At 47.6% G+C, this 576,716-nt stretch overlaps 3 protein-coding genes and 2 pseudogenes across 5 annotated transcripts; 3 read left to right on the top strand and 2 right to left on the bottom strand.

Annotated features, from left to right (window-relative positions):
* Nucleotides 1-208: 208 nt before the first annotated feature.
* On the bottom strand, nucleotides 209-80,890 carry LOC308480741 (1-phosphatidylinositol 4,5-bisphosphate phosphodiesterase gamma-1-like). Its single transcript, XM_081012495.1, has 29 exons — nucleotides 79,750-80,890; nucleotides 53,063-53,212; nucleotides 48,790-48,931; nucleotides 41,989-42,073; nucleotides 40,363-40,443; nucleotides 38,681-38,715; nucleotides 37,884-37,956; nucleotides 35,170-35,271; nucleotides 33,675-33,793; nucleotides 32,224-32,309; nucleotides 30,541-30,661; nucleotides 29,893-30,061; nucleotides 28,530-28,649; nucleotides 28,324-28,431; nucleotides 27,263-27,450; nucleotides 25,862-26,062; nucleotides 24,652-24,771; nucleotides 21,745-21,928; nucleotides 20,055-20,132; nucleotides 17,738-17,841; nucleotides 17,221-17,317; nucleotides 14,712-14,778; nucleotides 12,478-12,641; nucleotides 7,075-7,171; nucleotides 5,526-5,750; nucleotides 3,709-3,857; nucleotides 2,436-2,550; nucleotides 1,549-1,710; nucleotides 209-561 (listed from the first exon to the last, which is right to left on the bottom strand). Exons 1-29 carry the CDS (start codon nucleotides 79,982-79,984, stop codon nucleotides 242-244), a joined length of 3,897 nt encoding a protein of 1,298 aa, XP_080868621.1. The 5' UTR covers nucleotides 79,985-80,890; the 3' UTR covers nucleotides 209-241.
* Nucleotides 80,891-93,662: 12,772 nt separating this feature from the next.
* Nucleotides 93,663-376,557, top strand: ZC3H3 (zinc finger CCCH-type containing 3). Its single transcript, XM_081012543.1, has 12 exons — nucleotides 93,663-93,807; nucleotides 96,202-97,597; nucleotides 99,402-99,598; nucleotides 188,603-188,759; nucleotides 262,164-262,357; nucleotides 300,661-300,751; nucleotides 302,284-302,442; nucleotides 303,056-303,125; nucleotides 311,081-311,212; nucleotides 339,533-339,702; nucleotides 351,093-351,283; nucleotides 375,658-376,557. The coding sequence occupies exons 1-12, from the start codon at nucleotides 93,762-93,764 to the stop codon at nucleotides 375,687-375,689; spliced, it is 2,835 nt and encodes a 944-aa protein (XP_080868669.1). The 5' UTR covers nucleotides 93,663-93,761; the 3' UTR covers nucleotides 375,690-376,557.
* Nucleotides 376,558-409,227: 32,670 nt separating this feature from the next.
* Nucleotides 409,228-413,289, top strand: MAFA (MAF bZIP transcription factor A). Its single transcript, XM_081013162.1, has one exon. It carries the CDS (start codon nucleotides 409,963-409,965, stop codon nucleotides 410,929-410,931), a length of 969 nt encoding a protein of 322 aa, XP_080869288.1. The 5' UTR covers nucleotides 409,228-409,962; the 3' UTR covers nucleotides 410,932-413,289.
* Nucleotides 413,290-490,469: 77,180 nt separating this feature from the next.
* Nucleotides 490,470-491,064, top strand: LOC308481431 (cytochrome c oxidase subunit 5B, mitochondrial pseudogene; annotated as a pseudogene). The gene has a single exon. The product of its transcript is annotated as a cytochrome c oxidase subunit 5B, mitochondrial pseudogene (transcript).
* A 41,885-nt stretch (nucleotides 491,065-532,949) lies between these two features.
* On the bottom strand, nucleotides 532,950-533,447 carry LOC308481130 (protein transport protein Sec61 subunit beta pseudogene; annotated as a pseudogene). Its single transcript has one exon. The product of its transcript is annotated as a protein transport protein Sec61 subunit beta pseudogene (transcript).
* Between the last annotated feature and the right edge of the window lie 43,269 nt (nucleotides 533,448-576,716).

The raw sequence follows: 576,716 nt of genomic DNA, 5'->3' as shown, positions 1-576,716 counted from the left end.
AACAGTATAAAAAAGTTTTGATGGATGTAATAATGGATTGCTGAATGGTTTAGTCTATGTAAAATATGCAGGGATTTGTGATATGCAAAATGAACCATGGAAAGAGAAGAAAGGAAGTCATGGACATTTTAAGGTTGTTTAAATGAACATTCTAAATTGTAAAACAGAAAATTTAATAAAAATCTTACACACAACCCACCCCCCAAAAGATAAAACAGTAAAGGAAAAATTATGACACTTCTTAAATGCATTTTAACTTGAAACCCTGAGAGAACCACAACCACATTTTCTCAGTAAACGCAGCTCCTTTCTCTAAATATTTTGATGCTAAGGTCAAAGCCAAGAGGGTCCACGCAGAATTACAGACTCTTGCTTTTAACCATGGGCAACTCATTGCACCCCGGGGCCTTAGATGCCAATCTGCCAGTGGAGGGCGAAGCAGCCTATCACATACCGCAAGCATCTTTCTTACCTTGGCATTGACAATTTCAATGTGGATCAGCAAGGAAGCGAGTTCCAGGTCCTCGCTGTAGCTGTTCTTGAGGGGCACCGACCTGTAACCTGCAGGCAGAGACCACAGTTGAACGCAAGCGAAAGCGGAGCAATAAATTGGGCACCAGCTGGTCTGCAGGCGCTGCCGGAAGGAGGCGTACAAGACACCTTCCAACCGTCTTGGGGACTTCTCTCCGGATTTGTGTAGAGTTTACTCCTTAGCCCAGAGTTTCCCAAACTTGGGTTGTCCAGCTGTTTTTGGACTACAACTCCCATCACCAGGATGGGCAGTCAGGGATGATGGGAATTGTAGTTCCAAAACGGCTGGAGGCCTGAGTTTGGGGAACCCTGCCTTAGCCTTTTCTTCTCTCATAACAACAACAATAATAATAATAATACTGTTAATATAAAAATATCGACTGCCAAGGAAGACCCACTGGGCCACTCCATCATTTCCACGGCACCCGCGGCCAGTGGGACGGGGGCAGAGAATAGAAACAGAAATCACAGGATATTCCAACATTGGAAGAATGGCGGAGTAAGATGGTGGAATAAGCTGAGTTAGCAAAGCTGACGGGGAAGATCCGGAATCAGCGTGACGGAACTGTTTCAAAAGGACTGGAGCAAATTTATATTACATATGAAAGAATATTGTAAACATCTGAAAACGTTTGTAGCTTTGAGTTGAAATGTTTTGTAATGACAGCATAAGGAACTGATTTACATTTAACAAGGAGAAATATAAAAACAAAGAGAGAAGGTAAAAAAGTGGTTATAGAAATGCTAAGATTAAAGTAAATATATACGGAAGTCAGGAAGAGGGGAGGGAGGAGGTCGATGCTCTGGTGAGAGCGATGTTTGAGTTTATTGATGTATGTGTGGATATTGTGATTACAAAAACTGAAAACGTAATAAAAATTATTATTTTATTTTAAAAAAAGGAGAATGTGCCCTGTTGGATCATGGGGGGGGGAGAGCCGTGAATCAGTGTGGGAAAGGAAGCGGTGTGTGTGTGTGTTTGTGTGTGTGTGTGTGTGGCAGAGATCCAGCCCATACCTGTTTTGAGGCCCTTGACAGGAAAGGTGGCTTGAGCCAAGAAGTTTGGGTCGCTGAACATGTCCTCCTCGTAGACCACAAAGCGCAGAAAGGCAAACTCGGGGTTGTTGATGTCAAAGACAAATTGCTTGAGGAGCCAAACCGCATTGAGGCCGTTGTCAGCTGGGAGCAGAGGAGGAGAAAATTAAAATGAAACAAGGAGATTGGGAGGAAGCCCAGACCCCTGAACCCCACCTGGAGTCCTGTGTCCAATTCTGGGCAACACAATGTAAAGAGGATATCGACAAGCTGGAAGGTGTGCCGAGGAGGGTGGCCAAGATGATAGAGGGTCTAGAAACAGTTGAAGGAGCTGTGTATGTTTAGCCTGCAAAAGAGGAGACTGAGACGAGACATGGATAGCCATCTTCCAATATAGGATGGGATGTCATATGAAAAATGGAGCAAGCATGTTTTCTCCTGCTCCAGAGGGCAGGACTCAAACTCATGGCTTCAAGTTACAAGAAAGAAGATTCCGACTCAACATTAGGGAGAACTTTCTGATGGCAAGAGCCATTTGAGAGGGGAACAAACTCCCCTGGAAGGTAGCAGGCTTGGAGGTTTTTAACCTGAATTTGCTATAACCTTAAATGAATGGGTCGTTCAAACTGTCACAAACACAAATTGCTTACCCCACCTCTGGGAAACTAGGAACTATGCAAAGCCATGAGACTGTAGGAAATGACTCAGAAGATACACATGCTATGATCAGGTGGGAGGGGGCAAGCCCCCCCCTGTCATGAGAGCAAACCAGCCAGGAGCTCTAGTTTTGCTTTGCGGGAAGAGAAAGGCCAGTAATCTATTTGTCTCGTCTGTCTCTCAACCGCAGCTGAGGAGACAGGCCTTCTCACCTACGACATCCGTCTTGTTTTTGCTGTTGTCAAACTCGGAGCCACAGACCTCCACCTCCACAAAGGGGCAAACGATGCTGCGTCCGTTCTTGGGGAGGTGCCGAGCCCCCAGGATCTGTGGGGAGGAGAAGGGGGGCATTGAGCTAGGTGGAAAGGGTAAGATGTCAGAACATTAAGAGTGGCCTACTGGAACAGGCCAAAGGCCCAGCATCCTGTTCTCATGTTGGCCAACCTGAAACCCGAGAGCTGGATCCGAGTGTGAGAGCCGCAGTCTCCCCTCCTGTGGTTTCCAGCTAGTGGCATTCGGAAGCAAATGCAAATGCTAATGCTATTGCTAATAATAATTTATTATTTATACCCTATCCATCTGGCTGGGTTTCCCCAGCCACTCTGTGCGGCTTCCAACACAATATTTTGCATCAAACAGTAATGCATCGAACATTAAAAGCTTCCCTAAACAGGGCTGCCTTCAGATGTCTTCTAAAAGTCTGGTAGTTGTTATTCTCTTTGACATCTGGTGGGAGGGCGTTCCACAGAGCGGGCACCACCACCGAGAAGGCCCTCTGCCTGGTTCCCTGTAACTTGGCTTCTCACAGTGAGGGGACCACCAGAAGGCCCTCGGCGCCAGATCTCAGTGTCTGGGTAGAACGATGTGGGTGGAGACGCTCCTTCAGGTCTACTGGACCGAAGCCTTTAGGGCTTTAAAGGTCAGCACCAACACTTTGAATTGTGCTCGGAAACGTACTGGGAGTCAGTGTAGATCTTTCAAGACCGGTGTTATGTGGTCTTGGCGGCCGCCCCCAGTCACCAGTCTAGCTGCCGCATTCTGGATTAATTGTAGTTTCTGGGTCACCTTCAAAGGTAGCCCCACATAGAGCGCACTGCAGTAGTCCAAGCGGGAGATAACTAGTGCATGCACCACTCTGGCGAGACAGTCTGCGGGCAGGAAGGGTCTCATCTTGCACACCAGATGGAGCTGGTAGACAGCTGCCCTGGACACAGAATTGACTTGCACCTCCATGGACAGCTGTGAGTCCAAAATGACTCCCAGGCTGCGCACCTGGTCCTTCAGGGGCACAGTTATCCCATTCAGGACCAGGGAGTCCTCCACACCCGCCCGCCTCCTGTCCCCCAAAAACAGTGCAAAGGAAAAGGAACAGCTCAGTTTCCCCCACTGAAAAGCACCGGACGGGAGCTGGAGCTGGGCCGCCCCAGTCTCCCCCTCCCCCTCCTCTTCCTCCTCCTCTTCCTCCTCCTCTTCCTCCTCACTTGCCTGCAGTTGAACGGTGATTGGCTCCACGTGCTTCAGGCTGCTCTTGTCGAAGGGGTCAAAGAGCTCGTCTCGCATGATGTCCGGCTGCAGCACGTATCCGCTGCGGCCCCCCAGCATGAAGAGCGACTGGTTCAGCTGCATAGGCTTGTCTGGAAGCAGAGGGAACAATTTAACCCCTGTGTTGCAAACAACAGTCAGTAGGCAGTGACTACAGTGGTACCTCTGGATACGAACGGGATCCGTTCCGGAGCCCCGTTCGCATCCTGAAGCAAAGGTAACACGCGACTGTGCGTCTGCACGTGTGGCGTTTCACCGCTTCTGCGCATGCGTGTGACGTCATTCTGAGCGTCAGCGCATGCAGCAAAACCCAGGAGTAACGCGCTCCACTACCTCTGGGTTGCTGCAGAGCGCAACCCAAAAATACTTAACTTGAAGCTGCTTCAACCCAAGGTATAACTGTACATAACTTTATGACCACTGATCCATAGCAATGTTGTTATACTTTCTCATTCCCCATATAGATGGGTTTATGAAGCACTTCTGTATCCTTCTGCTCTGCTGAAGAAGAATTCCATGGAACAGTGGGTATATCCGGGATCACTGTTCACAACGTCGGTTTGCAAACTACTTCAGCAGCGTTAGACGCCATAAACAAAGCTTTACAGACTGTTTTCACCAGATAAGAATATGACCCATTGCTTCTTTCAGAGACTTGTATAGTCTTCAAAGACTTTCAAAGACTTACGTTTATTTGGCTTTATGTTTTCAATAGAATCCATTAAGAATGCATATTTTGTGACTTTCAGAGATTCATAAGTTTTCTGTTTATGTGATTTCATATATTTCATATTATATAATTTCCATTCTCCGTATACTTTCGATTTGATTTGATGTTGCATAAATATTTGGTTTTTATTTTTTAATTGAAATTTTCTTGCTACTGTTAAACTCTTTTTTGTCCTTTTTCTTTCTTTCTTCTTTTTTTCTTTATTGTGCTTAACTCTGTTGTACTTACCTTTATTGTATGATTGTATTTTAAATCAATAAAGATGTTATTAAAAATAAAATAAAAATAAAATTTGGGGGTCATCTTAAAAACAAAACAAAACTATAATTACTTCTTTTGTCCTTACACGCTTAACAATTGCCTATAACGTTAAGCGTTAAGAGCTTCCAAGTTTTGATGCCGTGTGGATGACAGCACACTTAACATCCGTACGGGCATTTGTCCTGGAAGACAACGCTTTGTCCTTGATAATCCCCCCCCCCAATTTTTTTTATTGAGTTTTTCACAATTATAACAAATAAAAGATAACAAAAAAGAAAAAAAAACCAATAAAAAACAATACAATACTAAAAAAAAAAAACCTGAACCAAGACCACAACAATAAGAAAAAGTATTCTTAATCCCATATCCCTTAAAGATCCAATTTTGTTTACATTGTTGATTGACCTTCTGAATTTCATTGTATCTGCATGTAACAGCTTTCCAATATCATTCTTAGACAAAGTATTTCCAATTATTATCTATCATATTCACTTTTCTTAGTGTTCTAGGTTCCATTTATTTCATTAAATCCCAGTTTATTCCTAGGCCTATTTGGTACTTTCAAGGGACTTCTAATTATTTACATTACAATATTTATTCAAATAGTCCTTAAATTTCTTCCAGTCTTCTTGATATTCCTCTTCTTTCTGGTGCTTGGCAATTGTTGTTTTTCTAAATGTCAATAAATCTTGCAATGAAAGGGAAAAGGGAAAAAAGAGAGAGATCAGCCACTGATCGCAGCTGCTGTAAGGAAAGGGGGCTGACCTACCGGGGGTCTGGAAGTTGAGGGCCACCAGCTGGCTTCCACAGATCCACATGGGCAGTGGGTCATAGTTGGAGGAGTCCAGCCGCTGCCCCTTGGGGTAGATGCGACTTAGCTGCCGGCGGTTGTACTGAAGGAACTTCTTGCCCTTCCCACGGTTGGCATACTTCTCCGCCTTGGTCTCCGGGAAGGAAGACATGTCTCTGTAACAGGCTTTCTCCGTGCCAATCTCTGGAAAGAAAGAACAGATTCCCCCCGTCCAAGCGGGGTTTGGGAAACACTCTCTTTTGAAAGAAAACTACCGTATTTTTCGCCCTATAAGACGCACCAGACCATAAGATGCACCTAGTTTTTGGAAGAGGAAAACAAGAAAAAAATAATTCTGAATCCCAGGAGCCAGGACAGCAAGCAGGATCGCTGCACTGCGATCCCGCTGGCTGTCCTGGCTTATGGGATAGCCGCGCGCAGTCTCTCCTGGGCAGCGGGAGCCTTCATCCCCTGCCCAGGAGAGGCTGCACGTGGCTAATAATAATAATACAGTGGTGCCCCGCAAGACGAATGCCTCGCAAGACAGAAAACCCGCTAGACGAAAGGGTTTTCCGTTTTTGAGTTGCTTCGCAGGACGAATTTCCCTATGGGCTTGCTTCGCAAGACGAAAATGTATTGCGAGTCTTGAGATTTTTTTTCGCTCTCCCCCCCCCTTTTTCTAAGCTGCTAAGCCGCTAATAGCCTTTTAGCAGCTAAGCCGCTAAGCCTTTAATAGCCGCTAAACCGCTAATAGCGCTAATCCGCTAAGCTGCTAATAGGGTTGCTTCGCAAGACGAAAAAACCGCTAGACGAAGACACTCGTGGAACGGATTAATTTCATCTTGCGAGGCACCACTGTAATAATTTATTGTTTATATCCTGCCCATCTGGCTGGGTTTCCCCAGCCACTCTGGGCGGCTTCCAACAAAACACTAAAATACAATAACCTATTCAACATTAAAAGCTTCCCTAAACAGGGCTGCCTTCAGATGTCTTCTAAAAGTCTGGTAGTTATTTTTCTCTTTGACATCTGGTAGGAGGGAGTTCCACAGGGCAGGCACCACTACCGAGAAGGCCCTGGTTCCCTGTAACTTTGCTTCTCGCAGGGAGGGAACCGCCAGAAGGCCCTCGGCGCTGGACCTCAGAGTCCGGGCTGAATGATGGAAGTGGAGACGCTCCTTCAAGTATACTGGGCTGAGGCCGTTTAGGGCTTTAATGGTCAGCACCAACACTTTGAATTGTGCTTGGAAAAGTAGATGGGCAGATAGCCTGAATATTACCTTAGATTCCTCCCATGAATGAATGAATGAATGAATGACCAGATATTGGGGAGTTTCAAGCCAATTTTGGGCACCTGTTGGACTCCTCTTGGCTCAAAGGCCAAGATGGTCTTGAGGGGCATCTCAGCACCAGGCAGGGAAGGAAGCAGGTACCCAGAGACAGGAGTTTGATGGGTCAAGAGATTCCCCCGGGGCCTGTCTGCCCCCTATTTGCACGTGGGACTGGATGGGAAATGGAGAGGACTCACTCTCTTCGTCAAAAGGCACCGGGCGGCAGTAAACGACCAGCTCGGAGAGCTCGAGGGCAATCTTCTTCCTCCGCTCCATGATCTTCCCCTCCTGCATCTGCACAGGATACACAAACGGCAGAAAAGGTCAGAAAAAACTCCACGGAGCATCTGTTCGTTTTGATCCATCCATATGAATAATTACTTTCGTGAAATAGAGCGAGCCGGCTGACAACAGTACTGTACAACTGATCTATAATGTTTGGCGGAAAACAGTTGTTGGATTTAAGAACTACATATAAAGATCTGGCAAGCTTGCTGAGAAACAACTCAATCCGATACAGGTGGGAATTCCCTCAAGGACTATCTTTCAGTGTGAAAGGGAAGAAGGTAAAAATTAGAACACCAGAAGAGCAAGAAAAGTTCCTAAACGATTACGGGGAGGACCTTCGGAAAGGAACAATAGGTACTTGGCCACCCCCCACGCCTGGTGCAAAACCAGATCCACCTCTGGATATAGACGACAAGGGAGACAACCCCATTGGTTGACAAATTGAGCCAGGATGTCTTTGCAGCTTTTTAGTTGGAATATTAATGGCGCAAATTCCCCGGAGAAAAGGAAGAGAATTTTTCATATATTGAGGAAAGAACAATTAGACGTCATTTGCCTTCAAGAAACTCATGTAACTAGGCTCCATAGAAGAGTATTAACCAACAAGAGATTAGGCCAAGAATTTACATCATTAGATAAAGTCAAAAAAAGAGGAGTTGTGATATATGCAAAGGAGAGCCTAGCACCAAAATTTGTGTTTAAAGATGAACAAGGAAGAATTTTGGCGATTGAAATACAATCACAAGGAGAAAAATTTCTGATAGTAGGAATTTATGCACCAAACGAGGGGAAATCGGAATTTTACAAGAAGCTGCATGAGATTATGCTGGAATATATTGACTATACTAACATCATTTTGATGGGAGATATGAATGGGGTTGCCTCCATGCATATGGATAAGTCACAAAATCAAAATTTGACTAAAGTTGGCAGACTACCTAAGACTTTTTTTGAACTTACAGACAATATGGACTTGATTGATATTTGGAGGACAAAAAACCCTCTAGGTAAAGAGGGAACATTCTTTTCTGAAGCCCACCTATCTTGGACAAGAATCGACCAAATCTGGATATCTAGAGGACTGGCTCCTAAGACTAAAAAAATAGAGATCTGCCCTAAAACTTGCTCCGACCATAATGCTTTGAAAATAGATTTAAGACTTACACCAGCTGGATCCTTCAGATGGAGAATGAATGACTCCCTATTTAGAGATCAGGAGATTGTGAAGAAGGCCCAAAAAACGATGAAAGATTATTTTGAAATAAATTTGAACACTTCGGTGGAAAAGAAAACAATCTGGGACGCGAGTAAAGCCGTTATGAGAGGGTTCCTGATACAACAGAATACCATAAAGAAAAAACTCTGGAATGGTAAAAAGGACAAGATTTTGGAGAAGATAAGAGACGGAGAGAAAAAGTTGAGACTTAATCCAAAATCAAAAGAGGTTTTAAGAGAAATAAAATTCCATCAAGCACAATATGTGAAACTGACAAATCAAGAAATTGAATGGAAAATTAAACAGATGAAACAAAGATCATTCGAGTCGGCTAATAAATGTGGGAAGCTGCTGGCATGGCAGCTGAAAAAGAGACAAAAATTGAACTTTGTTACCAATCTAGAGGTTGAAGGAGAATGTATTCAGAAACCAGAAGAAATTAGAAAGTGTTTCCAGAGATACTTTAAAAAATTGTTCACCCAAGGACCCCAAGTGGAGATGGAGATAAATAAATTTTTTAAAAGTCATGGCCTGCAAAAACTTACACAAGATAAACAAACAGCCCTGAATTACAAAATATCACAACAGGAAATTGAAAGTGCCATTCAGAACATGCAGTTGGGCAAATCCCCAGGCCCAGATGGACTTACCTCCAAATATTATAAGACATTGAAGGAATATTTGGCTCAACCATTAATGGAGGTATGTAACCAAATTATGGAAGGGAAGGGGGCACCAGAATCGTGGAAAGAGGCATTCATCACCTTGATACCAAAATTGGAATCTGAAAAGACTCAACTTAAGAATTACCGTCCCATCTCACTCCTAAACGTGGATTACAAAATTTTTGCTGATATCTTGGCAAATAGACTGAAAAAAGTTTTAAAAGAAGTAATTCATAAAGACCAAGCAGGCTTTCTCCCTGGCAGGCATTTGTCTGACAACACCAGGAATATTGTTGATGTTTTGGAGTTACTGCAGACAAATTTGAATACGAAAGCAGCTTTGATTTTTATAGATGCGGAGAAGGCTTTTGATAATATATCTTGGAAGTTTATGAAGAAAAATTTGGAAGGGATGGGAGTGGGAAGGGCGTTCCAAAATGGTATTGAAGCAATCTATTCAGAGCAAAAAGCTAAATTGATAGTAAATAATGTGGTGACAGAGGAGTTTAAAATTGAAAAAGGAACACGACAGGGGTGCCCCTTATCACCCTTGTTATTTATTTCTGTCCTGGAGGTGCTGCTTAACTTGATCAGGAAGGATCAGCAGGTGGAAGGAATACAGGTCGGAGGAAAACAATATAAACTGAAGGCTTTTGCAGACGATTTGGTTTTGACATTACAGGAGCCAGAATCTAGCACAAAAAGAGCTTTAGAACTAATTTCTGAGTTTGGTCGGGTGGCGGGATTTAGGTTAAACAAACAAAAAACTAAGGTCTTGGTAAAAAATTTGACACCTTCAGAAATAGATGGGTTTCAAAAGGAAACAGAATTAAATGTGGTTAAAAAAGTGAAATACCTGGGGGTTAACTTGACCGGGAAAAATTTGAACCTATTTAAAGACAATTATGTAAAATGTTGGACCGAAATCAAAAAGGACCTAGAAATTTGGTCAAGATTGAAACTTTCCTTGTTGGGAAGAATTGCTGCCGTTAAGATGAATGTATTGCCAAGAATGCTGTTTCTGTTTCAGGCCCTGCAGATCGTGGACAGAGTGGAGTGTTTTGGAAAGTGGCAGAGGGACATCATGAAGTTTGTCTGGCAGGGCAAAAAGCCCAGAATAAAATTTAAAATATTAACAGATGCAAAGGAAAGAGGGGGATTTGCCCTGCCGGACTTAAGGTTGTATTATGAAGCTGCATCCTTCTGCTGGATGAAAGATTGGTTTTTGCTAGAAAACACTGATGTCCTAGATCTGGAAGGGTTTAACAATGCTTTTGGATGGCATGCATATTTGTGGTACGACAAGGTGAAGTCTCACAAGATGTTTAAAAACCATATTGTCAGAAAATCTTTGTTCATTGTCTGGACTAAATACAAGGACTTAATTGAAAATAAAACTCCGAGGTGGTTATCACCGATGGAGGCTAAGGCCACAAAAATACTTAATATGGGGGGTGGATGGGCAAAATATTGTGAAATAATAGAAAGAGAAGGTGACACTTGGAGGTTGCAGAGTTTTGAAAAATTGAAAGGAAAGGTGCGAGACTGGTTGCATTATGCCCAAATTTTAGAGATATTTAAAAAAGACAAAAAAATCGGCTTCCAGGTGGAAAAATCAGAATTAGAGTTGGAATTACTTGAACCTAAGACGAAAGCGCTTTCAAGAATGTATAATTTATTGCTTAAATGGAATACTCAAGATGAGATGGTTAAATCAGCCATGATTAAATGGGCACAAGACATTGGATACAACATTATGTTTGAAGACTGGGAAAGGTTATGGACCACCGGTATGAAATTTACGGCATGTAGTGCCTTAAAAGAAAACATTATGAAAATGATATACAGGTGGTACATGACCCCAGTCAAACTCGCAAAGATATACCATTTGTCAGACAATAAATGTTGGAAATGTAAAGAGGCTGAAGGAACATTCTTTCACCTCTGGTGAACATGTCCGAGAGTGAAGGCCTTTTGGGAAATGATTTATAACGAGTTGAAAAAGGTATTTAGGTATACCTTTAATAAGAAACCAGAAGCCTTCCTCCTGGGCATTGTGGGCCAGAGAGTGTTAAAGAAAGATAGAACTTTCTTTTTATATGCAACTACAGCAGCAAGAATCCTTATAGCTAAATATTGGAAGGCACAGGAGCTACCCACACTGGAAGAGTGGCACACGCAACTGATGGACTACATGGAACTAGCCGAAATGACGGGCAGAATCCGAGACCTGGGAGAAGAGGCAGTAGAAGAGGACTGGAAAAAATTTAAGGACTATCTACAAAAACATTATAAGCTATATGAAAGTTGAGAATTTGCTAAGTTTTGAGGAAAACATGCTTCAGTATTGAGAATTGAAAATGATTGAAATTAAGTCATAACGGTGAAAAGTTTTAATTTAGAATATATAAACAGATGAAAGTACAAAAACATACGAAATAAAGTATTAATTTGCTGTATAATTTTTTTTATTGTAAAGAATGCAGGGATGGAAGATTTGGGGAAGTCCAGTTGAATATGAAAAAAGATGTGGAAAAGTGAATTTTCTTTTTTCTAACTTTTTCTTTCTTTGTAAAACTGCTTTTGTTGTGTAAATTGATGATGGATCTTGACTTTGGAAAATAAGCAATAAAAAATATTATTATAAAAAAAAATATATATAATGTTTGGCGGAACTGGCACTGTTATAAATGTCGCAAAACACCCATTCCACACTTGTGGGGCAGCGCCCACACTTTGAAACCTGTTGATATCAGGCATGCACCTGCTAAAATTTTTTGTTGTTGTTGTTCACTGCAAAAAGTGGTATTACAGGTAACCAGGAAGAGGGCCTTCTTGGTGGTGGCACCTGCCCTGTGGAACGCCCTCCCATCAGATGTCAAGGAAATAAACAAGTATCTGACTTTTAGAAGACATCTGAAGGCAGCCCTGAATAGCGAAGTTCTTAACGTTTGTGGGTTTTGTGTTTTAATATTTTGTTGGAAGCCACCCAGTGTGGCTGGGGCAACCCAGTCAAATGGGCAGCATATTATTATTATTATTATTATTATTATTATTATTATTATCATCATGGCCCCAACACAAGACTCTGGGAACTGTTCACTCATTGCAATCATTTAGCCCTGATTAGGGAAGTTTTTAACGACTGATGTTTTACTGTATTTTTAACCTTCTGTTGGAAGCCACCAAGAGTGGCTGGGGAAACCCAGCCAGATGGGCGGGGTAGAAATAATAAATTATTATTATTATTATTATTATTATTATTATTATTATTATTATTATTGACTCTGGAAAGGTTTCTAGAGTGGCTTGTGGATCAGCAAAAACCAACCCCCCATCAGGCTTACAATGTCTTCAGGCTTTCAAAGCCATGGCACAAAAGGAAAAAGTGTTGGAGAGGGCAGAGGAAAACCAGTTCTTGGAAGACTCACCCTGGCATCTGCATTCTGCGTGGCCTCCCGGATCTTGGCCACCCAGTCGTTGAGCTCCTCCTGCGTGTCTGTCGCCACGTCCAGCGACTGGGATGGGTGGGTCATCTGCTGGGAATGGATGGTGAAGACAAATGGTTTGGAGCTCCTCCCGTCTTTGGAGATAACTACAAGGACATCAGAGGGGTTGGCTTTACTGGAAGAGGCTCTCAACGCAGGAATGCTCCGCGGAGGAGCACGCAGGGCAAGCGACAGTTCCTGCTCTCCCGTTGCAGGGGGGCTGGACTAGGTGGTCCCTTTCCAACTCTACAATTCCACGATTCTATGGAAGCCAGCCACTGAAGAAGATGCTGCCTGCATGGACAGGCTCCCTCTTCATTGCCCCGATAAACCCCACAAACCCCACCACAATTTCCTGTAACATTCCTACCGAGGCTCCCCAGTCCCAGTTCAGTTTGACTGGTGCGCCTTCCAGTTTCCGAGCGAACGCAGCCAAATTGGCTTGCCGTTGAGATGGGCAAAGCTGGGCTCGTCCTGGGGAGATGGCGGAAGCTGAACAACCCAACCTGTAGGAATGATCGCTGGGTTGTGGAGCACATTCCCCCCCCCCCTTAGACAAAGCCACAGCTTTCTGAACATCATGCCCTCTGTCTAACCTTTGCTCTTTTAGTGGTCTGTCTGTGACCTTTGTCTCTTTTGTCATACATTGTCCAAGGGGAAAATGGCACGGTGGAAACAGGTGCCAACATAACCTTGTACCACCCCACGGTCTCGGGATTGGAAGATGTGTAAAGCTCACAGTATCCAAAATGTATCTGACTGGTTTTGCATATTGTGCTAATAAAAAGAGCCTCAGCAGAGCTGGCCGGCAGCTTGCTTGTGCACAGCTCACCTGCATTACCAACTCCTGCCTCATGTCCATAGCAGTCAACTTTTCCCTTTTCTTGCGAGGAATCCTATTCGGAATAAGGGAATTTCCCTTATAAAAAGGGAAACATTGGCAGCTATGCTCATGTCCTTCACTTCACCAACCTCCACGTTTGCTCCAGGGTCTCCAAATGGCAGCTTCCAAGCGCAACTGGGAGGAGGGAACAGGTGTTTTGCCCTCATCTGCTCCTAGCAGATTAATTTCTCAAGCAATCCTTTTGCATGTTTAAATTCCCTTCACTAATAACCTCAGGGCCTTATTCCTTTGGCAAACTGCTTTGAGGTTTTCTAAAATCAAGTGGGAGGCAAATTTTATAAAATGCAGGTAAAAGGTTAAGGTAAAGGACCCCTGGGCAGTTAAAAGGTAAAGGTGTTTCCTGCTTGGCAGGGGGTTGGACTCGATGGCCCTTGTGGTCTCTTCCAACTCTATGATTCTATGATTCTATGATTCTATGGTAAAGGGACCCCTGACCATTAGGTCCAGTTGTGGCCGACTTTGAGGTTGTGGCGCTCATCTTGCTTTATTGGCCGAGGGAGCCGGCGTACAGCTTCCGGGTCATGTGGCCAGCAGGACTAAGCCGCTTCTGGCGAACCAGAGCAGTGCACGGAAATGCTGTTTACCTTCCCACTGGAGTGGTACCTATTTATCTACTTGCACTTTGATGTGCTTTTGAACTTCTAGATTGGCAGGAGCAGGGACCGAGCAACGGGAGCTCACCCAGTTGCGGGGATTCAAACCACTGACCTTCTGATCGGCAAGTCCTAGGCTCTGTGGTTTAACCCACAGCGCCACCCGCATCCCCCTCCTGGATGGTTACGTCCAGTCAAAGGCGACTCTGGGGTTGCGGTGCTCATCTGGCTTTCAGGCCGAGGGAGGAGGCGTTTGTCCACAGACAGCTTTCCGGGACATGTGGCTGGCAGGACTAAACCGCTTCTGGCACAACGGAACACCATGACAGAAACCAGAGCGCACAAAAACGCCGTTTACCTTCCTGCTGCAGCAGTACCTATTTATCTACTTGCGCTGGTGTGCTTTCGAACTGCTAGGTTGGCAGGAGTTGGGACAGAGCAACGGGAGCTCACCCCGTCGCAGGGATTCGAACCACCGACCTTCTGATCGGCAAGCCCAAGAGGATCAGTGGTTTAGACCACAGCGCCACCACAAACAAGCAGTGCTAGGATTCGCGCCCAGGGAAGGTTGTATTCCAGGATACTGTCCTGTTTGGATTCAAACTCAGTCCTTCTCCCCCAAGGAGGGGGTGCATTGATAACCCCTCCTTTTTCCAGTCCCTGCTTCTTCAGACACTTACCTACATGGCAGGAAGGGACATCAACAAAACCTTTCAGGAAGTTGCCCAGAGGGCTGTTCTCCACAGACTGAACAAGAGAAAAAGAGAGAGGGGAGAAATCAGGATTTCATTTATTGTTCTTGTTTTTAAAGCTGTGCCGGTTAACCAACAAAAGACAGGGGGTCTGCGATACCTCGAGGTCTCAATCCCTACCTTTCTCTTGCTACATTCCCCAGACACAAAAGTAACACATAAATGAACCACATTCATTTCACGTTTTTTTTTTTTTTTTTTTGCTTATACATTTTTATTAATTTTCATTGATTATGCATATATACAGATTACATAAGTTGCATATAACATAGCTGTTACAAGAGTCATATATATAGTACACAGTTATTTTAGCCTCCGCTGAGCCTCGGACTTCCCTTCACTTTATTGGTAAGTATCAGATAATTTCTAAAGTTACGTGTTTTATCTCCTTTACATATTTGCCAAACACTGTTAGAGTTATTCTAACCCTGCCAGAGTCCTCAAAGTTCTATACTTATCTCTTATATACGTCAGATATTTATTCCAATTTTCATGAAACTTCTGGTCATCCTGGTCTCTTAGTCTTCCTGTTATTCTAGCTAGTTCAGCATAATTTATCATCTTGTTCTGCCAGTCATCTATAGTAGGTATTAATTCTGTTTTCCAGCTTTGGGCTAACATATTTCTAGCGGCCGTTGTGGCATATAGAAACAGATTTTTATCCTCTTTTTTAATTTCCTTGCCAACTATTCCTAGCAGGAAAGCTCCAGGCTTTTTGGGAAAAGTATAAATAAAAAAGAATAAATATACTTTTCCCACATTCATTTCACTTTTAACCACCCGTCCCCCCAATCAATGGGCATTATACAAACACAGGCTGCAGACCTCAATTGATCCATCAGTTCAATTGATCAGAGCTCTAGCTGCAGATTCTAGCAGCATAATGGTGGATCAAGAAACTCATTAGCCTCGCATCTTAAACAGGGGGCTAGGAGCCGTTGATAAGTCTCATACTCCACGAAACCAGCCGCAATTTTAAGGTGTGTCAGATTATCCCCGCTTTCAATTTCCCCAAATAAGGGGTGCTCAAAAGTTGCAACATGGCCTGGGATATTTTGGTTAAGTTTATGTAATTTAGTTTTGCTTGGTAAATAAAACATGTGTAAAATTGCCAAAACATATTTTTAAGACCCCCAGCTGAAGAAATTTGCAAAAATTAGGTTTCATCCCCTAAAATGGCACAATTTACCGTCACGTGGGATTCTCCCCATTCAAGTGGCCCCCCTCCCAGCAATGAGTTGCAGGCACGGCTGGGGTGCCCCCATATAGAACTCAAGTGGCTTCATTACACCGATCCTGGTCCAACTGCACTGGCTACCAATTAGTTTCCGGGCTCAATTCAAAGTGCTGGTTTTGACCTATAAAGCCTTGAACGGCTCAGGACTGCAATACCTCAAGGACCGCCTCTTCCCATATGAACCTCCCCGGACCCTGAGACCATCTTCTGAGGCCCTCCTTCGTGTGCCTCCTCCTTGAGAGGTCCGGAGGGTGGCAACATGAAAACGGGGCCTTCTCTGCAGTGGCTCCCCATCTGTGGAATGCTCTCCCCAGGGAAGTTCGCCTGGCGTCTTCATTATACACTTTTAGGCGCCATGCAAAAAGTTCCTTTTTAACCAGGCCTTTGGTTGATCTGTTGGACATCCTATACACTTTTAGAATGTGGCTCTTTTGGGGTTTTTTTTATTGGGTTATTGTTTTTGGTTTGATTTTATATGTTGTGGTCTTGTTTGTGAACAGCCCTGAGACCTCTCCGGGTATAGGGCGGTGTATAAACTGAATAAATAATAATAATAATAATAATCTTGGAGCGGGTCTGTAAAGGGGGCCGACACTGGGGAGCTGGGTGTGCAGATGGGAACTGGGGGAGCTCAGGAGGAAGGAAGGAAGGAAGGAAGGAAGGAAGGAAGGAAGGAAGGAAGGGAGGGAGGAAGAAAGGAAGGAAGGAAGGAAGGAAGGAAGGAAGGAAGGGAGAGAAGAAGGAAGGAAGGAAGGAAGGAAGGAAGGAAGGAAGGAAGGAAGGAAGAAAAAAGAAAGAAAGAAAGAAAGGGAGGGAGGGAAGAAAGAAGGAAGGAAGGAAGGGAGGGAGGGAGGGAGGGAGGGAGGGAGGGAGGAAGGAAGGGAGGGAGGGAGGGAGGGAGGGAGGGAGGAAGGAAGGAACGAAGTAAGGAAGGAAGGAAGGAAGGGAGAGAAGGAGGAAGGAAGGAAGGAAGGAAGGAAGGAAGGAAGGAAGGAAGGAAGGAAAGAAAGAAAGGGAGGGAGGGAGGGAAGGAAGTGAGGGAGAGAAGTAGGAAGGAAGCAAGGAAGGAAGGAAAGAAGGGAGGGAGGGAGCAAGGGAGGGAGGGAGGGAGGAAACAGAGGCGTCCCCCTGTCAGTACCAGTGGGAGGGCGTCAAAAATGGCAGCAGAGAAAGGGTTCACTCAGAGGGGTCCGAACTCACGGCTTGATCCTGCTCCGGCACAGAGGTGTTCATGATCTCCTCCACGTAGTTGGCGGGGAACCAGAGCTGCTTCTTGCCGCCGTAGTCTCCTCGCCACCTAGAGAGGGTAACAGGAACAAGGCAAGCAGACTGACTTGGGGGGCACTGGGGGGCCGGCACCGCATGCTATGGCGAGGGGAGAGCCGGGGAGATGATGGGGAAACAGAAAGAGAGCGGTTAAGAAAGACACCATCACACTCACACACACAGAGAGAGAGAGACACCCGTCTTGTCAACACCATGCAGAAAAAGTGTGCCAGAGAAAGCAGGGGAGACAGGAAAGGGGAGATTTCTCTTTCCTTTCCTTGCCTCCTCTTACATGAGGTTGGAGGAGATTCCATGATGGGATCCGCCAGCCGGGAATGAGGGAGCAGCATAAAATCATAGAATTGTAGAGTTGGAAGGGACTTTGAGGGTCATCAGCAAAAGTTCCAGCACTTCTTTTTCTAGAAAAAAAGCCCTGAACTCCAGGACTCACCATCCTCCATCTTGCTTGTCAACGTTGTGAATAATGGCTTGTTTGCAGAACGACAGTTCGTCTTCCCGCTGGGCTTTGTAGTCATACAAGGCCTTCACTGTGCACTAAGATGAAGACAAGAGAGGGATAAGGTGAAATAGTAAAATCAGTAGAATGGAAATTAAAAGAAACTTGATTGGATGTTAAATGACAATAGGAATTAAAATGTAGAATACAATCAAGGTAACTAATTGTATCTGTAAATGAACATAGACAAACAACGTATATATACAGAAAGATTTATTTGTATATAGACACTGTACGGATAAAGTTGAAAGAAGAACAACAATATACAAAATCGATAAAGACGATGCAAAAAACTTAGAGACGACATAAAAAAGCCAGAAGAAGGAAGGAGGGAAATCAACTCTTAGGAGTAAATGTAAAGTAATGTGTGTATGTATAGTAAAGGTAAAGGTAAAGGGACCCCTGACCATTAGGTCCAGTCGTGGCCGACTCTGGGGTTGCGGCGCTCATCTCGCTTTACTGGCCAAGGGAGCCGGCGTACAGCTTCCGGGTCATGTGGCCAGCAGGACTAAGCCGCTTCAGGCGAACCAGAGCAGCGCATGGAAACGCCGTTTACCTTCCCGCTGGAGCGGTACCTATTTATCTACTTGCACTTTTGACGTGCTTTTGAACTGCTAGGTTGGCAGGAGCAGGGACCAAGCAACTGGAGCTCACCCCATCGTCGCGAGGATTCGAAACGCCGACCTTCTGATCGGCAAGTCCTAGGCTCTGTGGTTTAACCCACAGCGCCACCCGCATCCCTGTATGTATAGTATGTAATCATAAAATCAATAGAGATTATATTAAAAAAGAGAGAGAGATGCAGACAAGAGAGGTTATCGCCACATTTGTGCTAAAAGCAGCAGTCTCAAAATTAAGAGCAAACTGCAAACGAGCAAACAAACCTGTGCGGATTACATCCGCCCAATCCTTGTGTGTTCTGCCTTATTTATTTTACTTCCAGTGTTGGGGTTTTAAAATATATTGGAGTGCATTTTTTGCTAGGCTAATGGGAGATCTGGGCCAAGGGAAAGGATTCATAAAGGACGGACGAGGAATTGGGCAGTATCCAGAAGTCTCATTTCTCCCTTAACTGCTTGCAGTCCTATCCAGCGCTTATCTGGGATCAGGAGATTCAGCCCCCTGAAACTTTCTGTGGTCCAGACACAGTTTGCTAACATTGGAGATTTGATGTGGCAGGGAATGAATGGCAGAATTTGAGCCCTGGAGCAGAATCTCAAGCTTTCTTTGCGGAAAGCCTTGGCAATGCTTAGATTCCAGCTGATACCAGTGCTCGCCTTTCACTTGATCCTGGTGATCTAGAAATCACAAGGAAAACGGCAGCTGCAGGACACACCTTTTGTCCAAGGTTCGCACACAGGTTCCAGAATCACATGTTCTGGATTGTGTCTTAAATCACTGACAGTGCTGGAAATATGCATGTCTTAATTTCATAAGTAGATGGATCTTTACTGCGGTGGTTTTTGTTATGCCCTGTGACGGAAACACGGAAACTTAACTAATAACATAAATAGCAAGTAAAATGTTATATGTGTGCTTTAGACGAGGTTTTAGTTTTATGACTGCAGAGGAAAGCTTGCAAACATGTTGTTTGGAATTGGTGAGTTTCCCTCTGCCCACCCTCTAATTTATCAGCCACAAATAATTTCGTGTTGCCCAAAGTATACTTTGTGATTGCCCCAATGCTTGTCCAATCCAGGATTATTATTCCACCGAGACCATGAGGACTAGAGAGTTGTGAGAATAAATACTCTGTGCCAACAGAAAAATCCGCTGCAAAAGCTGCTGAGAAATGTGTCTTCTCAGTTCAGGAAATACAGGGAATGGCTTTTTCATTTTAACTGATTTTACGTGCAGCCTCCGCCTGTGTTTCCAATAATAATAATAATAATAATAATAATAATTTTATTTATACCCCGCCCTCCCCAGCCAAGACCGAGCTCAGGGTGGCTAACACCAGGTATAAAAACAATTGATTAAAATACAACTTAAAAACAAGATTAAAGCACAACATTAAAATGCAGCCTCATTTCAGTAGAAGCTCAAATCAAAAACTTTTGGGGGGATGAAAACGTCAATTCTTCACCAAGGCCAACTATCCAGACTGGTTCTACGTGGGCCAGAAAAAAGCTAGGGAATTCCCCAAATTTGTTTATGGTTGTGAGAATGCAAAGGAGAGATATGGAGATATTCAGAATTAGAAACAAGCCAAGAGCAGAAAGCATCCCAAGGGCCTTTCATGCTCACTCACCCGGGCTGTGGGCATCTTGTTGGCTTCCACGTAGAAGTGAGGGGTCCGCACCTCGTACAGCGCTCCATAGTCCAACTCCTGCAGGGAAGAGGAGGGCCACTGTCACAGCCAGCACTGAATCACAGAATTGTGGAGTTGGAATAGGACCCAAACAGTTGTCTGGTCCAACTCCTCTCTGCTCCCGGCCGGCAGCTACCTTGGCTCCCCCCCTCCCATTGAGAAGTCACCAAAAGCCCCAGAAATTTCCATCAGGGCAGTCAGGCAGAAGGGAGCCTCTTTGCCTCTGAAGGCACCCGACGGCTGGGCATGGAGAACTTCTCCCGGGGGTGTCCTACCTGAGAAAACCCCAGTTGCTGCATGGAAGGAAAACTCAGGAAATTTGGCACACTCCCCCTCCTGCCCACCCTGAATATTCCCCGTGTTTTGGGGTGACAGCAGAAGAAAACAAGAGGGGCATGAAATAAAAAATTTAAGATTATATATATATTCATAAATGTACCAACCAAGCATGTACAGTGGTACCTCGGGTTAAATACGCTTCAGGTTACATACGCTTCAGGTTACAGACTCTGCTAACCCAGAAATAGTGCTTCAGGTTAAGAACTTTGCTTCAGCATAAGAACAGAAATTGTGCTCCGGCGGCGTGACGGCAGCAGGAGACCCCATTAGCTAAAGTGGTGCTTCAGGTTAAGAAGTTTCAGGTTAAGAACAGACCTCCGGAATGAATTAAGTACTTAACCCAAGGTACCACTGTACATGGATATATAAATCATGTGTCTGAAACCCCACAGAAAAAGTCCTGAAACCATTTTGTCCCTCCCAAATTGACCTCAAATATTTCTCTGCAAGGTTGAAGGAAAACGGAAAGGCCTCCCCATTGTCTTTTCGTTCACAAATCCTGTCTTAAGGGTATGTCTGTGTATAAATAGGGTGAGCCTGTGAACTGGCTCAGGAACTAAGTATTTATCATTACAAAAGACTGGCCAGGCTCCCCAGGCAATCCAATCAAGTGACCATTAACTGGTAACCTGCCAGACAGGAGATAAACAACGCACTCAGATTTCTGGTGTAGACCGCCTTTTCTGTGATGTAGGTATGATATATCTGGGGAGGGGGTGGTCTTGGACTACACCCCTTCTGTGATGTATGTATGATGATTCTGGGGGTGGTCTTGGACTCCAGGGCGGGCAATTTAAAATGTCTATATAAGGGCGGGCACACCTTTGTTCTGGGTCCTCCTCCTTTCCTGCGTGTGAGGGGAGCACCCTGTTGCAACAGTTTAATAAAGATCAGGCTTACGAGCTGCTTTGCTTCTCAATACTCTCTGGTTGGCCTCTGTTATTTTCTCCGACTGATGGAGAACCTACAAAGGACTCTATATGGCTCTTGTGTTCCCCATAAGGGACTAAGGGCAGATTTTTGTTTATCACAAGCAAATCTTCTCCGTGTGGAAATGCGAGACACCCTTGGACCAGGCGACCATTGAGATCTGCTTATCCCCCAAAGGGCTCCATTAAGGGGATTTCCAGATCTTCTAAAGCACCTTTTGCCCCCAACTGGGCGCCTTTCAGGTGTTTGAGACTACAACTCCCAAGGGCTGATGGGAGTTGTAGTCCAAAACACCTGAAGGGTGCCCAGTTGGGGGTGACAGCAGCCTTAGAGGTTGCCAGCCAGGGCAGCGCCCCCTCACCGCCGTGCCCATCTTCTCCAGCGTCTCCTCGTTGATTGGGTAGCGCAGCTTCATCTTGCGGTACAGCGGGTGCTTCTCGTAGTAGCTGACCAGGTCGAGGAGGCTCTCGAATTCCGCCGAGCTGCCCAGCATGAAAAGACGACCCTCCTGCTGGATCCGGCAGTGCTTGATCTTGCCTTCCGCCCTGCAGCCAGAGGAGCCCAGAAAAATAGAGATGTTGGGGTGGTTCCACAACCCACAAAAACTCAGGATGGGGAGCAGCAGGTTTCAAATGCAGAGGAATGCATGTGAGCATCAAAATACAGGTAAAAGGTAAAGGGACCCCTGACCATTAGGTCCAGTCGTGGCCGAATCTGGGGTTGCGGCGCTCATCTCGCTTTATTGGCCGAGGGAGCCGGCGTACAGCTTCCGGGTCATGTGGCCAGCATGACTAAGCCGCTTCTGGCGAACCAGAGCAGCGCATGGAAACGCTGTTTACCTTCCCGCCAGAGTGGTACCTATTTATCTACTTGCACTTTGACGTGCTTTCGAAATGCTAGATGGGCAGGAGCAGGGACCGAACAAGGGGAGCTCACCCCATTGCGGGGATTCGAACCGCCGACCTTCTGATCGGCAAGTCCTAGGCTCTGTCCACAGCGCCACCCGCGTCCCTATCAAAATACAGAAAGGGGTTCTAAACAGTAGGAGGAGCTCAGCAGTCGGGCTCCGAAACTCTGCACGGGGTGCGTTTGGAGCAATTTCTGGCAACCGTCTGTCTGAAAAGGGGCAGTGCGGTATCACAGAATCAGATCCCAAGGATCATCTAGTCAATCTCGACAAGATCAGTGACTCGACAAGATCAGTGACTGGAGTGGGGATAAAAAAGGACTTCCTTTGGGGGGAGGGGATTTCCCCCCACAAACATTAGACACCCCACTTGGTTCTGCAGCATTCTTCGGACACTGCCCCTACATTTCCAGGCTGATCTTCATTCGCTGCTGACGTTTGTCTGTCTCAAGAGACAATGGAGTGCGCCTCCGGGGTGTGTGTGTGAAGTCGAACTGCTGGAGAATCACAGCGCCTGCTGTGGCTGCAGAGGCCGGCAACTCGTAACTGTTGCTTCCTGCATTGTTTTTGCAGCGTTAGGAGCACGGAAGTGGCCTCCATGGGATGCAAGCCTGGGCAGTGGGGATGGAGGTCCTAGGCTGCCCAGATGACAAGACCCCCCTCTTGGTCCAAAGGAAAGCAGAGCAAGATGTTTGGCACAATAATAATAATAATAATAATAATAATAATAATAATAATAATTTATTATTTATACAGGAGTTGCCGGAAGGAGGCATACAAGACGCCATCCCAAAAATAGATACTGTATTTTTCGCTCTATAAGACGCACCTAGTTTTTGGAAGAGGAAAACAAGAAAAAAAATATTCTGAATCCCAGAAGCCAGAACAGCAAGAGGGATCGCTGCGCAGAGAAAGCAGCAATCCCTCTTGCTCTTCTGGCTTCTGTGATAGCCGCGCAGCCTGCATTCACTCCATAAGATGCACACACATTTCCCCTTCCTTTTTAGGAGGAAAAAAGTGAGTCTTATAGAGCAAAAAATACAGTATATGTCAATGAGTGAGTTTCCTCACTGGAAATAAACAGGTCGCTCTTTGCACCTTGTTAACAAAACCTGAGTTTACACGAGGGACAGAAGGGGCTCGTCCACCTGGGAAGCAGGCCCACCTAAGAGAGGGAAACCTCTGACCCTAAACCTCTGCTGCCTTGCGGCTATGCTCATTCGGGAGTAAACCCCGAAGAAAAATTCGTACCCGCTGCCTTGCGGGACACCTTTGGGAGAAGAAAAAGCTGAAGAGTAAACGCAATCTGAATTAAAATATTTCATACCAAACTACAAAGGACTAACCCACTTGTTAAACAAACTCAGAGGCTGTTAAAAATAAATGAAGGGTCGACATCAAAAATGTTTACTGGGACTATTTGACTAATTAAGGAATGCAGTACAATACTGGCTCCCAGTACGTTTCCGAGCACAATACAAAGTGTTGGTGCTGACCTTGAAAGCCCTAAACAGCCTCAAAGGCCCAGTAGACCTGAAAGAGCGTCTCCACCCCCATCTGTGTATCTGAAGAAGTGTGCTTGCACACGAAAGCTCATACCAAGAACTAACTTAGTTGGTCTTAAAGTTGCTACTGGAAGGATTTTTTTTATTTCCACCCCCATCGTTCAGCCCAGACACTGAGGTCCAGCTCCGAGGGCCTTCTGGCGGTTCCCTCACTGCGAAAAGCGAAGTTACAGGGAACCAAGCAGAGGGCCTTCTCGGTAGTGGCACCTGCCCTGTGGAACGCCCTCCCAGCAGATGTCAAAGAGAAAAACTACTACCTGACTTTTAGAAGACATCTGAAGGCAGCCCTCTTTAGGGAAGCTTTTAATGTTTGATGCGTTACTGTATTTTAATATTGTGTTCGAAGCTGCCCAGAGTGGCTGGGGAAACCCAGCCAGATGGGCAGGGTATAAATAAATTATTATTATTATTATTAATCATCATCACTCCCTGAACTTCAGAGCATGGGAAGTCACTCAAAAGATATGTAATTTGGCATTGAGTATTCGGCTTTTTCGATTGTATGATCATTTGGAATGTTTTATAATGTGGTTTTATTGGATTGTTAAAATGGAAAATTTAATAAATATCACTTTTTTTTAAAAAGAGTAAACGCAATCTTCAAAGCCAGGAGGTAATCAAGCTTATTTCACAGTATAGTATCCCTTTCCCCGACACTTTTTAGCCTCAGTAGCTCCCAGACCCAAAACATAACACCATGTACACATTAAGACACACATGCGCACACTTTCTCCTGCGGGTTTCTGGGCATGTGTACCCCCCCTCGCTGCATCCGGGGGACGGAGGAGAGGCTCACCGGAAGGAGATGGCGTAGGAGTTGGGCTCGCCGCGCTTGCGCACCAGGAAGGCTCCATCCCGCGGGACCCTCATCAGCATGTGTTCCGCCTGCAGGCGGGTGAGGTTGGCATGGTACCACCTGGCAGGGACAGAAGAATCCATCAGTACAGCCTACGCCAGGTGTGATCCTGATCGGTTGCTCTAGGAGCCAGGTAAAGCAAGGGGGCTTCGAGGCAGTCCTGACCTGGGTCCCCCCTTTGCTCCCCTTTCGGAACACCCCCAAATTTAAAAGGAGAGGTAACCCATGTAAAGATTTTCACTCATTTTTAATTTTCTCACCGCTTTATCTTTTTCAGAAAATATTGGGTTTTTTGGGGGGGCGGGGTCTGTAAGCCGAGATGCATGGAACGTGGCTATCACTACACCAGGGGTCAGCAAACTTTTTCAGCAGGGGGCCGGTACACTGTCCCTCAGACCTAGTGAGGGGCCGGACTATATTTTTTGGGAGGGAAATGAACAAAATCCTATGCCCCACAAATAACCCAGAAATGCCTTTTAAATAAAAGGACACATTCTACTCATGTAAAAACATGCTGATTCCCAGACTGTCCATGGGCTGGATTTAGAAGGTGATTGGGCCAGATCCGGCCCCCCGGCCTTTGGTTGCCTACCCATGCCTTAGTTCAGGGGTCAGCAAATTTTTTCAGGAAGGGTCCGGTCCACCGTCCCTCAGACCATGTGGTGGGCCAGACTAGTATTGGCGGGGGGGGGGGGGATGAACGAATTCCTATGCCCCACAAAAAACCCAGAGATGCATTTTAAATAAAAGGACACATTCTACTCATGTAAAAACACGCTGATTCCCGGAACGTCCGTGGGCCAGATGTAGAAGGCGATTGGGCCGGATCCAGCCCTGGGCCTTAGCTTGCCTACCCATGCACTACACAGTGGTGCAAGAAATGCTCTCTGCACATGCTCAGAGGCACACAGGACTTATACCGACCGTTGGCCCATCTAGCTCAGTTCTGCCAACACTGGTTGGCAGCAGCCCTCTAAAATCAGGCAGATGCCAGCAGGGACTGAACTTGCAGCCTTCTGCTCCCTGGCCCTGAGTCCACCTAAAAAACCTTCACCCAACGCCCAGAGCAAATTCTGCCCAAGCCGGGCTGTTGACCCGTGTCTCCAGGGTTAGAGGAGAGGAAGAGGGAAGACAGGATGAGGTTTCTCACTCCTTGCTCTCGTGGGCGTTGGGCTGGGGCACGGGGTCCGTCAGGCGCATCTCGAACTCGTTGCAGCGCAGGGGCACCTCGCGGTAGTGGCAGATGAGGCTGTAGAGGCTGTCGAAGACCAGGTTGTCCGTCAGGTAGAACTTTGTGGCGCCGGCTTCCTGCCGGGAGTGAATGCGGCAGTGCTGAACGCGGCCGGAACGCCTGCGGAAGGAAGGGTGAGAAGTTAAACTATGGAACTCTCTTCCACTGGATTCTTCATATGTGGCGGGATTGTCCGTTAGTTAACGAATTCTGGAAGAAGATTGGTATAGAAATATCGGGAATTGTGGGTAGGAAGGTGGAAATACCTAAATTAATGGTTCTTATTAGCCTGAGGAGCACAGTTAGAAACAAAAGAGGGATTTAAATGGGTAAAATTTATGGTAATTTCAGCCAGACAGGTTATAGCGAGTAATTGGGAAAATGCAGAAGAGCTAGGGGTGAATCAATGGAAGGAAAAACTGAAAAATATTATAATCTTAGAATATCTAACTGATACATAAAATGAAAGGGTTTAAGGTCAGTGAGAAAGAGGAGGATTGGTTTGAGAAAATATTGAATTATTTGGGCAGGTTTGAACAATTTGGGGCAATTAAAATGTTAAAAGTTAAATAAATGTTGTGGAGGGAGGAGTGTTAAGGTATATAGAATTGTACATATGGTTGATTTGAATATGTTATTATTGATTATGTATACCCAATGTATCAGCCGCCTGGGGGGGGGGGGTGGTTCACTGTTTGTGCTTTGGTTGTTGGTAAAAAAATAAACAAAATAGGATTCTTCATTCATTTTCTTTTTTAAATTTGTTAATCACTTTAGCTTGTCCTGGGCATTGCAAAACAACTTACAAACAAACAACCAATTTGCCTTTGGCTAATTAAAAAACCTATGGCTTCTTAAACTGTGGGAGGGGGTGTCATTGTTTTCTTATTATGGTATGTATTTTTGTGTTTTTATATTGTAAACCTCCCTGTGATTGTCAAATGGAGGGCAGTATAGAAATGTAATTAACAACCACCAGCAGCATCAAAGAAAGTCCTCCACGTACATAAAAAGGTAAAGGGACCCCTGACCATTAGGTCCAGTTGTGGCCGACTCTGGGGTTGCGGCGCTCATCTCGCCTTATTGGCTGAGGGAGCCGGCGTACAGCTTCCGGGTCATGTGGCCAGCATGACTAAGCCGCTTCTGGCGAACCAGAGCAGCGCACGGAAACGCCGTTTACCTTCCCGCCGGAGTGGTACCTATTTATCTACTTGCACTTTGACGTCAGCAGCGAAGGACTCTCAAGGTGGAGAGCTCCCAGCTCATGCTTCGCACCCTGACAAGGGTTGGGGTCGAGCTCTTCCTCCCGACACGACCTACCAGAAGGAGAGGGTGTAGTCGCCCACAAAGGTCTCGCTCTCCCGAACCAGGAAAGTGCCGTCTTTGCCGCCCGTCTCGGTGCAATACTCGTGGAGCAGCTTCTCTGCGATCTGCCGCCCATCGCGACCCCCGCCCAGCTTGCCGTGGAACCATTTCTCACTGAAGTGCAGCTCATTGTTGTTAAACTCCTAAAAAGCCCAAAGGTGGCAGGAGAGGGGAGGTGGGAGGGGGGAAGGAAAGAGGGGGTTCAGTGGCAAGGGGGTGGGAGAATGGGAAGCAAAAAGAAGCCGCAGCATGTTTAATATCCTCATGTCCTTTTCAGACTTTGCTCATGTCCTTTTCAGACTTTTCTGAAGCATCTTCGGGGGTGGGGGGGAAGGCACGCATATCAACAAACATTGGGGGGCGGGCAGGACATTTTGTGTCACCCCTATGAAACAGGAGCTGACTGTGACAGTCAGGATAAAAAACTAAGAAGAGCCCTTTGGTATAATAAGAATAATAATACTAATAATATAATAATGATTTATTATTTATACCCCGCCCATCTGGCTGAGTTTCCCCAGCTACTCTGGGCAGCTTCCAACACAATATTAATGTACATTAATGCATCAAACATTAAAAGCTTCCCTAAACAGAGCTGCCTTCGTCTAAAAGTAAAATAGTTGTTTATTGCCTTCACGTCTGCTGGGAGGGCGTTCCACATGGTGGGTGCCACTACCGAGAAGGCCCTCTGTCTGGTTCCCTGTAGTTTCACTTCTTGCAGTGAGGGAACCGCCAGAAGGCCCTCGGAGCTGGACCTCAGTGTCCGGGCTGAACGATGGGGGTGGAGACGCTCCTTCTTCTTCTTCTTCTTCTTCTTCTTCTTATTACTCCGCCCATCTGGCTGCGTTGCCCCAAGCTCAGGCTCACTAGAACTCACGGGCAACGAAGCTGAACGTTGGAAGGTTCAGGACACAAAGAAATGCATAAACTGTGGAACTCCCTTCCACAGTTAAAATGGGAGCGCCCCCACTGCCTTCTTCCCAGCCAAGCGCCTCTGCAGCACTCCAGAAACGCACCTCTTTCTGCTCCGTCTCCTCCTCGTCCTCGTTGGACTGGTAGCGGGAGGTCTCCTCGGAGTAATAGATCTTGTTGCTGGTCAGAACAAAGTAGTGCGGGCTCCACGTCTGCCGAAAGGGAGGGGGAAAGAGTGTCAGAGCAACGGAAGGGGGTGAGACACAAGGCGAGGGACCCCCTGAGCCGCGGGAGAAAGCAAGAGCCTCACGTGGTCAATGGGGTCCTCGAGATAAAGGATGCCGTTCTTGATGGAGTTGCTGATGTCGTTCTCGGAGTAGCTGGCCAAGGAGACTTCCTCGTAGAGGTTCCCTTCGACCAGCTTCTTGTGCTGGAAGAAAATGACAGAATTACAGAATTGTAGAGTTGAAAGGGCACCCCCGAGGATCATCTAGTCCAACCCCTTGCAATGCAGGAATTTTATGCCCAAAGCGCTTGAACCCACAACCCTGAGATTAAGAATCTCATGTTCTACCAGCTGAATTATTACTAGACCGGCCTTCAGCAACCTGGTGCCTTCCAGACGATTTAGGGCTCCAGATGTTGGCTGGGGCTGAGCGCCGCTCTAGTCCGAAACATATGGAGGGCACCAGGTTGGCAAACGCTGGCCTGGATATTCAAAAGGATGCCAGAGGCTCTACCTCTCTTTTAAATCAGAACCAGTGAAGGCGGTGAAGGTCCTGTGTGAGTGTCTGGAGGCAGTTGGAGGATGGATGGCGGCTAACAGATTGAGGTTGAATCCTGACAAGACAGAAGTACTGTTTAGGGGAACAGGGGGCAGGCGGGTATGGGGGATTACCTGGTCCTGAATGGGGCAACTGTGCCCCTGAAGGACCAGGTGCGCAGCCTGGCAGTCATTTTGGACTCACAGCTGTCCATGGAGGCGCAGGTTAATTCTGTGTCCAGGGCAGCTGTTTACCAGTTCCATCTGCAACGCAGGCTGAGACCCTATCTGCCTGCAGACTGTCTCGCCAGAGTGGCGCATGCTCTGGTTATCTCCCGCTTGGACTACTGCAATGCGCTCTACGTGGAGCTACCTTTGAAGGTGACCCGGAAACTGCAATTAATCCAGAATGCGGCCGCTAGACTGGTGATTGGGAGCAGCCGCTGGGACCACATAACACTGGTCCTGAGAGATCTGCATTGGCTCCCAGTACATTTCCAAACACAATTCAAAGTGTTGGTGCTGACCTTTAAAGCCCTATACAGCCCTATACGGCCTTGGTCCTGTATACCTGAAGGAGCGTCTCCACCCCCATCCTTCTGCCCAGACACTGAGGTCCAGCGCTGAAGGCCTTCTGGCGGTTCCCTCATTGCGAGAAGTGAGGTTACAGGGAACCAGACAGAGGGCCTTCTCGGTAGTGGGTGTTTTTACATGAGTAGAATGTGTCCTTTTATTCAAAATGCATCTCTGGGTTATTTGTGGGGCATAGGAATTTGTTTCATTTTTTTTCTTCAAAATATAGTCTGGCTCGCCACTGAGGGATAGTGGACCGGCCCAACGCTGAAAAAGTTTGCTGACCCCTGAACTAAGAGTTCAGCTGGGAATAAAGGGCAGGTAAGAGTCCCGCTACCTTGATGAGGATCTTCTTCTTGAGCTGGGCAGGTGAGGGCAGCTGGTCTGCGTTGACGTCCACCGGTTTGGTAAGCAGCATGTCCCCAAAGACCTTCTTGAAGTGCGCGGCCATGTTCCTCTGCTGCACGATGCTGCAATGGTCCTCGATGGAGAGGATGACGGGGAACCTAGGCAAAAGGCAGGCAGCCTCACGCAGGTGAACCTCGAGACACCTGCAGCGGGCCATCATCGGCACGGCCCTGTCCCCGTACCTCGTGCTACACAGAGGGCGAGAGGACAAGCCCCTGCTCCAATCCGATAGCCTGAGGCAACATCAGGAGGTTTCACATGTTCACACACCATGCAATTGCTCCGATGGCACAGAGCAAGAGGAAAACCTGCGTTTCTGAGACACCTGTACTGCTGAGTTTCCACACTCCAGCAGAAGCAACACAACGCAGGAAGCTTCTCTCGGGATACGCCTTTAGATCAGTGAAAAATACCCTCCCGGGTTTCATCACTGATTCCAGTTTTCCCAGAGATCCTGGGAAACAGCTTTGCACAAGCAAATTTTCCCGGAGTCGTGGGTAGCAGGCACCAAACACCCCCCTCTTTTAGGAAAGAGAAGGCAGAGGAAAGGGCTGAGAGGAGGGGGAGAATCACTTACTCAGAGGTGACGAAAGCGTGTTCCTTGATGGTGTGCAGAACGTCCAAGAATTTGATTTTGGAGGTGAGTGTATGGCCGTGGTAGATGATTGGCAGGTCGTCCGGACCATCCCAACAGTCCACTGCAGGTGGAGAAGATTTGGTACTGAATTAGTGATTAGATTAATTGCCCTTTTCATTAAGATGGAATTTCTTTTTCATCAAGCAGGAAGGTTTTATATATATTTGTCTTTAACACCGGTGCTTATTAAAAACTGCAAGTGCCCAGAGTCATCTGAAAAGAAGCTTCCCCCTTTCCATGCTTCTTGCTGCAGAATTTTTATGGATACCAGCCTTCTTCAACCTGGTGCCTGCCAGAGGTTTTGGACTACAATTCTCATCACTGTAGTCCAAAATTTCTGGCGGGCACCGGGTTGGAGAAGGCTGCTTTATACTCAGATGCGGAACTTTATCAGTTAATTATTTGATTGACTTCCCAATTCACGCAATTCATTGGCCAGGATTTTTTCAATAAGGTAACAACCATAATACTGATGTATAGATTGCCTGGCCCTTTGCTACAGGCACACACTCACACACACAAATGCACACACACACACACACACACACACACACACACACACACGAAGGCATCTGTTTGTCTCTCTCCTTTTTTGAGGGGGGTGGCAAAGAGCAGAAAGGCACATCTGAATCCTGCTGGCATCTCTGCCCTTTAGTATCAGATATGAGAGAGTGAGCTGAGGTTAGCCAGTGCTTACAGAAAAGAACTCTGTGCATGCTCAGGAGAACTCTCACTTAACAGCCTAACTTCCTAGGCTGTAGCAGGTTTCAGTTTAATCCCAGTCTGCTTGCTTCTGAGCTACGAGATGGAAAGATGACTCGGCACAGAAAGCCACAGACCAGGACTGGTTTGCAAAATCCCTCTTTGCCCACTGCCTGGAAAAGGAAGTGCTATGAGCCACTGGCCGAGATGTGCAAATTGTCTTGTTTCAATTGACTCTATGCAAGGCGCTCTGGGAGCCCATTTGGCCAAAACTGTTAGGATATAGTTCCGTTCCACCTTAAAAGGATCAGGCATGACTGTTGTGTGTCACATGCCTGTTTACTGTTTACTTCCAGCACAGTCTGCTGGGAACTTCTGTTTTGTATATTGCTTTTGCTTTATTGCTGTTTTGCTGGACACGAAGAGAAGCAGACATGTTTTCCTTTGTTCCTGCTGCTGAATAAAATGCTGTAAATAAAGCTTACACATGGCTCTGTCCGCCACTTCCGTTGTGGAGATTTATTCACTCTGCTAATTAGCGGGCTCGGTAGCTTCAGAAGGCAACTGAAGCTCGAGTCGCTGATTGATTGATGCTGTTCCATGACCTGGAGATCGCCCGGCTGCCGGCCGGTGGCTGGAGCCAGCTGGGGGCCTGCCTGATGCCCCCGTCTCCCTGGCAGCATCCCAACAGAAACAAATGCTCCAAATAAATAACAAATTAAGAAGCTAAGAAGAGCCTGCAGGATCAGGCCATCGGCTTGTCGAGTCCAGCATCCTGTTCTTGCAGTGGCCAACCAGGTGCCCGCAATTGGAAACCCCCAATCAGGATTCGAGCCCAAGAGCAACTGTCCCAGCTTGTGGTTTGCAGCAACTGGCACCCGGAAGCCAAGCTGGGGCAAGATCCCTAAAAGTCAGACTCACATTCTATGCAGCGGCACCCCATCCGGAGGCAGCGGGAGTAGGCTTCCAGAGAGGATTCGCTGGAGAACTGGTCCCCCGTGAGATACCTGTGAGAGGCAGAGACACCTAAGTAATAGATGCAATCCTGTAGGCTAAGCGGTAAAACCTTTTTAGGCGTTCATGGTGCCGAAGTAGTAGGTGAATAACAACGGACAGTGTTCCCGGATAATCTGACTGTTTCACCCATAGACTTATTATACTTCTGCGGACTTTCAAAGATTGACAGACGTGTGTTCAATTGATTTCAAATATATTAGAGAATTTACAAGTGCACACATTTTGTTTTTGTTACTAAATCATGCATATTATGCAATAAGAATTACAGTGCTATCTAGTATACTGGTCTCTGTGTTGCTTGTATTGTGTTAAGTTTGCAACACAGGGGTTTGTTGTTCTGTATTGGTTCCCTGTAACCTCACTTCTCGCAGTGAGGGAACTGCCAGAAGGCCCTCAGAGCTGCACCTCAGTGTCCAGGCAGAACGATGGGGGTGGAGATGCTACTTCAGGTATATTGGAAGATTGTGAAGCTCCTTGACATCTGACAGCTGGTGGGTGCCACCACCAAGAAGGCCCCTGCCTGGTTCACTTCTTGCAGTGAGGGAACCACCAGAAGGCCCTCAGAACTGGACCTCAGCGTTCGGGCTGGACGATGGGGGTGGAGACGCTCCTTCAGGTATACTGGGCCAAGGCCATTTAGGGCTTTAAAGGTCAGCACCAACACTTTGAATTGTGCTTGGAAACGTACTGGGAGCCAGTGTCGGTCTTTCAAGACTGGTGTTATATGGTCCTGGCAGCTGCTCCCAGTCACCAGTCTAGCTGCCGCATTCTGGATTAGTTGCAGTTTCCGGGTCACCTTCAAAGGTAGCCCCACGTAGAGTGCATTGCGGTAGTCCAAGCGGGAGATAACTAAAGCATGCACCACTCTGGTGAGACTTTCTGCGGGCAGGGAGGGTCTCAGCCTGCGCAACAGATGGAGCTGGTAAACAGCTGCCCTGGACACACAATTGACCTGTGCCTCCATGGACAGCTGTGAGTCCAAAGATAAGAGAGGACATTCCGGCTAGACATCAGGATAAGAGATGTACAACTGTGAAGTGGACACCCTCAGAATGTGGACTCTCTTTTACCGGAGGTTTTTAAACAGAGGTTGGGTGGCCATCCATCAGGGATTTTTTTAAAGCTGTGATTCCTGCATTGCAGGGGGCTGGACTAGATTCCCGTTGGGGATCCCTTGCAGCTCTACAATTCTGTGATTCCATGGTTCCCTCGTAAGACACAGGGGCCCTGCCAGCTGTGCCATTGTAGCTGGGCCGGGGTTCAGAAGTTCTGGTGCTTCGACCCAGCAGCCTCGCTTCAGTACAACTGAGGCTGCCCCCTGAGCAAAGGACCCCGTTGCCCAGAGATGCTCTTACGTGTTATGGGAAGACGAGATCCAGTACTGAGTCAAAGGGTAGTTCATTTCTTCCGGCACCACTCGGTCGAATCTGGAGTCCATGACCATGTTTTCTTTGGAGAACAGGAACGTCAGGAACTGCGGGGGAGAGAGAAACCAGTTAGAGGTCAGCTGGGGAATGGGTAAAGACTCTCAGAATTAGGTGAGCACCGCAGATGTGGTCTGGCTGGAGTCAGGTGCAGGGTCCCCATTTACATGAGTCCTTCTTTCCACTATTAATTAATTAATTGCTGCTCCGAATTAATGATAATGCTACTAATAATAAAGCGATAAAACACCAGACATTAAAAACTTCCCTAAAGAGGTTGTGAAATAAAAAATATAAGGTCTTATATATATATAAAATAAATGTTCATAAATGTACCAAGCAAACACGTACATGATGTGTCTGGGGGGTGGTCTTGAGCTACACCCCTTCTGTGATGTATGTATGATGTTTCTGGGGATGGTCTTGGACTCCAGGGCGGGCAATTTAAAATGTCTATATAAGGGCGGACACACCTTGGTTCGGAGTCCTCCTCCTCCTGCATGTGAAGGGGGCAGCCTGTTGTAGCAGTTCAATAGAGATCAGGCTTACTAGCTGCTTTGCTTCTCAATATTCTCTGGTTGGCCTCTGTTATTTTCTCTGACCGATGTAGAACCTGCAAAGGGCTCTTGTGTCCTCCATAAGGGCAGATTTTTGTTTACTACAGCTGCCTTCAGATGTCTTCTAAATGTCAGATAGTTGTTTATCTCTTTGACATCTGATAGGAGGGCGTTCCACAGGGCGGGCGCCACCACCGAGAAGGCCCTCTGCCTGGTTCCCTGTAACTTGGCTTCTCGCAATGAGGGAACCGCCAGAAGGCCCTCGGTGCTGGACCTCAGTGTCCAGGCTGGACGATGGGGGTGGAGACGCTCCTTCAGGTATACTGGACCGAGGCCGTTTAGGGCTTTAAAGGTCAGCACCAACACTTTGAATTGTGCTTGGAAACATACTGGGAGCCAATGCAGGTCTTTCAGGACCGGGGTTATGTGGCTGGTGAACACATGAGTGAAATTTCAATTAGGCTGTTAAATTCCAAGAGTTGGCTCCTTCTGCTCAAAAGGGGAACTGCCTCCCACTAGAGGTTAAGGGGAGGGGAATGTTTGCCAAGTCTCCCTGCAGCCCCCTATGCCATCTTCCTCGTAGTCCCACAACCCTTTACAGGAGCACAGAGGGTTGCAAGGAGAAGAGCAGATCGGTTAAAGTTGTTGCTCCTTCCATGGGGTTCTCCTGTGAGCAGAGCTCAGCTCATGGAAGCTCGAGATCCAAGCTGCAATGCCTTGGAGTTAATTGGAAGACACTGAAGTGCGCTTTCTGTGGTTGCGTCCACAGAATGGAAGCTGGCAGGGCGTCCTCTATGGTGACCTGACTTCTGGTGCCCCACAGGGTGAGGAGGGGAGGGGAGGGTGCCTGAGGGCCCCGTGCCACCCACCTCGTCCAGCTGGAAGAAGGGCTCCGCCATGTCGCTGAAGGGATCCCGGAGGTAGTTGCACATGAACTCCCGGACTTTGGCAATGTCACTTGCCCATGGCTCCTAAAGGGAAAGGTAAGGAGGGGAGCGTTGTAAGTAAGAAGCTCCTCTTTCACGCCAAAAGGTCCGTAAGGAATTAACAAATGTTCAATAATGATTTTTGTGTGAAAGAGAAAATGAACTTGTAAAACCTGGATCTGAAGACTGAAAAATATACTAGTTTATAGAAGACAGAATGGTTGGCTGTTATTTGGCTGCAGGACAGAGAGATGGAAAAGACAGCCTTTTATCTTTAGTTATCTTTATTTAATCCTTTTTTCTCTTCTCTCTCTTTCTCCTCTTTGCGCCCCCCCCTCTTTAGTTATTTTTTCTCCTCCTTTCTGTTTTTGCTCTTTCTTAAATTAAGTAAGTAAGTAAGTAAGTAAGTAAGTAAATAATTTTTTATTTATACTCCACGCTTCCTGGTTCAGAAAACCGGGCTCAGGGCGGCTAACAACAAATTTAAAACACTTAATTGACACAACAAAAAACAGCATAAAATACAGTATAAAACGTGAATAACAATAAATTCAGAATTCAAAATCAATTTAGGGGGGAAATCCATCCAATAAACATTAGATGATCACCAGGACTAGCTGGCTGAATTAGTCCTGCTTTATTTTTTCTTTATTAGTAGCTGCTTTATTTCAGTATATTATAAAAAAGATACTTTGTAATGGGTATGTACTGTATTTCTGTACGTCTTTGAATAAATGTCAATAAAAAAACTATAAAATATAATAAATAATAATTAAAAAGGTAAGTAAGAACTACATCAGAGCTCATCAGAGGGACAGGCAGACTCTGGGTTAAATCTCTCCAGGCTGAAAACGAATCCTGTGATTGCTTTAACTGGAGAAATCCAACCTTCATTGCAAGGCAACAGAGAGGACCCAACTGGTAGAGCACAGCCTTCTCCACTGCAGCTCTTTTGGACTATATTTCCCTTCACGGCCTGGGACCCTCGTACCTACGGGACCGCCTCTCCCGGAATGCCCCGCGGAGGACCTCAAGGTCCATAAACAGCAACACCCTTGAGGTCCCGGGCCCTAAGGAAGTCAGATTAGCCTCAACCAGAGCCAGGGCCTTTTCAACACTGGCCCCGGCCTGGTGGAACGCTCTGCCTCATGAGACCAGGGCCCTGCAGGATCTGATTTCTTTCCGCAGGGCCTGTAAGACAGAGTTGTTCCGCCTGGCCTTTGGCTTGGAATCAACTTGATTGCCTCCCTTTCTTTCCTTTTTCCTTTCTCCTTCCATGTTGGAACTCCTATTTGGGGACTTCCCTGGCTTTTTTCTGGCCCACGTAGGACCCGTAGGATAGTTGGCCTTGGTGAAGACTTGACGTTTTCTTCCCCAAAAAGTTTTTGATTTGAGTTTCTACTGAAATGAGGCTGCATTTTAATGTTGTATTTTAATCTTGTTTTTAAGTTGTATTTTAATCAGTTGTTCTTATACCTGGGCCCAGCCGCCCTGAGCCCCAGTCTTGGCTGGGGAGGGCGGGGTATAAATTATTATTATTATTATTATTATTATTATTATTATTATTCTAGCCAGCAATCGCCATGATGTTAGCTGCTTTCACAGTGCAAGAGCACCAAGCGGTTGGTTGATTTACGGCCAGCTCCGAAAAGGTCTCTGATGTCCTACCTGCCGGCTGTCAGTTACCAAGGAAAGCTGGTTAATGCGTTACTTTCATGGGACAAGCGGATCTTTCTCTATCGTGCTACTCCAAGCAGGAGAGGCTCTCCCAAACCCAACCTTCCTCCGCAGAATTAACTACCGTATTTTTCACTCCATAAGAAGCACCTTTTTCTTCCTAAAAAGTAAGGGGAAATGTCTGTGCGTCTTATGGAGCGAATGCGTGGTCCCTGGAGCCGAATTGCGCACGGGCAAAAAGCAGATCATGCTTTTTTTTTTTTTTGAAAGAGGGAAGTGGGTGTTGAAACAAAGCCGCTGATCAGTAAGCAATTGGGGAGGGAGATATTATTTATTATTTATTGGGGAGGGAGATATTATTGCTAGCAATAAAGGAGGATGCCTGGGAGGGGGGAGGTAAAGACAGCGAACTTGCAAGGAGAGGAGACAGGAAGACTAAAGCAATGAGGAGCGAAATTAGAAGAAAAGGAGGAGCAAAAAACTGCTCCAGCTAAGGAAAACAAGAGGGAAGGGGGTGTTGAAAGGAAGCAGCTGATTGATAAGCGATTGGAAGGGAGATAAGGGACGTTAGAGATAAAGGAGGCTGCCTGGGAGGGGGGAGGTAAAAGCCCATGGATCCTCAGGATTTTTGCATTGGGTCACCCCAAATTCACCATCAGATCACATAGCAGGTCCATGGCTACAGCCTGCACCAAAAACACACACGCACCCACTGTTGTGTGGAGACACAGTGGCACAAAAATGTGGTTACAAAGCACGGATCCACATGGATTCGCAGGATTTTTGCATTGGGCTACCCCAAACTCACCGTCAAATCACATGTCTGTGGCCACAGCATGAACCACAAAAATCATACACCCACTGTTTCATTCAGAATATTTTTTTTCTTGTTTCCCTCCTCTAAAAACTGGGTGCGTCTTATGGTCAGGTGCGTCTTATGGAACGAAAAATACGGTAGGCGCTCCTCTCTTTGCAAATACCTTCTGGTCATATTGCAGGAACTTCTGGAAGTCGTACAGTGTGATCTGGCAGAGTTCTGGCCGGTCCACATTACTAGGGAAAGAGTCGAAGAGAGAAAGAGAGTGGCCACAAAAATCCACCTGGCGATGCCCCATAAACCCAACCACACAAAAACCCATGCACAGGACATTTTGTGAAGTCTGAGCCTGTTCATAAGACGAGAAAATTAGAGCAGAGGGACCCAGGAATTAGCTGTCCAGGACATTATACCCAGTTCCTTTGGCCTACCTTTGAAACCCATGCATTTATCTTAGATGGCTTTCCAGAAAACTAGGCAAATCCCTTGAGGTCAGTTTACTCTTGGTCATATATATAACCTCCTTTTGCAGAAGCATTACACCACCAAATACCGCTTACTGGGACTCACAAGGAGATTGCTGCTGTTGCATTCATGTTTCTGGCTTAACCACTTTGGGAAAGTGGATCATGGGCTGGAAGGTTTTATCCCAATCTTGTGTTTCAAAGAATCTGTTATCACCTTTCCAGCTTCTTTCTAACAGCCTTCTCCAACCCGGTGCCTCCCAAAAGATTGGGGTGTTTTACAACTCCCACCAGCCCCAGGCAGCATGGATCTACGATGCTGTGTTTGATGGGAGTTGTAGTCCAGAAAATCCAGCGGGCACCAGGTTGGCAGCTCATCAAACCTGCCAACACCCTTCTTGACCTGTGCCACTTTTTTCGTTTCAACGAACACATGGAGACTCAGGCCAAGAGACAGGAAGTGAGCGATCCCAGCCTCAGGGAGGTTCCTACTTACCGTAAGGGAAAGGACAACTCCAGCTGCTCAATTATCTGAAACGTAAAGAAGCGACACGGCGATCAGCAATGCAATCAGGACATGGGCAAGGCTGCAAATGTGTTGTTGTTTTTCTTCAAGTAATCTTCATTAGTTTTCCGGTTACGTACTCCACATACACATAATGTGTTGCATTTTACATTTACACTTGCTCCTAAGCGCTGACTTCCCTCCTTCCTTCTTCTGGTTTTTTATATGACATATAATTTTATCGCATTATTTCCATCCATTTTGTATATTGTTATTCATTTTCCATATTTGTCCATAGTATATCCATAAACAAATAAATCCTCCTGTTTATACAATTCTTGATGTCTGTCTGCATTCACTTACAACTACTGTTAGTTATATTAATCTCCTTATACATTTTGCTTCTTATTATTTTCATTACCCATCACTTTTCTTAATCTTTCCCGTTATGAGGTTTATTTCCAATTCTACTGGTTTCCCTATTTCATCTTATCTTTCCTATATATGACACAAATTTTTCCCATTCTTTTTGAAATGTTTCCTCCCCCTATTGTCTAATTTTCCCTGTTAATTTGGCTATTTCTGCATTTTCCATTACCTTCTGTCGCCATTCTTCTACGGTTGGTATTAAGGCTGCAAATGTTTATACGTTTTATTTTTTTGCCATTTCAAATTCAGACAATGCATAAAAGGAGGACAGGGCAGGACCAAGGACCAACGGTCGGTTAACGCTTTAAGTTCAGATTTTTAAGCAGCATCCCAGTTAACGGCAAACCATTGCCGGAGGTGTGAAAGGGAGATGTTTTGGCCAAGTTTGGCGGAGAAAACGATACGCATACCAGCCGCATCTCTGAGGCTGAGGGTGCTATGAGGACTTTAGGGGGAAAGGATCCTTTCTTGTCATTTGGTCACTTAAGTGTCACCCCCTCAAGAGAGCAATGCCTGACAAATGCTGGACAAAGAGGACTGTGCTCTTTCGGCACTGGGAGGGCATTCCACAGGGCGGGTGCCACCACCGAGAAGGCCCTCTGCCTCTCCCGTCAGATGTCAAGGAAATAAACAACTAACTGACTTTTAGAAGACATCTGAAGGCAGTCCTGTTTAGGGAAGTTTTTAATGTTTAATGCTGTATTATGTTTTTAATATTTGGTTGGGAGCTGCCCAGAGTGGCTGGGGAAACCAGATGGGCAGGGGTATGTATGTATGTATGTATGTATGTATGTATGAATAAATAAATAAATAAATATCATTACTACATATCAATATTATTAAATATCAATATAAAGTACCTCCACTTACGTATCCCTCCGGTTACATAAACTTCGGGATAGGTAAGCAGCAAACCTGGAAGTATATTTTCGGGTTATTACCGCGCATGCATGCGCAGAAGCGGTCCCTCCGGTTGCGGAAACCTTGGGATCCAACTGGAGCTCCGGAACGGATCCTGTCCGCAACCGGAGGTACTACTGTATTATTATTATTATTGTTGTTGTTGTTGTTGTTGTTATTCTCAGGCTGGCTTTCTAAAAAGTGTGAGAAAACCCTGCAGCTATCACAAGAAAGGAACCACCCAAAAAAAGAACTTTTACTCTCTCTCTTTTTTTAAAGCTGGTCAATAAAAACTCTACAGCAGCTCAGCAGAACTCAAAACAGAGTGTTCCAAATGTCCTTACCGATTTCTGAGCATCAAACATCAGGTTTTTATAGAAGTGTGCAAAGTGGCTGAAGGTGATTTCATTCCGGACTTCGACCTCCTGCGTGGGCAGAAGACACAAAGGGCAGGGTTAATGAGGTTTGCTTTGACTGAGCACGGATCAGCCCCCCCCCCCCCAGTCTCAGGTAATGTAATGCTGGAGCCTTTAATAATAATAATAATAATAATAATAATAATAATAATAATTTATTTATACCCCACCCATCTGGCTGGGCTTCCCCAGCCACTCTGGGCAGCTTCCAACAAAATAGTAAAATAATAATAATAATAATAATAATAATAATAATAATAATAATAAATTTTATTTATATCCCGCCCTCCCCAGCCGAAGCCAGGCTCAGGGTGGCTAACAACAATAAAATAGTACAACATTCTAAAATCATTCATTATAAAATTAATTCAAATTAAACTGATGGCAACCATTGGGCTAGAGATTCTGTGAAGATTGCCAAAGGAGGGAGTCAGGCTGTGCCCTGGCCAAAGGCCTGGTGGAACAGCTCCGTCTTGTAGGCCCTGCAGAAAGATGTCAAGTCCCAAAGGGTCCTAGTCTCTTGGGACCACCAAATCGGGGCCACAGCCGAGAAAGCCCTGGCTCTAGTTGAGGCCAGCCTAGGGACCTTCAGGCCTGGGACCTTCAGGATGTTTTTATTTGCAGACCGTAAGGTCTTCTGTGGGTCATACCAGGAGAGGCGGTCCCGTAGGTACAAGGGTCCTAGGCCGTGTAGGGCTTTAAAGGTTAAAACCAGCACCTTAAACCTGATCCTGTACTCCACCGGGAGCCAGTGCAGCTGGTATAGCACCGGGTGAATGTGACCTCACAGCGAGGACCCCGTTAGGAGTCTCACCGCGGCATTCTGCACCTGCTGGAGTTTCTGGGTCAGTCTCAAGGGCAGCCCCACGTAGAGCGAGTTACAATAATCCAGTCTGGAGGTGACTGTCGCGTGGATCACAGTGGCTAGGTCAGGGCGAGAGAGGTAAGGGGCCAACTGCTTAGCTTGGCAGAGATGGAAAATGCCGCCTTTGTTATAGCTGCAATCTGTGCCTCCATGGAAAGGGAGGTGTTGAAGATTACACCCAAACTCTTAACGTAATACCGTAATACACCAAACATTAAAAGCTTCACTAAACAGGGCTGTCTTCAGATGTCTTCTAAAAGTCTGGTAGTTTTAGGTTGGCTAAATGCACAGAGTCAGCCCGGGAGGAGTGGGACCCTATGTTACTGGCCCCGATCCCAACACTGTGAGTGCTGCCCACCCTGCCTTCTCGGAAGACACATGCCCACTGCAATTACTTTTTACCAAAGTTTGTGTTCCCTTTTTGCTCTCCTTATTTAAACCAGACTTCCGCTTTCAGAAGGAAGTCGTCTTCTGCCTAAAAGCTTCCTCGACTTGGCTCATTAGGCATGCTGGCATCCTCCTGGCCTTTCCCGATTCCAGCTGAGCTCCTGTCATTGTGGTTTGGAATATCCCCAAGCAGCCCTGAATTTCTCCGTCAGCTTCCTTTTTAACAGATCCCCTCACTGATGAGAGCTTTCCTCTTCTGAGGTCAGAGCGAGAAGGAAAAACGAGGAGAGGGGTTTCCTTACCAGAAGCTTGTCCCGGAGGAATCTCATGTTAGGCACGCGGTAGTTGACCTGGGGCAACATGGCCTTCAGATCCTTGGGGGTGATGCTGCAACGCAGAGAGAGGAACATGGAGTCAGGGGTCTCCATTGCGTGTGACAGAGACACAGAGAACAAAGCCCCCCCCCTCTTTTCTGGACCGGCCAGGATCTACTCACCCTTGCACTACAGGCCAAAAATGGTACCCCCATTTTTTTAAAAATTATATATGATCAAGATTTAATATATATTTATAATTGCCGCTATATCTGAATTGTCTTTGTTATATCCAATTGCAATTCAATGTATTCCTGTTGTGTTTTATGATTTTGCTGATACTGTAAGTGAGCCGGAACTGGTCTGTGACCGTAATAATAAAATTCAATTCATATATATACACCGTACCTTTCAGTGTATATGACTGTTCTTTTACTCTAAAATAATTTTCAAAATCTGGGCTCGTCTTATAACGGATAGTATCTCCCCTCATTTTCTCAAATTGGAGTCCCCCAAAATATGAGGCGTCTTTTAGATGGAAAAATACAGTGTGTGTGTGTGTATAATATAGACCTTAAGTTACTTTATCAATTGACTTCCCTTCTTCCCCTTCCATGGTTTCCATATTTACTCTTAAATGCTGCATTATTTCGCCTATACATTCAAATTAATCCATTTGTCTTAATAATTCACACTGTAGCTCTTATTTCCTGCTTGCATTTTCATCTCGCTACAATAGTTCTTTAAAGACTCAATAAAAGGTCTCTAGTCCTTAGGGAATTTTTCGTCATTTGGGTTTCCACGTACTCCATCATTTTCCAAAGCCAATCTTCTCTTACTGGGATGTCTCCTTCTTCCTATCTTTGGGCATACAACATTTCTGCTGCTGTCGTTGTATACATAAATAAGTTAACCATCTCTTTTGTAACATCATTATCTATAATTCCTAAAAGAAAAGCTTCGGGTTTTCTTGGGAATCATCAACTTAAACATCGTTTTAATCTCATTAATATATCATTTCCCAATAGCCCTTAGATTCTTCTTTTTTCTTTTGCAAGGCCACCACATAGGAAAGAATGTTCCTTCTATCATTTTGCACTTCTCATACATAGAATCATAGAATCATAGACTTGGAAGAGACCACCAGGGCCATCGAGTCCAACCCCCTGCCAAGCAGGAAACACCATCAGAGCACTCCTGACATATGGTTGTCAAGCCTCTGCTTAAAGACCTCCAAAGAAGGAGACTCCACCACACTCCTTGGCAGCAAATTCCACTGTCGAACAGCTCTTACTGTCAGGAAGTTCTTCCTAATGTTTAGGTGGAATCTTCTTTCTTGTAGTTTGGCTTAGCTTTATACATTTTGGCTTAGTTGGAGTTAAATACCGCTACTGGGTGGCCAGAGATTGCCGGGGTAATACAGGTTGATCGCGGGAGTTATAAAAATGATAGCCGTGTTTCTCCTGAGCAATCACGACGCGCCTTGCCCCCGGCGCTATTTACCTCCGCTGCCTCCTTCCCTGCTTTGAAAGCTAGTTCTCTCTTTGTCGGCGTCCGATTGGGGAAAGGAGGGAGGGCTGTGGACTGGTTGGTGATCGATGTTATGCAATCATTACCCCCAAAAGCCCAATAACTTTGGTCATTCCCCACTAAAAAAGCTCAACATCTTTGGTCGACCCTTCCCAAAAAAAGATCAACAACTATGGGCAATGACAATGGGTAGATCACTGCCAGCTTCATTATACTGGGAGTAGATTGCAGTCTCTGTAGAGTTGGACATGCTTGCACTAGGGCGACAGCCTGCCAGCAGCTGCTTTGTGGATAGAGGGGAGGCCAAGGGGAGGCGCTGTGGCTGCCAGAGCACAGCTGCAAGGCTGGCAAGGGCCCACAGCTCAGAGACCACCTTGCTGAGCAGAGCTCCCTAACTTGCTGGTCTTTTCCAACCTGGCCTGAGATGTCTTAGACTGACTCCAGCTACAAAAAGCTACCGTATTTTTCGCTCTATAAGACACACTTCCCCCTCCTAAAAAGTAAAGTGAAATGTGTGTGCGTCTTATGGAGCGAATGCAGGTGGGAGGCTCTGCTCAGCGCTCCCTTTAAAGAGCCGCGCGGAGTGTGTATGCGGCTCTTGGGGGAGGGTTTTCCCCGAGGAGGGAGAAGGGCTCCCCCAAGAGCTGCACACACGCTCCGCAAGCTCTTTAAAGGGAGCGCGGCTCTTGGGGGAGCTTTCATCCCGCTGCCCGGGAGAGGCTGTGCGCGGCTATCCCATAAGCCAGGAAAGCAAGTGGGATCGCTGCGCAGCTGTCCTGGCTTCTGGCTTAGCCACACGAAGCCTCTTGAGGGCAGGGGGAGCCTTCATCCCAGAAGCCGGAACAGCAAGAAGCTATGTTAGAAGCCAGATCCCTCTTGCGGTTCTGGCTTCTGGGATTCAGAATATTTTTTTTCTTGTTTTCCTCCTCCAAAAACTAGGTGCGTCTTGTGGTCTGGTGCGTCTTATAGAGCGAAAAAATACGGTGAATCTGCTGAACACTGTTCTCATGCAAGTGTCAAGGGGGGCAGCATGAAGGGGATACTAAGTCTTGCAAAGCAAACCAGGGGCCTCCAGCACCAGGGAGCTGCTATTTAAGAAGCAGGAACGTGAGCCAGCTGTCACCGTATGGTTGCCGCAGATTATTATTCCTTCTGGGGTGAGCACACCATCATTTTGGGGCTGCCCTCTCCCCAAAGAATCAGGTTCACAGTTTTGCACATAGTCTTGGATCCAGCTGCTCCTCCCTGTCCAACTGGTGACCCCAAGAGCTCCTTCTCCCCTCCCAGCCTCAAGTGGATGTGCCGGCTGGGATCTCTCCTCGAGGCAAGTGATCTGGCCCCAAGTAATTCACATGCCAGCCACTTAGTCACATCCAGGCTAGATTGCTTTTAAACGGCCTGAGACGAGGCTGGCTTGGGAGAGTGGCTTTATAGGAAATGATTCATAAATGGAAATGAATAAATTAGAACATAAATAAATGAGCAAGAGTTCTCAGATGTTGTAGCCACCGTGGAATGTGGCTGCCAAGGCTGTTAACAGTGGTCGGCCAGCGGACATGATGTCAATTTTGAAGCATGAGAAACGCAGGAAGCTCTCTGGGGCGAGTCAAACCGCTGGGGCTCTATCTAGCCCTGCATTGTTCATGCTGACTGAGAGGGACTCTCCAGGGTCTTAAAGGTAAAGGGACACCTGACCATTAGGTCCAGTTGTGGCCAATTCTGGGGTTGCGGCGCTCATCTCGCTTTACTGGCTGAGGGAGCCGGCGTACAGCTTCCGGGTCATGTGGCCAGCATGACTAAGCCGCTTCTGGCGAACCAGAGCAGCGCCCAGAAACGCTGTTTACCTTCCCGCCGGAGTGGTACCTATTTATCTACTTGCACTTTGACGTGCTTTTGAACTGCTAGGTTGGCAGGAGCAGGGACTGAGCAACGGGAGCTCACCCCCTCGTGGGGATTCGAACCGCCGATCTTCTGATCCGCGAGCCCTTGGCTCTGTGGTTTAGACCTCAGCACCACCCGCGTCCCCTCTTCAGGGAAGGGGAAATTCCCAGCCCTTCCTGGAGATTGAATCTGGGGCGTTTTGCAAGCAAATCAGGTGTCTCTGAGGCCCAATTCAAAGCGCTGGGCTTGACTTCTGAATCCCTAAATGGCTTGGGTCCAGAGTACCAGACTGAATTCTCCCCCGTGAACCTACCCACCTGTACCTTATGATCTTCCTTCCCAGCACACAGAATTGTAAGCGCTATGGGTTAAACCACAGAGCCTTGGGCTTGCCGATCAGAAGGTTGGGGGTTCGAATCCCAGCAACGGGGTGAGCTCCGGGTCCTCTCCTCCTCCAGCACCAGAATTCAAAAGCATCAATTCTTCGACGATCAGCCTTCTTTATGGTCCAGCTCTCACTTCCATACATCACTACTGGGAAAACCATAGCTTTAACTATACGGACCTTTGCTGGCAAGGTGATGTCTCTGCTTTTTAAGATGCTGTCTAGGTTTGTCATCGCCTTTCTCCCAAGAAGCAGGCGTCTTTTAATTTTGTGACTGCTGTCACCATCTGCAGTGATCATGGAGCCCAAGAAAGAAAAATCCCTCACTGCCTCCATTTCTTCCCCTTCTATTTGCCAGGAGGTGATGGGACCAGTGGCCATGATCTTCGTTTTTTTGATGTTGAGCTTCAGACCATATTTTGCACTCTCCTCTTTCACCCTCATTAAAAGGTTTTTAATTTATTAACATTCATATATATATGAATGTTAATAAATAACTAAAATGAGGGGGGGAAAGGAAACCCACAAAGCAGTCCATTGCAAGGGGGATCACAGCCTTGCCCACCTTGGCTGCAATCCTATTAGGCATGGCATTCCCAGGGTCACATCGGGGCTGGAGCTCACCTGCTGCTCTCCATCTCGGGCGGCAGGTGGCAGCAGGGTGAAGCCTTGGCTCAGCTGCTCCCTCCCCATGACTCCACCTCTGCTAACTTAAACCAGCTGCTCTGTGCATTGCAGGCCAGGTTTGCTGGGTGCTGGTTTCTCAGGAAGAGGGCGGTTAAAGCCCTTCCTGGGTCCCTTCCTCTCCTCCAGCCTGCACAGGTAGCTTTGCAGGTGACAGGCCTGCGAGGGGAGAACGAAACAGAACTGCGAAAACGGCCAAAATGCTAAGACGGAGATGGTAGTACCCAGTCATGTTCCTTCCCCTCCAGGTGTGACGGATCCCTTGCGCAACTCTTGCGAGGCAGCGTGGCGTAATGGTTCGAGCGTCGGACTCGGACCTGGGAGAGCAGAGTTCGAATCCTCCACTCAGCCAGCCACGAAGCTTGGAGTCAGTCGCTGCCTCTGGGCCTAGTCTACCTCTCAGGGTCGTTGTAAGGGCTGTTGAGTTTTATCAGAGGGATTCCAGCCCGATCAGCCTGTTTACCTGATGCGCATTTAAGTCCAACATGGAATTTCAGCATAAGTTGCGGATTAAAAATGGTTGCTGCAATCTCAATAGTTTGCTGGAAAGGCTTGTTCTGTGAAGGAACACTACCAATCTTAAAAAGTATGAAATAACACGAGATTAGGCGTATTTTGAAATCCAAATTGGATTAAACCGAGGTTGTTGCTTTTTAGTTTTCTTTTTAAAAAATAAATTCCACTGGGATTAAATTAAGCATTTGATTAATACAAGACCGAGGGGACTAAATGGATGCTTTGATAGAATAATCCAAGTGTAATTGCGACAGTTGCGCCTTGGACCAATCCCTCTGGGGTTAAAATGAGCTGATCGAAAGAATGCGAGCGGGATTAAAGCGAATTCAAAATTAATCCAGTGGGAAATAATAAGAAGGCTGAAAACACCATTCCTCACAAAATAATGCTTTAGAAGACATCTGAAGGCAGCCCTCTTAAGGAAGCTTTTAATGTTTAACGGACCACTGTATTTTAATACTTTGTTGGGAGCCGCCCAGAGTGGCTGGGGAAACTCAGCCAGATGGGCGGGGTATAAATAATAAATTATTATTAAAGGTAAAGGTAAAGGGACCCCTGACCATTAGGTCCAGTCGTGGCCGACTCTGGGGTTGAGGCGCTCATCTCGCTTTACTGGCCGAGGGAGCCAGCGTACAGCTTCCGGGTCATGTGGCCAGCATGACTAAGCCACTTCTGGCGAACCAGAGCAGCACACAGAAACGCCGTTTACCTTCCCGCCGGAGCAGTACCTATTTATCTACTTGCACTTGATGTGCTTTCGAACTGCTAGGTTGGCAGGAGCAGGGACCAAGCAACAGGAGCTCACCCCGTTGCGGGGATTCGAACCGCTGACCTTCCGATCGGCAAGCCCTGGGCTCTGTGGTTTAACCCACAGCGCCACCTGCTTCCCTCCAAATTATTATTATTATTATTATTATTATTATTATTATTATTATTATTATGGATTGCAGCTGGTTCCTGAAGACGGCTAATGATAGCTCTGTGTGGCATATACAGCTGAGGGGAAAACAATTCCTTTGGCGCTCTGCTTTCTCCTTGCTGCGCTTCCACGCCCGTCTCTTCCTGCATGAACTCCCATCCTTTCCTCTTCGGCATCCTGTTTACAGATCGCTGGCATACAGGGAGGGCTGTCAGGCCAGAGCTCCCACCCCCTACCACGAAAAAAGCCTCGGGTGCTCGGCCTCTCTTGCTTTTCCTTAAAGAAGGCTGATCGCCGAAGAATGGATGCTTTTGAATTCTGGTGCTGGAGGAGACTCTTGAGAGTCCCATGGACTGCAAGAAGATCAAACCTCTCCATTCTGAAGGAAATCAGCCCTGAGTGCTCCCTGGAAGGACAGATCCTGAAGCTGAGGCTCCAAGACTTTGGCCACCTCATGAGAAGAGAAGACTCCCTGGAAAAGACCCTGATGTTGGGAAAGATGGAGGGCACAAGGAGAAGGGGACGACAGAGGACGAGATGGTGGGACAGTGTTATCCAAGCTACCAGCATGAGTTTAACCAAACTGCCTAAACAACAACAATCGTGCTTTATCAACTATGCAAAAAAAAGGTGCTTCTCACACTATAATCTTTATCAAATAATACCTTCTATTATGTTTACATCCCATAACTAAGTACAGCCGTTCGCTGCTGTGGACGCCAGTTTGCAAACTGGTTCCAGGACAAAAGGAGCGACGCAACCGCAGGTGCAAACTGGGCTGCGAAGGAAGCATTTGCGATCCTGCGATGGTGCAGGAAGGGAGAGGAGGCCCCGATTTGCGGCTCTTCTGGAGAGAACGGCGCTCCTCACTCACCTGCCTTCTCTCGACCTGTCCATCGAGTCAAACTGCTTCCTTAGCCACCTTTCGATGTGGAGCGGCGTCTGCGATCGCTGCGTGTCCGTCAGCAGCCAATTCAAGCCGGCCACCCAGAGGTTGACATCTTCTTCGCAAAAGGCTGGAAAAGAGAACGGCAGAGAACGAAGACGGAGGGGAGACCTTGCTGCCTGTACTTCGGCTCAAAGAAAAGGTCCAAACCGCAGCCTATTTCCCCATCGGGATCTGGCCAGGAACCGGGGCAGAGGCTCTGCTCGCTGCACAAAACATTTAACCCCTCCAGCTTTCAATGTAGTCGATGGACCCCTAGGGATGTGGGTGGTCTTCACGAAGTAGAAGACTCTGACAAGGAAGGTGGCAAGAGGGACTGGCACATGGGTAGGCAAACTAAGGCCCGGGGGCCGGATCTGGCCCAATCGCCTTCTAAATCTGGCCTGTGGACGGTCCGGGAATCAGAGTGTTTTACATGAGTAGAATGTGTCCTTTTATTTAAAATGCATCTCTGGGTTATTTGTGGGGCCTGCCTGGTGTTTTTACATGAGTAGAACGTGTGCTTTTATTTACGGTATGCTACGATAATCGTTATTGTCATTCTCCCACACAGAACAACGAAATTGAAAAATCTATGGTACATAAGACATTCAAAACCCAACAAGCCTGCTGTCCCAGCTATCCCAGCCTGGTTAGCCCCCTAAAAACTCTGACACCGCATAATTGAATACAATATACTCACATAAAGACTACCTTACACTGCGTTTAAAACCAAAATCGCATTTGGATAGAAACTGTTTCTCAGGCAGCTAGTCCTAGTCTTTATAACCCTGGATCTTCTTCCAGAAGGCAGAAGCTGAAAGAGATAATTTCCGGGGTGCGCACTATTCTGCGCTATCTCTGCAGCTTTCTTGTGACACCTGGAAGCGTAGATTTGATCCAAGGTGGGAAGAGTGCACCCAGTTATTCTCTCTGCAGTCTTTACAACCCTGGACAGCTTCTCTGGGTTATTTGTGGGGCATAGGAATTCATTCATATATTTTTTTCAAAATATAGTCCGGCCCTCCCACAAGGTCTGAGGGACAGTGGACCGGCCCCCTGCTGAAAAAGTTTGCTGGCCCCTGGCAAATTCCCTGCAGCCCAGATTAACCCGTCTCTTTTTGCCTGGAGAAAAGTGTCTTGTTGGAACATTGCAGACAAGAGGAGATTGGGAGCCTGAAAACAGCTCTGGATGAGAGAGTGCCAAGACAAACATCTTCTCTTCCTTATGCTTTACTTGCATTTGTTTGTTTATTGGATTTATATTCTACCTTTTTCTACAAGGAGCTGGAGCACAAGATTCCCTCTTCCTCATTTAATCCCCACAAAAGCCCTGCAAGGTAAGATAGGCTGAGAGGCAGTGACTGGTCCCTAAAGTCACCCATGGCTGAGTGGGAATTCGAACCCTGGTCTCCCACATCCTAGTCCGACACTCTCTAACCACTGCACCGCACTTCCTGATATGTGCATTTATTTATTTAGTGCAAGTGTGCGTGTGTGAAATCTCTCTAGCTGAGATTCCTGCATGGCAGGGGGTTGGAAAAGATGAGCCTCACAGTCCCATCCGACTCGACAATTCTATGATTGCATGGTGCCGTTTCAGTGTTGGCTAAAAAAATCAGATATTTTCTCAAGCTTTTGCTGGCTGTTAACATCATTTGGGTGCATTTATTTATTTTAAATTATTGGGTTTTTCAAATTAAAATTTTACAGAGATATATCAATCATAAATCATAAAAACAAGATTGCGAGGAATCTCCTGGACCTCCATCTTCCCATTTGTGGGTATAATAATAATAATAATAATAATAATAATAATAATTTATTATTTATACCCCACCCATCTGGCTGGGCTTCCCCAGCCACTCTGGGTGGCTTCCAACAAAATATTAAAATACCGTAATACATCAAACATTAAAAGTTCCCTAAACAGGGCTGCCTTCAGATTATTAATCATTCCCTCCTGCATTTTTTATGATAATCCAAACCCTTTACTTCTTCCATTGTGTCTAGAATTCACCCTTAAACTACAAGTGATATTCCAATCCTACTAATGATTTTAACTGTTTACAATAGTCTTCAAGATAAGTTATGTACAGTATTTTCCCCATTCCTTATTAAATTTTTTCGTCTTCCTGATTTCTTCCCGTCATTTTAGCCTTTTCGGCATAGTCCATCAACTTCATTTATTAATTTTATTATTGCCCCAGCCTATAGGCTGCTGTTTTGATATTTTGTGCGCATGATGTATTTGGGTAATTAGAAATCCCCCAGAATCTCTAGTCAGGCCTGGGGGCAAAGACTCCTGTCTGAAACCCTGGGGAGCAGCTGCCAGTCCGAGTAGACAATATTGACCTGGATGGACCCAATGGTCTGGGCTCAGGGTAAGGCAGCTTCCTCTGTTCCCACGTCCATTGCTATGCAACGCCTTGTACCGTTTCGGTGACACCCGATACAGAAGTTCCCCTTTAGGGAAACTGGAGCGTGGATTTGCACAAAGGGAAATAGGGATGTTTTCTGCTGGGAAAATTACAGGGAGAGTTGAATGCTGCCGTAAAAGCAGAGCGGAAGGCAGGTGCGCCACACCCCATAGGCGTCGCGTTAGTCATACGATGCTTATTTGTCCTGGCCGGAGGCCAGAGGCAGACAAAACAGGCTGAGAACATCACCCTTTAGATTCCAGAAACAGCATCAAGCCAAGCAGAGAACAACTGGAGGGCCGGGTTTGGGGGTGCTATATGGTAACTTATGGACCTAATAGGTATCTAAAGCCTTGCACATGTTGCCATGCAACCAATCCCTGCATAATGTAGGCCCCTTATATATAGAAATGAGCAAACCAGTTATATTTCAGTGATATTTTAGGGAGCAGGCTAGCAGGCGGGGCCCATGATTTACATCCTAGGAGCCTACACAACGCAAAACACTGTTGCTGTATGTACGTTTTATTTTATATATTTTTTATCTTATATTCTGGAAATGTACATTCAGGTTTTTTCCCCTTTAAATTTTTTTTGGACCCCCAAGAGAGCGGGGCCCTAAGCCAGGGGTCAGCAAACTTTTTCAGCAGGGGGCCGGTTCACTGTCCCTCAGACCTTGTGGGGGGCAGGACTATATTTTTGGGGGGGAGGGGAGAACAAATTCCTATGCCCCACAAATAACCCAGAGGTGCATTTTAAATAAAAGGACACAATCTACTAATGTAAAAACACGCTGATTCCTGGACCGTCCACGGGCCGGATCCTGCTCCTGCGCCTTAGTTTGCATACCCATGCCCTAAACTGTAGCTTGCTTAGCTTATACAGTCGTATCTCGGGTTACAACCACTTCAAGGTTGTGTCTTTTTGGGTTACGGACCGCCAAAACCCGGAAGTACCGGAATGGGTTACTTCCGGGTTTCGGTGGCCGCACATGTGCAGAAGCGCTAAATTGTGCTTTGCGCATGCACAGAAGCACCGAATTGCAACCCGCACATGCGCAGACGCAGGTTGCGAACGCTGCAGGTTGCGAACGTGCAGCCCGCACGGATCACGTTCGCAACCCGAGCGTCCACTGTACGTAAATCCGGCACTGGGTCAGTCCTGTTGCTGCTGTTCATTGGGATGTGCAGGCAGCAGCGAGGTAAGTACGGTGCCACAAAAACCACCAGGCGCATAGGATTGGCTCTGGCAAAGAGCAACAGGCTGGAGATCAGGCGAGGAGAACCCCTCCTCTCACCACAACTCCCGCTGCCATGCGTCCGTCGCTCCTGCGAGAAACTCGGGCGATTATCTCAGAGCGCAACCTAATTAGGAGAAAGTAATCTTCCATCTATGCTAATCCGAGCAAGGTGTAACCACAGACAGTCTCGGTTTGCTTAATAGAAAGTAGACGCTGCAAATGGAAACAGCTCGGTTTCCAAATCTCATTCTTTTGCTCATCTATTAATGGCGACCCAGGGAGGGAGGGAACAGGTTGCAAGCGAATTTCCAGGTAAAAAGAGGCGGTCTCTGTTTGCGTATGCAGGCCAACGGAACAGGCAAGGGGTCAGAAAAGCACCTTCCTCCTCTCCTCCTCTCCCAGGCCTCGTCTTTCTAGTCAATAAAATGGGCTTGGTGTCTTTATAGAATCGTAGGCTTGGAAGGGACTGAATAGGTGGCAAGAATCCCCTCCCTCCCTGGCAAGGGGTGTAAAGATTTGCCTCCCCTCTCCACAAACCTCCTCCCCATTGCGTCCCACTGACCAGCCAAGCTCAAGGTCTTCAGCCTGAAGTCAATTCCGTATAAGACAACGAAGCACAAAGCCGAATCCAGTTTCCGGGCATCTTCTGGGTATCGTTCAAAATCCCGGGAATTCTTCCCTGGACGGATCTCCTTAATTTCCCTAATGTCCACTGCAAGTTAAAGAGAGAGGGAGAGAAAGAGATGAACACGTCTCAATGTTTTTCCCAAAGACCTGGTAGGTTTAGGCTTGCTCAAAAACACCCACATCACCTGGCTGTTTCCAGATTCTCCCTTCTTTTCTTTTGAAATAGATTTTTGAAAATTAAATTCGGTATATAAAATAAGGTAAATAACAGTAACCCAGAGCGAAATCATTTCATAAGGTATTGCGATCACTATATGCATGATAGCAATCAGGTTCAGCAATGTGTGTAATAGATTTGATCCCCTCTTCTTCTGACACTGGGATTGCAACGACCACAGCCTGTGATTCATGCATTTCATCCTTGTTGACATCTGCATTAGATTAGAACTGATTTTATATGTGTGTGTTGTTGCCATTGTTCAAAATTATTATCATTTATATATAATTTTCAAACTTGCCTTTATATATGCAAATGCTTTAACTGTTTTTATATATGCAATTTTTTTCTCAGTAGGTTTTCATTGCATTGAGACACCTCATGGGAAGTGATTTGAAATTGTTTTAAATAGTTTTTAATGCTGTATTTTATATTGCTGTCACTTGCCCTGGGCTGTTCTGGTGAAGGTCAGGTTAATAAACAACAACAACAACAACAATCATCACAATAATATTCTGCACTAATTAACTTGAAGTTCCCACCTCCATCTCATTCCTTTCATATTAAGAGGCAATTTATAAGATTCCCAGGGTGGTATTTATGTGGAATGAATTAATCTAGATTATACGGACTCAATTAATCAACTTAACACTAACCCTCATGTTGTTTACAGCCAAGAGAGAACGTTGCATTTCTCACTGGAAGAGTTTCTTGGCCGAGGCTTCGGACCTTTCAATGCATCACAGGCAGAATTCAACAGGTGCAGCTCTCCCCCAGCGTAGAGATGAAGCAACGAAGGCGAGAAGGGAGGGAGGGATGTCCCTGTTGAATATCTGCACAGAGTCGGCCCCCTGGCTGCTTCGCATGCGTGCCCAGTACTTAGCAGTCGCCCCTCAGCCAAATGTGCGGACCGTCTCCCTCGAAACACGTAACCCGCCACGCAGGCCTCCGGTCTGGGAGTGAAACAGCCTTTGTTCCTGGGGCACCTCTCCTTTTCTCAAACCGCTTCCACATGGCCAGCCTCATGCAGGGACCGGTTGCCCTGGAAACGTCGGGATGCAGTCAAGAAACTCCAGGCCATCACCCGTTTGCATTTCCCCGGGCCTGGGAATTTCTTTTACTCAAGAGAAATCTGGAGACGGAGGGGAAGTCAGGACAGTGGGCTGGGAATGAGAAGGGATGCCTAGACCAAGGAGCTCAGTAGGGTGTCCTCCTAATGACAGGGCCGGCTCTGTCGTTGGGCAGAGGGAGACAGCTGCCTTGGGTGTCAAAGGCTTACTTCTTCAAAGCATCCATTATTATTGCGATATTTTTACTCCCAGGGAGAGGATTTTTGGCCTCGAGTGACAAAATGGCTCGTCATGCCTTGGATACTGTCAGGTGCTGTTGGTGGTTGCTCGTGAGTAACCAGGCAGGACTCCAACCTGTCTTTTACAGGTTTTATTGGCGCAAACACATAGCTGTCAACCTTCCCTTTTTTTTGCAGGAAATTCCCTTATTCCAGCGCCGTTTCCCGCTGCTTCCCGCTGCTATCCCGGATTGTTAGATATTCTGTACAGTAGACTGTCCCCGGGATAGCTGAGGCTGCTGATCCCTTATTTTCAAATCTGAAAGTTGATAGCTATGTGCAAACTATTTACAGTGCAGAACCACAAAGTTTATGTCCGTATCAGTCACTTGCAGAATCCAGGAGTGGCCCCTTCTGGTTTCTCCCCCAACTTAAGAACTTCGGCACCCCAAGCCGCCTCCTCCCCTCCTTGCGTTTCACCCCTCTGTTCAAGCTGGGCGACGGAAGGGGCGCGCGTCCCTCCTGGCCAGCCCCGCGAGGTGAGGCGCTGGGACTCTCAGCAGCATCCTCGACCCCTTTCCTCACTTGGCTGGCCCCTTCCCCCTCTTCTCCACTGGAGCTGTGGCTTTTCTCACCGCTGGAAGAGGAGCTGCTCCTCAGGAGTTTCGGAGGCTCTCTGTATCCCAACGGCCCCCCTGCCTCCCTCCCCGGTTCCGATGGCAGTCCCCTGACAGATACTGTGCAGTGTTCAAAATTAGCCAGGCGCCAGGAGCATTTTGAACCCGCAACCAAGTGAAGATGCCTGGGTGCCAGGATGGTTCCTGAAGTCTCTGCTATCTGGAGGTGCATCTCTGGGCATCCTTGGACCTAGGCTGTTTTCACACACCAATACCCGGTCCTGTAGAATTCTATCAGGCATATTTTATCTGCACAATTGGAATGAATTTCTGGAACCAAAATGCCTTTTCTGTGCAGCCTGAGCAGGAGCAGGAAACGAGGTTATAGCAAACTGCTGCCACTTGTCTTTGCTCACCCCACCCCACTGCCCTGCTCACAGATGTGAAGAATATTCCTACGTTATGAATGGTCCGCATCACCCTTAATCAAAAAGGACACAACAGGCCAATAGATATGCGGTTTCAGTTCTCAAAGCTCTTTACCCAGCTCAAGGTTGTCATCTGAACCATGCAACAGAACAACACCACCACAAACTGGCTTATAAGTATACAGTGGTGCCCCGCAAGACGAATGCCTCGCAAGACGGAAAAACCGCTAGACGAAAGGGTTTTCCGTTTTTGAGTTGCTTCGCAGGACGAATTTCCCTATGGGCTTGCTTCGCAAGACGAAAATGTCTTGCGAGTCTTGAGATTTTTTTTTCGCTCCCCCCCCCCCTTTATCTAAGCCGCTAAGCCTTTAATAGCCTTTTAGCAGCTAATCCGCTAAGCCGATAAGCCTTTAATAGCCGCTAAACCGCTAATAGCGCTAATCCGTTAAGACGCTAATAGGGTTGCTTCGCAAGACGAAAAAACCGCTAGACGAAGACACTCGCGGAACGGATTAATTTCGTCTTGCGAGGCACCACTGTAAAACCAAATTCACTAGAATAATAGCTAGAATAGAGATAGACTTGTAACCATTCAAGCAACAAACATACTAAGGTGCCATGTGCAAAACAAAGCCTGGAGATACTGTAAACATGGAGTGGATAAATGTACAACTGTATCTTAACAAGTTACATGTGCAATAAACGTTGTACAGACTGGATAAACGAACCGTTCAACAAGCAGCATAAGTCCAGTCAGAGAGCGGCAACCCCGTACCACCACAATGGCAAGGATTCGCCACACTGGAGAATATGAAAAAGGTTTTCAAAGCTGTTTTTCAAAGATTGAACTGGATGAGATGGTCTTCAATGGGTCTTGAGTTGGAAACACAAAGCAATTGGGCAAAAGGAGACTTGTTCTGCGGATATATTACAGGTTTCGCTACACGCTTCATCAGTCCGAAAAGCTGCATGATACAAAATAGCACTCCAATTACAATGTGTGGTAAACCATAAAAATCAGAAAGTATCAAAATGGGCACTAGACATTCTATTTGGGCCACCGTAACCTTGGTTTAGGGACGCGGGTGGCGCTGTGGGTTAAACCACAGAGTCTAGGACTTGCCAATCAGAAGGTCGGCGGTTCGAATCCCCGCAACGGGGTGAGCTCCCGTTGCTCGGTCCCTGCTCCTGCCAACCTAGCAGTTCGAAAGCACACCAGTGCAAGTAGATAAATAGGTACCGCTCCGGCGGGAAGGTAAATGGCGTTTCCGTGCACTGCTCTGGTTCGCCAGAAGCGGCTTAGTCATGCTGGCCACATGACCCAGAAGCTGTACGCGGGCTCCCTTGGCCAATAAAGCGAGATGAGCACCACAACCCCAGAGTCGGTCACGACTGGACCTAATGGTCAGGGGTCCCTTTACCTTTACTAACCTTGGTTTAAGGAGCCAATTGGTGCCAAGCTTATATATCTGACACTGATACAGTGCACCGTGACTTGGGAACAGCCCATCTTTTGACGTTCTGCCTTGGGTAGCAAAGTTGGCTTGATCTGGCCCTGCCTTGCGGAAGCGATGCCCGATGGCCCACAATCCCTCTGGCTGTCCCAGGCCCCTTGATACCCATCCATTAGCACCGGCCATTTTTAATAACAACTTTTAAAGAACCTGAAAAAAACAACCGTGCAGGCTAAAACCTATAGCATGTTAACACCTGTGGCTCAGAGATCTGCACTGGCTGCCCATTTGCTACGAGGCCAACTTCAAGGTGTTACTATTACCAGATAAAACAACTTAGCAACTTGGGACCTGCGAGATCGCCTTGCCCTAAATATGCCCGCCAGACGGCTTTGATCGGGAGAAGTGGTGCTGTTATGGGTGCCACACAATGCCCGTTCCACATCTGTAAGGACTCAATATTTCACTTTGGAACTCCCTGCCTATTGACACCAGACAGGTGACGTCACTGACCACTCCTTCTTTTAGGGTCTCTGTGTCTGGACACAAGGACTTCAGTTTACAGAAAGTTGCTGTGCTTTTAATACGTTATTAGTCTACTGCTGCTTTAACTTTTCGAAAGCCTTACATTACGGTTGTTATTTTTGCTTACTGATAATTTTATCGTTTTATCCTCTTTGTAAACCGTGTTGAGGGGGCTGTTGTTGTTGCTTCACAACAGGGGTGGGCAAGGTTCACCTTGCCTGGGCCAGTTCACTCCAGCGGAGATCCGTCTGTGGGCTGGATCGCGCGCCAGCCTGTAATTTCTGGCATCTGCGTCTGTGCAAACGTGATTTCCGGCGCCGCAGAAGTGAGTCCCCACACTGTGCTGTACCGGTTTAGCACAGTGCACAGGAACTCAGTTTGGGGGTGACTCGTGGGCCGGTTAAATGACCACCGTGGGCAGCTTGTGGCGCATGACCCCTGCTTCACAACACACATTTCATGGAACAAGTAAACAAATTTGAACGCTGCCCTAGACTCTCCAGTCTAAAAGCCTGGCAAACTGTTCCGCATGCCGCAAACTCCATCCCAACTCGGCCCATCGCAGTTTCCACCTACTGTAGACACCATTGTTCTGAGTATTTCTCAGAAAGTCAAGTCCTGAAACCAATGCCAGCAAACTACACCAAGGCTGGAGAGGATTTATTTTTGCAATTATGAAAATAGACCTTGGCTATTTTCATCGTAACTCTCCGGCCACCGCAAAGTAGCATTTCCTTCCTGCTTACAGCTTACCCCATCCTTGGCTTTCTCCTTCCTCGATGTTCCTCCTGAGAAAACCTCTCCTGCTAACGTGACGTCTCCTGCCAATCCCAGTTGTGAGGTGGTTCAGTTTTCCCCTCAGCGCCTGGCAGTTTTCAACAGACCTGCTCATCTGAAATGTCCCACCCCAAATTCATCACTGCTGCTGTCCTTTTGATTTCCCAGACCCCCCCCCAATTTTTTTTTTTTAAAAACCTGTATTCCTGTACATACACCACTATTCATGACAGTATACATCTGCGAAACCCTTTCTTATTAAGCATAAACCTTTGTGACCAGTGTTTGGGTGTTCTTGAGAAGTTGTAAACAAAATAAATCTCTGCCATTCGATTAATATTTTTAATGCAAAACCTATTAACTGTTCATGGATGCAACTCAGAGACATCACTGTTCAGACATCTCCAATAATCTGAATGCAACTTCTTGCCTCTTCACATCTTTAAATGACTTGCCTGTCGGCAAAAAGGACAGAAAATACCCCTGGCAATCTTTTGTAATTTTGGCACAAATTTGGCACACATAACTAGCAAGGATCCCCAGAGATGGCTTACAGAGAGAGAGATCTTACATCTCACGGTCGTACTAACAAGATGGAGCCTCTGATTTCTGGTCATTCTCTCAACATTTTCCTACTTTATGCACCAGTAATGATTAGCAAAGCATGCAAAAGTTGTTGCAGATCACCTTTTGAAATGGGCCTCTGTCTCTATTTCCATCTGTTTCCCCTTTTCTGCCTTATCTGTTCCCTGTCGGCGTCCCTTTTCCTATCTCCTCTGCGCATCCATGCCTGCTTCCGCCTGTTTCTCCCCACAAATAACCCCACAGGGGATATATTTTATGGGGCCAAATGACTCTGGCAAAAGTGTGCCGCCCTTGCCAAAAACCCCTATCTCCTGTTCTCTGGGAACAACGCAATCGGTACGGGCACTCTCTCGCTCACAAACAGAATATAAGAATGTAAGAAAAAAAGGAAGGAAAAGTTGGGATTTGTGCACAGGCAAAAACCTTCCCAAAAAACAAAAACAAAACAAACACCTTCCCAAAAACCAACAGGACCACATCAAGATGGACGGCAGTTTAAGAAGTTGGGGGGTAAAAAATGGTAAAGGGACCCCTGACTGTTAGGTCCAGTCGCGGACGACTCTGGGGTTGCGGCGCTCGTCTCACTTTACTGGCCGAGGGAGCCGGCGTACAGCTTCTGGGTCATGTGGCCAGCATGACTAAGCCGCTTCTGGCGAACCAGAGCAGCGCACGGAAACGCCGTTTACCTTCCCGCCAGAGCAGTACCTATTTATCTACTTGCACTTTGATGTGCTTTCCAACTGCTAGGTTGGCAGGAGCAGGGACCGAGGAATGGGAGCTCACCCCATCGCGGGGATTCGAACCACTGACCTTTCGATCAGCAAGCCCTAGGCTCTGTGGTTTAGACCAGAGCGCAACCCGCGTCCCCCTAAAAATAAGCCATGGGGTCAACAACTCCTGTCTTATTCCCTCCATCACATTTGGGAACATCACTGGAAGGCCACTTACGCCCCCAGGAACAAGGCTATTTCGTTTCCTCCCGTGTTATAAATAGGACCGAGTGTACTTTTGGGGATTTCCGGAGTCTGACACAAGTTTCCAGAAACCATCACACCCAGAGACCTGGGTCACATTATGCAGCGATTGTTTCCAGCGCTGTACCACGAGGGAGACTTTTGGCACACGGCTGTTTCAAACTCTGTATCCGTGTGGATCTTTGTACGTTTGCTCCCACAGCAGCTGGCTTAGGGGGTCTGCAGCAAATAATTCTCAACCATTTCAAAAACAAACCAATTCCATGGGGTTTATACAGTATACACATTTTGGGCAGGGGTAGCAGCCATGACACTTAAACCAACCTCAAACCTGTTTAGAAGAGAGGTGCCCTCATCCGCAAAGGAGACAGAGGGCAGCCTTTGGCCGAATTGACAAAGCCCCAAAACTCTCGCCTTAACTTCCAGCCTGTTTGGTTTTCCTTCTCCTGCCTGACTGTCCTCCGCCTCAAGAGTAGTTTGATCTCATCCGTTCAAATTACAGCTGTCTGCCGACAAGGGGCCATTTAAACGCAAAGCCTGCCCACCTTTCCAGCACGACTCTCATTACGCTCTTTGAAGCAGCCGCAGCCAGGGGGGTTATTATGGGGTGGTTTCCGGCTCTGCGGTCTTGGACTAGGAGACGGCTTGGAGGGGTGAGCTTTCTGCAGAGCCAGAGGTCTGGGGGCACCACCTTCTGGGGGCAACTTTGGACTCTCCCAGGTGCCCAGAAATTGACCACCACCCCCCCCCCCAGCCCCACTAAAAAGGCACACACAAAAAAGGAGATTTCGACTAAACATCGGGAAGAACTTTCTGACGGAAAGAGTCCCTCGACAGCGGAACAGACTCCCTTGAGAGATGGTAGACCAGGCTTCCTCAACCTCTGGCCCTCCAGATGTTTTTTGCCTACAACTCCCATGATCCTTAGCTAGCAGGACCAGTGGTCAGGGATGATGGGAGTTGTAGTCCCAAAACATCTGGAGGGCCGAGGTTGAGGAAGCCTGTGGTAGACTCTCCTTCCTCGGAGGTTTTTAAGCAGCTCAGCAGAAGAGCATCTCTTTTGCATGCTCCCTGACTGAAACCCTGGAGAGCTGCCAGTCTGTGTAGACAATATTGATCTAGGTGGAACAATAGTCTGGCTCAAAATGAGGCAGTTTCCTATTTTCCACCATGTGTGCAAATGTATAGTCATTTCCTGTTATCAATAACAACTCCACCAAATCATAAATGTGACACTTTTCTTGTGCCTATGCTTAAGCTTTACACAGGATTGTACCTCTCGGGTTTTGTGGCTATAGAAATGCAATGCCAACCAAAGATGGTATTTCATGCATCCATTCACAAAAGACCCATAACAATAACTTGGTTAGTCTCTGAAGTATCACAAGACTCCTTGTTGTCTATGAGTACAGAAAGGGACGCCGTGCGCTGTATCCAACAGGCATCACGCTCAGAGTAAACTCACTGAAACTGATGGGTATGACTAGCTTAGGCTCATTAAGTTCAATGGGTCTACTCTGAACGTGGCTACAGCCCTGAAAAACCAGTGAGGAAAATAACTGAAATTAAATTATATTGTCTCTTGCACTCCTTCCCTGATCTTGCTAACTGGGACGTCGTCAAAGATTGCATAAATTCAGACGCAGATGTATGCCAAGCCTGTTTCCAAGTTTATGTTTTATGTCGCTGATGGGATTGTGTGTGCTCTTAAAAAAAAATTATAAGCTTCACTGAGCAATGCAAAAGCACTGGGTGGGCGGAGGATAAGTTTTCTAATTATGTAAATTGATGATCTCATTGCAGACATGTTTATTTCATCATGTATCAATGCATACAAGTCAGACAGTCTTCTCTGTTAAGCTAAATGCAGGCTTCTTGTAATTCCATTCTCTGGACTCTCGCCCTGTGAAAGAATTCTGACTTGTGCGACTTTAAAAACAACACACACACACACACACACAACCCTGCAGGATCTATTATATAATACAGAAAGTCTAATGTTGCCCTGAAAATATTGACTCCAAAACCTTGCAGCTAAGGACTAGGGTCCCTATACATTTGAAGCAGTATCATACCACTTTAAAACAGTCATGGCTTCCCCCAAGGAATTCTGGGAACTGTAGTTTGTTAAGGGTGCTGAGGCCCCTATTCCCCTCACAGAGCTATAATTCCCAGCGTTACCTGGGAAGAGGATTGACCGTTAAACCACTCTGGAAATTGTAGTTCTGTGACAGGGAATAGGGGGTCTCCTAATAGCTCTCCACACCCGTAACAAACTACAGCTCCCAGAATTCTTTGGGGGGAGCTATGACTATTTAAAGCGGAATGATACCACATTAAATGTATAGCGCATATGTTCACCAAGGTCGTTTTCAGCCAGCTGATGACCTTAAAAGTATTAATTTCACTAAGGTAGCCATCGCATTCCATCAAGGGCCGAGACTGCCTTCTTCAAATGGATGAAAATCATAATTTCGGCTGCAGTTAGAAGATCCATCACTAACTCCAAAATAACTTTCTTCAAAGCACCCTTCAAATATACTGGGGGGGGGACGACGACATGCAAGCGATTCTGATGTCTTTTCAAAATACTTTTCAACACTAATCCCCAAAATAATTTAACTTTATTCTAAATGTAAGAATTCAGGTTTGTATTCAGAATGAGCTTCAATGCCTACGAATATTTTAACCAACATATTCTGCAAAGTGCATAAACATCTCTCCTCGCCAAACTGTTCAAAGCGAAATTTCAAATTGCGGAATGTGGAATTTTACACTTTGACATATTTGTTGTTGTTTAGTCGTTTAGTCGTGTCCGACTCTTCGTGACCCCCTGGACCAGAGCACGCCAGGCACTCCTGTCTTCCACTGCCTCCCGCAGTTTGGTCAAACTCATGCTGGTAGCTTCGAGAACACTGTCCCACCATCTCGTCCTCTGTCGTCCCCTTCTCCTTGTGCCCTCCATCTTTCCCAACATCAGGGTCTTTTCCAAGGAGTCTTCTCTTCTCATGAGGTGGCCAAAGTCTTGGAGCCTCAGCTTCAGGATCTGTCCTTCCAGTGAGCACGCAGGGCTGATTTCCTTCAGAATGGAGAGGTTTGATCTTCTTGCAGTCCATGGGACTCTCAAGAGTCTCCTCCAGCACCAGAATTCAAAAGCATCAATTCTTCGGCGATCAGCCTTCTTTATGGTCCAGCTCTCACTTCCATACATCACTACTGGGAAAACCATAGCTTTAACTATACAGACCTTTGTTGGCAAGGTGATGTCTCTGCTTTTTAAGATGCTGTCTTTGACATATTAGCAGTATAAAAAAGAGGGGGGAGTTCTATTCCTGGCAAAGGTGAAACCTTGCCTTCATTTGCAGCAGAAAGCTATATTCCTCAACACAGTGGAAACGCTCTTTATCTCTCAGTGAGCTTTCATGGGTGGGTAAAACAAGCATCAAAAGTTACAACCCCGTGGAAGGTTCTCCTGCGTGCAAATCTATCCTGCACAGCTGAGAACTCGTAGATTGATGGATAGTCATTCCTGCATTGCAGGGGGGTTGAATTGGGTGACCCTTAGGTCAGAATCTCCTTTAACGCAAATGTCATCTCACTACAAATTAAGTTCTCCCAACCAAGTCACTGAGACGCCGCCACGCAGAGGCATTGGGGTGGGGAAGACAACCAGAGAGATGTCAGCAGACTTGAAGTTATTGTCCAGCACAAACAGGCAGGAAACTGGCCAGTTCCTGGGATTTCCAGCAACAAATTCCTTCTGCAGCTGGGCTCCGACAGATCGCAGCAGGTAGAGGGCAGGAAAGAGAATTAAGAGGCTGGCGGACCAGCTGGGAAAGGAGGGTGGGGAGAAACCACATACAGGGGTCACAGCTACTTGCCACCATCCGTGTGGGTCCACACAGGGCCTTGCAGTGCCAGGCAGAGGCCTGGGCCAGGTAGATAATGTACCCCATCTTTTTTGACCCTGGGGATAAAGGTAAAGGTAAAGGGACCCCTGACCATTAGGTCCAGTCGTGGCCGACTCTGGGGTTGCGACGCTCATCTCAGTGGATTTGTAACTGGCTGACTGACCGAACCCAAAGGGTGCTCATCAATGGTTCCTCTTCATCCTGGAGAAGAGTGACTAGTGGGGTGCCACAGGGTTCTGTCTTGGGCCCGGTCTTATTCAACATCTTTATCAACGACTTGGATGATGGACTCAAGGGCATCCTGACCAAATTTGCAGATGACACCAAACTGGGAGGGGTGGCTAACACCCCAGAGGACAGGATCACACTTCAAAACGACCTTGACAGATTAGAGAACTGGGCCAAAACAAACAAGATGAATTTTAACAGGGAGAAATGTAAAGTATTGCACCTGGGCAAAAAAAAATGAGAGGCACAAATACAAGATGGGGGACACCTGGCTTGAGAGCAGTACATGTGAAAAGGATCTAGGAGTCTTGGTTGACCACAAACTTGACATGAGCCAACAGTGTGACGCGGCAGCTAAAAAAGCCAATGCAATTCTGGGCTGCATCAACAGGAGTATAGCATCTAGATCAAGGGAAGTAATAGTGCCACTGTATTCTGCTCTGGTCAGACCTCACCTGGAGTACTGTGTCCAGTTCTGGGCACCACAGTTCAAGAAGGATACTGACAAACTGGAACGTGTCCAGAGGAGGGCAACCAAAATGGTCAAAGGCCTGGAAACGATGCCTTATGAGGAACGGCTAAGAGAGCTGGGCATGTTTAGCCTGGAGAAGAGGAGGTTAAGGGGTGATATGATAGCCATGTTCAAATATATAAAAGGATGTCACATAGAGGAGGGAGAAAGGTTGTTTTCTGCTGCTCCAGAGAAGCGGACACGGAGCAATGGATCCAAACTATAAGAAAGAAGATTCCACCTAAACATTAGGAAGAACTTCCTGACAGTAAGAGCTGTTCGACAGTGGAATTTGCTGCCAAGGAGTGTGGTGGAGTCTCCTTCTTTGGAGGTCTTTAAGCAGAGGCTTGACAACCATATGTCAGGAGTGCTCTGATGGTGTTTCCTGCTTGGCAGGGGGTTGGACTCGATGGTCCTTGTGGTCTCTTCCAACTCTATGATTCTATGATCTCGCTTTACTGGCCGAGGGAGCCGGTTTACAGCTTCTGGGTCATGTGGCCGGCATGACTAAGCCACTTATGGCAAACCAGAGCAGCGCACGGAAACGCCGTTTACCTTCCTGCCAGAGAGGTACCTATTTATCTACTTGCACTATGATGTGCTTTCAAACTGCTAGGTTGGCAGGAGCAGGGACCGAGCAACGGGAGCTCACCCTGTCGCAGGGATTCGAACCGCCGACCTTCTGATCGGCAAGTCCTAGGCTCTGTGGTTTAACCCACAGCGCTGCCCGGGTCCCTGGGGATAAGTGAAGTCTTATAAATAAATAAGTATATAACGTAATGTTTTTAATAATGTACAGCAGGGGTGTCAAACTCAAATTCATCGGGGGCCGCATCAGCAGTTTGGTCACCCTCAAAGGGCCGGTTGTATCTGTAGGACTTTTTCAAAGTTATTTTTCCATAGGCACTGGTGTGCGTTGTCTTGAACCTATGCACTATTTAATATACCTATTCCAGTACGATTTTAAATAAGAATAGAAGAAGAAATAATAATGATTTTTTAAAAAGATGACGAGATGGGCTTCCAGGCAGACTGGAGCTCCAATGGGGAGGAGACAGGAGCCTGTCCCAACAGAGCAGAGCAGAAGCAAATGTTGCCTCCCCCTGCCCTGCCGCCGCACTCAGGAGTCGGAGGATACGGAGCTGCAGTTTGGACAGCAGCAGTTTCTTCCTTGCAAGGGAGGCACTGCGGCACTGCGGGCACGGGTGGCCAGGATGTCCTGCTGGGGCCCCGAGCTGCTGCAGTTGCTCCTGGGAAGGGGGCTATCCGCCAAGTCCTCCGGCCCGGAGAAAGCCGATGTGTTGGCGTGGGGAGGGAGGCGGTGTTTCGTAGCCAGGCTCCCGCAGCCAAGTTGCTGGCAGGCTCCCACTTTGCTCCAGCTGCCCAAATGCCGGCGCGGTCCTCTTTGGGGTGGGAGGCGCCCCTGCTTTGCGGTGTGGCACACCGCCTGCCCGCCCGCCTCCCTCCACCCCACTCTGCGCAGCTGAACCGGCAGCAGCTTCGCCTCTCCCAGCCCAGCCGGGGCGCACGGCCTGCAGCAGGACCTGCGCCGGGTCCCCGCTCTCCACTCGCCTCCGCCGTTCCCTTCCCCGCTTGCTGGCCCCGCTACTTACCCACCAGAGCGACCCCCAGCCAGCCCCTGGCCCCGCTGCCCGCGCCCATCTCCTTGCCAGCTGCAGTGCCGCAGTGGCCTCTTCTTGCGGCCCGTGTGAGTGAGCGAGCGGCGTCCCAAGAGTGGCTCTCGCTCCCTGCCCTCGCTGCCAGCCTCCACGGCTCTCTCGGGCTCCAAAAGTTGCCACGCGCGACCCGCCCCCTCGAGCAGCCGCGCCTGGAAGGCTCCGAGGGGCGGAGGCAGCCGGCTCCGAGCTCGGCTTGGCGGGACCGCCTCCTCCGCAGCGAGTCCCGGACTGGACCGAGCGAGCAGAAAGCCTCTTTGCCCGGCCCGCGAGGCAGGCGAAAGTTGCGGGACCGGCCGGTAGGCAGCGCCGACAGGGCGCGTCGGTTGGAGCCCTGTCTGCAAGCAGGCAGGGAAGGCTGTTCGTGTGGGTCACTTTTTAGAAAGGCAGAGAGCCTCTGTCGGAGTGCGGACCCTAAAATCTGGGTCGGGACCAGTAAAAAGGACGAGAAGCTCGCTTCCTCGCTCTTGATGCCACGGGCCACATGACGAGGTCTGGCGGGCCGGATTCGGCCCGCGGACCTTGTGTTTGACACCCGTGATGTACAGTATTATAATTTTTAATACATTTTACAATAAATACGTTATTCATTTTAAAATGTATTCTACAATTTTTAATAGTTCAATAATGTATTTAAAAATCTATTTTTAAGTAGACAGCTTTGACTATTATTTATAATTAAATTATCATTATAATTAAAACTTCTCCATCTTCTTATTCTACTCTTAAAAAAGATGTATGCTTGCGAGAAAGCCGCTATTGCTCATAAGCCACTATTTCTTTAAAAAACATGGTTTCCACCAAATTTGATCCTCATTGAGCTATATGTACTCCTCGGGTGCAAGTAATATTCCTGGTCTAGTCAACGAAATTGTAAACAAATGGCCACATCTTCATCAATTTTTCATCATTTAAAAAAAAAAATTACCATCCACAGCGACATCCACAGCAACATTTCTGGTGCTGTGGCTGTGCAGACCCTGCGCACTGACAGCGACACAGAAAGACCCCGGCACACTTCCTGGCGTCTCTGGTACAGCCAGGAAAGACTCTTGTCTGAAACTCTCAGAGCCGCTGCTTGTCGGAGCGGACGCTATCGTCTGCAAGGCGGATGAGGGGCCTGACTCAGCGCAAGGCAGCCTTTCCTGCCCTTGGATCGGGTGCGCTTTCATCTCGTCCCTTTTCTTTTTCCTTTTACAGTGGCACCTTGGTTCTCAAACTTAATCCGTTCCAGATGTCCATTCCAAAACCAAAGTGTTCCGAAACCAAGGCACGTTTTCCCATAGAAGGTAATGCAAAACAGATTAATCTGTACCAGACTTTTGAAAACAACCCCTAAAACAGCAATTGAACATGAATTTTACTATCTAACAAAACCGTTGATCCATAAAATGAAAACAATAAGCGATGTACCACAGTCACACAATCAATCCGTCAGTAGCTGAACTGGGTTCCACACAGTCACAAAAATTAAAAAAAGAGCCGGAAAAACAAAAACGCAAAATAAATAGCAAAAACAGACAGACCTCAGCATAACACTCAAAATGGAAGTGTGGCACTCAAATCAAAAGCATTACACTTAAAGCGGAGCACGTTTGGCTTCTGAAAAAAAGTTCGCAAACTGGAACACATACTTTCAGGTTTCTGGTGTTTGGGTTCCAAGTTGTTTGAGTACCAAGGCGTTTGAGAACTAAGGTACCACTGTGTAATTCTTTAACGACTGGGTTTTAGTAATACAAAACAGCCCCCTCCTCCTCCTCCCACAGAGGAGTCATGGAATCATAGGGTCCCCCAAAGGTCATCCAGTCCACCCCCCCCCGCAATGCTAAAGCACAGCTGACAGGCGGCCATCCAAGCTCTGCTGAGAAACCTCCAAGGAAGGAGAGGCCACCAATGTCAGGGAGTCCGTTCCACCACCAAACAGCGCTTAAGAAAACTAGAGACTGCCTTCCCAAGAAACCCACGAATCTGTCAGTTCAATCCATTAGGAAGTACAGTGGTGCCTCGCAAGACGAAATTAATTCGTTCCGCGAGTTTTGTCGTCTTGCGATTTTTTTCGTCTTGCGAAGCACGGTGTCGGGAAAGTTTTGGAAAAGCTTCAAAAATCACCAAAGTCTTTAAAAACCTCAAAAAAGGCTACCACACCGCGTTCTATGAGTTGCTCCTCGAAGTCAAGTCGCAACTGTATTAACGGTGTTAAGAAAAAGGAAACAAACTTGCAAGACGTTTCCGTCTTGCGAAGCAAGCCCATAGGGAAAATCGTCTTGCGAAGCAGCTCAAAAAACAAAAAACCCTTTCGTCTAGCGAGTTTTTTGTCTTGCGAGGCATTCGTCTTACGAGGTACCACTGTATTAAAATTCAAATCTATGGATTTCATAGCAGCCAGAAAGGTGTGCATTCTGCCGGGAGATGTCCCTGTACATCACCTTTGCTTGCTTAAAGAATGAAACGGTGCTAGTCTCCCGCTAAAGAGTATCCACGCTTTCTTCCTTTAGATGGAAGTCGACGGTTGTTAATTTTTCCACCAAAGTGACTCGTGAAGCTGTCTTATGCCAGTTAGCTAACATGGCTCCCTTTGGGTCCTCCCAGTGTTGAGCAACCAGCTACAAGAAGATGCCCAACAGGAACGACAATCTCCATTGCTCCATTTTAGCAATTTCTGCAAAGGCCAAAATCCAAAACTTTTTCACAAGTCCTACGCATATGCCGGAACGACCCTGGTTCCTTAACGTTCTCTCCAATGTAGCCTCAGAGGAGATCTCTTCACCTGAAACAGTCCAACAGGGGCTACCTACCATTTTTGTCCCATTTTCCATGTTTGCCCTTCTCACGGCTGGACGTGCGTAGCCAAACACACCGGCAGCGCAACCCGCTGGGAACTTCTCCCGCTCAACCACGAGGGAAAAAATAACTTGGGGCACAGCTGTTTTGGAAGACCTCTTTCTTAGGAAGGAAGACTCAAGAAAATTGCATTGCTGTTGTTGTTTTTTTGCTGGGTGGCGGCGAAGACCTCACAGCCCACAGGGAACATCCACCATGCTCAAACAACGGGGTTTTGCTGCTGCAAGAGATTGTTTATTTTTACATTTAAACCCCACTTTTTCTCCAAGAGCTCAAGGTGGCATGCTTTGATCTGGACTGCTTTCACAGACCTACACTCAGTAGTGATGTATGGAAGTGAGAGCTGGACCATAAAGAAGGCTGATCGCCGAAGAACGGATGCTTTTGAATTATGGTGCTGGAGGAGACTCTTGAGAGTCCCATGAACTGCAAGAAGATCAAACCTCTCCATTCTGAAGGAAATCAGCCCTGCGTGCTCACTGGAAGGACAGATCCTGATGCTGAGGCTCCAAGACTTTGGCCACCTCATGAGAAGAGAAGACTCCCTGGAAAAGACCCTGATGTTGGGAAAGATGGAGGGCGCAAGGAGAAGGGGACGACAGAGGACGAGATGGTTGGATAGTGTTCTCAAAGCTACCAGCATGAGTTTGACCAAACTGCGGGAGGCAGTGGAAGACAGGAGGGCCTGGCCTGCTCTGGTTCAGGGGGTCACGAAGAGTCGGACACGACTAAACGACTAAACAACAACAACTACACACTCCCTACAGGCATCCATAACGAAAACCCAGCTGTCTGGAAAAGCTATCATCCACCCACAACTCCAGTTTCAGCAAAGGAGGTTAAGGATATCAGGGGGCCACGACCCACGAGGCCCTGGGCCTCCTGCTTGCCTTGGGGCAAAGGATCTCCCTTCCACATTGGGGTCCATTTGACTGCCCTTTTAAAGAGGAAATCCCTGCTGGAGCCCAGAAGGGATTTGCCAGTCACGCAGCTAATCTTTGAATAGCCCTGTGCCCTCCCAGCACCCGAGGGGCTCGCAGCTGCCAAAAACCAACGGTTTATTTATCTAGGCACAAATAAAGTTCTCCTTTGTCCAACACGCAGGGCACCGGCGGCCTCTGGGCAGGGCTGAGCCAATAGGCAAGGAAGGAGGCCGGGGAGAAAACATGAATGCAATTCAGACTCATTGGCCTTGCGGAGCAGATTAGCCAAGGAGAAGAGGAAGAAGAAGAAAAAGAATCAGCAATAGATGGGTGTTTTTGTTGCGCACTTGTTCAGATCTGCACATGACGTTCTGGGAGAGTTAAAGGGTTATTATCACTGAAAAACACGGGTTGCTGTGTTTGATGCATAGCTGTCAACTTTCAGATTTGAAAATAAGGGATCAGCAGCCTCAAAAATAAGGGATCAGCAGCCTCACCTGTCCCGGGGACAGTCTACGGGATATCTAACAATCCGGGATAGCAGCGGGAAACGGCGCTGGAATAAGGGAATTTCCCACAAAAAAAAGGGAAGGCTGACAGCTATGGTTTGATGCTTGGGAATCAGAAGACTGACTGGAAAAGGGAAACGTAAAAAAAGAAGAAACATGCAGGAATCACAGCTGGGTTAACACAATTCAAGGTGCTGTTGGCAATGGAGGTGTGCAGGAATAATAGAGATAGATACGGAAGCCTTCCTTGAGCACAAACACAAGTCTGCTAATCTCCAGCTGATACCTACTAAGAGCAAATTTGTCCCCAGGCTGGCCTTTAACCAAAGGAGCTCTCTGTTCTCCAGTTCCCCTGACATATTTGCAGAGAGCCTGCGCTAAGAGAGGAATCTCACCCGGCCGCGAATGGCTGCAGAGCCGGACGAGACCACAAACCCCCTCCAAAGCACGCTTGCCCTGGGTTATCTATTATATTTCTGGCAGGATCACGCTCTCTCTATCCACCCCTTACTCACTCACAAGGAGCTGGGGCAGGAGAAAGTGGGACGTGGGGCCACTCTCAGCTCGGAGAGGATTTGGCAAAGGGACTCCCGGTGCAAAGAGCCTTAACGGGGAGTGAGTCACCCCCCCCCACACACCCCCCCCCGGCTGCAACAAGGGTGCTTCAGAGGCAGAGAGCACACACAGCCGCTTCCCTCGCGGATGTGGCGTCCGACCAGGCGCTGCAGAAGGGCACGACCCCAAAGCTTTTAGCAGTGTTGGAAGCAGCAAGCGGGAGCTTCCGTTCTGCATTAGGAGGGACCGCAGCGCAAGCTGCAAGGGGCCGGCAGAGATTGCTTTTCCTGGAACTCCGACCCTGGGCGTTTGGATGCCTGTGGCGGCAGCATCCCACCGCAACCACATTGTTTCATCCCACACGGAAGCCACGCCATCGTCATGTCTCGGGAGGGGCAGGGGGAAGAGGGAAGAACCATAGAATCCTGGAATCGCAGAGTTGGAAGGGAACCCAAAGGTCATCTAGTCCAACCCCCAGGAAACTCAACTGAAGCACCCATGACAGGTGGCCATTAAAAAACCTCTCAGGCTTGCTTACCCTGAAGGCAGGCGCCTGAGAGTGATGGGGTCTGCAGGCACTGCTGAGGACTAACTGAATGAGGTTTCTCATTCGGAAAACACCAGCGTGAAAAAGGAAGCCAGCAGGTAGTTCCCTGCTCCCTGCAGGGCATCCTCGCCAGTTTAAAGCACAGGAGCACCAGGCCAGAAAGGACTTGGCAACCTAGAGATAATAATAATAATAATAATAATAATAATAATAATTTATTTTTACCCCACCCATCTGGCTGAGTTTCCCCAGCCACTCCCAATCGAGTGTTAAAACAATACAGCATTAAATATTAAAAACTTCCCTAAACAGTGCTGCCTTCAGATGTCTTTTAAAGAGAAGATAGCTGCTTATTTCCTTCACATCTGGTGGGAGGGCGTTCCACAGGGCGGGCGCCACTACCGAGAAGGCCCTCTGTCTCATGAAACCTGAAACCTCACTTCTCGCAGCGAGGGAACCGCCAGAAGGCCATCGGTGCTGGACCTCAGATATCTGACTGGCTACAGAGCTCTTGAAATGGCACCATTAGGTCAAGGCAAGCTTTGCTTGCGGAAAGTTTTGAGTGACGTTTTGCTTGCCATCCCAGAATTTACAGTAGTGACCCCACTTACACACTGCAAGGAAGCATTTTCTGTTTTCCCTCTCCTTTTCAAACTCCTTTCAAATCCTGACTACCACATCTGTAAAGTTTTAAAAAAACTATCTACAAACTGAGCAGGTCACCAGGTCACCTAGTCACAGTCTTCTTCCTACCAGTGTGAGCTGAATTGTGTCCTTATTTTAAGTTGCAGTCTTTATTTCTAAATTTGCACCTCTTTGTTGAAATTTAGCATATGTAAATGTTATGCAAACCTGTGCCCTCCCCCTTTCCTCCCACTTAAAGGCACAGGGTGGCTTTCCAGATTGCAATCTTTCCTAGCCACCCAGAACAACAGGTCAGCTGCACACTTTGGCAAAGGCCTTTGCGAGGAGAGCAGGATTTCCAAAAGGCATTTGTGGCTCTGCTCCGTTTTGCCTTCCCACCCACTCCTCGGCTGCAAGCCCCCCTTTTCAAACCAGGCCTTTCTGATCTGTAGATCAAGTAGATCACGTTCCCAAGAAGGGAAAGGGAGCCCACTTGCAAGGAAACAAATCTTTCGCCGAAACGACCCCTCTCTTCCTCTATAGCACAGGGCCTCCACCCTGCACCCCACTTTGCCTTGCAGGAGTTTGACTCCTGGTGAGCCAAATGGGGTCCCCCCCATATGGACTCCCCCAAATGGAGCCTCTGTTGCAAAGGGACAAGATTTGGCCTTGAAGAGTTTGCCTGCACCCTCCCCGCTTCCCTTCCCTCGCTCCCTCTCCGCCGGGGATTATATCAGTTCTCTGGGAAGTCCGATTTGCCGGTTGTCAGATTGATCTGACCTCCCTGTTGTAGGGCTGGTCCCCTCCCTGTTCCCCACTTGTATGGGGCAGCTTTTAATCCTCTCAACCGCACCAAAGCAAAGGTCAGCCCTCCCTCTCTTGATGCGCCTCTTAGGCAGAGAAGCATGCTGTAAGGGGGAAAGGCAGAAGGATGCTTTAGTTATCTCCCGCTTGGACTACTGCAATGCGCTCTACGTGGGGCTACCTTTGAAGGTGACCCGGAAACTGCAATTAATTCAGAATGTGGCAGCTAGACTGGTGACTGGGGGCGGCCGCCGAGACCACATAACACCAGTCTTGAAAGACCTACATTGGCTCCCAGTACGTTTCCAGGCACAATTCAAAGTGTTGGTGATGACCTTGAAAGCCCTAAATGGCCTCGGCCCAGTAGACCTAAAGGAGCGTCTCCACCCCCATCATCCAGCCCAGACACTGAGGTCCAGCTCCGAGGGCCTTCTGACTGTTCCTTCACTGCAAGAAGTCAGGTTACAAGGAACCAGGCAGGGGGCCTTCTTGGTGGTGGCACCCGCCCTGTGGAACGCCCTCCCAGCAGATGTCAAAGAAATAAACAACTATCTGACTTTTAGAAGACATCTGAAGGCAGCCCTGTTTAGGGAAGCTTTTAATATTTGATGAATGAATGTATTTTGATATTTTGCTGGGAGCGGCCCAGAGTAGCTGGGGAAACCCAGCCAGATGGGTGGGGTATAAATAATAAATTATTATTATTATTATAATAAACTGCCTCTGACAGAGTCTGACCATTGGTCTGTCTAGCTCAGCTTTGCCCATGCCAGAGTAGCCAATAGGACTACAACTCCCATCATCCCTGACCATCGGTCATTTTGGCTGGGGTCCAATGGGGACTGTGGTCTGAAACATCTGGAGGGCAGCGCATTGGCTACCCTCTCTGTGCACTGACCGGCAGCTGTTCTCCAGGGTTTCCACCTAGGGACATTCCTGGCCCTCCCTGGAGATGCTGTGGACTGCAGCTGGGACTTCTGTATGCAAAGCAGCTGCTCTAACACTGAGCTGCGGTCCTTGCACTTGCTTCTATCCCTTCACTTGCCAGTGAGCCTGCAGTCCCGTGTCCTGTTCTAGGGCAAGGATGCTGACAAGCTGGAAGGCGTGCAGAGGAGGGCAACCAAGATGACCAAGGCATAGCTGTCAACTTACAGATTTGAAAATAAGGGACCAGCAGCCTCGAAAATAAGAGATCAGAAGCCAAAATAAGGGATTTTCAGAGCACAGGTATGTTCAACTTCTGAGCCCCTCCGACCCAAGGGCAGAAAGTCCAGCCAGCAGCCAAACGATGCCTCAAGCGGTGGTTCCCACAGCGCAGCAACCCGGCAAAGGGGATGCAGCAAGGAAAACCACCGTCACCTCTCCGCTGGGAAGCGCTGAGCAAAGGTGAGTCCCCAGGCAACACGGCCAATTTGATCGGCACAAGGCATGCAAGCTCCACCCCCCAGTCGTTCTTAGACTCCTTATTGGGTGAGCAACGCAGCCAAGCAACACAGATGGAGCCTCCCTCCTCCCTGGCTGGCAGGGAGGAAGGGAGAGGAGCTGCTTCCTTTGAAACCCGGGAAATTTAAGGGACAGCAGCGGGACACGGCGCTGGGATAAGGGACTTTCCCGCCAAATAAGGGAAGTTGACAGCTATGGACCAAGGGTCTGGAAGGTTGGAGGAGCTGAGTATATTTAGTCTGGAAAAGAGGAGACTGAGAGAAGACAAGATAGCCATCTTCAAATATCTCAAGGGCTGTCACATGGAAGATGGAGCAAGCTTGTTTTCTCCTGCTCCGGAGGGCAGGACTCGAACCCATGGCTTCAAGCTCCAAGAAAGGCGATTCCGACTCAGCATCAGGAATAACTCAAATAATTCAATATCTTCTCAAAGCAATCCTCCTCTTTCTCACTGACCTCACTAACCTTGAGTAGGTTTGAACAATTTGGGGCAATTAAAATGTTAAAAGTTAAATAAGCCTTGTGGAAGGAGGTGTGTTAAGGTATATACAATCATACCTCGGGATAAAAACGCTTCAGGTTGAATGCTTTTGGGTTGCGCTCCGCGGTGACCAGGAAGTGACAGAGCGCATTACTTTCGGGTTTTGCCGCTCGCGCATGCACAGACGTTCAAAATGACGTCACGCGCATGCACGGAAGTGGCAAAATGAAACCCGCGCACGCGCAGGCACGCTATTGCGTCTTATGTTCTGTTCAGGATGCGAATGGGGCTCCGGAACGGATCCCGTTCGCATCCCGAGTTACCACTGTAAAAGTGTACATATGGTTAATTTGAATATGTTATTATTGAATATTATTGAATATGTATGTTATTGAATATGTATATTATTGAATATGGTATACTCAATGTATCAGCCGCCTGGGGGGTTTCACTGTTTGTGTTTTGGTGTTTGGTAAAAAATAAAATATATATTAAAAAAATAAATCAGGAATAACTTTCTGAGAGCAAGAGCTCTTTGATGGTGAAACAGACTCCCATGAGAGGCTGTGGCTTCTCCTGCCTTGGAGGTCTTTAACCAGAGGTTGGATGGTCATCTGTCATGGATGCTTTAGCTGAGATTCCAGGGTCCCTTCCGACTCTATTATTCTATGATTCAACCCCCTCCTCCATTAGCCCCGTGTCCCCAGTTTCTCTCCCCTCGCAGAGGCCACGCTGCCCTTCTGTGGCCCAACCTTGAGCCGTTAGGACGTTCTTGATCTCAACCAATGTCCTGGAAGTCAAGAGATGGGCAGGGTTTTCCCTTAAAGCTCATTCTAAGGAACTGGAGAGTCTGTTCTTTGATTTGTGGGAGATAAGGAAGCTGAGGAATTTTTGAGGCAGGAAAGCGAGAGCACATCTGCAAGTACAAAAGGAGGCATTAGGGCCAGACGTTGTGAGCAAAGCACAACATCCTGTGCTGGAACAGCACATCTGTGAGACATCCCAGTGTGTCCCCCAATTGGGGAGGGGGTCCACTCCTACCTACTTGGCTTGGGTTTGCAAAGATACGGCTAATATTGGATCAGGCCAATGGCCCACCTAGTCCAGCCTCCTGTTCCCACAGCTGGCCAACCAGGTGCCAGGGGGAAGACTTTCAGTGAGACCTGGGTGGAAATTAACAGGAGACTCAGGTGATGAGCTGCAATGTCTGGGAGACCAAAACTGGGTAACTTGCAAATAAAGAGGAAGGTGTACAGAGATCAGATGATTTCATGGGTGGCGCTGTGGTCTAAACTACTGAGCCTCTTGGGCTTGCCGATCAGAAGGTCGGCGGTTCGAACCCCCGTGACGGGGTGAGCTCCCGTTGCTCTGTCCCAGATCCTGCCAACCTAGCAGTTCCAAAGCACACCAGTGCATGTAGATAAATAGGTACCGCTGCAGCGGGAAGGTAAACGGCGTTTCTGTGCACTCTGGTTTCTGTCACGTGTTCCATGCGCCAGAAGTGGTTTAGTCCTGCTGGCCACAGGACCTGGAAAGGCTGTCTGAATACAAACACCAGCTCCCTTGGCCTGAAAAGCGAGATGAGTGCTGGAACCCCATAGTTGCCTTTGACTGGACTTAACCGTCCAGGTATCCTTTGCCTTTATCCTCATGGGTCAGGTAAGGGAATCTTTCCAGAAAGATAATGGTGGATCCAGAAACTGTATGAAATAAAGGGGACTCATGAAATAAAGAGGAGCTGCTTGGCTACAGGTCTTCCCTGGTCCTAAACCGTTGAATAGAACCAGGCTGGCAAAAGGTGGTTTGTGCTGCCATGTTTTTAACTGCAGCACTGACTTTTTTATTTTCACACATTTTTTTTGCTTTACATTTTTGTGGGGTATCACCATCATCATCATTTTTATTTCACTTGAATAATCACTTGCTACATATGGACCCTCGAAGTGTCTTACAAAATGTGAAGAGCACATTTAAGGAATATTTGAAAAAATATGTTAATATTTAAATCTTAGAATAGCTTTGGAAGTGGATATAGGCTGTAGGGTTAGAAGATAGTGTGTTTTAAAATAGTATTATTTGTAAGTGATAAAATGTGAAGTTTTTTATGGTTAAAGTAAATGTGATTTTAAAAAAGATGGTTAGAAATTATGATATATGTAAACTGCTAAAGATGAAGTAAAAAGAAAATCAGAAAGATGGGACTTGGGGAAGCCCACTTAACAATGTTTAGAAAAATAAGGATAAGACAAGAATCTGTTTGTATTGTTTGTTTTTCTGTTTGTGTTCTTTATTTGTGTTATAAAATGAGTATTTTTTTTTGGGAAAAAACAAAAACAAGATGTGAAGAGCACTGTCCTGACTCCCACCCAAATATGTAAAGAAAGGCTTTTACTTGTAAGAGAGAGGTCTTTACTGTGATGAGGCTGCATTTTAATATTTTAATGTTTCAATATTTTAATGTTGTATTTTAATCTTGTTTCTAAGTTGTATTCATTCAACTTGTTTTTATTATTGCTTGTTAGCCGCCCTGAGCCCGGCCTTGGCTGGGGAGGGCGGGGTATAAATAAAAATTATTATTATTATTATTATTATTATTATTATTATTATTATTTACTCAGGCTAGTAACGGTACAGTCTGGGCATGCTTAGGAATCGCGATTCAGGAGTTCTGGAGCGGGCAAGAAGTTCAGAACCGGACGGAAGCAATGAAGATGTCCCAGTGAGTTTCCCTGTCTCTCACACCGGCTTTTACAGATGAGGTGGGACAAGAGTCTCTACCCTTGTGGGGATGCCAAGAGTGTGAGCAATGCTGTCTCCAGGTCGGGCGGGAGAGCTAGCATCCTTATTTCCCTTACAAAAGTGACTGAAGTCAGGATACAAAGGGGAGACAGCAGCTCCCAGGTTTCTCCATTCCCTAACCTTCCTTCTCCAGCGTCACAGCCTGCCCGATCTTGACAACACTGTGGGGCTCATGATAAGAATAAACACAAATGAACCGTATATCACAACAACCTACAAAACGGACCAGATAAAACAGCAGCAGAGACAGCAAAATCATCACAATCCATCAAATATCTGGGAGAACAGGTATTTTTACACCTGGTTCCCAAAAGCATGTTAGTGATGGCACCTAGAAGGCCTCACTGAGGTGAGAGCATCAAAGGGAACGCCTGCGAAAGGGACTCAACTGTAGGGCCCAAGTAGATGCCAGCCAAAAAATGGTGCTTCAAAAATATTGGGGTCCTGAACCGCACAGGGATTTATTAGTAGAAACCAACACCTTGAACTGGGCTCAGATATGTACCAGCAGCCAGTGCAACTGTGCTAGGACTGGTCTTTATATAATCAGCTCCCCTGGAGCCCACCAGCAGTTGGTTGGCCACGTTCTGCGCTAGCTGAAGTTCCCAAACAGTCTTCAAAGGCAGCCCCACATAAAGCCCACTGCAGTAGTCCAATCTTGGAGCTACCACAGTGTAGACTACTGCAGCCAGGTCATCCCTGTCCAGATAGGGTCGTAACTGAGCCACCAGCCGATGCTGGCGGAAGGCGCTCTGGTCTCAAGCGACCGGATGTGGCATCAGAAACAACAAGGCATACCTGGAGCTGACTAGGTGCCCGAGTTTTTATGTATAAAATTGCGTTACACAAACACACACTTGCACTCTGCTCCTTCTGGAGAAAGTCTACAAAACGAACAGCAGTGTCAGGATTTGGACTGAATGGGGGAAACAATCATGGTTCCATCTCCCAATAAACTAAGGCAACGGTTCTCAACCTATGGGTCCCCAGATGTTGTTGGACTACAACTCCCATCATCCCTGAGCTCTGGCCTTGCTAGTTAGGGGTGATGGGAGTTGTTGTTCAACAACATCTGGGGACCCACAGGTTGAGAAAGGCTGAACTAAGGCATCCACAGAAGCCAGAAGAAGCCAGAACATCTCCACTCAACCTACCATGGTCTTCATAATAACAGCTTCCAGAACAGCCTCACCTGTGTCATCAGATCCCACAACTGACTCAACAACACTTCCCTGCCCATTGCCAGCGCCCTCACAACTCTCTGGTGTGCCAGCCCTGGTGGCCAGGTTTCCCCAAGGACACATGTGCAACATCGTAAGGATACATGGCTGCTAAGACTGGGGTTGCCAAGATCCTCCCAGGGTTAGAAATTCGCCAGGTGCATTTTGCACCTGGCTACGGGCCAATTGCGACCAAGTGACGATGCCCAGGCACCAGGATGGCTCCTGATGTCTCCCCCATCTGGAGGTACATGCCTGGGGGTCCGTGGACTGTTTTCACACACAAATACCACACCCTGCAGAATTCTACCCATTAAATATTTTATCTGCACAATCAGGAACCAAAGAGTCGTATTGAAAAAGCTGCCTGGCCCCAAATTAGCAACGAGGCATTCTGTTTTAACGACTGTAACCCTGGTTTAAGGAGGCATTTGGCACCTAGCCAATCCATCTGAGTTTCTAACACTGCGTCCTCTACTCGCTAACCTGGGCCAGTGGGTCAGAGTGCGGCCCAACGCAGAGCACATTTGAGCAAACTCCACAGTAGTTCCCTCTCGGCAAAGACCCATGGAGTCTTCTCCAGCATCTTGTACCAGATCCCATGTTCTCGGTCCACCCCGCCTCCCCTTCCCCCCCACCCCAAACCATAGCGCCCCAAACCACGGCAGGCCCCCGGCCAACTCACCATCCCCTTCCACCTTCTCTGGGGTTCGGCTCCAGACAACCTGCCTGCTTTTCAAGCGGACTTGGAAGTTCCTCCGCTCGGGCCTCTGGGATTTCTTCTGGTAGAAGAGGGTGAGGACCGTGCCGGTCTCTAAGCGCTTGAGGACCCCGGACATGTCTCCTGCCCCTGCCGCCTCCGTCTCAGAGGGGTCCTCCAGGAAGCCATTGAGGAAACTGTTCAGCCTGGACAGAGACATCCTTCTCACTGCATGGCCTTTGGTGGCATGCAAAGCCCTCAAAGCCACAGCAAAGTCCTCTCCCCCTTTTTCAGTGGAGGGGAGCTCAAGACGCTGCAAAAATCCCACTGAGATATATAATATTCCTTGCTGGCAACTGCAAATATATTAGAAACCTCTTTCTATTTCTCTGTCTCTAAGCTGCGACGGGATCTCCTTCGATCCTGTGTCTCCTTCTGGAAGCTTCAAGGGATGGAAAACCAGATTTGGGGGGCTGAAAAGGGAGATGTCCCCCCGAAAGCTGATGGAAGAGGCTTCTCCAGCTGCGAGGTTCAAGCCCGGCTCAGAGCGATCCAGCCCAGCTGGGATTCTGGCCCAGAAAGGAATGGAGGTGGGGGAAATCTCGCCATAGCTTTGGGGCTGGAGAGGGGATGAGACTTTGGTGCCCTCTCTGGGCAGAAGCCCCGGGCAAGCCCCACCCGAGGTGGGCTTTGCAGGGATGGAGGAAGAGGGTGGCGCACCCAAGCAGGCAGCGCCCCTCCTGCCCCAGGGACCCGGGTGGCAGCCCCCGGCCACCCCATCCACTCACATCTGCCAAGGGTCTTCTGTGGGGTGCAGAGATTTTCTCAAAAAGAAGCAGAATCCCCAGATCCCAAAGGCCAAGAGGCTCCTCTGCAAACGCTCCTCTGCCCCACACCCAGGAAGGGAAACGCGCTCGGGGAGCCTTGGCAGGGTGGTCTATGGGGTGGACCCCTTCTTGTCCCCTTTCTGGTCCTCTTCTCCTGCTTCCTTTCCTCGCTTCTCCTTCTCCTCCTCGCCTTATTTCTCCGCTGATTAATTGCAGCCTGCTGCTGAAATGGACGCCCAGAGGAAACTGCAATCGCACATGGCCGGAAAGAGACCAGAAAGGAATTTAGGAGGGGGGAAAAAAATAAATAAATCCTGGATCTTACAGAAAGCAAAATAGGAAAGTGCGGGGGGGGGGGGAGGCTGGAAAGGTGGAGGAGGGCGACACCTAGAGGCGGAAAGAGGGCGTGGCAGGGGAGCGGAAGGGAGGGGTTGCGGTAACAGACCAAGGTGGGTCCAGATGCGCAGCCCAGATGTTTCGCACTACAAATCCCATCGGCCCCTGCGCCAGCTGATGGAACTTGTAGTCCAAACAACTGGAGGACACTCGGTTGTCAAAAGGCCTCCCCAGAGAGAGAGGTGCCTGACTCTTCCTTTAAATTGTTGTTGTTGTTATTTATTTTAGTTGCCTTTTTTCCGCTCCAAGTAAACGTCTTCCTTTGTTCTCCCAGGCTTTTACATTCTTAGAATTGTTTGGAAATGGTCCTGCTGCAATTGTTTTATAAAATTTCTAAAATTCTGCCTTATCGTTTTATCTTTGCGGGTCACCCAGAAGACTGTTACTGGGCAGCTAATCTTAAAAACCAGAATAATATCAATTTTTTTAAAAAATTAAATGGCAGAGGAGCAGAGAAGGTGCTCCTTCTGCACCTTTATTGATTACATAAAATTTGTACACTGTTTCATTGTAAAACAAAACAACAACAATGAACAAACCTGAAAATGGTTTACAAAAAAGATAAAGCAACTAAATTATCAATCAGAAAAATAAACAACAATAATTTAAGACTTTAGAAAATTTAAAATAACAGACTAAAATCAGATTAAATATTGAATCAACTTTCTAAACATCTGGGTTTTTGTTGTTTAGTCATTTAGTCATGTCCGACTCTTCGTGACCCCCTGGACCAGAGCACGCCAGGCACTCCTGTCTTCCACTGCCTCCCGCAGTTTGGTCAGACTCATGTTTGTGGCTTCAAGAACACTGTCCAACCATCTCGTCCTCTGTCGTCCCCTTCTCCTTGTGCCCTCCATCTTTCCCAACATCAGGGTCTTTTCCAGGAAGTCTTCTCTTCTCATGAGGTGGCCAAAGTCTTGGAGCCTCAGCTTCAGGATCTGTCCTTCCAGTGAGCACTCAGGGCTGATTTCCTTCAGAATGGAGAGGTTTGATCTTCTTGCAGTCCATGGGACTCTCAGGAGTCTCTTCCAGCACCAGAATTCAAAAGCATCAATTCTTCCGCGATCAGCCTTCTTTATGGTCCAGCTCTCACTTCCATACATCACTACTGGGAAAACCAGAGCTTTAACTATACGGACTTTTGTTGGCAAGGTGATGTCTCTGCTTTTCAAGATGCTGTCTAGGTTTGTCATTGCTTTTCTCCCAAGAAGCAGGCGTTTTTAAATTTCGTCACTGCTGTCACCATCTGCAGTGATCATGGAGCCCAATAAAGTAAAATCTCTCACTGCCTCCATTTCTTCCCCTTCTATTTGCCAGGAGGTGATGGGCGCAGTGGCCATGATCTTCGTTTTTTTGATGTTGAGCTTCAGACCATATTTTGCGCTCTCCTCTTTCACCCTCATTGAAAGGTTCTTTAATTCCTCCTCACTTTCTGCCATCAAGGTTGTGTCATCTGCATATCTGAGGTTGTTGATATTTCTTCCGGCAATCTTAATTCCAGCTCGTCTAAACAAAAATGTTTTTAGGAGGCATCGAAAAGAGCACAGTGAAGGGCCCTGCTTGATACCAATGGGCAGGGAGTTCCAAAGTTTAGGTGCTGCCACACTAAAAGATCAAGATGTGGAACGGGTATTGTGTGCCACCTGCAAGTGCCAGTTCCACCAATTGAAGCCAAATTATAGGTACATGCCAGCATACATGGTGGGAGCGTCTACAAACAGAACAATTTTGGAAGGAAGTTTTTAATTTTAGCCATTATGGCAAACTCCTGCATCCTGCACACACACACCCCAAATCCACTCTCCTATACATTATATCATTTGTCGTTTCTGTTTATTGGTAAACAATATCCTTGCCACAGTGACTATACATGAAACTTTAACTGGGCCATTCATATAAATTAACAGCAGGACTGGGTCATACCAGATCCTATATCCAAAACTCTTTTCCAAGCTGGAGTGGCGAGGCAGAATCCAATGTGGGCTGCCTTTTCGAATTGGAGGCTGCAATAATGGGAGAATCTGGACCCTTTTGGACTTTAATGCTGTGAACTTCTCCATTGCAGGTTCAGGTTGAACAGTCATACCTCAGATTACAGATGCTTCAGGTTGCTTTTTTTCGGGTTGCAGACCGCCAAAACCCGGAAGTACCGGAATGGGTTACTTCCGGGTTTTGGCGGTCACGCATGTGCAGAAGTGCTAAATTGTGCTTTGCGCATGCGCAGAAGTGCCGAATCGCAGCCCGCGCATGCGCAGACGTGCTGCTGCGGGTTGCGAACGTGCATCCTGCAGTGAACCATACTGTTATGGATTTGTAGCTGCCAAGACACCCATAATTCCTGGGTTTAGTAAGTGTTAGAGTTAAATCAAAACTTGGAGAGATAAACTGGAAGTCGGACTCTTAAAAGCTGGACGGATGGGCCATTTGCAGGGAACAAAGACAAGGAGATAGGCTGTCAACAAAGCCAAACCAGAAAATGGGGTGGAGTCCCTTCCTGAGCCCTGAGATAATCAATCAAAAGGCAATGTCAGTGTTTCATTAGGACGACTTTTTAGGATTTCAGTTTTTGCCTGGTGTTTAAAGATCTACCATGATGGCGCCCAGTAAGCCTCCTTGGGGAGAGCATTCCACAAACGGGGAGCCACTGCAGAAAAGGCCCCGTTCTCATGTTGCCGCCCTCCGGAACTCTCACAGAGGAAGCACATGAAGGGCCTCAGATGCTGATCGCAGGGGGCAGGGCACTTCCTCTGAGGAGAGGTGGCCCTTGAGGTATTGGGGTTCTGAGCATCTGCTTTGCAAGCGGTGTGTGTGTGTGTGTGTGTGTGTGTGTGTGTGTCTTGCAAGCAGGAGGTCTTACATCTGCCTTGCAATCCTCCCAGGCATCTCCATGTAGGGATGGGAGGGACTCCAGCCTGAAATCTTGGAGAGACGCTGCCAGTCAGTGTGGACAATATTGAACTATGTAATTAAAAAACCCCAAAACCAATATTTATATACTGCTCTCAGGCTGGATGGGTCCATGGTCTGAGTCTGTAGAAGGAAGCTTCCTATGTTCCTATAAGGCTTTGTGGGTCAAAAGAAGGATTTTGAATTGGTATGGAAGAGAGGTACTCCTGGCAGCTGCGACTTTCCAGGCTGCGAAGGGGGGGGGGGGGAGGAGAGAGCAGTGTGCTCTCTTTTCTTTTTTTATTAGTTTTTCAACATATCATTTTCAACAATAATTAAACGTACTTTTACATCTTATACAGGTTTTTTTTTTACTTCCATCAATCACATCTGAAAATTTTCCAATTTATTCACTGAATTTACATTTCTTATTTTCACTATTACATTTAAATCTCATAACTAATATCTCTCTTCTTTCTCTTCTTTGCAATATTTCATATATTTCTCCTTACAAAACTTATTGTAGTCCTACTAGCGTAATTTGTTGATTACAGTTTCTCTTCAAATAATTTGTATATTTCTTTCAATCTTCTGTAAATCTCTGGTCCTGCAGGTTTTGAATCCTTCCTGTCATTTTATCCAATTCCGCGTAATCCATTAATTTTGTCTGCCATTCTTCTTTTGTCAGTATTTCTTCTTGCTTCCATTTCCGAGCCAACAATACTCTTGCTGCTATTGTTGCATATAAAAACAATTTTACATCATGTCTATTAATAGCCTCACCTATAATGCCCAGTAAAAATGCTTCTGGTTTTTTTAGAAATGTATATTTCAACATCTTTTTCATCTCATTATATATCATTTCCCAGAATTTTTTTACTTTCTTACATTCCCACCACATATGATAAAATGTCCCTTCTTTTTCTTTACATTTCCAACATTTATTATTTGTCTTATATATTTTGGTTAATTTCACAAGTGTAATATACCATCTATACATCATTTTCATCATATTCTCTTTCAAGGCATTACAAGAAAGAATAGAATTTACAGTGTGCTCTCTTTTCAGCCCAGCAGTCGTGAAGACGTGGAGGTCTCCAGCGCATTTGCCACAGTGCGCCAGAGATTCTAGCCTGGGGGCAACTGTTACGATATGGATGCAATGCAGCCACGAGCTGCTAGCTTGAAAACATCACATGATGTTGGGACTGTCCGTGGGAAACAGAGGGACAGTCAATTCACAGTGCGAAGCACTGGAATTAGCTCAGAGTGTAATATGAGCTCTTCCTCTTGTTCCTGTACAGGAAGTACAGGAAGTGTTGGTCTCTCGACTGCTGGAGCTTGAAGAGAGCAGTCATGTTTTTTGTAACGCTGCAAAGACAGAAATAAAGGCATGTAAATACGTTTCTGTCTATCTCTTTCCCCTGCCGGGGGGGCAACAAAGAGGGTGTGTGTTCTTCTCACGCTGAGAAGGATCGCCTATCGCGACCTCTGCCTGAATCTTGCTGGGGAATGCAGACAGGGAGGTCAACAGGAGATCAAGCCGGGTGCCTGGAGAGTGGCCAGTTTCTCCTGATAAAGGCTTGAATTCCGACAGCAACCACTAACTCTCCTTGCACAGGAACCTGCCGCCCCTGCCCTCCTTCCCCAAATATTATTCCCACCAGGAAAATGTGATACACATTTGACAAATGAAAGGAGCCTTTCCTTTGGGACTGCAGGCGGCAGCTTCTCCTGGAAAAGGAGCCCCCACCTTGTAAGCCAAGTGATGCGCCTTCCCTTGGGCACAGGCTCCTCAGCGAATGCTGGCGTCAGCAAAAAATTCAATTTCAAACTTCATTTGCCCTTGGGAACCATCTCTCTCTCTCTCTCTCTCTCTCTCTCTCTCTCTCTCTCTCCCTTTTCTAAAAACAGAATTTTTCCACCCGCCCCCAAGCTGTTAACTTTTCTGGAAAAGTTTTACTGGTAGAGAGCATTATCTGGAAGCCTTGTAGAGGGAAGTTTTAAATGCGCGATGTTTTGCTGTGTTTGAGGTTTCAGTTTATTGAAAGCCACCCAGAGTGGCTAGGGCAACCCAGTCAGATGGGTGGCATATTATTATTATTATTATTATTATTATTCCACCAGGATGGCCCTGTAAAAAAATCATCAGACCTACCAGGCAATGACTAGCTGCCTGAGAAGCAGTTTCTATTCAAATGCGATTTTGGTTATAAACGCAGTGTATGGAAGTCTCAAGGGATGCGGGTGGCGCTGTGGGTTAAACCACAGAGCCTAGGACTTGCCGATCAGAAGGTCAGCGGTTCGAATCCCCACGACGGGGTGAGCTCCCGTTGCTCGGTTCCTGCTCCTGCCAACCTAGCAGTTCGAAAGCACGTCAAAGTGCAAGTAGATAAATAGGTACCGCTCTGGCGGGAAGGTAAACAGTGTTTCTGTGCCCTGCTCTGGTTTTGCCAGAAGTGGCCTAGTCATGCTGGCCACATGACCCAGAAGCTGTACGCCAGCTCCCTCGGCCAATAAAGTCCAGAGTCGTCCACGACTGGACCTAACCGTCAGGGGTCCCTTTACCTTTAAGGTAGTCTCTATGGGAGTATATTGTATTTAATTATGGGGTATCAGAGTTTTTAGAGGGCTAACCAGGCTGGGATAGCAGGCTTGTTGGTTTTTGAATGTCTGATGTAGTTTTTTTCAATTTCGTTGTTCTGTATGGGAAAATGACAATAAAGATTATCGTATCGTATCGAATGTATTTATTACATATTTATTACCTTTATCTCCCTACCAGCCCTCCAAGGAGCTGAGGGCATGTGGTCCCCATATTGCCCATTTCATCCTCACAACAGCCCTTTGATGTAGACTAGCGTGAGGGTTGGTGGCTGGGCAAGTGAAGACCGATGGATGACGAGGGCAGAATGGAACTTCCTTTGTGCCCCAGGCTGCCAGTTGTGCCCAGGCGAGGTACTGCAATTTGTACCCCCCTAAGACATGCATGTTTCCAATAGGGTTACCTTGAACTGAGGGGAAGGGATGTGGATCTGCAAAAGGGTGTCTGTGCTCCTAAGGAGGGCACAACGAGAAGGGGACGACAGAGGACGAGATGGTGGGACACTATTGTCGAAGCTACCAGTGAGAGCCAGTGTGGTGTAGTGGTTAAGAGCGGTAGTCTCGTAATCTGGGGAACCGGGTTCGCGTCTCCGCTCCTCCACCTGCAGCTGCTGGGTGACCTTGGGCCAGTCACACTTCTCTGAAGTCTCTCAGCCCCATTCACCTCACAGAGTGTTTGTTGTGGGGGAGGAAGGGAAAGGAGAATGTTAGCCGCTTTGAGACTCCTTCGGGTAGTGATAAAGCGGGATATCAAATCCAAACTACTACTACTACTCCTTCCTTCCTTCCTTTCTCCCTTCCTTCCTTCCTTCCTTCCTTCCTTCCTTCCTTCCCCCTTCCTTCCTTCCTTCCTTCCTTCTCTCTCTCTCTCTCTCTCTCTCTCCCTTCCTTCCTTCCTTCCTTCCTTCCCCAGTGTGGTGTAGTGGTTAAGAGCAGTAGACTTGTAATCTGGTGAACCGGGTTCGCGTCTCCGCTCCTCCACCTGCAGCTGCTGGGTGACCTTGGGCCAGTCCCACTTCTCTGAAGTCTCTCAGCCCCACTCACCTCACAGAGTGTTTGTTGTGGGGGAGGAAGGGAAAGGAGAATGTTAGCCGCTTTGAGACTCCTTAAAGGGAGTGAAAGGCGGGATACCAAATCCAAACTCTACCAGCATGACTTTGACCAAGCTGCGGGAGGCAGTGGAAGACAGGAGTGCCTGGCGTGCTCTGGTCCAGGGGGTCACGAAGAGTTGGACACGACTAAACAACACAAATGTAAAATGAGAGTCGTCATAGCAATCCATAGTTAAAAGTAGAATTTGGCAAATGCATCCTCTTTTCCGCTCTTCAAAATAAGGCAACCTTAATTGTTGGAGTTCCTGTACATGATTCCTTCCCCTGCACATTTTTTCTTCACAACAATCCTGCGAGACAGGTCAGGCTGAGGGGTTGTCAATGGCTCAGGGCGACAGATGTAGATGTGTACATGACTTCTAGGAGTGTGGGAGATCAAAGCTTCCTGATGGAGAACAGGATGCCCCCATTTTCACTGGAGAAATGTTGGAGGGTATGAAAATGCCCAAATGTCTTGGGCCGCCCTGACCTAGATGGACTCTCACAAGGACAATTAAAGATTCAGTCCAAAGGCTCCCACAGAGAGACACTAGCAGAATAGAATAGCATGGGATTTTTATTTATACCCCGCCCATCTGGCTGGGTTTCCCCAGCCACTCTGGGCGGCTTCCAACAAAGTATTAAAATACAGTAGTCTGTTAAACATTAAAAGCTTCCCTAGACAGGACTGCCTTCAGATGTCTTCTAAAAATCTGGTAGTTTTTGTTCTCTTTGACATCTGGTGTAAGGGCGTTCCACAGAGTGGGTGCCACCACCGAGAAGGCCCTCTGCCTGGTTCCCTGTAACTTGGCTTCTCGTAGGGAGGGAACCGCCAGAAGGCCCTCGGAGCTGGACCTCAGTGTCCGGGCGGAACGATGGGGGTGGAGACGCTCCTTCAGGTATAGTGGACCAAGGCCGTTTAGGGCTTCAAAGGTCAGCACCAACACTTTGAATTGTGCTCTGAAATGTACTGGGAGCCAATGTAGGTCTTTCAAGACCGGTGTTATGTGGTCTCGGCGGCCGCTCCCAGTCCCCAGTGTAGCTGCCACATTCTGGATTAGTTGTAGTTTCCGGGTCACCTTCAAAGGTAGCCCCACACAGAGCGCATTGCAGTAGTCCAAGGGGGAGATAACTAAACTATGCACCACTCTGGCGAGACAGTCCGCGGGCAGGAAGGGTCTCATCCTGCGTACTAGATGGAGCTGGTAAACTGCTGCCCTGGACACAGAACTGACCTGCGCCTCCATGGACAGCTGTGAGTCCGAAATGACTCCCAGGCTGCGCACCTGGTCCTTCAGGGGCACAGTTACCCCATTCAGGACCAGGGAGTCCTCCACACCCGCCCGCCCCCTGTCCCCCAAAATCAGTACTTCTGTCTTTTCAGGATTCAACCTCAATCTGTTAGCCATCATCCATCCTCCAACTGCCTCCAGACACTCACATGAGCAGAACCCAGAACACCTGTCTGGGTCTCTCTGGGATTCGAGGTATTTCCCCCCACAAAACCCCTACCAAATATCCTTCAAAACAAACAAACAGACCGGGATTCTGTTTGCAGCTGCCTGCCTGGTGCCAACCATCTTCTCTAACCGCCGCCACTCCCTCCCCACTCAGGTCTCCACAAGCTGCTGGCTCAGCTCTTCGCCAACTTGAGCAATTTTTTTTTATTTCTTTATTTCTTTTGCTTTTCTCAGCAAATTTCTCATAAGCCACCGAGAGACTCCCACAGCCTGAACCTCGACTGATGAGGCTCTGATTTCAGATGTGTGAGCCAGCTAATTGGGTCCTAGCGCATCCTTATTGCAAGATTCATCGTTCCGGGCGAGGCTGGACTCATTAGGAGGATTAGCGCCCTGCTTATTTGCAAGCTGAATTAGGCAATTTAATTTTCCTTAAGCATGCCACCTTCCCTAGGGTATGTTCTCGCACGCAGGCCCTCCTGCCAACGCAGTGTCAGAAGACGCCGCTAGCTTTTTTGAAAAGTGCTTCCCCCCCCCCCCCGAGGTAGACTCACAAAACAAGGGGCGTCATGAGTGGCAGCAGGTGTCAGTGAAATCTTTGGAAGGTAATGGAGTTTTAACACAAACCCAAAGTTGGAGATGAATGTTTCTCAGGGGGTGCTAGTTAAGGATGAAATGATGGAAGGAGAATGTTCTTTTTTAAAAAAACGGTTACACGTCACCCCAATATCAGAGCAGTAAAAGAATCCAGGGCTTCCAAGCACTTAATCGAAGGTCAGCGGAGAGGATTGTGGCGTCTTTGGGTATATGGTTTTGTTTGCACACATATACAACCCAAGCATAAGGTGGCTGGGTGGGGGTTTCACGGCATTCGCACCCCAGCAGATCTCACTTCTCCATTAGGAACAGCTTTGGTTCCAGCACAGAGTAAGCAAGTCTGTGTCTCCACAGTGTTTCCAACTCGGATCAAACCAAGCCTGATGAGGAACGGTTGAAGGTTCTGCATATGTTTAGCGTGGAAAAGAGGAGACTGAGAGGAGATGTTGTTGTTTAGTCGTTTAGTCGTGTTCGGCTCTTTGTGACCCCGTGGACCAGAGCAGGCCAGGCACTCCTGTCTTCCACTGTCTCCCGCAGTTTGGTCAAACTCATGCTGGTAGCTTTGAGAACACTGTCCCACCATCTCGTCCTCCGTCGTCCCCTTCTCCTTGTGCCCTCCATCTTTCCCAACTTCAGGGTCTTTTCCAGGGAGTCTTCTCTTCTCATGAGGTGGCCAAAGTCTTGGAGCCTCAGCTTCAGGATCTGTCCTTCTAGTGAGCACTCGAGAACACTGTCCAACCTGGAGCAGGAACCAGCAAGCCACTCCAGTATCCCTGCCAAGAAAACTCAATGGACAAAGACAACAGGAGATAGGATAAAGGTAAAGGGACCCCTGACCATTAGGTCCAATCGTGACCGACTCTGGGGTTGTAGCGCTCATCTCGCTTTAGTGGCCGAGGGAGCCGGCGTACAGCTTCCAGGTCATGTGGCCAGCATGACTAAGCCGCTTCTGGCGAACCAGAGCAGCGCACGGAAACACCGTTTACCTTCCCGCCGGAGCGGTACCTATTTATCTACTTGCACTTTAACGTGCTTTCAAACTGCTAGGTTGGCAGGAGCAGGGACCGAGCAACGGGAGCTCACCCCGTCATGGGGATTCAAACCACCGACCTTCTGATCGGCAAGTTCTAGGCTCTGTGGTTTAATAGCCATCTTTGAATATCTCAAGGGCTGGCACATGGAAGAGGTTGTAAGCTTGTTTTCTCCAGCTCTGGAGGGTAGGACTCGGACTGATGACTTCAAGTTACGAGAACAGAGATTCTGACTGACATACGGAAAACCTTTCTGAGAGTAAGAGCTGTTTGACCGTGGCTAGAAGGTGGTGGACTCTCCTTCCTTGGAGGTTCTTAAGCAGAGGTTGGCTGGCCATCTGCCATGCATGCTTTAGACGAGATTCCTGCATTGCCGGGGGTTGGACTAGATGACCCTCCAGGTCCCTTCCAACTCTATGATTCTGTGATCGCATATTGGCTATCGCTCTTGTTATGTACTGAGTTGAATAGGATCCAAACTGCAGCAGTCTGTTTGGTCCTAGAACAATAGGATCCAAAAGGCAGCAGTCTGATTGGTCCTAGAACAATAGGATTCAGAATGCAGCAGTCTGATTGGTCCTAGAACAATGCAGCAGTATGATTGGTTGGCAGGAACCACCCAATCCTGCTCCAGATAGAAGTGAATCCACAACCTGATTGGCTTACAGTAGAATTCCAGAATTAGCCAATCATGTGCAGCCCATTGTGTAAATAATGTATATAAAGCAGATACTGTGAGGGGACATTCATTCATTCCTCCTCACCACTATGAGCTGAATAAAGAGCATGAAATCACTTTGCGACTCTGAGTATATTTCAGCTCTCCTACCTAGCAGCTAGGAAAGGGGTGCAGGAAAGGCCCACCTCTTAGCCTGGAGAACACCATCACTCAGTTGCAGCTCTTGCAGCCCAACTCATTCTTTTGTGATGCTGCTGAGGACACAAGCGGCCAAGTCTTACAAAGAGCTCATCAAACTAGTTCAGCAACCTCCTCTATTAAGAGTCTCACCCTCACTGGCTACAGGAGCTCAAGAACTGGAAGGTACTCAGGGCAGCATCCAGATCAGGCACCCCCAAACTCGGCCCTCCAGATGTTTTGGGACGACAACTCCCATCATCCCTAGCTAACAGGACCAGTGGTCAGGGATGATGGGAATTGTAGTCCCAAAAACATCTGGAGTTTGGGGATGCCTGATCCAGGTTGACTTCCCTCGAAACCCACGACAATAATATTCATCGAGCATACAGATAAAAACAAGCAGATCAGGAATAGCATAGCCGTTGTGGCTAGTAGCCACAGATAGCCCTCCATGGATTTGCCCAGCACTCTATTAAAGCCAACCAAATTTGGTGTCCATCGCTGCCTTCTGTGGCAATGAGTTCCACAGGTTAACTCTGTGTGCTGGGTGAAGAAGGACTTTATTTTATCTGCCCAGAATCTGGCAGCATCTCAGCTCTGTTGAATGTCTGGGACTCCTGGCAGTGAGGGCTGCTAGCCACAGGGGCTGCTAGCCACGACAGCTATGTCTGCCGTTCCCAGCCAGAGGCAGCACAAGTAATAATAATAATAATTTATTATTTATACCCCACCCATCTGGCTGGGCTTCCCCAGCCACTCTGGGCAGCTTTCAATAAAATATTAAAATACAGTAATGCATCAAACATTAAAAGCTTCCCTAAACAGGGCTGCCTTCAGATGTCTTCTAAAAGTCTGGTAGTTGTTCTTCTCTTTAACATCTAGTGGGAGGGCGTTCCACAGGGTGGGTGCCACCACCGAGAAGGCCCTCTGCCCAGTTCCCTATAACCTGGCTTTTCACAGTGAGGGAACCACCAGAAGGCCCATGGTGCTGGACCTCAGTGTCCGGGATGGATGATGGGGATGGAGACACTACTTCAGATATACCGGACCGAGGCTGTTTAGGGCTTTAAAGGTCAGCACCAATGCTATGAATTGTGCTCGGAAACATACTGGGAGCCAATGTAGGTCTTTCAAGACTGGTGTTATGTGGTTTCAGCGGCCGCTCCCAGTCCCCAGTCTAGCTGCCGCATTCTGGATTAGTTGTAGTTTCCGGGTCACCTTCAAAGGTAGCCCCACGTAGAGCACATTGCAGTAGTCAAAGCGGGAGATAAGCAGAGCATGCACCACTCTCGCAAGACAGTCCATGGGCAGGTAGGATCTCATCCTGCGTACCAGATGGAGCTGATAAACAGCTGCCCTGGACACAGAATTGACCTGTGCCTCCATGGACAGCTGTGAGTCCAAAATAACTCCCAGGCTGCACACCTGGTCCTTCAGGGGCACAGTTACCCCATTCAGGACCAGGGAGTCCTCCACACCTGCCCGCCTCCTGTCCCCCCTAAACAGTACTTCTGTCTTGTCAGGATTCAACCTCAATCTGTTAGCTGCCATCCATCCTCCAACCGCCTCCAGGCACTCACACAAGTAAGCGCTAGTCTCTGCCTTACTGCATTGCAGCGGGTTGGACTAGATGACCCTGGGAGGTCCCTTCCAACTCTACAATTCTATTTTCTGGGAATCCCAAAAACTGCGCTCGGGTCCTCCTTGTGGGTTCCCCTGGAGGCACCTGGCTGACCCCCGTTGACAGCAGGACCCTGCCAGGAAAGAGGAGTTGCCTGCGAGCCTTAGGCAAAGCGTGGAATGCGCAGCCGCAGGGGCCACGCAAATCACACAGAGGTCAGTCAAATCCAAAGCCCGAGCGCCGCAGGGTTTAATGAATCGCGTAAGAACACTTCCGGTTCTCAATCGGCACGGCCTGAGGCGGGGATGATGGGTGAATGAGTGGCGGCAGCGACCAATCCCGAGTGCCCTGCGTAGGTATAGAAGCATCGGCGGTCTAGTTCGGCGCCGCGCTTTTTGCGCGTCTCCGCATTTCGTAGCGGCGCTCGAGTGGAAACCGGAAGTGTCTCGTCGCACCCATAGCTCCTGGAAGAAAAAAGGCAACCCGTCAGGCGCGCGGGGAGATGACGTACACGGAAGCGGACGGACCCGTGGGCCTGGAGGCGGCGCGCAGCAGTGACGTCCGGGGCAGGTAGGCGAGGAATTGCCGGCTGAGGCAGCAGCGGGAAGAGCCGGAAGAGCCGGGGATGGAGGAGAAGGAGCAGCTGAGGCGCCAGATTCGCCTGCTTCAAGGTGAGGGACCCAGGCGTCCGGGGGGCCCCTTGGGCCTGAGGGGAGGGGGGCCGAGGGTCCTGAGGGGGGGGCCTGCCTGCCTGCCTGCCTGCGGGAGCGCTTCTGCCCTGGCTGCCTTTCCTGGCAGGCACTCGCTCGCCCAGGCGGTGCTTGAGCTCAGGTCCCTGCCCCAAGGGGCTTACAATATTATTATTATTATTATTGAATATCTATACCGCCCTATACCCAGAGGTTTCAGGGCGGTTCAACTCAGGTCCTTGCCTCAAGGGGCTTACAATATTATTATTATTTATTATTATTATTATTATTGAATATATATACCACCCTATACCCAGAGGTCTCAGGGCGGTTCAACTCAGGTACCTGCCCCAAGGGGCTTACAATATTATTATTATTATTATTATTATTATTATTATTATTGAATATCTATACCGCCCTATACCCAGAGGTTTCAGGGCGGTTCAACTCAGGTCCTTGCCTCAAGGGGCTTACAATATTATTATTATTTATTATTATTATTATTATTGAATATATATACCACCCTATACCCAGAGGTCTCAGGGCGGTTCAACTCAGGTACCTGCCCCAAGGGGCTTACAATATTATTATTATTTTTATCATTATTATTATTGAATATATATACCGCCCTATACCCAGAGGTCTCAGGGCGGTTCAACTCAGGTACCTGCCCCAAGGGGCTTACTATTATATTATTTTTATTATTATTATTGATTGAATATATATACTGTACCACCCTATGGGATGTGGGTGGCGCTGCGGGTTAAACCACAGAGCCTAGGGCTTGCCGATCAGAAGGTCGGCGGTTCGAATCCCCGCGACGGGGTGAGCTCCCGTTGCTCGGTCCCTGCTCCTGCCAACCTAGCAGTTCGAAAGCACGTCAAAGTGCAAGTAGATAAATAGGTACCGCTCTGGCGGGAAGGTAAACGGCGTTTCCGTGCACTGCTCTGGTTTGCCAGAAGCGGCTTAGTCATGCTGGCCACATGACCCGGAAGCTGTACGCCGGCTCCCTCGGCCAAGAAAGCGAGACGAGCGCCACAACCCCAGAGTCAGTCACGACTGGACCTAATGGTCAGGGGTCCCTTTACCTTTACCACCCTATACCCAGACATCTCAGGGCGGTTCAACACTCAGGTCCCGGCCCAAAGGGGCTTACTATATTGTTGTTGTTGTTATTATTGAATATATATACCGCCCTATACCCAGAGGTCTCAGGGCGGTTCAACTCAGGTACCTGCCCCAAGGGGCTTACTGTATTATTATTATTGTTGTTGATTGACTATATATACAGTGGTACCTCGGGTTAAGTACTTAATTCGTTCCGGAGGTCCATTCTTAACCTGAAACTATTTTTAACCTGAAGCACCACTTTAGCTAATGGGGCCTCCTGCTGCTGCCGCACAATTTCTGTTCTCATCCTGAAGCAAAGTTCTTAACCCGAGGTACTATTTCTGGGTTAGCGGAGTCTGTAACCAGAAGCGTATGTAACCCGAGGTGCCACTGTACCGCCCTATACCCAGAGGGCTCAGGGCGGTTCAACTCAGGTTCCTGCCTCAAGGGGCTTACTATATTATTATTATTGTTGTTGTTGTTGTTATTTTCTTCTTCCTTAGTACGACACTTTGATATTATTATCATTACTACAACATTAGCATTATATCATGCTTCGATATGATAGCAACACTAAAGGCAGTTTTAATCACAATATTGTTATAATTATTTATGCCCTGTCTTCCTCCCTGGCTCAAGGTGGCTTACAAATAAAAAGAACCGCTGAAAACATTAAGGGGGGGGGGGAGGCAGGGAACCAGTAACTGAAAAACAGATAGACGATAGACGTTGATGAAATTAAAACTATATATATAGGTTGGCATCCGTCTTTCTCAGGAGACGGTGGAGGAGAGAGCCCTTGGGGGTGAAGTCAGACAGTTGGAGAGCTATAGCGCCAGCTGTAGCTGTAGAGACTGATAGGGGAGAGACATGTTTTGTCGCAGCTGAGGCAGATGAAGGCATCCGGTTGTGCTGTTGCAGAGGCACAAGGGCTTTTCTTCCCTCTCTCTTTTTGGGCTAGATTTTGGAGGTTATGGTTATGGTTAACCAGCACAAGGTTGGGGCAGGTAGTTTTAAATCTATTTGGGTTTGGTTGAAGATGATTTTTTTGTATTGTAATGGGGCTTCATATGTTCTGTTCGTTCGGGTGGGACGGATTATGACTTCTTACAGGCAGGGCTACATCCTGCAGAAACATGCATGATGCCGATCTATGCGGGATATGTCTTGGTTTGGAAATAAAATCGTGTTGCAAATCCTTCAAGGTACTGCTGGAGGGATGCTTGAAGGCATAACTAATGGAATCTTTTCCTTCTCTCCTTCTAGGTCTCATCAACAACCATAAAAACATCCATGGGAATACACCCATTGCTCCACCTGCCCCAGCACCTCAGTGGCAGAATCCCAGGCCGCCTGCCTTTAGCAGTACTGCTTTCTCTGCTAGATATTCCCAGCAAACCCAGAGAGATTTTCAGCCTCGCCAGAGTGGTCCTAATGCCTGGAGAAAGAAATATTCTCTAGTCAACGTCCCGCCTCGCCCGGCACTTTGTTCTGGAACCAGCGTTTCTGCTAGTTCTTCTCGGACCAGCCTGAGCCACGCAAGCCCTGAGGCAACTGAGCCACAGGCCGTGCTCTCCGGAAGAAGTGTAAGCCTCAGTGCAGACGGCAATATCGTTGTGGGGGTGCAGGCTGGCTCAGCAGCGGCCAGCACTACTGCCCCAGGAACCCATATGAGCTCTGCGGAAGCAACAGAAGGCCCAGCTGTGTCTAGAGGATGTGTGAGCAGGACTGCTTGGCCTTCGGGTGCTGGCTCGAAAAAGACTAAAGCACTGAGCGCCTCCGCCTTGCCTCACTCGCTGCATTGCAAGGCCTTTGCTAAGGAGAAAGTTGACATGCCTGCCGAGTGTTGGAAGGGGCCTTCTGTTCAGGGTGCATCGGAATCGGCCCCGGACTTGCGCAGGACTATCAGTGAGAGCGCCGTTACGTTGAAATCTGAGCCTCAGCAGCAGCCCCTGACATTGCCTGATCATAAAGCGAGTGGTCTGTTGGTGAGGAAGAAACCAGCACCAGAGGTTCCAGCCCTGCGTAGTTCGCAGCAAACGCCTGCAGTGACGGAGAAGCCCAGCGCGCTGACGCTTGCTGAGAAGTCTGCTGCTGCTTCAACTTGGGAAGCTCCTTCAGCTGTTGGGACGAGCCTCTCCAAAGACAAACATTCAGCACCTGCTCTCCATGGAGCTCCTACCTCGCCGGCCTCCATCAAGTCTCCAAAGTTCAGGAGGAACAACTACACGTGGGTGGCGAATCCGAGCAAATCGCCCCGTACTGTGAAAAAATGGGCTGCTCCCAGAGCCTCTGAAAATGCACGCAAGTTTGCTGTGGGTGCAGAGAGAAGTCCCAAGTTACTCCCGAAGGGGGAATTGGGAGCAAAGCAAAAGAAATCCAACCCGCAGTCCAAGCTGGGGATTTCTTCCAGCCTGTACAAGTGGAAGGCCTCCAGTCTCCCGCTGTCTCCGTCTCCATCCACCTCTGCGTTCACGTGGCGGCGTAAGGAATGTGTTGGGCTTGGAGTTTCTCCTTCTGTGGGAGCTGGCGCTTCCCTTCAGACTGTGAGACGTGGGCCTCTTGGTCACGGCAGCCCCAGATCACCCTCTGGGAATAGTGGGTTTTTTAGTTACAAACTGAAGAGCCGGACCAAAATCATCAAGAGGAAGGGAAACACCTGGTAAGTTATTGGTTGCGTTGGGAGAAATTCCCAAGACTTTCTCCTGGAGCAGGCATGTCCAACAACAGGTGGATCGTGATCTACTGGTGGATCGCGGGATATCTATGGTAGATCGCGGTCGATCGTGTGATGCTTAGTGATCTCCCCCCCTACCAAAAAAGCTCAACAGCTTTGACTGTCAGTAACAATGGGTAGATCACAGCCAGGATTTTTATAATGTGAGTAGAGCAGTCTCTTGGAAGTTGAACGTGCCTGCCCTATAGTAATGCTTACCACTCCAATGCAGCTGCTGGGGCACATGAAAACACTTGTTTTTGCATTGCAAAGTGTGGAAGGAGCTCTGTCAGGGCCTGGGGATGAGAATTCAGGTGGATTGTATGATTGGGGCACTAGATGTTCTGGGTGGGTAAAGCAGCGAGCAAATTCATGACAACTGTGGGATCCACTCTAGCTGGGAAAATGCTTCCCAGTTTTTTTCAGCTGATTCTAATTTCTAGCAGTTCATATAGTACCTGGTTATTTTTTCCCCTGGCCTGAAGTCCAGAGTCTTAGGTGCAACTTTCTACAGAAAGAACACTTAAGGGCATGTACCATTTCAGAATGCAGGTATTGGGAGTTCATGAGTGCATTGTTCTTCACATCAGAAACATCCTTCCTATAGAAAGCTAGCATGCCAGGGTGAAGGATTGTAGCCTAAGCTATTCCCTGGTGTGCTAACTGTCCGTGTGTATGGAACATTCAGACAAGTGATTCATCGCCTGTGTGAGGTTTTATGGTGGTTGCCTTCAAATACCTACCCTTAAGTGTATTTCGTCGTTCTTTCTTGTGATCCCTAGTCCCTAACCCTCTGCTTCCATGTATTCCACCCCACTCCCCGATGTTCTTAGATTCTAGCTTGCAGGGCTAAACATGTAGATCAGATTTTGCACAATTTCTTCCACAAAACCCAAGTAACATTCAGTCTGCTGGTGCAACTATTGCAACTACAGAACATGAGTTTTTGGATTATTGGTCCCCCTGCACCACTTTTTAGTGCAGCGTTGGAAAGATGGGCTGGTAGCTGTGATTATTTTACCAGCACCTCTTGGTAATGAACACTATACTGTTGTTGTTTAGTTGTGTCCGACACTTCGTGACCCCATGGACCGGAGCACGCCAGGCACTCCTGTCTTCCACTGCCTCCCGCAGTTTGGTCAAACTCATGCTGGTAGCTTCGAGAACACTGTCCAACCATCTCGTCCTCTGCTGTCCCCTTCTCCTTGTGCCCTCCATCGTTCCCAACATCAGGGTCTTTTCCAGGGAGTCTTCTCTTCTCATGAGGTGTCTAAAGTATTGGAGCCTCAGTTTCAGGATCTGTCCTTCCAGGGAGCACTCAGGGCTGATTTCCTTCAGAATGGATCGGTTTGATCTTCTTGCAGTCCATGGGACTCTCAAGAGTCTCCTCCAGCACCGTAATTCAAAAGCATCAATTCTATACTACTATACTATACACTATACTGCTGAGCAGTATAAATATGCAGAACATATAACTTTCATTGGATTTGCTTTTTGTAAGATGGACCTGGAAGGTGGAGCTATCGGTGGATGAAGCTCCATTCATCTGTGAATGTATTTGAGTCACCTTTCTCTATGAGGGGGCTGGGTTGAATCATTCCTGCAGCTGCCTGGAGCCCGGATCACATAAAAGGGGTTTGGGCTGAGAGCTCCACCCCCCCATGTGAGAATGCCCTATGAATCTGCTCATGGTTGGAGTGTGATGTGCTTGAGGACTACACCATAGTGACTGCTTCTGTTGTCCTTCCAGCTCCCCGACTGATAAGAGGAGCCCGTCCTTCCCTACTGTGCTTCTGAGAAGCCGCTATTGTCTCAGGAAAAGGAACTCCCCTCGGGGAAGGGGATCGCCCACTGCCAGGAAAGCCGGATCCAAAGGCCTGGTGCAGATTGGCAAGCACAGGCTGCGCCGGCTGCCGGCATCCCGGACCCACCTTTTGGCCAAAGAAGGTAAGAACAAGCTTCTGTTTCTTGGTTTACTGTTGTGCTTTTTAATACACCAGCGCCTTGTCCTGGGAACTCCTGTTGGTCTGGTTCGGAGAAGCATGGTGTTGGTTGAGATTCTCTGTCTTGATTTGGCCAACTCTGCTGGAAGATTTGGAGACCTGGCTGCAAGACTCCTTTCCCTAACAAAGATTTAAAAACTGGATTGTGGTTGCACATATTGGTCATGTGTGCTTACGTATATTACGTGTGGTATAGTGGTTAAGAGCGGTAGACTCGTAATCTGGTGAACCGGGTTCGCGTCTCCGCTCCTCCACATGCAGCTGCTGGGTGACCTTGGGCCAGTCACACTTCTCTGAAGTCTCTCAGCCCCACTCACCTCACAGAGTGTTTGTTGTGGGGGAGGAAGGGAAAGGAGAATGTTAGCCACTTTGAGACTCCTTCGGGTAGTGATAAAGCGGGATATCAAATCCAAACTCCTCCTCCTCTTCTTCTTCTTCTTCTTCTTCGTCTTCGTCTTCGTCTTCGTCTTCTTCACGTGGCTTGGCCCTTGGCCATGGCCTCTGTGTGAGTTTTTCCCTGGAAAGCCAGCAGTGTAAGCCACCGATTTGCTTTTCCAGCCCAACTGAACCGTAACTCGCTCCATTTTTTTTGAGCATTCTGTGCCTTTGGCACGACTTTTGAGCCGATTGGCCCCAAAATGGCAACTAAACATTTCATTTTAGTGGCTGTGGTCCTGGTTTAAAGAGCCATTTGGCTCCTAGCTTAACATATCTCAGTTTCTAATACCAGCTGGGGGTTGGGGTGATGTGGGAGGGAATGGAGCTAGATTGCATTTTACTGATTTGTGAACTTCCTAGATGGTATGGGCAGGATAATTCAATGAAAAAACAGCCGCCTGCTACCTGGTAGTGCTTTGGGTTAGGAGTCTCTCTGGGCCCAGTCAGCATCTTGAGTGCCAAACTGGTGTGAAGTAATCATGTACGCTTATTTATAAAAAGTCTGAATGCGGGGCATTATTATTTTTTAGATTAAAAAACGCTGAAGCGTTGCACACAAATGCCAGAGCGCCTTGTTTGCTTGTTAAAGGGTTCTAGAAATTAAGTTAGTTCTTGGTATAAGCTTTCGTGTGCATGCACACTTCTTCAGATACACTGAAGCAGTGTATCTGAAGAAGTGTGCATGCACACGAAAGCTTATACCAAGAACTAACTTAGTTGGTCTTTAAGGTGCTACAGGAAGGAATTTTTTTATTTCGACTATGGCAGACCAACACGGCTACCCATCTGTAACTGGTTCTAGAAATTGTTCTGGTGTCTCCAGGATGCTCAGTTCCTCGTATGGAATTAATCCAAGTAAATGTTGTAAAGCCAAGCCTAACATCCTTGAGCAATTTGAGGTAGTTATGCACTCTTTAATGTGTTTGGCAAAGTTAAGAAAACTTTAAAAACCTAGTGTAGTTTTGCTTTTAGGAAGAAGCGACTGCGTTTTGTAGCGCATCACACTTTGTCGTTCATTTTCTCGCCGCTGTCACTCCACCTGTATACATGTTGATTTATCAGCAACTAAGTACACTAAAGAGGCAGACTCTTACCAGGGAGTATTTTGGGAAGTGTCATCCTGGAATTTCTTGGCAACTGGGTGGTTTTTGTAGCTGTTTCCTGAGGGTTGGCCAAGTACGGAACACTTGTAATCTTCTGGCAGTTTCACAGTTCTGAAAAGAGGCTGCTGCACCGGTAACTATTGTGTGTGACTTCTTTTCAAGAATAAACTTCCCACATTTTTTCCTCCATACTTTTGAGTCTTTGACATGTGGACATGTGTGACTTCTGACTTTTTAGGCAGCAGTTCTAAACACCTGCGAGTCAGTCGAATTGAACTCAGCGGGACTTACTTCTGAGCAGGCTCACATAGGATCCGGCTGTTACAAAGAATGTTGGAATCGGTCCTGAATGCTCCCTAACTCGTTGAGCTGCTGGCTTCATTCAGACCAGTGGCTCCCAACTTTCTAGGTATGGCAATCCACAAGTCCAAATCTACATGAATTTCACATGAATTTCAGACCTTAGTTCAGGGGTCGGCAAACTTTTTCAGCAGAAGCCCAGTCCACTGTCCTTCAGACCTTGTGGTGGGCCGGACTATATTTTTTTGGGGGGAAATGAACGAATTCCTATGCCCCACAAATAACCCAGAGATGCATTTTAAATAAAAGCACATATTCTACTCATGTAAAAACATGCTGATTCCTGGACTGTCCACAGGCCAGATTTAGAAGGCGATTGGGCTGGATCCGGCCCCCGGGCCTTAGTTTGTCTACCCATGCCTTAGTTTAGGGGTCAGTAACCTTTTTCAGCTGTGGGCCAGTCCACCGTCCCTCAGACCATGTGGGTCTGGACTATATTTTTTTTTGGGGGGGGGAATGAATGAATTCCTATGCCCCACAAATAACCCAGAGATTCATTTTAAATAAAAGGACACATCCTACTCAAACTTCCTGATTCCCGGACCGTCTGTGGGCCGGATTGAGAAGGCGATTGGGCTGGATCTGGCCCCCGGGCCATAGGTTGCCTACTCCTGCCTTAGTTCTTCTCTGCTGCCAACAAGCAGTTCCCAAGGGTTGAAATGTAAGGTTAAAATATTAAAATATGCCAACGAAACAAAAATCTGCAAGAGGTATTAATCACAACCATTAGGGATTGCAAGAAATAATTATTTTGGGGTTTGCTTATAATCCATGACCCACCTGCACAGGCTTCACGACCCACAGGGTGGGAAGCACTCATTCCGATGTTTTTGTATATTGGGTTATTAAACCAATATATGATTGGGACTTTTGCCTGTGCATGCAACCCTGTCACTACTCTGTTTGCAAAAAGAGTAACTCAAATCAGAAAGTGAAAGATATACACTTGGGACGCTTCTTGGGACACAAGCTTAACGTGAGCCAGCAGTGTGATGCAGCAGCAAAAAAAGTGAATGCTGTTCTAGGCTGCATCAACAGAAGTCTAGTGTCCAGATCAAGGGAAGTCATAGTACCACTCTAGTCTGCCTTGGTCAGACCATACCTGGAATACTGTGTCCAGTTCTGGGCACCACAATCTAAGAAAGATGTTGACAAGCTGGAACATGTGCAGAGGAGGACAACCAAGGTGATCAAGGGTCTAGAAGCCAAGCCTGATGAGGAACGGTTGAAGGAACTGGGTATGTTTAGCTCAGAAGAGAGGAGATATGATAGATACCTTCAAATATTTAAAGGGCTGTTCCATGGAAGATGGAGCAAGCTTGTTTTCTCCTCCTCCGGATGGTAGGACTCGAACCAATGTCTTCAAGCTCCAAGAAAGGAGGTTGTGGATTCTCTTTCCTTGGAGGTTTTAAGCAGAGGTTGGATGGCCATCTGTCATGGAAGCTTTAGCTGAGATTCCTGTATTGCAGGGGGTTGGACTAGATGACCCTTGGGGTCCCTTCCAACTCTACAATTCTATGATTCTCCAGGATCCTCCTTTGAGGAAGGCTCAGAGGATAAGTCTTTTCAGTTGTGTCACCCCGTTTGCACAAAACTCTACCCACTGAACTCCTTCTGGGTCCTTCATTGACATATTTTCAGCATCGGGTAAAAACTTACCTTTCCCTTCATTACTATGTTGTTTTATGTTAGTTGGGCCTGTGAAGATTTTTGATGCTTGTATGGCTAGTGGTGTTGGTTTGTGGATTTTTAATGAATTGCATGTGTTTTCTGTAAAAGTATTTACTGTATTTTTCCATGTATAAGACTAGGTCCCCCCCCCCCCAAAAAAATAATGTCCAAAATTAGGGGGCGTTTTATACACGGATAGTGTCTTCCCCCATTTTCTTAAATCTGAGTCCCCCAAAATAGGGGGCGTCTTGTACGTGGGGGCATCTTATAGACGGAAAAATACGGTATATTAGAATGTATTTTTGCTTATGCTTATAAATATTTTGCAAGTTGCTTGGGGACGTTTTTGTCTAGCAAGTCACTTAATGTCAGATTATTATCACGCCATAGTTTTCTTTTTTATGGTCCCAAACAAGAAGCCTTGGTTGCCAGCAGTGGAACAAATCAGGATATCAAACCAACTTTAAGCTGTAGTTTAATCACGACTTCTTCCCTAACTGGTCGCCACAGTTTTTTTTTGCTTTGGACGAAACAGGAACAAACAAAAATGTTGTGTGACCTCTGTGTATGTGCAAGTTGTTTGCCAGACCTTTGTGTTGATAAGTTCAGTGTGTTGAAGGGGAGCATTTGGATTTATGGTGGCTTCAAGAGTGTGCAAAGCTGAAACCTGTGTGTGTTGCTTCCCGTTGGGCAAAATGGGGGGTCAGTGGGGCTCCATTTCACATGTCGCACTGTCTTCATGGACGCGGATGCAAGCCAACTTCTGGTCCAGGCCATCCCAAACCTCTGGTGTAACATGGTGTGAACCAATTCACTGAGCCTTCATCTGGGCTTGTCTAGATACTTGGGTGTGACTTTTGGGGCAGTTGGGAGGCTGGCATAATCTGGCTTCTGTGAATCGCCTTCTGTCTTTTCGGGCGGTTGGCCAAGTGGCGGGTGTCCAAAAGCAGGATAGACAACAGCAATATATTTTGCTATTTTAGAGGGGGCAGAAGCCCACCTCCCCACCCCTGCTTGGAGTTGCAGAACGGTTTGTCAAGGTGGATTCTTAACAGATTATTATCCTTCAGTTCTGTGGTCAGGCTGATGATAACTGTTCAGGTCTCCGAGGAATCGGAGATCTTGCTCTTCATGCTTGCAAATTGCAAATGGGGCATGTGCTCTAAGGAGGTCTGAAATTGCCTGGAAACCTATGCTCAAGATCCAGCATCCTTATAAGACACTTTTATGCCTCTCCCGGAATGCCCCGCGGAGGAACTTAAGGTCCATGAATAGCAACACCCTAGAGGTCCTGGGCCCTAAGGAAGTCAGATTAGCCTCAACCAGAGCCAGGGCCTTTTCAGTGATGGCTCCGGCCTGGTGGAACGCTCTGTCTCATGAGACCAGGGCCCTGCAGGATCTGATTTCTTTCCACAGGGCCTGTAAGACAGAGTTGTTCCACCTGGCCTTTGGCTTGGAGTCAATTTGATTCCCTCCCCCTCTTTCTTTTTTCCTTTCTCCTTTTGTGATGGAACTCCTATCTGGGGACTTCCCTGGCTTTTTTCTGGCCCACGTAGGACCAGTCTGGATAGTTGGCCTTGGTGAAGACTTGACATTTTCATCCCCCCCCCCCCCACAGTTTTCGATTGAGTTTCCACTGAAATGAGGCTGGATTTTAATGTTTTAATGTTGTATTTTAATCTTGTTTTTTAAGCTGTATTTCAATCAATTGTTTTTATATTTGGTGTTAGCCGCCCTGAGCCTGGTCTTGGCTGGGGAGGGCGGGGTATAAATAAAATTCATTATTATAATTATACGCTACTCTTGTTTGTACGGACGAGAGTCACATCTGGAGTGGCACACGAACCTTGGGGCAGACCATTTATTGGGGCAGCTTGCCTGGCTGATGTAGGGCCTCATCCTGCCTGGTGCTTGGTGCTGGAGGGGAGGGGGCGCTGCCGCTGGCAGCCGAGGGTCTGGGCCCCTGGGGGAGTCTTGTTCCTTAATGAAACAAGTGGGCAGCGGCGTGGAGGGGGGTCATGTTCGAGCGGCCGGGCGTTGTGAACCTTTCCTCACCCCAGTAAAATCAATGCTGTGACATTCCCTCTGCTTCTCCGATCGCTCGCGTCGACTCTGCTGACATCTGCTGGAGCTTTGGGTGTTCGGTACAAGACCCGGGAGTGATTCTTTTGAGGGTTTATAAAGCAAACACCTTGGCGCGGTGCCGCCGCCGCCTCTGTCTCCCAGCTTTCCCTCTCTCTCTAGCGTCGCCTGCTAGCAAAGCCCCCCTTGCTTGTGCATGCAGGCAGCTGCTTGCGGTGTTTTCCAGAGGGTGCCCGTGGGGGTGTGACCCCCCTGTGTGATTGGTGCCCGTCCAGACTCTTTGACTGACAGCCACAGAGTCAGGACGGGACCGTCCTCATTCCGGCAAGGGCTCACTTGACGCCTCCTCCCCTCTGACCTGTAGAGGGCAGTCTTGCCCCTTGCATTCTCCCTCGTCCACCTTTTTCTGGTAATTGATTGCCTAATTTCCTCTTTATGTGAAAGAAAGCAGATATCAAGTAATTTGCAGCAATAACCTGCTAATGCTGGGCCAGTATCAAAACTCCCATGTTCATTTCAAGTGGCAGATAAAACACTAATATATAATTATCCTTGCAAATTGGATTGTTTTAAATAACCAAAAGACTATGGCCAGGAGAAAACTATCCCATTTCCCTTGAGTTAGTATTGCGGCATAATTGCTGCGTTCAATCAATTTCCTTGGCATTAGAAATTCCATCACAATCAACATTAAGCTATATTCATTGTGATGGCTAAGAGTCGGGCCATTTCTCCTCTTTTCCTTAACTGGCAAAATTAATCAGGGAAAAGATTTTAAACATTTACCCGTGCGAAAGAGGTCAGCTCTGCCACTATATTGCTCAGCAGATAAGGGGGCTAATAAAAAGAAAATTGAATTACTAATGATCGCCAGGAACCGAGTATATAAAACCTGGCAATCGCCCGCTTCAGGAGAAAAGGAGAATCAATTTTCTTCGGACAAGGTGTGCTCATTTTTTATTTTGGCGCATATTATCAGCGATTTAATTTGAAAGCGCATAAACAGGAGGAAACAGTTAGGAAATAATGAGCCCGAAGGTGTAAAGTGCTACAGGATATATGCTGTACACAATTTATTTGGCACAACAGATAATCACTTTAATTGAATTCAAAACTGCATTGTTCAGCAGTGTGGCTTGCCTCTCTTTGCCCGTGGGGAATTGCAGAATATTACAAAGGTGCCAGAAGAGCTGTGTGTTTTTCTGTGTGTCCCTCCTTTGTAATGTCCCCCGCAAGGCACAACTGACGTGCCTTCGTTCATGCGAGGAAGGATGCAGGCTGTTGATAGTGTAATATTTAAAAGGCAATAGAAGTCGCCTTGGCTTCTAGAGCACTTGGTGCCAGGGAACTGCAAAATACCCAGCTTGTGCCTTGATGGATAACTTTTGCACATGGAAGGATCCGTGTGGAGCAGGGAGTTGGCTTTCCCTCCCAGCTCTCCATGCTCCTACCGTCCTGTGCATCTCGAGTAGCTCTGTGTGAGGACTGCAGGTCATCTTTCCCGCTTCCTAACTCAGTCGCATTGCTAAACCCAATATCCAGATATTGTGTCAGAGCTTTGAGGAGCCCAGGCTATTTTCCAGCTTGCCACTGGGCCATCTGATTAGGAACTCGTATGACAGGGCGGTCACGGTTTTGGTAACCGGTGGAAAGAGCTGGTTCTGTGAACTTGTCAAACTCAGATGCCTACGACCTGGTGCACTAGAATCCCAAACAAACAATGCTCCCGATTTCAGCTGAACCAGCGGTAATTTAAATGTTTTTCTGTTCCTCCCCTTAGACTGCACAGACAGACTGGGTGGTTGTGTGTCTCCCCTTCTGCTAAGTGTACACATGCACTTAAAAATACAGTGATACAGCATGTATGCAGTTTTTTTCTGCCTTGCACTAAAGCCTCATGATGTCCCAGGGAGACTGTGTGAAGGCAACAGAACTGAAAGTGCCAAATGGCATTTGGGTGGGTGGGCATGTGAAGTCCATAATTTGGGATTCGTGTAAGCCTTTATTGGAGCGGATTATTAGATGCTTAAGAGTTCCAAAAAAACGGATAAGCACAGAATGCTCGTGTTTGGGGAATCAGACAGATCCACGATTCCTTTGCTGCAGGGACATGTCCTTTGGAAAGGGGAAATATGAAGGTGCAACCCAGCAGGAACATACAAGATACAGAGCATGGAAGTTTGCCGGAGCACAGCTGCAAGTTGCATGTCGTGCCTTCGATTCCGTGGGGCTGGCGGAGGAGACGACGGATTGTGCTCCGCCTGTGTCACGCTATTGTTAATTTCACAAGTATCTCTCCCCCCTCCCACCCCTTTCAAGATCTGCAGTAAATGAGGATTGCTTAGGTTAATTACAGTTTCATGCTCAAGTTTCTAATGACGGAAGATGAGGGAGTGAAAACGCTGAGATTGCCGAGATAATATCTTGAAACAACGAGAATCCCGAGCTTGCTGTTGGGAGTGCGTCTGTGCAAAACGAAGATGTTATTTTCCTGTGCGTGGCCGGCTAATCGGTCTCAAACAGAAATGGGAAAGCAAGTCTCCATTCCATACTGAGTATATTAAAAGATGTTCACGGTGGGAGTTTATTTGGCCTCATTTTCAGAATTTCACTTCTGACCTCCGGTTGTCTTGACCTGATTCTGCAAAGGTTTTTCACCTGCAAACTTTCATGGCTAGCCTTCGTGGAGCAAGGAAGTGTTTCTCATTTTTTCTGGTAGGATTCCCATTGCCTTGAAGCAGACAGAGAGAATCCGCCTGAGAAAAATTTTGCTGGATCAAAAGTCTCAGGGTGTCAGTTCAGTGCACATAATAACAATTATTATAAATAATGGTAATAATAATTTATTTATTACCTGCCCTTCACCCTAAGGTCCCAGGGGAGGCTACAGCATTGAAAACAATTTAAAATAACCAAATGTGGATGTTGCTTGAGTTAGCAGGGCATTATTTTCGGTGGGATGCTCCTCTCACATCCTGGTTCAATTAGTCATAGGTAAATATGATTTTTTTGTGCATGGCTAAAGCTAGATCAGCCCCCCCCCCTTTTGGCAGCTGCCAAAAATTGCAGTTGCTGTACATAAAGCATTCTAGTGCTGTGCAAACATAACTGGAATCTATTTTTTAATATAAAAAACAGCAACAAGACACAAATACTCATTTAAAGAATATATATTAGGCATTTGTATGGCAGCCTAGAATCGAGTTCCCAAGGAGCTTGGCAGCGAGAAGAAAAGCAAATTAAAATACATACAGTAACATCCTGGTGTGTGAGAGAGGCTGAGGCATTTAAATATGGCTGTGTGGTTAGACTTACTTATTTTGGTTTGTTTTTAAAACCTTTATTTTTCTTTGTGCTTGTTGACCTTGTTCTCCAGGTAGAATCGTAGAACTGTTGAGTTGGAAGGAAACGTCCATTCCAACTCCCTGGAATTCAGGAATCTTTGGCCCAATGTGGGGTTCGAACCCACAACCTGGAGATTAAGTGAGCTCTCCCAGGCCTGAAACTCAGGGGAGCTGCTGCCAGCCAGTCTAGACAGTACTGGGCCAGTGGTCCTACTCAGTGTAAGGCAGCGTCTATGCTTATTATCCACCTTTCCGTCCGTTACGGGAAAGTCTGTTGTATCGGGTGCAACACTTGGCTTAGTCTCGCACATGTCTCTATTCTTAGCGGCCTGTTTTTAGTCCTGCCTGCCTGGATACCTTCTGGCTGCCCCGCGGAGTTTGCAAACCCACCGCCATGCTGCCCTCGGAAAAGTGGAACTCTCGCAATGGCTACTAGCCGTGGCTCTCAGAAACAGGTTGCCTTTGCTTAGAGATCATTACGCTCTTCCCGGCGGAGCGATGCTGTAAGGGAGCTGCTTGGACCCCCTCGCTTTTCAAAGCTGCGAAAGTTCACATACTTGGCCACGATCTTACGTCAGCCTGCTGGGGTGACAGTGTTGGGTTTCCTTGGCCCTTTACGGGGGACTGTTCCAGCGTGCTTGAGAGCCTCTCTCGGAAGGATGTTTTCGGAAAACTCTGCTAAGGGATCCTTTCGCCTCCTCCCTTCCCCGGGTTCTGGGCAATTCCCAAATACCGGGTGTGTTTTGCCTTTTATTTTAAGCATCTAAATTAATTTGGTTTTAAATCATGTTTTCCTCTTCTTTGTTTCTGTTGCTCTTCCATAAATCTCTTGGATGGCGTCTGTCCTCCTAGCGGTGCAGCAACAAAACTGCTAGCACGCTTGCAAAGCTAAGCGGATGGTCTCAAATTCGTGGGCCACGATTCCTGCATTGAAGTGGGTTGGGCTAGATGGCTCTTGGGCCCCCTTCCAGTTCTGTGATTCTGTTTTCTACACCCTGGGCGGCTTTCTGCCCCGGGCGCCCCTTGTCACTGCAGTCTGCATATTTGTGTTTTCACGGCAGTGCCATCGTCCTGCCTATTCTCTCCCTCGGGACTACCTTCCAAAACTCCTTTTCCACATCTCTGAACAGTCAAGTGTCTTTTGAGCGGCTTCGGTTTGGGATGGGTGGGTGCAGATGCCCGTCCCCACCTTCTCACTGTGGAGTAGCCCATCTCCTCTTCCCATTTCATTATTTCATAGCTTCCATCTTGTCAACAGCTTTCCATGGCATTGTGACTAAATTGAGCAGAGAGCTCCTCCTTTTGAACCCCAACTTTGCTTACATGCAAGGTTCCCCTATGATTTGCAGCATTGTACATTTCTGCTGCCTTTCAACTTTGAGAAAGACCCCTAAGGTGGTTTGCAATAAAATAAAATTGAATGCTGTCCAACTCTGCAATTCTGTGCTTCTATGGCTGTAGAATTAAAGCAAATAACCAAAATGGCTAAAATTACAACAGTTCATCCGAGATGGGGCCTGTCTGACCTCCCGTGGGAAGGAGTTTCATAACCAGTGACTGGGCTGCTCCACATTCCCACCCACTTAAAGTAAAGGTGGTCTCTGGAGTGAGAGCCAGCATTCTGGGTCCTGGTGTTTTTAAAGAGAGGCTCAAAAGATAAGTTGAAAGTTCCCATCCAAAAGCATAGAAGCTGTGACTGTTGCTTCCTGCAACAGTAATAATTATTACTTTTGATAATAGTAAAAAAAAAAAAGGTAAGTTAATTGTTGCGATGCAAAAGTCCAAAGCGGTATATGAATATTTCGTGCTGGGTTCTCACTCTGTTGTCTCCTGTTTCTCTCAGCAACTCTGCACAATTTTCTGCCACCCCCTCTACATTAACCCTTTCCCTCCTGTCCCTCTTTATGCCAACTGGATTCTGGGGGGAAATATTCTGCAGGATCCTCAGAAGTTGTGTGGGATCAAAACACATACGTCCGGAGTTTTTTCCAGTTGCAGAACTTAAGATAATTGCATGTTTTGGGCCTGCTTTTTTGGTGTGGAGGATTCAAAACCCCTTCCGCAGGGATGTGACCTGGATTAGGGAGCAGAATTTAGCAAGAGAAAAGTTTTGTGCAAGTTCGTCTCCGGACGTCCGAATTGCAGTTTGGCGATAGTTATTTGCGTGTTCAGACCCAGAGACCTCCCCCCTAAATAAACACACATTTGACTCAAATTTTAGTTTTGGCAGAATTTAGGCCACAACTTTATTGATTACAGAAAAGTGAGTGGTTGCATAGGCTCTGGTTCGGCTAGCTCCCTGCACCCTTGCAGGTAGCGCTGACCCAGGGCACCAGCATAGGTCAGCCAAGGGTGAACACCTGAGGTAGGTGAAAAGCCCGGGAACAGACTCTGTTCCCTCCTCAGATGCTCCCCTGGACTCAGGCACGGGCACAACCCCCTCTCAGGGGTTGACCAAACCAAGCTGAGTCCCTGGATTCCTTTAACGGAATACCCTACACATAGGGATGGCAAGACCGTTCTCCCATCCCTATCACCTGAACCAGTGCCTATCCGCAACCTTACAAAACCTGAGTTTTCCTGATCAAAGCAGCTAACCTAGCATGGGTCTCTTTCCCGGTCTGGCTGCGAACATAATTTTCCCTTGGCTGGATTTCACCATTGATTGGTGATCTTAATTTAGTGACAGTCTCTAAAATGGCTCCCATGTAATGCAGCTGTTTAGGAAGATATTAGGGTGGAAGCAATACCCCCATGTTTTATGTGAAACGAGCTGTGCTATCAGCAAGAGAAATCAAGCGTGTGAGACATGGTTGGGCTGGTGAGCTATTGGGGGCATCACTGAGAGCGGAGGTTTTACACTTCCCTCCAAACATTAACGGGGGTGTTTTACCATTTATCCCCCCCGCTTCCTCCTGGTGTGTAAGGGCGGCGGCGGCTGTGATCCATCATTCCCTCCCTGGTGTTGTACTGTCTCTTGCATTTTACTACCCCAAACACCGTAAAAGGGCATTAGAGCAGTTAAATCCCAGAGTCCTGCTTTCCTAAGGAAAAAAGAAAACGCTGAATTAGGCAGTGGGGGGGAAAAAAAAGGCAACGACAGCGATACTTTAATCTTGCATAAATTATCAGAAGAGTCAGAGGCTAGCCATTTTATGTATTGTTAGAGCTGCGCTAATTAATTATTCCCGAATAATCAATGGTTTTTGACTTTTTAAAAACGTGGTAATGGGCCATAGTATATTTATTTCCAAAATGGCAGACGTATACACATAGATTTGGTTGTGGTTTTTTTTTGACTTGACTGTGTTTTAATCTTGCCCCACATGACTGGGGGGTTCATGTGTCAACACTATAAAAGTGGCGAGCAGAGAGAGCAGAAGAGTCCACAAATTAGCCAAAAGTTATTCTAAATTCATCCAGTGCTGCGGATTGGATGGAGGGAATATGCAAACGTTGGCTGGAGATGCAAGCGTTCCTGGAGGCTCGGCTTAGTCTAGGGCAGTTCACCTTTGAAAGGTGGGAACTCAGGGGAGCAGCGTACGTCCAGCTGCCTCCCGTTTGAGGTTGAACTGAATGAGCTTCACATTCTTTCTGCAGCTTCCGGTTCATAGACAACCGTTTCACTTAATAAATTTGCAATAGCTGCACCCCCTGGTCTTTGCAACGTGTACTCCCGATCGTTAACACAAACTGTGTATTTGCTCTCTGGGTCATAGCTGTCAACTTTCCCCCCTTTTTAAAAGGGAAATTCCCTTATTCCGAATAGGATTCCTCGCAAGAAAAGGGAAAAGTTGACAGCTATGCTCTGAGTGCATGTCTGCTGAAAGAAGGGAGACAACCTCCCTGCCACCCCACATTTTGCAGCCATGACTTCAGAGGGGGCAGTGATGGCCACCAACTTAGAGGGCTTTGAAAGAGAATTGGACCAAGTGATGGAGGAAGAGAGGGCTATGGGTGGCTACTAGCCATTGAGGCCTATACTCTGCCACCACGGTTGTAGGCAGCAATGCTTCTGAATCCCAGTTGCTGGAAATGACAGCAAGAGAGGAGAGGGCTCTTCTGCTTTGCGTCCTCCTTGCTGGTTTCTCATTGGGGCATCTGGTTGGCTAGTGTGAGAACGGGAGGCTGGACTAGATGAGCCTTTCACCGGATCCAGAGAACACTTCATAGATCATTACAGTGGTGCCTCGCAAGACGAAATTAATTCGTTCTGCGAGTTTTTTCGTCTTGCGAATTTTTCGTCTTGCGAAGCACGGTTTTGGAAAAGCTTCAAAAATCACCAAAGTCTTCAAAAACCTCAAAAAAGGCTACCACACCGTGTGCTATGAGTTGCTCCTCGAAGTCAAGTCGCAACTGCACCTCTTCAAGCAATGCATCCTGGGTATTAACGGTTTTAAGAAAAAGGAAACAAACTTGCAAGACGTTTTCGTTTTTCGTCTTGCGAAGCAAGCCCATAGGGAAATTCGTCTTGTGAAGCAACTCAAAAAACAAAAAACTCTTTCGTCCTGCGAGTTTTTCGTCTTGCGAGGCATTCGTCTTGCGAGATACCACTGTATATCCTGGTGTGCCTCTCCTCTCTTCTGCACTACTGGGTGATACCCAGCTTTAGTCATACTTGTTGTAAGCCTATTGCAATACATTCTGGTCCTGTTGAGTATGCTGCATACACACACACACACACACACACACACACACGTGTGTCTGTGTGTAATGCCCACAAGATGCACCTGAGGATTCTCCCTTGACTTTGATACTTGGCTAAAGGAAGCCACACACCCTTTCCTGGAGAGCCAGTGTGGTGTGGTGGTTAAGAGCAGTGGACTCATAATCTGGTGAACTGGGTTCGATTCCCCGCTCCTCCACATGCAGCTGCTGGGTGACCTTGGGCTAGTCCCACTTCTCTGAAGTCTCTCAGCCTCACTCACCTCACAGAGTGTTTGTTGTGGGGGAGGAAGGGACAGGAGAATGTTAGCCGCTTTGAGACTCCTTCAGGTAGTGATAAAGTGGGCATATCAAATCCAAACTCCTCCTCCTCTTCTTCTTCTTCTTCTTCTTCTTCTGAATTGAACAGGGGCAGTGTTAGAAACTCAGATATATGAGCCAGGCGCCAAATGGCTCCTTAAACCAGGGTTCCGGTCGCCAAAACGGAATGCCTGGTTGCCATTTTTAGGCCAGGCACCTCGAAATTCGTAATTTTCAATATGAATTTTTGGATCCTGAAATTCGTTCTGATTGTGCAGATTAAATATCATGGATAGAATTCTACAGGATGCGTTGCTAGTGTGTGAAAACAGTCAAGATCAAGGATCCCCAGGCATGCACGTCCCGACGGTGGAGACGTCAGCCTCCATTCTGGTGCCAGGGAATCTTCACTTGGTTCGCATGTGGCCGATAGCCGCCTGCAAAATGCCCCTGGCGAATTTCGAACACTGGGCAAGCCTGCGTTCTCTCCCTGGAAGCACCTAACGTGCAGCAGCTCTTGTGTCCTGGCAAAACAGTGTCCTTCCCCAGCTGTATCCTACGCTGTTTTTCCCCCTCGCTCCCTGTGTCCTCCTGAGTAGGGCAGGGGTCGAGGGCCACATTCCCTTCTGGGCAACCTTCTAAGGGCCACATGCAATTGTGGGCAGAGCAACGAATCCCAGTTCTACCAGTTGGTCAGCTTCTACGCACAGTCGGACAAGCCGCTCTCTATTCTCCGCCCAGGCAAGCGGAAGTCATTCTCAGAGTCCAAGGATATATTCCAGCCAGGCAGAAACATTTGTGAAGGCTGCGAAGCAGAGGCGCTGAGGTGTGCGTGCCCGGAGAGAGTCCTGGAGGTCTGCACTTGGACCCTGGGCCTGTTTGCCCATCCCTGGTGTGGTATGACCATGCTCTCCCGCCACCCAAGTGCCAATGTAGTCGTGGTGCGCAGAGGTTTCTGAGCGTGTACTGCTGTTAAACGCCCAACCAGCCCAATCCAATCCCATGCCTCTTAAGTGCAACAAAGAGCAAATTGCACCTGTGGCCTACGGCTGTATAAAACCCACCCAACAATAGAGCAGCGCGGCCCATTGTCATGCAAATGCCTCCTGCACCACCAAAGATAGATATTTCTATTAACTTTGCTCATTGTGGAGAGCCAGTCGGATGCAAGGAAGACGCGGGTGTTTCTCTCGCTACCCAGAGCAGGCGTGCAATCTTTTCTCTCTATGTGTGCATTAAAAAACCCCACCAAGAACCATCCCATCTGGTTTGAGCCTGGCTGCATCTCTCCTCTCCCCCACCATCACCGTTTTTGCACCAGGCCTGCCTTGCACCGATTTGGTCCTCCAGTGTCCTTTTATTTCTTCTACCTCTCTGCCGTTGTTTTTAAAAGAAAAGTGCTATTTTGTGTGTGAGCATGTGGGTGCATTTGTATCGGGGCTCCTGTCATTCATCAGGAGCTGGAGAGGAATGAGGAAGCTCCATGGAAGATAAGGGGACAGGTGGAATAGGTACCATATTTTTTTCTCTATAAGACTCACTTTTTCCTTCCTAAAAAGTAAGGGGAAATGTTTATGCGTCTTATGGAGCAAATGCAGGCTGCACAGCTATCACAGAAGCCAGAACAGCAAGAGGGATTGCTGCTTTCACTGCGCAGCGATCCCTCTTGCTGTTCTGGCTTCTGAGATTCAGAATTTTTTTTCTTCTTGTTTTCCTTCTCCAAAAACTAGGTGCGTCTTGTGGTCTGGTGCGCCTTATAGAGCGAAAAATATGGTACCTGCTTCGCTGAGGAAGCGTTAGGGGGCTGTTTGTGGGTGCGTGGGAAGGCTGGCGTGCCTCTCCCCTTGGGGCTGTGTCTGCAGTGGCCACCCTTGGCTAGGGGGCAGAGCAGTTCCTCCTCTTCACTCCACTGTCTGGAGACGTTTTTGAGCGAAGGTGCGTTAGCCGGTGCCTGAATGCCGCAATGGCCACATAAACAAGAGAGATCTGGCTGTAAAAAGTAATGAAGAATATCAGCGTGAAATCAAGATGTTAAACTCCCACTTGTGACAGGCAGTAAATTCCCAGGCCACTGCGTTCAGGCCTCGTTTCTTTTGGAAGTGTGTGTGTGTGTGTGTGTGTGTGTGTGTATGGGCAGCTTGTTTTATGCTCTGTTTCATGGCAAGAGAGAGATGCAACTGCCCTTGGTCTTTTCTGTTTCCTTCCCACTGTGATCACTCCCAGATCTGGCTGGGTTAACAGCCAGAAACACAGAAACTGGAGAGGGACAGACTACATATTGTGGGGCTTTGTCCTTCCTTGTGAATCTGTTTACCCTGCCAGTCCAGCGCTTCTTAAGCTGTGGACCAGGGACCCGGATGAAAACAAAGGTACCTGTTGAGTTTCCTCTCCTTTTTCCTCTCTCCGTTTCATACCACTACTTACTTGAAGGGTCAGCCTCCTTTAACATGTCCACATTGAGCCTGAAAAGCAGTGCACTTCTTCACCTGGGGCTCCACAAGCAGCTGTACCTCCTGTGGCTGATGGGAGTTGTAGTCTAAAAGTGTAGAAATTTGGGGGAGACGCCATAGCTGCTTTTGTGTGTCTGTGTGTGCAGCCTAATATGGCTCCAGCTGATTCCCCACAACAAGTGAATCATGCTTTGTTGTTGTTTAGTCGTTTAGTCGTGCCCGACTCTCCGTGACCCCCTGGACCAGAGCACGCCAGGCACCCCTGTCTTCCACTGCCTCCCGCAGTTTGGTCAAACTCATGCTGGTTGCTTCGAGAACACTGTCCCACCATCTTGTCCTCTGTCATCCCCTTCTCCTTGTGCCCTCCATCTTCCCCAACATCAGGGTCTTTTCCAGGGAGTCTTCTCTTCTCATGAGGTGGCCAAAGTCTTGGAGCCTCAGCTTCAGGATCTGTCCTTCCAGTGAGCACTCTGGGGTGATTTCCTTCAGAATGGATTGGTTTGATCTTCTTGCAGTCCATGGGACTCTCCAGAGTCTCCTCCAGCACCAGAATTCAAAAGCATCCATTCTTCGGAGATCAGCCTTCTTTATGGTCCAGCTTTCACTTCCATACGTCACTACTGGGAAAACCATAGCTTTAACTATACGGACCTTTGTTGGCAAGGTGATATCTCTGCTTTTTAAGATGCTGTCTAAGTTTGTCATTTTTTCTCCCAAGTTTTCTCCTAAGTTTTCTCCCAAGAAGCAGGCGTCTTTTAATTTCATGACTGCTGTCAATCCACTCCAGTATCCCTGCCAAGAAAACTCCATGAACATAAACAAAAGGCATATAAAACTCCTTTCCTTTATAGCTGAGCTTTTGGGTTAGCTTGTTCTGTGGTTGTCCTATATTTGGTTTCTCATGTTTGCCAGGCTGTTTGTGTTTCATGAATCTGTCGGTCGCTTTTGGGCATCTTTTTTGTGGAAAGTGGCAAATGAGTGCCACCAGTACTACTTCTGCAACACTATGGCGTGCGAAGGATTTGCATGCACGCCATGGAAGCTTGTGGCAGGGCTGAACCACATCAGATTTCTACCCTGGCTGGCCTGCGACTCATGCCACTTGTCATATGAATCCCTGCTTGACCTTGTTCTGTTTTATTCGATAACTTTGCCTCTATTTATTTTTATTTTTTTAAAAAAGCACCCAGCCTTTCCCAATCTGCATGGGGGGAGGGGAAACCCAATCAAAACCCCTGCAACCAGCACTTTTGGAAACTCAGCTGCCATGTCCTATTAGCCTCTTTCTCCGCGTGTCTCTTTGCATCTCCAGCTACTTGAGTAGCAAGCGAGTCGAGCTCCTGAGCCTCTCCCCGTCCTGTGACCCAAATGCAGCCAGAGACGATGGCTTAGCAAGGCTGCGAGGAGTAAACAAGACAAGGAGCTCGGCTATTTAGCGCAAGGCTTCTCTCGCTACCCTTTGCCGCATCGCGCAACGTGTTGCTTGTTTTCTCAGGGTGCAAGTCCTCTGGCCTTGTGGGTTCTTGCTTCGAAGCCTGTGATGAGCAAGGTGATCAGGGTGGATGGGCAGGGGAACGGCAGCACAACTCCTCTTTCACAAAACTCTTCGACTGCCCAGTGAAAATGTGTTCAATCTGTTGATGGGCAGTTAATTCATGGCTATGGTCACCTGTGTTAAATCTCCCATTGCAACGAAAACAGGGTCATATGGCACTTCAGAGAATAACTGGCTTGTCGTCTTCATCAGATTGTCAAAAGAGCATCACAGCAGTCCTGCGGGATCATGCCTAAGGCCCATCCAGTCCAGCAATTGTGCCAGAGGCTAGCCATTGTGTCCCAATGCCAACCCAACAGCAGTGCTCTCCCTGCCTGTGATTCCTAGCATGGTATTTACCAGCATACCATCTCCAAGGGCTGTAGCTCAGAGGTAGAGCATCTGTTTCGCATGCAGAAGGTCCCAAGTTCAAGTCCCTGCGCGCTCCAGGAGAGCCTCCTGACTGAAACCCTGGAGAGCTGCTGCCAGTCGGTGTAGACAGCACTGAGCAAGATGGACCAAATGCCTGGCTCAGTATAAAGCAACTTCCCGTGTTCTACTGTTCCAATACTGTTCGTTGCTAATAAATTCGGTTTATGCAGCTTAGAGGTCCTATTTCTGAGTCCCTCAAACTCAGGGCCTGACGTTTTGGGTGAGCTGTGTGCATGGTGAATGTGTGAAGTTAAGTGTTGAGCATTTTCGTACCAGGGTTTAGGGCATGGGTGTCATTAGTGGGAAAGTGGAACCTATAACCTGGACTACACCTGTTCTTATGAGCCACGGAAACTGCTTCGTTGATCAAGCACCTTGCCAAAGTGTTGACCACCTAGGACATGGGAAGGCAAACTAAGGCCCAGAGGCTGGATCCCTTCTAAATTTGGTCCACGGACGGTCCGGGAATCAGGGTGTTTTTACATGTGTAGAATGTGTGCTTTTATTTAAAATGCATCTCTGGCTCCCAGTACATTTCCGGGCACAATTCAAAGTGTTGGTGCTGACCTTTAAAGCCCTAAACAGCCTCGGCCCAGTATACCTGAAGGAGCGTCTCCACCCGCATCGTTCAGCCCAGACACTGAGGTCCAGCTTCAAGGGCCTTCTTTTGGTTCCCTCACTGCGAGAAATGAGGTTACAGAAAACCAGGCAGAGGGCCTTCTCGGTGGTGGCACCCTCCCTGTGGAACGCCCTCCCATCAGATATCAAGGAGATAAACAGCTATCTGACTTTTAGAAGACATCTGAAGGCAGCCCTGTACAGGGAAGCTTTTAATGTGTGATGTTTTATCGTGTTTTTACTATTCTGCTGGGAGCTGCCCAGAGTAGCTGGGGAAACCCAGCCAGATGGGTGGGGTATAAATGATGTTTATTATTATTATTATTATTATTATTCATGTTGTTATTAGTGTGAGAGAAGTTCTCAATTGGAGACTGGCTTCCCTCCCACCCGATGGCTTCATCAACAACTGTTGCTGGCTGGTTAGCTGGAGCAGAGTTCAGGCATGGTGGGGTCTGCCAACTGGACCGGTAGACCCTCTTAATCGCAGGTGAGCTAGCACCTGGTGCAGCCACTTGTTAGAAAGCTGTCCGGTTTCTAATTGCACTACTGAAGGCCCAAGCTGGTTCCAGGCTGCCTTGCTTTTGGTTGGGGGCTCTCAATGACAAATATGAAACCTCCCGTAGCAGTGGAAAGCGTTATTTAGGTTTTCTTTTCTTTTTTCTTTTTTAAAAAAAATTATTGACAAGCCCTCTTTTGTACTTGGAAGACTCCTCTGCTCCATTAAGTAACTCAGCCACTCTCCTGCTATGAATATTTCAAAGAAAAAGCAAAAGTGCCACATTAGTCATCCATTCAGGCCAGAATGGGCATTGATCCCTTGGAGGAGAAGATGGTCATCAGGCGAGTAATAGCAGCACTTACACAGGGTAGGCAACATCTTTTCTGGAGCTTGCAAAATACCCTCCTTCCCTCCTTCCTTTGCAGTGCCATGGCCTGGAGTTCTCTGTTCACACAGGTTCATAGGTCATTATAGCTGGGAGGCGGTTTTAACTGAAGCCTCACAAACGTTGTGATTAGAAATGGGATAAACAGGGCCATTTTGCATTAGACGGGCTCCATTAGCAAGATTCAGCCTGAAACCGAAAACCCTCTCACCCGGGTTGAACTCAGTGGGGCTCCCTTCTGAATCTGCGTATAGAATTGCACCGTTGCATAGAGTGCAAAGGTTCAGTTCTAGGGCTGCAGCTGACTCGCAGAATGGCTTGCACGCAGAATCTGCAGCTTTCATTATCGGTTAACCAGCTTAATCAGTTAATCAGCTTTTATTAGCAGTTAAAACAGTCTTGGGGTGCAGGGATGAGAGAGAGTCTGTGTGGTCTGAGTAGCTTTGTGTGTCCAGACTTCAGGGAACTAGGAAGAAACAAAGGGATGGGCATTGCCAAACTTTTCTTAATCTTTTACCATATATGTGCATGGTGGTGGGGCTCCTGTTGCAACCCTCCTTGCACCAGCCGCGGCCACTAGTGAGTGGGTCCAGACCCACCAGTTGAAAACCAGTGCCCTAGAACACACAAGCTTTCAGTGTTGCGGACCAGAGTGGACCTCCCCATCCGCCACTGCCACCCCCCCAACCCCCAACCCGGCCTGGCCATCTCTCTGCCGGCTGAATTCTTCTGATTTTCTTCTGGGTTGGATGATTCCAAAGTGGTTTTCTCAGCCGCCCTTTTAAAAGCTGTTTTGCTTCCGTTCCTCTCTCTGAGTTTAGGGAAACTTGCTTACTTGGCAGATTGGAGTTGTCGTTGCTAAGATGCTACTCGGAAGGGTAATTGGTTTTGGTCTGAAATATTTACTGGATGGGAACATCTCTGTGTCTGTCCTAGAGGCTCTTGCCCTACAAAACATGGTCCGGGCACAGAGGCTGATGGGTGACACACTCTAAGCAGCCAAGAATCCTTTGCTGAATGTTCGCGGTCGGGTTTTTATCAGCACCCAAAGGGAAGGGTAGCGTCAGCAGGGAAGACGAGGAATAATTGGGCTTTCTTCTCTGCTGCTGCTGGAACTGCTGCCCCACTGCTTATTTCTCAGTGAAGCTCACGATATAAAGTTGAAGGACAAACTTTGGTCTTGGTCGTGACTGTGTGTGTCTTTCAGGAAAAAGGCAACGTAGAGAAAATGAGGGGATACCACGAGTACTTACATTCTTTTCAAAACCGATCCAAGTCAAGTTGAAAAGAGACCTTTGCCGGGAAGGAAGATGCCGTATGGAGTTAGCCCATCTTTTATGGGTGTCTAAATGGCAGGTTGCACCATGCACGTATTGGGTTGCAGCAGAGGCTAGAAAACGGTTTTGGGCCAGTGGGCACATATCGAATCCTGGGAAAGCGTTGTGGGCGCCAGTCACAAAATGGCTGCTGCGTGGATGTCGTATAACGCAGCCCAACTGCCCCATCTAAAAGGAAAGGGAAAAGAGGCATGCCGGAAAATGGTGCGAGCATGCCTCAGAGATGCTCGCCTGGCGCCATTGCTACATGCCTTTAGGGGCCAGGCAAAAACATTCCTCTTTACCCAGGCCTTTGTCCATGAAATAATCTATGGCCTGTTAAAGCTGGGGTAGGGGCTGCTGTTGTTATCATTTTATTAGCATGCTTTTCATTATGTTTTCATTATTGGTGCTCTGTAATGTGTTTTTAATGCCGTACATCACCCTGGGACCTTTTGATAAAGGGTGGCACAGTCGTACCTTGGGTCCCGAACGCCTTGGTATTTGGACGTTTTGGCTCCCGAACGCCGGAAACCCAGAAGTGCGTCTTCTGGTTTGCGAACGTTGTTTGGAACCTGAACGTCCGACAGGGCTTCTGCGGCTTCTGATTGGCTGCAGGAGCTGCACCTTGGTTTCCAAACGTTTTGGAAGTCAAACGCACTTCCGGGACGAATTCCGTTCGACTTCCAAGGTACAAGTGTATATAAATTGAATAAATAGTGAATGAATAACAGCCAGCCTGCCAGCCAGCCTCTCCAGCTGTCTCTGTTGAGAAGCCCTGTTTTGATGGTGCGCCTGCCCCTTCTCTGCTCCTGCCGTGTCGGGTGCCCTGAGCCAAAGCAGCCCAGCAGCTGCAAGGGCTTCCGGGCCACTGCTGGGCGTGTGCCTCCTTCCCCCTTGCCTCCGCTGCCTGCTGTGCCTGCAGCCTGGGCCTCCCTGGCCCTTCACTCCCTGGAAAGAGTGTTACGTTTCCTGGGAATGTGGCCGCTCCATTCCTTGGGAATACAATTTGAGCGATGATCTAATCCCTGTACCAAGTGAGGAGTCATTAGCAGGTTCTTTCTTACTGCAGTTGGTAGTGAGGGGGCCGCGGCTCCCGGGATTCTGCTCATTCCTGGGTGTTTTCTCATGCTCCAGAATACCAACAGGTGACGCTCTTGGCAGCCATGGGACGGGTCCGTCAGGGGCAGAGGGTGCCTTAAATCATTCAGCGCTGCTTCCTCCCCTCCACCCCCTTCCTCCAGGCATCTGGTCTGCAGAGCCCACTAACTCCAGGAATTGAGCGCATATAAATAGAAACGAAAAACCCCAAGGGTGGGAAGTGTGCATTATAGTTTTCTAGGTCTTTGCCTTGCTGAATTTGACCAGGCAAGTGTTCAGTGGTCTCTCTCTGTTGACTGACTGCTGTTAGGACGAATGGGACATTTTCTGTTGACATCGAAGGAACTTGCTGTGTTCAGATACCGAGTGGGGCATGTGCCCCTTGGAACAGCAAGCGAACGTTTCTGTCTCCTGCTCTCTGCCTCCCCCCCCCCATACATAGCTGTCAACTGTTCCCTTTTTTTAAGGGAAATTCCCTTATTCCGAATAGGATTCCTCGCAAGAAAAGGGAAAAGTTGACAGCTATGCCCCCCTACCTTTTCAGATGGGATGTATAAAGTATTGAAGCCCTTCCCACAATTCCTCATCATGACACAAACAGAAATCGCAGAGCGTTTCTTATTTCAGTTAGGCTTGTTGTGTTTATTTGGAAGCGTGGATTGAGAAGGTGGAGGCATCCACAGCGGTGTATTTTGGTAATGGCTACCTTAACATTTATGGCCGTCTTGTGTAACTTGCAGCCTGCCTAGCCGAATGCAGCCCATCAGCCCTGTATTAATGGTACCCTTGGGGCAAGATCAGTCCCCTTTGCTTGCTGCCTGCCCTCTGGGGCGTACGGCTCCTTCCTGACGCTGGTCCTAATCCTGCTGGGGTGCACAGCGCCTGCTCTTCACATGCTTGGCTGACCGTGGCCCACCTCTCATCTCCCGGGGCTGCTTGTGGGTCTCTTCCACCAGCAACTCGGTGTTGATATATATAAAACAGCAAATCCCCTCGAAGAGAGTGATGAAAATTACCAATTAGCTGCCTGTGTGAAAGTGAAGAGAGGCGCAGCTGTGAGCAGGCTATTGCTTGCCTTTCTGGTCTCCCAGGGTAACCCTATCCCTCTCCAATTTGCCCTCCAAACTTTCCATTTCAGTGTAACAAGACAAAAATGCAAGGCAAGTGTGTGTGTGTGTTTGGAGGCTTGCGGAGAGGGCGATTGGGATGGGAGAGGGAAGGCTGGGGAGGAAACCTTAGCTGCAGGTTTATTCTGGTGCTTAAGAGCTATCTTTGTGTCTCCCTTTGGTGGTGAAGAGCACTTGCGCTCTCGAATCACCGGCAGAGGCATCCGCCTTGGCATCTGAGCCACGACAGGCACGTCTCCCTCTGTTCAGCCAGCTCAGGGCAGCCTTGGGGAGTTTCTTGTTCGGCACACGGATGCCATTCCAATTTTAAGGTTTGCTTCAAATGGTTGGAATTCACAAATTAGATCTCTGGCCACATGCAGTCACCATAAATTAGAAAAGCACCGGCTGCGGCACGCAGGCTGGTTGTGGGGCCCAGGGCAGCTCGCTCAATCTGGAAGGTTGTTCTGGAAATGGACTGGAGTCTGGAGCAACATAGCTGACCTGCCTGCCTTAGTTGGCTGGGCTACTGGGCTGGGCTTGAGTTTCTGCAGCCAAAACCAACTGCTTCCTCCAGATGCGCTTCGTAGGTGCACGTGGCTAGGAAAGCAGTGATTTAAATTTCAACAAAATACCTTTAATGCTCCAGCAATAAAATGCTTCGTAAATACAGTATAACCAAATTGTTTGTGTGTGTTGGGGTGTGTGTGAGGCAAATACATTTTTGTAGAAAAACACACACCTGCAATTCTTGTGCAGATCCTGAGAGATGCTGTCTAGTGTGGTCATGAAATCGAATTCCATCCAGTTTTGAAGCAGTTTCCGTGCATAAGTTGCATTAACTCATTGTTGGTAGCCGGTTTGCTGGACTGCGTGCTTCCATTTCGACAGTCTTCAGCAAAACAGTGTATATAGGTATTAAGTGGGCCTCAGCTAGAGCCAGGGCTTTCTCGGCTGCGGCTCCAATCTGGTGGAACGCTCTGTCACAAGAGACTAGGGCCCTGCGGGACCTGACATCTTTCCGCAAGGCCTGCAAGACAGAGTTGTTCCACCAGGCCTTTGGTCAGGGCCCAGCCTGACTCCCTCCTCTGGCAACCTGCACAGAACTTTGCTTAACGGTTGCCATTAATTTGATTTTAATTAATTTTTATAATGAAATGTTTTAGAATGTTTGATTATTTGATTGTTTGATTATTTGATTGTTGTTAGCCGCCCTGAGCCCGGCTTTGGCTGGGGAGGGAGGGATATAAATAAAATTTATTATTATTATTATTGTATTCGAGGTGGAGTGCAAGCTCAAACATGTGCCGCTGAACACCTGTCTATTTGCATGGAAATATCCCCCCGTCCGATAGCTGCTCCCAAGCTTAGGGTGCATGCAGGTGTGACCTTATAATTCAATGTAGTCGTCACCCACCCCTCTCTGAAATGGCAAGTATTCCTAGATGCATGCCATTTGTGTGAATGGGGCTTCTGAGTCATCCTACCTCAAAAAGACTGCCAAAATATCTGCACAGAACTAATTTAGCCCATTGACATTTTTCTTCTGCACATGATTGGTAATTTCCACATTTCCTTGTACAGTAGATTGTTTAGGAGTTCATATACAGTCTGTGCCAAATCAACAATTCATCTCCCAACAGAATTTGTAATACCCAAAGATGGGAGAACTTCCTGTTGCCTGTAGAAAAGATTTAAAAGCACATTTATTGTAGAGTGTTCAAGCTTTAGAGCAGTCTTTCCAAAACTTGGGTCTCCAGCTGTTTTTGGACCACAGCTCCCATCATCCCTAGCTAGCAAGACCAGCAGTCAGGGATGATAGGAATTGTAGTTCAAAAACAGCTGGAGACCCAAGTTTGGGAAGCACGGCTTCAGTGCCTCGCAGAGTTGTTCTTGAAGGCGAAGAACAATTGAAAATCTGGCTTTTTCTTTTTTTCTTTCTAAAGCCCTGCTTAGTAACATTGTGCCACATGGCCAAGCAGGGAGATACTGTTTTAACTTCGCCTTCCAGCTTTCAGCTCCGGGTTCCGATTGAGCTTTTGGTGGCAAGTGCACCTCAAACAAGAGAGCATCTATTTACGAAAGTTTAAGCTTTTAAGTTTAGAGAATAAGTAGTTTTGCTTTGAACCAAAGGGAACAAACAGGATTCTGGAGTCAGTATGTCAAAGGGTTATTGTCTTGGAGGCCTGAGGCCAAGCCTGTGGCAGAGTCTCCGACTGCACCCCTCACTCTGGGCTTCGCAGGCAAATAAAACAAAACTCTTTTTGCAGCTCCAGCTGCTTCGCCCTGGACCTTGTGAAACACCAGGCCGCTGTTGGCAGGCTGAGCCCATCTGCGAGATCTCTCCTAGCTCAGCATGGAGGATTCTGACGGGCTGCAGCTTGTGGGGAACCGGACCAATATTTTCCCTTCCTCCCTGGGGGGACGCCAAAGACAAAAGGGGCTCCGGAAGCAACAGGAGCCCGATTAGCTACAGTTGGTTAAGAAACTAATGCACCAGGATGCCTGCCATTAAGTGCGGCTGGCAGTTAATCCCACCTTTCCGTAACTTTGGGTGGGATTCAATGTCATGCTATGATGATCCGCCTAGGCAAGCTGTCCTGGGGGGTTCCTTCAACCCCCTGACCCAATTTTGGGGTGTATGGAGTGCACGCAGGAAGAGGAGGAGGAATAAAGCCCTGTTCTGGAAGAGGAAGTCCTTGCACACAGTTTTCACTGATGGTGCTGGTTAGGTGAATCCCACCCCAAGTCTTCAAAGTGATCTGCCCCATGTAGGTCTGATGGTATAAATCTTAGAATTATTATTATTAATAATAATATTATTTTAAACTAGGGCCTGCCGCATCCTCCCTCCTTTCCCCTCCCTCAGGATAGCTGGTCAAAGACAACTGTTCCATTAAGGACCACTTCTTCTGCAGCCAATATAATACAAAGCCCTGTATTGTCTCAAAGGGCTTTGGCTCAGAACTGTGCTTTTAAAAATTGCTTTTAGAAACATGTCTGCATGCTGTTAACCACACAGCACAGGACCAAACAGCCTTCTTATCATGATGTCTGTGCAATCTCTCAGATTATATTATTTTCAGACTTGGAAAAGTGGGGTATTGGTGGGGGGGGGGAGGGAGGAGAGAATCGGTCAGCACAGCCTTTGCTGCTAGAATAGTTGACTTTTGTAGGAAGACATCCTTTTTGAGATGTGCAGCAGGGGTAACAGGCCGTTCAAGGGGAAATGACACGGATTGTTTTTGCCCCTCTCTCTTGCTGGTGGGATTAACAACTCCTGGATCGTACCTCTCTCTCTGTGTTGGCACTCTCAGGTATATTCTAAGGTGGACTCCAAAGGGCTCAAAGCTGCATCTTTGAGCATGCCCTGTAGGGGGCGTCCTGGACCTGTCTTTCTGCTCGAAGACTTTCCTCTGAGCCTTGCAAACGGAGGGGTTGCTTGCCTGCTCGCAACTGAGGAAAAGGTGGTTCATCAGAAAGTGGTAGGAATTAGCTCCACTGAAGGCTGAACATTAATATCCAAAAAGCAAAATGCAGTCGGCCAAGAGCATTGGCTTCCTCAGAGCTGGTAATCTTGATAGAAGTTTCATTGGAAACAGCTTGCAGCTGTAGACTCCGAAGATCCCAGGCCCCTGTATGGCATTTTGGATTAGGGATTCCAAATGGCATTCAGCTCACCTGTTTGCTTTTGTTTCTATTTCTTCTGCAAGATTTCTGTGCCAGCTTCCAGGGCAGTTAAAACAACAAGATGAAACAGGGAGACATCAGAAATGAAATCTAATAAACCAAAGCATGCTAAAACAACACATAAAAAACCCCGGGTGAATTAAAAACGCATTTGCAAGGCATCAAATGGGCAACACTGTTGGTGTTGGAAGGCTCTCTTTGTGGAGCAATTCCACAAATGGGGCACCACCACTGAGAAGACTGTGCCCTTTCTGCTCAGCTCCCAGTTAATATTGGGTGGCACAGGCATTTTGAGGAGAGTCGCTGAAGAAGTTCTCCATAGTTGCTGGAAAGAATGAAGAGCCAAAGGCCACCCCCCCCACTACAATTCTACACACTTGGCAACAATTTCTAAAAAATCAGAAAGCAGGCAGGCATCGGGGGGGGGGGGGGAAAGGACCTGGAAGTTGGAAGTCACACCTGCCATTGAACCCAATGTGTTTTGGCTATACGTGATTTTAGCTGCAGGGGGTTGGACTAGATGGCCCTTGGTGTGACTTCCAACTCTACAATTGTATGATTCTGTGATTTTGGCAATAGGCACAATCCTTGGAACGTAACCCTTTGGGTAAGTTGCAGGCTTACTGTATGGCACCCGGAGGGCAGGAGCTTTGCTTCCAGCAACAGGCAGGTAAATGTCATCTCAGTTGGCCTTGGGTTCACAGGTACATTTTCCATTTAGGTAAGTGCACTGTCTTGCTACTGGGTTTGATACTTAGTCATTTTGGTTTTTAAAAGTATTGTAAATGAAAGTTCATTCAATTCTTTTTTATTTGGTGTGAAAAAAGCAAAAAAAAAAAAAACGTATCTAAAAATGACTGTTAATACTTACATGAAAACTGAACTTTGAGGTTGTTGCTAATAAAAATAACAATAGTTCACATTTCTGTAGTGCTTTTAGGTGTTCACAGTGCTTCACATGCGTTATCTAACCTTTTCCTTATACCAGAGCTTCACGGTATGATGGCTGTTATCCTCCATATTGCAGACATTACCGTATTTTTCGCTCTATAGGACGCACTTTTTCCCCTTCAAAAATGAAGGGGAAATGTGTGTGCGTCCTATGGAGCGAAGTTGCCATAGCTAAAGCAGCCCCCCGCGACCCTCTCCCGGCTGCAGAGGTGACGCGCGGCTATAGAGGCTCCTGCCATAGCCGCGCGTCACCTCTCCAGCCAGGAGAGTGCGCGCGCGGGGCTAAAGAAGCCCCCCGCGACCCTCTCCCGGCTGGAGAGGTGACGCGCGGCTATGGCAGGAGCCTCTCCGCTGCGCCTTTCCGCTGCTCCCTGACCTGCTCTTTGGGGCTGGTGGTGGGCTTCCCCCCGCCAGCCCCAAAGAGCAGGTCGAAAGGAACCTGAAGCCTGGAGAGCGAGAGGGGTCAGTGCACACCGACCCCTCTCACTCTCCAGGCTTCCAAGGTAGCCGCCTGAACGCACCTTAAACGGCACCTTGTTTTAGAGCGGGAAAACAAGAGGGGGAAAGTTCTTCCCCTCTCTGTGCAGCGCCTCCTGCTGCTTCACTGAAGGGGCACTGGGCAGAGAGGGGGAAAATTTTTGTTTCTTGTTCTCCCCCCTCTAAAACAAAGTGCGTCCTATTGTCCGGTGCGTCCTATGGTGCGAAAAATACGGTAATTTGGGTGTTCTGGAAAATTTTGAATTTCCATGCGGTAATTTGCACTGGAAAATGTTCAGGTTGCACAGAATTTTTTGTGAATAATCTAATTTTAAAATTTGTTTTTAGTTTGTTTGTTTTAGTTTGTTTTTTAAAAAAAAAACCTTTGAGGCTGCCAGGGTTGCCTAAGAAGTGTGCATTGCAATTGGGAATTGAAATGGAACATTTTCCACATGAAGTTTTTTAGCCCCACACCACCGATTGAAGGATGGAGGTATCTGAGCCTGAGAGCCTGCTAACCTGTGGCTGTATTCTAACCCCACTGTCAGAAGCATTATGCCTCTGAATACCACTTTCTGGTGAGGGTTTGCGTTTGTCACTGTTGGAGACCCTGAGAAGGGAATTAACGCAAGAAAGACCACCCTGGATCAGTCCACAAGGCCTATCCAGTCCAACATCCTGTTCTCATAGCGCCCAACTAGATGTCTCTGTGAAGCCTGCACACTCTTTCCACTTGCAGTATGGTGTAGTGGTTAAGAGCGGTGGACTCGTAATCTGGGGAACCGGGTTCGCTTCCCCGCTCCTCCACATGCAGCTGCTGGGTGACCTTGGGCCAGTCACACTTCTCTGAAGTCTCTCAGCCCCACTCACCTCACAGAGTGTTTGTTGTGGGGGAGGAAGGGAAAGGAGAATGTTAGCCGCTTTGAGACTCCTTAAAGGGAGTGAAAGGCGGGATATCAAATCCAAACTCTTCTTCTTCTTCTTCTTCTTGCAATTCCTAGAAACTGCTATGCAAAAGCATGCTCTAGACTAGTCACTTAGGGGGTCACCAACATTTGTAGGCCTTTGCAGACTCTTGGATTCTCGGGTGAGTGCCATCCCTTCTAGCTACTTCTCTCCTTCCCACAACAGATCAGCTCTCCTCTCCCTGAGAAACAGAAAGAAAGTATGCCCCCCGCCTAACACGGATGCACGTTGGGTTCCCTCCGTGCTCACTCTAGCAAGTGTCAGGCTGTTCTTGCTCTTCTTAATACCTTGTTCCTGCTCAGTATGTGAGTATTTTTATGCCACACTTGTTGCCGTCCCTTGTTCTTACCTGCAGAATTCAAGGGGCCACCTGCAGAATTCAAGTTGCATCTTGAATACAGTCATACCTCGGGTTGAAGTAGCTTCGGGATGAATATTTTCGGGTTGCGCTCTGTGACGACCTGGAAGTAACAGAGGGCGTTACTTCCGGGTTTCGCCGCATGTGCAGACGCTCAAAATAATGTCATGTGCATGCACGGAAGTGGTGAATCACGGCACACACAGACGCGCGGACGCGGGTTGCGTTCGCTTCAGGATGCAAACGGGGCTCCGGAACGGATCCCGTTCGCATCCAGAGGTACCACTGTACTACTACTACTATTCTGCCTTTAATCCGAAGACCACAGTGCGGTTCACAAAAATACAAAATGAGAACACAGAATACATAATAAAACAAAAGCCGAAGCAAACCAATCTGGACGCAAGAGATGTCCTTTGAAAAAGGATGAACTGGCTTGCCACATGGGTTCAACTCACTGGGAATGAAAACATTAGCAGTGCTGAAGAATTCCTAGAGAGGGATGGTAACCCTCAAATCTTCCAAGTGAACGTGGCTTGGGGGAGCAAGAGAGGGAAAGGGATATTTCTCCTTTTTTTATGCTGCTGGGCTGAAGTTCCTCGGCCAAGATATCAGAAGTTGTAACAGCCCCCCCTCCGGTTATCTGAGGCCTTCCCCTCTGCCTTTGCCGTGGTGCCGGTAGGACTCTGGGTGGAGGAGACGGTGAGCACCCCTGTGGCAACGCAGTGCTTGAGCACAGCACAGCTGTTGGCATAGCGAAGAATGCAGCGCTGGTGTGTAGCAGAGCTGGTAACGAAGACACTCACCGGTTCACTACATTGTGAAGTAATGAAGTGGAAATGAACTGCCTGCCTCGGGAGGCGAGCTGGGAGGGGATTATCCTCTCTGACAGTAGTTCTCTGCTGGCGAGATTGATGGGATGTGCTGACGTCGGGCGCCAAACATGACCGTCTCACTTTGGAGAGCAATTAATCTGAGGAGTCAGTAATCTGTCATCCCCTTGAGCTCTCTAATAGGTGGAGGGAACCTCACCAGAAGCTCGAAATTGTTGGGGTGGCTTTGGAAGAAGTGCCACGTGCATTTCTCACTCCTCCCCCCCCACATCTAGAGACTATCATAGGTGCCAGGCATGAGCCCTCTTGCTTTTATCACACAAGATGCTGATGGGCTGTGATGATGTTCAAAAGCACTTTAGAAAAAGAGAAATTATAACTTCAATAACATGTGATCCTGTGTTGAGAGAAAGAGGGCCTTCGGGGATTTCTGACATCAGTGGGACTTGAGGACATCTGGGTTGAAAGGGTTGAAATCGTGTAAACCAGCCTTCCCTAATCTGGTAGGTGTTTTGAGACGTGACTGGGTTCTTGTTACAGTTTGCGTCAATGATATAGAAGTCTTCCTCTGATTTTCACGTGCGTCAGAGCAGCCTCCCGGATCAAGCCAAAGGCCCACCTTGGCTGTGATGCATGCAAGTGTCTCAGCATCTGTCAGCATCTAAGAGGACGGAGGTTGAAGAAAGGTCTGTGAATGGAGGGAGGTCCTTGCTCCATCCTTTGGACCCCTTGGGGAACTCGGCAAACCTGCTGTACCTGGAACTGGGGCTGGAGAGTGCAGCTGAATGGGGGCAGCTGCTAACCTTCATCTGCTGGTTCTGAAGTTGGAGCTATTACAGTGGTGCCTCGCAAGACGAAAATAATCCGGTCCGCGAGTCTCTTCGTCTAGCGGTTTTTTCGTCTTGCGAAGCAACCCTATTAGCGGCTTAGCGGATTAGTGCTATTAGCGGTTTAGCGGCTATTAAAGGCTTAGCGGCTTAGCGGCTAAAAGGCTATTAGCGGCTTAGCGGCTTAGAAAAAGGGGGGGGAAGCGAAAAAAATCGCAAGACTCACAAGCCCATAGGGAAATTCGTCTTGCGAAGCGCATCGAAAAACGGAAAACCCTTTCGTCTAGCGGGTTTTTCGTCTTGCGAGGCATTCGTCTTGCGGGGCACCACTGTAATGGGTATCACCAGGCAGGTAAAGGGGCAGAAAGCTGCATGCCAGAGGGGACGAGGAGGAAAGCCTGTGGCTTTTTCATGGTGCTCAAAACCGTGGTTCAAAGTTGTCAGAAAGGGCCACAGCATAGTTTCAGGGTTAAAGAACAGGCTTCCCTTTCTGTGCAGTCCGTTTTTCCTTTTCCACATGGGGAGTGCATGGCATAGCCAATACATTTGCTTTTTCACCCCAATCTCGATGTGAGGGAGTAGAGAAGGAAAAGGGAAGAGCAGCAGTATAATCCCTGTATCTGAAGAAGTGTGCATGCACACGAAAGCTCGTACCAATAACTAAGTTGGTCTCTAAGGTGCTACTGGAAGGAATTTTTTTATTTTGTTTTGACTACGGCAGACCAACACGGCTACCTACCTGTAACTAGTATAATCCGTGCTAAAGTTGTCATCTACATTATTTGCTAGATGAAAAGGGTAGGTATTGGACGTATAGGATCTATCGGTGAAAAGGAAGGATTTAAATAATAATAATAATAATAATAAATTTTATTTATATCCCGCCCTCCCCAGCCAAAGCCAGGCTCAGGGCGGCTAACAACAAACAAATAATCAAACAATCAAATAATCCAACATTCTAAAACATTTCATTATAAAAATTAATTAAAATCAAATTAATGGCAACCGTTAAGCAAAGTTCTGTGCAGGTTGCCGGAGGTGGGAGTCAGGCTGGGCCCTGACCAAAGGCCTGGCGGAACAACTCTGTCTTGCAGGCCCTGCGGAAAGATGTCAGGTCCCGCAGGGCCCTAGTCTCTTGTGACAGAGCGTTCCACCAGATTGGAGCCGCAGCTGAGAAAGCCCTGGCTCTAGTTGAGGCCAGCCTAACCTCTCTGAGGCCTGGGACCTTCAGGATGTTTTTATTTGCAGACCGTAGGTTCCTCTGTGGGGCATACCAGGAGAGGCGGTCCCGTAGGTACGAGGGTCCTAGGCCGTATAGGGCTTTAAAGGTTAAAACCAGCACCTTAAACCTGATCCTGTACTCCACCGGGAGCCAGTGCAGCTGGTATAGTACCGGATGAATGTGATCTCGCAGCGAAGACCCCATAAGGAGTCTTGCCGCGGCATTCTGCACCCGCTGGAGTTTCTGGGTCAGTCTCAAGGGCAGCCCCACGTAGAGCGAGTTACAATAATCCAGTCTGGAGGTGACCGTCGCGTGGATCACAGTGGCTAGGTCAGGGCGAGAGAGATAAGGGGCCAACTGCTTAGCTTGGCGGAGATGAAAAAATGCCGCCTTTGTTATAGCTGTAATCTGCGCCTCCATAGAGAGGGAGGTATCGAAGATTACACCCAGACTCTTAACGGACGGTGCTGGCACTAATTGCACCCCCGCAAGAGATGGGAGTTGCCCCCCCAATCCCATATCGTCCCGTCCCAGCCAGAGGACCTCTGTCAGATCTTAGCCACCTGTGTTTATATGTGTGTGTGTTTGCCCAGCTGTTCTGCAAAGGGGAAGTTGATGCTGTGAGCTGAATCCTGCGAAAAAGCCTTTGAAACTCAGTGACTTCTTTCCTCTTTGATACCGGGAAACTCCGTGCTATTTTGGCACAAACAACAGTTGCGTTGAGGGATTGTCTCTATCTGTACTGCTGGCCTTTCAAGGTGGGGTGCTTTCCAGCTCTGTACTTGAACATACATTTAATGGCTGTTTTCCTCTCCCTCCTTTTTTCGTCTTTTTATCTTGCAGTATGTTGTGTGTTTATAAACGGTTGTTCCTTGCCCTACAAGGCCTTGCGGTCAAGAGTGCATGTTCTAAATGGAAATAAATGCCGCAATGAGTGCCTAGAATTTAAGGGCTGTGTGATTTTTATAGTTTGCAAAAGAGCTTCCTAGAAAACACCCTTGTTTTGTCCAGAATTTAAACGGCGATGCCTCTGTTGTTAATTGTGTGCTGGCCAGGGGTCTTTAGGGGGTGCCCAGGAGGAGAAGGGCTTTGTGGCAGGAGAAAAGGAGTAAAATGTGTCAGCCAGGGGTCAACCATCAATAATGGGCTGCATCTCTGCTAAGCCCCAGCTTCCTGCATCCAGGACTTCCACAATTTTGGAAGTGCTCAGGACATGACACACTAATGTTCCAGCATGTAACTCCTCCTGGCAAGAACGGATGCCTAAGATTACGATTAGTTCTACGCTTCAGGAGTTTATGGGACTGCATGAAAACATGCCAGCTGCTCTCCCACTTGTGGCTCCGCAGATGCCCAGGATAGTTTCGGGAAGTTGCTGGCAGCGTAGCTGGGCTCACAGCCTGGGAAAACGCCATTCTTTTTATTCTGCAACCCGTTGGGACAACCTTTGCCAACCTGGCGGGTGCCCTGCCGGCATTTTGGGCTACAAATCCCATCAGCCCCACCCAGCCAAAACACCAGGAGGGTGCCAGGTTTCAGAGAGTGGGTCTGACCCATTGCTCTTGGAGGAAGAAAAGTTATGTCAGAGTCCTGTGTTAAACCAGTGGAGGATCCCTTCAGCTGGTTCAGGATTGCTGTACTTTTTTAGTTCTTCCCATCAGGAGTGGACTAGTGGCTAAAAGTGATAGTTGAGAGCTGGGGAAGCCCAAGGGTGTGGCCTGAAGGTTTCTGGGACTACCATGTTGCAGACGTTAAGCAGATCTGGGTCTGGTCAGGGGAAGACCTCCTGAGATCTAGACACCTACCGCTTTGGGTTCCTGGATGGAATGAAGGTGGGTTGTGGATGTAAGAAAATAAGTTCCTGGTGTTCTGGGCCCGGGGGTAACCCGAGAACCGTGGTCCAGGTCCGGTCCAGAATCTGAAGTCAGTCCGACAGGGTCAAGGCAGGACACGAGGCAGGAAACCAAGCAAGGACAGGTACAGGATCTCTGGCATACAGCAATGTTGCTCCCGCAACCTGGGGTGGAGTCCGACAGCCTTTTATCTTTGTTGGGGTAACGGCTGGTCCTGACCCCTCGGTGACTCACCTCCCTGTTTCGCCCAAAGGCGAGCGCTCCCCCTGCAAGTACTCAGGTCTCGTCCTTTCTGAGACCTTAGTCTCTGCAGCTTGGGAGACGTCGGTGGGTGACTAGACCCAGGGGCCGCCTCAGCCTCCCCCGACTCAACCGGTAGTGGAGCAGCTGTAAGTGATGGCCCAGCTGGAGGCGACGAGGAAATCCCTGCATCTGGAGCCAGGGCAGGCTCAGGCCCCTGACTCAGCCCAGCTGGGGTTTGTTGCAGGGGAACCTGTGCAGACTGGGGCTCTTCAGGATCAGGCCCCAGACTTGGTTCAGATGATGCCTGAGGCAAAGGATCCGGTGCAGACTGAGACTCCTCTGGTTCCGAGTCCAAGCCTGAGTCCCAGGCCATCACACCTGGTTCAAATGTTGCCCCTTCCATAAACTCACCTGATAGCCTTAGGCATAGCAGAGAGGAAGACATGGGTCATAAGCTTCGGCTCTTGAGATACCTTCTGTAGAATCCAAAGAATGTTAGTCACTGTTAAGGTTCCAGTGGAAAAGTTGTTAGTTCCTGCTTAGCTACTAGGTTGTGGGTTACGGCCAGGGCTTTTTTGCAGCCGAAACTCACCAGAATTCAGTTCTGGCGTCTCTCAGGTGTGCGCCATTGCCCTTATAAGAGAACAAGGGAGGTATACATGGTGAGTTCCGGCACCTCTTTTTCTGGAAAAATAACACTGGTTACGGTGTCCTTGTCATTTGCACGAGTTGTGTAAAGAGTTGTTGCCTCTCTCAGAACAGGCCCAGCCTTTCTTAATGGTCCCACCATTAAGTTTTCATGCCTCTGTGTGAGCCGGTTATATCTGAGGTGCCTTTAAGGACAAGGGAAGTTGTGCTCGCCCAACAATTATTACTTTTTATTAATTCCACGAAACGTATTGGAATGTTGCTAAAGTTATTGTCAATGGCGCACATTTCTATTGTTTAATACTGTACGCAGTGCAAATTACCCGCCAGTACATTAGAAATGGCTCCCTGGATTGTTATAAATTTCCATGTAGCTAAATATTGATATTCTGCTTGGATTTTATTGATATGCACTCTCCTGGGCTGCCATATTGTTCCACTTTTTATGAATATGAAAAATCAAAGGCGCTTTATTATTTTAAATAGACCCCAGTTCAATTGTATTGTTGTTTTATGTCCAAAATCAGCTGCACTAATCAGCGAGGAAGGGCTGGATTTATACTCTCGCTCGGCCGTTCTCAGGATCCTGCGATGTAGCCGAGTGCAGCACAGCTGAGAACCTGCGGCAGCGACAGTGGTTTATCTGACTGATGGCAGAGCAGAGGAAGATGCCTTATGCTGAGTCAGACTGGCAGAGTCACTCCAGGGTTCCAGGCAGGGAGTCTCTCCCAGCCACTGAGAATTGAACCCAGGATCCTCTGGGTGCAAGGCAAATTCTCTGCCACTGAGCTACAGGCACAGAGAGGGGACCTTTCGAGTTTGCATGGCCTTGGTAATGTTGCGTCCCAATTTTCTTTCAAAATCACTGTGAATCCCCCTCCCGGTTCTCTTCCCTCCCCCCAAATAACACTTGTGAGTAAGTTATGCAGGCCGGTAACTTTCCAGCCAAGTGACTTGTCCTTCCTATATGGGGGCTGCAAATTGTTAGCAGAAAATGAGCCGTCACTTAGAGTCTGGCGGAAAATGTGTGGCTGCTGGCAGATGTTAGGAAGCTGAACCTGGCATGGGTTGTGAGATGGGAAGAATCATTGTGTGGCTGTGGGGTTGTTGTTGGTTTTTTTACAGCTGTGCGTGTGAAATCTGGGTGTGGCTGCAGAGGCCGCCTCTTGCACAGTCCATTCGAAAGCTATTAGAAGACTTGGTTTTGTCTTCGTTAATCTTGCCGTTCCCTCGCCTCCTCCCGCAATCAATCTGTGGCAAAAATTCATTGGAAAACGATAAGGGTTGCAACAGCGAAACATCATATAGAATTAAAAAACACTGGGCTTTCAATTGCTACCTCCCCCCTTTTTTTTCCAGCCTGTCTAAATGTGACAAATCGTGTCTTCTTGTCTCAGGGGGGAAAAAATGACTGAAAATTTGGGGGGAAACTATGCTAAGTTCTAAGCAGGACAGTGACTCTGTTCCCAACGGAGGCTGACTTTGATGGTGCCGGAGAGCGCTTCGCACTTGTTCGCGTCCCCCTTCCCTTCTCCCTGCAGCCTTTGGGGGGATTGCTGGTCCCAGGAGGCTCAGCTCTCCACCTTGTGCTCTGCTGATGTCTGTTCCCGCGGGTCTTGCGAGCGCCGTGGGGCACCTCTCTTTGGCAGTATCCTGCTGCATGAAAGCGGGTTGGGGGGGGAATTGCGTTGGGGCAGGAGGGCTAGAAAAGGAAGGTGTCTCTTGATGAGTTGCAAAACACCCCGATCTTCTTTCTCTCTCCCCTCCTCAAGCAAGGCTTCTGTCACTTCTCTCTCCCTGACATATTCCACCCTTGTCTTGGGAGGGGGGGGGGGGCGATGTGTGCATGTGATGCGTTAGGAGATGCTTGCCAAGACTTCTGGGAGTTAGGAACAGGCCCATGAAGCAGAAGAGGACCCCTTTCCCGTTCTCCAGATGAAACATCTATCTCCCGCTCCTCCCACCCCACTGAATTTGTAAGAAGGAGCTATGCTTCGTTCCCCAACTTCTGTTTTCATCTGTGGCGAAAGGTGGCCCAGCTGCTACAGCAGACTTGAAACCTAAAACATGAGGCTTCGATGGTGCAAAAACAAAGGCCAAACTGTGCATAGCATTAGTTCTGCGCCAAAGAGCAGAGTGGTTGTTCTTTTTAACAGAAAGTCAGCAATGCCCCTCCTCAAATCCAAACTGGGAGCCTCGTGAGTAGGGGTGTAGGGGGGCTTTAACACTTTGCCCCCTGCTGCAGGCTCAATCCCTATTTGTACCCCCCCCGGAACCTGTGCTTTATATTGCGAAAAAACCCCGGTTTCATTCATTTATTTTGGCAGGTGTGGGGTGTCCAGTATGAATCAGCCCTGCAGAGAGAGGATGATCCCTTTACCCCACCCCCAGGCTAAGTTCCTAATCCAGATCAGCAGCCCCCTCCCCTCTCATAAACTCCTCCCCCTGCACTTAGGGGTGGAGCTCTATGACTAACATCGCATGCATTTTGGCAATGAGAATTTCCGAATAATGAATTAAGCAGCTATATAGGTACAACTGAACTACTAATTAACCAAAAACACAGGCTGCTCGACCCTAATTAAAACAATCCATAGGTATGCAATGGTGCAGTTGTAAGGAACAGAGTGTTATAACGTCTGTCAATAGGCATCTGTCAATAGGCACGGGTAGAGCTCATTTTGAAAACCACCATCCAAAACACACATATTTGCTCCAAACGTTTCTTGCAATCATGCATGTTGCTTCACCGATCATATACTCGAGAAGGCAGCTGGATTCATAAATCTTCCATTATCGTTGTGCTGGAACCAATTCTCGCATGCATCATAGGAGACTTTCCAACCTCAAGCGTGCTTTTGGAAAGTTACTGAAACTCCAAGCTAGAGTCACGAGAAAGGAGCTGTAAGAAAGCTCTGTCAGATTCTTCCATTGAATTTGTAGGTGCTGGGGATTTCTCAGTGTGTCTTGTTTTATGTCCTGAAGCAGCAATAACAGCAAACAGCCTGGCCAATGTATTATAAACCTCCCTTCGCCTTTGTCTTCCTTGCCGTCCCTGTACTCTCTGCCTGTAGCTGGTGTTTTCTCTGAAGGTGGACTTTCGGAATGTGATTTTTGGAGTCTGACATGGTGCCTGGGGTTCACCACTCCTCCCTCTGACCATCCCTCCAATTTCCAGAGAGGCTGCCATGTTAGCCTGCCTCTGTAACTATTTTGTTTTTATGTACAGCAGTCATCCCTGTTCTTTTTGCATTTTCTTTCCCACTGACCTCACTCTTCTCTATGCCCCTTCAGAAGCCACTAGGGTTTTTTATCTGGTGTAGGGTTAAATAACTTGCTCCTTCAGTGCAAAGATTCATGCTTGTGGAACCACATGCTCTCTAAATCTGTGGTTTTCCCTGACCCTCCCAAGCAGATTTAGAGAGGGCAATATATATTGTTTGGAGGAGGGGAGGAAAGGGGGAAATTCCATTGCACAAGCGTAAATCCTTGCATCAACAGAACAAGTGCCTTTGAACACACCCCAATGTATGTATGTGTGGATGCTTGATGACCATCTTCCAAAGCAACTACTCTATTCCGAACTTAAAAATGGAAAGCGTAATGCTGGTGATCAGCAAAAGAGGTTTAAAGACTGTCTCAAGGCAAATCTAAAAAAATGTAGTATAAACACCAACAACTGAGAAACACTTGCCTGCGAGCGCTCCAATTGGAGAACAGCTTTTACCAAAGGTGCCATGGACTTTGAAGACACTCAAACTCAGGATGCAAGGGAGAAATGTGCCAAGAGGAAGGCACGCTTGGCAAACCCTCACCAGGATCAACTCCCGCCCAGGAACCAATGTCCCCACTGTGGAAGGACGTGCGGATCCAGAATCGGCCTCCACAGTCGCTTACTGACTCATTGTTAAAACGGTGTTTATGGAAGACCATCTTATTTGGCTACGAGTGATCTCCAAAGAAGAAGAAGATGTCTGTTTATGTCTGCCAGTTTAAGATTGCAATTCACACATATGCAGCCGACAGAAAGCTTCTACCATCTTCCCTTTTATCATTTACATCCCCCCCCCTCAAAGGGGAAGGTAAAATCGAAACCCTGCGGCTTCTCCCTGACAATGCAAATTAAGAATCTGCCTGCAGATTTCCTTTGATTGCAGAATTTGGTTTTCTAGCTACAGAATATTGAGAGGCTTTGTAGCGCAAAGTTCAAGACTCTTGCAATCTGCCCAGCGTGTCCATTGTCAAAGAGCGGGCGAAGGCTGGCAGGCGATTCCCTCCCCTTCTGGTACTTTGCTAATTTCCACAAGTAGCTAATAAGTACAGCTGGCTAACTGCTTTTTAACTGAACTTCCGGAGCCACTGACATTGACAAAAGGTTGTGCTCCCCCAGCCAGGCTTCCATTAAGTGTGGAGATGGAGGGGAGTGCGGGAGGGAGAGAGGGACCAAAGCTGGGAGAAGGGAACCTCAACCCAAGCAGGCAGGCATTGGAGCTGAAATCACGAACACCCGTCGCCCATGGAGACCAATTAAGGAGTGCAGCAGCTGTTTTTGGAAGCAGTTTTGGAGGCTTACATGCGGAGTACATGCTGGAGGAGCTCCCTGAGCATGAAATGTTTGGAAATCTGTTCCACTTTGCCTCGTGCGCAGCCCCTGTGTCCCAGACAACTGTATTGCGAGATGGATTGTATGTGTGCAAGCAATAAGGGCCAAAGATGCTCTTGCATCCTTTGTTGCTGAGTCCTGTGCCCCCGCACAACAACTCTCATCTTGGTCTCTGTTAAATGTGACGGTGGCTGGTCTTATCACCAAACAGCTAAGTTTGTGCATTTCTGAAAGATCCTGCTCACTCTGTGCTGCGATATATGTGCACCTGAGTCTCTGGCTGGTCTGTTGAGTTTCTGCCTTGGCCCTTCGTTCTTCCATACTGCTTGCAATGGTTGCTGAGGTCCTGGCCAAATTTGCTGCATTTCTTTCTGCTGTGCGCACATGTATGCTTTCAATGTTTCAATATTTTAATGTTGTATTTTAATCTTGTTTTTAAGTTGTATTCATTCAACTTGTTTTTATTATTGCTTGTTAGCTGCCCTGAGCCCGGCCTTGGCTGGGGAGGGCGGGGTATAAATTATTATTATTATTACTATTATTATTATTATGCAAAGAGCCAAAGGAAAAAGCGGCTACTACACATAAACAAAATAGGGGGTTTTAGGTGGGGCACAGGTGGATGACACATACACAAGATGAAGAACCAGCTCTGATCCCTTCAATTTATATTCAGATGCAATGAAATATGAATAGGGAAATCTTAAATACGCTAGTATTAGGGAACCATACTTTGCTTCAGGGGCCAGAAACTTCCTAATCCGAGTTTGGGGAATGGTGGTGGCACTTCTGTGAGAATGGGCTGGAAAGAGCCAGTGTGGCGCAGAGGTCAAAGTGCTGGATTGGGCTCTTTGGGAGACCAGGGTTCAAATCCCTACTCAGCCATGAAGCTCACTGGGTGTGACCTTGAGCCGCTCACTGCCTCTCACGACCAAGGTGGAATCTAGACATACATAAAAAAACATTGTGAAAATGCTTTTTTAAAAAAACGTTTTGAAAAATATATTGAATTTGCCATAGCTCACCATCGCCATCTAGTGTCAGATTTGTATAATGCACTTTACAACACATGTAAAATGTTTTCTTTGCAACTATATAGCAGGGTCCTGAGATAGGCCCATTAATTCCAGTGGGTATGCTTTGAGTAAAACTTAGCTGACTGCCACCCAGAAAAGAAAAATCCGCTTACGCAGGACAATTTTCTGATGCCCTGCAGAGTGAGCCAATTTAGCATGTTCATTTTACTGGTGTTTAGTAGACAAAATAGCCAACTGTGAAACTGTTAAGCTTCCTAATACTGTATTTGCAGCTGGCACCCTGGTCTTGTTAATAATGAGCTTGTGAGATTCATTTGTTCATTCATTTTATTTGTACAGTGGTACCTCGGGTTAAGGGACGAGGGTGGCGCTGTGGGTTAAACCACAGAGCCTAGGACTTGCCGATCAGAAGGTCGGCGGTTCGAATCCCCGTGATGGGGTGAGCTCCCGTTGCTCGGTCCCTGCTCCTGCCAACCTAGCAGTTCGAAAGCACGTCATGTGCAAGTAGATAAATAGGTACCGCTCTGGCGGGAAGGTAAACGGCGTTTCCGTGCGCTGCTCTGGTTTGCCAGAAGCGGCTTAGTCATGCTGGCCACATGACCCGAAAGCTGGACGCCGGCTCCCTCGGCCAGTAAAGCGAGATGAGCGCCGCAACTCCAGAGTCAGTCACGACTGGACCTAATGGTCAGGGTTCCTTTTTACCTCGGGTTAAGTACTTAATTCATTCTGAAGGTCCATTCTTAACCTGAAACTGTTCTTAACCTGAAGCACCACTTTAGCTAACGGGGCCTCCTGCTGCTGCTGTGCCGCCGGAGCACGATTTCTGTTCTCATCCTGAAGCAAAGTTCTTAACCTGAAGCACTATTTCTGGGTTAGCGGAGTCTGTAACCTGAAGCCTCTGTAACTTGAAGCGTATGTAACCTGAGGTACCACTGTATGCTGCTTTCCCACAAGTCATGCTCAAAGTGGCTTCCAACAAACATGGATGCATTTCCAAACAATTTCATAACAACATAGCAGATGGGAAAGGTTCTAAATAATAATAATAATAATAATAATTTTTTTGCCCCACACGAAGCGGAGTCTTACTGTTGCAGGAGAGCCAGCAGTCAGTGGTAGACGCTGAATGCCTTTATTGGCTGCATGTATAATGCATCTTATTTAGGATAAAACAGAATGTGGTAAGAGAATATGGTTTGCATATGAACACCCATCTTGTTTCTCTTTCTCTCTCTCTTAAAAGAGAGCAGTGCATGGTGGGAGAGAAGCTTAGAAAAATTTGAGGAGCTAAGCGTGCCCCCCCCAGTCAGATTTATGATAAATCAGCATAAAGTGAAATTAGGGTGAGAAAGCACCAGTTTGTCTGAACCCTGGAAGGTTACAGTAGGATGTGAAGAAGAATTGTCGAAGAACCAGCGGTGAAAAAAGCTGTGGTCCTCCTCCAGTAAGAGACCCAAACCAGATGTTTGGGTGAGATTTTGTCGAATTACAGAAGCGGAAACCCTTTCTGGTGGCCAGCTTTGTCGCTTCTCTCTCTATTAGGAAATTCTCTTCAAAAAAAGGGGGGGGAAAAGAAACACTACTATGTTTGGTTTAATAACAAGCCGGAGTGTGAACCCTTTCCCAGTGACTACAGAAATACTCCTGTAGCGCTGTCAATAAAAAGATTACCTGACAGCCTAGAAGGGAAAATGAGAATTTATCAAATATTTGCCAAGCGCTTGTCGAGAATTGCTTGTCAAACTGGACGTCTGGATAAGGGAGTTTCTCTCCTGCCTCCCCGCCCGCCCCCCTCCTCCAGACATCATTTTGGTAATCCCAGGGAGAAGGTACAAGGGAAGCTGATCTGCTTGCCTGTCAATCGCGGTTTAGAAAATTAGATGTTTTCCAGGTAACAGGAAGCGCAAAGCCGCTGTAAGTTTCAGCGCTGGAAAAAGCAACACTCTTTTTGGTTGGATGGGACCAGTTACAGATAGGTAACTATCTGATAACTATCTGATAACTATCTGATAACTATCAGATAACTGTGTATCTGAAGAAGTGTGCTTGCACACGAAAGCTCATACCAAGAACTAACTTAGTTGGTCTTAAAGGTGCTACTGGAAGGATTTTTTTTATTTTGGTTGGATGGGAGTGTTGGGAGAGAGAGAGAGTGTGTGAGTGAGTTGGGGGGGGGAAGCGATGTGAGAGCGAGCGGATTGGACTTTGAAGATTTAAGAACAAAAAGCAAAGCGCTTCCGATGGCGGCGGAGAGGTTGGATTATGTCGGATAGAACAATGCTAACTGTCAGACGGCAACTTTTCCCTCTCTCTCGCCTGTTTGGAGGGTGTCAGATGAGCAGAGGCAGGCTGGGGACACCGGTTTGGTGACATCTTCCCAAGTCATTTGACTTTCCCCTCCCGTACGTTTGCATCTCCACCTTTGATGGCTAAGAACGGGTGCCCTCCAAACATATCTCAGCTGAAAATCTAGGGGCGTTTTCATCTGAGGAATGTTGGAGGGTCTGCCTGCCCTCTTATGTTTTCAAGCTGTTCTTAGCGGCAAGCAGCCAGGGCGAAAAAAGACAGGGTGCAAATAAATATATATCAGTAATAGCAATAATAAATGAAAATGAATTAAGACCACCCCTCTGCATCCAATTCACCTCCCCTCCACATTCTCCTGCTCTGCTGCCTTGGGCTGACTGCTGCCCAGACTCCTCAAATCCCCCCACCGGCCCCCTCCCTTCAAAGCTCCCGTGCCCCACAAGGACCCCACTCAGAACTCAGGTTTTTTTTTTTAAAAAAAATAATTTTTATTAATGACAGATGGGTAGCCGTGTTGGTCTGCCATAGTCGAAGTAAAAAATTCTTTCCTGTAGCACCTTAAAGACCAACTAAGTTAGTTCTTGGTATAAGCTTTCGTGTGCATGCACACTTCTTCAGATACACTGAAACAGAAGTTACCAGATCCTTCTATATATTGAGAAGGTGGGGAGGGGTATTACTTAGAAGGGTGGTGGGAATCGGAGATTGGCAGATAGCTGAGATGAGCCTGTTGACGACTCTTAACGACTGTAATAGGTCTTACAGGAAAAGGCAAGGGGTGAGAAGGTGAGAAATGGCTTAGTCATGTATAATGAGATAAGAATCCGATGTCTCTGTTCAGACCAGGTTTCTCTATTGTTTTAAGTTTGGTAATGAGTTGTAATTCAGCAGCTTCTCTTTCCAGTCTATTTCTGAAATTCCTTTGTAGTAAAACAGCTACTTTGAGATCTTGTATAGAATGTCCTGGGAGATTGAAGTGTTCTCCTACTGGTTTCTCTGTTTTGTGATTCTTGATGTCAGATTTATGTCCGTTTATTCTTTGGCGTAAGGTTTGGCCTGTTTGTCCAATATAGAGAGCTGAAGGACACTGTTGGCATTTGATGGCATACACAATGTTAGACGATGAGCAATTAAATAGTCCCGAGATGGTATGTGTGATGTTGTTGGGGCCAGTAATGGTGTTGTCCGGGTGTATGTGGCAGCAAAGTTGGCATCTGGGTTTATTGCAGGCTCTGGTGCCAGTGTCCGTGTTAAGTCTGGTTGTAGTATTATTGTGGGTTAGGAGTTGCTTAAGATTGGGTGGCTGTCTGTAGGCAATGAAAGGTCTTCCTCCCAGAGCTTGAGAAAGAGAACTGTCATTGTCCAGGAGAGGTTGTAGATCTCTGATGATGCGTTGAACTGTTTTAACTTGGGAGCTGTATGTGATGACTAGTGGAGTTCTGTTATTTTCTTTTTTGGGTCTGTCTTGCAGCAAGTTCTCTCTGGGTATCAGTCTGGCTCTGTTGATCTGTTGTCTAACTTCATCTGCTGGGTATTTTAGTTCTGAGAAGGTTTGCTGTAGATCTCTTAGGTGAGAGTCTCTGTCTGTAGAATTGGAACAGATGCGGCTGTAACGTAGTGCCTGGCTATATACAATGGACTGTTTGGTATGTTTGGGATGGTAGCTAGAGGCATGTAGATATGTTTGTCGGTCAGTTGGTTTACGGTATAAGGTGGTGTCTATGCGTCCATCCTGTATTTTTATAGTAGTGTCCAAAAAATGTATTTCTTGCATAGATTGATTCATTGTAAGGTTGATTGTGGGGTGAAAATCATTGAATTTCTGGTGAAAGGTGTCCAGGGTCTGTTGACCATGTGTCCAGATGATAAAAATATCGTCAATGTATCGTAGGTACAAGAGAGGTTTGAGTGGGTAGGAGTTTAGGAAACGTTGTTCTAAATCTGCCATGAAGATGTTGGCATACTGTGGGGCCATGCGGGTGCCCATTGCTGTGCCGCTGATCTGAAGGAACAGGTCATCACCGAATTTGAAGTTGTTGTGGGTAAGGACAAATTGGCAGAGTTTGGTGGCAAGGTCCGCTGTGGTTTTATCTGAAATGGTGTTCCTTATAGCTTGTAAACCATCGTTGTGTGGGATGTTGGTATACAGAGATTCCACGTCCATAGTAGCTAGTATAGTATTGTTGGGAAGATTATTTAAAGATTGTATTTTAGAAACTCTCTAACCTTTCCAACCTACAGGCTACTAATCAAAACAAGATCAACAATATTGTCAATCTCTCACAGCAAGCACTCAGCCCAGCCGAGGAATCAGTCCTTTCACGTGGACTGTCATTCTGCCCTGCCAAATCCCCACACATGATCCAGTTCTATGGGGACTTGGAAGCATTTTTCCGCCGTTTACGCCTGAAGGAGTATTTTCAACACACACAACAACAAGACAAATCAGAACAAACAACAACTTCACAACACAACACCTCTCAACCCACTGGAGAACAACAACCACCCTCCCAACAGAACACTGACCACCAACTACCACTGAAAAAGTGTTACACAAAAAGGGACTCCACATGGACCCCTCCTGATGGACGCAATACCACACTGGACTTGTACATTGACTGCTTCCGCCACAGAATCCAAACAGATGTAACCAGAAAACACCATCGCTTACAACAAAATCTAAACCATGCTGAAAGGAGAGCCATAGATAATCTCAGAAACAACCCAAACATTATAATTAAAGAAGCAGACAAAGGGGGAGCTGTCGTCATCATGAACAAAACTGACTACATTCAGGAGGCTCGCAGACAACTTTCCAATACCGCCTTTTACACAAAATTGGACTCAGACCCCACACAAGAATACAAGAAAGAACTGAACAAGATTGTTAAGGAGCTACCCCCACACATCCAAGAACAGATCCTCACCAACACACCAACAGAACCTCGACCAGGAACTTTCTATCTTCTACCTAAAATACACAAACCAGGAAATCCAGGACGCCCCATCATTTCAGGTATTGGCACTATTACAGTGGGTGTCTCCGGTTATATGGACTCTGTTCTGAAACCATATGCCATCAGTGCTCCCAGCTATGTACGTGACACCACAGATTTTCTGAGGAAAATACAATCTTTAAATAATCTTCCCAACAATACTATACTAGCTACTATGGACGTGGAATCTCTGTATACCAACATCCCACACAACGATGGTTTACAAGCTATAAGGAACACCATTTCAGATAAAACCACAGCGGACCTTGCCACCAAACTCTGCCAATTTGTCCTTACCCACAACAACTTCAAATTCGGTGATGACCTGTTCCTTCAGATCAGCGGCACAGCAATGGGCACCCGCATGGCCCCACAGTATGCCAACATCTTCATGGCAGATTTAGAACAACGTTTCCTAAACTCCTACCCACTCAAACCTCTCTTGTACCTACGATACATTGACGATATTTTTATCATCTGGACACATGGTCAACAGACCCTGGACACCTTTCACCAGAAATTCAATGATTTTCACCCCACAATCAACCTTACAATGAATCAATCTATGCAAGAAATACATTTTTTGGACACTACTATAAAAATACAGGATGGACGCATAGACACCACCTTATACCGTAAACCAACTGACCGACAAACATATCTACATGCCTCTAGCTACCATCCCAAACATACCAAACAGTCCATTGTATATAGCCAGGCACTACGTTACAGCCGCATCTGTTCCAATTCTACAGACAGAGACTCTCACCTAAGAGATCTACAGCAAACCTTCTCAGAACTAAAATACCCAGCAGATGAAGTTAGACAACAGATCAACAGAGCCAGACTGATACCCAGAGAGAACTTGCTGCAAGACAGACCCAAAAAAGAAAATAACAGAACTCCACTAGTCATCACATACAGCTCCCAAGTTAAAACAGTTCAACGCATCATCAGAGATCTACAACCTCTCCTGGACAATGACAGTTCTCTTTCTCAAGCTCTGGGAGGAAGACCTTTCATTGCCTACAGACAGCCACCCAATCTTAAGCAACTCCTAACCCACAATAATACTACAACCAGACTTAACACGGACACTGGCACCAGAGCCTGCAATAAACCCAGATGCCAACTTTGCTGCCACATACACCCGGACAACACCATTACTGGCCCCAACAACATCACACATACCATCTCGGGACTATTTAATTGCTCATCGTCTAACATTGTGTATGCCATCAAATGCCAACAGTGTCCTTCAGCTCTCTATATTGGACAAACAGGCCAAACCTTACGCCAAAGAATAAACGGACATAAATCTGACATCAAGAATCACAAAACAGAGAAACCAGTAGGAGAACACTTCAATCTCCCAGGACATTCTATACAAGATCTCAAAGTAGCTGTTTTACTACAAAGGAATTTCAGAAATAGACTGGAAAGAGAAGCTGCTGAATTACAACTCATTACCAAACTTAAAACAATAGAGAAACCTGGTCTGAACAGAGACATCGGATTCTTATCTCATTATACATGACTAAGCCATTTCTCACCTTCTCACCCCTTGCCTTTTCCTGTAAGACCTATTACAGTCGTTAAGAGTCGTCAACAGGCTCATCTCAGCTATCTGCCAATCTCCGATTCCCACCACCCTTCTAAGTAATACCCCTCCCCACCTTCTCAATATATAGAAGGATCTGGTAACTTCTGTTTCAGTGTATCTGAAGAAGTGTGCATGCACACGAAAGCTTATACCAAGAACTAACTTAGTTGGTCTTTAAGGTGCTACAGGAAAGAATTTTTTACTTTTATTAATGATTTCAATATAACAAATTATCATAACATATCATCTTCATCACCCCCAATTTTCCCCCTCCCCCCAAAATAACCCTCCCTCCCCCCCAGACTTCCCTCAGTTCCTCTCTCTGATTTTTCAGCACATGTTGTTCTCTGCATATTGTAAAATTGTAAAGATCCTTAAATTGTCTATTATATTAACAGTCAGTAAATTTGTGTATGTTTATTCAAAACCTGCCAAGGAGTCCAATTCATTTTGGTTGGTTTTTTTTAAGTAGTTTGTAAAAAGTTCCCGTTCTTCTTTAAAGTCACAGTTGTCCTTGTCTCGCAGTTTGTATGTCAGTTTCGCCAGTTCTGCATAATCCATCAGTTTCTCTTGCCGCTGTTCTTTTGTTGGGGTTTCCTCATTCTTCCATCCTTGTGCTATTAAGACTCTTGCAGCCGTTGTCGCGTACATAAATACTCACAATTCAGTTCTGGTCCATGATGAACTTGTTGATGTTCTGCAGATAAAACTCATCTTCCTGGGTGTGTGGGTGTGGGTGTGTGTGTGTCAGGGTTGGTAGTGTCCAGGGCCCCAGGAGACCAACTCTCAAACTCCTAGTGGAGCTGGAAAAAACCGCCACTGTCATGACAACCCAAAGCTTCCTAGAGTGTGTTTGTACTACGGCAGCCATGTGGGGAAACTCTGGGCGGGCGTTTCAGTGCCAGCCACGGGCCTCTTTCATGCGTGTGTGTTATGGAAGCCGCACCAGGCCAGCGGTGGCTGAGACTCCTTTGTGATCACGTGTGTTCTGGCCCCTCTCCCGGGGGCTGATGGGAGTTGTAGTCCGGAAGGTCTCAGAAAAGCGCCCTGTAGGTGGGGAAGGAGCGGGAAGGCGCTCTCGTGCCTCCTTTCCCATGCCAGTGGCGCCCCAGGAGCTGCTTCTGCAGACCCTGTCCGCTGACCGGGAGAAATTGGGTCAGCCTGGGATCAAGGCAGAAGCTGTGATGGCTTTAGATATTCCAGGACCGTCCCTGCAAAATTGGGACACTGGGTAACAGAATGTAAGAAGAGCCCTGCTGCTGCTGCTGCTGCTGCTGGAGGAGGATTGGGTCAAAGACCATCTTAGTCCAGCATCCTGTTTTCACAGTAACCAGTCGGGAGCCCATAGGACCTGAGCAGTGTTCAAAATTAGCTAGGCGCCAGGTGCATTTTGTGACACACTCTTGTGTCACCACCAAGTACACCTCTGAAGGTTGCAGCACATGGATTCTGGCCTCAGGTGTTGAATGTGGCACAGGAGCAGGTTTATGTGGGGCAGGAAGGCGTATCTCAGACAACTCTTCTTCATTTTGTGAGTGTTTTTCCATTGATATCTCTGAGTGGTCCCGAGTTTTTGTATTGACTTCTTCCCAACTCTCTCTTCCTGCATTACTCTCAAGATCTCGTCCAGCTCTGACACGCCCATCTTTGCAAACCAACAAAGCCCTGATAGTTTTAAGTCTTTCATTTGTCCTGGACCAGGGTTTTTGCCGGAATGTTCATTGCCAAGAGACAAGAAAGAGTATGGGGTGCAGGACCAGGCTGTTAGCAGAGCAAGGGGCAGTGTTGTGGGCAGCCTGCAGGAGGAAGGGGACGGGGACAAGGTGGCTTGGACAAAGCTCTGAAACAAATTCATATCAGACCTGGCAGCCGCTCATATCCCTTCCCTCGTGCAGAGGGTGCAAAGGATTTGAAAGATCATTGCTCTGGCTTGCAGCAGCAGCAGCAGTGTCCTGTGGCTCCATTGTGTGGCCAGTTGCCTCCTCGACTGGCAACCTCTTGGGGAGCAGACAGCCTTGGGGTGGTTGGAGGCTGATGTTGGAGGGCTCCCAGTCTCCCGTCCCAAAGGATCTGAGCCACCTGGGCTCAGCAGCTGGCAACCTTCCCTTCCCTCTGGAGAGGCCTTCAGGCTATTCCTCCTCAAGGCTTCTGGGTGGGTTCTGAGCACTGCAAGATGTCCAGGGGCAGAGTCAGTGCAATTTCCATTTGTCGTCAGTTTCATGCTTTTCCTCTCTTGTCTGCTGAGATCTCTTTTTATATATATTTGCGGTGGGCTGATTATAGTTGCAAGCAGTTATGGGCAACTGTAAGTAATAAAACTTTATACAATCACGTTGTTTAAGCTGAATTATTGTACTCGAAAATGCATTTTCTAACAGTTCCTGGCACCTTTCACTGCCACAGCGCACAGAGTCTGGTATGTTACTTCTTCAACAAAGGCTAAATTTAGTTAGGTGTAAATCAGCTCTTCCATGTTATGGGACTGGCTTACGGGAGTTTGTCCTCTTGGGAAATCGTAACATGGGAAACTGCCTGCAGATGACTCTGCTTTTATGATTTCTGGCTTGTGTGCAGGAAGCTTGGGGAACTGTGTGTCTTGGGGTGTGTGTGTGAGAGAGAGAGAGAGAGAAAGAGAGAGAGAGAGAAAAAAAGAGAGAATGAATATAAGTACTCTCACTCATACCATTTTTGGCTTCCTTTTCAGTTTAGTCTTTGCAGCGTAGTGGGAAGGAGTGGGGGGACGACCCCCACCTTCCATAATCTATAGCAACTGTCACCCAGCAAACTACTCCCATTTCATACAGATAGGTTAGGTGTCAGCCCGCGATCGATGGCTCTCGAACAATAATTATAAAAACTAGCAGGTTGTGTTGCTTGAGTGAGTTTAAGAAGAGTAGGGTCTCAATCTTCTCTCTAATAGGGCGTTGACAGTCCACAGACGCAGAGGGCTCTGTCTTCGTCTGACAGCGCTGTCATTAAACACCAGGTAGCGTGGAACAAGGGAGAACAAGGATCCCGCGCGCAAGGGAACATGCGGTGTTGACAGGAGTTATTTGTCATCGCAGAGCTGCCCAAACTCTTCAGACTGCGGTTCGGGCGGCTGCTTAAAGTGACTTATTGCCCCTGTCTGTGGCTGCAGTTGTGATTTGATAATCGGTAAATGTTTGTCAAAGATGAATTCCCTCCCTGATTCAGTGCTGTGCTGGAGAAGCAAATGAAAAGTGGTTGCGCATGAAAAACGCATTGGATGGATTTAAGGAACCAATTCAGGGGAGTCCAAAACCCGGCCAGGTTGATCAACTCAAAACTGCACTCCTGATAGGGAAATAGCCAGAGCTGGAATGATGTTTTCAGCAAAGCATGAGACTTCAGGCAGTCTTGCCTTCTGTAATTCTGGACTTCCAGCGACCTCGGGAGCAATGGGTACTTGAGCATCTTGGGTCTAATTCGTCCCTCTTTACTTTTGCCTCTTGCTTTTTTCCTTTTCGTATCCCTGCATGATCAAAATGTGTCCAGTCTTTGCGGGCAGGAGCCTGTCTTCTCTGCTCCTGTTACTCTCTGTAAAGCTCTGCAAAGTGTGTTTGATGGTTTTGCAAAAGTATCACATGAAAACCTGGCTGAGGCGCATGGGGAAAGCTTCCTTAGTTCAGGTGTTAAATGTTCTGTGGCTTCCGTTTCCTCTCTTGTAGGTCTTTTATTTGTAGCAGCCCTTTCATCTCTATCAGTCCTTTCCTGTCCTTGCACTGTTCTTTGTCCTATAGTGGTCTGATCCTTCGAAAACTCAGATACCAAGTTCAGAATGAGGCACGTAAATGGAGAAAAAAGTTTATGCAAAACAGGGGAACAAGCATGAATATTATTGATTTGTGTGATTTATTCAAGATTTCTTGGCACAGGACTTTGACTTTCTTGGCACAGAATGTGAGCAGGCCCTGAACATGGAAAGCACTTTCAGGATTAATTTGATCTCTCATTAGGGGTTACTAGCAAAGCTTCCATGGGGCAGATTATTTATTTCTCATCTGTTATATGGGATTTTCTTCGCATTATCTGAAGTGGGCAACAGTGACATGGTCCACTGATCAGATGTGCCATCCTACACAGTCTCTTCCTGATTTTAAATGTTATGGTGTGTCTCAGTAAATATCTTAAAAGCAGCCTTTCACTTAGCCTCTTGGGGCAAGTAACAATTCCCTCTGGGCAAGCAACTTTCCAGGTTAACCATTGACCACAAAGTGTGACACACACACACAGATGAATGAGCTGGTGACATTTTGAGTGGCGGAAGTAATACATTAGGTAATTTTAATGTCTAGAATGCTTCAGTTTGTAGGATGCTCATTGCTGCATCAGCACATCGGGGTTTTTCAACTTTATTCATGTGCTGTCAGCTAACTTGCTGCTAGCATATTTGGGGTGCACCTAAGTTCTGTTCTTTTTGTAACTCTCCTTTACCCCTCTAATTCCCAGGCTGATCCGCCTTTGCTTGTCAGGGGGGTATGGACATAGCTTCCTTCCTCAGACTAGTAATAATAATAATAATAATAATAATAATAATAATAATGCTAATGCTAATAATAATAATAATAATACAATGGTACCTCGGGTTAAGAACTTAATTCGTTCCGGAGGTCCATTCTTAATAATAATAATAATAATAATAATAATAATAATAATAATTTATTATTTATACCCCGCCCATCTGGCTGGGCTTCCCCGGCCACTCTGGGCGGCTTCCAAAAGAACATCAAAACACTAAAATACATCAAACATTAAAAGCTTCCCTGAAACTGTTCTTAACCTGAAGCACCACTTTAGATAATTGGGCCTCCTGTTGCCGCTGTGCCACCACCACGCAATTTCTGTTCTCATCCTGAAGCAAAGTTCTTAACCCGAGGTACTATTTCTGGGTTAGCGGAGTCTGTAACCTGAAGCATATGTAACCTGAAGCGTATGTAACCCGAGGTACCACTGTAATATAATAAACTATTAAACATTAAAAGCTTCCCTAAACAGGGCTGCCTTCAGATGTCTTCTAAGTCTGGTAGTTGTTGTTCTCTTTGACATCTGGTGGGAGGGTGTTCCATAGGGCGGGTGCCACCACTGAGAAGGCCCTCTCCCTGGTTCCCTGTAACTTGGCTTCTAGCAGCGAGGGAACCGCCAGAAGGCCCTTGGTGCTGGACCTATGCCTATGAAGTTGGCAGCAGCGGCTCTTTAAGGCACCGGGGGCAGGAAGAAGTATTTCTCCATCTCTTCAATCTTTTCAATTGGAGTTGAGAGGGATTTTGCATGCCAAGGATGCACTTCGCCACTGAGTGATTGTGGGGAGGGACGTGACTGTCAAGCCTCTCTTCAGGAGTTGGTAATCTTGCAAAGACTCCCAGAGGGCCCATGGGCTGTCCCAGGAGAGAAATCTCTGCCTCACCCTATGCTTGTGGAGAACCAGTGTGGTGTAGTGGTTAAGAGCGGTAGTCTCGTAATCTGGTGAACTGGGTTCGTGTCTCCGCTCCTCCACATGCAGCTGCTGGGTGACCTTGGGCCAGTCCCACTTCTCTGAAGTCTCTCAGCCCCACTCACCCCATAGAGTGTTTGTTGTGGGGAGGAAGGGAAAGGAGAATGTTAGCCACTTTGAGACTCCTTCGGGTAGTGATAAAGCGGGATATCAAATCCAAACTCTTCTTCTTCTTCTTCTTCTTCTTCTTCTTCTTCTTCTTCTTCTTCTTCTTCGTGCTGCTTGGAAGCTTGGGATGGGGGCAGATAAGAATTTGTCCATCCCATAACTTCATTGAACCATAGAGCTGAAAGTGGAATCTGTATGGGAATTCGGAGCTGGAACATCCCCAAGAGACTTCCGATGAAGGAGAGCAAGAGGAACAGAGGAAGCTGCCTTATAGCAAGTGAGACCATTGGTCCCATCCAGCTCAATATTGCCTCCACTGACTGGCAGCAGCAGATGGTGTAGTAGAGCAGGGATGGTTGGGACCAAAGTACCACCTCATATTTCACAGCAGGGACTGTTCTCTCCTGGGGATGCTATTTGCAAATGCTCTGTGTTGCCAGATAAGCAGATCTTGGAACAAAACCCAGTTAAGCAGAGGTGGGTTACGTTAGCAAGTGTGGCTAAGGGTTAAACCATGGGTAGGCAACCTAAGGCCCGGGGGCCGGATGCGGCCCAATCGTCTTCTAAATCCGGCCCATGGACGGTCTGGGAATCAGCATGTTTTTACATGAGTAGAATGTGTGCTTTTATTTAAAATGCCTCTCTGGGTTATTTGTGGAGCATAGGAATTTGTTCATCCCCCCCCCCCCAAAAAAGTCCGGCCCACCACATGGTCTGAGAGACAGTGGACCAGCCCACGGCTGAAAAAGTTTGCTGACTCCTGGAAACCTTCCTATGACCAATCAATATGTCACACAATAGTGAGCAAGGGGAAGTGGGAGAGGAAAGCTGGCTTGGTATTCCAGCCACAATGTCCGCATTGTCCAAAAGATTTTGGTGTTTGCTATGTTTTCTTAGAGGAGGTGAGGCTCTGGGTGTTCTGTGCAGAGGGCCGGCGTATCAGAATTTGCCACTGCGTCACTGCATAAAAACAGACACGCAGAAAAGCCACATGTGATGTATGTGTTGTTGGCTTCTTCCCTGTTGGGAAACTTTTCATAAGAACATAACAAGTGCCCTGCTGGGTCAGGCCATGGCCCATCTAGTCCAGCAGATTGTTAAATAAGGAAAGAAGTTCCATATTTTAACTATGTGCAGCTCAAATCAGGTTTTTTAAAAATCTGTCCCAAACCTTCCAACATTCAGATTCTAGCGCCCCTGATCTAGCTGTAGGACTCTTCTTATGTTTTTATGATGATGATGATGATGATAATTTTTATTTATTCCCCGCCCATCTGACTGGGTTGTAAAAAAGACAATAAAACATTAAACATTAAAAACTCCCCAAGAGTCATGCTCTGCTGCAGTTCCACATGGGTGACATGAAATGTCCTGCACCATGGGACAGCATCCTGTTCTCATAGTGGCCAACCAAATGCCTGCGAGAAACCCACAAGCAGGATCAGGGTGCCAGAGCAACACTTTCCCCTTCTGTGGTTTCCAACAACTTTCACTTCGCATTTGGAAGCGTGTGCCTGTGATTTGCCCCAGCCCGCTGCCTTGGGATGCGAGTGAGCGGATGGGGAGAAAATAGCCCCATGGCGCCTGCATTTCCTATCATTAAAGGTCCAGTCATGGCTGACTCTGGGGTTGCGGCGCTCATCTCGCTTTATTGGCCGAGGGAGCCGGCGTACAGCTTCCGGGTCATGTGGCCAGCATGACTAAGCCGCTTCTGGCGAAACCAGAGCAGCGCACGGAAACGGCGTTTACCTTCCCGCCGGAGTGGTACCTATTTATCTACTTGCACTCGATGTGCTTTTGAATTGCTAGGTTGGAAGGAGCAGGGACCGAGCAACGGGAGCTCACCCCATCATTGCGGGGATTCGAACCGCCGACCTTCTGATCGGCCAGTCCTAGGCTCTGTGGTTTAACCCACAGCGCCACCTGCATCTATCATGAGCCGGAGAGAATTGCTTTGCCCCAAGCCAAGTGCAGACCCTTCCCTGAGCCCTGAGGAAAGAGGGGCTTCTGGCTCCTCTCCTCTCCACCCCCACCCGCCAGCTGGCAAGCCTTCCTCCTCCTGCGTGTGATCCACAAGGCCATTTGATTACAGCCCCGGATTCCCCCCCCCCCAAATGCTTGAAGTGCTGAAAACGATGAAGAGCAGGAAAAGTGGAGTGATTTATTAGACTCATAAAAATTCATACTTTGTTATTCCAGTCATCTTACATCTGAAGCTTGTTAGAATGAGAACCCCTGGCGGCTCCTGCCGAGCGAGCGGGGTGGGGAGGGGGCGCATTTATCACGTTTCATTCTTGCTTGGACTGCCACGGCGGTTCTCATTTAGAGAAATGGACTGGGCTCCTGGAAATGCATTAATAATCATCCGCTGAAGGTGCGGGGCGTTTGGGGGGGGGAGCGGCGTTTGGCAGAAAACCCCTTCGTTATCATAAGGGGTTGTGTTTGAACAAGGCCCAATACGCTGGGGACCCATTTGCTCTCTTTAACTGGGGCTTGAGCAAGGAAACGCGTGCAGACTGCAACCACCTCTCCAGCAATCTCCGCGGAGAACGGAAGAGGCGCATGGCTGCTCCTCGCCCGCCTGCGATCTCCCGGCAGAACCAAATCGCCCACTTCAGGCCAGAGGCCATGTAAACCTAGGAGGACAAGAGGGAGCTTTTTCTGGTTCAGTTGTTAGCATGCAGGTGTAAAACGGGGCCAGGGGGTCCTGGGTTTCAATCCTGACGATCGCAAGTTAAAAGTGTGATTCGCCCTGTATTTTCTATCTCTTTATGGCAGGGGTGGGGGGTATTTTCAGCCAGAGGGCTGTATTCCCCTCTGGGGCAACCTTCAGTGGCAGGGGGGTGGAGATATGACAGTGATGGGCGGGGCCAGAGGCAAAAATGGGTGGGGCATTATCAGAGGAAAGAGGCGTTATCAGAGTTGAAGGACGCATTCCAGCTGAAGGCTCAAAGCAGGGCAATAAGAGGTAGCCCTGCCGAGAATGTAGGTGCCCTGAGAATAAGATAGAGAGGGCTGTATTTGGGACCTGGGCTTATGGCTCCCTCTCCCTGGTATGTAGGGACGCGGGTGGCGCTGTGGGTTAAACCACAGAGCCTAGGACTTGCCAATCAGAAGGTCGGCGGTTCGAATCCCTGCAACGGGGTGAGCTCCCGTTGCTCGGTCCCTGCTCCTGCCAACCTAGCAGTTCGAAAGCACATCAAAGTGCAAGTAGATAAATAGGTACCGCTCCTGTGGCTCTAAGTGTGGTGGTTGGATCCAGTCTGGCATGTCTGTATTAGGCAATGTAGGACGAGAGTTTATGCACTTGATTGGGACGTTCTGAATGTTCAGCGTAGCACAGCCCCCTGGCGGTGGGCACCACGGCTTCTTGCACCAGCAAAGTTCTGGGTCGAACTTGGATAGGCCTGCTTGCCTGCATTGGACATACATTGTGGGCTGCAAGATGTGCAGGGTGGAAGTGCTTAAAAGCCAAGGTGGAAGCAGGAGTGCACTCTCTGTGCTGTGTAATGTGCTGACGATGGGAGCGTAATGGGCCACCAATCATCAGTAAAGATCTCTGGGTATTAAATCAGCATTAGCCTTCTGAGGCCTCGAAGCCATACACCGTGAATCTTCAGTAGCAGAGGTGAGATTTACATGCCTAATTTAATACCGTGAAGAAGGGGGGGAAATCCCCAACGGGGAAAGAGTGCTTGTGTGGCCAGAGGGTTATTTATAGATGTGTTTAGGGGAGCCGTTTAGGGGCCCACCTCTTGCCTTGGCACACATTTCAAGAGAGCCGGCATCGGGAGGAAGCAGTCAAACCATATTAAAATGCTGGCAGTGGATGTTCTGGGAATTAATGGGCTTTTCAATTTTGCGTGTGCAGAGTTAAGCACCGAACATCTGGATTCACAAGAACCTCCCTGGCTTCGTTTCTCACCTTTCCTCTGACCCTCAGAAAGCAAGTAATCATCTCCCAGGCGAGGTTGCCTGGCTAATGTGAATGGTTCTTCTGGGCCCTCTCTTGCCTCTTTCTTTTCTTTCTTTCTTTCTTTCCCACCCGTTCTTTGCCTCCTTCACCACAGCCCATCTTGTTGAGAATTTCTACAAAATCCAAAGCATCCCTTTCATAAAGAAGCAAGCAGACCTGGGCGTTCCAACTTCTACAAAGGTTTTGTTGATTCGCACACCTTTCTTGGAAGACAGAATCTGATTTGCTGGCGCTGGGGGGGGGGCATGCAGTGTGAATTTGTTGTTTAGTCGTTTAGTCGTGTCCGACTCTTCATGACCCCCCGGACCAGAGCACGCCAGGCACTCCTGTCTTCCACTGCCTCCCGCAGTTTGGTCAAACTCATGCTGGTAGCTTTGAGAACACTGTCCAACCATCTCGTCCTCTGCCATCCCCTTCTCCTTGTGCCCTCCATCTTTCCCAACATCAAGGTCTTTTCCAGGGAGTCTTCTCTTCTCAGGAGGTGGCCAAAGTCTTGGAGCCCCAGCTTCAGGATCTGTCCTTGCAGTGAGCACTCAGGGCTGATTTCCTTCAGAATGGAGAGGTTTGATCTTCTTGCAGTCCATGGGACTCTCAAGTCTCCTCCAACACTGTAATTCAAAAGCATCCATTCTTCGGCAATCAGCCTTCATCGGCGATCAGCAGTGTGAATAGTCCCGGATAAAAAGGAGATTAAACGACGGTCTTTTATTGTTCTCCTCCTTCATTTTCCTGGTCCGCTGTGGCCAATTTGCAAGCAATTGGTTCAGTTGCCATCATTGCTCTGCTTGCTTCCCATTCAGCCCACGCCCCTTTCTGGGGAGAGGAAGTTGCGGTGGGCCCTTGTAGCTTTCTGGAAAGATGCCATGGTGCCATCTTGGCTGTGTGCCCTTCCTCTGCTGGTCCTAGAAGGTTGCCCGGCAGAGGCTACTGAATGAGTTCAGATGCCTTTCCTGGGAAGGTTATTGCAGCAGCTGGCAGGATGTGGTGCCCCTCACCTGCTGCCATCCGGGGCAATTCCTTGCAGGTGACGGAGTGCCCTATCAGGGGTATGTTTGTGTCTTGCTGCCTTCACATTTGTCCATCTTTCTTCCTCTTTGTGTTTTAAGAATGGGGCCTGCTTGTTCTGTTTCAACAGGCCTCTTTGCTACAAGGCCAGAGTTAAGGTTAAAGTTAGGATTAGTAGATGTTTGCATCGTCTGGGTATGCAGTGCTTGGTTTTGAGGGCTGCTTTTTTATTTTCTTTCCAAAAAGAAACACCCTAAAACCTTTCATCTTTTATTTAATTTTTGGTCCACTGGATATTAATAATGAAGAATAAATAATTCAAAGGGAGCCTCTGTAAGCGCCAGAGCCCTCGATCTTCCTTCCGTCCGCGCGAACATGTGTCCTGTTGCACATCATTAACTTGCCATAATGCCAGAGCCGCGTGTTGTGTTAAGAGTTCCGGTGGCAGACAAATTTGAAATGACAGATTCCACAGACAGATGCCGAGATTGTGCTCTACACATAGACAGGGCCCAGACAGATGGGGGAAGGAAAGTGCAGAGGGAGGTTGCATAGATTAAACAGATGGGCGGATTGATCAGAAAGACGGATAGGTGGGTCTAAGAGACTGACGGATAGATCTTGGCTCCCCTCTTGCCTTGCGGCTTTAGAACGACAACAATAACAAAGAGGTTTTTTGCGGCCAGGGGTGCGAGCTTGCATTCTGAGAACCGGTGGGATCTTCTGCATGGGATGGAATTTGACATCTCATAGAATCAGAGTTTCCAGTGCTATTTTTGAAAGGGAGATTATTCGTTGTGGAGAAGAACATGGCTGCCCCATAAAGCTGGGCGTCTTAAGTCTCCACTTTCCCTGTCTCAATGTCTCCCTCTTTTATCTCCACTATCTTGATGTCTTCTTCTTTTCAAACTGTTCCCCAAGAGTTGCAGTCTCTTCCTCTGGATCTTCTTGCTCTCTTTGACTCCAAAACTGCCCTCCTCCTCTTTTCCTCTTGGCAATATTGCCCTGCACACTGGCACTGAGAGGGGCTGTGGCTTTTTGTTGGGGTGGGTGGGGGACTGCTATGCCATGCTGCCCAGAGCTCTGTCAGTGTCTAACGATCTTGCTCTCCCTTTAATAGTCCAAATGCTAAAGCACCATAATAATGTTCTTTTGCATTCCGCTCCTGAGTGTTATTCCATTAGCCTGGATTACAGCTGCGATTCCTTATATTGATGGCTTGAAATGCGTTGGCTTCTGTTGTATTGCTTCGTTTTTGCATTATGGATCTCCGAGGCTGGCTGGCTGGCTGGCTGATGACTGATTCTTAGCCTAAGCTGCAAATGATGTATACAACCTCAACCTGATATGCACGGTCTCACTCCCCCCACCTAGTCCTGCTCGCCTTTCTAGCAAGCTTCTTCCCCCTCCCAACTGATAATATCAAGCCTTTAGTTAATGAAGCTGACTGCTGTGTCTGGGTCTGCTTTCTAGGGCCAGCCAAGGCAAGGTCTGTGGATGAGACCCATCTCTTTTGGGCACAGGGAGCTGTCTTCTGTGGCTGCCTCCTGCTTCTTCCTTCCATCATCTGTAAAACTGTTGCCTCTGGCAATGGCCTGTTGTTGTTGTTGTTATATATTTTTATATCCCACCCTTTCCCTTACAGGGATTCAGCTTGGCTTACGGATAAAAATTTGTTGTTGAGTCGTTTAATCGTGTCCAACTCTTTGTGACCCCCTGGACCAGAGCACGCCAGGCCCTCCTGTCTTCCACTGCCTCCCGCAGTTTGGTCAGACTCATGTTCGTAGCTTCGAGAACACTGTCCCACCATCTTGTCCTCTGTCGTCCCCTTCTCCTTGTGCCTTCCATCTTTCCCAGCATCAGGGTCTTTTCCAGGGAGTCTTCTCTTCTCATGAGGTGGCCAAAGTCTTGGAGCCTCAGCTTCAGGATCTGTCCTTCCAGTGAGCACTCAGGGCTGATTTCCTTCAGAATGGAGAGGTTTGATCTTCTTGCAGTCCATGGGACTCTCAGGAGTCTCTTCCAGCACCAGAATTCAAAAGCATCCATTCTTCCGCGATCAGCCTTCTTTATGGTCCAGCTCTCACTTCCATACGGATAAAAATAAGGGCAGCTAAAAACATAGAAAAGAAACAGGTATACAAAATTAAACATTGATAGAATTAAAACACACATATTTATCTGTATCTCTATATCTATATCTGTCTCCAGTCCAGTCTGAAGTTTATTGGTCAACGCAGCTGGTGCTGTGATCTAAACCACTGAGCCTCTTGGACTTGTCGATCAGAAGATCAGCAGTTTGAATCCCAGTGATGGGGTGAGCTCCCGTTGCTCGGTCCCTGCTCCTGCCCACCTAGCGGTTCAAAAGCACATCAAAGTGCAAGTAGATAAATAGGTACCGCTCCGGCGGAAAGGTAAACAGCATTTCCGTGTGCTGCTCTGGTTTCGTCAAGAAGCGGCTTAGTCATGCTGGCCACATGACCCGGAAAAACTTTCTGTGGACAAACGTCGCCTCCCTCGGCCAGGAAAGCGAGATGAGTGCCGCAACCCCAGAGTCTTTTGCAACTGGACATAATTGTCAGGGGTCCTTTACCTTTTTTTTTTAAAGTTCAGGCTATAGCCAAAAAGTGAAGCAACAAACAAAACAAAAAAGCAAACAGATTCCAACTGACTAGGAAAGGGATTGAAAACAGCATATGAAAACACTTGCAATAAAACACATGCAACACAGACAACATACTAGGTGTGTGAGAGAGAGTTGGCCTCCACAGTCACTTACGGGGACATGGTTAAGACTGTGTTCATGGATGACAATCTTACTCGGCTACAAGGGATCACCAAAGAAGAAGACACACACACACATTATTAAGACTATACAAATAATTACATTAAAAACAGCACGGCACCAGTCCATTAATTAAAAGCAATCGGTCCCCCAAATCCTGTTGGAAAACAAACGTCTTCACCTGCCAGCGGAAGGACAATATGCACAACCCTTTGGACAGAGCTGCATCCTTGAAAGCTTCCACCGATGAACTGGGCATGAGCTGCCTTTGCTGACACTCCTCTTGTGCCCCAGAACCCCCCCCCCCAGATGTCCTTTGCACAATCTTCTGCTAGATTGCTTCCCATTTAAAACGAAGACTCTGAAACCTCTTATCTTCAGCAATCCACAATGGGTTATTGATAGACCTCCTGCAATAGCCTTATAGGTTACCTGTAAAATGTATTACTATATTGTATGCTGGATTTTTTAAAAGTTGATAGTGGCCCTTTAAAAATACAGTGGTACCTCTGGTTGCGAACGGGATCCATTCCAGAGGCCCGTTCGCAACATGAAAAGAACGCAACCCGCAGCAGCGCCTCTGTACACGTGCGGGTTGTGATTCGCCACTTTTGCGCATGCGCGTGACATCATTTGGTGCTTCTGCGCATGCGTGAGCGGCGAAACCAGGAAGTAACCCTTTCCAGTTCTTCCGGGTGGCCGCGGGACGTAACCTGAAAGAACATAACATGAAGCGGACGTAACATAAGGTATGATTGTATACCTAAAGCGTTTCTAACATAATGGAAAAGTTGAGGGCTAAGGAGATGGGAGATTTGCTTGAGTTTGCAAAGATAGGGGGATGCAGTGCCATTTCTACATGTATTCCTTAGAAGAGGAGGCCTGGATGATGTAGGGCAGAGAGTCAGTGTCTGGGAAATGAAAAAAGAAAAGCGACCGAGAGACCCTTAGCGAGAGGAAAGGGATTTTGAGCTGAGAAAGAAACGGTATTTCCCCCCTCCATCCCCCACTCCCCAGCTGTCATGGGCTTTCGTAGTTTCTGCATTAAGAAACTTTAATCATTGCCACTGCTATGAGTGTTCTTGGGTGTATGTTCTTGGGTGTAATCGGTAAATTACTACTTTCATAAAATTCTGCGCACTACCCTCAAGGTCTGTTCCAGCCAGCTAGCCTTATGCTAACCGCGGCGCGAGTATCAAATTGATTGGGTGAGCGGAACAAAACCAGCTCGATGGCCACAATAAATATCTCTGTTATGTTCTGTAATTTAATGGAGATAATTTATTAAGGAAAGCATGCGGTAGGTGGGAACACTTCACAGGGTTAAATTAAATTGCCCTTGCTTCTTGAATCCGGGGGGGGGGGGGTGTCGTAGGTTTTGAAGCAGGGGTGGCTCTAACCCGGGGTGCCCTCCAAATATTATGGACTCCAACCCCCCGACTGATAGGCGCTGGGGTCCGAACCATCTGGAGGGTGCTGGGTTGGTGAAGGCTGCACTAAGCCCAGCCGTCCAACAGACCCTTGGTTCTGTGAGTGTGCACACAGGTTGTGATATGTTGGCCGAATCCAGGCCCAGTGGGTCACTGTGCAGGCTTGAACTAGTGTGATAGGAATTTTATGGTCTTAGGTATATGGTAATGTTCATAAGTGTACCAACCAAGCACATACATAGATCAGCACAAGAAGACTGACCTGGAACCATTTTAATTCCTAAACTGAGCAAATGTTTTCTCTGCAAGGTCAAACTGGAAAAGCCTCCCCATTGTCTTTTCCTTCACAAATCCTGTCTAAAGGGCACATTTAAGACATGAATAGGGTGTGAGCCTGTGACCTGGCCCAGGAACTAAGTACAGTGGTGCCCCGCAAGACGAATGCCTCACAAGACGGAAAACCCGCTAGACGAAAAGGTTTTCCGTTTTTGAGTTGCTTCGCAGGATGAATTTCCCTATGGGCTTGCTTCGCAAGACGAAAATGTCTTGCAAGTCTTGAGATTTTTTTTCCGCTTTCCCCTCCCCTTTATCTAATCTGCTAAGCCTTTAATAGCCTTTAATAGCCTTTTAGCAGCTAATCCGCTAAGCCTTTAAGCCTTTAATAGCCGCTAAACCGCTAATAGCGCTAATCCGTTAAGCCGCTAATAGGGTTGCTTCGCAAGACGAAAAAACCGCTAGACGAAGACTCTCGCGGAACGGATTAATTTCGTCTTGCGAGGCACCACTGTATTTATCATTACAAAAGATTGGCCAGGCTACCCAGGAAATCCAATCAAGTAACCTGCCAGACAGGAGATAAACACGGACAAGAGAAAAACAACATTTAAATTTCTGTTTAGACCGCCTTTTCTGTGATGTAGGTATGATGTATCTGAGGGGTGGTCTTAGGTTACACCCCTTCTGTGATGTATGTATGATGTTTCTGGGGGTGGTCTTGATCTACAGGGTGGCAATTTCAAAAGTCTTTATAAGGCCTTGCACACTATTTTTCTGGGTCCTCCTCCTTTCCTGCGTGTGAGGGGAGTGCCCTGTTGAAACAGATCAATAAAGATCAGGCTTGTGAGCTGCTTTGCCTCTCAATATTCTCTGGTTGGCCTCTGTTATTTTCTCCTACCAATAGGGAACCTATGTAAGGACTCTATATGGGCTCTTGGATACCCCATAAGGGAAAAGGGCATATTTTTGTTTACAACACTAGAGACTTGAACTAGCAAAGATCATGGGTCATTTCCCTTTGTTGGCAAATGTCCCTTTGGCCCTGCCCGATAATAAAGAGTGCAAGTTATTTAATAACAAGCTGATTTAGAGCATGCATTTCTCCTCAGGTCGTGGCATCCAGGGATTTTGGATGTGTCAGCCTACCCTGGTCCATTATATGGCGTTAAGTCGCTCTGTTGCCTGCGGGGGACGAGAGATGGTGAATTATTGCTACCACATCCTGCCTTTCCCCAGAACCTGTATTGTTCCCTATCCCTGGGACCATGATTGAATGGTGGTACGAAATAAATAAAATTGACCTCTGCCTATTAATGGTATGGGTTCACTCAGTTTGATTTGTGTGGTGTGTGAGAAGTGGTTTCAGTCGGAAATACCCAGAGGTTGGGGGAAGGGGCCTTGGGGCTTCTGCTGCTTCTGACCACAGCTAATAGCCTGCCTGAGAACTGCACTGGAGAGCAGAAATGTGTTGATGTCCATTTCTAGTCTTGTCCTCCAAGTCCTGGGTCAGGTAGCAGGTAAATAGGGATATTAAGGAAATTCTGCCCTTGGTATGTTCAGTTGCCACTGTGATAGGAATTTTATGGTTTTAGATATATGGCAACGTTCATAACCACACGTACATAGATCAACACAGGAAGACCAATCTGGAACCATTTTGATTCCTAAACTGACCAAATCCTGGAAAAGCCTCCCCATTGTCTCTTTCCTCACAAATCCTGTCTCAAGGATATGTCTGTTTGAATAAGGTGTGAGCCTGTGACCTGGCCCAGGAAATAAGTATTTTACCACTACAAAAGAATGGCCAGGCTCCCCAGGAAATCCAATCAAGTAACCTGCTAGACAGGAGATAAACAACAACAGGAGAAAAACAATATTTAAATTTCTGTGATGTAGGGGGATGTATCTGAGGGGTGGTCTTAGGTTACACCCCTTCTGTGATGTATGCATAATGTTTCTGGGGGTGGTCCTGATCTAGAGAATGGGAATTTCAAAAGTCTTTATAAGGCCTTGCAGGCCATTGTTCTGGGTCCTCTTCCTCTCCTGCGTGTGAGGGGAGCACCCTGTTGCAACAGATTAATAAAGATCAAGCTTACTAGCTGCTTTGCTTCTCAATATTCTCTGGTTGGCCTCTGTTATTTTCTCCTACCAATAGGGAACCTATGTAAGGACTCTATATGGGCTCTTGGATACCCCATAAGGGAAAAGGGCATATTTTTATTTACAACACCACCTCTCCATTTTGATTCTCTGGCCCCATATCTGCACAAACTTATTATCCCAAAATACAGACGTGCTTTTACACTTTCAAGACTGGATGTTTTGCCATCTGCGGTACTTGAGGGTCGATTCCAAAAGATCTCGCCTGAGAAACGTCTTTGCCCCTGGGGAGACGGTAGCACCGAAACAGCGGCACACGTCCTCCTGTCCTGTACTCTCTACAAAGACCTGAGGAACGAGATCATCACCCCACTCGTACTAACCATCCCAGGGCGCTCAACCACAGCCACAATGTCCTTTCTTCTATCAGATCAAAACGAGCAGATAACAGCAAAGGTTGCTAGGTTCATAGCAGGGGCAATCAGAATAAGGGCCACTAACTGACTGCTGATTCAGGACTTTAAATTGTGCTCTTTTATCAAATTTCCTTTTCTGCGTATACTGTAATGTTTTACTGTTGCTATGGCCATTGGCTAATGCGAATAAAGTTTTATCTCTCTCAAATAGGGATATGTAGTTCAGGAACTATAATTTAAAACAGAAACACAGGGTTCTCCCTTCCACCCCTCACTGCCCTGATGACATAGAGCACAACTTTGTAAAGCTTTTTTTCCAAATGTCAAAGGATGCCAGCACTCCTGTTGTGGTCAGTCTGGAAGATAAGAGGGCCCCACAATCACAGGACTGCTACTTGAGGTTTTTTCCCTCCAGTGCCTTTGCTGTGGAAATCTAGGCGCAAATGGTATGATTCAACTGGGACTGATGGGAGTTGTCCCAAAATCTGGAGGGCTCCATTTGGGGAAGGCTGGATTAGTTCAAAAGGGTATGGAAGAAAGCCAGGTGCCCCCAACACTTCACACAATTGGTCCATCTTGTCCAGTATTCTTTGCTCTGATTGGCAATAGCTTTTCAGGGTTTCAGAGTACAGAAGGATCTTCTCCACCTAAAATCTGAGAATTGATTCTAGGACCTTCAGCATGCAAAGGGTGGGCTTCACAATTTGCAGCCAAGGACTCATCTATGAGATTTGGGGCAAATTGCTCAGTGTCTAAAAGGGGAATAAAACTTGGCGAAGGGTTGTGGGAACAAAGGTGAGGAACAATTAATTAGATATCTGTTCAAAATTTCAGATGTGGGGTGGCAAATACTTATACAGTGGTACCTCGGGTTAAGAACTTAATTCGTTCTGGAGGTCCGTTCTTAACTTGAAACTGTTTTTAACCTGAAGCACCACTTTAGCTAATGGGGCCTTCTGCTGCCGCCGTGCCGCCGGAGCATGATTTCTGTTCTCATCCTGAAGCAAAGTTCTTAACCTGAGGTACTATTTCTGGGTTATGGGAGTCTGTAACCTGAAGCATCTGTAACCCGAGGTACCACTGTATAGCAGGATTTATGAGGGATCTATCTGTAGCAAAGTTCTTTGCTCTATTTTAGAATGGCTCTTGAATGAGTGAGAAGGTAAAATTCAAATTGCCACGGTGTTTGGGAACAGAGTATCATCTCTACTGACATTCTCTGCAGCTGGCTGCTCCATTCATTTCCTTGTTCCACTTTAGTCCCATGCCTTCATCCAATTTGTTCTATACAAGAAAGCCCCTAATTGAAGTGGTTTCTGAGATGGGCTATTGCTTAGCATGTGCCCTGCAGCTAAGAAAATGTGATTATTTTGCTTAAACTTGGCAATAAATACTTTGAAAACATGGTGCTTTTATTTCAGGAAGATGGACTTTATTAGTGATATAGAATAAGGCAAGAATTCTAGTGTATTTTTTAAAAAATAAGCTCTCTCGTTGACATTACAGAAAAGGAGATAATTCTTAAATATCTCAGTGAGCTTAGTACAAACAATCAAAGGATCATTCTGTAAAAGCAAATGTGGCACATAAATGGAATATGTTGCAACCTGGTGTAAACAACCGAGGATCTTGTGGCATCTTAAAGACCAACAAATGTATTTTGTAAGCTTTCATGGGCCAAAGCCCTCTTTATCAGATGCACAAAGGTGTCGTTTAATTGGTAGCTATTAATATAACATCATGAGGAGGAAAAAGGCTATGCTCAAGATTGTCTAGTAGCATGGCAGAACCCAAATATAGGCCTGGTTCTCACACTATGACTTAGCTTTACAAACCACAAGTTGTTCCACAGACAAACAAACCATGGCTTGTTTCTCCAAAGTTTGTTTTGTTTCCCAGCTGCTCTTGCCTGTTGCCATTGTAGCTTGGTGAGCATCTAGGGTAGGGTGGGCAAACAAACCATGGTTAGTGTTGGGTTGTTATGTAACACCAGACCATACTTAAAATGAACCAAGGTTTGTAAGCCAACAGCAAACCATGGCTTTGGATTGTGGTTTGTTGGAAGTAAGAAAACCATAATTATGTCACTGAGCTGGGCTCACACCATAGTTTGAATAAGCCATGGCTTAGTATTATGTGCAAACCAGGACATGCGCATTTGCTTGGACCTTATGTTCTACATCCAGCCAAAGTAGTGATGTACAAATTTGAACAAATCTAAACCTAAACCAAGATTACTGCTGCTAAAGAACTGGCATTGCAAATCTCTCCTGAGCTTAAAAGTCCTTGCTTAAGGTATTGGATTAAAATACTTCTTAAATATGTCTAATTTGGTTTTTTAAAAAACACAAATGAGATCCTTTGTGGCCAAGTGGTTCTGTGTGCTCCTTATCTTGCTTGAATGGATTCCAAGGGTTTAAGAAGAAGGCAAATTCTCTTGGATCTTGCCGGAGCCAGAACCTGTGTCTCTGCTACGTTAGGATCCTTGATAAGCATTGCTAGCTACTATTTGGAAGTCCTTTCAGCACACAGACTTAGCAGAGCTGATTTGGCACTAATTCCCCTTCAATGCCTCCAGCTGAAGCAGATTGCCTTGAGAGGCAAACGTTGGAATGCACTTGGAGCCCAATAAAGACATTTAAAAGTTTCAACACTCATTGTTCTGATGTCCTCCATTGGAGCAGCCAACTGGCTTTTGGGGGGTGGGGGTCGCAGGTGAAGTGTGCTTTATTGCATGGATTTATTGCCTATTAAACTGTGGCTTGTGATCATAAAGTGCTGCTTAAATTCTGGCATAAGTAGATCTCTTTTTCTCTTTCCAAAGAGCCCCGGACTGAATAAGAGTGAAAATTAAATTCCCCTCTTAAACCAAAGGAAAGGCCTTCTCAGAAGCCGATTCCGGTAGCAATATAATTAACCTCTCGCTGTGCCATTCTGTGGGAACATATTGAGCAGCCTCTGTACTAATCACCCCATAATACCCGGGTCTGCTTTCACACTGAAATTGGTAACAGTATTAGAGTAATCCTGCCTCTTTTCTTTTTAGCGCTGGGGACCTGAGCCAACTGGGGAAATCAGAACAAGGGCTGCTGGGGCTGAGCAATGCGGCAGAGATACTTTTCAGGTGTTAACTGACTTAACCTGCAGTGTCAAGTATGGAGGATTGTCTGGAGGCGCCTAGGAGCACTGACAAGCTTCCAGCAGATTTAAGGTCTGCCCAAGGGTAAGACGTAGGGGGAAACGAGACAGTCTCTTCATTCAAACCAAGCAGGATAGAAAATGCTGGGAGGAAGCTTTGGGGTTGTGCAGGATGTCCCAGGCCAAAAAGAACGCGTTGGGTGGAAACCAGGCATGGCTAAGGAAGCAGGGTGCTGGTTCAAAAGATGCCAAAAAAGATGGCGAATGTGTTGATATTGGAAGAAAGGGCACTTGAGCAGGTAAAGTAGCCAGGACAGTTCCAGATCTGTAGGGTTGCCAACACAGCTTTTGTTGGTGTCAGTGTGTCCAACAGTGCCTTATTCAATGGTGCCCATGCAAGGTCTCGGTTACCATCCCTTCGAAAATCCAGAATGCATGGGAGACTGTTTTGCTCTTCTTAAAGGTAAAAGGACCCCTGACCATTAGGTCCAGTCGTGGCTGACTCTGGGGTTGCGGCGCTCATCTTGCTTTATTGGCCGAGGGAGCCGGGATACAGCTTCCGGGTCATGTGGCCAGCATGACTAAGCCGCTTCTGGCGAACCAGAGCAGCACATGGAAACGCCGTTTACCTTCCTGCCGGAGCGGTACCTATTTATCTACTTGCACTTTGACATGCTTTCGAACTGCTAGGTTGGCAGGAGCAGGGACTGAACAATGGGAGCTCACCCCATTGTGGGGATTCGAACCGCCGACCTTCTGATCGGCAAGCCCTAGGCTCTGTGGTCTAACCCACAGCGCCACCCGTGTCCCTTTTGCTCTTCTTACTCAGTTCTTATTGCACTGGCACGGCCTCTCCTACATTGGACACCCCCTTACACATGCTGTCAGGAACCGGAGTAGGGGTAGCTCAGCAATAAAACACTCGGTGTCAGTGAAGTTAACTCAAAGGAACCAAAGCAGCACAGGCCTAGTGGTCACAACTCTTCCCAGTAGGTCTTGCCCCAAAGAGGCAGTTTGGAGCACTGAAGTTCCTCCGCTCTCTAAGACTCCTCCCTTGGTTCCTTCCCCAGCAGCCTAAGGCTCCTTCGTCTTGTCTCTCTTTGCTATGTCCTCTTGTTCTGGGTGTCCAGGGTGGAGGGGAGCTGGTCACAGCAGGAGGGAGAGATTCCCTGGCTTATTCAGCAATCTGCCTCTTGATTCCCCTCTGATCCTGCTCTGCTGCCACAGCAGACTGATACTTGCAACTGATTTCAGAAATGGGTTGCATCTCACCAACATTCACCAACTCTGTAATGTTGTTGTTGTTTAGTCGTTTAGTCATGTCCGACTCTTCATGACCCCATGGACCAGAGCACGCCAGGCACTCCTGTCTTCCACTGCCTCCCGCAGTTTGGTCAAACTCACACTGGTAGCTTCGAGAACACTGTCCAACCATCTCGTCCTCCGTCATCCCCTTCTCCTTGTGCCTTCCATCTTTCCCAACATCAGGGTCTTTTCCAGGGAGTCTTCTCTTCTCATGAGGTGGCCAAAGTCTTGGAGCCTCAGCTTCAGTATCTGTCCTTCCAGTGAGCACTCAGGGCTGATTTCCTTCAGAATGGAGAGGTTTGATCTTCTTGCAGTCCATGGGATTCTCAAGAGTCTCCTCCAGCACCATAATTCAAAAGCATCAATTTTTTGGCGATCAGCCTTCTTTATGGTCCAGCTCTCACTTTCATACATCACTACTGGGAAAACCATAGCTATATGGACCTTATACACGGACTATACGGACTGTAACTCTGTAATAGCCTGTAGTAAAAGTAAAACGCCAGGTGTGTGTTAAAGATAGAATAAAATCTAGGATGGTACCTGGTTGGACTGCAGTTTTGGGAACTCCAGTGGGTGTTGCTCCAAATTTATTTGATAACATGGGATTTTATTGTGTTTCATTTTTACTTGAGCCTTTGTGCATCATTAGACTGCCTTCTGCTGGTTACAGAATGTAAACTGGCAACTGGAACTGATACAGAAGTCTTAATTACACTTAAGAACCTAAGGAGAGTGTGCTGGATCAGGCCCGTTGCCCATCTCGTTCAGCATCCTGTTCTCTCGGTGGCCAACCAGATGCCTATGGGAGACATCACTTTGCACTTGTTTGCATTGAACTCCATTTGCCGTTTTATGGTCCATTTGCTCAGTTTGGAGAGCTCCTTTTGGAGCTCTTCACAATCCCTTTTTTTGGTTTTAACCACTCAGCAAACTTGGCCGCTTCTCCGTCTTACTCACTGAGTGAGATGTAACTCGCTGCCACCTTTTGTATGCCTGGCACACCTCTGCTTCCTCCTACATTTCTCCCAGGATTACAGTTCAGCATCCGTGCCTGGCGTAACCTTGCGTTTGCAAGCTGAAGAATTGGCACCGCCCTCAATCCCTCTCTCCAGGGTGCCTCATTTTATGCAAAAATTGGTATAAATAACAATTTTCCACTGTGTTATCCACCGTGCAATGTAGTCTCTTATTCAATTTGTTGCGTATCTGGGGAAATGGGTTGAGAACCCTTGTGAGAGATGATTTTTTATTTTTTTTACAAGACTGCAAATTCCGAAGGCCTCCAAGCCTGTGGGGCTAAGTGCCTGTTGAGAGGAAGGAGGGAGGGGACTGTTCAAACTGTGGTCTGCCAGCAGGCTTTTTAATATTTAGCAGGTCTCCGGCTTGCAGCATACAGTGATTAAATTTCCCTCTCCCGGTTGTAACGATTCAGTCCTACCCTTAGCATGGGAGCCGGGGGAAGAGGAAAATGGGTCCAAGTAAAAAGGGAGGCTCTCCTGTCCTTCCTTTCCCCCCGTCCTTAAAAATAAAATAAAAATCCTGCTATGTGGTGGGAAAGTCATAGCACATGTTGAACTAGCATTGTAAATTGAATGGAATTGCTGTGTAACTTTATTTCAATAACCATTCACAGTAAGGCCCAGAAGAAGAGAGGAAAGATTAATATGTTAGCCCCCCCCCCCCCCAAACTAAGGATGGGGAAAATATTCTGCTTCACATCCCTAGTGGCTAAATTCGTAGGAGCAAACGTTACATTTCTGATAAGCGTTTTGATCCTTTGAGATTTGTGAAGAAGCAGCAGCATTAATATTCCTTAACAGTCCTATTAAGCATGCCTCCAATGTTGGAGGTGGCGTGCCTCCAAATGCCAGTTCCCGGAGAGCACATGTGGGGGGATGTCTGTTGAGGTCAGATCCTACCTGCTGGTTTCCGATGGGCACCTGATGGGCCACAGTGAGGACAGGATGCTATGCTAGGTGGCCTTTGGTCTGATCCAGCTGCAGGGCTCCTCTTGATTCTGACTGGTAGCAATTCTCCAAGGTCCTGGGTTGGGGACATAATTTCTAGCCCACCATCCTAACTGGAAAGTCTAAGCCAGGACCGAATCTTTGGTCTTCAGCGTGGAGAGCATGTGCTCTGGCACTGAGCTTTGTACCCATCAAGCACATATAAACTCACATTCTCTAAGACTCAAGATATTGGGGGGGGGGACAATCTTATGTATTAATAAAAGGTAAAGGGACTTTGGCCCCCTCATGAGAAGAGAAGACTCCCTGGAAAAGACCCTGATGTTGGGAAAGATGGAGGGCACAAGGTGAAGGGGACGACAGAGGACGAGATGGTGGGACAGTGTTCTCGAAGCTCCCAGCATGAGTTTGATCAAACTACAGGAGGCAGTGGAAGACAGGAGTGCCTGGCGTGCTCTGGCCCATGGGGCCACGAAGAGTCGGACACGACTTCACGACTAAACAACAACAAAGGGGCCCCTGACCATTAGGTCCAGTTGCGGACGACTCTGGGGTTGCGGTGCTCATCTCGCTTTACTGGCCGAGGGAGCCGGCATACAGTTTCTGGGTCATGTGGCCAGCATGACTATGCCACTTCTGGTCAACCAGAGCAGCGCACGGAAACGCCTTTTACCTTCCCGCCAGAGCTGTACCTATCCATCTACTTGCACTTTGACATGCTTTCGAACTGCTAGGTTGGCAGGAGCAGGGACTGAGCAACGGGAGCTCACCCCGTCACGGGGATTCAAACCGCTGACATTCTGATCGGCAAGTCCTAGGCTCTGTGGTTTAACCCACAGCGCCACCCACGTCCCTTATGTATTGATAGCATAAGCTTATCCTGAGAAAAAGATTCAAGGGTGCTGTTTCATTTCCCTCTGTGGCTTGGTTCTGCTGTCAACTTTTTGCCTTCCTTCCCCAAAACTTCCTCCGCCCCTGGAGAAGTTGAATTCACAATAGGGGCTCAGGACGGCTAGCTAATTCATTCCAGCTGTGGTCAGTGGTATGGCTTGAACCTTGAGATGTTGGTTATGTGCTGCCACCACTGTTGGACCTCCGGAGAAATGAGCTTGTCATTGAGATGGGAGCCCACGGAGAGGAGATGAGCTCAGCGCGTGGAGCTCCCCATTCTGCCATACCTGCTGTGTGTCAGGATAGCTCCTCTGTGGCTGTGGAGATAATGAGGTATGGCAGCATGGGGGAGAATGAAGCCGAAGAGAAGGGAAGCTGGAAAACAGCCTAATGATGCGGTCTGGTGGACTGTGCAATGCCTTCCTGAAGCAGCCATCTCACAAGGGAGCGCCGGAACATTTACCCCAATGGAGGATTAAAGAAGATGGGAAACTTGAAAAGGAAGCCATGTGGATAGCCTTGAATCCCTTCTTGGCTCACCTGATAGGGTGGCAACAATGAGTACCCAAGACCGAAGTGCTCTGGGTGCATCACGAAAATCTTCTACACAAGGGAGGACGTCTGAATATAATACATATTGGGTGAATCGTTTAAAAATGAATACTTCCTCTTCTTGATCATTGCCCTTCAGGACTCCCATGCTGGAATAGCTTTTGTTGCAGTCCGTTTGCTGGTTCAGCATTAAATCTGGTTTAATTATCATTGGAATATCTGGCTGTGATGTTGAACATCCCAGGGGAGCCAACTGCGAATGAGGAATGTAGGTGATTCTGGGGCTTGCTTGACTCAGCTATTGTTCTTGGGAACAGCAATAACTGTTCTGAAAAGGGACACCCTTTTAGAACACAGCAATTGGGCTTACTTTGAATTGGGACCTCCCCCTCAACTGTGGTGACTTCTTTCCAGTGTTAGGGGCTTAGGTCTGGGGGTTGCAAAGTGGGAAGGAGCCAGAAGTCCTGGACATCTCCAGCTAGAAGGATATCTGTGATGGGGAAGCAGCTTTTGCCTCAGGGCCTTGGAGAGTGTGTTTTTTCTAGTCAGAGAAGACATTACTAAACCTGATGGACCAAGGGACTCACTTGATGTTCAGAGTTCTCCCTTGCTACCAGTCCCCACCTTTTCTGAGATTAGCGACTTCCAGGTGAATTTCAGTCTTGGTACTGGTCTCAAACTCTCTCTCTCTGTGTCTCTTTTTATATAATCATCATCATCATTTATTTATACCCCGCCCATCTGGCTGGGTTTCCCCAGCCACTCTGGGTGGCTTCCAACACAATATTAAAATACAGTAATGCATCAAACATTAAAAGCTTCCCTAAACAGGGCTGCCTTCAGATGTCATCTATAAGTCTGGTAGTTGTTGTTCTCTTTGGCATCTGGTGGGAGGGCGTTCCACAGGGCGGGCGCCACCACCGAGAAGGCTCTCTGCCTGGTTCCCTGTAACCTCACTTCTCGCAATGAGGGAACTGCCAGAAGGCCCTCGGAGCTGGACCTCAGCGTCTGGGCAGAATGATGGAGGTGGAGACGCTCCTTCAGGTATACTGGACCGAGGCTTTTCGCAGTGAGGGAACTGCCAGAAGGCCCTCGGCGCTGGACCTCAGTGTCCAGGTAGAACGATGCGGGTGGAGATGCTCCTTCAGATATACTTTTTTGAAATGAAGCATGGAGAGGGTTCTGTTCCTGTTGTTGTTGTCTTGTTTTGGTGCACCCTGCGCCGGCTGCTTGGAAGCGTGGGCTAGCCATTCCGTTTTGCCCTGCACAAAGGTGCTTGTTGAGGACACGCCATGGGAAACGAGGGCAGGAGTGCCACAGAAGCAGCTGATGCCCACAATGGAGCAGGGCCAGAACAGATACCAATCAGTGACCAGCAGTGACCGGTTTGGCAGCAGCTTCTGGTTCCCTTGCCTGGGGATGGGTGGAAAAGGTTCCTCATTAATTCTGAGACCCACTGCAATAGAGTCCTGTGCTCTTTGCTTCCGCGTTCCCATCACCTGCGTTTGCATGCTGATATGATGAGCTTGCCTGCTGAAACCCCTGTGAGGCCCTCGTGGAAAGTATATGGGAAGGTCTCCGATCCTTCCCCACTGGCCTCCCTGCCTCCCCTCTCCTCCTTCGGCAAGGTTGGCAGGAAATTGTTCAAGGGAGGAAGCATGTCTGGGCGTGAAAGCACCCTCTCAGCAATGCACCGGGGACCCTGGGTGTGTGCAGGCCGTGAGCTGTGGGCTGATAAATGGTGCTCATATCCCATTCAAATATGATGCAAGCAGTTTCTTTGTAGTTTGTCTTCCATTGCGGTAGTAAAGTTTTTAATTAGGAAAGCTAATGAGATCGATTAGTCATTAGAACTGACCTCCGGATCTCTGCAAGGAGCGTGCATGTGTGTGCCGGGCTGATAACGCGGGACGCCGGGGCATTGTTTGTAATAAAAGCGTAAAGTGTTTGATTTGAGTGAAATGTGCCACGGGGAATACATCATGCGGAGAAAAAAAATTACAACCCTGGGAGCCTGTAATGAAGGGAATTAAACCAACATCCTATCTAAATAACATGATTATCTACACAAAACCCCTCAGCTAGCAAGTAATAATAGAAAACCGAGCTGTTTCGGAGAGCCCCTTTCAGAAGGCAGTTAATGCTGAGGACCCATGCCCGGACTCCGTCAGAGGAGGAGCTCCAGGATGAATGCAACATCCAATTACCGCTGGCAAATAGAGTTTTCACCAGGCACTCGCCTGCCTGTTTTCAGGAGGGGAGGCTGAAAGACCTCAATCATGTGGGATCTCTGCTTATGTCTGTCTGGGTTGGAGCTTCCACATCTGCCCAGGGGTGTACGGAGTGAGGAAATGTTTGACTGGGTTTCTGATGGATTAGCAGCAACTAGCAGCGCTTGTTCAAAGGCCAGAGGCTGAAGGGCTGGGGAAATGGGTGGAGGGAGCCAGAAAAGATGCTCAGTGGTGCCTCAAAGCAGTAGTTTTTCCGAGGTCCGGGGGGGAGAGAGAGAGAGAGAGAGAGAGAGAGAGAGAGAGAGAGAGAGAGCTCATGGCCACTTGGAGAGGTGCAAAAGGGGAGTTGCTTGGAGTGTTGGGCAGGGAAGGAGAGAGAGGCTTTGCTAGAAGAGGGCCCCCTGCTGTTTTTCACCATTGGGCAAATCAGCATAAAGCATCCCTGAAGAACAGGATTCCTTCTGATGTTACTCATGGTCCTCTTACCCCACCATGTCCCAGAGGCTCAAGGTGAATAAATTGGCTGATGACACCATGTTAAAAATAGGGATATCTATCTATCTTAAGGTTACCAGATTTTTTTTCAATGAATCCAGGGACACTTTTCAACTTCCTACTAAATAGATGGATTTTGTCAGGGGACTGATTTGTAAATCTGAGCACTGTCCCCGGGAAACAGGGACATCTGGTAACCTTAATCTATCTATCTATCTATCTATCTATCTATCTATCTATCTATCTAATGTATCTATCATTGTCTGTCTGTCTGTCTATCTCACTTCACTCAGTTCGCAGCCTGCAGGTACCTTCTGAAGTTGACCATGTGAGTCTTCTGAAGTGTACTCAGGTTGGGATTCCCATCAGCTGCCAAGGGCCTGCTGTTTAGCTTAGAGGGGGAAAGATGACTGAAGGGGGCAAAATATGAGAGAGAGAGAAATGATATCACAACCCTTGATATTGGGGTTACTTTATGAAATTGATGGACTTTAGGCTCAGGGTGGATAAAAACAAGCACTTTTCCACCTAATGTATAATAATTAACACATGAAACTCACCGACATAAGATGTTGTGACAGCGAGTAGCACAGGCGGCATTAAAAGGGAGATTAGACAAATTCCTGGGAGTGGCAGAGGAGAGATCTATGAATGGCCAGCATCTTGCCTTTGTGATTTGCCATGGGCTTCTCCTCTGTATCTGGTAGGCCACTATAGGAATCAGGGCACTGAACTAGATGGCGATTGGCCTGATCCACCCACACGCTTCTTATGCAAGGAGAGTTCTGAAAAAGCTGCCCTGGAGTGGTACCTGGTTACCTGTTTCCCCAGGTCAAGGAGGCTGGAACTTGGGGAATACATGTTGCTTCAACCGTGAAGCAGCTCAGACTTGGAGCTTGCCTACCTCTAAGCCAGGTTGCTTTCATGCCACCCCTTCTCTTCCCAAGTACAGTCATACCTTGGGTTGCGAATGTGATCCGTGCGGGAGGCACGTCCACAACCCGCAGCGCTGTGTCTGCGTACCCACGTGATGCGATTCAGCGCCTCTGCGCATGCGCATGACGTCATTTTGTGCTTCTGTGCATGCGTGAGTGCCAGAACCTGGAAGTAACCCGAAAACGTGCAACCCGCAGTGTTCGTAACCTGAGGTATGACTGTAGCCTTGTGTGCAACTAGCTGGACACTTTGGCAGTGGGTTTCAAGGTTGTGGCTGGTTGGCCCGTGGGAGATGAGGAATGGCCTAAGATCATGCCCCAAATTTGGCATCCTATGTGTGCGACCTGCAGTCCTGGGGCAGGGATGCCCAGATCCAATGGCTCTTCAGGGTCACTGGTGCTTGTGGGGGAGCTGCTCCCCTTTCTCGTCCTCTGCAAAGTGAGCAGGTGAGTGTCTTCCTGGCTTCTAATCTCCAAGGAAGGAGACTCCGTGGTCCCTCCACAGTTAGCTGCCCAGCAGGGCAATGGGCTTGTTTGCTCAGTAGGCTTTCCAAAGAAGATCGATCAAGAGAACTTTAGTATAGGAGAGCCTGGAATGTGGGGCTGAAATTGAGGACTCACCTGTGCTCTCCCAGTCTTGTGCAGATGACTGTTGGCCCATTTGCTTCATTGCAAATAACTACTTTATGTGTATCTAATCATGGACTGGACATGCTTGGTGGATTTTATGTACGGACATTCTATCATTTTATCGCATTTCTCTTGCTGTCTACTCTCTGTCTTCAACGTCAGTATATTTTGTGGTATCTCGGTTGCTGCCATTTTGTGTTACTTTTTACTGTTTATTTTATTGGTGTGATGTGTTACAATGAGTTTAAAATATTATAAATGTGTGTGTGTATATATATATATAGAGAGAGAGAGAGAGAGAGATAGTAGGTCACTTTAGTTTGCTTTCCACAAAAGTGTGGTGCACATTATAAAATAAATAAATCTAACTTGTCTTGCAGACATGTTGCAAGGAACACTGAGAGAAGGGTTTCCTTTGAAGGTTTTCCCCAGGAAGAATAAAATGATGGGCTCGTTGAGCTGCAGCTGAAATGTTGCTAAATTAAGCCCTTTGCACAGGATTTGCCGAAATACTAGATGGCATAGAAGGGGGCTGGAGAAAGGCTGCCCTGATGCTTTTGTGAGTGCTGGAATGAAGATCTTTAGCAAAATGGGCTGCTTGGTGAGTGACAGCTAAATTGGAAGCTGATCTGTAGAAGGGATGCCCTGGAGACTGACAGGAGGAATGTGACTGGTGTGTTTTGTGGAGTGAGTTAGTGCCAGGGAATTTCTCAAAGCAAATAAGGATGGGGAAGTAGGAACGAGAATTGGTCACTGTTCAAAGAGGCGCACACATAGCTAGTAGCATTCCTGGCATTGCTGTAAGCCAGCCTTTGTGTGCTGGTCCCGGGGGTAAGGTACCTTGGGTGTAGCAGAGTCCACACGAAGAGGGGCAAGGTCCGAGGCAGAGAGCCGGGCGGGGAACAGGAACGCTGGAACAGGAGGCTGTGCAGGGAACAGGAACACCGGATGGTCGGGAACAGGAGGCCGAGCAGGGAACAGGAGTACCGGATAGTCAGGAACAGGAAGCCGAGCAGGGAACAGGAGTACCGGATAGTCAGGAACAGGAGGCCGAGCAGGGATCAGGAACACAGGAAGGTCCGAAGCCAACAACGACGTTGCTCCCGCAACCTGGGGCCGGGCTGACTGGGCTTTTATCCTCTTCTAAGGCCAGGGGCGGTCCCGGCCCCCAGGAGCCCCGCCTCCTCTGGCCTTAAGGCGAGCACTCCTCCTGGGGGCAACCAGTTCCCTTCGCCTCTCTGCTCTAAGCCTCTGCAGATCAGGAGAGGCCGAAGGGTTACTGGGCCCTGGAGGAGGCTCACCTGTGGCCACTGAGTCGTCAAGCCTCTCTGGGGCCAGAAGGGCTTCACCTGGGGCCAGCTCCTGATGCACTGCCACAGGTGCAGGCTCTTCAGCATCTAGGCCTTGCCCCAGTTCAGCCGGCCCTGGAGGCGGGGACTCCTGTGCAGGCTGGGATTCCTCTGTTTCATCCTCCGAATCGGAATCCCAGGCCATCACACCTTGGCAACGTGGTGCCCTCTAGCCGTTTGGCTGTCCAAAACAGCTGGAGGGCACCAAGTTGGCAAGACCTGGTCTAAGTTCTTGGCTCAGTTTTTTGGCTTTCCCTCTGTGCTTTTCTTTTCTTAGACATCTAACTGGAGGTTCAAGACAACTAATAACATATTTTTGTTATTATTCTGCTGAAATAATTTACTTTACTGATTGAGCTCTGGGAATCCTGCAAGTCTGCAGCTGATGTCACTCTAGTAATGAGTTTTTGGGGACGTGGGTGGCACTGTGGTCTAAACCACTGAGCTCTTGGGCTTGCCGATCAGAAGGTTGGTGGTTCAAATCTGCTCAACGGTGGTGAGCTCCTGTTGCTCTATCCCAGCTTCTGCCAACCTAGCAGTCCAAAAACATACCAGTGCAAGTAGATAAATAGGTACCACTGCAGCGGGAAGGTAAATGGTGCTTCATTGCACTCTGGCACTCATCACAGTGTCCTGTTGTGCCAGAAGTGCTTTAGTCATGCTGGCCACATGACTCGGAAAACCTGCCTGTGGACAAACGTTGGCTCCTTGGGCCTGAAAAGTGAGATGTGCGCCACACCCCATAGTCACCTTTGACTGGACTTAACCACCCAGGGATCCTTTACTTTTACCTTTAATCTAGCAATGAGTTTGCTCTTCTGCAGCCCACACTGCCACTTCCAATTGCAGCCATCAAAAAGCCAGACTGTATAACCAGCTTGATTCTGAAAGTAGTGCAAAGCTGAAAAGATTCTCAACAACATGCCCAAAGGATGTTCAGGTTGAGATTTTGGTGAATCTCCAAAGGGAGGGAATTTCAGATCTGGAGGATAGCTCTCCTTCGTAGTGTGATGATAAAACTAGAAGGGTTCCTTTGCTTACCACTGAAATTGCAACTGGACACCTGGTAGGTGGTTGTGTCTGAAGTCTAGAACATTTTAAGATCATGCCCCATGCTTTGAATGGTGCACAGGAGAAAATAAGGCAGGGCATCTCTAGAGTGGGATATTGCAACCTGCTTCTGATAGGAGAAGCCGTAACAGCTCTAGAGAAGCTGTTTCGCTTCTCAGTGGTTTTAAGGGGCTGCCTTCATGGAGCACAACGCAAGGGTTGCAATACGTCTGGAATTTCCCAGACATAGCCAGGATTTGGATGTCGGAAACATTGTCCAGGCAGAAGTTGTTGGAGTCTCGTTTTTGGCAATTTCCCTTAAAAATTGCTCCAAAACGTCAATTTTTGTGTCCAGATCTTCGCAAGAGATGCATCCCTCTCCGCACTCTGGCTGTGGACCTGAAGAGCAAGGGAAGGGGCTGGACCACATGGGAGTCCAAAAACACCCTCCCAGTTAATAGCATGGCCTGTCAATCAGCAGCACTTGCCCATCCTCCTGTCAAGATTCAGCTTCATGTTTGCTTCACATCATCATGTTATATGATGCTTTTGGATTGCAAGCTATCATGAGCCCTAGGGATGGAGTGGCAAAATAAAATAAAAATTCACTGCTTTCTTCAGGAGTGGGCAGGTTTACTCTCTCTTGCCAGCCGAGGTTACTCTGGGAGCTGGTTTTCATTCTTGCAGTAGGTAAGAGCAGAAGCACTTGCAAACAATCCTTAATTAACAGGGGACAGATATTGCAGAAGGTTGATTAATATACCTTTTCCCTCAGCTAGTGTGTGTTTTATTACAAGGCAACAGAAGGTCTTTTAAGCCCAGACTTACAGCTTTAACTTCCTGCCTTTTGTGGGAATTATGAGACTTAACATTACCTTAATGTACCCTTTTTTGTCTTTTAATATACTTTATAGCAACTCTTCTTTTATTAGTCCTTACTGGCAATGGCTTAGTAAAATTATAGCTATAGGTCTTATTGTGAGGAACCCTGGAAAGCGGATATGCTGGCATAGCATGGAGCTTTGTCGATGGGAGTCCAAAAATTCTATTTTATTTATTTATTTAGAGAGGTGCGCCTACACACAATTGCAACACACACATCGCCTGATTGTACGAAAATCTCTTAAGTGGTTTGCAATGTGGAGTTATCCAATCCATGCAGACTGGTATGTATGTACTATTGCAATGTTGTTGTCCATTTATCATTATTACATTTCTATACTGCCTTTTATCCGAAGATCACAGGGCAGTTTACAATATAAAAACACAAAAATACAGACCACAATAACAAACAAAACAGCCCCCCCCCCCGCAAAAAAGACAATGCTTTCAGAGCCAATTTTTGTTCATATTTTTCCTAGTGCTCAAGGTTGCAAGCCTTCATTTGATAATGTATTCTCTTTTCTCGGGAGCCAAGTAGCTGTTACTTATTAATTTATTATTGCGTTCTACATATTTCTCAAGGCGATATGCAAACATGCCACAAATGCAGCTATTAGTAGACTTTTGTCACTACACTGAAGTATCATGGTGGAATTTTGCCCCGGAAAGCAGTGGGTGGTATCTCAACAAGTCATGCTCCATGTAGTCCCAATGAAGCCAATGGACTTAAGTTCGTCATGTCCATTGATTTCACTGGGTCTCATTTGAGTGTGACTTTGTCACAAGGCTGGAGGAGAGAAGCAGCAACGACTTGCCAGCTCTGGGAAGGAAGTGGCAGAGCTAAGTAGGACTTGGGTCTTTTCACTGGGTGTGAATGGGATGAACTTTTTGGAGACCACTGTGAAACTCCTGGATGGCAGCTTTGAGCAAAGCTCCAGCAGACCATCTCTGTCTACATCATCCGCCTTCCAACTTTCCATGCCCAAGACCCACCTTAATCCTCCAGGCTGTTTTAGACCTACTCTAGAAGCAAAAATAGCACGATCGTCTAGATTTGCTGTCTCCCTTCACTCTTCCTCTGTCAGTCCCTTCTTGATCACAGCATAAGAGTTCCCTTGTAGGTTCAGACTGAAGGCCCCTCTAATCTAGCAGTTTGTCTCCAGCAGAGACCAATCAGATACTTCATTACTGCTTGTCCACGGCATCTGTCAGAAAGAGGTGCACTGCATCTGAACATGGAGGTTCTACTGCGCCTCTCTTTGCTTCTTTTCTGTCCAGAAGATAGTTTTGCCGCTCTGGGTGCAACTTGCCTTGTGTGACTCTTGATTCACACAACTCATTGGCAAAGGGCCACCACCATCGCTCGGGGGGAGAGCATCTGCTTCGCGTGCAGGAAGGTCCTGGGTTCAATCCCTGCGTCTCTCAGGTAGGGCTTTGAAAAAAGACTCCTTGTGTGAAGACCCAGAGAGCCATTGTTGCCAGTCAGTGTTGACAACACTGAGCAAGATGGACCAATGGTATAAGGATGCTTCCTAGCAGTGAAGGTTTGTGAAGCAGACAAGTCATCCTGCTGAGTTGTTAGAGAACCTAGTTTGGTGGTAATGCAGAAGGGATGATTCCTCCTGGTTTGAGAGGAGCTAATTCTTCTTATAGTCAACAAAAGAGTGGCGAAAGCTGTACTGGGATGCAGTCTCAAAAATGATAGAATGATCTCGATACGAATCCAAGGCAGACCTTTTAACATCACAGTAATCCAAGTTTATGCACCAACTACTGGTGCTGAAGAAACTGAAATTGACCAATTCTATGAAGACTTACAAGAACTTATAGAAGTGACACCAAAGAAGGATGTTCTTCTCATTATAGGGGATTGGAATGCTAAAGTAGGGAATCAAGAGATAAAAGGAACAACTGGCAAGTTTGGCCTTGGAGATCAAAATGAAGCAGGGCAAAGGCTAATAGAGTTCTGTCAAGAGAACAAGCTGGTCATCACAAACACGCTTTTCCAACAACACAAGAGACGACTCTACACATGGACATCACCAGATGGGCAACATCGAAATCAGATTGATTATATTCTCTGCAGCCAAAGATGGAGAAGCTCTATACAGTCAGCAAAAACAAGACCTGGAGCTGACTGTGGCTCAGATCATCAGCTTCTTATAGCAAAATTCAAGCTTAAACTGAAGAAAGTAGGAAAAACCACTGGGCCGGTAAGATACAATCTAAATCAAATCCCTTATGAATACACAGTGGAAGTGAGGAACAGGTTTAAGGATTTAGATTTGCTGGACAGAGTGCCTGAAGAACTATGGGTGGAGGCTCGCAACATTATACAGGAGGCAGCAACTAAAACCATCCCAATGGAAAAGAAATGCAAGAAAGCAAAGTGGCTGTCCAACGAGGCCTTACAAATAGCGGGGGAGAGAAGGCAAGCAAAATGCGAGGGAGATAGTGAAAGATACAGGAAATTGAATGCAGATTTCCAAAGAATAGCAAGGAGAGACAAGAAGGCCTTCTTAAACGAGCAATGCAAAGAAATAGAGGAAAACAACAGAATGGGAAGAACCAGAGATCTGTTCAAGAAAATCGGAAATATGAAAGGAACATTTCGTACAAAGATTACCATAATAAAGGACAAAAGTGGTAAAGACCTAACTGAAGCAGAAGACATCAAGAAGAGGTGGCAAGAATACACAGAGGAATTATACCAGAAAGATATGGATGTCTCGTACACCCCAGGTAGTGGGGTTGCTGACCTTGAGCCAGACATCCTGGAGAGTGAAGTCAAATGGGCCTTAGAAAGCACTGCAAATAACAAGGCCAGTGGAAGTGATGGTATTCCAGCTGAACTGTTTAAAATTTTAAAAGATGATGCTGTTAAGGTGCTACACTCAATATGCCAGCAAGTTTGGAAAACTCAGCAGTGGCCAGAGGATTGGAGAAGATCAGTCTACATCCCAATCCCAAAGAAAGGCAGTGCCAAAGAATGCTCCAACTACCGCACAATTTCACTCATTTCACATGCTAGCAAGGTTATGCTTAAAATTCTACAAGGAAGGCTCAAGCAGTATGTGGACCGAGAACTCCCAGAAGTGCAAGCTGGATTTAGAAGAGGCAGAGGAACCAGAGACCAAATTGCAAACATGCGCTGGATTATGGAGAAAGCTAGAGAGTTCCAGAAAGACATCTACTTCTGCTTCATTGACTATGCAAAAGCCTTTGACTGTGTCGACCACAGCAAACTATGGCAAGTTCTTAAAGAAATGGGAGTGCCTGATCACCTCATCTGTCTCCTGAGAAATCTCTATGTGGGACAAGAAGCTACAGTTAGAACTGGATATGGAACAACTGATTGGTTCAAAATTGGGAAAGGAGTACGGCAAGGCTGTATATTGTCTCCCTGCTTATTTAACTTATATGCAGAATTCATCATGCGAAAGGCTGGGCTGGATGAATCCCAAGCCGGAATTAAGATTGCCGGAAGAAATATCAACAACCTCAGATATGCAGATGACACAACCTTGATGGCAGAAAGTGAAGAGGAATTAAAGAACCTTTTAATGAGGGTGAAAGAGGAGAGCGCAAAATATGGTCTGAAGCTCAACATCAAAAAAACGAAGATCATGGCCACTGGGCCCATCACCTCCTGGCAAATAGAAGGGGAAGAAATGGAGGCAGTGAGAGATTTTACTTTCTTGGGCTCCATGATCACTGCGGATGGTGACAGCAGTCACGAAATTAAAAGACGCCTGCTCCTTGGGAGAAAGGCGATGGCAAACCTAGACAACATCTTAAAAAGCAGAGACATCACCTTGCCAACAAAGGTCCGTATAGTAAAAGCCATGGTTTTCCCAGTAGTGATGTATGGAAGTGAGAGCTGGACCATAAAGAAGGCTGATCGCCGAAGAATTGATGCTTTTGAATTATGGTGCTGGAGGAGACTCTTGAGAGTCCCATGGACTGCAAGAAGATCAAACCTCTCCATTCTGAAGGAAATCAGCCCTGAGTGCTCACTGGAAGGACAGATCGTGAAGCTGAGGCTCCAATACTTTGGCCACCTCATGAGAAGAGAAGACTCCCTGGAAAAGACCCTGATGTTGGGAAAGATAGAGGGCGCAAGGAGAAGGGGACGGCAGAGGACGAGATGGTTGGATGGTGTTCTTGAAGCTACCGGCATGAGTTTGATCAAACTGCGGGAGGCAGTGGAGGACAGAAGTGCCTGGCGTGCTCTGGTCCATGGGGTCACGAAGAGTCGGACACGACTAAACGACTAAACAACAACAACAACAATTCTTCTTAGCTAATTCTACTCTTGAGAGTCCCATGGACTGCAAGAAGATCAAACCTATCCATTCTGAAGGACATCAGCCCTGAGTGCTCCCTGGAAGGGCAGATCCTGAAGCTGAGGCTCCAAGACTTTGGCCACCTCATGAGAAGAGAAGACTCCCTGGAAAAGACCCTGATGTTGGGAAAGAAGGAGGGCACAAGGAGAAGGGGACGACAGAGGACGAGATGGTTGGACAGTGTTCTCGAAGCTACCAGCATGAGTTTGACCAAACTGCGGGAGGCAGTGGAAAACAGGAGTGCCTGGCGTGCTCTGGTCCAGGGGGTCACAAAGCGTCGGACACAACTAAATAACAACAACAGTTCTACTTAACTAGGCCTGAAAATGTGTGTTACCAGGCTCATGGTGTCTGCTACCTGCCTCTGGGCAAAATGTTGGCCCCTTCTCTAGAGAAGGGGACCACCCCATAGCAATCGCCTGTGGATTTTCATTTGGTGCTGCTCCTGATAGATTGCCTTTTAGAAGTTGCCTAACTTAGCTAGTAGGGAATATTAAGGTTGCATTTCCCAAGGCAGGCAGAAGACATTCAGAAAAAAAAGATAAAGATATATATGGGCCTCCTTTTTTCCACTTTCCACCTTGCAATAATTTTAATTAGAGGATTCCCAAAGGAGGGGGGGTGGGGGAAGAGTCATCTCTTCAAATCAGTTATAAAACCAGCAGACTTCGTCTCAGCATGTAGTGTCAGCTTTAATTATCTGGGCAGTTATAGCTGTATGTTATAAAAGTCAGGCAATTAGATGCATTCCTTAAAGCTGTGGAAAAAAATTGCTGGCTATCAAGAAGGGGAAGAAACAGAATCAAACATATAGCTGTTAATTGCATGGGGCATTCAGCAGAAAAAATGGTGTGTATATCACATTGCAAAATATTGTGAAAGTAGAAATGATTAAATACATAAATCTGTTTGGGAGTGTAGATGTCGCGGATAAAGGTGTTCTTTCTAAATGACTGCAGAATGTGTCCACAGACACTCAACAGCACAGATAGGAAGCATTTGTAATATTCAGGGCAGGCAGCCTAGGCACCCACTGCTCCCCAATGTCTTATAAGTGTGGAATCCTTGGAGGAGCCAGAAGGTCATCATTCCCTGCTCCCGAATACAGGAGAAGGCCCACACAATCACAGACGAGCCCACACAATTGGATGTGCTGCACCCCAGAGACCAGGGGAGGAGGCTGGCCACAGTGCCAGAGTGAAATGCCTGCAGGACAGAGCTGGTTGCTCTAGATGACTCAGGCAAGTGAGCCAAGCCACATGCTACAAGGGAAGAACAAAAGCTGTTCATCTGATCGGGGGGCAGAGAGGTAGGGCAAGGGGCTATGTGGGAATTCACAGTGAGAAGTGTAGCTCAGGGATACAGTCATACCTTGGGTTAAAGACTCTTCGGCTTAAATGTTTTCAGGTTGCGACCCGGAAGTACTGGAAAGGGTTACTTCCGGGTTTCGCCGCTCGCACACGCGCAGATGCTCAAAATGACATCACGCGCATGTGCAGAAGCGGCAAATCGTGACCCGCAGACGTGGGCTGCGTTCTGCTCAGGTTGTGAACAGGGCTCTGGAACGGATCCCGTTCACAACCAGAGGTACCACTGTATTGTGGCACTTGAGGATCAAAAGACACGGGGCTTAGATGTGAGAGGTGGTGCTGAGTGGGTGTGTTGTCATTGTAGGTGTGATGGAGTTGGGTTTGGGTGCTTCCCTTTGGCAGAAGTTGACTGTGTTGTGCTTGGTTTGGGGGAAGGCAGCAGTTGCTGGCACAACGCCACTGAGGTCTGTGCCTGGAGCTCCAGAGAAGCAGGCGCATCTTTCTGCTAATCTTTTCAAGTTCAGGCAACAAAGGACTTAGATGAGAAGCAGCCCTCGGAGGTTGCTGAAGGCTTGATTATAGAAGGCGGGTTAGGATGGAGAGACACGGGGCAGCGTTCTGTAGGTTTCACAATCTGCTCCTGGTGAGCACACAGAGGGAACTTCACGGGTTTTCTAGTCCACTGCCCGCTTGAAGCCTCCCTCTGATAGAAACCTGTTCAACCTTTTCTTTGAACACTCCCATGGAGAGAAATGAAGCAGCCTCCTCTGGAAGCTTGCTTCCCTGCTGTATTGTTCGAGCTGCTAAGATGCTCTTCCAAATGTTCAGCCCATATATCCGTCTCCCCCAGCCTAGTGGGAGTTGTAGTGCAAAACAGCTGGAGTCTACCAGCTTCGGGAAGTCTGGCATAGCTTAAATGGCAGGTCTAGGAAAAGGCTTCTGCTGGAGACCTTGGAGTCTCAACCAACCTTTGCCAACTTGCTGCCCTCCAGATATTTTTGGTTTACAAGGCACATCCTTGCGGGCTGGGCTGATGGGAGTTGTGGTCCAGAATATCTGGAGGACGCCAGGTCCGTGAAGGCTGGTCTAGAGTCTAGACTATACCGAGTTAGATAGGCCTGTGGTCTTACTCAGTGTAAGACAACCATCAGTTCAGTTTATGCAGAGTATGTACGATTGCATCTTTGTGATCAAAACCACTGATGGAGGGAAAAAGTTGGTTCCCTCCTTATTTTTTTGCTGTCCGTTCTTCAAAACCCTTTCACAATGTTTGTTACCAGATTTAAAATTTGAGATAGATTAGCCAGAGAATATATTCTGATGTTTCTAATGTGGTTTTAAATTCCTGCTCTATCTTGTAATAAAGTCATACCTTGGGTTGAAGTAGCTTCGGGTTGAGCATTTTCCGGTTGTGCTCCGTGGCGACCCGTTAGTAACGGAACACGTTACTTCCGGGTTTCGCCACTCGCGCATGCGCAGACGCTCAAAGTGACGTCATACGCACAACAGGTGAATCGCAACCCGCGCACGCTGAGACATGGATTGCGTTTGCTTCAGGATGCAAACGGGGCTCCTCCCCCATCGTTCTACCCGGACACTGAGGTCCAGCACTGAGGGCCTTCTGGCGGTTCCCTCACTGCGAGAAGCCAAGTTACAGGGAACCAGGCAGAGGGCCTTCTCGGTAGTGGCACCCGCCCTGTGGAACACCCTCCCACCAGATGTCAAAGAGAACAACAACTACCAGGCTTTTAGAAGACATCTGAAGGCAGCCCTGTTTCGGGAAGCTTTTAATGTTTGATGTATTATAGTATTTTAATATTCTTTTGGAAGCCGCCCAGAGTGGCCGGGGAAGCCCAGCCAGATGGGCGGGGTATAAATAATAAATTATTATTATTATTATTATTATCCAGAGGTACCACTGTACTTGAAGGAAAATGAGAACATTTTTGCTTTCAGCTGCTGTGAGAACTGCCTGATCCTGTAATGCTCTTCCTGGGTTCACAGTTCTGACCATTTTGCACTTGGGGAAAGTAGTCAAAAGTGTAAACTATTGAGGGATATTATAACCATGGGCTCTGTTTTATTAAACGGTGCTCCATTTTGTATGTATGTGTGGATAAGGATTCGTATCTATACATTTCAGCAAAGAGTTGATCCTTTTTTCCATGGCCCCAGTCTTGTTCTACATGTTTCTTCAGGCCTGCGTTAATTTCTTCCTCCTCTCTCTTTAAATCCCAGGCTCCAGCTTCCTTCTTGCAAGCCCCACAGCCAATAAAGTGGTGAACACTCGCTACAGGATTGTGAAGAAGGCGGCAACTTCTGCTCCTTCGGCCTCTGCGGCGTCTTTTGGCTGCCCTGCTCACAGCTGGAAGTCCAGAAGGCTCTCAACATCCAGGTAGACTTTTCGACACAGCTTTGACCATTGTTCCAGCGTTGGTACCATGTTATAGTGGGCATCTGTTTACAACTGCTGATCAGCTAAAAAAGGCCACATCACATTGTTCTTATGAGCAATGGAAATGTTTGACGGTCTATTGCAGGGGTCAGCAAACTTTTTCAGCCCTCCCACCAGATGTCAAAGAGAACAACAACTACCAGACTTTTAGAAGACATCTGAAGGCAGCCCTGTTTAGGGAAGCTTTTAATGTTTGACGGTCTATTGTATTTTAATATTTTGTTGGAAGCCGCCCAGAGTGGCAGGGGAAACCCAGCCAGATGGGTGGGGTCTAAATAATAAATTATTATTATTATTATTATTATTATTATTATTATTATTATTAATTTGTGGGGCATAGGAATTTGTTCATTTTTCTCTCTAAAATATAATCTGGCCCCCCACAAGGACTGAGGGACAGTGGACCGGCTCCCTGCTGAAAAAGTTTGCTGACCCCTGACCTAGGAGATGTCTAAAGCCATGGGGCCATTAGTGTGGTTCTTCAGCACCTGTCAAACAACTGCTGATTCTGTTGGTCTCTTTCTGGACGGCTTGGGCTAGAGGAGGGATGCCATGATGATGATGATGATGATGATGATGATAATAATAATAATAATAATTTTATTATTTACACCCTGCCCACCAGACATTCTGGGCAGCTCCCAGCAGAATAGTAAAAACACGATAAAGTATCAAGCATTAAAAACTTCCCTAAACAGGTAACAAAACCTAAACCATGGAAACAAAATTTGTTGCTTTTGATATATGATCCTGCCTTATCAATTGATTATTTGGGTTTGGTGGTCATCTCAGCCTTCACATCAGTAGCTGATCAATATTTGGTCATCACGTTGCATGTATAGATTTATTTTTGTAACCACCTTATTGTGCTTTAGGGGTTCTTCAGATTATGTGGCATATAAGTATTATACATATTTGAGGCTTCCCAGTGTTAGAAAACGTACTTTCAGCCCAATCCAATGTGCTTGTTCTCATAGGTAAGTCTCCCTCGGTTTCTTGGGAGGAGGAATTTATAGGATTTCATTATTCCTCTGCTAGCATTTGCTTTTATTTGTTTTATCTGTTTCCCCCTTCCAGCTTTTCCATTTCCAGCCTGAATAAGTTGCCTCTTTCTCCCCATGCTCTATAGAGGTTGTCGTCCTTTTCAAGCCTCCCCCCTTTACAAGATCCCTTCAGCGGATGACCAGTTGCAATTTGCAAGCAATTAGTTTAAGGTGCTCAACTATATTATAAAGTTTTGCAAATGAGTGTGGCAGCTGGCTTGAAAAGGTGGGGGGGGGGGAGAATGAATTTTAAAATCAAATAGAATAAACTTCCTCAATTACTTGGTGAAATAAAAGAAAATGCTGATATTCCCGTTTTTTAAAAGCTGATTATACAGTATTTGTTACAGTTTGAAAACAGTTTAAAAATTAAGAACCAGATGCTTTATCTGGGAACTTCTGTCACCAGCAATTTAGTAACACTTGACAGTATCAAAACAATTGCTATTTCAAGAATTTAAAATTGGAGTGCAGCATTTACCTTCCTAAAACAATTGATTATCCCACCCAGCCTGCTTAAGAATAGCTTTATGTAAAGTACAGATTCTGTTTATGAAGGGGGAAAGACTGAGACATCGCATACGTGAAGATCATTCGTGCTTATTGTAAAACAAGAGCTGGTTTTCCGTTGGAGGGTATTGCACTCATTTGCAACTCTGAATTCTTCTGGAGGAGGAAACGTACGGACTGCTAAAGCCAAGTCACAAAGCCCTACTTTATTCTTATTTTAAGCCTGAAGCAGATGAGATTCATATCAATGCTGTTGATTGCAGCATTGATATACCGTATTTTTCGCTCTATAACATGCACCAGACCATAACACGCACGTAGTTTTTAGAGGAAAACAAGAAAAAAAATATTCTAAACGAAACAGTGGATGTATGATTTTTGTGGTTCATGCTGTGGCCACAGACATGTGATCTGACAGTGAGTTTGGAGTAGCCCAATGCAAAAATCCTGAGGATCCATGTGGATCCATGCTTTGTAATCACGTTCTAAGTGGGGAGGGAAGGAAAAGCACTCAAGGGACAAGGAGCACGCATGGGGTGTGTGGAGAAGGATGCTGCTAATAATGCTATTTAGCAAGCTGAGTGGGGAGGAGAGAGGGACAGAGAGCCTGCTTGCTTTAAAGGAACCAACCAGACAGGAGCCGCTTACACTCATGTAAGCGGCTCCTCTCCTCTCCCGCTTTGCTCCTTTAAAGAAGCAGGCTCTCTGTCCCTCTCTCCTCCCCACTCAGCGGCTCTTCTCCCACTTTGCTGTTTCAAAGCGAGCCACGGAGGAGGGAAGGAAGGGGAACCATGGATCCTCTGCTCACGACTGCAGCAGATCCCCCCCGCCACCCGTAGGCATTCCCTCCATAACACGCACAGACATTTCCCCTTACTTTCTAGGAGGAAAAAAGTGAGTGTTATGGTGCAAAAAATACGGTAAATCGGACTCATCACCTGCCCCTAAATCTGGCATTGGATAGGCTTTCCCTTGGCAGGGACTGGTGAGATCCCTGACCATATGATTGACACCCCTGGCTTAATGGATATTCCCAAGAATGTGTGAACAGATATTCCTTTTGCAAAGCACACAGGCACATTCCAGCTGATCTGGCTCAAAGAGTTGTGTCATTCCTCTGTCATCGGTCTTTTTATTTTTGCCCCACCTCTTCCCAAAGGGCCCTGCAGATTTCCAGCATCATGGGGAGCGACTATTATATCTATAGATTAGCTGCTGCTTTTATCACATGGGTACCAGTCCCAGGTTCTGTTTAGCAGCTGCATCTCTTCTCTATATCCTTGTTATGTCCTTGCTCCCTGGGTAAATTTCCTGCGGGTGTCACTGAGGAGTCCATCACAGGGGATGCAGCCAGCCTTTTTCAGACAGTCTCCTGGGAGTGGAAGCCGTTCTTCACATGTGCATTGTGCAACATGAGCCCAGACTCAACCCCTGACATCTCCAGAAAGGGCTGAGAGAGTCCTGGATAGCTGCTGCCAGCCAGTGTAGGCAGTACTGAGATAGATGGGCTGACTCAGTGCAAGGCAGATTCCTATGTTCTTTTGCATCCACCCTAAGGTTTGGTGTGTCCTCTCTCTCTCTCTCTCTCTCTCTCTCTCTCTCTCTCTCCCCCCCCCCTCTCTCTCTCTCTCCCTCCCTCTGCCAGCACTATTGATTGGCTCTCCATGCTTTATTTAAGTCCGTTGAAAGAAGCCTATCTTGATCGAAACAGTTTCCTCTCTCTTCACGTGCCACGGGTGTCTTGCTGAAATGACCATTCTTCCTCAGTTACCTCATCCGCCGCAAATGCTGCCCATTTATCGGAGGAGATTGGTTTGCGTGTTTTCTCTCTCCCTCGCCTCCCCCCTTTTTGCACGTTGTGTAGGAAGGCCACAGATGCTCAGTGAGAGATCTGGACAAAAGTGCTTCTTGGATGAGCAGAGTTCTGTGATAGGTTTCTCCTCCCACCCAAGTAGTTCTAGGACTTGCCAACGCAACAAGTTGTTGGGAGGGAAGAAAAAGGATACTCCTTGCAGGTTAATAATAATAGTAATAATAATAATAATAATAATAATAATAATAATAATAATAATAATAATAATAATAATTTATTATTTATACCCCGCCCATCTGGCTGGGTTTCCCCAGCCACTCTGGGCGGCTTCCAACAGAACACTAAAATACAATAACCTATTAAACATTAGAAGCGTCCCTAAACAGGTCTGCCTTCAGATGTCTTCTAAAAGTCTGGTAGTTGTTTTTCTCTTTGACATCTGGTGGAAGGGTGTTCCACAGGGCGGGTGACACCACCGAGAAGGCCCTCTGCCTGGTTCCCTGTAACTTGGCTTCTCGCAGTGAGGGAACTGCCAGAAGGCCCTCGGCGCTGGACCTCAGTGTCCGGGCAGAACGATGGAGGTGGAGACGCTCCTTCAGGTATACTGGACCAAGGCTGTTTAGGGCTTTAAATGTCAAATTTTAAAGGTTAATTTTTGCCTTAGCGCTTCCGCTTCCAGCTCACCTGGACAGTGGCAGGACTTGTGGTCTAAAACATCTGGGGAGCACAACGTATGCTATCCTTGACCTTTGCGGTCTTAGTCAGCTACCCTGCTGCTGGTGTGCCCTCAACATGTGAACACCCTTGGAGAGGAGCCAAAATGTGCAACATACTCCCCTTGTTCTCACAGAAGCTACTGCATGGCTTTGAATGCCTGAAAAAGGCTGATGTTTGCTCCAGATCCTGGCCCTTTTCTGATGTCACTTTTGAACTCAGTGGACTCTGTGATCTGGTTTTAAGTCTCACGGCTACCATCAGTTCACTGAAGTTCCTCCCTCGGCCTGTATTTCCTGATTGTAAAAATGCATGTTACTTGTGCTTGCTGTGGAATATTACCTGCAGCAAAAGTACCAGGTACTGCGATCCCACCTTAAGTCCTGTCGGTGCTCAGGATGTCTCTATGCATAGCTGTCAACGTTTCCCTTTTTTAAAGGGAAATCCCCTTATTCCAAATAGGATTCCTCGCAAGAAAAGGGAAAAGTTGACAGCTATGGTCTCTATGGCCGCAGCTTGCAAAGTCTCTTTGTGTTTTACCTCTTGCACAGCCTCCTCACGTGTAGCCGGCAGGAATATGGCGTCCCCCAAACCCACTTCAGGGTTATCTGAATGATGACGACTGAGGCCCTGAGTCCTTCCCTTGCAATTTATGTGAGTGAAGCTGACGTGGTTTTGCTCCCCTCGTAGTGAGGCTCTTTCACAGGGTCTAATTTTGCTTTGTTCTGTTTCACATTGGCTGGGGCATTATGCCCACGTCGGGAGAGGTTCCTTCTCCCATGAAGTAATTGTTTAGAGGCAAAAGACAAATGTGCCTCCAGGAAGGTGCCGGGGCAGAGGGATGGGGGGAGAAGAGAGGGGAATCCTTAGCCTTCTCTCTCCTGCCCCCCCTCGACCCCCAGTGCTAAACCCCTTGGTGATTTCTTGCTTTCTCCCCTTATTGCTAGATTGCATTAAACTTCGCCCTGCCACTGACTTTTCTGCAGGCGATAGATGGGAGTATATTTTAAATTAATTTTACTGCACTTTTGTAATATTTTTGTTTTAAATAGATTTATAAGCAGCTCGGGGGCTATTTCTACAAATTTATGAAGATAATTTTCACTCTCTTGATAAGGTTAAATTTACACCTGCTATTTCCATATTAATTCACATTGCTAAGTGGATCTAATTTTCTTCCGTTCTTCTATCTGGTGTGTGCGCCTTTCCTAATGCAATATCCCCCCTCACTAAATCACTGTGATCGGGAGTCATGATCGAGTTAAATTAACTTAAATTAATTTACTTAATAAGAGCTCCAATGAGGTTGAGATTTATTGATTGTGCGTCTTTCTCACTCCTCCCCCTTTATCTCTTCGGGGAGTTCCTCCCCCTCCCCACCTTTTACGTTCCATTGTGGGGCTGCAAAAGTGTGGGGCTTCCTGGCCTCCACCAGCCGCGGCACAAGAAATCCGCGGGTCTCTCTGGAGCCCTTGAGAAATCACTTGGGATCAAATCCTGGGGGGTGATTTTCGATTGGTGTTGCTTCAGTGAACTGCCTGTGCCGGTGTGTAGATGAATGGTCACAGCCTGTGGCATCGTGACCGTTCTTGCATTTGAGGATGAAACCCGAGCGCAGCCAGAGTGCTCCGGAAAGTCATTGTGATCTTCCAAGGTTTCCTGAACAATGGACGCAACTGAATGGTGCAATTAAGGCATTCCAGAGCAGCTTATGAGAGGGGAGCAGCTGCCTAATGAAACAGGCAGTAGTGGAATCGCTGATGGCTTTATCTGCTGCGATATTCCACAAGTTAACTAGGATAAGTACAAGGTATCTTGTACTTAACTAGGTATCTGAAGAAGTGTGCATGCACATGGAAGCTCATACCAATAACAAACTTAGTTGGTCTCTAAGGTGCTACTGGAAGGAATTTTTTAATTTTGTTTCGACTACGGCAGACTAACATGGCTACCTACCTGTAACTAGGATAAGTACAATAAGCCGTGCATTGATTGTATGTGAAGCACAATGGGGTATGGAAGTACCAATTTTAGAGCCCTCCTTTTTTTTTAAAAAAAGTGGCAATGCCAGCTTAGCTATACATAGCAGTTTCACAGAGCAGCTTGGGAGCTGGGTCCTCAAGCGGTTCACTCTGGCAGGAAGTTTTCGACCTGCACACTTCCTTGGGACAGTGCGCAGCCTGGGAGTCATTTTGGACTCTCCGCTGTCCATGGAAGCACAAGTCAATTCTGTGTCCAGGGCAGCTGTTTACCAGCTCCATCTGGTATGCAGGATGAGACACTCCCTACCCGCAGACTGGCTCACCAGAGTAGTGCATGCTCTGGTTATCTCCCACTTGGACTACTGCAATGTGCTCTATGTGGGGCTACCTTTGAAGGTGACCCAGACACTACAACTAATCCAGAATGCGGCTGCTAGACTGGTGACCCACATTGGCTCCCAGTACGTTTCCAAGCACAATTCAAAGTGTTGGTGCTGACCTTTAAAGTCCTAAACGGCCTCAAAGGCCCAGTATACCTGAAGGAGCGTCTCCACCCCCATCATTCAGCCCGGACACTGAGGTCCAGCGCTGAGGGCCTTCTGGTGGTTCCCTCCCTGCGAGAAGCCAAATTACAGGGAACCAGGCAGAGGGCTTTCTCGGTGGTGGCACCCGCCCTGTGGAACGCCCTCCCAACAGATGTCAAAGAGAAGAACAACTACCAGATTTTTAGAAGACATCTGAAGGCAGCCTTGTTTAGGGAAGCTTTTAATGTTTGATGCATTACTGTATTTTAATATTTTGTTGGAAGCCGCCCAGAGTGGTTGGGGAAGCCCAGCTAGATGGGCGAGGTATAAATAAATAAATAAATAAATAAATAAATAATTTTTAGGCCAAGTCAGCATCTGAACCTTGGTCCCATCCTAAGGCTGCACCCCTTGAGTCCTATTTGCCCCTTCTAAGAAATCTCCCTTTTCAAAAATGTCCCCAGTTCTCAGGCACCAGAATGAAACCTCCTCCCCCCCCCCCAACTTTTGTGTGTATGCAACTCAATGCAAGCACTCCTTGGCCACTGGCTTTTGAGCTGGTGTTGGTGTCCAAGTTTCCGAGGGGGCTGCTGATCCTTACCTGGGTCAGCCCTTCCTGTCACATGTTGAGGCATCAGGGAAAAACCAATGCTGTCCAGGGTTGTAAAGACTGCGGAGAGAATAACTGGGTGCGCTCTTCCCACCTTGGATCAAATCTATGTTTCCAGGTGCCATAAGAAAGCTGCAGAGATAGCGCACCCCAGAAATGATCTCTTTCAGCTTCTGCCTTCTGGAAGAAGGTACAGGGTTATAAAGACTAGGACTAGCCGCCTGAGAAACAGCTTCTATCCAAATGCGATTTGGGTTTTAAATGCAGTGTAAGGTAGTCTCTGTGGGAGTATATTGTATTTAATTATGGGGTATCAGAGTTTTTAGGGGGCTAACCAGGCTGGGATAGCTGGGATAGCAGGCTTGTTGGTTTTTGAATGTCTGATGTAGATTTTAAATTTCGTTGTTCTGTATGGGACAATGACAATAAAGATTATTGTATCGTATCACTCTCACCCACACCATTTGACTTGCCTGGTGGGCTAAACGCCGCGGCTTTTGTTACCTAGAGGAGTCCCTGTAGTTTTGCAGACGTGTCCCGGTTTCGGGAGCTGGTTACAGGCACTCTCGCATAGAGAACAAGCGCTATGCTGCCCCAAAAGTTAAGTACTCTTTCGATTTTGGCAGTTCTCTTCATTGTTGACTGTTGTTCGCTGTGACGGAAAAAGACATGTTGGGAACACGCTGCCTTCACGCTTCGCTGGTAATGGCCCGGGCGGATGCACGGATCGCTCCCTCTCCGTTCCTTTCCCGGAGGGAGGGGGGATGAGTGTTGCGAAGGCAGATTTTTCCCATCATTGGCCCTGTGCTCATCTGGATCTTGGCAGAAAAACGGAGTTTTCCCTGGGAGCTTTCCCTTTCTGCTTTTCCTCCTTTCTGCTGACACTTCTCCAATCCCCATTTTAAGTTCCTCCTGGGAAGCCAGGGAATGAGAGGTGTGTGTCTGTGTGTGCAGATTGTGTTTTTCGGAAGTATCGAGACCGTATAGTTCTAAAAGGTCAGTTTCTCTTAAGCTGTCGTGGAGAGACAGGCCTCCTTTTCTTCCCTGTCTCCCCCGAAAGGCCGGCCGGTGGCAATTAAAGGTACCAAAATGAGACTCCGAGATTATTCTCCTCCCACTCTGGTTTTAATTTGTGCTTTTATCCAGGCAGCTGAAGCAATATTTAGGTTGAGACTCATATTTACTTCATTAAAGTTAAATATTTTGCTCCTTCAAAACCCATTATGAAATTGCTGAAGGTATTAAAATAAAGTGTTCGTTATTGTTCTAATAACTTAGAATTGTTTTCCCCCTGTTTAAGCAATATTTGGTAAAGGAAGAGAAGGTGACAGATGTCCTGGGCTGCAGTTCAGCACTTCAGCACCTGCTCAGGATTGTCTGAGGAGGGCCACCGCTTGAATTACTGGGTTTAAGGAAGTTTTTGGGTGCCACGCCACCCGGCTGTTTTAGCAACATAAAAAGAGCCCTGTAGCTGAATCAGACCAAAGGCTTTTTTGCTCCACCACAGTGGCTAACAAGATGCTCTTGGGAAGCTTGCAAGCTGGTCCTGAGTTCAACAACTCCCTCTCCACTCCTATTCCCCATCCTAACTCTGGCATTAGAAATACTGTACAGATACCATGACCAGAAGCCTTTTCCTCCGCGAATTCCATAGTTCAAATGTATGCTGTGGAAAGAAGTGCTTCCTTTTTCTGTCCCAAATCTTTATTGTATTGTATTGTACTTTAGTGTTCTGTTGGAAGCCACCCAGAGTGGCTGGGGAAACCTAGCCAGATGGGCGGGGCATACCGTATTTTTTGCTCTATAGGACGCACCCGACCATAGGACGCACCTTGTTTTAGAGGGGGAGAACAAGAAAAAAGAATCTCCCTCTCTCTGCGCAGTGCCCCTTCAGCGAAGCGGCAGGAGAAACGGAGCCCCTTCCATTTCTCCTCCCGCTTAGCTGAAGGGGCAGCGCGCCTAGACATTCCATTGTGGCGCCCATAACCTAGATTTAGGGTGCCATTTAGCTCCTATCTTTCATGTCTCAGTTTCTAACACTGCATTTCAGGCTAGATGTGTGTCAAAGTGCCAGCAGGTGTTCTGTTTGTGAGTGAGGCTCACAGTCTTGCTGCTTAGCCTAGCCGAGGGAAGGATATCTAACCTGAATGTTGCACCAGTTGCATGCTTCAAGGCTGGAGGAGGCTGCTTGCGAGTGTTTTCCTCCCTTCAAGCCAACAGCTTTTGCCAATCCTGCTTGTTCCCTCCTGGTTTGCACGTCTAAAAGTACTTTTGTGAGTTGACAGTTGGCGAGACCCAGCATTCCTCGTGTGTTCGTCTTGATTAAATATCTTCCAGCTGATTAAATATCTGCCTTTTTAACTGGTTGATAAAACCAATTCTATTATGCCTTGTGACATCTCGATGAAGACGCCTTTTTGAGGATGCTGAACGGAGGTGACAGTTTCTCTTAAGTAAGAGGAGTTCAGAAACTTGTTTGGAAAAGAGCAGTCCTCTTACTTTCATCCTGTAAGCTCTGGCCCGCCCCAGTTTTGGAATTTACAGGTAATTTCTGAAACGACAAAAGCTGCCAGTGTTGTTTTTTCCCAGCTGGCCACTGCCTCTTGGCAACGAGTTCTAAACTCACCAGTTGAATGCCCCAATTTCCAAGCCAAATTGTTTTGTTACGACAATTCTGGAAGTGTGTCTTGGGAATTAAAAAACAAAACAAAACAATTTTAACAGTTGAATAGTTTTCAAATCATTTTAAAGCATCCTTACTCCTAGCATTAATAACTAACCGTGATAGACATTGAGTATACATAGAATTTAAAGTTGTGCCTGCATGCTACTATCTACATTTACTGATAAATCAAATGACTGGAGACGATTGCTCCTATAAGCGTGGCCAAAAGAGCTATTTACACAGAGGAAGTGGCTCCTTTCCATATAGGCTAATTGCTTTTATTGTACCATGTATATATTTCACTTGGGCAGGGGGCAGGAATGCCAGTCAAAAATTCACTAGAAAAACGCAACCTGGGCTGCAGATAGAAGTAGTGCGACTCATGCAACACGTTGGCGATTAATATGCACAGAACAATAATTATACATACTTTATCAACCTTCTGAGAAAAATACAAAACATTAAAGAAAGCCACAGAGACTTGAGAACTACCCAGCCTAAAATGAACTTATAATGTCTGGTTTCAATAGATTTTTCAAATGCTTAACTCAGTCTTTTAAATAAGTTCATGAAGATACCAACAAAAGGTAAGTTCGGTGTTATTCACAATACCAAGAGATGCTAGTGGAGCTGTAGATAGATGTTAATAAAGTTGTAGAGAATGAAGTTGTAGGCGACAGGGTGCCATAGCACAGCAGGAGAGGATGGTTTTGCACCATAGCACAGCAGGAAAGGATGGTGGGGTCTCCAAGAGGCCTTTCCCTCGTCCTGGAAGAAAGAGCTACACAGCTCTTCTCCATGCTGCTGACACTTTGCTATTGCAAGGGGAAACTGGAACCCTGACGCAGAGCCTGGCGAGGGGTTAGGCCTGTTAAATCACGCTGGGATTTATGAGCAGGAGAGCCGGGTTCTGGGGTCCCAGCTAGCAGGCAAGTGCTGAGACTGCGTGATTCCAGCGTGCAATGCATCACGGAGACGTGGCGATCTATATTTCACCGGGGGTGGGGGTGAGGCAGTAGTGAGTGCTGGCGTTTGGAGAGAGCAAGCGGCAAAGTGCTTTCCTTTCTTGTGGTCTCGCTGGGCATCCTGGCGGCAGAGAAACAGCTTTAGGTGTGGGACCCCGCAGTGGGCGCTGGAATAACTTGGCTGGGAACCTCTGAATGAACCTGCCTCTTTCTCAATTCATGTCCAGTGGCTCTCGGAAGGCCTTGTGAAATTGTTCCCCGCCTGCTCTTGGAATTCAAAATTGTGTGTTTTGCCAGAGCTCTAAATGTGCACCATTTCTCTCTCTCTCTCTCTCTCTCTCTCTCTCTCTCTCTCTCTCTCTGTGTGTGTGTGTGTTCTCACTCTTTTCAGCTTCTGTCATGTTAATCTGAAGGGGCGCTGAAATGTGACTAATGTCCTTAAAGTTCCTGTCATTTTCCTTTTCTTTCCAAATTCATTTGATAAGAAAGTGAGAAGTAAACAGAAACCTTGTGTTTAAGCAGATAACTCGGAAAGGCTTTTCCATCATATTTGAAAAAAACAGCTGTGTCATGGATTCTGCAAAATGGCTGGTTTTCAGAACTTTTTTTTAAAATTTTAAAAATATATATATATATTTGTCTCTGGTAAATTTTGTTTTAATAATCTTGACGTGCTTTATAAAGGTTTAGGAATAAGACTTTTTTGAAGGGATGTTAAAACCATTCTCTAAAAATGACATCTCATTAAAGTGAAATTCATCTGCTGGGATTGGAAATATTACAGACAAGGAGAAAACAGTGGCTGTAGTTCTTTAAAATGTGTGTTTTCTCCCCCTTCTTAGAGGAAGTACTTCTTAATCTTTTTAATGAGGATGGTGAGAGACACACAACCCCATATTGTTTCTAAGAAGTCCTGACATCTGGCCTAACATAATCCATTTTCTGTTAGCTAGTAGTTGGAGGCTTCTTAATAATAAAAATAAAATAATGTAGCAGCTCTTTTGCCAAAGCTGTGGATTAATCTTTTGAATGCTCAGCGCGCTCTCCTCCCTCCTGCAGCAACGAAAGACAGTTTATAACGTTCAATCTGCTTTTCCCAACTGGAGCTGGCATCTGGGGGCTGGTCTTGACTTATCCTCATGCGCTGCCAAGTCCTGAGCTTGGGTGCAATGCGGAATCAGGATTGTGGGGCAGCCCAAGCCCCAGAATTGGGCACATGGCCGGAGCATAGCTGTCAATTTACGGATTTGAAAATAAGGGACCAGCAGCCTCGAAAATAAGGGATCAGCAGCCAAAATAAGGGACCAACAATTACTTTGATAAAATACATATTTTGTTGCATGCAAATGGCTTTAGATACCTGTTAGGTCCATAAATTACCATATAGCATATATTCAACACAAAAAAACAGCAACAATTTGTTGTTGACAAAGGACAGCTGGACATAGAAAGGGCCCCATTACCTTCAGTAGCTTATTTAAGGGACATCATCAATAAGGGACAGCAGCGGGACATGGCGCTGGGATAAGGGACTGTTCCGCCAAATAAGGGACGCTTGACAGCTATGGGCCGGAGGTGGGTTTCGACCATTCTGCCCGTGCTCTTCCCTTCGCACGTCCTCCTTCCTGGCCTTTTCCTCCTTCTGCTCCTGTCGTGTCACTTTGAGTCAGGGCCCAATGCTGCACAGATCCTCAGACAAGGAGTAGCACCCTTACCCCAAGTACACCTCCATACTGCCAATACACGGGTAGGCAAACTAAGGCCTGGGGGCCGGATCCGGCCCAATCACCTTCTAAATCCGGCCCGCAGATGGTCCAGGAATCAGCATGTTTTTACATGAGTAGAATGTGTCCTTTTATATACAGTGGATGCTCAGGTATGCACGTTCACAACCCGCAGCATTCGCAGTCCGCATCTGCACACATGCAGGTTGTGATCCGGTGCCTCTGCGCATGCGCAAAGCGCGATTTAGCACTTCTGTGCATGCATGACCGCCGAAACCCGGAAGTAACCCGTTCCAGTACTTCCGGGTTTCGGCGGTCCGTAACCTGAAAAAACGCAACCTGAAGCAGCTGTAACCCGAGATATGACTGTAAAATGCATCTCTGGGTTATTTGTGGGGCACAGGAATTTGTTCACCCCCCCCCCAAAAAAAAATATAGTCCAGCCCCTCACAAGGTCTGAGGAACAGTGGACTGCTCCCCTGCTGAAAAAGTTAGCTGACCCCTGTGCCAATATATCCCTCCCCAGGACTGGGGACCGGCTGCCTGAATTCCTGGCCAGCTCTCCAAGCAGCAGAAGGAGGCAGCAAACCAGGCAGGCCCTTCAGTGCTGTGCTGAAGTATCTGGCTGGTCGTTCAGGAGGGGTGTGCGCGCGCGCATGAGTGTCTGCCTGGATCAGGACCTGGCTGAGAACCAGGAACAGTAGAAGCTTCCAGCTCCTCTGAGCCACAGTGGCTGATTGCACCGTCTCAAGCACCAAGCCCAGTGCAGAGGGGAGCTGCTCTTACCTTTTGTCAAGAATCCCACTGCTGCCTCCTTAAGGATGCAAGAGCCCACTGAATCAGGCCAACGACCCACCTGGACCGGCATCCTGCTCTCGCAGCGGCTAACCAGATGACTGTGGGAAACCTGCAAGCAGGAGTTGGGCACAAGAGCATCTCTCCCCTCCTCTGCTTTCCAGCAACTGGGATTTATTTTATTTTATTTTATTTATTATTTATACCCCGCCCATCTGACTGGGTCTCCCCAGCCACTCTGGGCGGCTTCCAACCAAATATCAAAAACAATACAGCATTAGACATTAAAAACTTCCCTAAACAAGGCATCTTTTAAAAGTAAAAAAGTTGTTTATTGCCTTGACATCTGCTGGGAGGGCATTCCACAGGGCAGGTGCCACCACTGAGAAGGCCCTCTGCCTGGTTCCCTGTAACCTCACTTCTCGCAGCGAGGGAACCGCCAGAAGGCCCTTGGTGCTGGATCTCAGTGTCCGGACTGGATGATCGGGGTGGAGACGCTCCTTCGCGTCTGGTGGGCCTTTGAGGCCGTTTAGGGCTTTCAAGGTCAGCACCAACACTTTGAATTCTGCTTGGAAACATCCTGGGAGCCAATGTAGGTCTTTCAAGACCGGTGTTATATGGTCTCGGCGGCTGCTCCCAGTTACCAGTCTAGCTGCCGCATTCTGGATTAATTGCAGTTTCCGGGTCACCTTCAAAGGTAGCCCCACGTAGAGCGCATTGCAGTAGTCCAAGCGGGAGATAACCAGAGCATGCACCACTCTGGCAAGACAGTCTGCGGGCAGGGAGGGTCTCATCCTGCGTACCAGATGGAGCTGGATTCAGAAGCCATTGTCCAATCCCCTTTTTAGGTTGGTGGCATCACTGCCTCGTGTGAGAGGGAGTTCCATAGCAGTGCATACTTAAACTATGGAAACAATTGTGCATATTATTCCAAAGTGGATGGGACCCAGCAGGCACTGGACACGCAAGAGGGTAGAGTCCAGAGAGACAGAGAGAGAGAGAGAGAGAGAGAGAGAGAGAGAGAGAGAAATCCTGCCCAGGTTTCTGTGCCCTTCAGGGAGCAGCTACAGTAATTGAGCTCTACTTTGGAGGAACTAATGAAAACAAAATAAAACTGGGACTCAGAGGTTAACGACCAGCTTTAAATGCATATGAAAATACTTAAGAATAATGGGATTTTCTTTTTTTAATTTTGGTTAATGGAGTAGTAGATTTTTGAATTGATCCTATTAAAAATAAAACTGTCACTTTCAAACCTGGGGAAGCAATTATGGGTTATTTAGTTGACAGGGTATTTTGTGTTAATCTTGGGCTGCTCTTTCTGCATGATTCCTTCCCCCGGTGCAGATCACACGCGGAAGGGAGCGTGCGCAGAAGGCCTTCGCCAGTGCCTTCGGGTCAGCGAGGGGTGTGAGGGTTCTCTCTTCTCCCCACCCTCGCTGGGGAAAAAAAAGAAAACCCCTCCATTTGAAAGAGGATTTGACAAATTCATGGTGGAGAGTGCTATGATTCATACATTGCCGGGGCTTGGACTAGGTGGCTCGGTCAGCACTCTCATTTCTCAGAAGAGGAACGGAGGCTGATTTGAATCCCACCCCCTTGCTACACACAGAGGAAACCACTTCGAAGCCATTCACTAGGTTGGATTTGAAGATGTTCCTGTTGTTCCTTGCCGCCCACGTGAGCGAGCCCGTCACACCTCTTGCCTTGGCCGGCACATGGCCTCCGTATTGTGAAGAAATGCAGGAGCTGAAACTGACGGGGTGGGGTGGGGTGGGGGGTGGGAGTGGAGCAAGCAGCGCAAAAAGATGCCTGAACAGTGGCGATGGTCAGATAAAGGGAATAATAATAATAATAATAATAATAATAAATTTTATTTGTACCCTGCCCTCCCCAGCCAAGGCCAGGCTCAGGGCAGCTAACAACCAATAAAAAAAAAGTTGATTGAAATGCAACTTAAAAAACAAGATTAAAATACAACATTAAAACATTAAAATGCAGCCTCATCACAGGAGGAGAAAGGAAAAAGAAAGAGGGGGAGGGAATCAAATTGACTTCAAGCCAAGGGCCAGGTGGAACAACTCTGTCTTACAGGCCCTGCGGAAAGAAATGAGATCCTGCAGGGCCCTGGTCTCATGAGGCAGAGCGTTCCACCAGGCCGGGGCCAGTGTTGAAAAGGCCCTGGCTCTGGTTGAGGCTAATCTGACTTCCTTAGGGCCCGGGACCTCTAGGGTGTTGCTATTTATGGACCTTAAGGTCCTCCGTGGGGCATACCGGGAGAGGCGGTTCCGTAGGTACGAGGGTCCTAGGCCGTGAAGGGCTTTAAAGGTCAAAACCAGCACTTTAAATCGGACCCTGTACTTCACCGGGAGCCAGTGCAGCTGGAAAAGCACTGGGTGAATATGCTCCCATGGCAGGGACCCCGTGAGGAGCCTCGCTGCTGCATTCTGCACCCGCTGGAGTTTCTGGGGCAGCTTCAAGGGCAGCCCCGCGTAGAGCAAATTACAGTAGTCAAGCCTGGAGATAACCGTCGCATGGATCACTGTGGCCAGATCAGGGCGGGAAAGGTAACAGAAGGGACAGAGGGACCCTGGGAGGCTCCTTGGAGGAGCTCAGCCGTTCCTTGGGGTCGCCTTTCTTCCTGGCCTTTGGAGGCCCCCATTGCACGAGAACGCTTTCTCCTTTTGGGGCCTGAATCCAACGTTCAAACACGAATGCTCAGAAATAAATCGCTGGCTGAGATGAGTTTTCTCCTCGTATTGAGCTATGCCATCTGGAGGCTTCCAGCATCCCTGAAAACCACCCCCCTTCACTCTCCCACTCCCATATTTCTGACCGCCCCCGCCTCCCTGGTTCAGCTGCTTTAAATATGGATTTAGGCTCCTAACGCCGAGCACCCAAGCTCAAGCTCGTGTTGTGAACAAGGCAGAGAGAGCCCGCGGGGCCGCCTGCCTTCTTGCTTAGGGGATTATGAGATGATTATATAAAGCAAGCGTGCAGCTCCTCAAACCTTGAAGAGCAGCGCTGAGCGTCGGCTGGGTTTCTGGAGCTTTGGGCGGAACTGTGTTTCTGCAAGTGCTTTATTCGACCCAGCGCACCACCTCTTGTGTAAGTGAAAGTTCTCACTTCCCTTGAGTTCCGCCTCTTCAGCCCCCTCGGAGGAGGCTTTCGTCTCTGTGCAAACTCCCTCTGCAGCCCTCGCTTAGTCCCTTTGGCACGCTCTGACCTTATTTCACGAGCGAGGCTGCAGAGAGTCCCGAGATGAAAGGAAAGGAAAGAACTAGAGAGAGGTTTCCAGTTGGTGCTCCGCTTTTTTCATTTGAAAATCTCTACTTCTGGGGCTGCTCACTTCAGATGGCGATGGCAGAAGAGGCGCAGAACTGAGCTTCTTGGGTTCTTTGCATCTTCACCTGAAGCAAATTTCAACCTCTCTGTGCGTAACTAAAACTACTTTTTTTTTTTGGCAAGAAGTGTTGAATGAAATTGATTTGCTCTCCTCTTTCGTCAGACATTTCTGATCCTTTGCAGTATCGCTTCCCCTTGGGTCAATGAGCCACGGCCTGAATCTTGGCAGTGCCTTTTGTGGGGCCAAAAAACAGGGATGGCCAAGTCAGCCGCTCTCCCAAAGTTTGAAGCATGGAGTCTTTTCCCAACCCACCTGGAGATAAGAACCTAAGCAGAGCATGCAGGATCAGGCCAATGGTCCATCTGGTTCAGCATCCTCACAGGGGCCAACCAGGTGCTTGTCGGAAACCAGCAAGCAGGATTTGACCACACGAGCCTTCTCCCCTCCTGTGGCTTCCAGCAGCTGCTATTAATAATAATAATAATAATAATAATAATAATTTATTATTTGTACTCCGCCCATCTGGCTGGGTTTCCTCAGCCACTTTGGGCGGCTTCCAACAAAGTATTAAAATACAGTGGTCTGTTAAACATTAAAAGCTTCCCCAAAGAGGGCTGCCTTCAGATGTCTTCTAAAAGTCTGGTGGTTGTTTTTCTCTTTGACATCTGGTGGGAGGGCATTCCACAGGGCGGTTGCTGAGAAGGCCCTCTGCCTGGTTCCCTGTAACTTGGCTTCACGCAGCAAGGGAACCGCCAGAAGGCTCTCGCCGCTGGATCTCACTGTCCGGGCTGAATGATGGGGGTGGAGACACTCCTTCAGGTATACAGGACTGAGGCCATTTAGGGCTTTCAAGGTCTGCACCAACACTTTGAATTGTGCTCGGAAACGTACTGGGAGCCAATGTAGGTTTTTCAAGACCGGTGTTATATGGTCTCGGCGGCCGCCCCCAGTCACCAGTCTAGCTGCCGCATTCTGGATTAGTTGTAGTTTCCGGGTCACCTTCAAAGGTAGCCCCATGTAGAGTGCATTGCAGTAGTCCAAGTGGGAGATAACTAGAGCATCCATTCCTATTCAGAAGCATTTCTGCCTCCAACTTTGTAGTCAGAGCATAGTCATCATGGCTAGTAGCCCTCGATAGCCCTCTCCTCCAACCCTCTTTTAAAAGCCATCTAGGTTGGTGCCTTTGGGGTTTGAATCTGGGACCTCCTGCATTCCAAGCCCGTGCTCCACCCAAGCCACAACCCTTCCCATCACAGAGCTCAACACCAGAGTCGCTGCATCTTGGCGTAGCCTACCTTGCAGGGGTGCTGTAGCGATTAAGTGAGGAAGGGGAGAACCAGGCACATCACTTTGGAGAAAAAGAGGTGGGATATAAATGCAATACAGTGGTACCTCTGGATACAAACGGGATCTGTTCCAGAGCCCTGTTCGCATCCAGAAGCAAACGTAACTAGTGATGGCACATCTGCGCACGCACGCGTCGCTTTCCGCTGCTTCTGCGCATGCGCGTGACATCATTTTGAGTGTCTGCGCATGCGCGAGGGGCGAAACCCAGAAGTAACGCGCTCCGTTACTTCCGGGTTGCCGCGGAGCGCAACTCGAACGTACTCAACATGAAGCATATTCAACCCGAGGCATGACTGTAAATAGAAAATAAATAAATAGATGGACCAATGGCCTGACTTGTCATAAGGCAGGTTTTTTTTTTAATATATATGTTCCTGTGCTCTCTGCACTCACCCCAGGAAACCAGAGGAAACAGCAAAGTTTCCCTCTGTGCTCTGGGAATTTCCCAGGAGCCTTTGTGGCTACCAGAAAAAAGATCTGTGCTTGGCTGTCCTGGTGGGACAGTACATAAAAGCCTCCTCTCATTTGTCTGTGACACCGGCGTGCTGCTCACAGAAAAAATAAGGCAATTTTGTCAGGCTGGTATCCCTCTATTTTTATGCTCCCCATCAGCCTCTCCTGGCTGGTTGCCTGTCAGGCCCATCCATACACTGTTGTCTCATTTTTACCATGTTGACTCATATTCTGTGTCCCAGATATATAGGGAAATCTACCTTAATTTGAATAAATGTTCGTCTTTCCTCACGGATCTTTTGCAGCTGTCTGTGGAGCGTTGGCTCAACTCTGTCTTCAGCTCTTTACATTTATAAATGGTCACTTCACAGGACTCCATCCTTCTGTCTGCTTCTCTTTTGGGCTCTCCATAAAACACTTCCTTGAAACCGCCGGAATCTGTGACAGCGTTTATTCGTACGGCAGTGAAATCTCTTGCGAGGTGCTACGGAGACCCTTAAGAGACAGGGCCTGTTTCAAAACACTTTTAGGGGGCCCCCTGTAAAGTTATTTCAGTGGCGTGGTTTACCTTGTAATGCTCACTTTTATTTCCCTTTGGGGGAAAAAACCCAGTTGGAGTCTGTAGGTGGAAACTGGGCTCAGAAACATCTTTGGTAAAGATGTTTGGTTTGCTTTCAATTGGTAAAATAGACCCATTTTGTATGGAAGATGCCATTTCCTCTTGGTGTATTGTGTGATTATGTTTGCTAGTCATTCCATACCAACTACCTCAGGGACATAGGTGGTGCTGTGGTCTAAACCACTGAGCCTCTTGGGCTTGCTGATTGAAAGGTTGGCAGTTCGAATCCTCGCAATGGAGTTGAGCTCCTGTTGCTCTGTCCCAGCTCCTGCCAACCTAGCAGTTCGAAAGCATGCCAGTGCAAGTAGATAAATAGGTACCACTGTGGCGGGAAGGTAAATGGTATTTCTGTGCGCTCTGGTTTCCGTCACGGTGTCCCGTTGCGCCAGAAGCAGTTTAGTCCTGTTAGCCACATGACCCAGAAAGCTCTCTGTGGACAAATGCCGGCTCCCTCAGCCTGAAAGCGAAATGAGTGCTGCAACCCCATAGTCGCCTTTGACTGGACTTAACCATCCAGGGGTCCTTTACCTTACCTTTACCTACCAACTACCTCCCACCAGAAAGCCACCCTGGAAGATCCACCAGCTCTCTGTAGCTGGTTTTTTGAGGACCCGAGTAGCCACAGAAAGAGAAGTGAATCCAAGTCCCTTTGTGACAGTGAGGGGGAGGGACCAGAGGCAAAAGTGAGCAGAGAAACAAGTTCAAATGTTATCTTTTCTACAGTAGGTTGCCTTCTGCACATACACAGCTTTCAATAGAAGGAGTAGCCTGTTAGTACTTGTGGAAGTCAGTCTGTAGTTCTCCACACTTCAGCCAGTGTGATATAGGAGCGAAGGATGCAGAACCCTAGCAGAGTCTTCAAAGGTTTCCTGCTCCCAGCAGAACAGCTTCTTCCAGAGTCTCCGGTTAAGAAGAAAACTCTTCTCCTACACAGCTCAGAATAATGAAGTGTTTATTGTCTCCAGACACAAGACAAAGCTAAAGTGAAGGGCCCTGAGATCTTATGATGAAGGGCAATGTATAACAACAAGAACAAGAACAAGAACATCAACAACCACCACTGCTGTATATACAGTTCTTTGGGTCTCTGCAGTAAAGATTCATATGTTCAGAGAGATCTGCTAACACGATCTCCGCGCTAGCTAAGGCTCCACAGTCTCTTCCCCTGACTCTCACAGATTCAGACCCTGACAGCAAACAGGACAGAGCATGGATAAGGCACCAGGTCAGGTGCAACAGGACATAGGCATGATGAAAACAGTGCCCTAGAGACGATTATACCCGTCTCTGCACGTAGGCATGTTTCCTGAACCATTGGGAGGGCGAGTGGCTCAGCAAGTCATATACCTGACCTCGCTGGCACCCTTATCTCAGAACATCCAGCCTTGGCAGATGTGCTCTTCAAGACACGAGCCCAAGCCCGGTGGAATTGGACCCACAGTTCACATGACGCCAACATGGTCAGAGTCCAAGGACGTGTCCAAACTGGGCAAAAACACCCAAGAAAGTGTTGAGATGCTGCCGGGGAGACAGGGGCAGTTGGCAGGCCCCCAGCTGGCTCTAGCCACCAGCCGGCAGCCGGGCAAACTCCGGTTCTCGGAACAGCATCAAAACTGCCACTCAAGCCTCAAAAGCCTTCAGAAGCTTAAGCACGCAAGCCAACAGAGATAAGAACTATTTGCAACGGAAGAGGCGGACAGAGGCATATGCAAGCATATTTACAGCATTTTATTCAGCAGCAGGCGGGACGCAGGTGGTGCTGTGGGTAAAACCACAGGGCCTAGGACTTGCTGATCAGAAGGTCGGCAGTTCGAATCCCCGCGATGGGGTGAGCTCCCGTTGCTCGGTCCCTGCTCCTGCCAACCTAGCAGTTTGAAAGCACGTCAAAGTGCAACTAGATAAATAGGTACTACTCCAGCAGGAAGGTAAATGCCGTTTCCGTGCACTGGCTGTATGCCGGCTCCCTCGGCCAATAAAGCGAGATGAGCGCCACAACCCCAGAGTCGGTCACGACTGGACCTAATGGTCAGGGGTCCCTTTACCTTTACCTATTCAGCAGCAGGACAAAAGAAAAACATGTCTGCTTCCCTTCGTTCCATGCAAACAGCATAAGCAAAAGCTATATACAAGGGAAGTTCCCAGCAGACTGTGCTGGAAGTAAACAGACATGTGACATCCACATATCTGTTCCTCTTAAGGCGGAACAGAACATCAATATCCTAACAGAAAGGTGCAAGCAGGGCTGGTAAGACTCCTGGCCGCAGAGGGGCTGTGGGGACAGTCCCAAGGGCCGGACAGAGATGTCCAGAGGCTGCAATGACCTCCCTGCTCTGGCTAGAGGTTCCCCATCTCTGTGCTACATGAGTGAAACTGCCTTCCTGCTCACAGAATGCGATCTTTGGATTCATGCCAGATATATCCAGCCGTGGATTGTTCTCTTTCCAATAACCTCCTCCCTTTTAATGTTTCCAATCCTTTACCAAGGAGAGCAAAATGAATGAATTTCCCTCCCCGCTGCCAGCCCTGCCATCTTTATGTTTCCGACGCCTCCCTCCGTTTCAGAAGTTCACAAGAAGAAACGGAGGCTTTGTGGGTTGCTTTTGCTGCCAGTCTTTTCTGCCCTTCGCCCCGTCGGTCCAAGGGGTCGCTTGCATGAACCGCTGGAATGGAAGGTGGCAAGAGCAAGCTTTGCCTGGTGAGTGGCAGCCCTGTGCCCTCCATAAGTGACCCTGTGGCCGCTCCTGATTAGCCACTGCTTCCAGCTTGACCAGGAAGCCCCTCTCCAGTCCCCGGCCAGGCTCTGCTGTCCTGAGGCCCCTCCAACTGTTGCTGGCATCTGGGCTGCGTCTGGCTCAACTGCCAGCGCGTTACGGATGACTGACAGGCCGAGTCTCAAGGCTCGGCGAGAGAATCGAACCCGCTTCCCGGGGCAGGAAGGTCACTCGGCTTGGCAAATGTTCGGGCTTAATTTTAAATTGATTAATTCTTCCCTTTCCAGGTTAAGATAAACACGTCGTTCTTTCCCGGTCTGAAGGATGGATCCACCTGTTTCTTCCTTGCGTGAGAAATGTGCTTGCATAGGCAAGGCACAAGAAATGAAGTTTGAGCTTGCCTGTGGGTGCAGGAACTCTGCTTTTTGGCAGGGCTACTGACCTGTTTTGGACAGCCTTTTTTTTTTGTTATTTGAATGGCAATTTTAACTAGGGGTGTGGGGGTTAGGAATTTTTTTTTTAATGAGTTACAGAAACTGATCTGCAGGTACATGTGTGCCCTTCAATCCGCTGCTCTCTGCTCTTTTTTTAGTGTGTGTGTGTGTGGGGATAAAGACAACAGCTCATTATATTCTGCTGCTACATGGGTCTCCCATCCAAGAAAAGGATCAGGTTTGCACCTGCTTAGCTTCAGCACTTGCTCCTGGGCCATTCGCAGGGCCCAACTTCTACTTATCACATCCGTGTGCTTGCTGTCATACAGAATAACCGAGGCAATAACAACAGATCTCTGCCCTCAAGCAGCTTACTTTTTACGTACGGCTTAAGCCCAGGCTACCTGAAGGACCTCATTCTTCCATGAAAACCTACCTAGGCTCTGAGGTCTTGTGGGGAGGCCCTTCTCTTAGTCCCCCCCCCCTTGGGCACGCTTAGTGGGGACATGGGACAGGGCCTTCTCAGTGCTGGCTCCTCCCAGACTTTGGAACTCCCTCCCTAGAGAAGCTAGACTGGCTCCCTCCTTGTTGAAGACCCTTATTCCAACAGGCCTTTGGGAACTGACTACTTTGTAAGGAAGCAGCTTTCAATAGTGCTGTGCAGTTTTTATCGTGTTTATTATCTATATTTTAATAGATGAGTTTTTAAATACTGTTTAAATTTTATTAGCGTTTAATTACTTTTTAATGATTGTCCTCTGTATGTTTTTTTAGCTTTTTGCATTTTAACTGCCTTGTTTCAATTTGTGTATTCCACCTTGAGTCTGGGGGAAAGGCAGGATATAAATAAATATCACAGTCGCAATAATTTTGAGTGCGTGGTCAACAACAACAGGAGTAAATTGAGGCGTGAGTAAATGAATAATGATAAATGTGGCCCCGTGTGATTCTGCATAATTTAAATTGGAGCTGCCAGATCGTGAGCAAAAAGTCCTTTTTCCAAATCACCCCAAAGAAATTGGACCAGCGCATCCCACTGGGTTTGATTGCCAACGGTGTCGCCTTATCCTTTAGGTGTAAAATACTGCAGAAATGAACTGCTCCTGTTGTTAGATGGCCAGAACTCCTTGAAGTAAATAGCGATCCCATGAACAAGTCTGCTGAGACGGCGAGAATGGAATGGTGGTCTGTTCACCGATTCAGCAGTTTTTTAGCTCCATTGACAGCCGAGCCCAAACATGGCAAGCTGTTTCCATTTCCATTTGGCTAGTAGCCTAACTTTAGTCAGCTGGTACCCGGCCCCCTTGCAGTCGGCTATCAGGGGATCACCATCCATTTCGAGAACATCTGTGCCTTGTGCCTCCTCCACTGCCTTTGCTGCTCTTGATGGCTGGCTGGAAAGTCCTGGGTTGCTTCGCTGACCACAGCAGCATCTGCTTTTTGTGCCGTCCTGCAGGCTTTTCCGAAAGGGGGTGTCGGAGGTGGAGGCAGGGGGGTCGCAAAGGTCACAGCTGCTAAACTCGGAGAGCGGCAGAGGGCAAGCAAATTGCGGAATCTGGCACAAGCTCTTTTGGCTTGTCCGGAAAAACCGTCAAAGGTTTTCCAGGTTCTTGGGCTAACAGCTTGTGCAAAACGTACAAAAGTATAAACTTAGGGTGTTGTTCCTGGCCAAACGGGTTTTCAGGGCTGTGCGGGCAAAGCTCCTTAGCCTTTTGTAAGCAGGGCCGGCAGGGGGAAGCCTTGACCTCTCTGCATGTCCCTTAATGCCTTGGAAGCTGAAGGTCTGCCCAAATGGGAGCTCAACCTCCTTGGCTAGAGCTGATTCGCTGGTGTATAGAATCACAGACTTGTAGAGTTAGAAGGGGCGTTGTCTGTTTTGTCGTGCGTTTTCTCTTTGAAGCAATGTTAGAAATTGAGATATGAAAGCTAGGAGCTAAATGGCACCTTAAACCTAGGTAATGGGTGCAACAACGGAAAGTCTAGGCACTTAAAAAAAAAAAAAACAACTTGCAAGAATACAAAGCTGAAAATGAATGAACTGCAGGCAAAATATTACGTTCATTTTTCACATGGTCTAGTCCTTCCCCTGCCTACCCCCCTAATATTCCTAAAGAGGGTCTCTTCTCCAGTGTTCAGGGAGTAGCTGGAAGTAGGAAGGCAGAAAAAGTTCCTCCTCTCCTTCAACTCTGTAGTTTTAATCTGAAATCTTAGGCGCAGTACTGCACCCGGAGCTCAGAAACTGCTCGTGCTAATGAAATTCCTTGTTGCAAAATGCGCCTAGAACAATGGGGAGTTCCAAACACTGGTTTGGAGTTGGTGACTTTCAGGGTCCCCTACAAACTCCTCGAGCTAAGTATGTTCCTTCCCCTTGGAGAGCCAATGGGAAGAGGCTGGAGTTCATTCCTTCTTTGAAATTATATCCCGCCCTTCTTCTCCTCAAAGGAGCCCAGGATAATAATAATAATAATAATAATAATACATTTTTGTTTATATCCCTCTCTCCTCAGCCAGAGCCGGGCTCAGGGCGGCTAACTCCAGTAAAATTACAATAAAAACATAATAGGGGGAAATTTTTTAGAATACAGGTTAAAAATGCAGCCTCATTTTAATAATTTTAATAGCCCATAGATTAAAACCACAAGGGGAGGGAAGCATAAGGGTCAGACTGAGTCCAAACCAAAGGCCAGGCGGAACAGCTCTGTCTTGCAGGCCCTGCGGAAAGATGTCAAGTCCAGCAGGGCCCTAGTCTCTTGGGACAGAGCATTCCACCATGTTGGGGCCAGTGCTGAAAAGGCCCTGGCCCTCGTTGAGACCAATCTAACCACCTTGCGACTTGAGACCTCCAAAATGTTGTCATTTGTGGACCTTAAGGTCCTCCGCGGGGCATACCAGGAGAGGCGGTCCCGTGGGTACGTGGGTCATAGGCCGTATAGGGCTTTAAAGGTCAAAACCAGCACCTTAAACCTGACCCTGTACTCCACCGGGATGGCAGATGCATCCACAACATTGTCTTTTTAAGCATTCTAAAAACAGATACACTAGAAACATTATTCCATTCCTCGATCACAGGGTTTGCAGGAACATTGCCCTTCAGCCACCCATTGCCTGGGTAAAAAGGAAGGTTTTCCAATTCACCCCCAAAGTTAATAATGACACAAACGGCTGCAGCTCCCAAGGGAGGGCATTTTACAAACAGGGGTGTACCCCAAAATAGCCCTGTCAGTGCCAACTGGGCATTCTCCGAGTCTTCAGCTGCCGATCGTAGGGTTTGAGATGGTTGATATGGACTTGACCTGAGCATGGGCCTGGACTGAGTAACTCCTTATTCCCTCCATAAAACCCTTCAATGCCCTGGCAGTTCTGCTCAGAGGCTCTGATGTTTGCAAACAGCGCATTGCATTCCTGTGGCTGCAGCAGCAATTGAATCTTCTTACTTAGGAGGTCTGAGCAAGAAAGTGGCCTATTGTAATTGCTCATTCTCTCTCTCTCATCCCCCATATTGCATTAACAAGCCTGCCGTGCAAGGTTGTTGTGAAAACAAATGAAAGAAAAGTTGTAAAAACAAACAAACACCTTGTGTAGAAAAGTGTTGCATATAGGACTATGAATATTCACCAGCTGGCACGGTAGTGCTAATGGAATAGCATTGTGAGAAGTCTAAAGCACTGGTGTTTTTCAAGTTACACTGTAGCGCATTTACTATTTTGGCATCTTAAAAAAGCTGGCTGTATTCCCTAAAAGGTGCATGAGGAGATGTCTAGTTAAATTGACCAGCTGAACAATTTGTGTATGGCCATTTCAAAGCCCCATATGCACAAAGGATGGAATTGTGTTGGGTGGCAATAATAGTTAGACGGGCTTTTGTGCTCCAGAGTGTTGTATTTGTTTTGTGCATCTTGCCCTCTTAAAAGCGCACAGAAGGCTTTGATATTTTAGCGGGTGCCTCTGCTTCCCACAGATCCAAAGGGGAAGGCGTGAAGACTCAAGCATCTCTCTCTTGATCTCGTATTTTGCCACCAAGTCTGTTGCTTGGGCTATTTGCGTCAAGACTAGCACCAGTTGATGGAAATCCTTCTGTGTCAGCGTTAATGCAGGGGGTCAAGATAGGGATAGTTGTGCAGTCTGTGCAAGGGGATGCAAAGGAATAACACAGCTCACTGGTTTATACTGAGCCAGACTGTTCCACTTAGCCCCGTGCTGTCTATTCCAGCCTCACCAACCTGGTGCCCTCCAGGTGTTTTGCAGTGCGACGCCAGTTAGCCCTAGTCGTCATAAGGCCATAAGAACATAAGAAGAGCCGGCTGGATCAAGCCAATGGCCCACCCAGTCCAGCAGCATCATCTTCTCACATGGGAAACCCATGAGCAGGAATCGAGCCCAAGAGCACACTCCCCTCTCACTATTTCCCACAGCTGCTATTCAGGAGCATTGCTGCTTCTGACAGTGGAGCCAGAGCACAGCCATTGTGGGTAATAAAGGTAAAGGGACCCCTGACCATTAAGTCGTGGCCGACTCTGGGGTTGCGGCGCTCATCTCGCTTTATTGGCCGAGGGAGCCAGTGTACAGCTTCCAGGTCATGTGGCCAGCAGGACTAAGCCGCTTCTGGCGAACCAGAGCAGCGCACAGAAACACCGTTTACCTTCCCGCCGGAGTGGTACCTATTTATCTACTTGCATTTTGACGTGCTTTTGAACTGCTAGGTTGGCAGGAGCTGGGACCAAGCAATGGGAGCTCACCCCATCGTGGGGATTCGAACCGCCGACCTTCTGATCGGCAAGTCCTAGGCTCTGTGGTTTAACCCACAGTGCCACCTGCGTCCCATATCGTGGGTAATAGCCATCTATAAAATGGTCATATAGGCCAATGGGAGTTTTGGTTCAAAACACCAGGGGGTCACCAGGTTGGCAAAAGACAGCGTGCTCCAGCTGGCGGTGATTCACCAGGAACTCAGAGGGCTGCCTCAGATCCTTTAACCAAATATTGAACTTTAGGACCTAATGCGTGCAAGGCATAAAAGTTCCAGCGCTGATCTAGAGCCTTTCTTCATCCGCTGATGGGCTTCTCCACGTGTGTGATTCACCGTCTGCTCTGTGAGACCTTGCTTGAGATGCTTAGCGCCTGTAACTTCCTATGAAGGACCTGCTGAGAGTCCAGGCACCCACAGTGCCAAGGGTATTGATTTTGGGGGGCAGTCAGTCTACAGCTGGTTTTCATGTAGCCACAAATATAGGCAGGTAGCAGTCCAGCACTGAGCATTTGGAGTTTGTGCCAAGCGGTTGGGCTTGGAGGCTAAGCAGGGCTTGAGTGAGTCAGTGCACCAGACCGTAGAGTTGGGAGTCAAAGGCCCACGTGGTCTATGGTGCAGTGAACATTGAGGTGAGAGCTGGGGTGGTGTCCCAAGTGGCCTGGAGATACCAGCGTCAGAAGAGCCCTGCAGCTGTGTCAGGCCAGGCCAGTGGCTCATCTAGTCCAGCATCCTGCCAACCTGGTACCTGTGGGAAGCTTGCAAGCAGAGCCCAAGTACAACAGCAACTCTCCTCACCTGTGACTCCCAGCAGTTGTCATACCGACTCTTGACTGTGGAGATGGCACCTAGCGGCTGTGGCTAGAGGAAGTTTCAAAGCAAGTAACAGACTCCCCAAGAGTATTTGGGGCACATGAGTCCTTGCCACCAGCCACTTGACTCTGGTGGTTTCTGGTGCCACACAGGAACTACCAGTTCTTGTGGGGGTTTTTTTACCCTTAAAAAAATGGTCTTACCTGCTTCTCTGTTCCTCCTGCGTGTACATGGATGTGTTCCTGTGTGTTCCAGCTCTCTGTCTCTCACTCACACACTTTTGTATTGCTGAACCTCAGCTTGCTTGGGCAGGTTTTTTGAAATTTTATTTTATGAGAATAGTCGGTTACGACTCCCCAAGTGCTGTAAAAGTTAATGTGATGGTCTCCTTGCGTCTGTGCTCATTTTTATAATTTTTTATTTTATGAAACAGGACAGGGAGCTTAGTGACTTATTACTATTCATTTCGTTTCAATGCAGTAAATATTGATTCAGTTGGGGGTTTTCAATTTAAACCACTCGGCGATTATATAAAATATTACTAGCCTCTGAAATTATGCTTACCGATCCCTTCGGCTGCTCATTAAGGAAGGAGTGCAATTTTTAGATCCCTCGGCTTTCATCATTCTAATAAATGGGCCCAGCCACGGTTTTTGCACGCAAGGTGCTGCAGAGACACAGCTAGCGGGAGCTTGACAGCTCGGCAGCGGCTCTTAATTTGGCACCACTTTCAAAGGCTTTATTTATTTATTTGGAGATCTGTAGGCTTCTTTCTCATACTCTTTCTATGGCAGAGGGGGAGGCATGATAGATAAACGAGACAGCTTGCCAAGGCAGAGTTAAACGCCACAGAAACCAGGCGTCTCCTCCTCTTCCTCCTGTCGGACCCTGATCTCAAGGGTCCCTTTTGCAGGTGGGCGGGGGTGGAGGGGGTGGGCGTGCGAGCGAGCAGCTTCAAAAAGCAATTCTGCGTGTTGTGGGAAGAGACGCCTGACTGGCGTAATTAGCACTGGCATGATGACACCTTTAGCGACAATGTTCCTACCAGCAGCGGGCCACATGCCGGTGATCAGGTTTTTGCGTGTGACAAATCTCGGCGTGAAACCAATTCAATCAACTCCTTGGAGTGCCTCTAGATTGTGGAGCAGCTTCAACGGGATCAGTTGCTGTTGGTTCCGTGAAATTGTGAGGGGATGTGGAGCATTGCGGATGGGTCATAAATCTGGAAAACCTTGCCACCTTCTTCTTGACGTATGTGTGTGGCGCTCCATCTTTTGGGCCCTGCCAGCAGAATTGCCAATTTGCATCCAAGCAGAGTCTGGCCGCATGAGGTCTTCCACTCGCTACATTGCCAATATCTCTGTTTCTTCTGCGTTCTACAACTCTCAGACCCAGATAAGCCAAGAGCTGCGGCAGGGTTGAATGCGTTGCTGTCCCCCCAACCAGTGTGTACCCTAAATCGTTCAGAACATGAGAACGTAAGAATAGCCTGCTGGATCAGGCCAGGGGCCTATCCTGTTCTCAAAGTGACCAAGCAGATGCCTGTGAGAAACCAGGGAGAAGAACTTGAGTACAAGAATGCTCTCCCCTTCCCTGGTTTCCAGCAGTTGGTATTCAGAGAGATTGCTGCCTCCAGCTGTAATAATAATAATAATAATAATAATAATAATAATAATAATAATAATAAATTATTTGTACCCTGCCCATCTGGCTGGGTTTCCCCAGCCACTCTAGGTGGCTTCCAACAAAATATTAAAATACTGTAATACATCAAACATTAAAAGCTTCCCTAAACAGGGCTGCCTTCAGATGTCTTCTAAAAGTCTGGTAGTTGTTTATTTCCTTGACATCTGATGGGAGGGCATTCCACAGGGCGGGTCTCACCACCGAGAAGGCCCTCTGCTTGGTTCCCTGTAGCTTTGCTTCTCGTAATGAGGGAACCGCCAGAAGGCCCTTGGCGCTGGACCTCAGTGTCTGGGCAGAACGATGGGGATGGAGACGCTCCTTCAGGTATATTGGAAGATTGTGAAGCTCCTTGACATCTGACAGGAGGCGGGTGCCACCACCGAGAAGGCCCTCTGCCTGGTTCCCTGTAACCTCACTTCTTGCAGGGAGGGAACTGCCAGAAGGCCCTTGGGAGATGGACCCTGGTGTCCAGCCAGAACGATGGGGGTGGAGACGCTCCTTCAAGTATACTGGACCGAGGCCGTTTAGGGCTTTAAAGGTCAACACCAACACTTTGAATTGTGCTCGGAAACGTACTGGGAGCCTATGGACACAAAAAACAGTCATATTGGGTAATAGCCATCAAGGCTAGCTGTCTCCTCCATGAATTTATCTAATCCTTTTTAAAACGATCTAGGTTGGCTGCAGAGACAACAATGATAAAAAAGTTCTGAATAGTCTTTTCCTGAGATATTTCAAGCTTACTGGACATAACAGGCAGGACTCGCTTGCATTCCAACAGCCGGATTGTGAATAGAGAATTAAGTGCCTCTTACTCATAAATCCTGAAAGCAGTGGGGCTGCTCTACAAGTCAACTGGCCTCCCTGCGATGGGAGTCTCCCACTTTTTGGTTTCATAGTCAAGCATCTCTTGACTGCTCTTCATTGCCTGACTTTGGATGAGCAGAAGCTGTTCCAAAAGCTGGCTTCTCCCCAGTGGCCTTGGGTGCTTGTTCCTTCCAAACCTTAATTTTTTTATTTAAAAAAATCTCTTGAGAAAAAGATACAGTTGTACGCTGTACAGGATTTTAATGCCCAGAGCTATGCAGATTAGGTGGGACAGCAATCCCCAGAGCCACAAATGCTAGGAAATACTTATCCACTAACTTGTTTCGATTGCTGAGTCTAGAAGTTGCTCACAACTTCCTCAGGTGGCCCCCGTGCATTTGAAAAAGCCCATTCATACCTCCTCTGGAATATTGGCAGATAAATTTGAAATGGGTCTTTGTTATCGTACCTGAACATGTTGCAGAGAAAGTTTGTCATTTTTTATTTGATGACATGCTCATATAAGATCAGTATAAACAGTTAGGCCTGGTAATCATTTAAGGTCCCTAATTTGCCATCTGATTGGATTTCACTTTGATTCTGATTTGATTTTAGGATGTCTTTTAATTGATTGCTTGATTTTATGGTAATGTTATATATTTGATGTTAGCCGCTCTGAGCCGAGTTTTGGCTGGGGAGGGCGGGATATAAACAAATTATTGTTATTATTACTACTACTACTACTATTAATAATATTAATTGGAGATGGTGGCTCTTGCCAACTGTTCTGGTGTGTTGAAATGATTTGGGAGAGGAATTGGGTTTGTCTGAAAAATGTAGTTTTATATAACTCATGTTTGATTATTGTTATTAATATTTATTTACCCTGCTCTTGGATTATTTTAAAGGAAAGTGGGTTAGAAATCTATTTAATAAAATAGAAAGTAGATGGGAGCGATGGATGTCTCTTGATGTGAAATATACTTTTGGATCCTCTGTAGCTGCCACAAACTTTCTGTCTTCAGGGCAAAATCAGACAGAGGCAAAGACATGAAGCCAAAACTCCCGGTTGGAGCTGATGAAGAAGCCAGGCTAGGTCAGGCCAGGCAGGGATTTTGCTCCATCAAGATCTATAGGACTATGGACAGCTCCCAGACAGGCACCTTGTTCTCACAAGATTCTAGAGCCATCTATCTATCTATCTATCATCTATCTATCTATCTATCTATCTATCTATCTATCTATCTCAATGCAGATGCTACTCAAGGGACTCTGTTAAGGCAGGCATAGGCAAACTTGGCCCTTCAGATGTTTTGGGACTACAACTCCCATGATCCCCAGCTAACTGGACCAGTGGTCAGGGATGATGGAAACTGTAGTCCCAAAACATCTGGAGGGCTGAGTTTGCCTATTCCTGTGTTAAGGCGTCTCCTACTATCGCTTCCAATCTAGCACTCTTTTTGCATTTTAACCTTCATTGGACGATCGTTTTAGGAAAGTGGGTGAACATTAGAGGTCTTGTTGATGGGACATCTCCATGGAGGCCCTAGAAGTCACTCTGGTCTGGTGGCCTAGGGTCCTCAATCCTGCAGCTTCCCTGTTTGACACAGAGCTCCTTCTGCCTTGGATTTGGTCATCTGCATGTTGCCAAATGGAGCTTCAGATTCCCCAGGATCCAAGCTAGCCCTTGCACCTGCCCCACACCTACCAGACAGGTGTTGGGTCGCTATGTAAAGCCAGCTATGTGACAGCATCACTTTCCCCCTCTCCTCTTGTCTGGGTTGCTACTTGAAATGCCTCTGTTGGACGTGGAACTGATCTAGGACAGCTAGTTGACAGGTTGATGGTGCTTTCTTCTAGATGGAATTCTGTGTCTGAAAACAGACACCCCCCCTCTGGCAGAGTCTGCATGATAGCTTTCCATGGACCAGTGGAGACTGTGAGGCTCAGGCCCATCCAGATTCTTCACATTTGTGACCTCAAAGTTTATCCTTGAAGCACTCAAGATGTGAAGTGGGTTGTTGCCATTTTTCACATGGGAAACTGAGGCTGAGCCAAGGAACCTTGAGACCATTGGGGATTGACTTCTGGCCTCCTGGGTCCAATGCCCCACCCGTTGACCCATGCTGATTTGCGGAGAATTTCCCCCAAAGCGGACTTCAGTTGCTAATTTTTCTTAGTTGGCTTATGTAGTTAAACACTGTTTTAAATAGTGCTTTAGCTCTTGTTTTAAGGACAGTAGTAAACTTCCTTTAAGGTGATCAATAGAATATTAGACTAGTGGTATATTTCAACAGGCTGCCCCCTAATCTCACCCAAACTGCGGCTCACTCTTTTATTGGTCATGCTTATCAGCTCATTGGAATTCAGGGTTGACCACTACATGGAGGTCACCTACAAATCAGAGCCTCCCACAGGGTTAGCTGCTGCTGCTGCTACTACTGCGAGCATCAGCAAAAACACTGATCTGGGAAGTTTAAGGAACTTGTAAACTGCAGTCATTCCCCCTTTCCACATTCACTAATGTTGACCGTTCCTTGTTCATATACAGTGGACACTCGGGTTGCGAACATGATCCGTGTGGGAGGCACGTTCGCAACCCGCAACATTCTCAACCCACGCGTCTGCGCACGTGCGGGTTGCGATTCGGCGCTTCTGTGCATGCGCAAAGTGCGATTTAGCGCTTCTACGCATGAGCAAGCGCCAAAATCCAGAAGTAACTGTTCCGGCACTTCCAGGTTCAGCGCGGTGCGCAACCCGAAATTGCACAACCCGAAGCACCTGTAACCCGAGGTATGACTGTATAGATCATTTAATCCTGTACGAAAGAGCTATTGAGGAGCTTACCAGGGTGGGCCAGTATTGGTGAGCATGTCGCTTCAAAAAACACGTTCTGGTAGAAAATAGCACCTTTTGTCAACCCATCTTCTGGTCATTTTGAAGACTAGGTCGCAGCCTCCAGCTTCATTGTAGGGAATGAGTTAAGTTTGAAAAACACGGCAAAGCAAGCAATTTCCCCCGAAGGGATCCTCCTGCCCCACTGTGGAGTCTGCAAAGGGGCTCTGGCAGGTGTCGGTGTAGGTAAGTGTGGGAAATGTAGGTTTTCACCATTGCTGGGCAGATTGGTAGAATCTTGCAATTGCCTCCTTTTAATAAATTAGGCACCTGTCGTGACCTGCCAAATCCTAACCAACAGATCTGTTCAAATAAAAGGCAGCTGCAGCCAGAAAAATGTAAAAAAACCCTTCAAAAGCCTGGGCGTAAAGGAATTTTGCTTGCTTGGTTCCTAAAACTAGACAGAGAGGGCTCCAGGCAAGCCTCCTGGGGAGAGCATTCCACAAGTGGAGAGCCACCACTGAAAAGGTCTGTTTTCATGTAGCAACCCTCTGAACCTGCCATGGGAGGGGAGCACATTGAGAAGGGACTTGGGTGGTGATTTCAGGGTGTTGTTGGCTTACCTGGACAGGGGATGGGGAATGGCGTGTTTTGGGGCACAGCTACTTTTGCCACACTCATCGTTTTAGGTGGCACCCCAGAAGATTGCCAACGGGAAAATGTGGCCCCCTGGCTGAAGAAAGCTAACCCACCAATGGCTTATAAATAAAATTTTAAACCTTCCGGCTTAATGTTGAGACAGGGGCGGGGTGAGGGGAACTTTCTGGCTTCAGCTCCCAGTTGCAAATGCCTGATCCTCCCTTCTTCCCAGAGCAGGCCCTGGTGAAGCTGAGAGCGAGGCCAAGAGATAGGAAGAGGCAAAGGAGGTCTGTAGCTTGTAGGAGCAGAGCATGGAGTTCGCCTCTCCTTGAAACTTTGAGCACAATAGAACATTTCCTGCTTTGGCCTCTTGGTGCTAGGAGGGCATCCTTTTCCAATGAGGGCTGATCTTTCCAGCTTCTTTGGCAAGTGCTGGGTGAATTCTCCACCTGAGATCTCTCAGGGCACCTGTCAAAACCCCTACACCCTCTAGCTTGAAGAAGGGAGTGTCCTTAGATCTCAAAACGATTCCGGTAAAGATTTCCAGGTTTACTGATCAGGAAATACTGTTCCATGAGCAATGGGCTGCTTTAGCTGAAGCAAAGGCTTCGTAGCATTTTGGAGCTCAAAATTAACCTATGGCGTTTGTAGTGACTGGGGGGCTTCGCACCGCTCTCTAGCCCAGCCTTTCTCAACCTGTGGGTCCCCAGATGTTGTTGAACTACAACTCCCATCACCCATGGCTAGCAAGGCCAGGGCTCAGGAGTTGTAGTCCAACAACATCTGGGGATCCACAGGTTGAGAACCACTGCAGTCTAGCCCAACAATCAACCCCGTCCCCTGTGAAGAACAGTGTTCTCTTTGCTTCTGTCGGCATTGGAAGGCTGTGCTGGAATAGAGTTAAAAATAATGCCTTTCGCCAAAGATCACCCAGGGCAAATGCAGTATAAGGACGCAGACACAGATTAGCTTGGCATGCGTTGCGCCCCCGCTCCTTTCAAGCCCAATTTTAGAACATTCCTCCTTCTCTAACTGAGGAGCCATCTGTGGTCAGGCTGAGGGCATCTTTCCATGTTCTTGGAAAGCGCCTTGTGGATTCCGCCCCACCTCCCTGTCCCCTTGCTTGGGCCTGAGCATCTCCCCATAAGGGCCGCGCCTGAGACCCCACGCCTCTTCCGTCAGCACCAGGTAGGCGGTCTCAGCCTCATGCCGTTAAGGTGCTAATCTATCTAGCAGAGCCGCAGGCTTCTGTGCTGCCCTCGTTTCCTATTAAGAGCAGCGTCAGGCACTGGGACATGCAGGAGATATTTTGCATTTTTTTGGTTTAAAAATAAGCCCATGGGGGGGAAGGCAGCCTGTATTCTCAGCTTGGGGAATTTCATAATGGCTTTTTCTTATGTGAGCTTTGGAGGCGCCCTCAAAGAGTCCACTCAGAGAATTGCAGGAGGCAGCAATACCCTGGGGAGAGATAGAGACTCCTCCTTCACCCCAACCTCCAGAGGTTTTGCACGACCCCTTCCATAAGCTCCAGACTCACGCGGCCAAGCTGGCAGGGGCTGATGGGAGAGGGCACCAGCTTGGCGAAGGCTGAACCGTGCACTTCTCTTTCCCCCAAACACGCGTCAAAGGGCTTTGGCATGCAACCCGTCAGTCTATCATCCACCAGGGATATAATTATGATTATGATTATTTATTTATTTATTTATTTATACCCCGCCCATTTGGCTGGGTTTCGCCAGCCACTCTGGGCGCCTTCCAAAAAAATATTAAAATACTGTAATACATCAAACATTAAAAGCTTCCCTAAACAGGGCTGCCTTCAGATGTCTTCTAAAAGTTTGGCAGTTATTTTTCAATTTGACATCTGGTGGGAGGGCGTTCCACAGGGTGGGTGCCACTACCGAGAAGGCCCTCTGCCTGGTTCCTTGTAGCTTTGCTTCTTGCAATGAGGGAACTGTCAGAAGGCCCTCGGTGTCTGGGCAGAACGATGGGGGTGGAGACGCTCCTTCAGGTATACTGGGCCGAGGCCGTTTAGGGCTTTCAAGGTCAGCACCAACACTTTGAATTGTGCTCGGAAACGTACTGGGAGCCAGTGTAGGTCTTTCAAGACTGGTGTTATGTGGTCTCGGCAGCCACTCCCCAGTCTAGCTGCCGCATTCTGTATTAGTTGTAGTTTCTGGGTCACCTTCAAAGGTAGCCCCACGTAGAGCGCATTGCAGTACTCCAAGCGGGAGATAACCAGAGCATGCACCACTCTGGCGAGGCAGTCCGCAGGCAGGGAGGGTCTCAGCCTGCGTACCAGATGGAGCTGGTAAACAGCTGCCCTGGACACAGAATTGACCTGTGCCTCCATGGACAGCTGTGAGTCCAGAATGACTCCCAGGCTGCACACCTGGTCCTTCAGGGGCACAGTTACCCCATTCAGGACCAGGGAATCCTCCACACCTGCTCGCCTCCTGTCCCCCAAAAACAGTACTTCTGTCTTGTCAGGATTCAACCTCAATCTGTTAGCCGCCATCCATCCTCCAATCGCCTCCAGGCACTCACACAGGACCTTCACCGCCTTCACTGGTTCCGATTTGAAAGAGAGGTAGAGCTGGGTATCATCCGCATACTGATGAACACCCAGCCCAAACCCCCTGATGATCTCTCCCAGATGACTTGCCCAGAAGGCCCCGGGGCAGCGGCGATGGCGTGAGCAAAGTTTCTGCAGCAGGCCTTGCTGCGTCACCTGCTGCCAAAGAGACGAGATGGACTGATTTGCCGACAGGCGCTTGGAACGGAAACAAGCTGTCAGACCCAGAGCAGCAGCATCTGTCGGCCGAGAGATGGCGTCACCGTCGCACCCAGCTGGGATGTGCAAAGGCATCGGCCTGCCTCGACCCTCTAGCGACAACTGTGGGGGTGCAGTAGCCTTTGTGGGAGCCTGCGGGAAAGAGGCCTTGCCATGGCGACAGAAGAGCTCACGTCTTGGCTTCTCGGGTGTCTGTGGGCACCCAGCTTCCTTCAATCCCCCCCCCCCATTCCAAGTTATTTCCTTTTTGTTTTGCGGGGTGGGTGGGTGTTCTACACCCTCCGCCCCACAATCTCTGAAGTCAGCAAGGTTTGTCTCCTTAGCCCCACCGTTCCGCACAAAGTGCGAGAACCTCCTCCCCCAAGCTCAGTTTAATTTGCGGTTAGATATCTGTTAAGATTGCATCCACTTCCCCCAGTCAGCAGTTAATTGGCAAGTCACTTGATTTAACAGCGTGGGAGCCGGCACCGGAAAAATGGCTTGAATAAATCACCGTCTGATGCCAGAAAATAGATATAATCTCAACATTAACTACATTAATAGTAGCAGGAGCCGAATTAAGAAAGCCATAAAGTATAGGCAGGAGAGTATAAATTATCGCCATCTCTCTGTCTCCACACTCCCTCCTCCTTGCCCACCCGACTGCGTTCAGGGGTGGCTGAAACAAGCTGGTTTGATCCTGAAGGACTTAGGTGAGCCAAGGAGGAAGATCCATTCTCTGGATCACCCGCTCGGTCGGCAGACGAGTAGGAGCAACGAGGACTCAGCCTGTGCCATTCCTAATAACGTGGTATTGATTCCAGCAGCATTCAGAATGGAAGGCACTTGTCACAATACTTTTCACTTCGTTTTTCTTCTTTTTTCGGCTGGTGCACACTCAGTTAAGAGATGTGTTGGCTCACAGAGCAGTGTGTGTGAGAGAGATAGCAAAAGCGTTAAAGTTACTGCCAGATGTGGTGGTCTTCCCATGTGGTCGGCAGTAGCAGTTTGCCACCTGCAGTTGTTAGCCCTGGTGAACACAGTATTTTGGAAGGTGGGATTAACACATCTTTGCAAACAGCGTCACCCATGTTACTAGCCCATGGTAATTTCTCGCAGACACAAGCACTCTCTGGATGCTAGACAGTGTGGAAACTTTAGCAAGGTCCAGCACTCTGCTGTTTTTGTGTTCTTGTTTATCGGCCCACACAGAACTCTCATTTAGTCATTTCAGCTGCTTCGAAGGAGGGGGAGAGGGAAGAAGAGGAGCCAGTCCCTGTCCAGATTACAAGCAGTTCCCTTGCTGGTCCCCTAGGGGCTACTCTCTCCTTATTGCAGGCAACCGAAAGCTTCTTCTTCCTCCTTCCCCCTCTCAAATGCTGGAAAGAGACCGTGTGGCTGCTTCTGGGGCAGAATTAGCTAGAGCAGCCTTTGCAAAGGAAGGGAGGCTGTTTCAGATCAGGACAGTCGCTGGGTTCCCGTTGCTTTGCAAAGCAAAGAGCTGCGCTTGCTTCAGCCCCCACTGAAACGCAAAAACAACCAGGAGTGGTTTCTTGCTGTCTCTACAGAGGCTCCCAAATTTATTACAGAGTAAGCTTTTGCGGACTCAAGGCAGCTTTGTGCATGACGTGAAATCTCAGTTAGAAGGTGTGTAAAGGAGAAGGTCGTAAGGTGGGAGTTGAATGGTAATGCGATGCAAGAATCACAGTCCGTGGCAGTTGGAACTTATATGGGAACCATACACACACAGACACACACACACACACACACACACACACACACACACAGCCCTAGGTAGCCCAGATAAGTTCTGGCCCTGGTAAACTAATGGGTGCATGCAGTGAGATAGAAATTATTTGTCTCGATTTAACCCACAAGTGAAGGCTTTGTGTGAACAGCACAGAAGTACTTGTTGCTGCAGTTGATGTGGTAATAAGTGAAAGCTTGTGCAAAGATGATCCGGAATCCACCAAAGCATGAATCATTGTTCAAATCCCAGCTAAGGCCTGGAACAAGTAATTTATTCACCTTCTCTCTCCTCTTCAGTAAAATAAGGATAATGTGAACCCACGTCAGTGAATTTTTCTGTGAGGAAGAATAAGGGCTCTTTAAATAGGCATGGGGTTAACCCTTTGAGGCAAGAGTTGGGATGTAAATAAGAAGTTAAATGTTCTGGTCGCCGAAAGCTAATAGCCCATAATACATTTTCAACATTTGCAATCGGTTTTAGTCCTGTTGTATAGGGTTCTGTGCATCCATTATTTCCCTTGGTGGCCCTTGTCCTCTCCAGACTTCTCAAAAAAGTCCAAAATTCAGTTTTCAGAATGAACGATGCAAATTGATAATCTAAAGAAGTATTATTACTACCAATAATTTTAATACCACTTTTCCATCTGTGACTAGGTTAGATTTCTGCCTCTGAAGACAGTTTGGAAACTTCAGCTGGTTCAGAATCTGGCAGTCAGGTTGCTCACTGGGGCAAGACGGTCTGACCGTATAACGCCAATCCTGACCCAACCTCACTGGCTACCGGTTAGTTACTAGGCCCAATTCTTGTTTTGACCCAAAAAAAGTTCTGGTCTTGACCTATAAAGCCTTCAACGGTCCAGAACCGCAATACCTCAAGGACCACCTCTTCCCATTTGAACTGACCTGGACCCCGCATTCATCCATGCCTCATCCATGAGAGGTCCAAAGGGTGGCAACACAAGTACAGGGCCTTCTCTGCAGTGGCTCCCCATTTGCGGAATGCTCTCCCCAAGGAGGCTCACCTGGCGCCTTCGTTACAAATTTTTAGGCACCAGCAAAAACACTTCTCTTCTCCCAGGCCTTTCCCCAATTAAACAATAAGCTTTTCAACTGTGGGGAGGTTGTTGTTGTTGGTTACCGTGCCACGTATTTTTGTATTTTTACATTGTAAACCTCCCTGCGATCCTCGGATGCAGGACGGTGTAGAAATTTTAATCATCCATCATCATCCATCAAAAGGGGTTCACAATAAAAAGTGCAGTAATACAATAATAAATCATTCCATTAAAATCTTCAATAAACATTTAATTGGCATTAGTGACTGGCATTACTTATCTTCCCCCACTTTGCTTTAGAACCTTTTTTGTTGTAAGGAACCAGATGCTGGGACTTTGGTGAGATTCAGTTGGGATGAGAGAGAGACTGAACAGGGTTTCCATTGATCAGGAGGGGGCAGCTTTGCTGTCCTGGCTTCCCCTTTCTTCCTCCACCTTTGTCTATGGCAGCGGTGGCCAAACGCGGCCCTCCAGCTGTTTTGGGACTACATCTCCCATCATCCCTAGCTAACAGGACCAGTGGTCAGGGGTGATGGGAACTGTAGTCCCAAAACAGCTGGAGGGCCAAGTTTGGCCACCACTGGGCTATGGGAAGCTACGGTTGCCATATTTCAAACAGTGAAAATGTTGTTGTTGTTGTTTTGCCCAGAGTTACTGTTTTTGAGCTATTTTTGTGGGAAAACTGCAAAAATGGCACTGCCAACATGGGCTGCCATATGCCTGGATTTTCCTGGAAATTTTCCCAATTTCCGTCTAGGCACTGCTGCCAGCTGCATTATTCCGGATATGTCTGGGGAAATCCGGACGTATGGCAACCCTATGGGAAGTAGAAAAACTTTGCAAAACGTGCTGCAACATTGCCTTTGGGTTTCTTGACTCGGATATGGACTTCCCATGCTAGTTGCAGAGGGTTTGCAGGTGTCCACAGGGAGCCTAGAAGCCCCCACTCACAGTCGTATCTGTTTCCCCCTCATCAATGAGGATTAAGCAGTCCATGCTCTGCCTAGGAGTGGATTGGGGAGACCTCTTGCCTTCTGTGTGGAGGGTTATATTAGCCATGAATCATAAGCTGAAAGGCAGCTCGCTGGAATGTTTTTTTGTCCCATGAAATGAATTTGCATCTCAGTCTTCAGGTCTGTGATGGATGCCAGGCACCACCTGGTGGGCGAGGTCATCCTTTTGAGAGAAAATGTCTTCAGTTGTTTAACCTCAGCCTCTTCCCCAGGGCTAAGCCTTAATTTGGCTGCTCTGAAGTAAAGAAAACAAAGAGTTCTTTTAGTGTTTATAACATTAATAGATAGATGCCCCTTTCAACCCCACATGCCATTTGTGTCCTTCCTTCTCATGCCTGGAGATAGATGATAAATGGATAGATGATAGATAGATAGATAGATAGATAGATAGATAGATATAGATAGATAGATAAACACAACACACACACACACACACACACGGACCCTCTAAGCTGCTCACAGATGTCTCCAAATGTCTCTTATATTGACTCCTGCTCAAGGTTTAAGCAACAAACATTTTCTTGCCATTAGGAGGAGGTCTTAGATTTCCTTCCTGCTTTCTCAGACCTTTTCATAATGACACCACACCAGAGGGAGAAGAAGTCTTTTCCCAAGGTAAGAAGAGGTCTCCATCCCCTCTGATTTTAGCAAAGGGCTGGTGTAGGCCACTGGAAGTGGCATTGTGGGGGCAGACCTGGCCTGCGAGTTTGCTACCTCTGGTTCAGAGAACGGGAAACGACCCAAAGACTGCTGGAAACCAGACTACACTATTCCTTGTCACCTGTGACCATCAGCATACTCTGAAGCACCCAGCTCACCTGGGCTGCAGGATCAGGCAGCACAACTTACCCGACAGTCATCTAGACCAACCTATCATTGGCTCAGCTGTACCATCAAAGGATTCACAATTCAGACTCGGCGGTGTTTAGGGGGAAGGGCTCAGCAGTAGACCATCAGCAAGATGGACCAAGTGGTCCGACGCAGAATAAGGCATCTTCCTGTGTTCCTATGCCAGCAAGTACTAAATGAATGCAACACCAATTCTAAACCATTAGCGAGACAACATATTTTCAAGTAAGCCTATTAGGATTGAAGTGGGCCACTTTTCCAACGTGAGAAGGCTCCCCTCTTCCTGTTTCTCCACCCTATGCTGTTGTTTCTCCCCATAGCAGCACAGAAGTAGCTTTATAAACAAAAGTGCATCTGTGCGCATGGCTGTGTGTTGGTCAGCCACACTGAGCTGCAACATGCTGGCCCTGGAGGAGTGGCCAGCCTTCAGAGCAGCCCTCAAGCTGAACAAGACTGCCCAGTCCCAGGCTGTCTGGTTCAGTGATCACCAATGTGCACTGGGAATGGGTCCTTCTTGCAGTGACACTTTCGGGAGTGCATTCACATAGGGCTGGACGGTTGCGTGGTCCTGCATCGCTCTGTAGAGAGGGTTGCTTGTAGCAAGTGCCAGCAGTTCAGTTTTTCCTTTCGTACTGCCTGTCTGGCTAGACACACATTAGCAGCATTGTCTGCCCTTGTTGACAGCAGACTGCACAAAGATGATTGTGTGTGTGTGTGTGTGTGTGTGTGTGTGTTGCTGGCAAAGACCTTATGCTCATTGGATTCAGTGTGGTGTGTGTGATGCCATGCAGCCCAGAACCACAAATGATGCAGATCTGCCAGGCCTCCCCAGGGGCCCCCTCTCTGGAGGCCTCTGTGATGGATTCACAGTCCCTTTCAGCTGACGGTTCATCCTTCCAGGCGGAGGAGCGCTTTCTGGGCCACGCTCCCTTGGGTGCCTCGCTCGCAGTCCCAGTTTCAATGGCCCCGTGCATTGCTGATTGCCAGCTCAGTGACTAACGCTGTCGCAGACGCGGCTTCTGCCCAATTTTATGGTGCTGTTAATTCAAAATTCCCAGGGACTCAGTGGGCACATTTGCAGAGGCCCTGCTGAAAATGTGCAAGAGCAGGAGAGGGAAACATTGGCAGCTAATTCACTTTGGCTCTGAATGCGCACTCGATGTCCTTTGGGAGGACTTGCCTGGATCAGATTCCTCTCCCTCTACCTGAACTTTTAATATTCTGTGTATATTGTGCTCACTTAGTGGAGTGAGTCTTCAGCGGCTGACTGACCAGGTAATGCAGTAGAATTTCCATTATTGGTACCTCAGCTGTGGGAAAAGACTTTGCTTAATTGATTGATTGTCATCTGAATTCATTGTGTTCTTCTCACGAAGCCCTTAAATCGGCCTAACGACCCTTAAGAAGGAACGCTTCCAGGCTGCCGAGAAAAGCTGAAATTCTGCTGTGTGAACAAGTGTGCATGTATTTGCTTGTGTTTACGTAATTGATTCTACCCCTGCTGGACACAGAGAATGGCAGAATCACATAAGACACCAGCCTTTCCAGTCATTGTAGATCAGCTTACCTCAACCAGGTGTTTTGTACTACAACTCCCATCAATCCCAGACAGCCTGGCCATTGAGGAAGGCTGTGGTTGACGGTATTGAGTGAGACGGACCAATTGTCTGACTCCAGATAAGGTGGAATCCCTTTGCACCTCTGAATGTGCACATACACACCCCTCTGAAATCCTGCTTGGCCTTCCTCTGGTTTCAAGGGTGTGCCAGAGATTTGCTTCTCAGAAACAACAGGCAGAGGGGACTCTTGAGAAGCTGCTGGGAATCAGATTGTAAGAACATCAGAAGAGGGACCAACCAGATGCCACTCCTTCTCCTCCCGTGACGAGAAGCTGAGTCTTTTTGTTGGGATTGGGAGGGTGGACAGCAATGGACAAACTGAGCTCCCCTCCCACTGCGGAAGAGAGATGGATCCAGACCCTGCTCCTCCTGGGATGGTCTCCAAGAAGGGAGGCTTGTTCCCTTGGCCCTGTGGGGCAGGGCAGGGGGATTCTGAAAGGGACAAGGGCCTTCCCTTGGTGCCCCCTCTATCTCAGCCCCGCGCCCCAAAACTAGAGAGGAAGAGTTTGCGAACAGCCGCTCTTAAGGGTCCTCTGTCTGATGGAACCTACGGAAGCCGGGCAGAGTTATCGTCTGAACTTTTAAACTTTAGGGGGAGAGCAATCTCTTTCCTCCCCATCCTTCCCCACCCCCACCCCTCTTTTTGTTGGTTTTCAGCCTGCTTTGCAAAGTACCGATAGCTCTGGCTGAAATGGATTTTTAAAAGTGTCATTTTATGGAGAATTTTACTTTCCATCTTGTTGTTTATTAGGGCTCTTAAAGGGAAAGCTTGTAACGCGTTCATTGATCGAAATACCAATTGAATAGATGTGAGCACATAAAATAGCCCCGACCCTTTAATAACGGCGTGATATCCTTTTGTAATGCTGGCAACGCCGTCCGTGTGGCCGAGCCAATCCCCTGGCCCTGGGTGGGCGCCTCTGAATCATTTTTATACATGACGGGAGACGCCGGGATGGAGCGGCCTTAACGTGGCTTTAAGTAGCCAGCCAGGACCAGGCTCAGATAATGAAATCTGAGGAACATGTCCCCCTTAAATCTTCCTTCCACCCCCCCCTCCTGTACCTTCTCCCTCCTTCCCTCTCTTTGACTCAGTGAATCACAGTGGCCCAAATCAACGTTAAAATTGCTTCCTCCATCAGCATCTAGTTTTCCCAGAGGGGGGCCCTTTGAGAAGGAAATGGGGGTTAGTAACCCTTGGCTCTCAGCTCTTACACGTATAGGGGCAGGCAAGTCCTGTTGCTTCTTGGGTGGTAGGATTTGGGAACTCTGGTTGGTCAGCCACACTCTGAGCTCAGCCCATGAAAGTGAGTGATGCCTTTTTAGAAGCAAAAGGTATAAGGTGGGAATAAAAACATGATGGAAGTAAGGGGGCGGGGAGTCAAAATTTAAAGAGTAATACATAGTGAAATTTTAGTAAATTTGTAAAAACCTGTGAAAACCAATAAAAATCTGTGTAAAAGATAAAGGAAATCTTACGGGGTGAGCAGGGGTGTTGGTCAGGGTCAGAAAGATCTAAATTGAAATACTTTATTGTCACTTGTACAACTTGTATACAGTGAGATTACACGAGCACCCCCCACTCAGCTCTCTTAGTCTTAATTCCCCTCGTTTACTGACACGCACCCACCAAACCAAAAAGTCAGTTGCCCTGTTGTTCTCTTTTCATTCAGCAGCCTAACAGCCCACGGATAGAAGCTGTTCTTTACCCTGTTGGTGCGACTAATCGTGCTTCTATATCTTCTGCCCGAGGGCAGGAGATCAAGAAAGTACCGGCCAGGGTGTGAATCATCCCTGATAATTTTTCTCACTCTCCTGAGGCAACGTTCTTCCGCTATTTCATCCAGCGGATTCACGGGACAGCCCATAATATCTTGTGCTGCATTCACCACCCTCTGTAGGCACTTCCTATCAGCTGATGTCAAACCAGCGTACCACACCATGATGCAGTAGGAAAGGACACTTTCTATTGTGGACCAGTAGAAGGAGATCTGCTATGGTGCTGGAGTAGACTCTTGAGAGTCCCATGGACTGCAAGAAGATCAAACCTATCCATTCTGAAGGAAATCAGCCCTGAGTGCTCACTGGAAGGACAGATCCTGAAGCTGAGACTCCAAGACTTTGGCCACCTCATGAGAAGAGAAGACTCCCTGGAAAATACCCTGATGTTGGGAAAGATGGAGGGCACAAGGAGAAGGGGACGACAGAGGACGAGATGGTTGGACAGTGTTCTCGAAGCTACGAACATGAGTTTGACCAAACTGCGGGAGGCAGTGGAAGACAGGAGTGCCTGGCGTGCTCTGGTCCAGGGGGGTCACGAAGAGGCGGACACGACCAAATGACTCAACAACAACAACAGGAGATCATCAAATGTTGATTGACATCGTTCTTCCGCAATACTCTGAGGAGATGAAGTCTAAAAGAGAGGACCAGAAGCTTGAATTTGATATGGTTGGCTACAGTGAGCTGGTGCGAGGTCTTAAGGGTGGGAAGATAGCATGGAGCCATGCCTGGACAGGTGCATTACAAAGGCAAGCACAACTCAGTGGTCCAGGGGCGTGGAGCTGAGATGGCGATACAAGCAGCACCCTTGTCCCAACGTCCCACACAAGGTCCAGAGGAAGCTCTTGCAGAAGCAGAGGAGAGGAAAGAGAGGCTGCTCTCCCTTGAGTGATGGCGGAGTTGCCTCCCGTTGAGCACAGGGGCTTCCTGCTTTCAGAACCCCCACCCCCCGGGAGCTGTTAATTACAGCTGCCAATGGCCCCCTGCCGAGAGCAGCAGCATTAATGCTGTGGCACTCTGGGCACTGCTAGCTCTGCAAAAGGATACTTTGCTCACCCGAGGATTTGGAATTAAAGCCAAAAAAGAAGACAGCATGTGTGCAGATTCATTTGGGAGGAGGAGCGGCAGCGGCGAGGGACGACTGTTCCACCATACGATGCCATAGAAACCCCAAATATGCAATTCTGATTAGGGGCTCTTGCAGTCTTGAAATGATCTTTTTTTGGAGAAGTGCTTTTTTTATGCCGAATGAGCAGAAGGAGATTTCTCTAGGCTCTCTTAAATTGCACCATCCATTTTTGTGACTTGGCCCTGATATCTGAGCATGTGCAAAATGTATTTTCTTCCTCACCAAGATCAATGTGGGGTTATGGGGAAAGGCTTCTAAGCCCTTGTGCCTTTGAGTCTTCTTGGTGTACAAAGGACTTCTCGCAATCTCATTTATCCATCCAAGTGCTGTTTTTTTTATTTTTTTAAATGATATTTATTAAAAGTTTAAAAAATACAGAAGAAAGAAGAAAAAAGAAATAACAGTAAAGTAGAAAAAAACAATAACAAAACATATAAAACATATAAAAACCATACAACAATACAGCAAAAAAAACAGACAAAAAAGAAACTAAAAAACACATCCAATATTCCATGTCTTTACCTTTCCTTAACTTGTTTCATCGACCTCCTCACACCTCCCTTTTTTTGTATACTTGTTCAATTCACTATTTCATCAAGTTCTTCCCATCTTTCTCAATTTTGATTCTATAGTTTTAACGGTCTAACCTTAAATTTTTTCAATTTAACCCAATATCAATCAACTTTTACTTAATTCTTTGTTGCATTTCTACTAAAACCATGTAACTTCATTCCCGCATCCTTCTAACACTCATTAATTTTACAATGTTTCTGTAAGTATACTTTACATTTTTTCCAATCTTCTTCCACCGACTCTTCTCCCTGGTCTCGAATTCTGCCAGTCATTTCCGCCAGTTCCATATAGTCCATCAACTTCATCTGCCATTCTTCCCTGGTAGGTAGATCTTGTGTCTTCCAATATTTCGCAATGAGTATTCTTGCTGCTGTTGTAGCGTACATAAAGAAAGTTCTATCCTTCTTTGGCACCAATTGGCCGACCATGCCCAGGAGAAAGGCCTCTGGTTTCTTCAGGAAGGTATATTTATATACCTTTTTCATTTCGTTATAGATCATCTCCCAGAAAGCCTTAATCTTTGGGCATGTCCACCAAAGGTGAAAGAATGTACCTTCAGTTTCATTACATTTCCAACATTTATTATCGGGCAAATGATAGATTTTTGCAAGCTTGACTGGTGTTATGTACCACCTATAAATCATTTTCATTAAATTCTCTTTTAAGGCATTGCATGCCGTAAACTTCATACCTGTGGTCCATAACTGTTCCCAGTCAGCCATCATAATATTATGTCCAACATCTTGTGCCCATTTAATCATAGCAGATTTCACTGTTTCATCCTGAGTATTCCATTTCAACAGCAAGTTATACATTCTTGACAAATTCTTAACTTTAGGATCTAACAATTCTGTTTCCAACTTTGATTTTTCCATCTGGAAGCCAATTTTTTTATCCAAATTATACGCCTCCATTATTTGATAATAATGGAGCCAATCTCGTACTCTGTTTTTTAATTTTTCAAAACTCTGCAGTTTTAATCTGTCACCCTCTTGTTCCAAAATTTCCCACATCCAAGTGCTGTTTTTTAGGCAGGCCAGGCCAATGGAAAATTGTATTTGTCAGCATCCCAGCCACGTAGGCATTTGAACCTGGCTCCTCTACATCCACAGGCAGCTCTGTCAAGCACCGTGTTGACGCTTTTCGATTCCAGTGAATAGGCAAATAACCTTGCGCCCCACGCTCTGTGGGGCTCTCCAAAGTTTGATCAGAGGAGTGGGTCTCAGGGTTGGGTCCTGAAACGCTTCTCCAGAAAAACAGTGAAAATTCCCTTCATGAATTCAGCAGCTTAACCTTTAAATGATTTGTAATCCCTGTTGGCGCAGCTGTGTGTGGTTGGAATGGAATTTCCAAAATCTGGCCTCTCCTAATGGTTGCAAACCTAGATGGAGCTCTCTTTAACCTCTTTATGCTTGCATCCACAGACTCTTTACAAATGGTCTCCATTAAGGGAAGGTCCTTATTCTAATGCGTAGTTAATCTCTGGAACTCTCTCCCACTGGAGAGTGATGGCCACCAACTTGGATGACTTTTAAAAGAGGATTAATCACATGCATGGAAGAGAGGGCTAGGCATGGCGGCTGCGGTCTGCCGCCACAGTTGGAGGCAGCGATGCTTCTGAAGGCCCGTTTCTGGGAACCACAGGAGGGGCGAGTGCTGCTCTTGTGCTCAAATCCTGCTTGCTGGTTTCCTACGGCCATCTGAATGGCCACTGTGAGGACAGGATGCTGGTCTCAAGGGGCCACTGCCTTGATCCAGCAGGCTCCTTCGTCCGGAACATTGCAGCCTTAAGAGCTTCTCTCTCAATTTTTCCAAAAGCTGGAACTCCAGAACATGACACAGGACCTACAGAATTGCTCTTCCCTTTGCTGCCATTTTGATCTGGCAGTCCTAAAATGGTTGTTGAATATACCCTTAAGAATGCACCGCATTTTTCACTCCATAAGACGCACTTTTCCCCCTCCTAAAAAGTAAAGGGAAATGTGTGTGCGTCTTATGGAGTGAATGCAGGTGGGAGGCTCTGCTCAGCGCTCCCTTTCAAGAGCCTGTGTGCTACTCTTGCTGGCTTTTCCCTGAGGTGGGAGAAGGGCTCCATTCCTTCCCTCCGTGAGGGCTCCATTCCGTTCCGCCTCCCACTTCGCTGGGAAGCCAGCAGAACAAGAGGCGCTGCGCAACTCTCACACTTGCTCTGCTGGCTTCAGCGATAGCTGCGCAGCTTGCTCTGGCTTTTCCGGGAGGTGGGAGAAGGGACGGAGGGCAGCCCGTCAGTCCCTTCTCCCATCTCCCGGAAAAGCCAGCAAGAGCCACTCTATCTTTAAAGAGCCGAGCGAATGTGTCTGCGGCTCTTGCTGGCTTTTCTTGTTTTCCTCCTCTAAAAACTAGGTGCGTCTTATGGTCGGGTGCGTCTTATAGAGCAAAAAAACTTACGTGGTGAGAACAGGAGAAGAAGGCGATGTTTTCTCCAGTTGTTTTCCTCAGCTTGGGATCCTTTGGTCCTTTGCATTGTTCTGTTGCCATGTTTCCTGGCTAGCTTGGTTGTCAAAGTGTTAAACAGGAACGAAGGACGCAGCTGTGCATTGAATCGGACCATTGGTCCATCTAGCTCAGTACTGTCTACACGGACTGGCAGCAGCTCCCCAGGGTTTCAGGCATCAGGCTTCTCCCTTCAGAGCTACTTGGAGATGTCGGCGATTGAGCCTGGGGACAAAGGCACTGAGCTACAGCCCTTCTGCTGTTATACTGAAAGCACATGGAATCATAGGATTTTAGGGTTGGAAGGAACCCAGGGGTCATCTAGCCCAACCCCGTAATGCATACCCTGGTTCCAGTTTGTGTGCACCACTCCTGATGTTATGGGTTTCTTTGGTTGGAAGGGGCACTTGAAATGTTCATCCTTGTTCATCCGTGGTATGCCAAGGAAAGGGTCTGTGGGGAGCACGTACCACAAATTGTCCCAATGGGAGGAAAGTCGGGTTGCAGCGGAAATGAACTTTAAATCCAAAGGACCAGGTTAATATTTTCCTTGCTCCCACGTTGGAAATGTAAGGAAAAAGAAGGGACTTTTTACCATATGTGGTGGGACTGTAGTAAAATTAAAAATTTTGGGGAAATGATATACAATGAGTTGAAGAAAATGTTCCAATTAACATTTGTAAAAAAAGCCTGAAGCTTTCTTGTTAGGGATTGTAGGAAAAGACCTGCCAAGGAAATTAAAAAACATTTTTATGTATGCGACAACGGCGGCAAGAGTCTTAATAGCACAAGGATGGAAGAATGAGGAAATCCTGACTAAAGAACTGTGGCAAGGGAAATTGATGGACTAGGCGGAATTGGCAAAATTGACACATAAACTACGTGACAAGGACAACTGTGACTTTACATAAGAATGGGAACCTTTTACGAAGTATTTAAAGAAACAACAAAATGAACTGGACTCCTTGGCAGGTTTTGAATAAACATTCACAAACTTTTTATTGGTAATATACAGATAGATAAATTGAGGAGTTTTACAGTTTTATAACATGCAGAGAATAACATGTGCTGAGAAACCAGAGAGAGGAGCTGAGGGAAGTCTGGCGTGGGTGTTTCCTTTTTGGAGAGGGGGGGGAGGGGAAAATGGGGGGGGAGAAGAATGATGTATTTTTGATAAATTGTTATGTTGAAATTCCTAATAAAAAAATATTCAAAAAAGAAAAAAAAATATTTTCCTTGCTCCCGTATGGCTGCCATATTTTGAAGCGCAAAAAAGAGGACACATTTGCCAACTTCCACTTTTAACTATGGATCACTATGACGACTCTCATTTTACATACCCAGGGAAAAGAGGACGTATCCAGGAAAAAGACGACATTTGGCAACCCTAAAAGGCTATTGCCTTGTTCCTGGAAGGTGCTATTACAATATGGCCTTTGCCACAGAGTAGAGAGTGGGGAGGAAATTCTGGAATAGCGGTGAGCTGTCTGGAGTGGGTGTTCTTGGACCATCCTAGGGACGTCTGTCGTTTTATTTCCTTTCTTGTGTGGCATTCGGTTCAATCAGTAAATTGTTTCCCTTGTCACTGCAGTTTAGTTAACCAATCCAGGCTATATTAGGAGAAGGCGATTGCAATTAAGCAGCTTGACATTAACAACGCTTTCAAATTAGCAGAGAAACTCTTTTGGTTTGTCCCCCAAATAATTAAGCTCTCACTCAATATATTATTGTCCTGGAAAATAACCGGCTCGGGTGGCAGTTCTTGGCCCAGGATTCCTCATCTTAGGACACAGCTTGGACCTTGCGGTCAGTAGCATGGAGTCCCAGAGCCTAGAGGAGGTGGAGCAGGGGTCACCGAGGGGAGAGACGGAAAAGCTCTTTTTGCGGGGTGTAGGGAGGAGCTGAAGGGACGCGGGTGGCACTGTGGGTTAAAGCACAGAGCCTAGGGCTTGCTGATCAGAAGGTCGGCGGTTCGAATCCCCGCGACTGAGTGAGCTCCGGTTGCTCGGTCCCTGCTCCTGCCAACCTAGCAGTTCAAAAGCACGTCAAAGTGCAAGTAGATAAATAGGCACCGCTCCGGTAGGAAGGTAAACGGCGTTTCCGTGCTCTGCTCTGGTTCGCCAGAAATGGCTTAGACATGCTGGCCACATGACCCGGAAGCTGTACGCCGGCTCCCTCGGCCAATAAAGCGATATGAGCGCCGCAAGCCCAGAGTCGGCCACGACTGGACCTAATGGTCAGGGGTCCCTTTACATTTACCTTTAGGGAGGAGCTGGACTCTGTTATTTGAGGATTTATGCAATGTTTTTGAACTCAGTTGAGTTTGCTGCCTGTGTTTCCTAAAGCATGGAATTCATGTGTTTGGAGGGGGCTTTTAAAAAGGGCTGGGAAAATTCATGGAGGACAAATTCACCTGTGAGTGGGTGAGTTACTGACTATTATTTGAGGATTTATGCAATGTTTTTGAATTCAGTTGAGTTCTCTCAGCAGAGAGTGGTACTAACTCCCCCTGCCCTGTAAAAACATAAAAGGAAATATCAGCAGAGGCCGCCGGCAGGCTAGTGCTGGAGGCCGAAGGCTGCTGAATCCAGCTGGGCTGCTTTTGCACCCTTAAACTCTTAAGGAACCATCGCCGCTGCATTCCTCAATTTTTTCCATAAATCATGAGAGGTCGAAACAACTCGCACCTCCCCACCCCTGCTCCCGCAGAGTCCTGGGTTGATGGGCCATGTGTTGCTGCCCCCGATATTTCATCTTGCCCCCCTTTTTAATAAAGTCTCTGTGTCGAACGTGGCGCCTGCCCGGCATGCACAGGTAACCGGGAATCGAATTGTAAATTCCCCAAATGCCGCCGTTCAATCTGCATGCGATGCTGCCTTGGGCAGTAATAAACAGGAGATTGCAAGGGTTGTAGAAAAGTCTGTTGACACCTGGCCCCTCTTGCACAGGCCTCTGGAAATGAAGAGGCTAAAAAGTAATGGAGTAGTTAGAGGCTGGAACATGTCATGGGACATTAAAGGTTATTTGCTCCTTCTCGTTTTGTTTTTGCTGCCCAAGCCATTAAACTCCCTCTTGCACTTTGGCTATTATTGACCAATAAGTGATAGTGTAAGCAGCCTCACCGCCTCAGGTGAAGCACTTTTCCCTGGCTCATCTTACTTAGTGGCTGGCCAAAGGGAGGGGTAAGCTGGCCATGAGCAGAGAATCATAGAGTTCGAAGGGGCCCTGAGGGTCATCTAGTCCCACCCCCTGCAAGGCAGGAATCTCAGCTGAAGCATCCAAGACAGATGGCCATCTAACCTGTGCTGAGCCCGGGGGTAACCCGTGAAACCGGTCCAGGACCGGTCCAGAATCCGAAGGTTCCACTGGGTGTCAGTCCGACAGGGCCAAGGCAGGACACGAGGCAGAAAACCAGGCAAGGGCAGGTACAGGATCTCAGGCAGGATCTGGCATACAGCAATGTTGCTCCCGCAACCTGGGGTGGGGTCCGACAGCCTTTGTCGGGGTAGCGGCCGGTCCTGATCCTCCGGCGACTAACCTCCCTGTCTCGCCCGGAGGCGAGCATTCCTCCTGCGAGTACTTAGGTCTCTCCTTCTCTCAGACCTCAGTCTCTGCAGCTTGGGAGACGTCGGTGGGTGACTCGACCCAGGGTCCGCCTCAGCCTCCCCTGACCCAACCAGTAGTGGAGCAGCTGTAAGTGATGGGCCAGCTGGGGGCAACAAGGTCATCCCCGCATCTGGAGCCAGGGCAGGCTCAGGCCCCTGACTCAGCCCAGCTGGTGCTTGTTGCAGGGGAACTGTGCAGACTGGGACTCTTCAGGATCAGGCCCCAGACTTGGTTCAGATGATGCCTGAGGCAAGGATCCGGTGCAGACCGAGACTCCTCTGGTTCCGAGTCCGAGTCCGAGTCCCAGGCCATCACACAACCCTTGCTTAAAAACTTTCAAGGAAGGAGAGAATCCACAACCTCCTTTCTTACTTCTTCTTGTTGTTGTTTAGTCATTTAGTCATGTCCGACTCATCGTGACCCCATGGACCAGAGCACACCAAGCACTCCTGTCTTCCACTGCCTCCCGCAGTTTGGTCAAACTCATGCTGGTAGCTTCGAGAACACTATCTAACCATCTCGTCCTCTGTCGTCCCCTTCTCCTTGTGCCCTCCATCTTTCCCAACATCAGGGTCTTTTCCAGGGAGTCTTCTCTTCTCATGAGGTGGCCAAAGTATTGGAGCCCCAGCTTCAGGATCTGTCCTTGCAGTGAGCACTCAGGGCTGATTTCCTTCAGAATGGATAGGTTGGATCTTCTTGCAGTCCATGGGACTCTCAAGAGTCTCCTCCAGCACCATAATTCAAAAGCATCAATTCTTTGGCGATCAGCCTTCTTTATGGTCCAGCTCTCACTTCCATACATCACTACTGGGAAAACCATAGCTTTTACTATACGGACCTTTGTTGGCAAGGTGATGTCTCTGCTTTTTAAGATGCTGTCTAGGTTTGTCATTGTCATTTCTTACCTAGTGCAGTATAAATATAAAGAGAGCAATCCTAACTGCTGGAAGCCAGCAGGACATACGTCAGATCCACATCCTAATCAGGAGCAAGGGTGCAGCTGGCTGAGCTGGCCAAAGCCCGGCAGAGGGGAAACAACCCTTTAAAACAGAGTTGAACTTATACTACTTTTTCCAATGGTGCAAGAAGCTCACATGGCTGAGCTGAACAGAGTTAGGATCCTATCTGCCCCCTCCCAGATTTAGTCCTGCCACACTTCATCCCTGTGGATCTTGGGTTTGGATCGTTCCCTTAAGTGGTTTATAAATACTGTAAATAAAACAAAACAATGAAATAATATACAGCCATCATAACTAGAAGCTGTTGCAGCCACTGAGTCACTAGAGGAGGCTTTTCTTTGTCGCCTGCGTTGCTTGCAACCAATTAGCAGAAAGCATCCTTCTATCAAGTTCCTGGCTTGAGGCAAGCTGGTTGTTTGAGAGAGGCAGACGTCTCATTTCCCCATCACCTCCGACTAGTCAGACACCGGGCCGTCAATAACTAGAACCTGAGAGTGAAACCTGTGTCCACTGAGAATTGCAGGTGGCTGTGAGAAATGTTTAAAGCTGGCGGGGGGCGTCCCATGATTGCTCCCCACCGGGGAGAGGCGAAAATGCTGCTTGGAAGCAGCTGTGGATCTCTCCCGAATAGCCTGGGAATGAGAAGCGTATGTTCCCCTTCAAGGGCGGGGGGAGTCGTTAGTCAAATGGCTGCCAGGGGACAACTTTGTGCTGAAGTGCTGGGTTGTTGGAGAGGTGAGTGCTGAATAGACTCAACCTGTTATGCGGTGGTCCGGGGGAATTGTAGAAACGGAGATGTTGCTGAGGAGCTGCTCTCCAGTCTCTTAACGCAGCTCCATTTCGCGTTCCCCTGGAAGGGGATGTGCAGTTAATTCTGAATCTTCTGAGGGAAGCTCCTCCAAACTCCTTATTGAGCATCTGTTCTCAAAAGCGAGCCAAATTCTGGCACGAGGGGCCGCATTGGCAGCTGAGAAAGTCTGGCTTCTCCTGCTTGCGCCTAGCGATGGCTGGAGCGCAGCCAGCCACAGAGCTGGCTGGCTTAGTCCCTCGAAAGGGTGGTAGGTTTGGTACCCAGTGGCTGGCCTGACCTTAAATGAGGCGGGTGCTCTCTCCAGTCAGGCATTCCCAGAACTTTAGGTAAACAGGTTCAGTTCTGCACTCACCAAACCCACATCCTGTGGACCAAAGTCTTAAACTCTGCAAACAGGATTGTCTTTGCCTCTGGGTAGTAAGGAACTGAGTGTGTCTGGAACAGCCAAGAGAGTAATAATAATAATAATAATAATAATAATAATAATAATAATATTTATACCCCACCCTCCCTGGCTAAAGCTGGGCTCAGGGCAGCTAACACCAGTACAATTACAATAAAAACATAATGGGGGGGGGGAACCAATTTAAAATACGGGTTAAAATACAATTTAAAATGCAGCCTCATTTTAATAGTAGCCCATAGATCAAAACCATAAGGGGAGGGCAACATGAGGGTCAGACTGAGTCCAAACCAAAGGCCAGGCGGAACAGCTCCATCTTGCAGGCCCTATGGAAAGATGTCAAGTCCCGCAGGGCCCTGGTCTCTTGGGACAGAGCATTCCACCAAGTCGGGGCCAGTGCTGAAAAGGCCCTGGCGCTAGTTGAGACCAATCTAACCTTGATTCCTAAACGCCGGAAGCCCCTGTGGGAGGACCTTTGTTTGTCTGTTTTGGGAGTTTTAAAGTTAATGTGTGTTCTGGTTCTCCACCAGAACATCGTACAGTCAAACCTCGGTTCTCGAACGGCTCCGTTTTTCAACGTTTTGGCTCCCGAATGCCTAAGACCCAGAAGTAACTTTTCTGGTTTTCGAACGATTTTCAGAAGCCGAACGTGCTACGCGGCTTCCGTTTTGAGTTTCTCTATTGTACTGAGGCTTCTGCTTTCAGTTTTCGGTTGTCAAACGTTTTGAAAGTTGAACGGTCTTCTGGAATGGATTACGTTTGACAACCAAGGTTTGACTGTAGCAACTAATGTGGAGAGAGAGAGAGAGATTTAAAAGCAAAGACTGAAGCAGAGATTTAGTAAAAACTCTGAATGTGTCCGCTACTTCCTAAATGTTTAACCCTGAATCTCAGCTGTTGCAGCAAAAGTGAAACCCTCCTTCATTTCTCTCTTCTTTTTCGCCTTCCAGAGAGGTTCACAACATGCTGCCATATCTTGTGCAAAAAGTGCTTCCTTTGTTCAGTTTTGAATTTTCTGTTCCCTTCCACTGTGGCAAAAAGAAGGAGAGAGAGAGAGAGAGAGAGAGAGAGAGAGAGAGAGAGAGAGAGATGCAAGTTGCGCTCCAGTGCTGGGAACAGAGAAAGGCGAATCGGCCCTTTCACTTGGGAGCCAGACAGGGTGGCTTGGCGATGCTGTTCCAGTGCTGTGGCTTGAATCCCTCTGTGGATTTAAGAGGAAAGGGTCCAGCTGGAGTTGTTATCATCATCTGTCTTTCAAGACACCAGAAATGTTTCTGGGAGAATGAAAGCCTTGAATTCGCCCAGTGACATGTGTGGACGCTCCAGCCCCATGTTCTTGCCGCTGACTCTTGACGGTGGCACTTGGCTTGTTATTATTATTTTTTAAAGGCACGTTTCTACGGTGTGCCTCGATTTCCCTAGCCTTTTTTTCACCCCCCCCCTTTTTTAAAAAATCATTTGAAATTTGCTTTCTGTCCCCACTTTGGGGGTGAGGGAAAGCCAACTCTCAACCTTGTGTAGTCAAGGTTATGGCGATAAATTCTGTTGCATTGTCACTTCTATTCGGAGTAAATTGGCTGGCCGCTTTCGGGCTGAAGGGAAGATAATTTGCTGTAGTATTTCAAATGGATTAGAAATGGATTTGAAGGGAAAGTTCATGCCTCCCATTACAAAGGCTAGAAAGAAGACTATCTTAAGGCACTGTTCACTTGCTGGCCTTCATTATCCACGCTTAATACCTTTCCTATTTTCCAGCATTAATGAAATTTCCTGTCGGAGCAGGCTTGCTGGACGGATGGGAGAAGTCTTTAGATCGGAGGGTTTGTGTTGTAGAAAAGGAATTACAAGCCCCTCGTGTTGAGGGCAGACGTATTCTTCAGGTCCTTGGCCTGGCTATTATCTCATTAATTTTATCCTCTCTTCTCAATACAGTTCATTTCCGAAGGCCGTCCTTTCCATTAGGGTAACAATTTGGTGGAGTGCTGTGACACCGCGGAGAATGAAAAGCTACAAGCTGTTTTTTCGAGGCACCCCCTGCCCTCCTATTTTAGAGGGTGTCCTTTCCCCCCTCCCCTTCTGCCCCCTACCTTTGCTCAGAGTTGAATGTCGGGCTCAGCAGTCACAGGTAAGGCCAGATGAGTGCCACTGCTGCTGCTAGATAACTGCTCAGTAGCCCCGTGAATTGGGCTCTGATCTTTAGAGTCACCCTAAGAGGATAACAAGGCCTTTATGAGGATGTGATGGGGACAATGAAGCCCCAGCCGCCCCCTCCCCTTCCCCCCTCCCTTTTGTGGGGAAGCGCTTTGTGCTCAGCCAGGCATGGGAGTCCTTCCTCCTCTCCCCCCCTCCCATTGCCACAGTCCTATTGAGTGTGGAGCATGAATGATCTTCCGCAGCCAATTATTCCGAAGCTGCTCCTTCCATCGCCAGAAAGGTGCGCTGGAATTACCTTTGCTTTCTCCTGAAGAATCAATCCAGCGCAACACCTCTCCTTGCGACGGCTTGGCTTTTGTTTTAGCTCCGTTTTGCAATTGCACCATCCCCTCTAGTTTTACGTTTCGTACTGGGGACGGCTACCCCGTAACCTCTTTCCAAGAGCCAGCAAGAACGGTGGTTAACGGAGGCCCAGTTCACACAAGCAAGCAGTGGCTGGGTGGCTTCTTCTAAAGCAGTCCTGAGAGTATTGCAGCAAGTTTACTGTGAGGTTTCACTGGGTTTTTTGCGGGATGCTGGTGGCGCTGTGGGTTAAACCACAGAGCCTAGGGCTTGCCAATCAGAAGGTTGGCGGTTCGAATCCCTGTGATGGAGTCAGATCCCGTTGCTCGGTCCCTGCTCCTGCCAACCTAGCAGTTCGAAAGCACCTCAAAGTGCAAGTAGATCAATAGGTACCGCTCCAGTGGGAAGGTAAACGGCGTTTCCGTGCGCTGCTCTGGTTCGCCAGAAGCGGCTTAGTCCTGCTGGCCCCATGACCCGGAAGCTGTACGCCGGCTCCCTCGGCCAATAAAGCGAGATGAGCGCCGCAAGCCCAGAGTCGGCCACGACTGGACCTAATGGTCAGGGTCCCTTTACCTTTACCTTCACCGGGTTTGGCCAATTATGTGGTTGAAATTGGCCAAACCACATGGAAAACATTTTCTAGGTGGCTGTGTTTAGAAGGGGCCCAGCCATGTGGTTTGCTGCTTGCGTGAACAATGCGTAAGTCCATTTTGGCACTTTTTCTTCCAAGGAGATCAAGGTGGCACGCATGGTCCTCCCCCTCATCATTTAATCCCCACAACCCTGTGAGGTAGGTTAAGCGGAGAGGCAGTGAGCTTCACGGCCAAGGGAGGATTTGAACCCTGGTCTCCTAGGTCCAACACTCTAACCATTACGCCATCACGCGTATATCGTGATGCATGATTAATTTCCCACACTGTAAACCCTTCTGTGCCCACAGCGGACCATGTACCCTGTGTCGTGCTTGCCAGTCCGCCCTAAGGATGAACGCTCCTTGGCAATGATCTGAAATCAGCTGGCGAGACGTCTTTCTCCCTGGCGCCCAAACAGCGGCACTCGGAAGGCAAAGCAAGATAAAAGGCCATGATGAAGCGTTTTGCGACTGCGTTGATAGCATGGATTCATTCTCTTTCACGCTTGTCTGCCGCACAGGGTGCTTAGATGATAAAAAGAGTGGAGTGCCTGATAGAGTAATGATTGGCGTGGATTTTAATTCACTCTGTGAGTGGCACAGTACCATTTCTGAGCCCGCCATTGGCCGGCTCGTGCTGTCACATACGTAGGACATTCGGAGATTTCTTTTCTTTCCTGCCTTTGGATGGAGCCGCCGTTCGTTGGGCCTCCTTGCTCCCTGGCGTGGTGGTGATCCCGGCTGAGGGCGCCTGCAGCCTTCCTGCTCGATGATCCCCTGATCTCTGCTGCACCAGCCTGGGCTGTGTCCCCCCCCCTTTCTTCTTTGCAAGGAGGCTGGAAAGAGAGGGAGGGAAAACGAAAACTGCTGAAGCAGTACTGAAACTTCCTGGCGCCTTCCGCCTCCCGTCTTGCCGTCTCCATCAGGGGAAACAGCTCTAAAGGTTATTGGAGCAGATTACAGGTCTGTTCGGGAGTTTGCCCCCTTAGCTGACTTTGACTGTTCCAGAAAGGAGCATTTCTCAGGCCACAGGGCCTGGTTTTGGGGCTCCAGATTCACAGATAGCTAGAACCTCAGCTCCTTCCTCCTGGAAAAGTTCCCTTCCTCCCGGACCCATCTGTGTTCCTGAAGATGGGCAGATTTCTGCTTTCCATGTCCTGTTTTTCTTGCAGGGGTTCAAATGGCTGCCAAGATCAAAGATTTATTTTATTGGTTCATATAGCAGGATTTATATATATCACTTAATCAAGAAAACCTCTAAGCAGTTTACGTAAAATATATACGTTCAAATTACTGATAAAATTTGATGTCAAATGAGTTTTGGAGGGGGTGTGCATGCACGAATGTGTATTTGTGCGCTTAGCTCTTTGAAATAGCTAAATGTGAAAAATAAGTTACTCCTCAATTTCTGTAGGGAGATTTGGCTTACCTTTAGCTTGAGGTTTGCACACTTTGTGGTGAAACTGCAACCAAGACAAAACGAAGGTAGTGTCTAGGCATATTTTTCCTAATAATAGCATATAGTCTTTAAATAATGCCTTCGTTATTATGCAGTGTCAGCCTGGCCAGCCTTAAAAAGCAGCTGAACGGCAAGGAAGCACCTTAGATTGACAGCTCTGGGGTCTCACTTCCTTTCAGCCTTTCTTGGAAACCAAATGTCCGCTTTCTCAGTGTCCCACTCAAATTTTGTGCCTAATACCAGCACTTTCCTGCCACCTATAGTCATTTATCAGACTTATTACCCATCCCTCATGCCAAGGTCCCAGGGCAGGTTACAGTAGTATAGTATTTTAAAAAAAAACAACACACAGGTTATATGCATTTGTTAAAAAAACAAGAGAAACAACTCCAGACAAGTTAGAAACAGAAGCGATGGGTGTCCCCCCCCCCCCCATTATTTTAACTATGAACATCTGGGGTAAAGAGGTTGAACTGATGGGTGTCCAGTTTAGCTGAACTTTGGAAGATTCAGGTAATGGAAAGTCCTTCATGCAAAGAATAAACTATGGAACTCCCTGCCACTGGAGGCGGCGCTGGCCACCAACTTGGATGGAGGATGAAACAAAATCATGGAGGAGGAGAGAGCTATTGATGGCTGCTAGCCAGGAATGGATGCCTACATCCAGAATTCGAGGCAGCCGTGCTACTGAAAACCAGTTGCTTGGAGTCACAGTTTCTGGAAACCAAGGGAGGGGAGAGTTGCTCTTGCGCTCAAATCCTGCTTGCGGGTTTCCTGTGGGGACACCTGGTTGGCCCCTATGAGAACAGGATGCTGGACTAGATGGGCCGTGGGCCTGATCCAGCAGCTCTTCATACGTTCTTATGGGCCTTGGAACTTATGACAGAATCTGTGTGGTGAAGAGATGCTCCATCTACCTGTGCTCCGTGACTCACAGCTTCCTACTTACTTTGGAGGCAGAGTCTGGTGGCTTTTTTCATCTTTGCTGCATTTCAGCATTCTAAGATGGTTGTTTGTTGGCCAGAGAACTTTATGCTATGGGGTGGCACGCAAATGCCATAGATAAATAAGTAAGTCGGCATTTTAGGAGTGAGATGTCGTGAGGCATTTGTACCCTGCTTCTGCCCGCCCAACCTTTCCACCAGATGGTATTCCAGGCAACTAATTGACAACCATTGCTGTTGTTTAGTCATGTCCGACTCTTCGTGACCCCCTGAACCAGAGCACGCCCGGAGAGCAACCGCTCTGGCTACATTCGAGAACCAGCCATACATCCCCATGGCGCCTCCGTCTGGCTCCTGAAGAGAGGAAAGCCTTAAATGGGTAGCCCCTAGGATCTCACAATCAGTTGCTTCCTGATTGTCCCATTGGCGTTCTTTGTGCAGGTAGCAAAAAGCTCCAGGAAAATCTGAAACCTCCATTCGTTCCATCTGAGTTGAGGAAGAGTCTGGCAGCCCAGGCGAACCAACCATGGCTTCTCAGCTACCTTGTGCAGGGTGTGTGATACACACACACAAAGAGAGGGGGGGAGAGAGAGGAGGGAGTGTTGGAGATTCATTCCCCATGTCTGCAGTCATGGGATTGTTGTCTGTCACATGGCAGTATATGTTTTGACTCCACAGAGTGGGAAGTGATGGAGACAGGATGTTTATGTTACTGTGTTCCATGAAGAGGAACTATTGTCCTTTGTTCTTTCTCTTTGCTGTCTGATGAGAAAGAGGAAGGAGCGAAAGCAGAATGCTCTGAGTGTGTTATATGTAAATAAAGTAGATTAGCCAAAATGCTGTGCTATTGGTTCTGTTACACAAACTGCAAATACTCTGCGGATCCCTAAGTGTGCTGATGTTAGTAGCTGTGATGTTCGGGCTGGAGAAAGCTTTTGAAGCTCCCGAACGACTGACCAGGAGGGAGAGAGCATGCCAGTCGGGCATGTGTCTCTACCAGGGTCTTACACGTGAGTAGGATGCTCCTAACAATGGTTATGGGCCCAGGGATCAGGGCCACAGACCCAGCAGAGGAAGGACCGGTAGTGCTGATGTTGACTATGATCTTAAGAGAGCAAGTGAGGCTGGAGTGGTTGTGGTTGTGCCCACTGCCAGCATGCAACTTCAGTAGATTACCTCCAAGGGAGTGCAGTCCTTGGAGGAAAACTTCTGCTTTGTAGAAATGAATTTCAGGGGCTTGTGTCTAATGTTTTCCCCTTTCCATCACCTATACTTCTTGCTGATTTAGCCTTCTTTGCAAGCAAGCAAGCAAACAAACAAATAAAAAACAACTCACCCCAAACTTTGTTTAAAAAAGCAAGTTCCAAAGGCTCAACTCCTCGATCCAGAATCACAAATATGAATGGAGTGTGTGATGCAAAACATGCTGAGCGGCACTTTTACATAATACGTTGAGTAAAACATGTTGCGTGTATACTTTTGACTATAACGGCATTTGTCTTCAGGTGCATTGTTTTTTTATTCCCAGACCCTTGATGTGTAATGATTAGTCTTAATCAGTTTGCATAATATGGTCATTTTTTTTGCACGAAACAAGGAGGTGGCAGGATGCTTGCCCAACTTGCAGGAGTTCCCGAAGCTGTTTTTCATGCAAAGGCAGACCTGGGCAGTCCAGCTTATAAAAACTAAGCAGCCCTTCTGGGAAACGAAAAACAGAACAATAATGTGAATTGCTTAGCTTAATTTACCTTTGCAAGGTGACTCAGGGCAGGAGCATTTCATTCACTTATCCATCCTGGCAAACTCTTGGTTTTATGTTGCAGATGGGATGTTGAGGCTGAGCCAGTGATTTTGCCCTGTGACCCTGGCGCTTGTGCCTGGCGTTCCGGCCCACCTTCCCTGGCAGCTGCTCCTAGTTGCGACTTTTCCCTCCTTGTGGGTACCTGCTTTGCAGGCATTAAATATTTATCCTTCTAACTCCCATGATTTTCATGCAATAGTTAGCATTCATCAGCACTTATTTCCTCCTCCTTGGTACAGGAAGAGACAGTGGCGTCGAAAGGGATCAGTTTCTGCAGATCACTTACACCTCTTGGGTGTGCGTTTAGTGTGGATTTGTTCCTCCCTTCCTCTTTTCTCTCTCTCTCTCCTTTTTTTTTTTTTTTTTTTTTGAATAAGGCCACTGGAACTTGTCAGGACTTCTTGCATTACAGGACGAAATTGCTCTGTGGGGTAGCCGAGGGGAAAACCAAGACCCCGGACTGCACATTTTGTATTCAGCCAGAGGGAAATAATGAGCTCCCTTAGGGTCAGAAACGGACGGGCTTCTGTTTTATGGCAGACACGTCCACTACGGTACATTTCCCTAAATGACTCACTTTGTGCTTATAAAGCCAACCAGTGCCTCATCTGTCGAGATATCAGCCCAGGTGCTTCTGTTAAAAGGAGTGCTGGGAGAAAGTCCAGACTATATGCTAAACTGCCCTCAGTTTCAGTGCTCAGAATAATTTGCACAAATCTACTGTGCCTTACTCTGAATGCAAAGCTTGGATTTTATTTTGTTTTTTGCATGGCAGAGGAAAACCACCGATAGAAGCCTTAAGGAATTGACTTGGTGAAGCACTGGACGCCAGAATTCTGGCTATCTGTCATGGATACTTTAGCTGAGATTCCTGCATTGCAGGGGGTTGGACTAGATGACCCATGGGTCCCTTCCAACTCTACAATTCTACGATTTTACTTAGAGCATTTGTACACTGCTTTTCACCCCCAGATCTCCCAGAGCAGCTTACACGCAGTCAAGACAAGACCAGCCCCAACCTGCAGACTTACAACCTAAAAAATGGCGCTCCAGTTTCTAGACAATTGTTCCTTTGCTGACCAGCTGGTGCAGTTCAGGGGCAGAAAGTGCCCATGGAGGAATTACTGCTTCTCAGTTGTCTCCCACTCCTGGGATGGGTGCCCTCAGATCCACATTGAGGGGAGGGGAGACCTGATGGAGCTGGCCTGTCTCAGCAGAGCCGGGATACATCTTGCCTAGACATTTTCTGTTCTCTACCACAGTGGCCTGGTTCACACGTCACACTAAACCAAGCTTAGCTCAGTGTGACGCAGCAGCAAAAACCACTGCAGAGGAGCGAGTCCTTGGCAGCTGACACATTTGTGCCAAGCCACGGTTTGACGGAGAACTCTGTGTGAACAGTGGACTAGGGAAAAAACCCCAAGGATTTCCGAGCTGTCATTTCCCGCAATTCTTTGCACGCTGAGTTTTGAGAAGAGAGCACTCTTACGGCAACTAGAATTGTTTCCCCTTCATCATACAACCCGCTTGTCCGCCTAGATGTGGTTGTTGTCAGTTGCACATATAAAGAGCTCTTTCAGCGATTGTCAATCTGCCGCGTTAACCCGGTTACTAGCCAGGAAAACCTGGCTGGGGACCACGGGTGTTCGTCACTTAGATTAATGTGTTTTAAACACTCAGTTCCAGCTTGAAGGAAGCGGCTGCGGTGCGCGCATGTCTCTGTGAGTGAGAATCCAGTTGAGAATTACCTGTGGCGACCGTTTCCACTTCAGCTCCAGGCAAGGCACTCCATTTGCTGCTAACGCAGGAGAAAAATAAGCACAGTTTGCAAGAGGCTTCTCTTAGCGTGGTTTTTCCAACGTGATAGATGTCCGATAGTAATACGGCGGAGACTTCACAAAGCTCGGGCTCTGCGTGGACTGCGCTGGCAGGACTGCACATGTTCTTCCTCCGAAAGAGAAAGCAAAAATGCCTTGACCACAATTCTGGGCAGCTGTATCGCAGCTTTAAGAAAACCCCACAAAAAACAGGGGCAGGTCCTGTGGAGAAACAGTCTCCCCTAAGCCTAATTTGTTAGTTTATGTTAGAAGCCGCTAGATATTCGGAATAATGAATCTGAGAGCAGATGTTCCTCATCAGGCTCTCAAGGCCAGTGCTAAAGGAAATTGGTTAATCGAGAACTCATGATGCAAACAGGTGTTCGCTCCTTTGGGATAGGAGGGGTGACTGAGCAAGCTCCTTTTACTGGAACTTGCGGGCACCCAGTGAAGCTGAATGTTCGGCAATTCAGAAAGCACTTCTTACACACAGTTCCAAGTTATTGTATTTCTTTCTTTGTTTTCGTCAGATATCAAAAAACATTATATTTGTTGTGGGTGTGAAAAAATTGTAGAAATAATAATACAGTGAGTCTAATCAGAAGACAAATGTGTTTGTTTTGTTTTGTTTTTCCTTTTCCTCCTTCCTCTCACTCCCCCCTTTTCTTCTTCTCTTTTCTTTCTGTGTCTCCTTTCTTGATCTTTCTCTTTTTGATATATTAAGAAAGAGATAAAGAGATAACAGTGTAATATGAAAACTTCAGTAAGTTAAAAGTGATGTTGAGTAATTTTTCTATTACTATTTATATATTGTTAAAATGGGTTAATTGTAATGAATTGATGTAGCAACTACTGTGGGTTTTTCCTTTGTTATTGTTGAATTCTAAATAAAGTATTATTCATTTCAAAAAACAACAACAGAAAGCACTACTTTACACAAAACATAGTTAACCTATGGAACTCTCCACCACAGGAGGCAGTGATGGCCACCGACTTACATGACTCTACAAAACGATTAGGCAAATTCATTGAGGGTAAGGCTATGAAGGCCTGCTAGCTTCCACAGCTGGAGACAGCAGTATTTCTGAATACCAGTTGCTGTTCTTAACATAAAAAATAAATAAAATTGGCCACAGTCATTTCTGCTGCGGTAACGAACTGGATAAAATGCTGTAACACAGTCGTTACCAGGGCTGTCTCTGGGAAGTACTTGGGAACTTTCAGAGGGTACCAAAATGCAGCCGCAAAGCTTCTCCCTGGAGCAGGCTGCTCTGACATTGTTCCGTTTGCACTGGCTACCTATTTGTTTCTAGGCAGAGTTCCAAGTGCTGTGATGTTTACCTTTTAAAACCCGAAGTGATCTGGGTGCAGGAGCACCTTGCTCCTCACATGCCTACTTGTGCGCTCAGGATTAACCTCCGAGACCCTTTTCCACTCTCACCCCCTCTTTAAAAGCAGGGGGACTGGCTGGCATTCAGTGAGTGGTGGAAGCCTGGCTATGCAAGAAGATGGGGTTGTTGGTTTTTTTGCAGAATTTGGGCTGTGCAGCTGTTTGGTGTCAATGTTTTCTTTTGTTGCTAATGCTGCTGACTTCCTGTTTAATGTGGTCTTAGGTTGTTCATTATTCGTATTATTTAAAATCATTTTGTAAGTTACAGTGGTACCTTGGGTTACAGACGCTCCAGGTTACATATGCTTCAGGTTACAGACTCCGCTAACCCAGAAATAGTACCTCGGGTTAAGAACTTTTCTTAGGATGAGAACAGAAATCGTGCAGCGGTGGTTCGGCGGCAGCAGGAGGCCCCATTAGCTAAAGTGGTGCTTCAGGTTAAGAACAGTTTTAGGTTAAGAACAGACCTCCGGAACGAATTAAGTTCTTAACCCGAGGTACCACTGTACTTGGGTGTCTCCCTTTGGGGCTTGGAAGTGCAGCTTACCATAAGTTGTAAGTACAGGAAAAAAATATACGTTATCCAATTTAAAACTGAATAGTGGAGACCTCATCCACAGCTATCACCAATATTCTCAGCCAAGACTCAACCTTGGGTCCCCAGATGTTGCTGGACTACAACTCCCTTCATCCCTGACCACTGGCCCCGCTAGCTAGGGATGATGGGAGTTGTAGTCCAGCAACATCTGGGGACCCAGGGTTGAGAAAGTTTGGCTCAGAGATACGTGAGGACAGATGTTTCCAATAAATAGATGTTAAAAGGCGTGTTTCACGGTGGGTGTCATGCAAACAATCCCAATTTCTAACAGCTGTGAAAACGCCTTTCAGTTTAGCTCTTGGCAGTTCAATTTGGCTGTGGGCGACTCCCTGGCAGGGTTCGCTGGCATCCCAAGACTTCTCCCGGCAGAGGCCCACAACTGGCTCAGCAAGCCTAACAGGGCCAGGCGACCCGCTACAGGGATAGCTCAGTCTGTGGAGCATGAGATCTCAGGGATGTGGATTCGAGCCTGATGTTGGGCAAAAAGGTTCCTTCATTGCAGGGGTTCTATGATTCAGCTTCCAAAGCCCTACTGATAGTCAGGGCAGGAGGTGGTAGGAGGTCTTCCCACCCCAATGGTTCTTAATTTTTTTTTAAATTTCCCCACCCATGAATTTCTGCTTGGCGAGGGATTAGCTATTCTAACTCCAGAGTGGCATAGTTCAGAGGCCAGATTGTGGAGCGTCTCAGGTGAACTCATTTCCCGTCCTTGCCCCGCTTCTGTCATACCCCATTTTGGAAATCTGCTAGTGCTAGATCTGTGCTTGGAGGCAGCAGGGGGTAGACCAGGCATATCCAAAGTCCGTTTCGGGGGGCCTAATCCGGTCCGCCGGACAGTTTAATCCAGTCCCTGTGGCAGTTTATTTCTTGGGGTAAATTCCTAAAAAACCTCCCCAACTTCAATCCTAAAAGAAGCTCAACAACTCCAACCCTAAGAAAAGCTCAACATCTTTGGGGTAAAATCCTAAAAAAAGGTCAACAACGTGTTGGCCCCCCACGGCCCTTCACTTCATCAAATCTGGCCCTTTTTGAAAAAAGTTTGGACACCACTGGGGTAGACGGTGGTCTCCAGGACAGACACCCCCTCCCTAATAATAATAATAACAACAACAACAACAATTTATCTATATCCTGCCCTCCCCAGCAGAAGCCAAAAAACCCACCAACAACACCCATAGCAAAAATGGGGGTTGGGTAGGATTGTTCTCCAATTTGTGAGCATTTGCCACAAAAAGCAGGTAATCTAGGAATCGCAAGACCAGTAGCAGTTAAACAACATTTTGCTCCTCTCTGAAATAAGTACAGCCTTCTGTGTACTGATCAAGTGAGTCTACCCTCTTCTGGCTTAAAGCAGTAACAGCCAAGTATGGGATCAGAAGGCACAACAGGTCTTTTTGATAAGCATTTAGATTTATTTATTTTTGCGCTGGCGGTGGACTCCCGTTTACTCATTTTAGAAACATAAAATACCAACATAACCTTTTAAATGTCACAGTACTCGTCTCAGCACCCCATAGAGTCTGTTGTGATTTTCGATTGTCACTTTGCATAATTCATTTTTCAAAAAAGCGACCAACAAGTTAGTAATAGTCCAGCATTTAGAGAGAGAGAAACAGTCTCTGCCAGCTGCTATGGCCTCTGAATTCTGGCTCCTTGGGAGCAAATGGCAGGGGACCACAGAGAGCAAACATATGAGCTGCTCTCCAGGATTTCAAGAAGGAGTCTCCCTCTGTGGCTCAGTCAGTAGAGCATGAGACTCTCAATCTCAGGGTCATGTGTTTGAGCCCCACGTTGGGCAAAAGATTTCTGCCTTGCAGGGGGTTGGACTAGATGACCCTCATGGTCTCTTCCAGCTCTACACATTCTATGATTCTATGATTCTATTCATACCTGGAGATCAGGGATTGAACCTGATACCTTTGGGTTGCAATGCAGATGATTTACTATTGAGCTAAGGCATTTCCTCCCTTTAGGAGGAACCATCCTAAAGGGAATGGTTGTTGCATTTATGCAGTACTTGGGGGCTTAATAATAATAATAATAATAATAATAATAATAATAGGGACGCGGGTGGCACTGTGGTCTAAACCATAGAGCCTAGGGCTTGCCAGTCGGAAGGTCAGCAGTTTGAATCCCCGCGACGGGGTGAGCTCCCGTTATTCAGTCCCAGCTCCTGCCAACCTAGCAGTTCAAAAGCACGTCAAGTACTAGTAGATAAATAGGTACCACTCCGGCAAGAAGGTAAACGGCGTTGGCCACATGACCCAGAAACTGTCTGCGGACAAACGCTGGCTCCCTCGGCCTATAGAGCGAGATGAGCGCGCAACCCCAGAGTTGTCTGCGACTGGACCTAACGGTCAGGGGTACCTTTACCTTTTAATAATAATAATAGTTTATTATTTATACCCCACCCATCTGGCTGGGTTTCTCCAGCCTCTCTGGGCAGCTTCCAACAAAAGATTAAAAATACATTAAAACATCAGTCATTTAAAACTTCCTTAAACAGGGCTGCCTTCAGATGTCTTCTAAATGTCAGATAGTTGTTTATTTCTTTGACATCTGATGGGAGGGCGTTCCACAGGGCAGGCGCCACTACCAAGAAGGCCCTCTGCCTGGTTCCTTGTAGCCTCTCTTCTCGCAGTAAGGGATCTGCCAGAAGGCCTTCGGAGCTGGACCTCAGTGTCTGGGCAGAACGATGGGGGTGGAGACGCTTCTTCAAGGATACTGAGCCAAGGCCATTTAGGGCTTTAAAGGTCAACACCAACACTTTGAATTGTGCTCAGAAACATACTGGGAGCCAATGTAGGTTTTTCAGGACCGGTGTTATGTGGTCTCGGCAGCACCTGGTTGGCTGTAGTGGAAAACAGGGCTAAGTGTACCCTTTGTCTGACCCAGAAAAACCCCATCATCACTGAGAGTGCTTGGGCACGTTTACAATAAGGCAATCACATTTATTTCCACACCAGTTAGACCATGGTCAGAATGGAATATAGCCGCTTTTGTTCTTTGGCCAGGATGTGATCTGTTTCCTCGACGTTTCTCGCTTGCTGTTTGAGCTCTCTCTAACCTGTGGTTTGGTTTTCATGCCTGCAGCGGCAGCTCCCGATATAAAAAAGAGCGGCTTCCCTGCCTTGTTCAGTTTTAATCACAGCTGTGGTGTGTTGGAGCCCTACCAGATGGAGCTTTCAGCAGAACAGGCAGCCTTTTTACCTTTCAGCGTGCGCTAAGCAAGGAGAAGCGGTTGCAGCAACCACCTCGGGGTGGCTGGCGTTAATGAGTCTTCATTCGGAAATGTTTAGGAAAACCGCTGAGCGCAGGTGTCTGGATTAGAGGCCGAAGTAGTAAAGCTCAGCAGTCTCTAACGCAAACAGAAGCAGAGTGCAGTTGGAGCACAAGACATCTAATCTGCAAAGGAATGGGGCACGAGAGGCAGAAAGGGGATGGACGAGCCTTGGACGGGAGAGGGTGGGTGCCTTGTCTTTGTTTCACTTATTTGGGTGATCTATATACACTGGTACCTCGGGTTAAGAACTTAATTCGTTCTGGAGGTCCATTCTTAACCTGAAGCACCACTTTAGCTAATGGGGCCTCCCGCTGCCGCCGGAGCACGATTTCTGTTCTCATCCTGGAGCAAAGTTCTTAACCTGAGGTACTATTTCTGGGTTAGCGGAGTGTGTAACCTGAAGCGTCTGTAACCTGAAGCGTATGTAACCCGAGGTACCACTGTACTGTCCTGTATACTGTATGGAAGTGAGAGCTGGACCATAAAGAAGGCTGATCGCCGAAGAATTGGTGCTTTTGAATTCTGGCGCTGGAGGAGACTCTTGAGAGTCCCATGGACTGCAAGAAGATCAAACCTCTCCATTCTGAAGGAAATCAGCCCTGAGTGCTCACTGGAAGGACAGATCCTGAAGCTGAGGCTCCAAGACTTTGGCCACCTCATGAGAAGAGAAGACTCCCTGGAAAAGACCTTGATGTTGGGAAAGATGGAGGGCACAAGGAGAAGGGGACGACAGAGGACAAGATGGTGGGACAATGTTCTCGAAGCTACCAGCATGAATTTGACCAAACTGCGGGAGGCAGTGGAAGACAGGAGGGCCTGGCGTGCTCTGGTCCAGGGGGTCACGAAGAGTCGGATACGACTAAATGACTAAACACATAAATATACTGTCCTTTCCTGGAGCCACAAGGATGGTTTTCAACAAAGTCAATTAAGATTAAAATAACGCATAGAGTTCCAAAAATAGCACAGGTCTTAAGGCACTCAACACAACTCATAGCAGTTTGCTGAACAGCAGTTTACTAGTTGCAACTGTAGCTGCCAGTCCATTTTGTCTAATCATGCTTTCCCTCCTCCAAACGAATGCCGAAAAGTTATTTACTTATAAATGAATTTAATAAATTTATAAAATATTTGCGGTGCTTCCGGTCCTACTCAGATGCTCATTTCCAGAGGGTGACGCTCTTCAACCTCGTGGAGCCTTCAGTGTGGGGTTCCTCAGAGTTCAGTTTTCTCCCCCATGCTGTTTAACATCCACATGAAACGGCTGAGTGGGGTTATCCGGAGCTTTGGAGTACGTTGTCAGCAATATTGCTGATGACACACAGCTCTGCTTGTCCTTTACATCTGCAGGTGAGGCAGTGGAAGAGCTGGACTGACGTCTTGCCCCGATAATGGACTGGATGAGAACCAGAACCAGAAGCTCAGTCCAGATAACACTGAGGCGTTGTTAGGGGGCAGTTCCTTAGACCAGATGGATGGGAGGTGGCCTGCTCTTCCTGTATTTAATAAATTTTTATTGGAAATTTTATTTACAACATAGCATAAACTCCCCATCCCCCCAATACACAAATCCACCCTCATTAAACATGAACATAACATACAATGAGCAAAACATACAACAATACAAACAACCAAATAAAAGACTTCCTTTATCCTGGCCTCCTTATTTACTTCTTATAAGCTGTTTCCTTTATGAATAATTATTAAGATTTTTCTAATTATAACTTAAATATCCACAAAGTCTCCTGCAGACATTAATCGAAACAAGTCCAGGTATGTATTTTAGGGCACTGTTTTGTATTCTCTGCATTTCCCCCATGCTTTTTGAAATTCTTGCCCACTGTGATCTCTAATTGCCTCTGTTAATCTAGCCAGTTCAATATACTCTAACAGTTTGTCTTGCCATTCCTTTTTTGTTGGGCAGGTTGCCTGCTCTTGATGGGGTAACACCTCCTCTGAAGGAGGAGGTTCACAGCTTGGGTGTCCTCCTGGGTTCTTTGCTGTCTCTTGAGGCTCAGGTGGCCTCAGTGGCCCGGAGTGCCTTCCATCAGCTTTTGCTGGTGGCCCAGCTGCATCCCTATCTGGACAGAGAAAGCCTAACTTCTGTGCTCTGGTAACCTCTAAGTTAGGTTACTGCAATGCATTATATGTGGGGCTGCCTCTGAGGACAGTTCGGAAACTTCAGCTGGTGCAGAACTCAGTGGCCAGGTTGCTCAAGTCAGTTTGAGCATATTACACCGATCCTGGTCCAGCTGCACTGGCTGCCAATCACGCCATTTAGGGCTTTAAATGCCAAAGGAAGCCCCTTGTTCCAAATACCTCAGAGCCATTTAGCCATGCACTAAAGATTGACTCCTAGAAATACGTTGGGGGAGACCTTGCTGGTGGCTTGCTTTTTACGGACTAATACATGCTACAATCTCTTTTCTACCACAAGGGTGTGTAGGACCTCAGTTCACAGTGAAGCATACAGGAGCAACAGTGGCATCCCTTGCGACAGCCCAATTTTAAATGCCCGGGGAAAAATAGGAATAGCTTCACTGTGTCCCTGCAATTTTGCTACACCTGAATCCACGCAGAGTCCTTTTTCCCTAGGTCAGATAAGCGCTTTGATATAAATACATGGGTCCCCCCCGGCGATGTTTCACGGAATAGCCTTTTGATCAGGCTATACAGCAGAGATGCTTAAAGCTGCATTTGTGCACCCAAGTCTTCTTCCTCCTCCTTCCTTGATTGCTTTGCGCAAACCGGTTAACGGACCAACTTTCTTCTTGCCCCATCTGTGGGAACTCTCAGGCACAATACATCAAGGCCGGTAGCCAATGGCAACAACCATATTAGAATAAACTTGTCATGCTAAGAACTAATAAATGTAATGATTACATTTTGCAATTCCCCCTTTTTGTGTGCCGCGCTTGCCTTCATTTGAAGGTAATGCTCCTCCGGCTTTTGCTTTCTGCTGATAGGAGAGCAGCTCCCTAATTTACACCCATTCTTCAGTCAATGCCGCGGTTTATATAGTTTCCGCTAATAGCATTATGAGCCATAGTTTTGTGCTAATTCAAAATTAGATCTCTCATTTGCATAAACAAATTACTGTTTGGATTAGCGCTAAATAGTTAAGGCAGCTGATACTGGAGCAGATTTGATTTGGTTGGAATGGCTGCTGGCCTAATGGTGGATGTGCAGAACTCCGAATGCGAGTGGGAATAGTTACAGATGCAGAGTCAGCCCATGCAGGAAGCTGCGGCTTGGCAGAGTTGCCTGGAGGACCCAGAATTTGGCAAGGAAATTTCATGTTAAAAAAAGAAAACAAGTTTCTAGTCCACAGTGGAAGCTGAGTGCGACAGTGCTCTTTCCACTTGTGATTCTGCCTCCGATAGGATGGAGAACATAGCCATCATGACTTGTAGCCACTGATCGTTTTATCATCCAACGATTTGTCTAATCCTCTTGCTTCTGCCACGGACTTTAACAAGCCCTCGTCTCTCACCTGTAACTGCTCCCTTCCCTGGGATGTGGGTTTTCCAGAAAAGGTTGAATTGAAGATTTCTGAAGAGTTTTCCCAATACAAATTGGGGTAATTTTGCACCAGAAAATTGTTTGCATTGGAGAATTTCCCAATGTCCTAGAGAATGATCTAGTTTAGCATGCTTATGTTACTTGTATTGAGTGAACCCAAAAATTTGGAAACTGCCAAGGTTGCCAGATATTTATTTGCAGTCAGCATCAATTCCTTGCTCCTAATCAACTTAGGTAATGCAAAAGTTCCAGTGGGAAAATATAAGTAAAGACGCTCTTCTCCACATCCCATCCCCTTCCCCTACGGGCAGTCTGGTGGCAATACTGACTTAACTTGCGCAGTCATTGAAATGTTTGCAGAGAGAGTGTGTGTGTGTGAAGTGCTTTGAAGGAACTTAGGCACACAGTGTGTGGGGGGGCTGCAGAGGCCTTTGGGAGCTGCTGCCTGTCCAAGTGGACATTGCTGGTCTAGAAAAGTTCTACCTCTCTTGGAAGCCTGGCTCCTGGAAGCAGAACGAATCAAGCAGAGCAAGCAAAGCACTGTTGAATTTGCTTCTGTCCCAGAATGCATGCTCATTGCAGAGGCTTGGGCGAGTCTGGAGTAAACCTTGGATATTTTTCTGCTTCAGTTGTTTGAGACAAATGGAAGGAAATGCCAGGGACAGGTCAGGCAGACCACTTTTCAGAATAGCACATCGGAATAACAACCCTGCTAGCATTTAAACTCTTGTTTCTGTTGGATAACCCTGTTGGATAGTCCTAAAAGAACATGGCAGGCTGTGAGCAAAGGTCCCAGTTGCTTACCTTGAGTGTATTCTTTTGTCTTTGCAGGTCTCTGGTACTGAATAGCACCCGCCACTCTCCCACAGGGAGCAAGTTCCAGGCTTTGCAGCACCACTGGAGGAGCAAAGATCTGCGCTGCATCGGAGGAGTCATGTACAGGGTGTCCGCTAACAAGCTTGCCAAAACTTCCAGCTCTCCGGCCAGGAGCGGTGAAGTAGCTAGCAGGAGTCACACCAGAGCAGGTAGGCTATAGGACAGCTTCCTGGTCTTGGATACTGGCACATGTGAGTGCAGAGCTGCTCCCAGTTGGAGTGGGAGGCAGCTGACACTGTAACATCGTCCCAGATCCCGAGTATCTTCGTTCTGCTAAGTGTGGCTTGGGTTTCCATAACGGTCTTTTTTGTTATCAGGTTCAACCGTCTCAGAGCTGAGGTTTGCTAGGTCAGTGCAAACTACTGGGCAAGATAGCTTAGCTCATCCGCTGCTAATTAAAGTTAGCCTTGTGGGATTTGATCTCCTTAATCAGGAGTAGCTGAGATGTTGCTCTCTGGATGTTGTCGGACTACAACTCCCATCCACATCCCTGGCCACTGGCCATGCTGGCTGGGACTGATGAGAGTTAGAGTCCCAGCAGCATCCGGAAGGGACCACACTGGTTACCCCATCCTGGATTAAGTCACAGCCCCTTATAAAATATTGGCTTCTTTGCAAGCCCACAAAGAGAAACTTCACTAATCTTGGGTGGCTCAATATCTCAGGTCTAAGTTCTTGCAAGGAACCTTGGCTTATTTTCCAGAACTCAGAAGAAAATCTCCAAACTGGAAAGTTTACAAATGGAGTAACAACTTTAAGACTCAGATCTACTTTACTTTGAGCATCTGTTTGGGAATCTTATTGGAATAAATGCAATTCAGGAACTCCAATTATTTTAAAATCTCCCTTTTAAACAGTGGCAGGTAGGATGTGAAAATTTTTGTTGTTTGTTGTTGTTTAGTCATTTAGTCGTGTCCGCCTCTTCGTGACCCCCTGGACCAGAGCACGCCAGGCCCTCCTGTCTTCCACTGCCTCCCGCAGTTTGGTCAAACTCATGCTGGTAGCTTCGAGAACACTGTCCCGCCATCTCGTCCTCTGTCGTCCCCTTCTCCTTGTGCCCTCCATCTTTCCCAACATCAGGGTCTTTTCTGTTGGTTTCTGCTTTCCTTCACTGTGCAGCGAAAGGGCTTGTCACGAGACAGGTGTTTACATTCCACAGTCTGTACTGTTGGAGTTTCTCACGGGAAAGGGAGACTGGATGTGACGTACACTGGTTTCCTGTTTTTCACTTTGTGATTCTCTCCGAGCTGTCGAGGAGAGAGGATGCATTTTCTGCTCCGGCAGAGGCAAGATGTCTTTCTGTAATATACCAGCTTTGAACTGTAAATAAAGCAATATAGAGTATGCAGCACGTACTCCTCATCCTTCCGCTGGGCACGAGACTCTGCTTTAAATCAACACGTGGTTATGGGCTCCAGAAGTCGAATCGGAGTGCCGGCAAAGGATCGGAATGCAGAGGGACAGGTCGGATCGGAATCTGCTCTGCGCGTAAAAGTGATTGATGAGGTATGTGCTACTGCTCCGGGCAGCCTGCCAGCTTCTAGTTAATGGCTTTATGGCTGGACTTTGAACTTTCAAAGCCGGTTTTGCCGGGAATAGGCAAAAGGCTCCCAGGCACAAGTCACTATGCTGGGGAAATCGAAAGTAACTTTTAAGTGCGCTTTTGGAATAAAGCAGCTGCAGCAGTGACGCAGCAAGATTTAAAGCAGCATATATGACGCTGAAGGCTAATGCCAGAGTCATGATGGCCCTTCAGGATGCTTGTGGGATTCCTAAGCTCAGCAAGAAAAATTACGCGGACTGGGTTCTGTATGCAGAGGCAATTCTGCGGAAAGAGGGTTTGTTTGAGGTGATTACAGAAACCCCCCCAGCTCCAGTTACAGATGCATGGGAAGCTAAGGATTCCAAAGCAAGGGGAACTCTTACATTGATAGTATCCCCAGAAGAGCTCTGTCTATTGCGTGATAAGACCTCAGCCAGAGAAATTTGGGACGCTTTGAGAGAAGCTCACTTAAGGACAGAAGCTGGATCCACTATGTTTTACTTTAACAAGCTGCATAATATGGCTCTTGCTGAAGGTGGAGATGTGCGTTTACATCTGATGGAGATGCAAAATCTGAGACATGAGCTGCAACAGAGAGGACTCAACTTTCCAGAGGCTGTGTATTCTTTCATGATACTACAATCTTTGGGTTCAGGTTGGGAGTCTGTTGCAACCCAGATTGCTGTGCAGCCAACCGCTCAGCTAACAGTGGACTATGTAACTGCCGTGATTTTAAATGAAGCAGATCGCCGGGGTGCTAGCTGCATGGGCAAAGGGGAGTCTTCACAGACGTCGTCCCATAGTGCAGTGGAACCACCAGATGGCGCCAAAGCTTTGAAGGCAGTGAAATGCTACTCGTGTGGACGTCTAGGCCATATGAAGAGGGAATGCAGATATCCCAGGGCCAAGACAGAGCAGCGCAGCGATAGCTCATCGCGCGGAAAAGGCCGAGGCAAAGGCAAAGGTCCGGTGTCTAGGACAACGCAGCACAAGGCTATGGTTTCACGCTTCACTCCAAAGGTTGCAGAGGTCCAGAAGACGTCTAGATCTTTCTTCGTTGTTGATTCAGCGGCAACCCACCACATGTGCAATGATAAGAGACTGTTTGTGTCTTTTACACCGCAGGAAGGTGCGATTCACCAGGCGGATGACCACACTATTCCCAGTAAAGGCTACGGAACTGTTGTTCTTCACAGTTTGGACTTATCGATACAGAATGTGCTTTACGTGCCAGACGCCAAACATAATCTGCTCAGCGTTGGACAGCTGAATGAGCGGAACATTGACGTTTCCTTCAAGAACAAGAAGTGCATCATCACAAAGAAAAATGATTATGTATTGCATGCTGAATATGTTGATCGTTTGTTTGTTTTGTATTATGATGATGTTGAAAAGGATGACACTTGTTGCATTGCAGGTTCTAACAAAAGTTTGCATGCAGAATGTATTCATGATTTTCACCGAAAATTTGGTCATTTGCATTTTGAGGCAGTATCTAAAATGCCTGCCTTGGTTGAAGGTATGACTATTAAACCCTGCAGGTACCACATGAAGTGCAAAGCATGCGCAGCAAACAAGGTGAAAATGGCTGCGAAAGGTAAGGTGTCTAGTAGGCAAGCTACAGAACCATACCAGGTTGTTCATGCTGATTTAGTTGGACCACTAGCGCCCTCTTTGGGTGGAAATAGATACTTCATGGTTCTCATTGATGCATTTTCTAGATATATTTATGTGTATAATCTCAAGCAGAAATCAGAGGCTTTTCCTAGGTTCAAGGAATTCTGTGCTTGGTTGGAAAATGTGCATGGTAAGAAGATAAAGACTCTTTTCACTGATCGCGGGGGAGAATTCACTTCTCAGCAGTTTGAAGCTTTTCTGACTGAGAAAGGAATTCAACACGATTTGTCTAGTCCTCGCTCGCCATGGCAGAATGGACTTGCGGAAAGGGCAAATCAGACATTGCTTCAAGGGTTAAAAACCTTGCTGCATGATGCCAATCTTCCAGAGAGTTATTGGGCCGAATCTCTCTCGTGTTTTGTTTACAGTTACAATCGCAGGTTATCTTCAGCGATTGGTTGTACCCCCTATGAGAAGATGTTTGGCAAGAAGCCATACATCAAACACATGAAGATTTTTGGTTCTGACATGTGGGTTCACTCACCACAAAACTCCAAGTTAGACAAGCGTGGATTGCATGGTATCTTTCTAGGTTATCAGAAAGGGTCTTACAGAATAATGATGACTGACTCTAAGACAATTAAGCTCACGAGAAGTGTTGAGTACAATGCAAAGTGGGGGGAGAATGTGGGAATTTTCCAATGTTATCCTGATGACGGTGATGAGACTGAGGATAGTCAAAAGCAACCACAACAACCCATACCCACTGATGAAGGTTCTGAGTCTGAATCTGAAACTGAATCGGGTGATTCAGAGGATTTCAAGAGTGCGAAAGCCTCTATGCGACCCTCTGAAAGCTCTGATCAAGAATTGGAGGAACCATTGTTCACAGTAGGTCGTTTTTCTCCTAAGAAGGAAGAGGAGAGTGTTGAAGACTTAAGGCTAATTCGTAGGTCACAGAGAGCCACAAAAGGCAGACCTCCAAAGAGATTTGCTGATGAGTTTGCTACGATAGCAGTAACAGCTGTTAAAAGCTCCAAGAAGGTATTTGAACCTTCAAGTTTCCAAGAAATCCAGGGTTTGGATTCAAAGGAAGCTGAGCCATGGTTAAATGCCATGAAGGCTGAGCTTGATTCCTTAGAAAGGAACAAAACATGGGAGCTAGTTCCAGTAGTTCCAGGAATGAAACTGCTTGGAAGCAAATGGGTCTTCAAAGCGAAGACAGATCAAAATGGCAAGATAGTCAGACACAAAGCCAGATTGGTAGCCAGAGGTTTTGCACAGGTACCAGGTGAAGACTATCACGAGACCTACTCACCGACAGTGAGATATGAAAGCATTAGGCTTATGCTCAAGCTAGCTGCAGAGGAAAATCTACACATTAGTCACCATGATATTAACACAGCTTTTCTGTACGGATCTCTGGATGAATCACTTTATATGCTTCCACCTGATGGCGTACAGGTAAAACAGGGATTTGTTTGTGCTCTGAAGAAATCCCTTTATGGTCTCAAACAAAGTGCACGGTGTTGGCACACAAAACTCACTGAAGTATTGTTTTCTCTAGATTTTCAGCAAGGGAAAGCTGATCCATGTGTATTTGTCAAAGAGGAGGGGCAAAAGAAACTGTACTGTTTGTTTTATGTTGATGATTTATTATTCTTTTGGAAAGATGTCGCAATGTACAATAACGCCCTAGCTCAACTGAAAGAGCACTTTGACATGAAAGATCTTGGTGAGGTAAACAACTACCTATCTCTGGAAATAGAGAGAGATCAAGATGGTAACATTCTAGTACACCAGTCACGGAAAATTGCTGATGTGTTAAGCAAACTAAATCTGATGGATGCTAACCCTGTAGACACACCGATGACAACAGGTTATCAGGTAGATGACACTGAAGAAGCATTTTCTGACACTACACTGTACAGAAGTGTGCTAGGCAAGCTAAACTTCATTGCCAGATGTTCAAGACCAGACATTGCTGTTAGCTGTAATTTGCTAAGCAGACAAGTCAACAATCCTAGTGTCAAGGATTGGAAAGCTCTGAAACGCATAGCGCGGTATTTGAAAGGCACTATGCATTACAGACTGAGATTTAACAATCAGAAGTCTGGTGGTCTTGAGATATTTGCAGATGCAAGTTTTGGAAGTGACACTACAGACAGGAAAAGTACGTCTGGAGTTTGCTACATGTACAATCAAGGTCTGTTTGATTGGTCATGCAAGAAGCAAACAACAGTTAGTTTAAGTACTTGTGAAGCCGAACTGAATGCACTATCGTATTCACTTAAGGATTGTGAATGGTTAATACAATTGTGCAAAGATATGAAACTTCCTGTCAAATGTCCAATCCAGGTTTACCAGGACAACAAAGCATGTTTGGCTTTGCTGAAGTCTGAAGGTTTTAAGCAAAGCATGAAGCACTTGCAATTAAAGTTGCAGCATGCTAGGGAATGTATTCAGAAGGGACTCGTAACGGTGTCCTATATGCCAGGTAATGAAATTCCTGCTGATGTATTGTCCAAGATTGTATCAAGGGATCAACACTGTACCTATGTGCAGAAGTTGGGTTTGTACTGATATTGTACGAACACGCTGCCCAGTGATGTTCACAGAAAGGGGGAGGATGTTGGTTTCTGCTTTCCTTCACTGTGCAGCGAAAGGGCTTGTCACGAGACAGGTGTTTACATTCCACAGTCTGTACTGTTGGAGTTTCTCACGGGAAAGGGAGACTGGATGTGACGTACACTGGTTTCCTGTTTTTCACTTTGTGATTCTCTCCGAGCTGTCGAGGAGAGAGGATGCATTTTCTGCTCCGGCAGAGGCAAGATGTCTTTCTGTAATATACCAGCTTTGAACTGTAAATAAAGCAATATAGAGTATGCAGCACGTACTCCTCATCCTTCCGCTGGGCACGAGACTCTGCTTTAAATCAACATTTTCCAGGGAGTCTTCTCTTCTCATGAGGTGGCCAAAGTATTGGAGCCTCAGCTTCAGGACCTGTCCTTCCAGTGAGCACTCAGGGCTGATTTCCTTCAGAATGGATCGGTTTGATCTTCTTGCAATCCATGGGACTCTCCAGAGTCTCCTCCAGCACCAGAATTCAAAAGCATCCATTCTTCGGCGATCAGCCTTTTTTATGGTCCAGCTCTCACTTCCGACGTGAAAAATAGCTAACAGGAAAACAGAGATCTAGTTCATGTGTTAGCTTTTCCCTTTTAAGTTCAAGAACAAGGAAAGGGACCATAGCATTTATTCAAACATTTCTCTACCTGTGTCCCATCCGTTCCGTAGCACTGTGTGGAATGCACCACACTCTTAAAAATCCATCCATAAAAACCCAGGTATATTGTACTCGGGAGTGAGGAGTGCTATAAATCCAGTTCAATAACCAGGTTGGTAGTTATCTGTTAATACCTCTCTAGCATTTCCCAGACGTCTAAAACTGTGCTGCCAGTTCCTAAGTTCAGACATCGCAGAGAGATGGTCTTGATAATAGCCTCTCCTTTATGGCTGCCTCTTGCCCTGAAGTTCTCCAGAGCTCAGGTCTATGCATGTTTTAAAAGCAGTATTTAGATCTTTTTTATCTGGACAGAAATTTGTTGGCCAAGGCTCAGGCCGAGTGTGAACAACGTTAACTCCTCCATATATTGAACCAAAGATATATTTTAAAAATGGATGCAGTTTTAACCCTCCACCCCAAACATTATTTTGTGAAGGCCCATCCGTGTCCTGGCCCTTACCGGACAAACACCTGAGTATATTTTCTTCCAAAACCTTTAACGTTCAGATCAGTGCAGTGCATAGGCAAAGTAAGGTTGGAAGGCACAGCAGGTTCTAATGGCTAAGCAAGTGAAGGCGCTGATCTTACAAGCTAACACACCCCTTCGGGTCCCGTTATATGGGGATGGGGTAGGCAAAAGGGCAAGCGGATGGCAGCTCCTTCGGTAGCCTTCTCTGGTCCTATTTGTGGGTTCCCCCCTGGGGCATTTGCTTGGCTGCTGCGAGGACAAAAAACGTGTCCAGAGGAGGGCAACCAAAATGGTCAAAGGCCTGGAAACGATGCCTTATGAGGAACGGCTAAGGGAGCTGGGCATGTTTAGCCTGGAGAAGAGGAGGTTAAGGGGTGATATGATAGCCATGTTCAAATATATAAAAGGATGTCACATAGAGGAGGGAGAAAGGTTGTTTTCTGCTGCTCCAGAGAAGCGGACACGGAGCAATGGATCCAAACTACAAGAAAGACGATTCCGCCTAAACATTAGGAAGAACTTCCTGACAGTAAGAGCTGTTGGACAGTGGAATTTGCTGCCAAGGAGTGTGGTGGAGTCTCCTTCTTTGGAGGTCTTTAAGCAGAGGCTTGACAACCATATGTCAGGAGTGCTCTGATGGTGTTTCCTGCTTGGCAGGGGGTTGGACTCGATGGCCCTTGTGGTCTCTTCCAACTCTATGATTCTATGATTCTATGATGAGCTTGCGGGGCCTGATCCACCAGGCTCTTCTTGTGTTAGAAGAACTGCGGTCCATTGCTCAGGGTCTGCCTGTTTGGAGTTTCATGCTAATAAGTTACAGTGTCCTGCTAGCAGACTTAAGGGGGTCTCTTTCATGGAAAACGCTTCTTCAGAACAGTCCTACACTCCTGCACAGAAGCAGCAACATGAGAGAGGCCAATGAGTATTATGGGAAGTGCAGCTTTCTTCTCAACCTGGACATGAGTCTTGTTGTTCATGTCGAGGAGAATAATAATAATAATAATAATAATAATAATAATAATAATAAACTTTCCCCCCAAAATTATTAATTTTCTCTTATAGAACATAGACATTAACACAAAAGAAAAACATTACACTTCACACAACAACAAAAAACATAACAAAAAAAAAGAGAATTGTTTCTTCTTGTATCCTGGTTATATTACATTGCTAAATGACTTCCTCAACACCCCTCAATCTGAATTTCATTGTATCACACATTTAACAGTTTCCAACTTCTAATTTATAACACAAATACCTTCTTTCAATTACAAACTTCTTATCTTTGCTTTATGTTCCAATCCATAATGTTCACTATAACAGATCTTTTTTTTTATCCTTAGGCCTAGTTTATTACTTCCTAGAATTTCCTAATTATCTTATATTGATAAAAATAATATTTTTTTATTTATACTCTGCCCTCCCCGGCCAGAGCCGGGCTCAGGGCGGCTATCACCAGTAAAATTACAATAAAAACATAATTTTTTTTGGGGGGGGGATACAATTTAAAATACAGGTTAAAAATACTCTACTCAAGGTTCCCAACTCAAGGTTCCTCCTCCATCTTTCTTCTTAAGGCTCCGGGGAGACCGATTCCCCGGAAAGCGTGTTTCATCAACTCTGCAAACTCTCTCTTTGCTCACGCCCCCCCCCCCCCAGCGTGCAGCTCCTGAATCTCCCACTCTGCTATTATCGGCACACTTTAAAAATGTGCCCCCCCCATCCGCAGCACCCAGTGAGTTAATCCACGGTTTAAGCTAAATCTCCACCCCCCCTCACCTGCTGAGATGAGGTGCCCTAAGCAGTTCTCTCTGCTCCCCCCCCCCCCGCCAGCTCAGCCCTGATTTCCCACTCTCAATTTCCTCTCTCATGCTTTTTATCTGCCAAGGTGGTGGTAGGGGGATGCAGTGATGGGGGGGCAGCGGTGGAGAGGAGCACAGGGCCGCTGAAGAGAAGCTCAGGAGCAGCTCCCTCTTTGTCAGGAGGCTGCTTTCTATCCCCCCCTTTCTGCCCCCCCTCCTGCCTCCCCTCTCCCTGCCCTGCCCAGTCCTTCTGCAGGCTGGATTGTTGCATCCTTCCTAATCCTCTTCTTTATGATCATCTTCCGCTTTGGCCGCTCCTGTCCCTATTAAACTTTTCATTTGCTTCTGTGTTTTTTTTTAAATAAAAAAGTTTATTTCCATCTGGGTTGCTTTTCAGGGTGGGTTGAGGGGCAGTGGCGGAATTAGATGGAGATCGATTCCCCCCCCGCCCCATACTTAATTTGGACGCCAATCGATCCCAAATATTTCCCTTCACCTTGGCCTGCGTGGCTGTGAAATCGGGGTGCCTTTTCCAGGAGCTCTGCAGAAGCATTTCAAATCTGATTACACCCTAATCAGCAGGCCCCAGGTGTGCGCCAGCTTCCATCTCTTGTTTATTGTACCTGGCTCCTTTCCTCTTAGCAAGCAGGCGGGTGGGGGCTCGAGGGAGGAAGGGAGGACCGTCTCAAATTACGGCCTGGTGACTCAGCAGCCTGGAAAAAAACGCATCTCTAAGGAGCCCATTTCCCTCGTCTGCTAGTACCCCCTGTCACCATCTTACAGGTATTGCCTATTTTCAGCATAAAGGTAAAGGGACCCCTGACCATTAGGTCCAGTTGTACCGACTCTGGGGTTGCGGCGCTCATCTCGCTTTATTGGCAAAGGGAGCCGGCGTACAGCTACCGGGTCATGTGGCCAGCATGACTAAGCCGCTTCTGGCGAACCAGAGCAGCGCACGGAAATGCCGTTTACCTTCCCGCTGGAGCGGTACCTATTTATCTACTTGCACTGGTGTGCTTTTGAACTGCTAGGTTGGCAGGAGCAGGGACCGAGCAACGGGAGCTCACCCCGTCGCAAGGATTCGAACTGCCGACCTTCTGATCAGCAGGTCCTAGGCTCTGTGTTTTAACCCACAGTGCCACCTGCGTCCCTTATTTTCAGCATACGTCTGTGCAATTTTTCCAGGCCCGGTATTGACACCTGAGGCGTCCATGGAATCATGGAGTTGAAAAGGACCCAAACGGTCATCTGATCCAACCCATTTCAATACAGAAATCACATCTGAAGCATCCCTGACAGATTTATGGGCATCTAACCCTCTGCTTGAGGGATGCGGGTGGTGCTGTGGGTTACGGTATATTTAGCCTGGGGAAAAAAGGAGACCGGGAGGAGATATGATGTTGTTTATTGTTGTTTAGTCATTTAGTCATCCCCGACTCTTCATGACCCCCTGTACCAGAGCACGCCAGGCACTCCTGTCTTCCACTGCCTCCCGCAGTTTGGTCAAACTCATGCTGGTAGCTTCGAGAACACTGTCCAACCATCTGGTCCTCTGTCGTCCCCTTCTCCTTCTGCCCTCCATCTTTCCCAACATCAAGGTCTTTTCCAGGGAGTCTTCTCTTCTCATGAGGTGGCCAAAGTATTGGAGCCTCAGCTTCAGGATCTGTCCTTCCAGTGAGCACTCAGGGCTGATTTCCTTCAGAAGGGATTGGTTTGATCTTCTTGCGGTCCATGGGACTCTCAAGAGTCTCCTCCAGCACCAGAATTCAAAAGCATCCATTCTTCGGCGATCAGCCTTCTTTATGGTCCAGCTCTCACTTCCATACATCACTACTGGGAAAACCATAGCTTGAACTATACGGACCTTTGTTGGCAAGGTGATGTCTCTGCTTTTTAAGATATGACAGCCATCTTCAAATATCTCAAGGCCTGTCACATGGATGAGGAAGCATGCTTGTTTTTTCCTGCTCTGGAGGGTAGGACTAGAACCAGTGACTTCAAGTTACATTAAAGGAGATTCCAACTAAACTTTTGGAAAAACCTTCTGGCAGTAAGAGCTGTTCGGCAGTGGAACGGTCTCCCATGACAGGTTGTGGACTCTCCTTCTTTGGAGGTTTTTAAGCAGAGTGGCCAACTATCATGGATGCTTTGGCTGATTTTCTTGCATTGCTTGGGGTTGGACTAGATGACCCACGGGGTCCCTTCCAGCTCTATGATTCTATCAATTTAGCTGGAGGTGTTAGGGGTCTAACCTGGGACATTTCTACAGTGTTCTTAAGTGAATGAGCTTCAGCTAGCTTTCTGGAGCCTTTCCGCGTCTGATGGCCTGGAATTATAAGGCTTCCAAACTAGAACCATGTGTGTTTGTGTTTGAGTGGGCACATTTGTGGTGCTGAGTGCCCCGGCAGTATTTATGTGCTTAGTTCATTGCATCGCCACGTGCTTGCTTGATCTGCAGGACCACATTCCCTTTAGAAGTTCCTTTTGTCTCCTGAGTGTTTGGGGCTAGCAAAGAGATGGGAGAAACACTTGACAGCTTAATTGCTTGGCATTTAACTGGGGCTGGTTATAATTCCGCCTGGCAATGGCGCGCTCCATCTGGATTTATTGGGTCAATATTTTGTCTCCCTCTGTCACGACTCCAATTTAGAGCCAGGGTGAAATGCTCAAGCGCTCCTCTCTTTCACCAGGTGGGCTGGCTGCTTTGATGTGCTTTTAAGCCCCTGACCCAGGGGCTCCGACTCTGGGCGCATTGAGCAGCGCCCTGGCGGACCTGGGACACACCATCTCATGCGTTTGCTTCTCCCAGTCGTGCCCCATCCCTAGCAGCCCTGAGGGAAGGGGAGCGCCAGCAGAGTAATGATGCCAAGGTGAGGAGATGGATGGAGCCCGTGGCTTCATGCCACCAGCCAGAGGGCACCCCACCTCATCCACCTTAGGAGGTCCAATGTATTTACTGTATTTTTTTCAAAAAATTTTATTCATTTTATAACACAAATAAAAAACACAAACAGAAAAGACAAACAATACAAACAAATTCTTCTCATATCCTTATTTTTCTAAATATTGTTAAGTGGGCTTCCCCAAGTCCCACCTATCTGATTTTCATTTTACTTCATCTTTAGCAGTTTACATATATCATAATTTCTAACCATCTTTTTTTTTAATCACACTTAAAATGACTTCACATTTTATCACTTACAAATAATACTATTTCAAAATACCCTGTCTTCTACTTCTAACCCTACAGCCTATATCCTCTTCCAAAGCTATTCTGAGATTTAAACATTAACAATTCTTTTTCAAATATTCCTGTCAGGGAACTGCCATCAGTGCTGGAGGGAGAGAGCAAAAGCCAGAGAGATTCCAGAGAGCGTCCAGGGATTGGGAGAAGCAGCCCATCTTCTGGGGAAGAGAATCAGCGTAGCACCAGTGGAGAAGGGGGGCAGATGGGGGAAGCGGCGAGGCGGTCCCATGACTCCTTGCCTGGGACCAGCGGGGAGAGTAGGGGTCCTCCGTTGCCCACGCCCTCCTTGCGCAGAAGGCTTTCGCGCAGAGAGAGTAGGAGGAGACTAGGCGTCAAAGAGCTTCTTTGCTGGAAGAAGTTTAAGAAACGCCCACTGACGGATCCTGCCAGCGATTGTGTCAGCCATGGGTGAGTGGCTGTCCGGACAGAAAAGGTTCACTTAGGCAACCCAGCCAGGTGTTGCACCCAGCTGGGGAGATAAGCACCGGCTTACGCACGAGCAACCCCTAGAACCATTAAAATTCCCTAAACTTCTTCCAGTCTTCTTCCACCGTCCCTTCTCTCTGGTCTCGGAGTCTCCCGGTCAGTTCGGCAAGTTCCGTATAGTCCATCATCTTCATCTGCCATTCTTCAATAGTTGGTAAATCTTGTTTCCACCTTAGGAGGTCCACTGTAGGCTGCAGAAGGAGCATAACTCAAAACAACACCAGATGCGGGTGCTAAATCTCTGCATCTGGAACACAGCGGTTCAGATCTTTCCCCAGTTGAGACAGAAGCCGGATATTGAACGTCAAGCGCTTTTGAATGTTAAATGAGCTGAACCAGGCAGGTGCCTGGCCCCTCTGCGTGCACACAAGGCTGTATTCCTTCAATTCCATCAACTTCACCCGCCTTTGAATCCTCCCTGGAAATGACAAATGTGGCTGTTAATTATTTAACTGGCTTTGCTTTGTCCTCCTCCTGCTGGGGGGGTGTGTGGGTGTGTGTGTGTGGTTCCCTTACGGGCAGCTGAGGCCGACCTGATTCACTTTCATCACGCAGACCCAACACCTGCTTTGTCGCCACTGGCACAAGTTAAGGATTTTTTTGGTCCCAGGGCTGCCTCTAACGCCAAGCCCTTTGCAATATCAGTGGCCAATCACGAGGCTGCCAGAAGTGATCAAGCAAGTCATCCATCTCTGTAAGCGAGAGGGAAACCAGTAGTTTTCCTCTTGCTTGTCCACAAGCCACAAGCTCGTTATCACGAGCTTGGAGAGCCCTGGGTATTTGCCTTTTGGCCGGTGGACCTGAGCGGAGTGGGTTTTATTCACTACGTGCCTGGAGCTCAGATGCGTCTGGCCGCCAGGCAGATTGGCCTCCGCGCCTCGCCTCGCCACCTTGCTCCACTTCCAAAATTTGATTAGATTGTTATGTGCAAAAGAGGCTTGGGGAAATGCCCAGAATTAGATGAGACGGATCAGATCAGTGCTTAATCTCTAAGGCCTTGTTCTCGCAAACAGGAGGTGACGCCGTCAACCTGGTGCAGGCGAGGGCTCCCATGATGGGATGCTGTGCCATACAGTAAAGAATCCTCGCATGTAGGAAACGGGGAGGTCAGGGAGAAAGGGGCCACCTCCTGGTGGGAGCTTTTGTTCCGTGGAGGAACGTCCTGTCCTATGAGCCCCCTCTCCCCTAGCGACCTGAAGCAATCCAGTTTGACCTGCTCATCTCCTACTTGCGAGAGCAAGGCCTGAAATGAGACGTTTCGCCTGGGAATGAGAAGGGCACCTCAAAGCCCCTTCTCCCAGCTGTGTGGCTCAGCGGGAAGAGGAAAGAACTCTGCACGTGCTTGTGGAATGCCCTCCCTAGTGAGGCGTGTCTGTCTCCTATCAGGAGTAATTTGAAAGCATCCCTGTCTACCCACTTGGGACGCGGGTGGCGCTGTGGGTTAAACCACAGAACCTAGGACTTGCCGATCAGAAGGTCGGCGGTTCAAATCCCCGCGACGGGGTGAGCTCCCGTTGCTCGGTCCCTGCTCCTGCCAACCTAGCAGTTCGAAAGCACGTCAAAGTGCAAGTAGATCAATCGGTACCGCTCCGGCGGGAAGGTGAACGGTGTTTCCGTGCACTGCTCTGGTTCGCCAGAAGCAGCTTAGTCCTGCTGGCCACATGACCCGGAAGCTGTACGCCGGCTCCCTCGGCCAAGAAAGCGAGACGAGCGCCACAACCCCAGAGTCAGCCACGACTCAACCTAATGGTCAGGGGTCCCTTTACCTTTACCTGTCTACCCAGGCAAGAAGAAAAAAAGCTGCTCCTGGCAACCCAGAGATTGCTGGAAGAAATCATGTTTTCAATTGCAGCTGTTTTTATAATGCTTTGACTGGTCTGGGATGCTTTTATAAACGTGGATGTTTTTTTCTGGCCAGGCTTCCTTTGGAAAGAAGGGCAAGATGCTACTACTACTAATATAATGCAGTCAAAGGGACTTTCTTCTTTAAAATTACTTTGTATGTATAAGGGTTGAGTTTTTGCATGAATAACCAATTCTGTACCAGGAAAGCTGACCTCTGGGTCCCATTTCTTTAAGATGTAAACCTTCTTTATATGACCTATTTATAAACTGCACACATAGCCAAGGGCAGGTGGAACATAATGTGCTGCAACATTCAAATTCCAAAAAACAAGGGGTGCTCAAAAGTTAATAGAATCATAGAGTTGGAAGAGACCACAAGGGCCATCGAGTCCAACCCCCTGCCAAGCAGGAAACACCATCAGAGCACTCCTGACATATGGTTGTCAAGCCTCTGCTTAAAGACCTCCAAAGAAGGAGACTCCACCACACTCCCTGGCAGCAAATTCCACTGTCGAACAGCTCTTACTGTCAGGAAGTTCTTCCTAATGTTTAGGTGGAATCTTCTTTCTTGTAGTTTGGATCCATTGCTCCGTGTCCGCTTCTCTGGAGCAGCAGAAAACAACCTTTCTCCCTCCTCTATGTGACATCCTTTTATATATTTGAACATGACTATCATATCACCCCTTAACCTCCTCTTCTCCAGGCTAAACATGCCCAGCTCTCTTAGCCGTTCCTCATAAGGCATCGTTTCCAGGCCTTTGACCATTTTGGTTGCCCTCCTCTGGACACGTTCCAGTTTGTCAGTGTCCTTCTTGAACTGTGGTGCCCAGAACTGGACACAGTACTCCAGGTGAGGTCTGACCAGAGCAGAATACAGTGGCACTATTACTTCCCTTGATCTAGATGCTATACTCCTATTGATGCAGCCCAGTTGTATCATGACTTGGGATTTCAAAAGCTGTTTCACTTAAATTAATAAAATTAGTTTTGCTTGGTGTGAAATGTATAAAAAATTGCATAGAAAGTTTTAGAAATTATTGTCAATTTTGTTTGTTTGTTTGTCATTACCTGACATTTTCAGAAGGATAAAAGCGGTTTATGTGCTTCTTCATCAAACATAGTCTTCCCAAGCTAAATGTTGTTCAATCACAAAAAAGCAGTTTTAAGTTCATCACAAACATATTTCTAAGACCCTTCACTGAAGAAATTTGGGGGGAATAAGTTCCACCCCCTGAAATGGCACACCTAAAGGGACAAGGAATATCAGTCGATATACAGTCATACCTCGGGTTACAGACGCTTTAGGTTGCGTGTTTTCGGGATGCGTACCACACCGAACCTGGAAGTACTGGAATGGGAAACTTCCGGGTTTTGGCGCATTCGCAGAAGCACTAAATCACACTTTGCGCATGCGCAGAAGCACCGAATCAGGACCTGCGTGTGTGCAGACGCAGCACCGCGGATTGCGAACATGCCTCCCACATGGATCACGTTCGCAACCCGAGCGCCCACTGTAGTTTAAGTGCATTATGGTATTATCGCCTGCTATGGTCTTTGGAACTGTAGGTTAAAAACATTTTTAAATGCATAGGTACATATTTGACCATTCATCCGAGCAGCTCAGAGGATCTTACATGGGGTTATTGTTTTTTACTCTTGCGACACCCCTGCAAGGTAGATTAGGCTGGAAGATAATGGCTGATAGAAGCCCGTGGGTTTCAGGCTGGAGACGTTCCAGCTCTACTGGAGATGGCAGGGATTGAACCTGGGCTCGTCTGCATGCAATAATAATAATAATAATAATAATAATAATAATAATAATAATAATAATAATTTATTATTTGTACCCCACCCATCTGGCTGAGTTTCCCCAGCCACTCTGGGCGGCTTCCATAGAAACCAAAAATACAGTAAAATATCACAGATTAAAAACTTCCCTGAACAGGGCTGCCTTAAGATGTCTTCTAAATGTCAGGTAGTTATTTATTGCTTTGACATCTGATGGGAGGGCGTTCCACAGGACGGGCGCCACCACCGAGAAGGCCCTCTGCCTGGTTCCCTGTAGCTTTGCTTCTCGCAATGAGGGAACCACCAGAAGGCCCTCGGCGCTGGACCTCAGCATCCGGGCAGAACGATGGGGGTGGAGATGCTCCTTCAGGTATACTGGGCCGAGGCCGTTTAGGGCTTTAAAGGTCAACACCAGCACTTTGAATTGTGCTCGGAAACATACTGGGAGCCAATGTAGGTCTTTCAAGCCCGGTGTTATGTGGTCTCGGCGGCCGCCCCCAGTCACCAGTCTAGCTGCCGCATTCTGGATTAGTTGTAGTTTCCGAGTCACCTTCAAAGGTAGCCCCACGTAGAGCGCATTGCAGTAGTCCAAGCGGGAGATAACTAGAGCATGCACCACTCTGGCGAGACAGTCCACGGGCAGGTAGGGTCTCAGCCTGCGTACCAGGTGGAGTTGGTAGACAGCTGCCCTGGATACAGAATTGACCTGCGCCTCCATGGACAGCTGTGAGTCCAAAATGACTCCCAGGCTGCGCACCTGGCCCTTCAGGGGCACAGTTACCCTATTCAGGACCAGGGAGTCCTCCACACCAACCCGCTCCCTGTCCCCCAAAAACAGTACTTCTGTCTTGTCAGGATTCAACCTCAGTCCATTAGCCGCCATCCATCCTCCAACCGCCTCCAGGCACTCACACAGGACCTTCACCGCCTTCACTGGTTCTGATTTGAAAGAGAGGTAGAGCTGGGTATCATCTGCATATTGATGGACACCCAGTCCAAATCCCCTGATGATCTCTCCCAGCGGCTTCATGTAGATGTTAAAAAGCATGGGGGAGAGGACAGAACCCTGAGGCACCCCACAAGTGAGGGCCCAGGGGTCTGAACACTCATCCCCTCCCACCACTTTTTGAACACGGCCCAGGAGGAAGGAGCGAAACCACTGTATAACAGTGCCCCCAGCTCCCAGCCCCTCTAGACGGTCCAGAAGGATGTTATGGTCGATTGTATCAAAGGCCACTGAGAGATCCAGCAGAACCAGGAAATAACTCTCACCTTTGTCCCTAGCTCTCCGGAGATCATCAACCAGCGCGACCAAGGCAGTTTCAGTCCCATGGTGAGGCCTGAATCCCGATTGGAAGGGATCCAAATGGTCCGTTTCCTCCAGGCGTGCCCGGAGTTGTTCAGCAACCACGCGCTCAATCACCTTGCCCAAGAATGGAAGATTTGAGACTGGGCGATAGTTGGCCATACTGGCCGGGTCTAAAGATGGTTTTTTAAGAAGCGGTTTAATGACCGCCTCTTTCAGCGGATCTGGGAATGTTCCCTCACAGAGGGAAGCATTCACCACCCCGCAGAGCCCATCGCCCAGCCCTTCCCGGCTTGCTTTTATTAGCCAGGATGGGCAAGGATCAAGGAGACAGGTGGTTGGTTTCACACGTCCAAGCAGCCTGTCCACATCCTTGGGGGTAACGGATTGAAATTGATTCCATGCAACTTGACCAGACAGAGCTCTAGCACTCTCCCGCCCCAGCCCTGCTCCCACGGTGGTGTCTAGCTCCTTCCGAATATGAGTGATTTTATCTGCAAAAAACTTTGCAAAATCGTTGCAGGAGATCTTGGGGTCTTTACAAGGCCCCGGTGGTAAAGGTGGTTCCATTAAATTGCGAACCACCTGAAAGAGTCTCCTGCTACTATTTTCTGCAGATGCAATAGAGGCAGTGAAGAAAGTCTTCTTCGCCGTCGCTATCGCCACTTGGTAGGCTCGACGTTGAGCTCTAACCTGTGTCCGGTCAGATTCGGAGTGAGTTTTCTGCCACCGACGCTCTAGCCGTCTCAGCAATTGTTTCATCGCCCTCAGCTCCGAAGAATACCACGGGGCTGTCCGGGCTCCATGCAATCGGAGAGGGCGCTTCGGAGCCAGACAGTCGGTAGCCCTGGTTAACTCCGCATTCCAGCGGGCCACCAGGGAATCAGCTGAAAGGCCATCAACATGGGCTAAAGCATCCCCTACCACTCTCTGGAGGCAGTTCCCTCTGCCAGTGAGCAATGACCCTTCCCCACTGCCGTCCTCTGTCGGAGGCAGTATACCTCCGTACGCCAGCTGCTTGGAACTGCAGGTGAGGTGAGGGCTGTTACACTGGGGTCCTGTTTGTGGGCTTCCTAGAGACACCTGGGCGTCCACTGTGGGAAATGCAATGCTGGCCTAAATAGGTCTGGAGCAGAAAGGCTCTTCTTGCATTCTTCCACTCAGCAAAGGTGCGAGATATTTAACCGGCCGCTATAATAAGGAGTTTTGCCTGGCTCTGTGCCGGATGCACGAGTTACAGGCAGTCGAGGAAATAGGCAAGGTCTTTGGTGGTGGCAAAAACCCCTCGCTCTTTCAAAAAGCAAATTCCACCGAGGAGTTTCATGGAGGGGAGAGTGATGGGGGAAGGCAGCCCCGAGCACAAGATTGAAAGCAGCAGGAACAAAATTAAGGGCTGACATTGTCCGGAAAGCGAGCCTGACCTCAATCTATTAAAGAGCCGTCTCTGGTTGTGCTTAACACACTCTTGGCGCTGTGATGGAATTGAAGAGGCCCTCAAGCAGCATTTGCAGGCACCCTCCAGCTTCCCTCCAGAGCAGAGTCTGTAGATATTATGATCTTCCCCTTCCAGGGGGCTTGTATATCTGGGGCTCTTTTGCTTTCGCTTGGTCATGAAAAGGGGGGAAATAAAAATGCAAAATGACGTGAATAGCAGAGAGGATAAAACCAAGGAACCGAATGGAGCTTGAAGCTGGTAAGAGTGTTGGCCATGAGAGGATTCAGGGTCAAATCCCTGCTCAGTCCACAAAATGTGCTGGATGTGCACTTTTTCTTGGCCAAGCCTACCTCGCAAGGTTGCAGTGAGAATGAGGGGAGACTGCAGTGGCTCTACTCTGAGTAAAACTTTGTTGAATACCAGCCCATATTGGGGATGGCTGATGTAAAGACATGGACCTGTTTGTATGTGAGCAGTTGGTTCTGGATTGTATCCTGTGCCGGATTCGGCTTTTCCCCTCATGTGAGTATTCGTGTATGCTGGTAGGATAGTGGCTTCGTTGGGTGAGTGTGCAAAACACAGGTGTTGAGATGGGCGAGTGAGCGAACAGTGGTCAATTCTCTCCCTCCTTGCAATTCTTAGGACAGTCCAATCCTCATTGCATGCAGATATTTAGACATTTAAGTGCAAGTAATCCAACTGATAGGGACACGGGTGGTGCTGTGGGTTAAACCACAGAGCCTAGGGCTTGCCGATCAGAAGGTCGGCGGTTCAAATCCCTGCGACGGGGTGAGCTCCCGTTGCTCGGTCCCTGCTCCTGCCAACCTAGCAGTTCAAAAGCACGTCAAAGTGCAAGTAGATAAATAGGTACCGCTCCGGCGGGAAGGTGAACGGCGTTTCCATGCGCTGCTCTGGCTCGCCAGAAGCAGCTTAGTCCTGCTGGCCACATGACCTGGAAGCTGTATGCCGGCTCCCTTGGCCAATAAAGCAAGATGAGTGCCGCGACCCCAGAGTCGGCCATGACTGGACCTAACAGTCAGGGGTCAACATACCTACATATCAACATACCTACACACCTACCCCACATGGACACCCACCAAGTGACTTGACTTCCAGCCGTTCTTGTTTCGCTACTTCATTTTTCCAACTAGCTTAAACACATTTCATTATTTCTTTAATCTCTTCTTTTATCTTAACTTTACTCTCCTTTCACTCTAACCATTTTCTGGATTCACTCAGTATCTGTCAGAAGTTCGACTTTTTCCACATAATTTTTGATGTATTCCTTAAAGATAGCCCACTCCTTAGTCACTTTTTGTACCATATCTCCCCTTATCCTCCCTGTTAATAATTCAGAAATGCTTCTGAATTCCAGTTTCTGCAAACCAGAGGAGTGGAGAGGCATTTTGTACAGGAATCGTGCCTGGGGGTTTCCTACAAGCACCTCGCTTGGCCACTGTGAGAACAGGGTGCTGGACCAGATGGGCCTTTGGCCTGGTCCAGCAAGCGTCTCTTATGTTCTTATGAACATCATGTGCTTTTAAGCTCACTGGGATCCTTCAGCCTTCAATGCCAGAGAGTTCCCCAGGGACGTGTGTGCTGATCAGCAGGATTCCCAAGGTGGCTAGGGAAACCCCCTTGCACAGTCAGGAGAGCCGAGTGCGGGGGCGGCTGACCAGGCGCCAAGCTGTCAAGGGCCGTCATCGCTGCCAGGAAGGACGAAAAGCGCTTGGAAGAAAATGCGCACTCGGCTGGTTGCTTACCAACTAATTTTAGAAGGGCTGAATGTCACGGGAATGCCGTCTCTACGTTTTGCGGAGCAGCCAAAAGCGCTCTGGGCACCCCCAGCCCACCCGCCTCCTTTTGTCACTGCAGGGGAATCACATGAGCAACCTGTTCTCTGCTTAATGTCCTCAGGCCCCTTCTTGGGGTTTTGTGTCTCTGATGAAGCTTCATCCAAGCAGGCGGCGTTGCGTCCGACCAGGAACTGAGGCTGGGGGAACTACTGAATGGATGAGCAGAAGAAGGGCCTCCTGGATCAGGGTAATGACCCATCTCGTCTTGCATCCTGTCTTTACAGTGGCCAACAGGGTGCCTGTCTGAAAACTGCAAGCAGGATTCCAGCACAAGAGCCCTCTCTCCTCTTGCTGTGTTTTCCAGCAACTGGGATTCAGAAACATTGCTGTCTCCAACTGTGAAGAAAGAGCAGAGCCATCCTGGCTAGTGACCATTGATAGTCATCTTCTCCATGAATTTGTTCATTTAGGTTAATGGCCATCACTGCCTCTTATGGCGGGGAGTTCCATAGTTTAACTATGGGCTGCGTGAAGAAAGACTTCCTTTTATCTATCTGGGTAGGGCCAGAGAGCCAGGACTGAGACACCCCTTACTGTGGCCATGAACTCACCGGCTACTCTTCAATAAGTCACTCTCTTCCACAGCTCTCCCCCCCACATCGCCTGCAATAATAATGATAATAATAATAATGATGATGATGATGACACGGGTGGCGCTGTGGGTTAAACCACAGAGCCTAGGACTTGCCGATCAGAAGGTCGGTGGTTCAAATCCCCATAACGGGGTGAGCTCCCGTTGCTCGGTCCCTGCTCCTGCCAACCTAGCAGTCCGAAAGCACCTCAAAGTGCAAGTAGATAAATAGGTACTACTCCAGCGGAAAGGTAAATGGCATTTCTGTGCACTGCTCTGGTTCGCCGGAAGCAGCTTAGTCCTGCTGGCCACATGACCCAGAAGCTGTACGCCGGCTCCCTCGGGCAGTAAAGCGAGATGAGCGCCGCAAACCCAGAGTTGGCCACGACTGGACCTGACGGTCAGGGGTCCCTTTACCTTTACCCTACCAGCTTGTTGTGAGGATTGTAACCAAAGGTCTACAGCATTATTTGAAACCCACCCCCTTAAAAAAAGATGTGTAAGTGCTGGCGTTATAAGAAAGAGGTGAGGTGACTGTGCTGGCTGGCCACCCTGAACCTTTGCTATGTTGGTTCTTTCCAAATATTTTGGACCACAACTCAACCATCAACCGCTACCAGCATGAACATGCTCTAGCATCATATGGCTGTTCTATCTGGGGCTAACGGGAATCACAATGCAAAACATCTGGAGGGCACCAGGTTGCCAAAGGCTGCACTTTTTCAAAGTGTGTCCTCACCCAGATTACTGAATTTTTTGAACCTATGACAACTTCCTTTCCAGTCCCTTTGCAGCTGGGATGCAAGCGTTGCATTGCACGCCCTGTAGCTCTAAGATCACATTTGAACTTCCTTGTGAAATATCTTTCAGTGGAGAGCAAAAATCCATGTTTAAAACAAACGGTTTATATGTGAGAGCTGTCGAACGGCTGTGCATCCCCTTGCAGATGTTTTCTGCTGAGGTTGGCCTCTGTGTTTGCGGAGTGTCGGCCCCAGAAGAGATTTGGTCCAATTAATGTGAATTGTGCTGAGCAGGCTCCACGCTGACCTGTGAAGTCTGCTGAGCAATGGCTGGCAGGGCACCAGCTGATGGCTGGTGGGCAAGAGTGGCGAGGGCTTCCATCGTGGTCACTGGACTCCTAAGGCTGGGCTGGCCAGTGGTCTTCTGCAAGTCTCCTGCTCCCGGGACCGTCCACAATGCACAGCTCAATCACATTAAAGAGTGTGCAGGGCAAACCGGCAGCGCACAGAAATGGATTCTGATTAGGGGCTTATCTTCCTGTCCACCTGCAGAGCTCGATGATAGAGGGTTGACTCCTTCAGTTGGTGCGAGAGCAAATCTTGGAAAGGCAGCTGATTTATGGAGCAAGAGCAAACTGGTCTGAAATGCCCTTCTGGGCAGAGAGGCTGCAGAACTTTGGCTTTTGCTGGTCCTGAATGGGGTAACTGTGCCCCTGAAGGACCAGGTGCGCAGCCTGGGAGTCATTTTGGACTCACAGCTGTCCATGGAGGCGCAGGTTAATTCTGTGTCTAGGGCAGCTGTCTACCAGCTCCATCTGGTACTCAGACTGAGACCCTACCTGCCTGCGGACTGTCTTGCCAGAGTGGTGCATGCTCTAGTTATCTCCCGCTTGGACTACTGCAATGCGCTCTTCGTGGGGCTACCTTTGAAGGTGACCCGGAAACTGCAATTAATCCAGAATATGGCAGCTAGACTGGTGACTGGGAGTGACTGCCGGGACCACGTAACACCAGTCTTGAAAGATCTGCATTGGCTCCCAGTACGTTTCTGAGCATAATTCAAAGTGTTGGTGCTGACCTTTAAAACCCTAAACGGCCTCGGTCCAGTATACCTGAAGGAGCGTCTCCACCTCCATCGTTCAGCCCGGACACTGAGGTCCAACTCCGAGGGCCTTCTGGCAGTTCCCTCACTCCAAGAAGCCAAGTTACAGGGAACCAAGCAGAGGGCCTTCTCAGTAGTGACGCCCGCCCTGTGGAACTCCCTCCCACTAGATGTCAAAAAGAACAACAACTACCAGACTTTCAGAAGACATCTGAAATCAGCCCTGTTTAGGGAAGCTTTTAATGTTTGATGCATTACTGTATTTTAATATTTTGTTGCAAGCCGCCCAGAGTGGCTGGGGAAGCCCAGCCAGATGGGCGGGGTATAAATAATAAATTATTATATTATTATTATTTCCTATAAAAGCACCAAGCATATCCTGTAGCAGCAATCCCATTCTGAGGGGCTGCTTTGCAGGTTTCAATTTCTTATATGGAGATGAATCCTTGACTGACTAACCGTGAGCTATGAACTGTGTCTTCATTCCACACACCCCGGTGCAGTTACATGGCTTGGGAGTGCTGATTTGCCTGTGCATATGTGGCAGAAAGGTTCCACGTGTGTCATGTTCCCACAATCTAACTCTTCCACTTAAATGGAGATTAATCTCTGTGCAGGAAATTCTGATATATGAAGCAGCCGCTTACTTCAGGCAGGCTTCTCTGACGTGCCAAACCCTCGGAGTAATATAATGCATTAACCAGGAGACTTTGGGTAGCTTTGTTGCAGAACCCAAGATCGCCACTGTAACCTCGCTCCTTTGTAGTCAACAAGGTTATGGCCACAATCTGGGAAGCGGAGCGATTAAATTCCGCCTGCCCAGCTGGGAGGCCGACTTTCTGATTTCAAATCGTTGCCCCCGGTGCCGAGTCTCAGGCAATTTGTGGGGCAGTCATAGGGGGAGGTCGCAGTGCCGTGAAAATAAAGTTGAAACTCCCTGCCTGCTGGATGCGGTTCAACCCCTGAAGCTGCTCCTGAAAGGAACCCCTCTGGGTTGTGGGTCTGTGGCTTAAAAAGGCTGTGGGTGAATATGGGGAGAGGGAGCCTGTGTTGTGAGTGGGGAGGGGGGAAGGTGAGGGAGGGCTGAATTGCACATCTGAATCCAGAATTACCCACCCTAATTTTTGACTGCAGATTTCCAGTGTGTGTGTGTGTGTGTGTGTGTGTGTGTGTGTGTGTGTTTATGTAGCGCCCAGTCCTTTGCTCTCGCACCTGAGCCTTTAAAAGCAGCCTTCGGAAAGTAAGAAAGCAACAGAAAATGGGTGTGGTGTTGTTGTTGTTGGAATGGGAGCTTCTGTTTAGCCTTTCCCTTCTGGCAAGGAAGGAGCACTTGAGCTGCTGGATGAGTTAAAATAAATGAGCCCCCAGCAGCAGCTAGTGCTGATCCGCCTGGAAATGGCTGGACCTGCTTAAATGGGTAATAATTAAAGAAATAAATTTCCTCGGTGCCAGCCTCACAAATGTTTTGTTCAGCACTAAAGCCACGGGCCTCTGAAATGGAAAGTGGGGCTGCTGGGAGGGGAGGGGGGAGAAGGCAGCGCTCGCCATAAGGCTGCCTTTGCAGATGCAAGATGCTAATGCGGCCTATTAAAGGAATTTTCATGGTTAAAAGAATACCTTTCCTAGGTGCCGAGGTCACGCGTTAAACGGGTTTAGCAGAACAAATTGCGCCAAGGCGGCCGCGTGAAGCAGAGGGGAGGCGGCATCTCTGGCAGGTGCAGGAAAGGGCGTCTGCTTTTTATTGAGCAGGTGAATTAATGGAAAGGGCCTCTGGTCCAACCTGGGAAAGGCAGCCTGCTGAGCCTGTCCACATGAAACAGAACCACCTTCCCCAATCTGGTGCCTTCCAGACACTTTAAACTGTGCCTTCCCATTAGCCCCAGCCAGGGCTTGATGGGAGTTGTAGTCCAAAACATTCGTAGGGCACCCGGTTGGGGAAGCCTGGTATAAGGCAATGGTGACCTAGAAGGCCTGACTCCATGCAAGGTCCTTGTTTTGCTGTAATTTCCAGGCAGCCCTGAAGGATATTTGCACACATCTCAGTGCACTGCAGAAACAAAAGCTTCAATAATAATAATAATAACTTTTATTTATACCCCGCCCTCCCCGGCCAGAGCCAGGCTCAGGGTGGCTAACATCAGTAAAAATTACAGTGAAAACATAGAGGGGGGGGGGGGAACAAAACAAAATTTAAAATACAAGTTAAAATGCAATTTAAAATGCAGCCTCATTTTAAAAATAGCCCATAGATCACATAAAGGGACGGAAACATAAGGGTCAGACTGAGTCCAAACCCAAGGCCATGCGGAACAGCTCTGTCTTGCAGGCCCTGTGGAAAGAAATCAGATCCCACAGGGCCCTGGTCTCATGAGACAGAGCGTTCCACCAGGTTGGGGCCAGTGTTGAAAAGACCCTGGCTCTGGTTGAGGCTAATCTGACTTCCTTAGGGCCCGGGACCTCTAGGGTGTTGCTATTTATGGACCTTAAGGTCCTCCGCGGGGCAGACCGGGAGAGGCGGTCTCGTATGACTGTGGCCAGCTCCCTGCTCTCCAAGAAGGGGCGCTGCTTCTGTGTCAAATAAGTGTGGATAAAAAGAGCCCTGAGGTTAGTGCCCCTGTCTGTGAACCCAGCAGCAAAGCTGCATCCGGGAGCATTAATTAACAGGTTGCAAAGCTGCTTGTGTGTTGCCCCCATCCATGGCATCGTCACGTAGGCGGTTGCAGAAAATCTGGCTCTGTTCATCGCATCTTCCCGATGGACACACTTCGTTCTACGTGGAGTCTAATCTCAGCCTAGGCCATTTTGGAATATGAAGAGGCCCAAATAGCAAAGGGAAACAAAACAAATATCAGACAAACAAAACTTTAGAGATGCAAAGATCATTTTTTTTAAAAAAGACTACGTGTCCAATAAAAGCAGTTTTCAGTTGCAAAAGCCTGTGTGTTGTAAGAGGAGTGGCTTGTCTCCATTTCCCTTAAGGGGTTTTAGGAACTGTAAAATGATACTCTGCCCTGGGCACTTTAGCAATCCTATGACATGAAATAAAAATTAGGTGCATTTTAGGAATAATCTCTAAATTTAGAATGTGTAATTCAGACACATGGGGATGTTTCTTTGCAGTTGCAAATTGTGCAGCTATGATCCCAAAGCTGCCTTCAGGGGACGACAAGGCTCACAAGAGAACTGCTTCCATGTGCCACATGGAATCAGTTTGTTAATAAAAAGCTCCAGTGAACGTGAACTGGTCCCCTGGAGGAGGCTTCCTGCTGCATCTCTGCATGATGTCCTGGCTTGACCTCCTTTCAAACACAAGCTGTTGTGACCTGGGATTGGGGTTTCTGACATAGCTCTGTGTACGGCATGATCAGACCATCTAGTCCCTGATGCCGAGATGCAGCCCAATCAAACCACCCTCAAGAGAGGCTGCCTGTTGTTTCTCTGCATGATATTCTAACCCGATTGAGAAGCTCTGGCACATTCTGAAAGTATGCCATGTTTTACTCAGGAAAAAAATACGGCTGAATTGCAGGAAGCTTGGGGCACCCCTTTTTCACCCCTAACAGAGTCCCCACAATTTGCCCATTCCCAGTGGTCCTACACAAACAAAGATGTTGCTTTGCACCCTTTGTCAACTTGCCTTTGGTTGAGAGGGCGACTTGGTTCAAGGGTTAATGCAAAGCCGAAGTTTTCAGAAATGTTTTTTGGGAGGGCGTCGATTCAGATCAATCCTTTTGCAGAAGGAACTGAATATTCAGAAGGACCTACCGGAGCCCTCATCAACTTTCAGCTCCAGCAATGGGTGCTATAGTCACTAGAGGCACATGGCGCATGGATGAGTTCATTTAGTAAACAGTGGTAATGACTCAAGTTGACACGTTCCCATTCCTTCTCGATGGTTGTGTTAAAGGATCTTGCAGCCGGGGTGTAAATGTGTTCACAGGCCTTGCCTTCACCTATGGAGATTTCTTCGAAGCTGTCGTCTAGAGACAAAAAGCGTCCTTTGTGGGGACTGGAGAAACTCTGAATGTCTGAATGTTGGCACATGGAGAAGAAGGGTTCAAGCTGGACAGAGAATAATTGAATTCTGGATTCTGCCCATCTTGCCCTGAAATCCCAGAGAACTCTCTCCGGCCCTCTGGTTGCCTCCCAGCCCTGCAATTACAGGTCCTGCTTTGAGGCACCTGGTCAGATACTGCAAGAACAGGATGGTGGACTAGATGGGTCCTTGGTCTGATCCAGCAGCCAAGCTCTTCTTATGCTTTTATGATAACCTCAAAAGCGTTTGCTTTAGAGTACCCCAGACAGTTCGTTCCATTCTATACTTAGGGTTCTGCTTATGTCAACAATCCCACCTTTATATATAAAAAAGCCAGGAAATATATTTCAATTAAATGTGTATGCCTAAATGCTGGTGTATGTTAATATGTTAATGCATTCCAGGATAGGATAGGATAGGATAGGGAAGCATCTCCTAAGGGCTGTATCTGCTTCTGAAGGCCATCTTGTGAGATTGTAAGCACGCCTAGGAAGGGCAGATCAGAGGTAGATTTGGAGGCTGAGCAAGGTGCTCTGCGCTGGCTCAGCGAGGCATTTTAAGCAGCAGGAGGAAGGCGTGTGGTTATTCCTGCCCGGTCATGCACTTGCTTGATCCCTGAAAAATCAGCGCTAGCGGTTGGCTTGGCCTATAATAAGCATTTTTGCAACCTGCCTTGCACCCATTGGGTTCCCGGGGTTGCTGAGGATCCCAGGCTGAAAGGACATATTTCAGGTCCACTGCCTTGGCCTCCTCCACATCTACCTCCACATCCTTGGATCTGGTCCCGTCAAGACTCTTTCCCCAGGCCCCGCTCCTGAACATTCTACCCATGCCCTGCCTAGCCAACAAGGGCTCTGGATGTGAATGGCGCGTCGAGGAAATCCCCCTATTTTAAGGATGCCCAGTCTGCATCACAGCGCCTCGTCTCGAAAGACTCCCGCTGCAGCCCACGGAAAGGGTGTCGTGCTGCGCCTTGATGCATCGCCACTGGCGTCCCGCTCTGGCAGGCTCTCGGCATCCTCTGGCGAGTGCGTCGCAAAGCGGTTGTTGCTGCGAGAACCTCCGCGTCCCTCCAGAGGGAGAGGGAACTGTCGTGTTCATTAAATGCATGATTATGGCGATGATTAATAGCAGATCTTCTTCAAGCCTAACTACTTTCCCTCTTCAGTCCTTGGAATGAATTCACAGAGCTCTGTGTGTGTGTGTGTGTGCGCGCGCGCGCACACACACACACAGTCATTGAGGCATTCCGTTCCCTTCCAGCCAAGTCCGCTTAGCCGAGCCTAAATCCACCACCCCTACTGCCACAGTTCCCAAGCGCGGTGTGTTTCAGTTCTCTTAGGACAAGAATGTGGTGGTTTTTTTGCATAACGGGCTTGGTTTTTAAGATATTTGTTGGACATAAATTGCCTTCACAGCCACTGGGTGTCAGAGGCATCGTAGTTTTCCAGCTCCAACATGCCCCTTTTGACCCTTGCCCCCGCTGGGTCGCCATGCTTCATTGCAACACAAATAAAGCTCACCAGGCAACTGATATCAGGGGCATTTGAGTGGCAGTGCCTTCGCTTGGCATCCCGTACAAGATGCAAATAGTTTCCTTGCAGGTGGGGCGAGCCGGGGGCGCAACTTGCAGCCGTGGCGAAAGAGAGTCTGTCTGTGTTGTGGGTGATTGAGAGGCCTTTTTCTTTTGCCCTTTGAAAACAAACAAACTGTGCCATGCCTTGCAAGAATAATAAAAATACAATAAGAGCAGCAGAATGCAAAACCCAAGAACAATAAAAGCCAGCAGTAAGGCAATTCAAAAACAAGAGATTAAAAATGTTGGCTAAATGTTGCTTTACAGTTATGGAAAAATAATTCTGGATGGAGCTGCAGGGGTGGGCAGGCATGTGATAAGGATAAAACAATGCACATTTTGTTTATAAGTAAGAATATCTGGAAGAACAGGGATTATTAATTAGATATACTTGTTTTCAACACTAGCAGATTTTCAGTTCTGCTTCTCTTCCATACTTTAGTTTCTGATTCCTTTGAGAACAGGGACCCTTCTCTGTGGGCTGCTGTAACCTGTTCTGATCTGAGCGGGACATTTTCTTGAATTCATAGAACTGTAAAATTGTGGACTAGGAAGGGATCCTGAGGGTCATCTAGTCCAACCCATTACAATGCAGGAATCACAGCTACTTCAGCAGGTCAGATTCAGCAAACCTGGTACACTGGCGGCAGCTTCTCCCCTCCCCTGGCACTGCCTCCTAATCTGCTCTGGAGGGTGAAGAGAACCCCCAGAACAGTGCATTGGAGGAGGAGAGATAATTCAGTTCGCTAATACAGTTGTATAAGTATGGCGTTGAATTTCACCCAACGTCCTAGGGCATGGCAGCTTTTATATATATATTTTTTATTTAAAAGCGACTTTCTAGCCCTTTGGAAGGCAAAAGTAGGTTCCAATGTGTGTGTATTTCTTCTGATCAGTGTTACATAATACTTCCCCCTGCAATTGGCGGCAGAAGACTAAAATAGGTAAAGGAAAAGGTGTGCAAGTTTGCAGGATTTTGAAGGTTGCACAATTCCGTTTCTTTGGGGGCGGAAGATGGAATGATGCAGTGGTTACCAACGTGATGCCATCTGGGTGTTTTGGACTACAACTCCCATCATCCCAGACTATTAGCCATGCTGGTTGTGGCTCATGGAGGTTTCAGGACACAACACCTGGAGGGACCCACGTTGCATACCCCTGGATTAATGTTGCACTTGGCTTTTGCCATGCTGCTTGACCTATCCGAAAGGGCACAGATGGGGAAGAGGCCTGTGGCATTTGCCCATTCGTTTGAAAATGTCTGTACAGGGGGAGAGAAAGAGTTAATAGACAGACCAATAGAAAAGCCAGAGGCGGAGCCTACCTGTTTATAAAAGGGCTTAGCCAGAGGTTTGGTTAGTTGGCTGGTTGGTTGGGAAAAGGCATTTGGGGAAGCAGTTGGCAGACAGATGGAAATAGAGAGACAGTTAGTGCAGTTGGTTCTTGTGTGAGGAGAGGTAGAAGAGTTAGAGACAGAATAAAATAATACTAAGAGGGTAAGGGGTAACAGCGTTTCGTATGCATTTAAAGTTTATTTGTGTTTGCAATAAACTACAGTCTTTATTGTTAACTTAAGAACCTGACTGAGACTAAGTGATTTACTGGGGAGGACCTGGTTGGTGGCAACGGATTAGTGGTGTCAGGGTCAATAGTCCGTGAGACGACCGGGGGCTCCATATGAACGTCACAAGGCCCTCCAAGTCCTTCTGGGCCAAACGATGTTGGTTTACTAGAGGACTCCAATTCGGAAGACTGGCTCCAGCTTTCCATCCATCCCAGAACTCTGTGCTCTGTCCAAGGTCCTGAAGACTCTGCCTTGCCTAAGCTGGGCTCTGCTCTTGCTGCCTTTCCCTTGGCCATGGTTCTGCCGTGTTTGCTGTGTCTTGACCTCTCCACGCACGATGCTGCCTTGTTTGCCGTTATGTCACCATGCCAGTGTTGCAGCCCATTTTCCCCGTGATCAAAGAGCCTGTGCAGAAATGCACCTGGCGACCTTTGCACAAGGCAAAGTTCAACAGCAGACCATCTTGCTGAGGCTGGAATGGTGGTGTCTGGGGTTGGGGTGAATTGAAAGGGTTGGTAAACATGTGAGCCATGCTGTTTAACAACAACAACAACAACAACAACAACAACAACAACAACAACAACAACATTTGTTATTAGCAGTAATTGTTCCTACAGGCTTTGGGGAACTGGGTGCCGCGCTCTTTTTATTGTAGTTATTTGTATGATTTTAATAGACTATAATAGATTTTTTAGTGTCATAGAATCATAGAGTTGGAGGAGACCCCAAGAGTCATCTAGTCCAACCCCCTGCAATGCAGGAATATCAATAATAATAATATTATAATAATTTATTATTTATACCCCGCCCATCTGGCTGAGTTTCCCCAGCCACTCTGGGCGGCTCCCAATCGAGTGTTAAAAACAATCAAGTAGATCATTCATGGCAGATGACAATCCTCTCTCTATATCTGTACCTATATCTATCTAAATCTTCACACACACACACACACACACACACACTGCTTAATTGTTTTTTTAAACAATTGGTTTCGCCCAATGTTTTCCACTGTTGAAAGCTCTTTTCACATTTGGCGTGCTCCTGGAGTACTGGAGATTTTCTTTCTGTCCCCATTACCCGCTAACTTACAGAGTGGTTCCAAGGGCTTGGGTACATGTATTTTTTTGTGTATATGTGGAACCTGCCATGGATGCTTTAGCTGAGACTCCTGCATTGTAGGGGGTTGGACCAGATGACCCATGGGGTCCCTTCCAACTCTACAATTCTATGATTCTACCTCTTGAACCCGAGCCCCTGCTTAATATTGTAATCACACACTGATAAAAGGCCTCGATGCAGCCCCCATTGAAAGGAACATGCTTCCTAGGCCCTTGGGCCAAACCCCTTCCGTTCTGGTAGGGCTTGCTCCCTGGGAGTAGTTATCATAATTTTATTTACAGTGGTACCTCGGGTTAAGTACTTAATTCATTCCGGAGGTCGTTCTTAACCTGAAACTGTTCTTAACCTGAAGCACCACTTTAGCTAATGGGGCCTCCTGCTGCTGCCGCGCCGCCGGAGCACGATTTCTGTTCTCATCCTGAAGCAAAGTTCTTAACCTGAGGTACTATTTCTGGGTTAGCGGAGTCTGTAACCTGAAGCGTATGTAACCTGAAGCGTATGTAACCCGAGGTACCACTGTATTTATTAAGTTCCTGCGGCCCCAAGGCAGGTCCACAGCAGGCAAGAGGGCTCCTTAAACAGTTTGAACGCAGCTTTGTGAACACTTCCAGCAGAGATAAATAAATTAGGCCGTTTTTATAAAATGAAAGCCCAGCTATGAAGCTGTTTGGCTTCCAGCTATTGATCTATCGGTTTCTATTTCATTAGTTAAAAATTCTAGCCGGTCATTTCTCTAAGCCAGACAGGAGGGAGGGAATGACTTTAGTTCTCTTCCTTTCTCAAGATGCAGTAGCTGGAAAGGCATCTGCGCTTATCTGCTGGAACAGAGTTTCCCGCCCTCCAGCTCATGACGGGTTTTCTTTACTTTGCTTGGGATGAGGGGACGGGGTCTGGAGGGCCGCTGTGAATTGTGGTGCTTCATGGCTTCAGACCAGGCTTCCTCAACCTCGGCCCTCCAGATGTTTTTGGCCTACAACTCCCATGATCCCTTGCTAGCAGGACCAGTGGTCAGGGATGATGGGAATTGTAGTCTCAAAATATCTGGAGGGCCGAGGTTGAGGAAGCCTTCTTGAGGTTTAGTCATTTAGTCGTGTCCGACTCTTCGTGACCCCATGGACCAGAGCATGCCAGGCACTCCTGTCTTCCACTGCCTCCCGCAGTTTGGTCAAACTCATGCTGGTAGCTTCGAGAACACTGTCCAACCATCTGGTCCTCTGTCGTCCACTTCTCCTTGTGCCCTCAATCTTTCCCAACATCAGGGTCTTTTCTAGGGAGTCTTCTCTTCTCATGAGGTGGCCAAAGTCTTGGAGCCTCAGCTTCAGGATCTGTCATTCCAGTGAGCACTCAGGGCTGATTTCCTTCAGAATGGATAGGTTTGATCTTCTTGCAGTCCATGGGACTCTCAAGGGTCTCCTCCAGCACCAGAATTCAAAATGAGGAAGCCTAGCTTCAGAGAAGAAGTCTGAGAAGAAGTCTGAGACTTCAGAGTCTGAGAAGAAGAAGAAGACCATGCTCCCAGGTCCTCATGACTTACCTACTTTGGAGCAGGGAGTTTGGAGATGGGGAGTCCCCATCTCAAGACCACCTGTCCTGTTAGCTTCCCCCCCTGACATGGCTAAGAGTCAAACCAGAATCGAGTTTGCAGATCCAGCATGAGGCTAAGTTTTGTTCACTTAGAAGCCTCTGCTCAGCTCTGAATCTCGATAAGCAGTGCTCTGGGAGAAGACTTGTCACTCCTGCTTCTGAGGTCCTTTGCCTGATGTGAACCAACCACTCACCTGTTTTCTCCAGAGGGAAAATATGGATACACGTGATACTTGAATGCTTTGCCTTGCACTTTCAAGGGTGGGTGGAGAGTTTTAGTCAGGAAAACTGTGTGTGGCAGTGGGAAAGGTTAAACTATCCTTTGGTTGGAGGATGGATGGCGGCTCACAGATTGAGGTTGAATCCTGACAAGACAGAAGTACTGTTTTTGGGGGAGAGGGGGCGGGTGGGTGTGGAGGACTCCCTGGTCCTGAATGGGGTAACTGCCCCTGAAGGACCAGGTGTGCAGCCTGGGAGTCATTTTGGACTCACAGCTGTCCATGGAGGCGCAGGTCAATTCTGTGTCCAGGGCAGCTGTTTACCAGCTCCATCTGGTGCGCAGGATGAGACCTTCCCTGCCTACAGACTGTCTCGCCAGATCGGTGCACGCTGTGGTTATCTCCCGCTTAGACTACTGCAATGCGCTCTACGTGGGGCTACCTTTGAAGGTGACCCGGAAACTGCAATTAATCCAGAATGTGGCAGCCAGACTGGTGACTGGGGGTGGCTGTCGAGACCACATAACACTGGTCTTGAAAGACCTACATTGGCTCCCAGTACGTTTCCGAGCACAATTCAAAGTGTTGGTGCTGACCTTGAAAGCCCAAAACGACCTCGGCCCAGTATACCTGAAGGAGCGTCTCCACCCCCATCATTCTGCCCGGACACTGAGGTCCAGTCCTGAGGGCCTTCTGGCGGTTCCCTCATTGCAAGAAGCAAAGCTACAGGGAACCAGGCAGAGGGCCTTCTTGGTAGTGACACCCGCCCTGTGGAATGCCCCCCATCAGATGTCAAAGAGATAAACAACTACCTGACATTTAGAAGACATCTGAAGGCTTCTTCAGGGAAGTTTTTAATGTGCGACATTTTAATGTATTTTTAATCTTTATTGGAATCCGCCCAGAGTGGCTGGAGAAACCCAGCCAGATGGGCGGGGTACAAATAATAAATTATTATTTTATTATTATGAAACTGTGCATGGGAGTGGGAAAGGTTAAAGTATCCTTCCCCAAAACCCCAGGCCACAACTCTGTAGTCGGCACCTCGGTCTGACACCTGAGGGCTGTTGCAGTGCGCATACTCGGTGGCCGGTGGCAGCGGGATCAAGTGAGGATGAGAGTAGTTTGCAGCATCTTGATTGCAGTGGCCCTTCTCATCCTGCTGTTTCCCCCAGGGAGGCAGTTCACACACCAACACGTGAGGCGTATAATGTTGGGATGTCACCCAATGGGCAGCCATGCGTGCTGGAGCCTGCAGGGAGCGTGCAGAGGAGCCTGGATCAAGTCTGAAAAAGAAGAGGATGTGGAAACCTGACATGCGTTTATTCACAAGAGTTAGAGTGTGGCTTCCTTCCTGCTCCCCCAAATGTGACATTGCCGCAGACTACAAAGCCCCCTCTGCTCTTGAGGGTCTGTTTCAGGGAACTGCCATCGGCTCAGAGGCGAGAGATAGAGGTGGAGTTGTGTTACAGGGAGCCTCCGAAAATCTTGCGAAGCAGTTCCTCTTCTGGTGAGGACCAGTGGAGAGGAGGTGCAAGAACCAGAGGATGCTAGAGAGAGCCTTAACACCGCACCTGAGCAAGCCGGAGGAGAGGGAAGCACACCCCTGCCATCCCCAATCATGCACAGTAGTTTGAGGTGCAGGGAGGAGCAGAAAAGGCTGGGGGTGACAAAACTTTTATGTTGGGTGAGGTACAAAAACGGACCACTCCCGGATTCTGCTAGCGATTGAGCCAAACATGAATTTATGACGCTCTTCACTGTAAATGTTGTTGTTTAGTCGTGTCCGACTCTTCGTGACCCCACGGACCAGAGCACACCAGGCACTCCTGTCTTCCACTGCCTCCCGCAGTTTGGTCAAACTCATGCTGGTAGCTTCGAGAACACTGTTCCACCATCTCGTCCTCTGTCGTCCCCTTCTCCTTGTGCCCTCCATCTTTCCCAACATCAGGGTCTTTTCCAGGGAGTCTTCTCTTCTCATGAGGTGGCCAAAGTACTGGAGCCTCAGCTTCAGGATCTGTCCTTCCAGGGAGCACTCAGGGCTGATTTCCTTAGGAATGGATAGGTTTGATCTTCTTGCAGTCCATGGGACTCTCAAGAGTCTCCTCCAGCACCAGAATTCAAAAGCATCAATTCTTCAGCTATCAGCCTTCTTTACGGTCCATCTTTCACTCTCACTCAATGTAAACAGTTACAGATGGGTAGCCGTGTTGGTCTGCCATAGTCGAAATAAAAAAATTCCTTCCTGTAGCACCTTAAAGACCAACTAAGTTAGTTCTTGGTATAAGCTTTCGTGTGCATGCACACTTCTTCAGATACACATGTGTATCTGAAGAAGTGTGCATGCACACGAAAGCTTATACCAAGAACTAACTTAGTTGGTCTTTAAGGTGCTACAGGAAGGAATTTTTTTATTTCGTCAATGTAAACAGTTTGCACCAAAATAAAGCCTGTAAAAGACAGGTCGGAGTCCTGCCTGGTTACTCTTGAGCAACCGCAAAAGCATCTGACAGTCTGCTTGGAACTTTTTAGCATCTTTCCCAGCTTCCCATCTTATCTTTTGCTTTAGTGCTTCTTCCCGAGCAGGCTAGTTTATGAGCGCTTTTTAACAACTGGAAGGTAGCACTTGTTAAAGATCCCTGGCTGGTATTGCCGTAATCCCCACGGCGAGAAAATCTTGTGATGGTGGTGCTGATGGTGATGGGGAGAAAATGCTTTGCCGCATCCCAGAAGAAGAAGATGCATAAGGCAACAAGTCCAGTCCATAGCAAAGGGTCCCATCCTGTGAGGGGCCGTCCAGATGTTTTGCAGTGACTGCCTGTCTTGGCGGGGGGAGGAGTTTGCCCCACGGTTGGGCTTGGTTGACGCCTCTGATCGGCAGCGATGCTCCGGGAATGCGGCTGCGCCAGCAATTTTGTTTGCACATGGAACAGATGGGCCTGTGCCGTCACCAGCGGGCTGCGTGACAGCCCGGGTGAAGAGAGTGCTCATTGACACGCTATCAAATTCCACTCACTCACTCGGGAACACACTCGGGTTGGCAGGTGAACGACGGAATGACGCTCTTCCCCACCTGCCACGCTCAGGCACACGTCTCGGCTGATGGTGCAAGGCAGAACCATGCAGGAGGAACTCCCCATCATGCTTGGGAGGGGAGGGGGAGCCACAATGTAAATAAGTAACAGTGGCATGAAACTCTTTTCTGGAAACAAGGCCTTTCAGTTCAGCTCCCAGCTTTCTCAGAGCATGCCTTCTCATAGACCCAAATTTTCTTCATGTTGAAGATCCCTTGCACCATCTCCCTAAAACCTTGGATTAGACCAAGTCATGGAGGAGAAGGTTGTTTTGGGCCACTAGCCATGATGGCCACACTCAGCCGACACAGGGGGAGGAAGCAGTGCTTCTGAATGCCAGTTGGTGGCAACCACAGGATGGGAGAGGCTCTTGTGCTCAAATCCTACGGGACGGGACCGCCTCTCCTGGTCTGCCCCGGAGAGGATCTTAAGGTCCATGAACAATCATAGTTTAGAGGTCCCGGGCCCTAAGGAAGTCAGACTATCCTCCACCAGGGCCAGGGCCTTCTCAGTGATGGCTCCGACCTGGTGGGATGCTCTGTCCCATGAAACCAGGGCCCTACAGGATTTAACCTCCTTCCACAGGGCCTGTAAGACAGAGCTATTCAACCTGGCTTTCAATTTGAACTTAGACTGATCTTTTATTCCCCTCCCTTCCTTCCCTCCCCCTCCCCTTTTTATGAAGATCACCCGCTCTGAGACCCCACAGCTAATTCTCCCCTGGTCTCCTCGCTGGCCCAAGTAGAACCAATTCAGCCAGCTAGCCCTGGGGATTATCTAATGCTTATTTCCCCTAAACTGATTTCTGAATTTTGAATTTTATTGTTATTCATGTTTTTATACTGTATTTTATGCTGCTTTTACAATTAAGTGTTTTAAATTTGTTGTTAGCCGTCCTGAGCCCGGTTTTTGAACTGGGAAGGGCGGGGTATAAATAAAAATTTATTATTATTATTATTATTATTTCCCACAGGCCTCTGGTTAGCCCCCGTGAGAACAGGATGGTTGGGGCAGAGCAGAGCAACCATAACCTTCCCCTCCATGCCTTTGTCCAGTTCTCTTTTAAAGTCACCCAGTTCGGTGACCATCGCTGCCTCCTGTTCCATTGGTTAACTATGTGCAGCATGAAAACGTCCTTCCTTTTCTCTGTTCTGCATCTTCCCATGTCCAGCTTCGTTGGACATCCAAGGGTTCTTGCGTTACGAGAGCGGGAGGAAAACTTTTCTCCACCCGCTCTCTCCATGCCGTAAATAATTTCATAAACTTCTATCCCATTGCCTCTCGCTTGCCTTTTCTCTAAAGGGAAAAGCCCTAAACGCTGTGACCTTTCTTCATAATGGAGTTTCTTCACCCCCTGGATCATTGGGATTTCCCTTTTCTGAACCTTTTCCAGCTTCGCAGTATCCTTTGTCCCTTTGTCTCAGTTTGCTGGAGGCAGGAGGTAAAGATAAAGGGATCCCTGACCATTAGGTCCAGTTGTGGCTGACTCCGGGGTTGCGGCGCTCATCTCGCTTTACTGGCCAAGGGAGCCGGTGTACAGCATCCGGGTCATGTGGCCAGCATGACTAAGCCGCTTCTGGCGAACCAGAGCAGCGCACGGAAACGCCGTTTACCTTCCTGCCGGAGCGGTACCTATTTATCTACTTGCACTTTGACGTGCTTTTGACCTGCTAGGTTGGCAGGAGCAGGGACCGAGCAACGGGAGCTCACCCCATCGCGGGGATTCAAACCACCGACCTTCTGATCGGCCAGTCCTAGGCTCTGTGGTTTAACCCACAGCGCCACCCGTGTCCCTTGGAGGCAGGAGACAAAGGCCTTGAATAAGGAAACATAAATAGAAGACAAAACAAGCCCTCTTAGTTCCTCCGCTGTTGCCATACAGGTGGGTCTTTGCCAAATGTTGTGACATGGGAATGGCACATCGCTGGCAAGCCTGTGCCTTTCTGCAATGTTTCCTGAGTCCCTGGCCTTATTTATTCTGATCCCCAGCCAGGCACCTGGCAGTTTCCTGCTGCTGGCAAGGTGGCGGCAACACCTCGGCCCACCCAGGATGCACTTATTTACCCTGCCGGGAGTTTTGCATGGCTCCCCCCTGCCTGCAAATCAGTAGATCAAGCTCCTTTTTGCAACTTCTGTAGTATCCGCACGAGGGCTAATTAGCATCCCATTTCTTTCTCCTTCTCTCCAGGAACGACGAGGCCGGATTCTGCCCATGGCTCCCCTGGCTATTCCCCATCCAGTTATCTGAACCGGTCAACCACCAGCCGCTACATTGCAAGGTCTGTATTCCTTCCCTCCAGAGGAGAGACGCTAGTCCCCAAAATGTGAACAGAGCAAGTGTCCTGTTAATCCTGGAAGCTCTGGAATCTCTCTGGCCGTTTTGCTAAGCCCCCGAAACTCTTCGCCTCGAAAAGTTGTAGTCTGACCGAGTGACAATGAGACAGAGAGACGTGATGGGCTGTTACGACGTCCCTTCTTTCTCTTCTCCACCCCACTCCCAAGGGCTGGATTGGCGGAGGGCATTTTGCCAATTATTTAGGTTGAGGGGGGCAAAAAGCAGTTGAAATGGATCAGGTGGGGAGAGATAAAGCTGCAGGCCTGGCTTACTTTTAGGCATGTATCGTGTGTTGAAAAGCAGCAGTTTCCTCTCTTGCATCCTTGCCTGGGGAGGTGGCAGATGAGGTGGCAGTTAGTGATGTCCTAAGGCAGGGATGTCCAACAAATCGATCGCGATCTACTGGTAGATCCCAGTGAGGTTTTGGTAGATCGCGGTCGATCTCTGGCTCCCTTAGTGATCTTTTTGTGAGTGACTTTACCCCTTTGTCCCTTGCCTTTAACCCCCCCCCCCAAACAGAACTCCCCCCAAAAACCTTTTTACAGTGGTACCTCTGGATGTGAACGGGATCCGTTCCAGAGCCCCATTCGCATCCTGATTAGAATGTAAGACACGACTGCGTGCGTGGGTTGCATTTTGCTGCTTCTGCGCATTCTGTTACTTCTGGGTAACCGTGGAGCGTAACTTGAAAACACTCAACCTGAAGGTATCACTGCATTAAAAAAGGGGGGCTTTTCTCCCTTTCAACAACTTTGAGCTGAACCCCCCAAAAACGAGGGTAGACCACTGTCAGTTTTTAATTCTGAACGTAGACCTCAGTCTCTTGAGAGTTGGCCACCCCTGTCCTAGGGAAACCTGCCAAATGCTACTGGACTGCCGCTTCCATCAGTCCTGAAAACCATTCTGGAAAAGCTAATGCTCAAACTCTGTCTACACAAAGGGATAGCTAGAAAAGACACTTCTTATCTGGTCTGGTTTGACTTCAGGAAATATCTCCTGTATTTTTATCTTATGAACTACCCTGCGATTTTTGGATGAGGGGCAGTATGTAAATTTAATTAATTAATTAATAACCCGCTTTGAGGGTTTTAGCATTTGACGTATAAATTATAAATGGGGGGAGAGAGGCTCCCAAGTGTACCAGCAAAGTGTATGCTAGTCTATGGAACTTTTAAGAGTGAAAAGATTTGACAGCAGAGATCGGGGCCAGTATTTTGGGAACTCTGCTCTGCACATTGTGGAAGAAAAGAGGGCAGAACAATCATACTAAACACACATTGTTGTTGATGTTGTTGTTATTCGTTTAAATCTTAGTTATTTTTTACTTAATTTTGCTGTAATTCTGAGGCATTCCCTCATGCGTTTGTCAGTTACGATTTGTACCGTTTGTCTTTTACAAAAAATTAATAAATGTGGTTTTAAGAATGATAGTCCCTGGGGCTGAAGTGAGCTGCTTGTCCCTCTCTTTCCCTGCAGCCGAGCCGTCCAGCGCAGCTTGGCCATCATCCGCCAGGCCAAGCAGAAAAAGGAGAAGAAGAAGGAATATTGCATGTACTACAACCGCTTTGGCAAATGCAACCGCGGCGAGAGGTGCCCCTACATCCATGACCCGGAAAAGGTGGCCGTCTGCACACGGTAAATGATCTTCCTTTCCAGAAGCCCCAGGAAGGGACAGTGCTGTTGTGCCCAAACATGGTGGATTAACCAAGCTAATGAGGCGAAAAGGGGCACGACTCCATTTGCATCCAGCGTGCATCAGATACACATGTATAATCCACACATTGGCCACAGCTGTCTGCGATTGCAAGCGCTGCCCTAAGCGAACATGTCAGCAAATTAAAACTGGCCTAAGTTGGCCGTGGGAGCTTTGCAGAAATCGACAGGGCCTGTCCCATCTTTGGAAAGGCCTTTCCAAAGAAATATCTGCGCTTGGCCTTTGCCTCATGCTGGTGGAAGCTGAAATTGCTTTGCGCAACATCAGCGGAAGCCATGCGCAAGGGCTTCCACTCACACAATGGGGCTCCCCACTCCTTCTGCTGTGCACCCCCTGAAATCAGCTGGGGAGGGGGTCAGGAGATCCGCCAAAACAGCTCACAGGGTTTGGAGAGTCAGGATTGTTCCGCACGGCAAGCGGAAGTATATTTGTAACGGTTGAATTCCACCATTCCCCCCCTGCCAAAATTTTCCAGCTGTCTTCTGCTTCCCTCCAAAGCTCCTCAGACCTCCCTCTTCTCCATCTTCTCAACAGGTTTCTCCGTGGCACGTGCAAGAAGACCGATGGGACCTGCCCCTTTTCGCACAAGGTTTCAAAAGACAAGGTTGGTTTGGCTCTTAGTCGGCCGAGGGAGGGGGCCGCAGTGGGGAGGTGTTTCAAACAACGTATTTGTCAGGGATACAGGTGGTGGCTCACGAGTAAACAGCCAGGACTCTGACCTGCCTTTTACAGGTTTTATTACTATGTACAGTGCAGGAACCCAAAGTTCATGTCTGTCTCAGTCACTTGCAGATTCCAGGAGTCGGCTCTTCTGGTTACGCCCCCAGCATAAGAACTTACACCCCAAGTCTCCGCCTTCTATCTTTATGTTTGACCCACTTGCGAAAACTAGGCGACGGAAGCTGTTTCCCTATCAACCTGGCTGGGAGCGGTGCTAGGGCTCACCATAACCTCTGTGAGCCTTTGCCTCACTTCGCCCCTCCTTTCCCCCTCCGTTTCGCTGAAGCGTCACTCTCACCACTCCCTGACGAAGTGATACTGCTGAGCAACGTCCCTGTATGCTTCTGCCCCCCTCCCCCCTTTTGATGGCAGTAAAGGTAAAGGTAAAGAGACCCCTGACCATTAGGTCCAGTCATGGCTGACTCTGGGGTTGCGGCACTCATCTCGCTTTACTGGCCAAGGGAGCCGGCGTACAGCTTCCAGGTCATGTGGCCAGCATGACTAAGCCGCTTCTGGCGAACCAGAGCAGCGCACAGAAACGCCGTTTACCTTCCCGCCGGAGCTGTACCTATTTATCTACTTTCACTTTTGACGTGCTTTCAAACTGCTAGGTTGGCAGGAGCTGGGACCGAGCGACAGGAGCTCACCCCGTCGCAGGGATTCGAACCGCCGACCTTCTGATCGACAAGTCCTAGGCTCTGTGGTTTAACCCACAGCACCACCCGCATCCCCCTCGACGGCAGTACCCTGACAGTATTCATTCGGAGTTGGCTTGGAAAAGCTGTTCAGGGTCGCCATGGGGCTGCTTCCTATCGTGAGAGCAAAGCGGATCTCTTAGGCTGCTTTGATCACTCAGTTGGCTGGTGTGGGGTGCTGATGATGGCAAGGCTGCAGGTTCCATCCCTGGATGGGGCAGCTGCATATTCCTGAGTTGCAGGGGGCTGGAATAGACGATGCTCAGGGTCCCTTCCAACTCTATGATTCTGTGATGTATCAGTATTCTAGCACATTAAGCAGGTCAGGGCAACTTGAGCTGTCTTCCGCATCCAAGGTGCCCACAGGCACAGGTGGAAGAGCATCCTTAGGGCTGGCTGTCACTGTCAAGCACATGCTTGTAACATAGTGTACTGTGCCAATTGCCAAGGCAACCAGCTGGATGGTACCTGGCGGCAGGTTTTGGCTCATGGCAAGCAGGGCAGAAGCAGAGGGTCCCATTTCTGAAGATCATGGCAACTGCATTTGATGAGGGATGGATTGATTGAGAGCCAGTGTGGTGTAGTGGTTAAGAGCAGTAGACTCGTAGTCTGGTGAACCGGGTTCGCATCTCTGCTCCTCCACATGCAGCTGCTGGGTGACCTTGGGCCAGTCACACTTCTCTGAAGCCTCTCAGCCCCACTCACCTCACAGAGTGTTTGTTGTGGGGGAGGAAAGGAAAGGAGAATGTTAGCCACTTTGCGATTCCTTCAGGTAGGGATAAAGCGGGATATCAAATCCAAAACTCCTCCTTAGATGCCACTCTTCCATGATACGCTGTGCCCAGAGCAGCTTACAGAGAACATTCAAAACATCAGAATGCCAATATGCAAGATACAGAGCATGCCAGTAAATTAAAAAACTGAGCAGTTTAACAAACAGAATAAATTCAATATCACCAAAACACAAACAAAACAGTCAAGGTTTAAGTGCATAAATTAAAAAGCAAAGCGAGTAAAAATGAAAATAAAGTTTCTGGGCTTCCATCTGTCCAAGGAGCCTGGCTTGCATACAGTTCAGAGGGGAGGGGTCTTCTCACCAGGCTAGATGACATGCAGGTGGCTGCCGTATCTTTACTCCAGAGGAGGCTGGCAGCAGCAAAAGGGAAAAGTTTGGGAGGGAGGAGATGGCCAGTCTCTTCCCCAGCCTCCTAGAAGTACCAACTCCTGGTGCAGGTCTCATTGTCCCACCCAGAATTCAGGATAGGACAGTTCCATCCTCACTCTAGAGTGTGACCCATATTGGGAGAGGGGGGGCTGCTTTTTCATATGTGTAGATTTATTTATTTAGAGCAGAGGTAGCACCCCCTGGGAGGGCAGGGGTTGCAAAGAGGCAAGGGGGCAGCAGGGGGATGCTGGAGGTGTAAATTACTATTGCTTTGGTAAATGAACATCAGGCTTTGAAAAATGGGTATTGCTGGATCAAGCTCACTAACATTGTTGACATAATTAAGCTAAATAGTTTTAATTTGATTTTGAATAAATGTGCCATTCATTGTTACTGTTTTGAATTTTATTGTGTTATTACCTTCCTTAGAGGGTCGTGCAAACCGCTGTTCTGAATAATGCTCTTTATAGAGTAGGGGGCACTGGGGATGGGGTGATGGAACCAAGGGGGGCAGTAGGCCCCCCCCCCAAGTTTGGGAATGACTGATTTAGTAGATTTATAACCAGCTTGATCGAAAAGCTCTCCAACCGAGGGACAAATAAATTCTTGGATAAAACACAGCTCAAATTCACAGTCCAATTAAGAACAAATATATATGAAGCCATTGTTGTTAAACACACACACACACATACACAGAGAACCATCATCATTACAAACAAAGATAAAATCAATACAGCTTTTAAAAGAGATAGAGGTAGCTAAATTATATGTCTGGGTAGGCTGGCCGAAACAAAAAAAAGTTTTCAGCTGGCCCCAGTCAGGCCATTAACTATGACTTCATGCTCTCTGCCTCCCGCCCTCCCTGACGGCTCCTAGATGGTATCAGGCGCAGCATTTCAGCTCCCTGAGAACTTCCATTTTCACTAACAGAAGATAAGCAGGTTTCTGGCCCTTATTACTTTGAAGAGATGCTTAAAGCTGTGTGAGCAAAACCTGCTTAAATCTCAGAATCCAGAGAGGTAGCTAAATATGCTTTCTTTGGCCGGGGGGGGGGGCTGCAAAGCTCCCATGTCCCCACCCCCCTCCCTGTGACTAGCAAACCCAGAATAAATAATGTCGACCGCTGGAAAATATTTGCAGAATAAATGCGGCAAAGTCGGAGAGTCGTGCGTATTTGCTAATTTACCTAGGTTCTGAAATTGCACAGAATGCAGGTTGCCTGGGGCAGAATTTCGTTCTCCTTTTTTGTGAGCACAGAGTAACCCATCCCTGTGCTGTGCTGACTGGGAAACTAAAGGCACCCAGTCCCTCTCCCCCTCCCCCAAACTTGTGGTTCAACGTGTGGTTTCCCCAAAGCAAGTCCGTGCTAGTGAACTGCGTTGGGGGAGAGGAGTGGACTTCTTACTTTCTATTTTGAGTTGGGGAGTTTCTAGGCTGCGGCCTCCCCTTCCTTTGCTGAGCTCAGAGCCCTTTCCGCCGTGATTTATAGCCCAGGGGTAGCCGGCTGCCCGGAGGCAAGTGGGGACTTCGGCACCCGCTCCTGTAGCTTCCTGTTAACCTGGCGATTACCAGGAAAGGTGATGTTCGCCTCATTTATCAAAGCACAACCCAAAGAGAGGGGCTGGTGAGTTAATCCTTACCGCAAAAGAAAGCGGTTTTCTGCTGTGCTCAGGCTTCGCTGCAAATGGCCTGGCTGGAGTCCACTGTCTCCAAACAAGCCCTTTCTTTTAAAGGTAGCTTTCTTATCCTGTGTCTTCAGTTTAGTACAGGAACAGATTTTTTTTTTTGTTCTGGATACACGATTGCCCCACCTCCTGGCTGCTGCCAAGAGCAAATGTGCTCCGACTGGGAATGGAGTTTGAGAATTCCCTCTGTTGTCTGTCCATTTCTTTCGCAAACCCTCAGGGAGTCAAGGCGGTGCGCAAGCACTTTCTGGCGAGAGCATCAGGGGTGCAAACCAAATGGAAGGGAACACATGCCATGGAATGATGTGGTTATTGGTTTATTACTTACCCTTCTCCTTAAGGCCCTAGGGTGGGATTTTTGAGCAATCAAGCAGCAGACAAATTATTTTAAAGTTGTGCTCTGCCTAGCCAGGGCCTTGAGACAGAGGGAGGTGGCAGATGTTGGAGGTGGTGTGGACAGTGGACAGAGTAGGGCTACTGTGCATTCGGATTTCCTGGGATTCGTCCATTGGAAATAGTGTCCGGGCGGAGTTTCTAAAAAGCGGTTAAATAATGGCAACCCTAGGACAGAGCTATGTGCTGTGTGCCCTGCTGTGTGCCCCCTAAGCTAGCCTGCTGCCCTCAGAGGCAGCCGAGGACACTGGCTCCATTGCCAGTGTCAGATTCGGTTTTGAAAACCAGTTTGGGAGGGTTTTGTACATGGAATGGAGCCAAGCATCTTGTCCATTGCCTCGGGCAGCAAAATGCCTTGGACTGGCCCTGCAGCCAGTCCATTGACGTTGTTGTCCCACCAAGTTGCCTGGCTTGGAATGGAGACAGAGGCAGGCCCAGGCCTTTCCAGAGGTGGTTGACTTTCAAAAACGCCTCTTGGGCCTCTGATTGCTCTGCAGATTGTATGAACAAACATGGTTAGAGGTTTGTATTCGCAGGGTGTGTGTGTGGAATACAGTTGTGTAGCAGGCCCTTTGGTCCTCCTACGTCAAACTGATGCCCTCCAGATGCTGTTGGACTTCAGCTCCCATCAGCCTCAGCCAGCTCTCCTCGGGGGTCAAGCGCCATTTGTAGTTGTGGCGCCACTTTGGAGCAAGCCTTGCGCAAGCTGGTGCCCTCCAAAGGCTGTTGGACTACAACTCCCATCAGCGTCTAGCTAGCACCCATGTTGTAGTCCAACAATGTCTTGAAGGCTGCCAGAGTCCTGAACTAAATCAGAAAGAAAATCTGCAAACGTTTACGTTCAAAATTAATTGGTTTGTTTTCCCCTGAAAAGGGCAAAACGAGAAGAGAAGGGACTATTATCTCTGGTTGCCTTAGAAGCCCAGCAAAAGAGAAGAGTTTTGATAGGTTTTCTGAGAATATGGCACGAGAAGAGTTGAAGCATCGAACAGCTTTCCTTATTTGGAGGGTGGGGCGTAGTGGAGAAATGGCCCGGCCCTCCCGGGCAGACTTCCTTGTGGCCCCCAGTTTGCTGCCCACCATCCCTGGGGCCGCCAGCCCCCTGCCACTCCCCGTGTGCCAGCGCAGCTGAGTTTGCGGATGCGAGAGGTTAGCACGAGGCTAAGACTTGGGCTGGAGCAGGCTGCTGTTGCAACAGCTTTTCCCCTTGAGGGACTTGACAAGAATCAGCATTTTTCTCCCTAATAGAGCTTCAAAACTCTGTTGTGAGCAATTTGGAAATTCACGTCGAGTTTCGGGTTCATTAGCCGCCGGCTCCGGGAAGGCGTGCGCGCGTCTTCGGGGCTTCCTAATATGGCCGCAGCGCCTTGCATTAATGTTATTGTTATTTGCGCGGACATCGCGGGGTGCAAACAAGGTTAATTGAAACGAGAACGGCGCTTCCTCTTGGTAATGGCTTAGCCTTGACAGCTGGGAGGAGTTGAGTTTTGCATAAGAGCTGCCTTTATTATCCCTTTTTATTAGAGCTAATTTGATCTCTATATCAAAACCTACATTAAGGGAATCGTTTACGGTCACGCCACCGCCGACAGGAGAAGGCAGCCCCAGAGCCCCTGTCCTTTATTTTAATGTCTGCAGTTAAAAGACAATTAAAAATAAACTCTTTGCTTTTAAAGCCCTCTTTGTTTTTCCTTCTTGCGTGGCTTTTAGCCTTCCGTTTTCCTGTCCTCTTTCTCTCCCCTCCCTCCTCCTCCTTCTCACTCTAGTGAACTAATTCAGTTAAGCCCTAATACGTCCTTCGGGGGAAAGTTCCCTCCCCCATGCAGCGTGTCGCCCGCGCTTGTTGCACATCTGTAAATACTGGCCGGAGGATCCCTGAACCTGCAGGACTTAAGGCCATGGCGCTTGGCAGAAGCGGTGGCTCTGTTCACTGGGCAATCAGCCGGTTTTTGGGTCCATGTGGACAGCCAGGAAGGGAAGAGGGAGAGCGTGGAATTGAAACTCTGGGGGTAAGGCGAGCCAAGCACCCACAAGCCATGTGGTGAGTCTGGGCCTTGGAAGGTACACTCAGGAGCAAGATGCTTTTAAGAAATAGGAATATTCTTATTTAATGTTATTCTCTGCGGAGTCACCCTGGAGCAGCCCTCTGGTGCCCTCCAGCTGTTTTGGACGGCAACTCCCATCTGCCCCAGCTAGCATGGCCTTTCTGGCTGGGGCTGATGGGAGTTGTAGTCCAAAACAGCTGGAGGATGCCACAGGTGCTTCCTTGGCTGACCAGCAGTCCTAGTGTTTCCATCCCTGCAAAGGCAGCGCTTTGCCACCCTGAGCTGCAGCCCCTCTCCGCCTCCAGTAGCCACTAAAGGTGGAGGAGGAGGATTGTCACAGCAGGCCAGTAATTCCTTTTTAATTACCCAGCAGCTGGCAGAAGGTATAGTTTTGTGCTTTGTGGCAGGAGTGCTCAAGGCGGCCCCACATCTGTCTCTGCGCACAGATTGGTTTTGATGTGCTTTTTCACATCACCAGCACCTGTGAACAAAGGTAGCGGGAGCAATGAGTCCTGTGGAGTCCTGCCCACCAACTGGAGGAAACAATGGCTAGAATCTGGCTTCAAGCTGCCGCAAAAGGCGTTTCTCTCAAAGATGCCAAAAATGGGAATCAAAGTACCCTTTGGCCCATCGCTACTCTCGTCTGGTGAGGTTTGGGTGTCATATCATGACACCTAGCCTTTGGAACTCCCTCCCCCTTGAATATTAGACAGGCGCTGTGCTCTTGCCATCAGAAGGTCCTTCCTGATGTTTAGTCGAAATCACCTCTCTTGTCATTTGAATCCATTGGTTTGGGTTCTCGGCTCTGGAGCAGGAAAAAACAAGCTTACTCCATCTTCCATGTGGCAGCCCTTCAGGTATTTGAAGATGCCTATCCTATCACTTCTCAGTCCCCTCTTTCTCAGGCTAAACATAACCAGCTCCTTCAACTGTTCTTCATCAGGCTTGGTTTCCTTGATCATCTTGGTTGCCCTCCTCTGCACATGTTCCAGCTTGTCAACATCCTTCTTAAATTGTGGCACCCAGAACTGGACACAGGATTCCAGGTGGGGTCTGACCAAGGCAGAATAGAGTGGTATTATGACTTCCCTTGATCTGGACACTGGACTTAGGTTCAACTTCTGGTGCCTACTGACTTTCTTTGTTTCTGATGTTATAGTTTTAATGGTTGTTGGGGGTTTTTTTTGTATGGAGTTACTTAGAGATCGCTGTAATTAAGCACTGTACAGTCATACCTCGTGTTGTGTTTGCTTCAGGTTGTGTCCCGTGGCGATCTGGAAGTACCGGAAAGGGTTACTTCCGGGTTTTGCCACTCATGCATGCGCAGACGTGCAAAATGACACCATGCGCAGAAGGAGTGAATCGTGACCTACGCATGCGCAGATGCGGGTTGCGTTCTGCTCATGTTGCGAACGGGCCTCCGGAACGGATCCTGTTTGCAACCAGAGGTACCACTGGTTCAGAGGTATCAGATGCATAATATGTGCACCGCAGGGAAGCAGCGATGAAGGCGACTAAGTTGTTTGGTGTGCCTGGCTCTTGCAAGAGTCCTGCACAAAGTATGGAAGTCGCAAACAAACAGAAGACTCAATTTGCTGCTTGCTCACGAGACTTCCTGGGTGGCCCTGAGAAAGTTGCTTTCTCTGCAAGTTGCATTCTGCCAAATGGGAATATTTGTGGCCAGCTTCGCAGGGTTGTTGGGGAGCGTAAGAGATGCATGTGTAAACCACACCAGAATCAAATCTGGTGGGCGTGGGAGACTGTGGCCTTCATTTTATAGCAGGGATGGTTTTCTGTCAGACTTGGGGGTTGGAACTGGCACTAAATCATCTTCCCTCCTGACTTTGTCCTTTCAGATGCCTGTGTGCTCTTATTTCCTGAAAGGGATCTGCAACAACAGTGACTGTCCCTACAGCCATGTCTACGTTTCCCGGAAAGCGGAGGTGTGCTCAGACTTCCTCAAAGGCTACTGTCCCTTGGGAGAGAAGGTGAGATGGGGCAAGGGCTTGGACAAGTATCCCATTGAGATGTAACCCTCATGCAGCTGAGAATCCATATATATCTCTCTTGCGATTGTTGTTTTGTCTCATGACATGGTCTATACTCACAGAAAATCCACTGAGAAGGATGTTTTTTAATGTTCTCCCACCTTCTCTTTCCTCCTCTTTGGGGTTCAGTACCACAGGTGAGTAGGCAGGACTTCTCAAATGGCAAATACCCCTTGCTGGAGAGATACTGGACAAAAACGTTTCTATCTTCAAATCCAGCTGGGATCCAGCTGCACCGTGTGTGTGTGTGTGTGTGTGTGTGTGTGCGTGCGTGCATATGCCACTTTGGAAAAGTAGGATTTAAATTTTGAGAATTAAAAAAAGTAAAAATAGCCGGCTGTGTTTGGCTCTGTGTGCTGTGACTCTTGGTCTGGCAAGAAGCAACCAGGGATAACTTAATGTTAAATTCTCTGAAAATCAGGGCTACCTCAAAGGTAACGAATCTGTTATTTCAATGAAACCAAGGGGGCTCCTGATGAGAAACTTGCTCTCTTTGCTGCAGCAGTAATATAGTTTTTTTTTAAAATGGAACTGTTTTTAGATTTTTTTTTAAAAGTACTGACTTTAATATAGATATGTATTTGTTTTTTTGCTTATAATATTGCAAGTCACTTCGAGTTGCCATGGCAAAATTGCGACTAATACATTTAATAAAATCATCATCGTGGTTTTGTGGTTAAACGATATTCCATAGTTTGTACTGTGTGAAAAACTTTCCTTTTGTCCTGAATCTTTCAATGTTCAGCTTCATTGAATGGTCTTAACCTCTTGCCTTATAAGAGAGAGAAAACCACTTCTTCCTATCCACTTCCTCCACACCAAACATAATTCTCGGCTTCTCTGTCATGTCCCACCCACTTCTCACCTTTCCCCGGAAACTCAGAAGCCCCAACTGTTGTCCCCTTTCTTCACTGGGAAATTCCTTCATGCCCATGATGCCCTCTTGGGTTGCCCTTTCATTCATCTTTTCTAGCCCTGCAATATTCGTTTCTCAGATGTACAGTCACACACCTGATGATCCCACCTTTTATGTCCTTCTTTTGGGCGATGGGCTTTAGGGGGCAAACATTAGGAAAGTGCCTTTAAAGAATCCCTCTCTCCATACCTCCTATTGTTGTAGAGAGAGAGGCTGCTCCATCTGGGCCTTCTGGCGGTTCCCTCATTGCGAGAAGCAAAGCTACAGGGAACCAGGCAGAGGGCCTTCTTGGTAGTGGCACCCGCCCTGTGGAACGCCCTCCCACCAGGTGTCAAAGCGATAAACAACTACCTGACATTCAGAAGACATCTGAAGGCAGCCCTGTTCAGGGAAGTTTTTAATGTGTGACATTTTAGTGTATTTTTGGTCTCTGTGGAAGCCGCCCAGAGTGGCTGGGGAAACCCAGCCAGATGGGCGGGGTACAAATAATAAATTATTATTATTATTATTATTATTATTATTATTATTATTATTATCTAGCATGGTCGCCATCAGCAGCCCTCGGCTCTATGAGTTTGCCCCATCCTCTTTTAAAGCCATCAAGGTTGCTCGCCCCTATTGCCTCCTGTAGGAGGGAGTGCCATAGCTTAACTAAAAAAAATTAAAAGGTAAAGTGACCCCTGACCATTAGGTCCAGTCATGGATGACTCTGGGGTTGCGGCGCTCATCTTGCTTTATTGGCCGAGGGAGCCGGTGTACAGCTTCCGGGTCATGTGGCCAGCAGGACTAAGCCGCTTCTGGTGAACCAGAGCAGCGCACGGAAATGCCGTTTACCTTCCCGCTGGAGTGGTACCTATTGATCTACTTGCACTTCGTGCTTTTGAACTGCTAGGTTGGCAGGAGCAGGGACCAAGCAACGGGAGCTCACCCCGTCGCGGGGATTTGAACCTCCTACCTTCAGATCGGCAAGCTCTAGGCTCTGTGGTGTAGACCACAGCTCCACCCGTGTTACATTTAAATAACTACATGTAAATAAATCCTCTCTTCTATCTGTCCTGAACCTTCCAACAAGAAATGGGCCTGGCTGAAAGAAGGCAGAATTTTTGCTGCGGAATTTTGTGGCGGCAGGGTCAGCTGTGGCTTGTGGGGCGCCCGTTTCAGGGACCGGCCGGACACTGAGGAGGGGGCACCGGGAGAAGGAGGGGTTGGAGTCTGACTTGGAAGAAGGGAACGCCGATCTGGGGGAATGTGTGACAGCCAAGAGACGAGAGCCAGAGGCAGGAGAAGCTGCAGGATTGGAGAGGGAAGAACAGGGCAAGAGGAGGGAGAGAGAGATCAGGCTGGTGGGGACTCAAAGCCTTCCACATCTCCTCCTGCTGCTCCCGTGTCTCCTGCTCCACTGTCTCCCAGGACCAGGAGAGGGGTGAAGAGGGAGGAGCAGGAGCAGGTTACACGCAGGTGAAGTCTGCTTCTGCTTGCGTGCAGCTCGGGTGGTAGAGATACCTAAGCTGAGGTTGTGGCGGGCAGGGGTCTCTCTGTCGCAACAACTGCCTCAACAGGTGGACACCTAGGAGTAACTTGTGAGTGTACTTTCGACAATACTGTGGTACCTTGGTTCTCAAATGCCTTGGTACTCAAACAACTTGGAACCCAAACACTGCAAACCCAAAAGTAAGTATTCCGGTTTGCAAACTTTTTTCGGAAGCCGAACATGCTCCGTTTTGAGTGTTACACTTCTGTTCTGAGTGTTATGCTGGGGTCTGTTTATGCTATTTATTTTGTGGTTTTGTTTTTGCGGCTCTTTTTTGTTTTGTTTTTGTGACTGTGGGGAACCCAGTTCAGCTACTCATTGATTGGGTGATTGAGTGACTGCAGTACCTTGTTTATTGTTTTCATTTTATGAATCAATGGTCTCGTTAGATAGTAAAATTCATGTTAAATTGCTGTTTTAGGGGTTGTTTTTAAAATTCTGGAACCAATTAATTCATTTTGCATTACTTCCTATGGGAAAGCGTGCCTTGGTTTGGGAACGCTTTGGTTTTGGAACAGACCTCTGAAACGGATTAACTTTGAGAACCAAGGTACCACTGTAGTTAATTCCTCACATTCCTCGCCTGACAGCACCGTGACACCCACACGGCTGCAGTATTTTGAAGGAACGCAGGCAGGGCTGGCACACCCATGAGGCAAGGTGAGGCTACTGCCTCGGGTGGCAGGATCCCCGGGGCAGCAAATCCCAGTGGTCGATCTTTGTCCCCTGCTTTGTTCCCAATTGCTCATCCCTTCTTCCTTGGCCGGGGTGCATTTGTGTATCAATTTGTGGTCCGCCTCAGTTGCCAAAATGTACTGGGCCAGCCCCAAATGCGGCTTCCGTGTCTCAGGTGATGGCAGCCACTGGAAGCAGCAGAGACTGGCATGGAGGCAAAGGTGACTTGAGGCCAGGGGATGTGCTTGCCCTACCTGTGGAGAAAGGTGTGGAGAAAGCAAAGGCAGGGGAGGTTTCCCCTCCCTCTCTGACAGCGCCAGAAAGTGGGCTCATCCAGCAAAGCTGATGGGTACGTCCGGCAAAAGGAAGATCTTCCTCACCTTGCTGGCTTGTGGAACTCGCTGCCACCAGATGTGATGGTTGCTAGCTTTAGAAGGGGATTGGACAAATGACTAGAGAAGACAGAGTGGGAGGAGAAGTCTGCCAACGGCTGCTAGTCATGATGGCTGGAGGGAACCTCCAGGTTTCATTGGTGGTGGTAGGACAGCAATGGGTGGTTGCCGTCCGGTCCTGGTTCTGAATTCTTCTGTTAGGGCATCTGTTTTGCCGCTGTGTATAACCCAGTAGGGCTACTCTTGTGCAACTAGGAGGAGGAGTTCCAGGGAGCATCTTGTGGTGTCTTGGTTAGAGGGTCAGGCTCTGAACTGGGAAAGTCCAGGGTTCGAATCCTCCCATTCACCAGGTAACCTGGGGCAAGTCACTGCCTCCCTCAGTCTAGCCTACCTGATAGGGTGGTTGTGGGGATTAAATGGGGGGGACCATGTACACCAGCCTTTCTCAACCTGTGGGTGCCCAGGTGTTTTTGAACTACAACTCCCATCACCCCCAGCTAGCAAGGCCAGAGCTCAGGGATGATGGGAGTTGTAGTCCAACAACATCTGGGGACTCACAGGTTGAGAACCGCTGATGTACACCATCTTGAGCTCCTTAGAGGGAAATAAAAGTGGGGTATAGATGCTCCATGATCACTGCAGATGGTGACAGCAGTCACGAAATTAAAAGATGCCTGCTTCTTGGGAGAAAAGCAATGACAAACCTAGACAGCATCTTAAAAAGCAGAGACATCACCTTGCCGACAAAGTTCCGTATAGTTCAAGCTATGGTTTTCCCAGTAGTCATGTATGGAAGTGAGAGCTGGACCATAAAGGAGGCTGATTGCAGAAGAATTGGTGCTTTTGAATTCTGGTGCTGGAGGAGACTCTTGAGAGTCCCATGGACTGCAAGAAGATCAAACCTCTCCATTCTGAAGGAAATCAGCCCTGAGTGCTCACTGGAAGGACAGATCCTGAAGCTGAGGCTCCAAGACTTTGGCCACCTCATGAGAAGAGATGACTCCCTGGAAAAGACCCTGACGTTGGGTAAGATTGAGGGCACAAGGAGAAGGGGACGGCAGAGGACGAGATGGTGGGACAGTGTTCTCGAAGCTACCAGCATGAGTTTGATCAAACTGCGGGAGGCAGTGGAAGACAGGAGTGCCTGGTGTGCTCTGGTCCAGGGGGTCATGAAGAGGCGGACACAACTAAACGACTAAACAACAACATATATGCAAGAAATAAATTTTGATGTCAGGACACCTACATTCCAATCGAGAGGCGGCCATCAGTCAAAGGTGGGGAAGAGCAACACCTGGCGAGGACGCTCACGGAGGGACTCTGGAAGCAAAAGATTGCTAGCAGATTACCTTTTGCTAACGGCGTTTTGCAGCCAGACCCCTGGTTTTTGTGGCGGGAGACCTTCCCTTCGAGCCGAAGGCAGAGTCGATGGGGCAGCCTCTCTCCACAGCCACCGGTACAAGTCACCCAGGCAGCACGTGTACAATTATTTTAAAATATTCCAATTTAAATGAAAATATAAAAGAGATACTTAGAATATTTATTCTATTAGTGAACGTGCTTACCGCATCACTTCTGGAGTGTCAGAAAAACATTCTCCTACAGATGATGGATAGCAGCCCGTAATTATATCGGGGGGGTGGAATTGCTGAGCGTGCCATATTTAACTGGGGAGAGGAAATACCCAGCCTGGGCCATCGAGGGTTAATTTTATTCTCTAAATAATATAAAAAGTGCTGAGTCTGTTCCTTTTGCACAAAGTAGAAAGTCCTCAAATGGACCCCGGAGAGTTTATAATATTCTACTGAATCAAGTAAAAATGTTAACCTTGCTTCATAAAACGATGGCTTGTTAAAGATGCGCAGTCCCTTTTCTTGTGAATAATTTAGAAAGGGAGTAAATCTCTTCTCGTTCTGCCTTTCCCCCCCACTCTTTCTCTCCCCTTTTCCTACTCTTGTGTCCGATATGCGGCAGGGCACAGCTGTCTGCAGTTTTAGCTTTTAAAAGGGCAGGCGAAGGCAGGGAGGCAGCTGAGGTCGGACCTGGCGCTGCACGTGTGTGTGCTAGAAACCCGGGGTGCCAATCCCGCCTTCTGGGCACTGGGACTCTGTGCCAGGGACAGAGGTTCCCTTGAGAGATCCCCCAGGGGCTCCCCACCCTTCGTGGAAAATGCAATTTGCTTCTGTCACGCTGAGATTAAGAACATTAAAAACAGCCTGCTGGAGCAGCCCAGTGGCCCATCTCGGCCAACGTCCTCTTTTCACAGTGGCCATGCAGAAACCCACAAGCAGGACCGGAGCACAAGAGCAACTCTCCCCTCCTGTGGTTTCCAGCCACTGCTATTTAAATAATAATAATAATAATAATAATAATAATAATAATAAATAATTAATAAATTATTTATACCCCGCCCATCTGACTGGGCGGCTTCCAGTAAAATATTAAAATACAATAATTCATCAAATATTAAAAGCTTCCCTAAACAGGGCTGCCTTCAGATGTCTTTTAAAAGTCAGATACAGTGGTACCTCTGGATGCGAACGGGATCCGTTCCGGAGCCCCATTCACATCCTGAAGCGAACGTAACATGCGATTGTGCGTCTGTGCGGGTCACGTTTTGCCTCTTCCGCGCATGCACATGGTGTCATTTTGAGTGTGCATGCACGAGCGGCGAAACCTGGAAGTAATGCGTTCCGTTACTTCCGGGTCACCGTGGAGCGCAACCCGAAAGTGCTCAGCCTGAAGCGTATTCATCCCGAGGTATGACTGTAGTTGTTTATTTCCTTGACATCTGACAGGAGGGTGTTCCACAGGGCGGGCGCCACCACCAAGAAGGCCCTCTCCCTGTAACCTCACTTCTCGCAATGAGGGATCCGCCAGAAGACCCTCAGAGCTGGACCTCAGTGTCCGGGCTGAACAATGGGGGTGGAGACGCTCCTTCAGGTATACTGGACCGAGGCCGTTTAGGGCTTTAAAGGTCAGCACCAACACTTTGAATTGTGCTCAGAAACCTACTGGAAGCCAATGTAGGTCTTTCAGGACCGGCGTTATGTGCTGCCTCCGACTGTGAAGGCAGAGGATAGTCACCTTGGCTAGTAGCCGTCGATAGCCCTCTCCTCCAGGACTTTGTCTAAACCTCTTTTAAAGCCATCCAAGTGGGAGGGAGTTCCACAGTTTAACACTGCGCTGCATGAAGAAGTCTTTCCTTTCCTCTGTCCTGAATCTTCCGACATTCAGCTTCACTGTACATCCATGAGTTCTGGTGTTATGAGAGAGGAAGAACAACTTCCCTATCCGCTTCCTCTGTGGATGACATTGCTCAAGGATGACATTTCAGAGGCATTTAGATCAGCAAGCCATTTGTTGACTTTACGCCACCAAATTGCGGTGGACTTGGGCTCCCCTGAGGAATCAGGACTCCTGCTCTTAACCCTCACTACGAATTAACCTTTCCGCTCACAGGACAGTGTGGTGTAGCAGTTGGAGCAGGGGTAGTCAACCTTTTTATACCTACCGCCCACTAACGTAAAGTTACCAGATTTTTTTCAATGAATCCGGGGACACTTTTCAACTTCAATGGATTTTTTACAGGGACTGATTTCTAAATCTGGGGACTGTTCCCAGGAAACGGGGACGTCTGGTAACCTTACACTAATGCATCTTTCTTGATGGTAAAATTTCCTTTCTGCCCACCGGTGCTCAATGGAAGGAGGTTCAGCTTGTGCCATAGAACCCCCCACTGGCCACCTAGAATCCTGAAACGCCCACTAGTGGACAGTAGGGACCAGGCTGACAACCCCTAGAGGTCAGACTAGGACCTGGGAGAGGCAGCGTTCGAATCCCCTCTTGGCTACAAGCTCACCAGGTGGCCCTGGACCAGCCACTTTATCTCAATCTAACCTACCTTACGGAGCTGTCGTGGGGATTAAATGAGGAGGGGGAGGGCCAGGTGTGCCAATCTGAGCTCCTTGGAGGAGAGAAGCCGGAACACACACACACACACACACACACACACACACACACACACACACAGAGTGCTTTTTGTCTTTTAAAAAAATGTTTAGGGGTACTCTCATTTTCCTGCTCATATTGAAATAAAAGGTAACGGTAACCTAGACAAACCTAGACAGCCTCTTAAAAAGCGGAGACATCACCTTGCCAACAAAGGTCCATATAGTTAAAGCTATGGTTTTCCCAGTAGTGATGTATGGAAGTGAGAGCTGGACCATAGAGAAGGCTGATCGCCAAAGAATGAATGCTTTTGAATTCTGGTGCTGGAGGAGACTCTTGAGAGTCCCATGGACTGCAAGAAGATCAAACCTCTCCATTCTGAAGGAAATCAGCCCTGAGTGCTCACTGGAAGGACAGATCCTGAAGCTGCGGCTCCAATACTTCAGCAATCTCATGAGAAGAGAAGACTCCCTGGAAAAGACCCTGATGTTGGGAAAGATGGAGGGCACAAGGAGAAGGGGACGACAGAGGACGAGCTACCAGCATGAGTTTGATCAAACTGCGGGAGGCAGTGGAAGACAGGAGTGCCTGGTGTGCTCTGGTCCATGGGGTCATGAAGAGTCGGACATGACTAAACAACAACAAAACAAAAGGGACCCCTTACCATCAGGTCCAGTCGTGGCCGACTCTGGGGTTGCGGCGCTCATCTTGCTTTATTGGCCGAGGGAGCCGGCGTTCAGCTTCCAGGTCATGTGGCCAGCATGACTAAGCCGCTCCTGGCGAACCAGAGCAGCACAAGGAAATGCCGTTTACCTTCCCGCTGGAGTGGTACCTATTTATCTACGTGCACTTTGATGTGCTTTCGAACTGCTAGGTTGGCAGGAGCAGGGACCGAGCAATGGGAGCTCACCCTGTCGCGGGGATTCGAACCGCCGACCTTCTGATCGGCAAGTCCTAGGCCTTGTGGTTTAGACCACAGCGCCACCCGCATCCCTCATATTGAAATAGTGTCCCTTAATAAGTCCAAACTTAGATTCACAAAATGTTTAGGGGTAAACTAAAAGGAAAAAAAGCACTGTACTGTATATATAAACTTTGCTGCCAATTTAATTCTTGGTCGAGGGCGCTTCAACTGATCCTGCCCTGTTGCAACCAAGGCAGCTGCCTAGCTGTGGCAGCCTCTCCTCCCTTCTCCTGCTGGCCCCTGATGCTGCCAGGATGGGCTCTGCTTCACCTCAGGAGCTTCATCCCTCACTTCTTTCTTCCTTTCTTTTCTGTGTGCCGTTTTTGTCTTTATGCAAAGCAGCCACTTAAAAAAAAAAAGATCCGTTATTGTTTAGAATTCCTGGCCTGCTCTCTCCCTCTTCCGTTAAGGACCTTTTGAGGGTGTCTGTACAGGGCCTCTCTGGACTGGTAAAATAAACCTTTACTGTTTCCGTGTGGTGTAATTTTGTGCTGTGCGGGGTTCTTGCGGAAAACGACGCCTGTTTTTCCGCCGCTGATTCCTTTGACTAGAAATCACCTGCCTTGCGTGAAGAAGATGAATTCCTCTCCTTTGTTCTTCCAGACTCAGGCTATCTCTTTTGCGTTTGCCCCACAGAATAGAGGGAACCGTCCAGATAAATCCAGCAGACGCCTTCTGTTTCGGCTTGTAAATGCCTGCCGAAAACTTTTCTAGTCCATCATGCCCACACGGGCAATTAAGAAGACGTCTCTCCGCAATATTTAGTTGATTTTCGATTTTAACTTCTTAAATATTCAGATACTAGAACCATTTGCAACAATTGTACATGTGGTTTCTGTTGGGTGGTTTTATGTACAATTGTCGCAAATATTCTTCGAATAGGGTTGGAAAATGTCCCCTGCCTGAAATCTGAAAGAGCTGCTTCCAGTGGAGACACGAGTGAGATAGATGGACCACATGTGTTGCCCTCCTTAATCCCTCATCCAGTTTGCCCCACTTCTTTTAATGCAAAATATCCCAAAGGACCCCATTGGGACACAGTAAGGGACTTTCACTGGCCTGGGATAGAGACGAACGTAAGGATACCCCAGTGCTCTGGACATTATACATCCGGACCCAGATTGGAATAACATGGATGCAGCCTTGTTCTGAACCTCGGGAACAGGCTAGGCTCATGCCCACAGAAAGCAGTTCAAGGGAGCTGGTCTTCAGCAGCTGCTGTGGGCTGTGGAGTGTCCTGGGTTCCTTGAAGCACTTGCTCCAAGATGATTTTTTGAAATCATCTTTATTGATTTACAACACCATCTTACAAATACATTACAAATGGTTACAACAGAGTTAAACACAAAAATGACAAAGAAAAAAATAAATAATAGAAAGGAACAAAAAAGAATTAACAATAAGAAAACAATATCAGTTATAGCATATCTTATCCAATAAAGTCTTCTGGAAGAAACTTCCAATCATTCTCCTTGTACTTTTTCTGTTGTCTTAATTTTATCGCACAGTTTGTTTTGTAGCTTTTTCTGTATGTTTCTCTAAGATACTTACTCCATTTGTTTATTATACACAAGTATTTTTCAATTCTGCTAGGATAATATCATTTTTACAATATAATCTTATATATTTCTTGACTAATTTCCATTCTCTATATACTTTTTGATTTGGGGCTCCCCTAACTCTTCCGGTCAGCTTTGCTAATTGAAAATACTCTAACATGAGTGATTGCCAATCTATTATTATTGTTGGTGTTGTTTCACATTTCCAACTTCTGGCTACAAGTATCCTTGCAGCCGTAATTGAGTACATAAACAGTGGTCTTGTGTTTTGCTCTATTTCTGTTGGCTCCGTTTTCTAAGGCCGCTTGGTGACTGTCTCTCTGCGGACCCGTTTGAGTTGGCAGGGGAGAGAACTCCCAGGCCGTAGAGGCTGTTTCTGGATGTGCTTCTGTTTTGGGCAGGATCCTGCATCCGTCCCTCCTGCTCAGGAAGATGTGGCTGTTCTTGAGCCACACAGAGCATTTCTTCAGGCAGGAAACCCCCAGAAGTATTCTCTGAAGATGCCTGCTTTGGAGACCAGGGCTTTGTGTAATTGCAAAGCTTGCACTCTTGCCCGCACAGCTCTCCCAGCCAAAGGCAGACTCCAGGTCTTTCCGGATCCCATCTGTTTGCAGCTTATGCTTCCCCCATCCAGGAGAAGGCGAACACACCTCTCTCTGCTGCTGTGCTCTGTGCTTTGATAATTTGGCCAGCATTTTCCTGGATTAATCCACAGCTACAGCAGCCCAGGAGCAGCAGCAGCAGCGGAGGCGAGCGAGACGGAGGCCACCGATCGGAACAGAAGCTTTTGATTTAAAGGGCTTAGCAAACTCTCCGAGAGTCCCAAACAATCCCTGCCGCTCTGGCTTTAACCTCCAAAGATTTCTGCAGAGATACCTCTTATTTACCCACCACCGTAATGGCATAATGAGGGCCCCCACTGCTTCCTTAATATAACTGCTGCGTCTTCTGTGACTTTCAGACACTTATGCTGTAAATGTTGCTTATCAGTACAAATGGGAACTGTTTAATAGCTTGGGCAAGTTTTGATAAAAAAAAGAGAGAGAGAGAAGGGGGGGAAAACATCCTCCCCTTTGATAATAGTCTGTGATTATCTTCTCAGTGGCAACAGCTTCGCAGACACCACCGTCCTCTGACTGCTGGTCTCTCTCCTGTGTTATTAACTCCTGCGGAGAATGTGCTCACAAGCCAGGGAGGAGTGGCGCTGGTAGCAGATAGCGAGGGCAAAGGTTTTGCCCAGGCTATGTGATCCACCCTGCCAATTCATTAACGGGGGCTGAAAGCCCCCAGCGTGGGTGTTACGTCCCCGCTAAAGGAGTCGGGCGGAGGACACAAGTTACAGAGCACGCACGTGTTCCTTGCCGGAGGGCAAGCAGCGATTGCTGGCTTCAGCAGCCAGGCTTGAGGTGCCTGTTGCTGGTTTCTGGGGCAACATGTTTTGACTCCTGATAATCATTGTGCCGTAACACACCCGGGGATGGAGTGCGATCCTCTCCGCCTCACAAGCCGCTCGTGTCGTCCCACTTTCCCTACGGCTCCTGGGCAGGTGTGTGCTGGGAACAGGGCCTGTGAATGTCGCTGGAGACCTATAGATTGTGTGGTGTGTCGAATGGAGTTGTCACTCCCCCCGTTTTTAGCCTTATAGAGGGGTTTGCACAGCCTGGGAATGGGAAGAAAGTGCCTCTAATGATGGTTTGTCCTGTGTGCTTCCAGGTGCTTCCAGGTAACCTATTTATTTATTCCGATCTGTTCATGGGGAGGTTAGATGACGTTGTATCAAGCAGACGTCTCCCCCCCCCCACTTTTCATTTCTCTATCCTTATCTCAAAAAATGATGATGATTAATTAAATTTATATGTCACCCTTCATCTGAAGATCACAAAAAAATACAAAGTGAAAACACAAAATACATAACATAATGTATGTATTATGTATAAGGGGGTTGGAGGATGGATGGCGGCTAACAGATTGAGGTTGAATCCTGACAAGACAGAAGTACTGTTTTAGGGGGACAGGGGGCGGGTGGGTGTGGGGGACTCCCTGGTCCTGAATGGGGTAACTGTGCCCCTGAAGGACCAGGTGCGCAGCCTGGGAGTCATTTTGGACTCATAACTGTCCATGGAGGCGCAGGTCAATTCTGTGTCCAGGGCGGCTGTCTACCAGCTCCATCTGGTACGCAGGCTGAGACCCCACCTGCCTGCGGACTGTCTTGCCAGGGTGGTGCATACTCTAGTTATCTCCCGCTTGGACTACTGCAATGTGGGGCTACCTTTGAAGGTGACCCGGAAACTGCAATTAATCCAGAATGCAGCAGCTAGACTGGTGACTGGGAGTGGCCGCCGGGACCACATAACACCAGTCCTGAGAGATCTGCATTGGCTCCCAGTTCCTTTCCGAGCACAATTCAAAGTGTTGGTGCTGACCTTTAAAGCCCTAAATGGCCTCGGTCCAGTATATCTGAAGGAGCGTCTCCACCCCATCATTCAGCCTGGACACTGAGGTCCAGCACCGAGGGCCTTCTGGCGGTTCCCTCATTGCGAGAAGCCAAGTCACAGGGAACCAGACAGAGGGCCTTCTCGGTGGTGGCGCCCGCCCTGTGGAACGCCCTCCCTTCAGATGTCAAGGAAATGAGCAGCTATCTTCTTTTTAAAAGACATCTGAAGGCAGCCCTGTTCAGGGAAGCTTTTAATATTTAATGCTGTATTGTTTTTAACACTTGATTGGAAGCCGCCCAGAGTGGCTGGGGAAACTCAGCCAGATGGACGGGGTATGAATAATAAATTATTATTATTATTATTACAGCAAAACGAAAAACCTCAAATAATCTACCCTCCCACAATCACATTTAAAGGCCATAGATTGTTTAATCAGGCAACTGCTTGGTTTGCAGAGGAACGTTTTTGCCTGGTGCCTAGAGATCCATCAGGAAGACGCCAGGTGAGCCTCCCTGGGGAAAGCATTGCACAAGCGGGGGCCACTGCAGATTTCTTTACTGAGGATTTTCGAACAGAGGTTGGGCATCCATCTGCCAGGGATTCTTCAGCTGTGATTCCTGCATTGCAGGGGGTTGGACTACATGGCCTTTGGGGGTTCCCTTCCGACTCTACATTTCCATGATTCTGTGATTCCACTGAAATAAAAAAATTAAGGTCTTATATGTATAATAAATGTTCAGAAATGTACCAACCAAGCATGTACATAGATATGTGGACCATGTGTCTGGAGCAGCACAGGAAGACCGTCCTGAAACCATTTTGACTCCCAAACTGACCAAATGTTTTCTCTGCAAGCAGGGAGGGGGTCAGGGAACCTTCCCATTGTCTCAGGAATTGGGAAATCACCATCTCAAAGGAATGGCCAGACTACCAGAAAAGGCAATCAGATAAGGCATTATCAGCTAACCTGGCAGACAGGAAAAACAACAACATTCAAATTTCTGTTGTAGACCACCTTTTCTGTGATGTAGGTATGATGTTTGTGGGGGTGGTGGTCTTGAGCTACACCCCTTTTGTGATGTATGTATGATGTATGGAGGGGTGGTCTTGAGCTCCAGGGCAGGGAATTTAAAATGCCTATATAAGGGTGGGCACACCATTGTTTGAGGTCCTCCTCCATTCCTGCGTGTGAGGGGAGCACCCTGTTGCAACAGTTCATAAAGATCAGGCTTACTAGCTGCTTTGCTTCTCAATATTCTCTGGTTGGCCTCTGTTATTTTCTCCTACCGATGGAGAACCTACAGTGGACTCTATAAGGGCTCTTGTGTCCCCCATAAGGGAATAAGGGCAGATTTTGTTTATTACACCACGGAATTTTGCGGCTGGGGTCACGTGATCAAGGGGGATCCTGCCACCGGCCTTGTGGAATTATTTATGATTTGGGGCAGCCCCGCTTTTGTGGATTTATCTCAGAGGCCATAGCAGCTCCTCTTTTAGGCCTTGTCAGGGCCTGAGATTCGTTCGCCGTCAGGCATCATTTCCCCGCAAGAGTTTCACCGTCAGGGTTGCAAAGCAAATACGCTGCAGGAAAAGCCGCTGCAGATCGATAGCTGTAAGTTGACGCTTGGGCAGGCGGCTCTCGGGTCTCTTCCTCCGTTAAAGAATAGAACGAGGACGCCGTGCCCTATAAATATGTGGAGGCATCAGCAGAATCGGGAGGGCAAGGCCGCCAGATGCAGCCTCTGCTGCAAGGAGCAAACAGCATAAAAGGCTCGGCTGGAAGCAGCGTTTAAAAGCTCCATTTGATGTATATTTAAAACTGCGTTTTTAAAACATGCATGAAATCACCCTCTGCGAAGTCGCGTTCAGTCACTAGGCCACTGGGCACATAGCGCCAGGCCAAACCATGACTTTAACGTTAAATAATTTGGAGTTCTTGTTATTAAATATACCAAGAAAAAAGCACACCAAGAACTGAGGCCAACGCAAGTTTCAGCAGTGGGAGTGGTCCCTCCTCACAAGTCAATAGTCAATAGTAATAAAAACTAATCCATTCAAAAGTGTGTATTCTGTCAAGAATTACAAACTCAAGTAGAGATTACAAACTCTAACAGAGATTACAAACTCAAACTCATAAAGATATGTATAACACAATAATTCGTTATAAAGATTTTCTCTTTTTCGCTCGGCAGTAATGTTGATCCTTATAATTTATCAGCTTGCAGATGGAGACTCAGTTTCAATCCTAGAGCAGAAGTCAGAAGTCAATTATGGATTAGAAGCCAGGACAAGGCCCTGTTTCGATGTATTCACCTTCATCAGCTAATTTTTAAAGGGTTGTGTGAGTTTGAAGACTTTCGGATGAATATATCCTGTTATTTTCTACGTTTCTCAGGGATAACAACTACGTGTGCGTATATCAGCGTGTATCTTGAGCTTTTCTGTGCGTTCAGACTTTGCCTGAACTAGGATCTAGGAAATGTGTGGCTTCCTGGACTGGAGACGGCAGCTGCAACATCCTCTCTCTGCTGCTGCTTCCTGAGGCTAAACCACGTCTGAATCCGAACTCATGTTTTGTCTTGCTCCAGACAAACCGAGTAGTCAACCCTGCTTGCAACTGCTATTTTAGGCTCCGCCGCTGGCCGTCAGCATTGCTCTCCAATAGTAGAATATAAGTGAAAAACAGGAAAACTAGTTTGACACATACACCACCGTTGCTTTGTAAGTGGAGTTTGGAAGGACCCTTCCGTGCGATTGCTCTGTGGGCCAGATAAATTTGCCCATTCTCCTTCCTCTGAGTCAAAGATGCTTAGGCTGTGTTGCCTTCCAGGTTTTAATGGCAGGAAACAGGAATTCCGAAAGCTTCTTCCATCTGTGCCCAATTATTTTGAAGAGGGGGAAAGCCATCAGAGAGGCTGTTACTAGCTGTCAGTTCCAAACTGCCTTGGGAAAGCCTTCACTCCAGCCCTGTCGATTGCTTCCCAAAAGGCGCCCAGCATTAGGGACTTGCCGGAAAAGAGTGCCACTCGAACACCCTGACCTCCATGCAGAGAGCTAATTCTGCGACTCAGAGGCTCTTCTGCAGAGGTCACCTGGCAGAAACTTCTCTCAGACCTGGAGCTGTTTGCAGCAGAGATTGAGCTTTGAGTTTGAAACGGCTTTTGGCAAAACTGGACATTTCAGGGCATGATATGAGTATCCATTGGTAGATATGGAAAAGTGGGGGGGGGGGTCAAGGCCACAGGGTGATTGAAAATGGGGGAAGGGAACTTTTTTTAAACCATGACTAACAACCCCAAAGTGCAGTCACCGGGTCTTAACACTATAACGTATACAAAGCAAACAAACAACAAATGGTAAGAGAAAGAAATGGTGATGCACCAATATAAATCAAGACATCTATATTTCCCAAGCTGGTGTTGAGCATCTATGTCCAAAGCATTTGTTGTTGTTGTTTAGTCATTTAGTCGTGTCCAACTCTTCGTGACCCTCTGGACCAGAGCACGCCAGGCACTCCTGTCTTCCACTGCCTCCCGCAGTTTGGTCAAACTCATGCTGGTCTCTTCGAGAACACTGTCCCACCATCTCGTCCTCTGTCGTCCCCTTCTCCTTGTGCCCTCCATCTTTCCCAGGGCCTTTTCCAGGGAGTCTTCTCTTCTCATGGTTTGGCCAAAGTACTGGAGCCTCAGCTTTGGGATCTGTCCTTCCAGTGAGCACCCAGGGCTGATTTCCTTCCGAATGGAGAGGTTGGATCTTCTTGCAGTCCATGGGACTCTCAAGAGTCTCCTCCAGCACCAGAATTCAAAAGCACCAATTCTTCGGCGATCAGCCTTCTTTATGGTCCAGCCCTCACTTCCATACATCACTACTGGGAAAACCATGGCTTTAACTTTACGGACCTTTGTTGGCAAGGTGATGTCTCTGCTTTTTAAGATGCTGTCTAGGTTTGTCATTGCTTTTCTCCCAAGAAGCAGGCGTCTTTTAATTTTGTGGCTGCTGTCACCATCTGCAGTGATCATGGAGCCCAAGAAAGTAAAATCTCTCACTGCCTCTATTTCTTCCCCTTCTATTTGCCAGGAGGTGATGGGACCAGTGGCCATGATCTTTGTTTTTTTGATGTTGAGCTTCAGACCATATTTTGCGCTCTCCTCTTTCACCCTCATTAAAAGGTTCTTTAATTCCTCCTCACTTTCTGCCATCAAGGTTGTGTCATCTGCATATCTGAGGTTGTTGATATGGCAATCTTAATTCCGGCTTGGGATTCATCCAGCCCAGCCTTTTGCATGATGAATTCTGCATATAAGCTAAATAATCAGGGAGACAATATACAGTCTTGTCATACTCCTTTTCCAATTTTGAACCAGTCAGTTGTTCCATTTCCAGTCCAAAGCATAGGAAATAAAATCCCAGCAGGTAACACAAAAGTGCTCTGGAGGCCAGAGCTCTTTACAATGAAAGTCTTTCATGCTGACCATCCACATATTCAGGAATCACCGTTGTGGGGAAGCCTGAACAGGGGATTTAATTATTTTAGATATTTCTTGATAGGCCTGAGACCAGGATAGTGAAACCCGAGGGCGTTGCCACCAAAGACGGCTTCTGGTTTCGCTTCGGATCATATAAACATGGTGACATTTTCTGATTTTGCTACAAACCCAACTAAACGAAGCTCCTGGCCGTTTCTGAAGCTAGCAACCTTTGCAACGCACCTGGAATTGCTATACATCCATGTAGGGCAGGAAACAGCCCTCGGAGGATCTCTAGAGGTCAGTCCTCCTAAGATCTTGTGCAATCTGCAGTCACTTCCCAAATCATGACACCATCGGCATTGTAGGCCTCCCATAGGGCCTTCTCGGTGGCTGCTCCCAGGAAACTTTGGAACTCCCTCCCTAGAGAAGCTAGCCTGGCTCCTTCCTTGTTGTCCTTCCGCTGGCAGGTGAAGTTCTTTTTGTTCCAACAGGCCTTTGGGAACTGACACGTTTGTTCAATAGGTTTAAATAGTGCTATTCTGTTTTCGCTGCCTGCATTCTAATAGATTTGCTTGTTTATATTATTTTAATTCTAGTAGAGCATAATTACTTTTTAACAATTGTCTTTTATACACTTTTTGCGTTTTATCTATGCTGGTTTTTTTAAAAATATATCTTTATTAATTTAAAATAAATACATTTATGAGAAAACAGATGTACATACAAGTAAACAAACATATAATCAAACACACAAATAACAGAAAAATCAAACAAACCACCACACTATAAGATACAAGAAGATTAATATAATTATCATCATATAGACTCCTTATACTGAACACAATTGTAAAACTTATAGAGAAGAAATTTAAAACTGACAATTAATCTCACTGTACTTTATCTATCCATTACTTTATACCGCACAGTTACATATTTCTTATATAATTTCTTTTTACCTCCCTACGAACTTAAATTTATACAATACAGGGATCAGTCTAATTCTGCCAAGATGTTTCCTTTTATTCCACAGTTTTCTAAATATTCTTTAAAGAGTTCCCAATCCTTATAGACTTTTTGTTTTGGTTGGCCTCTTACTCTTCCTGTCGCTTTTGCTAGCTGCAGATATTCAACCATTAGGATTTGCCAATCTTCTGTGTTGGGTACTGTTGTGTTTTCCCAATTTCTTGCTACTAAAATTCTGGCTGCCGTTATTCCGTACATGAACAATGTTCTTTTCGATTTCCCGATTTCTTTTGGCAAAATGCTTAATAAAAATATTTCTGGCCTATTATCTATGCTGTTTTGATGTGCGTAAGACACCTTGAGCCCCAGCCTGGGATGAAGGCGGGATATACACAAAAATCGCCAGCATCACCTTTGTGGTTCCTTCCAACTCTGCAATTCTATGATCATCACCATGAGGACAGAATGGTGGTCAGGATGAGCTCCTTTGGCCTTTCCTAGCATCTGGGCTCTTTGTTGGCAAGGTGATGTCTCCTTGACATCACCTTGCCAACAAAGGTCCGTATAGTTAAGGCTATGGTTTTCCCAGTAGTGATGTATGGAAGTGAGAGCTGGACCATCAAGAAGGCTGATCGCTGAAGAGTTGATGCTTTTGAATTATGGCGCTGGAGGAGACTCTTGAGAGTCCCATGGACTGCAAGAAGATCCAACCTCTCCATTCTGAAGGAAATCAGCCCTGAGTGCTCACTGGAAGGACAGATCCTGAAGCTGAGGCTCCAATACTTTGGCCACCTCATGAGAAGAGAAGAGTCCCTGGAAAAGACCCTGATGTTGGGAAAGATGGAGGGCCCAAGGAGAAGGGGACGACAGAGGATGAGATGGTTGGACAGTGTTCTCAAAGCTACTAACATGAGTTTGACCAAACTGCGGGAGGCAGTGGAAGACAGGAGTGCCTGGCGTGCTCTGGTCCATGGGGTCACGAAGAGTCGGACACGACTAAATGACTAACCAACAACAAAAAGCATCTGGGCTCATCTTCCATCCTTCTCACCCGCCACCGTCCTGACGGCTCAACTTTCCACGCCTCAACCCTCCTTTCTGCCCCCTGCCCTGCACTTCCTGACGGATCTTCTTCTCCCTTCCCTCCCTGATTCCCTGTTTTTTTTCTTCTTTTTATGGTGCAACCTGCTAGCTGGCTGCGGTCCTGCTGGGGGCGGTAAAATTAGCAGCACCGACAGGTGGGCCGGATCGGGTGACCCAAGGAATGAGGTCGCTCCCTTACAACGCTAAGCCCTCCTCTTCACCTCGGATGACATGTGCGGGAGTAACCGAATCCACGTGTTTTGTTGGGTGTTAATGGAGCCAGCCGGGACGGAACATAAGCGCATGGCTCTTTTCGCCGTGCAACTGGACAGAAAACCGGGCGCGGAGGGGCAGATCTTTGTCCGTGCCCCCTCTCTGGGGCACCAGCAACCCTCGGCTCCCACGCCAAAGAAGCGCCCCTTGCCTCGGAGGATGCTGAGCTGCGCCGCAATCGCCTTTGCCTTTCCATCCTGGTCCATCCTGATAGACATCCTCTCCCCAGAAGTAGGAGGCTGTTGCTCTGGAGGGAGGGAGGCCAAAAAAGATGTCGTCATAGGCGGAGGCTTAGCCAAGCTCAGGGCAGTGTGGAAAAGTCATTAGAAACTTGAGAATAGGACACAGCCTTGGAATTAATTACACACACACACACACACACACACACACACACACACACGGTTTGTTTTCTTTATAGATGTAGAGACTTGAAAAGAAGATGGTAAACAGAGCCTAATGCAATTATTGGCTGGGGGGTATCTTTTAGGGGGTGGGCAGTAGAGAGTGCTAGGATTTGACCGGGTCTGTGTGTTCGGAGGAGAAGATCTGAGGTGTCAGAGGAGGCAGAAAGATATCTCAAACGGGACAAAGTTCTGTGATTTGAAGAGAACGGGACCGGAAAAGAGGATGAGCGCCATTGAGATGCCCCAGCAGGATTTGGCCCTGTCCTTTGGGGATGGGAGTATTTTTAGCTCTGGCCTGACGTACTCACTTGGATGTACTCTGTGTAGCACTTGGGGAGAAAAGCCCTCGCTTCTTGGGTGGGGAGTGTTGCTTTTATAAAAGCATCTTGCTGCAATTATTTAGATCCCTGAAATGCATTTGAAATCTCTATATGTGTGCACAATGCAATAATAATAATAATAATAATAATAATAATAATAATAATAATAATAATTTATTTATACCCCGCCCATCTGGCTGGGCGGCTTCCAACCAAATATTAAAAACAATACAGCATCAGACATTAAATACTTCCCTAAACAGGGCTGCCTTCAGTTGTCTTTTAAAAGTAAAATAGTTGTTTATTGCCTTGACAACTGCTGGGAGGGTATTCCACAGGGCGGGTGCCACTACCGAGAAGGTCCCCCTTCCTGATTCCCTGTATCTTGGCTTCTCTCAGGGAGGGAACCACCAGAAGGCCCTCGGTGCTGGACCTCAGTGTCCGGGCTGGACGATGGGGGTGGAGACGCTCCTTCAGGTATACTGGACCGAGGCCATTTAGGGCTTTAAAGGTCAGCACCAACACTTTGCATTGTGCTCGGAAACCTACTGGATGAAAACAAACAAAAAACAAAAACGTAGCTGTGATGGCTGTGTTCTGCTTGAACAGCTGGAGGCAGCAGTGGTTCTGAGCAGCAGCTGACGGAAAAACACAGGAGGGGAGAAGGCTTTTTGTGCTCGAATCCTGCTTGCGGGTTTCTCCTTGTGGCCATTTGGTTGGCCACTGTGAGAACAGGATGCTGGACTCGATGGGCCATTGGCAGGTTCTTTTTATGTTCCTAACCACAATACTGCTTGCAGCATCCCAGGCGCATCCAGCCCTTGCACAGCCTCACCTGCTGCAGATGATAGGGAGAGTTAGGGTGGGCGTAATGTCAGAAGGAAGCTCCGTGGCAGAGAGAGAGAGAGAGAGAGAGAGAGAGAGAGAGAGAGATGGCTATGGGAGAGGAAGGGAAATGGATGGGGCTTCCATGGCTGTGTGTGTGACTTTCATGGAATCATAGAATTCTTCTTCTTCTTCTTCTTCTTCTTCTTCTTCTTCTTCTTCTTCTTCTTCTTCTTCTTCTTTATACAGTGCCCTCCCCAGCCAAGACCGGGCTCAAGGCAGCTAACAACCAATAATAAAAACAAGTTTATTAAAATACAATTTAAAAGATTAAGATACAACATTAAAACATTAGGATGCAGCCTCTTCACAGGAGGAGAAAGGAAAAAGAAAGAGGGGGAGGGAATCAAACTGATTCTAAGCCAAAGGCCAGGTGGAACAACTGTCTTACAGGCCCTGCGGAAAGAAATCAGATCCTGCAGGGCCCTGGTCTCATGAGAGAGAGCGTTCCACCAGGCTGGGGCCAGTGTTGAAAAGGCCCTGGCTCTGGTTGAGGCTAATCTAACTTCCTTAGGGCCCGGGATCTCTAGGGTGCTGCTATTTATGGACGTTAAGGTCCTCTGTGGGGCATATTGGGAGAGGCAGTCCCATAGGTACGAGGGTCCTAGGCCATGAATTGTAGTCAGACGGGACCCCTGGGGGACATCTAGTCCAACCCCCTGCAATGCAGGAATCTCAGCTGCAGAAGCTGTGACAGGTGGCCACCCAGCTTTAGTTTCAGAACCTCCAATGAAGGAGAAACCGCCACCTTCCAAGGTCATCCATTCTACTGCTGAACAGTTCTTCCCATCGGAAAGTTCTTCCTATTTTCTATTTTCTTGCCATTTGAAGACATTGGTTCGAGTCCTGCTCTCTGGAACAGCAGAAAACAAGCTTGCTCCATCCTCTGTGTATTCAGATATTTGAGGATGGCTACCATATCTCTTAGGGACGCGGGTGGCGCTGTGGGTTAAACCACAGAGCCTAGGACTTGCCGATTAGAAGGTCGGCGGTTCGAATCCACTCGACAGGGTGAGCTCCCGTTGCTTGGTCCCTGCTCCTGCCAACCTAGCAGTTCAAAAGCACGCCAGTGCAAGTAGATAAATAGGTACTGCTCTGGCGGGAAGGTAAACGGTATTTCCATGCACTGCTCTGGTTCGCCAGAAGAGGCTTAGTCATGCTGGAAAGATGACCCAGAAGCTGTACGCCGGCTCCCTCGGCCAATAAAGCGAGTTGAGCGCTGCAACCCCAGAGTCGGCCATGACTGGACCTAATGGTCAGGGGTCCTTTACCATATCTCTTATCATAATCATCATTTTATTTATATTCCACCTTTCCACAGTTAAACAATGCTCAAGGCAGCTTACAATAGGAAAAGATTTACATACCGTATTTTTCGCTCTATAAGACGCACCAGACCATAAGACGCACCTAGTTTTTGGAGGAGGAAAACAAGAAAAAAAAATTCTGAATCTCAGAAGCCAGAACAGCAAGAGGGATCGCTGCGCAGTGAAAGCAGCAATCCCTCTTGCTGTTCTGGCTTCTGGGATAGCTGCGCAGCCTGCATTCGCTCCATAAGACGCACACACATTTCCCCTTACTTTTTAGGAGGGAAAAAGTGAGTCTTATAGAGCAAAAAATACGGTAATTACAAACACAGCAAAGCAGTCATAAAAATAAATAAAGCACTTTAAAAACTAAATAACCAAACTGAACAATTTCCACATGAAAATAAAGATGCGAAAAGTTCACATCAGTAATAGCAGTTAATCAGTAACAATAATAATAATATATCATTTAATAATATATTTAATTTTAGTCTTTATACCCCACCCATCTGGCTGGCTTTCCCCAGCCACTCTGGGCGGCTTCCAACAGAATATTAAAATACAATAGTCTATTAAACATTAAAAGCTTCCCTAAACAGGGCTGCCTTCAGATGTCTTCTGAACAACAGCAAAAGCTCCTAGCAAAAACTCCCAGTGAAACTTCCCCCAAAATACCCCAGTCCTCCTTGGGCAGCAGCCGCAGCCCTTATGAGGCCAGTCAGGCCCTGCCCTGGACCAGGTGGAGAGAGGCAGGAGCAGGGCCCTCGGGCACTCAGCGGGGGAGTCTCCAGGTTAAAGATACCTGCTCCCTCAACCGTTCCTCATAAGGCTTGGTTTCCAGATGCCCTGATCATAGAATCCTAGAGTTGGAAGAGACCACAAGGGCCATCGAGTCCAACCCCCTGCCAAGCAGGAAACACCATCAGAGCACTCCTGACATATGGTTGTCAAGCCTCTGCTTAAAGACCTCCAAAGAAGGAGACTCCACCACACTCCTTGGCAGCAAATTCCACTGTCGAACAGCTCTTACTGTCAGGAAGTTCTTCCTAATGTTTAGGTGGAATCTTCTTTCTTGTAGTTTGGATCCATTGCTCCGTGTCCGCTTCTCTGGAGCAGCAGAAAACAACCTTTCTCCCTCCTCTATGTGACATTCTTTTATATATTTGAACATGGCTATCATATCACCCCTTAACCTCCTCTTCTCCAGGCTAAACATGCCCAGCTCCCTTAGCCGTTCCTCATAAGGCATCGTTTCCAGGCCTTTGACCATTTTGGTTGCCCTCCTCTGCACACGTTCCAGTTTGTCAGTGTCCTTCTTGAACTGTGGTGCCCAGAACTGGACACAGTACTCCAGGTGAGGTCTGACCAGAGCAGAATACAGTGGCACTATTACTTCCCTTGATCTAGATGCTATACTCCTATTGATGCAGCCCAGAATTGCATTGGCTTTTTTAGCTGCCGCGTCACACTGTTGGCTCATGTCAAGTTTGTGGTCAACCAAGACTCCTAGATCCTTTTCACATGTACTGCTCTCAAGCTAGGTGTCCCCCATCTTGTATTTGTGTGGTGATTGTGATGCGTTTTAATGCGTTGCAGGGGTTGGGCTAGCTGTTCCTCATAAGGCTTGGTTTCCAGATGCCCTGATCATTTTGGCTTCATGGTGCCCGTCAGCTGGCCTTGGAAGGTGGCCTCTTTCATCAAAACCTCTTCAGATGCCCTTTCTTACGTTTGTTTCTTGGGAACCTCTCCCCATCTTCCATTTCAGTCTCTTCTCTCCCGCACCCAACTTCGTTCTGGATTTTGGGTGGCCTCTGTAGGTGCCTCAAGGTTGCTCCAACTCAAAGCTCTTCTCTGTCCCTGTTCACAAAAGATGCTTTCAGGCAGCCTGTTTATTGAATTTTCACCCTGATTTGTTTGAAGGGAGATTGGGCTTACGCAGAATCCGACCATTGTTCTGTCTAACTCAGTACTGTCTACTCTGACTGGCAACAACTCTCTAAGATTTCAGACAGGAGTCTCCCAATCGTACCTGCTGACGATTGAACCCAATGCCTTCTGCAAACGTAGGCTATTTAATCAGCATTTATTCTGATTTTATTTGCAGGGAGGTTAGACGACGTTGTGTCAAAGTGTTATCCCTCCCTTGCATTTTCCTGTCTCTTTTCTTATAGCAAAAAGTCTGATTTTGGGGGGGGGGGGTTGTTGCACAAGACCAGCTGTAATTGTGCAACCTGAATTCGCCACTGTGCATCTGAATCTCACTCCAAAATAGCAGCCGGCTGAGAGCACCCAAAGCCTCTCTCTCTGTCTGTCCCTCTTGAAGCATATTGGCTAAATTGAACCATCCAGTAAAGGTCAGAGCTTGGGCTTGGCTCAACACTTCAGTGTCTGAGGGGGTGGCTGAAAAGGGCAAAGGTTGCATGGCCCACAGCTGTAGGACTTCTCTCAATGGAAAGAGCACCTTTTCGTACGAGGGCTGCTTGTACAGAAACCGCACGTTTAAAGCGCATTAGTTCCCCCAAAGAATCACGGGAACCAATGTTTGTTGATGGTGCTGGGAAACTGTACCGTATTTTTCGCTCCATAAGATGCACCAGATCATAAGACGCACCTAGTTTTTAGAGGAGGAAGGGGGGAAAGCCCCGTTTTTGGGGAGATCAGCTCACAGTTTTGCAGCTTCTTTTGCAAAGGGGGAAAGCCCCCTTTTTTGAGGATCAGCTCAAAGTTGTTGAGCTTACTTTGCAAATCCTGTTTTTATGGGGTTCAACTCACAATTCTGCAGCTTCTTTAGGAAAGGAAAGGGAGCCGTTTCTACAGTTTCCAGATTATCTAATCAGCCAGTCACATGTCGCTGGGGAACCAAACAGCCTCCGTCTGCAGAACATTCAACAACGGAGGCCTGGGCAAGGGGCTGGAAAGGGAGTCAGCAATCGACCACACATTCGCTCCATAAGACACACAGACATTTCCCCTTACTGTTTAGGAGGAAAAAAGTGCGTCTTATAGAGCGAAAAATGCGGTAGTTCTCTAAGTTGCCAGTATTCTTTGGGGGAAGTTTATGTGCCATGCCAGACACTCTGACTTTGCAATTCATTTTAATGCTTTTAACCACCCAATGATACTGCATTTGTTGTAGTAATTAATATGGACTACAATATCCAATGCACCTATTTTAAGGGATGCATTAGAGGCAGTGTGGCGTAGAACCCAAAATACTGTATTTCTTCAACTGATGGTGTCAATTGTGACTTCCAATCCATCATGCCAAAAACTGGGTGAAGTCACGCCCAAGTCATGCTTTGCTGTCCATCTTTTGATTCCGAATGGGGCCTGGCATCCAAACACCAGAGACTGGCACCCCCACCATGGGAACCTCAATGCCAGGTTTGGCAACGGTATCTGAAGAGGCAGCCAAACCTTTGCCCCAAAATGGACAATGTCACACTGAGGTCCATCATCTTTATCCAGAACGGCGCTCAGCATAGAAACGTTGAAGGAAACTGCTCCCACCGATCTCAGGAAACCTCTTGCCAATTAAAAGCCCTAACGAGATCTTGCCAGCAGGCTTTTATAATTCAGATTGGAAGGTAAAAAGGTCAGGATTAAGCTAATGGTAGAGGTCAACGGCGTATGCCTAGCTGACTCGAATCCCAGAATTTAACGGGTTTGGGTAAGGGTCGATGGCAAGGTCCAATTCTAGACTGTAAGCTCCTTGAGGCAGGGACCTGTCTTCTTCTCTTTATAAAACGCCGCACCAATTGGTTGCCCTATAAATAATCGTCGAGGCCCTGTAAGTAACCACTGGCCTCTGAACAAAAGCACCACAGCAGACAAGCTTGGCCCTTACGACAGCGTCTGCGAATCTTGCACTCTGTGCATCTTTCATCTTGACCACAAAAGATCCTCGCACCGCAACCGGCGTGTTAGACTTGTTGAAGTGTTTCTGCCACTGGGCTCTTTGCCTTTTTTACTCCAGTAGTCCAGACTTAGGCCCCTAATCCGGACTTCTTCCACTTCAGAGACCAGAGCAGACGGCAGATGTCCCTGCAGTCGCAATGAAATGTCAAGGCGTTTGTCTTTGCCTGATGACGACCAGGGGGCCATTGGCACCCACTTGACAAGCCTTCTCAGAGCAAAGCAGTCGAGGGAAGCTGCTCAGAGAGCTTCTGGCTGCAGCTATTTTGGGTGGGAGCAGGTCGGTCAGCTCAGGTCACGGAATGAAATACAAGCCTGAAAAAGAAGAAAAAAGAATAAGGCAGTGCCGTCATGGATTGCATATACAGTTTACACCAACGCTTAGCTGGGCGGCTGTCCAGTTAAGGTGACTTCGCGAAGGCAGGTGGTGCGCCCACCCCACGCCTGAATTCATGCTCCCTCTCATGCTCAGGTCTGTATATGTGCTTGGGCATTTCAACTCAGCATCGCACATCCAGTGACGCCAAAGGTGGGAAGATGCAGGACAGATAGAAGAAAGCGCTTATACATGCAGAGCATAGTGAAACTGTGGAGCATAGGGATGTGGTGGCGCTGTGGTCTAAACCACTGAGCCTCTTGGGCTTGCCGATCAGAAGGTTGGCAGTTCAAATCTGCAACTGTGGTGAGCTCCCGTTGCTCTGTCCCAGCTCCTGCCAACCTAGCAGTTTGAAAGCACACCAGTGCAAGTAGATAAATAGCTACCGCCATGGTAGGAAGGTAAACTGTGTTCCGTTGCAACAGAAGCAGTTTAGTCCTGCTGGCCACATGACCCGGAAAGCTGTCTGTGGACAAATGCCAGCTCCCTCGGCCTGAAAGCAAGATGAGCGCCTCACCCCATAGTCGAATTTGACTGGACTTAACCATCTAGGGGTCCTTTACCTTTTGCAGCTATTTGTGAAATATCAATATTCTATCACAACTTTCCTTGCTGTTTTGCTAGTGAATACACACTGACTAAAACAAAATTAAATCTTTGCTTTGTATAACTAGTGAAGGGGAACCATGAACTTTCAAAATGCTCCTCCCTTTGTCTCCCGTCCTTTAATTTTCCAATTTCTGTAAGTAGAGACATTTTTGCAATGTACCGTGTTTTCTGAAGCCACTCTCGCCTTGTGGGTTGTTCTGAAGTGTGCAGTTGAGTGCCTCCTAATATTTTACGCTAAAGCAGCCTCAATTGTGTCTCCTCTGCACACATAACACATGTTTGCGACCTTCATTTCCTGCACCTCTGTAGATTTGTTGAAAGTGCTGGAGGATTTTGTTAATTCCCTTGGTTTGCAGCCAGTCCCATACTGAAGACTTCTGGGGCGGATAGTAAGACTACCAACAATGGGTGCAAAACAGTTTCCAAAGTGTATAGTTGTTGTTGTTTAGTCGTTTAGTCGTGTCCGCCTCTTCGTGACCCCCTGGACCAGAGCACGCCAGGCACTTCTGTCTTCCACTGCCTCCCGCAGTTTGGTCAAACTCATGCTGGTAGCTTCGAGAACACTGTCCCACCATCTCGTCCTCTGTCGTCCCCTTCTCCTTGTGCCCTCCATCTTTCCCAACATCAGGGTCTTTTCCAGGGAGTCTTCTCTTCTCATGAGGTGGCCAAAGTTTGGAGTCTCAGCTTCAGGATCTGTCCTTCCAGTGAGCACTCAGGGCTGATTTCCTTCAGAATGGAGAGGTTTGATCTTCTTGCAGTCCATGGGACTCTCAAGAGTCTCCTCCAGCACCATAACTCAAAAGCATCAATTCTTCGGCAATCAGCCTTCTTTATAGTCCAGCTTTCACTTCCATACATCACTACTGGGAAAACCATAGCTTGAACTATATGGACCTTTGTTGGCAAGGTGATGTCTCTACTTTTTAAGATGCTGTCGAGGTTTGTCATTGCTTTTCTCCCAAGAAGCAGGCGTCTTTTAATTTCGTGGCTGCTGTCACCATCTGCAGTGATCATGGAGCCCAAGAAAGTACAATCTCTCACTGCCTCCATTTCTTCCCCTTCTATTTGCCAGGAGGTGATGGGACCAGTGTATAGTAGCTTTAATCAAAAAGCTGCTCCGTCGATGGCTTGTATACCCAGCCAGCCAGATATGCAGATGTCTTCAGATGCCAGAGCCTCTTGCTCCTTTGCCAGCCTGCACAGTTGACGCCAACTCTTTGCTTTGCTTTTCAGTGCAAGAAGAAGCACACTCTGGTGTGTCCGGACTTCTCTAAGCATGGAGTCTGCCCCAAGGGATCCCAGTGCAAACTGCAGCACCCACAGAGGAAACGCCTGGCCAGGCAGCCCAGTTCTACAGACACCTCCTTCCAGCAGGCATGCTCAGCGCCCAAGCAGACGTCGAGGTAAGAAGGCCCAACGGTCTGAGAACTGCCTTCCTCTCTCCTATTACAGGATGCCTTCCATTCTTGAAGAAGCTGCTGAAGGGACACCTCTCTCACCCCCCCTTAATTTCCTGGCTGTTCAGCTCATCTCATATGCGGCCTACGACCCACGCACCTACAGGACTGCCTTTCCTGGTGTGCCCCGCAGAGGACCTTAAGGTCCACAAAGGACAACACTTTGGAGGTCCCAAGCCTCAAGGAGGTTAGATTGGTCTCAACTAGGGCCAGGGCCTTTTCAGTAGTGGCCCCAACTTGGTGGAACGCTCTGTCACAAGAGACCAGGGCCCTGCGGGACTTGATATCTTTCCGCAGGGCCTGCAAGACAGAGCTGTTCCTCCTGGCCTTTGGTTTGGTCTCAGTCTGACCCTTATGTTTCCCTCCTCTTATGGTCTTGATCTATTGGCTACTTTAAAACGAGGCTGCATTTTAAATTGCATTTTAACCTGTATTTTAAATTGGTCTCCCCCCCTTTTCCCCATTATGTTTTTACTGTGATTTTATCGGTGTTAGCCGCCCTGAGCCCGGCTCTGGCCGGGGAGGGTGGGGTATAAATAAAATTATTTATTATTATTATTATTATTATTATTATTATTATTAGGAGTGCCAGCAGAGTGTCAGACTCTGACCTGGGAGACTGGAATTCAAATCCCCCCTCAGCCATCCATGAAGCTCGCTAGATGTGAACTTCGCCCAATCGCTGATTCTCACCCTAGCCTACCTCATTGGGTTGCTGTGAGGATTAAATGAGGAGGGGTAGAAAACCGTGCACCTCACTTTAGAGAGGGGAAAAGGTGGTATATGATTGCAATGTAGCGTAGTGCTGTATCTGCTCAGACCTGATGAAGGAGATTATGCCCCTTCCTTCCTTCCTTCCTTCCTTCCTTCCTTCCTTCCTTCCTTCCTTCCTTGCAAAACCTAGCATGCAGGACACAGTTCTCCTCCCCCTGCAATTAGCTTTGCCCCTTCTCCCCCCTTCTCTGCTCCCTGTTTCTCTAGCGGCCACTCTGTAGGTAACACCAGTGTAGAGTCTGTGGAACAGCACAAGGAGACGGGAGGGTGTCATCCTGGCACAGCGAGGCCCTTGCACAGTGGCAGACACCGAAGGACACAGCACCTTTACGGCTGTGCCGGAGACTTGAACGCGTCAGCAGGCATCAGCATAAACGCAGAGAGCGACTCATTAGAGGTCATTGTCCCAGGTGCCCTTGGGGGCCTATTGATCATCTCATTGTCATAACGCCACTGCAGGCTCCCTCCTTCCCAGCTGTGCACCCTTAACTCTGGGAGCAGAGGCACTTTTAACTCTGCGTTGGCCAGGGTGGGCAAGGCAACCCCGGCTTAGCCGTGCATCCTGGTTCCTCCACCTGCTCACAGCGAGGGATGGGAAGGAGATGGAATTCAGGTTGCATTCAAAGGCAAACCTGCCTAATGCACACTTCCAGTCCGTTTTTGAGAGCAGAGATCACATTTGCTGATTCTGGAGCCCTGCATATGCTTCTGCTCAGAATTGTAGGCACCAGTGATAGATAGATAGATGATAGATAGATAGATAGATAGATAGATAGATAGATAGATATAATATGTTTTTTAACATAGCATTTTCAACAATAATTAAACATACTTTTACATCTTATTCAGTTTTTTTGACTTCCATCTGCCCTATCTGAAAATTTTCCAGTCTAATCTCTTAGTATGCATTTCTTATTTTCCCTGTTACATTTCAAACTCATAACCAACATCTCTATCTTTTTCTACTTGGTAACACTTCATATATTTCTCCTTACAAAACGTCTTGTAGTCCTACTAGCGTAATTTGTTGATTACAGTTGCTCTTCAAATAATTCATACAGTGGTACCTCTGGATACAAACAGGATCCATTCCGGAGCCCGTTCACATCCTGAAGTAAACGTAACATGCGTCTGCGCGTGCACGGGTCGCGTTTCGCCACTTCCGCGCATGCGCGTGTCATTTTGAGCATCTGCGCATGCGCGCGCAGCAAAACCCGGAAGTAACACGCTCCGTTACTTCCGGGTTGCCGCGCAGCGCAACCCGAAAATACAGTGGTACCTCAGGTTAAGTACTTAATTCGTTCCAGAGGTCTGTTCTTAACCTGAAGCACCACTTTAGGTAATGGGGCCTCCCACTGCCGCCACACGATTTCTGTTCTCATCCTGAAGCAAAGTTCTTAACCTGAGGTACTATTTCTGGGTTAGCGGAGTCTGTAACCTGAAGCGTATGTAACCTGAAGCGTATGTAACCCAAGGTACCACTGTACTTAACTTGAAGCTACTTCAACCCAAGGTATGACTGTATACTTCTTCCAATCTTCTGTAAATCTCTGGTCCCGCAGGTTTCAAATCCTTCCTGTCATTTTGTCCAATTCTGCATAGTCCATTAATTTCGCCTGCCATTCTTCTTTGTGTTTCACTTGACATTCTAGTTAGACCTCACCTTTTCCTCAAAGGAGCTCAAGGCAGTATATGCTTGGCTCCCCGCTCCTCGTTTTAGCATTAACCCTGGGAAGTAGGTTTGGCCGAGAGATGGTAATAGGCTCCAAGCCACGCAGTGAGCTTCAGGACTGAGTGAGAGGATTTGAAACTTGGTATCCCAGGTCTTAGCCTGACACTCTAACCACTGCACCATGCTGTTAGCCACCTGGGCATCTAGGTGTCTGGGAGCTTTCTCCATCCTTCCTGATCTGCCTGAGGGTTCTCCTGGGCTCCTGCAGCCGAGCAAAGTGAGTCCGTCGCAGGAAAAGGCAGCAAACAGCTGCTTTATTGTTTGGGCCAAGGAAATGACGCTGCCCTAGAAGCTGTCGCAGTGGACGAGGCCGGTCGTGGGACTTTATCCAAAGGCAAAAGCCAGGCAGGCTCAGAAGCTTCGTCTCCTAGATACTTAGCAGTTTGTTCTACCTTGGAAAGTGCTTCCACTTAAAGAGCGTTGTTGTTGTTTAGTCGCTTAGTCGTGTCTGACTCTTTGTGACCCCATGGACCAAAGCACGCCAGGCACTCCTGTCTTTCACTGCCTCCCGCAGTTTGGTCAAACTCATGCTGGTAGCTTCGAGAACACTGTCCAACCATTTCACCCTCTGTTGTCCCCTTCTCCTTGTGCCCTCCATCTTTCCCAACATCAGGGTCTTTTCCAGGGAATCTTCTCTTCTCATGAGATGGCCAAAGTCTTGGAGCCTCAGCTTCAGGATCTGTCCTTCCAGTGAGCACTCAGGGCTGACTTCCTTCAGAATGGAGAGGTTTGATCTTCTTGCAGTCCATGGGACTCTCAAGAGTCTCCTCCAGCACCAGAATTCAAAAGCATCCGTTCTTCGGCAATCAGCCTTCTTTATGGTCCAGCTCTCACTTCCATACATCACTACTGGGAAAACCATAGCTTGAACTATACGGACCTTTGTTGGCAAGGTGATGTTTCTGCTTTTTAAGATGCTGTCTAGAGTGTTACTGTGAGCAATTTTGAATCCTCATCACTTTTAATTTGTATACTGCCATTCAATATCACTCCGCACAAGGCAGTTTACAAGCTGAGGAAGCAACAAAGTATGCAACAAAGATCATACATCTTATAGCAGTCCAACCGAATGCAAATAAGTCACAATAAACAATATTTTTTTGTTGTCATCCACCTGTCTCGGGAGACAATGGAGAAGGGAGCCTTTGGGGGTGAATTCAAACCAGAGGAGAGTTACAGCACCTGCTGTGGCTGTAGAGACCGATAGGGGAGAGACATGTTTTGTTGCAGCTGGGGCGTGACTTAAAATAAACAGATTACATAAAATGAAGTAGTATTCAACAATCTGTTAGAATATAATAATACACAATAAAATTACCTCCCAAAATATCAGTGAATAATAATTATACAAAAAATCACTCTCAACAATTACAATAAATCATTACTAAATTATAATTGATAAAAATAACGGCAAAGTTACAATATATAGGTGCCTTAAGAAAAAAAGTTAAGAAATAAGGCTTGAAGCTTTCATTTGGTAAATCAGATTAATCAACCAAATGTGTAGTTGATTGATCTATGGGCATAAGTGGCAATTGATGGGGCTAAGGGTACATGAACTAATTTTTATCAGTTGCTTTTGATTCTGTACCGGCAACAGGGACTGAAATATGAGTTCTTAATCTGTGACCTTTCCTTCTAGTGAGGAATGGCATCTTCTCATTATATAGTTGACTGAAACACACTTCTTTTTGTATCTCTTAGGAGGCACCAATATCAAGGTTTTTCCAATAAGTAAATTTGGTTAAAATGTAATTGATTTAATTGGTCGAACAACAGGTAATTTAATCATCCAAAAATTATTTCATCAGCTGATATAATTTACGTCAACAAATAAGTGTTCTGGATAATCAACAGGTTAAAGGCCTGAGTTTTTTATTTGATTTCATTGTGTATAGCTCATCTTTCTACAGCAGCTGCGTTTGAGGCAACTCAGAACTTGCAGAAACAAGGGAACGAACTAAGCAAAAGCTTTGCAGCTTGCAAGTCACGCCACTTGCCTGTGTCCCTGAAGCCTGCCCCATTGAGCCGGTGTCCTGTGCCTCATGACCGCATTGTGTCGTGCCCCCGCCTCCTCCACCCCAGGGCTGCGAATGAGACCCACCTCCACATTACAGAACAGAGCAGATATATTTATATAGTCCCAGAATAGAAAAGGTAGCTAATTCTGTCCGTAGCCGTTCTGGCAGGAGCCTCTCTGCCATTCCTTCCGCATCAAACGCTTCCAGCCTCGTATCTGGGTATTTTCCTTTTGCAGGGGTCTCAGCGCCTCAGACTTGCACTTATGCAAGAACCCAATCCGCAGCCCCACCCTCTGCTACGCACACCCAAAACCTCATTGCAGCGGTTGCTAAAGGCTTGGCATATCGCTCCTTAGAGGTAAAAGGTCCAGAAAGCAGCCACTTTTGCTTCTCCTCTCTAGCTCTGTGCCAAGCACCCAAGAGTGCCATCCCCAGTTGCCGCTGGTCCTTAAACGCTTCCTCCCGCTTCCTCCTTAGGTACCGTATTTTTCGCTCTATAACACGCACCTGACCATAACACGCACGTAGTTTTTAGAGGAGGAAAATCCGTAGGCATGCCACCCGTAGGCATTCCCTCCATAACACACACAGACATTTCCCCTCACTTTCTAGGAGGAAAAAAGTGAGTGTTGTGGTGCAAAAATTACGGTAATTCCCACTTCCTGTCCTGCCCCCTTGCGATTGCAAAACCAGGGAACATGTCCCTGTCACCTGCAAAGAAAAAAGGTCAGTGTTCCTCCTTGGTAGTGGCACCCGCCCTGTGGAATGCCCTCCCTTCAGATGTGAAGGAAATAAGCAGGTATCCTATTTTTAAAAGACATCTGAAGGCAGCCCTGTTTAGGGAAGTTTTTAATATTTAATGCTGTATTGTTTTTAACACTCAATTGGAAGCCGCCCAGAGTGGCTGGGGTAACTCAGACAGATGGGCGGGGTATAAATAATAAATTATTATTATTATTACTATTATTATTATTATTTGCGATAGAAACAGGTGTGGGCAGTCGACTCTCTCCGTGGCACCTCTGACGTCTCTGCTGCCCGACCCACGGTCCCGGAGGCAAAGCACAGTGAAACTGGGTGTGGGGTATGGGCAGAGTGGCAGGTGGATTATTTGAGGCGTTGTTGCGCATCCAGCGTGTACCACACACCCCTTTTCCAAAATGAGCATGAGAGATGAGTGCGGAGAGCACACTCTTCCTTCGTCACCCTTCCACCCTGTGCAGTTCTGCCCAAGAGCTACCTCTGGGCAAGCGACTGGAGTGGGGACATCAGCCCTGCTTTTGCTATAAAAATGGCAGGACGCAGGCTTGTTCCGCTCCTTAACTGCTTACAGAACGTAAAGTATTTTTCGCACTTGCAGAATCACAGAATTGTAGAGTCGGAATCCAGTCCAACCCCTTGCAGTGCAGGATGACTTCGGACGTTGTGCATTTGATCCATTTGTCTGGGGTTTGCCTCTTCTCTTTTTTATGGTTTTATTTGCTTTTAAACGTCTGCCGTTCGAGGCATTTCTTTTAATGGAAAAATTAAGGAAAGGTCATCATTCTCTCGCCCTTCTGGATAACCTTTGCTTGATCTGCTTTGTCAACACCTTGTCTTAGAAGGAGACCTTTCTTTCAAAGCTCTAACAGAGCATCCTGGGCTCTCAGTGGCCAACGAGATGCCTGTGGGAAACCTGCACTCAGGATTCGAACACAAGACCTGAGCTCTCCCTGCCTGTGGTTTCCAGAAACTAGCATTCAGCAGCATTTTTGCCTCTGACTCTGGAGGCAGAGCAGAGCCATCCTGGCTAGTGGCCCTTGAGAGCCCACTCCTCCAGTCCTCTTCCGAAGCCATCCAAGTGAGCCTTCACTGCCTCCTGTGGCAGTGAGTTCCATAGTTAAACTGTGCTGGGAGACACCTGGCAGCTGCAGTTTCTCCCCTGCATTACTACCCTTTTTTCTGCCTCCATTAACCAGTGTAGGCTAATTTCCCCCAGTGCCAAAAAGGACATTGATCTGGGGGTTCCTGCATTGACCCAGCCCAGCTTTGGCTCAACATTGACCCTGCTCACCAGTTAACACCATCTGTTCTGGCCCCACAGAATCGCAGTATTTGAACGTGCACCAGTATGCCCTGGTCAGTTTCTGTGAAATGGGAATAAGGAGCGTTCTGTTTGTTGTGCAATGATAACGAAGCAGCTGCTCATTTGTTATTGTTGTTATTTATTAAATTTGTTAGTCACCTTATCTTGCCCAAAGCTACCCAGAGCAACTTGCAAGTTGCGTTCCTTCCTCTTGAGGAGAGAGAGAGCAGAGAGTGCAAGGTTTCACAAATTGCACAAGTCCAGTCCTCTTCTTAATGTGTGTGTGTTTGGAGAATCAATTCCCGTTCAGCTCATTGGCCTTATACATTCATTTCTTGCATTTGCACCTCACTTTTCCCCCTCCAAGGAGCTGAAGGAGGCATATGTTTAACCCCCTCTTTCCCCCTCCTCATTTCATCCTCACAACACCCCTGCGAGGTGGCTTCGGCCGAGAGCAAACTCACAACAGTGTTTCTTCATGGCCAAGTAAGCATTTGAAGCCTGGTCTCCTAGGTCCTAGTCCAACAAACTGACCGCTAGGTAACCCTGTCCTTAAAGGTAAAGGGACCCCTGATCATTAGGTCCAGTCATGGCCGACTCTGGGGTTGGGGCGCTCATGTCGCTATATTGGCCGAGGGAGCCGGCATCAAAAAAATTATGCAGCACAAAAGCAGGGGGGGCCTCTGAGCTGTTCAGCTGGGGCTGGTGGCAGCTGCCTCCCAGAACATCTGGCGGGTGCCCTGGTTGGCCAGGGCAGAACTAGGCAGAGATTTCCTCCATACTCACGAGGTGTGAGCATCTCCTTAAAGCAATCCTTCCAGCATGTTGCTAAAAATGCAAAGGGCGATAGTTCTTTATACAGTATATATAAGGTAAAGGGACCCCTGACCATTAGGTCCAGTCGTGACCAACTCTGGGGTTGCGGTGCTCATCTCGCTTTACTGGCCGAGGGAGCTGGTGTACAGCTTCCGGGTCATGTGGCCAGCATGACTAAGCCGCTTCTGGTGACCCAGAGCAGCGCATGGAAATGCCGTTTACCTTCCTGCTGGAGTGGTACCTATTTATCTACTTGCACTTTGATGTGCTTTCAAACTGCTAGGTTGGCAGGAGCAGGGACCGAGCAACGGGAGCTAACCCCGTCGCGGGGATTTGAACTGCCGACCTTCTGATCGGCAAGCCCAAGGCTCTGTGGTTTAACCCACAGTGCCACCCGCGTCCCCTACACCTGAGTAAAGCCAGTTAGGATCAGGCTGCACGTGAGTTTAGAGGGTCATGGCAGCTCAGCTGGTCCTCTGGGTGCCCCATCCTCTCTCCCTCCCCAGTGAGCAACCTGGCTGGGTGTGGACCGAGAAGTGGGGGCCATCTCTCTATATTGGTCCCTTGAGAATCCTCCTCTGAGAGCCCCCAGCCCTGCCTTGTATGGTAGCACTCGGGGCAGTGGATGCCATCAGGTCACAGACTTATCCAGGCTGACCGAATAAACTTGGAATGCCAGCCAGCTTGCGTCCCCCTGTGCCAATGAGGTGTAAAATACCTCCTTGCTCATTTTTAGGTAAGAATGCCAGGGGGGTGGGTGTTCATCAGGGTTGAGAGGAGGGGGCCGGCGTTCCAGCCCCCCCTTTTCCGGGAGAGGGAGGGCGTCCGCCAGACAAGAGGAGCTTTTAAATAGCAGGCTCCCTCTGTCTTTATTAGCCCTGCCAACAGAGACGTCAAACATGATAAAACATCACATTAGCCGGATTTGCTCAGAGGCACCAGAGCCTGCGGGATGGGACAGGCCTTGAGCCAATGTTGGGGGGGGGGATAGGCTGGGCAGGAGGAAGAGGGGAGGGCACCTGTTAAGTGCCAGCACTTAGGTGAGGAGCCTGCGAAACGAGGTGTGAAAGCACACGGCAGCGTGGGATAGTGGTTAGAGCAGCGGTTCCCAAAGGGGGCAGCCCCACCCCCATCCCATCTGTCAGACTTTGAAAAGCTGGCTATCGCTGGTTCAAGTCTGTCAGTTTCATGGAGTGAATTAAACTAAATAGTTTTAACTGGATTTTGAATAAATGCGCAATCAATTGTTTTACCACTTCGAATTGTGTTATTGTGTTGTTATCTTCCTCAGTGGGTTGTGCAATGATTTTTTTTTTTACAGAGGAAGGGGCACAGCTTATTTTCAAAGATGGGTGCTCCATTCCTTTGTGGGCTGATTTCTATTATTATTATTATTATTATTATTATTATTATTATTATTAATATGCAGCCCATCTGACTGGCGTAGTTTATATGGGGCCCACACTATGCCTTACTATGGACATGCTGTGTGGTCTATTTGGTGTCTGGGCCTCCCTTTTTTATCTTTTAAAACGAAAGCCCACCCTGCAGGGTTGTTGAGAAGGCAAAAGCCAATACGGCTTTGAAGTGCTTTGCAAATTGAAAGTCCTCTTGCTACAAGTGTGGTCTTCCATGGGCTGGGGTGGGGAGACATTCTGAACCCCACTCCGGTCTAGGGCAGGGGTCTGCAACCTTTAAGACAAAAAGAGCCACTTGGACCCGTTTCCGAAGGGGAAAAAACTGGGAGCCGCAAAACTCGTCATTATAAAAATAACGTTTTTGTCACTTTTTTAAATTATTTCTTTGTTTGACCCCTCAGAATTACTCCTCCTCATAGAAATAAACGTTGAATTAACAAGTTACCTTTTTGTGTGTGTGTGTGTGTTCTTCACTCCCCTTCAAAACAGTGACTATCGTACATGCCCCCTTTCAATGCAGTGACCAGTGTACATGCCCCTTACAATGTAGCGGGCGGGCGGGAAGGTGACGTCGGGACGGTGCGTGACTAATGCACGCACCGCCCCCGTGCGACGTCACAGCCAGTACAGCGCCCGCCACAGTGGGGAGTGTCGGGGCGCACAATGCGCCTCCTCCCCTCACTAGTATCCGCCCCGGAGCCGTGGCAAAGGTGTAAAAGAGCCACATGCGGCTCCGGAGCCGCGGGTTGCAGACCCCTGGTCTAGGGCGATCTGTAGTCTTTACCAGGGCAACGCGTTCCTAGAATTCTCCCAGCTTCTGCCTACTATGATTTTAATATTTACTTGCTTAATTCTGGCGGCCTTTGTGGCATCGAATTGTATCTCCCAGTAGCATTTTTTATTTATTTTCCGTAACATGTTTTACAATAAAACATAGATTAAAAATGATCTGTTTTTTATTTACTTAAGTCATTCCTGTACCGCTGAATCGCTAGCATCTGTTTGTGGCGCACAGATAAATACACCATACAGGACAGAAGCAATAAAACAAAAGAAGTTTATCAAACAAAAAAGCAGCAACTTCCTTAAAATGCCTGTTGAAGCAATAAACTCTTTGGTTATGAGCCTGAAGTTCAGCAAGGAGGGTTCTTGTCTAATCTCAATCAGGAGCGAATCCCATAGACTTGGTCCCACAGCCTGAATGCCCTGCTTCAGGTAGTTAGGAACCTTGCAAATAATAATAATAATAATAATAATAATAATAATAATAATAATAAATTTTATTTATACCCCGCCCTCCCCAGCCAAGACCGGGCTCAGGGTGGCTAACACCAGGTATAAAAACAGTTGATTACAATACAACTTAAAAACAAGATTAAAATACAACATTAAAATGCAGCCGCATTTCAGTAGAAACTCAAATCAAAACCTTTTTTCTGAGCCAAGGGGGGGGCAAGAGAGACTCCCCCCCCAAAAAAAAAAGATCTCAGGGACCAAGGTGGGTGTTTCCTGATGCTGTGCATGGCATGGAGAGTGGGGAAAGAGAAAAGGTCTTTTTTCGTTTTTTGTCTCTCTCCTAACCCTAGAACTCCTGGACACCCAATGAAGCCAAATGTTGGAAGACTCAGGAGAGATAAAAGAAAGTCCTTCACACGGAACATAGTTAACCTGTGGAACTCCCTGCCACAGGAGGCAGTGATGGCCTAAACGGTTTTAAAAGAGGAGTGGACAGTTTCATAGAGGAGAGGGTTATGGGTGCCTGCTTGCCTTTACGGCTCTGCCCTTCCTCCACAGCTTCTGAACACCAGTGGCCGGAAACCACGGGAGGGGAGAGACCTCTTGTGTTCGAATCCTGCTTGCTGGTTTCCTATTGAGGCATCTGGTTGGCCCCTGTGAGAACAGGATGCTGGACTAGGTGGGATCCAGCAGGCCTTGTTCATGTTCTTAATTTAAGAAGACGTTGACCTTAAAAAAATTCAAAATGTAAGCAAAACTAACAGTTGATGATAGATAGATAGATAGATAGATAGATAGAGGTGTGCATATATAGGTAAAGGTAAAGGTACCCCTGACCGTAAGGTCCAGTCACGGATGACTCTGGGGTCACGGCGTTCATCTCGCTTTATTGGCTGGGGGAGCCGGCGTACAGCTTCCAGGTCATTGTGGCCAGCATGACTAAGCCGCTTCTGGCGAACCACAGCAGCGCACCGAAACGCCGTTTACCTTCCCACCGGAGCGGTACCTATTTATCTACTTGCACTTTGACGTGCTTTCAAACTGCTAGGTTGGCAGGAGCAGGGACTGAGCAACGGGAGCTCACCCCGTCGCGGGGATTCGAACCGCCGACTTTCTGATCAGCAAGTCCTAGGGTCAATGGTTTAGACCACAGCGCCACCCACGTCCCATGTGTGTGTGTGTGTATATATCTACATAAATAATAAAATTACATAATAAAATACATGGCAGCTTTACACATTGCATGAGCGTTGACCTTTGTTTTTCTCCTTTAGGGAAGAGGAAGCTGAAGAAACGCCCGGGCCTTCGAGGGCAGAGCAGCGGGGAGACGTCTGGAGCCCTGAGACCCCCTCTCCGACCAGCAGGCTAACGAAGCTGCCCTCCTTCATCTCTCTCCAGTCGCCCCCCACATCCCCCAGCGAGGAAGACCGCAAGCCTGAGAGGGATAGGAGTGGGGAAGACGCAGGTACAAGCACGGATTCTGGTCCTCAGCTTTGATGGGCTGAGCAGCCGGAACCGTCTTCCGGCAATATGTCAGTGTTCATAATGCGTTCGAAGAGTGTCTGGATTCTGCTTCCGGGGAAATGCAGGGCTTCCAGCTTGAAAAAAATATTGGGCAAGCCCCACATAATCACAAGAGGCAGCGCAAACACACCAGTTGAGTGGCCGGGGCGGAGGGAACAGCCTCCTCAGATGTTTTATTGGGGGCGTGCGAAGGGACCTCAGCCCCTAGCAACTGGCTCCCATGGCCTGCTGGATCAGGCCAACGTCCCCTCTAGTCCAGCGTCCTGTTCTCACAGTGGCTGAGCAGGATCCAAGCACGAGAGCCTTCTCCTCTCCTGCAGTTTCCAGCAACTGGTGTTCAGAAGTGTCGCTGCCTCCAACTGTGGAGATGCATCATAGTCGTCCTGGCAAGCAGCCATTGATAGCCCTCTATGTATTTCTGAAAATTTGTTAGGCTCTTGCAAGTGACGTGTGTTGCAAAACTGGATGGAGAAAATATGGATTACCTTGCCACCAAAATCCTTTTTTGAAGTAGGAATTGAATTGAAATTGAGATTGAAATACTTTATTGTCACTTGTACAACTTGTATGCAGTGAGATTACACGAGCACCCCCCAGTCAGTTCTCTTAGTCTTAATTCCCCTTGTTTACTGACGCACACCCACCAAACCCGAAAGTCCGTTGCCCTGTTGTTTTCATTCTTTTCATTCAGCAGCCCACGGATAGAAGCTGTTCTTTACCCTGTTGGTGCGACTAATCGTGCTTCTATATCTTCTGCCCGAGGGCAGGAGATCAAGAAAGCGCCAGCCAGGGTGTGAATCATCCCTGAGAATTTTCCTCACTCTCCTGAGGCAACGTTCTTCCGCTATTTCATCCAGTGGATTCACGGGACAGCCCATAATATCTTGTGCTGTATTCACCACCCTCTGTAGGCACTTCCTATCAGGTGATGTCAAACCAGCGTACCACACCGTGATGCAGTAGGAAAGGACACTTTCTATTGTGGATCGGTAGAAGGAGATAATCAAATGTTGATTGACACCGTTCTTCCGCAATACTCTGAGGAGATGGAGTCTCTGTTGGGCTTTCTTAACCACCTGGGTTGTAATTATTTTCCAAGTAAGGTCTTCACTGTGATAAACTTCTAGGAATTTAAAGGAAGAGACTCTCTCCACGCAGCCCTCCCTGATGTACAGCAATAGGGCTCTGTTTTCTTCAGGGACCGCTAAATGTTCTTAGGAAGCTCACAGGCTGAGCATGAAGGCAGGTGCCCCCCCCCCAGTTGTTGTTTTTTGCTTCTAGTTATCTCCCGCTTGGACTACTGCAACGTGCTCTACGTGGGGCTACCTTTGAAGGTGACCCGGAAACTGCAATTAATCCAGAATGCGGCAGCTAGACTGGTGACTGGGAGTGGCCACCGGGACCACATAACACCGGTTCTGAGAGATCTGCATTGGCTCCCAGTACGTTTCCGAGCACAATTCAAAGTGTTGGTGCTGACCTTTAAAGCCCTAAACAGCCTCAGTCTGTATACCTGAAGGAGTGTCTCCACCCCCATCATTCAGCCCGGACACTGAGATCCAGCTCCGAGGGCCTTCTGGCGGTTCCCTCATTGCGAGAAGTGAGGTTACAGGGAACCAGACAGAGGGCCTTCTCGGTAGTGGCGCCCACCCTGTGGAACACCCTCCCTTCAGATGTGAAGGAAATAAGCAGCTATCCTATCTTTAAAAGACATCTGAAGGCAGCCCTGTTCAGTTTTTAATATTTAACGCTGTACTGTTTTTAACACTTGATTGGGAGCTGCCCAGAGTGGCTGGGGAAACTCAGCCAGATGGGTGGGGTATAAATAATAAATTATTATTATTATTATTATTATTATTATTATTATTATTATTATTATTTGGAAAGAGAGGTTACCTCTGCAGATGGCGATTCCAGTGACCCTTCATGGCTAAGCCTTTGCAGAGAGTGCTTGGTTTTGCTGGGTGACCTCCATTAGTAGCAGGCCACCCTGAGTCCCTTCTCTTCCCAGCTCTTTGCAAGGCCGGCCACAGGCAAGCGTTCAAGAGCCTTCCTTATCCTCTCTGTTCCTTCCCACTGGGGGGCTCTGCAAACCCCTCTGCCTTTTCGCGTTCTCGTCGCCGTGGCAAGGGCAGAAGCGAAGCCTCCCGTTGCTGCGGTGCTAATCGTCCGCAGGTAATGCGGCTTTCCATATTTCACCTTCCAGTTAAATGGTTTGCGCCGGAGCAGTCGGTCCTCCCCGTGCTAATTGTAAGCGAGTGCACCAATGTCGGCCCTTCCAATCGAGTGCTAATTTAATTAGAAAGCACCCATTTTAGTTAATTTGTTCGAGAAGATCACTGCCGGCTCCTGGAGAGAACAGATGTTCCCCTCTCCCCCGATGAACATTCTGGGGTTTGTAAATGACTCCGCTCAGCCTTGTTTAGGAGAGAAAAGAGGATTTTATGGTGGCAAACGACCCTTTCTGTAAACATTTTACAGCTCTCTGCACGTTTGAGTGAGGATAAACCCCTGGCAACTCGGCGGGCTGCAAATTTGCGGCCATACGGCTATCATTTTATTGTCATATTTCACGGTCGTAACGTTAATGGAAGATGCTCGCTCCAGTCTTTTTTAACAGCTCCGCTGAGCACGCTCAAAACACTTTCGCTTTGGAAAATTCATTGAGGTACAGCGCTTCAGTTTTTGTTTACCGCTTCTGCTTCTGCAGGAATAACTCTGTCAAGTGCCTCCCTTCCCTCCCTGCCAATGCACACACCTGTATCACGCCAGCGGGCCTCGCCCTGGACTCACAGGTCTGGGCACCACGGGTTAAGAAGTGTTCAGAGAAGGGTGGCCAAGATGATAAAAGAGTCTGGAAAGCAAGCCTGATGAGGAACGGTTGAGGGAGTTGTAGATGTTTAACCTGGAGAAGGGAAGACAGAGAGGTGATAGGACAGCCATCTTCAAATATCTCAAGGGCTGTCATGTGGAAGATGGAGCAAGCTTGTTTTCTGTTGCTCCAGATGGGACAATCTGAACCAATGGATTCACATTGCAAGAAAGCCGGTTCCAATTAAACCTTAGGAGCAACTTTCTGAGAGTGAGAGCTGTTTGACAGTGGAACAGACTCCCTTGGAATGGGGAAAGAGGTTTTTAAACGGGGTTTGGATGACCATATTATTTATTGAATTTATATACCTAATGATAATAATAATAATAACTTTTTTTTTATTTATATCCCGCCCTCCCCAGCTGAAGCCGGGCTCAGAGCGGCTAACAATAATAAAAGTAACACAGCATTCTAAAATCAATTCATTCTAAAATCTGTTCAAAATCAAATTAATGGCAAACATTGGGCTAGAGTGTGGATTACCAAAGGAGGGGGTCAGACTGTGCCATGGCCAAAGGCTGGTGGAACAGCTCCGTCTTGCCGGCCCTGCAGAAAGATGTCAACTCCCACAGGGCCCTAGTCTCTTGTGACAGAGCATTCCACCAGATCAGGGCCACGGCCAAAAAAGCCCTGGCTCCGGTTGAGGCCAGCCTAACCTCCCTGTGGCCTGGACCTCCAAGATGTTTTTGTTTGAAAACCGTAAGGTCCTCCTTGGGACATACTAGGAGAGGCGGTCCCAAAGGTACGAGGGTCCTAGGCTGTATAGGGCTTTAAGGGTTAAAACCAGCACCTTAAACCTGATTCTGTACTCCACCGGGAGCCAGTACAGGGGATCTCAGGGCGGTTCACAGAATAAGAATCCCATCTGTGGTTCCTGCATTGCAGGGGGTTGGACTAGATGACCCTTGGGGGTCTCTTCCAACTCTGCGATTCTGCGGATCTATTATTCTGCCACCTGCCAGCTCCCTGAACCAGACAATAGGTGCAGCAGTCCTCAGTAGGTCTTTGCAACAAGAGGCTGAGTTGCTTCATTGTGGGGAGAGAGAAACTTGGCTAAAACTGTTTCTGGCCAGCACACACTTCCAGGCAGTCTCTATTTTGCCGGTGGAATTCAATTGCATACCAGCAGATTCTGGTTGTGCAGATAAATTATACTGTACAGTCATACCTCAGGTTACAGCCGCTTCAGGTTGCGTTTTTTCAAGTTGTGGACTGCCAAAACCCGGAAGAACTGGAACGGGTTACTTCCGGGTTTCAGTGGGCGCGCATGCGCAGAAGCCCTAAATCATGCTTTGCGCATGCGCAGAAGCACCGAATCACAATCCACGTGTGCGCAGACACGGGTTGCGAACGCTGCGGGTTGCGAATATGCATCCTGCACGGATCATGTTCGCAACCCGAGCGTCCACTGTACACTCTTGCACAACATACCTGCTCCCCCCAATCAGATGTTTTGCAGTAAGGAAAGTGACTGGGAAATGGACTCCTTCCTGTGGGAGGTGAGCGAGTTCCATAGTTTAACCATGCGCTGTGTGAAGAAGGGCATTAGGCTGCATGATTTCAGCAGAGAGAATTAAACAATTTCCCAGGCACCTGAAATTGTGTTTTGAGGCAAAAAGAGAGGAGGAAAAACAGGGTGTGGAGAATAGAGAGTTTCGTGGCCAACAGGGTAAAATCCTGAACCCCTTGCCCCCTTAAAAGCTCTGCCCCACTTGGAGTGGTCTGAGCCTCCCAAGCTGTTTTGATTGACGGTGAGGACTAGAAACTTAATGAATCTAGCAGTGAATAGCCTGCTTCTCAGAACAGCTCATTGTAGATCCCAGACTTCACACTGGGATACCTACAGCATGCAAGAGCAGCACTGCTCTCAAGTACCGTATTTTTCGCTCGCTCTATAGGACGCACTTTTTGCCCCTCCAAAAATGAAGGGGAAATGTTTGTGCGTCCTATGGAGCGAATGCAGGCTCCTTGGCTTCAGCGAAAGCAACACGAAGCCTCCAAAGCGCAGAGGGAGCGCTCCCTCCACGCTCCGGAGGCTACGCGTTGATTTCGCTGAGGCTGGGAGAGCAAGACTCTCCTGGCTTCAGCAAAAGGAACCCAAAGCCTTTGGAGCGCAGCGCGAGGTCCCGCTGCGCTACAAAGGCTTCAGGTGGCTATCCCTGAAGCCTTTGGAGCGCAGCGGGATCTCACGCTGCGCTACAAAGGTTTCGGGGTTAGCTGTGCAAAGCCTCCGCAGGGCAGTGGGGTGAAGGCACCCCTCTGCCCTGCGGAGGCTTGAAAGGCTGTCCCCGAAGCTAGAACAGCGAGACGGAGTGCTGCGCAGCGTCTCGCTGTTCTAGCTTGGGGATGCCGGGGCTTTATGGGGAAACCCCGGGCTTCCCCCTTCAGCCCCGACACTGATTTGATTCAGAATATTTTTTACTTGTTTTCCTCCTCTAAAAACTAGGTGCATCCTTTGCTCGGGTGCGTCCTATAGAGCGAAAAATACGGTGTCCCTTTTACTGATCCAAGTGTTTCAGGGTTTCCCTGACTCAACAACAGCACCCCTTGGGTTTATAATAATAGAATCAAGAGTAGACTTGGAAGGGACCCTGAGGGTCATCTAGTCCAACCCCCTGCAATGCACGAATCTCAACTGAAGCATCCATGACAGATGGCCAGCCAACCTCTGCTTAAATACCTCCAAGGAAGGAATAGCATCATAGAATCATATGGCTGCATAATTTATTCCCGGCGCAAGATTCTGGAGTTTCGTTTCCTCCCTGCAATGGGCTGTTGCGTCCCAGGCGCCATCTGCCTTTCGGTATTTGGGAGAGAGGCAAGCTGGTCTCTCTGGGGCTCTGCTGTGCTGAAACAGATGCAGGAGAGGGACATAAAATGGGTGGGGGGACAGATGGGCAGGGGAGGGCAGGGGTTTGAATCTCATTCCTGTCATGTTATTTATTAATATTCCACCTTTTGGCCAAAAAAACCCCCAAGGCGGCTCAGAAACAATTCAGATGCGAATACAAACCTATCAATACACATGCGACAGAATGCAAATCAATAACGATCAAAATAAATCTTTACATTTCAGAAGCATCAAAATGCGTTTGTTTTCCTACCAGAAAGGCAAGCAATTATTCCCCATGAAACCATCAAGAGGGAGCAAGAATAAGCACTTAAACAGCAGCTCCTCCTTTTAAGGGTTCCACGTGGGGCAGGAGGGGACAAGACGGGTAGAATCGCTGCTGCCCCTGATAGTTCCAGCCATCTCTATCCTGCAGCAATTCCTGTTAGCACCTGTGGGGATTTTGCAGCTGTTCTAGCGACAACGTAGGCTTAGAGGCACCCCCCCCCCCAAATTCACCGAGGAATATTAAAATAATACCTCATTAAAGGTAAAGGGTCCATTAGGTCCAGTCGTGGCCGACTCTGGGGTTGCGGTGCTCATCTCACTTTACTGGCCGAGGGAGCCGGCGTACAGCTTCCGGGTCATGTGGCCAGCAGGACTAAGCCGCTTCTGGCGAACCAGAGCAGCGCACAGAAACGCCGTTTACCTTCCCGCTGGAGTGGTACCTATTTATCTACTTGCACTTTGACGTGCTTTCGAACTGCTAGGTTGGCAGGAGCAGGGACCGAGCAACAGGAGCTCACCCCGTCGCGGGGATTCGAACCACCGACCTTCTGATCGGCAAGTCCTAGGCTCTGTGGTTTAACCCACAGCGCCACCCGCGTCCCTAATACCTCATTAGGTACAAACAAAAATAGTAAGTAATATGACAGGTTTTTAAGTTCACCAGGACTCTTGTTAAGGCAAAAAATTAAATAAGAAAAGTAAGTTAGATTGTCTTTTACAAGCTGCACACTGAGCAGGCATAATAAATGCTGTTTCACCTCTCACACAAGCCACCCCCCCCCCTTAAAATTCACCCAAATAATGGTCCTGGTAAATTCAAAACTGATTTTTTTGGCCTGGTGCAATAATGCAGCTGTGATGATGATGATGTTGTTGATTGTTTATTTATTGCCTGCCCTTCATCCTGAGGTCCCAGGAAGGGTCATAGCACTTAAAAACTAATTGTTTGCAAACAAATCTCCTTTATAAAAGCAAGGAGGGTCCTTAGCATGCACACCTCAAGTGTCAAAAGCCAGTGTGAAGAAGGACATCTTCAGCATCCTTCAGAAGCTGTGCAACGAAGGTGTCAGATGGACCTCTCTGGGGAGGGAGCGCCACAGCTTAGGAGCCACCACAGAGAAGGCCCTCTTGGTAGTTCCTCTGCCCTATGTGAGATCACCAGGATACCCAAAGCAAAATCCACCATCCTGCCCTCTCCTTGCCATTAAGCCGCCTACTCAACTCTAGCTGTCCCCTCCCGTCGCCATTGCCTCTGCCACTTTCTGGGCTCCTAGCCGTGGCAGTGGGTGGCACAGCTTCTTCCACAACTGCCTGCGTCCACAGCAATTCAGGTTCAGAGAGTTTTTAGAAAAGCCCATTGATTGCAGGGAGACCTGTGGAGTCTGGAGTCTGCTCTCGGAGGCCTCAGATGTGCCTATTCATTTCAGCGAGGCAGGAAAAGGCCCCAGTAGGCTGAGCTCTCTGCCTCCATCCTTCCGTGTGTGTTCTGACACACCCAGGCGCACCACGGCTTGCCTCCCTCCGTTTCCCAATTTCACACCACGGCCCAGTCCCCTCGTCGAGGCTCTGTCTCATCTGGCAAACCCACGCTGGCAAACCCATGCTCCATCAGGCGTGCAGAAATGAGTTAATTAAAAAGCATCACAAACTACTTTCATAATTGAGTTAACAAACCTCTAATATAATTGCTTTCCTAATGCAGAGTCTATCAAGCTGCAGGTAGTGTGTGCACATTCGTGGAGCGGCGGATGTCTTGTCTGTCCGTTCTTGCTTGCCTGCCCGCCGGTCCCTCCCTGGGCCAGAAACTCCCCTGTCGGAAAACGCAGATTTTGCACTTAAGCACAAATTGTTTGCGGTGGCTTGTGTGACTTTCCTCAGGGTTGCTCAGAGTAGACCAACTGAAATTAACAGACCTACTTTAGTGATTCCATTCATTTCAGACTGACCCTTAGTTTGTGCGCTTCTTGAATCTTTCTCAAATGTGGAATCTTTTTGGCAAAGAGGAGGCAGGAGGAGGAATTGTGATTCCTAGAGAAGAAGGGACACAGAGCCATGAAAATACCCCACCCCTAGCCCCTGAGCAGTGCTGCTTTTTGCAGACATGGCCTGCAAACATTCAGGTTACCTCCAGAACTACTAGGTCTTGGAACTAGTTTTTAAAAGGACCTAAGAGCCCTTCTGGGACGCGGGTGGCGCTGTGAGTTAAACCACAGAGCCTAGGACTTGCCAATCAGAAGGTCAGAGGTTCGAATCCCCGTGGCGGGGTGAGCTCCTGTTGCTCGGTCCCTGCTCCTGCCAACCTAGCAGTTCGAAAGCACATCAAAGTGCAAGTAGATAAATGGGTACCGCTCCGGCGGGAAGGTAAACGGCGTTTCCGTGCGCTGCTCTGGTTCGCCAGAAGCGGGTTAGTCATGCTGGCCACATGACCCGGAAGCTGTATGCTGGCTCCCTCGGCCAATAAAGTGAGATGAGCGCCGCAACCCCAGAGTCGGCCATGACTGGACCTAATGGTCAGGGGTCCCTTTGCCCTTTACCTTTAAGAGCCCTTCTGGACCAGGCCAATGGGCTGTCCATTCCAGTATTCTGTTCTCACAAGGTTCTCACCAGATGCTCATTATGGGAAGCCAGCAAACAGGATCTGAGCACAAGAGCCCTCTTCTGTGGTTTCCAGCAACTGGTACTCAGAAGCATCGCTGCCTACAAATGTGGCAGCAAAGAAAGAAATAGCTGTGATTCTGAAGAATCAGAATTATTTTACAGGGGGAAACACATGCAAGAAGCTGTGTGGGAAGTTTGCAGGCAGGGCCTGGTGCCAGATCCATGTCCCGTCAGCCCACGGGAGTCAAAGGTACCCTACCCTGACCCATGGAGGCTCTATCACGACTCATGTCAATTTTCTTAACTTTCTGCCACCCCCCTTGCTCCCTAGCCAGCACTCGTTCAGAATGCAACCTGTGCCTTCCCGCCCCCCAGGGAGCTCTTTGAGAATGTGCTTTCTGATCTCTTCTTTTGTGCACCTCTAATTGTGTCTGCAGCGCCCCCCCCCCCCATCATCTCCTCTCTCCTTATTGATTTGTTGGCAACTTTCAAATCTGCCAAGCCTCCCGCGTTTGGCGGGTCTGTGATCCTCACTTTTTCTGGATTAATCGTGGCACAGTCTTCGAAAGCTCTTTCCTCTTTCAACGCAGAGCCTTTGCATCCCTGTACGCAGAGAAAAGGGCATTAAAATCTCACTTGAGAGACTTGGAAATACTTCCTGTTCCAGTGGCTGCATCTGACAAGCCCAGATTCACCACCCTCCCACGCTAGTTATTTACTTGGCATCGGAGTCCCTGCAACTGAGATGCATCATAGAATCATAGAACTGGGGAGTTGGAAGGGACCCCAAGAGCTATCTAGTCCAACCCCCGCAATGCAGGAATCGCAGCTAAAGAATCCCTGACAGATTTGAGGCTGGAGTGGAAGACTTAAGCCCAAAGGTAGCTCCCCACCACCGAAAACACAGGCAGGCTGCAGGTGGGGTGAAGTTGTATCAGGACAACAAAGAGGACAGAGAATGGATGATGGTTGAAAGAAGTCTCAAGGCGAGAAGCAGAATGGATGCCAAGCCTTTGAGCGAGCTGTCTCTACGCAAAGGCCACTTTGGAGAAGAAATCTGATAGAAGGATATGATATGGAGAAAGTGGGTAGAGGAAAGTTGTTCTTCCTCTCTCATGGCAAGAACTTGTAGAAGTTTATATCCTGACGAATGACATGGAGAAAGTGCATAGAGGAAAGTCTCTCTCTCTCTCTCTCTCTCTCTCTCTCTCTCTCTCTCATAACACCAGAACTCGTGGACATAAAATAAAGCTGAAGACTGGAAGATTTAGGACAGAGAAGAGGAAGGACTTCTTCATGTAGCACATGGTTTAACTGTGGAACTCCCTCCCACAGGAGGCAGTGGAGGAGGAGAGGGTTCATAGAAGCAGCCCCTTTCTCCATCCCCAGCCAGCAAGATTGATGCAAATTAGAAGTGGCTGCAAAAAACACTCCGAGGGTGACTCTTGAATTGACCACCTGGTCACTACTATTTTGTTTTGTTTTGTTTTATTGTGAGGATGAACGTTGTACACAGTGAGAGAAGGAAACTTTTGTTCTGCTGTCAAGAGAGGCGCTTCCTCCTCTTACTTGCTGTTTCTCATTTGAAAAGCTGCTTTTCGTTTACAAAGAGAGTTTTTGCATTAGCTCAGCCAGCTGTCCTGTGCATGTGGATGCCATTCCCATTTTACAGGTTGGAAGCTGAGGCTGAGTGATTTGCTGACGGCCGCCCAGGTGCCCCCAGAAACAGACGGCAGGTCTCTGGTGCCCGAACTGCGAATTTGTAGAGCTGCAATGTAGTTGCATCTCTCTCTCTCTCTCTCTGCCCCATCCCTCTCACTCTCAGCAGGCTTGGGACTCACTCTGCAAACTCTGCTCTGTCAGGCTTCTGGTCAGGTAGCTAAGCAGGAATCCTGTAAGTCAGAAGGGCAGGGCAAGACCAAAGGCAGAAAGTGTCAGTTGCAAGCAGGATTTCCAAACTGATCTCACCCAGCAGGGCTTCACAGAAAGCGTTCTGAGTAGTGTTCAGTGTTCCAGGTGTTCAAACCACACAAATGCGGAAGAAGTGTGCGAGAGCTAGAACCTTGACTTTTGATTTCAGGCAAACATGACAATTCCCAGGATCCCAAATTGCGCCTCCAGGTGCCTGCAGAAAGACGCCATGAGCTTGCAGGAAGACGAATGGAAGTGAGGGGCCAGAACTGAGATCCACAGTTCCTGACACATGACAGCCAGAACTGGAGCCCCCGGGCCTCTTGGGAGAACGGTGGAACAGCATGTTAGGAGGGAGAGAAGACCCCCAACAAGACCCTTTTCTCTGGAGCTGCAGTCCATGGCTGCCTTTCCTGGGGCTGCTGTCTGTTTCCGCTCCTGGTGGCCCGTAATGGATCACTCCCCGCCTGCTTCATGTTTGGCTGCATCCTGTCAGCTAACAGGGAGCTCATCTGCCGCATTTTATGGCCAGTGAGTCGCGAGACGGAACCATTGTGTTTGTGAACGAGTTGACAAGTGGAATTGAGGGGCCGTGAAGCATACAAGCCCACTGTCACCAGAGATTTGTGCTAACCGCCGCCCTGCCCAAGCGGCCAGCAAAATGCTTGGGGGATTCCGTCATTCCGCCGGCTGGATTACCTCTGGCGGTCCCTTTCTCCACCACGGCCATGAGAGCTGGCTCCTACATAATAGGCCCTGATTCAGGGGGGCAAAACGCAGACACCCGGAGCGTCAGCCTCGGGGGAAATGGGGCTTCCTCTCCACCTTCAGGCTGAGCCACAGAGGCAAAACAGAGGCAGCATGGCTTGTATTCCATCAGCAACCAGCTTTTGCCCTGAGTGAGAGGTGATAAAGATGGAGAGGAGAAATGATAGCCATCTTCAGCCTCGGCCCGGCCTCAGTCCATTATCCCTGAAAGAGCGTCTCCACCCCCATCGTTCCGCCCGGACACTGAGGTCCAGCGCCGAGGGCCTTCTGGTGGTTCCCTCACTGCGAGAAGCCAAGTTACAGGGAACCAGGCAGAGGGCCTTCTTGGTGGTGGCGCCTGTCCTGTGGAACGCCCTCCCACCAGATGTCAAAGAGAACAACAACTACCAGACTTTTAGAAGACATCTGAAGGCAGCCCTCTTTAGGGAAGCTTTTAATGTTTGATATATTACTGTATTTTAATATTGTGTTGGAAGCCGCCCAGAGCGGCTGGGGAAACCCAACCAGATGGGCGGGGTACAAATAATAAATTATTATTATATTATTATAAAACTGTGCATGGGAGTGGGAAAGGTTAAGCTATCCTTCCCCAACTGGATCAGGCCAGGGGCCCGTCTAGTCCAGCCTCCTGTTCTCACAGCGGCCAACAAGATACCTGTGGGAAACCTGCAAGAAAAATCTGAGCACAAGACCCCTCTCCCCTCCCGTGGCTTCCAGCAACTTGCAGTCCTCCTCCTCCTCCTCTGTGTCCTGCTATGACCTCCAAGAATAACCTAGAATGCCCTCTGAGGTGTTTTAAGTGATGCGTCATCTGTGAGCAACAACGTCACGTGGGGAGACATTCTTGGTGGCTGTTTTCACACACGCAAGCACCCCCCCCCCTTTCACCCCGAGTTTAATCAAGGCCTAAATGTGAGTCTCTTCCAGAGGCAACGTGAAATATTTGGGCATGCATTTAACAGCTAGGGATAAGTCGTTTTAGTAGCATTCCTAAGAAGTGCATTTATCAGCTCTTTGGGCAATCGTTTTTTAGCTTTGAATTCACCGTTGTAAAGTCATCTCCTTCACCCAGGCCTGTGTGCAAATGGTGAACTGTTGCCTAATTAAATAGACAAAATGAGGGATTTTTCAGTCACCTGGAGGCAAGCTAAACAAGCAAGATTTAAAGAAAAAAAAATCTCCGGAGTGCTTTAAAGAGAAAGGAACGCCACATTTTGTTTTTGAAGGTTGGTCTCTGTATCTGATTCATTCTGCATAGAGCGTGATACAAATAAAACGAGAGCAATGCACAGTTTAGGTTTCTGAACTGTGAGGGATGTTTGGATTGTGGACTTGGGCAGCTCAGGATTTGACCTTCCAGTCTGCTTTGGAGCGGTGGCTGGATTTGGGCTCTTTCAGCAAGGAGCTTCTCTTTCCATTTTCAAATATCCCTCAGCCCTGGGCAGTTGCTGTATCTCTTTGGTGAGTCCTGGTAAGCATTCCCCACGAAAGAAGAGCTCCAGTTGATGTCTCTAAAGCAGCCTTCCCTCACCTGGCACCCTCCAGACATTTTGGAAAATAAAAACAGCATCCGGTCTTCACAGATGCCTCTTTTGGGAAACCTGCAAACAGGATTCGAGCAAAATCCTCCTTTGGTTTCCAGCAACTGGTGTTCTGAAACAATTTTTTGTTCCTTAATGATTTTTTCTTTTAATGCAGATTACTTTTTTACAAAAGACATCCAAGTTTGTAGGAGCTGTGTGAAGAAGGCCTTCCTTCTTTCTGTCCTGACTCCCAACATTCACTTCCTAGGATATCCGCAGGATCTAGTGTTCCGGGAGAGGCAGGAAAACCTTTCTCTTTCCACTATCTCCATGTGATGTCCAATTTTCTAAGCTTCTATCATGTTTCCTCTTGCTCGCCTTGTCCCTGAGCTAAAAAGTTCCAAATATTTTTGTTGTTATTGTTGCATCATGTATTTTATGTTTCTATACAGTGGTACCTCTGGATGCGAACTGGATCCGTTCCGGAGCCCCGTTTGCATCCTGAAGCGAATGCAGCCCACGTCTGCGCGTCTGCGCATGCACAGGTCCTGATTTGCCTATTCCACGCATGCACGTGACTTCACTTTGAGCGCATGTGCGAGTGGCAAGACCCGGAAGTTATGCGCTCCGTTACTTCCAGGTCACTGCGGAGCACAACCCGAAAATGCTCAACCTGAAGCTACTTCAAACCAAGGTATGACTGTACCGTCAACCGCCCCTTGATCTTCCAAGGAAGATTGGTATATAAATTTAATAAATAATAGTAACTTATTGGGACGCGGGTGGCACTGCGGGTTAAACCACAGAACCTAGGACTTGCCGATCAGAAGGTCGGCAGTTCAAATCCCCGCGACGGGGTGAGCTCCCGTTGCTCTGTCCCTGCTCCTGCCAACCTAGCAGTTCGAAAGCACGTCAAAGTGCAAAGTAGATAAATAGGTACCGCTCTGGCGGGAAGGTAAACTGCGTTTCCGTGCGCTGCTCTGGTTCGCCAGAAGCAGCTTAGTCATGCTGGCCACATGACCCGGAAGCTGTACGCCGGCTCCCTCGGCCAGTAAAGCGAGATGAGTGCCGCAGTCCCTGAGCTGGTCACGACTGGACCTAATGGTCAGGGCTCCCTTTACCTTTACCTTTATTCGTAGGGAAGAATCCCCTGAATCATTTTGGTTGCTCTTTTCCAAACTTTTTCCAACTCTACAATATCCTTGCCGAGGTGAGGCAACTGCCCAGGGTTTTTACATCAACTCACACTGTGAGCCAGTGTGGTGTAGTGGTTAAGAGTGGTAGTCTCGTAATCTGGTGAACCGGGTTCGATTCCCCGCTCCTCCACATGCAGCTGCTGGGTGACCTTGGGCCAGTCACACTTCTCTGAAGTCTCTCAGCCCCACTCACCTCACAGAGTGTTTGTTGTGGGGGAGGAAGGGAAAGGAGAATGTTAGCCGCTTTGAGACTCCTTAAAGGTAAAGGTAAAGGGACCCCTGACCATTAGGTCCAGTTGTGGCCGACTCTGGGGTTGTGGCACTCATCTCACTTTACTGGCCGAGGGAGCCGGCGTACAGCTTCTGGGTCATGTGGCCAGCATGTCTAAGGCACTTCTGGCAAACCAGAGCAGCGCACGGAAATGCCGTTTACCTTCTCGCCGGAGCAGTACCTATTTATCTACTTGCACTTTGACGTGCTTTCGAACTGTTAGGTGGGCAGGAGCAGGGACTGAGCAACGGGAGCTCACCCCGTCACGGGGATTCGAACTGCCGACCTTCTGATCGGCAAGTCCTAGGCTCTGTGGTTTAACCTACAGCGCCACCCGCATCCCTTTTGAGACTCCTTAGGGTAGTGATAAAGTGGGATATCAAGTCCAAACTCCTCTTCTTCTGAGGGGTTGCCACAAGAGCTGTTTGTTGAAGAACAGAAGCCAACCATTTCGGCAGAGCGCTGCAGCTTGGTTTCTGCTTCTTGGACCCGACAGCACTTTCATTCTTAAGCCTGGCTTGTCCGCCTGCCGCTCAGGCCCGGGAAAAATGTGTGTTGGTTTTCATGAAAAGCACGAGAGCATCTTGGAAGCACGAATTCTCTCGCTGGCGTGACAAGCTCAGCAGAAGCGACTCGGGTTTCCGCCGCAGCGGCTGGCTCCCGCTCTCCTTCCCAGCCTCGCAGTCTCCTTTGCTCGAAGCTGTTCAATCATCATAATGAAAAAGGGGCTTCTTAGCGGAGCTTTCACTAACTAGAAATTATATACCTGGTTCCCGGAAGATAGATTGTGCCGCTCCCGAGATACGGAGGGTGGCAGGAACAAGTGAGTGACTGCGTCGTCTGCCACCAAGATGGATCGCACAATTTGAACGATCTACCAGGAACTTGAACCGAGGGGCTTGCGGGCGGGCGGGCAGCGGGGGGCTTGCTGTAGTTTCTGCAGGGACGCTGCCTTCCAAGAGGTAGGCCAGAGGTACAGTCCTCTCCTCTTGCTCAGCTCGATGCAGGATATTTATCGGGCCACCCAAGAATGAACCCCCCCCCCCCATATCTGCAAAACTCTTTGATAAATGGCAGCAAACCTCGAAGCCTGTTCATTGAAGCGGCACCAGGCTTCTGCTTTCTGGATATTCCTTCATTTGCTGTCCTCGTGTTTTATAATGGATGGTGTTGCATTTCAAAATGATTACTCATTCAGATTAGTCTTCCTCTTTTTGCATATCCTGTATTGATTCTGAGACCATTAATACTCGGTGGGTCTCTTCGCTGAAATTGGGAGATTTCCCTGGCCCTCCTCCCATTCTCCAAAGAGACGCTGGGGGGGGTTGCATTTAAAACCCCACTGGGGGCTTGACCAAGTCACTGTCTTGGCCCCGTTCCTCATCTGCAACAACAGAAAGACGCTGCTCCACCTTGCAGGGTTATCGTGGGGACAGAGCGCTGCACCGGGTTCAATACGCTGCAGTTACATCATTCCAACCCCATCTGCTTCTTTAGTCCTGGTGTTGAGAGAGGGAGAAGAACCTTTATCTGTCCCTCTCTCCAAGCCACGAATAGTTTTATAAACTCCTACCATGTCGCCTCTTATTTGCCTTTTCTCTAAGCTAAAAGGTTCCCCAATGCTGTATCCTTTCCTCCTAGGGGCGTCTCTCCATCCCCTTGATCTTTTCGGTGGCCCTTTTCTGAACCTTTTCCAACTCTGCAGTATCCTTTTTGAGGCAAGGTGACCAGAACGTTTAAAGGCCTCTGCTTAAAGGGTCCTTCTGCCTTTCTGCAGGAAGGGAGGTCCAGAACGGTGGGCCCACCACCAAGAAGACTCTGCTGTCCCTGTGCTTGCCAACCTAATTGGCCATCCTTGCGGGACTCTGCTCGATCTTAATTAGGGCTGCCATATTTCAAAAAGTGAAAAATCTGGACACAAAAGTTGTTGGTTTTTTTAGTTGTTGAGATTTTTTTGCATATCTTTAATGCAGATTCCGTGAAATTCACTAAAATCAACACTTCCAATTTCTACCTAGACACTGCTTCCAACTACAGTCATACCTCAGGTTACAGCCGCTTCAGGTTGCGGTTTTTTCGGGTTACGGACCACTGAAACCCGGAACGGGTTACTTCTGGATTTTGGCGGCCGCGCATGCACAGAAGCGCCAAATCGCAACCCGTGCGTGCGCAGACATGCCGCTGCAGGTTGAGAACATGCATCCCACACAGATCACGTTCACAATCCGAGCGTCCACTGTACAGAATTCCAGCTATGTCCAGGAAATTCCAGGCGTATGGGAACACCTAAAATAGCTACGCCAGACTCTCTAGGCCAGGGGAAGCCTTAAGGACTGCTTCTCCCCATATGAACCTACCCGGACTCTGTGGTCATCATCCCAGGCCCTTCTTCATATGCCTCCTCCTCGAGAGGTCCGGAGGGTGGCAACACGAGAACGGGGCCTTCTCTGCAGTGGCTCCCCATCTGTGGAATGCTCTCCCCAGGGAAGCTCACCTGCCGCCTTCATTATACCAGACCCTCCAAGTGCCCCTATTTTCCAGGGACAGTCCTGGATTTACAGAAGCTGCCCTGGTTTCTGATTTGATCTTGTTCCATTTTTCATTCAGATGTCCCTATTTTCATCTGAGAAATGATGGAGAGTATGGAGTTGTCCAACCCCAGAGCCATCTGAAAGCAGCCCTGTATAGGGAAGGTTTTTAATGTTTTATTATGTTCTTATATATGTTGGAAGCCGCTCAGAGTGGCTGGGGCAGCCCAGTCAGATGGGCAGGATATGAATAGTAAAATTATTGTTATGGAATAGGATGTCCCTGTTTTCACTGGAGAAATGTTGGAGGGTATGTCATAGGCACCAGGCAGAAACGTTCCTCTTTGACCACCAGGCCTTTGGCTGAGTAACATCCTATCTTTTTTTCATACAAACCCAGTTTTGTTGACTTTTACACCACTGTTTCACACTGCGTCTTTAAATGTGGCACTTAGAGGACATTTTATCAGAGTCTCCATTCCTTTTACGGTCTCAAGATGCAAGTCCAGAGCTGGGGTTATTGTGCTTTGCCGCTGACGGCAGGAATGGCCTGGGTTTTCTGTTTCCTTAAGTTCTTATTAGGGACCTCAGAAATTTAACGGATCCTCGCTCTCTCTCCTGTACCAAGTTGTGCCTGCGAGCGTGCAAGAGTGCGTGTACTTGTGCGCGCGCACATGCAAGTGTGACAAGGGTTGGGGAAAGCAGCCGTGATCCAAAGGGGGGTGGGGGTGGGTCAAGAGGGCAGAAGCGGAACCCAATTAATCTAAATCTGGTTAAAATTCCGGGCGTCCACCCTTCTCGTCTCGCGCACGCGTTGCTTCCTTTTAGTACGTTTTTTAAAATTCTCCCCTCTCTGTTTGCAATTTATAATTAAGTTCAGCCAGAACACAGATGAGAGTTTTTAGCTGTTTAATGTTCCATCAGGGCCTCTCGTCGTTCGGCCCGGGGGGGGGGAGACTCTGGGGTGGGGAAGTGACAGACGATTTTACAGTGTGCCTGTAAGAATTTCATAGCGCCTCGTAAATAAATAAATAAATAAATAAATAACATCACACGCTCTCCCCCCCCCCCCAACTCCACGCCTGGATTTACGAGGAGCGCTGTCCTTCAGGGGATGGAAGAAACAATGCGATTAAACAGCCCTCTGCCACCAGCCCCCCCCCGGGGGGGAAGTGGGGCTGACATGAATGGCAACTAACTCCCTCTTCGCTCGCATCCCATGGCGCCACCCTCCCTCCCTCACTCTGGAGCTTGTCTTCTTTTATCCGCATCGTCTTCGAGCATAAACGAAAAGCTGCCAATATTACGGCTCAGGAAATATCGCCGGTCTCGTCTCGCAGCTGTAAATCTCCCCCTCTTCTTTTTTTTATTATTTATCTAAGGGTCCTCCCTGATGAAGGGGCAGTTGCGGGAGCGACCATGTTGCATATTTATCGTGTTGTGGAAGTCTGATCTGTAATGTTAGCCTCTGGAGGTACACCGTTAATAGAGGTGGTCCAAAACGGAGAGCGCATCTCCGCGTGCTACTTCTGGGGCAACCTCCATCCTTTCCCCTTTCTGGCCAGTCCCTGCCTGCTCCCTGCACCCCTTTCTCTTCTCCCTGCTGACAACTTACTCTTCTCCCCAGCAAGCAAAGCTCGGGCGAGTGTCACGGATGCAGTTTTCCCCCTCTGTCAACACTGCTTCTTAACTTCTTTTCTCCTCTGGCACTGGAAACACGAACTTTGCAGCCCGTAGGATCCTCTGCATTCTCAGATTCACGATATTGAAAGCAAAGTCATGTCTTGACACCCTGATACCATCATGAGCTGCTTCTGCTGCTTTGACGATCCCTCATAGCCGAGTAAGATTGTCTTCCATGAACACGGTCTTAACAGTGAGTCCGTAAGTGACTGTGGAGGCCAATTCTGGATCTGCATGTCCTTCCACAGTGGGGACATAGGTTTCTGGGTGGGAGTTGATCACGGTGAGGGCATAGCTGCCAACGTTTCCCTTTTTTTAAGGGAAATTCCCTTATTCCGAATAGGATTCCTCACAAGAAAAGGGAAAAGTTGACAGCTATGGGTGAGGGTTTGCCAAGCGTGCCTTCCTCTTAGCACATTTCTCCCCTGCATCCTGAGTTCGAGTGTCTTCAAAGCCCACGACACCTTCGGTCAAGGCTGTTCTCCAACTGGAGCGCTCGCAGGCCAGTGTTTCCCAGTTGCCTGTGTTTATACTACATATTCTTAGATCTGCCTGCTGGATCAGGGCCATTGGGCCATCTAGTCCAGCATCCTGTTCTCACACTAGCCAACCGGAAGCCTGCAAGCCCTCTCCCCTCCTGCAGTTTCCAGCAAATTATATTCAGAACCATTGCTACCTCTGACCGCAGAGGCAGAGCACATCCATCGTGGCTGATAGCCATCAATCCTCCATAAATTTGTCTAAACCCCTTTCATAGCTATCCAAGTTGTTGGCCATCGCTGCCTCCTGTGGGAGGGAGTTCCAAAGATTAACTATGCACTACACAAATAAGTCCTTTTTTCATCTGTCCTGAATCTTCCAACATGCAGCTTCATTGGATGTCCACGAGTCCTAATGTTATGAGAGAGGGAGCAAAAGTTTTCTCTCCCCTCTTCCTCCATGCTATGCATCATTTTATAACCAAGTTTCTCAGACTTAGCTCCCGGCTGTTGCTGGACTACAACTCCCATCATCCCTGACCACTCGTCCTGTCTAGCTAGGGGTGATGGGAGTGGTAGTCCGACAACAGCTGGAGACCCAAGATCATAGCTGTCAACTTACAGATTTGAAAATAAGGGACCGGCAGCCTCGAAAATAAGGGATCGGCAGCCAAAATAAGGGATTTCCGGGCACAGGTATGTTCAACCTCTGAGCCCCTCCGAGCCAAAGGCAGAAAGCCCAGCCAGCAGCCAAAGCAAGCCTCAAGCGGTGGTTCCCACAGCGCAGCAACCCGGCAAAGGGGATGCAGCAAGGGAAACCACCGTCACCTCTCCGCTGGGAAGCGCTGAGCAAAGGTGAGTCCCCAGGCAACGCGGCCGATGTGATCAGCACAAGGCATGCAAGCTCCACCCCCCCAGTCATTCTTAGACTCCTTATTGGGTGAGCAACGCAGCCAAGCAACACAGTTGGAGCCTCCCTCCTCCCTGGCCAGCAGGGAGGGAGGGAGAGGAGCTGCTTCCTTTGAAGCCCGGGAAATTTAAGGGACATCATCAATAAGGGACAGCAGCGGGACACAGCGCTGGGATAAGGGACTTTCCCGCCAAATAAGGGATGGTTGACAGCTATGCCCAAGATTGAGAAACACCATACCATGACACCTTGTCGTTGCCTTTTCTCCGAAGTAAAGATCATCCTGAATGCACGGTAGAAAGGATGGCTGGAGGGGGCCCAGTGCAACAGTAACCCTGAGATGCCCAGCCTTTGATTAAAGCCCTTGAAGACCATCTAGAAGAGGCCTCCTCAACCTTGGCCTTCCAGATGTTTTGAGACTACAATTCCCAGCATCCCTGACCACTGTGGTCCTGCTAGCTAGGGATCATGGGAGTTGTAGGCAAAAAACATCTGGAGGGCTGAGGAAGCCCGATCTAGAAGGATCCCTGCTCTCCTCTTGACCTTGACGGATCTGCCGCCTCCTTGGTGCCTCTCATGCCCTCACACGGCTGGGCACCCAGAGGTCTGCTCCCCTGCTGCTGACTCCTTTTCCACGGCATTAGCCGGCGTCGCAGGTGACTAATGGCCAAGTCGGGGGCGACTGCCAGGCCTCCCTCTGATGTATGGTTGTTATATTAAGGGTGGAAAGGTGCTAAATGAGCCCTCTTTATTTTACATAAATTAGCTCAAAAAGCCATGCATCAATGCCACCTCCACTTACAGCCCTGCCCAAAGTTTGTCTAACCAAGTTTTAAAAGGCGGGGAGGAGACTTGGCCACGTTCCTCATGCATCTTCGGTGGCGCTGCTGCAGGAGGGACCCACGGTTTCCCAACGGGGGTAGCCCAGCGGGGTCCACGTGAAGAATCTCCGGCACGAAAGGCCTTTCCCAATATAAAGCCTAGATCCTTCTTGGAACCAGGCCCTCAAAAGGAGCATCATTCCAGCAGGGGCCGTGACACCCGGGTTAAGTTCGGTGCTGGGGGGGGCGGCGCTGGAGATGGGTGTCCCTTGTTCTTTTCCAGGCAGCGGAGGCGGGGGGCGGTTTGGAAACCTGAAGCCTTGCGACTTGGCAGGCAACGTAACGTAAAACCCGTCCCGGCTTCTCAGGCCTTAAGAGACATCCACCAGTCCCTGATCTGAGCCGCTACAGGGGGCTAATCTGGGCACTCGCCCCCTCCTCAGATCGAGCCCCTTCCTCATTTATGATTTGCACACCCTCTGGGCATCCCAGCTTCTGGTGCCTGTCAAAGAGAGAGAGAGAGAGATCACGTGAAACAGTGATCTGAAGGAAGGTTGCAGCGTTTGTGCCTTTTGTGTTTAGAGAAAAGGCAACATGATAGAAGTTTGCAAAACCGGACAGAGAAAGATTTTTCTTCCTCTCTCATAATACTAGAACTCATGGACGTGGAAGGAAGCTGGATGTTGGAAAGTTCAGGACAGACGAAATAAAGTCCTTTTTCACGCAGCACATCGTGCTGGAACTCCCTGCCACAGGAAGCAGGGATGGCCACCAATCTAGATGGACAAATTTATGGAGAAGAGGGCTTTCAATGGTTATTAGCCAGGATGGCTGTGCTCTGGCTCCACAGCTGGAGGCAAAAACACTTCTGAATACCATTTGCTGGAAACCAGGGGAGGAAAGAGTTGCTTTCGTGCTGGGGAAACTCAGCCAGATGGGCGGGGTATAAATAATATATTATTATTATTATTATTATTATTATTATTATTATTATTATTATTTGCACCCCTAACAATTTTGCACCTGGGGCAACTACCCCTGGACCCCTCCCTCCCCCATGCCACTCGATTCTGTCTCTAAACCAGGAATGGGGACCTGTGGGTCTCCGGGTGTCACTAGACTACATCTCCATAATGCCTGGCGGTTGGCCATGCTGGCTAGGGGCTGATGTCCAACGGGATATGCACAGCCACGGCTGCCCCCTGCTCTAAATGCACCTTCAGAAGCAAGTGAGAACCACAGAATATTGTTTCTAACCCTCTTAGTCACTTGCTCTGGACAACTGACGTCTGAAAGGATAGGCATGTGGCTTTTTAGTTCAGTATATCTGAAGGAGCGTCTCCACCCCCATCGTTCAGCCCGGATGCTGATGTCCAGCTCTGAGGGCCTTCTGGCGGTTCCCTCCCTGCGAGAAGCCAAGTTACAGGGAACCAGGCAGAGGGCCTTCTTGGTGGTGGCACCTGCCCTGTGGAACACCCTCCCACCAAATCTCAAAGAGTTTTCTCAACATATCTGGTAACCGAGAAATTAAAGTTTTTTAAAAAGGTTTTGAATAAATTCTGAAGGTTTTCCCCTGTCCCCATCAGTTCATCAAATGCACAAAGCACATTTTGAAATTCTAGGTGTGAGAAGTTTTGCCCGGAGTCAGCATTTTCAGCGGGATTCTTAAATGTATTGTTTACTTCTGTTCCTACATTCTTATCCTGCTGTTTCTCAAGGAACTCAGGGCAATGTGTTTCCCTCCATTCCCATTTTATCCTCCCAGGAGCCCTGTGAGGTAGGTCAGGCAGAGGGAGAAAGAGAAAGAGGCTGCAGGCTGCTGAATGGGTTTCACAACTAAGCCGGGATTCGAACCCAAGTCTGGCCCTCTGCCCACAAAGTCGCTTCCCTGAGCAGCCCCTCCGTCAGCCTGAAAGTTTCCTCGCCCCTCCTGGCTTGTTAAGAACCCCCATCCTCTTCCCCGGGACGCTGCTTCTTCCAGTTCTAGCGTTTTGCATTTTGTCATCCTGAGCAGCTTGACCTTGTCAGCAAAACTGAGGCCTTTGCGCATCCATCCTGCTAATTCACCCTGCCGTTTAATGTGTGTGGAGCCAGGAGCGTTGGAGTCTTTGAAAGTGAATCGCTCCTTCTCTGCAGGGCTTAAGGTGCCCTGATTTCCGGTGACAAGAATCGCAGAATTGCAGAGTTGGGACCCCAAGGGTCATCTAGTCCAACCCCCTTGCAGTGCAGGAACCTTTTGCCCAACATGGGACGCGAACCCACGACCCTGAGAGTAAGAGTCTGAGCTCTCCTGCCAGTGTAAATGACGTTGAACTGGATGGAGTTCCCCGCATGGAGTTCCCCGTTCACTATAGCTCTGGGGAAGGGTAGTGGCAATGACAGTGGGCACCAGGTTTCCTTCCTGAGTTAAAAAAATAAGCCCCCTTTTATTAGAACCTAAGACCTGTGGGTTAAACCACAGAGCCTAGGACTTGCCGATCAGAAGGTCGGTGGTTCAAATCCCCATAACGGGGTGAGCTCCCGTTGCTCGGTCCCTGCTCCTGCCAACCTAGCAGTTCAAAAGCACCTCAAAGTGCAAGTAGATAAATAGGTACTGCAGCAGCAGGAAAGTAAACAGCGTTTCCGTGCGCTGCTCTGGTTCACCAGAAGCGGCTTAGTCATGCTGGCCACATGACCCAGAAGCTGGACGCAAGCGAGATGAGCGCCACAACCCCAGAGTCGGCCACGACTGGACCTAATGGTCAGGGGTCCCATTACCTTTACCTTTAAGACCCTTCCTCTCCTTTTCTCCCAAACACTGCACCCTTTCCTCCTAGGGCAGTTGACCCATCCTTCCTGATCCCTCTGGTTGCCCTTCTCCCAACCTTTTCCAGTGGTACAATGTCCTTTTTTGAGGTTAGGCAGCCAGAACGATGCCTGGGATAACCTCGCTTTCCCAAGAGCTTTGCAGCGCACCTGCCTCACTGTGAACTAGCAGCCCAGTGGGCTTGGCAGTTGTGGCAAAGGGTGTGTGTGTGTGTGTGTGTGTGTGTGTGTGTGTGTGTCAGGATTTGACAAATGAGAACTGGGCTTGTACGGAATGGATGGCAAACAGGCAAGGCGCAACATCAGGGCAGTCATTGCTCTCAGGTCAGGAAGCATTTTCAGGATGAGAAAGATCAAGCGATCCGATCTATTTCCCAAATGCCAAGAGGGGTGTGTGTCCTTCTCGCTTTTGGTTTATTTCTGAAAATATTTCCCTGCCACTGTTTCATAAATATATATATATCCAAGGGGTTTGCAGCACTAAAAACTTTAAAACATACAATAAAACAATTAAAAAGTTTAAAAACCAATATCACTTACTCATTGTGGAAGGATTGCATGCATAGGCCTGGAGGAATCAAAAGGTTTTCAGTTTAAAAGTTGGCACAGAGGGTGCCTGCTGAATCTCCAGTGGCAGAGAGTTCCACAGGACAGGGCCAATGACATTGAAGGCTCAGTTTCTCATTGTTGTCAAACGAGACTCCCCAACTCAAAAAAATGGCCAGCGATGCTCCTGCGGATGATATCAACGATTGACGCCGGGTTGTAAGAGTTCAGGCCTCTTTTCCTTTTGATAACAAACAACTCTCTCTTTTCTTTGTTTTTCTCCCAGGGAAGCCTTTGCAGATCAAGCCCAGGTTGTGAGGACGGCAACACCTTCGAGCAGAGCCCTGCGCAGCGGATAATGCCTCGGCCACACACGCCTCAGGGATTCGAAGCCACCCTGGCGACTAACTCAGGAAGACACAGCACCGAGACAGACAGGCAAAGGCTCGGCTGGATTTGTCCAGAGGGACTGCCCGCTTGTTTTATGTGAGAAGTGGGGTTTGCGAGATGAAGGCTACCCCAGTCTCCCACACAGCCCAGGAGCGCAGCTTTGTGGTTTTATTTTTTTTCCAATAAAGGAGCTTTTCCCTTTCAGACTTTCACCAGCTCCTAATTCATTCAGCTCCTCTGGCCTGCACTGCAGGGGGAGCATCATCCACAAACCTCTGCCTGGGTCCCAGGCTCAGCGTGGCTGTGCTGGCTTCACCTGGAAGCAGGGAGAGAGAGAGATCTGCACCCCAGTCCCTATGAAACTTTGCCACCTCAAGCTTGGACCACGTGGCCAGTTGGTTTTCCCAGGGGTGCCAAAATGCAGAGCTAAGGGAGATGGTTGCTGATAGATGGCTCTGGTGTTTCAAAGCCAATTTGGGGGTTGTTGGTTGAGGGGCTTAAATCTCATGCCTGACTTTGTCCCGAGAGAGGTGAAGTTCCTGCAGACTTTGGAGACAGGAGTGCAGAGGACAGTTTCTCTTTCTTTCCTGAGCAGAATTTTCTTTGAGGGGAAAGAACGCAGATTCTTTGCAAAGTCATTTCTTTGATAGACAAGCCCAGATTTGGGTCTCAAAGCGATTTGTAAAACCAGCTTGCCTGGGTGCTTTTATTATGCAAAAAACAACAACCACACAAGCAAAACATTTATATTTGTAGAGGCATGTTGTGAAGTTCTATACAGGTCTTTGTTGTGAAAGGAGAGTCTTGTGTTTTCTCTGGGCATGGGGGGAAATCACAGGGTTTTTGGGGTCCTTTCTCCAGACCAATATACTCAACCGATTTCCCTTTTTGGGTGGAAATTCTGGGGAAAGATCTCATGCAGAAAGAGAGCCGTTGCAGTGCATAAACAGATTCCTCCCTTCCTCTCCCAGCCCAGCTTTGTATGTGTGACCTAGTTGGACGGAGGATCGGTGCCCTACTCCCTTTTCAAATGAATCTTAAAGCCATTCGAGTGAAGTGATACCAAGCCAGTCTTTGCCTGAAACATACAGTGGGGTCGAAGGTTCCACAATGACCCTTCTTCTCCCTGGAACTAATCTGGGTGCTGTGGCTGATGAGATCCGGGGCAATGGCTCATTGCCCATTTTTGTGGGGGGGCCCCTCCAATATTTTGAGCACCCTCTAGGCTGAACTGCATCCTGCTTCTTTCTGCTCTTCTGTAATCTGTCTGCTCCTCCATCAGGTAGTGTGAAAGGCAATAAGCCTGTCTTGCTTCCCTTGGGAAGGGATTTTTCTTGGCAAGGAATCTCCCTGGCTGCCACCACAACCTGGGATGCATCCCAGGGAAGGCCAAACACCTTTTACTCATGGTGAGCACAGGAGACTCGCCTCATGGCCTGGGCAGACCATGCTTGATCCTGCAACAGACGCTGCCTATCAAATGGACCATGATGGGCTAACCTTTGGCTGGGACAAGTGTACGTGTGTGTGTGTGTGTGTGTGTGTGTGAGAGAGAGAGAGAGAGAGAGAGAGAGAGAGAGAGAGAGAGAGAGAGAGAGAGAAGCCTGGTCCACAAGGATTCCCAGTCTCCGGATCTTGAAATAACAAGAGTTCGCATCTGATAGGGAGCACTTTGAGGACCTCTTAGTCTGAAAAAGTGACGTGGGTTTGCTGTATCCATCAGTGGTTTGGAGTTGGTCGCAGTCGCAGCAGAGGTCTTCTGGATTCTGTCAGTGTCATAGCGCAGGTTGCCAGCTCCCAGGGCCAAGTGGATGCGGAGTGGGAGGGAAACAGACAGAGTACGCACACACATTCAGCTGCCTAACAGTGTCCATGTCACCCAGGAGATCGCAGCCACAGAGATAAGAAAAGAAGTCCTTTTGTTGCGTCTAGATAGGTCACTTCCTGGTTCACATGGAGAAGCTGTTTTCAACAGAGCCCAGCAATGAAAACACACAGCTGTATTGAGGCAGCACCGGGTGTTGAAATTTTGCACCCGAGGCAACTGCCCCTGCGCCCCTGCTCCCTCGCTCTGTGCCACTCGATTCTGTCTCTAAACCAGGAATGGGGACCTGTGGGTCTCCTGGTGTCACTGGACTACATCTCCCATAATGCCCGGTGGATGGCCATGCTGGCTGGGGGCTGATGGGAGCTGGAGGCCAATGGTATCTGGAAAGCCACGGCTGCCCCCTCCCTGCTCCAAACACACCTTCAGAAGCAAATGAGAACCACAGAACTCAGAAATGATGCCATTTCTGAACCCTTTTAGTCACTTGCTACTAAAATACGTTTAGTCACTTGTGTTCAATTTATCAAAGAGAGATAGATCATGTGAAACATTGACCTGAAGGAAGATTGCACCGTTTGTGACTTTTTAGTTTAGAGGAAAGGTCGAACAACATGATAGAGGTTTATAAAATTATACACGACACGGAGAAAGGGGACAGAGAAACGTTTTTCTTCCTCTCTCATAATACTATAGCTCATAGACGTGCAAGGAAGCTGAAGGTTGGAAAGTTCAGGACAGATGAAAGAAAGTCTTTCTTCATGCAGCACATTGTTCACCTGTGGAACTCACTCCCACAAGAGGCAGTGATGGTCATCAACCTCGAAGGGGAAATTCGTGGAGAAGAGGGCTATCTATGGTCACTAGCCAGGATGGTTGTTCTCTGGCTCCACAGCTGGAGGCAGGAATGCTTCTGGATACCAGTTGCTGGAACCCACCAGAGGGGAGAGTTGCTTTTGTGCTTATTTCCTTCTTGCGGTTCTTCCACACCCTGGAGGCTGGACTAGATGGGCCATGGGCTTGATCCAACAGGGCTGCTCTTAGATGTTGATGATGATGATGATGATGATGATGATAATAATAATAATAATAGTAAATTTTTATTTATACCCTGCCCTTCCTGGTTCAGGAAACCGGGCTCAGGGCAGCTAACAACAAATTTAAAACACTTAATTGATGCTACAAAAAACCCCAGCATAAAATACAGTATAAAGCGTGAATAACAATAAATTCAGAATTCAAAAATCAATTTAGGGACAAAATCTATCCAATAAACATTAGATGATCACCAGGGCTAGCTGGCTAAATTAGTCCTATTTGGGCCAGCGAGGAGATCAGGGGAGAATTAGCTGTGGGATCCCAGAGCGGGTAATCTTCATAAAAAGGGGAGGGGGAGGGAAGAAGGGGAACAAAAGATCAGGCCAAGTTCAAATTGAAAGCCAGGTGGAATGTCTTACAGGCCCTGTGGAAGGAAGTTAAATCCTGCAGGGCCCTGGTCTCCTGGGACAGAGCATTCCACCAGGTCGTAGCCATCACTGAGAAGGCCCTGGCCCTGGTGGAGGATAATCTGACTTCCTTAGGGCCCGGGACGTCTAAACTATGGTTATTCATGGACCTTAAGGTCCTCTGCAGGGCAGACCAGGAGAGGCGGTCCTGTAATGTTCATTATATCAGAGAGAGAGAGAGAGAGAGAGAGATTGTGCGCTAAACACACACTTGGCAACAAGTGAGAACCACAGAACTTCCAGAGGTTGGATGGTCAGGAATTCTTTAGCTGTGATCCCTTCCAACTTCATTCTTTGATTCTGTGAACCTGCTCTGTATCTATAAAAAGCCATGCCTGGACCCATCCCAAGGGCCTCCTCTCTCTATGGGACACGTTCGCCACCCCTTCCTTTAACTGGCACCCTTGCGGCAAGCGTCGAAACGCCCTCCCATCCCCAGCTGGTGAAGCAGCCTGGCTAATCTCTGCTGAGCAGCAAGTTAATAGATGGATAGGGAGGAGAGCTGCAATCTGCCTCTCTTGGCACTTCCTGGCCCAACTTTCTCCAGGTGGTGATGGGAGCAGCAGCAGCGAGGGGGCCATTAACCATCACCCCCTTTGATTGGGCCGCTTTTATTACTGTTTCTCTGTCTCTGTGATTTAGTGCCCTGCCTGATGGTGCTCCCCGCAAGAGCCCAGGACTGCTGGCCAGACAGCTTTGCTGCGAGGAGAACAGGGGCAAACTTTTCTGCAGTTCTCTGAAACTTCCTCCTCCTGGAGCCGTATTCGGAATAGCCGATTTGCACGACCCACTCAGGAAGATAATGGCAGCACGGTAGAATTTGAAACAGCAAGAAATAATTGTGCCCTAGGAAATCCCACCGCCACCCAGGGGCACTGCCTCCCACTTTAGGCCACTAGAACCCCATGCAAAGCCTTCTGCTCATTCTCTTGCCCCAGATTGGCTGTGTGGGGAGACTCCTAAATCCCCAGAGAAGCACATGGCAGGTAGGAGTGCAAGGACTGGTGCCGGGCTGTTTCCATTGTAATTAGCGTATTTTTCGCTTTATAAGATGCACCAGACCATAGAACGCACCTAGTTTTTGGAGTAGGAAAACAAGAAAAAAAATATTCTGAATCTCAGAAGCCAGAACAGCAAGAGGGATGTGGCTTCTGGGATAGCCTCTTGCTGTCCTGGCTTATGGGATAGCCTCTCCCAGGCAGTGGGATGAAGGCTGCCCCAAGAGCCGTGCTCCCTTTAAAGAGCGTGTGGAGCGTGTGTGCGGCTTTTGGGGGCTTTTCCCCGAGGAGGGAGAAGGGCAGCCCCTCTCCCTCCTTGGGGAAAAGCCCCCAAGAGCTGCACACACGCTCCACGCAGCTCTTTAAAGGGAGCGCTGAGCAGAGCCTCCCGCCTGCATTCGCTCCATAAGACGCACACACATTTCCCCTTACTTTTTAGGAGGGGGAAAGTGCGTCTTATAGAGCGAAAAATACGGCATCTGTTTGATTTTAATTGATTTTAATCCTATCAATGCATACTTGTTTTTTAGTAGTTTTTCTTTGCTTTGAGCAGTTCTTGGTTTTAGCTGTAAGCGACCTTGAATTCCCTCAGGGGGAAAGGCAGGGTATAAAAAAATAAATATATTATTATTATTATTATTACTACTACTACTATTAGATTTGTATACCGTGCTATACCCGTAGATCTTGGCGTGGTTCACGACACAAAATTGCAGTGTATAAAACACAAGATACATAATAAAAAAAGAACAGAAACAAACAAATAATCTCCCATTCCAACAATCCCACTATTGTTTAATAATAATAATAATAATAATAATAGGAAACGGCAGGCAAGAAATGCCTTTGCTGAGAGATCTCCTTAGTGCTACGTTGAATTCCTCCCCAAAGTCTTCTCCGCAGCAGTTCAGAGAACGGATTCCAAATGGCCCGTGACCAGATGCCCGTGGGGTTTAACCTGCATGACGGCAGAAAACGCTTGCAGTTTTTCCTGAGTGGATTGCCCTTTTGACCTGGGAACCTAAGGCGACAACTTCTTCCATATCCCTGCTTCCAGATCCCTGCTTCTCCCACCTCCCTAATTACACGCTCCATGGACGATCTTATCGGGGGGAAGAACCCTTATTGGGACACAGACCAAAGGAAGACTTTTCAGGCTCCCGCTGTCTTTTTTTAGTAAGGTTCCCAAAGCGCTACCTGGCTGGACGGAACAAAATCAAACCGTGGGGCTGTTGATAGCTCTGCCCCAGGCGTCCTCCTCATTCCTCAGCCGCCCAGCCATGCACCGGCGCATGCAGTCCGAGAGAATTTCAAATTCTTTCCATGCGGCACCTGCCAAAAGCCCCGGGGACTGGTATTTGCGGCCATCAGAAGCGAGCCTTTAATCGCTCTGGCCGAGTGGCTGGGTCCCTGTCAGCTTACGTCGCTTCCCACGGAGGTCCCTTGCAAGCGTTAAGAAGGGAAGTGACTTCCGAAACCCACAGCTGGCAGACGTAAGAACGTAAGAAGAGGCCAAGGCCCCTTCCAGCATCCTCTTCTCACAGCGGCCATCCAGATGCCCCGAAAGAGAAACCTCCAAGCATCATCGGAACCTTTCCCATCTCTGTAATATCCTTGCTGAGTTGAGGCAACCAGAACCAAATAGATAGCACCATTTTAGGGGAGGTTGTCCTGCTAAGGTGCTTCTGAGATGTGCCTCCTACAACATCCATGTGCGTCATCTGAAATTCAAGTGTGCTTCTTCAGCATGATTTGGACAAGTAAAACTCATTGGCTAAGGCAGGGGGGTTTATCCTGCAGCCCTCTAGATGTTTGCTGGACTGCAACCTCTCTGTGATGGCTTGGGAATCTGATTCAGAGGCTGAACCGGAGGAATCCCAGCCTGCACAGGAGTCCCCGCCTCCAGCATGGAAAGCATGGCCTCTCTGGGGCTGCCCCTGAATAAGTCTGGCCCAACTTATAGCCGTGGACATGCCTTGGTCCTGGTGTTCACCTCTATGGATGTTGGTGATCTGACACTAAGTAAAAGCAAAACTAAAGAAGTGCCATGGTCAGATCACTTCCTGGTGCAACTGGACTTCTCTGTGACCCTTACCCTCTGTGATGGCCTGGGATTCGGATTCAGATGAACCCGAGGAATCCCAGCCTGCACAGGATTCCCTACCTCCAGAACCAGCTGAGCCAGGGCTGGGGCATGAGCCTGAAGGGTCCTCACCTGTGCTGGATCCTCAGGTGCAGGCACCAGCTGAGTCTGCTCTGGCTCCTGAGGTGATAGAGGACCCATTGCCTGCAGGTGCTTCACTCTCAGCCCCGACAGAGGAAGAGGAGGTTGCCTCTGGGTCCGGGAACCCTCCAGCCTCTCCTGAGCTGCAGAGGCTCAGGGCAGAGAGGCAGAGGGAACTAAGTTCCCGCAGGAGGAGTGCTCGCCTCCAGGCTAGGAGAGGCGAGTCACCAGAGGATCGGGGCCGCCCTATGCCTCAGGGCAGATAAAAGCCGGCCAGTCCCAGTCCCAAGTTGCGGGAGTAACATTGTTGGTTGCTAGTTCCTGCCTGAACCCTGTCCAGCTTTCCTGCCTGAGCTCCTGACCTGCCCTGGCCTCCTGCTTGCATTCCTGTTCCTGACTTCACCCGACTCCCTACCCTGCACCCAGCTTCAGCTACTACAGACTGCCTCCATGTTGCACCTTTGACCAGTGGCGTAGCGTGGGGAGTGCAGGGGGGCCGGGCGCAACATCGGGGGGGGCGCTCGCACTCGCAGCTCTCTGCCCCTACCTGGCTCACTCAGGGTTAGGGGGCGCAAATTACTTGCCCCGGGTGCTGACAACCCATGCTACGCCACTGCCTTTGACCACAGACCGGACTTGGATCTTGCCTCTCAGGTAACCCACGGGACCAGCACACCCTCTGCAGGGAGGTGGGACCGATTTGGATGTCCGCCCCCGCCACTTAAAGGATCCAAATGGTTTCCAGAGAGTGGTAGGGGATGCTTTATCCCATGTTGATGGCCTTTCAGCTGATTCCCTGGTGGCCCGCTGGAAAGTGGAGTTAACCAGGGCTATTGACTATCTGGCTCCAAAGGAGAGGGAGACACCAGCTGGACTCATCTCTCCCTCTCTTCTGCTTCAGCTTCTGATCCTTGACTTCTCTCTGCCACACACTCTTCCCGCTCACTAAGCCCTGTTGCCTCTTCTCAATCTTCTCCCTGCCTCCCTGTCTCTGAGCCTTCTTCCCTTCAGGGTCCCCCCAGCAGGTTCCTTCCACCACTCCTCTGCGTCCAACCAGTCCTTGGCAGGAGCATTGAAACACGCACTCCCCCTCCCGCTCCGTTTGAAGTGGTATGGTCCAGGAAGGACTGCATCACTCGTTCTGCCGATGGTGTAACTCTGCTCAAGGTCTCTTCTGCATGGGCACTGCATCTGGGGCGGAGGATGGCTTCTGGGGCAGGGGCACTAAGGGACCCTCCTCGACTGGCAAGGCTGTCTGGAATGGGGCAGTTTTGTGCTGCGGCCGTTGGGGGAAGGAGCACAGCTCAATGGCAGAGCACCTGCTTGGCATGTAGAATGTCCCTCGTTCAAGCTTTAGGATCTCCAGGTAGGCCTGTGTCCCCTACCTGACCTGAAACCTTGGAGATCCGCTGCATGCCCCCCTGCCGTGCAAACAGAGCTGCGCTAAATGGATTCCATGTTCTGACTTGGCAGACCCAACACCTGTAGTCTTACTCGCTGATGCAAAAACTCATGGGATCTGGCTCTTAAATAAGTAGTGAGCTGAGCTCGGTTGCCAGGCAATTCCTCACATTTCTGTATGGTTTTACAGCCGGACTAAAGTTTGGTCTCGGTGGTGTAATAGAGCTGAACAATCCCACGTTGCTTGGGAAATTGCAGCTATCAATTCTGTTTGGTGGTATGTGAAATACGCGCCCCTTTGAGTCTGGCCTTCCCCCCCTAGACAAAAGTCTTCACCGAAAGAGAGGGTTGGAATCCCAGGTCCCCTGCAACCCTTTCAAGGTTTCTTAAGACCTCCCCGTTTTGGGGAAAATCATGTGATAGCCTTTTCTTTTTCGTGCACCTTTTCATCTCTGCAACCAAATCTCCCATGTGCACAGGTGAGTCCTTCACTCCGAGAGAGCTGGTTCATTTATTAGGTTTTTAAACTTGCTGTGCTTCATAAAACCCATAGAAGGAAATGATGATAAATGAAAAGTATCCCAAAATTGCAATCACTTCCTTCTTCATTCACTGGCGGTATGTGCAGAGAGGGGAAAGTGTGCATAACCTAGCCAAGGTGGTGGTTTTCAAACACATATCAAATAAGCAAACCCCCCCCCCTCAGCTGGTAGAGCATGAGACTCTTAATCTCAGGGTCGCAGGCTGCTGGCTCTGCAAGCAAGGGGTGACCTAACTGGCCTCCTGAGCCCCGCAGGGGTGCCGCAGAAAGAATGGAGTTGGTCAAGGGAGCCGTGGACCCCAGAAGGTTGAAAACCTCTGAATTAGTGAATCTGCAAGCATTTGTTGTTGTTTAGTCGTTTAGTGTGTCGTTTAGTTCTTAACCCACTGTACAATATACTCCCATAGAGACTACCTTATACTGCCTTCAGGGCTCCTCTCTCAGACAGCGTTCTGAGGCTGATGGGTCAAGAACAGGCAGTGTCAGCCAAGGATTCTTCATTCCTGCATTGCCAGGAGATGGACAGGGCAACCCTTCCAGCTCTACAATTCTCTGATTTGTCTGATCCTCTTTTGAAGTCATTCTGGTCGGGGCCTCCTGTGGGAGTGAGTTCCATAGGGCCATGTGAAGAAGTCTTTCCTTTTATCTGGTGTGTGTGTGTGTGTGTGTGTGTGTGTGTGTGTGAGAGAGAGAGAGAGAGAGAGCTTTCTGAAATGAACCCTGGTGCCATGTGCATTATTCTCTCAACCCAAATGCGTTGCCTACATCTGCTTGTCCTGGAGGACAAGGGACATGAGTGGCGCTGTGGTCTAAATCACTGAGCCTCTTGGGCTTGCCGATCAGAAGGTCGGTGGTTCAAATTCCCGTGACGGGGTGAGCTCCCATTGCTCTGTCCCAGCTCCTGCCAACCTAGCAGTTTGAAAATACGCCAGTGCAAGTAGATAAATAGGTACCGCTCCGGTGGGAAGGTAAATGGCATTTCCGTGCGTTGCTCTGGTTCGCCAGAAGCGACTTAGTCCTGCTGGCCACATTACCTGGAAGCTGTTTGCAGACAAACACCAGCTCCCTCGGCCAGTTAAGCGAGATGAGCGCCGCAACCCCAAAGTCATCCGCGACTGGACCCAACGGTCAGGGGTACCTTTTCCTTTACTATACCACTTTAAAGGGACGCGGGTGGCGCTGTGGTCCAAACCACTGAGCCTCTTGGGCTTGCAGATCAGAAGGTTGGCGGTTCGAATCCCCACAATGGGGTGAGCTCCCATTGCTCTGTCCCAGCTCCTGCCAACCTAGCAGTTTGAAAGCACGCCAGTGCAAGTAGATAAATAGGTACCGCTGTGGTGGGGAGGTAAACGGCGTTTCTGCGCACACTGGTTTCTGTCACGGTGTTCTGTTGTGCCAGAAGCGGTTTAGTCATGCTGGCCACATGACCTGGAAAGCTGTCTGTGGACAAATGCCGGCTCCCTCAGCCTGAAAGTGTGATGAGTGCCACAACCCCAGAGTCACCTTTGCCTGGACTTAACCGTCCGGGGTCCTTTACCTTTACCTTTCCGTCTTGAAGGATGAAGCCTCAAGGCTGTCAGGCACCTACGGCCAAAGTTCAACTCTGTCTTTTTGGGTGCATGGTGTGTCTCTCTCTGTGTGTGTGCACAAGGAATTCCTCTGCCAGGAACCTCTGACCCCAACCTTCCTGACTCTGAGAAGTCACCTTAGGGGACACCCCAGCTGCTGCCCCCTTGAAACACGATCCCACCCGCAGGCCCGAGGCTTCACAGCCCCCCAACCCGGTTGCTGCATCCCCCCCCCCAATTCCCGGGGTCTTTGGGCTGGGATTAAGGGTGGTTTCCTTTTCAGCGAGGGTGTTGAATGTCAGACACAAGCTGCTATGACATTTGGGAAGCTTCCTAGGCCGCGCAGCCACCCCCAGCAACCATGCGGGCAATGCCGCTGGCCGATGGAACCCATCTTGCCCCAGGATTCTTGATATGAAACTCGAGCTGCCGGGGGGGGGGGAGTCCTGGGTGTGTGCTGGAGGGGTATAAACAAGTTCGGGCAGCCCAAGTCGGGTCACTGCGTTCAGCTGTCCGACTCTCCCCACCCTGTTCTGCAGGATGGTCTCTCGGCTTGAGATTCCTAGGCCGAAAGACGCCCAGAAGACCCTCAGGGGAGGGGGAGACCTTCCGAGAGATGCAAGGGGGTGTCATAGAATTGTAGAGCTGGAAGGGACCACAAGGGTCATCTAGTCCAACCCCCTGCAAGGCAGGAACATTTTGTGAACCGCGCTGAGATCTTTTGACAAAGGTATATCATCATCATCATTTGTCAAGCATGGGATTCAAACCCAAAACCCTGAGATTGAGTCTCACGCTGTACCGACAGAATCAATCATTATATTTATGAATATCCTGCCTTTTTATTATTATATTTATTAATATCCTGACTTCTCAAGGCAGTGTACAGGGAAAATAGAAACAGCTAACAACATATTTTGAAAGCAATCATTAAAAAACCTTTACTTGTATTTTGATTGATTGATTGATTGTATAGTATTTGCATACTGCCTTTCATCTCAGGGCGGTTCACTGAATAAAACTGCAAAATACATAATAAAAACAAGGACAAGACAAGACAATAACGGATATGCTCACATACAGATCAGTACAATAAAAAGATCACAGCACCAGGCCTCCTGGAACAAGGAAGTCTTCAGCTGCCTGCGAAAGCACAACAAGGAGGGAGCAGGTCTAATTTCTCCATGAAGAGGTTGCAAAGTTGTTCAGGAGGAGCCACCACCAAGAAGGCTCTCTCGCACCAAGCATGCCTGTCAGTGTGGCGAGACCAAGAGAAAGTCAAGTGAGGGAGCTCCCGGCAAGCTCGTAGTGTCATAGGATTGTAAAGTTGAAAGGGACTATAGGGGTCATCTAGTCCAATGCAGGAATATTTTGCACAACATGAGAATCGAACCCATGACTTTGAGATTAAAAGTCTCATGCTGTACTGACTGAGCTATCCACTCTCATGGCCATCCAACTTCTGCTGACTGTCTGACTCAATCTAAATCTACTAGAAGACTAGAAACTTTATCCCTTTATTTTTTAGAAATGCATACCAGGGTGCCTAACTGCACACGTAAAGGCTGAAAAGAGAGGCGGTAACAAACAACAACAACACACTCTCTCCGTCAACGGGAGTTTTCACCCGCCTCCGTTCTCCTGGCGTTCCCTCCTCAGGTTCACGCAAGGCAAGCTGCAGCCTTGGAACCGCAAATGGTTCCTTTGCCCAAGGATTTGTGTCTGTGTGTTTTACACACACACACACACACACACACACACACACCACTGGAGATCAACACTGGATTTTTAAATTTTAACATATTTTTATGAATCTGCAACATCGCACAAAGGAGCTTTCGCATAACAATACGGATACAGCGCAGAGAAGTTTAAAGTTTAAATTCACAAGCAGACTAAATGCATCCACTTAGCAGCAACCGTCAGGGGCTGCTTAGCCAGGAAAGTGTCTCTGCAACAAATCAAACAAAAAAAGTTTTCTGGAAAAGCGGTAGTTGTGTGACACTTCCCTGACCAGCCGTGTAATGTTAAGGAGCGGTCACACATATCTGCAGAATTGTTTGTCCTGCTTTTGCCACTCCTTGCTTTATGGCGTTGAGTAATTTTTTAAGCTAGGGCAAGAGACCGGACTTTGCAGCACCATCCTTGCCCTGAGAACTGCGTGGTGTGTCTCCAATGATGGGTCCTCTCTAGCTGAGCATCAAATACAAGGCCAGGTATTTGCATGGCAGCGGGTTGGACTAGATGACCCTTGGGTCCCTTCCATTACAATTCTGTTACAATAAGCTGCTCATGTTTTCCAGAAATATAAAGAGAAGGGCCAAACCAGGGTCAGGATAAGGCATTTGGTTAACAACGGTGGTGATCTCCTAAAAGCACTGACACACACACACACACACACAGAGAGAGAGAGAGAGAGAGAGAGAGAGAGAGAGAGAGAGACCCCTGTACCACCTTTCTATGAGGACAGGTGAAATATACTCGGAGTCAAGAGTGGATTTCATGCTCTTTATTCAGCTCATAGTGGTGAGGAGGAATGGAAGTTCCCCCAGAATGTCTGCTTTATATACATTATTTACACAATGGGCCCCACGTGATTGGCTAATTCCGGGATTCTCCTGTAGGCCAATCAGGTTGCGGATTCACTTCCACCTGGAGCTGGAATGGGTGGCTCCTGCAGACCAATCAGACTGCTGCATTGTTCTAGGACCAATCAGACTGCTGCATTCTGGATCCTATTGTTCTAGGACCAATCAGACTGCTGCATTCTGGACCCTATTGTTCTAGGACCAATCAGACTGCTGCATTCTGAATCTTATTGTTCTAGGACCAATCAGACTGCTGCATTCTGAATCCTATTGTTCTAGGACCAATCAGACTGCTGCATTCTGAATCCTATTGTTCTGGGACCAATCAGACTGCTGCCTTTTGGATCCTGTTCAACTCAGTACATAAGACCAGGTTTCAGTGTTTGGGACTTTTTAGTTTAGAGAAAAGGAAAGTAAGAGGTGACCTGATAGAAGTTTGTGAAATTATGCATGGCAGGGAGAAAGTGGATGCAGAACATTTTCTCTCCCTCCCTCATAACACTCGTGGAAAGCCAACGAAGCTGATTGTTAGAGGATTCAGATCAGGTAAAAGGAAGCATTTCTTTCATGCGCTGCATAGTTAAACTACGGAACTCCCTGCTGCAGGCCCCCAACCTAGATGGCTTTAAAAGAGGATTGGTCCAATTCACGGGGGAGAGGGCTATTGATGTCTACTAGCCAAGATGGCTACGCTCTGCCTGCACGGTTGGGAGCAGTGATGCTTCTGCAGGAGGGGAGAATTGCTCTTGTGTTCAAATCCTGCTGGCTGGTTTCCCGTTGGAAAGTCTGGTTAGCCACCGTGAGACAAGGCTGCTGGACTAGACGGGAAACTGGCCTGCTCCAGAAGGCTCTCCTTAGGTTCTTTTTACAGGACAGCCACATAATAATATATAATAATAATTTATTACTTATACCCTGCCCATCTGGCTGGGCTTCCCCAGCCACTCTGGGTGGCTTCCAACGCAATATTAAAATACAGTAATGCATCAAACATTAAAAGCTTCCCTAAAGAGGGCTGCCTTCAGATGTCTTCTAAGTCTGGCAGTTGTTGTTCTCTTTGACATCTGGTGGGAGGGAGTTCCACAGGGCGGCCGCCACCACCGAGAAGGCCCTCTGCCTGGTTCCCTGTAACATGGGGGGCACATTGCCAATCTTCTGCAGTGTGGCTGGATCTGTGCGACGTAACATACCAGTGACCTACCAGTTGAAGCATCATATCTCTCTCTCTCTCTCTCTCTCTCTCTCTCTCTCTCTCTCTCTCTGTCTGTCTCACCAAGACTGATTTCGCTGGGCGTTTCAAACACTTTGACTTCCATGCATTTTTTATTTTTATTTTTATTTTTAATGCCAGCAGTCACCTCTCCGGGAAAAGTGTCCCTTCTGCCACCTCTTCCTTTGCTGCTTGTCTTGGCAAGATGTTATCCCTGGGGGAACCGAATCTCCTTTCGCACTGGCTCTAAAAATGAGACCATGACGCAAAGGCCCTGTACCATCCCGGGAGCTCCAAATGGTTGTCACTCTACCTGCTGAGATGACTGGCCCTTGGCTTCAGGGTGAAGTGGGAGGTTAGTGTGTGTGTGTGTGTGTGTGTGTGTGTGTGTGTAGATGCCAGCAGCAGCAGCAGCAGTTGGTTCCCAGAAACACCCCCCTCCCAGCCCTCCACTGTATCTTAGGCATGCTGTCTAAAAATACCGCACCCCACTGCCCCCTGGTCCAGCCCCTCTTGCTCTCTGGCCCTGCTAGAGGAGTGACGAGGGATCGCTGGAACCGTGCCCACCCGTAATCCTTTAATGTCCCATTTCCATGCAGGGAGACAGCTGTTAATATGGAGGGGGGGGAGGGCGAGGGCAGGGGGCTGACGTGTGTTCCTGTCCTGGGCAAGGGAGCTGCTAATCTTGTGGCATGGCAGTGGCACCAAGAAAAGACATTCCAGACTGAGGATCCCCAGGAGCTGTGTGTGTGTGTGTGTGTGTGTGTGTGTGTGTGTGTGTGTTGGGGTTTTTTGGATTCCCCACCCCCACCTCTTTGCCCAATTAAGTGTACTGTCCCCTTCTATGTTTCCAAACCTGATGGGGAAACTGTATGTAAGTCAGACTGTGTAATAAGTCAATTTGCAAACAAGAGAGAGAGAGAGAGAGAGAGACAGACAGACAGACAGACAGACAGACAGACGGAAGGGACTGCAAGGGCGATATATAAATTCAGATGATGATGATGATGATGATAATAATAATAATAATAATAATAATCTTCCCTTGCAATGCAGGACTCTTTTGCCCAACATGGGGTGCAAACCCACGACCTTGAGTCTCATGCTTTGTCAGCCGAGTTATATTCAGTGTTATGAATATATAGATTCATAAATATATCTATCTATATATACTGTAAGGGATGCTGGTGGCGCTGTGGGTTAAACCACAGAGCCTAGGACTTGCCGATCAGAAGGTCGGTGGTTCGAATCCCCACAACGGGGTGAGCTCCCGTTGCTCGGTCCCTGCTCCTGCCAACCTAGCAGTTCGAAAGCACGTCAAAGTGCAAGTAGATAAATAGGTACCACTCCGGCGGGAAGGTAAACGGCGTTTCCGTGCGCTGCTCTGGTTCGCCAGAAGCGGCTTAGTCATGCTGGCCACATGACCCGGAAGCTGTACGCCGGCTCCCTCGGCCAATAAAGCGAGATGAGCGCCGCAACCTCAGAGTCAGCCACGACTGGACCTAATGGTCAGGGGTCCCTTTACCTTATATATACTGTATAAAGAATTATTGGCCTTTGCATTTTTAGCAACATGCTGGAAGGATTGCTTTAAGGAGATGCTCACACCTCGTGAGTATGGGGGAAATCTCTGCCTAGTTCTGCCCTTGCCAACCAGGGCACCCGCCAGATGTTTTGGGAGGCCGCTGCCACCAGCCCCAGCTCAGAGCCCCCCCCCCTCCGCTTTTGCGCTGCATAATTTTTTGACACACTGAATGGAGTTTCACCAGAGCGGGACAGAGGACTAGGGACTGTCCCGGCAGGGTTTGGAGCTGGGCCTTCATGGCAGCAAAGGAGAATGTCACTCGTAATCTGAACTTTGGATCTTCGAAAGAAGATATTATGTGACGTATACACTAAGGTTTAATCTGGAGACGGCCTGAGCGATGTTTTTTCTACTCTTGCCTTTCCAAATGTCTCTGCCTATTTTATTGGGGCGATTAATCTCCTAGTCCCTGTTTTGCTTTGTGAAGTATTGGCTTATTCTATTTTTTTGTTTGTTGAAAACGTCTTTATGGTGCCTTTCATTCTATCCAACTTAAAGCTGCTGTACAGCACAAGTTGGTGTGAGGAACTAAATATTTTGGAGGTGTTTGGGGCCAGAAGTTTCTGATGGACCTCAGGCAGGGGCTTGTGTCTGAGTGTGCTCTTTACTGCAATCTGTCCCCCCCCCCCCCCAAAGATACCACAACAGCCCGAGGTTGCTCTGGGTTCAGTCCAAGAGGAGATAGTGAATAAACTATGGAACTCCCTCCCACAGCTGATGATCTGAGCCACAGTCAGCTCCAGGTCTTGTTTTTGCTGACTGTATAGAGCTTCTCCATCTTTGGCTGCAGAGAATATAATAATCTGATTTCGATGTTGCCCATCTGGTGATGTCCATGTGTAGAGTCGTCTCTTGTGTTGTTGGAAAAGCGTGTTTGTGATGACCAGCTTGTTCTCTTAACAGAACTCTATTAGTCTTTGCCCTGCTTCGTTTTGATCTCCAAGGCCAAACTTGCCAGTTGTTCCTTTTATCTCTTGATTCCCTACTTTAGCATTCCAATCTCCTATAATGAGAAGAACATCCTTCTTTGGTGTCACTTCTATAAGGTCTTGTAAGTCTTCATAGAATTGGTCAATTTCAGTTTCTTCAGCACCAGTAGTTGGTGCTTAAACTTGGATTACTGTGATGTTAAAAGGTCTGCCTTGGATTCATATCGAGATCATTCTATGATTTTTGAGATTGTATCCCAGTACAGCTTTCGCCACTCTTTTGTTGACTATGAGAGCCACTCCATTTCTTTTACGGGTTTCTTGCCCATAGTAGTAGATATGATAGTCATCCGAACTGAATTCGCCCATTCCCATCCATTTTAGTTCACTGATGCCCAGGATGTCAGTATTTATTCTTGCCATCTCATTTTTGACCACATCCAACTTACCCAGGTTCATGGTTCTTACATTCCAGGTTCCTATGCAATATTTTTCTTTACAGCATTGGACTTTCCTTTCGCTTCCAGGCATATCCGCAACCGAGTGTCCTTTCGGCTTTGGCCCAGCCGCTTCATCAGCTCTGAATCTACTTGTACTTGTCCTCTGCTCTTCTCCAGTAGCATGTTGGACGCCTTCCGACCTGAGGGGCTCATCTTCCAGCGTCATAACTTTTATATGCCTGTTGTCTTTGTCCATGGAGTTTTCTTGGCAGGGATACTGGAGTGGCTTGCCAGTTCCTCCTCCAGGTGGATCACGTTTGGTCAAAACTCTCCACTATGACCTGTTCATCTTGGGTGCCCTGCACGGGATAGCTCATAGCTTCTCTGAGTTATTCATGCCCCTTCGCCACGGCAAGGCAGTGATCCATGAAGGGGCTTAGGGACCTCCAGGGTGTTGCTATTTATGGACTTTAAGGTCCTCCGTGGGGCAGCCTGGGAGAGGCGGTCCCGTAGGTACGAGGGTCCTAGGCCGTGAACAACATTCCTAGAGGGGACATGCAAGGAGATGCTTTGTACCAGCCAGTAGAAAACTTCCTGTTTCCTTCTGGGCTGGGACAAACTTCCTCTGCATGTGACCAGAGGTGGGCGTGGCCTTACCTGCCCAGGTAACAAAAGGGCAAGGCAGGGAGCACACTTCCTCTTTTGCTCTCTCTGACTCCATTTGTCGAAGAAGCAACATCTCTTCAGCTAGAGATGTCCTGTAATCTAAGTCTCCCTTCAGGGATCCAGTTGTGAACTGATGATACTGTGAGTCAACTTCTTTTTACTGACTTTAAATAAGATTGCCGTGTCTATTCTTTTTAAGAGGGACAAAAGGGAATTACCAGGAATCCTATATTTAGAAGCTCAAACGAGCTTGCAACAAGTTAACCGCTGTATGTTTAAAGGGGAATGTTTAAACTCTGCCAAGTCACAGAACTTGCTAATACAAGTTGTTATTTAGTCATTTAGTCGTGTCTGACTCTTCGTGACCCCCTGGACCAGAGCGCACCAGGCACTCCTGTCTTCCACTGCCTCCCGCAGTTTGGTCAAATAATACAAGTTAGGAAGGATATTATTAAACAATATAGCCTTTCCTGCCTCCCTAAACATTCCCACACCAGGTGTCTCTTTTTGTGGTCTTACGAGATGCTCCCTGCTTGGAAGATCTAATGGCCAGTAAGGACAGGGGAGAAAACTGTTCAGTTCACTTCCCTGAACCAAGAAGTGAAATGAAATGCAGTTATCCTTTGACGCAGGTGGCACTGTGGTCTAGACCACTGAGCCTCTTGGGCTTGCCAATCGGAAGGTCGGCGGTTCGAATCCCTGTGACGGAGTGAGCTCCCATTGCTCTGTCCCAGCTTCTGCCAACCTAGCAATTCAAAAGCACACCAGTGCAAGTAGATAAATAGGTACCGCTGTGGCGGGAAGCTAAACAGCGTTTTCATGTGCTGCTCTGGTTTCCGTCACAGCATTCCTTTGCGCCAGAAGTGGTTTAGTCATGCTGGCCACATGACCTGGAAAACTGTCTGTGGACAAACGCCAGCTCCCTCGGCCTGAAAGCGAGATGAGCTTGTTGTGGCGCCCCCTGCAGCGAGGAGGCAAGTGTGACCGCACTCATCTCGCTGCCCTAAAACCGCCTCTGCTTCATGGCATGTGGATGAGCTATTTGGGTTACTGGAGACCCCCATCACTGTGAGCTATAAAGCTTTTTATTAATGTATTGTGATTTCAGAATAATTATTGCCATGAAGGCCATCGGGCCGTACATCTTCCTGCCCGAGTGTCATAGATTCCTCTCCTCTTCCTTGCTTGCTCTGCAAACTGGCTATTCCAGCTTCCTGTAATTAGCGCAAATCATGATGACAATTTGCCAGGGAAGGTGTGATGCAAGCAGATGGGGGAAGGGGACCAAACTAAGTCATTTCCCCCTAAGTAGATCCATTCAGAAAATGGGGTGCTGTGCAGGGAAACTTCAAAGACACTGGAAATTGGGGGGAATTATGGGCTCAGCTTTGTTGATCACTCCGGTGCACGAAAGCAATAGGCTAGGGTGTTACTTAACTGCCTTAGGGACTCCATTCTGGATTTGTGTAGAGTTTACTCCTTACCCTTTTCTTTTCCCAAAGAGAAGGTTTAGAGTCAAAGTTTTCCTTCTCCTAGATGGGTTACCTACCTGCCCAGGTGGATGGGCCCCATCCATCACTCACCTCCCCCGACAGCACATGAAGAAACCGCCTTCTTGACCGTTGGATCCACTCTTGGTCTTTGCTCCTAACAAACTCTTTGTGGGGTATTATAACAGGAATTTTCTGTGCTGTGTTGCAGTCCCCTCTTTATTTCAAGCCAAACTCTGTGTCTAAAAAAGCTTTTTATCTCATCTCTCTCTTGCTGCCCACCTTCGCTAGTGGGGAGTTGTTAAAGATTTTGAGTTTTCTACTGCCGCTTTTGGGAGTAAAACGTCTTATTTTTAACAGTCTCTCTCTTATTGGAGAGTTCGGCGCTGCCTCGCCAGGTTTTGGGGGCGTTTGTGTCGGAGAGGGAATTAGCCCTTTTGCGTGGAGGTCCTCCCTGCGTCTTGGCTATATACTTTGTTTTCTCGCTTTGGGAGACCACTCTTGGTCTCTTGCTCTCCATCTGCCAGAGCCTGTCTTCACATGCAGGGGAAGTCCTGGTGGTGTTATTAAAACATGTAATAAGAATTTTAAGGTCTCAAATATAGAATAAATATTCATAAAGGCACACATATCTAAATATATGAACCATGTGTCTGAAATAGTATGGCAGAGTGAAATATACTCGGAGTCGAGTGTGGATTTCATGCTCTTTATTCAGCTCATAGTAGTGAGGAATGAAAGTTCCCCCCAAATATCTGCTTTATATACATTATTTACACAGTGGGCCGCACGTGATTGGCTAATTCCTGGATTCTCCTGTAGGCCAATCAGGTTGTGGATTCACTTCCACCTGGAGCTGGATTGGGTGCTCCTGCGGACCAATCAGACTGCTGCATTGTTCTAGGACCAATCAGACTGCTGCATTGTTCTAGGACCAATCAGACTGCTGCATTCTGAATCCTATTGTTCTAGGACCAATCAGACTGCTTCATTCTGGGTCCTATTGTTCTAGGACCAATCAGACTGCTGCCTTTTGGATCCTATTCAACTCAGTACATATCACAGAGCAATCCTGAAGCCATTTTGACTCTCCCAATGACCTCAAATATTCCTCTGCAGTAAGGGAGGCAAATGGGGAAAGTCTTCCCATTGTCTTTTCCGCTTACAAATCCTGTCTTAAGGGCGTATTTGTGTATGAATAATTCCTGGATTCAGGAACTAAAGTATACAGCAGAAATCCTGTCTGCCAGGAAACCTGTTAATGGTCACTGATTGCTTTACCTGGGCAGCCTGGCCACTCTTTTGTGATGGCAAATACTTTTAGTTCTTGAACCCAGGTCACAGGCTCACCCTATTCATACACAAATAAGCCCTAAAGACAGGTAAGCAAAAGAAAATGGAGAGGCTTTCCCATTTCCTCCCTCCTTGCGAAGAGATTTTTGAGGTCAATTTGAGAGTGTCAAAATGACTTCAGGATTGCTCTCCTGTACTATTTTCGACACGCGGTTTATATACTTAGGTATCATCATCATCATCATCAGCTTTATTGCGGTCCAAAAACCGGTAACATAGATTCAGAATAAAATGCAGATTCATTCAGACAACCCCCTGGGAGAAGCAGACCGAGACAATATTTGTTTGGTTTTAAGTATGATTATCTTTGATACGTATGACTACCGAAAGAAACTTTGCCATGGCCACTGTGATATCATTAGACTTGTCATCCAGAAGATATTTAGATATACTTATGTATGCGTTTGCCTTGTACATTTATGAACGTTTATTTGGGACCTTAGAATTCTTATAACATTCTCCATGTCAAGGAGGGGGTCGCTTTCCTGAGTCCTCCCTCCAAGCTACAAATCCATCCCAAGCAGGCACCAAACGGGTTACCGGGCTTGATGGGCTTCTTCTCTGGCACCAGCTTGTTGTTGTTGTTTAGTCGTTTAGTCATGTCCAACTCTTTGTGACCCCCTGGACCAGAGCACGCCAGGCCCTCCTGTCTTCCACTGCCTCCTGCAGTTTGGTCAAGCTCATGCTGGTCGCTTCGAGAACACTGTCCAACCATCTCGTCCTCTGTCGTCCCCTTCTCCTTGTACCCTCCATCTTTCCCAACATCAGGGTCTTTTCCAGGGAGTCTTCTCTTCTCATGAGGTGGCCAAAGTCTTGGAGCCTCAGCTTCAGGATCTGTCCTTCCAGGGAGCACTCAGGGCTGATTTCCTTCAGAATGGAGAGGTTTGATCTTCTTGCAGTCCATGGGACTCTCAAGAGTCTCCTCCAGCACCAGAATTCAAAAGCATCAATTCTTCGGTGATCAGCCTTCTTTATGGTCCAGCTCTCAATTCCATGCAACACTACTGGGAAAACCAGAGCTTTAACTATATGGACCTTTGTTGGCAAGGTGATGTCTCTGCTTTTTAAGATGCTGTCTAGGTTTGTCATCACTTTTCTCCCAAGAAGCAGGCATCTTTTAATTTCGTGACTGCTGTCACCATCTGCAGTGATCATGGAGCCCAAGAAAGTAAAATCTCTCACTGCCTCCATTTCTTCCCCTTCTATTTGCCAGGAGGTGATGGGACCAGTGGCCATGATCTTCGGTTTTTTGCTGTTAAGCTTCAGACCAGAACATCAAACAGCAAGTCTAAAACACGGTGTGTTCTCTCTCTCCCCCCAGCAGGTTAACTCAAAAGATTTATAGGGGCTGGGGGATGCAGCCAGCCCCATTGCTTGCTCCCACTCTGGGGACTAATTGTTACCACTGAGGGTACACCCCCCCACCCAGTGGTACTTGCTCACAGGATCACTACTTCATGACACTCCAGACTTGTGCTGTGAAATATGAGAGGAGCAGGTGGCACTTCGGTACAATTTTGGGGGTGTATTCTAAGGAATGAGGTGGGTTTTAAAACTCTTCCACTTTGTGTTTCTTTCTTTCTTTTCTAAAAGTTTTTTTATTATCTATTTTCACATAACAAATTATTCCAACAAATCATCTTCATTTTATTTCCCCCCTCCCATCTCCCCCACGTACCCCCCTCCTTCCCCCCTGCGACTTCCCTCAGTTCCTCTCTCTGATTTTTTAACACATATTATTCACTGCATGTTATAAAAATGTAAGAATCCCTAAATTATCCATCTATTATATTAGCAACCATAAATTTGCGTATGTTTATTCAAAACCTGCCAAGGAGTCCAGTTCGTTTTGTTGTTTCTTTAAGTACTTTGCAAAAAGTTCTTCTTTAAAGAACTTCTTTAAAGTCACAGTTGTCCTTATCACGCAGTTTGTATATCAATTCCGCCAGTTCCGCATAGTCCATCAATTTCCCTTGCCACTGTTCTTTTGTTGGGGTTTCTTCATTTTTCCATCCTTGTGCTACTAAGACTCTTGCCGCCGTTGTCACCTATATATATTCTTCATTTTCCTTAGCGGGTCTTTTCCTACAATCCCTAACAAAAATACTTCTGGCTTTTTTACAAATGTTAATTTGAACATTTTCTTCAACTCATTATATATCATTTCCCTTTTTTTTTAAATTTCTCTGCAATCCCACCACATATGGTAAAAAGTCCCTTCTTTTTCCTTGCATTTCCAACATATATTTGACCCAGTTTTATACATTCTTGCAATCTGTACTGGTGTTATGTACCATCTATACATCATTTTCATATAGTTTTCTTTCAACAGCCTCAGACCGCTTTGAGGAAATCTCTCCCTCCTTCACGCAGTGACAAAATAGCAACAGGAAGGAGAAGCCCATGGAGGGAGACACACAAAGAGAGAGACACAAACACACACACATTTTGTGTTTGGGCCCACAGAGGGCCCTCAGCCCCCAAAAGATAGGGGGAGCGAGGAACGGAAGGATTGGGCCAGGGGAAAAAACAAGCCTACCACCTCAGGCCTTACCTCTCCTAGGTGGAAACCTGAGGACTCTGACATTTTCGCTACACTTTGGCCCTCCTGCGCTCCCAGCCAAGAAAGTGCCAGAGTATTGATTCATGACTAATAACAGAGATTCATTGACTGCGGAAGCTTCTCGGCCCCTCGATTCTGGAGAAGAGGCATGCTCCATAGCTGGGCCACCGCTGTGCAACCCAGAAGGCTGAGAAGCAATATGATAGCCATCTTCAAATATCTCAAGGGCTGCCAAAATGGAAGAGCAGCAAGCTTGGTTTCTCCTGCTCCGAAGGGTAGGACCCGAACTCATGGCTTCAAGTTACGAGAAAGGAGATTCCGACTCAACATCAGGAAGAGCTTTCTGACCCTATAACAGCTGTGTTGCAAGGGGTTGGACTAGATGCCTCTCAGGGTCCCTTCCAACTCTACAACTCCACAATTGCAATAATATTTTCATTTGTTCTTTATATGCTGCCCATCTGCCCCTTCATGGATCACTGCCTTGCCGTGGCGAAGGGGCTTGAATAACTCAGAGAAGCTATGAACTATGCCGTGCAGGGCCACCCAAGATGGACAGGTCATAGTGGAGAGTTTTGACCAAACGTGATCCACCTGAAGCAGGAACTGGCAAGCCACTCCAGTTTGCCTGCCAAGAAAACCGCATGGACAAAGACATGCTTTCGAATTCTGGTGCTGGAGGAGACTCTTGAGAGTCCCTTGGACTGCAAGAAGATCAAACCTCTCCATTCTGAAGGAAATCAGCCCTGAGTGCTCGCTGGAAGGACAGATCCTGAAGCTGAGGCTCCAAGACTTTGGCCACCTCATGAGAAGAGAAGACTCCCTGGAAAAGACCCTGATGTTGGGAAAGATGGAGGGCACAAGGAGAAGGGGACGACAGAGGGCGAAATGGTTGGACAGTGTTCTCGAAGCTACGAACATGAGTTTGACCAAACTGCGGGAGGCAGTGGAAGACAAGAGTGCCTGGCGTGCTCTGGTCCATGGGGTCACAAAGAGCTGGACACGACTAAACGACTAAACAACAACAACAACATGCTGCCCATCTGACTGGGTTGGCCTGGCCACTCTTTGCGGCTGATTCCCTGATTCAGACTCAGTCTGTTAGCCGAACCAGCTAGTTTGCGACACACCGTTGCCGAATCCAGCGGATCCCCGAAACCTCAGCTTCCATGGCAAACAATAAGCTGGCTCATAGCCCCACCTGGCTTTGGAGACAAGGCAAGGAAGCGCAGCTGAACTTTTGAAAGCCAGAAATGAATGTGCGCACGTCTGTGTGTGTGTGTGTCTCAGCAAGATTTATTGCGGTCAGGGAGTTGTGAGTCTTGGCTCTCTCTGCAGATCTGTGCCTTCCCCAGATCTACTTGAACCAAGCATAAATTATGCAAAATGAGCCAGTTGCCTTCAGTGTATAGGATCTGGACTAACACCCAAACAGACACAGCTTATGCACTACCTTGGCTTTCCGTGCCGCCACAAATGCTATTATTTGGAGTCTGCGTATGTGTGTTTGTGTGTGTGTGTGTGTGTGTGTGTGTGTGTGTGAAATCATTGCAAAGCCAAGCCAATAACCCTCCTCCGTCTCCCAACACCCTCTTGGGCTTTTCTCCCCAGCGCTGCTGGCTGCAGTCTTCCATTTGTAGCTGCTAAATGAAGCCAACTTAGAGTTTCTTCCTTTGCTGAGCCAGCAAGTGCTTTGCCGAGCTCATCCAAGCTGGGAGTGCTTTGATTTTGCAGATCTCCTGTTCGATGTGGGGGGGGGGGGGGTTGAGAGAAGAGTGTGAAAGGGAAAAAGGCAGGCAGGCCACTCTCTTCCCGCAGCAGGGACGCCTTCTCTGCCAAGGTGGCTCTGCTGCAACTCGCTAGATGCTTTCGGATCCAGGGCTTTGGGGATGGAGGCAATCGAAAGGTAAGAACATGAGACCTGAATGTCTGAGCCTGGACAGATGCTCCCCCCAGAAGCAAACAGGCAGAGCGGGTGGCGCCTGGTAATTGGACGTAGACTGCTCCTGAACAGGTTGCCTCTATCCTTGTCGTCCCAACAAGCGGCCATTGCGAGACTTTCATCTTCTTGGATGCTTGTGTTTTAATGCTCGCCTTTTTATATTTGTGAATTGCTCAGAAACATGGCATTGGAGAATTGTGGAGTTGAAAGGGACCGCGGGGGTCAGCTAGCCCAACCCCTGCAACGCATTAAGACGCATCACAATCACCACTGTGTTTTTTTAATAGTGAAGGATAAAGAGAGAGATGTGAGCTCAGATATCAGCATGTGGGCACAGTGCCATTTGTCTTGTTTAGAGCAAAAGACCCTAAAGAAGCAAGCCATATTTAAACTGAATTATCGGCTTGTCTTTTCAAACGGGCACCAAAAATGGCGAAAGAAGCACCCTCTGTATTGTGCCTTTTGATCCTGAACTTGTTGTTGAACTTGAGAATGTTCTGTAACCTATTTATTTTAAAAGACCTATTATGCCACCCTTCGTCAAAAGGCAACAGGGTGGTGCAACACGGTGGCCCAGAAAATGTCCTGCAGCACTGAATCCCGCAGGTTAACGGTGTCTTGTGCAAATTAGTGCAAATTCTTCTGCTCTGTTAATCGATGTTATCAGAGGATTCCCAGCTCAGGTGTGACAGGCTCCAGTTGTGGAATTCCCTACCTTCCAAGGTGAATGTGTCTCCCTTCTTTAATAACATTCAGGAGGTCTATCTGAAAACGCTCAGGCCATAGGTGGCAGAAAAATACCCCACCAGACAACCATGACATTATTAACCATTAGGGTGTGTCTGATCCTTTAGATATTTTTAGGTGTTTAAAATATTGTTTTTATTTCTGTTTAATTGCCTTGTGTTAACAGCCCTGGGCTCCTTGGGGAAGGTGGAATATAAGTTTAATAAGTGCCATCTTCTAGCTCTGAATGTGGCAACTGGGCTTTATGTTCACATTCCTGCTATCCCCACATTAAGTGCTCTCCCACTGCTAGCTTTTGACGCCGCCTTCACACAACATCAGCCACAATCCATCTCGATCCTGTAGTTTCAGGACAAATATGGCTTTCTGGTGCGTTTTCCTGCAACCGCCTCAAACCAGCTTCAACCCGGCTACGAGACTCAACTTGCATCCACTTCCTACTTCAGAACACTGTGGACATTTATTAAGCAATTCATTTATTAAAAGCCAAATGCAGCCTGACCGTAATAAAACAACAACCACCTCAAAGTCATTGGAAACAACCCTTGCTCATGGGCTGCCCCACTGTGGGAGATACTTATTCTATTTAATTCCTGTCTAGCTGCCCAGAATGGCTGGGACAGCCCAGCCAGATAGGTGGGGCAACAACAACAACAAACATTAAAAACTTCCCTAAACATCTGAAGGCAGCCCTGTTTAGGGAAGCTTTTAATGTTTGATGGACTACTGTATTTTAATATTTTGTTGGAAGTCGCCCAGAGTGGCTGGGGAAACCCAGCCAGATGGGCGGGAAAGAAAGAAAGAAAGAAAGAAAGAAAGAAAGAAAGAAAGAAAGAAAGAAAGAAGCAGGGCTGCCTTCAGATGTCTTCTAAAAGTCAGATAGTTGTTTATTTCCTTGACATCTGAAGGGAGAGCATTCCACATGGCAGGCGCCACTACCGAGAAGGCCCTCTGCCTGGTTCCCTGTAATCTCACTTCTCGCAGGGAGGGAACCGCCAGAAGGCCCTCAGAGCTGGACCTCAGCGTCTGGGCAGAACGATGGGAGTGGAGACGCTCCTTCAGGTATACAGGACCGAGGCCATTTAGGGCTTTCAAGGTCAACACCATCACTTTGAAGTGTGCCCAGAAACATACTGTGAGCCAATGTAGGTCTAATAATAATACAGTGGTACCTCGGGTTACTGACGCTTCAGGTTACAGACTCCGCTAACCCAGAAATTGTACCTTGGCTTAAGAACTTTGCTTCAGGATGAGAACAGAAATCACGTGCTGGCAGCAGCAGGAGGCCTCATTAGCTAACGTGGTGCTTCAAGTTAAGAACAGTTTCATGTTAAGAACAGACCTCCAGAATGAATTAAGTTCTTAACCCGAGGTACCACTGTAATTATTATTATTATTATTATAATAGTAATAATAATAATATACAGGCTACCTGACATGGTGGTCATGGTGGGGCACAGCATCTCCTGTTGATCTGTGGATGTGGCCCTTCTGCCTTCCTCAGGGGACGAGCTCAAAATAGCAGCTCCATCGCTGCCTCATTGCAAAAGCCAGCACTTGCCAGGACCCTTTAAGGAAGCCCCTCAAGCTCATCCGAGGAGGTGGAGCCAAGGACAGCCCCAGATATTTTGCTGCCCCACTTCAGGCTTCCAGTGGCCTCCACTCTCTCCCTGACCCAGCAGGGCTCCCTGAGAGCTGCCCAAGGTCCTGATTAGAAACGACTAAAAAAATTTGGCACCTGTGTGGAGTGAATCGGACACTGTTGGATTCCTGGGTGATACCTCTGACCCCCCATTTTAGGATCAATTACTCAGTTTAGGGGGTGCTACAAAACATAGGGGTCACGCTACAAAACTCCTACAAAATGACAACAAAGCTTTGGCACCTGTTTGGAGGAGATCCAAAATTCCAGGGTTCGTAGTTAATTCAGATGTCAAAGGGGCCTGTCCTGACCTGCCTTTGTGTGCAGGGAAGAAGCTCTCTTTGACAGCTGTTTCCTCCGCAGATGCCAAACCTCAGTGGGACAGGATCCATGCGCCTGCCCCATGAGAAAAGCTGCGGTGGGCTTCAACAGTGGGGTCCACAGTCCTGCTTCCGTTGAGATGCCTTGCAAATATGGATCTGGCCCCAGACAATTTCCCAGAAAGCATCTCAGTCCTGTAATGTTACTTGGCGGTTTCTTATAATTATCATAATCATTATTTTTAACATTATTATTATTAATCGCCGAAGAATGGATGCTTTTGATTTCTGGTGCTGGAGGAGACTCTTGAGAGTCCCATGGACTGCAAGAAGATCCAACCTCTCCATTCTGAAGGAAATCAGCCCTGAGTGCTCACTGGAAGGACAGATCCTGAAGTTGAGGCTCCAAGACTTTAGCCACCTCATGAGAAGAGAAGACTCCCTGGAAAAGACCCTGATGTTGGGAAAGATGGAGGGCACAAGGAGAAGGGGACGACAGAGGACGAGATGGTGGGACAGTGTTCTCGAAGCTACCAGCATGAGTTTGACCAAAGTGCGGGAGGCAGTGGAAGACAGAAGTGCCTGGCGTGCTCTGGTCCAGGGGGTCACAAAGAGGCGGAGATGACTGAACAACAACAACAAAATTATTAATAATTTCTTACAATTATATCCCAGGAAGGAAAGTGTGTATAGTTCTCCCCCTCCCATTTTCTCCTAACAACAACCCGCTGAAAGACAGCGACTGGCCCAAGGTCTCCCCGTAAGAGCTTCATGGCTGAGGACTTCAGCCCGGGTCTCCCGGGTCCTAGTCTGACACTCTAACCATTACACCACACTGTCTCCCAACCCTCTATCAGCTCCTGCCTGACTTCTCTGGGTATGGCCCTTTGAGCATTTTGGCCACTCTTTTCTGAACCTTTTCCAGCTCCTTTTTGAGGTGAGGCAGCCAGAACTGTATGCTTAGCCACATCCAGCCTCCTATGGCTCAGGTCTGGTGGTTAGAGGGTCAGGATAGAGCCCTCTTCAGGTGTTTGCTTAGACACCCCACCCCTGTGAGAAAGACAAAGGGGAAACACCCCCTTTTTATAGGGTCCTTTTCCCATTGGGGAGGTTTCTCCCAAGAACCTCTATAAAGCAAATTAACTTTTCTTTAGGAACAAAAATGGTGTGGTCTAATTGACTCAAAAGGCGCCTCCCGATCAATTAACAAATGTTTAAAAATGTGTTAAAATGGCTTAATCAATTAGCTGATCAAAGTTTGCAGCCCTCCTGCTCAGGGAGAGGGGTCTGCGGCGAAGTTCCTGTGCCAGAATCAATCTCAAGGAGGAGTCTGGGTGGGCCTTGAATGCTGCGCTCAAGAGGCCAGTTTCTCCTCTCAGATAAGCCATAACCCCACCCCCAGATAATAATAATAATAATAATAATAATAATAATAATAAATATTTTAATTATTTATACCTTGCCCATCTTTCTGGGTTTCCCCAGCTTTCTTTTTAAAATTTAAAAACAAGTTTCTAGCCCTTGTGGAACCTGCGATGTGAGGCGAAATCTGCAAGCCCTGTTCCCCTCATTTATTTTGCGAGAAAGCTGCCGCCTTCCTGTGTGTCTAGCCAATGAATAAAGCCACAGCCATGACTGGCATTTAAGAAAGCAGATCTAGCCAATAACAGCAAAACAAACAGAAAGTAGGTGAGAATGACACGCCCATCATCTGCAGAATAAATGTTCATTCCAAACCTTTTATTTAGGCCATCTCCTGTGGGGAGATGGTGATGGCTGCCCTACAGAAAATGACTTGGATTTCCAGGATTTTAGTATGTCGCTGCATCTGAAATGCAAGGGTCCAGCCAAGACAGATCTGTGACCTTTCTCACTCAAGATTTGTGGCATGCAAAGGTCATTTCCCCCTGAATGTGAGATTTAAAAGCCAGTTTCAATGCAGATAAACACTGCCATTATTATACCCATTTTCCAGGGGGCATGGCTGTGTCCAGAGAGAGTTACACCAGTCCTGCAGAGGAAGCAAGTGGTGTTATACCCATTTTGCTGGAGAGAGGGAGAAAATTGAGAGTATTGTGTAAATGAATACCTTTAAAAATCAAGGTTCGAGGACAGAAATCTGGCTGAGTCTGGAATTACCTTGTGAAGTGAAAGGATAAGAAAGAGGGATTTATATCTAGATGCTAGGATAGAGATGATAAGGAAAACAGGAAGACACAATGAGAGGAAAAGGAGGTCTGTGGGATTGGTGGAAGTCAATGTTTGTTTTTCTTTTTAGTGTTTATATTATTAACTTGTAAGATATGGATTTGGTTTTTTTGTATGTTGGTTTTTGTGTATTGTTATCTTTTGATATTTTTTGTGTTGTTGTTGTTGTTGTGTGGAAAATACTAGTAAAATTTAATAAAGAAAAAAGAAAAAAAGAGAGTACTGTGTGATAACCTAGAAGCCCAGTGTTGCGGAGAAGTCCATTTTATTTTATATTTAGGAAGCATATGTGTGTTGTGAGGCTGACTTTAGTGTAGCAGGAAAGCAATTCCATTAATCAGGGTGATGGGAGGCGGGAGAAAGTCTGAAGGTGTCGGCAACGGGTGAGCAGACGAGATGTTTGGGTGCAAATGGGAATCAGCAGAGGAGAACGGGCAAAATATAAATTTCTCAGGGGCCAGGTTGACCCAAGCCTTGTTGCTTCATGGTCATCAGGTCTCCCAAAAAGGCTGCCTTGTTTCCAGGCGCGAGGCTGGGCACACACACTGTTGGTTGGGGAAACAGTGCAAACATGATGTGAGCCACAATCCACATCTACCTCGAATCGGTCAAATGAACATAAGATGAGCCTGCAGGATCAGGCCAGTGGGCCAATAGCCCTCCCCTCCTCCATGAATCTGTCTCATTTTCTTTTAAAGCCATCCATGTTGGTGGCCATCACTGAATCCTGTGGCAGTGAGTTCCACAGTTTAACTCTATGTCCTGTCGCTACTTACGAAATAATAATAATAATAATAATAATTAAATAAATAATTTTATTTACGCCCCACCCTCCCTGACCAGAGCCAGGCTCAGGGCGGCTAAGACCAGTAAAATTACAGTAAAAACATAATAGGGGAAAAAACACAATTTAAAATACAGGTTAAAATACAATTTAAAATGCAGCCTCATTTTAAAAGTAGCCAATAGATCCAGACCATAAGGGGAGGGAAACAGAAGGGTCAGACTGAGTCCAAACCAAAGGCCAGGTGGAACAGCTCTGTCTTGCAGGCCCTCCGGAAAGATGTCAAGTCCCGCAGGGCCCTGGTCTCTTGGGACAGAGCGTTCCACCAAGTCGGGGCCAGTACTGAAAAGGCCCTGGCCCGAGTTGAGACCAATCTAACCACCTTGGGACCTCCAAAATGTTGTCATTTGTGGACCTTAAGGTCCTCCGCAGGGCATACCAGGACAGGCGGTCCCATAGGTACTGTGTTTGGATGTGTTTCCTCCCAACCAAACTGAGAAAAGCCATAGTTTTAAGCTGGCAATGTGTACCCAGCCATAGTTATGATATTTGGAATATTTACTTTGCCCGGGGGTAGGGGGGAAACATGCAGTGGCTGAGCAGCTGGCTGGGGGGGAACATGATACGAGCACAACATTGCAGTGGATTGAAAGAGCATCAAGGTAATTTGTGCAACCGAGAGCCCTAAAACTCTTGCAAAGTGTGGCTTGGCTTTGCTGAGGCATCTGAGCTCAGCACTGAGACTCACTGGATGTTCTCCCAACGGCAGCAGGTGCTGGGGACCAGAAGACCTTCCCCAAGGTGGACTCCCCATTTGAAACCCCCTCCCTGGGAAGGCTCACTTCAGCCCCTCACTGTCCATCATTTAGCCGTGAGGCTAAATCTGTCTGACTCACCCCTAGGTTTAGTTAACATCCCAGGCATTTATTGTTTGCTAGCTGTGGTGCCAGGTTTAATAAAACAGTCCTGGGGTTTTATTTCTTACCTGGCTTTCGGATGTTGCTGCTACTTGATTTGAACCTTATCCCAGCTTTCCTCCTGAAGGAGTCCGACGGGATGTCGTGTTTCCTCCTGAAGGAGTCCCAAATGTCATAAATAGCCCAACATTAAATTCCAAAAATGCGAAACGATTTTCAGTATGGTCAGGGGTCCCTTTACCTTTACAACAGTTTCAAACATACAGTGGTACCTCGGGTTACATACGTTTCAGGTTACATACGCTTCAGGTTACAGACTCTGCTAACCCAGAAATAGTACCTTGGGTTAAGAATTTTGCTTCAGGATGAGAACAGAAATTGCACGGCGGTGACGCGGCAGCAGCAGAAGGCCCCATTAGCTAAAGTGGTGCTTCAAGTTAAGAACAGTTTCAGGTTAAGTACAGACCTCCGGAATGAATTAAGTACTTAACCCGAGGTACCACTGTACTTATTTTAAAGACTGCTTGTTATATGCCTCCTTAAAGTCCAAGGGCAAGGTATTTAAATAGACAGAGGTATTTAAACCACAGGGCTCGTCCTTTGCCCCATTAGAGGACCAGGCTTGGCTGACCCAAACAGCTGTGCCTTCCACAAGGCCGTTCTGCTCCTTCCAGAGAGAGGGACAGACTTGTGGCCAAGAGGGCTTGCTTTGCAGGGCGAAGGTCCCAGTTCCAATCATACCTCTCACCCACCACTGCAACATAGACTGATAGGATTGTAGACTTGGAAGGGTTCCCCAAAGGTCCTCTAGTCCAACCCCTTGCAATGCAGAGGAATCACAGCTAAGGAACTCCTGACATACAGGCATCCAAACTGTGTTTAAAAACCTTCATTGAAGGAGAGTCCACTACCTTCCAAGGCAAAATAATATAATTGTGGAGTTGGAAGGGCCCTCCAGGGCCATCTAGTCCAACCCCTTGCAATGCAGAAATCACAGCGAAAGAATTCCTGACAGATGGCCACCAGTCCACACCCGATTTTTGCAACATGTTTTGAGCTTTTTGTATTTTATCTGTCCTGTTTAACTTTTTGTAAGCCACCTTGAGTCCCGTTTTGGGGGGGGAAAGGTGGGATAAAAATAATAAAAATAAAAATACTCCGATTCAGAAAGATCTCCTCCCTAAGATTGGTTTGAATCCGTGGGCTCCGGCCCTACCCTCTCCAATGGATTCAATGCTCCAAATTCAAAAGGCCTGGGCACTAGCTGGGGATGTTTCCCCGCGCGAGACATCGCAGAGCAGAAACTGCGGGGCTCGGAGGCCCGGCCTGTGGGAAGCGCCTTCCTGCCGCGCTCCTTCGCAGGAGGCAAAGAGGCCGGGCGACGCGAGCACTTCGGCTGAGTTTGTGCGTAATGGCATTTGCTGGCGCGGCTCCCATGCATCCTCTCTCGTGCCGAATGCAGACGACTGCAGGCTCCTCGGGGCAGGGACTCGCTCGCCCGGGTGCACAGCGCCGTATTTACCGTGGTAGCCGGGCAAGCCAACAACAAAGCGCCGACGGACGGAGTTGCAGGCGCGCTTTCTCCATCTCCACTGCGCAAAGGCGCTTCCGTTCTCCTTCCCCCGGGCGCCCTTGCGCTTTCAGAGCCAGAAGTTGGCAACTGTCCCCGGACTCCCCGAGCCATCCGAGGCGCGCCTCCCCCCCCCCTTCCCCGGGGCGCTTGTCCCCCCAAGACGGACCCCAGGGCTGCTTTTCCTCGGCGCGGCCACAAGAGGGAGCTTCCCCTCTCCCCCCCTCCCCTTTCCCTCCCCCCTCCTCCTCCTTGGCTTCCAGCTGTTCCCGCCAGAGACTGACAGCTGGGCCCGGGGGTTGCTATAGGGATAGGCAAATTGCCCCGCCAGCCCCGGCTCGTTATAGGCGGGGAGGTGGCTGCCCCCGCCTCGGCGGGCGGGGCCTGGCGCCGCTCCCTATAAAAGGAAGAATGCTCCATTCAGCACTTCAGTTACTCGCCAACGGGGGGGAGGCGGCCGAGGGGGAGGCAGCAGGAGGAGCAGCAGCGCTCGGGACCCTCGCGCGCCCTGCAAAGCGGGCAGGAGGAGGGGACGCGCGCCTCGTGCAATTCCGGGACGCCCCCCACTTGCGGGGGGGGGGGCTGCAAAAGTGCCGGGAGGGGGGCGCTGGCCGCCTGGCAAAGCCGCCTCTCTGCTGCTCCTCCTCCTCCTGCCGCTGCTTTGCTGCTGGGACCCCGGAGCGTCGGCGGAGAAGGAGCCGAGCAGAGCAGGGAAGCGCGCCCGGCGTTGCAGCTGAGCGCCGAGACCAGGCTGGAGGGGGGCTGCCCGGAGCCCGCAGGACGACCACCGCCCTCCCTGCACCGCCTCCTCCCCGCGGCGCGCCCCCCTCCTGGCCCCATGGACTTTTTGGAGTGAGGGCAACTTTCCCCGACGACGCCTCCTTCGCCCTCGCCAGCGAAAGCCGCCGCTTCTTCCATTTTCTCTTTCTCGCTCTCTCCACCTACTCCGCTCCAATCTTTCCCCCCCTCTCTCTCTCTCCTTCCTCGCAAACTCTCCTCCACTGAGATCGGACGCAGCAACTTTTCCTGCTTCTCCTCTCCGGCTGCCGTCGGAAGGGGGCTTGAGCGGAGACCGGGCGGCGGGCGTCGTCGAGGCGGCCTCGGTGCGCGGAGCTCTCCGCGCGGAGCTCGGGGGCCGGGGCAGGCGGCGGCGGCGGCGGCCTGGGCGGCCCTCTATGCGGTGAGATGGCGTCGGAGCTGGCCATGAGCGCGGCGGACTTGCCCACCAGCCCGCTGGCCATCGAGTACGTCAACGACTTCGACCTGATGAAGTTCGAGGTGAAGAAGGAGCCGGCCGAGGCGGAGCGCTTCTGCCACCGCCTGCCGCCGCCGGGCTCGCTCTCCTCGACGCCCATCAGCACGCCCTGCTCCTCCGTGCCGTCGTCGCCCAGCTTCTGCGCGCCCAGCCCCGGAGGGCAGCCGCCGACGGGCCTCGCCCACCCGGGAGGCGGCGGCGGGGGCGGCGGAGGCAACCCCGGAGGGGCGTCGGGCAAGGCCCAGCTGGAAGATCTCTACTGGATGTCAAACTACCAGCACCACCTGAACCCCGAGGCGCTTAACCTGACGCCCGAGGACGCCGTCGAGGCGCTCATCGGACATCACCACCATCACCACCACCACCAGGGCGGCTACGAGGGCTTCCGGGGGGGCCAGCCGTTCCCCGGCGAGGAGTTGGCCCCGTCGGGCCACCACCACCCTCACCACCACCACCCGGGCCACCACCACCACCACCCGGGGGCCGGGCACCACCCCCATCACCACCACCTGCGCCTGGAAGACCGCTTCTCCGACGACCAGCTGGTGTCCATGTCGGTGCGCGAGCTGAACCGGCAGCTGCGCGGCTTCAGCAAGGAGGAGGTGATCCGCCTCAAGCAGAAGCGGCGGACCCTCAAGAACCGCGGCTACGCGCAGTCGTGCCGCTACAAGCGCGTCCAGCAGCGGCACATCTTGGAGAACGAGAAGTGCCAGCTGCAGGGCCAGGTGGAGCAGCTCAAGCAAGAGGTCTCCCGCCTCGCCAAGGAGCGGGACCTCTACAAGGAGAAGTACGAGAAGCTGGCCGGGCGCACCTTCGCCGCCGCCGCCGCCAGGGACCCGTCGCCCGCCCAGGGGGGACCCGCGCCGGGCAAGCCGCCCTCCGCCGACTTCTTCATGTGAAGGCGCGACGGCGCGGACGGGACTGGGGGAGCCCCCGCCCCACCACCCCTCGAGAACAAGGAAGAAAGCAGTGGGGTGGGGGGCGTGTGAACCCTTGTGGATTGGCCTCCTCTCCCGCGCCCTCCTCGCTCGCCTCCAGAGAGAAGTTGTAAATACCCGAAGGGGCGCACCGCCTCGCGGTTTCTTTCTTGGGGGACCCAGGTCGCCACCCCCCACCCCGGGACAGAGGGGAAACCAGACCTGAAGTGGAGGTGGGGTGGGGTGGGGAGAAAGACCCCCTCCCCACCAAGTCCGCCCGCTCCACCTTCCTTGCACTGACTGCGTTCATACCTTTTTCTATGTACGAAAGCCGACTTGAATTTTTCTTTCTCTTTCCTCGCGCCCCCCGACTTCGTACTGACTGGCTCTCCTTCCTCCTCTAGCTCCCTCTTCCCACTTTTCCTGCCCTCCCGCACCTCTTGATGCCTCGTCTTTCCTCCGCTATTAGTCCCTGCCGTGTTCGCCCCGTCGGCTGGCAAAGGAGGCGCGCGGACTTGTACATTTCGTCGCGGGGACGGACGGACGGACGGACGCGCTCCGGGGGACAGGCACCTTTTTTTGGGCAAGGAGGAAGAAGGAAAACTTTTCTGTCTCCCCCACCTCAACGTAAACCAAACGAAAGCGCCGGAGCAGCCAAGCCCCCCGCCTCCAAATAGCCCTCGACGTGAAGAAGCAGCAATAGGATTCTGGCGACCAAGGACAGCGCCGTTGGAGAGGGGTCCCCAACTTCCTTCCTCCTTTCCTTCCTTCCTTCCTTGCAGAGGCCGAGGGGACCCTCGTCCTGCCGCGGCGCCCGACCGGCTCTCTCCCGGCTCTCCTCCGCCTCCTCGACCTCCTTCTCTCCGCATTCCTGCATGCCGGACATGTATGGGATTTCAGTAAAATCTCTCCCCCAAACCCGCCCCGTCCCTTACGAGAACAGATGAGGGGAAAGCATGAACCAGTTGTTCTCCCCGCCCCTCCCCAAACTTTGTAATTTTCCCCCTTACGTCCAGAATTTCCCCCCTCTCACCCTTCCTTTTCGGTGCATCTTAAACAGAATCTGATAGTCTTAAAAAAAAATAATAATTGCAAAGTGATATTTTCCGCCTCCCTCCTCTCCTGATGGAACAGTGATGCTCAAATAACGCTGGACCTTTTTCCCCCTTGCGAGGAGGACGCAGCAAGTCGGCCTCCGCAATCTGGGTTGAGTTTACTTGCCTTTTTAATTCCCCTCCTTTTTTTCTTAATTATTATTTTTGTTTGTGTGCGTTTTTTATTTAAAAAAAAAAAAACCAAACCAACGGGGAACTGAGCCAGACTTAACTTATTTAAGGTGTCCACTTGTACATATTAGTAGATCTTTAGTTCCTTTCTCTTCCTCCTCCTCCTGCTCTCCCACTGCCCAGTCTTATCTTCTAGACCCTTTACTTTGCTTGGTGACTTTAAAAGGAAAAAAGAGAAAACTTTAAAAAAACAAACACGAGTCTTAAAGTTTGTATGTAATAGCATGCAAATAATATAAGAATTAATTTAACGATGTTGACAAAGCCGAATGCACTATATACAGTAATCAATTGGATTAAATAATGCTGTTTGTTTTATAGAGATTTAAAATTATCTATGCTGTTTAAAACAATATTGGGGGAAAGAAAAGTAAACACTCTTAAAGACAATTTGAAAGGCAATAGAGTTAATATATGAACTGCAATCTGTTGGCTGCTATATAATAATATTACTAATACTATGCACCAGAATTATTTATTAAATTCCAAGGAAACGAAATAACGGTTTGAACCTTGATTTATAAAATGCACACTTTATTTATTGCTAATAATGATGATGATAATAATACAAACAAACAAAAAAATGCAATTGTGCTTTTGGGTGAAAGCTTAACTGATTCACAGCTGGGCTATTTTTTTTAAGATAAAAGTTGTTTGTTTAAAAAGAGGACTCTTAGGAATAAGTATCTTTAAAGCATATGGGTATTTCTCAAAACCCGGCACAATTTGTGAAATTTTGGAACCTGGTGCATTTTTAGGTGCAAGGCATTTTAAATGAAATTTCAATTTCTGTGGTTTTTAAAAACACTGTTGCATCCAGATACAACCAATTTCATCTCTGGAGCTTCGATACGGTTCTTAATTTTGTCCCCACATCCTGCTCTTGAGCCATGCAGGCTGTTGCAACCTCAAACCAACTGAATATTTATATATATAGATATATTTTTGTTTGTTTGTCATGAATTGTTTCTTCTTTGTGTTTCAGGCATCAGTGCAAAAAGCCTCCTTCTAGCTTTCATTTGCTACGATACAAAAATAAATCTCTTTAGACATATTTCTTCGTCTTGCTGCCTTTTCTAGTCTTGTCCCCCCCCCAAAAAAAAAAAATTCTTTGAACGCATTTTGCACATTCTGGGAGCTGTGTCTTGGGATTACTGGATGTAGGAAATGAAATGGCCATTGCCTCTCCCGTTTTTCTTCCTCGCATTTTCTTTGCAAGAAAATCAGAAGTGTGTTCGGAGACCGAGTGAGCAAGAGAGAGTGGGAATGTGTGGGGACTGTGCACGTTTAGCCTGTGATCTTCAGGAATTTGAAAAATTATATTCAATTTACCTAAATTCAAAGACCTCCCGCCCAGGACTGTTCTGTTAGCACACTGTCAAATTAAATTAATCTCTCTTTATTAATAAGAAGGCTGGAAAAGATTGCTGAATGAGGCCAATGCCCATATAGTCCAGCATTCTGTTCTCACAGTGGCAGACCAGATGCAACAATGGAAAGCCTGGCATTATTTATTTTGATATTCTAATTTCTTGGAGTTATGCTGCAATTACACCACTTACCATTTAAAACAACTAGATTATCTCCCCCCCCCCCCAATATCTGTGATTTTTTATTTTTTTGCAATTTGGGCAGCAGCTTTTGGGGAAAGGAAATCGCCTTGTCTTCTGAATTCCTTATTGGCAAATGTATTTGCATGCAGCCTTTAAATAACAGAAGGTATATTTAAAATGTGGCTTTTAAAAAAATGTGTTGAATTCTTGGCTTATTTTAGGTTTACAGTATATGAATGGGTATATTTGTGGAATGTACCACAGATTGTTATTTCCTCCCTCCTATTGGGGAAATGAGTTTTTCATGCTGGATTTAAAACAATTATTCTCATCTGCCACCCCTCCCACTTTTAAGATTCTAAATGAAAGAGTTTCATCGGAGTAGAAATTGGGTATATTGTTTCATTGTGTTCCCAGTTAATTAGTTAAAAGAAAATTTTGCTCCAGTTGGAGGGCTCTTTTTAACCGCTTTCCTCACTGCCTGTTTTTATAACCAAATGCTGAGTGTATCCTCTTGACTTTTATTTTAGATGGTAATAAATTGGCTTATTTCCTACTTCAGCTACTTAGGGGTTTATGTTCTCTTTTAAATCAATCCACATAACTTGTTTAAAATACTGTGGGTGTTGGAAGAATGGAGTGTGGGGAGGATGTTCTGATTTTAACAGCGTGAATTTCTTAAACCTAGGAAGTTAGAAAAGGGAGTAGATATTTTAACCTGGACATAAAAGCTTTTAGAAAATAAAAATAGCAATTGCACTGATTAACCTGCATGTATTATTTGTATTTAAAACTTTCGCATGAAATATTTCAAGCAAAGAAACCCCCAATATTCTTTTTTTTGGGGGGGGGGGGAAATGATATAAACTTACTAAATCTCTAAATCTTTTTCTGCTTGGGGTGAATTGCCTGTGCCTTTTTTTTAGCCACAATCCAACAGGAATAAGTTCTCCTGTGTGAGCCTTGTTGAAATTAATTGGGGCCGTATCAGAGCATTCTTGTGAGTTGGTTGAAATCGGGGTTTCTAGAAAGATCTTTTCCAGTGTGGGGCCTGATCCTAGAGCGCTTGCCCTGGGATTCATCTGGACTGCCGCCATCCTCTTCCAGGACAGTTGTGCCCACTCTGCCCCAATGAAAAGGGGTCCAAGACCTGAACTCCGCAGAATGTCCCACTCCCCAAAACTCCTGCAAAAGTTTGATTTTAGCTCCTCCGCTCTTTGGCTGAACCTGTTCCAGTTTTACCGATGCCCCCGTTAGTGGGCAAAGAAGACCAAGCAAGGGTGAGTATAGAAGCAGAGAGTTGGCAACCTCTTGGCTGCTTTTTAATTATTATTTTTCTTGAAGTGGGGAAAATGTTGGAAGCTTGAATTTGGGCACCTTTTTAAAAAAAATAGCTTTGTCTAGTTGAGTATGGCATTCAGTTAGACTGGGAGGTGGTACTAACCTTGCCCGCCACACCTCGCCTTTGTCCTTCCTCCTCCTTGCATTAGTTTTATTGTTTGCTGGTCAAATTTTGCCTCCTCACCCCACCCCCTTTTGCTGCTCCTTTGCTTTTCCAAATCCATGTCCGATTGGCCTCGGCGCCATTTTGCTTTCGTCCTGTGCGTTCTGGCAGGAAGGGCGTGATGGACAGTGTTACGAGAAGTTGTCCTGTGATGCTGAAATGTTATGCTGGAAGTATAACTGGGTTACCCAGACAGCTTTGTGGTGTTCCGTGTGGTCCTCCATCCTTTCTGAATGGCAAATGGTTAGCTGCTTCCATGGAACTGTGATTTGACAGATCCATAGATATTTGTATATATGCTTCCCCCCCGCAATGTTACAGAACCAAGCTCGGCGTCTTAATCCACTTCTGAGGCTCCCCTCCGGTCGTTCCGCACTAAGCTTACGTTTTCGCAGTGCGCAACTCCCTGCAATGCCAAATCTGTTGGCGTTTCTTTCAGCTGAGATATTGATGTGACCTGATGTGTCACAGCTACTTCTTGGGGGGGGGGGGGGAACCTTGATCCCCAAAAGCGGCAAAAGAATGGCGCCTGCATTTTGTGATTTAACCTGATGGTTTGCAGTTCCAGATGTGGACTTAAGGAGAAGCAGAGGTTGCAAGAATGGCACAGCACCTGTCTCAAGTGGGGCAGCATTAGCCAGCCTGAGGAAAGCAGTGGAGGTTTTTGGATTAGGAATCTAGCCTGGAGGAATTAAAACGCTCTCCCTCCCTTTCCCACTTTCCGTTATTCGCTGCTTTGCGAATCCTCAACCTCTTCTGGCTTTTATGTGCATGTGCGTTGGTAATTTCTTGTGTTTTCCTAGAACCTCTTTCTTCTTTCATTTTGTGCTGTCTCTCCACGTCGTGGTCTCAAAACCTCTAAGCAGGCCATTCTTGCCAGGTGCGATCCACCCCTTTCCTGTAGCAAAGTCTCTGCTTGTTATTCTCCAGAACAGACAAGGCAACGACTAAACAAGGACAGAGGGGAGAGCTTTGGGATAGTGCAAGGTGCTTCTGACCACAGCAACTTGAGAAATGCCAAGTCACAGGCAATAATTTCCAAGAGCCAAAGACATTGGTGTCAGGCGACAGTGAGCTAAGAGCAAAAAAGTCTCCTCTGTCCAAATGCAGTTTTAAATCTACCCAGCTTTTCCCACCACGCAGAGCGTTGTGGGTGGTGCTTCTGTTCTGGGGTTTTCCAGCCTGAAATTGGGGTGAAGGATGGCCTACAGCTGCTGAAACTCATATATATGATATGACCTTTAAAAACAGCAACCACTCTGAAACGGAGGGTAATCACTTTACAGAATGTAAGGCATTGCATTTCCAAAACTGTTCCTTGCATTTCTCTCCCATTAGTCCCACTAGTTTAGAATTCCATCCAATTCCTGCCTCCATACCGGTTTTCACTTGGGCATGAGGGAGACACCTGTGCTTTGTACATCTCTGGCACTTAAAAGTTAGAGAGATGCTGTCTTTGAAAATGAAACTTGCATCTTTGCTGTTGCGCTCTGTTGCCAATGACAGCTTACTTCAGTATTTTTATTTTTAAAAACCCAATATGCTAGTGGCTATTGCAATATCTGGTGCTGACGGCATTTTTTGTATATTTCTTGGTACCTTTTTCGTCGTCTTAAAAAACCTGCTGAGCAAACCATTCCCTGCTATACTACCCTCACTATTCAAGATTTTATAGTTCATTCCCCTCTAATCCCCTCTGTTTTCCTGAGCTGAAAATCCCTGATTATTAAGATTTTCTCCAGTATAAATTGAGGGATTGCTTCCTAATTTTGAAATCGTCAACTGGGAATCCCATTGAGGGTTTAAGCCTTCATTTCTGTAGCTTCTTTCCCTGTCCCTAATTTTTCCCCGGTGGGGAGGGACAAATCACCTTTGTGCTCCTTGCCTTGACTCTGTTTCTCTTCCTGTGTCTACAGGAATTGGCACGGTGCTTTGGCAATGCTTTAAATCCTTACGGGCACCCCAATTTGTTTTGTATGCCCCCCTCAAATGCCATCTATATGAAGTCAGAAAGAGGATAAGGGGCATAAACATTCAGTGTGTGTGTTGTTTTTTAAATAGTCCTTTTTGTGGCTCTCCATTTCTAAGATTTACTGCTGTTTCTTTAATTAAATTGAACCGTTTGTGCCTGTTTTCCAGCTTCTTTTAAAGCTTAACAATTAGGATCGGAGGGAGCTGTTTTATATTGGGCCGAGTTCTTTGCCCCCTTAGTTGCAAACACTGTGCATTTAAAGCACACTTTCCTCCTCAGAGAATCACTGGAACTATAGCTTAACCACCACCCCCAAGAGCTACAATTCCCAGCAGCCTTAAAAGCCTTAAACTACAGTTCCCAGGTTTATTGGGTGTTTGGGTGTGGGCAGATGGATGTGATTTAAATGCACATTGTGGTTGCAGCCGTTGTTTCTTAGTAGCAGAAGCTGTCAGGTGTCTTTGCTCCCAGCTCAAGATGCCAGGATTGAACCTTGTGGCCTGTGTGCCCTTCCAAATTTAGCAGCACCAATCCTTCCTGGTTTGTTTTGTTTTATTTTTTTAAGTCTCAGCCCACCCTGGCATCTATAAAGTGAGCCTGTGCCTTTGCCTTTGATGTCCCATTTGCCGGTGGTTTAACGGATCGATCCAGAACTGTTAATATTATAGCGTTTAACTCTTAGGAACACAGGAAAGCTGGCGTTATATATGGGAGTCAGATGGTTGGGCCATCTTTCCTGGCACTGCCCACACTGACTGGCACCAGCTCTGCAGGACTCCTTTCCAGCCCTACATGGAAATTGCAGGGGTTGAACCCGGACTCTTCTACATGCAAGGCAGATGTTCTGCCACTGGGCTGTGGGCCTCTCCTCTTTAATCTGCTTCTTCCAAAGAGCTTGGGGTGTGTGGCAGAGGTTGGCTCCCTCTGTACCCGTGTAAGAGCCTAGCAAGAGCCGGGAAGGTGGGCTCAGGGTCTCCCTGCAGACTGAGCAACTGAGTCGGATTTAGCGCTTGCGTCTGTGCCGCGGGTGTCCAGTCCGCCCCCTTGTGGCAACCCCTGTCCCGTTAAAGCGGCCATCTTCTGACTCTCAGACTGTGCCTGTTCGCCTCCAAGCTGTGGCTGGGCATCTCCTTGCCTTGGAAGTGCCATCCCTAGGTTGGAAAACTGGCATCCTGGAGCAGTTAGACAGAGGCCTTGCCCAAAGGAGCTGCCATCTTTGATGCTCTGCCCTGTGGTTAGAGACCTGCTGCATCTTTTTGACCTGGGGGAGCCCCTCCTAAGAGAGCAGGCCTTACACAGACGTAGGTTCCAGAGGAATCTGCCTTTTACCAAGTCGGACCATTGAGCTCCATATTGTCTACACCAACTGCCAGCTGCTCTCTGGAGTTTCAATGCCAGGGATTGAACTTGTGACCTTCTACATGCAAGGCAGATGTGCTGCCACTGAGCGTTGTGCCTGCAAGTGAGCTCTTCTGAACTCAGTGGACTTGCTTCTGAGTAGCCTTGTATAATAATAAAAATAATAATTAATAATAATAATAAATTATTTATACCCCGCCCATCTGGCTGCGTTTCCCCAACCACTCTGAGTGGCTCCCAATCAAGTGTTAAAAACAGTACAGTGTTAAATATTAAAAACTTCCCTGAACAGGCTGCCTTCAGATGTCTTTTAAAGATAGGATAGCTGCTTATTTCCTTCACATCTGAAGGGAGGGCGTTCCACAGGGCGGGCGCCACTACCGAGAAGGCCCTCTGTCTGGTTCCCTGTAACCTCACTTCTCGCAATGAGGGAACCGCCAGAAGGCCCTCGGAGCTGGATCTCAGTGTAGGCTTGAACAGTAAAGGGCTTTTCTCCCCTTACCCCCATTTCCCTTTACGCAGGTTCTCCCAAAACTGCTGGTTCTCGGATTAATCTCTCTGGTTCGGATTTTGAATGCCCACAGTTCCCTCTTGTTAGTCATCTCATCTCTCCCATCCTATCTGTGTCTGTCTTTAAATTGAGCTCTTGATGCTTGTTCTCCAAGCACAAACACTGTTCTTCTCTTTCGGGGGTGAAAATGGAAATCAATGCAACCCGCAGCCTGATGCTAACCACACTTACTCACAAGTAAGCCAGCTGACTTGAACAGAATTTGCTTCCAAATCACTCTGCTTAAGGTTGCCGCAGTGAGCGATTTTTAACTCGGTGCGTTTAGCTGTCTTGATTTCAGTGGGACTTGTTCACGGCCAGATTTTGTTAGGTTGCACCCCAAACAGGCAAATGCATATTTGTGTCAATTTCTCAGGCTTGTTTATTAGAGAGACGGTGGTTGTTGCCTAATGAAGTTAACCGAGCAAAGTATTGTTTGATTTATGAAACGCTGTTGACATGAGAGTGTTCTGGAGAGAATTCCAGGCAGAATCTTAAAAATTGAGTTAGGACCATTTGGCAAACTGAGCCCAAACTCTGCATTGTCTGTTGCCGTGAGCATGATGCTCTCTTGTTGCCATAATGAAGAAATCTTGTGGTATGGTGGCTTGTTCAAGAGAGCGTGTCATTTGAGCTTTCTTCCCAAGGTTTATACTTTAAAAGAAAAGATGCAGGTTTGTTTTTTTGAGATGCAGAATTTTTGAGATGCAGAATGTTTTTTGAGAGAGAGATGGGGTAGAGAAATATACATAATTGCTTCTTCAGGGAAAGGAGGAAGGTGGGCAGCGCTCCAATTTACACTTTAGGTTCAGCCAAAGATAGAATCAGCATCAGAAATATGTTTGTCTGCTGTACCGGCCAGTGGTGGCATAGTGTTTTCTCAAATCATCTGTTGTCCGGGCTTTTCTTTTGATGAAAAACTAAATTCATTTTGTTTCCAATATTCCTCAGGCAGCTTAGGCTGTGTGTCTGTTTGCATCTGCTCACTTAAATTTATATAAACTTTTAGGAACATACTGCAAGTTGGTTCTAAATTCCCCCCTCCCTCCATCTGGATTTCCTCATATTCTCTCTTTTTCAAAGTATCCCTGGTATAAGAAAATCCCAGACTGGGGGAGATAAGATGGTGGGGAGACGTTAATTTGAAAGAGACCGCAAGAAGCTCACTGTCCACAGTGGCGTAGCGTGGGTTGTCAGCACCCGGGGCAAGGCAAGTAATTTGCGCCCCCTAACCCGTGGATTTTAGTAGGGGCAGAGAGCTGCGAGTGCGAGTGCGCCCCCCCAGATGTTGCGCCCAGTGCGGCCGGCCCCCCCTGCACCCCCCACGCTACGCCACTGACTGTCCATATTGAACAACAGTCTGAAGGAGCTGGTGCTTCGTATAATACAAGCGACTTGTACTGATAAAGCAATGAAGAATTGTCAGAAGGGATGCCTTAATTTTCAGACATTTTCTCGTGGGAAGATGTTCCAAGATACCTTGTTTTGAGTCCCACAAATGGGGCAGTTATATAACTATTTTACTTGCTCTCTCCCCATCTCCTGGCTTTTCCTCCCGTGTAGGAAGCCAGGCCTTCGTACTCCTCTGGGGTCAATATCTTTCTCTCCTCCCATTCCTCAGCCCTTCTGCTTTTATATTTTCTGGAGCCTGAGTTTTATTATTTCCCCACCTCTCTCCTTTATTCTAGAAATTGGGTGAGGTGGGTGTGCCCAAAGCACCCCTCCAGCGATTCCTACCCCCTCTCTGCTTTCTGGGATTTCCCAGACTGAAGACCTGAAGTCCTGTGGCCAGGATGGGTGTGTACAGATGTGTGCCAAATGGAATTGGCACTGCAAAGGGTCTGGATCTACAGAATACAATGTGATGTGTGGACACTGAGTGCTGTACCTTGAAGCCAAGGGCAAGGATTCCTGCCAGAGACTGGTTGCATTTCTCACCCCCCAAACTTCTCTTGTCCGTGGAGCAGGCAAGCTGCGGTGTTGCCCTGCAAAGGGAGATGTTTGCATCAGCATTGCAATGTGTTTGTGGCAGAGCAGTTTGGGGAGAATGTCCGATAACAACAGTTAAGGCACCTGGACCAGTTCTAGCAAAATGAGAGCTTGGTGCAATGTTGTGTTTGTATGGAGGTGCATGAATGTGCTGTGTGTCTGATGGGCACACAGAATAATTTGCGGGAAGAGCGGCTGTCCTTTCAGTTCAGTCCCTGGGGGTGATCCTATGGGATGGCAGCGTGGTGTAGTGGCTAGAGACTTGAGGGCCGGGAAGCCCATTTTGAAATGGCTCCTCTGGCTATCTGACCAGCATCTTTTAAATCTGTCACTTTTTACATGTTGGTGTTCATGTAGGGAGCACGCCCAATCTGTGATCGTATCAAACATGCCATAAAGCAGCATCTCTCTTGCTGACCAGCCTTTGGGTTACTGACTCGTGTGGCACCATGAAAAAAAATAGTTTTTGCACTTAGATGCCTGGCATGAAAATCTAAATACCGTATTTTTCGCTCTGTAAGACGCACCAGACCATAAGACGCACCTAGTTTTTGGAGGAGGAAAACAAGAAAAAAAATATATTCTGAATCTCAAAAGCCAGAACAACAAGAGGGATCGCTGTGCAGTGAAAGCAGCAATCCCTCTTGCTGTTCTGGCTTCTGGGATAGCTGCACAGCCTGCATTCGCTCCATAAGATGCACACACATTTCCCCTTACTTTTTAGGGAAAAAGTGAGTCTTATAGAGCAAAAAATACGGTACCTTATATGTTTGCCGTGTGATTATGATTCTCAACTTAAAAAGAACTTTAAAGCAACTATAACACACCTTCCTGAACTGGCTTAATTCTCTTTCAATAACTTATGAATGGGTTGCCCTTAACTTGTAATTAATTGATCTCTCTAACTCCTAACATCCCATAGTCATTTAAAATGTGGTTTGTGCATGTGTGGTTTAGTTTTGTTGCCGTTGTACACTAAACGTCTTTGCAGTCGCTTATCCTTTTTGGTGGTTTCTCTTTGCTTCTAGTTTTTCCTCCTGGAGGATAAGACTGTGGAACCTCCAACTTTAGAAGAAGTCTACCAGTGAAATATCAGTTGCTGGGAATCGCAGTCAGGGAGAGTGCTGCTGTACTTAAGTGCTGCTTGTGGGCTTCTGAAAGGTATCTGGTCGGCCGCTACTGGGAAATGATTTTATGGGCTGGGAGGGAGGTAGTTTAGCAGACGCCAACAGGGCTCTTCCTGTCATTCTGGCTGCAATGATCAAGTTAACCTACATGTTAAAATTGCATTATTTATTTTATGAAATGTATACACCGCATGGTTTGGGCAGGGGGACTTGAAAGCAGTTTACGAAAAGAAAAAATCAATAAAATCAAAGTTACAACAGTACTTCAAAACAAAAAAAGTTAAAATCTTAGAACATTAAGATTAGCTTTCTAAGCATCTGGACAGACTTGTCTGGGTAGGTAAAGGGTAAAGGGACCCCGACCATTAGGTCCAGTCGTGGCCGACTCTGGGGTTGCGGCGCTCATCTCGCTTTATTGGCCAAGGGAGCCGGCGTACAGCTTCTGGGTCATGTGGCCAGCAGGACTAAGCCGCTTCTGGCGAACCAGAGCAGCGCACGGAAATGCCGTTTACCTTCCTGCCGGAGTGGTACCTATTTATCTTTGACGTGCTTTCGAACTGCTAGGTTGGCAGGAGCAGGGACCGAGCAACGGGAGCTCACCCCATCGCGGGGATTCGAACCGCCGACCTTCTGATCGGCAAGCCCTAGGCTCTGTGGTTTAACCCACAGCGCCACCCGTGTCCCTGTCTGGGTAGGTAGCATTTATTTTACGAAATAAAAAGCCAAAAATAAAACTGCATTATTAGAACTCCACAGATCGTTTAAGGAGCAAGTTTGAAGGTTCATCTCCAAATTCACCCCCACAATGAGTGGTGGAAAGAAGACCTTTCCAAAATAACCTTAGTTGGGGGGAAAAACACCTTTCCAATGGATCCTTATTGCCGTGCATTTTGACCAAATAGAAATATGTGATCATTTATAAACAGGCGAATCTCCCTTGTATGGCAGTTGAGACGCTGAATGCCTCTCAGAGCAGCTTGGGAGAGGGTAAGGTTGCAAGTGCGATAAATGTGCCCAATTCCGCAGCAGAACATTCATGGGTGTACGTTCACCTACCTGAATGGGACACCCTCTCAGCTTAATGTTTGGAGCGTATGCTGTGGACTCTGGCATGTATGACCTGCTGTCACCCCACTGTGACGCCTCCATTTGCAATCTTTAATTTCTGGCAGACGTTGCAGCGCATGGGGAGCCTTACATTTTTCCACGTTGCCTTTGCAGTGTGCACATTTTTTGCTGTGCCACCTCGGTTCTTAAAACCTCGGTGCGTATTACGCACCTGAAACTAAAAGGCACCTCTCTGAGCCCTTGACCGAATGGGTTTTGCCACGTGTGAAAGATTCATGGAGGGCTGGGCGCAGAACGGACGTGACGATTTCCAGTTTAATGTTTGCGTTGCAGAGTTGTTCTAAAAAGTGGCTTTTCATCCTCTGGGGTGGAAAGTATGGCTAATCTGACGCCTAACCGTGTTAGGAAATTGATCCATTGATTTCAAATGGATTTGCTTCCAAGTTACGTTTGCTTAGAATTAATCCTGAACAAAGTGGCAGCCCTAGAGTTGCAATAATTAAATCTTGCTCATTTTGAAAATATACCGTGTTTTTCCGTGTATAAGACTAGGTGTTGTTTTTTTTACAAAAAAATTAGGTTTAAAATTGGGGCTCGTCTTATACACTGGTAGTGCTGAGGGTTTTTTTCTTAATTTGGAGTCCCCCCCAAAAGGGGGCATCTTATACACGGAAAAATACGGTATACAGTGGTACCTTGGGTTACATACACTTCAGGTTACAGACTCCGCTAACCCAGAAATAGTGCTTCAGGTTAAGAACTTTGCTTCAGGATTTCAACAGAAATTGTGCTCCGGCGGCACGGCAGCAGCAGGAGGCCCCATTAGCTAAAGTGGTGCTTCAGGTTAAGAACAGTTTCAGGTTAGGAATGGACCTCCAGAACGAATTAAGTACTTAACCCGAGGTACCACTGTATATTATTGGGGTATAAACATATTGTGCTTAATTTTTATTTATTACGTGTCTGCCTAGTGAGAACCTTGGAGCTGCTCTCTGATTTCCCAGGCTTAAACCTATCTCGGCAACAGAGCAGCTCTGGGTGCCTCTCTTCTGCAGAAACAGGTGTGTGTTCTAAAAAGGAAGCAGGTGCACATAACCAGTCAACAAGTCTGTCTGCAGCTCGATATACTAGTTGGGAACACGGAGGAGCAAAGGGGAGACGGTGTGCCAAGCGGTGGAGGCGATAACTTTTCGTTCCGAACATATCAGTGTTATGAGCAGACACCATTCCTGAGATGTTTGGCGCAGCAGTGCTCAAGGGTTTGTTTCTGTTCCCCTCTGGCTTTCGCAGGGCCCGGGAAACCGCACTTTGCAGTTGGCGCAGGGGCTAAAGTGTCAGGCTAGGACCCAGGAGACCCCGGGTTCAAATGTTCTGCCGGTCGTAAAAAAAAAACCCCGAAAACCCTCAGGGGTGACCTTGAACCAGCTAGGCGTTCTCACTCAGCCGACCCCATCGTGGATATGATCGCAAGGACGATGAGCGCTGTCCATGGATGGAAGGATTAAAAGTGCTGTTTTTTAAAAGGCGGTATTCCGTGGTAGCCCTACTCAGAGTAGACCCACTGAAATGGGCAACTATGACTAAATTAATGGACTTAATTTCAGCAGGTCTGCCTGAGGCAAATTTTAAAAAGGTACAGGTAAAGGACCCCTGACAGTTAAGTCCAGTCACAGACAGTTCTGGGGTTGTGGCGCTCATCTCACTCTATAGGCTGAGGGAGCCGGCGTTTGTCCGCAGACAGTTTTTCCGGGTCATGTGGCCAGCATGACTAAGCCGCTTCTGGCGAAACCAGCGCACGGAAACACCATTTACCTTCCCGCCGGAGCGGTACCTATTTATCTACTTGCACTTTGACGTGCTTTCGAACTGCTAGGTTGGCAGGAGCAGGGACCGAGCAACGGGAATTCACTCCGTCACGTTGATTCGAACCGCCAACCTTCCGATCGGCAAGCCCAAGAGGCTCAGTGTTTTAGACCACAGCGCCACCTGTGTCACGAGGCAAATTTAGGGGAGCGTAAACAGTTCCCCTGAACTGGGTGCCGAGCTGAGAGGGCGCCACAACAATGACGAATAATGGAAGGCATTTATTTTGATTTTCCAGCCAAAGCATACATGAAACTATTAGCTGAGTAAATACTTTCTGGATCAGTGCTGTGGCAGAGCCATCCACACCTGAGTAGTTTTAATATTTTTATTCCCCTTTTCCAGCAGCAGATATTGAGCTCAAAGCAGCTCACTGTAATTGCAGTAGCAATTTAAAGCAAACCAGCAAGCAGTCACTATAATATCAAACAGGATAGCATGTAAACAGCAGCAACAAATTCATCTGAGCAATTAATACAATCTTCTATGGGAGCCCGTGAGGAAGAGTGTGAAATTGGGGCAGGATTAATACCTGCTTTGAAGGGCCTAAAGGTGGGTCAAGTTTAAGAGGCCCTATAAAAGCATTACCCAAAAATGTGCGTTATTCTTTCGGAAAGGACAATGGAGATAGTAAAGTTTTATATCGGTGTATATACCGCTACACCGGTAAGAATGCAGCTTAAAAACCTAGCAATCCAACCAAAGCATTATGCATTGCAATAATCCATTTTTTAAAAAACCAGTTATGTGAAACTTAATGATACATAATACTTGTATCCAGAGGCCCTTATAATCTGCATAAATCTGGCCCATCCTGGGTGCAGGGTTAAAAACTCAGAAATAAAATCTAATCGCCAAATGGCACTTTAAACCTAGGTTACAGTAGCCACAATAGAACGTCTAAGTGCTTTTTTATTTTGCTGTGAAATTTATTATCATTCTTTTCATTTCTATACTGCTTTGTATTTTGAAGAACAAATCCTCCAAGCGGTTGACAACACATTAAAACATCAAATAAAACAATCCAGAATAAAACAAATTGAAGCTTTAAGGAAAACATTTCAGAACTTCTGTAAGCGACATTTTGTGCTTTCTTTAGAGATCTCCACGTGGTCAGAATTGGACCTGCTCTAATCGCAAAATATGCCTGGCTAATTTCTAACACTCGCTTGATGTGCGTGTTGGTTTAAATTCTTTTTAATATTGTGCTTTAATGCTGCAACTTGCCTTCCTAGGTACATGGACCTCTGCACGTGCATGGGGAAAAAAATTCTGTGCCCTGTCCTTCTGTATTGGCAGCTGGAAAGGGACTCCACCCCCCCCCCCCCTTGCCATGTGTTCTCTCTATAAGGAGTGATGTTTGGAAAGCCTGCCCCATCATGTTTTTCCGACCGCAGTGTGTGACCCAAGACTTGCTCCCCTAAGGCCTTGGCCCCTGGGTGTGTGGAGGTTGAACATGTCTTGGATAATATTGCACACAACGTCACACTGGTAGCGCTAAAAATATTTCCACCACAAGTGACTGAAGTGATTGCACATGCTGAACCCTTTTGGTGAGCCCTGAGCTGCTTGTAATGGCTGTTTGACCTGCGCCACACAAGTTCTTTTTATAAAAATGGGCTTGAGTCTTGATTTCTTACAACCTTTAACATAAGCGCTCCTGTGTAGTGGTTTGGTAACTGCTACTGTGTACTTATTTGCAAGGAATTTTGCAGACTATCGATGTGAAGGAACCCCATTATGTATAATGGAGTGGAATGGATCTGCAAAGCCTCTTTAGAGAGTGCTGTATACCTTTATACGTAGAGATATCTTTGCCCGAAGGAGCCTGCAGTCTGAATGTTGGCATTATGTAAGGGAGAAGGAGTAGAATTGCAGAGGAGTAGAATCAAATGCAGTTATTTATTTTACATTTAGGCTTAAGTCCAGTGTTGCCCATCAGCTTGTGAATTTCTCCAAACGAGCACTTTTTTTTTTGCAAGCAATTTCCTCTGATCTAATGCAATTTTTTGTGTTATTTTCACTAAGGTGCCTTCACTCTCCCTCAAGAGCACATTTCCCCAACTTAAAGAATTCTGGGCACCGTCATTCATGAAGGTTTGCTGGAAATCACAACTCTGGAAGGGCGAAATACCATGCTTGGAAGTCCTTAAGGGAGGGAATGTGCTTCAGAGGCATTGCGCATAAGGATCCCAATCCATGCATCTTTCTGAACCCTTCCCCCTAAAAGCTGCTTTTATTTTTGGTCAGAGAACTGCATCACAAAATTGGATAAGTGTGCATGTTGAGGGATTGCTGTGTTGCACTGTGCATATTGTTTCAGAAAGTGCAAATTGGGTTTGTTGTTGTTTAGTCTGCCTCGCCAGAGTGGTGCATGCTCTGGTTTTCTCCCGCTTGGACTACTGCAATGTGCTCTACGTGGGGCTACCTTTGAAGGTGACCCGGAAACTACAACTAATCCAGAATGCGGCAGCTAGACTGGTGACTGGGGGCGGCCGCCGAGACCATATAACACCGGTCTTGAAAGACCTACACTGGCTCCCAGTACGTTTCCGAGCACAATTCAAAGTGTTGGTGCTGACCTTGAAAGCCCTAAACGGCCTCAGTCCAGTATGCCTGAAGGAGCATCTCCACCCCCATCTTTCTGCCCGGACACTGAGGTCCAGCGCCGAGGGCCTTCTGGTGGTTCCCTCCCTGCGAGAAGCCAAATTACAGGGAACCAGACAAAGGGCCTTCTCGGTGGTGGCACCCGCCCTGTGGAACGCCCTCCCACCAGATGTCAAAGAGAACAACTACCAAACTTTTAGAAAACATCTGAAGTCAGCCCTGTTTAGGGGAGCTTTTAATGTTTGATGCATTACTCTATTTTAATATTTGGTTGGAAGCCGCCCAGAGTGGCTGGGGAAGCCCAGCCAGATGGGCGGGGTATAAATAATAAATTATTATTATTATTTATTAGTCGTTTAGTTGTGTCCGACTCTTTGTGACCCCATGGACCAGAGCATGCCAGGCACTCGTACATTTCCATTAAAACCTTAAGCGATCTGCATTTTGACCCTCATCCCCTCCTTGGTAAAATTCTGCCACTTCAGAAGCCGACTGCATTGACAGTTGAATGTATTCTGGCGTCTGCGCAGAGAGTGTCATCAAGAGGTATCAAGTCTCCTGCCCACTTAGGAGGAGATCCCTTTCAGTATCGCCCGATTCCTTTTATCTTCCCCTCTTGCCTGTTCCCGACCCGCTAAATCTGCTCTGGGGGACGAGGCCGGCAGTCCCGCCAGGCGAGAGAGAGGCTCAGTCCCTCGTATTCCTTGGCATTCCAGCAGAGTTGAAAGGTCCAAGAGACGGAGGCCAAGCTGCTCTCCCCACTAGTAGCAGCTGCGCATCTTCCTCGGCTATTTTCTTCCTGTACGTGTCTCTGAAAACATGTGTTCCGAAAGGAGGGTGTGAAACATGACATGCGCCGAGTGCAATGTGCTCGCTTCTCCTGGCCTTTGCTGCAATCCCAGAGGAGGGTGCTGGGCTGGGGGTGCCCCAGAAAAACTCTTCAGCCTAAAGGTGGTCGGAGAGAGGTTTTAAAGTTTTCTTTTCCTTGCAAAGACTTGGTGTTTTGAATTCCGTCTGATTTCTTTGGTCGCAGGCGAGAGAGCCGTGTGTCTCCTGTGTGCGCGAGGTCCGTTGGGATCATATGTCTTGTTACAGAATGGCTCTGTTGAGAGGATCACTGTTTAAAAAAAGAATCGCTCTCCGCGTATAATCTTTGGATTATATCCTGCCTGCAGCATACCTGTTTTTAAGGGGAAATGCTCAGTTTTCCTGCGGAGGGTGGATGCGAATCGCTTAGGGTTGTAATTCCAGGCATTTCCAAAGAAGGAATTACAGCTGGGGTGGAGGTTTGCAGATGTTTTAAACCTGTCAATGTTTTGCCTCTTTTGCTATTTACGTTTTGAATGCAGGATTTCAAATTGGACTGCCGTTTGTGTGTTGTTGGCTCACGGGCTTTTAGATATTCAGGAGGTTTCTGTTTGGATGCAATCGACGAAAGGTTGTCTCAAAACATGTCAACCATCTATTATATAGTAGCACCAAAATCTGTTACAAACCAGCACAGAAATAGCATGAGTTATCCCCACAAACTTGCTCAACGCTTGCCTGGCGGGGGTGCATGTGTGGCAGTCCTCTCAATATGGGGGGGGGGCCTCGCCCTCTTGCCCACCCACCCCCAAAATATTGAGGGGGGTGAAGCCCCTTCTTCCTTCTATAGTTGGCACCCCTGGTTATCCCAACAACACAGAATGGAACACCTCTGCCAGAACGCTGTTTTTTCGCCCGGGAAATCTTGTTGGGGGGGGGGGAATATAAATATTCAGTTTTCCAGTAAGTGTACACAGGAATGCTGCTTCACGTACACTCAGTAAAACTACTGCTGCATGTCAGCCATCAAATCCTATTAAATACTGTATACTATTGCATGCTAGTACTTAATATCTGATAATGTTAAAGATTGAGACCCAGTGTTAAGGCAACTTAAATCCTCAGTTCGCGTTTGGTAAATAGTCAACATCAAAATTTGCAAAAGCATTACCATATTTTTTGCTCTATAAGACTCACCTTTTCCCTCCTAAAAAGTAAGGGGAAATGTGTGTGCGTCTTATGGAGCGAATGCAGGCTGCGCAGCTATCCCAGAAGCCAGAACAGCAAGAGGGATCACTGCTTTCGCTGCGCAGCGATCCCTCTTGCTGTTCTGGCTTCTGGGATTCAGAATATTTTTTTTCTTGTTTTCCTCCTCCAAAAACTAGGTGCGTCTTATGGTCTGGTGCATCTTATAGAGAGAAAAATATGGGAATTTTGGGTGATGAATGTTTGCAGCAAGATTATTTCACCTCTGTATTTGAAATGCAAATAACCTTTTGATATATAAACCCTTGATATAGGTATAACCTTTTTATTCATACCTGTATTGCATATTTCTACCCCAAAACCCTATGCAATAGTTAGCTGTAATTTTCCATTCCATAGATTAGAGATGAAAGTTTTCTTTGTTGCACATCCCAAGTCATCCTGCAATTTCAGGGAGGAGCCCGATGACCAGATGTTAAAATCTCAGCATTTTAAAATATATATGTGTATATTATAGGTGGTTTGCTTAGAGGTGCTCTAAAAGCCATTAATACAATGAAGGCACATAAATGCTTGAATTTCCATGGCAGCAAGGTTGTAAATAAAATAAATAAAAACCCATATTTAGTAAATATCTTGATTTGAGGCAAGGAGGATTATTAAACAAGACAGACTCAGGCAAGAAAATTGGCATTGTTCACCTGACATCTGCCAGCAGGCCAGAACTTTGCTACGATTTTCTTTTATGCAACTAAGACAGGATGATGACCAGCTTTTTCCCCCTCCTGTGTATTTCGTATATGATGGTCAAGTACGATGAATCATGGAATCAGGTCCATAAATATGAACAGTGATGCGGATCACTTGCTAGATCCTGTGTTTTTTTGTTTTTTTTACTTAAGATCATGTGACTTTTCTCCTTGTTGCCCCCCATCCCTGCAATGGACATTATATTCCTTTCATTTCATTTCATTCCCTGCCCCCACCCCCGAGCAATACTGTTTTTTTGCAGTAAGGCATCTAAAGAGTCGTAAAGCCTCATTAGCTAAGACTCTAATTTTACATTCCCGGATGTTTTGAAAAATAATATAAAGGGGTCCTCCCATCCCAACTGGCTGACGTTAAAATGAGAAACAGGGATTTTGCTTTTTTTTATATCCTCAGATTTATTATTTTAAGGGGACACCAGCCATCTGTGTTCTCAAGCTCTTTTCAGTAGCAGGCTGAGCTCCAGAAATAGAGTTCCTTTTAAAAAAAAAAAAAATTAGTAGTCGGTGATATTAGCTGTTTTATTGTGGAGTCTTGCAATTTTAGCCTTAAAGAAACTGTGAGATCATGTGATGTCGGATAGCATCGTAACACTGGTTAACTTTGCACTTCCTGGCAGAGTGATCTGATTTGCAAAAATAATCAACCCCTCCTCCAGTGTGTTGATTTGCTGGGGATGGTTTAATGCAGCCCTATTCGTTTAGGTTCAGAAAATGCCTGTTTTTCTCAAAGGCTGCTGTGGTTTTACATGGGTGAGACGATCAAATCTGCCCAGATGCTTTTTCGTTTCCCTCCTTCTTTCTCTTCCGGTGAAAGAAATCAGAAACAAAAAATATCTCTCTCTCGTCCAGCAATTTCTCCACTGGCTTTCTGATGCCTGGAGTTGCAGTTACATTTCTTGGCATGCTGACCAAAACAGTTTAGATACAATTGTGAAAGGTGCTGTATTACTGCTTTTTGAAAAAATCTGGTGCTTCTAATTTGGCCTATTAGGACAATCCAGATGAATTGCTGGAAGCTGCTCAGTTTAAGCCCATTTCTTCTCCACAAGGCTGTTTGGAACTCTTCTGTGGAAAGAGGAACACACGGCAAACGTTGTTTAGTCATTTAGTCGTGTCTGAGTCTTCGTGACCCCATGGACCAGAGCACGCCAGGCACTCCTGTCTTCCACTGCCTCCTGCAGTTTGGTCAAACTCATGCTGGTCGCTTCGAGAACACTGTCCAACCATTTCGCCCTCTGTCGTCCCCTTCTCCTTGTGCCCTCCATCTTTCCCAACATCAGGGTCTTTTCCAGGGAGACTTCTCTTCTCATGAGGTGGCCAAAGTCTTGGAGCCTCAGCTTCAGGATCTGTCCTTCCAGTGAGCACTCAGGGCTGATTTCCTACAGAATGGAGAGGTTTGATCTTCTTGCAGTCCATGGGACTCTCAAGAGTCTCCTCCAGCACCAGAATTCAAAAGCATCCATTCTTTGGCGATCAGCCTTCTTTATGGTCCAGCTCTCACTTCCATACATCACTGCTGGGAAAACCATAGCTTGAACTATACGGACCTTTGTTGGCAAGGTGATGTCTCTGCTTTTTAAGATGCTGTCTAGGTTTGCCATCACTTTTCTCCCAAGAAGCAGGCGTCTTTTAATTTCGTGACTGCTGTCACCATCTGCAGTGATCATGGAGCTCAAGGAAGTAAAATCTTTCACTGCCTCCATTTCTTCCCCTTCTATTTGCCAGGAGGTGATGGGCCTAGTGGCCAACATTAGATTCAGTTTTTCCAGGGCTGGGATTCTTCACAGTGTGCCTGAGCTTCCAGGAGACATCTGCTTTTGGCACAGCAGGGTGATGACTTGAAAATAGCTCAGTTGGTAGAGAATGAGACTTTTAAACTCGGGTTTCAAGTCCCAAATTGAGCAGAAGGTCCCCAGACGGCCCTTGTGGTCCTTTACAATTCTAAGACAACGGCCATTTTCTGCTGTGGCCCTGTATTGGGAGATGATGATGATGATGATAATAATAGTAATAATCATAATCATAATAATAATTTTGTTTGTATCCTGCCCTCCCTGGCCAAACCAGGCTCAGAGCAGCTAACATCATATAAATAAGACGATATGCATAATACAAGCGATCAATACATCCCCCAGTTATTTCAAACAATACCTGCAATACAGGTAGCATCATCCATCAATTGCTTTCAGAGTCTTGTGAAGAGTTACCTTTCGGCCCAGACTCTCCTTGATCCAAAGGATTGGACCCTTTTTCACACATTTGAATCGGTTGTATTTGCCTTTGCATAACTTTGTGTGCTTTTTGTACCGCCGTTTCAGACTTGGCTCGCAAGCTAGTTTAGATTGTACGCCACTTAGAAGTGTTGAAGGCAAAAGGCTGACGGAATGAACCTCCGTTAGGGAGGCAATTATTGCGGCGGTCAGGTGTCGAGGTCTGCACTCGGGGAAAACATGGGATGATTTGAACTGTCTGAAGATCCTTCCCTCTGGCTATTCACTAGAGCGGCTTAGAGGAGGAAAGAGTCTGCTGAAAGCATGGGGCCATTTTCAGGCTGAGACTTGTGCTGGTTGCTACAGGGGCCTCTCTGATACATACTTGATTTAAGCGAGCCTTTGCATAGGTTCCCACAGCCAGTTCCCCATCATTTTCAGGGTCCTTTCAGAAGCTCCCTAGATATGCATCCACCTGCTCTCACCATGGCCAACCAGGTGCCCGTTATGGGAAACCCGCAAGCAGGATTTGAACGCAAGAGCAACTCTCCCCTCCAGAAATTGGGATTCAGGAACCTTGCTGCCTCCGACTGAGGAGACAAAGCATAGTCATCTTGGCTAGTAGCCATTGACAGCCCTCTCCCTCACAAATTTCTCCAATACTCTTTGAAAGCCATCTAGGCTTTAAGTCAGAATGCTATACCTGATATATTTTAATTGACACACATCATTGGCTCCCAGTACGTTTCTGAGCACAATTCAAAGTGTTGGTGCTGACCTTTCAAGCCCTAAACGGTTTCGGCCCAGTAGACCTGAAGGAGCGTCTTCACCCCCATCGTTCAGCCCGGACACTGAGGTCCAGTGCCGAGGGCCTTCTGACGGTTCCCTCCCTGCGAGAAGGGAAGCCACAAGGAACCAGGCAGAGGGTCTTCTCAGTGGTGGCGCCCTCCCTGTGGAACGCCCTCCCATCAGATGTCAAGGAGACAAACAACTATATCTGACTTTTAGAAGACACTCGAAGGTAGCCCTGTTAAGGCAAGTTTTTAATGTTTGAAGTTTTATTCTGTTTTTAGTGTTCTGTTGGAAGCTGCCCAGAGTGGCTGGGGAAACCCAGCCAGATGGGCATGGTATTAATAATAGTAATTAATAATAATATTTTATTATATCATCTTGGCATTTTGTCCTCATTTCCATCCTCCCCTAAATGGGTAGAAACTGAATTTCACAAAGCATAAATTTTGGGCCATCAACTGAAGAGAAATGTCGCTGGTCTTGTCTCGCTTCGGCTCTCTGTTCCAAAATGAAATAATTCTGCTTTCTAATATTTTTGATTGACTTGGCCCTGTCGGTACAAGTTGGCAAACTTGGCGAAAGCGATTGATTGCGTTCCCTCTCTCTGTAAAATCTGGTGCTGCATAATTTCAGCACAGTGTCTCCCTGTAGCAGATCTGCAGCATCCTAGATATTTGTAAATGCACACAGTACTTTTCTTGAAATGACAGATGCTGCTCTGAAGTGCTATGTAAGTTATAATCTTCATTATTATATACTAATCTAAAGCTGTGGTTTCTGTCTGAGGCAACACTAAATATGGGTTAGTATTTTTAAAGTGGTTCTCTCTCTCTCTCTCTCTCTCTCTCTCTCTCTCTCTCTCTCTCTCTGCCCCCTCCCCTTCACTAATGTCTAGTGACTGGTGATGATTTAACTGGCTCCCCCCTCCCCAATTGTTTTCTCTCTTGCCCTCCCTTTGTGGGGTGTTCCTCCTGTCCTACAGGGGAAAGGCCTGCCTAATCTGTGCTAAATGAGGGGTAGAGGAGAATGGAAGGCTTTTATGGATAAGAACACTGATCATCTGCCATGATGCTTTAATGCAAAACCTGAAACGTGATACAGTAACACACATACGTGCAGGTCTTCAGGGATCTGTGCATGCTTGATTTTCTTTTCAAGCGAGGCTTCTTCCTTGTTGGAGAAATCGCCCCTGGAAATAAAACCCAGGGCCGTCTTTTATAAGCACTCTTGGCCACTTGAGCCCTGCCAGCTTCTCTCTCTGCCTTCCTCCCAGTTTTGCCAGCTCTTAGAAACATAGGGAAGGGACGCGGGTGGCGCTGTGGGTTAAACCACAGAGCCTAGGGCTTGCCGATCAGAAGGTCGGCGGTTCGAATCCCCGCGACGGGGTGAGCTCCCGTTGCTCGGTCCCTGCTCCTGCCAACCTATCAGTTCGAAAGCACGTCAAAGTGCAAGTAGATAAATAGGTACCACTCTGGCGGGAAGGTAAACGGCGTTTCCGTGTGCTGCTCTGGTTCGCCAGAAGCGGCTTAGTCATGCTGGCCACATGACCCGGAAGCTGTACGCCGCCTCCCTCGGCCAATAAAGTGAGATGAGCGCCGCAACTCCAGAGTCAGCCACAACTGGACGTAATGGTCAGGGGTCCCTTTACCTTTACCTAGAAACATAGGAAGCTTGTACAGAGTCAGAGCAATGGTCCATCAAGCTCAGCATTGTCTATGCTGACTAGCCGCAGCTCTCTGCGTGTTTTGCCCAGGGAGCCTTTCCCAGTCCTAACGGGAAATGCTGGGAATGGGACCCTGGGACCCTCTGCAAGCCAAGTAGCTGCCCCACCAACGAGCCACGGCCCCCTTGACCTTGGCCAACACCTGGCATTTAGAGGGAGCGGAGAAGACCATTCTTTGGGGTGGTTTGACTAAGCCAGTTGTTCCCAAATCGAGCCATACCTTCCCCTGGGAGGGGGGTTGCCTAAGGGGGCACGAAAGGTGCAAAATGGCTCTCAGACTTTGAAAAGCTGCCATCGCTGGAGCAAGTTCATCAGTTTTGTGGAATTAATTGGACTGAATAATTTTAATTGGCTTTTGAATAAATGTGCAATTGAGTGTTAACTGCACTGAATTTTATTGCATTATTATTTTTCTTAGTGGGGCATGCTAACTGCTATTCTGAATAATATTTTTGTAGGGTAGGGGGAACTGGGGATGAGTTTATTGAACCAAGAGGGCAGTGGATGAAAGTTGGGGAACTGCTGTTCTAAGTGGTGGCGCTTGTCTCACTGTTTATTGTGTCGAAACAAAATAAAACAAAATAAAACAAAATAAAATAATCAAAAAATTCCTTCCAGTAGCACCTTAGAGACCAACTAAGTTAGTTATTGGTATGAGCTTTCGTGTGCATGCACACTTCTTCAGATACCCTGAAACACAAGTCACTAAACCCTTATATATAGTGAGAGGGTGGGGAGGGGTATTTCTCAGAAGGGTGGTGGGAATGGGTGATTGGCTGATAGGTGTGGTAAACCCATTGACGACTGTTAACGACTGCAATCCGTCTTACAGGAAAAAGCAAGGGGTGAGATGGCTAAAAATAGCTTTATCATGTATAATGAGATAAGAATCCAATGTCTCTATTCAGACCAGGTCTCTCCGTGGTTTTAAGTTTGGTAATAAGTTGCAATTCAGCAACTTCTCTTTCCATTTTAAAAAAAAATAATATTTATTATTTTTCCAAAAACACTAAAAAGAAAGGCGGAAAAAAGAAAAAGAAAAACAATACAACACATCAAATTAACAAAACAAGACAAAGACAATAAAATAAATCAGACAATTTCATTATCCCATCTTTCCTTCACTTATTTCCACGACCTCCTCACACCTCCAGTCAGTTTCTGAAATTCTTTTGTAATAGGACAGCTACTTTGAGATCTTGTATAGAATGTCCTGGGAGACTGAAGTGTTTCTCCTACTGGTTTCTCTGGTGATTCCTGATATCAGATTTATGTCCATTTATCCTTTGGCGTAGGGTTTGGCCTGTTTGTCCAATATAGAGAGCTGAAGGGCACTGTTGGCATTTGACGGCACACACAATGTTAGAAGATGAGCAATTAAATAGTCTTCGGATGGTATGTTTGATGTTGTTGGGGCCAGTGATGGTGTTGTCCGGGTGTATGTGGCAGCAAAGTTGGCATCTGGGTTTATTGTACCAGGTACCAGTGTCCATGTTAAGTCTGGTTGTTGTATTATTGTGGGTGAGGAGTTGTTTAAGATTGGGTGGCTGTCTGTAGGCAATGAAAGGTCTTCCTCCCAGAGCTTGAGAAAGAGAACCGTTTATTATATAGCACCTGTCTTATTTCTTGGCACTCAAAGTGATGTCTTTGCGATTCCTGGGCAGTCTTCTCCCCAAGCCCATGCCAGCCGCAGACCTGTTTAGCTTTAGCAACGTGGCTACGTTTTGTGACCCTGGGATTGGTCTGGCTCTCTTGCAACGACAGCCGCTTTGTGTTTCTGATTTTGGGGGGTTTCTGGTGTAGGAGCAAGGAAGAACTGGCTGTGTGTGCTGGCATTCGCCACAGAGGGAAGGCTTGTCTGCTTCTTAAGTCCCGGTTGTGCTGTGCTTGTTCACTGTGTGTTGGCTGAACCATAGCATTGTAGAGCTGGAAGGGACCCAAGGGTCATCTAGTCCAACCCTCTGAAATCAATAGTGCAAACCATGGTTTGGTGTGAGAGCATGGAGCTTCTTTACATCACTTGGCTGCCAGTGCAGGAGGCCTGATTTGTTTGCTCGCTGGGCTGGTTATGTGGCAGGTGCATCGCTGTCTTTAACATATGCACCGTTGGGGGTGCAAAGATCCGTCCAGCGCCCCCAAATTTAGATTAGCCCCCAAATTAACTTTTTTATGCTTATGTCAGACACCACGCTTACGCCTTATCTCTTGTTTATGAAAGAAGGGAGGAAAAAGAAGCAAACTTTTATTTGCTCATTTATTTACAATACACTTATACAGTGGTGCCCCGCAAGACGAATGCCTCGCAAGACGAAAAACCCGCTAGACGAAAGGGTTTTCCGTTTTTCGATGCGCTTCGCAAGACGAATTTCCCTATGGGCTTGCTTCGCAAGACGAAAATGTCTTGAGAGTCTTGCGATTTTTTTCGCTCCCCCCCTTTTTCTAAGCCGCTAACAGCCTTTTAGCCGCTAAGCCGCTAAGCCTTTAATAGCCGCTAAACCGCCAAACCGCTAATAGCGCTAATCCGCTAATAGGGTTGCTTCGCAAGACGAGAAAACCGCTAGACGAAGAGACTCGCGGAACGGATTATTTTCGTCTTGCAAGGCACCACTGTACTTAAGTATACAACACCACCACACTTAAACGTGTAAGTATTGTTTAGGCACCTACTTGGGAGAAACATCAGTCGTGTCAAAGGTGGCACTGACCCTGCTGCCGCGTAGCAGCTCAATATAATGCATAACATAATATTTTGATGTAAGAGTTAATTTCAAGAGTTAATGACAAGCGCCGTGGTTGAGTCTGACAAGTGCCGCCACTGGTGCGGCGTGTCTTTGGTAAATGAGTGCACAAAGTCGAAAGTCCTTTCGTGAAACAGTAGGTATACATTTTGGTAGTATCCAGGTATATATGTACTGTATTTTCACTCTATAAGACGCACCAGACCATAAGACACACCTAGTTTTTGGAAGAGGAAAACGAGGAAAAAAATATTCTGAATCCCAGGAGCCAGGACAACAAGCGGGATCGCTGCGGAGTGATCCTGCTGGCTGTCCTGGCTTATGGCATAGCCGCGAGCAGCCGCGAGCAGCCTCCACCTGCCACAAGGTGGAACAAGATGAAAGCCCTGAACAAAAGAAGACCCCAACTTTTATTAGCTACTAATCCCTCATGCTACACCCCTAAGACTACATCATAACTACATCATGACTACATCATTGACACATCACAAAGAGGAGGGGTTCAGGGAGGAGTTGCGGTGGTAACCTGAGGGTCTTGTCACCTGTCCGGTTCTTCCTTTCCCCCTCCCCATGAGTGCTTTCCAGAGGACAAAGAGGAGTTCCCTGTTTCCTGCCCCCAGAGGGAAGGGCTGGTCACTGTCCTGTGTTTCAGTCCGTACTGAATTCACTTCCATATGCAGGTCCTTTGTGAGTGTGATGATCTTCTGTCTAGGACCATGCCAACTGGGTAGGGCTCGCTGCGGACGCGTTGGTACGATTGGGGGATTATGGCTATCCTGTGTCAAGCCTCCACCCTTTGATGGTCCTTCCTTCATGGTGTAAAATAAAAGTGGAACTGTACAGATCTGATGTACAGCTGATTTTCTATGAATTTATAACAGAAGCATTGTGTATGTCGTGTGTGAGTGTGTGTCGTGTTTGTACAAACTGAATGATTGGGGGGGGGGTTCCTGCAACATAGTTAAACTATGGAACTCAGTGCCACAGGAAACAGTGATTGCCCCCAACTAAGAACAGTAGAGGCAGGTTGTTCCATTTGGTAAGGTGAAATGCTTGTGGGGATGCAACGTGGATATTGTAGCATGGGGTGATGACCTCTTACCTGGAAGTAAACTTCATTAAATTCCGCAGGACCTGCATCTCACTGCACTAGAATAACCTGCTTGGGTCCAGCTGATTTCACGTCAGGCTGATTTCAGATTTGGCGTAAAGGTAAAGGGACCCCTGACCATTAGGTCCAGTCGTGGCCGACTCTGGGGTTGCGACGCTCATCTCGCTTTATTGGCCGAGGGAGCCGGCGTACAGCTTCCAGGTCATGTGGCCAGCATGACTATGCCGCTTCTGGCGAACCAGATCAGTGCATGGAAATGCCGTTTACCTTCCCGCTGGAGTGGTACCTATTTATCTACTTGCACTTTGACGTGCTTTTAAACTGCTAGGTTGGCAGGAGCAGGGACCGAGCAACGAGAGCTCACCCCATCGTGGGGATTCGAACCGCTGACCTTCTGATCGGCAAGTCCTAGGCTCTGTGGTTTAACCTACAGCGCCACCCGCGTCCCTCCATCTTTGACATGGGGAATACTATATATATATATTAAAATAATGCAAAGGCATTAATACATTTAGAATTCCCAAGCCATACCCAAATATTTTAAAGAGATGATTTTCACCGCTGATTTCTGTCCCCAACAAAGAGGGGATTTTTTAAAAAACCCGTAGCTCTGACGGTTCTTATATCCTTCTCTGCACGAGACAAATAGAGCAACTGCTGCAATTATTCAGTGCTGCTCATAAAGGAATGTACATCATAAACACCTGTTTTTGTCTTTCATGGGCTATCCCCTGCCACCATGTATCTGAATATTAAAAACCCAAAGGTCACGCTCCGCTATTTAAGATACAATTTAAGAACCTGCTTAACTCGCTGTAATTGAAAAGCAGCTCCGAAGATCTTAACTTCATCGATAAAGATTGTGCATAGAATGTTCTCCTGAATAGTCAATGGTGAAACCAGAACTGGCTTACAAATTTTAGGTCAACTTGTAATTTTTCTTTCAAGTTTTTGATCTTCTTTGCAGCTTGATTTCTGCCCAACAGCACACACTTGAAATAATTTTACTCTGAATTATTGACTTTCAGACTGTAAAATGATATACATACCGTATTTTTCGCTCTATAAGACGCACCAGACCACAAGACACATCTAGTTTTTGGAGAAGGAAAACAAAAAAAAGAATATTCTGAATCTCAGAAGCCAGAACAGCAAGAGGGATCTCTGCGCAGTGAAAGCAGTGATCCCTCTTGCTGTTCTGGCTTCTGGGATAGCTGCACAGCCTGCATTCGCTCCATAAGACTCACACACACATTTCCCCTTACTTTTTAAGAGGGAAAAAGTGAGTCTTATAGAGCAAAAAATACAGTATTTTTAAAGCAAAAATAGAATTGTTCCAGTTGATAGCGATCCTGATCCTGCCCCCCAAATAAAATCAGAACATCATTCAGAATTTGTATTATTTTTAATTTTCTACGAGCAGATCTTTGTAAAGCTAACTCAGTGGAGCTGCTAAACAGCCTTCCCCAGACTGAGAGTCCTCCTCCAGATAGTCTTGGACCCAAATCCCATCATCCCTGGCCATGCCTGATGGGAGTTGTAGCTCCAGAACATCTCCTTGGCACCAGCACTGCAAGACTGAGCTAGACTTGTAAACCAGAATGCTTCCTTTGTCTGCTTTTAATCTCTTTGGGTTTTCCTTTCTCTTCTTTCTGAACGCAAACTCTTGCTATAACTCCTGCTGTTTATCTCTGTCGTTGAGGCTCTTCTGTGAAAGATAAAAAATGTTACGTCTTCTCACATTTTCAGCCTGAATTACCCCAACCCTTAAAACACGGTATCGAAATTTTTTGCAATATGCGCACACACACTGGCCATAAAGCCAGGGATTTTTCTCTGGCAGAAGGTTGAGGTGCACACATTTCATAGGTGAAACCTTTCTGAAAATTTGGAGCTAGGATTTTTATGATCCCATCTCCCAGGAGATAGTGAGAGCTCCTTTGAAAATGCTCCTGCTGTCTGCGATCCTCTAGCTAAGGTGATAAGTAACTAAACAACATTTAGAAGACACCTGAAGGCAGCCCCATGTAGGGAAGTTTTTTAATGTTTGATTATGTTTTAGGCTGCCCAGAGTGGCTGGAACAAGCCAGTCAAATGGGGGGGGGGGGGTTATTGCTGTTGTTATTGGACAAGGACGTCCCTATTTTATTTATTTATTATTATTTTTTATTTTCAATGCAAAAAATACAACAAAATTTACAAACATTGAATCCAAAATAAAACAGTACAAGCAAGAAAAAGAAAAGAAAAAAGAACACAAAAGAGGAAACAAAAAATGAAAAAATACGTATCTACAAATAAAGCCATATAATTCTAATCTAGACATTACATACATATACACATATTGACTTCCTTTGTTCTAAGACCTCAAAATTTTTACTCTTTCCAAGTTGTCTAATGTAGATTACTTCTGTCTTTATGCTTTTTACACCATTTTTCTCTTTCTCTAACCCTGCAAAGCATCATTCATTACATACTGATATGCTTACTCCAGAACAATGTTTTTTCATATGCTCTTTAGCATATCCCCATTCTTTTAATAATTTTTGGTCCTGTTGTCCCCTTATGAATGCTGTGAGCCTTGCCAGATTTATATATTCACAAAATTTAATTTGCCATTCTTGGACGTCCCTATTTTCATCGGAGAAATGTTGGAGGGTATGGTCTGGGACTGATGGGAGTTGTAGTACATAGCACTTAGAGCAGGCATAGGCAAATTCCGGCCCTCCAGATGTTTGGGACTACAATTCCCATCATCCCTAGCTAAGAGGACCAGTGATCAGGGATGATGGGAGTTGTAGTCCCAAAACATCTGGAGGACCGGAATTTGCCTATGCCTGACCTAGAGGGTGCCAGTTTTGGGATGGCAGCCTGATCTACAACCATGCGTTCTCCAGCACAATCTGCTAACAGAACACGTCTGAGGTTTAAAGGACATAAAATCAAACTCTGGAGCTTTATTTTTGTATGTTTTGCTAGAGCCATGGTGGTGATTGTCACTTGAAACCAAATACCAATTTGCTGGCTCTAGCATGGCTTCTCTTCTTAATTTTGTTTCCCTAAGGTGTTTTTTTTTTAAAAAAAGAAAATACGTTTCCTGCCTCTTCCCTGAGCTATCACCACTGTTAATCCCACTACAGTGATGAGTCTTTTGTAACAGCGTTTGCGGTTTCTGATCAAAAAATCAACACACCATGCTGTTCCATTGGGCTGGGCCAGGGTCTACTCAGAGTTGCTGTATTTCTCTATGCGGCCTAGGACCCACGTACCTACGGGACCACCTCTCCTGGTCTGCCCCGCGGAGGACCTTAAGGTCCACAAATGACAACATTCTGAAGGGCCCAAGGTGGTTAGATTGGTCTCAACCAGAGCCAGGGCCTTTTCAGCACTGGCCCCGACTTGGTGGAACGCTCTGTCACAAGAGACTAGGGCCCTGTTCCGCCTGGCCTTTGGTTTGGACTCAGTCTGACCCTTATGTTTCCCTCCCCTTATGGTTTTGACTTTTAAAATGAGGCTGCATTTTAAATTGCATTTTAACCTGTATTTTAAATTGTTGTTTTTTTCTTTGTTTTTTATTGATGTTAGCCACCCTGAGCCCAGCTCTGGCTGGGTATGGCGGGGTATAAATAAAATTTATTATTATTATTTATTATTTCCAAAATGCACAGCAAACCACCTGCTGCAGAGGTACTGAAGATGTCCGGAACCAGAACAGCTGCACCGGTTCAATCATAAACGGTGTGTGTCATTGAGGAGAGAGGGCTATTGTACAGGGAAGTTTTTAATCATAGAATTGTGGAGATAGAAGGGATCCCAAGGATTATTTATTCCACCACCCAGCTATACAGGAATATGTAGCTGTCCTGCACGGGGATCGAACCTGCAACCTTGGCGTTATCACCACCATGCTCTAACCAACTGAGCTATCCAGCAGGACTTAATGTTTGAGGTCTTATTGCGCTCTATGTGGGGCTACCTTTGAAGGTGACTCGGAAACTGCAATTAATCCAGAATGCGGCAGCTAAACTGGTGACTGGGAGCGGCCGCAGAGACCACATAACACCGGTCCTGAGAGATCTGCATTGGCTCCCAGTACGTTTCCAAGCACAATTCAAAGTGTTGGTGCTGACTTTTAAAGCCCTACACGGCCTCGGTCCAGTATATCTGAAGGAGCATCTCCACCCCCATCGTTCAGCCCAGACACTGAGATCCAGCTCCGAGGGTCTTCTGGCGGTTCCCTCCCTGTGAAAAGTGAGGTTACGGGGAACGAGGCAGAGTGCCTTCTCGGTGGTGGCGCCCGCCCTTCAGAGGAGGCAGCTATCTTCTTTTTAAAAGACATCTGAAGGCAGCCCTGTTTAGGGAAGTTTTTAATATTTAATGCTGTATTGTTTTTAACACTTGATTGGACGCCGCCCAGAGTGGCTGGGGAAACTCAGCCAGATGGGTGGGATATAAATAATAAACTACTACGATTATTATTATTATTATTATTATTATTATTATTATTTATTATTATTTTGGGAGCTGACTTATTAGCCAAGATGGCTATGCCCTGCCTCCATAGTCAGAGGCAGCAGTGCTTTCTGAACGCCAGTTGCTGGAAGCTGCAGGAGGGAGAGATATGGCTCCTGTGTTCCTGCTTTCTGGTTTCCCACAAGCATCCGGTTGGCCCCTGTGAGAACAGGATTTTGGACAAGATGGGTCCATTGGCCTGATCCAGCAGCCTTCCCTTTTGTTAGGATAATAATAATAAAAATAATAATTTATTATTTATATCCCGCCCATCTGGCTGGGCTTCCCCAGCCACTCTGGGCGGCTTCCAACAAAATATTAAAATATCGTAATGCATCAAACATTAAAAGCTTCCCTAAACAGGGCTGCCTTCAGATGTCTTCTAAAAGTCTGGTAGTTGTAAGCTGGATTTCCTTTTGGATAAATGTAGGAAATAGCAGAAGTTTTGAGTCAGGTTTCTAAATTTATATCTGACGTGAACTGAGCTCAGATTTGAGTGGTGGTGCGATACCAGTTTTGAAAACCCGGCGAGCCCCACGTAAGAATTCAGTGACTTTTGGAGTGGATCATTCACCAAGAGAGAAGCTGACTTCGGGGGTTTTCTACTCACAGGTAAGAAAGTTGGGGCGTCCCCTTCCTGGGCACCATGTGGTCCTTTTGCTAAGACAGCTGCTGTGGTGGCCCATTATTTTTTAAAAAAGGAATTCACTTTTGATGGCTACTGTCCAAAGAGTCTATTTTTATATCCTAGCAGTGGACAGTGCTGAGAACCACTCAATTTTTCAACCTTCCTGCTGCAACATTCATCTCACTGCTAGTTCCTGCAGGCTGCATCATAAAAAAGAGGAAGAGAGGAATACTTTACTATGTGACGTTTCTTAAAAATTAGGGCTGTCCTCGCCCTCACATCTCAGCTTTAACAAGAAAAATGAAAAAGGGGGAAACAGCTTCCTTTAAAAATTCAGAGGTGGTTCATGGGCATAGCCAAGGGGGGCAGCAGGTACTCAATTAAATGAGGTTCTGGGCCCCCCAGCAGAAGTCTGGGCCCCCAAAAGCCTGCCCACCATATTGTCTTTCTCTTGGGCTGATCTCCCCCCCAAAAAGCTCAACAGCTTTGACTGTCCCCCCAAACCAAAAATCCTGGCTATGCCTACGAGGTGGTTCATGCTCTCATCCAGAGGTCATTAAACAATGTCAGTACCCAGTGATCCATGGAGCCTACTTTGTTGTTGTTGTTGTTTAGTCGTTTAGTCGTGTCCGCCTCTTCGTGACCCCATGGACCAGAGCACGCCAGGCACTCCTGTCTTCCGCTGCCTCCCGCAGTTTGGTGAAACTCATGCTGGTAGCTTCAAGAACACTGTCCCACCATCTCGTCCTCTGTCGTCCCCTTCTCCTTGTGCCCTCCATCTTTCCCAGCATCAGGGTCTTTTCCAGGGAGTCTTATCTTCTCATGAAGTATTGGAGCCTCAGCTTTAGGATCTGTCCTTCCAGTGAGCACTCAGGGCTGATTTCCTTCAGAATGGATAAGTTTGATCTTGGAGCCTGCTAGGAATGGATAAAAGCCCAGTCGCCCCAGAAACCGGCTCTGCACTTAACTGCTTCACACCCACTCATTCCTGGTCCAAGTATATTTTTGTGGTGGCTCAGGATCTCTGCTTTCATCGTGCTTAAATGAATATGCCCACGATTTAGCCACTGTGACTATGGCAGGCTTGTTAAAGGGCATTGTAATGATCCTGGGGAAAACTTGGGTTTTGAGTCTCCCCTTTGCCTACAGAAATCTATGTGGATGTAAGGTAACATATGAAGAGACTGGCTGCTGGATCCTGCATCCTTTGGCCAGCCAGACATCTCTTTTGAGAAGCCCACAAGCCGTGCCAAGGCACAACAGCAGCAACTCTCCCCATCTGTGAGTAGCAGCAGTTGGTAGAAAAATTGGGGTTGGCTTTTGCTGCCCAACTCTCCAAGGGACTCTTGAGTCACCTAAGTCCATGATTAGTTGGAGAAGAAGGGATGGAGGCAGGATGCAGTGAAAAAGCAAGGCAGGTCTTTATTTTTGTTGCCCCACCTCCTTGCGAGGAAGTGAGAGGCCCAAAACAAAGGTGTACAAGCCCCTTTAGAAAATGCCCAACCCCTTAGCCAAAGACCACCCTAAAAGAATCACACATCACACAAAGAGGCAGTGTATCACAGAAATTTGAGAGTGGCTTGTCTGCTGTCTGCCAAGATACCTGATGTTTTTACTTGATTGCATTACCTGGGCAGTCTGGCCATACTTTTGAGACGGGGACTACTAGAGTTCTTGAATCCAGGTTACAGGCCCACCCAATTTATGCACAAAATATGCCCTTAAGACAGGATTTGTAAGTGAAAGGACTATTGGAAATGGTGTCTCCAAGATATTCCCTTTTGTAGGGGAAATATTAAGAGTAATTGGGAGAGCCAGGATGGCTTTTGGGATTGTTCTGTGTGCTAAAATAAAGTGCAATTTTTCTCGGGGAATATTTCCTGAATTTTAAGGGTGGAAGGATTGGTTTAGGGAAGTTTTTAATGTGTGCTGTTTTATTGCTTTTTTAATATTCTGTTGGGAGCTGCCCAGAGTGGTTGGGGAAACCCAACTAGATGGGTGAGGTATAAAGAAAGAAAGAAAGAGAAAGAGAAAGAAAGAAAGTTTATTTATTTATTTATTCATTTTAATTTAATTTTCTGTGGTGTATGTGTCTGAATTGTGTGTGCACCCTAAAATTTTATAATGAGGAGAAAGAACAGAGCCATGTTGACTAGGAGCCACTGGTATATACAACTGATATTTTTTTAAAACAAAAAAGGCAGAACATTTACTGCTGAGAGGTAACACATTTTGAGCTGAAGTTGACCAGGTGTGCAAACAAGCAGAGGGCACCTGCACTTTGCAGAGTTGTGTAGGAAGCCAGATTTTGGCAGAGGCAGCTCGCCCTGTAGAGGGGAGAGAATCTGTCCAGGCGCAAGTTCCCCCTGGTCTCTTCGCCTTGGTTTCCCCTCCTGCTTCTCACCGTTTACTGCTGTTCTGCTCTCCTGCCATCTCTGATTTGTTTTGACAGGGTTTGTGCAGGGGAACCTCAGGCCGCCTCTGACGGTGCCAGCAGCTGGAGCAGACACTGTGGAAGGAATCTTAGAGGTGAAAGGCACCTAAAGGGTCTTAAAGAGATACTGGAGATCTTAAAGATGCCAGACCCCACTCAGGTGCTCAAACAGGATCCAAATACACTGCTTCAGCCAACAGCAGTCCTGTTGTTGTTGTTGTTGTTGTTGTTGTTGTTTAGTCATTTAGTTGTGTCCGACTCTTTGTGACCCCCTGGACCAGAGCACGCCAGGCCCTCCTGTCTTCTACTGCCTCCTGCAGTTTGGTCAAGCTCATGCTGGAAGCTTCGAGAACACTGTCCCACCATCTCGTCCTCTGTCGTCCCCTTCTCCTTGTGCCCTCCATCTTTCCCAGCATCAGGGTCTTTTCCAGGGAGTCTTCTCTTCTCATGAGGTGGCCAAAGTCTTGGAGCCTCAGCTTCAGGATCTGTCCTTCCAGTGAGCACTCAGGGCTGATTTCCTTCAGAATGGAGAGGTTTGATCTTCTTGCAGTCCATGGGACTCTCAAGAGTCTCCTCCAGCACCACAATTCAAAAGCATCCATTCTTCGGCGATCAGCCTTCTTGATGGTGCAGCTCTCACTTCCATACATCACTACTAGGAAAACCATAGCTTGACCTATACAGACCTTTATTGGCAAGGTGATGTCTCTGCTTTTTAAGTTGCTGTCTAGGTTTGTCATTGCTAACAGCAGTCCTACTCCAATGTAAAGCCTCGGATCTGGGCCCATGACCTTGATGTTGGAATTGGGGATGAAAAGTCCCAGCCAGAGCATCTCCCTTCTCAGCCTTGCCGCTTCGGGGATCTATCAGTCATCCTCCTCCGACGTGTGTCTGCTACTCAAGCTGCTGTGCATGCTAGAGCACACTTTACTCAGCAGAGTAATCACACAACAGATCAGGCTCGAGGCGTGGATACTATACCAAACTACGCATTTATTCTACATAAACCAGGACAAAGAAGAACATGGCCTCTCTCCTTGTAGTTCTTCTTGGGGAGAGAGAAAACAAAAGCAATACAGAGCGGAAGTTCTGCTCACGCCAGCAATCTGTGCTGGAATGTAAACAGACATGTGACATGTAACAACCCCACATATCTGCAGCAAAGGGTGGAATGGAATTCCCAACAGTCGTACCTCAGTTTTCGAACAGCTTAGTTCACGAACAACTTGGAACTCCAATGTTGCAAACCCGGAAGTACGTGTTCCGGTTTGCAAACTTTTCCTTGGAAGCCAAACATTTGATGTGGCTTCTGATTGGCTGCAGGATGTTCCTGCATCCAATCGGAAGCCGCGCCTTGCTTTCCGAACGTTTTGGAAGTTGAACGGACTTCCGGAATGCATTTTGTTCAAAAACCAAGGTACGACTGTACAGACTAATGATGCTCAGAGAATATATCTCTACACATGACCCTTGCAGCACTAGGACCAAACTGAAATAGTAACTAATAATAATAATTAATTAATTACAACAACAACAACAACAATATAAGTGAAGAGACAATGGAGTGTACCCCTGGAGGTGAAGTCAAACCACTGTGTTAGCATCACCAAATTGACTTTCCCAGGGCGCAAGCCTGAGCAAGAGTGTTTGGAGGTTCTGGGCTGCTCAGATGTCTAGTCCCCCCTCTCAGCCTGGGGTAAAATCATTAAAAAAGCTCAACTTCAATCCTAAAAAAAGCTCAACAACTTGGTCGGCCCTCACGCATGTTCACTTCATCAAATCTGGACCACTTTGAAAAAAGTTTGGTAGGGTTTACTCCTTAGCCTTGCCTTCTCCTGAAGATATCCCACAAGGCATTGGGAGTCTAGGATCTGTTTCCCCCCTCCTGGATAGGCTGCCTTCCCAGGTTGATGAGCCCCATCTGCTATTAAGTAATAATAACAGCAGCAAGCCCCCAACATACTGATCTCCTGATGTCTCGTAGGCACAACGAAGGGTTTTTTGCAGCTCTCTATATTTTCTATGTAAAACAATGGCGCTGAAAGCTTAGTTACGAAATTGTTGTATAGTATCTCTTCCCTGTTCTGTTTACTCGTGTAGCAGGAACCCCCCACCCCAATCATTCAGTTTGTACAAACTTCACACACTCACACTCACACACTACATATGCCACACTTCTGTTATAAATTCATAGAAAAATCAACCATACATCGGATTTGCACTGTTCCATTTTTATTTTACTCCATATGACAAGGACTATCAAAGGGGGGTGGCTTGGTTCTGGTCAGCCATAATCCCTTCACCATCCCAGCACATCCACAGGAGCCCTGCCCAGTTGCTATGCCAACCCTGATGGTCCTAGACAGAAGACCATCAAGATCACAAAGAACTTGCATATGGGAGTGGATTCAGCATGGACTGAAACAAAGGACAATGATCAGATCTTCCCTCTGGGGGCAGGAAACTGCCAACTCCCCTTTGTCTCCTGGAAGTGACTCATGGGCAGGGGGAAAGGAGGAACCAGCCAGGTGACAGGACACTCAGGTTACCACCACAACTCCTCCCTCAACCCCTCCTTTCTGTAATGTATGCCTGATGTTTCTGGGGGTGGGCTTGACCTAGAGGATGGGAATTTCAAAAGTTTTTATAAGGTCTTGCACATCATCTTTCTGGGTCTTTCCTCTCTCCTGCAAGTGAGGGGAACACCCTGTTGCAACAGTTCAATAAAGGCCAAGCCTACAGGCTGCTGTTTTGCTCCAAGTTATCCTGGTTGGTGTCTTTATTTTGTCCAAGGGAGCCCTCGGATTTTTCCGGTAACAGTCGCATGCTTTTCATTCACAGCAAGACTGGGAAGGGGAGAGAGGAGAAGCTCACGGCCTCCCCCCCACTTCTCCCCCGGCAGTTGGAGCAGAAGAGTCCCACCTGGACGGCTGAGCCCTTTCCTGAAAACTTAATCAGCTGCTGATGAATATTTCACAGAGACAAACAGGCCAGGTGGACAGGGAGAATCTCTTATTTACGGCCCATCAGAAGGAACACTGGGCCATACATGTGCAAAGACACATGCACAGTGCTCCTGGCACCAGAGAAATCTATGGGGGTTACTCTCGTGTAGGGATGGGGGAAGAAAGTCTCTTCGCATTTTCATGCAAGCTTATCAAATCTGCGCTTCCCAAAACAGGATGTGAGCCGAAACACAGCTATCCTTCCAGAATTTGTGCCCTTCTCAGAATTTCACCAGGCAGCTCTGTAACAAAAAAGTATGTAGAAGACTGCCTGTGTTGGGAAAGTGTGCAAAAAATAATAATGCATACATTAATGAACACGGCATGCAAAGACGCAAAGCTCAGTGCAAATCAACATATGAAAATGATGCATTGTGTTAGGGAAGATTCTTGCAAAAATGTGTGCATGAGGAGAAAATCCATCCTACATAATGATGATAATGATAATAATAATAATTTATTATTTATACCCCGCCCATCAGGCTGGCTTTTGCCAGCCACTCTGGGCAGCTCCCAACAGAATATTATTCATAATAAAAAAGCGATAAAACATCACACATTAAAAACTTCCCTAAACAGGGCTGCCTTCAGGTTTCTTCCAAAAGTGAGATAGTTGTTTATTTCCTTGACATCTGGTGGGAGGGAGTTCCACAGGGCGGGCGCCAGCACCAAGAAGGCCCTCTGCCTGGTTCCCTGTAACTTGGCTTCTCGCAAGGAGGGAACCGCCAGAAGGCCCTTGGCGCTGGACCTCAGTGTCCGGGCAGAACGATGGAGGTGGAGATGCTCCTTCAGGTATACTGATGATGGTTGATGGCAGCTCACCTTTGCTTGCATTGAAGCTGTAAATACATTTAAAACAAAACAGACAGTGATGGAAAAGACCCATTTATCCAAGTGTTGGAACAAAAATGCATTCTCCTGTAAGAAGTCCTGAGGGAAAGACCTTCAGGAGGTAAAACAATAAACTCCCATATTTGTCCTATTTGAGAAACCCAGGGGAGGAGAGTTCCAAGTTCTGTAAGGCGACCTGTGAATTGATCTTGGTGTTTCCCCAAGAACAAAAACCCCCAGGGTCTGACGGTGATGGCTGCCTTCTCCCCCCAACCCCAGGGGGTCCAGTTCTCCAAAACCTTTCCTGTCATGTACGTAAAAACTGCCGGGCCACAGATCTAACGGCACTTGAATTCTCTTGAAGCCTTTAAAACTTCTTTCCTGATTTCTTGAGGATATCTTACATGCACGTTAGTCACATTCTGAATAATTCCCTTTGTTCAGCTAAGTCATTTCAGCTGCGATGTCTCTTAAAAAGCAACATCCCTTCAACATACCTGTTGATTTGCATCCACTTAGTTAATATTGTTTTAGTTGCTAAGTAAATCTTCCGAAGCATCTGTCTCAGTCTCAGCCTTCCCTGCACCAAACCAAGATAATCAGTGGTTATAAATGAAGAAGGTGCTGAGCATCAACAAATGACAGTAGTCAGGATACGACCCTGAATCAACAGGATGCGGGGAATTCACAATATAGTTTCCAGTTTTTGAAAATATATATAACAAGCAATCCCAATATGCCAACCAAGAAACATTCAATGCATCTCTTCTTTCTTCTTCTTTGGTGATCCCTTGTCGTTGTTGTTTAGTCATTTAGTTGTGTCCACCTCTTCGTGACCCCCTGGACCAGAGCATGCCAGGCACTCCTGTCTTCCACTGCCTCCCGCAGTTTGGTCAAATTCATCCTGGTAGCTTCGAGAACACTGTCCAACCATCTTGTCCTCTGTCGTTCCCTTCTGCTTGCGCCCTCAATCTTTCCCAACATCAGGGTCTTTTCCAGGGAGTCTTATCTTCTCATGAGGTGGCCAAATCTTGGAGCCTCAGCTTCAGGATCTGTCCTTCCAGTGAGCACTCAGGGCTGATTTCCTTAGGAATGGAGAGGTTTGATCTTCTTGCAGTCCATGGGACTCTCAAGAGTCTCCTCCAGCACCAGAATTCAAAAGCATCCATTCTTCGGCGATCAGCCTTCTTTATGGTCCAGCTCTCACTTCCATACATCACTACGGGGAAAACCATAGCTTCAACTATACGGACCTTTGTTGGCAAGGTGATGTCTCTGCTTTTTAAGATGCTTTCTCCCAAGAAGCAGGCGTCCCTCGTAGCTGAGTAAAATTGTCTTCCATAAACACAGTTTTAGCAATGAGTCCCTAAGTGACTGTGGAGGCCAATTCTGAACCCACACCTCCTTCCACAGTGGGGACATAGGTTTCCGGGTGGGAGTTGATCACTGTGAGGGTTTGCCAAGCGTGCCTTCCTCTTGGCACGTTTCTCTCTTGCGTCCTGAGTTCGAGTGTCTTCAAAGCCCATGACCCCTTTGGTCAATGCTGTTCTCCAACTGGAGCGCTCACAGGCCAGTGCTTCCCAGTTGTCTGTGTTTATACTACATTTTTAAAGATTTGCCTTGAGACAGTCTTTAAAGCTCTTTTGTTGACCACCAGCATTATGCTTTCCGTTTTTAAGTTCGGAATAGAGCAGCTGCTTTGGAAGACAATCATCGGGCATCTGCACAACGTGACTATTCCAACGAAGTTGATGTTGAAGAATCATTGCTTCAACACTGAAGAAACATTCAATGCATCTACAATGAAAATGATAACGGTCAAATGTAAAGCATATTTGCAAAATAGCTTAGATTACAGAAGATTACACTGCATTTTAATAGTTTGTCCCAGCGTGAGCCATAGGCAGCTGGTGGTGAGAGGTCAACCTTCCCAGTTTGGGTGCACTGAATGTACCATATGATTTCCAAATTGTCTTTGGCCTTCATGTTCATTAGTGCTTCAAGATGCTATATAAAGGCTTTCTTCCATAGTCTCCCATCACACCTCTCAGGTAAAGTTAGTAGCTTGTTTTCCAGTGCTGTGTTGTTATATTTCTAGCAGGAGACACGAGAAAGTTTGTTTATAAATTCTTTTGGTCATCTTTAACCAGGTTGATTCCACAATGAATTTCAGTTGCCACCCATCAAGGAAACGATAAGTTTCTACTCCATCATCCCTCGTTCTTGGCTGGTCAGGTGCCCAAACTCTTCAAGGAAAATGGAATCTGAAGGGTGTCTAGAAAAGAGCTTGAAAAGCTCATTTTTAAAAAGGAACCGGTTGTAGTTCAACTTGTCCAAAAAGAAACCGATTCCAATTCCAGTTTGTCCCTTTAGGTTATGGGTAGGCAAACTAAGGCCCGGGGGCCGGATCCGGCCCAATCACCTTCTAAATCCGGCCCACGGACGGTCCGGGAATCAGCGTGTTTTTACATGAGTAGAATATGTGCTTTTATTTAAAATGCATCTCTGGGTTATTTGTGGGGCGTAGGAATTCGTTCAGTATTATTTTAAAAAATATAGTCTGAGGTACAGTGGACCGGCCCCCTGCTGGAAAAGTTTGCTGACCCCTGCTTTAGGTTCTTAGGGGGCTGGAGCACTGATAATAGACAAGGTCCCCAAAACTGGTCAGCTGGATTTGAATGGTCTGATGCCCCCACATTTCAATAGCCCCACGTATTACTTCTGTTGCAAAGCACACAATTAACATTTCCTTTCTCGCTTTTCCCTTCACATCACAATTCCACGCTGTCCAACTGCTTCCGCATTTCTTATATATCAGAGGAACTGTCAAAAACTCATTTCACTGATTCTGATTTTATATTTATATTTACTCTGAGCAGGTACAATTTTACATTCAGCTTGCTTAAAATCACAGCGCTACCACAACTACTACAGGAATAAAATAGAGCTGGTGTCTGCTGCCCTGAGGCTAAACATTTTTTTATGGGAATAAACACCGTTTGCTGGAGGAAAATGAACTAGTTCACGCTCAGTACATAGTTCAATTCAATTTCATCCAAATGATCCTTGACTGTTCTTTCCCCCCAGCATTCAGAATGTTGCAAATATGCTTAAGAAGACCAATAACCACAGGAATAAAATAGAGTTTGCTTCTCTTGCCCTGAGGCTAAACATTTATTTTTATTTTTTACATGGGAATAAGCACTGTTTGTTGTAGGAAAAGAATAGTATTTATATTTAAAGTAAAAATAAGAAAATAGGCATCTGTAATGCCCTCTGCCTGGTTCCCTGTAACCTCACTTCTCGCAGGGAGGGAACCGCCAGAAGGCCCTTGGGAGATGGACCCTGGTGTCCGGGCTGAATGGTGGGGTGGAGACGCTCCTTCAGGTATACTGGGTTTTAAAGGTCAGCACCAACCCTTTGAATTGTGCTCGGAAACGTACTGGGAGCCAGTGTAGGTCTTTTAAGACCGGTGTTATATGGTCTCGGCGGCCGCTCCCAGTCACCAGTCTAGCTGCCACATTCTGGATTAGTTGTAGTTTCCGGGTCACCTTCAAAGGTAGCCCCACGTAGAGCGCATTGCAGTAGTCCAAGCGGGAGATAACTAGAGCATGCACCACTCTGGCAAGACAGTGTGTGGGCAGGGAGGGTCTCATCCTGCATACCAGATGGAGCTGATAAACAGCTGCCCTGGACACAGAATTAACCTGCACCTCCATGGACAGCTGTGAGTCCAGAATGACTCCCAGGCTGTGCACCTGGTCCTTTAGGGGCACAGTTGCCCCATTCAGGACCAGGGAGTCCTCCACACACGCCCGCCTCCTGTCCCCCAAGAACAGTACTTCTGTCTTGTCAGGATTCAACCTCAATCCATTAGCCGCCATCCATCCTCCAACCGCCTCCAACTCATTGTGTATTCTCCTTCACTGGAGGTTATTAAGCAGACGTCAGATGGGCATCTGTCAGAGATTCTTTAGCTATGATTCCTGTTTTGCATGGGGTTGGACTAGATATCCCTTTGGCTCCCTTTCAGCTCTGCAATTTTATGATTCCACATTGGCTTCCATTCCCCAGCAAAGAACCTTTTGTTCATAGACACTGTGCTGATTTCATGTTTTGCTGGCTTATTGTGGAAGGATCCACTCTCAACTTCCAGAGGAGTACAGTCATATCTCATGTTACGTCAGCTTCATGTTACGTTATTTCAGGTTACATCCTGCACTGACCTGGAAGTACCAGAAAGGGTTACTTCCAGTTTTTGCCGCTCACACATGCGCAGAAGTGTAAAATGACGTCATGCGCATGCGCAGAAGCTGTGAATTGCAACCCGTGCATGCACAGATGTGCTGCTGCGGGTTGCGTTCTTTTGATGTTGCGAACAGGCCTCCGGAATGGATCCTGTTCGCAACCAGAGGTACCACTGTAATGGGGAAACTCCGTACTGTAGGATCTCACCTTGCTAAGTCAATAACACTCCGCCTGTAGTTCTAGTAGGATGCTCAGTTCCGGGTTGCCAAAGTGGTTTCGTTAAATTAGCTAATCAACAAAGAACAAGCCGCCGTTGTCCTCATTCCCAGCAGCCTCTGCACGAGAACCTTTGCAAACCCGCCATCGGATGGGCGGGCAAATTGGTGCATTCAGAGAACCCAGAGATGTCACCATAACACTTTAGATTAGATGTTGTGGTCTTTTAATTTAGGTTTTCTCTGAAAGGGCTGTGTTTGTTAATTAAATATCAATTGATTGTTTGGAGAACACTTCCTTGACTTTATCGCTTTTAGGAGGGACAAATCAAATCCCCATGTCATTAACTCTCAGCAAACACAATCCATACATAATTACTGTCTTTATTAATACATCCAAGTTCCGGGGAAGTTTTAGGCAATTAATATTTGTGGGATAGTTTGTGGTGAGCTAATTACGTCAGGGTTATGCTGATAATGCCGACACCTAATAAACTGGGTAATTAACATCCTTCTAGTTAGTGTCTTCCCCCATGCCAGCTAAGTAGCTTGGCATTCTTTGGTTGGGTTTAATTATGCTTGAATCGCCATGCAAGTCCAGAATTTCGGGTGTGTGTGTGTGTCTGTGGCTTTCTTGTAGAGCTGCCTCACAGCTTCAATCCCTGAAATTTCAGGCAGAACTGGGAAAGACTCTGCCTGAGCTAGACCAGATGTATTTTTTGGGCTCAATTTTTTTTTTAACTTTAAGAAGATATAAAGATATAACAAAAACAATTTAAAAAACTATATACAGTGGTACCTTGGTTCTCAGATTTAATCTGTTCCGGAAGTCTGTTCCAAAACCAAAGCATTCCAGAACCAAAGCACGCTTTCCCATAGAAAGTAATACAAAACAGATTAATCCGTTCCAGACTTTTAAAAACAACCGCTAAAACAGCAAATTAACCAGAATTTTACTATCTACCGAGACCATTGATATACAGTGTGTGTATAAAATTATCGCATCTGCACTTCAAAGATACTTCTTCAAATGGGCATATTCAGTTAAAGTGTGCATGGAAGGGCATATAATCGTGAAAACAACACATAAATGCATGAGATTACGAGAAATGGCTTGTAGAGGAGATTACATAGAAAAATGGTTATTAGGAGAAAATGTTGACGAATATTCACACGGAGCTTTAAAGAAGCAACACACACGCACAGCTGACACAGAAATGGAGAGAACGGAACTCAAGAATGGGAAAATGGGAAATGAAAGAAAATGAAATGGATGGATCATCTCAAGTCACACCCTGGCCAGGGGCGTCCACAGGTGGAGGACAGGAGGGGTCACTTCTCCAGTCCCCCCCCAACACCCATGAAGTCATAGCAGTGACTGACAAAAGCAGATCTAGCCAATTAGACAAAGAGAAGAGGAGAGTGGAAAACCCGTCATCTCGACTTCTCTTCTGATTTGCTTTCAATCCTTTTCTCCTGGTCTTGGAGAAGTGACGGATGTTGGATTCCAACTCCCATCTGCCCAAGCCAACACAGTCAATGGTTAGGGATTATGTGGGGCTGTGGTTCAACAGCATAGGAACGTAGGAAACTGCATGGTCAGACCATTGGGTCCATCTAGCTGGACCATAAAGGAGGCTGATTGCAGAAGAATGGATGCTTTTGAATTCTGGTGCTGGAGGAGACTCTTGAGAGTCCCGTGGACTGCAAGAAGATCAAACCTCTCCATTCTGAAGGAAATCGGCCCTGAGTGCTCACTGGAAGGACAGATCCTGAAGCTGAGGCTCCAAGACTTTGGCCACCTCATGAGAAGAGAAGACTCCCTGGAAAAGACCCTGATGTTGGGAAAGATGGAGGGCACAAAGGAGAAGGGGACGACAGAGGACGAGATGGTTGGACAGTGTTCTCGAAGCTACCAGCATGAGTTTGACCAAACTGCGGGAGGCAGTGGAAGACAGGAGTGCCTGGCGTGCTCTGGTCCAGGGGGTCATGAAGAGCTGGACACGACTAAACGACTAAACAACAACAAGCATTGTATTGTCCACAGGGCCGTATTTAGGTTTGATGAGGCCCTAAGCCGGGCATAGGCAAACTTGGCCCTCCAGATATTTTGGGACGACAACTCCCATCATCCCTGACCACTGGTCCTGTTAGCTAGGGATGGTGGGAGTTGTCGTCCCAAAACATCTGGAGGGCCGAGTTTGCCTATGCCTGCCCTAAGCTCCTGAAGGTAATGGGGCCCTTTATATGCCCAGCTGTCCTTTGTCAACAACAAATTGTTGCTTTTTTTGTGTTGAATATATGCTATACAGTGGTACCTCTAGTTGTGAACACCTCTGGATACGTATTCTTGGGGTTACGCACAAGTTTCTGCCACGCATGCATGCTCAAAAGCGGCGCCTCTGGATGTGAATGTTTCGGGGTAAGAATGGACCTCCGGAACGAATTAAATTTGTATCCAGAGGTACCACTGTATGGTAATTTATGGACCTAATAGGTATCTAAAGCCATTTGCACATGTTTCCATGCAACCAGTCCCTGCAGAATGTAGGCACCCTATACTTAGAAAGGAGCAAACCAGTGATATTTTAGGGAGCAGAATAGCAGGCGGGACCCATGACTTACCGTACATCATAGGAGCCGACACAACACAAAACACTGTTGCTGTATGAAGGTTTTATTTTATTTGTTTTTTTTCTTCTATTTTGGAAATCCACATCCAGTTTGTTTGTTTTTCAATTTTGGGGGGCCCCCAAGAGAGTGGAGCCCTAAGCTATAACTTGTTTAGCTTATACGTAAATCTGGCACTGACTGTCCACCTGACTGGCAGAGGTTCTTTGGGGGTTTCAGACAAGGAGTCGTTCCCTAACCTGACCCGGAGGGGTCTTCTGTGTACAGGGCAAATGCTCTCTCACTGAGCTTTGCCTCTCCTGTACTTTAGACTCAAACAACAGCGCTCAGATCCCCAGCACCACTTGCAAAGGGAGAGTTAAGTCGTCAGCCTCTGGGCTCAAGCTGGGAGAAGTTGCTAATTTGACATCTGCAAGAAACGAAGTGTGTGCAGTCTGCAAACAGTCCGGTCCCCGGGCAAACCCCCAACACAGTATAATACTGACAACAACCATATGCTGAAATGCATGGCCATATGCAAATGGCAATCCAAACATGCAAGTTATTCCCCCGTTTGCACAGAGCACTGAGCGGTGGTGCTCATGCACGAGAGGTTTTCTTGGTTTTGCAAAGAGATCCGCAGCGTAGCAGTTTCTGTCTCCTGCCCCTCCGATCTAGCACACACAGTCCCATATGCACCTTGGCTGTTGCAAAGGGAGGGCTGAGGGGGGAAGAGAGACAAGCCCCAAAGCTCAAACAGTTTGAGACGATACAAGGCCACAGAAAGTAACGTGCCGAAAGAGGAGGCTGCAAATTGCAATGGGTGGAAGCAACATCTTGCCTAATGAAGTTCTTCTCCGGCTTGGATTTTAATCTGAGCCGAAGAGGAAATCAAGACCCCCTCATTCTCTCTTTGTCCCTGCCTCCAAATCTCCTCCCCTGATGGCCCACCCACTTACTGCCCTTGCAGCTCCAGTGACGGTAGAATGGAGGAGGGAATCTCTCTCTGCCCTCTGGCACTTGGCCTGCAGCTATTCTATCTGTGGACCAGGCATCAGGGATTATGGGAAATGGAGTTTTTCTCAGGCAAAGGGCATCTGTTTGGAGGCTCATGGAGGAGGAGGAGGAGTGGGCCTGTGTCCTGCTCCCACTGACATCAGTGGGGATGTTACTGGGTCCAGTTTGGCTCAGAACCAGCCAATCAGTGTTCTGCATTTTGAGGGAAATAGCTTGGCTTTGTAAGCCTGCACGCTCTCCAACATTTCTCTGATGAAAATAGGGATGGCCTCTTCCTAATACTGTATTGGCCTGAATCTAAGCCTCACCCTTTCCCCCCCAAATTCCGACCGTGAAAAGTTAAAGCACGGCTTAAATGCGCGTCCTTCAAAAATTGGCTTTTATGAAATCACTGCTGAAACAGACATACGGTAAAATGGAACGGGTGTGAGTGCCTACGGAATTTTAAGGGAGCGGCTTCTATTCGGGTATTGTCTTATTCTCTCCCCCCCTTGAATTTTAAAGGTGTGGCTTATATTTGGGCGCGGCTTATATTCGGGCCAATATGGTAATAATAATATTTATACCCTTCTCATCTGACTGGGTTGCCCCAGACACTCTGGGTGGCTCCCAACATTTATAAAAGCAAAATAATAATAATAATTTATTATTTGTACCCCGCCCATCTGGCTGGGTTTCCTCAGCCACTCTGGGCGGCTTCCAAAAATAGAACATTAAACATTAAAAAAACTTCCCTGTACAGGGCTGTCATCAGATGTCTTCTAAAGGTTGTAGAGTTGCTTATGTGCTTGGCTTGGGGGGTCACATAACTCCATACCCTCCAAGATTTCTCTGATGAAAATAAGGAAAAGCGGGGCATTCTGGGATCAAATCAGAAACCGGGACAACTTCTGTAAACCCAGGACTGTCCCTGGAAAACAGGGACATTTGGAGGGTCTTGCCTTTTCCTGACTGCTAATCTGCTTCAAACCCCTCTTGCTTCTGCCAGAGCTAAACCCTCCCCACAGGTTGTAGTTCACCGGTAGAGCATCTGCTTCACAGGCAGAAGGCCGCAGCATCTCCAGGTGTAGAACCTTTGAGTAGAGCCACGTCCGTTGTTGCAAACGATACAGCACTAGGTGGGTCCAAAGGTCTGATGGAATATCAGGCAGGTTCTTTGTTATGTTCTGAGTTGAATAAGATCCAAAATGCAGCAGCCTGATGGGTCCTAGAACAATAGGATCCAGAATGCAGCAGTCTGATAGTCCTAGAACAATATGATCCAGAATGCAGCAGTCTGATTGGTCCTAAAACAATAGGGTCCAGAATGCAGCAGTCTGATTGGTCCACAGGAGCCACCCAATCCAGCTCCAGGTGGAAGTGAATCCGCAACCTGATTGGCCTATGGGAGAATCCCGGAATTAGCCAATCACGTGGGGCCCATTGTGTAAATAATGTATATAAAGCAGACATTCTGGGGGAACTTCCATTCCTCCTCACCACTATGAGCTGAATAAAGAGCATGAAATCCACACTTGACTCCGAGTATATTTCATCCTTCCTGCTCCTAAACCCGCCCTCTTTTGCTCCCTCCAGCACTCGCTTCGACAGGAAGACGGAGATGAGGTGACAGATGGGATGATGGGGATGCTACAAAAATAGGGTCATGCATCTTTAAGCAAGCCCCCACTGCATGCCAAGCTGCGCTACATTTTTGATGCCTGGCCTGGCGGAGGCAGGCTCCCTTACCTGAGCGCGGCAGCAGGGCATGGATGAATATTTCATGGTTCCTGGCAGGTGTCGCCTTGTTTACCGTGGCAGCCGCCTCTGTTTCCCCTCCGCTGCTTGTCCGGTGCTACCTCAGCCTGAGCTAATGCCTCTTCCCCGGGGGAAAAGCCACTCCAGCTCCTGAAAGATTGATGGCGAAGGTGGCAGAGACCTGGCGGGCTACTCCAGAGGGAAGCCGAGGAAAGGGCAGGGCTGGCATTGCTGCTGCAAGGATGGAGGGGCACAAACTCGTGCGCACACAGCCCTGCCCATCTCCCGCAGCAGGAATGGCACTGCCTGAGGTGAAAACAAGCCCCTTACCGGACTTCTTGGCCCGAGGGGCACAAGGCAACGGAGAGGCCAGTACTTCTCACCTGCACGTGACCTGGCAAAAGAGAGCTCATTGTGGCACCAGATACATCTTGGGATGTCTCTCCTCAAGGCTTCCCAGCCGAGAGCTGTGAGCTGCAGCTTTGCGCTTCATGTTTCACCTCAGTCATTGGGGGCGGAGATGAAGCAGGTAAATATATTGTTATAAGAAAAAAACCTGCTTCTTTTCCCTGTATACCTGAAGGAGCATCTCCATCCCCATCGTTCTGCCTGGACACTGAGGTCCAGCTCTGAGGGCCTTCTGGCAGTTCCCTCATTGCGAGAAGTGAGGTTACAGGGAACCAGACAGAGGGCCTTCTCAGTGGTGGCTCCCGCCCTGTGGAACGCCCTCCCATCAGATGTGAAGGAAATAATCTGCTATCTTATCTTTTAAAAGACATCTGAAGGCAGCCCTGTTTAGGGAAGCTTTTTAATATTTAATGCTGTACAGTGGAACCTCGGGTTGCGAACATGATCCGTGTGAGAGGCACGTTGGCAACTCGCAGCATTCGCAACCCGCAACGCCACATCTGCGCACATGCGGGTCGCGATTCGGCACTTCTGCGCATGCGCGAGTGCTGAAACCCGGAAGTAACCAATTCCGGTACTTCCAGGTTCGGCGCGGTGTGCAACCCAAAAACGCATAACTTTAAGCATCTGTAACCCAAGGTACCACTGTATTGTTTTTAACGATTGGAAGCTGCCCAGAGTGGCTGGGAAAACTCAGCCAGATGGGTGGGGTATAAATAATAAATTATTATTATTATTATTATTATTATTAATCCAAGAGCCCGTATAGAGTCCTTAAGCGGGTTCCCTATTGGTAGGAGAAAATAACAGAGGCCAACCAGAATATATTGAGAAGCAAAGCGGCTAGTAAGCCTGATCTTTATTCAAAAAACCATTGCAACAGGGTCTCCACTCACCACACGCAGGAGGGAGGAGAACCCTGAACAATGGTGTGCAAGCTCTTATATAGACTTTTGAAATTGCCCACCCTGTAGCCCAAGACCACCCCCACAAACATCATATGTACACCACAGAAAGAGGCGGTCTACAGCAGAATTCCTGTCTGCCAGGATACCTGATAATGGTCACTGATTGCTTTACTTGGGGAGCCTGGCCATTCTTTTGTGATGGTCCCTGAATCCAGGTCACAGGCTCACCCTATAAATACACAAATACGCCCTTAAGACAGGATTTGCAAGCGAGGAGACAATGGGAAGCCTTTCCCCATTTGCCTCCCTCTTTGCAGAGAAATATTTGAGGTCAATTTGGGAGAGTCAAAATGGCTTCAGGATTGCTCTCCTGTATTATTTCAGACATGTGGTTTGTATACTTATGTATGTGTTTGCCTCGTACAATTATGAACGTTCAATTTATATCTGAAACCTTAGAATTCTTATAACAATATCTATTTCACCTCAGCCATGATCCTTGGTGAGGTGGCAGCCGAGGTGAGATTCTAACCCACAAAACCTGTTGCCTCATGACTGCCGTCTCTCATAAGGCCCACTGCTACATTGGCTCTCAAAACTCAAACGGATCAGCCTTAGTCGGTTAATCTGGCAATTGAAGCTGGTGACCCTCATTTTGGGAAACACTTATGAAGCTGTTTCACTCTTTGTTCTCAGGACCATTTTTCAGCCAGCGCTCAGCTCCAGCACCTCTTAGGTGGGCGCCATTGCCATTCTCAGAGAACAAGGGAGAAGTTTGTGGTGTTCAGGAAAAACAGTGCTGTTTGTTCTGAGGAAGTTGGTTGTGGCCCATGAAAGTTTAATTTGCCCCCATAAGCCAAGAGGGCATCTGGTCTGCTGAGATCAGGTAAACTGTTGCTGCTCTCCATTTCCTGGGTAGCACAGAAGCAGCACAGAGGAAGCCCATCCTTCAAACCAGGGGTAGGAAACCTAAGGCCCTGGGGTCAGATCCGGCCCAATCGCCTTCTCAATCCAGCCCACAGAAGGTCCCGGAATCAGCATGTTTTTACATGAGTAGAATGTGTCCTTTTATTTGAAATGCATCTCTGGGTTATTTGTGGGGTATAGGAATTTTTTCATATTTCCCCCCCCCCCAATATAGTCCAGCCCACCACATGTTCTGTAGGGACGCGGGTGGCACTGTGGGTTAAACCACAGAGCCTAGGACTTGCCGATCAGAAGGTCGGCAGTTTGGATCCCTGCGATGGAGTGAGCTCCCGTTGCTTGGTCCCAGCTCCTGCCCACCTAGCAGTTCGAAAGCACGTCAAAGTGCAAGTAGATCAATAGGTACCACTCCAGCGGGAAGGTAAACGGCATTTCCGTGCGCTGCTCTGGTTCCCCAGAAGCGGCTTAGTCATGCTGGCCATATGACCCGGAAGCTGTATGCCGGCTCCCTCGGCCAATAAAGCGAGATGAGCACTGCAACCCCAGAGTCGGCCATGACTGGACCTAATGGTCAGGGGTCCCTTTACCTTTACCACATGGTCTGAGGGACGGTGGACCGGCCTATGGCTGAAAAAGGTTGCTGACCCCTGCTTCAAACCCTTGATGCTGACGCACCCAGGTGGCGAGGAGGTGAGGCAAATGTTTTTGGGCAACAGGGACAACAAGGAGGGGGAGCTTAGCGCCCCTAGTCAGACATTCCTCATAGCTCTGTCCTTTGCAAACAGGGATGCTGGCAAGCCCTGGGAATTAAGGGCGAATGCCAGCGGATGTTTTCATGAGGAAATCCGGCCTCCATGGAAATCTGTGTTTTCAAATCTCCATCGGCTCTTGTTCCTGTAACAAGCTGTTAAGTGCGTGGCGCATTGTCCTGCCTGAGTGATTTCCTTTCACAAGCCGGTTGCCACTCCCAGATCAACAAGAAAGTCAATACGCCGCCGCCGCAGGCTGGTCACCGAGGTCTCTCGATTTACATATTTATTTTATTTTATTATTTCTTTCTTTATTAAATTTGTATACCATCCTACATCCAAAGAAAGCAGGGTGGTTCACAACATAAAAATACAAAATGAGAACACAAAATGCACAACAACTTTTTCACTTGTACCCCTCACTCTGGGTGGCATGTAAAAAACATAATAATAATAATAATAATTATTATTATTATTATTATTATTATTATTATTATTTATTATTTGTACCCCGCCCATCTGGCCCATTAAGCTAGAGTTGCCGTACGTCCAGAATTCGGTTGTTGGAAACAATGTGCATGTGGAAATCACTTAAATGTCTGGTAAAATCAGGATGTATGGCAATCCATGTCAGAAGTGTAGATTTTGGCAAATTCCATTAGAAATAGCTCAAAAACATCTTCCTTTGAGGATTTGCAACAACCCCACCCCCTCCAGACGTTCACTTTTTGAAATATGGCAACCATACATTAAACATTTAAAAAACCTTCTCTATACAGGGCCACCTTCAGATGTCTTCTAAAGGTTATAGAGTTACGGTACTCATCTCCTTGGTATCTGATGGGAGGGCGTTCCACAGGGAGGGCACCACCACCGAAAAGGCCCTCTGCCTGGTTCCCTGTAACTTGGTTTCTCGCAATGAGGGAACCGCTAGAAGGTGCTGGACCTCAGTGTCCGGACTGAACGATGAGGGTGGAGACGCTCCTCCAGGTATACTGGACCGAGGCCGTTTAGGGCTTTCAAGGTCAGCACCAACACTTTGAATTCTTCCCCCCAAAATGACATTGCACAGCTCTCTCTCTGCTGTGGCTGAAGGATGCAACTTCTGCAATTTACACAATTAATTATGAAAACTACGCAAGTCACAGGGACGCGGGTGGCGCTGTGGGTTAAACTACAGAGCCTAGGACTAGAAGGTCAGTGGTTCGAATCCCCGCAACAGAGTGAGCTCCCGTTGCTCGGTCCCTGCTCCTGCCAACCTAGCAGTTCAAAAGCAAGTCAAAGTGCAAGTAGATAAATAGGTACCACTCTGGTGGGAAGGTAAACGGCGTTTCCGTGCACTGCTCTGGTTCGCCAGAAGCGGCTTAGTCATGCTGGCCACATGACCCAGAAGCTGTACGTTGGCTCTCTCGGCCAATAAAGCGAGATGAGTGCCGCAACCCCAGAGTCGGCCACGGCTGGACCTAATGGTCAGGGGTCCCTTTACTGAGGCATCAGATCAAGGCCTGCATTTTAAAATGAGCTTAAAAAATATATTTGTAAGTGTTTGTATCTCTCATGCCAGGCAGAAACCAGCTGGCTAAGTACTTTGGCAGATGTTTATCTTCCTAAACAGGGCCCCTCTGATTTATAGCAGTACTTCAGGGTTGTAAAAGGAAATTACAGGCTGGGAGCAAAATATCACACTGACCATACAAATTACAGAATACAATCAAGCTGCAAAAACACTAATTAAGAGTTGGTAAATCGTGAAATTTATTGTTTAACAGATAATACCATGTGCCTCCCATTAGACTTTAGCCACAGCTTCCTAAGGTTAAAGGGCAAGAGCTAATAGAAACAGCAGCTGGCTTGAAAGGGGGGTGTAAATTGAAGAGGTTGCTTTTGAAGCTGTTTCCTTTTTACTTTGAAAAGGCCTTTTCTTCTAAAAATCTATATATGTTATGTATGAAATATATTGGCTTAAATGTAATTATGCAAAGGATCTAGAAAGTAAGAAATATTAGATTCTTATGTTAGATTCTTATTTCATTGATGGTGTGTGAGAAGGTGAACCCAAGATCTCTGTTTAAGATAAAAATTAAAACCATTAGCCATCTGTTTTGGAGTGAATAGGGCAATAGGGCAAAGATGATCTGATAATTAAGGTGCCTGGTCGAGGCAATTGTAAGATATATGGCTACTTGTCTGCCATTTATGGATAGAAGGAAATATAGCTCTTTGTCTCCCATAAAAGGTAATAGGAAATGGGTGTATCTTTTATGATTGGTTCTAGCAAACAGCCAATAGGAATTTCAACCAGGCTGATTGGACAGAGGCAGCCAAAGGAGGAGCAAGGGGGCTGGGCTGAGGAAATATAAGCGCTGGCCATCAGGGCTGGAGGGGGCAGAGCTTTGGTATCCATATACCACTGTGTCTCTCATTTATTTGTCTGACAAATAAATTATTATTTTAATTTCTCTATTGCTGCGTTGAATATTTCATTCCAGCTAAGCGTTAACCACAAGCAGGGTGCTACATTACCTTTACCTTTACCTTTACCTTTACACAAGTCACAATGTCGTTATGTTATTGCCTGTTTGTTTCAGTGCAAAGGAAATGCAAAGCTGGGCTTTGTATCATTTGCAAACTGAGACGGCAACAGCGACCGCCGATCGTATTCGCTGAAGATGGGATGGGTAAGCAACGTGGGCCCTTTCCACTCCTGCTTCTGTTTTTGTTGTTCTCCGGCATCTCCGCCCCTGCCTGCCCTTCATTTCCCAAGATGCTGTCACAGCTGCAGGCCCAGGGCGGCTGCCAGAGTCTGAGAGAAACACATTGATTAATATCAGCAGCGCATGGGTCTTCTGCTGCAGATGTGCAGGCTCCTGCTGACTCAGCATCTTCTCTGAGCAAGGACGAGACCCGGAGGCAGGAGAGCAACTCCCGTTCCAGACAGGAAAGCTTAGAGCTACACCTGTAGCAGGTGGATGGGGGGGGGGGGAGCTGCGTCTACATGACTGCAGGGAATGTCATTCTCGAGCACCACTTCCCCACCCCTGGCTCCCCACTCCATGTTTGGTGCGTGGCTAGTGAACGCTTATGACCCCATTGATCCCTGGCAGTTTCCCCCAGCCTGGTGCCCTCCACATGTCTTGGACTGCAATTCCCAGCAGCCCCTAAAACCGCTATTATTCCACAAAATACCCCCACATATTGCAAAGGATTTGTGGGTACCAACTGTTGTTGTTTAGTCGTGTCCGACTCTTCGTCCACATGGCCACATGACCTGGAAGCTGTACGCCGGCTCCCTCAGCCAATAAAGCGAGATGAGCGCTGTAACCCCAGAGTCGGCCACGACTGGACCTAATGGTCAGGGGTCTCTTTACCTTTACCTTTAAAACAATTTCATTTAGCCAACCTACCCAGACGTGTAGAAGTTGATATTTGTTTTGACCTGGTTTTAAGTGTTGATTTTAATTTTTAAAAAACACACACTTTTTTTTACCTTTTATCTTTTATTGACAATATTTATTTTTTGTAAACTGCTTAGAGGTTCTACGTACAACCAAGCAGTGTATAAATGTGGCTAAATGATGAGGACGATCATATGAATAATATTGTTATTTTGGTAATAAATGATCAAGAATGCTGAAGACCTGCCAGTGGGGAGCCACGCCTGATGCAGGTATCTGTGGGGCCAGGCTGCAGTTGCCCAGTTGCAATAGTGGTTGCGAAATGCACTCTGCACATGCTAAAGTGTGTCACTTTCTAAGCGCCACTTTGCTTCCTGCTTGTTCCAGGGGCTGGAGGCTGGAGCGGCAAACAAGTCAGGGAGCTGAGTGAGTTCAGAACTAACCCAGCCTCTTCAAAGGCAGGATCGAAAGCCTGGAGGAAAGGAATAGAGAGGGGAATCTTTCTTCCTTTGCCTTTTCCAGCTCTTGCATGCCTTGGGAAGTTTCTCTTCCTCTGGACAATGCTGTCTCTGGGGAGGGGTGATGGGGGCAGGTAATCTCTCTCTCTCTCCCCCCCCACTCCTCTCTTTTGCATGGTGGAGTAAGCAGAGCTCAGGTATTCTCTTTGATGCTTTTGTTGTTGCTACATTTTCATGTTTTCACCACGTCTGCACATTTCTCCCTTTCCAGTTTTGCAAAAGAGGGAGCTTCAAACCACTGAAATGACCTTGGGGTCTAGTCCAGTTCTGCGATTGTGCATCTCTCAGCATCTCTGCTGCCCACCTCCACCTTGTGAGACAAGGCAGCGGAGGATATCCACCCCACCCAAACTACAGGTACCCAAAATTATGAAAGCATCCCTCTCGCATCCAGACTGTAATTGCGTGATTAGGATAATTTCCAGATCAGTGTCCAGTTCAAGGATAGTCATAGTGCCACACTGTTCTGCCTTGATCAGAACCCACCTGGAGTCCTGTGTCCAGTTCTGGGTACCACAGTTTAAGAAGCTGGAAGGTGTGCAGAGGAGGGTGACCAAGATGACCAAGGGTCTGGAAATCAGGCCTTATGAGGAACCATTGAAGGAGCTGGGTAGGTTTATACTGGAAAAGAGGAGACTGAGAGGAGATATGATTGTTGTTGTTGTTTAGTCGTTTAGTCGTGTCCGACTCTTCATGACCCCATGAACCAGAGCACGCCAGGCCCTCCTGTCTTCCACTGCCTCCCGCAGTTTGGTCAAACTCATGCTGGTAGCTTCGACAACACCGTCCAACCATCTCGTCCTCTGTCGTCCCCTTCTCCTTGTGCCCTCCATCTTTCCCAACATCAGGGTCTTTTCCAGGGAGTCTTCTCTTCTCATGAGGTGGCCAAAGTCTTGGAGCCTCAGCTTCACGAACTGTACTTCCAGTGAGCACTCAGGGCTGATTTCCTTCAGAATGGATATGTTTGATCTTCTTGCAGTTCCTGACCATTAGGTCCAGTCGTGGCTGACTCTGGGGTTGCGGTGCTCATCTCGCTTTACTGCCCGAGGGAGCCGGCGTACACTTCCGGGTCATGTGGCCAGCATAACTAAGCTGCTTCTGGCGAACCAGATAAGTGCACGGAAATGCCGTTTACCTTCCCGCCGGAGTGGTACCTATTTATCTACTTGCACTTTGACGTGCTTTCGAACTGCTAGGTTGGCAGGAGCAGGGACCGAGCAACGGGAGCTCACCCCATTGCGGGGATTCGAACATTTTTCTGATTCTATGAGAACTCCCATCATCCCTGGCCTTTGGCCATGCTTGCTGGGGCTAGTGGGAATCGTAGGGCTAAAGATTCCCCATTCTTGATCTTACAGGGACAGTCGGGTCTTTTACGTAACCTGGTCTGAGTTTTGAAAGAAAATTTAAAAATTCCTTCCAGCAGCACCTTAGAGACCAACTACGGTAAGTTTGTTAATGCTATGAGCACCCGCCCTGTGGAACGCCCTCCCACAAGATGTCAAAGAGAACAACAACTACCAGACTTTTTAGAAGACATCTGAAGGCAGCCCTGTTTAGGGAAGCTTTTAATGTTTGACAGACTACTGTATTTTAATATTTTGTTGGAAGCCTCCCAGAGTGGCTGGGGAAGCCCAGCCCAGATGGGCAGGGTATACATAATAAATTATTATTATTATTATTATTATTTATTATTATTTTCGTGTGCATGCACACTTCTTCAGATTCCCCGACCCTGTCTCCCTCCTTCTGCTGCAGCCTGAGACACTGCATTGCTTTTGAATCCAGGAGCCTCCAGAGTGGCTAAGAGACGGTCACGTCTGACGTATGTGGCCACCGTCAGCCAGCGTGGGAAATTCTCCTGCACGAGCCCCATTGAAACGAGCAGGATCTGTGCATTTGATGGGAGGCCCTCCTGTTCCTGCCTGCTCATTAGTGCAAAACCTGGGTGGGCGGCAGGCTGTTTGCAGGCCCAAAATGACGGAAAACTTTTGCTTGGGGAAGGTTCTCCTGTTTGGTTTGACAATTGTCAACGACGTGTGGATCTCGCACGAGAGAGAGAGAGAATGGGAGAGACCCCCGAAGGCTTCAAGAAACAAGGCAGACAGGCTGCTTCCCCAACCTTCCTCCCTTCCATCTCTCCCTCCCTGTAGAAGAGAGCATCTCTCTCTCTCTCTCTCTCTCTCTCTCTCTCTCTCTCTCTCTCTCTCTCTCACTTTCTCTCTCTCTGGCATGGAAAAACAGCCATGGATTAAGATGTGCTTCCGTTACAAATAAGCAGGCCTCCCGATGGATTTTTGAGAGCTTGCTGACTCGGGCACTTTCATTTCTAAACGCCTCACTTTTAACAGCTGTTGAGGGCTTTGACAAGCGCTTCCTTTAAGCAGGAGAAATGGGGCGGGGGGGGGGGGGAGAGAGAAAGAGAGAGAGAGAGAGAGAGAGAGAGAGAGAGAGAGAGAGAGAGAGGAGAAGCGGCTGGGAAGGAATGGCATGCCAGGAACAATCTTAATTATTTGATGGCGGAGGAGAAGAAGGAGGAGGACTCTTGCTGGGTTCAAGATGGAGTCAGGTAAATTTGCGAAGAAGGAAGGCTGGCGGTTTTCATTCTGAGACCCAAAGGCAGAAGGAGCAAGGCCAGGGTCGCCTTGTGATGCTCTTGCTAGGACGGAGGAGGAAGCTGCCTAGAATAACAGAATTGTAGGGGGTGGAAGGGACCCTGAGGGTCATCTAGTCCAACCCCCTGCAATGAAGGAATCTCAACTAAAGCATCCATGACAGATGGCCACCCAACCTCTGCTTAAAGACCCCCAAGAAAGGAGAAGGTCCAGCATCTATGGAGGGAGACACTTCCACTGTCAAATGGCTCTTATAGTCAGAAAGTTCTTCCTGATGCTTAGTCGGAATCTGCTTTCTTGTAACTTGAAGCCATGGGTTCGAGTCCTACCATCCGAAGCAGGAGAAAACAAGCTTGCTCCGTCCTCCATGTGCAGAAGCGCCAACTCCTAGGGGTCCAGGTCCTATCACGCACCCCCCCCCATAAAAAGGGAGGCGGTATACCTGACCTTGAAGCCTAATAATAATAATAATAATAATAATAATTTATACCCCGCCCATCTGGCTGGGCTTAGCATTGATCATGGAGCCCAAGAAAGTAAAATCTCTCACTGCCTCCATTTCTTCCCCTTCTATTTGCCAGGTGGTGATGGGACCAGTGGCCACGATCTTCATTTTTTTGATGTTGAGCTTCAGACCATATTTTGCGCTCTCCTCTTTCACCCTCATTAAAAGGTTCTTTAATTCCTCCTCACTTTCTGCCATCAAGGTATAAATTCAATGAAATGGATGAACTGGATTCAGTGATACGCTTTTCAAAAGGTGATAATCATTTACACCTTTCGGCGCCCCCCTGCTGCCCCTTCGCCTCTTAGCGCCCCCTTAGGTAATCCCATTCCTCCCAGGGGGTGCAACTGCCTACTTGGGGAACGACTTCTGTACGAAATCTTGCTTTCTCCTTTTGCAAAGAAGTCTCGTTTGCAGGACCTCAAGGGAACACACAGCTGGTCTCACGTTGAGGCCAGGCAGAAATTGACCATCCACGAGGTGGGGGGGGGAGAGGGAAATCGTGCCTGGTGGGGGCAGGAGAGACCTGCACGGCCCATTTCCTGGCAAATTGATGGAGCGACGCCTCAGAAAGGCCTTTTCCGACAGTTTCCTCCCGAGTGAGTGCCTTCGAACCACCTGCGCGGCTAACTGTCTCTCCATCCTGATTATTTCATAAGGGGGACAGGGCTTTTTCGAAACACTCCGGCATGGTGGCTAAGGGCCTGTGAAGCATTAAACGTAGCTGAGAGCTTTTGTCTTGATTTTGTTACAGGCCAGCGCTGGGCTTGTAGAGACATCGCAGGGAAAGAGAGAAGGAGAGAGAGAGAGAGAGAGAGAGAGAGAGAGAGAGAGAGAGAGAGAATGAATAGAAGGGAGGGATGCCAAACTGACAGTTCGTTGGAGCTGGTCATCTCTCGCACATTTGCAAGACACAGAGAGCTAATGGCTCAGGCCAGCCTTGCCAACCTGGTGCCCTCCAGATGTTCTCGACTACAACTCCCATCAGCCCTGGCCAGAGTGGCGAGTGGTCAAGGAAGAAGAAGAGTTTGGATTTGATATCCCGCTTTATCACTACCTGAAGGAGTCTCAAAGCGGCTAACAATCTCCTTCCCCTTCCTTCCCCACAACAAATACTCTGTGAGGTGAGTGAGGCTGAGAGACTTCAGAGAAGTGTGACTGGCCCAAGGTCACCCAGCAGCTGCATGTGGAGGAGCAGGGAATCGAACCCGGTTCACCAGATTATGAGTCTACCGCTCTTAACCACTACACCACACTGGCTCTGGGAGTTGTAGTCCCACAAATATCCAGAGGGCCACAGGTTGTCTGCTCTTCATGTAGGCTTCAAGAGTCAATGCCAGCACTTGGAACTGGACAGCCAGCCAGCGGAGTTCTTTGAAAGCCAGCAAGACATGGGATGCCCATGGAAATGTCGACGTCTGCACCAGCCAAAGCTTCCAGATCATTTTTCAAAAGGCAATAATGCATATATAATGCAGCTTCTTGGGACGTTTCCCAGGGCATGGATAACTTCGAGGTCACAGCTGGAAAGTCTGAGGGAACGGGCAAGAAAGGCTCTCTGTGCCAAGGGAGTTGCTTGGGAGAGCCAGTGTGGTGTAGTGGTTAAGAGCGGTAGTCTCGTAATCTGGTGAACCGGGTTTGCATCTCCGCTTCTCCACATGCAGCTGCTGGGTGACCTTGGGCCAGTCACACTTCTCTGAAGTCTCTCAGCCTCACTCATCTCACAGAGTATTTGTTGTGGGGGAGGAAGGGGAAGGAGATTGTTAGCCGCTTTGAGACTCCTTTGGGTAGTGATAAAGCGGGATATCAAATCCAAACTCTTCTTCTTCTTCTTAGATGTCCAGTGACTGAGATGGATCTAGGACAGGGGTACCCAAACTTTTTTTCAAAGAGGGCCAGATTTGATGATGTGAACATGTGTGAGGGCCAACCAAAGTTGTTGAGCTTTTTTTAGGATTTTACCCCAGGACATATACTTTCAAACAGACTTTGGACATGCCTGGTCTAGGATCATCCCAAACGGGATCCTTCAATTTCCTGATTTGGAGTCCCACCACCTCCTGGCAAATAGTAGGGGAAGAAATGGAGGCAGAGATTTTACTTTCTTGGGTTCCATGATCATTGCAGATGGTGACAGCAGTCACGAAATTAAAAGACCCCTGCTTCTTGGGAGAGAAGCAATGACAAACCTAGACAGCATCTCAAAAAGCAGAAACATCACCTTGCCAACAAAGGTCCGTATAGTTAAAGCTATGGTTTTCCCAATAGATGCTTTTGAATTCTGGTGCTGGAGGAGACTCTTGAGAGTCACATGAACTGCAAGAAGATCAAACCTTTCCATTCTTAAGGAAATCAGCCCTGAGTGCTCACTGGAAGGACAGATCCTGAAGCTGAGGCTCCAAGACTTTGGCCACCTCATGAGAAGAGAAGACTCCCTGGAGAAGACCCTGATGCTGGGAAAGATGGAGGGCACAAGGAGAAGGGGACGACAGAGGATGAGATGGTTGGACAGTGTTCTCGAAGCTACCAGCATGAGTTTGACCAAACTGCGAGAGGCAGTGGAAGACAGGAGTGTCTGGCATGCTCTGGTCCAGGGGGTCACGAAGAGTCGGACACAACAACCCAGAGGCTTAGAAATGCTGGTGCGATGTTTTAATCTATTTTAACATTTCTGAATGTTTTAAAGTATTGTAATTTTTTCTTGATTTTATAGCTTTATCCTTTTTGGTAAACTGCTTTGAGGGTCTTTTTTTAAAACAACAACAACAATCAAGCGATGTATAAATTTTATCAAATAAACAAACAAAAACTAGACTCCAAACCACTTGTCTGCCCTTAAAGAGCATGAAAGGAGCTTTTGACCTCTGCTGGTCTGCCTGTGTCAAGGTCACCCGGTTAAAAGGCAACCCCTGTCTGCTTCTCTTTTGCCCAATAAAATTCTCCAACTGCTTTTCATTTGCATCCCAATGGCAGGATGAATTTCAGTCTGCTAAGATCCTCCCTGGGGGGGAATGAGGACAAATTTAGAGGCAAATCGGCCCAGGGGGCCTTTGCTTAGATTCCTTTCCCTCTCAAGTCCTCCATGGGATTCCGACAGAATTCCCTTGTCTGAGGCTATTAAAGGAAGCTTTAGAAATCAAAGGAATTGGACTTTTGGTCCCCTAAAAGGAAGAGGAAGAGCAGGCAGATGAAGGAGAGGTGCGGAGCAAAGATTTGACTTTAAGGGAGTCCCAATCTTGTCAAGTGTTTAGCATCTCCTAGATTTAATGGGTCATGAAAATAACATTTATACCAATGGTGCGAAAGACCAGAGGGAAGTGGCTCCCAAACTTTCTCAGGCCATGACCCCCTCGGTTCCAAAATCTCATTCCCAGTGCCCCCATCCCTGCAAAAAAGTGTTATTTGGAACAGCAGTTTGCATGACCCAAAAGGAAGATAAAACACTACCAAAGTCATTGCACGCTTATTCAACCTTCAATTAAAGTGTAAATCCTAGAATTGATTTATTAACGGCAAGAGACCTTAAACCAGGCATAGACAAACTCGGCCCTCCAGATGTTTTGGGACTACAACTCCCATCACCCCTGACCACTGGTCCTGTTAGCTAGGGATGATGGGAGTTGTAGTCCCAGAACATCTGGAGGGCCGAGTTTGCCTTTGCCTGCCTTAAACCATAGACTTGTAGGGTTGGAAGGGACCCCGAGGGTCATCTAGTCCAACCCCCTGCAATGCAGAAAGCTTTTGCCCAAAGTGCGGCTCAAACCCTGAGATCGAGAGTCCCATGCTGTACCGGCTGAGATATCGCAGGCTACTTAGTTTAATTCAACAAAATTGAGGAACTTGACCCAGTGTTCCTGGTTTTTCCACGTCTGATAGTCATTTACCTCCAGTGGTCTCCTGCCACCCCCTTGCCTCTTAACCCACCCCCTTTGGGAATCTCCCCCTGTGATAAGAATTTTAAGGTCTTAGATATATAATAAATGTTCATAAATATACCAGCCAAGCACGTACATAGATTAGCACAGGAAGACCAACCTGAAACCTTTTTTGACTCCCAAACTGACCAAATGTTTTCTCTGCAAGGTCATAGGAAAATGGAAAAGCCTCCCCATTGCCTTTTCCTTCACAAATCCTGTCTTAAGGGTATGTCTCTGTATGAATAGGGTGAGCCTGTGACCTGGCCCAGGAACTAAGTATTTATCATTACAAAAGACTGGCCAGGCTCCCCAGGGTATCCAATCAAGAGAGCATTAACAGGTAACCTGCAAGACAGGAGATAAACAACGCACTCAGATTTCTGTTGTAGACTGCCCCTTCTGTGATGTATGTATGATGTTTCTGGGGGTGGTCTTGGACTGCAGGGCGGGCAATTTAAAATGTCTATATAAGGGCAGGCACACCTTGGTTCTGGGTCCTCCTCCTTCTCCTGCATGCAGCGGCGTAGCGTGAGTTGTCAGCACCCGGGGCAAGGCAAGTAATTTGCGCCCCCCCCAACCCCTAACCAGCCGATCTGAGTCGAGTTGCTGCTGGCGCTGCCGCCCAAACCACGCCGCTTGCCCGGAGGAGGAGGGGGGCAGAGAGGCGAGGAAAATGCAACATGGCCCAGCAGCTGCAGCAGCAGCAGCGGAGGCGGGGCTGTGAGGAGGGGCTGCCTGGCACGTCCTCCGCGGCCCTGACGCACGGGGCTGAGAGCCGCTGCCTGCCGGACGCCTTCAGCCCGGGCGCGCGCACAGCTCGTCGGTTCCACGAGACATGGGGCTCTGCTACAGCCTGCGCCCGAGGCTCTTCGGCGACTCCGGAGGCAGCGAGCGCGCCCCCCCAGATGTTGCGCCCGGTGCGGCCGGCCCCCCTGGCACCCCCCACGCTACGCCACTGCCTGCATGTGAAGGGGGCACCCTGTTGCAACAGATCAATAAAGATCAGGCTTACTAGCTGCTTTGCTTCTCAATATTCTCTGGTTGGCTTCTGTTATTTTCTCCTCCCAATAGGGAACCTACGTCAGGACTCTATATGGGCTCTTGGATACCCTATAAGGGAAAAAGGGCAGATTAGATAAAAAGCTCACCTCCTCGCTTTAGGGCAGGGAGCATTCTTGCTTTCAACTGCAAAAGCAGAACATAACCATTGTGGCTAATTGCCATCGATAGCCCTCTCTGCCACAAATTCTTTCCTGTTTAAGTTCAGGGAAACCCAGCCAGATGGGCGGGGTATACATAATAATAATAATAATAATAATAATAATAATAATAATAACAATAATAATAATAACTATTATTATTATTATTATTATTATTATTATTATTATTATTATTATTTTCTCTACCTAGATCTCCTACGAGCCATGGCTGGCACTTGCCCCTGTCCCTTAGAACTTCCACAATAATGCGAATAATAATTATATTATTCATACCCTGCCCATCTTGGCTGGTTTGCCCCAGCCGCTTTGGGTGAACGTTCGTGAACATTCTGTGATGTCACCGCATTTCAGCCAATGGCCGTCCAGGGAAGGCGGAACTGGCCTTGGAGATGGGCGGGCGATCGAGAGGCTGGTTCCCAGCTGCCTCTCTTTGACACCTGTCTCTCCTCCTCTCCCAGGCCTCCCCACAAAAGCCTTCCCCCGGTCGCCGCCTGCGCTGTTAACCCGGCGACACGGCCCTCCATCGCCCGCCTTCCCTTCCTTCTCTGCTCCTTTTAGCAGAAGCCGCAACTTCTCTTTCAGGCTGGCTCTGAGCTTTTAATTGAAAGCAAGGGATGCTGTGCGGGAAAACTGCACACAAACACACAGAGACCTGGGAGGCACTTTGATGCCTGAGCACGGCTGGGTTACCTGCCGGCACGTCGAGGGGCCGATGGATAATTAAAGTGACAGCCGATCACGCCGTAAACGGAGGGGCGGGCGGGGGAAAGGGGGGGGGAGTCGTGATGAAGATGGGGATGCAGATAATAAAGTAACAAAGCCAAACCCATCAAAATAAAGGCAGGCCGAGCGAAGGACTCCCCGGGTCCTCTCTTGCCGCCCCCAACGCTGCTCCCCTCCTTTGGCAAATTTGGGATCCCCCTGGATCTGGGAACCTCTGGAAGTCACCCCAGGAATTATTTATGTCCCTACAAAAGGCCAGGCCTGATCGACTAAGTGTTGTGCCGTTTAAAAAGAAGAGGGGTGGCGGGGGTGGGGGTGGGAAGGAGGGAGAAGCGACAGCTGGACTAAAAAATTTTGAATGCTCATGAAAGATTCAGGGATGTCTCTTGTTAAATTTAATTGGGAGAAGCTCCGCTCAGTAGCACGCGGGGCTCTCACTGAAGAAGCCGGCTGACAAACCTGTCTCCTGTGTTTACTCCCTCCCTCCTCCTCCTCCTCCTCCTCGCCTTCCTCATAACCCCAACAAAGGGCAAGCATCGCGCATAATGCGCCACCGGTGTCACCCGCCAAAGCCCCCTCTCTGTCGCTAACAGCTTCATGTGTCTGTGGCTGAACCCGTCTGGCTAGAGGGCAAGGCAGGTTCTGGCTGAGGGAGACCTCGAGAGGCATTCAAGTGGCGAGGCACTCTTTACATGCTCAGAGGAAAGCTGCCTGGTGCAGGGCCTCAGGCAGGCCTCATAAAGAAACGTATAATAATAATAGTAATAATAATAATAATAATAATAATTTATTTCTATCCTGCCCTCCCCAGCCGAAGTCAGGCTCAGAGCGGCTAACAACAATAAAAGTAACACAGCATTCTAAAATCAATTCATTCCAAAATCAATTCAAAATCAAATGAATGGCAACCATTGGGCTAGAGTTCTGTGAGGACTGCCAAAGGAGGGGGTCAGGCTGTGCCTTGGCCAAAGGCCTGGTGGAACAGCTCCATCTTGCAGGCCCTGCGGAAAGACGTCAAGTCCCACAGGGCCCTAGTCTCTTGTGACAGAGCGTTCCACCAGATCAGGGCCACAGCCGAAAAAGCCCTGGCTCTGGTTGAGGCCAGCCTAACCTCCCTGTGGCCCGGAACCTCCAAGGTGTTTTTGTTTGAAGACCGTAAGGTCCTCCGTGGACATACCAGGAGATGCAGTCCCATAGGTACGAGGGTCCTAGGCTGGTTTTAACGGTTAAAACCAGCACCATCACAGAATTGTAGAGTTGGAAGGGACTCCAGGAGTCCCCTGGTCTAGCGCCCTGCAAAGCGGAAATTGCTACTGACCGATGGCAATCCAACCTCCATTTAAAAAACCAAGCTTAAGAAAAGCCTGATGGATCCAACCCATCTAGTCTAGCATCCTGGTCTCACAGTAGCCGACCAGGCGCCTGGATTTGAGGACAAGAGCCCTCTTGCCTCCTGTGGTTTCCAGCAACTGAGTTTCAGACGCATCGCAGGCGATTGGAGGATGGATGGCAGCTAACGGATTGAGGTTGAATCCTAACAAGACAGAAGTACTGTTTTGGGGGGACAGGGGGCAGGCAGGTGTGGGGGACTCCCTGGTCCTGAATGGGGCAACTGTGTCCCTGAAGACCAGGTACGCAGCCTGGGAGTAATTTTGGACTCACAGCTGTCCATGGAGGCACAGGTCAATTCTGTGTCCAGGGCGGCTCTCTACCAGCTCCACCTGGTACGCAGACTGTCTCGCCAGAGTGGTGCATGCTCTAGTTATCTCTCGTTTGGACTACTGCAATGCACTCTGTGTGGGGCTACCTTTGAAGGTGACCCGGAAACTTCAATTAATCCAGAATGCGGCAGCTAGACTGGTGACTGAGAGTGGCCGCTGGGAACAGGTAACACTTGTCCTGAAAGACCTACATTGGCTCCCAGTACGTTTCCGAGCACAATTCAAAGTGTTGGTGGTGACGTTTAAAGTCTTAAATGGCCTCGGTCCAGTATACCTAAAGGAGCATCTCCACCCCCATCGTTCTGCCCGGACACTGAGGTCCAGCGCCGAGGGGCTTCTGGCAGTTCCCTCACTGCGAGAAGCAAAGCTACAGGGAACCAGGCAGAGGGTCTTCTTGGTGGTGGCACCCGCCCTGTGGAACGCCCTCCCACCAGATGTCAAAGAGAACAACAACTACCAGACTTTTAGAAGACATCTGAAGGCAGCCCTGTTCAGGGAAGCTTTTAATGTTTAATAGGTTATTGTATTTTAGTGTTCTGTTGGAAGCCGCCCAGAGTGGCTGGGGAAACCCAGCCAGATGGGTGGGGTATAAATAACAAATTATTATTATTATTATTATTATTATTATTATTATTATTATTAGCCTGATTCAGCAGGCTCTCCTTGTATTCTTATACTCAGCACCTGCTGAAAACCTTGAAGGAAGAAAACCAAGAGGCTTGGACAAAGGGGTCATCCTCTTTTCTTTGGCCTTTGCCCCACCAACGGCTGGCCGTCCACTGTCCTCCATGACCGAGGGCGGGTCAAAGTCTGGCCCAAGCAGGTGGGATGCATCCGCCTGGAGAAGAGGAGGTTAAGGGGTGATATGATAGCCATGTTCAAATATATAAAAGGATGTCACATAGAGGAGGGAGAAAGGTTGTTTTCTGCTGCTCCAGAGAAGCGGACACGGAGCAATGGATCCAAACTACGAGAAAGAAGATTCCACCTAAACATTAGGAAGAACTTCCTGACAGTAAGAGCTGTTCGACAGTGGAATTTGCTGCCAAGGAGTGTGGTGGAGTCTCCTTTTTTGGAGGTCTTTAAGCAGAGGCTTGACAACCATATGTCAGGAGTGCTCTGATGGTGTTTCCTGCTTGGCAGGGGGTTGGACTCGATGGCCCTTGTGGTCTCTTCCAACTCTATGATTCTATGATTCTATGAGCCCTCGCTCAGTGCAGCAAACCCGGCCTACCTGTGGGAGAGGGAGGGCGGAATTTGCCAGGCATTTTTAGAGAATTGATTTGATTCAACGCGATGGTCATTTGTTCCATATTTTACAATTCAGTAATGTTTTTGACGACTTTATTGCGCTCAGCTTCACATTTTCTTTGGGGAATGAGTTGCCAATTTAGAATTACTCCTAAAAGTAAATGAAAGACCAGAACAAGAAAGACGAGAGGTTTGAATTTATTTATTTATTTGCTTGGTCATCCAGTTATTTCCTACACGGAAACCCCCACCCACCCCCACCCCACGAATGATAACTTTGTTGAATGTGAACGCCAGCTCCAATTAGCTCAATTAATTTGACTTGTCCATTTCAAATCAAGCTAATGAGAGTCAGAGTTTGTCTCTGATTAAAATGTGAATGAAGGAAATTAAATGAACGCAAAGCTAAGCTGTTATTGACTTTGGAGGGTCTCTGGGTTTTAGCCTGATAGCAGATATACCTCAGGAAGCCCACTGGGATTTTCATTTGAGTCGCATTATGTAGCTTTGGGGTCTCTGGAAAAGCACACAAATCCAGTGACCTGCAACAGATGGTGGGTTTCAGCTCTCTGTCTTGTTGAAACCCACAATCCATTGCAGGTCATTGGAAGCATGCGTTCGATCTGGCAGATTTCCTGAGGTATCCCGTGACAATGAAAGCCTGAAACCATTTACATTTGTTATACTTTTTGTTATGTGTTCTAAGGCAGAAATGTGGTTTGCTGAAATATGAGAGGTCCAGAGGGTGGCAACAGGAGAACGGAGCCTTCTCTGCAGTGGCTCCCCGTCTGTCAAATGCTGTCCCCAGGGAAGTTTGCCTGGCGCCTTCATTATACACCTTTAGGCGCCTGGCAAAAACGTTCCTTTTTAACCAGGCCTTTGGTTGATCTCATTGACATCCAACACCCTTTTAGAATGTGGCTTTTCTTTGGGGTGGCGGGTTATTGGGTTATTGTTTTTGGTTTGATTTTACAGTATATGTTGTTGTCTTGTTTGTGGACCACCCTGAGACCTCCTGGTATAGGGCAGTGTGTAAATTGAATGAATGAATGAATGAATGAATGAATATACAGAATTGACACGAATTTAATAAAATAAGAATTGCAAATGTAATTCACCATACATCAAGCAGTCATGGACACCAGTAACATTTATGGATCAACTCAGTGCCAGATTGACGTATAAGCTAAACAAGCTATAGCTTAGGGCCCCACTCTCTTGGGGGCTCCCAAAAAAATTAAAGAAGAAAAAACTGGATGTACATTTCCAAAATATAAGATGAAAAACAAATAAAATAAAACCTACATACAGTTAGATCTTAATAATTATTTCACTATTAATATACTTCTTCTTAATTGTATTTCACCACAGTGGACGCTTGGGTTGCGAATGTGATCCGTGCAGGAGGCACGTTCGCAACCTGCAGTGTCCGCAAGCCACAGCACTGCGTCTGTGCACACACAGGTTGCAATTTGGTGTTTCTGCGCATGCGCGAGCGCCGAAACCCGGAAGTAACCCGTTCCGGTACTTTCGGGTTTCGGCGCATCCGTAACCCGAAAACGTGCAACCTGAAGCGTCTGTAACCTGAGGTATGACTCTATTAATATACGTCTTCTTAATTGTATTTCAGTTCAACGATTGCTTTGATTAAATACATATTTTGTTCTGTGCAAATGGCTTTAGAGACCTATGAGGTCCATAAATTACCGTATAGCATTTTGAACACAAAAAACTGACAATTTGTCAAAGGATGAACAAGTTAAATCTGTGATGATAGATTGGGCAAGAGACGTGGGACATAACATAATGTCTGAAGACTAGGAAAGATTGTGGAGGAAGGGGGTCAAGTTCACTGCATGTACGGTGTTAAAGGAAAATGTTATGAAAATGATGTATAGATGGTACTTAACCCTGGTAAAACTAGCAAAGAGTATCATAAGAGTGATAATTTATGTTGGAAATCTAAAGAAAAAGAAGGTACTTTTTATCATATGTGGTGGACTTGTCCCAAGGTGAAAGACTTCTGGGAGAAGATTTACAATGAATTGAAAAAAATGTTGAAATATACATTTAGTAAAAACCAGAGGCCTTTCTTCTTGGAATAATAGGTTTGGAATTGCCCAAGAAAGATGCTAGATTGTTTTTGTATGCCACAACTGCTGCTAGAATTTTGCTGGCTAAAAATTGGAAAACACAAGAAGTGCCAACAGTGGAGGAATGGCAGATGAAGATGATGGACTTTGGGGAGCTAAACGACCTAACCGGAAGAGTCCGCGACCAGAAGGAGGAGGAGTACCAGGAGGAATGGAAGAAATTTAAAGACTATTTAGCTAAATATGCTAAGATAATCTAAATAGAAATACTTGCAAGTACCAGATTAGCCTAGGATTTAAATATGTGATGCTATAGAATAACATGTGTAAAGTAAAAATGAAAAGAAAGAAAGATGTTAATTTACTAAGTAAATTATATGTGAAAATAGTTTTGGAAAACTGTTACAATGAGATACACTGAAATTCAGCCTGGGGGAGTCGAGGAAGTCATCCAACAATGTAAAGAAAAGTGGAATTATTGCACTTAAGATTTATGTTTGTTTGTCTGTCTGTTTGTTTATAAATATGGATAATCAATATTTTTTTGAAAAAACAAAAAACAGTGACAATTTGTTGTTGACAAAGGACAGCTGGACATAGAAAGGGCCCCATTACCTTCAGCAGCTGAGGGCCTCATCAAACCTCAATTCGGCCCTGGATCAACTTCAAATGGAATGACTTGCTCTTGCTCCTTGATCCGAGAAGGGAAAGGAGAAGGAGAGGATTCCTTGCTTGCATTCATATCCTACTTTTCTATCCAAGGACCACAAGGGGGCATAAAGGTAAAGGGTAAAGGGACCCCTGACCATTAGGTCCAGTCGTGGCCGACTCTGGGGTTGCGGCACTCATCTCGCTTTACTGGCCGAGGGAGCCGGCGTACAGCTTCTGGGTCATGTGGCCAACATGACTAAGCCGCTTCTGGTGAACCAGAGCAGCGCACGGAAACACCGTTTACCTTCCCGCCGGAGCAGTACCTATTTATCTACTTGTACTTTGATGTGCTTTCGAACTGCTAGGTGGGCAGGGGCAGGGACCAAGCAACGGGAGCTCACTCCGTCGCGAGGATTCAAACCGCCGACCTTCGGATCGGCAAGCCCAAGAGGCTCAGTGGTTTAACCCACAGCGCCACCCGCGTCCCATAATGGTAGGATAGAGTGGCACTATTCACTTTAACTTAACTTTAACTTTTAACATTAACTTAACCCACATGACCTGAAAGTGTTGCTGTGCAATGCCAGGTCAATGATGAATAAAACCTCTGCCATCCACGACCTGATTGTGGATGGAGGATTTGACCTGGCATGTGTGACAGAGACCTGGTTGGATGAAGCAGATGGGCCTGTTCTTGCCGCTGCTTGTCCACCAGGTTTCTCTTACGCACAGCAACCCAGGCCTTGTGGGCGGGGAGGGGGGGTTGCAGTGATTTTTAGGAAGTCATTAGTTTGCACCAGGCGTCCTATTGGAAAGACCCAGTTCTCTGAGTGCATGTTCTGGAAGTTGGGCAATAGGGGCAGTACAGGATTCCTATTGGTGTACCGACCTCCCCGCTGCACCAAGGATTCCCTGCCCGAGCTGCTTCAGGCCGTGGCGGATGTCCTCCTGGAGACACCTAGTTTGGTTGTCCTAGGGGACTTTAACATCCATGCCGACACGACCTTACAAGGGGCCGCTCGGGACTTCGTGGAAAGCATGGCCTCCATGGGGCTGTCCCTGAATAAGTCTGGCCCAACTCATAGCCACGGGCATGCCTTAGACCTGGTGTTCACCTCTATGGATGTTGGTGATCTGACATTAAGTAAAAGCGAAACCAAAGAAGTGCCATGGTCAGATCACTTCCTGGTGCAACTGGACTTCTCCGTGACCCTTCCCCTCTGCAGGGAGGCGGGACCGATTCAGATGGTCCGCCCCCGCCACTTAATGGATCCAAATGGTTTCCAGAGAGTGGTAGGGGATGTTTTATCCCATGTTGATGGCCTTTCAGCTGATTCCCTGGTGGCCCGCTGGAATGTGGAGTTAACCAGGGCTATTGACTGTTTGGATCCAAACCGCCCTCTCCGATTGCATGGAGTCCGGACAGCCCCGTGGTTTTCCACGGATCTGAGGGCAATGAAACAATCGTTGAGACGGCTAGAGCGCCGGTGGCGGATAACCCATTCTGAATCTGACCGGACACGGGTTAGAGCTCAATGTCGAGCCTACCAAGTGGCGATAGCGACGGCGAAGAAGACTTTCTTCACTGCCTCTATTGCATCTGCAGAAAACAGCAGCAGGAGACTCTTTCAGGTGGTTCGCAATTTAGCGGAACCACCTGCTCCATCAGGGCCCAGTAGCGGCCACATGATCTCCTGCAATGACTTTGCAAAGTTTTTTGCAGATAAAGTCGCTCAGATTCGAGAAGAGGTAGACTCCACCGTGGGAGCAGGGCCAGGGCGGGAGAGTGCTAGAGTCCTGTCTAGTCAAGTTGTGTGGGATCAATTCCAATCTGTTACCCCCGAGGATGTGGACAGGCTGCTTGGACGAGTGAAACCAACCACTTGCCTCCTTGATCCTTGCCCATCCTGGCTTATAAAAGCTAGCGGGGAAGGACTGGGCGATGGGCTTCGTGGGGTGGTGAATGCTTCGCTCCGTGAAGGAGCCTTCCCAGACCCGCTGAAAGAGGCGGTTATTAAACCGCTTCTTAAAAAACCATCTTTAGATGCGGCCACGATAGCCAACTATCGCCCAGTCTCAAATCTTCCATTCTTGGGCAAGGTGATTGAGCGAGTGGTTGCTGAACAACTCCAGGCACGCCTGGAAGAACAACTCCAGGCATGCCCATTTGGATCCCTTCCAGTCGGGATTCAGGCCTCATCATGGGACTGAAACTGCCTTGGTCGCACTGGTTGATGATCTCCGGCGGGCTAGGGACAAAGGTGAGAGCTGTTTCCTAGTTCTGCTGGATCTCTCAGTGGCGTTTGATACCATCGACCATAACATCCTTCTGGACCGTCTTGAGGGGCTGGGAGCTGGGGGCACTGTTATACAGTGGTTCCGCTCCTTCCTCCTGGGCCGTGTTCAGAAAGTGGTGGTGGGGGATGAGTGTTCAGACCCCTGGGCCCTCACTTGTGGGGTGCCTCAGGGTTCTGTCCTCTCCCCCATGCTTTTCAACATCTACATGAAGCCGCTGGGAGAGATCATCAGGGGATTTGGGCTGGGTGTTCATCAGTATGCAGATGATACCCAGCTCTACCTCTCTTTCAAATCAGAACCAGTGAAGGCAGTGAAGGTCCTGTGTGAGTGCCTGGAGGTGGTTGGAGGTTGGATGGCGGCTAACAGATTGAGGTTGAATCCTGACAAGACAGAAGTACTGTTTTTGGGGGACAGGAGGCGGGCAGGTGTGGAGGATTCCCTGGTCCTGAATGGGGTAACTGTGCCCTTGAAGGACCAGGTGCGCAGCCTGGGAGTCATTTTGGACTCACAGCTGTCCATGGAGGCACAAGTCAAATCTGTGTCCAGGGCAGCTGTTTACCAGCTCCATCTGGTACGCAGGCTGAGACCCTCCCTGCCTGCGGACTGCCTCGCCAGAGTGGTGCATGCTCTGGTTATCTCCCGCTTGGATTACTGCAATGCGCTCTACGTGGGGCTACCTTTGAAGGTGACCCGGAAACTACAACTAATCCAGAACGCGGCAGCTAGACTGGTGACTGGGAGCGGCCGCAGAGACCACATAACACCGGTCTTGAAAGACCTACATTGGCTCCCAGTACGTTTCCGAGCACAATTCAAAGTGTTGGTGCTGACCTTTAAAGCCCTAAACGGCCTTGGTCCAGTATATCTGAAGGAGCGTCTCCACCCCCATCGTTCTACCCGGACACTGAGGTCCAGCACTGAGGGCCTTCTGGCGGTTCCCTCACTGCGAGAAGCCAAGTTACAGGGAACCAGGCAGAGGGCCTTCTCGGTAGTGGCGCCTTCCCTGTGGAACACCCTCCCACCAGATGTCAAAGAGAACAACAACTACCAGGCTTTTAGAAGACATCTGAAGGCAGCCCTGTTTCGGGAAGCTTTTAATGTTTGATGTATTATAGTATTTTAATATTCTTTTGGAAGCCGCCCAGAGCGGCCGGGGAAGCCCAGCCAGATGGGCAGGGTATAAATAATAAATAATAATAATTATTATTATTATTATTATTATTATTATTATTAAGCAAGTAATATTCAATAATATTTAATGGTAGGATAGAGTGGCACTATTAAATATTATTGAATATCACTCGCTTAAGTTAAAGTTTGCCTAAATATTCATGGCTCAAAATTGGCTGATCCACAGCTTATTTTAGGCCATATGCAAGTATCGCTACCTGGCTTTTCTATAAGAAAAAACAGCATGTATACCATTTCACAGGGTGGTTACATTTCAGAGAAAGATGTTTCTCTGACCTCTAAAGTAGGCTCAGCCACCATTGCATCACTGTAAGCATCTTAGAACATTGTGTCCCGCTAACTTTAAGACAAGCGTGTAACCCTCTTCAAATTAAGAAGCGCTGCCATCAGCTACTTTTGATATCAGGATGGGATAAGCACACAGATGTATCCTTTGTCGGAAATGAGGAAGTCTGCAAGATATTTCGAAAGATGAATGCAAGAGGTAGGGAAGATTGCTACCGACACCCAAAGCAATCACAAATTTTGCAAGCGCAGCGCAGGGGGTCTTGGCTAAAGCCATCACCTGGGAGAGAGAATAATAATAATAAAAAGACACAGTCAATGAGAAAATGGGTTGGCTAAAAATACCAGCACAAACTTCTGGGGAGATTGAAAGGGTTTGCCCAAATCTCTTGGTCCTGATTTTTATTTTGGGGGAAACAGAATGTGGTCTGTCCTGGACCACCTTCCCCAGACCAGTGCTGGCCAGGGCTGATAAAAGTTGCAGGCTGAGACCCTCCCTGCCCGCAGACTGTCTCGCCAGAGTGGTGCATGCTCTGGTTATCTCCCGCTTGGACTACTGCAATGTGCTCTACGTGGGGCTACCTTTGAAGGTGACCCAGAAACTGCAATTAATCCAGAATGCGGCAGCTAGACTGGTGACTGGGAGTGGCCGCCGAGACCACATAACACTGGTCTTGAAAGACCTACATTGGCTCCCAGTACGTTTCTGAGCACAATGCAAAGTGTTGGTGCTGACCTTTAAAGCCCTAAACGACCTCAGTCCAGTATCCCTCAAGGAGCATCTCCACCCCCATCGTTTAGCCCGGACACCGAGGTCCAGCGCCAAGGGCCTTCTGGCGGTTCCCTCACTGCGAAAAGTGAGGTTACAGGGAACCGGGCAGAGGGCCTTCTCGGTGGTGGCACCTACCCTGTGCAACGCCCTCCCAGCAGATGTCAAGGCAATAAACAACTATTTTACTTTTAAAAGACAACTGAAGGCGGCCCTGTTTAGGGAAGTTTTTAATGTCTGATGCTGTATTGTTTTTAATATTTGGTTGGAAGCTGCCCAGAGTGGCTGGGGAAACCAAGCCAGATGGGCGTGGTATAAATAATAAATTATATTATTATTATTATTATTATTATTATTATTATTATTATTATCAAAAAAGTCACCAGGCTGGTCCAGGAACCTCACACTCTCCTAGTGTCCCGGTTTTCCAGGGACAGTTCCAGAATTACGTAAGCCATCCTGACTTCTGAATTGATCCCGGAATGTCCCTATTTTCCCTGCCAGTGATGCCACCGCTGAGCTCTGGGAGATGGATGAGCTGGTGCTTGTCTTGAACAGCAGCAGTAGCTACAAGGCAGCCTCCCATTGCCTCTCCATGGCCAATCCATGGCTGCTGCAGGTCTCCTCTCTTGGGTAGCTCATAGCTGTGGGAATGTTCAGGGATATATTGTTTGTTAATATCCTTCCTAACATGAGCTAGCAAGTTCCTTTACTTAGCAGAGTTTTCCATTCCCTTTTTAAACACACAGTGGGTAGCTGGTTGCAGGCTTGTGTAAGCCTTTCACTATTTTATACAATTCAGTATTGAATTACCAGTACAGTGGAACCTCTACTTACAACCATAATCTATTCCAGAGGTCCGGTCATAACTAGAAACGTAAATAAGTAGAGGTGCACTTTTCCATAGAAAGTAATGGAAAAGTGAATTGATCTATTCTAGTGATGTATGGAAGTGATAGTGATGTATGGAAGTGAGAGCTGGACCATCAAGAAGGCTGATTGCCGAAGAATGGATGCTTTTGAATTATGGTGCTGGAGGAGACTCTTGAGAGTCCCATGGACTGCAAGAAGATCAAACCTCTCCATTCTGAAGGAAATCAGCCCTGAGTGCTCACTGAGGCTCCAAGACTGAGGCTCCAAGACTTTGGCCACCTCATGAGAAGAGGAGACTCCCTGGAAAAGACCCTGATGTTGGGAGAGATGGAGGGCCCAAGGAGAAGGGGACGACAGAGGACGAGATGGTGGGACAGTGTTCTCAAAGCTACCAGCATGAGTTTGACCAAACTGCGGGAGGCAGTGGAAGACAGGAGTGCCTGGTGTGCTCTGGTCCAGGGGGTCACAAAGAGTCAGACACAACTAAACGACTAAACAACAACAACAGACGATGAAAAACACAGCCTAAAACAACAATTTAACACGGATTTTACTGTCTAACGAGACCATAGATCCATAAAATGAAGGCCATAATCAATGTATTGTACTATAAAATAAACAAGACAGTATTGTAGATGAAAAAATTAACATTTATTTTTTCCTGATGTGCACTGAGGGTGGGTGGGCTTACCTGGCTACAAGCTGGGGGTGGGGCAAGGGTCAGTAAAGAGCTGGTTCACTTTGGCCAGGGTCACTTTTTTTTCTCACCAGGCCAGGTTATTCTCTGGATTTCCTCAGGTTAGTTCCTCTGCAGGGTTTGGGGCTGCAGTGCGCCCTGCAGTGCCTCTTGCAGGCGGCACCCCTTCCACAGCTTTGGGGGTGGGATGGGGGGCCCCTCCCTGGCAGCAGAGGCCTCAGCACTGCTCTGCAGCCGGTGGGGTGAGCTCCGGGCTGCTGGCAAGGCCTCTGTTCGTACCCCAAATCAACCCCAAATCAACACAGACTGTGGAAACTTCACCCTGGACTTCAAGCATCTGGCATTGTGTGCCTCCTCATACTTCCTCCAGACTCTGGGTCCTTGGTTTCCAAATGAGATGCAAAAGCTGCTCTCATCAGAAAAGAGATTTGGGGAGCCATGTCATCAGCTGGTGTTGGTCCACTGTGCTTCATTGAGTCCAGGGTCAACACAGCCATCTACCAGGAGATTTTGGAGCACTTCATGCTTCCTTCCACAGACGAGCTTTATGGGGATGCTGACTTCATTTTCCAGCAGGACTTCTGTGTATTGGCAGCCTGTGCTCCTGTTATTTACTAATACTGTAAAAATATTTATATTCTGCTACATCGAAAAGGACTGAAGAAGTTTGCAGCAATAAAACATAAAGCTGGACAATAAAAACAGGTTAAAAACTGGCAACAATTAACCATTGGTGCAGCTAAGTAATCTTAGACCCTGGATTTAATGGTCTTGGGGATGGGTCCACAATTTCACTTGTGAAGCACACATCTTTCATCCTAACTGCTGTTCCACTCATTGCAACAGCTTCTACGTTCCCAACAGGGTAGAATAAAACCAGTTTCCCTGATGGGACTGTAGGGCACCAGGATGGATGGTTGGGGCTGATGTAGGAGGTTATCCAGAGACCATGAGTTCCAGCGGCTCTGTGAGAAGCTGCCCTTTCCTTCCCCATCACTTGGGCATCTATTTCTCTTTCCTCTCCGGGCCAAGCTGTCCTCTCTGAGCTCCGTGACAGCGACACTCGTGCCATTAAGACGAGAAGCGCCTGAATCTTTCCTCTTTCTTTCCCATTTTTTCTCTCACTTCCGCACAGCGTGTGGAGTGAATTTTAGCACCCGTAAACAGTTTGCGCTCCTAGCTTCCGGCTAATTGACTCTGACAGTTAGTACAGTCAGCAGCTGAGCGGTGTCACTGGAAATTAGACAGCCGTGAGAGACTGCCAAAAGCAAATTACTTTGTCACTCCTCAGCTGACTTGGAAATGTGGGGCTCTCTGTGTGTGCGTCTTTAAAAAATATAGATAAATCCTTACTTTTACTATTATTATTTTTAATGGATGGGGGGGGGGAAACCTTGGCATTCCGCCTCCTCCAGGGTGTTTTGAAGCCTGGGTAAACTGCGCTTGAATTGTCGAAGGTCTGTTCCCCGGCTCCCCAACGCTTTTTTATTTTTCCTGTCGGAGGAAAGGCGTCCGCGCGGCAAGTTTTAGCAAATCTCCCCCTTCCTTCAGTTCTGTTTCTGATGCTGGTTCTGGAAACGCGCTCTTAAAGAGGGCCCTGGGGTACTGTGTACAAGCTCAGAGCTCAAGAGCCTTGTACCAGGATCTTACGGGCTGACACAGATTCCTGTCTCTGCGCGCACTACCTGCGCATCTACATCAATCTCTTGCCTCCAGAATGTACCTGCCACTCAGCTGTCCATCTGCCGCATGTCGCCTCTTTGCCTGTGCATGTAACTGACGCGCCTTTTCTTTTCAGCTCCAACGTCTATCACAGCCGCTCATTCTCTCTACACGCTTCGCTGTCAATCATCCATCCGACTGCCATCGCGGTCCTGGGTGCGTTTTTGCGCAGTTTGCTTTCTCCGTTTACCTTTCCGCGCTTTCCCTCCTGCCGCCGGCGCGGCTGCACGGCCAACAGGTCTGCAGTCCACCTGTCTTGGCCGTTAATCCATCAATCTATTTAGGGATCTGCTGGGTTCCGACGTCAGTGGGAGGTCTACTCTACCGACAGATGGCAGCGGGGCGTGAAGCAGATTTAGATGCGCCCAGGGCAGTTGCAGGAGGAACCGCTCCATGATTTCTCTTCCTTTTATTTATTAAATTTGTATACCACCTACCCATCCAGCCAAGCCGTCTAGGGCCTAGTGAAAATACTGAAACGGCAGTAAGCGTTTTACCTTAATTCACTGTAAAATTTTCAATGAAACATAAATTTAAAAATAATTTTTGTAAAAATTGTCTGGGTAGGACAGGGTATAAATAAAGTTTATTATTATTAGTATTATTAATGGAAGAGATCCTGTGGGGAGGCTGCCTCTCTGCGCCTCTCTCTCGCTCTGCTCTGAGGGTTGCCATGGCGTCAAGGTTACTGCGGGTGTGCGGGGCCCTGCGAGGCCTCAGCGCGGGCCGGAGTCCCCTGGGCCGGGGGCCGCTGCGCCTGACGGGGGCCGCCCGCTCCATGGGCGCCGGAGGTATTCCCAGTGATGAAGAACAGGCTACAGGAATGGAGAGGAAAACCATGAAAGCTTTAGAGAAGGGGCTGGATCCTTACAACATGCTACCACCCAAACGATATGCTGGAACAAAGGAAGACCCCAACATAGTCCCTTCAATTACAGACAAGAGGCTTGTGGGCTGCATCTGTGAAGAGGACAACAGCACTGTGATCTGGTTCTGGCTGCACAAGGGAAATCACCAGCGCTGCCCCTCCTGTGGAGCCCATTACAAGTTGGTTGGCTACCAATTGCCCTGATTTGGCTTCAAAGCTTTGCTGAGCTCTCTCCATTTATGATTTCTGGATACAGGGCTGAGCTACGTAGCTGTTTATGTCAAGATGTATCACATTCCTTGAAACCTAATAAAGTCTTTGACTCATAAAAAATAAAAAAAATATTAGTATTATTAAGTAAAACAGAATTGAAAGGAGGATCACATAAGAACATAAGAAGAATCTGCTAGATCAGACCAGTGGCCCATCTGGTCCATCATCCTCTTCTCACAGTGGCCAACCAGATGCTCGTGGAAAGCCTGCAAAGCAGGATTCAAACACAAGAGCTCTCTTTCCTCCTGATATTCAGAAGCCTTGCTGTCTCCAGTGCAGAGCATAGCCATTGTGGCGAGTAGCCTGTGATAGCCCTCTCCCCCATGAATTTGCTGAATCCTCTTTTAAAGCCATCCAGGTTGCTGGCCTCACTGCTTCCTGTGGCAGGGAGTTCCACAGGTTAACTCTGTGCTGTGCGAAGGATTTTCAACATTCAGATTTATTGGATGTCTGGCCTCATGGGAGAGGGACAGAAGCACAGAACTGCCCCAGGTCCATCACAAGCGCAAACCGAGATGAATGTACGATAGAGAGGATGGCTGGGAGGACCCTTGATCTTTTAGCTGAGACGGCTTCAAAGGGTTATTTTGAGGCTCATGTCGGGTTCAGAGAAACCAGAGATGCCAGGCAAACTCCCCAGAGGAAAGGTAAGAGACACAAAATGTGCAATTAATAACCACCCATCATGAACACCTCACAGTTGGTTCGGCTCTTGTTTGCTTTTCTCTGTATGCTGAGCTCAGCCCAGATTGGCGCAAATGAGGCTCTGCCACCTTGCAGCAGCAGGATCACCTTACACTCGCTACCAGTGATTTACACAAGGTGTAACAGTAAATCAAGGCAAATGTTAGGGCCATATATAGGCTGGAGTTGGAGCAGGCTGGGCCTGTAAGCTACTTTTGGCCCACACCCGGGTTAAATTACTGCCCATTAAAAATTCTTCTTCTTCTTCTTCTTCTTCTTCTTCTTCTTCTTCTTCTTCTTCTTCCTCTTCCTCTTCCTCTTCTTCTTCAGCAATCCCTCATAGCCGAGTAAGATTGTCTTCCATAAACATGGTTTGACAATGAGTCCCTAAGGGACTGTGGAGCCCAATTCTGGATCCACACGTCCTTCCGCAGTGGGGACATGGGTTTCCGGGCAGGAGTTGATCACGGTGTGGATTTGCCAAGCGTGCCTTCCTCTTGGCACGTTTCTCCCTTGTGTCCTGAGTTCGAGTGTCTTCAAAGCTTATGACACCTTTGGTAAAGGCTGTTCTCCAATTGGAGCACTCGCAGGCAAGTGTTTCCCAATAGTTGGTGTTTATACTACAATTTTTAAAAAAATTGAGAGAGAGTCTTTAGACCTCTTTTGTTGACCACCATCATTACACTTTCCATTTTTAAGTTTGGACTAAAGTAGTTGCTTTGGAAGATGAACATCAGGCATCCGCACAACATGTCCAGTCCAACGAAGTTGTTGCTGAAGAATCATTGCTTCAACACTGGTGATCTTTGCTTCTTCCAGTACACTGGCATTAGTTTGCCTGTCACCTTGTCGTGCACATTAATTAAACTAATACGGACAAGAAAGTCCAGAGAATGGCACTGTGCATCTTGGACAATGTATCCATGTGGCAGCCAGGTGCCCAGCCTGGTTCTAAGCAGTCTCCTATCGGTAGAATTTGATAAATTGCAAACTTCTAGATCTCAAGGAGCATGGAGAAAAAGTTTTTACATTCAAATCCTGCTGTCTTGGAGAAGAAAGCACTTTGAAAGGAAAGGAAAGAACCCATTACTGTCATCCTCAATAAGATATCACAAATCTGCAGCTTGTTCTGCGTTGTGCAAAACCCAGCTCACAAATACCAGGCTTTGCAAGCCTTTAAAAATAAGCATGTACACTGGGAAAAGGACCTTAAATACAGTGGTACCTCAGGTTAAGTACTTAATTCGTTCCGGAGGTCCGTACTTAACCTGAAACTGTTCTTAACCTGAAACACCACTTTAGCTAATGGGGCCTCCCACTGCCCCTGCGCCGCCAGAGCCCAATTTCTGTTCTTATCCTGAAGCAAAGTTCTTAACCTGAAGCACTATTTCTGGGTTAGCGGAGTGTGTAACCTGAAGCGTATGTAACCTGACGCGTATGTAACCCGAGGTACCACTGTATGCATTTTGGGGAGTAAGTTCTGATTTTTAGTATCCACAATGTGTACATCTTAGGAGTCATTCTCCACACATGTACTTCGTATGAAAGTATACACTTGTTGATTCATACAGTTCGGCTTTTCTGTACGAAGGTGCAAAGACTGTACACTCGTTGAACGCTACGTGTGAATAGCTACAGGAGTGTATGGCACAAATATCTGTGTATACTGTGTATATTGTACACCCCTTAAGTGGAATGTGTGAACACCCTTTAAGAGAGACTGGACAAGGTGGATTCTGGGAAGAGTAGTTCTTAAAGTCTCCTGCCTGGTGGGGGCAGAAACCATCTCCCCTGGGCTTGGAGTTTGGAGGAGTTGTTTGAGTTAGAGGAGGGTGTTTGGGCTTGGACAGCTGACTTCTCACTTTGAGATGGGTCTTGGGAAATGTCAGGGTTCAAATCCAAAAAGTCGTCATTAAAGCTCATCAACTGACATATGCTTGAGGGGAGAAATAAGTTTATCTACTTACATATATACTACATAGTTCTGTAAGACGCTTGTGGCTCTGTGGTCTAAACCACGGAGCCTCTTGGGCTTGCCAATCAGAAGGTCAGCGGTTCGAATCCCTGCGACAGAGTGAGCTCCCGTTGCTCTGTTCCAGCTCCCAACCTAGCAGTTCGAAAGCATGCCAGTGCAAGTAGATAAATAGGTACCACTGTGGCAGGAAGGTAAACAGTGTTTCTGTGTGCTCTGGCACTCTTCACGGTCCTCCGTACGCCAGTAGCGGTTTACTCATGCTGGCCACATGACCCGGAAAACTGTCTGTGGACAAACGCCGGCTCCCTCAGTCTGAAAGCGAGATAAGCGCCGCAACCCCATAGTCGCCTTTGACTGGGCTTAACCGTCCAGGGGTCCTTTACCTTTTTAACCTTTTAAATAGTTCTTCAATCTTTATTGTTATTTCCTTAATGTTGTTTTTCCTCTGCTCCCCCCCTTTTTTCCTGCCCCCGTTTTACCTTAATTCACTGTAAAATTTACAATAAAACATAAATTTAAAAATAATTTTTGTTAAAAAATGAAAAATGCAATAACACTTTTATGAGATGTTCTAATAATGTACACCTATTCTCCCTAACACTCACATTTTGGAAGGCACTGTTATTTTCCCCATTTAAGCATTTGCACACTCATTTTCCCACAGTATTTTTACACATCACTTGAGCTGGACAACTGCAAAAACCTGGAGAAGCGCAATTTCAGAGGGTGAATGTGTTACAGTTGTGTATTGCTTTAGAAAGTGTGGATCAGGTAGTCTGGCCTTTAAATGTCAACTGAGTCCCATTTCTCCCTCATCCCTAATTACAGGTCAATAGTTATCAGCCAAGAGGAGGCTCCATAAACAGAAGAAGTCTACCTTTGAGTCTCCCATATGCTTAAGAGAAAGATCAATGAAAGTATACTGGAGTGTTTCCTTTGCTGCTTTGCTGAAGCTCTCCAGATGTGGCCAGTGCCCAGATAGGAAATACCGTATTTTTCGCTCTATAGGACGCACTTTTCCCCCTCCAAAAATGAAGGGGAAATGTGTGTGCATCCTATGGAGCGAATGCAGGCTTTCGCTGAAGCCTGGAGAGCGAGAGGGGTCAGTGCGCACCGACCCCTCTCACTCTCCAGGCTTTGGGCAGCTATCTGCAAGCCTTCAGAGCACGGCAGGAGTTCCCAACCGCTCCCAGCTGGAGAGGTTGTGCGTGGCTAAAGTGGAAGCCAAGACAGCCAGCCTTATTTCCCCCCCTAAAAACTAGGTGCGCCCTATGGTCTGGTGTACCCTATGGAGCGAAAAATACGGTAACTTCGTTGGACTGGTAATGTTAAAATAACAGGAGAAAAGAACTCTAATGGGATGGAAGAATGGAGATGCTTCAGGAGCCATCGGGGGCATCATAAAATGAGACTCTTGGGCCACCTGCTTCCCCTGAGACCAGAAGGTTGCCCAGCTGTGTTGCTGACGGACCTGACCTTAGGTGGACGGATGTTTTGACGTGGCAGAAGGCAGCCTTCTGGCTGACACTGAAATCCTGGCTAAAAGATCGAAGAAGTGAGTGGGAGGGGTGTGTGTTTGTGTGTGCATGCACACACACACACACACACACACACACACACAGACAGACACACACACACACACAGAGCAGGTGACAGTTCTCCTCGCACGCTCCTCAGCCTCTCCAGGAGAAGGAGGCCGCAGTGATAATTATGAGGCCCTGTCAGGAGAACGGCAATGACAAGCCTCATTAGATGGCAGCATGGCACAGTACCGCTGTGGCGGCTGCGAAGCAAAACGCGCGCACACCTACACAGCTGATTAGGGGAAACCTCCATCGTGGCAACACCCGGGGAATGCCTGAATCTCCGTCCGAGGTGGGCTGCCTCCCTGCTGCTTCTCCGCCTGCCAACTTCCAATGTTCCCATCTTCTTAACGATTCATTCACTCCGATTTGTACCTCCACCTCCCTTGGAAGTTCTCGGAGAAAGAACACGTTTGAAAGAACAGTTTCTGACGTACCGTACCCTCCAACATGTCTCCAATGAAATTAGGGACGTCCTAAGGAAAAGCAGGACATTCAAGGACCAAATCGTAAACTGGGACGGAGCATCTCCACCTCCATCGCTCAGCCCGGACGCTGAGGTCCAGCTCCAAGGGCCTTTTGGCGGTTTGCTCCCCGCAAGAAGCCAAGTTACAGGAAACCAGGCAGAGGGCCTTCTCGGTGGCGGCGCCCACCCTGTGGAACGCCCTCCCATCAGAACTCAAGGAAATAAACAACTATCTGACTTTTAGAAGACATCTGAAGGCAGCCCTGTTTAGGGAAGTTTTTAATGTTTGAGGTTCTACCATGTTTTTAATATTCTGTAGGGAGCCGCCCACAGTGGCTGAGGAAACCCAGCCAGATGGATGGGGTATAAATAATAAATAAACTATTATTATTATTATTATTAGTAGTAGTAGTAGTAGTAGTATTATTCTGCAAATCTGGGACTGTCCCTGTAACATAAGGACACTTGGAGGGTCTGATGTATATCCTTCAGGACCCAGGGACCAGAAAACAGCTTCATCTTCTTCTTTGATGATCACTCATAGCCAAGTAAGATTGTCTTCCATAAACACGGTTTTAACAGTGAGTCCGTAGGTGGCTGTGGAGGCCAATTCTGGATCCACAGGTCCTTCCACTGTGGGGACATAGGTTTCCCGGCAGGAGTTGATTGTGGTGAGGGTTTGCTAAGTGTGCCTTCCTCTTAGCACGTTTCTCCCTTGCGTCCTGAGTTCGAGTGTCTTCAAAGTCCATGACACCTTTGGTAAAGGCTGTTCTCCAATAGGAACGTTCAGCATTTTGATGTTTTGTTGTTGTTGTTGTTGCTATTTCTTTTTTCTTTTAGTAAATGAAAGGAGTTAATATTATTAGAAATATGAACTTGGAGAACTGTTATAAAGGTGATATAATGATATAATGAAATTCAGTTAGAGGAGATTTGAGGAAGTCAGTTATCAATGCGACGAATGTTGGATATTTGAAAAGATAATTTTTTTCTTTTTCTTTTTTTAATTTTTATTATTCTTGTGTGTTCAGTTTATTGTTGCGTGGTGCGTTCTTTTTCCCCCTTTGTTGTGTATTGTGTTATGTTATTTTTGTGATCAATGTTGAAAAGCAATAAAAAAATTTGGGGGGGGGGAACAATGTTGATGTTTTGAATGTTTTCTGTCTCGTTGGGCACAGCGCATTGCGGGAAAGTTGCATGTAAGTAAACTCAGTCCATGGGTCATCCAATGTAGGAGAGGTCAAGGCAGTGCAAGCAGGAACTGAGCGGGGAGAGCAACCCTCCTATTGCTCCCATTGGATGTTTGAGAAGATATTTTCTGAGCTCTCTTGGGAGGCAATAGAGGGCAGCCTGGCGCCCGTGAGCTCCACGCTGGCAACCCCTGGCACAAGCACATATGAGGAGGCAGGAGCTCTATCTGTGAAGTCCGGCCGCGCTAATAGAGCCTTTGTCTCAGGAATCCATTACGAGAGACACGCCTTTTCACTTGCTTCTCTTAAGGAACGGTATTGATTTAATTTCCTGGATGAACCGAAAAGGCCAATAAAGGAAATGGGTCAATAATGAAAGATGGACTATTGGACTCCATTAAGAAGCAGAGATGGCTGCCCATTTGAATACATTACAGGGCCTCGGGCATCTGTCCCAGCGGCAGGTATGCACCCACATTTTTGCACAACCACCCACCCCTACTTGGGAGGAAAGACTTGGAGCTGGCCAGGATCTTGCCCCGTCTCTACACACTCCGCCCCCACAATCAAGCTAATGCAATAACTGACTAATAAGGAGCTCCTAGGGTGACTAATTTGTTCCAAGTGATCTTGCAGTGTGCCAGTCGCGAGAAAGGAGGTCCTTTGCCAAGGGTGTCAAAGGATACGGCGGATGTAAACCCGAGGCAATAAAATCCTCCCTGGAAATATTCAGACTTTTAAGGAATCTTGCTGTTAACGCTCCAGACTTTGGAAGTTTGAGGCTTTATATTCCAACTTACAAGGCTGATCAATAAGCATCTCCATCTGGTATGCAGGCTGAGATCCTACCTGCCAGCAGACTGTCTCGCCAGAGTGGTGCATGCTCTGGTTATCTCCTGCTTGGATTACTGCAATGCACTCCACGTGGGGCTACCTTTGAAGGTGACCCAGAAACTACAACTAATCCAGAATGCGGCAGCTAGACCGGTGACTGGGGGCGGCCGCCAACACCACATAACACTGGTCCTGAAAGACCTACACTGGTTCCCAGTACGTTTCTGAGCACAATTCAAAGTGTTGGTGCTGAGCTTTAAAGCCCTAAACGGCCTCAGTCCTGTGTACCTGAAGGAGCGTCTCCATCCCCATCATCCAGCCCAGACACTGAGGTCCAGCGCCAAGACCCTTCTGGCGGTTCCCTTGCTGCGAGAAGTGAGGTTACAGGGAACCAGGCAGAGGGCCTTATCGGTGGTGGTGGAACGCCCTCCCTGTGGAACGCCCTCCCATCAGATGTCAAGCCAATAAACAACTATCTGACTTTTAGAAGACATCTGAAGGCAGCCCTGTTCAGGGAAGTTTTTAATGTCTGACGCTGTATTGTTTTTAATCTTCAGTTGGAAGCTGCCCAGAGTGGCTGGGGAAATAAATAATAAATACCCCAGATGGGCGGGATATAAATAATAAATTATTATTATTATTATTATTATTATTATTATTATTATTAAGCAATTGCATAGGGCTTTCCACGGTTCAAAACGTCCTGTGATTTCTCACTTGAATTTCACGCTGACCTTGTAAAGTACCGTAAGTATCATTATCATCCTTATATTTTGCATGTGTGGAGGGTCAGGTTTGTGGGATGTTTTCGCCAGAGAGTCTCGCCTGGCACGTTCAGTACATATATTTTGGTGCCAGGGAAAAACATTCCTCTTCTCCCAGGCCTTTGGCTTATTAAACAATCTATGGCCCTTCAAAGTGCATATGTGCGCTATTGTCTTTTATATTGCGTGTTCTGTGTTGTAAACCGCCCTGTGGTCTCTTGGTGAAGCACAGTATATAGATTTAATAAATAATTATAAAACAGTCCTGCTCCCACTTCCCGTCGTTCTAGCCCACGAGGGAGCTCACCACCACTGTGATTGACAGCCCCGGGTAGCAGTGATATGCTGCATGTAGCAGTCTGAAAGCACGTCAAAGCGCAAGTAGATAAATAGGTACCACTCCGGCGGGAAGGTAAACGGCATTTCCGTGCGCTGCTCTGGTTCGCCAGAAGCGGCTTAGTCATGCTGGCTACATGACCCGGAAGCTGTACGCCGGCTCCCTCGGCCAATAAAGCGAGATGAGCGTTACAACCCCAGAGTCGGCCACGACTGGACCTAATGGTCAGGGGTCCCTTTACCTTTACCTTTAACCATGGCTCATGCAGGTGGCGCTGTGGGTTAAACCACAGAGCCTAGGACTTGCCGATCAGAAGATCGGCGGTTCAAATCCACACGATGGGGTGAGCTCCCGTTGCTCGGTCCCTGCTCCTGCCCACCTAGCAGTTCGAAAGGACGTCAAAGTGCAAGTAGATAAATAGGTACCGCTCTGGCGGGAAGGTAAACAGCGTTTCCATGCGCTGCTCTGGTTCGCTAGAAGCGGCTTAGTCATGCTAGCCACATAAACCGGAAGCTGTATGCCAGCTCCCTCGGTCAATAAAGAGAGATGAGCGCCGCAACCCCAGAGTCGGCCACGACTGGACCTAATGGTCAGGGGTCCCTTTACCTTTATCCTCCAGAGAGAGGAAAAGGTTAGAGGGGCAGTTCATCTCCCTGGAGACAGAAGCTGCTGGTTCCTGGGGAGACTATTCCGTCCCCCACCCCACCACCAGGGGAGAGGTGGGGGCTGCCAATAAGAGACAATGAAAAAAGCCAGGAAGCTGCCCTCTCCACCAAAACAAAAGCTGGAGCTCAAGAATGAAGTTCTCACACTAACACAACTCCTATTTCAGATGGGAAACTAAACGTGATTTATTTATTTATTTTAAAAAAAAAATGTTAAAAAATTGCCCTGCAAGTGCCATTACGGTTTGTTACCTCCATATTCCCATTTGCGTGGCCTGTGAGAAAGAAGTGTAATCTGCCGTTCATATTGAGATATGCGACTTGAGGTTGCTGGTTTGGATTTCCAGACAAAAACCTCCCCAAATTTAATTTATTCTTGCTTATGTTAGCCCAGCTGTCCTTACCAAACCCTAAGAGGTAGGCCAGTATGGTTAACTTAAAGAATTGGCACCTGAGTTTGATATCCCCCTCTTCCCTCCCTGTCCACTTTTCCTTTTGTGTCATGCCTTTCATAAGGTGGAGACTGCCTTATTTCAATGGCTTGTATGCAAGCCGCTTGGTGAGACCTTTTGGCTGAAGAGCGGGACGTGAATGCTCTAAAATGAAAAGATGATCATATTGCAGATCTGGGGGGTGGCTGAGGCAAGGAGGGTACCTGAGCCTACCTAGCCAGGTGAGACCGGAGCCCTCCACGTTTCTGTGGGCGGGGCATGTTCTTTTTTAAAAAAAATATATATATTTTTATTAATTATTTCAGCATCACATTTTATAAAAAAAAACATATCATCCTTAAATTCCCCCCTCTGTTTTCCCCCTCCCCCTCCCCAAAAACATAACCCACCCTCCCCTCCCCCCCAGATTTCCCTCAGCTCCTCTCTCTGGTTTATTAAGCTATGTAATTTTCTGCATGTTACAAAACTGTACAAATCCTTAATTTATCTATCTGAGTGTTATCAATAAAAAGTTTGTGAATGTTTATTCAAAGCCTGCCAAGGAGTCCAGTTCATTTTGCTGTTTCTTTAAGTACTTTGTAAAGGGTTCCCATTCATCTTTAAAATCACAGTTATCCTTGTCATGTAGTCTGTGTGTCAATTTTGCCAATTCTGCGTAGTCCATCAATTTCTCTTGCCATAGTTCTTTAGTCAGGATTTCCTCATTCTTCCATCCTTGCGCTATTAAGACCCTTGCCGCCGTTGTCGCATACATAAAGATATTTTTGAAGGGGGACGTGTTCTTCCAGATAGGCAGCTCCTAGCACTTCACAACCCCAGCAAGTCACAAACAAAATTTCTTTATTACATCTAGATCAGGGGTCAGCAAACGTACCGCGCCTCGGGCCGGTGTCTCCAGCGCCAATTGCGTGGCGGGCCAGAGGGCGGGGAAGCACGTGCCCATACGCATGGGCACACACTATTTCTGGCGCACTTCCGGGTCGGAGGAGCACCGGAAATAGCTTGGGCGCATGTGCATGAGCCTCCTCTGACCCAGATGTGCACCAGAAGTAAGCTTGTGCATGCCCAAATAATGCTTGCGCATGCACACAAGCTATTTCTGGTTGTTAACTGAGAAATCTGAGGGCTCCCTTGGACAAAAAACAAGGACACGAGCTAGGAATACCAGAGCAAAACAGCAGCCAGTCGGCTTGGTCTTTATTGAAGACTGTCGTGACAGGACTCCCACCTGCCACAAGGTGGAACAAGATGGAAGCCCAGAACAAAAGAAGACCCCAACTTTTATTAGCTGCTAATCCCCATGTTACACCCCCCAAACTACATCACTCATACATCACGGTTACATCATGAAAGGGGAGGTCTGGTGGCAGTAATCTGAGCATCCTGGACCCTGCCCCATGGTTCCCCTTGCCCTCCACCAAACACCCATCAAGTGTAACAAAAGAGATATTTACATTTCCCTGTTTCCCAGCCAAGTGAATCACACCCTTTTGTCTTCATCTGGGTTTGTTATTTCTGGAATGGCTACCTCTCTGGCACTCAGGTATCAGGTTGCCAGGAATTATCACTCAGGCAGAGGGGCTGCTGAGTAGCTGAGCTCACCTGTCTATAGGAATTTCTGAAGTTTTCCCAGTGAGCCAGTACATAGATACATTTATCAGTGAATTCTTACATTTGGTATCGTGCAGCAAAGGCCCTTTGAATAGATAGGAAGAAACTGTGATGAAGTGTTTTGGTGGGGACAAGTCACAAAAGTCACAAAAGTGATGGTGCTGATTTTGGTAGTGGGCTGCATGTACATGATATCTCCTGGAGGGGCAACCCCCCCAACCTATACATAAATTCCTGCAACATGGTGCTACTCTGACCCAGAAGTGGGCAGCCGCGCAGCGCAGCACCGCTAGGAGTGGGCAGCGGGCGGCAGGGGTCGCCGCGGCCTGGATAAACGAGTCCCTCGGGCCTTATCCGGCCCACGGACCTCAGTTTGGGGACCCCGATCTAGATTTTGGATTTCCTCCAAGCTGCTCAAGTTGCTGTGCATGCAATTGTTCCTTCCCCTCGTTTTCTCCTTACAACATCCCTGCGAGGTAGGCGAGGCTGAGAAATGGAGACCGACCCAAGGTCACCAAGTGAGCTGTGGGCTGAGTGAGGATTTGAGCCAGAAGACTTCTCCATGAAGGACAGGGGGAGATCTCTGCACGCAACGCTTAGCTAGAGGGAGCAATGGTGGGACTCCATACAACGACCAGATGATCTCTTCCAGCTCAACAATTATGTGATTCTAAGGCAGCTTCCTGGCCTCTTCTGCCCACAAGCACTTAGCGCTGGGTTGATTAATCGTCCGTCTTGCAACCAATTAATCGATTCCATTTAAATAGACTTGCAGGTTTCCAAACTTCAGGGCAGAGGTACCTTCCACTCACTGAAGTGGAAGATCATTTACAATTTAATAATGGCAAAGAGTATATTGATTAGCTTGCTGAAAGTATATAATGAAGCCGAGCGTTGTCCCAACAGGTCAGGTTTGGCAATGTGTTTTGCTTTGACCCGCCCTCTTCAGCTCCTGGAAAGCTGATTTTAATGGCCCGTGTTACCAAAGTGAAGGAAAGACTAAGGCGATTTTGAGAGACTGTAGGAGGAAGAAGCCTTAAAATCCTGTGTTGCCCCATTTGGAGTCGACAGGTTCATGAGTCCACATCAAACCATGTTAGATTGGTTTCTGCACGTGCCTGGAAGGTCCCTTGATAAGGTTGGCTCAGTGGTAAGAGTTCTGGGCTGAGGAAAAGGGGTAGCATTTGGGGCTGTTCAGTCTGGAGAAAAGGCAAGGTAAAGGTAAAGGGACCCCTGACCATTCGGTCCAGTAGTGGCTGACTCTGGGGTTGCAGCGCTCATCTCGCTTTCCTGGCTGAGGGAGCCGGCGTACAGCTTCCGGGTCATGTGGCCAGCATGACTAAGCCGCTTCTGGCAAACCAGAGCAGCGCACGGAAACGCCATTTACCTTCCCGCCGGAGTGGTACCTATTTATCTACTTGCACTTTGACATGCTTTCGAACTGCTAGGTTGGCAGGAGCAGGGACCGAGTAACGGGAGCTCACCCCGTCGCGGGGATTCGAACTGCCGACCTTCTGATCGGCAAGTAATAGGCTCTGTGGTTTAACCAACATGATGTTGGGAAAGATGGAGGGCACAAGGAGAAGGGGACGATGGAGGACGAGGTGGTTGGACAGTGTTCTCAAAGCGACCAGCATGAGTTTGACCAAACTGCAGGAGGCAGTGGAAGACAGGAGTGCCTGGCGTGCTCTGGTCCATGGGGTCACGAAGAGTCGGACATGACTAAACAACTAAACAACAACAAGAAGAAGACTAAAGGATTCCGCCCAAGGCCTGATACCACCAAAGTTGTGACGTTTTGCTATGGGAAAGGCAAATCTGCCAAAGCTGGAGAATTCCCTTCCGGTCCTTCAACAGCAACGTTGACGTAGCAGCGCCCGCGTACCTGTGGAGAAAAGGTTAACCTGCAAAAGAAGTCTTAACTGAGGGTGGGTAGGGTGGGAGAAGCTCTGGAGCCCCCTTCTCTCCCTCCCATTTTATTAATTTTCCAATTTTATAACAAACATCAAAAAACAAACAAACATAAATCCTAACTATAAAAATTCCATTTTTGTTAACATTGTTAGGTGACTTTCTCGAATCCCCCTGGCTGAGTTTCTATGTATATCATTGTAACAGTTTTCCAAAACTAATTTCTCTTAAAATTTACTTAATCAATTAACATCTTTCTTTCTTTTCATTTTAACTTTAGATATATTATTCTATAACTTCACATATCTAAATTCTAAGCCCATCTGGTACTTGCGAGTATTTCTCTTTAAATTATTTTAGCATATTTAGCTAAATAGTCTTTAAATTTCATCCATGCATCCTGGTACTCCTCCTCCTTCTGGTTGCGGACTCTTCCGGTCAGGTCAGCTAGCTCCCAAAAGTCCATCATCTTCACCTGCCATTCCTCCACTGTTGGAACTTCTAATAAGGCCCCCTTCTCAACAAATTTGTTTTTATGATGATGATGATGATGATGATGATGATGATGTGTGGCTTTTTTTCTTACATGTAGGTGTTTTCATTAAGATAAATTGCAATACTGTTACTAATAATAATATATTTTAGTGAGAAAGGTGATGTGATGGCGGAGAAGACAGTAACCAGGTAACCAAGACTTAGGACACCTGGGCACCTCATTGCTGCTGGAAGCCAGAGACCCGCAAAAGGAGACGGACAGACAAGGCACAGAAAGGGTTATTGTTCTGGCTGCAACCTGCCTTTCCTTCCCGTGGTTTTTTGCGTTTCTCGGCAGTGAGCGTTGCCTGAAGGAGCGCGTCAGCTTTGCCAGCTCGCTGCCCCTTCCAGTCATACCAGCTGCTCCTTGTTCTTTTGCTGGCCTGGTCAGGCCTGGGGCAGGAGCAGGAGGATGGAGGGGAGCTGCTATGATTGATGACAGCTTTGGAACTTGCTGACGTGGAGGCTTCAGCACCGAAGGAGCCGTCTGCTGAATGAGCAAGGGGGGGACGGATGCTGGACCGGGCCTCTGGCTCCCTTCAGCACACACAGACTCTTCGCATCCAGGCCATAGAAGCCACACGCACAGCGTTGGACGAAGGTGTCCGTTCCGACACACCTTTGCCCTACGCAGCGCTGTTTCCGTTCCGCTGCAGCTCGGCTGCCCTTAAAAACTTCGCCGTTTGCAGCGGGCATTGACATACCGTAATTATTTACGCAACCCTTGTGCCGTTTCGCACCTTTCATTCCAATGCAAAGGAAACGCAGTGCAAAGGAAGAGGAATCCCAATTACATATCATTTGAGGAGGGTGCCTGAAATTCAGAGATTTATTGTCTCATGTGAATATGGCATTTCTTGAGAAGGCTTTTGAAACGTATTGAGGATCTCAGAGATTACCGGCGCTGTAGATTTCCACCTGTAGATTTCCAAATCGTTGTGGCCATTGGATGTGAATAAAGATTTGCAAACAGTTAACCAATGGCAAGGGCATCTTCTACAGGTCAAGAGCATTTGAGAGCAATATTTAATTGGAAGAACTGGAAATGGAAATGGAAATGACCCGTGTTGGCTTGCTCGCCCCATGTCCAGAATAGAAATCAATCCAGTGAATGCAATTCTTTATTATTTACTGGACTTTTATTGGGCAACCCAGTCAGATGACCGGGGTACAAATAAATTGTTAGTGTTAAAAATAAGTAAACTCAAAGTGACTTCCAAGATGATACAAAAATCGCCCAATCCCGCCTGGGGAGGCGTTGCCAGAGGATTGGCCAGGTAAGAGGAGGGACTGTCCTGCCCACACAACAGAAGGTGAATCTTACCTGCAAAGCGGCAGTCAGCTCCAGAGCTTCTCCCACCCTGCCCTCCCTCAGTTAAGACTTCTTTTGCAGGTTAACCTTTTCTCCACAGGTACACAGGAACTGCTACGTTAGGGTTGCTGTGGAAGGGCCGGAAAGGAATTTTCCTGCATTGACAGGTTTTGCCTTTCCCGTAGCAAAACATCACAACTTTGGCGGTTTCAGGCCTTGGGTGGAATCCTTTAGTCTATCCTCCTAAAGGGGGCGGGGCGTGAAGCGGTGACTCACCCCCCCCTTTGTGGTGGTGATACCAGGGTTCCCCAATAAAGGGGTCTTGGCGGTTCCCTCCCTGCGAGAAGCCAAGTTACAGGGAACCAGGCAGAGGGCCTTCTCGGTAGTGGCACGCGCCCTGTGGAACGCCCTCCCAGCAGATGTCAAAGAGAAAAACAACTACCAGACTTTTAGAAAACATCTGAAGGCAGCCCTGTTTAGGGAATCTTTTAATGTTTAACAGACCACTGTATTTTAATACTTTGTTGGAAGCCGCCCAAAGTGGCTGGGGAAACCCAGCCAGATGGGCGGGGTATAAATAATAAATTATTATTATTATTATTATTATTATTATTATTATTATCCGACGCTAGTCTTTGCAGGATGGAATCGCAAGTGGCTTCAGAGAATCAGGGCAGCCCTCAGGGTAGCAAGCCAGCCTGCCATGTGGGCTCTGGACTGATTCCGCTAATGACCAATCCTCTGTGATGTTTGCAGAGATGCATTAATAGCGGAATCCTTTTTTTTCTTGTGCTTTAGGATATGAGCCAGCCAGGAACTATCCGGGGTTGGGAAAGGGCTTCCTCTCCACTGGCAGGTTATATTGGATAAGTGTCCATTACAAGCACTCTTTTTATACACCTTCCTCCGTGGCTAGTCCTGGCTACTCTCAGAGACAGGATATTGGACAGGGGGAGCTGGGACAGCAATTCCTGCGCTTTCCTGAAGCATTAAGATCCTTCTTCCTTTTTTTTTTTTTTTTGCAAAGAAAACCCTTTGGCAGCAGTTAACTCCCTGCTCTCCTGCTATGCTGACATAGCCCCACATCCCACCGGCTGCCTGCTTCCCAGGGTCAGCACAAGATATTTTACTGAAAAAGAAGAGTTTGGATTTGATATCCCACTTTAAAATGGTCAAAGGCCTGGAAACGATGCCTTATGAGGAACGGCTAAGGGAGCTGGGCATGTTTAGCCTGGAGAAGAGGAGGTTAAGGGGTGATATGATAGCCATGTTCAAATATATAAAAGGATGTCACATAGAGGAGGGAGAAAGGTTGTTTTCTGCTGCTCCAGAGAAGCGGACACGGAGCAATGGATCCAAACTACAAGAAAGAAGATTCCACCTAAACATTAGGAAGAACTTCCTGACAGTAAGAGCTGTTCGACAGTGGAATTTGCTGCCAAGGAGTGTGGTGGAGTCTCCTTCTTTGGAGGTCTTTAAGCAGAGGATTGACAACCATATGTCAGGAGTGCTCTGGTGGTGTTTCCTGCTTGGCAGGGGGTTGGACTCGATGGCCCTTGTGGTCTCTTCCAACTCCATGATTCTATGATTTTATCACTACCCGAAGGAGTCTCAAAGCGGCTAACATTCTCCTTTCCCTTCCTCCCCCACAACAAACACTCTGTGAGGTGAGTGAGGCTGAGAGACTTCAGAGAAGTGTGACTGGCCCAAGGTCACCCAGCAGCTGCAGGTGGAGGAGCGGGGAAGCGAACCCGGTTCACCAGATTACGAGTCCACTGCTCTTAACCACTACACCACACTGGCTCTGTGGTGTACTGCACCCCAGAAACCTTTGCAGTATTGCCAGAGATACCAGGAGACACCTCTGAAATCACATGGCTTTTCACTGACACCCAAACAGCATTATGGATTGACTCCACCCCGCTGATGATGCATCTGAATGATGCGGACTCCAGCCTACGAAAACTTCATAATAATTGTTGGTCTTTAAAGGGCCGCAGGAGTCTCTGCTGATTTTGCTGCGACAGGCTAATGCAGGCTAATTTCTCTGAAATTTCTTTAAGAAGTTTCTAGTCCTGGTGTTGACAGGGAAAAGCATAGAAGCCCTAGAAGGTCCTACTAAAAGCACTCCTGATCACAGCCTAACCGTTGCTACAACTAAACTGGCATGAAGCAGAGACCATTGCTTTCCTTTTCTGGGAATGTCTGGAGCCTAAAGGTTTTAGCATGTCCCCTTTTTTTTTGCTGAAGAAAAACAAGTTCCATGCTTTTTTCTTTTCTTAGGAGGAAACTTTGTTGAACATCTTGATAAAATAACTTTATGACCGGAGTCTCTCCTTTTTGCCTATGTACAAGGTGAACAGGGAAACTGAATTCTGGTGCTGGAGGCGACTCTTGAGAGTCCCATGGACTGCAAGAAGATCAAACCTCTCCATTCTTAAGGAAATCAGCCCTGAGTGCTCACTGGAGGGACAGATCCTGAAGCTGAGGCTCCAAGACTTTGGCCACCTCATGAGAAGAGAAGACTCCCTGGAAAAGACCCTGATGTTGGGAAAGATGGAGGGCACAAGGAGAAGGGACAACAGAGGACGAGATGGTTGGACAGTGTTCTCCAAGCTACCAACATGAGTTTGACCAAACTGTGGGAGGCAGTGGAAGACAGGAGGGCCTGGCGTGCTCTGGTCCATGGGGTCACGAAGAGTCGGACATGACTAAACACCTAAACAACAACATATAGATAAATTAAGGATCTTTACAATTTTATAATATGCAGAGAATAACAAGTGCTGAAAAACCAGAGACAGGAGCTAAGGGAAGTCTGGGGGGTGGGTGGGAGGCTGGGCTTTTCTTTCTGGGGCAGGGGGGGAGGGAAAAATGGGGGGGGGGAATGAGGATGATGTATCTTTGATAAATTGTTATGTTGAAATTTCTAATAAAAAAATTAAAAAAGAGAGAGGGAGGTGGTGGGCTCTCCTTTCCTGGAGGTGTTTAAGCAGAGGTTGGGTGGCCACTGGTCATGGATGCTTCAGCTGAAATTCCTGCATTGCAGGGGGTTGGAATAGATGACCCACGGGGTCGCTTCCATCTCTAAGATTCCTTCCTCGAATCAGAGGAAAGGCTCTCAGGCACAGCCTTTGATTCTCATAGAATCCACACACACCCCCAAGCCACACAGCTAATGCAGCCTGCTTGCCAATCCGGCACTGCTTTTTCTGTTTCGTATCTTTAAAAATGTGTTGCCGTCCACTGTAGAAATCCCCAAATCCCTGTTTAAGGTAAAGGTAAAGGGACCCCTGACCATTAGGTCCAGTCGTGGCCAACTCTGGGGTTGCGGTGCTCATTTCGCTTTACTGGCCGAGGGAGCCGGCGTACAGCTTCCGGGTCACGTATCCAGCATGACTAAGCCACTTCTGGCAAACTGGAACAGCGCACGGAAACGCCGTTTACCTTCCCACCGGAGCGGTACCTATTGATCTACTTGCACTCTGACGTGGTTCCGAACTGCTAGGTTGGCAGGAGCAGGGACCGAGCAACGGGAGCTCACCCCGTCGCGGGGATTCGAACCGCCAACCTTCTGATCGGCATGTCCTAGGCTCTGTGGTTTAACCCACAGCGCCACCCCCTGTTTAAAAAGGTGCAAATGGTCCGCTTCAAGTCAGTCAGTCAGTGTCTGCCTTCTCTATAAGCAGAGTTTATTGTATTTAATCGTAACTTTGTAAAAGCTTTCCGAAGTTGTGCAAAAGTCAATTCTTTAAAATAAGATGTATGTTCATTGGCCTCTCTAATATAATGGGGCACATGTAGATGTGTACATAGAGTTTAGATAGTTTTTAGTTGCCACTGCCCTTATGGTTCGTTTAAAGATATTTTCCTGGGAATATAAGGGAAGTTCTTTAATCTCAGTCACTGAGAGGTCATATTTGCCCATCAGTTGGGCAGCATGATGTACCCAGTTTTTAAGGGGTAATCCATTCGAGAGCTCAGCCAGGCATTTTTTTGGTAGCCTAGTGTTGTCCATTTGTTGAACTCTAAATCAGTAACAGAGAATTATTTTATCTATTTGACTGGTCCGTTTCAAGGGGACTTGACAGTGCTTCCAAACAGAGCTGAGGGAAGGGATTGGTCCAGATCAGTGGCTCCCAACCTTTTTTTGGCCCACCTAAGCATCTCTAAAATCCTGATCCGCCCTGCCCCCCAGGGCCTATAATTCTTATTATTCCAAAAGTGAACTCCTGTTCACGTGGAGTAAGCCTAAAAGGCCATTCACTGTTAATAACTCATTCTCTAATTGCCCCCCTTAAAAATCAAATTGGCATGTGCCCCACGTTGGGAACCACGGGTCTAGATGGTCCTTTGGGCTCCTTCCAATGCTACAATTCCAGGATCCGTTGAGGCTGGCAGGAGGATAGTGGGTTAATAACAATGTTTTTATTGTTCTATTGGTAAGGCTGCCTTTCCCCCGGGACCAGAGAGCATGCCATCCACTCTCTCCAGCCTCGGGCAGCGAAGCCTGAAGCCTGCTAGGCATGAACAACGCTCTTTGTAAACTATTCAATTACCTCCGTCTAATTATGCCAAGGAAGGGGGGACCCAATTCTTCACTGACGTGGGAGAGGCAGGATGGTTCTCAGCCGAACAAGTCACCCGCGAAAAACCCCACTCAGCTTCTAACTAAGACAATCCTTCTTAAGGCTTTAATACGGGAGTTCTGGGACGCATCAGTTGAGATGGGCGGCTCCCCTGCCCACATCTTGGAGTTCGGCAGGTGGATTTTGATTCCGAGAGGGCCATCAGTGATTCTAAGAATGACTGGGTGAGAGGGATATTTCACAGAGCCATCAGAAAGATCTGGAGGAGTGTTCCTATTGGGTGGATGTTGAAAGCAGTGCATTCTGGATCAGAGTGCAATCCAGACTGCACTGAACTCTGGCTCATCTCTACTGACCAGCAACAAGTTGAAGAGAATATCAGAGGAGTACTACTACTACTAGTACTACTTTATTATTTATACCCCACCCATCTGGCTGGGTTTCCCCAGCCACTCTGGGTGGCTTCCAACAAAGTATTAAAATGCAGTACTGTAGTCTGTTAAACATTAAAAGCTTCCCTAAACCGGGCTGCCTTCAGATGTCTTCTAAAAGTCTGGTAGTTGTTGTTCTCTTTGGCATCTAGTGGGAGGGGGTTCCACAGGGAGGGTGCCATTACCAAGAAGGCCCTCTGCCTGGTTCCCTGTAACTTGGCTTCTCACAGCGAGGGAACCGCCAGAAGGACCTCAGAGGAGGACCTCAGTGTCCGGGCTGGACGATGGGGGTAGAGATGCTCCTTCAGGTATATTGGAAGTTTGTGAAGTTCCTTGACATCTGACAGGAGGCGGGTACCACCACCAAGAAGGCCCTCTGCCTGGTTCCTTGTAACTTCACTTATCGCTGGGAGGGAACCGCCAGAATACCCTTGGAGCTGGACCTCTGTGTCTGGGGTGGTTAATGGGGGTGGAGACTCTCCTTCAGGTATACTGGACCAAGGCCATTCAGGGCTTTAAAGGTCAGCACCAACACTTTGAATTGTGCTCGGAAACGTCTTGGGAGCCAGGGTAGGTCTTTCAAGACCGGTGTTATGTGGTCTTGGCAGCCACTCCAAGTCACCAGTCTAGCTGCCGCATTGTGGATTAGTTGTAGTTTCTGGGTCACCTTCAAAGGTAGTCCCACATAGTGCTCATTGCAGTAGTCCAAGCGGGAGATAACCAGAGCATGCACCACTCTGGCAAGACAGTCTGCGGGCAGGGAGGGTCTCAGCCTGCATACCAGATGGAGCTGGTAAACAGCTGCCCTGGACACAGAATTGACTTGTGCCTCCAAAACGACTCCCAGGCTGCACACCTAGTCCTTCAGGGGCACAGTTACCCCATTCAGGACCAGGGAGTCTTCCACACCTGCCCGCCTCCTGTCCCCCAAAAACAGTACTTCTGTCTTGTCAGGATTCAACCTCAATCTGTTAGCTGCCATCCATCCTCCAACTTTATTTTATTTCATCACACGGATACACCACTTGACTGTTAGAAAGAAAAACTCATGGAGAACAAAATGCTGGAATATTTGCACAAAGAGTTTAAAGCAACCTTCTAAAACTTTTTTTTAAAAAACCGAAATCAGGAATCAACTAAAGACAGGTCGAAATGTGCATCGATATTCCAAATGTCTGAGCAGGCTTTGCAAGGCATCTTCTGATCCGAAACCAAGGGAGGCCTGGCTGGCTGAATCTGCCCAAGGAAGGATGCCAGGCAGGCAGCTAGGAAGCAGGAAGGTGAGCGCAAGCCGGGAGAGGAGGGGCAGGTGAACGCTCCTGTTTCTTTCCTCCGGTGCGAATGATACAGCGATTAGGCCAGGAGGGGCTGCTGGCCGCTGCTCTTTGCTGAATTAGCAAGAGTGTTTGAAAGAGATAAAACGGGATGGCTTACCCCATCACGCCAGCTGTGCTAATCCCACTACAGCTGTGAAATGAATCGCTGGCGACCTTCTTCACTCTCCTAAACTGCCTTGTAAAAAACACAACTTGAGGCTGAGGATGCTAGAGGCCAGGAGACTGGCTCAGGATTGGCGGCAGCAAGCGCTCAGGAACATAAGAATGTAAGCAATGGCTTCTGGGTCAAGCCAATGGCCCATCTTGTCCTCACAGTGGCTGGACACATGCCTCTGGGAAACCAAGCGCAAGAGCAACTCTCTCCTCCTGTGGCTTCCAGCAGCAGTGAGTTCTATAGTTTGCCTATGTGCTGTGTGAAGGAGTACTTTTTAAAATCTGTCCTAAAATGTCAGATATTCAGTTTAATTTATGGTTACCGGATTTTTTTCAACGAATACGGGGACACTTTTTTTTTTTGAAGCTGAGAAGCAACAGGGAGTCAGGAGTGGGGATGGTGAGGCAGAAGACCCTGGGCCCAAGCACACATGCATATTGTATAAAGGTGAAAAACTCTTCTTTTGCACCCTGTGAAACATAAATGTGCAGTTTTTAAAAAACTGGGCAATGGTGCCTGTGACTCCCGAGCCTCCCCTGATCTCCTGCCCCCTTCCCCCTTCCTTTTGAGAGATCGCGAGTGGGTGGCCGTTGCCTGGGATGAGCGCAAGGCATGTGGTTTCTCTGCCAGGCAAGTGCAAAGCCCTTCTTTTGCAACCTGTTAAACATAAATGTGCAGAGTTTTTTAAAAACTGGGCAATGGCCGGCCGGCTGCGACTCCCAAGCCTCGCCCAATCAGTCAAAACAAAGGGGGTAGGGGGTAGGAGATCTGTACCTCCGGGCGTCCCTGGTTCCCCTTCGGTAGTGGCGGCGGCAGCAGCAGTCAGCAGTCCGGAGCCAGCCTGGTAGCACAGTTGGCTCTGGCTGGCTTCAGGAGCTTCTTGCTGCCATGGCACCCGCCATTTTACCTCACCAGAAGTCCCCATATAATGTGTCTTGTGCGCAACACATTGGGGGACTTCTGGCGAGAAAAAATGGTGGATGCAGAGGCTCAGGGCAGAGAGGCGGAGGGAACTAAGTTCCCACAGGAGGAGTGCTCGCCTCCAGGCCAGGAGAGGCGAGTCACCTGAGGATCGGGGCCGCCCTATACCTTGGGGCAGATAAAAGCCAGCCAGCCCCAGTCCCAAGTTGCGGGAGCAATGTTATTGGTAGCCTGTTTCTGCCTGCACCCTGTCCTGCTCTTCTGCCGGAGCTCCTGACCTCACCCGACTCCCTGCCTTGGACCCAGCTTCAGCTTTGATGGACAGCCTCCATACCACACCCTCGACCTCGGACTGGACTTGGACCTCGCCTCACGGTTAACCCTCGGGACCAGCACAGTAAGAGCTGTTCGACAGTGGAACAGACTCCCTCAGAAGGTGGTCGTCTCGCCTTCCTTGGAGGTTTTTAAGCAGAGGTTGAGTGGCCATCTGTCATGGATGCTATAGCTGAGATTCCTGCATTGCGGGGGGTTGGACTGGATGACCCCCAGGGTCCCTTTCAGCTCTACTAATCTATGATTCTATGTGCATAGGGAGGTTTCCTATGTTCCAAAGTTATTTCCTCTTCTTCTTCTTCCTTTGGCAATCACTCGTAGCCGAGTAAGATGGTCTAGCATAAACACTTTTTAAACAATGAGTCCGTAAGTGATTGGAGGCCAATTCTGGATCCACATGTCCTTCCACAGTGGGGACATTGGTTTCCAGATGGGAGTTGATCACGGTGTGTATTTGCCAAGCAGGAGATTATGACCCAACATCAGGAAGAACTTTCTGACAGTAAGAGCTGTTTGACAGTGGAACGGACTAGCTCAGAAGGTTGGGTGACCACCTGTCATTTATGATCTAGATGATGAGATTCCTGCATTGCATTGCATTGGACTGGATGGCCCTAGCTGGTCTCTTCCAAGTCTGCAATTCTACAAGTCTATGATCTCCCACTCAGGTATTCTAGGCTGCTCTGGTCTGGCTGGGTCAGAGAAAGGAATCGCAGCGCACTTCCTCATAATGTGTGCTTTGAGCTTTCCCGGCTAATTAACTTTTCTCCAAGAGGAGCGTGGACTGTGCTCACGCACACAATGTTCATGTTGCCCTTTTGCACGACTTTTGCATTTATTCCTCCTGGCCGCCTGCACTTCCCTCGCCTCCTTTCCGAGACACCCTGAGCCCCCGTAGGAGAGCTGTTTCCTGTCTCCCTTTTCTGCCCTAGGTGTCACTAGAACCTCGATTGCAGCATCCAAGAGAGCCTATCGCATTCTCCCCATTATCAATTTCAAAGATGTCTCTATTAACAGGACAATGGGAGAATAAGCACTTTCCTTTATTCATTTACCCACTGTCTGATAATATCATATTGATGATAATTTTCCTTTAATGGACCATTTGCAGTAATTATGATGCAGCGGGTGAGTAATTGTATCTGACGCCTGATGCCTGAGACGTAACTCTGGGCAAACTTAATCCCTTGGATTCTCAGAGGGGTGGAAGGCGGGGGGGGGGGGAGGGGGAGAGAAAGAGAGTCCTACATTCATTCATCAACTCATACACATACCAGTGCTGCCCCATCACTGACCTGGCCTAACTTCCCATCTATACATCCTTGGATTTCTGCTCTCCTTGGGTTCCTCCCTTGCACATTTCCTAAAAATGACTTTTAAGACTACTCTACTTAAAAAACAAAACAAAAATTCCCCATTCATTTTGCTGATTTTTTAAAAAGTCACTCTCATGAATGTGGAGGCCCATCCAGTCCACCATCTTGTTCTTTCTGTGACAGTTTCGCTTTCACTAATTCTTCTTTTCCCCGTCTTCAGTTCAGTTCCCCACTTTTTAACGCCAATGATTTATTTATTTTTTAAAGCACGGGTGAAAACCGATCAGCATTTTAGTGCAAAGTTCTCCTAAGACACGCAAATTTCCGAATGCAATTTTCCCCTAATGCAGACAGTTTCAAAAAGCCCTAAAATGATGCATTCTGTCAAATTCACCAATAGATGTATTTTAGGCAGTATTTGCATTTTTTGCACACATTAAAAAGGTAAAGATAAAGGACCCTGATACTTAAGTCCAGTTGTGGCCGACTCTGGGGTTGCGGCGCTCATCTCGCTTTACTGGCCGAGGGAGCCGGCGTTTGTCCGCAGACAGTTTTTCCGGGTCATGTGGCCAACATGACTAAGCTGCTTCTGGCGAACCAGAGCAGCACACAGAAACGCCGTTTACCTTCCTGCCAGAGTGGTACCTATTTATCTACTTGCACTTTGACGTGCTTTTGAACTGCTAGGTTGGCAGGAGCAGGGACCGAGCCATGGGAGCTCACCCCGTTGTGGGGATTCGAACTGCTGACCTTCCAATCGGCAAGCCCAAGGCTCAGTGGTTTAGACCACAGTGCCACCTGCGTCCCTTTCGCACACATTACTGGGCCGGAATTCTGCATTGCAAAATTCTGAGATGTGCAGCTATCGGCATTTTTGTTAGTGTATTGTTTCAGAAAGTACAAAAGAGATGGGCCCACCTCGAATCTGATCCGCGTGAAATGTTTTCCCCATTCCCAGGTCTGGAAGCTGCAGTGAGGGATGGCTAGGCTGTTTCCTGGAGTGGCCATGTCACATTGCAGCTGGGAGAATGACCTGCTTCTGGGCCAAGTTTAAGGTCATTGTGTTAGCATATAAAACCCCAAACAACCTGGGACCCTTGTTATGCTGGAGGACTGCTTTAGTCACTTGCTTTCCTACCCAGACACCACAGTCATCAGGAAGGTCAGTGAGACCAGTGTCACGTAAGCAAGAATGCGACTGGTAAAAAACAGTTAAAGGGGGAACTAATGGCTGGCTGTTAAAGTGAAAAATAAGTCCATATAAGGTACAAAGAGGGTTCTGAAATGAATAGTATATTAAAAAAAATGGATTGAGTAATTTGCATTTCATGGACTGTGGCTGGATGAGAGGCAGTGAAGTGCTGGGATGGCAGAAGAAGCGCATATTTGTCTACTGTGATGGCCTGGGATTCGAACTCGGAGGCTGAACCTGAGGAATCCCAGCCTGCACAGGAGTCCCCGCCTCCAGAACCAGCTGAGCTGGGGCTGCGGCTTGAGCCTGAAGGGTCCTCACCTGTGCTGGATCCTCAGGTGCAGACACCAGCTGAGTCTGCTCTGGCTCCTGAGGGGATGGAGGACCCATTGCCGGCAGGTGCTCCACTCTCAGCCCCGTCAGGGGAAGAGGAGGTTGCCTCTGGGTCCGGGAATCCTCCAGCCTCTCCTGAGCTGCAGAGGCTCAGGGCAGAGAGGAGGAGGGAACTAAGTTCCTGCAGAAGGAGTGCTCGCCTCCAGGCCAGGAGAGGCGAGTCACCTGTGGACCAGGAACGCCCTGTGCCTTGGGACAGATAAAAGCCGGCCATCCCCAGCCCCATTGTTGGTAGCCGGTTCCTGCCTACATCCTGTCCTGCCGGATCTCCTGACCTCACCCGACTCCCTGCCTTGGACCCAGCTTCAGGTTTGATGGACTACCTCCATACTGCACCTACGACCTCGGACTGGACTCGGACCTCGCCTCATGGTTAACCTACAGAACCAGCACATCTACAGACTTGGGAAGACAGGTGAACTAATGCCAGTGTACTGGAAGAAGCAAAGATCCCCAGTGTTGAAGCAAAGATTCTTCAGCATCAACTTTGTTGGACTGGTCATGTTGTGCAAATGCCTGATGATCGTCTTCCAAAGCAACTACTCTATTTCAAACATAAAAATGGAAAGCGTGATGCTGGTAGTCAACAAAAGAGGTTCAAAGACTGTCTCAAGGCAAATATTTAAAAATGTAGTATAAACAATGACAACTGGGAAACACTGACCTGTGAGTGCTTCAGTTGGAGAACAGCCTTTCCCAAAGGTGTCACGGGCTTTGAAGACACTCGAACTCAGGACGCAAGGGAGAAACGTGCTAAGAGGAAGGCACACTTGGCAAATCCACACCATGATCAACTCCCGCCCGGAAACCAATGTCCCCACTGTGGAAGGACGTGTGGATCCAGAATTGGCCTCCACAGCCACTTATGGACTCACTGTTAAAACCGTGTTTATGGAAGACAATGTTACGCGGCTCCGAGGGATCACCAAAGAGAGTGTGTATCCTAATAGAAATAGACTTGCATATCCTTTAGGCTCTGTCCTGTAGTGTATTACCGAATGAAGTCTGACCAACTGGGAATGTAGGCTGAGCTCTGTGCTTAAACCCCGCATGGGGAATTCCCACACCCCTGAGATCTGCTCCGCCATCACCAAGAGTTGGGCTTTGAGTGTTGTACTACACCCTACAAATTGACCTACACTGGCTCCCAGTATGTTTCTGGGCACAATACAAAGTGTTGTGCTGACCTTTAAAGCCCTAAACGGCCTCGGTCCTGTAGACCTGAAGGAGCGTCTCCACCCCCATCATTCTGCCCAGACGCTGAGGTCCAGCTCCGAGGGCCTTCTGGCGGTTCCCTCGCTGCGAGAAGCCAAGTTACAGGGAACCAGGCAGAGGGCCTTCTCGGTGGTGGCACCCTCCCTGTGGAACACCCTCCCACCAGATGTCAAAGAGAAGAACAACTGCCAGACTTTTAGAAGACATCTGAAGGCAGCTCTCTTACAGACCACTGTATTTTAATACTCTGTTGGAAGCCGCCCAGAGTGGCTGGGGAAACCCAGCCAGATGGGCAGGGTATAAATAATAAATTCTATTCTATTCTACAGTGGTACCTCGGGTTACATACGCTTCAGGTTACAGACGCTTCAGTTTACAGACTCCGCTAACCCAGAAATAGTACCTTTGGTTAAGAACTTCAGGATGAGAACAGAAATCGTGCGCCTGCGGCGCAGCGGCAGCAGGAGTCCCCATTAGCTAAAGTGGTGCTTCAGGTTAAGAACAGTTTCAGGTTAAGAACGGTCCTCCGGAACGGATGTATAACTTGCTGTTGAAATGGAATACTCAGGATGAAACGGTGAAATCTGCTATGATTAAATGGGCACAAGATGTTGGACATAACATAATGATGGCTGACTGGGAACAGTTATGGACCACAGGTATGAAGTTTACGGCATGCCATGCCTTAAGAGAGAATATTATGAAAATGATATACAGGTGGTACATGACCCCAGTCAAGCTTGCAAAAATCTATCATTTGCCCGACAATAAATGCTGGAAATGTAAAGAAATTGAAGGTACATTCTTTCACCTTTGGTGGACGTGCCCAAGGATTAAGGCTTTCTGGGAAATGATATATAATGAACTGAAAAAGGTATTTAAACAAACCTTCTTGAAGAAACCAGAGGCCTTTCTCCTGGGCATAGTCGGCCAACTGGTGCCAAAGAAGGACAGAACTTTTTTTATGTATGCCACAACAGCAGCAAGAATACTCATTGCAAAGTATTGGAAGACACAAGATTTACCCACTGTGGAAGAATGGCAGATGAAGCTGATGGACTGTATGGAACTGGCAGAAATGACTGGCAGAATCCGAGACCAGGGAGAAGAGTCGGTGGAAGAAGATTGGAAGAAATTCAAAGATTATCTACAGAAATATTGTAAAATTAATGAATGTTAGAATGATGTTGGATAGTAATTAAGTGGTTTCCAGCTGTAATGCTTTAAGGGAATATGAAAAAAGGGTTATAAATAGCCAAAAATCAAATATTATTACCTTTAAAGGATTTGCTGAACCAACAGATTGAAGTGGAATACAAAAAAGGGAGGTATGAGGAGGTCCGGGAAATAAGTCAAAGGAAAATAAGTAATGGAAAATCTGTGTGTTTTTAACTATTTTTATTTTGTACTTTTGTTATTTTTATTTTTTTATTTTTATTGTAATATTTTAAAAAAATCTTAATAAATATCTTATAAAAAAAAAAAAAAAGAACGGTCCTCCGGAACAAATTAAGTACTTAACCCGAGGTACCACTGTATTCTATTCTATTCTATTCTATTCTATTCTATTCTATTCTATTCTATTATTTTTATCTAACCTCTGTGCACACAAACCAGGATGAAAGTGCAATAAACAGATTGTCGGGAGGAGCCATTGCTGACCTCTTTGGAGGGAGGCTGCCCAGATGGACCTTTGGTCTGAAGATCCAGCAGCACCTTCCTCATCGTACCTGCATTGCTCTTCCTAACAGAAAGTGTTTCTTTTAGGCCCTGAGGAGCCAGGGAGAGCAGTGGCCTCCCTCCCCCTTGCCCACCCCTTCCCTGGGCTGCTTTCCAAAGAGTCCTCCTTGCTCGGCTGCCCCTGCCTCCCCTTCTCCATCCGCCGTCCCTCTCCGTTTACGCAGAAGCCTCTTAATGAGAATGAAGCGGCTAATTTGATCAGGCTCCCTCTCTTTATAACCCCAGCCCTTGGCTACGACAAGCCGATAGCACTGTGCTAGTTCTACTGATTATTTTAATCTCATCATATGTCTTTTCTGGTCAATAAACTCCCTCTCAAATCAAATTGTTACCGAACATAACCCAACACTAATGTCCATTGGACTCAGGGCTATATTGGATAATGTAGTTTGTCATAATTAAGTGTACTGCCTAATTAATTGAGTGGTCAGGATGCTAATTAGCCAGGTTTATTGAGACTGGAGGAGGATGAAGGGCATCGCAGCAGCTCATGAAAAGCAGCGGTGCTCGCATGAGAGTCCCTTTCCCATTTCCCGACGGGCAAATCGATCGGAGAGCATGGCCACCTGTACGACACATTGCCCATCATCCTGGGAGACGGCGGTGGGCAGAAGGTTTTGCAGTCACCTCCTGGAGTTATCTGGCATTTCAAGTCAAGCCAGACGGGCAGACTCAGACAACTGCTGAGACAAGAGAAAGGCTGAAGGGAAGGAATGGCACGAGAACATAAGAACAAACTGTCAGCCTGGACGCTGCTTTGGGACCCAGTGACACGTGGTGAAAAGTGGGATATATTTAAAAAACAGCACCACCTATTTGGGGCCTGAGATGCTACCCTGCAGGAATTCAGTAATGACACAGTCTAATTTCACAGGATAAGGAAAAATCACGGGGTGCAAATTTACTCTGCTGCCCAGCTCGTTGGGGTGCCGCTCCCTGCGGGTCTCTCTGGACAGCAAAAGGAGTCTCCAGCCAAGTTAAAGAATTATTATTATTATTATTATTATTATTATTATTATTATTATTATTTTATTTGTACCCCGCCCATCTGGCTGGGTTTCCCCAGCCACTCTGGGCGGCTTCCAACAAATATTAAAAATATATCAAAATGTCACACATTAAAAACTTCCCTGAACAGGGCTGCCTTCAGATGTTTTCTAAATGTCAGGTAGTTGTTTATCTCTTTAACATCCAAATGTTTAACAGACTACTGTATTTTAATACTTTGCTGGAAGCCGCCCAGAGTGGCTGGGGAAACCCAGCCAGATGGGCAGGGTATAAATAAATTATTATTATTATTATTATTATTTAAGGCGGAATACACACACACACACACACACACACACACACACACACACAGTGCAAGAAGCAAAGCTACAGGGAACGAGGCAGAGGGCCTTCTCGGTGGTGGCACCCGGCCTGTGGAACGCCCTCCTATCAGATGTCAAAGAGATTAACAACTACCTGACATTTAGAAGACATCTGAAGGCAGCCCTGTTCAGGGAAGTTTTTAATGTATGACATTTTAATGTATTTTTAATCTTTGTTGGAGAGTGGCTGGGGAAACCCAGCCAGATGGGCGGGGTGCAAATAATAAATTATTATTATATTATTAAAGCCTGGGTCAGTGATGTGCAGTGAAATTGTTTGTAGGGGAACACTTGGGGCCAGAGGCACCAACTTGCAAGGGCAATTGGGGGGGGGGGGGTCATGTGCATGAACATTGTGCCTCCCTCCCTAAGCCGGCCAGAAGTTTCCCGGGCTTTGGGAAGGAGGCTCCAGGGGAACATTTAGGGGGCTAACCTAGTCCCCTTGGTCCACTGACCGCACACCACTGCCTGGGAGTTTACAAGCTAAGTGATACCCTGAGCTATTTGTTGAAGGTTTTGGCTTCTGCGCATGATGTGGTTGCTAAGTGCCTCGTTCACAAGGTGAGGTGGTTGGTGGGTAGACCCCACTGCCAGGGTGAGGCGACTGTGGTTTTGTGGCCAGGCATCTTTGATTTCTCCATCCCTTTGGAGAGCTAATGGATGAGCCTTGACTCTGCTGGTTACATAATAGCATTTGAGTTGACCACAAACTAATAGCTGAGGGAAGGTACCAACACAGCGGCTGGGCTGACCAAACCCATCTGTTATGTACTGAGTTGAATAGGATCCAAAAGGTAGCAGTCTGATTGGTCCTAGAACAATAGGATTCATTGTTATTATTATTATTATTATTATTATTATTATTATTATTATTATTTATACCCCGCCCTCCCGAGCCAAGGCCAGGCTCAGGGCAGCTAACAAGCAATAATAAAAACAAGTTGAATGAATACAACTTAAAAACAAGATTAAAATACGCCATTAAAATATTGAAACATTAAAATATTAAAATGCAGCCTCATCACAGGAGGAGAAAGGGAAAAGAAAAAAGAAAGAGGGGGAGGGAATCAAATTCGCTCCAAGCCAAAGGCCAGGCAGAACAACTGTCTTACAGACCCTGCGGAAAGAGATCAGATCCTGCAGGGTCCTGGTCCCATGAGGCAGAGCGTTCCACCAGGCCGAGGCCAGTGTTGAAAAGGCCCTGGCTCTGGTTGAGGCTAATCTGACTTCCTTAGGGCCCGGGACCTCTAGGGTGTTGCTATTTATGGACCTTGAGGCTCTCCGTGGGGCAGACCGGGAGAGGTGGTCCCGTAGGTACGAGGGTCCTAGGCCGTGAAGGGCTAGAACAATAGGATTCAGAATGCAGCAGTCTGATTGGTCCTAGAACAATAGGATCCAGAATGCAGCAGTCTGATTGGTCCTAGAACAATAGGATCCAGAATGCAGCAGTCTGATTGGTCCTAGAACAATAGGATCCAGAATGCAGCAGTCTGATTGGTCCTAGAACAATAGGATCCAGAATGCAGCAGTCTGATTGGTCCTAGAACAATAGGATCCAGAATGCAGCAGTCTGATTGGTCCTAGAACAATAGGATCCAGAATGCAGCAGTCTGATTGGTCCTAGAACAATAGGATCCAGAATGCAGCAGTCTGATTGGTCCTAGAACAATAGGATTCAGAATGCAGCACTCTGATTGGTCCTAGAACAATAGGATCCAGAATGCAGCAGTCTGATTGGTCCACAGGAGCCACCCAATCCAGCTCCAGGTGGAAGTGAATCCGCAACCTGATTGGCCTACAGGAGAATCCGGGAATTAGCCAGTCATGTGGGGCCCATTGTGTAAATAATGTATATAAAGCAGACATTCTGGGGGAACTTCCATTCCTCCTCACCACTATGAGCTGAATAAAGAGCATGAAATCCATTCTTGACTCCGAGTATATTTCACCATCTTTCCCTGAGCATCAATGAGCTAGAGGGATAAGGGTAAAGGTAAAGGTAAAGGACCCCTGGACGGTTAAGTCCAGTCAAAGGCGACTATGGGGTTGTGGCGCTCATCTCGCTTTCAGGCCGAGGGAGCCGGCGTTCGTTTGCAGCTTTCTGGGTCGTGTGGCCAGAAGACCAAACCGCTTGTGGCGCAATGGGACACTGTGACGAGTGCCAGAGCGCTCAGAAATGCCTTTACCTTCCCACCACAGCAGTACCTATTTATCTCCTTGCTTGGCTGGTGACACATATCCGCCCCACTGACAAAGCGCCAAGGTAGCAAGCGATTTAGGCAGCTGTGTGAGGAGAGGGTGGCTGGCACCCATTTCTTTATTTAACTTGTCAATGGATCAGCTATAACTGTGCAGCTTTGGACTGCCATACCTATAAAAACCTAAAAGATCCCCTAAAAGATTGGATTATTGCGATGCACACTATGTGGGATTTGACCTGGAAACTGCAGTCGGTACAGAATGCCTGCCCTCTAATATTTTTCTGATGAAAATAGGAATGTCCTATTAGATCATTAATAATAATAATAATAATAATAATAATAATAATAATACTTTGGCCATCTGACTGAGTTGCCCCAGCCACTCTGTGCAGCTTCCAACATAGATAAAAACATAATTAAACATTAAAAAACTTCCCTATATGAGCTGCCTTCAGATGTCTTCTAAAGATTATATACAGTAGTTACCTCCTTGGTTTGGGGGTCGCATAATTCCATGCAATAGTCAGCATGGATTTCTGAAAAATAAGTCATGTCAGACTAACCTGATCTCGTTTTTTGACAGAATTACAAGCCTGGTAGATGAAGGGAATGCAGTGGATGTAGCCTACCTTGATTTCAGCAAGGCATTCGAAAAGGTGATATTCTTGTAAAGAAGCTGGTAAAATGCGGTCTTGACTATGCTACCACTCAGTGGATTTGTAACTGGCTGACTGACCGAACCCAAAGGGTGCTCATCAATGGTTCCTCTTCATCCTGGAGAAGAGTGACTAGTGGGGTGCCACAGGGTTCTGTCTTGGGCCCGGTCTTATTCAACATCTTTATCAACGACTTGGATGATGGACTCAAGGGCATCCTGATCAAATTTGCAGATGACACCATGTAAAGTATTGCACTTGGGCAAAAAAACTGAGAGGCACAAATACAAGATGGGGGACACCTGGCTTGAGAGCAGTACATGTGAAAAGGATCTAGGAGTCTTGGTTGACCACAAACTTGACATGAGCCAACAGTGTGACGCGGCAGCTAAAAAAGCCAATGCAATTCTGGGCTGCATCAATAGGAGTATAGCATCTAGATCAAGGGAAGTAATAGTGCCACTGTATTCTGCTCTGGTCAGACCTCACCTGGAGTACTGTGTCCAGTTCTGGGCACCACAGTTCAAGAAGGACACTGACAAACTGGAACGTGTGCAGAGGAGGGCAACCAAAATGGTCAAAGGCCTGGAAACGATGCCTTATGAGGAACGGCTAAGGGAGCTGGGCATGTTAACCTGGAGAAGAGGAGGATAAGGGGTGATATGATAGCCATGTTCAAATATATAAAAGGATGTCACATAGAGGAGGGAGAAAGGTTGTTTTCTGCTGCTCCAGAGAAGCGGACACGGAGCAATGGATCCAAACTACGAGAAAGAAGATTCCACCTAAACATTAGGAAGAACTTCCTGACAGTAAGAGCTGTTCGACAGTGGAATTTGCTGCCAAGGAGTGTGGTGGAGTCTCCTTCTTTGGAGGTCTTTAAGCAGAGGCTTGACAACCATATGTCAGGAGTGCTCTGATGGTGTTTCCTGCTTGGCAGGGGGTTGGACTCGATGGCCCTTGTGGTCTATTCCAACTCTATGATTCTATGATTCTATGAATTCCATACCCTCCAACATTTGTCCAATGAAAACAGGGATGTCCTAAGGAAAAGCAGGACATTCCGGGATTAAATTAGAAACCGGGACGGCTTCTGTAAATCTGCGACTGTTCCTGGAAAATTGGGACATTTGGAGGGTTTGCAGAATGCTGTACTACGGTTGCTGACAGAACTGAGACCCTGCTAGCAGATAACCCCTCTGCTCAGAGAACTAACAGACAATTTGTTACTGGGCCAAGGTCAAGATGTTACCATTGGTATATTATTATTATTATTATTATTATTATTATTATTGAATTTTGTATACCACCCTATACCCGCAGGTCTCATAACAGTTCACAGGATGAAATCACAATATAAAAAGACAAAAGACATAATCAAAATAAAAACAAGAACAACCCAATAGCTTCCCCCCCTTTATATAAAGCCCTTAACTGCTCAGAATCTGTTTATCTGTGGGATCACCTTATCCCAGAGCTGCCCACTTGGTGCTTTGATCTGTGGAACTCACCGCTGTGACAGGTGATATGTAAAACTTGCTCCGTAATCATAGATAATTGGTCTTTCAGTGTGGCTGCACCTAAAACATTTTTGGTTAGACAAACCTACCCCAAAACAGATAGGGTACGTTGGTGCGTCTTAATCTCTTTAAACATTTTGAATTCGTTAACTGTTCTTTAATGATAATTTTAATGTTTCTCATAAACTGCTTAGCGGCTTGGTTATAATCAAGTGATATATAAATAACTAAGTAAACTAAAATGAATCCCTGGTTTTTTTTCCTTTACCTTGTTCCCTTCTCTTGGACTGAAGACCTTCAGTGGACAGGGGACTGTCAATACTGCAAATAAATAAATAAATTTCCCCTTCCTTGGGAAAGGGTGACCATATTGTGGCTCCTTTTTGAATGCAACCTGATCCGGGTTGGTTTCATTCCCAGCCAGGTTCAAATTTCTTGCATCCGAGGAGGAGGGAAGTCAAAGGATGGGGTGGGGTGTCAATTTACCCAGGAAAAGGCCTGCCATTATCATCACCATCATTAACGCTTGAAATTGTGAAAAGGGGGGGGGGGGGAGAGAGGGAGATAAAGGTATATAATATCACTATAAAAATTGACAATTACAATTTCATATATACTTATCTATAAATATTTGTTGTTTAGTCATGTCCGCCTCTTCGTGACCCCCTGGACCAGAGCACCCCAGGCCCTCCTGTCTTCCACTGCCTCCCGCAGTTTGGTCAAACTCATGTTGGTTGCTTTGAGAACACTGTCCCACCATCTCGCCCTCTGTCGTCCCCTTCTCCTTGTGTCCTCCATCTTTCCCAACATCAGGGCCTTTTCCAGGGACTCTTCTCTTCTCATGAGGTGGCCAAAGTACTGGAGCCTCAAAGGACCTGTTGATGGCATTTTACCACTGTACTGTTGCGAGTGTATTAACTTATGCTCTGTGTGTGTGGTTTGGGAGCTGCACGGTCAGGGGAAAAACAATGCTGTCCAGGGTTGTAAAGACTGCAGAGAGAATAATTGGGTGCACTCTCCCTACCTTGGATCAAATCTAGGTGTCACAAGAAAGCTGCAGAGATAGCGCAGGATAGTGCGCACCCTGGAAATGATCTCTTTCAGCTTCTGCCTTCTGGAAGAAGGTCCAGGGTTATAAAACCTAGGACTAGCCGTCTGAGAAACAGTTTCTACCCAATGCGATTTTGGTTTTAAACACGGTGTAAGGTAGTCTCTGTGGGAGTATATTGTATTTAATTATGGGGTGTCAGAGTTTTTAGGGGGCTAACCAGGTTGGGATAACTGGGACAGCAGGCTTGTTGGTTTTGAATGTCTTATGTAGATTTTTTTTCCCTTTCCAATTTCGTTGTTCTGTATGGGACAATGACAATAAAGATTATCGTATCGTATCAATGAATAAACAGATGAATGGGCTGGCAGCCTGCATCTCAGCCATACAGAATCACAGAACTGTTGGAAAGGGTTCCAGTGGGTCATCTAGACCAACCCCCCCTGCAAAGCAGAAATCACAGAGTGGCTCCCTCCTTCCCTCCTTCCTTCCCTCCCTCCCGGCAACTGCTAAGCGTTTTCCTCCTTAGGCACCTCTCTCTTCCAAGCCTATTTAAGTGTATTAAATAGCTGTGGGGGACCTGCCATCTTTCTCAAATCCATCTTCCTCCAAATCGCTGCATTACAACCCAGCAGGATTTTCTCCGTGGCAATTTGTCACAACCGGACAAAGCTTCTCGGAGTTTGGCAGGGAAGCGCGTCTCCGTGGGGCCTGATGCCAGCCAAGCAATTACCTTTGCGGGCTCAGAGAGCTCCCACCTTGGAGCAGTTCCTACTCACGTCCACATGACACAGGCCGGCTGGCTACGCTTTAAACAACAATCAAGGTTTTCCCCCCGATAGCTGAAGTGCCATCATGAAACCAGCACAAACTGGTTCATCTTGGATGATGCTGGCCCATTTCCGGTTCAAGAGAGATGTCAGCGCTATCCCAAAGGCCGGCCAAATCAGATCAAGCACTCGGTACCAAAATCTACTCAAATCTTGCTGCTCCCAAGGACCCACTTCTGTGGGTAAAGGTAAAGGGTAAAGGGACCCCTGACCATTAAGTCCAGTTGTGGCCGACTCTGGAGTTGCAGCGCTCATCTCGCTTTATTGGCCGAGGGAGCCGGCGTACAGCTTCCGGGTCTTGTGGCCAGCATGACTAAGCCGCTTCTGGCGAACCAGAGCAGCGCACGGAAAAACCGTTTACCTTCCCGCCAGAGTGGTACCTATTTATCTACTTGCACTTTGACATGCTTTTGAACTGCTAGGTTGGCAGGAGCACGGACCGAGCAACAGGAGCTCACCCCATTGTGGGGATTCAAACCGCCGACCTTCTGATCAGCAAGCCCTAGGCTCTGTGGTTTAAGCCACAGCTCCACCTGCGTCCCTACTTCTGTGGGTAGGAAGCCACAAAAGCGACTTTCTCATTTCGCTCCCTTCCCTTCCTTGGGCTGCGTCTCAACTCAGCCATGCCTTGCTCTAATTCTCCCTGCCCAGTGCCTGAGTCCTGTCCAGGCATCCGAGAAGATTTGAGAGGCAGGCAAGGGGGGAAAGAGAGAGAGAGAAACCCAGCAACAACAAACACCGAACTCCCAACCTATATAATCAGGCAGGATGTTGCCCTCCAAGCCAGAGAGGGGCCAGGAGAGAGGAGGCGGACGGTCAGCTCTGGGAGGCGAGAGGAGTCAATTTCACATGGCTTGAAGTGCTGTTCCAGCTGATTAGGGATTTGATGAGGGAAGGGGGCTGGTTTTGGTGGCTCGAGTGACAAGAAGCCTTATGGTCATTTAAAGGGAGCCGGCGGATCTGGAGTGGCCGAGGCAGATAGGGAGCCGGAGAGCAGCAGGGCAAATTGGCACGCCACCCGGTCTCTCTGACCTCTGACCTCCTTCACCTGCGGGTCAGAGCTACCTGCAGGGAAACGGGAAGCAGCGGCGATGATGGCACAAGTAGCACAGCTGAGCTTGCAACTGTGCAGGATAAACTCAAGACGGTCCAACCCAGGGAGGGAGGAGAGGGCTAGGAAGGGATATTGCAATTGGAAGCAGCAGCGATCCTGCACACCAGGCGCTGGAAAGCATAGGAGGAAGGGAAAGTGATCTTGTGATCCAATATATGAGTGGATAACTCTGGAACTGGGGACGCGGGTGGCGCTGTGGGTTAAACCACAGAGCCTAGGACTTGCCAATCAGAAGGTCAGCGGTTCGAATCCCCACGACGGGGTGAGCTCCCGTCGCTCGGTCCCTGCTCCTGCCCACCTAGCAGTTTGAAAGCACGTCGAAGTGCAAGTAGATAAATAGGTACCGCTCCGGCGGAAAGGTAAACGGCGTTTCCTTGCGCTGCTCTGGTTCGCCAGAAGTGGCTTAGTCATGCTGGCCACATGTCCCGGAAGCTGTACGCTGGCTCCCTCGGCCAATAAAGCAAGATGAGCGCCGCAAGCCCAGAGTCGTCCACAACTGGACCTAATGGTCAGGGGTTTCTTTACCTTTACCTTTTAACTCTGAAACTGCTCCCTTGAGGAATAGCCCCATTGATTCTGAGTGACCAGTTTCAGTCTGGCTGGCAGACAGCAGTCTTAAACACTCTTCAGAAACTGGGCCTTGCTCCCCAAACCCCATAATTATGGGCCTGGACCAAGCTAGATCTGTGGTTAGGCAAAGAATCATGGACATAGAGAGACAACAGGACTGTACAAGAATCCCCGATTACAGGAGATACGTAGCCACTCCAGCAACCTATTTCTATTTCCTCACATCCAGAAACGCAAGAAGGGCTCTTACTCTTGCTAGAAGCTCAGCCTTGCCCTCACCAGTTCTGGAAGGCTCTTGTAGAAGAGTCCCGTACGCACAGAGACTTTGCGCCTGTCCATTAGGGGAAATAGGAAGCTCCGAACATATATTTTTTAGATGTCCTTTTTATGTTGAGATTTGTAGAGACACCATTGATCCTTTGCTGAAGAGGCTCGCCGATCTTTCAGACAAGTCTAAACTTCATTCTCTCCTCTTAGGCAAAGATCACAAGACGACCTGGCTGGTAGCCAGATTCTGCGCCCAGATTTGTGGGCACAGATCATCCTCTAGAATAAAATAGCTTACTGGGGAAATGATGAAGTCGCCCTTTGGGGTGCCTCAGGGTCAATTTTTATGGTAGCCCAAATCTCAGTTGTACGGGTGTATGTATATAATCTCAATTTTAACTCACGAGCTACTGCTGCAATCTGCTCTGATTGTATATTTTATCTTTATGAACGCTGTTTTTATTGTGTTATGTGAGCTGGTCTTTGACCGTAATAAATTATCTATCTATCTGATCTTGTGATCTGGTCTTGCTTGCTGGCTTCCCAATAGAGGCATCTGGTTGGCCATTGTCAGAACAGGCTGTGAAGAATAAACCGTATTGGCCTGAATATAAGCCGCACTCCCCCCCCCCAAAAAAAATTATGACCATGAAAAGTTAAAGTGCGGCTTGCATTTGCAACCTTACGATATTGCTGCTGAAACTGCTGCCCTAGCGGCCCAGCCTTGCCTTCCAAGGCCAGAATGGAGAGCACCCACCCCTCCCAGAATGCCACTATGAAGGCCGTTGGTAGTGCAGGACATCGCCCTCCATCCTGACTGCGGCCCCCAAGCCTCCCCTGAACCGCCGGAAAGAAGGGGAACAGGGGCAACAGCAGAAAATGCCCATTTTGGGGTCACCAACCTATGGTTTTCTGTAGGGTGTAGTGCTTTGAGTAGTATTTCACTGGATGATCTAAGGCAGGTTGTGAAACCTTTGGACCTCCAGCTGTTGATGAGGGTGACCAAGATCAGAGGAGGGTGACCAAGTTGACCAAAGGTCTGGAAACCAAGCGGTACGAGGAACAGTTTGTGATGGCCTGGGACTCGGGCTCAGACTCAGAACCAGAGGAGACTCAGTCTGCACCGGATCCTTTCCCTCAGGCGGCATCTGGACCATGGCTGGGGCCTGATCCTGAAGAGTCCCAGTCTGCACAGGTTCCCCTGCAACAAACACCAGCTGGGCCGAGTCAGGGGCCTGCCCTGGCTCCCAGTGCGGGGATTCCCTCGTTGCCTCCAGCTGGGCCATCACTTACAGCTGCTCCACTACCAGTTGGGTCAGAAGAGGTTGAGGCGGCCTCTGGGTCTAGTAACCCACCGACGTCTCCCGAGCTGCAGAGACTGAGGTCTGAGAGAAGGAGAGACCCGAGTACTCGCAGGAGGAGTGCTCGCCTTTGGGCGAAACAGGGAGGTGAGTCGTCCAGGGGATCAGGACCGGCTGTTACCCCGACAGAGATAAAAGGCTGTCGGACCCCGCCCCAGGTTGCAGGAGCAACATTGCTGTATGCTAGATCCTGCCTGAGATCCTGTACCTGTTCTTGCCTGGTTTCTTGCCTTGTCCCTGTCGGACTGACTCCCTGCAGAACCTTCAGATTCTGGACCAGTTCTGGACCGTGGTTCTCAGGTTACCCCCAGGCCCAGCACGCAGTTGTTCATTCCCCCAAACAACCAGGGAAAGAAAGGTGGGTGCAAGGCTGTAAGGGAACTTGTAACAACAACAACAAAAGCAGTGGGTCCTGCAAAACTTTCTGGTTGCAAGGCTGGAAGAATAAGCACCCACCTCCCAGAGGTCACTGCCCTTTCTGCACTTGAATGCGTGGCTTATAATCATCCATCTCATTCAGCCACCTATTTGGACATATGATCTGCTTAAATTAATTTGTACTTTTAAGTTTGGATTGATGGAATATTCTTATCATTAACGTCACCATAAGAACATACGAACGTAAGGAGAGCGTGATGGATCAGGCCTGGGGCCAACCAGATATTCCCAATGAGAACCCGGAAGCAGGATTTGAGCACAGGAGTGTTAAGTATACAGTGGTACCTCTGGTTGCAAACAGGATCCGTTCTGGAGCCCTGTTTGTAACCTGAGCAGAACGCAACCCGTGTCTGTGCGTCTGCACGTGCGCGGGTCATGATTCACTGCTTCTGCGCATGCACGTGATGTCATTTTGAGCGTATGCGCAAGTGGCAAAACCCGTAAGTAACCCTTTCTGATACTTCCAGGTCGCTGCAGGACGCAACCTGAAAAGATTTAACCCGAAGTGTCTTTAACCCGAGGTATGACTGTAATTGTTTAATTGTACATGGAAGTGGAAAATAACTCTGTATATGTATGGCTAAAAGCATAGCATGAGCTAAACAAAAGCTCTCAGGGAGCCTAACAGTTAATGATTAAGTGAGAATGTATCTCTGCTACTGTAGATCTCACAAGGTGTTTAACTTAGATCACCTGACGTATTCAATTACATAGAATCATAGAATCCTAGAGTTGGAAGAGACCACAAGGGCCATCGAGTCCAACCCCCTGCCAAGCAGGAAACACCATCAGAGCACTCCTGACATATGGTTGTCAAGCCTCTGCTTAAAGACCTCCAAAGAAGGAGACTCCACCACACTCCTTGGCAGCAAATTCCACTGTCAAACAGCTCTTACTGTCAGGAAGTTCTTCCTAATGTTTAGGTGGAATCTTCTTTCTTGTAGTTTGGATCCATTGCTCCGTGTCCGCTTCTCTGGAGCAGCAGAAAACAACCTTTCTCCCTCCTCTATGTGACATCCTTTAATATATTTGAACATGGCTATCATATCACCCCTTAACCTCCTCTTCTCCAGGCTAAACATGCCCAGCTCCCTTAGCCGTTCCTCATGAGGCATCGTTTCCAGGCCTTTGACCATTTTGGTTGCCCTCCTCTGGACACGTTCCAGTTTGTCAGTGTCCTTCTTGAACTGTGGTGCCCAGAACTGGACACAGTACTCCAGGTGAGTACTACACAGTACTACAGTACTACAGGTTTCCCTTTTGGGTGTTGTTATGTACTGAGTTGAATAGGATCCAAAGTGCAGCAGTCTGATTGGTCCTAGAACAATAGGATCCAAATTGCAGCAGTCTGATTGGTCCTAGAACAATAGGATTCAGAATGCAGCAGTCTGATTGGTCCTAGAACAATGCAGCAGTATGATTGGTTGGCAGGAACCACCCAATCATGCTCCAGATATAAGTGAATCCACAACCTGATTGGCTTACAGTAGAATTCCAGAATTAGCCAATCACGTGCAGCCCATTGTGTAAATAATGTATATAAAGCAGATACTTTGAGGGGACTTTCATTCATTCCTCCTCACCACTATGAGCTGAATAAAGAGCATGAAATCACTTTGCGACTCTGAATATATTTCAGGTGTGTTGGTTAGTTCTTTGTTCCAAGGAGTAAGGATGTGAAAATGATTCTCTCTCCAGGAAAACAGCCTCAGGCTGGAATGTAGGCTATTTGGAGAAGCAGAGCCTTGATTTCAGCTCTGGATTTCCTATTTCTAAGATGTTCTATCTGCGCTGGGATCAAGGACATGATATTATGCAACTATCTGGATGTAACTCTATTTGTTTTATGTTTGTTTTGAAGCAAGTTCTGTTAAGTAAAGCTTCTGAACCATATTTTTGATTGGGGGGCAATTTTTATGTCAAGAAGAGTCAATTTCTTGTTCATCCGCATTGCTCCAAAATGCACAGTATTAATAACCGCAAGAAAGAGACCTCTCCCCTCCTTTGGTTTCCAAAAACTCCTATTCAGAAACATTGCTGCCTCTGTGGAAGCATAGCATAGCAGAGGGCTTTCTCGGTGGTGGCACCCGCCCCATGGTTTGCCCTCCCACCAGATGCCAAGGAAATAAACAACTATCTGACATTTAGAAGGCTTTGCTTTTATGTAGACAAATTTTAATGAAATAATTTGCACTTTAAAGTATACACAGGAAATAGCAATAAACTTTGACAGAAAAGAATCAAAAACCCTTCTTAGAGAAAGTTTAAGAGTCCATTCAACAGCAAATGGGACGAGGGTGATGCTGTGGGTTAAACCACAGAGCCTAGGACTTGCCGATAAGAAGGTCGGCGGTTCGAATCCCCACGACGGGGTGAGCTCCCATTGCTCGGTCCCTGCTCCTGCCAACCTAGCAGTTCGAAAGCACGTCAAAGTGCAAGTAGCTAAATAGGTACCGCTCCGGCGGGAAGGTAAATGGCGTTTCCATGCGCTGCTCTAGTTCACCAGAAGCGGCTTAGTCATGCTGGCCACATGACCTGGAAGCTATAGGCCAGCTCCCGCGGCCAATAAAGCGAGATGAGCGCCACAACCCCAGAGTCGGCCACGACTGGACCTAATGGTCAGGGGTCCCTTTACCTTACAACAGAAAAACCAGTTAAGGAAAAAATCAAGAGTTTTATGTAGAGAAACAGCTCAAATGACTTTACTCCAAGCAAACTCTGAAAGCGACCATACTTTTGGTCCAAATCGTAGTTTTCAAGTTGGCAGGTGGGATATAGTGAAGTCTATGACCGAGTGTACTTGCCCCAGATGTGCAACATGAATACAGATGCAATAAAGAGGAGACTCACAACAAGAACTGGAACAGGACCAGCTTTGAGGCCAGGGGAATCCTCTGTATAAAATCTCCACATCCCTCCAGTGCCTGCAGAAACTGTATGGCCTGCACTCCTTGTTCCACAGCTAGCACTTTTCCTCTGCCTGACGGTGGGTCCTGGGGCCCACGAGGCGACGGCTTTGCTGGGTGAGCGGCCGGAGGCGCCCACGTTGGTCGTGCTGGGATTGGGGCCAGGCATGGAAAAGATCAGCTCCGTCGGCTTCTCACAAACTCCCTCAGCTGGCAAGTGTCGCCTCTGTTGTCGTGGCGGCTTCCCCCTGATCCCCCGCAGGCGACCACTTTTAGAAGACATCTGAAGGCAGCCCTGTTTAGGGAAATTTTTAATGCTGGATGTTTTATTATGTTCTTACTATTCTGTTGTAAGCTGCCCAAAGTGGCTAGGGAGGCCCGGCCAGATGGGTGGGGTACAAGTAACAAATTATTATTATTATTATTATTATTATTATGGCTAGTAGCTACCAAGAGACCTTTCTCCTCCATGACTATGTAATAATAAAATTTAAGGTCTTATAGATATAATAAATGTTCATAAATGCTCCAACCAAGCACATACATAGATCAGCACAGGAAGACCGACCTGAAACTGACTCCCAAACTGACCAAATGTTTTCTCTGCAAGGAGGGAGGGGGTGAGGGAACCTTCCCATTGTCTCAGGAATTGGGAAATCACCATTTCAAAGGAATGGCCAGACTACCAGGAAAGGCAATCAGATAAGGCATTATCAGATAACCTGGCAAACAGGGAAAAAAACAACATTCAAATTTCTGTTCTAGACCACCTTTTCTGTGATGTAGGTATGATGTTTGTGGGGGGTGGTCTTGGGTTACACCCCTTCTGTGATGTATGTCTGATGTATGGAGGGGTGGTCTGGAGCTCCAGGGCAGGGAATTTAAAATGTCTATATAAGGCCTTGCACGCTATTGTTCTGGGTTCCTCCTCCTTCTCCTGCGTGTGAGGGGAGCACCCTGTTGCAACAGATCAATAAAGATCAAGCTTACGAGCTGCTTTGCTTCTCAATATTCTCTGGTTGGCCTCTGTTATTTTCTCCTATCAATAGGGAACCCATGTAAGGACCCTATACGGGCTCTTGGATACCCCACAAGGGGAAAAGGGCAGATTTTGTTTACAACAACTAGATGATCGTCAGGGTCCCTTCCAACTCTACAATGTGAAGATTCGATAATTTGATGACCCTGCAATATAGGAAACCTGCATGGCTGGAGTGTTAGGCTATTGATGTTCCTTTTGCAGTTGCAACACAGTCCCGGGCCGTGAAAAAGCCACGATGGAGGATCAGCAGGGAGAGCGCGAAGAGGCCGCCCTCCTGACGACAACTTTATGACGGGTCCAGATATAGCCCGCTCTGGAATCTTGCTTAACCAACACAGAAAATCCCCGCGCAGCCTGCTCACTCCCCAACAGCTCTGAAAACTCCTCTGGATGGAACTAATGTGAGCACTTGGCAGAATCTGTGTGGCTAATGGGCTGTGGACGGCATGGGTAGTTAACTGTTCGAAAACTGCCTGGTGGTACCAATTGCATTATTATTATATCAGGAGGGAGATTAAGGCTCCAATTAAAGAGAGACAGGGGAATTCGTGCAGTGGCTGCCCAGGCTGCCCGTATTTCAAGGCAGCCATTTGAGAGTTCGCTGGTGGGGAAAGTGGGGTGGGACAGAGACAGCACCCGGACCCTCACCAAAAAAACTCTTCTGGCCCCAGTGGATGACCCAGCTACCGAGACCTATTTCCTTGAGAGTCTAATTAAGGAGGTAGTGACTCAAAAACAGGCATTTTCTGCCATTGCAGCGGCCCTGTGGGATGCGTCGCCCATCAGTCGCCTCAGACATCTTGTAAAGGCGTCACTTTTGGCCCCGGATCTCCCTGACCCTTAAGAAATGGAGCCTGTTATTACTGGATTTCTGTACTGATGGTGCTGTTTTATTGTTTAACATTGTACTGCCATGGGTTTTCGAATATCTGGCAGCTTAGAAATCCTTTTAAATTGATATAAATTCCTAAACAATAGACTAAACTTGTTTTTATTATTGCTTGTTAGCCACCCTGAGCCCGGCCTTGGCTGGGGAGGGCGGGGTATAAATACAAATTATTATTATTATTATTATTATTATTATTAAACAGCCTAAACATTTCTGTGGAAATGGGGGCCCAATGGGGATCCCCCTGTCCCTGGATGTTTCTCAGAACAGGTCCAGGGATTGTGAATCTGTCACGAGGTTGTTAATAATAATAATAATAATAATAGTAATAGTAATAGTAATAATAATAATTTTATTATTTATACTCCACCCATCTGTCTGGGTTTCCCCATTCACTCTGGGCAGCTTACAGTAAATCTAAAAACATAAAACATAAAGCATTAAAAACCTCCCAATACAGGACTGCCTTCAGATGTCTCTGTTCCTCATCTTTCTAATCTGCAATTCAAGTCTCTACTTTTCCACATCACTTTTCAGATTATTATTATTTTCAGATTATTATTATTAGAAATTCTCAAGAAAACCCATCAGCTTTTGTGTGCATCTGAAGAAGTGTGCATGGACACGGAAGCTTATACCCAGAACAAACTTAGCTGTTCTCTAAGGTGCTACTGGACAATTTTTTTAATTTTTTAATTTATTTGTATGCAGTTTGCCTAACACAGTGGTTTCCCCCCGCCCTCTGCCCCTGTGGTGCCCTGTTCTGGAGGTTCCCCTGAACCCCTCCAAGCCAATTTTGGGGAACGTGGAATTTCAATCTGTTGTCAGGAAATACACCACCTAGATTCCCAATTGTTTCCAGGTGCCCAAATTTCTACGGAAATCCGCCTTATCCTTCAAGAGCCTTCTGAGTCAAGGCCTTTGCTCAGGGACCCTGTCCAAAATGTAACAAAGCTGTCATCCCCATCAGGGAAGAAATTTGCTGACTGACTGAATCCACAGCAGATTTACGAAATGGATGTCTGTGGCTCTTTTGCTGTAAATCAGGGCGAATGGGACCGTTCTATCGAGAGGGCCGGATGAATCACTCCGGCTGATAGACAGGCATGCAGAGTGCTGCACTTTTGGTTCATCAATAGATATGATTTTCCTGAAAGATTATCCAAATCTCTGCAGGGTTCCTCTTCTGCCCTCTGGGTGTTCTCGAGGACAATGTGGATTTGTGATGGGAAGTAGCGGCTCACGTGATTTCTATGTGGCCATTGTTGGACAGATATGTTTTGTTGTTGTTGTTTAGTTGTTTAGTCGTGTCTGCCTCTTCGTGACCCCCTGGACCAGAGCAGCCAGGCACTCCTGTCTTCCACTGCCTCCCACAGTTTGGTCAAACTCATGCTGGGTAGCTTCGCGAACACTGTCCAGCCAACTTGTCCTTTGTTAGATTGAAGAAATGTGAGTAATAGTGATAATATGAAAAATTCTCTGACAGGCTGAGGAAAGTCCAAAAAGTACAAAGATTGGAATTGGATGGAAAACTTAATTGGAATGTTTTTTTGGAAAAATTGATAAATAATAATAATAAAAACTTGTCCTCTGTCGTCTCCTTCTCCTTGTGCCCTCCATCTATCCCAACATCAGGGTCTTTTCCAGGGAGTCTTCTCTTCTCATGAGGTGGCCAAAGTCTTGGAGCCTCAGCTTCAGGATCTGTCCTTCCAGTGAGCACTCAGGGCTGATTTCCTTCAAAATGGAGAGGTTTGATCTTCTTACAGTCCATGGGACTCTCAAGAGTCTCCTCCAGCACCATAATTCAAAAGCATCAATTCTTCGGCTATCAGCCTTCTTTATGGTCCAGCTTTCACTTCCATACATCACTACTGGGAAAACCATAGCTTTAACTATACAGACCTTTGTCGGCAAGGTGATGTCTCTGCTCTTTAAGATGTTTTAGTCCCCTAAAATATATGGGTAGGAAATAGCTTGGTGGCAGAGCACTTTCTTTGCATTAAAGTTCCAGGTTCAGTCCCTAGCACTGACATTTTATTCTCAATTCCCTTTTGAATGATCCCTAGCCTTTTTTCACAGCTGCTGCACACTGAGTCAATGTTTCATTGAGCTATCTACTATGGCCCCAAGTTCTCGTTCCTGGTCAGGCACCTTCAGTTCAGACCCCAAGAGTGCACGTGTGAAATTAAGATTATTATTTTTAGAATAGCTCAGTTAGCAGAGCATGAGACTCTTAATATCAGGGTTATGGGTTCATGCCCCAGATTGCACAAAATATTATTTTTGTTTTATCAACCTTGGACAATTTAGTGTCATCAGCAAACTTTGTGACCTCACTGCTCACTCTAGATCATTTATGAACAAGTTAAAAAAACACAGGTCCCAATATGAATCCTTGGGAGACTCTGCTTTCTATACTTCCCCATTTGGAGAACTGTCCATTTAATCCTACTCTTTGCTTCCTGCAAATTAAGCTGTTCCTGTGCCACAAGAGGACCTCTCTTATTCCTTGGCTGCTAAGTTTGCTCAGGAATGTTTGATGCCCAAACCTCTGTCTGATATGTTGGAGACTTACTGCCAGAATAGACAGCACTGGGTTCCATCAGGGATAACTAAAGTGATGTCTTCCAGATGTTGTGCAACTCCAGCTCTCATCAGCCAAATTGGTCAAGAAAATGATGAGAAATATTGTCCAACTACCTTGGAGGGGCACCATGTTGGCTGCCCAATGACTCAATATAATGCCACTTCTAGTGGTTCTGGGAAGGTCTATAGATGGAATATGGTGGCTCATCTCTGGATTCAAGCTGAAAACGGAAGAAAACCAACCAATAAGTTTTTGAAGACTCTTAGCCATTGTTGTATTCTTTGCTCTAATCAGAAGAGCCTACCCAGATAGCCTTCTGGAGATCTCTAGTTGAGGATGTTCCTTGATGAAACTTTTGCTGCTAAGTCACGAGAATGTGGCAAAGGTTTTCTAGTTTTTCTCATCATGCAATATTCCTCATTACCAAGAAATACATCCCAAGTAATGTGGTGTCCTGACAGGAAGTACTCAATTCTGCACTGGGTACAGCATCCAAACAGTCATAAAGACATCTGCATGACCACCCTTTGAAGCAGACGGACATCTAGAAGGGCTGCCCTTAGATTCTTAAAGATGGTCCAACAACAAGCGAATCTCAATATTTCCAGGTTTCAGATGGAGACCACTGAAAGGGTTTTGCCAGTTTTCCATACTGCAAAGGTGGTGGAAAATGGGAGTCTGGTGCACTATTGCAACTTGAAAATGGGTTGGGGTGCATCTTGTTCACCCAATAAATGGGTCAGTCGTTTCCTTGGAGGTAGAGATAGGCAATTGTAATTATCTAGGAATGGAAGTTCCATTAATTTTTTCTGAAGTTGAATTAATTAATTTATTTTTTGTTGCTTTCTCCACATTGGATGCTGGATTTGGAAAGATGGCAGGAGGAGATGAGTTGAAAGGTAAGGAAGAAATAAAAGTACAAATTATTCTCCAGTAAGTAAAATAATTATTTTTCCCCAGTATATTTGTCAGTATGGTGTCTCCCATCTGCTTCTTGCTTCCCAGTCCTTCCTGTCTTGTTGGAAGGGACCTAGGATGACATCAGCTAAAGGCAAAGCAGGGTATTAAGAAGAACATGGAAGTCACAGCACAGATGTTTACATCTGTGGGAAATTCACTTCACCCATTCATCAGGAACGGTCACTCCTTTCTCAATGCAGATTCTACATCTATTCTTTCAGGAGCTGCAGCTGATATTTCCAGCTTTATTTTGAAGGCATCATGTCGCTTCCTGAACCTTACCAAATGCAGCTACTGGTCAGCCATAAAACAGAGCCTTCAAAATATCAGGAAGCTAGGGCAGAAATGGACTTGAATCCATTCTATGGATAGAGAGCTTAAAGTCTCACTCCAGGAGGAATCCACCACTTCTTGAGTTGTGTGAGAAACACAGAACCATTTGACAGAAAAGTCTCTGGCTGATGGTGTGGAGACCCAAGAACTTCAGAATACAGAAGGAGAAGGAGAATTCATGGCTTGCCCTCCTGAAAGGAGTGGCCTTCCATCAAACAATGGCTGTGGAATCTACCTTTCATTGGCTATGATGTGTGTATGACATGCGTCTTTCCAAGCCTCCTTAGAGAACTTAAGCCCTTGGGCCACTGGGACATTATGGCAGCCAAGTAGGATCTTGGAGTGAAGCCAGAACGTTTGCCTACCTTGTGGTGGAGATGAAGGGCATCAAAAACCCAAGCTGGGCATCTGAGCAGCCATTTATCCATCCACCTCTTGCAGTTGTCCACATAATGACCACAACTGGAGGCCTCACCATTCTAACGAAGTAGGACCTTGGCTGAATGAATGAATGAATGATGCAGAGGTGGCCTCTTCTGAATCGGTGCAAACTTACCCAGAAATCCTCACTCATGCGGTCGGACAGCAACTGTCCTTTCTCTTCTTCTCCCACCCCCCTAACCTTTTTGTTCTTCTGCTCTGAACAAAAAAAGTAAAGAAGCGAACAGATGTTAGAATGTGAGTTTTTTTTTCCCAATTTGCTCTCCTCCTGCTGGAGCGACCTCACCTCCCCATGTGGGAAAAGCCCGGAGCAACCTCCTTAGCAACTCTGCCGACTCTGTGTCACTTCACCTGTCACACAAGCTGGTGACAAGAGAGGAAGAGCACAACCAGCCAACCGCCACCATGGGCTGAAGGGGGATTGGGGGTGGGTGGGAGGAAGGAAGGAAGGAGGGGGGAGTCGGAGGCAAGCAGATGTACCGTGAGTCACCCCCGAGAGCGTTTTCGCATCAGGGAGGTGCGAAACCAGGCATGTGACTTCCACTTTCAGCCGAGGCACCCGTAGCAGCTGATAGTGGCTACAGGCCTACCACTTCAGCATGGCTTGCTATTTCTGGGAGATGTCAAACATGCAGTGCTAAGCAGTCATCTCTGTTACCATCTGCCGGAGAAGCAGGCATGGCTTGTGGATTGTTAGATCTGATAACTTGGCAAAAGCTCATATCCCCCACCCCCATTCCTCCCTTTTCTTCCCTTCAAAATTTAAAGGGCGAGGAGAACAAAACCCAAGAGTTTGTCATTGCATCTTGAAAACGTAGAAAACTTTAGGGAGTTGGGTATGTTCAGCTCTTAGGAGAAATGACGGCGAGGTGATATGAGAGCCACCTTCAAATATCTGAAGGCCTATCCCATGAAAGATGGAGCAAACTTGTTTTCTGGTTCTCCAGAGGTGTGTGAACCAATGGATTCAAGTGATAAGAAAGGAGATTCCAACTCAACATTAGGAAGAACTTTCTGAAGGTAAGAGCTGTTCCACAGTGGAATGGATGGCCTGAGAAGGTGGTGGACTTTCCTTCATTGGAGATTTTTAAACAGAGGTGGTCATCTGTTGGGTGGTCATCTGTTGGGGATTCCAGCAGTACAGGGAAGTTGGACTAGATCAGTCTCTTTCAACTCTACAGTTCCATAATACCAATGGTCGCAAAACCAAGGACATGGAGGAGGCACCATTGATCATGTCCCCAAAGGCTTAAAACTGAACATCACACTAATTCACTTTTAGTAAAGACAAACCCCAAACCCAATGGAAGAAAGCACTTGAGGTAAAACCAGCTTTCTGGTAGGAGAAGCACGTTGACTTCTTTGAATCCCAAGGAACTTTCCACAGAGCAGTGACATGCCCTTTTGCTCCAAAAGAGACATTAGGCCAGGTAAGGCCAGGAATATACAAGTTGGGTGATGGCAGAGTGAAAGAAAAAACTGGAGACAACATGGGGTTTCCTGACTCTGATCAAGATTCTTGCCCCCATTGCTCCTGTGGCTTGTGAATGGTGCAGGAAAAGATCTAGGCAGCATTTTCAATACAGAATGGGCTTCTTCCTCCCATGACGATGACAGCATCCATGTGTCAAAACCACAGTGGACTCTCCAACCTGGACGTTGACTCAACAGAGGTCAATGGAAATGAGATGGACCTGAAAGGGGAAAGGCTTTTGCATCTTCTGAAGATCTGGAGTGATCTTAAATACTTGAATACCTACAGGACCGCCTCTCCTGGTATGCCCCATGGAGGACCTTAAGGTCCATAAATAGCAACACCCTAGAGGTCCTGGGCCCTAAAGAGGTCAGATTAGCCTCAACCAGAGCCAGGGCCTTTTCAGCACTGGCCCCAACCTGGTGGAACGCTCTGACTCATGAGACCAGGGCTCTGCGGGATCTGATTTCTTTCCGCAGGGCCTGTAAGACAGAGTCGTTCCGCCTGGCCTTTGGCTTGGAATCAACTTGATCCCCTCCCCCTCTTCTTTTCCCCTTTTCTTTCTGTGACAGAACTCCTACTTGGGGACTTCCCTGGCTTTCTTCTGGCCCACGTAGGACCAGTCTGGATAGTTTAGCCTTGGTGAAGACTTGCTGTTTTCATCCCCCAAAAAGTTTTTGAGTTTCTGCTGAAACGAGGCTGCATTTTAATGTTGTATTTTAATCTTGTTTTTAAGTTGTATTTCAATCAACTTGTTTTATATTTGGTGTTAGCCGCCCTGAGCCCAGTCTTGGCTGGGGAGGGCGGGGTATAAATAAAATTTATTATTATATTATTATTAGTTGTTTCTTTATATTGTTGTTGGTGTTGTTGTTGTTGTTGTTTAGTCGTTTAGTCGTGTCTGACTCTTCGTGACCCCCTGGACCAGAGCACGCCAGGCACTCCTGTCTTCCACTTCCTCCTGCAGTTTGGTCAAACTCATGCTGGTAGCTTCGAGAACACTATCCAACCATCTCGTCCTCTGTCGTCCCCTTCTCCTTGTGTCCTCAATCTTTCCCAACATCAGGATCTTTTCCAGGGAATCTTCTCTTCTCATGAGGTGGGGGAGACCTAGGGGTTTTTTTGGGGGGGGAGTTATTTGTCCTGTCTTCACGCTTTTTATGATGGAGGACCGCTGTAGCCACCCCCAATGACACGTTCTCAAGATGGAGGGGGAGGGAACAGCTGCAGTCGCCTGCGGTTCCTGCGCAATGTTTGCCATCTTGCCAAAGGTTGCAGGCAGCTTTACCTGCAGCAATTGCATGTTGATTGCCCTCTTAGAAGACAAAGTCCAGCAACTGGAGGAACGTGTAGCTACGCTCCAAAGAATTAGAGAGCTGGAGCTCTTCTTGGAAGCAACAGAGCACACCGTCTCCACCAAGGAGGAGACAGGGGACTCCCCTGAGAAGGAGGCTAGTTCACCAACACAGGAGCCAGATATATGGAGAAACGTGACTCAAAGAAGTAGGAGGCCCAGGGTTCGCTCTGATTGTTTAGAAATACACAATCGCTTTGAGGTCCTCTCCCCTAGCATGGAAGATGAAGAGCAGACTCCATTTGAGGATCTCTCCCTCATTACAGGTATACAGGTATACATATACAGGTATATGAAGACGAGCAGCAAAGTCAGTCCTCAGGGAATGCGCAGGCGACCTTGGAACGGACAGCTCACGGAAGAACCCCGACCAGACCTAAGAGGAGGCGTGTAGTGGTGATAGGGGATTCCCTACTGAGGGGAACAGAAGCAGTGATCTGTGGGCCTGACAAGATGTCTCGGGAAGTGTGCTGTCTCCCCGGGGCTAAGATCCAAGATGTAACTGAACGACTGCAAGGAATCATAAAACCCACTGACAAATACCCCCTCCTCTTGGTTCATGTGGGAACCAATGACACTGCAAGCAATAGCCTCCAGAAGATCAAAAGAGACTATGAGGCTCTGGGCAGGAAATTGAAGCAATTAAATGCACAAATTGTCATCTCATCTGTCCTCCCAGTTGAACGACATGGCCAAGGGAGAGAGGGAAAAATAGTGGAAGTGAACAGCTGGCTTCGCAAATGGTGTAAACAGGAACGGTTTGGATTCTTAGATCACGGACTGCAGTTTCTTGAAGATGGACTTCTGGCAAGCGATGGGCTGCACCTCACAACGGTTGGGAGGAATGTATTTGCCAAAAATCTCAGAAACCTCATCAGGAGGGCTTTAAACTGACTAATGTGGGGGAGGGAGACAGTGCTCCTGAAGGTAGGAGTCTATCAATTGATGAAGATGATCATCCAAATGTCATAGACCAAATGGAGCAAACAGCACGCAGACCTAGTGGTGGGAGGAAAAAATCCTTAAATAAGAGACACAGGGGAATGATTAATGGACTTCAATGTCTGTACACTAATGCGCAAAGCATGGGAAATAAACAAGATGAGCTTGAGCTCTTGGTACAGCAAACTAAATATGACATAATAGGCATCACTGAAACCTGGTGGGATAAGTCCCACGATTGGAATGTAATAATGGAGGGATACAATCTATTTCAGAGAAACAGACCAGACAAGAAAGGAGGAGGAGTGGCGTTATATGTCAGGGATGTGTATACCTGTGAAGATATCCAAGATTTAGAACCTCAAAGCCAGTGAGAGCATTTGGGTAAAAATTAAGGGAGAGAAGAATAACAGTGACCTCATTGTCCAGAAAGTGGGAGAAGCAACAAGAGGAACAGCCATTTTAGATCTGGTCCTAACCAATGTTGATGACCTGGTTAGTGGGGTAGAAGTGGAAGGATCATTAGGCGCGAGTGATCATGCTCTTCTGAAGTTTACTATACAGCGGAAAGGAGCAGCCAAGCATACTAGGACTCAATTTCTTGACTTTAAGAAAGCCGACTTCATAAAACTTAGGGAAGTGCTGGGTGAGATCCCATGGACAGTAATACTAAAAGGAAAGGGAGTTCATGATGGCTGGGAGTTTGTTAAGAGGGAGATAGTAAAAGCACAACTTCAGGCAATACCAATGAGACGGAAACATGGAAGGTGCCTAAAGAAGCCAGGGTGGCTATCTAAAGAACTTTTAACTGAGTTAAGATTAAAAAAGGATGTGTACAAAAAATGGAAAAGGGGGGAAACCACCAAAGAGGAATTCAAACAAATAGCCAGCACGTGTAGACACAAAGTCAGAAAAGCTAAAGCACAGAATGAACTCAGGCTTGCTAGAGAGGTGAAAAGCAACAAAAAAGGCTTTTATGGGTATGTTCGTAGCAAAAGGAAGGACAAAGAAACAGTGGGGTCACTCAGAGGAGAATATGGTGAAATGCAAACAGGGGACACAGAAAGGGCTGAACTTCTCAATGCCTTCTTTGCCTCAGTCTTCTCCGATAAAGAAAACAATGCCCGATCTGAAGAATTTGGAGCAAATGATTCAGCAGAGGAAACACAGCCCAGAATAACTAAGGAGATAGTACAAGAATACTTGGCTAGTCTAGATGTATTCAAGTCTCCAGGGCCAGATGAACTGCATCCAAGAGTATTAAAAGAACTGGCAGATGTGATCTCAGAACCACTGGCAGTCATCTTTGAGAATTCCTGGAGAACAGGCGAAGTCCCGGCAGACTGGAGGAGGGCAAATGTTGTCCCTATTTTCAAAAAGGGGGAAAGAGAGGACCCAAATAATTACCGCCCAGTCAGTCTGACATCAATACCAGGGAAGATTCTGGAGCAGATCATTAAGCAAACAGTCTGTGAGCACCTAGAAAGGAATGCTATGATCACCAATAGTCAGCATGGATTTCTGAAAAATAAGTCATGTCAGACTAACCTGATCTCATTTTTTGACAGAATTACAAGCCTGGTAGATGAAGGGAACGCAGTGGATGTAGCCTACCTTGATTTCAGCAAGGCATTTGACAAGGTGCCCCATGATATTCTTGTAAAGAAGCTGGTAAAATGCGGTCTTAACTATGCTACCACTCAGTGGATTTGTAACTGGCTGACTGACCGAACCCAAAGGGTGCTCATCAATGGTTCCTCTTCATCCTGGAGAAGAGTGACTAGTGGGGTGCCACAGGGTTCTGTCTTGGGCCCGGTCTTATTCAACATCTTTATCAACGACTTGGATGATGGACTCAAGGGCATCCTGAACAAATTTGCAAATGACACCAAACTGGGAGGGGTGGCTAACACCCCAGAGGACAGGATCACACTTCAAAACGACCTTGACAGATTAGAGAACTGGGCCAAAACAAACAAGATGAATTTTAACAGGGAGAAATGTAAAGTATTGCACTTGGGCAAAAAAAATGAGAGGCACAAATACAAGATGGGGGACACCTGGCTTGAGAGTAGTACATGTGAAAAGGATCTAGGAGTCTTGGTTGACCACAAACTTGACATGAGCCAACAGTGTGACGCGGCAGCTAAAAAAGCCAATGCAATTCTGGGCTGCATCAATAGGAGTATAGCATCTAGATCAAGGGAAGTAATAGTGCCACTGTATTCTGCTCTGGTCAGACCTCACCTGGAGTACTGTGTCCAGTTCTGGGCACCACAGTTCAAGAAGGACACTGACAAACTGGAACGTGTCCAGAGGAGGGCAACCAAAATGGTCAAAGGCCTGGAAACGATGCCTCATGAGGAACGGCTAAGGGAGCTGGGCATGTTTAGCCTGGACAAGAGGAGGTTAAGGGGTGATATGATAGCCATGTTCAAATATATAAAAGGATGTCACATAGAGGAGGGAGAAAGGTTGTTTTCTGCTGCTCCAGAGAAGCGGACACGGAGCAATGGATCCAAACTACAAGAAAGAAGATTCCACCTAAACATTAGGGAGAACTTCCTGACAGTAAGAACTGTTCGACAGTGGAATTTGCTGCCAAGGAGTGTGGTGGAGTCTCCTTCTTTGGAGGTCTTTAAGCAGAGGCTTGACAACCATATGTCAGGAGTGCTCTGATGGTGTTTCCTGCTTGGCAGGGGGTTGGACTTGATGGCCCTTGTGGTCTCTTCCAACTCTATGATTCTATGATTCTATGAAAATATTGGAGCCTCAGCTTCAGGATCTGTCCTTCCAGTGAGCACTCAGGGCTAATTTCCATACATCACTACTGGGGAAACCATAGCTTTTACTATACGGACCTCTGTTGGCAAGGTGATGTCTCTGCTTTTTAAAATGCTGTCTAGGTTTGTCATTGCTTTTCTCCCAAGAAACAGGCATCTTTTAATTTTGTGACTGCTGTTACCATCTGCAGAGATTTCTTTATATTATTACACTTATAGTTGGGATATAAGTGTTCTTTATATTATTACACTTATATCCCAACTTTCCTTCAATGAGCTCAAGGTGCCATCTATGGTTTTCCCCCTCACAGCAACCCTGTAAGGCAGGTTAGGCTGAGAGATGGAGACTTACCTAAGGTCACTCAGTGTCCAAGTGAGGCTTTGTACCCTGGTCTCCCAGACCTTAGTCCAACACTCTAGCCACCAACCCATACTGGCTCTTGGAGGATACTTGCCTACTTTAGAATTTTAAACTAAAGTAGATCAGATCAGATTAATTCTAAAAAGAGACAGCCATGTGCAAACAAATTTTAGGTAGGATTATTTCTTATTGCCGTTATTGGTGTTAGTCGCCTCCCGATTGAAGTGCGGAGTGTTTGACCAGGGAAACCAAAATGCTTGTTTACAAAGCTATTGTACTACCAACCTTACTGTATGCTTGTGAAACATGAGCAGCTTACAAACGCCATCTCCAACTTCTCGAAAAATTCCATCAACGGTGTCTCCGAAAATTTTTACACATCACTTGGGAAGACAGGTGAACTAATACCAGTGTACTGGAAGAAGCAAAGATCATCAGTGTTGAAGCAATGATTCTTTAACATCAGCTTCGTTGGACTGGTCATGTTGTGCGGATGTCTGATGATCGTCTTCCAAATCAACTACAGTGGTACCTCAGGTTACAGACGTTTTAGGTTACAGACTCCACTAACCCAGAAATAGTACCTCAGGTTAAGAACTTTGCTTCAGGATGAGAACAGAAATCGCACGGCGGCAGCGGGAGGCCCCATTAGCTAAAGTGGTACCTCAGGTTAAGAACAGTTTCAGGTTGAGAACAGACCTCCAGAACAAATTAAATTCTTAACTTGAGGTACCACTGTACTCTATTCCGAACTTAAAAATGGAAAGCGTAATGCTGGTGGTCAACAAAAGAGGTTCAAAGACTCTCGCAAGGCAAATCTTTTAAAATATAGTATAAACGCTGACAACTGGGAAACACTGGCCTGCGAGCGCTCCAGTTGGAGAACAGCCTTTACCAAAGGTGTCATGGGCTTTGAAGACACTCGAACTCAGGACGCAAGGGAGAAACGTACTAATAGGAAGGCATGATTGGCAAACCCTCACCATGATCAACTCCTATCCGGAAACCAATGTCCCCACTGTGGAAGGACGTGTGGATCCAGAATTGGACTCCACAGTTACTTTAGAACTCACTTTTAAAACCGTGTTTATGGAAGACAATCTTACTCGGCTACGAGGGATCGCCAAAGAAGAAAAAGTTGCCTCTTCTCCTGATTTCTCAACATGAGACCCAACCTTGTTGCCAGAGTGGGTGCACTGCCTCCCCTTCCTGGAGTGGTATTATTATTATTAATTGTTTAGCAAATTTGTACGTCTTGAATTTGAAAAAGAAAGGGCAGCTAACTTTGACAAATTTGTACGTTAATTTAATTCTAGGGAAATACCAAAAGCTGCAAGTGTTGAAAAGTCTCTGAAAAGGTGCGTTTTCTTGCATGTCGATCAAGCATTTTATAAGCTTGCAAAAGGAAGTCTGTTATGCAGTAAATATTTTAGCATGTTAAGTACTCGATCTCAATGACTTCGACATGAAAGTTTTGCATATTCTCCCTAAATGCTTGACTGGGGTTGCACCGTAATGTGCCGCTACTCTAAATCTGGTTTGTTTTTGATTGTTTCTTTGTTTTGTAATAGTGTTGATGCACTATAAGATGAATTTTTTTAGAAAACAAACCTAAAACTAATTTTTCACTCAGCAGTTATAGCATAAGCTGTTTAACTTGACTTATACCTCTTGACATCTCCTTGTTTGTGGCACCCTTAACACCCGAAGAACTTATATTATTTGATTGATGTGTTGCATGTATTGCCTAAACACCGGCTTCTGGGTTAGGGTGGGATATTTCACTATTTATCTGTATGATATTCAAAGATCTCCCAGCTGAGAGGTCAACTTAGCATCCAATTAACCTATTTTAGGAGATACATCTTCCTGCACCTATGAAAAAGTGACCTGTTTTGCCTTCAGAGCAGCAATTTTAAGGAGAAAAAATTATTGTAATGATAAATGAAATTATCCCGGGGAGCATTTTGCTTTTGTTAATGGCTTTGGCTACGCAAATAAATATCCATATGATATTGCTATACGTTGAAAGAATTTATTTTTTTAAAATAGTAGAAATTACTTTCAAAACTGTGTATGTTAGGCAAAATTACATTGGATATATGTATATTAGAAGAAGTTTGCACTTGTTCAATTAACTTTCTTGCATTTGTTTGTTCCCTTTGATCCCGTGCAATTTGCCTCTTGCACTCTTTTTGTATGCAGCTCTGGTCGAAGCGTACAGAAATGCAGAGAGACTATGAACTGCTTAATAATAATAATAATAATAATAATAATTGTTATTATTATTATTATTATTATCTATACCCCGCCCATCTGGCTGGGTTTCCCCAGCCACTCTGGGCGGCTTTCAACAGAATATTAAAATACAATAGTCTATTAAACATTAAAAGCTTCCCTAAACAAGGCTGCCTTCAGATGTCATCTAAAAGTCAGATAGTTGTTTATTTCTCTTTGACATCTGGTTGGAGGGTGTTCCACAGGGCGGGTGCCATCACCAAGAAGGCCCTCTGCCTGGTTCCCTGTAACTTGGCTTCTCACAGTGAGGGAACCGCCAGAAGTCCCTTGGAGCTGGACCTCAGTGTCCAGGCAGAATGATGGGGGTGAAGACGCTCCTTCAGGTATACTGGGCCGAGGCCATTTAGGACTTTCAAGGTCAGCACCAACTCTTTGAATTGTGCTCGGAAATGTACTGGGAGCCAGTGTAGACCTTTCAAGACCAGTGTTATATGGTCTCGGCGGCCACTCGCAGTCACCAGTCTAGCTGCCACATTCTGGATTAGTTGCAGTTTCTGGGTCACCTTCAAAGGTAGCCCCACGTCGAGCACATTGCAGTAGTCCAAGCGAGAGATAACCAGAGCATGTACCACTCTGGCGAGACACTCTGCGGGCAGGGAGGGTCTCATCCTGCATACCAGATGGAGCTGGTAGACAGCTGCCCTGGACACAGAATTGACCTGCGCTTACATGGACAGCTGTGAGTCCAAAATGACTCCCAGGCTGCGCACCTGGTCCTTCAGGGGCACAGTTACCCCATTTAGGACCAGGGAGTCCTCCACACCTACCCGCCTCCTGTCCCCCATAAACAGTACTTTTGTCAGGATTCAACCTCAATCTGTTAGCCACTTTAACAAATGAAACCCCTCATCTCTTCCTCCCTTCAGGAACTCTGGGCTGAATGAAGTCTTTTTCCAGAGGAGCTCCTTGTGGAAGAGACATCGGCAGAAGCAAACAAACCAAAGAGCAAATGTGATGGCTGGCACCCCCTTTTTTCTCAGTCTCCCCATCACTTCTGCTGAGTTTCCTTTGAGGCGGACTTGTGTCGTCCCGCAAGCTGAGTCCCCTCCCTATTTCAAGAGCACCAGCCTTCGCCTTCCTTCGCCACCTTCAAAAACCATTTGCCTTTTGCAGCCCTGTGTCAATCCAGGAGAAATCAAGGCGACGTGAGCACCCCTGGCAGAGATGGCAGGGTGCTGCGTCTCGGGAGATCATATGGAGTGGCATTTATGGACCTCAGCATCTTCAGCCGGCTGTCGGGACGAATTTGCATCCAGGACCCAGGGAAGTCTGCCAGCTCGGCTATGGGTGGGGTGCTGGGCAGCCATCGTCTCAGCTACAAAGCTCTTTCTGCCGTCAGAGTTGCAGAAGGGTCAGGAAAAGCCGGCTGGAATGATCAAGGGGCTGGCGTAACTCCCCCACCGGGGAAAGCAGGAGGTTTTTTTAGCAGGAACTTGGAGGAACTGAGTTCATGTACCTTTTTAAAATTACATACTGTGGTACCTCAGGTTACATACGCTTCAGGTTACAGACTCCACTAACCCAGAAATAGTGCTTCAGGTTAAGAACTTTGCTTCAGGATGAGAACAGAAGTCGGGCTCCGGCGGCGTGGCAGCAGCAGGAGGCCCCGTTAGCTAAAGTGGTGCTTCAGGTTAAGAAAAGAACAGGTTAAGAACAGACCTCTGGAACGAATTAAGTACTTAACCCGAGGTACCACTGTACTTGTATTTTTCCGTGTATAAGACTATTTGTTGTTTAGTCGTTTAGTCGTGTCCGACTCTTTGTGACCCCCTGGACCAGAGCAAGCCAGGCATTCCTGACTTCTACTGCTTCCCGCAGTTTGGTCAAACTCATGCTGATAGCTTTGAGAACACTGTCCCACCATCTCGTCCTCTGTCGTCCCCTTCTCCTTCTGCCCTCCATCTTTCCCAACATCAGGGTCTTTTCCAGGGAGTCTTCCCTTCTCATGAGGTGGCCAAAGTCTTGGAGCCTCACCTTCAGGATCTGTCCTTCCAGTGAGCACTCAGGGCTGATTTCCTTCAGAATGGAGAGGTTGGATCTTCTTGCAGTCCATGGGACTCTCAAGAGTCTCCTCCAGCACCAGAATTCAAAAGCATCAATTCTTTGGCAATCAGCCTTCTTTATGGTCCAGCTCTCACTTCCATACATCACTACTGGGAAAACCATAGCTTGAACTGTACGGACCTTTGTCGGCAAGGTGATGTCTCTGCTTTTTAAGATGCTGTCTAGGTTTGTATAAGACTATATCCCCCTCCCAATTTTTTAAATTTAGAATGGGGTGTCGTCTTATACACGGAATGTTTGAAATATTTATTTCTTGATTTTGGGGTCAAAAAATAGTGGTCGTCTTATACATGGGGACGTCTTATACACAGAAAAATACGGCAATCAATTTTCTTTGGGGGGAGGAACGGATATACACCCAATGCCTGAGCCAAAAACCTACCTATATCAATAAAGTTGTGCCCATTTCTAATCCAGATCATCATTTTTGGGCTTTTCTTGGATTTTAAAAGCCCCCCCCCTTGCCGTAGGTCTGGGTTTCCAAAGACATTTTGCCGATTCAACAAAAATCTGTCCAGATGCCATTTTGCAGGCCAATTCCTGGATGTGTTCAGAGAAACCCAGACGTATGGCAGCTCTCCATTTAACCACTGCCCGGGATGGGTGGCGTTGCAACTGGGTTTGTAAGAAACAAACAAACAAACAAACAAACTTTGTGGTGGGTCCCTTCCCCCCCAAAACACACCTTTTTTCCAGAAAAAAAAGCACGCGGGAAAGGTTGCTGGTATTTGGGACTTGTGGGTTCAGAGAAAAGGCAAGCAAAAGGTGGCATGGTAGAAGTTGGCAAGGGGGAAGTGGACAGAGATAAGTTCTCCCTCTCTCCTAACACGAGAAGTTGTGGACGTCCAAGGAAGCTGAATATCGGAGCACAATTCAAAGTGCTGGTGCCGACCTTTGTTATAGGAAAATCTTCCAGGCTCACTTGGATGGCCAAACAAAGACACCAGCTGAAATATACTTGGAGTCGAGAGTGGATTTCATGCTCTTTATTCAGCTCATAGTGGTGAGGAGGAATGGAAGTTCCCCCAGAATGTCTGCTTTATATGCATTATTTACACAATGGGCCCCACGTGATTGGCTAATTCCGGGATTCTCCTGTAGGGCAATCAGGTTGCGGATTCACTTCCACCTGGCAGTGGCGTAGTGTGGGGGGTGCAGGGGGGCAGCCACACCGGGCGCAACATCTGGGGGGGCGCGCTCACACTCGCAGCTCTCTGCCCCTACCTGGCTCACTCGGGTTAGGGGGCGCAAATTACTTGCCTTGCCCCGGGTGCTGACAACCCACGCTACGCCACTGCCACCTGGAGCTGGCTTGGGTGGCTCCTGCGGACAAATCAGACTGCTGCATTCTGGACCCTATTGTTCTAGGACCAATCAGACTGCTGCATTCTGGACCCTATTGTTCTAGGACCAATCAGACTGCTGCATTCTGGATCCTATTGTTCTAGGTCCAATCAGACTGCTGCATTCTGGATCCTATTGTTCTAGGACCAATCAGACTGCTGCATTCTGGATCCTATTGTTCTAGGACCAATCAGACTGCTGCATTCTGGATCCTATTGTTCTAGGACCAATCAGACTGCTGCATTCTGAATCCTATTGTTCTAGGACCAATCAGACTGCTGCAATTTGGATCCTATTCAACTCAGTACATAACACCAGCCAATAATATAGGAGAAAAACTCCTGTCAGTGGGCCTGATCTTTGCTGTTGCAACAAGGCTTCCACCCAGCGGCAGAGCATATGCCCAGGCTGTCCAGGGCGGGAGTGCTCCCAATGGGGTTGATGTCAGTGCGCCTTTGAACCGATGCCAATGACCGGGCTCAACTGGTTCTGCCCCAACTGGGCTAGGCGACTGGAGACCACTTCCAGAGACCTTCCACTCCTGGAAAGCAGGTCTAAGTGCACTGGACCCACAACCATCCATTGTGAGCACCAAACTCAGCAGAGTATGAAAAACACGGAAGATTGTTGTGAAGCATAACTTCTTTATTTTCTAACAGCTACTGCAAACTAAAAACTAAAAGAGGCTGCTGGACCGCATGAGCGTTACAGTTCTCACTCAGCCATCTAATCACTACACAGTTATCTCCCTGAATGAGTGTCTCCACCCACATCATCCAGCCCGGACCCTGAAGTCCACCTCCAAGGGCCTTCTAGGAGTTCCCTCACTGAGAGAAGTGAGGTTACAGGGAAGCAGGCAGAGGGTCTTCTCAGCAGTGGCACCCTCCCTGTAGAACACCCGCCCGTCAGATGTCAAGGAGATAATGAACTATCTGCCAGGGAACTGGGCAGTTGAGGAGGAGTGGTGGAGACTACCACCTCAAGAGGTTTCTGGGCAGGAGGCAGATGATTGTCACGGGAGATCGAAGTCCCGGCAGGGGACGTTAGGACTGAGGGCAAGATGGCGGGGTGGGAGCAAGAACGGGGGTCCAGAAGCTAGGATTCTGGAAGCCAAGGGTCCGAGGGTCAGGAAGCAAGGAGTCACGGTCAGGGGTCTGAGGATCAAGAAGCAGGGAGTCAAGAAGTCAATGGTCCAAGGATCAAGAAGCCAAGGTTCAAGGATCAGGAAGCAAGAAGCCAAACACAGCAAGGCAGGAAGCGTGTTGCTGTGGCCAAGAGCTGAAGGGAAATACTGACCTTATAACCCTTCCTGGCTCTTGCCACCAGGTGCAGTGAGTTACCAATTGGCCTCACCTGTGAGGCCGCGCCTTGCCTCTCCAGAACAAACTTAGGAAGGCCCCAGTCCTGCAAAGTCCTATTGGTCACAGGGCCTGGCTCCTGCACGCACACCTGACAATTATGAGTATGGACCCAGGTTTGTGGTGGTGGCAAACAGGACACACTCCAGAAGAAGCAAAGAGCTGGGAAATAATGGAGGGTGAGGAACAGAAGAAAGCTAGCAGATGCTCTGGTCCTGAGCAGAGACAGGACTCAGATGTGGGAGAAACAGGACAGTGGACAATGGACACGACGTCACTTGAAAGCCTGGTAGAACCTCCTCCTTCTCCAAAGACCAGGTGCTTCCTTGGTATCTTAGAGCAGAAGGCCACACAGAGACAGAAAGATTCAGTTGCCTGTCACGGTAGGCAGTCAGGAGGGGTTTGGAAGCTAGGAAGTGCTACAAGGGGGGTGGAGAGAGGACTCTGAGCAATGTCTCGAGGCTGAGGGCAACATCATCCATGGTCTCTCTGTGTATTCTGTTGATTTAAATCAAAGAACTGGAAGAATTTCTCAATGCCTCTGATTTTACCAGGCAGCTTGCCCATGAGTCATGATACTATCTGACTTTTAGAAGGCATCTGAAGGCAGCCCTGTACAGTCAAACGTCGGTTTTCGATCTTCTCCGTTGCTGATCTTCTCCCTTGCTTTTTCCTGTAGGACTTATTGCAGTCGTTAGCAGTTGTCAACAGGTTTACCGTACCATTGAGCCAATGGCCCAATCCTACTACCCTTCTGAGAAATACCCCACCCCACCCTCTCACTATATGTAAGGGTCTGGCGACTTCTGTTTCAGAGTATCTGAAGAAATGTGCATGCACACAAAAGCTTATACCCAGAACAAACTTAGTTGGTCTCTAAGGTGCCACTGGACAGGTTTTTTTATTTTTAATTATTTATTTTGACTGTATCAGACCAACACGGCTACCTACCTGAATCTATAGAAAATATGGATAGATATAAAATATAGGCTATGAAATAATATGCAGTTGAAAACATTGACAACAGAATCGATGGATGGGATGGAGGGAAGTCTTGAGATTCAGAGAAATCTCTCTGTATGGATATCTATTTGGTTTTGTTATACATTTATAGCTGTAAAATCAAATAAAAATGATTATAAAAAACAAGGAAGGAAGGAAGGAAGGAAGGAAGGAAGGAAGGAAGGAAGGAAGGAAAGGGAAGCCCCCACCTTCACCTTCTGAGGTGGTCCTTTCTGTTGTCAAACAAAGTCCTTCCTAATGTTTAGCTGGAATCTCCTTTTCCGTCATTAACTGCGTCAGACCAACACAGCTACCGACCTGAATCCGTTGCCAAATGTTTAGGCTCCCGAACGTCGAAAACCCAGAGGTAAGTGTTCCGGATTTCAAACATTTCGGAAACCGAATGTCCAGTGCGGCAGACAGGCAGCTTCCGATTGGCTCTTCCAATTGCAAGAGCCAATCAGAAGCCGTGCCTCGGAAATTGAATGTTTTGGAAGTGGAACGTCCTTCCGGAACAGATTACGTTCGACTTCCGAGGTACCACGGTATAGGGAAGCCTTTTAATGTGTAATGTTTTATTATGTTTTTATACGTGTTTGGAAGCCACCCGGAATGGCTGGGGCAATCCCAGACACATGGGCAGGGTCAAAATAACAAACTGTGGCAGTGAGTTCCACAGTTTAACTATGCATTTCCACAAAGAAGCACTTTCTTTTATCTGTCCCGATCTTCCAGCATTCAGTTCCATGGGACGTCTCCGCGTTCCAGTGTTGTGTGTCATGGCCAGAGGCCGATTTAGGGATCGCGACCAGTTCACCCGCATGGGAGGGTGCAGCAACGATGATGTAGAATGGAAGGCAAGAGGCAGGGTGTTTCCTTATTATTATTATTATGGTACACAGGACACCACTGAAATTTGAAAGCCCCAAATCTGCCATTGTCCCGGCATCCAAATCCTTTAGCCAAAGACAGGGCCCGCCAGCTTGACTCACTGCAAGGCCCTTCCGTTGCTCGTGGGATGCAAAAGAGCTTTTTTTACCCAAAGCGCCTCTTCCACCGAGGCCACGGAAGGGCCAGGCGTGGCTCGCGGTTCCTAGAGCAGCAAAATTGTCTCCATTTGGGCAAAGAGCACCTGCTTTCTGCCGAGTCGGCGCCTTTCCAGCTCCTTTCGCAGCTGCTCTTAGCCAGAAATCGAGGGCTCTCTCTAGCGAGTTTTCGTTTTCCTTTTGTTCCTGTTTTTTGCGCTTGTTAATTTATTGTTCCGTTCTGAGAGCTTCGTTGCCTGAAATCCCACACCGCCGGTGCTTCTTAATAGCACTTTTTACCTCCTTCGCTGCCCCCCCCCCGAAATACCTTTGGCTGGTTTATTTATTTATTTACCTTGCCTGCTCTTCCTCCCTCCTTCCTTTTCCTCCTCTTCCTCCTCATCTTCTCCCCCCCTCCACCTAGTCTGCTGATCTCCCATTACTTTCAGCCCCTCAGGTCACAACAGGCCCTCTGCTCCCCACCCCCTTTTCCCAGTGACCCCCCCCCCCTTTTCAGTTATTATCAAGGCTCCTTAGCCATTTGCAAGGCACTCCAAAGCGAATCAATTATGCATCAAATAACTTTTTGATTCCTTACCTTGAGAGAGGAGCCGAGGAGGAGGAGGAGAGATCTTCTTTATTTTCTGCTCTTTTTGCTCTTATTTTGTTATTATTTTTATTATGGTTCCCCATGCTCTCCCCCCCCCCCACAATGCACTTTTAAAGGTCTGCCCCCTGGTGCTGGGATTACGATCCCATCAAACGCCTCCTCCTTAATTGGCAGGAGTTTGGGGAAGCAAAAGAAGAGGAACAAAGTGAAATAAAAGGGGATTAAAATTACCGGAGTCATTGCTTTTGTGTGCAACTCTGAGAAGCTGGGGGGCAAGGGGGGGACATAATCAGCACAGAATCCTTGGAAGTTGTTGTTGGGGGGGGGGCCTCACATGCAAGATCCTTTTAACCTTGTATAAAGATACTGGTGTCAAGGTCCCCATTTTCACTCCCAGGTGCAAGGCTGATGTTGGATGTGAACTTTACTCTTTACTCTTCTCTGCAGTCGAGAGTATGAGCACCTTCTGCAAAATAACTTGCCAAGTGCCCAGCCATTCTGCATACTCTCCAAAATTTCTCCCATGAAAATAGGGACACCCTATTCCATAATAATAGGGATGCAGGTGTCGCTGTGGGTTAAACCACAGAGCCTAGGGCTTGCCAATCAGAAGGTCGGCGATTCAAATCCCCGTGACGGGGTGAGCTCCCGTTGCTCGGTCCCTGCTCCTGCCAACCTAGCAGTTCGAAAGCACGTCAAAGTGCAAGTAGATAAATAGGTACCGCTCTGGCGGGAAGGTAAACGGCGTTTCCGTGCGCTGCTCTGGTTCGCCAGAAGCGGCTTAGTCATGCTGGCCACGTGACCCAGAAGCTGTACACCGGCTCCCTCGGCCAATAAAGCGAGATGAGCACTGCAACTCCAGAGTTGGCCACGACTGGACCTAATGGTCAGGGGTCCCTTTACCTTTACCTTTATTCCATCATCATCATCATCATTTATTATTTATACACCGCCCATCTGGCTGGGTTTCCCCAGCCACTCTGGGCGGCTTCCAACACAATACAGTGGTACCTCGGGTTAAGTACTTAATTCGTTCCGGAGGTCCGTACTTAACCTGAAACTGTTCTTAACCTGAAGCACCACTTTAGCTAATGGGGCCTCCCGCTGCTGCCGCGCTGCCGGAGCACGATTTCTGTTCTCATCCTGAAGCAAAGTACTTAACCCGAGGTAATATTTCTGGGTTAGCGGAGTCTGTAACCTGAAGCGTATGTAACCTGAGGTACCACTGTTTTAAAATATTGTAATGAGTCAAACATTAAAAGCTTCCCTAAACAGGGCTGCCTTCAGATGTCTTCTAAAAGTCTGGTAGTTGCTGTTCTCTTTGACATCTGATGGGAGGGTGTTCCACAGGGTGGGTGCCACTACCGAGAAGACCCTCTGCCTGGTTCCCTGTAACTTGGCTTCTCACAGCGAGGGAACCACCAGAAGGCCCTCAGTGCTGGACCTCAGCGTCCGGGCAGAACGATGGGGGTGGAGACGCTCCTTCAGTTCTACTAGGCTGAGGCCATTTAGGGCTTTAAAGGTCAGCACCAACACTTTGAATTGTGCTCGGAAATGTACTGGGAGCCAATGTAGATCTTTCAAGATTAATAATAATAATAATTTTATAATATATAACCCACCCATTTGACTGTGTTGCCCCAGCCACTCTGGGCAGCTTCCAAATAATAATAATAATAATAATAATAATAATAATAATAATAATAAATTCTTCACATTAAAAAAATCTTCCTTATACAGGGCTGCCTTCAGATGTCTTCTAAAGGTTGGAAGGAAGGTGAGATATAAATGCTATAATAGAAATAAAGACAAGAATTTAAGCTTTCGTGGAAGTGAGAGAATGAAATTTGCTTTCTGCTTGATGGTACGATCTTGTTGAGGAAGCAGAGAGAGAAAGTGAGTTTAGCCCTCTTTCCTGGCTTTCCAGCTGAGAATAGACTGGGAGGGGAGGAAAAAAATCAATATTTATTTTAGCATTTAAGTGGGAGCATGGCTTGAAACTGGATTGCATCTCTCCCTCATGATGTGATGTTTACTTAGCAGGGTCATGCTTTTATATTTCATTAGTGGGATGCCAAGAGGTGAGGTTTCAAGTTGGATAAATGCATGGCTTTCATGTCTCCCAAGTCTAGAGTTTTATTCCAAAGAAAGAGAGAAAGGGTTTCATATGTTAAAGATGCATTTGCTTAATTCTGCATGTTTGCAGTTTTACTATGGACATTGCTTATGATGTATGTAATAGATTACCAGGGAGGGGGCGATAGGTCTGTGGTACAGCATTTGCCTTGCATGGAGAAGAACCCTGGTTTGATTCTGGGGTCTCCAGCCCAGGTAGGTATTGGGCAATCCCAGGTTGAAACTCTGGAGTAACAACAACAACAATTTATACCCCACCCATCTGGCTCGGTTTCCCCAGCCTCTCTGGGCTGCTCTCAACAGAAATAATGATGATGTAATAAAACACCAGACATTAAAAGCTTCTCTAAACAGGGCTGCCTTCAGATGTCTTCTAAAAGTCAGAAAGCTGTTTATTTCCTTGACATCTGACGGGAGGGCATTCCACAGGGCGGGAGCCACCACCGAGAAGGCCCTCTGTCTGGTTCCCTGTAGCTTCACTTCTCATAGCGAGGGAACCACCAGAAGGCCCTCGGAGCTGGACCTCAGTGTCTGGGCAGAACGATGGGGGTGGAGATGCTCCTTCAGGTATACTGGGCCGAGGCCGTTTAGGGCTTTAAAGGTCAGCACCAACACTTTGAATTGTGTTCGGAAACGTACTGGGAGCCAATGTTGGTCTTTCAGGACCGGTGTTATGTGGTCTCCCAGTCACCAGTCTAGCTGCCGCATTCTGGATTAGTTGTAGTTTCTGGGTCACCTTCAAAGGTAGCCCCACGTAGAGCGCATTGCAGTAGTCCAAGCGGGAGATAACCAGAGCATGCACCACTCTGGTGAGACAATCCGCAGGCAGGTAGGGTCTCAGCCTGCATACCAGGTGGAGCTGATAAACAGCTGCCCTGGACACAGAATTGACCTGAGTTGCAGCCAGTCAATGTACTGTGGTACCTCTGGTTATGTACTTAATTCGTTCCGGAGGTCCATTCTTAACCTGAGACTGTTCTTAACCTGAAGCACCACTTTAGCTAATGGGGCCTCCTGCTGCTGCCACTGTGGCGCCGCCGCGCGATTTCTGTTCTCATCCTGAAGCAAAGTTCTTAAACCTGAGGTACTATTTCTGGGTTAGTGGAGTCTGTAACCTGAAGCGTATGTAACCCGAGGTACCACTGTATACACTGTACAAAACTCAGCTAGGCAGAGTTATGTTCTATGATTTTATTAGGATCGTAGAGTTAGAATGTAGGAGTCTCATCCAGAGAAGAAGAAGAAGAAGAAGAAGAAGAAGAAGAAGAAGAAGAAGAAGAAGAAGAAATTTTATTTATACCCCGCCCTCCCCGGCCAGAGCCGGGCTCAGGGCGGCTAACACCAATAGAATCATAGTAAAAAACATGATAAGGGAAAAAGAAAAAAACCCAATTTAAAATACAGGTTAAAATGCAATTTAAAATGCAGCCTCATTTTAAAAGTAGCCGATAAATCAAGACCATAAGGGGAGGGAAACATAAGGGTCAGACTGAGGCCAAACCAAAGGCCAGGCGGAACAGCTCTGTCTTGCAGGCCCTGCGGAAAGATGTCAAGTCCCGCAGGGCCCTGGTCTCTTGTGACAGAGCATTCCACCAAGTCGGGGCCAGTACTGAAAAGGCCCTGGCCCTAGTTGAGACCAATCTAACCACCTTGCGACCTGGGACCTCCAAGGTGTTGTTATTTGTGGACCTTAAGGTCCTCTGCGGGGCATACCAGGATCACATATGACAGATGGCCATCCCGCTTCTGTTTGAGAAACCTCCAAGGAAGGACTCCACCACATCCCAAGGGAGACCATTCCACTCTGGGAACAGCTCATACTGTCAGAAAGTTCTTCCTGACGTTTAGATGGATGGAGGGGAGGTTGTAGCCTCTACCTGCCCCTCTGAAAGTGGGGTATCCCTTTAAAGGGATCTAGGGCAGGTGCTTTTGTCTGGATGCCAAGGCAGGGGCTAGGGCCACAGCACCCCCCAGATGCAATCCAGTAGGGGGGTACTCCTTGATGCAGGTCACAAACTCCCCCACTTCTGGCTGACCTCAAAAATTTAAGTTATTCCGGAAGGTGGGCCAGAAGTACAGTCATACCTCATGTTACGTCCGCTTCATGTTATGTTCTTTCAGGTTACGTCCCGTGGCGACCCAGAAGTACCGGAAAGGGTTACTTCTAGGTTTCGACGCTTGCACATGCGCAGAAGCACAAAATGATGTCATGCACATGCGCAGAAGCGGTGAATCGCAACCCGCGTGTGTGCAGATGCGCCGCTGCGGGTTGCGCTCTTTTCATGTTGTGAATGGGCCTCTGGAACGGATCCTCTTCTCAACCAGAGGTACCACTGTAGTTGATTCTCCCCAATGCCTTTGCGCATCCTCTTACATCTGTAGCCAATAAAAGTTGTGGCCTGATTTGACCCAAACACTAGTTTCATGTCTAATTACTCATGGGATTTTGGTGGTCTGTAGGGGCAGACAGGACGCCTGGGCTCGCCAGAAGCATCTTCAAAGACTATTTCCCAAAATAATTTTTTGCATTCCCACCACATATGGAAATATGAACCTATTCATCCTTTCCAACAGTGAAACGTGAATTGTTGAAATTGTTGAAAATGAAATTTGATTTCAATTCTTAAAACGTTCATGGTTTAGAACAGTTGAAAGTCTCCTGGCTGATTTGTTAAAAAATCAAGTGGCATAGCTATTGTCAACTATCAGATATTATCAGTGTTATATCACTGCATATTAACTGTCAAGCATAACAGACTTACTGCATGTCAAATATTGTCAAATATCAAGCCCCGCTGTCTATCAGCTATCGCACAACGTCAGATACTAAATATTATAACATGTCAGCTATAAAAAACTGTCAGATACTAAATGCAATTACATCAGCTGTCCGTTAATACTTTCAAATGTCAAATAATACTAAATATATTGTGTTGAAATCATACTGAATTGGATGAAACAATACGCATGTTAAATATCAAATATTTGACATTTTTTGATGAGAACAATTTTGAGAAGAAAATGAGAGGAATCTGCCCCGCTCACAGCTCTATGTACACAGCAATAATCCTGACATCACTTGGAAAGTCTGGCCTGGAATGTGCATTTGTGTAATAATTAAAATTGCGTAATTAATTGTGTAATCTGGGAGAGATTAGGAGAGCTCATTCCATCAGCTTTGGTGAATACCAGCTCCATCTGGCATCTCCTATTCCAGAACAGCGCCTATAGCAGGTGGTTATTATAATAACTTACCAACAAAGGTCCCTATAGTTAAAGCTGTGGTTTTCCCAGTAGTGGTGTATGGAAATGAGAGCTGGACCATAAAGAAGGCTGATCACCAAAGAATGGATGCTTTTGAATTATGGTGCTGGAGGAGACTCTTGAGAGTCCCTTGGACTGCAAGAAGATCAAACCTCTCCATTCTGAAGGAAATCAGCCCTGAGTGCTCACTGGAAGGACAGATCCTGAAGCTGAGGCTCCAAGACTTTGGCCACCTCATGAGAAGAGAAGACTCCCTGGAAAAGACCCTGATGTTGGGAAAGATGGAGGGCACAAGGAGAAGGGGACAACAGAGGACGAGATGGTGGGACAGTGTTCTCGAAGCTACGAACATGAGTCTGACCAAACTGTGGGAGGCAGCGGAAGACAGGAGGGCCTGGCGTGCTCTGGTCCAGGGGGTCACGAAGAGGCGGACATGACCAAACGACTAAACAACAACAACATAAGCCACTCTGGGAGCCTTTTTGGCAGAAGAGCAGGGCACAAATGCTCCAAATAAACAAATTGCACCTAACATTTCCAAAAGAGAGAAACTCGGCAACAGATTCAGGACCATTCAGCGAAGCGTTAAGGCATAAAGCAAAGGCGGTGTAAATGCCAAACGACAAAAGGGGATTAAATGGCATGGATTTCAAAGGGACTCGTCCCCCTAGAGTGTGCACGTAAGATTGCAGCAGCCTTAAATTTGCAACAGCCTTAAATATGCGCTGAAAAATGCAGCCACTTCATATTTTGCATGGGACCTTTGGGGAAAGAAAGTGGTGACTTTCAAGTCCTCGTTCCTGATATCCAGTTGATGAATCCCATGAAACGGCTCGTAACTGGAACCTTCTCTGGTGGGACACGACAGCCTGCCCTTTGAGGGACTGCTGCGTCACCCCTTCCAGTGCACCTGGTCAGCCTCTGACCACCTGGCCATGCCTGTGTCAGCATCCCCTGCGGTTGACCTGAGTCTCTCCTTCTCAGCACCTGACGCAGCAGAAGGTCCCATGGGCCCTTGATTTCCCTGAAGAAGGACAACTGTGGTCCCCCCCGGGCACCGAACGCATCCCAGGTGTGATCTCCTTCACTGAAAGGACAAAGGGATGGCTTCTCAGCACTGACCAGTGCCCAGAAAAAGCATGGCAAGCACATCTTCCCCTTTGTTCTTTGGCAAGGCTGGTTGCGCTGCTTGATCTTCCCAGGGACAGCTTTCATCAGTGGCTATTAGACCTCACGACTCTCTGCTTCCTTCAGGTTTAGGAGACCCAGTCAATTTCAGTTTCTCTCCTCCTTTTTCCACCCTCAAGTTCAGTTCTCCACACCAGTTTGCATGAAAATTCATCAGCACATTAGTGTGAACTTATCCTGGAGGTGGAATCTCCTTTCTTGGAACGCAGATCCATTGGATCGGGTCCTACAGAGCAGGAGAAAACAAGCTTGCTCCATCTTGGAGGCAGGGTGTGTGGCTCTCATCCTGCATTTTAAGAGAACAAGGAAGGCATTCCCGGTGGATTCTGGCACCTCTTTTTGTAGAAATATAGCACTGAAAAGAAGGATTTATTCACACTTATTTCACCCCACTTTTTCCAGGCACAGGTCTGCCCTTAAAGATGACGTGCCTGAGTGGTCCCTCTCACCTACTGAGCTTTCCCCACAAAAACCTGCTCTTTAGTGCTCAATTGGAGCAAATGTCAATTTGGGTTCTCCATGGACTGGCCTTTGCTCCAATTGAGGTTTAAAGAGTGGGGTTTTGTGGGGAAATCTACAGACGGAGCAAAAAGTGGGGGGTGCTCAGATACAGAGCTTAAAAGCACAGACCGTGCCTGGAAAGAGCAGAGGAAAGTTAGGTGTGGATAAGCTCTGTATACCTGAAGGAGCATCTCCAGCCACATCATCCAACCCAGACATAGATGTCTAGCTCCGAGGGGCTTTTGGCAGTTCCCTCACTGCAAGAAGTGAGGTTACAGGGAACCAGGCAGAGGGCCTTCTCGGTGGTGGCGCCCACCCTGTGGAATGCCCTCCCAGCAGATGTCAAAGAGAAAAACAACGATCTGGCCTTTAGAAGACATCCAGGGAGGTTCTTAATGTTGGAGGTTTTCAACACCGACAACTGGGAAACACTGGCCTGTGAGCGCTTCATTTGGAGAACAGCCTTTAGCAAACTTTGAAGACACTCGAACTCAGGACGCAAGGGAGAAACGTGCTAAGAGGAAGGCATGCTTGGCAAACCCTCACCTTGATCAACTCCCGTCCAGAAACCCATGTCCCCAATGTGGAAGGACGTGTGGATCCAGAACTTATGGACTCCACTGTTAAGATCGTGTTCATGGAAGACAATCTTACTTGGCCATGAGGGACTGCCAAAGAAGTAGAAGAAGAAGAATTTGTGGGAAGCCGGGGCAGCCCAGTCAGATGGGTGGCATATAAACAATAAAGTTTTGTTACTATTCATTCAGTAGATGAAAGAAAGCAGTGCTCATTGGCATTAATGTATTTAATGTATTTTTAATCTATGTTGGAAGCCACCCAGAGTGGCTGGGGAAACCCAGCCAGATGGGCGGGGTACAAATAAATTATTATTATTATTATTATTATTATTATTATTATTATTATTATTCATACCAGCCTCAGCCCAGCCCTGCCCTCCAAAATGCCAGCTCGCTTTGAAATCAGGAGATGCTCACCTGTTCTGTTTGGCTCGCCTTTCCCCACACGATGCTCCTACGTATTTGCGATTTCAGGGAGGAGATGATGAGGAACGCTCCTTTCTCACATTCGTCTATAAAAGCCATTCATAATTCATAGGACTCTTTTCACACAAACACACACACACACAGCCACACTTCCTTCTCCATCCCGGCTGGATTCCTAAGCGCCGCAAAAGATCTCGTTAATATTCCGACAGCTCCAACCGCTGCAATGAACGAAGGATGCGCTTTCAAGGGGACCTAATAATAATAATTGGGCCCCGGTTCCACCGTCGGCGACCTTGTGGGAGGGTGGGGTGGGGTGCAATGAAAGCTAAGCAAAGGAGAAGAGAGGACCCCCCCTCTTTTTTTTGAAAGGGAAGCAAAGGGAGAAAGCAATCTGTCAATAGAGGATCAAACCAAGAGTGGCCCTGGAAAGTGCAGTCGAGAGGCAACGAGAGACGTTCAGGAGGCATTGTGGGAAACGGGAGGGTCGATGCCACAGAGATGAAGGAGAGACAACAGTCCCAGAGGCTGGCGAAGACTCAAAGAAGAACACAAGCTGGCCAAATCCTGTGGCGAAAACTCTTGGAACTTTCCCCCTTTATTCTCTTTGACAAGAATGACTCTCTCTCTCTCTCTCTCTCTCTCTCTCTCTCTCTCTCTCTCTCTCTCTCTCTCTCATGCTTGTTCAAATCCTTCCCTTTCACAGGAACAGGAACTTGTTGTACTGTGACAAACCACGTCTGGGGGCTCTGAGGACAGGAGGCCTGGTGGGGTGAGGGTGGTGGGTTTAGCGCCCATGTAGTTTTTAAGTTTTAAAAGGACACGGCTGGCGCTGTGGGTTAAACCACAGAGCCTAGGACTTGCCGATCAGAAGGTCGGTGGTTCGAATCCCCGCGACGGGGTGAGCTCCCGTTGCTCAGTCCCTGCTCCTGCCAACCTAGCAGTTTGAAAGCATGTCAAAGTGCAAGTAGATAACTAGGTACTGCTCCGGCGGGAAGGTAAACGGCATTTCCGTGCGCTGCTCTGGTTCGCCAGAAGCGGCTTAGTCATGCTGGCCACATGACCCGGAAGCTGTACGCCAGCTCCCTCGGCCAATAAAGTGAGATGAGCGCCGCAACCCCAGAGTCAGTCACGACTGGACCTAATGGTCAGGGGTCCCTTTACCTTTTACCTTAACATGGGGATTAGCAGCTAATAAAAGTTGGGGTCTTCTTTTGTTCGGGGCTTCCATCTTGTGGCAGGTGGGAGTCCTGTCGCGAGACAGTCTTCAGTAAAGACCAAGCCTACTGGCTGCTGTTTTGCTCTGGTATTCCTGACTGGGGTCCTTGTTTTTTGTCCAAGGGAGCCCTCAGATTTCTCTGTGAACATGCAGAAGGTTCTATGCTGGCGTCTCCAGGAAAGACTGGGGAAAGCCCCTGGCTGCGACCCTGGAGAGGCGCTGCCTGTCAGTGTGGGAGGCAGTCTCAGCATAAGGCAGCTTCCTATGTTTCTATGGGGCAGCCAGGCAGCTGCAGGATTCGCAGAGCTCTCGGTGACACTTCGAAGCCTGCTCTGTCTACCTGCCTCATTCTTTCTCTTGCCGCTGCCTCTTCTTGACGGAATCCAAAACTGGCAGTGCCTCCTGAGTTTGCAGAATCAGGAGGATCCAGCCTTCCCCCCCCCCAGGGCTCTGCAACATCTCTTGGGGGAAGGGGATACACAGATGTGATTAACTAACTTAACCAGCCAGCTCTCGGCCTGGCAGAGACTGGGTCTCACTCCGTGCTCATCTCCCGACGTGGCGCTCTGCTGAGACAGCAGCTTTCCCAGCAGCTCCATGAACCGAGGGGGAGATATTGCCAGCCGCAGGTCAGGAATTCTAGCCATTCAGCTGAAATTGGGGAGGGGGAGAAGGAGGGGCAGCGGGACGGAGGCTCCCAGAAAAAGCCCGAAGGCCTTTCGAGAGGCTGGCTTGGCTCAGCCGCGTGGAGGAAACACTTCCGCTTGCCCGACGCAAAGAGTAGGACGCAGGCCCTTGACATAATCAGGCCAGGGTTCCTCATGATCTGCTGGAATACTTAGAATCACAGAATTGTAGACGTGGAAAGGGACCCTCAGAGGTCATCTAGCCCAACCTGCTGTAATGCAGGAGTCGCAGCTGAAGAATCCCTGACAGATGGCCATCCCAACTCTGTTGGAAAACCTCCAGCGAAGGAGAGCCAAAGGCGTCGGATTCACTGCAGAACAGAAAGCACTTCCTAGTGGTTACTCAGAATCTCCTTTCTTGCCATTTGAATCCATCGGTTTGGGTCCTGCCCTCTGGAGCAGCAGCAAGCAAGAGGAGGAGGAGGAGGAGGAGGAGTTTGGATTTGATATCCCGCTTTATCACTACCCTAAGGAGTCTCAAAGGGACGCGGGTGGCGCTGTGGTCTAAACCACAGAGCCTAGGACTTGCCGATCAGAAGTTCGGCGGTTCAAATCCCCACGACGGGGTGAGCTCCCGTTGCTTGGTCCCTGCTCCTGCCAACCTAGCAGTTAGAAAGCACGTCAAAGAGCAAGTAGATAGATAGGTACCGCTCTGGCGGGAAGGTAAACGGCGTTTCCGTGCGCTGCTCTGGTTCGCCAGAAGCGGCTTAGTCATGCTGGCCACAAGACCCAGAAGCTGTACACCGGCTCCCTCGGCCAGTAAAGCGAGATGAGCGCCACAACCCCAGAGTCGGCCACAACTGGACCTAATGGTCAGGGGTCCCTTTACCTTATGGGAGAGAGTTTCATCATTTTAACTATGTGCTGTGTGAAGAAGCCTGAATTCTTTGGGCCCAGCAGTCTGCAAATCCTGAATGGGCAGAGGGCGAGAAGAGAGGCTGTGGGGAAGCTGAGGGTGGCCGTTGCCCCCCTTTTCAGTACTGTATCCTCTCCCTTCCTGCCTCTCAGCTTTTCTAGCCCTTACCATCAGGTAATGTGCCCTTCCCCTTCATGGATCACTGCTTCTTGGTAGAAAAGCAATGACAAACCTAGACAGCATCTTATAAAGCAGAGACATCACCTTGCCAACAAAGGTCCGTATAGTTCAAGCTCTGGTTTTCCCAGTAGTGATGTATGGAAGTGAGAGCTGGACCATAAAGAAGGCTGATCGCCGAAGAATTGATGCTTTTGAATTCTGGTGCTGGAGGAGACTCTTGAGAGTCCCATGGATTGCAAGAAGAACAAACCTATCCATTCTGAAGGAAATCAGCCCTGAGTGCTCACTGGAAGGACAGATCCTGAAGCTGAGGCTCCAAGACTTTGGCCACCTCATGAGAAGAGAAGACTCCCTGGAAAAGACCCTGATGTTGGGAAAGATGGAGGGCACAAGGAGAAGGGGACGACAGAGGACAAGATGGTGGGACAGTGTTCTTGAAGCTACCAGCATGAGTTTGACCAAACTGCGGAGGGCCTGGCGTGCTCTGGTCCATTGGGTCACAAAGAGTCGGACACGACTAAATGACTAAACAACAACAACAATGTGCCCTTCCGTGCCATCTTGTTGCACTTTCCACCCGAAAGTGATTTGCACTGATTTGCAGCTGCGGTTTCTGGGGGACTGGCAAAGAACTCTGTGTGAGTGTGCAGGTACGGGCGAGAGATTGAGATCACCCCTTTCCCCTCCCAATTCCCCACCCCAAAATATGTGCCTTTTGCAAATGCCTGCCCTGCGGCGTTACTGCCACCGACTGAAAATGCACCTGCCACGGACCTTTCCACGGCACGTTTTGGCTCCCCTGCTGTGTTTTCTTTCCAATAAGAAGAAAGAACTGTCAGCATTAAGCAAATCAGAGCCGCGTCTCGCCTCCCCCGAGTCGTATGTCACACATGAATATCTGAGAGTTTATATGGATTTTTCCCCCTTGCCAATCTCTCCCGCTCCCTCTGTGTGCTCCTACTTATGTCCTCTCGCTATTTCTTGACAAAAGAAAAGTTTAATGCGCTTGCAAAAGGAGAAGAGAAATATCCATAAAACTCCAATTTAAACTCCTCGGGTCTGCCTTTAAACTTCCTTCGTTCCTTTACTTCCCTCTAATAGGAAGAGGGTTTGATGGCGTCCCTTTTCTTTCTCTCTCTCTCTTTTTACTGGCTGCCTAAGAAAGAGAAATATAAGAAGGGAAGGAAGGAGAGCGAAGCGCTTTTGAATCTGGCTGGGGGGGGTGGGAAGGAACTTGGGGAGACTGCAGCCCAATGCAAGGAGCTCTGATTTAAGTAGGCAAGAAAAGTCCTCATGGATCAGGGCCAAAGCCTTCGCACAAGGCGAACCACACACCTCAGGGAAACTCTTGTTCCCTGCAACTGGCATTCAGAGGTAGGTAGATGGATAAAAACTTTATTTGCATTAGCCAATGGCCATAGCAACAATAAAACAGAATACGCAGAAAGGGAAATATGATATAAGTGCACAATTTAAAGTCCTGAATCAGCAGTCAGTTAGTGGCCCTTATTCTGATTGCCCCTGCTATGAACCTAGCAACCTTTGCTGTTATCTGCTCATTTTGATCTGCATTCAGAGGTACATTGACTCCATAAAACCTCCACCTCTGATGCATAAGAACCTAAGATGAGCCTGCAGGATGAGGCCAATGGCCCATCTAGTCCAGCATCCTGTTCTCACATAGGCCAACCAGGTGCCTGTGGGAAAACAGCAAGCAGGATTCGAACACAAGACCCCTCTCCCCGGAAATTCCCAGGAACTCGTATTCAGAGGCATCCTGTTTTGCTACTCGAGGGAAAACAGGAAGTACTGCCTTTCCTTGCCCTGATGCTCCTGCTGGTGTCACTGTACTGGACCTGAGCAACGCGGTCCAGGTCCGGTCCCGTATTCAAGGGTTCTGCGAGGAGTCAATCTGACAGGGCCAAGGCAGGAAACCAGGCAAGGTCAGGCACAGGGTCTCAGGCAGGTTCTAGCAAACAGCAATGTTGCTCCTGCAACCTGGGGTGGGGTCCGACAGCCTTTTATCTTTGTCAGGGTAACGGCCGGTCCTGATCCCCCGGCGACTCACCTCCCTGTTTCGGCCGAAGGCGAGCACTCCTCCTGCAAGTACTCAGGTCTCTCCTTCTCTCAGACCTTAGTCTCTGCAGCTCGGGAGACGTCGGTGAGTTACTAGACCCAGGGGCCGCCTCAGCCTCCCCTGACCCAGTGCAGTGGAGCAGCTGTAAGTGATGGCCCAGCTGAAGGCAACGAGGTCGTCCCCGCATCTGAAGCCAGGGCAGGCTCAGGCCCCTGACTCGGCCCAGCTGGTGTTTGTTGCAGCGGCACCTTTGCAGACTGGGACTCTTCAGGATCAGGCCCCAGACTTGGTTCAGCTGCCGCATTAGGCAAAGGATCCGGTGCGGACTGAGACTCCTCTGGTTCCGAGCCCAAGTCCAGGCCATCACAGTCACCAGGCCTGTTGCCACTGGCATTGCTTCTCTGCCCACCCCGCCGCTTCCACGATTTCTGGCGTGATTTCTGCCAAAATCGGTGGTGATTCTGTGCCGGTAGCAGAGACAGCTGGACAGCCACAGGGCTTCCATCTTGGTGGCTTCTGCCTCCTGAGGCAGCCACCTCAGTTTGCCCGATGACAGAGCCGGCTCCGTTCAGCGGCATATTGTCTGCAACACTGGAGATTCAATGCCACCAACCTAGGTAAAGGTAAATGGACCCCTGACCATTAGGTCCAGTCACGGACGACTCTGGGGTTGCGGCGCTCATCTCGATTTACTGGCCGAGGGAGCCGGTGTACAGCTTCTGGGTCATGTGGCCAGCATGACTAAGCCGCTTCTGGCGAACCAGAGCAGTGCACGGAAACGCCGTTTACCTTCCCGCTGGAGCGGTACCTATTTATCTACTTGCACTTTGACGTGCTTTCGAACTGCTAGGTTGACAGGAGCAGGGACCGAGCAACGGGAGCTCACCCCATCACGGGGATTCGAACCGCTGACCTTCTGATCGGCAAGTCCTAGGCCCTGTGGTTTAACCCACAGTGCCACCCGCGTCCCTGCCACCAACCTAGATGGCTTCAAAATTCGTGAAGGAGAGGGCTATCGATGCCTACTAGCCATGATGGCTATTCTCCGCTTCCACAGCTGGAGGCAGCTATGGTTCTGACAGGGGCAGTTTTAGGGTAGCGCAACTGGTTTTGCCACACTGGGTGCCAATTGCTGCAGTGATTTAGAATGGAGCATGAGAGGCAAGGGGCCCAGAATTCTAGCATCTCCCAGGGCGCCTCTGAAATTTGAGATCCCATAGCCTGCTGCTGGTTCCGAATACCCGTTGCTGGAAACCGCAAGAGAAGAGAGTGCTGTTGTGTTCGAATCCTGCCTTCCGGTTTCCCGCAGGCGTCTGGTTGGCCTCTGTGAGAACAGGATTGTGGACGAGATGGGCCGATGGCCGCATCCTGCAGGCTCTTTTGATGTTCTCAAGGCTCTGCGTCAGTCCTGCATTCTCAGCATGAAGGGACTGGGGTGGAATGATTTGGGGAGGGGAACACTGTGTCCCCCCCCCCATTTTTACATCTCTACCAGAGATTTATTTTTGGGTGTTTTTTCCCTTTCCCCCAAAAAGAATGGAATTCTCAGAACCCGCAGGGAACTTCACAGCTCAGCATAAACAGCCGCTTCTTGCCGCTAGGCTGGCGAAAGGAGCGAAGCTGACCTCTTTCTCTGGCGATTTCCCCCATTCCGTACAAGCAAAATAAAATTAAGAATCCTCACCCCCTCACTTTCATGATGTAGGAAGGAAAACTAACCTTCACCAAACACCAAAAAGACTCTGAGGGTTTGTCCTTACCTGGAAATTATCTCCTCGAGTTTCCTTTTTAGCTCTGGGATGTGTCAGTTTCCTGCAAGGGATCAAGAAGGCAGGGAGAAAACAACCTGCCAATCTCATGCTCCACTGTCAACATTTCCCGCTTTACCCCTCAGGGTTCCTGATCATGCAGAGAGTTCCCTGCTCTCTCTCTTGCATGTGAGATGCGTCTCTATGGATCCTCAAACTAAATACATAGGTCAGGAATGGATCCTGCCACTATAATCCCGCTCTGTGATAAATCCATCCAAACAATGTTTATAAAGTCCTCTTGTCAAACTTGTTTGATCAGTTCTTTTGGTTTATTTATACAGCTATATTTAAGGATGTTGGAGACCTTACCAAGCCAGTACTTGAACCAAAACACTATGATTTGAAATTTGCAGTAAAAAAAAATTGTCCAGAAGCACCTTAGAGACCAGCTAAGTTTGTTCTGGGTATAAACCTGTGTGTGCAGGCACACTTCTTCAGATACGAAATTTGCACTCCTCTGAATTTTGCGATACAATTCTCCAACCCCCTGCAATCCCCCCAAAATGTGTAGGAAAATGCATATATTCAGGGAAATAAAAATTCATATATCCAGAGAAATAGTGTAAAAATATGTTTTCTATTAATTGCATGTATTATGAGAAATGTGCATGAAAATGTATACAAATCTATGGGCAGATTTTTTAGCAAAAAAATTAAAATGGTGCAGGCATTGGGAGTAAACCAAACTCAAGGCTGGAAAAATGACAAATCGAGAAAGACTGAAATTTCTCATTAAGTTGCTAATTGCCTCTAATCTTTTCTCCAAAGAGCTCAATGTGGCCTGCGTGGTTCTCTCCCCGTTAACAACCCTGTGAGGTAGGTGAGGCTGAGGGGCAGTGACTGGACAATGGTCACCCACTGAACTTCATAGTCAAGTGGAGATCGGAACCCTAGTCTCCCAAGTCCTAATCACAGATTCAGCCCCCCCCCCAACAGCTAATGATTCTATCTAATTATATGAAATACAGTGGTACCTCTGGATGCGAACGGGATCCGTTCCGGAGCCCCGTTCGCATCCTGAGCAGAACGCAATCCGCGTCTGTGCGTCTGCGCTTGCGCAGGTCATGATTTGCCGCTTCTGTGCATGCACGTGACGTCATTTTGAGCATCTGTGCATGCGTGAGCGGCAAAACCCGGAAGTAACCTGTTCTGTTACTTCCAGGTCACCACGGAACGCAACCTGAAAACGCTCAACCTGAAGCGTCTTTAACCCGAGGTATGACTGGACAGATCCTGAAGCTGAGGCTCCAATACTTTGGCCACCTCAGGAGAAGAGAAGACTCCCTGGAAAAGACCCTGATGCTGGGAAATATTGAGGGCACAAGGAGACGACAGAGGACGAGATGGTGGGACAGTGTTCTCGAAGCTACCAGCATGAGTTTGACCAAACTGCGGGAGGCAGTGGAAGACAGCAGTGCCTGGCGTGCTCTGGTCCAGGGGATCACGAAGAGTCGGACACGACTAAACGACTCAACAACAACAACAATGACTGTACGAATATAAATACTGACTTTTGAAAATGTGAGTAGAGAAGATTGTTTAATGAGATGTCGGCTGTCACACCAGGAAACTCAGAAGTGAACATCAGTCTGGATAAGAGACCAGAGGAAGCCTGGAGCTAGCAGGTAGATTCGAAGACATCCCATGACACAAGACGCTGAAATCTAACTGGTACAGCCCTGCCTTTGGGGTCCCTCTGGGCTTCTTGTTGCAGGCCAGGCATGGAGAGGAGCAAAGGTCCTACATGCGGGCGCAGCTTGTGAACAGGAAAATGAAATGGCGCCTTGGTTCTGGGCAAGGGAGGGAGCGATGGAGTCAGGAACGTGAATGGCAAGCAAAGTCTCCCGGCGGACCCATTCCTCTTTTTTTATTAATATTTTTATTGATTTTTACAAATAATTTCCAAAAATCATATACAGTGGTACCTCAGGTTAAGTACTTAATTCGTTCCGGAGGTCCGTTCTTAACCTGAAACTGTTCTTAACCTGAAGCACCACTTTAGCTAAGGGGGCCTCCTACTGCCGCTGCGCCACCACTGTGCGATTTCTGTTCTCATCCTGAAGCAAAGTTCTTAACCTGAGGTACTATTTCTGGGTTAGCGGAGTCTGTAACCTGAAGCGTATGTAATCTGAAGCGTATGCAACCCGAAGTACCACTGTAACATACTTTCTTATCTTATACAATTTGTTGGACTTCCATCAACTGCATCCGAAGGCTTTCCAGTCTTTATCACTTTATCTGCATTTCATTCTTTTCAGTATTACATTAAAACTCCTTCACGAATAATTCTTCTCTGCAATATTTCGCATAGCCCTCCTTACAAAACTTCTCGCAATCCTGCTAGCGTAATCTGTTGATTACAATTGCTTTCCAAATAGTTCATATATTTACTCCGGTCCTCTGGGAATCCCTGATCCCACAGGTTTTGAATCCGACTGACCCATTCCCGAGAGGATCTCTTTGGTTCCTGTCTAAAATGGCCTTTGATGGGCAGCGCCAGCGGTGGGGAAATTGAGGGGGAAGTGAAGCCTTCAGAGAGCTTCCTGAGAAGGTCTTAATGTGCCGCGGAGGTGGGAGAGTTCACGTCCGATTCTTGTCAGGATGTCATTTCCTGGGGGAAGGAAGAGCCCTGGGAAGAGAGGCAGCTCAGGGCAGCCAGATTTAAGAGGCTTTTATTGCCATCGCCGCCGAGAGCCTGGCTGTCATTAGAGTGACACTAAAAGTGTCCGAAGATTAGCGGTGACTGACTGACCCATCTCTGTCAAACAAAGCAATTTGGCTCGACGGAGGGAGAGACGGGAACAGCTCCATCTCCTCCCCTCCCTTGACGGAATTCCCTTGGGGAAATGAGGGATGCAAGATGGGTTTGTGTGTTTATTTTGCGCTCGGGAGAGATGCTCGTAGTCTCCTTGTCTGAACCATCCGTCTCCCAAGGGAAAGGAGGAAGGGAATCAAGAAGTTTGGAAACCAAGCCAATATGGTGGAGAAATGGAGGGTTAGATCTTGGTTGACCCGGAGAAGATTTCGGAGAATTATCTGTTCCGCTGAATTTCTAGACTCAGAATTTGGAACGGCTGCGAGATTGCAGCAGAAATGTAATACTCAACAGACAGGGGGTGTAGTGGTTAGAGTGTTGGACCAAAACATGGGAGACCAGGGTTCGAATCGCCCCTCAGCCATGAAGTTCACTGGGTGACCTCAGGCCAGTACAGTGGTACCTCTGGTTAAGAACTTAATTTGTTCCGGAGGTCCGTTCTTAACCTGAAACTGTTCTTAACCTGAGGTACCACTTTAGCTAATGGGGCCTACCGTTGCCGCCGCGCCGCCGCACGATTTTTGTTCTCATCCTGAGGTAAAGTTCTTAACCCAAGGTACTACTTCCAGGTTAGCGGAGTCTGTAACCTGAAGCGCTTGTAACCGGAAGCGTTTGTAACCTGAGGTACCACTGTAATTTGCTTTTGGACTAACCTACCTCACAGGTGGGGACGCGGGTGGCGCTGTGGATTAAACCACAGAGCCTAAGACTTGCCGATCAGAAGGTCAGTGGTTTGAATCCCCATGACGGGGTGAGCTCCCGTTGCTCGGTCCCTGCTCCTGCCAACCTAGCAGTTCGAAAGCATGAAGTGCAAGTAGATAAATAGGTACCACTCCGGCGGGAAGGTAAACGGTGTTTCCGTGCGCTGCTCTGGTTCGCCAGAAGCGGCTTAGTCATGCTGGCCACATGACCAGGATGCTGTACGCTGGCTCCCTCGGCCAATAAAGCGAGATGAGCGCCTCAACCCCAGAGTCGGTCCCTTTACCTTTACCTTTACCTCACAGGTGAGGAGAAAATGGGGAGGAAGAGGAGCCATGTACACTGCCTTGAGTTCCTTGGGGGGAAAGGTGGGATATAAAAGTATTAAAGAAATAAATAAACCCATCTTGTTTCCATAACTGCCTCCCCAAAATCCAGGCAGAGGGAAGCCCTGCTCCCCATGGCTTGAAAGTTTTGAGAGTTCACATACTGTAGTGATTAAGAAAAGGAGTTCAGTTGAACCTGGAAGTATACCTATTGATGGCCACAAACTCATGAAAGGGCCTCAGGCAAGTCACTGCTGACTCAGCCTCTCATCTCTGTTTCTTTAAAATAATTTGGATCCCATTTTGCAGACCCAAACATCACATCAAATGAAACAATGCACCACACTACAGCGGTCCCTTGGTTCTCAAACGCCTTGGTACTCAAACAACTTGGAACCCAAACTCTGCAAACCAGGAAGTAAGTATTCCGATTTGCAAACTTTTTTCGGAAGCTGAACATGCTCCGTTTTGAGTGTTACCCTTCCTTTTTGAGTGTTACACTGAGGTCTGTCTGTTTTTGCTATTTATTTTGCGTTTTTGTTTTTGCAGCTTTTTTGTTGTTTTTGTGACTGTGTGGAACCCAGTTCAGCTACTGATTGATTGACTGATTGATTGATTGTGTGACTGCAGTACATTGTTTATTGCTTTCATTTTATGGATCAATGGTTTTGTTAGATAGTAAAATTCATGTTAAATGACTGCTTTAGGGGTTGTTTTTAAAAGTCTGGAATGGATTAATCCATTTTGCATTATTTTCTATGGGAAAACGCACCTTGGTTGTGGAACGCTTTGGTTTTGGAACGGACTTCCGGAATGGATTAAGTTTGAGAACCAAGGTACCACTGTATTAAGCAACTTCAACTGCAAAGTGCACAATGCTAAACACCTAAACACAAAAGGAGAAGTTAACCAAACTCCACACAGCAATAAATGATGTTATTTTTGTGATCTGGCTTGGAAGTTTGCACTCTAGCAAACCCCACCCCAAGTGGAACTGAGGCTGAAACCCAGCCACCAATATAAATGGCCACAGATTTCAGACTGCAACTGAACTGAATCATAAAGTGTATTGACGTTAAACAGTGCTTTATTCAGAGAATAGCATTCTCTTCCTCTAGAAAGGAAAGACATAGCGATTTAAAGGAAAATGTAATATAGCAGGGTGGTACTTAGAAAATAATATGGATTAAGAATGGCATAAGAATAGCAATTTAATGGCATTGGCAAAGCAATCAGAGTTTGAATGAGACTCTGAGGTTTGCTTTTTTCCGACCCCAACTGAAGATTTAGCCTCAGGCAGAGAAGCATCATCATAAGACGTCGGGCAAACTTGTGAATACTAAACGGCATTAGTCAAAAGCTTTATGCAAGGGCGAAGTCTCGGCAGCTTTGTCTGGTTCACCAGCTATGGCCATTCCTGGATAGGGATAGCCGGACTACTGTAGTTCACGTGTTAGTAGCCCTGAGGCTGGATTACTGCATTGCACTGTATGTGGGGCTGCCCTTTGGGTCTCTCTTGCAAGCTCCCCCAGGTGCAGAATGTGGCAGCCAGATCGCTGGTGGGAAACATGTGACTCCCTTGTTAAAGCATCTTATTCTTCTTGTTATTATTTATTAAACTTATATACTGCCTTTCAGTGACAGCAGTCACGAAATTAAAAGACGCCTGCTTCTTGGGAGAAAAGCAATGACAAACCTAGACAGCATCTTAAAAAGCAGAGACATCACCTTGCCAACAAAGGTCCGTATAGTTCAAGCTATGGTTTTCCCAGTAGTGATGTATGGAAGTGAGAGCTGGACCATAAAGAAGGCTGATCGCCGAAGAATTGATGCTTTTGAATTCTGGTGCTGGAGGAGACTCTTGAGAGTCCC

This window comes from Podarcis pityusensis (assembly GCF_964106645.2).
Source record: "Podarcis pityusensis genome assembly, chromosome: 7".
NCBI lineage: Eukaryota > Metazoa > Chordata > Lepidosauria > Squamata > Lacertidae > Podarcis > Podarcis pityusensis.
The sequence above is the reverse complement of the archived record's forward strand: the minus strand, read 5'-3'. Positions and strand labels throughout refer to the sequence as shown.

Excerpts from the sequence above, each read along its gene's own strand:
- MAFA (XM_081013162.1), top strand. The coding sequence starts at position 409,963 with ATGGCGTCGGAGCTGGCCATGAGCGCGGCGGACTTGCCCACCAGCCCG.
- ZC3H3 (XM_081012543.1), top strand. The coding sequence starts at position 93,762 with ATGGAGGAGAAGGAGCAGCTGAGGCGCCAGATTCGCCTGCTTCAAG. Across the intron at positions 97,598-99,401 it reads AAGAGGAAGGGAAACACCTG|CTCCCCGACTGATAAGAGGA; the intron begins GTAAGTTATTGG and ends TTGTCCTTCCAG. Across the intron at positions 351,284-375,657 it reads TAGGAGTGGGGAAGACGCAG|GGAAGCCTTTGCAGATCAAG; the intron begins GTACAAGCACGG and ends TTTTTCTCCCAG.
- LOC308480741 (XM_081012495.1), bottom strand. The coding sequence starts at position 79,984 with ATGTCTCTGTCCAGGCTGAACAGTTTCCTCAATGGCTTCCTGGAGGAC. Across the intron at positions 53,213-79,749 it reads AGAGAAGGTGGAAGGGGATG|TGGACATTAGGGAAATTAAG; the intron begins GTGAGTTGGCCG and ends TTTAACTTGCAG. Across the intron at positions 12,642-14,711 it reads TGTCCCTTCCTGCCATGTAG|TTATCTCCAAAGACGGGAGG; the intron begins GTAAGTGTCTGA and ends ATGTCCTTGTAG.